The sequence below is a fragment of the Colletotrichum scovillei genome, assembly GCF_011075155.1.
Source record: "Colletotrichum scovillei strain TJNH1 chromosome Unknown Contig00005, whole genome shotgun sequence".
Taxonomy (NCBI): Eukaryota; Fungi; Ascomycota; class Sordariomycetes; order Glomerellales; family Glomerellaceae; genus Colletotrichum; species Colletotrichum scovillei.
This window is the reverse complement of record NW_023336263.1, coordinates 507984-1032055: the sequence shown is the minus strand read 5'-3', so window position 1 is coordinate 1032055 and position 524072 is coordinate 507984. Positions and strand designations below refer to the sequence as shown.

The following is a 524072-nucleotide window of genomic DNA, read 5'->3' as shown; positions in this document are numbered from 1 at the left end:
TCAGCAGAGATCATGTCTGCCCTAGCATCAGCCAAGATCAACATCTTCATGGTGAGCCAAGGAGCGAGCGAGATCAACATATCGTAAGTCAACCCCCCCCCCCCCCTTGGCACCTCGTCAACATCCCTCCATGATCCATCACCCACGCTAACCAACGCTACCCCAGCCTCGTCGTCCGCGCAGAAGACGCAGTCCTCGCCATGAACGTCATTCATAGCAAAGTTCTCCACATCCCGACGCACTGGGAACAGGAGACAAACTTCATCAAAGGTGCGGAGACCCAACAGCAGCAGCAGCAGAGGGCCCGGCGGGCTGGAAACGTCATCGTCGGGTCTTTTTACCGACCACCGCCGCTTACACACCCCTATTCCAGGTCCATGGCTTTACTGACGAGGACGAACGCGGCGGCGGTGGTGGCGACGGCAGCGGGACGTGATAGTCGGAGGATGAGTCTTGGTCGAGGTACCGTCGGGCCTGCTGAGGAGGCTGCGTATCGGTATATTGTGAAGAGGTGGTTGAAGAAGAGGAAGCATGTTTGAGTTTCCCAAGGAGCGATGAACTGGTTATTGAGATGCGGATGTGTTCTTATCGTTGGGTTTCATTGTTGCTTCTCTTTGTTCTTTGATGATTGGCATTGAGTGGCGTTGCATGGCGAAAGATGGGGGACATGGCCTGTTTCGTTTTCTGAAGATATCACCAGATACCATTAATCGATATTTTCATTCTGCTAGGAAGATTCATGTGCGGGTTTTGTGATCATAGGGCAGCTTTATTGATATTATATGGAGTTTAGGGCAAGTATGCGAGGCACTCTTGAGTCTCTATAAGACGTATAATAATCGATTCATGTAAGTATGCGTCTCTTCAGCTCTCTGACATCTTACTTCCTACTATATTTGCCACCAAAGACGGCTTCTCTAAGTTTTACTTCTGGGACCCCATCATGAGCATCTAACATGGTTCATGGATTTGGCTGATGGTCATAAATCATAACAGCAGACAACACTACGCTCAACGTGATACTCCGCTATCCACCACCTTGACTCCCTTGCCTCTCTTTACCTCTATATTTTAATCTCGAGAACTTTCTCCTGCGTCTATCATACTTGCTCTATCCTAATGCTAGTGACTGCATATGCACTACATAGTTTGAGAGGTTGGCGAAATTGGAGGTGAAGGTTTGTGTTATGCATTCTTTATGATGAAGAGATGATGGCTGGAGGTATACCTGCTTTGTTGGATGGTCTGGGCCTCGAGCAAAGTGCCGCTTTCGAGTCCTCGCCTGAAGCACTAAAAGAGCTTACAAGCCTTGACGCAACTCGGAGTGCACAAATCGATTATCTTCGACCTCACGTCTGCTCTTGTATGTGTTCACGGATGGTTGTAGTCATGGAATGATGACATTTGGCTTTGGGGTTTTAACTCTCCTTGACAGGTAGTAGCAACTTCAACACGGACCACAGGATCCTCACTGAGAGCTGAATTGGCGATGAGCACGAAGACCCATGACACATTGGTCAAGAGTTTCTCGGGGAACTTGAGGGGACGCTTGGATGTTCTAACCATCAAACCTCTGGTTTCGTGGGCCGCGAACCGTGATTCAAAGACCCTGTGCTTCAAGGACTTTTACCATGTACCTGAGGCCCAACAGTCCAGTCGAATTCTCAGCTCCACCAAGCTCTCCAAGTTGGCCATCGAAAACCTCTTTGGGGCAACGCGTCCAACTTCTGGGGACTTAGGCCTCAATATGATGTCTTCAGGATCCATCTCCTGAACCACCTCCATCAGATGCATGGCCGCGTCTCCTACGCAACTGAGTTGTGACTATGGGCAAGAAACGAAAGCTAGTATAATCAACTACCCTATTATGAGGGCTCGTTCTTATATAGACAGGTCAACCAAATGCTGCACGGATTCCATTGCGGCGTGGTAGCTTCGGACCTTGTCGGGAGATCATCAGTGGGATTTTTGGCTAGGTATTGATCCTTCACGCATGTGGATCCCGCGAATGCTTCTTCAAAGATGACCCCATTTTTGTTGGATCAAAGCTTTTGAGGAGACGAGCCACGACTCACGAGCGTGGGCAGAAATATGACGACACTTTGCAATCAGACAAAATTTGTTCGTCTCATAACGCTGTACTGCAATCTGAACACGTCGCCGCGTCATTTTGAGCACAATTGAAGCGAGCTTTGGACGAAATGTTCGTCGCATGTAACGGTCTAACAGAGACAGTTCAGTAAACATCTCGGCACAAAGAGTCGAATTACAGAGCGAGTTGCAGTGACTAAGCGGAAATACGCACCACGCCAAGGCAGAATAATTGAGCGCGCGCAACCCTGTCTCAAATCAAGTGCCACTGCCTCTGTCAACAACTCCACTGTATCCACAGGCGTTAGTGGCCGTGTAAGTGTTCCCGACGGCGTTCTATAACCCGCGGGAACCACCAGTTTGCGGGCTGAAGACGTTGTTTATCTGACGTTCCCGCCGACGTGGGAAAAAAGTCACAGTAGCTCGATCTCCGAGACCAATTCTGGCAGCTCTTCTGACCCATTCTAGAACGTTTTCGGTTGTCGGGTCGCCAGAAGGGTGATATCGTCGCCGTGTTAGGGCGTCTCAGACTAGCCTTGGCGATATAGAGTTTCACTGTTAATAACCGCTGGCGGATATTGGAAACATTGAATATATGATTGTGGGTTCTCCTCCCGCCGGCTCGGCTTTGCGAAAAGAGTGGAAGAGTTTTTGCGCCTGCACATGCGCCGACTTTTGAGCAATTGGCCGATGTGTTCGTTTATCCTTCCGTCTGGAGACAACGTTTCGTGGGCATCTCCGGACACTTTCTTGAGTTCTTTATTGACAATGTCAGAGATGCAGAGGGGATCTGCGTATCAGGGCTGGGAGCCAAGTTTGAGGTTCGTCAGTCGCGGAGTTGCACATGGAACAGTTTGTACTTAGTCTTTGCAACTGCCCACTGAGAGACATACTTTGTTCCATCTCGTCATAAAACTCCGCCTGAACTATCCGGACTGTGACCGGACGGCATCGTGCGGAACCTCAGACCCCATTGAGAACCCCATCACCAGATTGCGCAAGCAATGATCTACGAACGCAACGATGATGCTATCTAGCCAACGAATCCGGGCGCAGAGACTTTGTCTTGGTACCAATATCCCCTTAATATCAGGGGCATCGACATATTGCGGCTTTGCAACTCCTCCACGTGGCGCGAGGACTCGGTGCCCCGTTGATGCCGGGAGGTCCGGAGTTTTCAAGGACTTTCAGCGAGGCTCTTCGTGGAAACCAGACACTGGCAATCTAACACGACTCGCGCCCGCAGACATCCGCCGCCGGATTTGTTCGCTGCGAGTTCTCTCCCAGTCTTGCTCCCCAGGCTGGCCGACTTGAGCCCCGTGCACCCAACCCCGAACGGGGCGGTGGTTCCGAAACTGAATCAGCGGGAAACTCTATTTGGGTTCTGACGGGGTGTAACCTTGCCTCTCTCTGCAGCCAGGAGAAGAGGGCTGCTGCTACGGAGCACCAAATCACTGCGAGTTTACCCAACAGCACGGTTCAGGCTGACGAGGCGCGCCGAGTTACAGATGCCAAGGGGGCATGACACGGAACTTGCAAGTGAACCCCATTCAATCCCAGACAGCACTCAAAAGTTTCTGGAGAGTAAGGGGCAGCGCTAAACGGCGGGCGGAGAGCTTGAAGGGAGGTAGCCACTGCGGGATGTCGAAACCCAAAGCCAAATCTCGGAATCGCGTGCCAGACACCCAGAGGAGGGCAGATCAGATCAGACGATGCTGGTCACTTCGTGGGACCGTGGTGGGCATACAAATGGTCAACTGTTCCCACCGTCTCAACTTGCGGCCTCTCTTGCTCGGACTTCTGAGTTTCTGTAGATCATCTTTTCACGTTCCTTTCACATTCTTTTCCTGTTCGTCTCATCTGGACGCTTTATTTTCCAAATCACCACACTCTTTTTTAACAAACAACACACCCGCTCGTAGCCGGCCTAGGAACAATGTTCGCTTCTACCATCTTTCTATCACTCGTCGCCGCCGCCGCGGCCGCTTGCGACGGCACCACCCCCAAGAACAACACCGGCGCCGTTTCCCCCGGTACCAAGGCCCAGTGCGCCCTCCAGTTCGATGGCCGCATCCCGAAGACCTTCAAGGCTGCCGACTTTGACAGCACCTCCAGCCCCTTCAACACCGCCAATGTGTTCGGCAAGGGCCTGAAGTTCAGCGAGATTGTCCAGCTTCCCGGCGGCAACTCCCTGGTAAGTTTTGACCTGAGAGCGAGGCGGTCCGGAACCAGATTCTATATTCCCGGATTGTCTTTAACGGAAAACACTTGAACTAACACCCATTCCCCAGTTCGACGTCAACTCCACCCAGCCCTTCGAGGTCACCATCAACGACAAGTCCATCTTCGCCCCCAGCGAGACCAACGTCCAGGTCGGCTTCCGCCGCGCCGAGATGCTGCCCCTCAGCAACGACGGCAAGGACGCCTCGACCCAGGGCATCAAGACCCTTCACTTCTCCCTGCAGAAGGATGCCCAGCGCCCCCTGAACCTGTCCCACGAGTACCAGCTCGTCTTCCTCGAGAGCGCCGACTTCAGCACCAACCAGGTCGTCCTCAAGACCGGTACCATCCTCGGCCAGAACACCGCCGACCCCGACACCCTTCAGCTCTTCGGCAACGTCAACTCCAGCCCCGTCCCCGAGCTCTTCAAGACCAAGTTCACTGCCGGTGTCTTCCACAACTTTGCCATCAAGCTCGACTTCACCAAGAAGTATGTTCCCCTTCCCAAGTCTTCGGATTCGTTCTCTAGACCTCATCGCTAACATGTCTTTCAGCACCACCGAGGTCTTCTACTCCCAGGGCAACTCCGCTCTCAAGTCAACCGGCGCCGCTGTTGCCAACAACATTGCCGGCCAGGGCCAGTACCACTTCGGTATGCTCAAGAAGCCCGTCAACGGTGGCTCCGACATCACCAAGAGCGGTGACCAGCCCACCGGCATCAACGAGGGTATCATCTACGGTGGCATCTTCCAGGAGGACAGCTCCGCTGACTGCATCTCCCTCTCCCCCTAAATCAAGCATCACTAAGAGACCAAAGAGATGTGGCGCGACGACGAGGTGGTTACGGATTGAAGGCTATTTCTCTTTATTATTAGTACGGTCTTCGCAAAGTTGACTTTGTGGCGGCTTTATATTCTTCTGAAGAGAAAAGTTTCTACAATGGCTGACTCTCCATCGCATGTGAAAAATGACATTTGTTTCTTGTGTAGTATGTGTCGTATACATGTGAAGTCGCCTCTGCAAGCAACATAGTGAGCCTAGAACTTTGACCCAGCTGTACGTTGCCAGCTTGAACCAACCCTCATGACGATGACGAGACAACTGATATATGTTCCTATCTCCCTGGCAACTTTGACGGCTGGTTCCGCCATCAAGTTAATGATTAGAGTGAGCACTTCTATCCGTTGCGGATGGTTAGGATCCGTTCACGGCTGACCAAGTCGACGCCATCATCTGGAAGCGAACATTATACTGCTTCCGATGCGCTCGTATATCTCACAGAAACACTAGTACATGAGAGAGCCGGAGCAGTCTCATCCCAATGAGTGGGTGAAGTAGCCGTAGGCATGGACACAAGTTACACTAATGGGCTTCACCTCCACGTCCGAAGTCCACCGCGCCATCCCGGCTCAGAACTCCGGGATGGTATGTGCTTCGGAGACTTGGTTTGGACGACGGCTTTTCTTATTCAACCGCCGCCAATAGAAATCATCAGAAACACGGACGAAACCTGTGCGCGCGAACCTGGTTAAGTGTTTACCTTGGCACCTCTAAATGCCGAAATTTTTCGAGCAAAGTGAATAAAAGCCTTGATTCGCTCCAGATTTGAACAATGAGGAAACCAGAGCTAGGCGTAGGAATAATGGGCAACAAAGGGGACTGAAAGTGACAACGCTGCTATGAAAGTTGAGCCATCGTGCATCGGTAGAAAAAGACAAGCTATCTGCTACTCAAGTTACTCGAGACATATGGCTCGTGCTTCTCGGGCATGGGCGAGAGGCCATTTTATTAGACTCACACCACAAAGAGGAAGTCTTTTTTTACAGAACTATAAGTATTAGTATCCCTATCACAGGGATATTAGTCAATTAGTTCAAACCGTGGGTTAACGTAGTAATAAGTTAATTAACTATATAATTCTATTATATATATATAAAAAGGAGATTTTAATTATAAGTTAAATAAGCTATAGTAATTAATTATATAATTAATAAGTAGCCCCTATATTATTACGAGGTTAAATTAAACTTCTAATTTAATACTAATTTTTTTTTTTTTATTATTTAATAATAGTAATTAGAAGTATAATTTAACCTCTAATTAGCCCGTTAAATTTCCCTTTTTCCTTTTACTACTCTTTTATATAACCTATTTTTTATTTATATAATTATTTTTTTACTAACGAATTATTTTAACCCTTATTAAGTATAGCTTTTATAAAAGTATTAGTTAGGTTATTGTCCTTATTAATTTAATAAATCTTAAAGATCTCTCGTTATTTATATAACTATTTAAAGATTATAATATTAATTATAAGCCTCTTTTTTATAATACTTAATTTAATAAAGTACTCGTATAATAAGTATAAATTAATATAAATAATTATAAAGATTATAAAAATTAAGTTAATTTATAATTTTTAAATATAATAAAAATTATATAAGTAATATTTATATTATTTACTATTTTATAAATTTCTAATATAAATACGCTCTTAATAACTTGCTTATTCTTTGTTAATAAGTAATAAATTATATTACTTTAAATTGTAAAATCGTTCTTATTAAGGTCTTATTAATAAGGATAATAATATATTTTAAATATAGAGTTAAGTTATTATTATTTATAAATAATTTATTAATAAATATATAGAGCTTTAATAACTAAATTAATAAATTAATAAATAAAACTATAGCTATAGTTATCTTATTATTATTAAAGTTATTAATTAAGAATATTAAAATCGTATTTTATAAGCTTTATAACTTATATAGTTTTAGTATAATTAAAAATAGTTTTAGGTTAATAAATATTTATAATATAAGCTCTTTGTACGAGCTTAGCTTTATATTATTTTTTATAATTAGGGAAGTTAGGTTAATAAGGTTAATTTTCTTATTTTACCCTTTTATTAAAAAACTATATTATCCCCTTAATTATAAAGATCCCTTTATTAAATATTAATAAAAATTTTATTATAAAAATCTCTTTTAACTTAGCTATGAATATTACTTTTGAGCTCCTTATCCTCTTTTTTATAAACTTAGTATTTAATAAATTTAAGGTATTATTTATTTATATTTTAACAATATTAAATAAGTCGTTTATATACGTAAAAATTAAGAAGTAAGGATTATATATTAATATAATTATTAATAATTAGTTAATATAAAAGTCGTAATATATTACTTATTAATAGGTTCCTAACTTTACGAAGCTATATAATAATTTAAATATTTTAATAACCGTACTTTTTAAATACTTATTAATTATTTTTTTTAATAAATAAGCGAGGATTTTTTTTATAAACTTAATAACTAATTACGTATATACTTATATAATATTATAACTTGTTACGACCCAACACGCATGACAAGGCCAGGGCCTGCCCCACAGGACCTACGGCGGCTACCACACCATATATGCGGGAACACGAACTCAGGGCGACTCCTCTCGGGACGGAAGAACTATGGGACAAGTCACGTGACGATAAGAGATAAGGAACTCCGTACGTTCGAGATACGGGGTCCGTCCTTTCACGATACGGAACCCGTATGTTCAGAACACGGGAACCGTTGGGTAAACATACGGACAAAGAATATGTTCAGGAACGAGACTTGTATATAGTGTGGACTTGAGCCGGGCACAGGACAGACTTCCATAGCTTCTTCAGCAATCAACTTAGTATCAGATCTTACGATCGCTTTCAGCTATCTTCACTGAGAACCCTTCTGACAAGACTACGATTGATCACCGAAGCCTTACCCACCTTACGATTTACAGACATAGCTTCAGGGAAGCTATCCACGACTACGACACTGTTTACTTAGTTATCGCAGCCTCAACTTCTGCTAACATACTCACTACGACTAGCTGGCCGTAACACTTTGATTGCTCCTGTTCAGTAAGTTCACTCTACGAAAAACTAACTAAACAGTACGAACGATGTCGTCCCGCGCCTCAGCCAAATCTCCTACCCCGGGCTCTTCAGCCTCTTCCAAACAACCTGTTCGAAGCCTGGCCGAGGAAATGGAGACAGCTCCTATGAACGTCGACTCCGACGATGAGGTCACCTCAAAAAGAGACCTACGATCGACTCCGCGAGAGAGTCAAGAAAGGAGACGCAGACATCGCCAAGGTACAGACCATGTACAACGAAACCGCGAATGAGCTCCAAACCTCAAGATCATGATCCAGCAGTTCGGGAATGGCCTCAGCGCATTCAGGACCTGGAGAACGAAGTCATCCGACTCAGAGAACAAGCAAGTACCAATGTTCAGGCGCTTCAGGGAGAGTCAACACTCTCGAGCCGCTGCCAACATCATTGGTACCCCATCCAGGGAGGACGACAAACTCAAACTCAGCGCACCCATCACCTATGACGGCACCCCAGGTACTCTCAAGGGATTTCTGATTCAAGTCAAAACTATCAGAACTTCCATCACGGAGACTTCACCAGCGAAACCGAGAAAGTTGTGCACGCCGCCAGCTTCCTCAGGGACGAGCCCTCAAGTGGTTTGAACCTATCCAGGAAGAATATCTCAGCAAAGAAACTCTTGACGAGTGCTCTACTGAAGTACGCGACATCTACAGTAACTTCAATGGATTCGAAGAAGCTCTCAGGTCCCTATTCCAGGACCCTGACGAGAAACGACAAGCTGAACGCGACCTAGCGCAGCTACGACAAACCAAATCGGCAAAGAATATTCCGCCGAATTCAGACGTCTCAGTGCCCAACTGGACCTCACTGACGACACCAAAATGTTCATGTTCTACCAAGGACTGAAGGACGAAGTCAAGGACGAGCTGGTCAAGCTCGACAGACCAGAAGACTTCCTTCAGTACGGAGAACTCGCCATCAGAATTGACAACCGACTCTATGAACGCAAGAAGGAAAGGAAGGAACGACCTAACACCGGACGCAAGTACCAATGGCAACCTCAACGCAGTTTCCAGGCGAACCAGCGACCTCGCAACAACTGGAACAACAACCGACAAAGCACTGCCTACGGACAACATGACGGTCCCATGGATCTCAGTGTCGCCAAGAGAAGACAACCGCCCCAGGAAGGACTTCAAATGCTACAACTGCGACAAGCCAGGACACATGGCTAGAGACTGCCGACAACCCAAACGCATCCAACACCAACCCGTTCCAGAAAAACGAGCCAATATCGCGAGCAAGGAAATTCCCACGCACAACTCTCATGGACGGCTTGCTACGACGACAACTGCCTTATTCACCAAGACAGTAAGGAACAAACCGGATGGTACCCTAAAAACCAAGAACAACGAACGACCCGGATACGACACCACCCCACCACCTGTCAAGACCCTAGCGGTGGCAACCAAAGAAGAAGAGATACCCATCTACCGACCTCTCACCTCTCGAGGATAACAACATCGAATGTGTCGCCATACTCTCTCAAATCTGCCAGAATATAGAAGAGAAGGCCAAGACAGACCCCATCATGAAGGATACCCTTCATCTCCTTGAAGAAAGAATCATGCAAAGACTTCAGGCAAGTACAAGGAGCAACTCCTCAAATTCGAAGAGGGCCCCGACACAGAAGAAATCATGGGTAATCTCGTCCACATGGCACGACGAAACAAGAAACAATCCCTTAGGAAGAAGGGACCCCATCGGACGACATCCCGACCAAATCCATCTGTGTGATGCGACGAGACGACGGAAACAAAAAATTCATTCGCAAGGTCAAAGAACAACTCAAGAACCTAGAACGCGAAGACAAAATCGAAGTAATCAAGAGGCCCAATCTTGACTTCGAAATCAAGAATGGAAAGGTAGACTTTCGACTCAAGAAGGACGAACTTGAGATCGAGCAGCCACACCTTCGACGAAGAATCACCCTATGATTCGGACGAACCTCGCGACGTCGCTCGACGACGTGCTCAGACGGAGATCGACCATGGATTCTATCCTAGTGTGGACGACACCAGCTCTGATGAGGAACCCGAAGAACCACGGTGTAAGAACATTGATCCGTACGAAGACGACCAGACAGTACAGTTCCACGGAACTAGTCAACCTAAGGAAGTACCTATGACACCACTAGTCAAGGAGATAGCTCCTTGCTCAACACCAAGGACGCATTCCACGAAGAATTATTTTGGGCAGAATGCCTCGACGATAAGTGTCTCTGGCATCTCTCCCCAAGAAAGAAAGTCGCTTCTACCCCGAAGACGCGACGACCGACCTATCAAGGACGTCTACGTCGACGACCAACTACCGAACTGGACGCTCACATACTTCAATGGACTCGACAAGGCAACATTCGAACCAGACCCATGCTTTCCTATGCGATGCCAGAACAGCAACGACATGGAATGGGACGAATGTAGACACGACCATTGTCAGATCCACTACGTTCCCAAATCCCAAGCCTGGAGGGAACGAGGAGGAACAAATTGAACAAGAAGCACGACTGAGAAACAGACTGTCAAAAACTAGGAAGGCCAATCGCAAAGGAACGACGAAGGCGAAAATCGAAGACAAGTTCCTATGTGCAACCAGACAGTGCAACGACGCACACCTATGGGTCAAACTCGAAATACACGGACACAGACTGCGCGCTATAATCGACAGCGGCGCACAAGGAAGTTTCATATCACCAAGAGTAATGAACAAACTCGACCTACCATGGGTATGGAAGGACAATCCATACAAACTACAAACGGTAGAAGGAGAAAGAGTTGACTATGATGACGGATATGTCAATCGAGAGACCGTACACCTTTCGACATATATCAACGATCAACAAGAACAACTACAGTACGACATCACGGAGATTGGAGACATCGACGTCATCCTAGGAATCTCGTGGTTACGAAAACACAACCCACGGATAGATTGGACCACTGGCCAGGTCCTATGGGAAAATCCAGTCACTGAACGACCTAAGAAAAAGGGTTCAAACGGATTTCAAGCAACACCTGAAGAACAAGAACAAACACGATACATAGCCTTCATCAGGACGATAGAAGACGACAGGATGTTCGCACCCGGTACCGACGATCGAGGATCGCAACGACTCCAGACTATACCCGAGGAGTAGGATATACACGAAACTATTCATGGAACCTGAAGAAACAGGGTTACCAGAACACAGCAGCTGGGATATGGAAATCGAACTCAAAGAAGGAACGCAACCCGGTTCTATCCAATATACCCTATGAATCAAGAAGAACAAGACTATCTCGACGAGTACATCGACGAGAAGCTCGAAAAGGACATATTCGACCTTCGAAATCCCCGCAGGATTCCCTTATTCTTCGTACCAAAGAAAGGAGGAAAATCGAGACCAGTTATCGACTACAGGAAACTCAACGAAATCACGAAGAAGAATTGCTATCCTTTACCCCTCATCACTGAGCTCAGAGACCTACTTCACGGAGCCAACTGGTTCACCGCGATAGATCTCAAGGAAGCATTCAACCAGATTCGAATCAAGGAAGGAGACGAGTGGAAGACGGCATTTCGGACTCGCAGAGGACTCTTCGAGTACCTCGTCATGCCCTTCGGACTTACCAATGCTCTCAACCTTAAACGATGGTCAACCACGTACTCCGGAGTTCGTTGACATCTTTGTTGTTGTCTACATTGATGATGTTCTCATCTTCTCTCCCGACCTCGAAACACACAAGGAGCATGTCCACATGGTATTTCAGAAACTCAGGATGCCAAACTGTACGCCGAACCCTCCAAGTGCGAGTTTCACGTACAGAAGGTAGACTTCCTCGGATACACCATCACGCCAGGACAAATCCACATGCAAGCATCAAAGGTGGAAGCAGTCAGGGACTGGCCTACACCGCAGAACGTCAAGGACGTACAAGGATTCTTGGGATTCGTCAACTTCTATCGACGATTTCTCAAGGACTATGCCAACATCGTCAGACCTCTCAACAACTTGACACGAAAGGATGCCCCATTCATTTGGGATCCCAAGTGCGAAGAAGCATTCACGGTCAAAAATATGGTCGTCTCGGAACCAGTTACCAGAATTCCAGACCCCGGAAGCCCTTTGAAGTCGAGACTGACGCCTCAGACTTCGCCATGGGAGCGGTCTTGGGACAACGAGACGAACAAGGAAAGCTTCACCCATGTTGTACTCCAAAGCATTTCACGGAGCAGAATTGAATTGGCAAATCCACGACAAAGAACTGATGGCCATCATCGAAGCATTTCGAGAATGGAGACCACAGTTATCCGGAACCAAGCATGAAGTCACAGTCTACACAGACCACAAGAATCTCGCGAACTTCACGACAAACAAGAACCTGAACAAACGACAAGTCAGATGGAGCGAGTTCCTATCTGAATACAACTTCCGAATCATTTATCGGAAAGGTTCAGAAAACAGCAGAGCAGACGCTCTCAGCAGAAGACCCGACCACGAAGTCACGGTCCCCGAGGAGACACAGGTTATCCTCAAACAAGAAGAAGACGGTAGCCTTGTACCAACTACGAAGCTTCTTATGATAGCCAGAAGGATCAGTACCAGCCCGACTGGAAGGATGACCCTGAGCTCATCATGGAAATTCACACACCTGCACACGGTCACCAAGGAGTTACCAAAACGTGGAAACGGATTCGCCAGCACTACGACAAATCCGCCACACGCGCAGAAATTGCGGAAGCAATTAAGGACTGTGCGACCTGCAAGAAAAGCAAGAACAGCCCGCACAAGCCCTATGGCGAGCTGCAACCATTGCAACCACCAACGGAAGCATGGCAATCAATCTCATGGGACTTTATCGTCAAACTACCAAAGTCCAAAGAACCACTCACGAACGTATGGTACGACAGCATCTTGGTTATAGTCGATCGACTCACCAAGTTCGCCCACTTTATACCTTACAAAGAGGCCAGCAGCGCAGAGGAGTTAGCGTACACGTTCCTCAAAATCGTTGTTGCCAACCACGGTACGCCGAAGGAAATTATCTCTGACAGAGGCTCTCTGTTTACTTCAAAGTTTTGGAGATCCCTGATCTCGCAACTTGGTACAGATCACAAACTGTCAACCTCTTTCCACCCGCAGACCGATGGACAGACAGAAAGAATCAACCAGATTCTCGAGACATACCTCCGTTGTTATGTGAACTACGATCAGAACAACTGGGTAACATTGTTACCAATGGCCCAATTCGCATACAACAGTGCAGTTGGCGAAAGCACAAGAGAATCCCGTTCTACTTGAACTACGGATATCAGCCAACAGTGTACGGAGAAGCACGACAAGGACCACAAGCTGTTAAAGCAGTGGCCAGCGTGGCAAAACTCAAAGAAATCCAGAAGAAAGCATCTTTGGATCTCGAGCTTGTACGTCAACGCATGAAGAAAAACGCGAATAGATCAAGGATTGGAGGACCAACCTTGGAAGAGGGAGATAGCCTACCTCCTTCGCCGCAACATCAAAACAAAACGACCAAGCGACAAACTGGACTACAAAAGCTCGGACCTTTCGAAATCATTCAGAAAGTCTCAAACGTCAACTACAAGTTGAGACTACCAGACACGATGAAGTGTCATCCAGTCTTTCACATTTCACTTCTCGAACCAGCACCTAAGGGCTCACACACAGAAGATTGCATCATCGTGGAACCCAATGAACCAGAATACGAAGTCGAAAAATCATCGACCATAGAGTCAGGAACGAAACAAAAGAATTCTTAATCAAATGGAAAAACTACGGACACGAGGAAAACACATGGGAACCCGTCACGAACCTCCAGAACTCTCGACAGCTTCTCGAGGATTACCAGAAGACGACACCAACGGCCCCAGGGACGCGAACTCGTCGCCAATCCCGAAAGAAGGCCAGTCGGCATCATTAGAAACGCCAGCAGCCTGGAGATCGCTCGACCCACCGCTCGTGAGCATCCAGCGCAGGAAGAACACCATCCTCTTCTTCCAACTCCTGCATACCACGAGCAAAAGTTTCCACATGCCTCTCCTTCACTTTCTTTCGGATCGCCCGGATACGAGCAAGACGGCCCGCTGCCTCAGCAACCTCTGACTGTATCCGAGCCAGTTTTCCATGAAGATCGAGCAAGGCGTCGCTAGCCTGCTCCTCCTTCTCTTCCCATTCTTGACGCTGGTCACTCAGCCGTTGCACTACGAAATAGTCAGCCTAAGAAACCGGAACAACGGCGGAAGCACGAACGACTCGATGCCACAACGAGACCATCGCAAGAACGCTTCAGGTTTTTGCAGCCTTGGCACGTTTTGCGCCATCAGCCATCCGACATGGACGTTTGGCGCGAAAACACGAGTGCAGGGCATAACGTCGCTAGAACCAAAACGATCAAACACGTCGTCACAAGCCGACCGAAGTTTCGAGATAGTGTTTTTCAAAGAACGTTTTTCAACACGACCTGACATCGTGTCAGCACATTGCGCTAGAAAGGCAAGCTTGATGATTCCCCAACCTGGGAACAAGGGACCTACTTATAGGCCTAGAGGACTAGACCTTTGAGAGGAGGAGCTGATGTTACGACCCAACACGCATGACAAGGCCAGGGCCTGCCCCACAGGACCTACGGCGGCTACCACACCATATATGCGGGAACACGAACTCAGGGCGACTCCTCTCGGGACGGAAGAACTATGGGACAAGTCACGTGACGATAAGAGATAAGGAACTCCGTACGTTCGAGATACGGGGTCCGTCCTTTCACGATACGGAACCCGTATGTTCAGAACACGGGAACCGTTGGGTAAACATACGGACAAAGAATATGTTCAGGAACGAGACTTGTATATAGTGTGGACTTGAGCCGGGCACAAGGACAGACTTCCATAGCTTCTTCAGCAATCAACTTAGTATCAGATCTTACGATCGCTTTCAGCTATCTTCACTGAGAACCCCTTCTGACAAGACTACGATTGATCACCGAAGCCTTACCCACCTTACGATTTACAGACATAGCTTCAGGGAAGCTATCCACGACTACGACACTGTTTACTTAGTTATCGCAGCCTCAACTTCTGCTAACATACTCACTACGACTAGCTGGCCGTAACATTACGTATTAATAATATTATTAAACTAGTTATAAAAATTAATAAAATTATTATTAATTACTTATTAAAAATAATCCCCCTAGCCCGTACTATAACTAGTATTAATATATTATTATTAATAATTTTTAATAAAAAGTTTAGTTAGTTTACTTTTTTATTAAACTTATTATATTTTAATACTATTTTATTAACTTAGTACTAATCTTATAATATAAATTTATTAGTAATAACTATTATAGCGAGCGTTTTATAAGCTCTTTATTTTACCCTTATGTTAATAAAATACTTTAGTAATAAAAATTTATTAACCTTCTTTATAATATTTAGATTAATATTAATAAACTACTCATTTTTCTAATTATTTAAATTATTAGCGATTTTATAAAATAGGGGTTACTTTTTAAATCCTTTTTAAATATAAATTTTTATAATATATATTAATATTATATTAATTTACTTATTACTAAGGTTATTAATTTTTTATATACTTACGTTTTTAATACTCTAGATTAATTATAATTTAATTATTTAAAATAAAGATCTTTTTTTATATTATATACTAATTTACTCCTCGTTATACCTAGCTCGTACTCTTATTTATTAAAACTAGTGTATTTAATTTTAATAGGGTTATTTTAAAACTACTCGTTAGTTATAATATTAGCGCGCTATTATTATTTATTAAATTTATTAAAATTTAAAATCTTTTATTTTTTCGCTTTTTATATTTTATCTTATTAATATTAGTTCTTAATTAATATAATTATTTATTATAGTCTTTTTTATTTCCTTAATTAATTAGTATTAAAAATAAATTTATAAATAGTTTAATAATATTTTAATTGTAGCGTTTCTTTTTAAATTAAAACTTAAAAGTATATACGTATATTAAATATTAAATAAATTATTATTATTAGTATTTTATTTCTTATTTTTTAAAATTAGTAATTTTATTTAGTAAAATAATATATGAGCTTTTAAAAGCCTTTTAAAAGATTTTTTTTTTAATAATTATTATAACCTTTTTTTAATTTTATTAAAATTAAAAAATATTTAAAACGTTAGTATTAAAAATTAGTTAATTTATTTCGAAGTTTTATAATTACTAAGCTCTATAATTATTATAATTTCTAAATCCCTTTTTCTTTTTCATAGTATTTTTATATAATATTTTATAATAATATTTTAAGAGTAATTAAAGGGGTTATAAAAGGATTATCTAAATTATAAGCTTCTGAGATTATATTTATAAAATTTTTATAATAATAAACCCCTGCTTTATAACTTTTATATAAAACTAAATATTAATAAAAATAAAAATAAAATTTAATTATTTTCTATACTTTAAAGATTTTTTTATTATTTATATAGTTTTTTTTATATTATATAGTAAGGCTTATTTATTATATAAGTTAATTAAATAAATAATCGTTATATAAGTAATTCTTTTATTATAAGGTTATCTTTTTAATTATGGGCTAGTTATAATAAATTAGGTAATAAAAAGTTATATAAAGTCGATAATAATAGCTCGGTTATTTTAATATTTCTATTAATTAATAAAGGTTTTTTAATATAATAAACGTCGACTTTTTATAAGTAGTTAAAGGCTATAATCCCTTTACTTTGTTCTATTATAAAGATTTATTTTTATTATTTATTTTTATAAAACTAGATAATATAATTCTTTTATTATATTTTATTTAAAAAGTCGTCTCGTTTACGTATAAAATACCTTATTAATTTATAATAATAAAAATTAATTATTAATTAGTATTAGTATCTTTATTATAAGGATATTAATTAATTAGTTTAAACCGTAGGTTAATATAATAATAAGTTAATTAACTATATAATTCTACTACGTATATATAAAAAGGAGATTCTAACTATAAGTTAAATAGGCTGTAGTAATTAACTATATGATTAATAAGTAGCCCCTGCGCTACCGCGAGGTCGAATTAGACTTCCAATCTGATAATAAAACATATAAGCTCTTTGAGTTCAGCTGAGTCAGATATCTGCTCAAGGATCGGGCCTCCGGTTCCGTTCCCGCCAGGCGACCTTTTCTGGCCGGTACAAGAGCATAACCACAAGACGCCCAGACGTTCTACAGTAGCGTTAAGTTAGCACCGTATCATGATATCTCCTTCAAAGCTCGTCTTTGGGTTGAATTTAGAAAAGGGCGGAAGCTTAGGTTAAGCTAGTTAACGCTAGACTAGACGATACTACCAAAGCTCACTAGTTCAACAAAGTAGGCCCTAGTTTTAGTAAGGAATACTAGGGCACAACTTTGTTTTTTCACTTTGGATAGTACACATAGAGACCTAGCTTCTTATCAAGTAATTTTATACGATACTGCGTTTAGACGTTGTTTTCGTTAAAAGAAGAAAGTGTGTATTTTAGCCCCGTTACTAATTCCTTGCTGAGTTTAAAGCTGAGGTTGCTTGTTTAGCCAGGTGTTCTTTACGCCGACATGCCTTCCTAGAATATTGTATTATATTTAAGAGATATTTGGTAGGAAGTTGATCCACGGTGTTACCCTATATACATCCGCTGGTGTTTCCCTTAGGCAGGTAAATAGAAGAATGAGGATGATCAAGCGGGCAACTGTATAGATGACACCACTGACAATTGTCAAATAAAGTGATGCCTTATCGAGCAACCCACTAAACTCGTGCCACCAAACACCTTCTTCTTTCGCCTCCTTGTAAGCTCTTAGTGTAAAGGTAATCCAGTCATGGTCAGCTGTCTCCGGGTCGCGAATGCCATGTGTTCTCCTGACATAGTTCTCATAATCCTGCCAAAAGCTCAACTCCTCAGCGTTTTCCGAGTCCCGCTCCATTCAATCGCCAATTTGCACCCATCGATCCAAGAGGGTGCGGGCTACAGGCGGAGTTTCTTTCCGAGCTCTTTGCCAGCTATCCCAGAATCCAAACAAAGCCGATGGGAATTCGCTCATAAAGTAAAAGTTCTTATATGTAGACTCGGGGCTTCCGTACTTCTCGATTGTCTCAACGGATGGTTCCTCATCCCAGTTTCTCGATCCGGTCGGGTTCTCTGAAAGGAAGCGTTTCGCGGCAGAACTCCACTGTCTCCAATGAGGATCCAGTATGTATTCCCAAATATCTGGCGTAAGCCCTTCCATAGGCTTGAGCTTACCTAAAAGTATCGATACAAGCCGAAAGTCCGTGTAGTCAGTAGCTAGAAAATGAAGAACAAGGCTGATCGCCAAGGTAATCGTAGGTAACGCGGCTGAGAGGATGCTCGCAATCCTCCAACAAAGTAGCTCGGCTGTGGAAGGAAACTCAAAATTCCAGGCCAGGCAATGTAAACCACCAAAGCCAAGGGAGGAGACAGCCATCAGAATGAATAAAAGTGGACTTTCGCCATTCATCCATACGAGATCATTTGGAACTCTTAGTAGTTTGGTATCGAGTTCCTTAGCTTCCTTTCGCGCCTTTTTCGGTGACCAAAGCCGTGAAACGAATGATTGTGCATCGGCCGCTGGTTGATCGGTTACCGGATTCTGATGCATAAACCAAACTGGCTGTGGGAGGACTGTGGCTCGGGAAACGTCTTTTGGTTTCCACCAGTTGACCATATAGCTAAGGATGGCCATAGTAGCAAATGAAATCGTTGCAATTTCAAGCTGGGTAATCGGAAGATGCAGGATGCTGCGGACAATTATACTCAAAATGAGCCATAAGACCTGGGCAACAGCGATTCCTTTCAAAACCCAATCTGCCTTGCTCTTATCTTTGATATCTTGTTCCGCTAGGATAAGGCGATCGAAAAGATGTTCTGTAGTGTCGCCTACTATTTTACATCGCGTCGTCAGCATGGATGCCGTCAAACAGCGCCAATAAGTATCCTGACTGTACACGTCGTGGTACTGAATTCCTCCCATCTGGGCGTAGTAGGAGTGTACTACGGTCCATTGCTGAACATATGCACGTCGATCCGTGTATTGCCTGGCTTCCTCTGGTGGTTGAGATTCGCTTAGTTCTTCGCGTGCAATTGGAGAAGCTGTAGAAGAAGCTCTCAAAGACTTGCTATGCCCGGATGCCCGGCCTTGTTGGACGCTCGTGACATCCGCCGGGTTCGATGGGGAAGTTGGAATGGCTGCAAGCTCACGGACGTAGAGATGAGGATGATCTTGGGCTTCAGTATCATTTCGTGTTTCAGATGACTTGGCCTTGGAACGGAAGAAGGGACCAAATGTCGAAAAACGCGGTGGAAAGGGCTTTTGATCTGGGCTTTGAGGCGGAGGCTTTAGTCGTAGTAGCTGATATAGCCACCGCGCCCATGGAGTGTACTTAAATTCCCAGGACCATTTGGTTTCAGCAGAATAGACGCCATCCGTACCAGCCGCGGTCCATTCGGAGAGAAGATGTTCATTGGTAGGTTTCCTTTCTTGTTCGCTCTCATCAAATTTACGAAGTTCCTCAAGCGCAAGTCGCAAATCGCAAACGCCTTTCGCGAAAATGAACTCCGGAAAAAGGATATTGATAGCCATCCACTTCACTTTCCGTAGCAATACTGGAAACCAGTGCTCATCTCGTGCGGGTACGTTGAGGTGAAGCACAGTCCACGTGCAGGCGAAGATTGTGATCACGCAGCTCCAGACAAGCGTAAGCGTGCCGCGGGTCTCCGGGCCCGCGACCCAGCCAACAAGGTCTGGCGTGGAGGTATTGGCAGCTCCGGTAGCCATGGCTTTGACTCTTTTTCGAAGGGGGAAGAAGGGTTTGGATAATTAATGGCTGAAGGGTTGGCGAGCTTGAGAGAAATCTGTTGTAGGTTTGAGTAGAAATCGGGAAACGGCTGGTGAATCTCGCTATCAGGTCATTTGGCTCTCGTGGTGGGAGATGGCCTTTTAAAGTCGGCCTGGAAAGACCTGCAGCAGCGATTGGGTTTCTTTTGGGAGCCAGTCCGAGCTGAGCTTTCATCATGCAAGAAGAACCGAAAACAACTCTCCCATGCACATAAACGGGCAAGATTTCCCAGATGCTCCACACGACGATCATGTCGTTCCAACACCCGGAGTCCAGGAAGTAAAAAGCAACAACCAACTGTACATGTATGTTGGCGTGTGGCCCCATCACTGGCTCCGTAAGTCGTGGTGGCTGGATTGCTCCATTCCAATTGAATCTGCAGGTTTCAAGTAGTTGAACAGGCTGGCAGCGGCTGGACTTACGCCTTACTTGTTGAAGCATGCCTTGCGTACATGCACACAGACATGCAGAGAGTCGGACCGGGGTCAGGTTTGCCATATTTGTGGGCGTATCCCACCTGGCCCGCTTCGCTCAGCATTTGCCCAATATATTGGCTCATTGGGTGTTGGTATACACGTAGGCAGGTCAGACCTTTCGGTTGCGACGAGGTCAATAGGTCGGTTGGTCTACTGCGCGTGTGTAGGAGGGGAAGTTTGTGTGCAGAGCCCGTGATCCCTCAGTCGGTGTAAGTGGTTGGAAGGGTCTGTCCATACAGGCCCAAACCGCCTGACTACCGCCCCTACCTAATCGTCTACCTGGACCCTTCACTGCCTTCTAATCCGTCATTGGGCACCTCAGTGCCTACAATAATGATAGGAGCGCATATACGGAACATGTCTCGGCGACTAAAGTGGATGTTTACGATCGTCGTATGCTGGAGAGAACGGCGCCAGGTTTCCCCGTCGTGTTTCCTATTTGACGGCAAAGTGCGACAGATCTCAGCTTCAAGAAGAGTGAGCAAAGACGGGGTTCGAGCCCAGTGGCGGGACGATCCCTCGATTTTATTCGAAGTTATCCTGGCTTCATGCGTCCTGAATAGGGGGGCATTCTAAAGGGTCGGGCCGGGATACGACCTTGTCTGGTGGGGACAAGAGCAGGACGACATGGGCCTGACCCGAGACGTCCTTCGACAGAGTGGAGTCAACGCCGTCAAATGTTTTCTCCGCCTGAATTTGTTATTGGGTTGAGCTGGTGAGAGGTCGGGGGCTTGGGTCTTCGATAGACGGGATGATAGGTCAGACGCTCGTGCTCAGGTGTCGACCCAAAGCTATCACCTAGATCACAAAGATTCTCAATAACATGCTCTCTGGGTTATGAAAAAGGTAAGAATGCGGTATGATACTTATTCCCGGCGTTCATACTAATACTTGTTAGCGAGTGCGTTCAGCAACGATTCGCTACACCTAGGGGACATGCAAAGAGTATGCTGTTGAAGCTTGCTTGTGTTGTCTTCTCATTTCAAGCATAAGAGCCTATCCTTTCACTCACAGACCTTCAAAGTTCCGAGTAAGCTGCACAATCTAGGCGTTATAATTGTGCAAATTTCTAAAAACATCAGCAAGCCGCAACGCCGGCCCCTCTACGTCCAAGTACGCACAATATCTATCACAGCCATGGACTGAGGCTTTCAAATTCTCAACATGAAGAGCAAAATGCGCTTATCCATACTCAAGCCGCCACTCTGAAGTCTTCGGAGTTTGTATAGGCTTGAAAATAGAAAGACCCAACACACGTCCCCCTCCAGCGGAGCCACAGACACCGGATCCAAATTCAACAAAATCAAAAACATACAACACCAGGTATTCGCTGGTCGTCACCGACCCAGCTACTAATCCGGCCCTCATTGGCTTGTCTATGGGAGAGCGGACGGGATCCCGAATTTTCCAATGGGTATGGTCGTATGTGCTGGAACGAGGGCATCGTGACATCCATGGAGGCATGCAGAACAACGCGCACAACATCCTCACGTGGGGAACCTTCGGAAGGAAATCTGGTATCTTAAGCACTCTGGGCTTGCTCAAAGATTACTAGTATCTTATCCTGTCGGTTTTGAGATGCAATACAGCGAGGGGACTCTTTAGTTGGGGCACGCAGAAGACTTCACAAGCGATTCAGCAGCCCTCAGGGAGGTTACAAAGAATGCGTGACACTCTCGTCGTATTGACCAATTGCTGTCAAAATCTCGTGAGAATTCAAACATACTGTAATGTCGCAGATGGTGATTGAACGATAGAATCACATTGATGTAATGTCAACGCTTGATGTACAGGCCTCCTCAGAAGCTTTCTAAATGCGTCAAATGCACTGGACACCAACACATGACATCCTCCAGCTCCTTGATTCTGGCATCGGAATCTCAGAGATGCTATCTGAATTTTGATCTTCCGTAGGAATATTCTGACGTCTAGTACGGAACACACTCGCAGATATTGCCGGGAAGACTTTGACATGAAGATTGGTTAGCTCAGGTTGCCAATGTGTTGTCAAGAACATCAACTGGACGACTCACCGGCACAACTTGTCCGCAAAGCCACCGCAGTTTTGGATGCAGTCTGCCGTGCTCTTGCAAGCCTCTTGTGCCAAGGCTTATTGCGAGAAGAAGGCCAGAGCGGTCACGGCGACGGAGGCGAAGTTGAAGCGCATGTTGGGCTAGTTTGACAGAACGGAATAGTAGACAGATCTTAGTTGCTTGAGTTGGGGATAATAGGATCATATGTACTCTGGAAGGCGGCCATCTGATGGCTTATATACCATCAATCAAACCAAATTATGTAAAGCCATTCCTCCTCACTCTCATACGCAGCTACTCAAACGTCAAAGTGAAATGTAAATGGGGCTTTCATTGTCGACTTAATCTAAAGTAAACACTCAATCAGTTCTACTTTAACTCTATTCTGGGCGTATGAATGAGTTGGTTCGAGCTTTGATATGACTGTATGATTAGAGTTTTGGCAGGCCATGACTCCCGAGGTGTGATGGATTTCACAGCCCCATCAATGTCGGGGTTCACGGACTCGTATCGGAAAGCGAAACCGAGCTTGAGACCTGAGTCGTCCATGCAGCGGGCGTAATCAGCTCCCGTAAGGTCCGATATAAGGTTTCAGTGTCATGACAAGTGGCCTATTCTCAATTTCCATGATTATGATCATCATCCGTACCTGTTATGAGCTACGTGTAACTCTAGTAAGCCTCCAATTACCATGAGGCTGCAGGAGACACTATGCAAATTACTCACACCTTTTGGGAGATTTTCGATGAAAGGAAATGCCAGGTTGTCTACTCTCACTTACCTATGTTCTATTAGGAACCGTATATTTGATGCCCCGAGGTGAGATGGACGGAGTTCAGGTATTCTAAAGGCTGGAGGCACAGCACAGTCTTGACTCAGTTCTAACTTATAGTTTCTGCAACAGACATCTCTCGAAATATTCCGTCGTTCACACGGTCGATATCTCTAGAGAGTTTTCTTATACTTGAGTCGCATTGGCTACGCCATGAATGTTGACTGTTTACCGAGTCCACGGCATGTATGAACGTTTGCACAAGCTTTACAAGACTAAGGTAGTTTTCTAGTAGATTGAACTATGGCTCAACGTACGACGTTGCCATGGTCTAGGTCAAAGCCTAATCCGTATTGATATAGTGATCAGGTAGAATTATATTGTGCTATAGGATTGTCCCAATGTTGTTACTAGACAAAGCCCCACACCTCCGAAGTCTCTAGTTGGGGAGCTTAGGCATACCTGATCAATCACGACATGCCGGTACGCGATGGCGTAGTTGAACCCCGTTGTTCCCGTTCAGTATTTTCGAACAAATTCTCAGCAAGCCCCAATCACAGAGGGCTTTGCGCACCGTTTCAGTGCTCTACATGCGTTTTCTTTGATATCATATGGTCGGACAAGTTGTCGATGTGCAGACGCTGACCTCAAATAACCTGGAAGTTATTGTTTTCTTCACTGATAATGTGGCGAAGGAAAGGTAAAAGCAGCAAAGTCTTTTTCGGAAGGAAAACTACCAGTATCATTATGAGACATCTTCCCAGCTCTTGTAGCTGGCTTAATGAGAATGCGGTTATCCGAAATCGGGGAACTGTTCTTGCTGTTAGAGATTGCCCACCGTTATCGGCTCCGCGTCAACATTTTGACGCCGGCAAGCTCTCATCACGTCATGCGGGACCAACCTCCAACCGGGTCCAAGGATCGAAGATTCCTGCAAGCCAGGAAGGATCGAGAGCCGCGCTTTAATAAACCGCTTCCGCAGAAGAGCATGCGACGTGCTAGAGCCATCATCTTTCCTCTGGTTTCCAGCTTTTATCTTTCTTGGAGACTCCGATATTGATTCTAGTCAACCACCTACCATGGCCGCAATTGCAGTAGACCAAACCCTCAAAACCTCTGTTGGGAGCCCAGAACAAAGATTTCAAGTTCGCAACGCGTTGCCTTCGTCGCCTTTTGAGGCTTTTGATGTCCCCGGCCAGCAGGACACCGCCGACTTTGGGCTGCCGTGGTCGGCAAGCTTTCCTCTCGGACTTAAAGCAAGTAAGACCCTCGGTCTCTCCGAAAGCATTGACGCTATCGAGAATTTCGCCCAATCTGGGAATCTGAGCGGCCTGATCAAAGAACACGGGGGAGCGATTCTTATTCGTGGTCTCCCGATAGAGACACCTCATGACTATAGTAAAGTCGCGCACGCATTTGGCTTTCGTCCTCATGTAGAGGTTGGACGCCCGCCACTGCGAACCATTCTGGCTCCTAATGTTAAGACAGCAAACGAAGGGTAAGTAGCAAAGATGCAAGCGACTCCCAGAGTCGATCTCTACTCAAATACCCGATAGCAAAGCGCTGTCTTGTTATTCGACTTCCATGAAAGAAGGTGGACTGACGTGAGGTAGTCCGCCAGAACTGCCAATTTGGCCTCATAGCGAATATGGTTGGTCCACAATCAACCCATCGTGGCTAACTTTCAGTGCACTCCAAATTCCAGAATCCGGTATGCTCTGATTCATAGCATAGCTAGTTGCGAGCCTCAGCACTAACCACAAGGCAGGCGGCGCCACACCCATCACCTCGGCTATCTACATTGCTCATGAGTTGTCACGTCTCAAGCCTCAGTTCCTCTCGAACCTTCTGAACAAGGGCGTGAAATACGTATATCGCTACACGACCAAGCCACTCGTCTCCAACACCGGGACGAGCGTTCGTGGCGCTTACGGTCAGGAGGTCAGGGACGAAGATGACGAAGTCACGGCCCGGCGCAAGATCGAGGCTGAAGTCCGACGCCACAGCAACCGATTCGAGTGGCACGACGACGGTAGCTTGAGCGTGACACACATTGTCCCTGGTAAGTTGAGAAGGAATCCTTTCGTGGGCTCTAGACCAAAAGCCTCACTAGACCAAAGACTGACACAATGGCGAAGCCGTTCGCATTCATGATCCTACAGGGGCAACCGTATTCTTCGGCAATGTCACCTCCGCCTGGGGCCGTAGTCGCCATCATGGTGCGACGCGACCTCCCTTCCGCGGCGATGACGGGTCGTATCATCCTCCCCCGACATACGGCGACGATACGCCCATCGATGTTGAGGACTTGGACCTGCTGCTGAAACTCGCGGAAGAGGGTGCCGTAGATGTCGAGTGGCAGAAGGGAGATCTGGTGCTTCTTGATGTGAGTATTTGCCCCTCGGATTTGTGACGCTAGCACGATGTGGCTGACACGAGAGGCGTTCCCCACAGAACTACGCCGTGATGCACTCCCGCAAGCCGTGGAAGGGGCAGCGCCAGGTCCTCGCTGCTCTGTGGGACGATGACGGAAGGATCAGGGATTTTCCAGAAGGCTTGGAACTGCTGAAAGGTAGTCCTAGGGTCCCTCGGACGGAGTTCGATGAGAACGAAGGTCGTTGATAATCGACTTTCGAGGCCCTAATTGGTTGAAGAGTCTAGTTTCACGAATATCATCCCCGTGCGTGGATGATCGTAGCCGCAGCGTGACTAGTCAACAATTGGCCAAGCGTACTACCCCGTTCATTTGATATGAAGTGGCAGATCTGGGGCTTCCGCTTGGACGCCATAAAGAGCTCTGCACAACTTCATTCACAGGATGAAATGCAACTTGAACAAATATTCAGTGGAATTGATTACTACTTTGTGGTGGAAACCTAGCTCGGACATTGCTCTAACAGACTAAATCAAGACACCTCTTCCTCAATCTTAGGACGGGCAAGTAGCCCTCTTGACTCTCTTCGCGCTAGTCTCTTCAAGCTCCGCCAACCCAAACCAGCCACAAGCGGAATCGAAGAGGGCGTCGAAGCCGTTGTAGAACATCCTGCCAGTGTTGATAAAGGGCACGTTGGGTGCCACGGGTGGATCCTCCAGAACGAATCCCGACGGCTGCATTGTCGCAGGGTTGGGCTTACCCGCACCCTGGGCAGTGACGTTGTATGTCGCAATCGGGTTCTTTTCGTTGGGAATGTGAACCACCACAACGGTTCCCTTCGCAGCAACCTGAGGGTGTGTCTTGATAGCCTTGGATGTGACGTTTTTGAAGTGCGATCTAACGTCTTTGTTTACCCGAAGGAACGCCTGGGGAATACCAGTATCGAAAAGGGCCGGGCCATGGTCATAGGGCGAGTCGTTAACTTTGATTGCCATGTTCACCATGTTCCAGTCGATGGTGGAGTTGGATCCGGATCGGACATCGAGCTGCGTCTTGCAGAATCCTTCAGTATTCTCGCTCGTGAGACCAACCTCGACGCCATCTTTGCCCAGGACATAGCCCTGGTGAATCGTACTCTTCACAGGTCGACCGCCGATAGACGCGATGTTGATCAAGGACACCTTATCAGGCAGGGCATCGGGCTGCTCACTGCTCCATCTACCAAAACCGACACCCATGTAGTGGATATCCTTGGGGTACATTGTGATGTTGGACTTCTGCGCTTCCGTGCAGGAGCCCTGGGTCTTCCATGCGCGGCAGATACTGGCTTCGGTGACGATCAGGATAGGAACAGTGGCAACGACATCTTCGCCGATCGTGCGCTCATCCACCATTGCGGGGAAAGTGAGGTTCGCATCGACCCAGTAGCCTTGCCACAGTCTACCGCTGGAGGACAGATATTCGTTTCCCGGCTTGGTTTTGTTGAACGGTGTTTTTTCGTCAAAACCGAGGACGCCGGCACCGATCATGACGCCAGTAGAACCAGTGTCCATGCCAGCAGACTTGATGCTCACCGGCCCCCTTTTAAGCGTCTCCAAGTCTTTGGTCATGACCGTGAACGTAAGTGAGGGCGTGGTGTTGATGTCAGGGAACTTGTTGATGAAGGGGATGAAGGCGGTGTTATTTTCCGTGGCCTTCGGGTACGTTGGAGGTCCTGACGTGGGGCATGTTGCCGCTGCGGCGAACTCCAACAGAGCCAAGATGGCTAGAGAGGTAGAGAAGTGCATTTTCATGATGAAGATGATAGAGATGATGAGCTTGATGGAGAGATGACTAGATGCTGATGCAACGTGGTTCTGGCCGGTATTTAACGAGATTCGATCTGCAAACCTTCAAGTGCAATAATTTATCTCGAAAACCTTGAAATCGCATTTAGAATACGCCCATCAGCTATACCGCAGCTGAGGCTCAGCTGAATGTCTAAGAGGCTCGTGGCGCCGAGACATACGAAAACGTGGCATCCGGTTCCACGGGAAATAGCCAGATCTGGATGGAATTCTAATGGGAAATGCGGCGAGAAGCGTGGTCGGGCCACAAGCCATGTGTGGAATGCCGGAACCGGCGATAGTCGGCGTGGTGTTGGTCTGGGCCTCCATACCTCCGCAAACTATAATGAGACATGGCCTTTGGATCCCCAACCTAAAGCAATGCTAATGTTCAGCGGACAAGAAAAGAAAAAGAACTCCTCCGCGGCCGCCCTTGGTCTTTGGGATGAAAGCAGCAGCAATCGTATATCATCCTCTCAAGAAGAAAAAGACGTCCCTAGAGCTCTCGGAAATCTTTCGATATGCACAATCTAGAGCGAGTCTAGCTTCTTTGATCTGCATACCGGAATTAGACTTTATTTCAATGGAGAATTCCTTGCTCCATCCAGGTTCACTGCCTTCGGCGGAATTCGACGCCATCGAAAGTCAATGGCAACCCCGGCGACTTTCTTCCGGCATAACATTTAACAATCATATCAAACTGTTGGCATACTGCAGTCTAGTCACTCAAACCTCTTCAGCCATGCGTCTGCCTTTGTCCATTTCTCAACAAGATGCTTCTGCCGATCCTCGCCACGCACTTTGAAGCTGACATCAAAAGCCTTTGGCCCAGTCAGGATCGCATCTTTGAAAGCAGTCTGCATCGAAGTATCCGGCATCGTATCCCCCGCCACGACGTCAAAGCACCAAAGTAGCTTGGACATGGTCATCAACATGCTGTTCTCAGCCATGCGCTGACCGGCGCAGATCCTTCTTCCGGCCCCGAAGCTGTAAGTCGGCCGCCGCGATTGATCTTCAGCTTCCGCCTTGGATTTATCGCGACTCTTGACACCCAGTGGATCCTTCATGAATCGATCCGGTTCGAAAGTGTCCGGATCCTCGAACTCGTCTGAATCATGGTTGATAGCCCAGATGTTCATGAGAATGGTAGTCTCAGCGGGGATGTTGTAGCCCTCGTAAACGTCGTCGCGAGTTGTTGCGTGAGGGATAGCCATGGGAAACCCTGGTCGCCATCTGAGAGTCTTCAGAGCCAGTTAGATCGGCGGACATAGTCAAATGCAACAAGTTGAATGAGACTGACCTCGAGGAAACAAGCCTTGATATAGGGCAATGTTTCTGCATTTAGACGTTCAGCACGTATACCACCCTCGCCAAATACTGCATCCACTTCTGCTTGAGCTCTTTTCTGGATATCGGGATACGCAGCCATTGCCAAAACAAATGTTTCAAAAGCACCGGCAGTTGTGTCCGAGCCTCCCTCCATCAAAAAGCCGGCGATGTACTCCAAATCAAGGTCGCTGTAGCCTTCTTTTTCGTTATCACGCAAAAGCCCTGCTACGAAGCTGTCTTCAGCCTTCCCCTGACTGATGCGTGCTTTGGCTTCCTCGAAAAGGTCGTGATACAATCCGTTCTGTTTCAACTTGAGGTCTGCAGCTCTAAGTTTCCAACCTCGCCAGGGCGTCAGGAAATCCGGGACATATTTCAGAAATGGCAGCACATCGAATGGGGGAACAGCTCCCTGATCCAGCATTCCTGCCCACTCCGCTTGGCATTCGAAGAACTTCTTGATCTTTCCCTCATCGCTGAAATCCTTTCCACGGGTGCCAAAGACGCTTGACATGATGATGGCGCCAAAGTACCGCAAAATGTGGTCGTGGTAATGAGCAGGATTACACAGCAGCTCATGCATCATTTGTGACGATTCAGCATCTTGCAACAGCAAAAGCTTATCAACTTTTTCGTCCTTCAAGAAGTCCGTGATTGTCTTCCTCTCCTTCCTCCACTTGGGACCATACCGCAAAAAGACGAGATGGATGTCACCGGGCGGGGGTAGCACGTATTCCACGATAGGCACGTACGGCCGGGACGAGTAGAGGGCCCCGCGTTGATCGAGGAGATCGCGCACGGATTGCCAGGTGTTGAGGACGACGGCTTTGTTGCTGGGTCCGAGTGACAGGCCGACGAGGCCGTGCGATCCGTACGTGCGGCTCCATGCCGCGAACTGAATGAATGGTTTCGTCAACGGTATTTGATGGAGGTTACCGAGGAATGGTATGGTAGGAGGTCCTGGAGGAAAGTCGATGTTGGACTTGGAGGCCTGGAGGCGAGGACGTATGAGGAAGAACGCGACAAGTGCGCCTGCCACGCTCAGTGCAAGTATCGAGACCGCCATTTTGAAATTCAGAGATAACACAGAGTAAGCCTGCTTCACCGCCATCCAGAAATCACACACTGTTATATAGCCAATTGTTCTTAACCTGACCGCCGCAATCATTCCGTCCTCTCACAAATGAGAGCAATCTCATTGGCTCGTAGATGTGAGGATGAGTAACGGCACGCATATGCGTGCGACGCTCTGCTTACGCTGCCCGGCATGGGTTCATCATTGTATTGCTGGAAAATCAAGTCTCAAGCAGTATTGGAGATAGATTGGAGATGATCTACTGTATAAAACACAGTGCTAAGTACGAGGTAGGAAAGTCAGATTGTTGCCAGTTCGACCATACAGCGAGAAGCTCCCGCATTTCATTCGTTGTTGATGTCGAAGACATCCTTCAACGAAAGGACTGCTTTTTTACAGAGCCCTTCATAACTTATCGTTCATATGGGCACGTTTACTCAGACATCGTCTAGCTCTGATCGATCGGCAAGACTTGTAGTTGCCACCAGCGATCTTAATTGCATAGAAGCTGGTTTGAAGGTTGCAGTCCATGCAAAATTCGCACCAGATACACTAGCGACAGCGACAGTTCAGACACGACTAGATACGCGTCAGTTCACCTATCAAGATCAGCAGACATACCATGAAACGAACATACCAAGGCATAGGAACAAATGCGAGAGCTGTTGGCACCGGCATCGGCATCGACATTCGGCTTTCCCAAATCCACCTCACCAAAGACAGAAAGCCACGAGTAAGGTCCGATTGCTCAGGAAGCAGTCTCGAGTGGACCACGGCGGGGTTTATCGCGTAAATACTCCGTACGGTCAAACTGATTCCATCTCGCGACTCCATGTATTCGCAAAACAGTCCCTTCTGAGACTAAGACGATGGCTGCCCCATAGAAAGAGACCGCAGACAGGCGCCACTCGATCGACACATGAAGGGTTCTACGGGCAGAATATGCTCCGCTTCGCAACCCACCGCACGCCACGCCTAACGCCCTTGACAGTCTGTCAGGTGTACTGTCAGGTCAGAGTAAATGTTGTGTCACCGCGATAACTAACAGGGGTCGCAACCGAACCCTCGGACTTCTCGAGAGAAGCTAAGACCCTGGAGTGGTCAGCACCAAGAGCGAGAAGACGGGATGATGTGCGGACACGGATGGGATGAACACTCCCATGCCCGCGTCGCATCATCCGTGCGTCCAGGGGAGGGGAGTCAGGAAGACGTATGCATGCACATGTGAAATGCCAGATAACGGATGTTTTTTGCTCCCTGCAGCGAGATCTTGTATGCTTAAGGCTTAGCTGAGACAGAAACAACCATAAGCATATCAAATCTCTTTCAAGTTTCTTCAACGTCGGGACGCACCACCACACGGTGGTCAAGACGCGTCGATCGTGTCTCTGGATTCCAAGACATCATTTAACGATACCCCCTTTCAACTCTTGTTCCGACTCAAGACGTCTGAAGGAGGTGGAAATTCCACCAGACTTATCAAATGAAGACCTTTTGTCGAACCCGTAAGGGAATAGGCACCAAAGCCGCATGGACAGTTGGCGTCGATTAGCGCCTCTCGTCCTCAGCAAACAACAAACGCCACTCTTCCGATGTAACCGCTAGCTGTATCATAAGAGGCCGCCGCGTCTCGCAGCCGATTGCGCTAACCTTCGAGGCCGCCTACCCGCCAGCCGCAGAAAAGAAACTGGCGGGAGCGTTCCTGGGTGATGGGGTAAAGGTCCGTAGCTTTGACCGTGGGAATTCTTGGAGCTGTGCCCTTTTCAGTCTAGAGGAGGCGAGTGAACGACAAGGCTCGGACCTCCTCATCACAGCTAGTGCAATCCTCATATCCGCATTGACCTCGAACCTCTCCCTTCCCCTACGGCCTGCGGGTCGAGGGGTGGCTGTCTCTAATACCCTCACTCTCGCAATCGCCTGCGGGCTGAGAGGCTTCTGATCCTACTTGTTGTGTTTTCACCTCCCTCTCACTCCAGTCATTCGTTCGTGATCGGGGCCTACCTTCGTTTGAGGTGCTTCTTTTTCAATTCTAGCTTTTCTTACACAACTGCATGACAGGAGCATTTGAGACTTCAAGCGGGCGTTTGCGGACTGTCGCTTGAAGCAGCAATTGCATATCAACATACGACCCTACAACATACTAGTAAATACCTACACAACAAGACAGCAGGACCTGGATAATAATGCACCATGGTTGATCAAGAAATCCACGGCAGGTGGTACAGAATCGCGGGGAAACTTCTCAACCGGGGCCTAATTGGAGATATTCTCGGCACACCCGGCGCCATCGTCAGTCAAGTATTGTCGTCGCCGGCGACGACAACTCAGGGGAATGTCCAAGCAGAGGGTACACCAGCGGCAGCGGCAACGACACAAGCTGCCGCTGCGCCGGCTGCAACAACAGCTGCCGCCTCTCCTGTAGCTGCAACAACACCGGCCGCACAACAACCAGCTGCATCACCGGCAGCAACGACGAAGCAGGATCAGCAGCAAGCTGCTACGACATCAGTCGCTCAGGCACCAGCAGCGGCAGCGACGACATCGCAGCAGGCAGCCCAGGCATCGTCAACAACAGTTGCAGCAGCAAGTCCTCCAGCAGCTTCAAGTTCATCTTCAAGCGCTACAGCTGCTACTTCGTCAACGCCTGCTGCAGCTGCTACGACTGTCCCAGTAGCCGCTGAGAATGCAGCTTCATCACCAGTGTTATCCCAGACGGTCACACCAGAGGCAACAGGAACGAGCGTGACCGGGGTTGGAGCGGGGGGCGCATCAAGTACAAGATCTGGCGTGACCAATGCTACGCAAACGCCTTCGCCGAATTACGAGAATACATCATCATCGAGCAGTCAAGGGCCATTGGTCGCCACTGGAGTCGTGCGTAAGTGCATCCCTACAGCTTTGCTCATACGTGTTGCCTTTTTTGATACTGACTGATACGCAGTGGGCATCGTGGTACTCATGGGACTTTCTCTCTTGATATTCTGGTGCTATCGTCGGAGAAGGAAAGCAGCCCGCCATCTTCATGAAGCCGTCGCCCTCGAGAGTCCTAGCAACGAGTACGGTCCGGCCTCGCCTTTCCGCGATCATGTCGACCAAAGCTTCACTGAAATGACTGATAATCGTACGGTCTCCAACGAAGACGAATTTACCATTCAACACCCCGAACCCGGCTATCAGCCTCCTTCCCAACCGCCGATGTCGCCTCAAATGCAGGACACACCGAGAACAAACCCATACGCAGCATCTCCCTTCTCATACGCACAAGCACAACAATACGTTCAATCTCTAGCAGGCACTGGGACATTTGGCTTCCCTCCGCCACCTCCAATCCCAGAGCCATCGCCTATCCGCATCTTCAGATGGCCAACTCGCTCATCCCGCAGCGGCAACTCTACACCAAGTGTCTTCTCCGGATTCCGCACACCCAAGACGCCTACTCGCGCTTTATCTCGGGCTTCTCGAAGTACCGTGTCATCCATGCTATGGCACGGCCGCAGAGACGTCGCTCGAAGAACCATCATTCGTACTCCCGGATCTCAAAAGTCAGCAAAGTCAGCAAGGTCTCGTACCAACATTTCTTCTCACAGCCCTGAGAGCACGATGCCCGAGGGCCTACATACTCCCATTCTGGATTGGCTTCACTGGATCCGAGGCCACCAACAGGTCGAGCCCGACCCAGAGATGAACCATCGAAAGAGCTTCGCCAGCACCACGGAGAGCTCGATTTCTGAAACAAGCGTTGCAAGCACAGCTAGCAGCGGTGTCTTCTCGCCCACACTCCTTTCCTACCATCCTCCGGCCAACACGCCGAGTGTCACAACCGAGACCATTCAATATCTACCGCTGCCTTTATTTAAGAAAAGAGCCAGTGATAGCAATAGCGAGGTTACGGTGGAAGCGTCCGGTACGGTCCGCATCCCAAGTTTTGGATGACGGCACAGTACAAAACTTAATGATATCCCATATATTTGGGCAACAGTCGTTCATTGCATGGCTCAGGTGTTCGGGTTTAGCAATCTCTCTAATTTTATCAAGTAAATATTAAATCCGAACAAACTCAAACTCAAAGTCCCTACGTCCTCATTTGCAAATGTGCTTCAACTCGACCGACTCAAGGTTCTGTGCCATCGATAATGACCCCTTGATCCATCACTTTCCTATTGTGCCCAGGATGAAAGCAAAAGTAAAAAGCGCATCCTGAGACGAAACCAACAATGCCCAGCGAACCATACATCCAAACGAGGTAAGGATCTTGCGAAACAGGCGCAAGCGCAATGCAAATGGCGGCGGCGATGCCAATAGTCAACCAAAATAGGGCAGACACAACCGAACGAAGACTGAAGTTAAATGACGTTGTCAGCAAGGTAGTCTTATCAAGACCCCTGAGTCCAGGCGGGATACCGGTAAGCTTACTTCTTTGGGGCTTGGGTGAAAGCTAGCTCTAGTCCGGTGACGATGATGAACGCTTCGGAAAACGCCACGAGTATGTAAGCGGGGGCCTGTATCCAGACGTGAATGCTTTTGGGCGGGGAGTTGTAGATGTAATGCTGCAGAACACTGGCGTAGACCATGGATATGGAGGCGAAGAGAAAGCCTACGAAGATTCGGGTGACTGGGTCGAAGTCAATGCGGTATTTGCGGAACATGGGATACACAATCACTAAACTTTATCAGTATCGATACAGTGAGGTCAACGGAAACCATGCAATCAATCGCGTACCGTCTAAGAAAGGGATGAAGATGCACAAGGCGATAGGATCCAGATTTTGCAGCAGATCGTTTGGAGTTCCGTGCAAGGCCATCTCGCCCGCTTGAGAAATGAGATTATTCCAGATTTGGATCCAGCAAATGAAGTAGAGAGGGAAGAATAAGAACATCTAGGAGTCGAATCTAGCAATTAGCCCAACGCAATACTCAGACTCAGTCAGAAGATGGATGTTTGTTGACTCACCTTGCAGCTCTTCAGTCCTCGCATTACATCCATCACATATCCATCAGTGTATCTGGTCTCACTTGCGATCGCGTAGTTTCCATCACGCCCAGATTCTCTCAAAGCCGAAGGAGTCGCGTTGTTGAACCCCCTTTCTTTGATAGCAATGCGAGTGACTTGGAGAGCGTCAATTATGGCAGAACCTTCTGGGGGAACCTTGACATATTTCTTCTGTCCCGAGATGAAGATGCCGGCAGAAATAATGATGGCGCTGCGATTGTCAGTGGCCACTCCAGTATATGGCAATTGGGTCTCTTACATCAGTGGGATGAGGTACGCCAGCCAAAAAGAATGGTGTGCTTCGACGTTGACAGTGATCAATGGCGACAATGCGCCGATGTTGACAACCCAGTAAAACCTGCAGAAGTGTTAAAGAGTCTGAGCCGTTGACTTCATAGGCTCTGGAAACCGGCTTACCACATGAAGAGTCTCTGTACTGTGAGCTCAGGATCAACTAACACTTCTTCGCCTGACTTCAAGGTTTTAATAACTGGGTGTGAGTTCTGGTATTGTTCCGCACACATCGGCGTCACGTTGGCCTTGATACCGCCAGTTCCGAGGCCAATTGCAATCATAGCTGCAATCAAACCACCGAATCCCGCGCCATTCATGATCGACGCAGGTGTCGAAGTCGCGACGAGGATGATGAGGCCGACGATGTACACGGCACAGGCAGCAAGGATCGCCTTAAACTTTCCAAGGTACTGGTCTACCATTCTCGATGTCAGAGGTGCTCTTTCCGAAAACGCGTTCAAGTGAGACTGGAAGTCATATTCTAATTCACCTGCAATGATAGCTCCAATTACAGTGGATGCATAGGCCCAGAACTTGAAGAAGTTACCCAATGCTGTCGCTACCGCTTGACCCCAGCCGAGGGCACCAGGCAGGTTAGATGTAGGGTCATAAGGATTGCTGTCAAGTTTGAGAGTTAGTTAATCATTGACTAAGTACGCAACTTGGCAGGTTGAAGCTGGATTTGGCCGTTCTTACTTGATGTAGTTTTGAATGGGACCGCTAAGCCCGAAGTATGTAAACCGCTCTCCAAGCTGAGAACCTCAGTTAGGTCTTGTCATGCTTCTTAGCGCTGAGATATAGTTACATACTTCCACAACTAGAATCAACAGGGCGACAGCTGGTAGCTTATCCGGGACTCTTCGTAGACCTTGCCATTGTTGTGCAGGTAACTTGAGAGGCCCATCGGGTTGCACTTGGGCTTCTTCTGGGCTAGTGATGCTGTCCTTTGCGTCGGTCATCGTGACTGAAGCTTCAGCAACAATGCATATGGGCCTTGAAAGATGCAACAAGAACTGGTATCAAAACGGCATGATTCAACAAGGTGCAATGTTCTGGAGTCAAATACATGATCAGGAGTCCAATACCGATCTTCGATGCTCCGAGTCTTGGTTGGCTATTAGTTTCTTGACTCGATCCGGCGCGGAGTGCAAAGCGGGGTCCCCCGGACACGGACAAGCATCAACAGATATGGAAGATAACGCTGGGCCGTTTTCTGGAGTTTTAATTGGTGGCGTTCTCTGGCCTATCATCAATGGCACTTGAGAAGAACGCCACCAATGAACTTCAACACCGTGATCAAAATGGGGGCTTCGGCCGCCGTCTCCACCAAGATCGGCCAAGTGAACGCCGCCAATGGGATGTAATGTCGGCGGCGGACGGGTATGAGGATGAAAGTAGGTCCTCCGGTCCGGAGATAGAGCCCGGAAAGTAAGATAATGGGCGAATCATTGCAACTGCGCTTGCGTCTTAATGTTTTCTCCCTCGAGTTTCACCTGAGTTGGCATATCAAAGTCAAGCCACTTGGGCCAAAAATCTGTTTTCTCAAATCCACTGAGAGCACGGCAATCAGACTTCTGGTTAAGGATGACAGTTCCGAGGAAAGTCAAAGACTCACAGCACGCACCAGGACCGGTCGCTGATCGGCTTGCATTCTCTGCGACTGAGTATCCTGGCATCGACCCTCAATGGGTTCAACTATGGAATGAGTACGGTGGATCAATGGTCAGAGCGGACGAAGTTGAACTCGAACAATACCGAAAAGATCCAGCCAAATACAGCTTTACCTTTCTAACTTGCAGAGGTATGTTGAACTCCAAAGCAGAATTGCTGTGAGCTTGAGAGTTGTGTTGAGGCGAAAACTCTTAGGCCCTGAAGTCTTCCACGTTGAAGACCGCAAGATCCCAGTGACTACACCGGGTGGAAAGGTGTCGGTGAGGATATACTCTCCCGAGGGTTCCGGACCTTTTCCCGTACACCTTAACTTCCATGGAGGTAGTAGACATCCAAGATATTCTTGATAGAACTGTGCTCATATTACACTCACAGGAGGATGGGTGCTGGGCGGGCTTCAGAGTGAGGCTGCATGGTGCCGGCACATTTGCAATAAGTCAAACCCCCCACTTCCTGGCACCCCCCTGTTTCTGGCACCCACAAAAACGATGGGATCACAACCCAACCTCCTCATTACTATTAACTATTGATCCTCAACCACACCCACTACAATACAACTGCCAGCCTCACTAGGGCATTCAGAGTCGCTGGATTCAGCCGTAATAACCTCCTTTTCACCCGCTTCGATTTGAGCCCGATGGATATCCCTGATGTTCGCAAACTTCGTGTTGGGATCGATCTGAACAGTCTTCCTCTTCCTAACTGCAGCGTTGGTAACTTGAGCCTCAGGTGAGCCAGCTGCTGCTGGGCAGCTGCCAGTTGCCAGGCCTGCTCTGTGAAGCCTTTTTCACCTTCCTGAACAGCAGCCGTTGAGTGCTGGTATCATTGTCGAGTTGTGTATAAGTGCAGTTGACCGCTGAGCTCTGCCAGCTTCCTGGGTGTCGACCAGACCACTGCAGAGGAAGCAGAATCCCATGGCTCAACAGGGTAGTTTGTTGACCATTATGGCATCGCTTTTTGCCCCGACTGGTTGGTTTGGGTGTGGTGGGCTTAGCAGAAGGCTCAGGTAATACCATAGGGTTCATCAGGGGCTTAACCATCGCTACAGGGTGTAGACCAGTCCACTTCCAACCACTTCTGATGTTCGAGACTGATAGACCAGCAAGTCGAGCCTTCTGGTAACAGTCCAGGAAGTTCCTTTTACCTATAATGGTAGAGTCGTTCCATTGAGACAAGTAACCGAGCTCCTTCCGATAGGCTGACTTAACAGGGCTGAAGACAGACTGGTCAAGTGGCTGGAGGACATGAGAGGAGTGTGGTGGTAAGAACAGTAAATGGATATTGTTAATATAGCAATTCCACATGAAGTCTGTCGTCGTATGACTCCATGCCCATCCACAATCAACAGTCGAGCCTCGCCCTCAGCTCTCGGCATAGTCTGTGGGATAAACACCTTCTCTAACCATTCAATGGCAGTTAAGTCTGTAGTCCAGCCATTATCTGTTGCTGTAAACTCCCACCCATCGTATGGAACCAGATGTAATGGAAACCACTGTTGTTGGACCGTCTTCCCTTGAAAATGATAAGAGGACGAAGTGCCCTACCCAAGGCTGAGATACACTCAATGATAGAGACCCATGCCCTCGACCCAGGTTGTTTCTTGCGAACAGACGTCGTCTCAGCCATGCCCAGCACTAACCCATTAGCTCCCTGACCCTCGAGGATGCCAGTCTCATCCATATTATATCTGTTGGCTGGTTTGATGTCCTTGATCTCAGGGATAGCAAGGAACTTAAACCAGTTCCTAATGACCTCAGTAGATGCCCCATTAACGCGTCTAGAATCGATGGAACGACTTCTCTGAACCTTAATGATAGGGTTCCTTCTCAAAGGCATAGATCCAGCCTTTTCCTAATGGTTTGGTATCCCCAGCAGCAGCCAGAACTCGCTCTGCGAATTCCTTCACCTGTTGGTGCGTTGGTGCGAGGCCCAGAAGCCTGAATGCGAACCCATTGTGCCAGCTTACTCTCCTGGTCAGGAGACAGCCTCTGCCAGTCAGCAAAAGCCACTTTCCTAGTCTGACCACCTTGGAGACGTAGTTGAGTGGGTTGATCGTATCCCATACTCCAATGAGGCTCTCTTTGACTCTTGCCGTTTGAGATGTCCTCGAGAGCCTGACGAAGCTGATCTTCGGTATATTGAGGCATTAGATATAGAAGAAGGTATGTGCAAAAAATGAGCCCATTTGGACTCGAATTGAAAATGTTGTGATAAAAGGAGGTTGGGGGTGGGCATTGCGTTGTGGTGGATTTTCGCGTTTTTGTGGGTGCCAGAAACAGGGGGGTGCCGGGAAGTGGGGGGTTTGACTTAAGTCCAACATCAAAGTCATCGATGTAGACTACCGCATGGGCCCAGAGCACAAGTTTCCGACTGCCATCTACGATTGCTGGGATGCTGTGAAATGGGTTAGTGCTAACTCGGATCGGGTACCACAGTTTCTCAGCTAACGGACAGTGATATAGGCCATCAAAAACGCGAATGCTTTGAATATCGATCCGAAAAGCGTGTCTTTCGGTGGGCTTTCGGCAGGTGGTCAGATGTCAGCGGTGCTTGCTCATTTTGCAAGAGACGAGGCTATAGCAATCAAGTTGCATCTCATGATTGTGCCAGCGACCGACATGAGGTACTGTCACAGAAGTATCAAGCGACTCGACAAGTCAAATTGCCCATATGAGAGCGCTCGTTTGTATCAAGATCTACCTTGGGGACCTCTCGGGCGAGAACAATGGTTTTTGAAGTACTGGCTTGGGGAAGATGATGGTGAGGGAAAACGGAACTGTGCCTTTCGAAGTTTGCGCTGATCCATGAACATAGATGAACAAGCACGACTCCTCAACAACTGGAAGCTTACACCGGTATTAGCGCCGAAATTTGCTGATTTGCCACCTGCACATATAATTACTGCAGAGTTCGATTTGGAAAGGGACGAAGGAGAATACTACGGAAAGCTGCTTCGAGATGCAGGGAATCAGGTTTCAATGAAACGATACACAGGAGTTCCTCATGCATTTGCTCACTACAACCATCCTGAACGGGGCCTTTCTAAGAGTTTCGAGTTTATTGAAGACACAGCTGAGCTACTTAGGGCAGTCCACTATGACAACTGAGAGTCGAAACTCAGAAACTAGAATAGACTATTGAAAGATTTCTAGTCCCCAGTAAATTTAAGCACTCATGCGGACTCTGCTGCCATGAATGCTTCTTTGACGTGCTCCTCGAGGTGTAAGACGTCGGTAAGACCTCGCCAGAAAAGAGCATCGATTCTCAGCAAACCCAGGCGCAGGAAGGGATATGACACCACTTTCAATCGAAGACTCTTCCGTGTGGACTGCAAATCAGTGATCCAATCAGAAGCTTCTTGGTAAGTGTGTGAGGAGATGGCCATTGTCATTTGAGTAAAGCAAATTGAGGAAAAGATGAGCTGAGTCCAAGATGGCCAAAAGACGTTATCTGTATCTGAGCTCAGGCTCTTCACGACATCAGATAGACCACGAGTACAGTCTCGCATAGATTGTCTCAGCTCTTCCGTCATGCTCGTTTCTTTGTCAGATAAGTTGTGATCTGTTGTACTCTGGAATAGCACTGGGCGAAGTCCAGCCCGCAAGATGATCATACGAACATAAAGCTGAGCAGAACGTTGTGGATTTGATTCCGACACAGTCGGTCCCGTGACCGAGGCAAGACTATGGAGCAGAGACTTCGTTAAGACGGAGGTCCTCTCGTGGTTTTTGGTCAAGTCATTGACAGCGCGGGCTGAACTATGGTAATCATTAGCATTGCGAGTAGAAAGGTCAAAGGAAAAGCGCATCTTACTAAAGACTGGTAAGCGCCGTGTTGAGAGTTTCAGTGACAGCAGAGAACTGGCAAAGCTGAGTCTCATCTTGATCCCGCAGTCCTGAAGCAACAAAGCTTCCATGTTCCACCGCGGTAATAAGCCAATTATCTTGGTGAATTAGTGTTGGAGACCCCTGAACGCAGGCTATCCAAGTATCGGCGACAAAGATACAGAATGATAGCCTCTGTCTTTGGGCCTTTTGCCAATCTGGTATTGACCATCCCGAGGGATCCAAATGAAGACCCAGCGTAGTTGCACAAGCAACCAGCCTCCCCAGGATGTCCCGCCTGTACGTCGTGTCTGCGACGAGAGGGTCTGCAGATGGGCGTAAAGCAAGGAGCAGAAGAGTCTGAGCAACCGCTATGCTCGGCGAATGGACTTCGTAGGTGAGAGCCTTGTTGATAATTTGGCCCAAGTCCGGGTAGGGAGGGTTGTCATACGCAACGTCGACACTTAGCTTATCATCGTGAAGCGCAAATGGTAAAGTGATAGAATAGATAGCGGCAAGAAGATACGGAGGTGATAAGGATGGCTCTACAGGTTGTGATGTAGATAGAATGGGCCACTGGGGCTGAATGAAATCCCAGAAGAGTTTGATGAGACGCTCGCCGACGCGGGCTGGAATCACATCCTCTAATTCCTGTCTGCTCGTGCTTTCTTGTGGTTGATCGGAGCCAGCCTCTTGTCTGCGACGAGAGAAGATAGATTGTTGTGAGACAAGAAAGTGACAAGGTACTGGTTGTTCTTTCACCGAGTGGATAGCAAGCTCCTTGAACCCGAACATGCCGCGGTCATCAAAACGATAATGACGCAGGAGAAGGGGATCCATATCACCGCTAAGACCTAGCAGTTGCGGGTGGGCACCTGAAGGATACTCGGCCTCCTCTGTTGAGCCTGACTGACCAGGTGTACTTCTCGCCCATACGCTTGAAGAGGCGCTTGGAGCTTGCGGACTTCGGAACATTGCCTCGAATTCGGACTGGGTCGTGCTAAAGTTGAAGTCGCCAGTATAGTCCAACTGACCAAGCTCCTTGTGTGGAGACTGCGGAAGAAGTTGCGAAGGGGTTGGTACTGTTGTCGGCAATGCCATGATGGGTGTATCAACATGAGATGAGCTCGACAGGCCGACCACACTAGGGCCGTCGTCAGACGTCAATAGTTTCTTCCTAGGCGCAGCAGCCTCGATAAAAGTACACTGGCGGTTGTGTGATACGCAGAGGCGGCATGGCGGCGCTTGATCAATCCGACACGCAGTCTTGCGAGAGCGGCAGAAGTCACATGGGCGCTGGCGCTTGCTCATATATCTTCGCTGTTGACCAGACATCCTGTCGAGAAAGCGCTCAACGCGCCTTGGCTTTCGAACAAGGCTGTCTGGGAGAGGGCTTACGGGTCATCTATAATTTCACGATGGAGACACCGAGCCAGTCTGAAAGCCATCGTTGAACAAGATGCAGACAAAGTAGAGCATGCGACTGACAGCTCGCCCTACTTGAGTGACGAAGCATGACAGGAAGAAGTTGCAGGAGACTCGGGTCAACTACGCGCGTGGATCACGGCTAAGCCGAAATCGATGCGAACAGCTGGTACCGGCTGGGGAGATCCTTGCCTGGGAGTTGATGGTCCGCCTTTCTACTTCACAACATGTAATTATCGCTCAACCTACCAAAGGCAACATCAGAAGGATCCTGAGATTTTATCTTCATTTGGAGTGAAATACTTCTGACTTACTCATATTCGTAGTTCTTCTGGGCGAATAACAACTGAGGTGCATTCAAGGGAGGAACTCGGACTCGAGGCTCCAAGTCACCATTCAAACCCTTGGACCAAGCAACTAAGCACACTGATAATAGTACGGTGCCGAAATACCCTGACAAGTTGAACCCGACTGTGGTTAGAGGGCAATTGTTAGTACAAGGACCTAGAAACGGGACTCGAACATGACAAGGCGGGCAACTTACGGCACAGGTGGTGCATCCCGTCCAACCCTGACCACCACATTGCGCATACTTCTGGACAGTACACGAGGGCGGGCTTCCAGTCCCAGGAGAAGTGCCTCCTCCACCTACAGGCGATACAGGAAGCGCCGTGCCGACAGGTCCCTTGGCTGCGTCGCATGTAGATGCGCACCCGCTGCATGCAGATCCCGCCGTCTTCGTGGTCCCGATAGAAGCAACAGCGGGGCCGGGGACAGTATATCCAGATAGCTTTGAATGAATGTTGACAGCAATACCGGGGTCGCTCGCCTTGTACGCACCGGGGAAGCTGACTGTCGCAGGCTTTGCCGTCCCTGTACCGCCCGAGACCGAGAGTTGGAAGCACGTCATGTAGAGCTGCGCTCCGCCTGAAGGCCCGGCAGCGTGAAGAGCAATGACTTCCGCACGGAGAAGGTAGTCTCCGTCGGCAATGTCTTTGCTGATGGGGATGTCCATCTTGCCGCAGCAGGTATTGAGATCTTTAGTGCCCCAATTATCGTCATCGCCGGAGCCGGAGCCGGATTTCGCGGACCAGCCGTCTTGGAAGATCTTGAACCAGCCAGCAGAACCGTCGGCTGTGGCGGCGTTGTCGACCTTGCTAAGGTAGACTATGACTGGACCGTAGTGCGCGCCGCCGATGGCTTCATTCTTGCAGCTTCTGTCACCGTTTTGCTGTTCGCGTCCTGTGTCAGTGATCTTTTCATGGCAATGGGGGACCGATAGCTTACCTGATGCATCTCAATGGTGACTGTTCCACCAGCTTTGACAGGGCATTTGGCGTTGACGCCGCTTGTTCCTCCGACGTTGCATCTGATCTCGTTGCCGGCGACATTGGTAACGGGCGAGTTGCTTTGGGGCAATCTTGCGCACTGCGAGCCGTGAGAGAAGGTCAGTCAATGTATCATTTCCCTTGTAAAGGGTAAGTAAAGACGTATCATGTCAACTCCATCAACCCAGAGTTGTTGAAAAGTAGCATGAGCGGCACATTCTTTGCCCGCGATTGCTACGACTATGGCGAAGGTGTTCCACTTCATGGCTACTTCGACGAGTGGAAACGACGCTGGAGCGGACGACTTCGAATTCAGCAAGTAAATTTCGATTGCGAAGAGGTCAAATGACTATCAGGTTGTGAAAAGCATTTGCAGGCAGAAACCATACAAACCTGCTTGTTGAATACTTACTTATACAACGCATCCAGCATACAGGGTGGGAGCCGGGAGCCAGTCTGCGCTATTCTCCTTCCTCCAACCTTTCAACATGAACTATTATCATCTTCGTGTAAACGGACTCTCAAAAATGGCTTCCGGCACTCATGGAGTACAATTGATATTAGTTCGGCCCTTCCTTATATGAGTCGTTCACCACGTGGGTCAATTGCCCCGGCTAGGCCGTCTCGGCATGTCCATTGAGCCAAACTTCGATATCTAAAGCCCCATGAAGTCAATACTGGCAGGCGGAAGCATTGGTCAGTTACAAAGCCCTGTCAAATTGATGTAGCACTCAAGCCTTAATTAGTACATCGTTGCACTTCAGAGCCTATATAGCCGGTTGGCCGGCAGAACCGCCGGCCTAATACCTTCCGTGATCGCCGCAATACGACGCAGGATAAGATCGGCTCTTTCAGAAGTGTCGTATAGTCATAATAGGGGTATCGACGTTAAATATAGAGAACGGTTGTCTATTAAAAGTAAGAAATAGGCACGAGACTCGCCCTAAAATAAAGGGTATAAATAAGTATAGACCTTAATAATTATATAACTAAGGTTATATAATATATAATAAGATTATAAATAGTTAAGGTTATTATAATATACCCTCCTAAATAAATCCTTATTTAAAAAAGCGTATTAAACTACCTATATTATTATAAAAGAGTTACTAAATACATAAATTTAAATAATATTATATAAAATTTTAATTATAAAAGAATTATAAAATAAATTATACTATATACTAAGTTATAAATATAAAGTAAATAAATAGTAGTTTATTAATTATATTCGTTATTATAAATAATCTTAAGGCTTTTTATTAATAATAAGTAGGATTAAGGGTAGCTTTTATTAATTAAATAATTAACTTTTAGTTTAAAATAAATAAATAAATAAATTCTTTATAATTACTTATTATTCTAACTTTTTTCCTTTTAACTTATATAATAATACTAATTATATATATATACTCTTATTTTTAGTTTTTAATTACGTTTATATATATATTTATTACTTAGGAATATAAATCTTAATTAATATTATTATTTAAAATAAATATTTAAAAACCTAGGTTAAAAAGCGTACTTATATTATTATAGCGCGCGAAGTTAAGTATTTTAAAACGAACTCAAAAGAAAATAATAGTTCTCTTATTTATAATAATAATCCGCCTCTAAATACGTAATTTATTTTTATATTAAATATTAATTAGTAAAACGATAATATTATTTTATAATTTTATTTTAAACTTATTAATAATAGTTACGAGGTTAAAAAAATATTATTTAAGAAGTAAATAAAAATAAAAGTAGTTTAGAGCCCCCTCTCGCCCCTTCTTAATAAATATAAAGTAGTTTTTATAAATATAATATCCTTTTTTAATATTATTATTTATAATTTTAATTTTTAATAATATACCCCTTAGTACCCTAGTACTAAAGGACTTCTTAAGTAAGTATTATTACTATTTAATTTTAAATACTTAGGTTATATTAAAAATACTTTTAATAAACGAATAGAGGGTAATACTTCTTAGGTTTAAATATTAATAATAAATATACGTATTACTAAATTAATAAGAAGTTTAGTTATATTTTCTTTATAAGGCGTATATACGAGCTAAATAAGAAGTTCTTATATTTTAAATAAATAAAAAAAGAATAAAGTAGCTATATTATAAAAGTTAGTCTTTATACGTATTATTATTTTAAATTAATTATTAATTATTTTAAACCTTAATTTATATAATATATACGTTACGTAAAGCCTTAATAACTAACGGGTTCTTAAATAATAATAAAAATAAAATAATTTATATAAATAAAGTTAAGAATAAAAAATATTTATTAACGCTCTCTTTTATTTAAAACTAAATTAAAAAGGTTAGTTAAGAATATAAAAATATTAAAAGCTTTATTTATAAAAGTTAATAATATTTAGATTAGAATCGATATTTTTATTAATATCTATATCTTTATAAACGTAATACCCGTATTAAAATCCTTTTAAATAAATATATACTTACCTTTTAAATAAATAACTAACTTAATAAGGTTATTAAAATAATTTTATACTCCTTAATTATAAACTATATTTATAAATTAAAAACTTAGGCTACTTAGGGCGTTTTATTACTTCTTTAATATTCCTTCGTTTTATATAATTATTTTTATATATCCTTTATATTTAGAAATAATATAAAGTACTCGAACTTTATTTATAAAAGCTTTTTATAAAACCGTTAGTTAATATCTTATTTATTAATATATAAACTACTTAAAAGATCTTTTAAATATTCTTAATATAGCTATATATTTTAAATATTAATATAATAAAAATAAGTTAAAATATATTCCCTTTTTATTATAAGTTTAATTATTTAACGATTATTATAATAAATTTTCTAAACGTTACTAAGCTTAAATAATATATTATTAAATAAGTATTTTAAAATAAAAGTCTCTTTAATAATATATTCTAAGCTAAGTAGTTCGGCCTTAATTATTAAAATTATTATTATATTTTATTTTATAACTTTTATTAAATAAGTCCACTAAAAAAAGATTATATATCCCTAAAATAAGTATTAAGTTTTTATTATTTATAAACGAGGTATTACTTATAATTAATAATATTTACCTACCCCTAAAATACTAAAGTAAATTATAAAATAACATATATAATATAAGTATTATATAATTTAATTTATAATAAAATAATATTAATAAAATAGGTTTATTAAGAACTAAAAGAATAAAGCGTATATAAAAGTAACGTTAGGTTATATTATAATTACTATATATAAAATCGACCTTATTTTTTCTTAAAATAACTTAGTTTTAGCTAGTAATACTACTCCTAAGTTTTTTAATTAATATGGTTAGTAATAATATTATAAATATATTAAAATTAATAAAATCGAACTTCTTAATAACTCTCTTAATATATTAATTATAAATAAAATAAATCCTTTAATTTAGTTAATTTTAAATAACTCTAATATTTAAATACTATAAAATTAATCCCTAGTTTTTACTTTTTTAAATCCCTTAGTTACTTAATTAGCTTCTTAAATATAATCCTTATAAAATAGTATAAAAATATTATTTATATAAAAAGAACTAGGACCTTTTGTTTTAAATATAAAATAAGTATAGGTCTTCGTTCGTAAATAAGAGTTTAAATAATTTAAAAATCGCTAAGAGCTCTTTATATTAAAATAAGGAGCATTATAAATATTATAAAAGCTCGTTTAAGTTTAATATATTTACCTAACTATTTAAAACTATTTAAAAACTCGTATATAATTAGAGAATTACTTAGTTTTCTTACTACGTTTAAAAACGTATTTATAATATTATATTAATAAATTTCTAAATTAAATTAAGTAATAATAGCTATAATAACTTTAAAAATCTTAATAATAAGAGTAATTACGTATATTTTTTAAATAAGTATTATTTTTAAAAATTATTCTTAACGTATATCCTTACTTTATAATAATCAAAATAATTATTTTTATTAAATTTATAATTAAATACTTATTTAAGTAAGATTAGTTTTTAAATTAACGCTTAGTTAATAACTTTCTAAGTATTTATCTTTTTAGCTTTTTAATTTCTATATAAATAGCTTTAATAAAATAAGTTTTAAAGGGCTTAAATATCTTAAAAATATCCTTTTATATTTTTAAAAAAATTTATTTATATATATCTTATTATTAAGAAATATAGTTAATAAAACGTATTTTATCTTATTAATTATAATATAAACGTAATAATAGAGCGTTCGATACCCTAGGTTACTTTATTAATCGCTTTTATTAATTAAGTATATATATATTAAAAAGTATCTTAGTTTCGCTTTATATAAAAAAGAGTAAATATTACTTAAATCGTTTTTATAATTTAGGTTTTAAATAACTATTTTTAGTAACTAATTTTTTAATTTCTAGTTTTATTTATATTTATTATCTATATAGTTATTAAAATTAATTATTTTAAAATCTTTATTTAAATCGTTTACTTTTATTTCTTAATATAAGCTTATTAACTAAATAAAATTATTAAAATTTAAATAAATAAAAACCTCTTTATAAAAATTTATAAAAATAATATTTTTATTTATATATATATTATATCTTTAATCTTTTAATAAAAAATTAGCTTTCTTTATAGCCTCGTTTATAACTTTAATTAGTTATATATTATACTTAGTTCTAAATTTTAAAAATCTAAAATAAGCTCAGTAAATAATTACCTACTTTATTTATTTAAAAATAAACTAAGTTTTTTATAACCTAGTTTTTTTATAAAACGGGTATAAGTAATAATAAATACTTAATTAATTATTAACGAGGCCTTTCCTTATTTATAACTCTAAATAATTATAATTTGGAATTAATAATTATAAATAATTATTAAATTTTATTTATTACGATCTTTAATTTAAATAATTAAATTATAATTTTTATGTCGTTTTTAAATAAAATATAATCTTATTAAACATTATATTTTATATAATAATAATTTTTAAAAACAAAAATTTAGATTTTATATAAATTATAAATATTCGTTATATAACTTATAAAATACTTAATATACCCTCTATTTTATTTTAAAACGTCTCTTATTAATTCCTTTTATAATCCCTTTTAAAAAGTATACTTAATAATTATATATATATATTTACCCTTAATAAAAACATAAATCGTAAATAAGCCTTAGTATATTTATTAATTATTACTACTTAAAATAATAATTAAATTAAACTTTTTAATTTAAATTAATAAGAGCTAGTTAATATATTATCTCAGGTTAATATTATATAAATAAGCTATTACTAATATAGCTTTTATTTATAATTTATATAATAAGCTAATAATAAATATTATATTAATCGCTTTATTAATAATTTCTTAGCTAGCTCGTTCCCTCTTCTATTTAGCTTTTATATATAAAAAGTTATTTTTAATTTAATCCCTAGCTCTTTTACTTATATTTAAAAATAAGTTTTATTATTAATTATAATTACTATACGTTTTATATTTTATTTAATTTTATAAATAACTAAACCTTTCTAAATACGTATTTATTATTTAAAAATATAAAATTTTAAATATTATATTATAAGTTTTAAACTCTTAAGAAAACGAAAATTTTACCTAAATACTCGTTTTTAATTAGTATTAATTACTTATTTTATTTAAAAATAAATAAATAGTTAAAAAGTCTTATAAAATTTTAAAATACGGTTTTATTACCTTTTATTTTAAAATTCGTTTAAAAATAACCTTTTTATATAAATAGTTATATAATATTAGTATTTTAAGCAGCTTAGTCTTTTAATTCTTACTCCTAAATAGTTAATATAAGCTTTTAAGTATTATTAATATAAAGTATTTAAATTAAAAATATTAAAACTATATAAAGTTTACTTAGTTACTTTTTATTTAATATAAAGAACGAGGTATTTATTAGCTATAAATAAAAATTATATTTATTAATAAGGAGAGGTTTTAAGTAAAAATAGGATAAATAGGGCTTATATTTTAAAAAACTAAGTTAACTTTCTTAATAAACTACTTAATTATAACGTTTTTAAACTAATTATTAAAATAAAAATATAATTAAAACTAAAATATTATATACTTATCTTTTAAAATAGGTTTTTAATACGACGTTAATATAAAAGTTTTTAATTAACTTAATATTTTAAAAGTTAAATTTTTAGTTCTTAGTCCTCTTATTTTTATAAGAGTATTTTAAATAATCCTTATCCTCTAAATAAGTATAAAGGAAAAACTATTTTAGAATTTATATTCTTAGTCCTATTATATTATTAAATTAATCTTTACTCTAAAAATAATTAATTATTAACTAAGTAAATAGTATTATAATTATTTATAATTATATATTTTAAAAATAAATATAAGTTTAAAAATGAATTAAAAAATAATAAAATTAATATTTTTACTAATTATTAGGTCTAATTCTAAGAATAGAGTAATATTAATAATTATAATTATAATATTTAAAGAGTAAAACTTTTAAAATCCTATTTTTTATTAATTTACTAAGCCTATTTAGTTTTTATCTTTCTTTTAAGTATTATTATTAAATTTACTAAGGGCCCTGCTTAAATCTAACTTTTTAAATAAAGTTAATATAAAAATCGGTATATTTATTTATATTTAAATAAGAAATTATTTTATTAATTTTAGATATATCTAATTAAATATATTCTTACTTTATTTTTTTAATAAGGGTAAACTTTATTTTTACGTACTTAATTAGTTTTAATAATAAGACTTATTATATAAATACTCTATAAATAAGTTAAGTTTTACTTCGCTCTATTTAAAAGAGTTTAAATAATTTATTAATATTATAAAAATTATAAAGTTTTATTTATAACTTTTATTATATACTACTTCCTTATATAAAAAGTTATTAAATATTTTAATATAATAACCTATATTAAGTATTACTTTTCCCTTTATTCTATTTTTATAATATTAATAAGTTCTTAATTAAACTAATTTAAAATAAAATATTAAATAATTATATAAAAAGGTTTTAAAACGAGAATTCCTAAACTTTAAGTAATTAGAGCTATATTACTTAATAATAAATAAAATAAAAATCCTTAATTTAAGTAATAAAATTAATATTAGAGTTCGCTCTATTTATAACTATATTAAATTCTTTTAAGTAATTATAAATAAGCTTAAGTTACTTAGAATATATTTTTATTTAAAACCTAGATTATTATATAAAGAAAGTAGTTAGATAAATTAACTAGTTCTTTTTATATTTTTTAAGATTTCTTAAGTAATAAAATTAATAATTTAATAATTTATAAATTTATATAATCTCTCTTTTATAATTAAAAATCGTTTTAAAGGCTATTTATTAAATAAAAGAAGTATATTTTTAAAAAGTATATTTAGTTAGTTATAACTAGCTTAAGTTTTATAAAAGAGTTAGTTATTTTATAAAGCTATTTTATTTTATTAATTCGTTCTTAGTCTCGTTTTTAATACTTCTTATTAAGTATAAGAATTAAATTATTAATTATATTTAATTATAACTACTTAATAAGCTTATTTTTAAATAGTATTTTATATTTTAATATATTCTTTAATAAATAAAATTAATTTAATAAAAAGTATAAAATTTAAAAGGATTTAGTATTATTTAAATTTAGTAAGTCCTAAATATTTTTAAATAGGCCTTAATTTATAAAGCAAAATATTATTTTAACTAATCTTATTAATAATTAAGTTTATATTTAACTATATTAAAAGTCTTTTAAAAATATTATTACTTAAAAATAAGTTTTTAAATATAAAAGGAGTAAAATTAAGTATAAAAAGAATATAATAAATTATAACCCAAAAGTAATTTTTTAATAGAAGTTTAGGTCTAAATTAGAGCTAAGTTTATAATTATTATATAATTATAATAGGGTATTAATATTAAATATAAAGAATAGTTATTTATTAAAAATAAGAAATAAGTACGAGACTCGCCCTAAAATAAAGGGTATAGGTAAGTATAGACTTTAGTAATTATATAACCGAGGTTACGTGACATGCGGTAAGACTACGGATGGTTGAGGCTATTATAACAAGAAGCCAATTAGCAGGCTATTTATCTCTTATAGACTACTAAGGCTATCTTACCCGATGTAATCTTCAACTACCTTATTCGGATATAGTCGGTTACGTTGAGAAGCACCCGAGCCAGATGTGACAAGCAGAAGACTTCACATAGCATTGAAGGTGTTTGAGCGAACATACTTTAGGTATCTGACATTACTTCGTGAACGAGCATACATGCGTCGGTATGATATTAAAGTGCCATCCACCGGGAAAACAAAACATTACTGGACTTCTCACCTCTGAGCCATCAACGCGTGAGCGAGGCGGCTAAAACAAAACATGATAGTTCTATAATGAAAACATGATTGATCGCAAAAGCTAAGGAGCACAGGCTTTCATGACGGGCGTTGCAAATACCGCAAGATCTCCGGATCCTGGCTCGGCGGGCACTTCTTCCCATTAACCCCAATGGAAGTCAGCAAGATCGGGTCCTCCACCAAAGTGCCAGGATGGACCTCAAGGCCATAAGATAACTCCACCTTGGCGCAGCGCGCCGCATCGATGAGCGCAGGCACATCAATCTCATTGTCTCCGGTGCCTGCCTTGGCAGCACGAATCAGAGCCTCTCTCTGTGCAGCAGGTATACTCGACACCCTTCCCGCAAGCTTCGAGCCCGGCGGCGGGGTTGAGCTGCCCCATTCGTAGTTCATCGGCCGCAACAGCGCCGCGCCCGTCTGAAGTACCCAGCTTTGCGCCGCCCCCATGTCCTCGACTTCCTCCTCAGCCTTCTTCCGCCATTTCGTTGGGAGAACCTTGGAAAGGACGTGTACCGTGCCGAGGAAGCCTCGCTTAACGGCTTGGAAGAAGCCGTAAACCAACTCGTCAGGCACTTGGCGAATGAGAGCGCCCAGGGGAATTACGAGAACACCGAACAGCATCGACCAACCCCATTGCGCACCATTAAGTGGGCGGGTGTCGAAGGCCTGACCACCCTTCCAGATGATAATCATTTGTCCAGCCAGGGTGGCGCATTGCACGCCGATGAACCAGGGATTTCGGAGGACGCCTTGGTACCAAATGTTAAGCTTGTTGTCGACGCGGCGGCAGTTGTGCTGGTTAAAGAACTGCATCCAGACGTAGATATTGAAGATCATCGTCTGCAGCGCCTCCCTCTCTGCGGTGGTGGTGGGATGGAAAAGTTGGTCTCCTGCGTAGTGGAGAGTGAACATTACTGCGAGCTGGTAGATTGCCTGGCCTAAGATCATCTTCCACATTGTGATGTTCACGATGGGCGCTGTACGTGGCTCTGGTCTGCGTTTGAGAAAGTCTGGTGAGGGGTAGTCAGTTGCTAGCCCGAGCGAGGCGAAGATATCCATGATGAGGTTGATGAAGAGTAGTTGAACGACGGTGAAGATGGAGTCTCCTGCCAACTCAGAGACGACAGTCAGAGTGCCGGCTGTGATGTTGATCGTGAATTGGAACTAGGCTTATGTTAGCAGATCTTACGCCGACTCGATACTTAGATTTCACATACTTGGAGGAACTTCTTCACAGCCGTATTGACAGTGCGACCCCATACCAATGCCTTCACGATCGATGCAAAGTTATCGTCAAGCAGGATGATAGACGCAGCTTCTTTAGCAACTTCGGTCCCTTGAATGCCCATAGCAAAGCCCACATCCGCGGCCTTGAGAGCCAACGCGTCATTGGTGCCATCGCCAGTCACGGCAACCGTCTCGCCCATTTTTTTCAGATGGGATACGAGTAGGAGCTTATCTTCCGGGCTAGATCTCGCCAACACCTGGAGCCGGGGAATGACCAGATCCAGCTGAGCGGGGGTAAGCTTCCGGAACGTTGGCCCATCCATAGCCAAGCCGCCGGCTGAGTAGATGCCGCACTCTGATGCGATGGCCTTTGCCGTCAGAAAGTTGTCCCCGGTGACCATCCGCACAAACACCCCGGCTTCCTGGCACTGGCGCACGGAGTCGAGGACCTCGGGTCGAAGGGGATCGCGGATGCCAAAGACGCCGATGAACGTCATGCTCGTAAAGTGCTTCTCGAATTTGATAGAGTCAGGGTCGTCTGGGTTCTCAAATGGTGCGTCAACATCTTTGTAGGCGATGACAATCGGTCGGAGCATTTGCTTGGCGTACTCGCGGATCGTTGATCGCAGGTCTTCTCGTATCTCAGTCGTAACACTCTGAACGGCAAGACTGGCCTTCGGTTCCTTAAGGATGTTGGTACACTGGTCAAAGACGACCTCAGCCGCGCCCTTGACGAGGAGTCGGTGCTTCCCACTGGGAAGCTTTGACATGACCGCCATCCACTTCCGCGATGCGTCAAAAGGGAACATGTCGACAATCTCGTTGTTTGCCCTCTCCTCGCTAAGTGGCCCCATGGCAAAGTACTCGCGGCTGAACCTGAGCAAAGCAGTCTCTGTGCTGGTCCCCACGAAGCCGGCATCGTTCGGATTATCGCTCTCGAATGACGTGGTATTCAGCGCGATGCTATTCTTCGTCAGCGCTCTCACATCGCCGCTCAAGGATTCCAGCAAGGCTTTTGGGTGTTCCTGGTCCGAGGCGTCATCGGTACTCAGGTCTTTCTTCACATCGTCCTTGCTGATCTCTCTCGGCGCGTCACCGAAGCGCTCATGGAGTCCGATTCTGCCCGCGACGACCGTCATGCTGTTCTGTGTCAATGTTCCTGTCTTATCTGAGCAGATGCATGTGGCATTACCCATGATCTCACAGGAACGAATCAGGCGGACGAGGTTCTTGTCCTTGAGCATTCTGGTCGTGGCAAAGGCGAGAGCAAGGGTGACGGCGAGGGCTAGACCTTCGGGCACGGTGATCACGACGACAGTGACGGCTAGGATCAAGAGTTTGAAAAAGGTCTCAGCCTTTTCGGAGGCAGTTCCTCTCATAGTCGGAAGCCCGACGAGGAAACGGATGAACAGGATGAGGAAGAAGATGATACCGGCAATCGCACCAAACGTGATGAGTTGCTTTGCTAACTTTCCCAGCTTCTGCTGCAGGGGAGTTTCCTCAACATCCTCTCTCAACGACATCAAGGTTCTGCCATACGTAGAGTTGGTTCCTACCGATGTCACTAAGTAGGCACCGACACCGCCAGAAACCGTTGTACCGCTGAGGATAAATGGGTCAGTCGCCGAAGATCTGTGAGCTTTTCGGTTGCGAATATCACTCTCGCTAGGCACATTCTTGTGCACCAATTCAGACTCGCCCGAGAGGGAGGACTCGTCGACCTGGATACCGGAGCCCTGGACTAGTACACCATCGACGGCAACGACATCTCCAGTCTCAATGTGCATGATTTCTCCGACCTGCACGTCGTACACGGAGATATTTTGTGTTTTGCCGGATCGTATGACTTTGACATCCCTCTGCTCCTTTCTCTCATTGAGCTTCGCGAATCTGGCGTTCTTTTGCCAATCCGTAGCAGCACTGGCGAACACGATTACCAGAATAGCCACTACAACGGTGACACCGTCCACCCATTGGATGTTCGGCTCGTCGTCAGACGCGTCTACTGTTTCGTAGATTCCAAGCGCCAGCGAGATTGTGGCCGAGATCGTGAGGAGGAACATGAGCTTATCGTTAAATGCGATCCATGCTAGCCTCAAAAATGACTTTTGCTTTCGTTTCGGGAGCCTGTTTTCGCCATAGATGCGCCTCCGGTCTGTATAGCCCTGAGCTTCATGTTGAATCAGGTCCAGGTCCAACTTGATACCGTGCTTGTGTTGTGTCGAAGGAGGTTGGGGCGTGATCGCAGCAGCCCGTTGTGCCTCTCCTGCAGCGACAGCCTCTTCAAACGATACTGTGCCCTCGAGACTCGTCTCGTCTACACTGAGGCCGGCGGCGAGATCTGTCCGCAAACCAGCTGCGAGGCCAGGGAGACCACCGAAGCGCCGCAGTGCTGATAGGTTGCGCGCGGTGATGAGCTTGTGTAGTTGCGTCGGCGTGAACGCGAATCTGTTATTCTCGATCACGGTATCATCGCGAAGGTCCAATTCTTTTTCGTTGTCTTCCAGCTGCTGTGCGAATTGCTTGCTGAAGGGGTCTTTCGATGAGGCCTGGCCTGTATCTGGCTGGCGCGGCGCGGCGGCCGTGATCTCGTCGGCCATCGTCTGGTGCCTCCAGTTGCCAGAGGAAGTTTGTTTGGACAGCGGTGGGCGTGACGACAGACAGATGTTCAAAGTCAGGTCTCAAAAATGGCAAGAATTGACGAGGAGAAAAACAGAGACACGCAGCGCCAGTGTGTCCATAATTCCATGATCAGCAGGGGGGGAACAACAGTTGGTAATATGTTATGGTCATCTGGAGCCGACCTTTGGGGCAACGGCACGGATCTGAGAGCCGCGTCATTGCATCTTGGCGAATCTCACATTCGTGCCGAGAGAAATCCAAGGCTTCTCGGCACGCTATGAGGATGTTGACTGGTCGGGGTGGGTTGGACGATGTCTGGGACTAGGACTCGTTGCACAAGCCTTATGGCCTTGGGTCGTGGGGGATGTGGAGATCAACGGGCTTCGGGGGGTTGACCCGCCAGGCAACTGAGTCGGATTTTGTTTGCAACCGTACGGCGAAGGGTGGCACGTGGACATCGGTGAGTCCGGGGATGTTCGCCTCTCGAGATGGCATTCGGGCGAGAGTGAAGCGGAGATGTGTGGTCTTGGGTGACTCTTCGGCCGTTCGCGGTGGTCATCCGGGGCACTTTGACGCCGTCTTCTCGGTGTCGGCGTGGCTGTGTTCTTCGGAGGATGCGAAGGAGATGTGGATAGTTGCAGGGAACGTCTGGCCTCAAAAGTTGACTTGGCCCAGTTATGTCAGCGGCTGTTCGGCTCATAAGCGCCTTGGCGTGTCTAGCGAGAGACTTGGCTTTGCCCCATTGACATCATTCAGGGTTTTGTTTGCACGATGTTTCGTTTCGTAGCTTTGCTTTTGGGTGCTATACTAATATTTGTGTTCATTCAATTCAGTCAATCCGAGGTACTGCATAACAATCGCTTGAGTGAAGTAGACTAAAGCAATCTGCTTCCTATCTCTTGAATTGAGAGGTTCACTCCTATTTAGCCTTAGCTCACGGTGGCTAACAGAGGCAACATCGAAATGAGCTCACTGAAAATAGTCACCATAAGGTTTCGGTTCAGTGGAATTGAGGAACATGGAATACTGGGTTGCTGAGGCCAAACTCAATTGAGCTCGTCAATGAATGAAGAATAGGACTCGGATGAAGAGTAAAACTCTAGGGCAAACGTGGTTACTGTCCACTTTGACCTGAGGTTTCATTTGACATACCTAGGTATACATGGCGTCGATACACATGAAAAGCTTGGCGATGCTCACCTTCTGCCTCAAAGCAAACGCAATCTAGCAGAGAGAAAAGATGATCCTAAGCTTAAGGTGAAATCAGCATCCATATTTCCTTCGCGACGCCTTCTACCCTGCATAATCTTGTACAATGTCTTTTGCGCATGACTCTAGTGCTTCATCCTTCTGATCTCGGCCTTGAGATTCACCAAGCCTTGGGAATCCATTTTTTACACATCGCTATCTTCATATTGTGCAGCTAATCGGCCTCGGACAATGAGTTGGCGTTGTCCGCTCGGACTGGACATTGTGGTCACTAGCGCTCGGCCGCATGCATACTAGGCGATGAAACCTAGAACACGACGTACCTTATGGTAGCCGCAATCTCGAACATCAACATCATCACATCACCATTCAAGCCGCGGATACGTTGCAGCATCTTCAACAATCAGTCAGCGGCATTACTTCTCGTTTCAACTGAACTCATAAGCAATGCCTTCCCCAATCCGTAACATTGCCATCATCGGCGTAAGTCTGGACCTCACTGGGCATGAGAGCTTCCCTTAGAGTACTAGTAGTAGGTTCATGATCGAATACTAAAGCTCCCAACCTCAGGCGACGGGCCAAATGGGCTCTCAAATAGCCAAGACCTTGCTTCAGTCCGGCTTCAATGTCACTGCAATCCAGCGTTCCGACTCCACCAAGACCGTTCGCTCCGGAGTCAAGTCCATCAAACTCGACTTGAATGACGTCAGTGCTCTCACTACAGCCTTTCAAGGCCAGGACGCGGTCATCTCAGCTGCACCGGACCCAATCGTTCTGGATAACCAGAAGCCGTGGATCGACGCTGCTGTCGCTGCCGGGGTAAAGCGTATCGTCCCTTCCGAGTACAGCACCAACGTAGACTCGCCGCTCGCCGAGGGTCTGCCCATCGTCGTCGATAAGGTCCGCGCCAGACGCTACCTCATTGAGAAGATTGCCGAGAACGGCAATAAGTCGAGCTGGATGAGCGTCAACAACGGACCCTTTTTCGAGCTCGTGCTTGGCTTTGGTGGGTTGGGTCCGAATTTCCGGAGCAAGACGGCAAAGTATCACAATGGTGGCGACAACTTGATTGGTACTACAAAGATTTCGGATGTCGCCGAGACGATTGCCAAGGTCTTACGTGATGAGGGGGGACTGTACAAGGAGGCCGAAAACAAGTCCATATATATCCATTCGGCGGCGGTCAGTGAGAAGCAGTTGACGGAAATAGGGGAGAAGGTGACGGGTCAGAAGTTTGAGGTGCAGAACTTTGATGTCGAGGAGGTTTACCAGAATGCCAAGGCCAAGTTCGCTGAGGGCGACAAGTCGGTCTGGGTTGACTTCTACTATCAGATGATGTATGGGAAGGGCTATGGAGGCAGCGAAAGCTTCCAAGAGATGAGTTGGAACGACAAGGTCGAACTGAAAACAATGAGTGATGAGGAGATCGAGAATGGGATCAAGAAGGCGGCTCAACAGGCTGGTATGATCTGATCAGTTGAGAGATGAGTCAATAGAGATGTGATTGTATTGTGACAGCCTTCCTAATCGAACATGTATGGCTTCAATCCTTGACCCAGTCTGAAGATCCTTAATCCGTACGCCTCCGAACCAAACTAAGTGAAAGCAAACGCCTCAAAGCTTCGAGCGACCCCTCCAAGCATGTCCCATCTCATCCTTGAACGTAGCAAGCTCATTCCTCTTGCTGTCGCCACCGTGGCTAACCTGAACAGGCTCATCAAACACAGTCTTTTTCTTCTTCTCCTGCCTCTTCTCCGCATCAACGTACTCCCGCTCACCCTCGCCAATGTACAACTGACGCGGGCGCCAGATCTTGACGCCGCCCTTTTGCAGCATCTGCTGCCTCCAGTGCGCCAACCATCCAACGCAGCGGGGCACGGCAAACAGAACCGGGTAGAAGTCAAGCGGGAAGCCCATGGCTTGGTAGATGAGGCCAGAGTAAAAGTCGACGTTGGGGTACAAGTTGCGTTTCTTCATGAACTCGCTCTCGCGGGCGTACTTCGCAAGCTCCAGCGCCGTGTCGAGGAGCTGGTTGCGGCCTGTGACTGCAAAGACCTCCTCGGCCAGCTGGCGGATGGCAGTCGAACGAGGGTCGACGTTCTTGTAGACGCGGTGGCCGAAGCCGACGAGCACACGCTCGCGCTTCTCGACCTTTTGCATGAAGGCGGGAACGTTCTCGGGGCTGCCGATCTCCATCAGCATGCGGATCGCGCTCTCGCTGGCACCGCCGTGACTAGGGCCGTAGAGCGCGGCGCAGCCGGCAGAGACGACGCTATAGGGGTCGACGAGACTTGAGCCGACCTGCAGGACGGTGGCGGTGGAGCAGTTGACCTCGTGGTCGGCGTGGATGATGAAGAGAGCGTCGAGGGCGCGCTCCAGGACGGGGTGAGGCTGGTACTCGTGCCCGCTCAAGTGGTCGAGCAGGTAGAGGAAGTTGCCGGTGTAGCTGAGTCCCTGGGCCGGGCGGTTGAAGGGTCTGCCCTGGCGCATGCGGTACGAGGCGGCGGCTACCGTGGGCGCCTTTCCGATGATGCGGAGGATCTGCTTGTCGAGCATCTTGAGGGCCTCGAGGTCGCCTGAAGCCGCGTTGGTGTACAGCTTCTGCCCTTGCAAACTCGGGTTTGACTCGGGCGCGAAGGCACCCATTGATGAGAAGGAGGCTTGCAACATGGCCATGGGATGCGTATCGTAGCGGAACGACTTGAACATGCCCTCGATGTCGCTGTGGATGTAGGTGTGGTGCATAATCTCATCTTGCCATTTGTTGTACTGTGACGTTGTGGGCAGCTCGCCGTAAATGAGAAGGAACGCTGACTCCAAGAAATGCGACTTGTTGACAAGCTGCTGGATGGGGTAGCCGCGGTAGCGGAGGATGCCCTCCTGGCCGTTGATGTAGGTGATGTTGCTCTGGACCACGGCGGTGTTCATGTAGGCCGGGTCGTAGACTCGGAGACCCTGGTCGGTCTCATCCTCCGCGCGGTCATCGCCGCGAGCGGCCTTGATCTTCTTGATATCCGTAGCCAACACGGAATTCCTGGTAATGGGCAGCTCGTAAGACTTGCCAGTGCGGTTGTCAACAATGGTCAGCGACTGTCGCGGCGCGTTGGTTGCGCCACGTGGCGCGTTCTTTGCAACGGTAACCATTTCCAGTGGGGAGCTGGGGGGTTAATTCTGAGAAATGCTGGCTTCGAGAGATGAGATGACAGTGGAATTCAATGGCTTTCAATAGGACGTTGCTTGAGCCCGGGCGGATGGGATCTCAGATGCTACGGACAATGTTCCTTGTCCGGAGAGCTTCTCCTGAGCAGGTGAAAGCTGCGCTAAGACCGTCGGTTGACGTCGGGAGATCGGCAACTGTGCCCGAGTGCCGAGGTTCAACTGCAACTCTCCACGAGTTCCACCAGATCCCCAGATTAGTGGCTGAAGCTAGCTGCATTTGCACATGCCATGGGTGGGATCATGGTCTAGGAAGAAGCTTCCATCCTGGTCCAGGAACCACCAGATGATCATGTTCTCCTCGTCGGACCAGCGGCGATTCTTGCGCGCACAATGAACTCGGCATCATCCTCCAGTAGATATTCATTCTCTGGGCGGGGCTGAAGCCAATCGAGGATGCGACTCTCTCTCGTGGCATTTGATCCCATCGCATGTGATCGGAAGCTGCAAGCAAACCTTGCAGGGTGCTTCCATCGATGCACGGGTATCACTAGAGGCCATGCACTTTGAGTAAAGGTGACCGAAAGATGCAGTGCCGTAAAAGCCTAGAGACTGAATTTGAGAGAAATAGAAAGAGCCGATTCCTTGAGTCCGGGACAGTGTTTACTAATAGTGGTTGTGTTCGTGATTTGTGAAGGAGCTGCCCACAATTACTAGACCCGGTCTCAACTCGTGTTAATCCCTCAGAAACGTCTGCATCACAGGGACCTACTCTATCTTCCGCTCCACCTTTCGGACAGTTGTAAAAAGAGTCGATAGCACTTTTCTCAAGTTTCTGAGACAGACTTTCTTATAGATCTGAGTGTCATCGCGAAATTTAGCGCGTGGTGCTAAGCTCAGTCTGATCTGGATAAGTACGCCAATGAGAAGCAACATACAAGCTTCAACAGGAGCGGAAAGCTGCAAACCTACCAATTCATGACTACGCAGTAACACGGATGACTGCTTCTTTCCTTCCTTTCTTCTCTCAATCCGAGCTTCAGTGAGATTACTTATGGTCCGTCGTATCCATGATCTCTACATCCGCAGGGAGTTTCAGCGATTAATATGAAAGTTAGGTGACAACGGTCATCAGTGGAAACTTAGTTGCGTATCAGACTTGAAGTTTCCGTGCTTGGAGTGATAACTCAAAACCATACTTCAATCAGAGAATTGAGCCTTTTTGGAATACCTTTTGGAAGCTTGGCAATCCATCTCATTCAAAGGTTTCCCGTATCATACCATGAAGATGTCGATGTGTGCATTAAGTGCCTTCAATAACCCTGATCCATGCAAAAATCAGAACAAGACTCATGGTTCGAATGAAGATGCCCAGACTTTAATTCTTAGTGTAGATACAACGGCGACAGGCTTCCCCGCAAACCCGCTTAGTGGGCTGCCTCAAGGCTTGCTCTGAACAATTTGGGGTAAAAGCAGGGTGAATGTTCGCATTCTGTTTCCTCCGCACTTCTTTGCAGATCACCTCCGGATATCTTAATAGCGCACTGCACATCACTGCAAATGAACTTCCTTTTGAATTCATCCTTCCAAAAGGTCTCGGGCTAATTGATCGCGCAACCAAGCACGCCGACGTCACTTACCAGAACCATGGGATTGAGGAGAAGAACATGCATCTTAAGCACCCCGGTTGACCCGGATCGTCCTCCGTGTGGAGGAATCCAGGCTCGTAATTTCTCCGGGTAAATTGCTACAAAATGTCGCTTTTGCCATGGTTTCTAGATGCCTTACCCTAAATGCTTGCTTGAAAGTCTTGTGGGTCCCAGACTTGCAGGCAAAATACTCAGGATCGAAGTGAGCAAGATGATTTTGACATTTCTGTGCACCACCTTACTACCGGTGGTCGCGTTGGGAAGCATCGACCGGTTTGTCTATCTCTGACAATTGATTGTTAGACCACCTTCCAGCTGACATATCTAACTTAGACAGCGCGTTGTGTCCCAATTCAATGTTGTCCGCACAACTTTGATCGATAACAACACCACGCCATTGCAAGTCGGCAACGGCAACTTCGCCTTCAATGTCGATAACACAGGCATGCAGGTGAGTATCAACTGCGACCACACAGTGTATGTACCTCAAGGAATTCAAGCTGAAGTTGCAAACTCTGAGAGACTTTCCTGCCCTTCAATACGCTTTCGAGCTGGGCCTGGCACAACGATTCGCTTCCAACCAACGGGTTTGTCATACCGCGAGGATCTTGAACAGGATAAAATGCTGAGACTTCACCTACAGCGAGAAGCTAAGCGACTACACTGGCGTTCCTATGCTGACCCACGGCCGAAACGTTTCCTACGACATCCCTGACTCCAAGCTCCCGCAAGTCTCGCAATGGATCATTGGGAACCCTAATCGCATCAATCTGGGCCGGATCGGTCTGAAGTTCAAGGGAGAGACACTATCTGCAGCGGCCATCGCAGAGCCAAGACAGGAGCTGGACCTCTGGAGCGGCATCATCACCTCAACTTTCAAAGTCGACGGTAAAGCCGTCAAAGTGGTCACACAAGGCGACTTCGCAACCGATGCCGTCACCTTCCAAATCGAATCGGTCCTCGTGTCCTCTGGTGACTTGAACATCGAGCTCGACTTCCCGTACCCACCGATTCACACGACAAAGTACAAGTATGAAGTCTTTGCCGGCGTGTACGACTTCCCGTTGAACCACACGACTCGAATCGTCAACAGTTGCGGGCGATCCGATCTGGCGCATATCTACCACGAGTTGCAGGAGACGAGCTACTTTGTTAACCTGCGCTGGTCTCATGGAGCGCCTTTAAATCTCTCGCGGGATGAACCAGAGGGCTCTGATAAGGTCGACGCTCATCGATACACGCTTTCCCCTGTTGGTGGTACTAACCAGACTGCAACTTCTTTGACCTTTACTGCGGACTTTTCACCGCAGAAGCAGGATCCCAGGCCTCCGGCCGATGTCCAAGAGGAAAGCATTGCTGAATGGCACGACTACTGGAACGAGGGCGGTTTCGTCGACCTGACCTTATCATCTAACCCGAATGCTACAGAGTTGCAGAGACGCATCATTCTATCGCAATATCATGTCCGCGTTAACAGCGCGGCATCCGGCCAATCACCTCAGGAGAGTGGACTGATGAACAATGGGTGGTACGGTGTGTACACGCACTCATGTCACATTCGAAGCGATTTTCGAAGCTAATTTAGGCAGGTAAATTTCACATGGAAATGGTCATTTGGCATAATGCCCATTGGGTTACATGGGGACGAAAGAAGTATTTCGATGACATATTCCCGGAGATCTACGAGACTCTACTTCCATCTTCCCTCGCAAGAGCGAAAGCACAAGGGTGGGAGGGGGCCAGGTAGGCTCGCTTCAATTGTAGAACTGGTTGGCCTACGATCTAACTGTATATGTAGGTGGCCCAAGATGACGGAGCTAGAAACGGGTGTCAGTTCCCCTGGTGGAATCAACGGCCTTTTACTTTGGCAACAGGTACTATTTTCAGCTTCCGGACGCAGCGCCAATTCACAGAGAAATACTTTGCTAACAAGACAGCCTCACCCCATGTACCTCGCAGAACTTGCGTATCAGTCTTCACCGACCGATGACACCCTCAAGCAATGGGATGCAGTCTTGACGGCGACTGCCAACTATATGACGTCGTACGCCTGGAAGAATGAAAGCTCGGGACATTATGACTTGGGCCCGCCGTGAGTCTGACTTTGACACAGACGGATGAAAAGAAGTATAGGCTGATCATGGAATTCTCCCAGCTCATACGGCGTAACTGAGAATACCCCACCTTCACAGACATTGAATCTAGCCTACGAGGTAAGCACAATCCAGCTAATCTACCAAAGCCCTCGTCTTACATCGATACACCTAGATCGCATACTGGAGATACGGACTCAATCTCGCCCGCGAGTGGAAGAAGAGACTAGGCCAGCCGATTCCCGAAAAATGGACAGAAGTAGCCGAGAACCTCGCCCCGCCACCACAAGTGGACGGCCTATACGCCGTATACGAGGGTTTGAATAGCACATGGTGGCAAGACCCCACTCTCAACGGGGACCCGCGCAGCCTCATCATGATGCAGGGGATACTGCCAGACACCCCAGCCGTCGACCCCGACGTCGCGCTCAAGACGGCGGATAAGGTGTGGGAGGTGTGGACGGACCAGAAGATCCGCGGCTGGGGACGGCCTGTGCTGGCTATCAATTCGGCAAGGATCGGGAACCCGGAGAGGGCTATTTATCACTTGACGGCGTATGATTACTGGAAATTCGACGATGCTGGATATGCCATTCGCGGTGGAGATGGTATGTCGTCTCCTTTTTGACACCTGTCACGTTGCTGACTGTTGACATAGGCGGCACGCCTCCCCCTTTCATGCCCGGAAACGCTGGATTCCTGTATGCAGGTAAGTCGTGATCCTCATATCTGCCATGAAAACCCTTGGGAACTGACGATCCCTAGTCGCATACATGGCCGCTGGCTGGCAAGGGTCAGAAGGCGACGCACCCGGCTTCCCTCAGGGAGCTGGATGGGTCGTCAAGCAGGAGGGACTTCAGAAGGCACCCTGAGGAGGCCATATAGTATTTGTGATTTCCTATGATGAATCAAATTTCGAATCCTGTGACTTCAAAAAGGTTTCCAAACCTGTGCATGACCTTAACTGAGAACAGCGAATCTGGCCGATGAACTTTGATTCTTCGAATAACCTGAAGTTTAGATTACTGCGCTTGTTTTGTGTCTTCTTCTACCACTCTCTAATCTCTCCACCGGGTCCAATGAATCCAGGGCTGACCCAAGCCTTCGCATCCTTAGACAACTCACGAACTTGCGCCTCATCAATCTCAATACCCAATCCAGGCCCAGTCAGAAGATCGATATACCCATCTGTGACCTTCCACACCTCCGGGTTATGAGTATAACTCGTCAGATCCTGACCCGTGCTGTTGTAATGAATCCCTAAACTCATCTCCTGAATCACGAAATTCGGCGACGCAAAGTCAACCTGCGCATTCGCAGCCAACGCAATTGGTCCCAGCGGACAATGCGGCGCCAGCGCAACATCATACGCCTCCGCCATAGCCGCGATCCTCCGCATCTCAGAAATCCCGCCGACGTGGGAGATATCAGGCTGGAGAATATCCACACACCCGGCCTCGAGGAACGGCTTCACATCCCAGCGGCTGTGCAGGCGCTCGCCAAGGGCGATAGGGATCGAGGTAAGGTGGCTGATCTCCTTGATGCCGCCCAGGTGCTCGGAAAGCAAGGGTTCCTCGATAAAGAGCGGGCGGTGCGGCTCTAGGGCCTTTGCGAGTTGCTTGGCCATGGGCTTGTGTACGCGGCCGTGGAAGTCGACGCCGGCGTCCATGCCGAGGGCTTTTACGGCCTTGACGCGTTCGACGGCTGCGTCGAGGGCGTCGGGGGAGTCGAGCCAGCCGAGGTCTTCTGTGCCGTTCATCTTGACGGCTTTGAAGCCCTGTTCCTTGCGGGCTCGTCTGTTGTGGGATACCAGTGATTAGAAGGGCTGCGTCTGGAAAGATGATTGATGGTTTTGGTGTTCACTTACGCCTGCTGTTCTACGTCGTTTGGTCGGTCACCGCCGATCCATGCGTAGACCTTGAGCTTATCTCTCACCTTTCCTCCTAGGAGCTGCCAAATGGGGAGTCCCAGCTTTCTCGCTGTTGAACGTTAGTCACAGCATCGCAGGTAAGGCTGTATCAAGTCTGCTCACCCTTGAGATCCCATAAGGCAATGTCGATGCCTGCCAACGCGCTCATGAAGACCGGCCCGCCGCGATAGAATGTTGTCCTCCATGACATCTGCCAAATGTGCTCAATGTCGCTTCTTAGGGTCAGCAAAGTGAAAGTGAATGGTGGGATAAATCGACATACTCAGCTTCCATGCCCGAATACCTCTCAAACCAGGCGTCGAGACAGCCTTCCACGGCTTGAGTGTGGCCCTCGAGAGATGCTTCGCCCCAGCCAACGTTGCCCGCCTCATCTGTGATCTTCACGAATAACCACCGAGGTGGCACTCGGAAGTACTCCATCTTTGCGATCTTGCCCATGATGACTGGAGTTCTGCTGACAATGACGTCGGTAAACTTTGATACGGTGCCTCAGAAGAAGTGAGGTGTGAAACAAAAGACAGGTCGACAGCTTCGCTTGACTCTGATAGACAAACGCTTCAACCAGCTTACTTGAGGCAATCGTGAGCTGATATTACCACCTCAAAGCGGAGCTTGACGGAGTTGAATGACGGGAAAGTCGGCTTGAAGTCCGGAACCTCTCCGACCCGCCTCCTCAGCCGCCTCTCGTCTCCCGATCCGCCTCCGAATCGCATATCCCTCCCCCGTCGGAGAAGGGAGCATGGGTATTACCCGGCTACACGCAGTGGTGGAGAAGGGTGGGATGAGGTGTGCGGGGTTCGGTACACCCTCACCCGAGTCTATTGCCAGGGGATGGAGGGGTGGTGCGGGGTCCAAGGTGTACGCTTTTCCGTTCGGTGAGGGTACTGCACAGATGAAGAGCGGAAAAGGTTCACCGAGGCGGTTCACAAGCTATTGGTGGCTTGCGGATTCCCGGTTCTATCAAATTGAGATTACAACGCTACGGATACTGGTTTATCCTCATGAGAGATTCACAACATCTATTATTCCGTGTCTATGCTTGGCCCGCTCTGATCTTCTTCTGCTGTGCCACCCAGGTCTCTACCGCCTTCTTCAGCGTCTCCGGGTCCGACTCGCCAAAGATGTCTTGACCGAGGCGGGCTGGGAAGTTGTAACGGTGCTTCCTGTCCAAGGCGTTGATCTTCTCGAAAACGTCCTTGGGGAGCTCAAACACTAGTAAAAGTCAGTGCCTATCAAACTGAAAGTGTAGACACCAGTTTCTGTGATCACATACCTTCAAAGTTCTTCTCGATTCTTGAGGGAGTGACGGACTTGGGCAACACCACGGTGCCTCTCTGAACTGACCAGCTGATAATGAGTTGCGCCGGCTCCTTACCGAGGGACTTGGCCAGCTCGGCGATGGCGGGGTCGTCAACGGCACTGATGCAGATTAGTTCATATGCTTTACACAATTCTCGGAAGAGAACACGCAGGTATTTGCTGGCCACTCACCGAGGCAGGTTGTAAATGTTGTTAGCGAGGGGGCTGTACGCCGTGACAACAATACCCTGCATTCACAAGCCCACAGATTAACGACCCTACAACGGGAATGCAACATCGGAGATTTTTTCCGCTTCGACTGGACATGGACTCACCTTTTCCTTGGACCAGGCCAGGAGGTCGGGCTGCTGCAGGTACGGGTGCGCCTCAATTTGGTTCACCGCAGGCTTGATCTCGGCCTTGTCCCAGAGGTCCTCAATCTTCTCGCGGGTGAAGTTGGAGACGCCAATGGAACGGATCTTGCCCTTCTTGACAAGAGCCTCCATGGCCTTCCACGTCTCGATGACGGGGACGTCGATGACGTCGACGGCCTCGGTGACGGGGTGCAGCGGGAAGCGGGTGGCATCGTCCTTTTTGTTGAAGGATACGGGCCAGTGAATCTAATGCACGACATTCTTGCGTTAGGGATGGCAGATCGAGAGGGGCGGCAAGTGTAGGTGGAAAGCATGACAGAAAAGGTAGATGATGCTTACCAGGTACAAGTCGACGTAGTCAGTCTGCAGGTCGCTGAGGGTAATGTCTAGTGCGGTCTCAACATCCTCTGCCTTGTGGTGGGTGTTCCAAAGCTTGCTGGTGACCTGGGAGGGGAGAGACAAGGATCAGCCATCTAATACCCGATGCAGTGAGTAGGGGAATGATAAAGCTTACAAAGATGTCTTTCCTTGGGACGCCAGAAGCCTTGAGACCTTCGCCGACTTCCTTCTCGTTGTCGTAGACGGCTGCCGCGTCAATGTGGCGGTACCCCGACTTGAGGGCATGCTCAACGGCGTTCTTGACCTCATTGGGCTTGGATTGCTACAGATTCACATGATTGATCAGGAGAATATTCTCTATCAGCTCACCATCCTCGAAAACTTACCCAGGTGCCCAGGCCAACCGCTGGGATCTCGTGTCCTGAGAGAAGCTTGAAAGACTGAGCTAACGTCATTGTTGTAGAGCAAGTAGCTAAGTGCGGCGATGCTTCCGTGATCGGATGTAATTGTATAGACGAAGGTCAGAAAAAGTGCAGTTATCCGCGTGGGTTATGTTGGTCTATCATATGTCACTCCCAACACAAATAACAAATTTCTCCAGAGCTCTTATATCCCCAATTTGAGGCTGTCGTCACTCCCATCTCGCCTGCAAGATTTCCGCATCACACAATGAGGGGTGTCTAACACGGTCCGTTGGCACGGAATTGGCCTTATGTAAACCTCTTTTTCCGGCCTTTTCCTCCCATCTTCTCTACCCCCACTTAACTCTGCATGGCTCCCGTCAAGCAAGACGACGTCCGACAGCCGGGACCCGTTCGTAAGAAACCCCTTGAGACTAGAGTTGCTAGAGACGGTCCAGACGGGATGGTGTCGGGATGTTCCCCGCTCGGTGGTCTTCTTTGGCGCAACTTGTCCCCACCCCCGCGTCATCACACCCCGAGAACGCCATCGAACAAGTCCCTCGCGGGATTGCCGAGGAGCACCGAGACCGGGTCTGACACGTTTTCCATCGTGAACGTAAATTCCAACGAGGGGTCAACAAAAACCTCACGACTGAAAGAAGAACGTTGCAGCATCGTGATACCCGGAGTCGTCAATCTCAATCCCCCAAGTCTCTCTCAAGTGAAGCTCAGTCTCTCACAACCTCTAGCTACCTAATCCTTCCCCCTTCATCACTCAAAAACACACATTCACATCACAATGGCAGACGTCAGAGTACCACCCACGGGCGTCTTCGTCCCAGTGCCAACCTTCTTCCACTCCGCCTCTGATTCCGCAGGCGCCCTCCAGCCCAAGGTCGACATCGACACCCAAGTCAAGCACAGCGTCTATCTCGCAAAGAATGGTATCCGCGGCCTGGTTCTCCTCGGCTCAACCGGCGAGGCCATCCACCTGAACAAGGCCGAGCGTCACGACCTCGTCGCCGGCGTCAAGAAGGGCCTCGAGGAGGCCGGCTTCCCCGATTACCCCATCATGGCCGGCGTCTTGACCAACGGCATCGACGAGACTCTCGAGTGGCTCGAGGACTACGCAAAGGCTGGCGCCCAATGGGGTCTGGTGCTCGTTCCCGGATACTTTGGTACCGCCGCGAACCAGGAGAACATTAAGGAGTGGTACACTGTCGTCGCTGACAAGAGCCCTCTGCCCATTCTTGTGTGAGTTATGAACCGTCAATTGCGAAATGCGCTTTGCACGCGCGAGATGGCATTCGTGCTAATTCGGCATAGATACAACTACCCCGGCGTCACAAACAACGTCCTCGTCGAGCCCGACACGTACAAGGACCTCGCCCAGCACCCCAAGATCGTCGGTTGCAAGATGTAAGCAACTCCCAAAGATGCACTCAATCTCTACCCCAGGAACCCTTCTAACACGGTCCCCCCAAACCCCAGGTCCCACGGAAACGTCTCCCTCCACATCCAAGTCTCCTCCGACCCGCGCATCGACCACTCCAAATTCCGCGTCTACAGCGGCTTCGGCCAACAGCTCGCGCCCATCGTCCTCTTCGGCGCCGCGGGCGTCATCGACGGCCTCGCCGCCTTCTACCCCAAGACGGTCTCGCGCCTCTTCAGCCTGGCGGAGAAGCGCCCCGTCGACCAGAGCACCCTCGAGGAGGTGCAGCGCCTGCAGTACGCCGTCAGCCGCGCCGAGGACTTCATCGGCAAGACGGGCATCATTGGTATCCGCGAGGGTATCATCCGCAAGGCCGGCTTCGGCGCGCTCGAGGGCGGGCGGTTGCCGCTCAAGGGACGCTTGGATGAGGGTACCTTCAAGGCGTTGGATTCGCTCTTGTTTTCGGATATTCAAAAGATTGAGGACTCTCTGTAAGGCACTAGTAGCTTAGACGAGTTGGAGCTGGGAGCTTATGAATTGCATGATTGGCCATGATACCAAACATTGAGAGGCTTGACATAGCCGTCAGGCACTATTTTGGTGCCACGGAAAAGCACACTGCTTGTTTCGCATGCCTGTGTCTGTCTCATGGTAGCGTTGTGACTAGTGGACCTTGATGCCGATGAACCCAGTGACCAGTCTATTCCCCATGATCCTACTTCCTAACGCCGTCTCTCCACGTTTCCCCGCGTCTGTTCTGGGGCCGTCTATCCGAGAGGTAAGAAGCCTGGTGTATGTCCTCGTCTGCATGCGGACCAGGCCTGTGTAGTAGATAGGGTGTATCTTGCTGTATACATGGACCCACGCGTGTATATATGGAAATGTGATCACCACCTTTAAGTCTTGACTTGACGATGCTAGTCTCTTATCTCAAACCATTGGTATCGATACTTTGACCAGCTCACAATGTCTACAGATCTCTCTTCTGAACATGCAGACCTGCAGCCTTCCAGGCCTCAGGGCATTGGGTACGGCATCGACGAGCTCAAGCCTAGTGCGGTTCAGTTCGAAACCATGGAAGAAGGCGGCCCTCAGAAATTCAAGCTTTCCAAGGCCGGTGGGGATGTCGCCTTGGCACTCTTCGACAACGTGGGCGATGTGCACGAACCCATCGACCCGGAAGAGGAACGTCGACTAGTCCGCAAGGTTGACTGGATGATTCTCCCATACATTTCAGTCTGCTACGTCTTTTTCTATGTAAGTTATACTGCCTAGCCTTCTTGCCAAGCACCGCCAAAAGGCTTGTTTCTCCGTAGTCACCAAGACCACGCATGTCTAACGTAGGCAGATTGACAAAACCACCCTCTCATACGCTGCCATCTTCGGTATCCAGAGTGATCTCAAACTCAAGGGCACCGAGTATAGCTGGCTGTCATCAATCTTTTACTTTGGATTTCTCGTATGGGCTCTGCCCACAAACTTTATGCTGCAAAAGTTCCCCATCGCAAAGTATCTCGGCCTCAACATCTTTGCCTGGGGTGCGTTTCTCATGCTCCAAGCCGCTGCACCCAACTTTGGAGCCTTGGCCGCGCTTCGTGCCATCAGCGGAGCAGCAGAGGCATGCGCCGACCCTGCCTTTATGATCATCACCAGGTCTGTCCCAGCCTTTTCTCAATCTGAATTATTCTATAGATCAAACATCGCTGACTGAGCTCAGCATGTGGTACACCCGCCGGGAGCAACCCATCAAAATAGGCCTCTGGTACACCGCCAACGGCATCGGCATCGCCCTCGGCGGCCTCCTAGGCTACGGCATCGGCAACATTAAAGGCGTGCTGGCGTCCTGGAAATACGAGTTCATCATCGTCGGCACCTTGTGCTGCGCGTGGGGCATCGTCATTGCCGTGTTCCTGCCGGATAACCCCATCACGAGCAGCAAGCTTACAAACCGCGAGAAGAAGATCATCGTCGAGCGGTTACGCGAGAATCAGACTGGCGTGGAGAATAAGACGCTGAAGTTCTATCAGGTGCGCGAGGCGTTTACGGACTACAAGCTGTACTTTTTCTTCATGATTGCCTTGTTGCAGGCGATTGTGAATGGGGGGACGTCTAATTTTGGGACTCTGATTATCAAGGGCTTCAAGTTTTCGACATGTAAGTCAAAGCTTCATCACCGCTCAGTTAGCCTTGATTTCTAACATGCCGGTGTAAAGTGGTCACGGCGGTCCTTCAGATCCCCTACGGAGCCATCATCTTTATCGCTATTCTTGCGTGCGTCTTCATCAACGACAGGCTGCCGCCGAATAATCGTTGCTTCGTGCTGGTGCTCTTCTTATTACCCAACGTCGCTGGGGCGTTTGGTCTCCGCTTTGTGCCTGATGACCAGCAGGTCGGCAGGCTAATTTGCTACTATGTGAGTTTTCGCGAATGTGAACCTCCTGACGTGCATCATTCTGACAAGTCTCCATTGAAGTTGACCGGCTCCATCAATGCCTCTTTCGTACTTCTCCTCTCGCTCCAGACCGCCAACATCGCCGGACACACCAAAAAGGTCGTCACCTCCGCGTGCCTGTTCCTGGGATACTGCGTCGGTAACATCGCGGGTCCCTTCTTCTACAAGTCGGACCAGGCGCCCAAGTATGAGTTGGGTATTTGGAGTATGATTGTCGCTCACTTGCTCGAGGTTGTGGTTGTGATTGCCCTGCGGTTTTTGCTCAAGTGGGAGAATGATAGACGGGACCGAGTGCAGGGGGAAGTCGCCGAGGTTGATTTGGATGCGACGGCGTTTGGAGATTTGACGGATCGTGAGAACTTGAACTTTCGGTACATTTACTGATCAAGCGTCAAGCCTGCTGACTCAAAGACGTTCTGCCATAAGATTTGCGATGTGAGAGTGCGGTCTGGGAGCAATTTAGATCACTGAAGCTGGGGTTTATGTTAGTCTCGAAATCGTAGCATTGCCTCACTCTATGGTGCAATATACACAGGCATTGCCGTAGCCAAAGTTCCCCGAACTACGTAGATTGAGTATCAGCGTCTCTGAAGCCATTCGCATAAGAGCTTGCTCAACTCACTTGCACCTAGAGTGAGATGCATCGCGTGCTAAAGAACAGTATCGTGGACTCACTAATAACGGATAATGATCCGCGCAAACACACGGTTATAAATCGGGCGTAGTGAACAGCTGCCGACGCCGGTGCATTTGGCGCCGACAGCTAAATGCTAAAGTCTGCGCAGCTTTACCTTCACCACACCTCACTCAATTCTCATTGCGCTCACCAAGACTCATCGCAGCATTAGTTACAAAGCCCTGCCAGTAACACTGTTATCATCATGTCATCTTCTGCACCTCCTCCGAGACCACCGTTCTCATCTCTTCCTCTAGACCCTGCTGGGCCTCCTGGAAACGCATGGGGTCTGTACGGCAAAGATGACCGCTTAGGGGCGCTGAACCTTCTCACCCCCGCAATCGTAGCCGCTGCCGCAGCATCTGAGATTCGAACTGGTCAACGAGTATCGCTGGATTGGTCATTGAATAACCCTTCTCAGCCAAGTTTCGACCGGGCACCATTCGAGTCTAAACTCGTCAATCGAGCTCATCCGAGCGGCGTGAAGAGGACGGTGAATGATGATATTTTGCACTTCAACACACAATGTAGCAGCCAGTGGGACGGCTTCAGGCACTATGGTACTCAACTCAAGGCTGCTAATAAGTGAGCGATATCACTAACTGTAATAACCTAAGGGTACCAGAAAGCCAAACGATACTATAACAACACGACCCAAGATGACCTGGATAACCCCGGAAACATTGGCATAGACGGCAAGTTGACCGTAAACTGTGCATTCATCCTCATTTGGCGACTGACTTCTAGCGCAGCTTGGGTCGAAAAGGGCGGCATCGTCGGCCGCGGCGTCCTCCTCGACTACGCCAGCTTCTGCGCCCGCCACTCCCTGCCCCTCGACGCCTTCACAAGCAGCGACATCTCCCTCGCTCACCTGCAACAGGTCGCCGCTGAGCAGAACATCACCTTCCGGCCGGGCGACATCCTCTTCATCCGCTCCGGCTTCACGGCAGGCTACAACGCCAAAGACGACGCCGCGCAAAAGGCCGTTGCGGCACGCGCCAGCCCAGACTTTCTCGGCCTTGAACCCACGAAGGACGTGCTCCGTTGGATATGGGAGACGGGGTTCGCGGCCGTGGCGGGCGACGCGCCGAGTTTCGAGAGGGCGCCCATCGCGGGCCCGCATACGGCTGTCGGCGGCGTGTGGAAGGGCGAGGCGTGGGAGGAAGAGATGCAGGGCGGTGGTTTGCTGCATCAATGGCTGCTGGGAGGTTGGGGGTTGCCCATTGGCGAGATGTTTGATCTCGAGGCTCTGAGTTCGATGTGTCGGGAGCTGGGAAGATGGACCTTCTTTGTGAGCAGTGTGCCGCTCAAGGTAAGTCTTGAAGACTGGTTCTTTTTCGATTCGTTTCTTCTTCCATTACTCATGTTGGAGGGTATGTTCGCCTCGAAAAAGCGTACTGATAATTTGTTTCCACGTGTAGGTTCCGGGTGGTGTTGCCAGCCCTCCCAACGCCGTTGCCATCTTCTGATCCCAGAGTCACATAGTCTTGGGATGGTCATCCTATTTAGAGTTTTGGCCACGTTTTGTGAGAATAATAGAGTTGCTTTGGTGTTCTAGTCTTCTTCACCTCGGTGTACCTCAGTGTTCGGGAGTGTAATCAATGTGTCAATGTTCCATTTCTGGCCTTCCCCGGTGATGGGATGTTGCTGGTTCGCTTGGCTTTGCTCGGACTTTGCGGCTGGTTGGCGCGTTTGCAGATCCCTGACATTTTCAAATTTAGTGGTCTGTCGTCTCTGGAACATAATTCTTCGTCTCTCTGTAATTCAATAGCTTGGCGAGTTCTCAGCACATCATCGTTTAGAGAGTTCTCTAATTCGAATTGGTCACTCGTCATCTCGTGTTACTCTCATCCCGCCTCAAGAGTCAAGACCCCCCAGCATTGCTAGCATATGCCATGTAAGTTGGGAGCCCCAACGACCACTCCCCCAACCATTCGACTCCGTATGCCACTCCAGATGATTCGACTCGGGGGTACCAGGGGAGCCTCCCCCGCAAGGAACCATCCATCACCCACAAGGATCCTAATCCAGACCGGACCAGCAAGGCGAGATCAGGCCTAGGGGGCCACAAAGGAAGTAGGAGGCAGACTAGGAAGACGGGGACCGGCCGGGTACCCCGCATTGTCTTCCCCATTCCCAAAAGGATTAAGAATGAGGTGACATTTCCGTCTTTCCACGTCCGCCGCCTGTGGTTCCCCTCTCTTCCCCCTTCCCTTCCCATTCACTCGACCATGTTTCCGTGTGTCCAGCTCCAGCAGCAGGATCAGGGGAGTCTGCCGCCAATTTGCTGCCGCACTACGGAGTAAGCCTCCCTTCCCAGGGACACGGCAAATGGACCTGGACACCGACCAAGGCGACTCCGGTGTCGGCATCGGCACCGGTAGCAACCGCAACGGCAATGCCATGGTGAATGGAATCCATCACCCCGGCGTTCGCCGCCATTCCCACTCACACCATAATGAAGGAGGAGGAGTAGGAAGTCTTGGTAATCACAGTCACGGCAATGGTAGCAAACACAGCAACGGCAATGGAAACGCATCGTCAAGCGGCAACGGAACCGGGAACGGCCGTCACGGCAGCACCAGCAGCAGCAGCATTCATGTTCACAATGAGAACGGCAACGGCAATGGCACAGGAAATCACAACCAGCAGCTGGCATCTCCGCCGCTCACGAATCCGTCGAATCCAACTCCACTGACGGAGAGCGGAAGACGTCGTCGGCACCGCGACAAGGAGCGCGTCCGCGTCACCCGCGCCTGCGACAGGTGCAAGAAGCGCAAGATCCGCTGCACGGGCATCCAGCCCTGCGAGTTGTGCATCCGCACCGAGTCCCACTGCACCTACAACGCGTCTTATGCACGGGGTCGTCAGCCGCCCGTGGCCACTCGGGAGGATGTCGCCCGAATGGACCTCGATGGCCTCGACGTCTCCGTGTCGGACCATCCCAACGCTGCTGCTGCCGCTGTTGCTGGTGAAGATGCGTTGATGGGCTCTTCCATCGTCGTGGACGTCTCTGACCCCGGTGATACTGACCATCAAGACGAGACCATCATGAACGGCACGAGTCTGGCCGTTGTTGGCAGCGTCGGCCCCGGAACCGCTGAGCCTCCTTCTCGGGCCTCTCCTGAACCTACTCAGACGGATCTCCAAGGCCATTATGTCGGTCCCTCATCCGGTGTCTCATTCCTCTTGAGAGTCCAGAAACGCCTTCACCAAGCCGTTTCCTTCTCACAAGCCTCCTCCATCTTCACCTTTGGCGATGCACCGCTCCCAGACTTTGACCCCAGCGGCGCCTTCTGCGTCCTGTTGTCCAAGGAAGAAGCCACGACACTCTTGAAGAGATACTTTGAGTTCGCCGTACCAACCCACCGCTTCCTGCATCGCCCCACGGTGGAAGGCTGGCTGGAAGAGTTCTATGACACCATGGGTGCCATGAAGAGCCAGGAGGACGCACCAGCCCGGAGAGCCCTGCTATTTATGGTGTTTGCTCAGGCGCAGGAGTACATGGGCACCACACACTCGCGTGAGAACGCAGACGCGAGGTAAGTTTGTTACAGCCCGCCGCGGAGGATACGTCTTCCGTCCCATGTCATTTTGCACCGTCGTCGTCGCATGTCAATATCCGTCTCTGCAAGGACTAACACATGAGGACCAGCGCTCGATACTTCTTGGCTGCAGATCACCAGCTCTCCAAAGAGAGAGGCGCCGTCCGCCTGACCAGCGTCCAGGCCCGGCTATGCCAGTGCTTCTGGCTGCTGTCACAGTCTCGCATTAACCACTGCTGGAGCTTATTCGGCACCGCAGGACACCTTGCTCTCGCCATTGGTCTGAATCGTAACAGGCATGCGGACCCGGCCGGGGGATACAACTACATTGAGCTCGAGTGTCGCCGTCGCACGTTTTGGTGCGCTTACAGTCTCGATAACTATCTCAGTGCCGCACTTGGACGTCCACGAACGTTCCATGATGAGGACATTGATCAGGAACTCCCATCCTGTTCAGAAGACGCGGATCTCCATGCAGACCATATCACACCACGTATGGGCCGGGGCCAGTCACTCATGCTGGCTCCGGTGGCTCATGTCAAGTAAGTGATCCCTCACATTCCCTCTCTCGTTCATGGTACTGATATCAGTCCAGGCTCTCACGGATAGTGAGCATGATCTTGCGTGACCTCTACTCCATACGACCGTCGTCGTTCTCAAACAGATGTGCTCTGGCGGCGAAATATTCTCAAAATCTGAAGCACTGGAGGGCTGAAATGTCGCAGTTCTTAGATGATGGCGTCAACACGGCATTACTCATTCCCATCTTCCAACGGCAACGCAACGTGTTGAACTTGGCGTACTGGCATGCCATGATTCTCACGCATAGGCCCTTTTTGCTGAGCAACTTTGCCCGCTTACAACGAAACGGCAAAAGTCGTCGGAAGAGTGTACCTCACAAGGACCAAACAGAAGAAAGCGTCAACGCCTGTCTCGACGCGGCCATGCACGTTGTCGACACCGTCAATGATCTCATCCAGGCAGGGCAGCTATTCCGTGCGTTCTGGGTAAGTCCTCACCAACACTCTGCATCGAACTGCCCCTGCTAACTCTGAGCCTCCCGTAGTTCACTTCCTACTTTGCCTTCTCAGCCGTCGTTGTTCTCTATGTATATACCATCCAGCAACGAACAGCCCCTACAGAGGCATGGCAGGCTTATTTTAACGCGGCATGTCGCTGCCAGACGCAACTAGCCTCGCTTGCCGATAACGAGTCGACCCTGGCCGCGCGATACTGTCTCGTGCTTGAGGAATTGAGAACCGAGGCGCTTCGACAGACCGAGCGGCACCAGAGCCCGGCCGTGACCCATCAGACGGGACAAAATGGCGGACAGATTTCCCGCGCCGCTATCGTTGCTGGTGGGAACGAAGATGTCCAGCCGCAGCATGAGCAGCATCACCTGGCCAATCTCAACTTCCCCGATGTGGGACATGCAGACGAGTTTGTTGGGTTTGATGCGAGCCCAAGCAGCTCTTTGGCTGATATGACGAGCTGGGGCCAATTTGACTCCATGGTATGTTACAATCCCATAACGCGAGGCACATTCTCCTTGTCAGCGTATTGATATTTGTGTTAGGTCACTTCTGGGTTTGGAGGACTCGAAGCTTTACTCAATGATGACTCCCTACGATTCTAACGACTATTGCTTACCAATTTGCTCAAGTTTGGATCCGGGCCAACATGTCAGCTATTTTTATTGCATCTCGCAATCCCTGCGGCGTCCAGGAATGCATGGAGTTCATTCTTGCTTCTCCCACTGCCATAGTACTTTGTAGTTTAACCTGATGACTTGCGATCAAAGTCTCACAACTATGCAATGTCTGTTCATGAAGTACGTTTATACAAAACACTGCCACCTACAAGCAACCGTACAATCTACGAAAGAGCTGCTTGAAGCCCCTCGAGAATAGCCAAGACGCCCTCGGCACCCGGGTCCGGCACCTTACCCCAGGCAGACTCCTCAACGTAAACCGCCCGACCAAGAGAAGCCGCCATACCCTTGGTAGCCTCAACTCCCCTCCTCGCAGCCTCAACCGCATCACCCACGCTCCCGGAACTCTCCAACGTCCTCACAAACGGCTCCAGTGCATCAATCAGCGTCCTGTCCCCTTGCCGAGCCGGCGTAGCCTGCTGCAGCGTCTCCAGGGCTCCGACAGCAACCTTGGTCCACGCCTGCTGGTCTAGCACGCCCGCGCTGGCCTTGCGTAGCTCCGAGGCCAGCGCCGCGAAGAAGATGCTGTAGATGGCGCCCGAGGTGCCGTCCATGTTGTCCTCGATGACGTTTGTGAGGTCGATGGCCGTGCGGACGGCGTCGTCGCTGACGGAGGATAACTCGGCGTACTTTTGGACGGCTTTTGCGCCGCGGGCGAGGGTCACACCGCAGTCGCCGTCGCCTACTTGGGTGTCGTGGGCTGTGATTTGGGGTTCGGCGTCGTTGATTCTCTTTGCGGCCTCGGAAACGACCTTTTTGAAGGTTTCTACGTTGACTAAATGGGGGAAGCAACTCTGGTCAGCAAACGAGGCTCTTCAGGTGCAATCCCGAGGGTTTGAGACTTACGTTGCACGCCGCTCTTGGTAGCATCCTCAGAATCGTGTCCTGAGTCGCTGCTCTCAACAAGACGCTGCTTCACATCTCCGCTGGTCTCATCACGTGGCGAGTATGCCCAGCCGATGGCATTTGTGCTGGCGTCGATGTGCTTCAGAATCTCGGGGTTGGCTTTGAGCAGAGTGATGCTGAAGCCAGGTCCGTTCAGACTCGTCATGTAAGTGCCAGAAATGACGCGGGCAAGCTTAATTCCTCGGCCAGCTGCATATTGTTAGTATGGCATTCGAAGGCTGTTCAATCGCCTTCTTTCTGATGGCTTTAACTTACTCAGAGCATTTGTGACCTTCGCCGTGATGCCACCAAATTCAAGCGGCGAGACACCACCCAGGTTATTAACCAGAAGAACGACGTCCTTGGCGTCAGAGAAGTCGACGTATGCCCTATCCGAATCATTGGTATCGAGAAGCTGTGTAAGCATGGAATCAATGAGCTGAGAAAGCTGCGGCCGAGGCTTCAACACCTGGCATCCAGGCTCGTTATGAATACCCATGCCCAACTCAACCTGGTCCTCAGTCGATGCAGCAGCAGCCTCACGACCAGGGATATGAACATGCTCCAACGACGCGCCAACAGTCACCAAGCTCTCCGTCACCGTCTTGCCCAACTTAACCACATCCGCCAGCGACGCGCCCGTCTCCTTGTACGCTCCCAAGATCTTGTGTACGAGAATGGTGCCAGCCAACCCGCGCCGCCCGACCTTGCCACTCTTCTTGCGGCCAACGGAGACGTCGTCGCCCACAATTAGAACCTCGACAGGCACGCCGAGCTGAGCTTTGGCCTTCTCGGCGGCGAGATGGAAGTGAAAGACGTCGCCGGTGTAGTTCTTGATGATGAGAAGAACGCCGGCGGGGCTAGCTACGCGGCTGATACCTGAGAGGATCTGCGCGACGCTGGGTGAGGCGAAGATGGAGCCTGAGACAGCGGCCGTGAGCATGCCGTCGCCGACGAAGCCTGCGTGGGCGGGCTCGTGGCCTGCGCCGCCTCCGGAGAGGAGGGAGACGTGTTTGGGATCATTCTTTGTGAGCCAGAGTGCTGTTGATCTGAGGTTAGTCCTACCGCTTACTCTGTTTCTCAATGCTGGTAGTGACTATCTGGGAATAACGTCTCACTCACTCTTCTTTGACTTGTCCAAAGTCAGGCCAGCACTTTGCAGCACCAAACTCTCGAGGGCATCGAGAACAAGGTCCTCTGCTTCATCGTAGAAGTGTTTCGACATATTGACACAGGCTATAATTGGAGAATCCTTTCAAAATATTCACACGAAATCGTTTCAATCTTCCTTCAAACGTCTAAAAACTATCGTCTCATGGACATCTCTCATAATAAACGTCCCTCTTTACCCCGCCATAGGAAACACCCTCACGCAGAATCGTCCGACACCCCGCGTCTCCCCCGCGTGTTCCTCCCCTTGGCAGTCCTCCTCCGAGTCTCTCCAAGGGCTCAAAACCCATGTAATTCCCGTCAGTCGGATATACTACAATCCCGTCACGAAGCAAACAAGGTAACGATGGAAACGACGGACATCCCACCGGCCGGCAGCCTCTCACCGGAGAAGTGGTCCGTGCATCCCGGGCTGTTTGCCGTTGATGCTTTTCCGTATCCCCTCACCTTGTGTAAGTGGCTTTTCCGTCCCGGTTGTCTCGGCACGCCCAACTTGTGACCTTGCCGCTGCACTGGCTAGGCCACTGAGATGGTAAGGTAACGGATGGCTGCGTCTGCGGTTCTCGCCACTATGAGGGGTGGGAAAAGGGACCAGAATATGGAAGAACGGGAATACGGTCATACGGTAGTAGGAAAAAGAAGGCTGGAATGGAGGGTACGGTGGGCGATCGAGCTCAGTGGACGGACGGAACTGCTAGAGAAGAGAAACCCGGCCTGTTCATGCATGGATATCTGGTTGCGGGTGTGGTCTAGACGGGACTAGTTTGGATGAAAGGATGATTAAGATGATAGGCTTTCCAGATCTTTTCTAAAAGAACATCTCATATCACTGCTTACTGGCGGATGAATTAATCAACTACTTGTCTTGACATCTGGGAATGATTCTATTAAGCGGTGTACTCGCTCAAAGTCAAGCTTCCTTCGTCCTTTTTTCCACACATCTTTGATAACCTCACTCGTTGCTTATACCCATCCATTACCACCGCCCAAATCGTGGCGTCCTCTTCAACATGGCTATCCACACGGAAGGCGTGATTCCGCGGTCAATCCTTACGTCAGAGAAGCCCACTGTCGAGATCGTGGAGACTGTCAAGCCTATTGAGCTCAAGACCGTCACCGACTTGCTTCTGAAGCGCGTGGACGAGGCACCAGATGTCGATGTCTTGGCCTACCCCGCTACGGCGCGCGGCAGAGACGACTATGTCAACTACACGGCCAAGGACCTCGATCGCTTCGCCGACGAGGCTGCGCGCAAGTATGCCCAGGCCGGTCTTCTTCCAGAGGTATGTACCATAGCTCACCGAGGCACCCCTCTCATCGAGCAACCTCCTAGTCGATGTAGAGGAACACGCCGACTTACAACGACCAGAACCCTTCATCAAACCAAGCAGAGGTTGTTGCCCTCCTAGCAAACTCGGACATCAACTATGTCGTCTCCATGTTCGCCCTCTCGAGAATGGGCTTCGCCGTGCTCTACCTCTCAACACGTCTCTCCCCAGAGGCCTACGCCAACCTCCTCAAGAAGACAAGCTGCAGTAGAATCGTCATCTCAGAGCGGTACAGCGACATGGCGGCCCAGATCAACGCTGAGTCACCCATCACCACGTTCAGCATCCTCGACAAGGCCGACTACGACCTCCCGAGCCCCTCAGGCGACCGCTTCCCCGTCTTTACGCATCCCGACGCAGGCAAGCGCATCTCCTTCATCGTGCACTCGTCTGGGTCGACCGGTCTGCCCAAGCCCATCTTCCAGACGCACGCGGCGTGTATCTCCAACTACTCCAGCGGCATTCCCTACCGCGCGTTCTTGACGCTGCCACTTTTCCACAACCACGGAATCTCGACCCTGTTCCGTGCCATTGTTGCTGGTCACAGAATCGCCATCTATAACGCCAACTTGCCCCTTTCGGGAACCACGCTGGTTAAGGCCATGAACGCCACGGAGCCTGGCAGTTTGCACTGCGTGCCCTATGCTCTTAAGCTTCTTGCGGAGACAGAGGGAGGTATCGAGGCGCTACAGAGACTCAAGCTTGTGCTGTACGGTGGCAGTAGTTGCCCCGATGACTTGGGTGATCGACTCGTTGAGGCGGGCGTGTACCTCGTCGGGCACTATGGAGCGTGAGTTATCTCCACTCCCGGTCAGCCTGAATCTTACTGACTTTGACACAGTACCGAGATGGGCCAGCTCATGACCTCGTTCCGTGAGCCTGGGGACAAGTACTGGAACTACATGCGGCCCTTGGCATCAGCCAAGCCGTGGCTGCGCATGATTCCCATCGCAGGCGACGTCCATGAGTGCGTCGTTCTCGACGGTCTTCCCTCAAAAGTCATGTCCAACTCGGACGACCCGGCTCCCAACTCCTACCGCACCCGCGATACCTTTGTTCCCCATCCCACGATCCCAGACGCCTGGAGGTACCTCGGCCGTCTTGACGACCGTGTAACCTTGGTGAATGGCGAGAAAGTCCTGCCCATCCCCTACGAGAACCACATTCGTGAGCATGAACTGGTCCAAGAAGTCGTCGTCTTCGGCGTCGACAAATCCATCCCCGGTCTCGTTATCATCCCCAGCGAGAACGCAAAGGATCTCTCAAAGGCCGACATTCTTAAGACCCTAAGCCCTGTCATCGAAGAAGCCAACGCCCGTGCCGAGGCCTTTGGCCGCGTCTCGCCAGAGATGATTGAAGTGGTAGACATTGGCACAGAGTACCCCCGCACCGACAAGGGCACCGTCATCCGCGCCGCCTTCTACAAGCAGTTCGCAGACCTCATCGAAGACGTCTACAGGCGCTTCGAGGCGCCCAAAGACGACGTCGCCGGTGGCGAGCTCCTGACTCTCGACCTGCCCCAACTCCAAGACTACCTCCTCAACCTCTTCCGCTCGACGCTGGGCTTCTCCAAGGTCGAAAAGGATACCGACTTCTTCGAGGCCGGCGTTGACAGTCTCCAGGCCAGCACCGCGCGCGGCCACATCCAGCGCGGCGTCGACCTCGGCGGCAAGACTCTAGGCCAGAACGTCGTCTTTGAGTACCCCAACGTCCTCTCCTTGTCCAAGCACGTCTACGCCCTCCGCACGGGCGAATCTGTCGACGCCGAGGACGAGATCGAAGTGATGAAGAAGCTCATCGCAAAGTACTCTGACTTCTCCGAGCGCACGCCGGGCAACATCACCCCGGAAGGCGAAACCGTCGTCCTCACAGGCGCAACGGGCTCCCTCGGCGCACATCTTCTCGCCCAAGTCGTCCGCCAACCCTACGTGAAAGCAGTCTACTGCCTCGCGCGCGCCGACTCGCCAGAGGAAGCCGAGTCCCGCGTCCTCGCCTCCCTGACACCCAAGGGCCTCAGCCTCTCTGAAGTAGACAAGGCGAAAGTGCGCTACCTGCCGACGAATCTCGGCCTCCCGGACCTAGGCCTCCCCGCGGATGCCGCCGCCGAGCTCCGCAGGTCCCTGACGACGGTGATCCACTCGGCCTGGGCCGTCAACTTCAACCTCGGCGTCGCGAGTTTCGAGGCGCAGCACATTCGCGGCGTGCACAACCTGCTCAACTTCTGCCTCAGCACTGAAACGGTCGCGCCCGCAAGGTTGTTCTTCTGCTCGTCCATCTCGGCGGCGGCCGGCACGCCTATCCCCGCGAGAGTGAAGGAGACGTACGTTGAGAACCTGGAACACGCGCAGAACATGGGTTATGCCCGGTCCAAGGTCGTCACAGAGCACATTGTCAAGGCTGCGGCGACCAAGACGGGTATGACGGCGAGGGTTCTGAGATTGGGTCAGATTGTGGGCGACTCCGAGGGCGGCGTGTGGAATCAGACGGAGGCTATTCCGTTGATGATTCGCAGTGCAAAGGTTATCAAGGCGTTGCCTGCCCTGGAAGAGGTAAGCTTTCCCTCCACTAGATGACGAGAGATCATGAGAAGTGAACCAAGTGCTAACCAAGAATCTCTCACAGACCCCCTCATGGATGCCAGCAGATAAGATGGCCCTCGCCGTCCTCGAACTCGCACGCCTCACCGGCCCACGCTGCACATCCTGCGGCGCACCACCCTCTTCCCCCGACGACGCGGACCTGGACCTCGTCTACCAGGTCCAGAACCCGCACCTGTTCCACTGGACCTTCGACTTCCTGCGCGCCCTCCGCGACGCGGGGCTGGAGTTCCAGATCGTCTCGCAGCGCGAGTGGGTGCGCCGTCTGCGCGAGTCCGACCCGGACCCGGAGCGGAACCCGACGTACAAGTTGCTGGGATTTTTTGAGGACAAGTACGACAATGACAGACCCGGTCGTCAGGGACTCGTGTTTGAGACGGAGCGGACGGGCCAGAGGAGCGCTGCTGTCGGGGACGGGTGGGATGTTGTTGGGAGCGGGCTTGTTGAGAGGATGGTTAGGTGGATGGAGACGCAGTGGTGAGTTGGAAAGGGTGATATACCATGTGTGGACTCATTATTGGCGTTTGGCATTTGTAATAAGGCTTTTGAATTGTATGCTGTTGTCTGGATATCATGACCATAAGAGAAATTGAGCTACATACATCTCGATCAAATTTGCCCGCCGAAATGTTAGCACGATTCTGGTTTTCTATGTCATTACAGATCTTACAGTGAGGAGTTAATTCAGTTCAGGCATGGGAAGAGTTCAACATTGCAAACCTTACCCCAAGGAGATGGTCAGGAACGTTGGTGTTGGAGCAGTGAGTTCTCGAGGCCAGCCTATGCAGTAAGACACCTTCTCATAAGCGCTACAATCACAGTGATCCTCTTTCGCAGGAAGGTCTTGGAACGGATTCCCAGCCATGGTGCGCCACGAAGAGCGGTAAGGCGCATGCTACCTGAGGGATTCGGACATCCGAAAGCCACATCACCAACCTCGAAAGATTCAAAGGTCGTCTCCAATCCCCATCTTCCTCTTGACTTTCTCTCTCACGCAGCGATTCACGTATAGTCAATATTAGATATCGCAAGATCGAGAAGCCATGCATATACCTAGACTCGTAGCCCTGGGCGCAGCCCTTACGACAGCGGTCAAAGCCTTCACCCCGCTCAACATCACGGCGCTCTCAACCCGCGACGGCTACTCCGTCATCGAATGCTGGCAACTCACGTCCGTCCCCGTTGAAGCCCGCGCGGCTCTCAACTACGCCGTCGGCGGCGACCTGACGCGCGCAGAGTGGTCCATCATACAGCCCAGGACGACGGTCGGAGAGGCCTGGGCGCCGGCTGTGCAGTGAGTGTTTTTCTTTCATTCCATGCCCCCCTCTCTCTCTGTGTAAATGAGAGGGATTTCCTTGTTCATGAGACGACCGAGCTTCATTCGCATGTCTTTGTTTTTGTTGAGCTGTTCTTCGAAACTTGATGGACAGGGAACAGGGAAGACTCGAACAGTGCAACCTGACGTCGACTTTCCTCGCTATCGAAACCTCAAGACTGACTTGATCCCCGTCATCTCCAGGCTGACAGTCATCCTCAACGGCCTAATCCGCATCACATCGCCAGCACCGGCAAGGAACGCGTCGCAGGCCACGCCGTCGCCCTCGTCACCAGGAGGCAGCAGTGGCGACGAAGCATCGGAAGCACGTCCGGCGCAGACGACGGCGTACATCCAGCCGGGCACGGTATCCTCGTCGCTCGTCATCGCGGCGGACTTGAAGAACGCGAGCGTGCACGCGGGGCACTTCACCGAGTTCCCCGGCGACGAGCCGACGGTGCTGGTGCAGGTGCCGTTTGCCGGGGACGCGGCGCCGGAGCATGCTGTTCTGGGAGAGGGGCCGTGTCAGAAGGGGAGTTGGGGCGCTGCGATGGGCGGTGGCATCTGACCGATGACTACATGTATAGAAAGAAAGACTTGTCTTTTGCTTGTGATGATGGCGTTCACTCGTGTCGTAGAATACTAGCACTACCTATGACCGTGTATGCAGCTTATGATCCGTCCCGAGGCCTTTTCGGACCAGCGGCACGCCTTCTTGAGATGACTGCCTTAGAGCGGAAGAAGTGAGCGCTATCTCAAGGAACAATGTCATGGCGCGAGAATTAGAGGCTCACGTTGGCCGACAATGAGACTGGGACTGGGACAGGTACGCAGAGGATGTGCAGGAAAACGTAATGGCTCAGGAAGCATGATTTTGGCCTGAGTCTAATAATGGGCACACGAGTGAGGCGGCAGGGAAGGGAAGCTCGGATTTGAACTGATTTAGGCTCACGGCTTTTGGGTCTTAGCCTTTGGTGCCTTGGTGCTTTACTTGGATCGCCGCTTGGTCGTGTTCGTGGACCGTGTGAGTGATGCATTAACGATGGCAAAAAAGTCATCCGAATTTCCCAAGTCTACAGACGACGGCGCGGCCGTTCAGTACGTGTGCTCACTTCACTCGGAATTGCGATCGACTTGGCATGCCGGGACATCCGCTGTTGGTAAAAAGAGCGTACGACACGTTGACATGAACTTAGAGATGAATCCTTCGGATAAGGAGATTCATCATTTGTTTGCGTCACGTTTTGTCCCTTCATCGGTCTTGTTTGGAGCACTTTGGCAGTTTGACTGCCAGATATGGGATCAATCGATCATAGTGCAAGAGTGATGGCGCGGACAGGTGATTTCGTGAAGGTCTTTTGCCTCGGGGACTGGATACAACGGCACGGCTGAGACAACAGCAATGGCCGAGGTCCCTTTCTGCGTCGCAAAGTTCGAACACAGTCTTCGTACTCTTGTGCTGCTGCGGTGTGACGAGGACTGGCGGCCAGGCCGTGAATCTGTGCGACTGTGCCATTCAGGGTCGACCGTCGAAGACAGAGGGACACAGCGCGAACATTCTCTGTCTTTTCCGCACGTCCAACAGAGAACGCGTGGATGGCCGAAGAGCAGACGGAATCACGAAGTGACAGAAATCAAATGCCCAGGCGGCAGCACCAGAACCTCGGGATGTGACAGTTACGTGACACACGCCTCGCAGGCTGTATCCGTAGCCTCCGACAATCTCGCAGCACGGCACGCACGGGTGATCTCGTGGCATGTTTGGCGTGGTAGCGCAGACTCACTGAAGCATTTCGGTAGGGTAACATTGGTGGTCAGCAACCAGAAACGAATTCGATATTCACAGTATAGCCTGTATAGGCAGATCTCGGCAGTGTACGGGAAAGGGAGGGCCCTAAAATTCCACGATTTGCTCATCTATCCGCACTTTATCCTTCTCTTTCCCGCCCCGCACGGGGAGGATAGGGTGCTGACAGCGATCATCCTGGTAGTGGTCCACGGGCGTGCTCGAAGAGGCATGCGGACCCGGCTGAGAGAGCCTTGGAGGGGTGGGATCGGGAGGGGGAGGGGAAAGATTGATCTCATCGGCGGGGGTCGGATGGGGGTCAGATAGGTCGAGTAGGGCAGACTTCGGACTCTGGAGTCTGCTGGAAGCAGTAGGGCCAGTTCCTCTGGAATGTGGAAAAAGCAACTCAACACGGGAGGCATCTCGGCAGCCTGTGATAATGGCGTCGACAATGTCTCTTTGCAGTGCGCTGGTGACACGCAGCCTTGGCAGCCACATGCTGTTGGTAATAGTTTGCATCGCCAGAACACACAGCAGCAGCACAGTAGTTAGTGGCAGGCTCAGCAGCAGAAGGATTCACGACAGCCAGTCGGAAATAGAACGCATGTCTCAAGACGGCAGGGCCAGGCGGCTGCGAAGTTCTGGCTGGCCCGGCCTGGTTCGCACAAGGCCGTTCAAGCCCAGTCTGGCCAGTCCAGTCCCAGTCGCAGTGAGCGTGACCTCGTGGTCTCGAGGATCATTGCCAGTTCTGGGACTGGTGGCTTCGTGAAGGAAGTGACTGAAGTCTGGGTGGGTGTGTATGGTCGATCGTAGGTGGCTGCGGTCCCGCGCTGGCGAATCCGTACGGAATTGGAGGGTCGGACGAAGAACGGAATCCAACGACCTGATCCAGATTGTAGGTTTGGATTTCCCCGGGTGATGATTGGTGTCGACGGGACCGTTTGGAAACTTTGCAGTTGTTTAATAAGGTTGGTCGGCATGGATATAGCTTCAACGTGCGGTGGCTGAGCAAAGCTGCGTGGGTTCACGGAGGACTCATGCGATCCTCTCATTCGCATTATTGAGGCTGGCCTGAAAGCTTCGCCCTTGTGTGAAGTATCTCTAGTAAGCATTTAGTGCCTAGAAAGATGAGGATGAGTGCCTGTCGTATCTCAGGCGCGCGAGATAGACGGCAATCTACCCATCCATCCATCCATCGATAATGAGATGGGATGGATGGATGGATTCATGTACGCGAGAAGCGAATCGCTGCCCACGGGGTCGGGTATGTACGATGACCGGTGGGTGACCTCCTCCTGGGTCGGCACGTCAGGTCGCAGCAGGCGCATACATATAGGTTGACGCGGTAGGCGATGATTGGGCCGGTGTGAATCAGGGACGATGCGACGGCGTCCAATCCAAAGGTCAATTGACTCCTGGAGTGGTGTGGTAGCAGAAGCCAAAGATGCGTGTGAGTGATGTATGAGGGTGTGAGGATGAGTCTGACATGTGAAAAGGAGATCAGGGACTGCCTGTCTCACTCTCAACCACTGAAGCACAGAGCAGAGCTATCAACTGCGCCGCGAATGACAAGGCCGCTGAATCCTGCAACGGAAATAGCACCCCCGTCCAATAATGTGAGGCTTGGGTAACGTGGTGATGGTCCTCTCGTCCGTCAAGAGAGGCGCTCCAGGGTCGAGATCAAGCTGGGAATGAACGACACTTGTGCTAGCTACCGTAGTCTCACACCAGATTTGCCTCTGCAGCTGTTGCGCATTCACTCATGTGACTATTTCCTTGACATTGATGTTCCCCTCTGTATGGTTCTGAGCAATGCGCATGTTGTTTTGGCTTGTGATACGTGATCCTCGCGATACCACCTTGTCGTCTCGTGAAGGCTACATAGTACCAGAGTAAGAGGTGCTTATATTGCCTTTTACGGAGAGACGCATGATGATTGGGGTGGATGAATGACAATCCTCATAATTCATTCGTTCATGCTCACTGGCATCGGACTCACTCACTTTCATTAAGCATTTAGCATTACAACCTTTTACCAAAGAGACCAGCCCTAATCAAGCCCTCCTTCGCAGGAGATTTCGCAATATTCTGCCCCTCCTTCACGAAAATCCCCAGGAAAGCAGAGCCAGCCCAAAAGGAGGGGTGAAGGCGCAACACAGTGACACACACGCACAACGTTCGACTCATTCTTCCACTCCGCACGCACACCACTTGCTCCGCCAAACTCCATGCCTGGACCTTGCCCGGCGCTCTAGCGACATCGGCGGTTGCGCGGGAAGAATCCCAGTGAGGGGCCGCCGTGGGAACTCTAGACTTTCTTGACATGGGGGAGAACCTTGCCGCCCTGCACGACCAGCCCACAGCGTCTCGCCTTGACTCTCTTTTTCAATCGTCCTTGGCCGTGAATGCACGCTCAGCCAACCCGCTCAGCCAACCCACTCAAAGCCAAGGGAGAGTCAAAACGTCGTACTTGTCACTGTCAAGAGTGAACGAAGCTAGCGGGTGGACCGAAACGTCGGAAGAAACGAAGCGAGACGGCTCGCTGGTTTGATTAATACAAACAAAACATCGATAGTCGCGCCAGCCGAGGACTGACGCCCAGCTTTTTCAGCTCTCGGCTCTTTCATTGTTCAGTAACAGCGTTCCTCGAAGAAAAAGAGCCGAACCTCATGCCGGCCGGGAGTGCCTCGTTCTCAGGTAGAGAAAGGGTACGGTATGCTCACTGACGTGACTTGACGAGATTCAAGGCCCGCCATCCCGTTCCCGCCCGTCAATTCACGCAGCAGACCGAAGCTAGAGAAGCATCGCCGCTGTCCTACTGTGTTAGTCGCCGCGGCTTAAACTCTCGGGCTGCTCTCCGGCCGTCTTAAGCTCTCAGGTCGTCTCTTCAATAGTGTGAATGAGCTAGCCCTCATTCCATCTCCACGAGCCGTCGAACAGCGCATCAAAGGTGGGGAGATATCAACACCACGCCGCCGGGCCATCCTCGTCTCGAAATGGAGGCTTTTCCGTCAGGCCTTTGAATGCCCTCTTTCAATCACACACACAAACACGCGTTCAGCACACATTCTTTCAGTGACTACAGTTCTCATCTCGTCTTCAGTTACTCCTTCTCCCGCATCGTTCATTCCCCTCAATCTTCTCATATCGATTCTCAACTCTGCCCATCTCATCCCACACGCGGCCACTCGTGCGTCACCGCTACTCCGACTGGGAGAGGCTTGGGAGGATTTAAGCCCCCTCCTCGGACGTTGTCGAGCTTTTCCTGCAACAACATCAGCGCTTTACGCAATTCAGGTCCTACAACCCTTCCCCTGTGCCAGGGACCCATCCCGCGATCCGCCGCCTCGCATGTGCAGTCTCTCACTTGCACGCAACCACGCGCATAAAGCCCATCATAGGTACATAGCAAAACACACAATAATTGAGGGCCGATTCTGCGGTCCTGGACTGTTCCTCTTACGGATAAAGGCCGAGTAGAGTCCAGAAAAGGGTACGCTACACACTACACGAACCATGACACACAAGCACACACCAGACGCCCCTCTCAGCCTCTGTTAGTCTTCTCTCCTTTCACCCTAAAAGAACGTTAGCTGCATGAACAGAGAGGCGCCGCAACGCAACTTGAGACGACAACGTGAAAGATCAACGCGAATCCTCTGTCCGTAAAGCGCAACGCCTCCCGCCAGCAGCGGGCGAGAGGGCAAAATTCACCACCACCTGCATGCTGGAAGTGGATATTCTGTGCCTCTGCAAGTCTCTTGTGTTACTGTTTTGCTTCCCAAGTGCCCACTCACTGTGACTCGCCTCCCCCATCTTTATCATCTCCACCGTGCTGCGTCAAGAAGCCTGGCGGGCAACACGACGCCCAGAGGTTCTAGACTCGACTCGACTCCAGTCCGTCGCCGGTGGCTCGCCTTTAACGCTGCTTCTTCTAAACTGTCCAAGTTAGCACTTAGGTACCGCTCTCTCTCATCTCATCCCAAAGATGCGGTTTTTATCGCTGGGATTATCTTTTAGCGTGTAGCGCATCGCCGGGCGACTACATCATCGTCTCAAGTTTCGAAACTCTGCGACACGAAAGGGCCTTTTCCCTTTTCCCTTCCTGTCCTTTGGCCTCTGCCCCTCCCCCTCTTCTCTGCAGTTGGCGTACAGGCTTTTACCCTCCTCGGTTTTCTCCCGCTCTCTTGTCGAAGGACAAACCTGCGTCTGGAAGAAAAGGTCGATCGGGACCTGGTGCCGGTAAAAACTGTGCAAAGGCGCTGCAGAATCAAACTTCTTCGGCCGCTGTTCACTTCTAATTCCCGATATATCACCGCGCCACTTTATTTCTGCTCGTTCATCTTCGATCCGTGTTTCCCTGCCCAGTCGACTCACGCAACTTGTCTCTTACACTTGTGCGCTCTTGAGACATGCATATTGAGACAGCCTTGGGACCTCGGAATCTAGAACTTGGAGCTTCTTGACATCGGCGGCTTGTCGTCTCATCAATAAGTTACAACCGCCCTTCGCCCACCTGGCCACTTGCTGCACCTGCAGCCTGTCTACTACCCCCCTCCCGTCCCGCAGCAGCACACGACTTTGGACTTCACACCCCCCCTCCTCGTCTGATCTTCTGGCCGCCGGCTTGTCCTGCTGCTCTTCAGACCGTTCAGTCAGGACTCAGTAGTGTCCCGTACGCGGTCTCTGCCATTACCTCCCTCTCTTTCTCTCTGCCCCGTTGATCCCAGTACGGCTACTTGTCGCCCTATAAACCTTCCCAGCCATCTACAAGAATTACATCCCTCACCCCTTCCAACCCGTCTCCGCCGCCAGGCCCAGCACACATTTTCCGACCTTGACAAGACGGGAAAGACATTGGCATTGTTCAATCGTCGCAGTGGGCTTCCCGCATAAACCAACCTTTAACAACAAGCACCACCCCTAACCCACCGACGCCAACGAGAAAGACAAAAAAGCCAATCCGTACCGGGGGATAACCTCGCAGCTCATCCCGGCAGGCATAGCAGCAGCCACATCATCAACCCACGCATAAACGGCGATCAACCCAACCAAACACATCCAAGCTTCTCTCTCGAGGCGGTGTCTGTACCTACATATTCCCAACCTACGCCCGTCCTCCACCGTTTGTCTCTCTCCGGACGACCCCCCCTTCTGCCGTCACCCCACGCTGCAAAGTCCTGGCGGGCAACGAAGAAGAAAGAATATCAACAACAGTCTCATTATCAGAAGCAAGACTGAGAAGTGAGAGAGAGAGAGGGCTTTGGTCAAACCAGCAGCTGCCCACGCCGCCCGCCTCCATACACTCCATCGATCGATACATCCCACATCCCCCTCCATTCCTCAGCAAGACATCCCAGGTCCCAGCTGCAGCACCACGAGACCCCATCGGCGCCTCACCGCAACATCCTGACCCAATCACGGCCCTCTAGCCCGCCCACGACGACAACTCCCCCTGCCACCCTCGACCGGGGTCTATCAAACCCAGCAGCACCAGGACCTCACGATCACCACACAAAATAGGCCCTGTACCCGTTCTCGATTCGCAATAGTTGCATCGTCCACTTCTGGCCCTGTAAGGACCTGCATCTCCCGCCTTTCAAAACAACAACACTTTCCTTCTGCTCCTGTACTGCGTAACCAAAAAGGGTCACGAACAGGGGGCCTTCCACGAGACGAACTGTCGAACCAGTACGCCAACGAGTCCACTCCGACACTTTTGTCGTCAGATCAACAGGAACCTAGAAACGGGGGACCCTCATCGGAGGGGTCTAGGTTTTTTTTCTCTCCTTTCGTTTATTGACCGCAACTTCACACACAATCGAACGCTCCGTTCAAATCTCGTACCTCATCTCCGCCTTTTTCTCTCATCATCTCGTCAACTGGGGTTTATTTAATACAATAAACATCCTCCCCTCCCCCTTCCCCAGTGTCCCTGGGAGGCCTTTTCCGCAAGCGAGATTCATCCCCTCGACTCGGACGTCTTTACCTTCGCAGCTCGAAGCTTGGTTCCTAAAAGCTCGCTGGTCGGCATCGCGTTTCTTCCAACTCGTCACAGAAGTACAATAAGCGCAACCACCTCCGCTATCGCGTCTCTTCCTTCGCCTGTGCTCGATCAAGTGAGGAGGGAAATCATCCAATGGCTTCATGACGAGGAATTCACTTTCTATCGTTCCGAGTTCTATTATACAAAAAAACACCATATACACCTTTAGACACAAACCATTTTCAACCCCAGCCTGAAGCTTTCGTGAGAGAGTATCTACCCGTTGGACTCTTCTCACCGGCAAAACGCACAAACGCACACCAACACATATTCACACATTGATAACGACACAAAAACCACAAAACAATGTCTCGCCTCTCGCCCTTCCCATCCAACATGACCTTTCGGACCGAATCCCGCGCAAGCGTCGCCGCCTCCGACACGACGTACTACACCTGCGCCTACCAAAGCTTCCACGACGTAGAGCTCTACGCCCCGAGCTCCCCGCCCTCAAAGACCCCCGTCCCCGCCCCGACCTCGGCCCCGATCCGAGCCCCGGTACCGGCCCCCTCACACTACCACCACTTCCCATCACCGCATCCGCAACACCACAAGGACAAGGAACCCGAACCCGCCGAGATGCGCCGTCAAGACTCGGGCTACGAGTCTCTGCCCCCGCGGTCCTCCTTCTCCAACCCCCGCCGCACATCAACGGCCTCATCCTCCCAGTCCTCCTCCACGGCCGCCGCTGTCCCCCGCTCCCGTGGCCGCCCGACGGTCCGCCGCGCAGCAAAGACGAGCCCGTACCCGGCGACAACGGCACGCACCAGCGGAAGCAGCCTCTACCACCCGCAACAACGCCCACACGCCCAACCCCAAGCAACCTTCTTCCACTTCCCAGCGCACCCAACAGACGTCGAACTCGCCGCCCGTCGGCCCTCGCGCCGCGGTGACGACCTCGAGCTCGATCAGCGCCAGCTCCTTCTCTCCTCGCCCGGCAGCCACTCCCATCCCCAACATCAGCGGGACAGCCAGGAATGCACCGAACTCGCGCCCCCGCTGCCGCCGCAGGCGACGCACTACTGGACCAGCGACCGCACGCGGAGGCTCGAGTACGCCGCTATCGATGCCGCGAGGACTGGCGTCAAGGGGTGGATGAAGAGGCACCTCGTGCCGGACTGCTTTGTGCCCAAGGAGAAGCACGTTGCGTTCGACGACGACACCGGGAGTGTGCGACGGTATAGGCTTGAGCTTGATGAGGATATGCCGTGCGAGAAGGGGTGCGGTGGGCGGAAGAGGGGTTGGTTTGGATGGACTCGCTCCAAGACGGCTTGAGTCTTTTCTTCACACCTTCACACTCTTCTTGCTTGATTTTTACGTTGTTTTCCCTTTTGGTCTTTGATGCCGGTGTTGAACATCTGGGGTTTTGATTTCGGAATCATGGATTGGAAAGGGGATGGGAATTGCATTGACATCATTGAGTCGGCGCGGCATTTGCACAAGCGGCTGGGCAAGGCTGCATTGGCGTTTTATACCCAGCATTTGGTATCGTTGGATTCTTCATCATACTTTTGTTTCGTTCTTTTCTTTATTGCATAATCTTGTTTTTAATGTTTTATTGTTGTGGTTGTCAAGATTTCCTTGAACACGAGGGATGAAGACACAGAGAGAGTTGAAGTTCGAGTATCAGAATGGCATAGCGACACATAGATGATAGACGATGACACGAGACTTGAAAGATTGAAGAGAAGCGAGTCAGAGAAACAAACGTCTTTTTGAGGACTACAGTTACTCGTATACAGACTGATAGTTATTTACACATGTAGTCTCCAAGAGATTCAATTATATATCCATATACATGCCTACATCATATCATACATGCACTTTTTGACAATGTCATCGACTGTGACCGTTACTAATCATATTTACCCGTGGATAGGTGAGGCTTTTTTCATCTGATATTCCCATCAAACTGCCATCTGATGTTGTGGCAGATAGTGTCAACGTCTTCCAGCCTACTGCAACACCACTAAATCTCTGCATACACCGCTAGTCTCCGAGACCCGTTTGCAAAAAGCCTACATGAGCCTATGTTTCTGCACACTCGAAAAGCCCGGTGTCCTCCCGCCCGTCCGGATCCGGAACACATTAGGCGGACCGGACCGGACAAGCCGCCATTCCGGGCGAAAGAAGCGGTGAAGAATTGAGTTATCACGACCCGCTTTGGGGGCTTCGCTAGGAATCTTGCGGTTCTTCCCCGGGGTCGGGGGTCAGTAGTAATAGGGGCTAGCCGAGATTCATTCCAGTCCTTGCTTGCTGAAATGGTGACTCCGGTGATGACCGGAGCCGACTAAGTAGGGGTCCTGTAGACACGGCATCCGACCTCAGGCTTGAGAACACAGAGGCTGGCGGTGTTGCTGATACACATTATGCGTGAGGCTGAAGTCAACCACCTCTTGTCTCCCGTCGATCTTCAATAGTGTCACATTAAGTTGCCATCTACTGGTCAATCTCTCGCTGACCTGCTACATCAACGACCTCACCGCCTCTCCCAGCCACATCAGTCCTGCCAGAGAGCATCGCAGTCGCAACGCCAATCCTTCTCGCGCGGACACACAACGACTACTGAAACTTCCGATCTCATCCCGAGATTCGACCCTCAAGCTCAAGATAGCCCCACCTCGCGGCCTTGACGCACTCAATCACGGCAAGGTGCCGCCACGGTCCCTGACCCGTTGACACGCTCTTGATCGCGAGGCCCGCCCTCCCGAGGATGTCAGTCCAGCACTCGATCGATCTCTGCTTGCCGCCAAAAGTGAGCATCATGAAGTCGAGCATCGTGGAGGTGTAGTGCGGCGGGTTCCCCATCACGTCCTCCTGGATCAGGAGCCGGCTGTCCTCCGCCATGGCCTCGGCGATGATGCGGAGCATGTTGACGCTCAGCTCGTCGCCGTAGTTGTGTAGACACCGGCGGATCCAGTAGGTCAAGGCACCTTGAAGTCATGATATGGTCAGCTACCAGCCGGAAACTCCTTGCGATGTAAAAACAAGTGCATCTGGCTTCACCAAGTGGTGAACAAGTGAAGTCTCGAGAAGATATTATCTCACCTTTGACAGGCTGCTCCTTGTGGAAATCAATAACCTGCTTCTGCACCAACCTCATATCCTCATCATCAAGCTTCCTCACAGCCTCCACCACTTCAGCACGATCCTGCAACACACACCTCTCCAACGGAAGCCCAGGGTTCTCGCGATGAATCGCCTTGATAGACTGGCCCCGTCCCGCGCCGACATCGACAAACAGCGGCCGGTCACCCGCGTTCTCACGAGCGTACTCGACAACCCATCCAAAGTCGTAGATGCCCGAGATGGGCATCTTCTCCTCGATAGGGCCCATGGCACGGAGGAACCGCTGCATCCGCGGCGGGTCGTGCTGCAGCATCTCGTACCATCCGTACTCTGGCACACCGTATGCGTACGTGCCAGGGACGTTGTTAAGCGTCTGCGGCTCCTTGCGGCCGTACTTTTCAAAGTAGGCGGGCATGTGGACGTAGGGTACCAGGCCGTTTTCCCATCTGCACTAGGGTGTTAGTAAGGCATTTCGAGGGCAAGGATTGAGGGGCGGGAGGGAGAGAACAGACGCCATGCCGACGATTTGACCCGCTGGGTGACCGTCGATGTAGATGCGAGAGCGCTTTGTGTGCGCGACAGAGTCGTCCCCGACTTGTTGCAGGATGCCCATTGAAGTTAACACACCACCAGTACGTCCTGAACGAGTGTTAGCAGAAGATCCCCAATAGTTTGAGTTGGACCCCGGGGCAGTGCATTTCAAACTCACGTATCAGCGATACATCGGTGTCGACCTTCTTGGCCAGTTCACCGTACGAGATACTGCCTTCGGATGGGATGTGATCATAGACCTTCCATTCCCAAAAGAGCCGGTTCGCACCCAGTTGCGCGACCTGCGCCGTGGCATCAAACCACTCATCGCCGGGGTCCTTGACGGCATTGATCAGCTTATTCGCCGCGTCAATAATGCGCCGCCGTTGGCCCTTGTCCAAGTCACCTCCGGACGGTCCGGGACTCGTCACGAAGCTCTGGAGGGCCGCGTTGACTTCTTCCGTCGCTGCCGCGGCCTCCTCCCGGATCTGAGCGCTTATGTCGCCTGTCATTTTCGGTGTGGGACCCCGAAGCAAACAAAGTTCTACCGGGTCGCTGAACGGCGCGGATTCTGCACGGCCGTGTTACACGGGGAATGTGATTACGTTCCCTTTTTCGAACGAGGTATGTGGATTCTGCTGCAGGTTTGCCGATCAACGGTGTGATTGCATGGGAAGCAAGTCGACTACGCCGCACGGGAAACCGGGCACACGGGATTTGACAGGCGTCGCGTTGTTGGAGAATGTACGAGTACGGAATGTGGGTGAGATGGGATGATGAACTCTGCTGTCCAGTAACAACTCAAGCGCACATAAAGTTTCAGCGATGGATGTTGAGATCGGAGAGGGGAGCAATGACTTGAGGGGAGAGGGAAAAGCGCGCAAAAAAGAACCTTTGGTCCGCATTTCCCTCCTGATGCGCCTCAAGTTCCCAAGCTTCTCCTCACTTGATGCGGTGATGCTACGTCCAGGGATGGACGGTAGCTGGATGCGGCAGCTCGGTGTGGTGTCTCAACCCACGTCGGTGAAAACGTTCCGCGGTCGTCTAGTCCTACATGTTTCTGCATGAATTGGGGACACATTCCTCGAAGGATCGGAGGGGGTTCAGCCGGCTAGCCAATGGCGCAAACGCAGCTACTGTCGAGCTAAAGCAGCACAACCAGTCGAGCCCCAAGAAATTGAATGAAAGAGGTGGGGGGCCACAGACGTGGACTGACGGTCCGGCGGTTGGAAGACCTCATAACTTACAGAGGAGGGTGGGAGAAAGAGGAGAAAGAAGGGCCGCGTGCTTGAAAGAAACCCGGCCAAACAAGACGGAGAAACAGAGACATCTCGGAGCGCCACTGCATGACGGCAGAGCGTTCAGCTCTCTCACAGACACAATCGAGGAGTCTGCCGTGTCCAGCTATTCTGCTCGTGGCCCACGCTCCGGGAATAGTCTGGCGAAAAAAGGAATCCGCCTCTGTACTAACACTTCTAGACCGGGGCGCCGGTCTCCTACCAAACCCGGCTAAAGTTGTTCAGGACGTAGCTTGATAGGTCTGTTGAGCAAAGAGGATGGCGCAGGGGCATTGAGGTCGACTGAGCCGACATGCCACTTTGGTACGCAGACACAACTCAGAGGCCCAGACGTTTCCTTTTCGTCGAGCTGCTGCTGATGTGCCGCTGACAGACAAGAACAAAAGGTCCGAAGCCGTAGGGTAAGGAACGTAGAAAAAAGAAACAAACGAACCCCGAAACTCCGGTCTCAACGGCTTTCGTTGGGAGGCTTTTCCTGTCTTCCACTTTCTTCTTTTCCTTCGTCAGATGGTCATTCGACTTTGCTCATACCAGACTGGCTCGGTCCACGTTGTTCCCCCATAACCACTCTGCCTTTTCCCTACGTACAGGGTGCCGCTCCCAAGGACCCGTTTAAGGTTTCTGACAGAAAGACACTTATGTTCCTGGACCTGGTCAAAGACCCCAGCACGCGCTCCCCCTCTCCGTCTCATTCTTACGTTCGCGGATCTCCAATCCAACGTCCAGTTTGCGGCACATCCTGGCTAGGCACACGAGCCCTCACTTGAGAACACCAGGCGACGTCGATCGGAGACGGCGGTATCAATCGCTCCTCGGTGATAGAGTCGAGCAGGAACCGCGGGAAGGGAAACGGGACAGAATACGCCGCTCGTACGTCTTCTTCTCGAGCCTGGTTTGAGCCAGCATCGCACAAGTCATGGCGGACACCACCACAGCAAGAGCAGAGGCCGATCAGCCCGAAAAGTCGCCCTCACCTCCTCTGCCTCAATCGGGACACCGCTCGCGATCAGGATCGGGCGGACGGCAGACACCACCACAGCAGGACTTTGAAGCGGAGAACGTGGTCGAGGCCGACACGGAAGATGACGGCGCGTCGTCGCGGGCGGGAGACGAGGTCTGGGACGAAGGGTTCGACGGCAGCAGCATCGGCAACCACTCGGCCTCGACGTCGCTATCCAACAGCGTGCGCGACTACGTCTTTGAGAACACCCGGCGGTATCACAAGTACATGGAGGGCCGGTACCTGATGCCCAATGACGAGCCGGAGCAGGAGCGTGAGGATATGAAGCATGCCATGTGCGTCAATGTCATGGATGGAAAGCTTCATTGCGCGCCGTTGGAGAATCCGCAAAAGATTATTGATATTGGTACGGGGACGGGAATCTGGGCTATTGATAGTGAGTTCCTCTTCGCGTGATTGTCTCCTTTCACGTCTGCTATTTTGACAGTGTCATCATCACAGACATGATGGCATCTAGACGATTAGTCTGGACAATCTTTCACTGGACGAAATCGTTCGATGAGCAAATGACCTCTAGCAAGTACTGACAACATCTCAAGTGGGCGACGAGTACCCAGAAGCAGACATATCCGGCATCGACCTGAGCCCAATCCAACCAACCTGGGTACCCCCTAATGTCCGCTTCGTCGTTGACGACGCAGAGGCAGAATGGGTCTGGCCGCCCTCCTCCCTCGACTTCGTGCACGCGCGGCACATGTGCATGGCCGTCAAGAACTGGCCGCGTATGCTCTCCCAAGCCTTCACCGCGCTGAAGCCCGGCGGCTGGGTTGAGTTGCAGGAGCTGCGCTTCGTCCTGCAGTGCGACGACGGGACGATGCCCGGGCCCGAGGAGTACGGCTACGGCAAGTTTGTGGACCTCTGCATGTCCGGGTTCCGGAGCTTCGGCATCAACCCGCTGGCGATGGAGAGGAATTCGGAGATGCTCCGCGAGAACGGGTTCGAGAATGTTGTTGAAAAGGTGTGGAAGGTGCCCATCGGGACGTGGCCGCGAGACCAAAAGCTCAAGACGATTGGGCTGTATAACCGCAGCATGCTCATTGATGCGCTTCAGGCTGTGAGTATGGCGCCGTTGACGAGAGGGCTCAAATGGAGTCCTGCCGAGGTGGAAGTGTTCCTGATTGATGTGCGGAAGAGCCTGATGAATGTGTCGATACACTCGTATCTGACGTTCCATGTGGTGTTCGGACAGAAGCCTTATGATGGCTACTAGATATGAGAGGGATTTGGCGTTTGCTGGTATAGGAGTTTGGCAGTGGTTGCACCAATGTTGTAAAGAGTTGGGAGGAGGATTTCTCAGCCATCAACTTAGGATTCATTCGATTTTATCAGGGCCAAGATGTCCATGAACTATTAGCACCGAGTGCCACAGATACCTCATTACGTGGCAGACCACGATTCTCATATGCCCTTCATGGTGTACCAAGACAGTACGGTCAAGCAGGCCGTCTATATAGGGTACCTAGAGTCTCAAGGAGTCGCTGGCTGAGGGTACTAGATGTTCCCCTTAACTAATCTACAAGTATTCCCAGTACTATCTGAGATCTCCCGTTAATCTACACATAAATCATAACATCAGCGACAACAGGTCGATGATCTGATATATACACGCCATCGTCAAAATGGTTCGGCAGAACCGCATGAGTCAAGAACTCCATCCCTCTGACCGCCGGATCACGCACAAACAAATGGTCAAGAAACGTATCATCCGACGTATCATCCGTGAACGCAGTGTACGTTTTCGAGTATCCCAGCCTCCTTGACTCAGGAACCACGTCCCGAACATCGTGCAAGTTCCCATCCGCGATCAAGATCTGATACGCCGCATTATCCGGCTCAATGTTCAAGTCGCCGCCCAGAAACACCGGCACAGCCCCCTCTGTCGAGTTCTCCCACTCCTTCGCCGAGCTAACCAAGAGCTCTGCACTATGTTCCCTTGCAACCTGGCCCACGTGGTCAAAGTGCGTGCACATATACACCAGCGGCAGTCCACTCTCTACATGCTGGAACGACGCGACGGTGACGATGCGCGGGAGCGCGGCGTCCCAGCCCTTGGACCCGGGGACATCAGGTGTCTCGCTCAACCAGTACGTTCGGTTCTCCGTGAGAGTCCAAGTGCCCGGCTGGTAGTATATCGGGGAGAACTCCCCGGCAGCAACGCCGTCATCACGGCCGACGCCGACGTGGGACCAGGCTTGGCCCAGGTCTTGGGCGATGTCGAGGAGTTGTTCTTCGACTACTTCTTGCATGCAGACAAGTGATTCGGGCCGGGCTGCGGTCTCGTAGTTGAGCTGAGAGAAGAGGTGCGGTCTGCGGGTGGACCAAGGTGCTTCGTTGGTTCCTGGGTCGGGGGTGGCCCATCGGATGTTGTAGGTTATGAAGCGTAGAGCGAGGTCAGATGATTGGCAACTGACCAGACTCGCTCCAAACAACAACGTTGTGGCCAGAAAAGACTTCATTGCTGCTTGAAAGGAACTATGCCTTGGACTCGCTTTACATGTGGCACGGCAGTACAGAATTAATGGAATCAGAACAGCATTCATGACTAGAATCTTTGGCCTGAAGGCTTCCGGAACCTTTACTTTTCAAAACACACATGTTGAATACGATTTGGTGAGGGGAAGCACACCGAGAATTCCGATGGCACGCTCGCAGCTGCAAGTCGTCGTCACATCGTTACTTCAACAAGTCTATCTCTCGACCTTCCGCTTCAGGTTACCATTAGGCCGGCAGCGTTTACCCACGTTTCTCTAATCGACAGAGGGCTCCGGGTTCACGTGGGGTTCCAATGCCCGCTCATTCGCCGAGAAAGTGGAGATCCTCCGGTCAAGGAGGGGTCGAAGCCGGGTCGGAGGCCTTCTCACAGTTGGGGCACGGCATCGGGCTTCTTACCCCTCGGAGCCCGCGTCTAGTCTATCGGCTTACTGATGAACTAGACCATTCATCACTAGGAGGAGCTCTTGAGCCTCAAGAAAGTCGCTCGAAAAGCTCGATGCCATCATCCCTTCTTAGCTTCTCCAAAGCTTACCCGGTTGAGGCATAGATCACTGCGCTTGTCTGTTAGACACTGAGGCTCTGGGCCTCGAACTCGTCTATTCAAGGTTCATGGGATTATGAGAATGGATATCTCGCTCGTCAGCCAAGACACTCGATGCCAATCTTGCGCCTTAGCAAATTGCCAGAGCTCCTGAATTTCGACCAGCACCGAAACTCTCTTTTTGCCAAGATTTGCCCTAGGCGCTATTTCCAAGGGGGTTCACCGCTCATCACATGACATTTTCAACAATCATTCAACTTTTATCAGATCCTGTTCGCTAGCTGCGGACTAGAAATGGAATTTTGCCCAAATTTCACTTCCCCTGCCCTGAAGCTTCGCCGTTATACATACTACCTTCTTACTGCAGTACCTATAGGTGGTAGTGAGAATCGACACAGGTTCACAATCACGAGCAACTTCTCTTCGTGGCTCGGCTATCGGATCTGCCCTGTCTCGCACTGACATAAAAGCCTGATATCCCACTTTGTGCGTACCTCATCAATAATACGAGCCACGAGGTTTCCCTCCTCGTCCACCCACATTCCCGATCGATGATTGGGGGCTGGGCCGCAGGGCAGGTGTTCCTTCGTTGGAAGCTGGGCTCCATCCAATTCATTTATGCATTGATGCTGAAGAGGCCAGAGCGCCGTTCAGGGGCAGAGAACCTTGAAGGGACAGGGTTCCAACACGTGTGCTGACAGCCAATATGTCCACGATGCCCGGTGGGATCTTTTCTGCCCATTTACTCTTTGTCAACCATGTGGAGTTTCTGCTGTCAAGGAAGCGGAACAGAGGCTAAAACATGAGGAATTTTGGGTCATCATTGGCCAGTGGGAGGATTCTGCTGCAGTTATTTTGGCCACTGCCTTGGTTTTTGATTAATTTCCGTTGACAAAACGCGCACGTCGGGTTGGAGCAAGGTTGCATCCCAAGTGGATATTCTACAGGATTTTATACATTAGTCTGAAAACTAGCATCCGTACCTTTGACATTCCAACATCCACCCGGCTATTCACGTCCCTTCCTTTCAGTGACGATCCATAGACCCAGAACGACCTCCTGAACCTCTCATGTCGTGTGACATTTCAATGTCAACCTGATATGTGTACTGCGCGTGAATGCCGCCCTTTTGGTCGCTCGGCAGCAAATCCCCCTTATCCGAGTCGCCGTCCTGGAGGCGCTCCCACGTCTCGTCCCCTCTGCCGTGCACCGTCGCCAGACTGAAGCCCACGTCGGTCGGGTTGCGGAATCGGTCGCGGCTCCTAGGCTCGAGCGGCTTGCTTCCGATGGTGAAGAGACCCGTTTTGGTCCCGCTCCCGCTCGGGTTCGTCTTTTCCGACGTGCCGCGGGTTCGCGCGATGAAACGGCGTAGCGAGGGGACCGATGAGGCGATGCAGCCGATTCCGGTCTCGATGTTGGAGCAGAGCATCGTGTGGGCGACCCAGACTGGAAAAGGCCCCTTGTCAGCTTCTTTCATGACGCAATGGATTTGATTCATGGGTACCGGGAGGAGGAGAGGCGACGGGCTTTACTCACATTGAAGGTCTGTCTGACCTTTGAATTTGTTGACATAGGGGATACGGACCATGGTGATGATGGATGCTCTGGAGCTGCGTTAGCTTTGACATCGTGGCATGCTTTCCTCCAACGGTCAAACTTACACCGAGGCAAATGACAACAGTCCAAAGACCTGGAGCTTCGTCTGCGTCTTCATCTGCGTGCCCCAGAGAATGATAGCAGGCACAACAACCAAAGCCAGATCCGTCACAATTGCCGAGCTCGTCGCAACGTGGCCGATGGCGATTAGGACATCAACAGAGCTGCACGTTCCCTCGCCGCTGAGAATCATCGTGGGCGTCCAGATAGCCTCGACCGGCTTACAGTATAACAGCGTTCCGATAAAGGTGATCAGGAAAGAAGCCCACGTGACGCCGAGCAGGACCCAAACCGTGATGCGCAGAGCATTGTTCGTCGTGATGATTCGTTGGATGGTGAGGCAGACGGATGACTTGACGAGGGCGAGGGCGACGACGTATATCAAGATCCAGATGATGTAGATCTTGAGGGCCTCTGAAAACATCCACATGTTGAGCTTTTCTTGCAACGTGCCCAACCCGACGAGGCAGCCGTATATCGTCAGTCCCACGCTTGGTACGTAAACCACCTTTTCACGGGGCACATTAGCGAAGCTATTCGGTTTCTTCGAGATGGAAAGAGCGGCATACCGTTCCCGCGAGCATCAGTCCATCGTCCAGGCCGAATGTACCTTCAACGAGGCGCACGCTCGTTCGTACACCGACACATATCACCGATATGACGAGAAAGACGGATGATATGATGATGATGGCTAGTGGCAGGTGTTCCGGCTCGAGGATTCGTAGATCGGGGTCGACGTTCGTTGACAAAGACATATTGGGCGGCACGTGGTCTTTGATCAAATCCTTTTCTTGTCGTTAAGAAGCAATCCACCCTCACGCCACGGTTTTCCGAATGTGGTGTCGACGACAAAAAGTAGGCACTCCCCGAGTTATAAACCTCCGGGTAGAACCCTCTTCGGGGCTTCAAGTGCCGCAGCCGCAGCCTGCAGATCTATACTACTAATGCAGGGGAGCAGGATGGGCCGCTTGAGAACTAAATTCAGTTCCGGTAGTAGGAGGCGGCGTAGCAGTGGTAGTCTTGGGTCTTGGACTGCTCGAAAAGATCAGAACCGGGGATCATGTTCCTGGGTTCCATGGATGCAACCCCAGATATTAACATTTGGGGGGGCGCTACTTTGACACTTTGACACTTCGAGAACTGTCATAGACCTCGTAGTTGCTCATAGGCTTGCCACTGGTCGAGAAAACCTGATGCAACCAACAGGGACCGCCTTCCAACAAGAAGGGGGCCATAGACCCATGGACCATGGCAACCGGATGGCCTGGAAGAGGAAAAAGGTCAAGAAGCAGTTCTCGAACTGGGTCTTATTTGCCCACTTTCCCGTCACCAATGATCACTAATGAAGGAACCGGTCTTCAGGCCGAGAAGGCCCGGGTTGGTTGGAATTGGGGGCCGCTAGCAAAGGCGGCACAACGCTCAGGGGTCCGTTGCAAGAGGATGAGCATCCACCGCCCAAGGACTCCACAGCACTAGGCAAAAGACATCACCAACGTCCGAAGAGAAGCGTCGAAAAAAGTTGCATGGAAGGACGGGCTTGACAGTCGTCCAATGACGGGATCTGACATGTCGCATGGCAGACCGGCGCTAGTTAGAGCAGCGGAATCCTCTGCCACGATCGCTTTTGGGGGTTGAAACATGTCGATCACTACGACGTCGAAGGGGGCCACAATTGGGATCATCGCCGGCTACAGTCAGTATTCTACGATGGAATTGCGGGAGCCGTTGTTGGATGGTCATCTCGTACGAGGATAAGACGAGCCGCTCTGCCGCCTTCGGGTTCCAAGATATGATATGCCCAGTTCTGATCTGACCGGTCAACGCCCCCCGGCTGTGAAAAGCTCGAAAGAAAGAGACAACCAACCCGAGCCGTCCCGAATTGGGTTATTCATTCATCCCGGGGGACACATGCACGGGGTTTTCTATACGTAGCGAGACGAAGGCATCCACTCTGGTATGCATGTTTTTGGAATAGTTGAGATTAAGAGTAAACTAAGACGGCCGGGAACGCGGCACTTGTGATAATTAAGTCTAACGATGGGAAACAGTCTAAGACTGTTAGACTATCGTCACCCGCACGCCATTCGACCCCGGCTTAGTCACGGGAATGAACATGTCGTGATCGTAAGCAACGTCCTCGTCCGTCGTCTCATACAGACGCATCGTGGGCAGAACACGCAGAGCAAGCGCCGTCAAGCACAAGTTGAGCTCACACAAGGCAAGGCTGTTCAAAAACAAGTCAGCAAACGCGGTTCCCACCAAGTTAAGAAGATTTCAACTCACTTCATGCCCAAGCAAGATCTGCTGCCCTTGGAAAAGGCAAGCATGCCCTTCTCAACATCCTTCCGGCGTTGGTTGTTCTCGTCCAGCCAGCGCTCGGGAATGAACTGGTACGAGTCGGGGAACACAGTTTCGTCATGGTGCGTGATCACAGCAGACATGCCAACGGCGTACCCAGCAGGAATAACATACTCGACAGGCTTCTTGTTGAACTCGCCGCGGTAGACCAGGTTCTCCTCAGTAGGCACACGTGCAGTACGCGCAGAGACGCCGTACGAAAGGCGCAGACCCTCCTGAAGGACAGCACCCAGGTAAGGCAGGTTCTCGAGACTCGTCCAGCCGGGGAGGTGCTTGGGGTCGTCGACGACGGCCTTCAGCTCGTCCTGGAGCTTCTTGAGCAGATGGGGCTTGGTGAGCAGGTGATAGGTGATGACGCCCAGGGCCCAGCTGGTGGTCTCGGTTCCCGCGCCCACGACGGCGGCCGCCTCGTCAGCCAGGCGCTGTGGGTTCTTTTCGAGCAGCTCCAGGTCTGACTCCAGGAGGGACCCGAAGACTGTGGGGCGCTCGTGCCGGATGCCGGCGTCGAGCTCGGCTTTGGTGTGCTTCACCTTGTTGGGAATATCAATCTTGAGCGTGCGAATGAGCAGAGCGATGTCGGCAGGTAAGTAATCGACAAGCCTTTTGAGAGTTAGCATTCTCCATTACGTCTCGGAATCGTAGATAGGCTCGAGAAGCAAACGTACCACTCTCCCAGAACGGCAAAGGACTTGGTCCAGGGGAAGAAACGGAAGACAAAGACAGGTCTCAGGATGGAGGCAGTCGGCTCCCGAAAGTTGGGGTACCAGCCGTCTTGTCTGAGGAAACCGAAGCTCTCGCCGAAGCAATATCCGGAGATAGCGTCAGAGGTGAAGCAGCTGTAAGCCATTGTCACGTCGAAAGCTTCCCGCTGAGCAAGCAACTTGTCGCAAAGCTTCTGGACTAGGTCGTGAACGTCGCCTTCGAGGCGCGCAATATTGCCGCGAGAGAAGAACTTGGCCAGGGGAATGCGACGAACGCGATGCGAATCATGGTTCACGGTTCCGAAGCCAGACTCGCCCAAGCTAGACAACAAATGTTTGATAAGCACTACTGCTTCTAGGCGTTCTCATCTGCATATGAAGTACTCACGCAGAACCGTTAATCTGATGGACAGGCTTGTCGCGCTTGCGACCACTCACGGCGTAGATATCATCCGAAAAGTTGACGTCGTTGCAGTGTACTTCGTGGGGGCTGATGCGGACGATGGGGCCTTTGCGACAACATTAGATTTCGTCTTGAGTTTCCCGAAGAGTGCAGTTAGACTTGCCATATTGCTCGTGCATGCGGCTAATTTCCCTGGTGTAGCGACCGAAAAGAATGACATCGTAGTAGAATTCGGGGATGTATGTGGCTGCAGACAGCTTAGGTCCGGGAATGTGGCTCAACGGATGCAAAGGCGAGATGTTGTAGAGCGCCTTTGCAACCTGGTACAGTAACCAGAGCCCGGCGAGACCGAACACAGTTCGAGCCGACAGGTACGACGAGGAAACGTCGAGGGGCGACGACGTAGTCTCGATGGTTGACATTGTGTTATTCCTGATTCGCCAGGAAACGAGAACTTGGGAAGGATGAGAAGGAAGCTTTCAATCACGGAATCCAGAGAGCAGAGGAGAAGGGCATTCTTCTTCGTCTCTTCTCTCACATCTCCCAAGACTTGCGCCACGGTAGAATGTGTGGAGAGTCCGGGGTGGGATGAAGATAGTCAAAGGGGCGGTCCACACGTTCTGCATTTGACCTACACCCGAAAAAGCCAGAGCACCGAAGTTTACAACGTTGAAGACATGGGTGGGTGGCATGAGCGATCAACGGGACGCGCAGGCAAGAAAACCCCGAAGGACGGCAGATGTCTCTTAGTTGTCGGTGTAGGTTCCTCGTACGTGAAAAGGACGGCGCGAATTGGGCTCGGAAACTGATCATGGGCGTTCTAGGCAATCCGAATGGATGGTCTGACATCCGCACGGCAGCAATCCATTGTCTGTTCGCGCTGCAACGACACACGCAATCCCTGAATTAGGGTGCAACGGCTTTTTTCGGTGGCTCAAACTTGAACCAAAGTTGCCTAACTCGGAGATGTCAAACGGCCCGCTGAGGGGGGGGAAGAGCTGGCTACATGGAGATTTTCTTTTCTGGGCCCGGCCAGTTGGTTGGTTGAAGAATGAGGATCCCTGAAGATTGCGTCCATGGGAAACCTTCCTTTTCTATCCCCTTGTTCATGTTGTGGGACCCCGGGCTTCTTTCGGCCATATGAAAGCCCCTAATTACGTTGCAGCCAGCGTCATTCGGTACACAAGTAGATGGGCGCGGGGAGTCGTATTCAGTGCCCGCTCAGTCTCTGGAAAGGGAATGGAAATCATGAGTGATGGAACCTCTAGGCAGACCGGAGTTTCGGACAACGCACCGAGTGAGTTGAGCCGACAATTGTGCTCGATAGGCTTGCGGGGCCGGGTATCCACCCGGGCACCGCCGCACCCGGCGCCGGCCACCTATCAAAATTCCGTTGACCGCCGTGCTTACCACTCCGGTGGCGCCACAGACCAGTCTATGCTTCGGAGTGTCGCTGATTGTAGATTGGAAGGCTGTAAAAAGGTGGCAATGATTATTTGTCAACTTGTGAACAGCTTTCTGATCAGATGATGTTATTCAATTCTGTACAAGGCTCTAGCTACCCTCTTCCAGTTCCATAGGCAGTGCGAGAACCTCGCTGGATGCTTCACTCCGCAAATATTGATAGGGACTCCCTGTACCGGACAGCTCTTGATGATGATGATTGAAGTATGTTTGCGACCTTAACAGTACTTGGTGTCGCCAGGAGGGGCGCACTTGCAGGCCGGTCCGTCAGCCGCTTGCCAAGGAACGCAGCACTATGGAGTCAATCATTAGCATCAATCCACAACCTCCTTCAGGTATTAATGATGAAAGTACCCAGCTACCAGCGCATTCGCCAGCGCCGCCGCAGTTGGCCTTCCAGCAGTTGATTTGCCTGTCGAAGATTGCAGAGGCAGCCTCGCCGACAGGGTTCGCCAAGGCGAGAGGAGCCGATACGAGGAGGATGAAGTTTGCGAGAGTGATGGGCTGCATGTTGGGCGAAATGTCGTCAGAGAGTAAGGCTTGATGGCGAACTAAGGGAGGTGATTATGATGCGATGACAAGGGAAAAGAAGGTCGAGTTGTAGGAGCCACTGTCGATATCTTTATACTCGTAGCACAGAATACAAACTCCTCAAGATGCTAGATAATGTGCAGGGATTGTAGATACTGGCATGACGGCGTTCGTCAGAAACCTGGTGACGTCTTTTGGCTTCAACCATTGTTGGAACGTCTCGAAATCTGCTCCTGGATACTTCGAGCCCCAGTATTTCGTTCTAAGAAGCTTTATCAGCCACCGAGAATTCCGCCTTGTAGAGAGAGTCATGGCTTGGTCTATTATGAGTTGCGAGTGTAGGAGTCTGGCCTCTAGTGAGAATGCATGTTGTGAGAACTTGGGGTCAAAGAATTCCGCTAAGTCCGTCGCTTTGGGGAGGCCTTGACTAGCAATGACAACAGTCTACGAGTATCTTGTCATCTATGCTAAGCATACCCCTAAGAGTAGCCTGGCTTGGAGGTTCAAGCACCAAGCACTACTAGCTGAGGCATGTAGGTGATGAAGTGATGGTCTCAAGCGTTTCCTACCTCATTAGTAGGTAGCGAGCTTTTTGCTAGATACTTACGGAGACTGACACACCTCTAGGTTGTATCTATCTAGGGCCCCGGCTTTCTGAGTGCAGACCTTAGGATTCATAGTCTCCGAGGCCTAAAGGAAGAACTGTGGTAATATAAGCTATGACTCGCGAAATCTCTATATCTAGTCAGGCTTCCTTGGTTTTACTGCCACGGCGGAATCCACATCCTTAATCGGCTAGTATTACCGCTCAACAAAGCACAGATCTATGTTGTGCTGCGAGTTTAATTTGCCGAGGGAGCCACATTTAATTGTCCTCTCTGGGCTAATGTACGCGGGGTTCGTGAAAGATTCAGCCACCGAGGGCTATTATATCTGCCACAGCATTTCTCTTGTAACGATATGTTTGATAAGACGCTTGAACATTGACCTTCCCTTCAGTTGTTGCGCAGCAGGATCATAGTTTGACCTCATTTACCCTTTACCTATTGATACCACCCAATCTTCTGAGATAAGTACTTTCCTTCTTCGAATTTGGCATCTCTTTTACCTTATCAAGCTGGTCTGACTGACTAGACAGTCATCCTACTTTACTGAAGCAGGGTGGATCTTCTTCGTCCCGTTGCGACCAATGCGACCAATCGACTACCTTACTGAGAAGACTTCATGTTGCTACTCCAGAAGAATGCCAGCCAACCCCAACCCTCAAGTTATTGAAATATTTCCAGTGGGTTCCGAGACCTCGCCTTAGGCAAACCCTGGCCACAGCCACAGCTACAACCATAACAGGCCTTCAGGTGACCCATGGAAACTAAGAGGAGTCTTAGAAGTGCTCGTTAGCCCAGTACTTCTTCAGCTAGCCTTTGTTCTGAGTGTAATTCACATACATTTGAGATGATGGATTTAAGCTCTGTAACAAGTGATGCTTTTTGGCTCGATAGCTGGGAAGCTCGTCTTGCAGCTGGATGCCGAGTCGATCCAAAATGTGGAATCTTCGACCGCTAATTCGCTACCTCGGACAGGACCGTTCACCTCGATAATCGACCTGAAGCTCTGGCCCGTTGTGTAAATGCTGAGGACACCATTTTTGGTTCCACGAGATGGTGGAGCGTAATGAACAACTAGGTCCGTGGCACATCCGGCTTCATATCTTGGTCCAACATTCCTGAAGGTCGTCTCGCCGTACGGGTCTGTGTTAGGTAAATGTGCTCGGGCACACGTGACTTGAGCCATTGTGCGTCCCAATGTTAACATGAGAAGTAAGATTCTAGACTGCATTTTTTGAGAGATGGTTGTCTGAGTTTGAAATGTCCGGGAACCAAAACCATGCGCAGCTAGCCCGCTGGCTTTTATAATGCCCCTTTGCCCTGCCCACCTGGCAATGTGTTATGTTTCCTTGCCGAGACTTTGACAGCCACGGGCCAGAATGAGTGCTTCTCGAAATTACACGTTTTACATTTCCGTGTCGAGACTCGGGTCGCCCCGGCTTGGAATGAGAACTCCTTGAATTACACATGGAGCCTCCGAAACTCACAACTAATTCAACTTCTCGGATGTACGGCCTCATAGTGGCGATACAGAAATAATAGACCCCCAACACTGTAAAATAGATCATACATGTAGAGGCTCTACCCACCTCAATGTCTCTTCTAGCTGTTCAAGAAACTCATGCTTTACCTCAGTACACACACTTCAATTGTTTTCGACACAAATAGTATTTAACTGTCATATTAAATGACAACAAGTGCTCGTGTCACATCCAAGAGCAGATGTCTTTTGCTCTATGTAGTCCATTTCAGAGCAAAATGATGGTTGAATTGATTTGTAGCATATAGCTAATACTATCAACTTGGTTCGAGTACCTATGTTGACGTGCTAACCAAGCTTTAGTACGCTGCAAACAAGGCAGAATAGAAGCTAGTATGTGTCTATGACAGAGTCTTTGTGATGCTAGGCGCAAAGTTGAGCCAACAGGTGCCTCCTCTTCTCCCAGCCTTTCGTTCTCCCCTTATCATTAGCCCTGCTTGCCCTGGCACCAAGCGTTGGTCTTGGCAGGTCCCTGGTCGCCGGTAGCCCCAGCCTTCTTGCAGGCATCCGAAAAGTTGCAGTTGTAGAATGAACCGGAGCCTTCAACGACACAGTCGCTACGCAACATGTGCGACGGCTTGCTGTTGCCGCAGACGGTTCCGGTTGCTACGTCGTTGGGTTGTTGGTTGGCGTCGATGCAGTGGCAAAAGGAGTAGTAACTGCAGGCCTGGACGCTCATGGGAGCGATGATAGCCGCAACGAGAGTAGTAGTGAACTTCATGATGCTATATTTGGTCAAGAGACTGTTAGGATCTGTCGGTCTTGAGCATAGTGTAATTACTCACCCAAGATGTATGGAAAAGAGAGAGCGAAGATGTTTATGTTCGAGTTCTGGATGAAGCTGATGGTCAGTAATTCAAGTCCATCAATGCTAGAGCGAACAGAGACATCTTTATACCAATTCCGGCGATTACAATGCCGTGATCAGCTCAGTGGCACGAATACTTTTGGCGCAGAGAATTTCTATCTTGAGGTCAATGTTCCCGATGGTGCTTCGAACTCCCGCCCCAGACCGCCATTTGGCTCAGTATCCAGCTAAAGATACTATAGCGTATTGACGCATCAGCTTGAGGACCTTTTGATGTCTCCGGCGGTAATTCATGTGGTGGCTTTTTTCGGCTTTACGTTGGCGCAAAAGATTACCCTTAACAGGATCAGGCTTTCAACGGAAATCACACGATACTTTATGATACACTTTTCAATTACACGGCACGCGCAATGGGCCCCAAGCGCGCTCAGCACCGGCGGTAATTCATAACTGCGCACACAACTCTATTCGGTCCTAGTGTAGAACGAAGAATCGATGACTTCCAATATCCAGAACGAAATGTACATATAAATACTTTTTACATGCCCACTTGCCGCAATGAATTCATCACATACCATCTCGTCCATCTATCTCGCAATCCCTCCTACATCGATCTTTCAAAATCTTTCGCAATGCTTGTCACCAAGGCCTTCATGATCTTGGGTCTCACCCTTGGATTCGTTTCCGCTCGAAGCTGCTCCGCGGGCTGGATCGAATGCTCGTACAACGATGGCGCAACCTGCGTCTTTGAGTGCGGTAACGCTGGAGGAGGCTGCGCTTGCCCACCAACCGGTCTCGTAAAGTCTGCCTGCATTTACAACGGCAGAGGCAAGCCCAGATGTTGAGCGGGATAACAGAGCCTACCATTGGCCCATCAAGCAGTTAGACGAGCCCTATCTTTGATTTTGAGCTGTTACTGACAAATGCTCAGACCGCCAGTCTGCACGGCTAGTACATTTAAATCGTGCCTGCAGCAATGAACAACTGGTATAGCTTAGCTTGAACGATTCGACTCGAAGGTAGCGCTGGGAATGTGTGTGTTTGACCCGGCCGGGAAGTGCTGTCTTGCAGTTGAGGTATCAGGACGGTAGTACTTTTATCAGAGACTTGAGCTGTCCTCTTGTTATCGCCCTACAGCTTGAGATGAATATGAGAAAGCTCCTTTCCCCTCAGCGTGTGTGGTTTTTGCAGCAAAACTTTATGATCGCTCGTGATACGGGCTGTATATCTATATGCAACTCCCATCCTTCCTAAAACACGTGATTCGGGCCATGGCTTATGATCCTGCCTCTATGGTTCTGGAGCGCAGGTTCTGTCCTGAGTTGTGGCCGTATGAGCCATATAGTAGTAGCATAGGAACATAGCATCCACCGTTGACTAATAGTGCTGAACATCGCCTACATCTATAGTTGGGACCTTCATGGATTGCTACTGGATTACAGAAGCAAAAGTAGCTGCCATTATAAACAACTCTATGTCATCAATAAAAGGATTCCCTTCTCTGATTTGTTGACTTTGGCCATCTTGCAGCACACCGTGTTATTACATACACCCAGTTGCACTAATCCTTAGATCCCAGATCCCATTGCTCACTCCACTAGCGACATTGGTGTCATATCCTCTTGGACAGGCCCAGGAATATCCGGCCGATTTCGGAAGATGGCGAAGCACACCTCGGCGATATCCTTGGCCATAGCCGGACTAGCCGCATCAATCTCTGCTCCGCTGTGCCCCATCCTCACAAGTTTGGCTTTCGCCGATACCATATTGGCTATTATGAAAGCCTTCCCTACAAAGTCTTGCGTCGCGAGCCTTCTCTCGGCAATGAGAGCGTAGCGGTCGATGATGTCAATGATTCGGTCCCTGAGCTCGGCGATCAACGTCCAGGGCTTATTGTCAGAGACAGACGCTTCCATCTGATAGCAGAGAAACAGCACGGCTTGCAGAGCCACTGTACGAAACAAGGATCCGGAGGTCCTCATCATGTTCACCAGTCCACCCAAGTCATAGCCTTTGGCCAGTTTGCTGGGAGGATCAATAGTCTCGAGGATTGAGATGGCGGTGCTGACGCACAAAGTGTAAGAGAAAGCCAAAGAGGAGCTTCTCTGAACGCCAAATGGCAAGTGAAGGGCAAGTAATGACCTCTGACAAAGAACGGTTGAGAAACATAAAGCAAAGTTACCGCGGTCAGGAGAGCTGTTTGCTAGCAGCGGACGCGCCACAGCTTCAAATGCCTCCTGCAACTTGGAGGCCTCCTCGTACTTCGTAGAGCATCTGATGTCGTTGAGGAAGTTGGCGATACGCATCCGCGTTCTCAGAGTCGATATCAAGTAGCCCACAGGCGACGAGGCACCTAGGCAAGATCCCTCGCCCATGCCATTCGATTTCGGAGGTGCTGGTAGCGACATATCCCAGTCGTCGGGTCCTATCGTTGTCAAAATTCCTTCATTCATTGAGCTTTGTAAATCCAGCTCCAGGATCGTGTACCAGAGATTTTGTTGGGTCTCTAGCTCGTCCTTTGTGAGGCGGTCTCCTGTAATCGAGGGATCGCGATGCAGGCCCGCCACCATTGCGTTTCGCGCCAGCATACCAGATGAGGACCAAGTAGCCGTGGAATCCAGGCTGTAAACCTGCCTCATGATGTCGATCAAGCAACATGCTTGGAGAGTGCTGACATCGCAAGGGTTGGAACGAAGGGCGACGCCCTGCCACGCTAGAATGAGATGCCACCACCCCTCGATCTTGGTGTCCGGCAATCGGCCGCTGTTCGTATCTAGAGTACCATTCCCAATAGCTATGACCAGCAAGATTTGTATGCAGTCGGAAATGGGCACGCTCTCAGGCTTTTCCCAAAATCTCAAGACCTGGTCTTGGAAAATTGGCTTTGGTAAGAGCGCAAAAACGGAGCCAAAAGTGTCGAAATATTGCCGGATCAAGAAATCGGTTGTGAGCCTTGGTGGAAATTCTTCAAACATGGACAGTTGGGGCCCCTGGGCCTCTCCGAGAAAGAGGGTCCGCCGCTGGTACAATGAAGTCTTCAGCTCATTGAATGTTGTAAACTGGCCGCCAGGTAAAGAGAAGCCAGCCCGGCCCATGAGGGCCATGATATGTTGAAACTACATGATTGTCAATGGGGGTAAAAACAAACGCGGGCGCTGAGTTTTCTCATACCTTGGGGAAAAGCCAGTGATTGCTACTACGCCCATACCAAGTTCTTCTCGAATTGAGTTTGCTCGGCTTTATGGTCGGGGTCCCGGCGTTCTCGGACATACCCAACGCGTCTGCATTCCCATCAAGCAAGGCCTCTTGGGGCCCAGGAGTCGGGGAATCCCCATCATCAGCTTCCACGCTTCTATCTCGAGACTCGGTAGCTGATGCGCTGCGATTCAAAGCAGACGATATGGCTTCGGGTCTTGCATCTGCCGGATCGCCGGAGTAGCCCGGCGAATGCCTGATATCGGGGCCTTGCTCCCTATCGTTGGACGCTTGCTGCTGTTGCTGCTGCTCACGGAGCGGACGCTTCGGCGCTGTGCCGGAGACCGGTCTCACGTACGTGCATTTCAGCGGAGGATTATTCTTTGAGCACCGATCGCAGGGCCGTTGCTTATTGCATTTCAGCTTTCGGCGATGACATTCGAGGCAGACGAGCATCGGCCGCTCTCTTCGGCGCCGGCGCGTGTGCACCGGCGTTTCTTCCGTTTGTTGTATGTCGGACATAGTAGTCAAGTGTTTTTAACGGGTGATGTGGGTACAGTAATGAGTATCCGCAGTCGGCAGATGGCTGCAGACGGCAATCCGAACGTTCAACAGTGAAAGAGGAAGATTGTTTGTTGTTTGCGATCGCCGGAGATTTGAGGTTGACTGAGTTTAGTCTTTCTCTTCGATCACCGACGGTATTTGAACTGATCTCCACCCGTAAAGCCGAGCACTCGACTTTGGTTCGTCTTACTAACCGGACTTAAAGGTGGGGAAGGTCGACCAAGCGTGGGTGTTACACGCAGCCATCATCAAACTCTGCAGATATAGACCCAGTACATCGATATGAATTGACTGAATAATGAAATACTAGGTTATATATACTTCTTATAAGTTTGCTCACGAGTCTGTAGAATGATGGCGAATGTCAAAACCCGGCCTTTTGCGCTCTTGGTCGCATCGATTTTGACATTTCTTCTGAATCATGGGGGTACAGGAAGACCTCCAAAACGTCGTCGACTGGACTGATGAATACGATTTTGGCAATCCTCGGAACTTCTCCCCATTCACGAAGTGGGGAACAACAGTTCACTACGGCCTTGCAACCTTTATTGTTACTTTTGCCAGTTCAATTTTCAGCACTGCAACTGAGGTGACAAGCGAGTTATTCGGGGTCTCGAAAAATGTCATGCATTTAGCAACAGCCCTCAATGTTTTGGCAAGTAGAGCTATAATGTGGCAGTCTTGATATGTCTAATAGTCAAAAGGGATTTGCATTTGGCCCCCTGGTTTTTGGACCGCTCTCCGAGTTGTACGGCCGCAAGACGCCCCTACTACTGGGGCTCCTCGTCTTCTGTGTCTTCAACATACCAGTTGCAGTCGCAACAAACGTCGAGACGATACTGATATGCAGATTCGTTGTTGGCTTCGGAGGCGCGGCTCTTTTAGCGATCGTCGGCGGCGCACTCGTTGACCTCTTTCTTCCCATTGAAAGAGGCATCGCGGTCTGCATCTTTGCCGGTGCAACGTTCATGGGGTCTATATTCGGGCCGATAGTTGGTGGCTTTGTCACTGAGTCCCATTTGGGATGGCGATGGACGGCTTGGTTGACACTCATCCCCGGTGCTGTGCTGTGGACGATTCTCTTGCTGTTCATCCCGGAGACGTATGGTCCAGTCATCCTCAAGAGAAGAGCTCAGGAGCTCCGTTTCGAAACTGGCAATTGGGCACTCCATGCTGCGATCGAGGAGCATCGGTTGGAGTTGAGCGACATCGCGCAAAGGTACCTCGTCAGGCCCATCGCCATGCTCTGCCGCGAGCCCATCTTGGCCCTTGTGACGGTCTATATGTCGCTCATTTATGGTATTCTATACCTCTTCTTCGAGGCTTACCCAATCTCCTTTTCCGTCAAACGCGGTTGGAGTCTGGGCGTAGGAACACTTCCGTTCTTAAGTCTTGGGTTCGGCATTGTCCTTGGAGGAGTGGTCGTACTATTACACCTCAAATACCGGTACGCAAAGATATATAAGGCAGATGGAAAGGTGCCGCCAGAAGAACGCCTCGTTCCAATGATGTTCGGTGCTGTTTCATTACCAATAGGCATGTTTTGGTTCGCCTGGACAAGCGATCCAGATATCCATTGGGCTCCCCAAGTCCTTGCAGGCATTCCTACCGGAATAGGAATCATGACCATCTTCATACAAGGCTTGGTGTACATGATCGACACATATGCTCAACTCTCAAACAGCGCCATTGCGGCCAACGTATTTCTGAGAAGCTGGGTTGGTGCCGGTTTTACCATGTTTGCGACTAGCATGTATAACAAATTGGGTAAGCTTGATCTCCGTTCTGCTAGTCCTAGTCTTTAATCAAGTTGAGTCATTAGCTTACTGAGGTTACAGGCGTCGCGTGGGCATCATCGCTACTTGGTTTTATTTGCGTGTCTTTGGTACCAGTCCCATTGTTATTTTTCAAGTATGGCAAGGTCATTAGGAAGAAAAGTCGGTATGCTCCATTTACGGACTAAAGTATTGGTAAGTCATCTATAGAGCAACAAGTTTGAGATTAAGGCAATCCGTTAATGCATGTAAGTGATGAGCCTCTGCATGGCCAACACCGTGTCCTGCGGACATTAGCCTGTGTGCCTCTAGACTCAGTCCAAGCCCTGATCATGATGATGCTGGTAGATACAGAGATAATAAGTCGACTCATGGTCAGTTCAGAGGCGAACTTAATCTCCTTACTTAAGGTTCTTTTCCGTTCCCGCGCGGAGGGGCTCTGCGGCGGGATCCCTTATTACATGTACTCAGGGAGTTGACAGCAGCACGTAATCCGACGATTGCGCTTAACCTTAAACCCATCCGGGCCTTTCAGTCAACTCATTTGAATGAATGATACTCTTGACTTCTGACCAATTGAATCACACTTCCTACCATAGACAAACAGCTTCTTCTATGCCACTTGGTATTTCAATTACCTTCGGTGAAATTCCCTTGGCAAGAAAGTGTCTAGATGCACAGAAATTTGGCCACATACATCAACTGAGACATAAGACCGGCTTCATTTCAGTAGTTCAAATCTCTCTTGAGCCGAGATGAAATATAGAGTCACGGACAAAATTGCTACATTGTGATGATCAGTGCCCAGCGACCTCCTGCTTGGTCTTTGTCTCGAGTAATGCCACACTCAATCGGAAGATCATGTTGGGTGTATGTAGCAATTTTGTACTGTAGACTTTCCATATAATGCTGCGCATAAAAGAAACTTTCATGCTCATGCTATCAGCCCCTGGAGGAGAGACCGCGGTGAGATATGAGACTCGGGCATACCGCAAAAGTGCGAGTATTCGCAAATTACGGATATATTGGCCGCTTGGGCCATGTGTCCGGCAGTAACAATTGCAGGCTTCTTTCTTCGTTACTGTCTCAAAACTTCGCAGGCATCTTTGAGCCCGAGCCCGGTAGAACCGGGATCAGATCCACCGAACGTCGGACGGCCCCGGCTCTTAAATACCCGGCGTATTCTTCGGTCTCGGATATGAGGCCGCGAGGCGTGGAATCCGTGGGGTTCCCGGCCCACTTGCCCTAAACATTGACCATGGCATTGACCACGACACGATGACAACGGGTCTTCTTCCCTCGAAGGGGATGGGTCTAGGTGTTGAAGACCCAACTTTGTTTAACACAAGTTGCAATCTCAGAATCATTCTATCAACTATGAGAACACAAAAAAAGTACTTGTCAACGCTTCGTTTCCTTACTCCTGCTGTTGGTCGAGGGGCACTGAAGCAATGCATATCCATCACTAATACGGAGCAGCCTGGTCCAAATTTGGCCAAGAAGTCTCCGTATATTAGAGTTGTCTTGTGGGACCCCATCGCGGGCCCTTAAATACGGTGTAGGACTTGCAGCCCGAATAATTTAATGTATTTTGAGTTCCCGCCTGACTCAAGCCTCATAGTAAGGAGGATGTGACCGGACTTTCATGTATTCTCCGCAACTCGCAGAAGGGTCCAAAGAAAGCCGAATCTAGAAATCCAAACCCGGGGTACAATGCAGCACCTAAGGCTATATATAAAGACTGAATGCTTCCCGTGACGAACCCAATCACTCACACCTGACATTAGCTCTCTCAATTCAACGATAAAGTCCACCAAGCCTTTCTCAAGATTTCTAATAATCGGTCCAAATCTCACATCCTTCAAGATGCAGTTCTCCAGCCTCTTCGTTACCGCTGTCGCTCTGGTTCTTCCGGCCGCCGTTAGCGTAAGTCGATTTTCCCGTGCTCAAATCCAAATTACATCATATCTCATTCACTAATGCTTTACCTCAGGCTGGCTACTGCCAAGGCACCACCTGCATTGACAGCATTAAGAACTTCGAGTGCCCCAAGCAGTGCCCCAAGGACGGCACTTGCGCGCTCAACGTCGCTTGCTTCTAAGGAATGAATCAATGATAGAAAGCCGGGATAGCAAGTTATTGGGAGCTTACCGAATACCCTGGGCGGTGGGAAAGCACATCGCTGAGTGTGGTTGAGCGCAATGCAGATAGGGCTGGATCAACTTTGAACCATGGTCTCTATATGGCGGGTCTATCGGTCAATCAAAAGCTTTTGCACTGCCATATCTTGTGATTGCCTCTGTCTTCTATTTCAAGCTACGCAGATTTCAGTGAAGTATTATTTTCGAGTTCAGCAACATAGCGATGGAGCCAAGAATCAAGCCCGGAGATAATCTCTCGATCTGTTCAAAACATTTTTCTTTTATGCAGAACGTAGGTAAATGTTCTATACACCATGTACATGTGGCGTTTAGACACAGTTGATCACGGACAGAGAAATAAGCAGCCCTTCTTGCGTTTCGTTTATTATAGTCCGCGCATGACACATACTCGCCATCTTTATTAGGCTTTCTGATGCAAAGCATACTTATTGCTGCGAACATTTGCGAAGCTAAGACAGCAAGGTGGCTTGTCCCGTATATCCCCGCTGAATTTGAAGACCTTCGCTCAAGAGGTGAAGCCAGAATCTAGACGTTGATAGTGGTTCTTAGAACTCCGCTCGGAACAATCGATTCCATGTCAACTTCTGTACTTATTCTTCAGTGTTGTTACCAAGTAATGAAGTAATGGCTTAATACTAGTAGTCGTGGAACTGAATGGACTCATACAGACATCGACGATAAATGCACACATCCTCGATTTTTTGGGGAATCTATCTGCTCACAGATGTCTGACCGAGGTGCTCGATGCAATATGGCAGTTGTATCGCTATGGTCTAACGCGAAATCAAGGGTATCTTGTGGCCAATGGCCGACTACTATCTTCTCATCCCTTTTAGAAGTTATTCTCCTTCTCCATAGCCGTCTTGACAGCCTCTCCTCGTACAGTAACCTCGGTAGTGTAGCTCTTAAACTTGCGAGCTGGAATCTTCTTCATAAACATCTCATCCAGCTCCTCGTATGTTCTTCCCGCTGTCTCGGGCAAGTTGTACCACAAGTGCACCAATGAAATGACAGCCAAGCCGCCAAAGATGAACGCCAACTTGGCGCCGAGGTTCAGCTGATCAGGGTTGAACAGATACGGCAGAACAAAGTTCCACATGGTAGTGAGTGCGTTCTGCAGGGCGAGACCGAGAGCGATGGTCTTGATGCGAAGTCTGGAAGTCGAGACCTCGGCGAGGATCGTGTACGCAGTCGCGCCGATCGTGACGTTGTACCACCAGCAGTACATCATCAGAAGTGCAACAGTGCCCCTGTTGAAGGAGAGGGTTCCGGGAAGGGCGAGACCACCGGTGATGAGGAGGATCACGGTCAAGAATGCGAGCCCGTACACGGTCAAAGGGCGGCGTCCAACCTTGTCAACCAAGTACCATGACATGACATTTCCAATGAGAGAGCAGATTTGTTGGACGATTTGAAGCTTGAAGCTATCGGCGGTGCTGTAACCAGCCAGCTGCATGTAATACCTGGAAACTGTCAGTCAAAGTACAAAGATTGAATGTTGGGGCTAGCGATGGTAGACTGACGTAAAGTAAGAGGCAGCAAAGGTGATTCCCGACAGGGACTGGATGCAAAGAGGCGAGATGCTGATGATGGTACGTCTCAAGTTCGACTTGCGGAAACACTCGAGGTAGCTGGCGCCTGCGGTTTCCTTGCTAACCTGTTCCAGGGTCTGGTGAATGACAGCCAGCCTGACACGGCCTTCATCCCCAGAATGTCCTAGCTTGCTCAGACTCTTGAGGGCCTGTTCATCCTTCTCTTTCATGGCCAGGTACCAAGGACTCTCGGGCATGAAGGGCAAAAAGATGGCGGCGATGGCGGCGAAGCCATATTGGGCACAGAAGACGGCACGGTACGCCCAACGGCTGTTCATGGTACCGGTCTCGTTGACGATGACAGCAACGACCAGAGGTCCGAGTGTGTACGATAGGGCTGAGAGACATGTGAAGAGACCACGGAGTGCGAGGGGTGTGATCTGATGAGGCTCAACTTAGTACCCAATCTGGTCATGTTACGCGCCGGGGATCTTGGCTTTGGAGTCTTACCTCTCCAATGTATGTGACAGCCACAGTTGACAGAGCACCGATAGCAAAACCATTGATGAACTTGCCGCCGAAGAAGAGTTCATTTGTGGTTGCGACGAATTCGAGAGTGATACCGGTAATGGAAAATGCCAACGCGAGGCCAATGACCTTCTTTCGTCCAAAGATGTCTGCGAGAGGACCGCTACCTAACGCACCCACGACGGCTCTGTATGAAGTCAACATGGTTAGCACATGTCTAGATCATGTAGTATGGTAAAGAATGGGGCGCCGGCATTACTTACGAAGCGATTGGTGCGCCATTGAAAGCGGACTGCCATTTCGTATCCAAGACATAGGAACCTTCAAACTCATGACCAAAGTCTTTTCGGAACTCTGGAATGCTCAAGATGCTGCCGCCTGCCTGGTTTTCAAATGCCAGGACAAGAACACACCATACGGCGTAGATGCACCAGAAGGACGCCTTCGGGTACTTCTTCAACGACTCAAACTTTCCGAGCTCATGCTCCTCCTGGTTTCCCAGGTTGGCGAGTTGTGCCTGACCTTCGCCGGGGTGCTCGAGGTGGTCGGCATTGTCCTTCTTCTCAGCGTCGACCATCGTGACTGGCTTTCTTTCGATTAAGAGACAGACCTAAAACGAAATAACCCAAAAAGAGAAAAGTCAAAACGACTAAGAATCGATTCGGATTCAGGCTAAAAGAGGCTGAAGTCTAAAGGTTGCGCCAAGATGCAGGACAAGGCTAGAGATTGCAACCATCACGGGCTCTGGCGAGTCTTTATAAGGCAAAGCCGCAACACACACAATGGGTTGAGACTAGACTCGTAAGTACGAATGGGCGCACGAACCCGAATGGTCCCACGCCGACATCATGGAAACGACCACACCAGAAATCTGGAACCTCGGGGGAATGACACGACGGTGGATCCGGGGTGTTGCCAGCATCGTCTGGGGATACCTGCGGGGCCCCGACTCTATGTGGGAAGATGGAGACTGGCCGAGACGAGTCAGGAGACCAAGACGCCGTCACGCCAATACCCACCGTTTGTCCGGTGTAGTGCCTGGGGTTTCCCCATCCAGGAGTACTTACCGGCGACGAACCCCACGCGAGGATTAGTCTTCGTGGTTTTTGAAAATCAGGGGAAAGAAGCGGAGATACTCTTATCCAGGAGGCGGCATCAGTCGTCGTCTTGAAGTGCGAATAGACTCATTTGCTCTATGTAGTCCTGTATGCCGATGGTGACCTAATCTGAAGCGCCCAAGAACTTGGACGCTCGAAGACTGTATGTGGAAAGACACAGCATGAGTCAAAAGGCTTCTAGGCGCCACTGTTCTAAGAGTTGAAACTGAAAAGTGAATTATCCGTATCATATCAACACATGTCTTCGCAAAAAGGTGATGGCATCGCAGCAGTCTCAATATTCTCCGCCTGAGGAAAATTCTCTTGTCCCGTGCCCTTCTCCCGAGACAGAACCCCGGCTATTCCCGGCACGCGGCACCATTTAGCGGTGGTTTGGTGTGTCGAACGGTGGAGGCGCGTCGCCGGTGGTCGCCCGATTTTACAAAAGAAGTTTGGCACGCCGGCGAGCCGCTGTTCGTGGCCCCGACACTTAGAACGATCCTGGGGGTTGCTGTCCGACATTGTCCGACGTTGGTCCGCGTTGACATAACGCGGTCTGAAATCTTTAGATGAGAGACAGACGGTGCTTGATACTTCCTAATCTGATACCTCGGTGGTTGATTTGTTTCTATATAGACTTGTTTCTATGTTAAGCATTGATCGAATCTAACTGATGCTTGGAGGTGATCAAAAGTTGATCAAGCATGGCTCGGAATCCTTCCCGAAGCCAATAGTTGATTTTATTTCATCCTCGGAGATCGTGGCAACGCTTTTCCCTCTCTCCGCCGACGTTCGGTCAAGGCATTCATGATTACTACTCAATGCACCTTTACCGCTCTCACCATGATACCATTTCCAAGACTTTCACGTTCTGGTCTCCAGACATCTGGCAATGACGCAACCCCAGACCGCGGACTTGGTAAATTACCTTGGAGAATGGAGATGCCGTCCCCACACGAGTCGTGTGGGCGCTTGACAGCCCCCAAACCGGCCAAGCTCAAGCCCCAGAAGCTGGTCGGATTGCGGGGTTACCACCCTGTTGAATAATGAGGAGAGCCGGAAAGAGGCCGAGACGGTATTCAGCTGTATGGAGTACCACGCGATGTTCGGGTCAGGTTTTCAGCGAAGTGCGAGTATGTGTGTGTGAGAAAGGAGTTCCTGTCGAGTTCCAAATAAGGAAATCCTAAGCACCGAGACCATCGTGAGAGCATCGCGCTGAACAGCTCGTCATAAGGGAGTGGGCAGCTTTCTTTCAAAGTGATCGTGCTAAATTCAACTTCAAACCCCTGGACCCGAAACCCTTGCATTGCGAACTTGCGTCTCATTCTTGTCCCCTTGCACTCATCACGTCACGACCACACGCCAGCAACTTGAGATACCACCACCATGGCGCAACTCAACAGACTGCAGACATTCCCAAACAAGCCGAGAGTATTTGTCCTCACAGACATCTCAAACGAGCCCGACGACGCCGAATCGCTTGTCCGTTACCTCCTCTACTCCAACCAATTTCAGACCGAGGGCCTCGTCGCCGTCTCATCAACATGGATGAAGAACAAAGTCTGCCCGCAAGACATTCACAAGATCCTCGACGCCTACGCCGGCGCCGTGGATAACCTCAACAAACACACGCACCCAGACTACCCTTACCCTTCAGCCGACAGCCTACGAGCCTTGGTTAAGTCCGGGCCACCGGTACGCAATTGAAGAATGGCAGTTGTCACTCAAAGACCAAATATGCTGATATTTAATCTCACAGGTGTATGGATTCGCCGGTGTAGGTGCAGACAAGCCATTGACCGACGGCGCCCAGCTACTCCTCGAGAGAATCGAGGCCCCCTCACAAGATCCCCTTTGGGTCCTCGTCTGGGGCGGCACCAACGTCCTGGCCCAAGTCCTCCTCACCGTTCGCGACAAATACTCCCCCGAAGAGGCAGCCAAGTTGCGATCGAAGCTGAGAGTGTACACAATTTCCGATCAGGACGACACCTCAGCCTGGATCCGCACCCAGTTCCCCGACATTTTCTACATCTCCTCCATCCACGGCTGGAACCAATACGGACTGGCAGCGTGGACGGGTATTTCTGGAGACAAATATTACGGTTTCGACCAGGGCGGTCCAGACTTCTCCAAGGTCTCAAAACAATGGATCAAGGAGAACATTCAGATCGGCCCGCTAGGCTCCGCGTACCCCGACTTCCTCTTCATCCCAGAGGGCGATACCCCGACGTTCCTCTACCTTATCCAGAACGGCCTCGGCGATCGAGAGCATCCGGACTACGGCTCATGGGGAGGTCGTTACGCGCTCACCGACGCCAGCGATGCCGGACAGCAGGGCAAGCACTACAGCGACATGTCCGACACGGTCGTCGGCGTTGACGGCAAGTCATACCGCTCCAACCAAGCCACCATCTGGAGATGGCGCGACACGTTCCAAAACGATTTCGCGGCACGCATGCAGTGGTCGCTAAACCCCGACGTCGCTTCAACAAATCACCACCCCATTGTCGTCGTCAACGGTTCTCAGAGCCTCGAGCCTTTGTACTTCGAGGCTGAAGCCGGTTCAACAATCGAACTGGACGCCTCAGGGACGTACGATCCCGATGGGGATGAGTTGACGTTCAAGTGGTGGCAGTACCGCGAGCCGAGCGCTTCACAATGGCTGGTCCACTTTGAAGTCTCGGAACTTGGTATCGAGAAGCTGGATGCGGAGGGTAAGAAGATCAGGGTCGCGGTGCCGGAGCCCGAGAAGTCTTGCATGGAGCTCATCAGTCGGCAGCCGGTGGCCAAGGGCCAGGTGCTGCATCTCATCTTGGAGGTGACGGATAGCGGAACGCCCGCGCTGACGAGCTACCGTCGCGTAGTGATTCAGGCGACGAATAAAGATTTGAGAGGAGGTAAGCCTTTGAAGGAGGGGGAAGAGCTGTTAGCTATCGGTGATGCCATGAAGGATTATACTGGATGAGAAAGCATCATGACTAGTCCTTCAATGAAAACCAATCTAGGTCACACCTCACATACAAAGTCGATGAGAGGGAAATCACACGAGCCTCCAATGGCGTTATGCTGCTGCTTGACTGATTGATGGGTCAGATAATACCGTGCTTGGGTTGTGACATCCGCTCAAACGACACATAAAGTCACACAGTGATTAAGGGCATATACAAGTTGTTATCGGCATTAAACCATGATTGTTATCGGTATCATAATTCGACGTCATGTTGAGCTTGTCGATTCTATTTGCATGATAGCATGTCGCCTGAGACTGAAGAATAGGTAGACCAAGACTAGGGCAATTGATCCCATTCAATATACGCCGGAGTCACGTCTCAGAAAGGTAGATGTATTGGTATTCTGCGTTATCAAGTACAGGTGCCAATCGACAAAAGTTCTAGAACGAGAGTGGATGCTCATGGTGTTTCCAGTCTCACTGGCAGCTTGCTGAAGGATTGGAGCGAAGGAAGCCTTCTTACATTGGACGCATGTCGGCACCTGATTGGTGTCTTCAAGGCCTTGGGAAAGTTTCCTGGCTAGCGGAATTCCAGGGTCGCAGGGTCGCAGAGCAGGAAGATGATCCAAAATCCGGTCCATCTCTTTGGAGGTGGTGGCTTGGCTAGTGCTGACGGATACTTTGACGCGCCGCCGTCATCTCACCTGTCTCAATTCTTATCATCAGTGACCTCCTTAACAAAGACCCCATCTCCTTCTCTCTTCGTCGGAAGTATATCGGGCTCTCACGGGCGTTCATCCCATCCCAACAATCTTGAGGGTCATCGTCTGGTCGGGTGCATCGGCTCCACGAACAAAATGGACAAAGACAATGCAACAACTGTAGCTGTGATCGGGGCAGGTACGTCGCGTGTGGACAATGAGACATGAGCCTGCTTATCCATGTTACTGATGCGATGATGAAGGGTCCACCGGCCTGTCGATGCTCAAGACTCTCCGGGAAGACGGATTTGATGCTACGTTGTTTGAAAGGCGAAGTCGAGTTGGCGGTCTTTGGTCCTACACCGACGACAAGAGCATGACCACTGCGCTCCCTTGTGAGACCCCTCAAACGCTCCTCAACGCCTCCGTTGCTGGATGTACTGACTGTTCTAGCTACAAATGCCATCATCAGCAAATACACCTGCGGATTCACGGATTTCCCGATGCCAGATAGTAAGTGCATGAGTGCCATTTCTCGAGACATTCAGTCTTCAGGTGGCTGACATCCTGGAAGAGTATGGGCCATTCTTGAGCCAAGGCGATTTTGAAGAGTACATGGAATCTTATGCCGAGAACTTTGGTCTGTACAAGCACATTGTTTTTAATAGCACAGTCAAGCAAGTCATCAGGAACGGAGACGGCACCAAGTGGAAAGTCGAGATGGTCAGATCAGGCTCTCAGGAGGTGAAAGAGTTTGACAAGGTCGTCCTCTGCCATGGCTATCAGACGCAACCCAGGATGCCAACCTTTGAAGGTCAAGAGCTGTACCAAGGTCAACTCATCCATTCACAACAGTTTCGAAAGTATGTACCAGCATTTTGTTCCCTGTTTGAGTAGTACATGAGGCTCACTGCTCACCAATGCAACACCAGCCCGGAAAACTACAAGGACCAAAAGGTTGTCCTTGTCGGTCTTAGCGCCACGATGAGCGACCTTCTCACTATCCTAGTCGACCAAGCCAGCGAGACCTTCGTGTCGCACCGGAACGGCGCAATGATCATAGGTCGCTGGCGCAACGGCCTCCCCACCGACCTCCTCATCAACCGCGCCCGACGACAAATGTCCTACTTCCTTCAGCGAAACTTCCCCAACCAGGTCAACAAGCTCGTCAAGCTCGCCACGGGCCTCTTGATGCGACAGCACGGCAAGATCGATCCTGCATGGCGGCTCCTCGAAAACGTCGCCCCGCTCAGCCTGCATCTCGCCGGATGCATGGACACGACCCTGGAGCTTCTGCGCGAGGGCAAGGTGTCGTCCCTGTACGGGATCAAGAGGTTCCTCGGCGGCAAGAAGATTGAGTTCACGGATGGGACCGTTCTAGACGACGTCGACTCTGTTGTCTGCTGTACCGGCTACACTGCAGATTTCAGTCTCGTTCCCTTTGTGGAGACGAGCAAGCCCAAGGCAGACGCGGCCGGTCACCCGTACGGAGGCGAGTCCATCGCTAGGCTTTACATGAATCTCTTCCCGCCGGCGCATGCAGACAGCATAGCGATTCTCGCGTACTCGACGTACGGCAAGAATAACGGTTTCTCGTTTTCAGACGTTACCTCCATGGCCATCAGCAACATCTGGCGCGGCGTAAGCGCAGACATGATCCCCTCCAGACCGAAGATGGAGCGCGCCATTGACCGTCATCAAGAATGGGTTGCCGGCCGGTGGCACCAGGAGAACAGATCTGAGCCTGGTGCAGTCAAACAGTGGGAGTTCCAGGGGTTCTTACATCAAGCCGCCGGCACTGGCATGGAGAACCTGGGCTGGGGATGGCGCGGTTGGGTGACTTGGTTTAAGGATCCCTACATGGTGTATCTAATCAACCACGGCGTCGAGACGGCGCATGCCTTTAGGTACTTTGAGACGGGGAAGAGGAAGACTTGGGATGGGGCGAGAGAGGCGATCATCCACATGAACAAGTTGGTTAAGCAGCTCAAGTCTGCTAAGAGGTGAAGCTGTAGCTATCGTGAGCGCGAGGATTCATTCGGCCATTGAGTTTATTTTCTTCTCGTCTTATTTAGATTTGTCATAAGGTAGCCACCTACAAGTCTCTCCATTGTTGTATACCCATTGGCTCTGTCTTCACTTTTGTATCCACGGCCGAGTGGTGACACCGGGTCCGGAGTTAGCCCCGCAAACTCCGGCCTGCCCCTCCGTAAACCCCAACGCGGGCCATGCCGATCGTGCCGGTCCCTCCTCAAAGCCGACCGGATGCTTTAGCGAAGATGACCACGGGCTTGGGCCAGATGCTGTATCACCGGTGTAACCTGTCGTTATGACCGACATAGATTGGTCCGAGGTGGATTTGGTGTGCATTTATTGACGCAGTGAACGGGACGCACGACCATCCAATACGTCACAGACGCAACAGATCCCCGCATCAAAATGTCGGATCGAGAAGTCGTCTGTTACCGGCATGGAGCCATCGGTATGAGCTCTGCTAAATTCCGGTCATATTTCCGGACTGATATGTCAGCCGTCCTCGACTGCCGATGCCCCTCCTATGGCAAAGTATAAATTCACGACTTACAGTCCGTCTGTTATCTTGGTCTTTAGTTGTATGACTTTTAAGCAGTATCACCAGCCTCTCATAAGGACTTGTCGGCAGCTCATTGATACACCTAACCAACACCTATCAAACCTTGCCCGAACGTAATTACAATCACAATGTCAAACTTCATGGCAGAAGCGCCCGAGCCTCCCACCGAGCTGGGCAGGCTCCGCGTCCTCTCGCCCAATGCAGGTATTCGGGTGTCTCCCTTGGCTCTCGGCGCCATGTCCATCGGTGAAGCCTGGGCAGAGGCAATGGGTGCCATGAACAAGGAGCAGTCCTACAAGCTCCTCGACGCCTTCGTCGAGTCCGGCGGCAACTTCATCGACACAGCAAACGGCTACCAGGACGAGCAGTCAGAAAAGTGGATTGGCGACTGGATGAAGGAGAGAGGCAACAGAGAGCAGATTGTGCTGGCCACGAAGTACACCTCGGACTACCAGAGCCACGCCCTGGGTAAGGGCCACACAGCCAACTTCACAGGCAACCACCGCCGCAGTCTCCACGTCAGCATCCGGGACTCACTCAAGAAGTTGGGCACGGATTACATCGATATCCTGTACCTACACTGGTGGGACTACACGACGTCCATCAAGGAGATCATGGACTCTCTCCACATCCTCGTCGAGCAGGGCAAGGTCCTCTACCTCGGCATCTCAGACACGCCCGCGTGGGTCGTCAGCGCCGCCAACACGTACGCAGTCGACCACGGCAAGACGCCCTTTAGCGTGTACCAGGGCCGGTGGAGCGTGATGCACCGCGACTTTGAGCGCGACATCCTCCCCATGGCCCACACCTTCGGCATGGCCCTGTGCCCGTGGGACGTACTGGGCTCCGGCAAGTTCCAGTCGAAAAAGGCGCTGGAGGAGCGCAAGAAGGCCGGCGAGGGTCTGCGGTCCTTTGTCAGCACCGGCGAGCAGACGGAGATGGAGGTCAAGATGAGTGAGGCGTTGGAAAAGGTGGCGGGCGAGCACGGCACGGAGAGCGTGACGGCTATTGCCCTTGCCTACGTCCGCAGCAAGGCGCCGAATGTGATTCCCATCGTGGGCGGGCGCAAGGTCGAGCACTTGAAGGCCAATATTGATGCGCTCAGGATCAAGCTCACGGATGAGCAGATTACGTTCTTGGAAAGCGTCAAGCCTTTTGATGTCGGCTTCCCTGGTAACTTCTTGGGCCCAGATCCTAATATTACTGGAAAGTCGTTCAGGCTGGCGCGCGCCTCACAGATGTCGTTCCCGAATGCAGGCAGGCAGACGAGTATCTAAGCTAGATAGATAGAAGCTAGATCAAAAACGTAATGGAAGCCGTGTCTCATCAAACCAGATGACAAGTATCATTGAGTTGTATGAGTGCACCAATGCAATTATCCTCCTAGCTGGAGCCCTATGAATGTGTCTGCCGAACGTCCGACGGAACTCAACAGTTTCGACATCATACTTGAACTGATCGCCTCACAGAAGGCTATCTTGCCTAGCATCGCGCATCTCTAGTCGTCAAAGGTTCACATGCACATGCTGATTTTGCTCAAAATTATGCTTCAATTGGTGACTACCGCTGAGAGCTGCCTCAAACGAGGTATATATCAAAGGGGGGGCCTCCTCAAACCACCTACGTCCGATCAATCTGGGTGACCGTAGCCTTGGACGAATCCAAGCCCTTGTGGGTATCCTTATCAAAGTCAACCGCAGCATCAGCATGCGTATCAAGGCCCATCTGCTTCATAGCATTCGTTCCCACCGCCGCGTCCGGTCCGTCAAAGATCTCGGCCACCTCCTCGAGAGACCGTCCCTTGGTCTCGGGGAAGAAGAAGTAGATGAGAGTAAGGTGGATGGCGATCGCCACGCACCAGACAATGTAGTACTTCCACGCAATCGCCTCCATGGCAACGGGGTTCGCGAACGAGTTGTAGACACCCGCCAAGTTACCGGTGAGCTGGTAAAGCATGGAAGCCTTGGCGCGCAGCGAGTAAGGTGTGACTTCCATGATGTAGGTCGCGCCAATGGGCGAGCAGGCGTGGTACCAGAAGGAGAAGACAAAGATCATGGCCAGGACGGCGCCCGCATAGCCCATGTGCTTGAAGCCGGTCTCCTGGTTCAGCGCGGAGCAGATTGTCCAGATGATGTACGAGACGCCCATGCCTGACATGCCGACGAGGAAGAGTCTGCGTCGACCAAACTTGTCCACCATGGTGGCGAAGACGCAGGCCGAGAGGAAACCCCAAATTTGTAGTCCGGCGTTGATGAGGAGCTGGGTCTTGTGGTCCGTGACATTGATCGAGTTGAGCACCCTAGACGAAGTTTGTTAGCAATTGAGACGAAGCACGAAAGGGGATCCTAGTCTAAACTGACTTTGAGAGGAAGTACGAGGTCAAGGCATTGCCAGACCACTGCAGCATGGCAGGAATGTATAGAGCCAAGAACAGGCGATGCCAGTTGCCGCGGGTCGAGATCCATTCCGCCCAGCGCGACCTCTTCTGCACCTTTTCCACCTCGAGCGTAGCCGTGATCTCAGCCATCTCGAAGCGAGCAAGCCGGGAGTTGGGATCCCCGTATCCGTGCCACTTGACTAGAATATCCCTGGCCTCCTTGTAGCGACCCTTGTAAATCAGCCATCTGGGCGACTCGGGGCAGAAGAAGACCAGAGACGCCTGGATGACGGAGCAGACGCACTGCAACAAGCTGGGAAGACGCCACGCCCACGAGTTGCTCATCTTGAAGGTGCCAAACGTAACCCAGGCGGCGATGAGGGCACCGAGCGGCCACGAAACCATCATGAAGGAGACGACCTGTCCGCGGTGGGTAGGGTACGTGACCTCAGACAGGAGAGGCGGGGCGGCGGTCGAGATGATGCCGAGTCCAAAACCGATGATGAAGCGGGAGGCGACGAACATGCCGTAGTTGAGGGACCATGTCTGGATGATGGAACCGACAATGATGAGGACCGAGCCGCCAAAGATGGGCTTCCGGCGGCCGAGCCAGTCGCAGAGCTGGGAGGAGACGAGGATGGAGATGAGGACGCCGCCGTTGGGGCCAAAGGTCATGGCGCCGAGGCGCGTTCCCTTCGGCTCGCCAAAGAACTCTTGCCACTGCGGGAGTGACTGCATGCCATTGAGCATACTGGCGTCGAAGCCCGTTGCCGTCTGGGTCAGGAGACCGCTGAGAAGCAAGAGGTTGAGCTTCCACAGGGTCCAGTCGCTGTACCACGGCTTACGATCGCGAGGGATGACATCGCTGAGGACGAGGCCCTGGAAGTCGTCGGTGTCGGCACCGGGCGAGTGGACCTCTTCGGTGACTGGCTTTGCCATTGTGATGGTTGTCGTCGTCTCGTCGAAGAGAGTTAGTTGCCTTTGTCAACTTTTATCGTCGTTGTCTCTTGGAGGAAACCGACTCGAACTGACGGCTGCTGGTTTGCGGGCCTGCAGGGTAGTAGTGAATCCGGCGCAACGGTCCTCTTATATCTCGAGACGAACTGGCAGATTGGAAAACTTGGGAACAAATTGGAGTCGCGATGCGAATGCGGGATAGCGCCGGCTTGCCTACCATCCAGTACATTGACCGATGCCCCCTTTCAAGTTTTCCCCATGGGCAAGCAGCGACCTACCCCGGCTACCAGACAAACGCGGAGGAAGCTAAGGTTGAATCAGACCACTGCGCCGGTATCCGTAGACTGTCACAAGTTGGCCTTGTTCGAATGGTGGTGGCTGGCGACGCTTGTTGGTGCGCATCGAAACAGCGCCGGGGAGGCCTTTACCCCGATGCCCGATGCAGCATCACGTGGAGTCAAGAGGTTTTTACCCCAGATCTACCCCAGGTTCCTCCTCTTTCTCCTCACGAGTCTCTGTTCCTTCGAAGCTCCGGGGTGTGTCTTTCTCCTCACGCGACGCCTTCGACTCCTCACGCGACGCCTTCGACTCCTCATCACACCAGGAGTCGGCCCCCCGGTCGTTCGTTGCCCAGCTTCGGGGAATAAGAGCCGGCGGTGCTTGACTGAACCTCGGGGGACCCATCCCCCGGTATCCCCATACCCCGGGCAACGGCGTGTTCGACGGGCGTCTTACGCCGAGATGCCGAGACACGGGAGGGTGCGGCGCAAGCTAGCGACATCAAGCGAAAGCTTTTTCAAAGAGACGAAACATACTACGTCATTGATGGCCTTCTCTTAAAGGTGGGTTTCGCCTCATTTGAAAGCGAGGTCGCTCCGGGCTATGTGCAGCAGGATCGCCTTCAAGTTTGAGCACAAGCCACAACTAGCAATACGTTGATGGAGACGGTTCACTGCGAAACTGATTTCGAGAATTCCAGAGTGACAAGCAGATTTATTGAAGCATACGAGCCAGCCATTCCTGGTTCTCTTGTCACCCTACGCCAAGACACTGAGTACATAGTCAGCATGCAATGTTGTTTGCCTGGCGCAGTAGAACTCCAACGAACCTCGGTGCATATAACCGGAGTTCATTGCTGTAATGGGCGATACGCGCTCATGCCGGCAGAACTTTCTGCCAATAAACTTTTATAAGCTGACAGCACAACTGTCGGTTGGCTGGCCCATGTGTAGCATCCGCATTTCGTCCCATGCAGTAAAGTCTCCAATCAAGAGGCAGACTACTATCAGCAAACTAGCAGATTTGTCCACAACTTACTTTAGTATGTATCATATCGACTGATGTTTTCTCAGAAGCTTCTTCTTCATAGATGTTTGATCGCCCACGTTGATCGGCGACCACCTGCCTGCATACTACCGAAACGCCAATAGGCTCATCCGCTTGCGATATGACCCTCTTGCAACCCTGCTGTGTTGCCTCCTTTGGTGAAGGTAGCTGAATATGACTTTCCTCGCATGTTGATTCAAACAGAGAGATGTGTGGCACGACGGGTGGCATCGTGTTGCAGTGAAAGCACTGAATTACGTGGTCATTCTGATAGCCTACTATAGTTCCACAGCGAGTCTGGGCTAGTACAAGGCTTACACCTCAATTGAGTTCGTCGAGTGAGTATTTCAAAACATTCACCGACGTTGATTAGATGAGACTGCTTGGCGTCAGCTCAGCTGCCGGCTGCCCTGGCGGAGAACAAGACTCAAGCGCTCTTACTCTGCGTTTCGCTGTTCTCATTTGAAGACGACGCAGTCGCATAGGTCTCTCACATTTCTTGCTTGGCAGGCGAAGTAGCGAGACGAATATGTATCTCTTTCTAACTTACTCTACTAAATCTACTAAGAGAGACAAGTTCAAAAGAAGGGGGCGCGCCAAAGAGAACCACCACTACCATCACTGGCTTGAACACACCTCCGTCCGCGCCTAGTCTTGGGTTCGGTGCCAAGAGCCAGTGTTATGAGAATGAAAGATTCAGTATCACGGAATTTCGTATGGATTTAAGTCATTCGATAATATATTTGCTACAAGCTGAACTGCTCGACCCCCTCCCACGAAGGCCTCGTTGCGTGAGTGTTGCCAAGCTACGAGTCGATTAGCTGTACATGTAGTTAACTTGCATACACTCTTCCAATGATCGACACGAGCAAAATCGCTTACATCTTGGCATGTTTACACGATGCTTACTGAATCACAAGAAGGATTGCCCTCGTACTAGTTGACCACGAATACCCACAAAGCGGCAAATACTGACGGATGGTCGGACAATCACTTGTATGAGAGAATGTTGTGCACTATGAGACATCATCGTCCTCACCGCAACTTTTAAGTCTACCTAAGCTACTTAAGAATGTGACTGTGAGATGAGCATGTAGTTGACTGCTCTTCAAAATGTATTGTATACGAAGACAAGTCCCTGATGCGAAACTGATTTCTACTATAATACAATATCGTTCCCCGAGCCAAATTACAAGAGTAAGAGATAGGGCAGCCCAAAAGAAGATCATCAAAGAAAGCAAATTTGCACCTCGCTGATTCAACACTGTAAGTAAGAGTGAGTAACCCCAACCCTCCAATCAAGCTTTCGTCTTGCGAATAGAAATTCCAGACGCCACCATGAAGTTCACAAACCCCATCCTCCTCGCCCTCGCCGCCAACCTCCCACCCGCTCTAGCCGGCATCGCGCCCACCGCAGCCGAAGAATGCGGTAACCTCGGCGTAATGTCCTACACAGCCTCCTCTCTCGACAGCAACGTCGACCCCTCCAACATCCGCAAGTGCAGGGAGCACCCCCTGACCCTCAAATCCGGCTCGTCTCCGAACCTGCAGGCCCGGGAGTGCTGGTTCGGCGATAAATACGGCTGCAGCAAGGGATACTGCTGGGAGTCGTGCGACAGGAGCAAGGGCACCTGGTGCTGGACGGCGTGGAATGGCGGGCACGGAAACTGGCGGACGTGTTCTGGCAAGGAGCAGTGCGCGCCAGCGGAGCAGTCTGCTTGTGGGAAGGATTGTAAGGATGCCAAGGAGTGTGGGTGTAGCTGTCACTGAGATGGTCTGGACGATCTATGAGATGTCGCGCTATTCATCTGTCTCTACCTCCTGTAAACTTGTGATTAACTATCATAGATCTCACTTGTTTCGCTCCATCTTCGGTTACTAGGCTGAGAAGCTCTTTTCATCATCCCAGCAGAACCAATCATCACACTCATTTTTACGATGAGCAATTATCTCATTTCATCATGGTCTGTCTGTAAGCTCTCACTCTCTCTCATCGAAACACTATGCCGAGGTAAGATCATATGAATGAATTGACTAGCATCCTAAGTGCCCATCGAAGGGGCTCACATTCTCTCGTCCTTGAGCGGAAGTAACGTCACTGAAGAATTCTTCGATCACCAGATGGAAAATATCGTGAGATTCTCTGATACTGTATGACTCATTTCATGCCACTGGGCAGTATTTTCTTCTTGGCGTGGATTGTACATCAATTTTATTGCGTCTTTTACATGGTTTCCAAATCACAATTATGACCAAAGAACGCATCGCAGTCCTGGCATCCAACGTCAGCAGAGAGTCTTGAAATAATGCCACAAGAGGCCTCATGGTTCTAACTAGATCTGAATCATTACTTTAAAACCTTGAAATAGGACACTGCCAACAAAACCAAGTCCGGAGCAGACGCCGTCACCCGGAGGCGGCAGGCGGCAACGCCGTTACAAAGCATCGCCGAAGCTCCGAAGGGCCCCACCGTGGCGCACAAACCCCCGCAGGCCAATCACCTGCGACAACTACAACCCCACCAACAACGACGCCCACACCAAAAGGGAAAGGAACTCGCGCCGGCCGCAGCATCTCGCAGCTCATCCCATCTCCGGGCAGCAAAAAGACGACGCAACAAGGAGGACGACTAAACCAGTTCTGCCATTCGTTTCGAGTTACTTTGGAGTGAGGGACTCACTTATAATCTGGTTGGCCTTTTACCTTTCCTTCCTCTTCTGGCTGAGTTCATCTTTGGATAGGGACAGCAACATACTGGAAAACATCAGATATCACAATGGCTGAATCAGCATCCCACCAACAGCCGTTGGAAGGCGGCAAGATTCTCACGCCAGACGCCATCGCCAACATCCTCTCGTCCGCCTCCGCCTGGGCTGATCCAGGCTCCGTAGACCAGAGCCGCGCCCACAGGACCGCACTGCTGGGCGATGTACTCTTCACTGCGCAGCAGCAATGGAACAGTGGCAGTCAAGAGATTGACCTTGTTGCGGAGAAGCTGGGCGATGGAAGCAGAGATGGTGAGGCCCCTTGATTCACACTACTGATTTTGGGATCTATACTAACACATTCAACAGCATCATGGAGACTGCCCCTGGGAGACTCGGGCATCGTCGACTTCTTCCTCTCTGTCATTTCCACAGAGAACCTTAGACCAGCGTTGAAGAAGCACTCTCTCCGTCTGCTCGGCAACTCATGCGCCGACACAGGTACCAATCTTGTTCACCCATCCTCTCCATGAAGATAGGAAACCTAACGCAATGTCTAGATGAAAACCGCGCAAGGGTCGTGTCATCAAACGCAATCACCTCCATCACCAGCCTTCTCGCCGACGACGCCGCCCTCCCCTTCGCCGTGCCAGTCCTCTACAACATCCTCGTCGACTACGAGCCCGCCCAGATCCAAGCGAGCTCTTCCTCGCTCACCCTCCACCTCGTCAACCTCCTCACCAGCCCACGCCTCGCCAACGCGCCGCATCTCATGGGTATCATTGGCAAGATCCTCGCCTTGCTCGCCACGCACGGTATGCTTCACTCAACCCCTTTACTCACTCAGTCCTAGAACCACAAAGCTCACTCCCTTCTCCAGAAACCGAAGCCAACTTCGCACCCCCGCAAACACCAACCATCCTCCTCACCCTCGCCCTCACACCCACAACCGACGCAGAAGACTTCGTCTCCCTCACCGCCGTCGCCCTAGCCTACCTAACCCACGCGCCCATCCAAGCCGCCCTCGTCGCAACCGGCTCCGTCCCCGTCCTCCTCGCTACCTTCTACCACCTCCAAACCCAGCTCGACGCCCTCCGCGTCGAAGACGAAGACGCCGCCGTCCTCCTCAAATCCCTCCCCCAGTCCTTCACCCAGATCCTCGCAGACGTCTCCTACGCAGACGACTTCGCCCTCCGCCACCCCATCGGCTCCCCCGTCCTCGACACCCTCTACAGCTGGCTCACCCTCGCGCCCGACAACACCCACCTCCAGTCCGCGGCCTGCCTCTGCCTCGGCAACGTCGCCCGCTCCGACGAGGCCTCCTACGCCCTCGTCAAATCCCACGCCGTCCACCTCCCGCTCGCCGCCCTCCTCGCCAAAGCAACAGACACCATGCTCCTCCACTCCGCCCTCTCCTTTGCCAAAAACCTCGCCATCCCCTCCCAGAACAAACCCGTCCTCGGCGACGCAGGCCTCTTCTCCCCCGAGATCCTCCCCCGCATCTGGTCCCTCGACGTCAACCCCCAAGTCCAGTTCACAGCAGTCTCCCTAACCCGCCTCCTCCTCGTAAACACACCCACCAACGTCCGCCGCCTCTGCGCCCCCCTCTCCCCGGACCCTCTATCCCCCTCCCACGAGACGACACACCTCCACCGCCTCCTCGAAATGGTCTCCCGCACAGACGCAGAACACACAAAAACCGAAGCCGCCCGCGCCGCCGCAGCCGTCTGCCGCGTCCTACACACGGCGCCCATCCCGCCCATCCTACCAGACTGGGACCCCTCCGAAGACGGCTACGTCTTCCGACCCGAGAACCCGCTGCCCGCGACGGCCGTGGCTGAGGCAGAAGGCGACGGCGGCGCGCAGCGCAGAGAGAAATTCTACAGGCGGCACCCGAGCCTGAACAAGGCCCTCGCGTTCCTCGTCACGCAGACCAAGTTCCCCGTGCTACGCAGCGAGGCGTGGTTCGTCTTCGCGCTCATGTGTCGCGCCAAGGACGGGGCCGATGTGGTTCTGCGCACGCTGCAGGTTCCTGGGGCGTTTGAGGCGTTGACGGAGGCTGTTACGGGGCGGACGTTTTCTGGGGAGGATAGCAGCAACGGCACGAATCAGAAAGCCATTGAGGGGGTATCGGCATCGTCGGGTGGTGATGGGCAGGCGGTGGTTGTTGGCGGGGGAGATAATGCTGCCATGGTGGAGGGTCTTGGGCTGGAGCCGCAGCAGGCTGACCCGTCGCAGGCGGCGGGCATGAAGAAAGTTGATCGGGAGAATGGGCTGGTCATGGTGTCGGAGCTTGTCAAGAGGCACGCGGATGAGTTGCCGGCTGTTCGGAGGGCTGCGTTTGAGGAGATGTTGAAGGAGGGTGGTGAGTTGATGGCTGATGAGAAGGGGAAGGGCAAAGCATAGTTTAGATGATGAAGCAAACGATGCCTGACAACACGGTTCCTCTACTTCGATCCAAGTAAAGTGAGAAGCCATACTCGAAATGTTTGGCGGCAATTTGATTCACAGGATAGACCAAAATTAAATCACAGCATCACCGAGTTGAACCACAATTGGAAAAGCAATCGAATCAATCCTTAGTCTACTCCTGTCACCTTTGACCCATGATACACGTCACGTCGTATTCGTACGATGCGTCTTCCTACGCCCGTCGATGTAGACGACGGGGAAATTCTTGGGGGAGTTGTGTAGGGGGGCAGCAATCGACACAAGCGGGCGTGATCAATGCAATAATTTCTTTATGACCTTGTCCTGAGAGTATCTCAATCCACTGAACCCACGCCAGGCCAGAAGAAAACAACCCGACTTTCGAAGAACTTTTTTCCCTTCTCCGAAAGTGTTTTTGATGTGTCGAAAGCAGCAGCCGAAAATCCCATTTCCATGCAGCAGCTTAAGCTTAGCTGCACTAGTAGCCGCAGCATCAAACAAAGCCCCCCGACACCACAAGAGACGACAGCAGAGCAGCAGCGGTAGCAAAGACAGAGACGTGCTGCGTTTATTTCTTGGCAGCCTCGGCCTCGGCCGCGTCGCGGGCGCGCTTCTCCTTCTTGCCCAGGTTGCGGGCCTCGGCTCTCGTGTCGCGGAGCTTGCGGTAAGCACCGCCCTCGATGGGCTTGGGGAGGTCGGACTTGGAGATCTCGGAGAAGCCGGAGGCGGTCTTCTCGATGGGGAGGGCGGCGGAGAGGGACTTGACGGTCTCGGTCTTGGAGAGGTCGACCTTGGAGTCGCCCTGCTTGACCTTGTTGGAGCGGCGGGGGAAGACAACGAGGCGCTCCTTGTAGGCCTTGAGGCGGGCGACGTTGGCGGCCAGGGACTCCTCGCTCAGGTTCTTGCGGCGGCCATCGACGGCGATACCGATGGTGGGAGCGTAAAGGCGGGGGATACCGGCGGCCTAGCGGACTCGCGTTAACTCTCTGAACATTCCCAAAATCTTCGTCCTTCCTGGCACCGGGCGTGCCTCGCGGGGTTTCAATATCGTACCTTAAGCTCGTCCAGGGTGAAACCGCGGCCGGCACGGACCTTGCGGTTGTACTTGATGGTAGGGCATCTCACGACAGGGCGGAGCAAGTCGGTGGGACGGGGAGCGACCTTCGCGGCCTTGGCCTGACGGGCGACACGGCGGCTGTGCTTCTTGCCGGCCTGTTGTGATGTTCCAAGTCAGATCCAAATTCCTCTTGTACCATTTCCAATTTTCCCACTCTCATATGTTTCCCCGGGGTAGAGAAAATAAAGAGTATCCTGCGCAAAAGAATCATACCTGGTCGAAGTGCGTCCGGACCCGGCGCTGCCAATCCTTGCGGAAGTCTGGTCAAATGGTGTCAGTACTCTGTTGTGTCTCGATGGTCGTCGTCTTCGCAATCGTCGCTCTTCGCGTGGAGGGGTGCTCACGGTTGTGGGGGATCTGCTGGTTGTGTGCGATCGCCTGGAAAAAAGTCGAATGTCAGTATTTGCGATGCGACGCCATCAATGGCGAGTCTCGTGGGCGTATCGACATACCATTGTGCCTGTATTGCGCGATCAAGGGGTTAGTAGTCCGGATGGGCCGTCGTCGAGATGCTGCTGCAGGCTTCGAAAATTCCTTGAGAGGGACGAGTCAAAATCTCTGGAGGGCATGAAAACCCTACGAAAGGCAGGTACGTACTGGAGGTTTTTGGGGTGGGACGGTCGCAATTGTTGATTGGCTGTGGGATCCACCTGGTGTGGCAGCGTGAAGGACAGGCGACGGCCGAACCCTATTCCGGATCTTTGTCTTGTGGCTGAGGTGATGGGTTTTCGGTGTGCAGGTGGATCTCTGCTGCTGGGAACCACCTGATGCGAGAGCACTCATTCGATCCATGGAGCTCGTCGATGTAAGGTAAGGTAGGTAGGTATTCTATGCTTGTTATCGTCGTCTTCAACCTCCTAGTGCGACATTTTGATTGCACCAGGGCAATTTATCTGGGTACTGCGTCCAATTGCCCATCCATCGACCACTCTACCAAATTCGTCAGACGCTAGATCTCTCAGTTCTGTCAATACTCTCAAGATCATAGTGTGCCACGGAGGATTTGTTCAGTGAAGTATAAGACAGCAGCCCCATCGCACATATTGAATTGCGCGCCCAGCCAATGAGTGCTTGTTTTTGTTGGTGATACCCTTCTGCTCAGTGCTCACTTGTTGTCGCAAGATACGTGTAGTTCCCTCACACCAGCTCCTCATACCCGCGATGTCCTTGTTATTGGCAAATATGGATAGCCGACGATGCAGCGTATCTGGGAGTTCCATTGTGATGTCTCGATAATATTCATTTCCCGGCAGTCGTAAATACACTTGCTCGAGTATTCGACGCGAGGGTTCAGTGCTTGCCGTGTTTTCTCATCAAATGTTCCTTCCCTTAATTGGTCTACAACTCCACAATGTCACTGCATCTTCGAGACGGTAGTGCCTTCCCACCATGACATAGGTACTTTGACAGCTCAGTATCCGGTAGGTGGTGTGAGCCGGTAGTCCCTCCCAACTCATGCCCAGCCTGCTCCTTCCCGTTTGTCGTCCAAGTTAATAAAATCCATCGACAAACAATACGTACTTCCACCTGCACCTTCCGCCTCAGGCACGTCGAAAAAGGGTCGTTGCGCACGTGACACTAGGTACCTCACTCCCATTACTGATTGCGGCGCACCTTGGGAGATTGCAGAATATCTATATAATGCCCCGCTGTCCTTTCCCCTTTCCGCTCCTTTTCTCTTTTTCTTCTTCATACTTACCTTGATGGGCGTCCTGGGGATCATGAAATCCGGTACGCAGAGAGGGATGCCTGCATTGCACATCGTGGAGCCCTCCTCTCTCGATAGTCCTTCGGGGCCATCGCTGTTGTAATTTTTGATTTTCAACCCTTTTCATTGTGTGCTCTGCCTAGTGCAGGGTCATGAAGAAGAGACTCCTAAATGATTCTTGATGCATTGATAACGCTGAAGGTTAGTTGCGTGATACTTGTGCTTGATTTCTCTCCAATGTCGGAAGTTGCTGGAACACTTGAAATGCGACACGAAGCTCCGTCACCCCATGATAGCTCCCAATTCTGTGAATGATGGCGTAGAAGAAGCTGAGCTGTGCCAGACTCCCATTCAGGTAGTCGTCCTTCATCCATACCGCCTCGGTAATCATCAGCCAAGGTAGCTCGGAAAAAGCCGACCACGTCAAGTACGCGTCCTATGAGCAAGCCCATCTTGACTTCAATGTTCTGGTATTTGTAGATATTTCTCCCAACGGGGGCTACTCGCAATCTCTCCGGGTCTGCGGTGAAGTTATACACTTAATGTCTAATGTTTCTCTGCAGCAGTGAAATCTCTGTTTCTGCGTGGATTTAATCAATCGCCATTGAACGTGAGTATTTGTATTAGGTATCGCGATGTTTTCATAGATGAATTGGCCTCCCTTGCAAAATCAATCCTCACCAGATACTTACTTCATCTACGACTTACGAGCGCCAGCTGAAAGCAGCCGGATCCAACTGGTCATACGGCTGTGTGACAGCTAGAAAAGCTCCCTTCCCGAGCAGCTGGCCCGTCGTCGTACGAGAAAAGGTCCCCGGGACAAGCCGCACCAATCATAACCCTTCAAAAAACCATGCAGCCCAGGTCCAAGGGGACCCATTCAATTCCCAGAGCTCCAAAAAATCTCATGACAAGTGCTTTTTTCGGCTTCTGCGTCGCCCCCCGTCCCATTCCCCCGTGTTCCGAGCCAGAGAGAGAGAACGTAACGTCGCCGACCTCCCGTCCAAGGCTAATTGAATCGACGAGCCTCAATTGCCTCCCGACCCCTCCGATCCCAACACTTCACCGAGGCACTCATCGAGACTTCAACACCTGCTTCGACCAAGATACACCAACCAAAATGGCATCCAGAGTAGGCCCCCGAAGCGCCTCGGACGCAACGCGCTTCACCTCGACCACCCCGCACGCCGCCTCCAAGAGCTCTCCCACATCAGCAGAAGCAGCAGCAGCACCGACAGGGACGTCGACGACAGCGACAGCATCCTCAACACCAGCGACAAAGTCACCACAGCCTCCAAAGATCCCCGGCCGGCAACCGGGCGAGAGCCCCGAAGACCGCGTCCGCCGCCTCCGCGCCGCCCACGAGGCGGCGCGCAAGGCCCAGACGTCCAGCCTCGACCGCGCCATCGGCGGCAGCCGTCGCTTCTTTGACGTCGCGCACAAGTTCACCGTCCTCGGACTGGTCGGGTTTACGGGTATGTCTATAAAACCCCTCGTACGATTCTTCACTTCGCGCTAGGGAATCCCTTCGAGGACGACAAGCTCCAACGGAAGTTGATGAAGAAGAAGAAGAAGAAGAAGAAGAAGGACAAGAGGAAGGCAATAAGAGGGCAAAAAGACTAACAGGGCCCCCAAAGCAATCGCAGGCCTCGTCTCCGTCTACTCCGTCTACGACATGGTAACCTACAACAAGCAACGCCGCACCGACTTCATCGAAGCCCAGCGCAAAATGGAAGACGACGCCCTCGCCACCGCCCGCCTCGCCTTCATCAAGGGCACCGCCACCGACACCCAAATCACCCTCGTCGAGGAGGCAAACGCCCTCGCCCGCGAGACGGGCGTCAAGCTCCCGCCCTTGCTCTCCGCGCCCACCCACACGACGGGCGCCGAAAAGATCTTTGGTACGGGCCAGCAACGGACCGCCGAAGCTTCCTCGACGACAGTCGCTCCCGCCTTCCCTACGACTTCTGAAGCTGCTCCTGCTTCCGCACCCGCCCCGAAACAAAAGAAGAGCAGCAGCTGGTGGCCCTTTGGCGGCAGCAAATCCGACGCCGCAGAGACCAGCTGGAGCGAGGAAGACGAGTCCTCCGGCGTCCGCGCCACGGACCTCGCGCGCGCCGTCGAGGACAGGAAAGAGTTCCTCCAGGACAAGGCAAAGGCCGCTTTCGAGCGCGAGAGGGAGAACCAGCGCCGAGGCGGCCCGCTGGACCAGGTCGGTCTCCCGCAGGAGGAGAAGAAGGCCGAGAAGAAGGGATGGTGGTAGAGCAAAACGACGTGCTCGCCAAGTTCTCGACGGACCGTTGTTATAATATGATACACCAATGAGGTGGACGGAGGGAAGACGGCAAGGTCTTTGTATCTGAATGTGACGATAGCTGGTGCACTACAACAAAAAAACAAGTCGGCTTTGGAGGAAGTGTACGAGAAACGACAATCTCCACCCCCAGATAGAGAGTCGGAGAGACGGACACCTACGTCGGTACAAAAATTGGGGGGCGAGTTGGGAGAGAAGAGGTGGAAAGGCCCTCTTTCAGCACGGCGAGGACGACGAAGAGGAGGGGGAGGGGGAGGAGGCCGCCAAGTGTCACTGTATCATACGTGTTAGACTGGATTGTGCATTAGACGGCGTCCGGCTTTACAAAGTTTTGCATGCGGGAAAGAGGGAGAAATAACATCACCTTCGTCTCTGCACAGCCAGGTTCTCTTCCATCGTGAAGCATCTCATCGTACCCCGAAACTCATGTTTTCTTGAGTTTACTTACTTGACATAAGTACGATCATTTCCCGGGTTATCCTTGTCATTCAATACACAGTCGCATACATAGAACGGAAGTTTGACAATGAACAGTGCCGGCGTACTTTCGCCGCTTGATTATGTCCTTTGGACCGGTATTATGTACAGCCGCGAAAACGCTTCAAGAATGCAGGCTTCCGCCGAGTCTCAAACTGCCACGCCGGGCCAGTCGACTCCCCAATCCCAAATAATGCATACCGGTAACCTATGAACCGTGAAAACAGAGCTTGCCCAACAAGCCCCGAGCGAGTGTTAAATATGTGCGCTAAATGTGGTATTACCGCCGGCCGAGACTCCCATGTCTCTGAAAACCCCCGTCCCGAAATCATGTTTCCCGTGCCTACTCGACCGGAACACACCATCCTGATTGGATCAATGCAATCGCTTGTCGATCTTGTAATTCTTCAAAGCACCTTTCGTCAAACTCTCTCCGTTTTTGTTCTTCTCTAGGGCGATGCCTGTTCCGTTTGGGAAACATCTGCAACGCCAAAACGTCAGGCAAAACGATTTCTTGCCCGTTCTATGAGACAACAATGTGATTAAAGTGGCCCGGCACCTTGAGGCGGCACTTTTCGCAATCAGCACGGTAACCGATGCTGAAGCTCTTCTTCATGCCAGGCTGCCAAGTCCACGAGTTGACAGTGTGCCTAGATCGAATGTGTCCCTTGCGTCCAGGCGAGGGTGTTGCCGGTGCTGATGTCGTTTCAAGGGGAGCGGCGTCAATGGTGGTGGTGACGGGATCATCACTCATCATGTGTGAGTGGTCCTCCACATCCATCATACCCATATCGTGATGATCGTGTCCGTTGAGAGACGACTGTTCTAAGCGGGCAGTCAGGTTGGACGGGAAACCGTTGTCGAGGACCATTCCTGGGGGACTCAGGCTTCCGCTGCCCAGATGGCTCGCCGAGTCCTCGCCTTCACTAATAGGCGACGGCAGACGGCGATTCTGGATGGCGTGCCAATCATCGGTGCCTTCCATGGTACGAGGAATGGAGCGGGACTCGTCGCTGCCGAAGCCGGCGTGCATGTGGCCCATATTCACCACGCCGGTACGATGGCTGACCGCGGGACCCGGGCCACGCCAGTCGCGCGCTGAGGAGCCGCCATTCATGAATTGGGAGGCAAAGTTTGGCTGAATCGGGGTGGGCATACGGCCGTTGACAGAGGCGGGCTGGTCCGACTGGATATGCTGCTGCGGAACAGGCGGCGGCGACATTGTGTCCATCATGTCCATGTCACGATCGGGCTCAGTCGGACCAAAAGGCGAGGGCTGGCAAGACATGGGCGCGGGTGATGACGACCATGGCGAGAAGTGTGACCTGGGCTGTTCCTCCGAGTCCGAGTCGCCCGGTGTCAGAGTGCAAGGAGCGGCATTGAGCGGTATAACGGGCGTCGACCAGCGCTTCGAGGAGGTCGGCGATGTTCGGAGGGGTAGGCACTGAAGGCGTTTCTGTTTCACGGGGGAAAAGTCAGTAATGGTATTCCAGATGATCACAGAGAAGAGGGTTAAGCAAAAAATGGGCATGGCCTACGTTTCTGTGTTCACCAAAGCTCAGAGTGCCATTGTGCATGTCCTCCTCGTCGTCACGTCCTCTCTTCCGAGTTAGGTCTGGGTGATGCTGGATTCCGAACATAGTGAAGGCCGTGGTGGGGAGGAAGAGGTGCGGTTTGGGTGTATGTAAATGGAATGGGATTGGATGCGACTATGGTGGACGGCTAGCGGATGAAATGCAGAGGCGCGACTAGCGATAACAAGCGTCGAGACTCGGAATTTGGTATGTAAAGTTGATTATGTCGCTCGGTATGTTGAAGAAGAGAAGATGAATGAACAGGACAGGACAGAATGACGATGGATGGCACCGAGTGTGCCGTGGCTGCCTTTCTTCTGCTCGTGCACAGGCTGGCGGTGCTTGCGCTCGTGCTGAGTGCTGGGTGCTGGCTGGGTGTTGGTGCCAAGTTGCCCCGGACTGAAGGTGCCGGGATGGGCGGGGGGGTGGTTGGTTCAAGGTTGTGGTGGCAGGCGCGGGCGTAGGCGCAGCTGCGGGTGCAAAAGTGACAGGCAGGCAGTATCCGTAAAGGGAGGGGGCCTCGTATTTGGCCTGGCGGGTTATTGAATTCTATCTGGTCGCTACTGCGTGCTACTTCGCGCAAAGGGAGGCTGAGTCGAGTTTGAGCAAGGCGATGCTGCGATAGTTGTAATATGAGAGCGGAAAGAGGAGAAGGAAGATGGGAAGGAAGAAGGAGAAGGAGGAGCAAGAGTTGGGGAGTCGGAGGAGGTTGACGTTGCGCAGCGCGTGGTAGGTGGTGGTGGTGCGTGGTGTAAGTCGCACCCGATGAGGCAAGGCTTCGATCTGCACAGCGCCTGTGGTCTGCGGTCTGCGGTCTGCGGTCTGCGGAAGCTGTGGACGGTGGGCTGGCTGCAGTAGTTCACCTGGGGAAGTACAGGATGAGGTGGGAAGATCCGGTGGCCTGGTCGTGATTGGAGATGCTGCAGTTGTTGTCCGACGCCAGCTTTCCTTTTGCTCTTTTCTTGGCTGAATCTCGTCAGAGTACTGGCTGTGGTGGACGAAGATGGCGTTGTATCTCAGAAGGCAAGGCTGGAAGGTAAGGTATCTTGGAGAAACCAGAAAAGCCAGAAAAGCCAAACCGAGTTGTCGGGAAGGGGGGCAGTCGCAGGTAAAGTAATCCGCCAAGGAAACACCGAAAGCAGAGACAGGCAAAATAAGGTACTTTATCCGTACATGGAAGTTGCACACAATGGAAGGAAGCAACTCGAGTACCTTCTTGCCTTGTAAGCCACCTCGAAAAACGGCGACACGAGGCAGCAGGAACGGCAGAGACCAGTGACGGCAGCCTGCCAGAAAGCGGAATAGCGCAAAGACGCCACAAAAGGGGGAAAAGCAAGAGGCACCAGGAGGCTCCTTCCTTCACACCTCGCCTCGCCTCACCTCACCTAATAAGTAATACCCAGCACGTTCCTTCCTTCCCAATATCTACCTAGAACCTACCTTACCGGTATTCGATTCCCTCTTTCCCGATGTTCAATTTCCATTGGCAGCCTTAAGTCCCCGGCGTGCCTGTGCGGTAAGTACCTCCGCAAGACTTCCATTAGCAAGAAGGAACCCAAGGCAGGAGAAAAGAATTGCAGAAAAAGGGCCAAAGCAAGAAGGAGCCGAAAGGGCCCAGACCGTCAAGGTTCTTCCCGGACCAACGGTTTAGGGGACGTACCGCCTCCACTTGCACCCCTAAAGTTTTCTACCTTAGGCAAGCGCGCACACCCACGCAACCACGCACCCTCCACGGCAAGCACGACACGGGAGGTCGGAGACTCGGAGGTGGAGACAGGGAGGAGGAAGAGGGGCGCTAAGACGGCGCTAGTTCCACCCTGCTGGAATTCAATCCGCCGGGGATCTGGGAAAGGAAAGACGAGAGAGCATATGAAAGACAACAAAAGATCTTGTTCAACAGAGGGTGGTTGGGTTCTCATGGAATGTGATGGCGTCAAGTTATGTGTCCAAAAATCGTAGGGAGACGAGAGCTGATCGCCATATGACACGTTGGGATACGAACATCGAAGCGCAATGCGGATGGGTTCGAGTGTTGGACTGTGTCTCTGGAAATGAGAAAAAGACCGTGACAAGGCAATGACTTGGTCCCAAATTGTCCAAGCAAATTGGATTAACCACGACCGCAAGACAAGGACAGGACTAATACCGGGATCGGAGAATAAGAGGAGACATGCAACATTGGGTTTGCAAAATGCAAGTGTGTGATATAGGGCATGGTGGCCTTAGAAACGAAAGAGAAAAAAAAGCAATGGCCAAAGAGCTGCTATTCCTACTAGCCCAATATCCAACCTAAGTGACCGGGGGTATCTTCAACGGCCTGATACTTCCTAATGTGAAGATATCCGAGTTTCTTCCTTCTTTCCAGCTCGCACCGTTGCTGGAAAGATGGTAGCATTTCATGTGTCGCGTGCCCATCTACCACAAACCAACATGACAACTTGCTCACCCCATCTCACAGGCCAAACATCGTAAACTTGCTCTCGCTCCTCGCGTCAAGACTGGCGGGCAAGGACCAGCTACGGATCCCCGATGAAAATCAAGCTGTCCGGACTGACTGACTGACCAGTGACTTACCCTTTCCATCACCTCGTACCTGACCTCAGAAACCTCGAAAGGAGCAAAACGGCCGCTGAAGAAGACGAGGGTATCTGTGCCAAAGAAAGTTGCAGGGTAACGTACGTTCGTTCGAGGCGACGTGACCATCTTGCCGCCGCATGGCGATTTGCTGGTTCGTCCCGCCTGTTCAACCTCTGGCACCCTGTGGCATGTTCACACATTTCTTTTCTGTGTCTTGGTCGTTGAAAATAGGTATCTTCACAGGGTGATAGGACACTCTAAGGGACGTGGCGGGTTGCGGTGTGTGGTGGTGTTGAGGGCTGCGTTTCAGGATTGCTTCATGAGAGGCCGGGGTGGGTGGGATGAAAGCGGTCGAGTGGGCGGGTTGGGTTGCACCACCAGGACTTTTCCGACCATGACGGCGGGGTCACGGGACTATTCGTGATCGCTTCGGAGTAATCCTTCACGATATCCTTTCGGGGTGTGTTGATCGTGGATGGGAGGCGAGGCCCCAGAAAAGATTATGTTGCGAAGGAGGTTGAGCTTGAGTGATCGTCTTACGTCGTCGTTGAGATCATCGTCTGCACCCAGGCTTTCTACATACCCGGTCTTTAGGTCTACTCGATGGCAATGACTACCAGGTAAAGAATGTCTATCGGCCTCATATGTGACTATTCCCATGGTGCCATAGTCACGATCTAGGTATGAAAGAAAATAAGGCTTCCAGTGCGATAAAGGCCGGCCGTATCTTTCCTCTTCGGTCACCTCGCGTATCTCAAAAAGCCTAAAGACGCGAATCGACCCAAGCTTGCGCAAGATCTGGTTCCACGACCTGAGCCATGCCGCAAACCTCGATTGCCAAGAGGCTCGCTCTTGAGTCTTCGGCGAACAGCACAGAGCCGCAGGTCCCAACTGTTGGTACTACCACGACCCTGCGTCGCAAGGCAGAATAAAGCAATGGCCGAGACAGAGCGTGAGGCCCGTCTTCAATCCGATGGGCCTTACCCTACCTGACAAAGTGTTTGGTTGGCGATGTTGCTGTTTTTATAGATGATACACCTCACGTCCGCATAGAATCCATTTATACTTGTCCAAAAGTCATGTTAGAGTTGCATGTCTCAGCTGTTCCAAATTGGAGCTCTGGCGCTACGGCACGTAACCGCCATGAGGATGCCATTTGTGGGATACGTACATGTAGATACAATTCGGACATATCTGCCAAAATACAGTAGATCACATCACAGAATCCTTCCGCGTCCGGGCCCCGAACGTGCGTCAACAACCGCCTAGACGAGCACACAAGACGACGCTGGTCCCCCGCCTAAACCCCACGAGTCGTTCACTCTAAAAGGCAATGATTGAGACTGGTCGGACGGGCCAGCCGAACGCACAGCCGACGTCCGTTCTTTCGAGGGCTTTGGGCTCTCGGCAGCTGAGTCACGGTTGACCGAGAGGAACGAGATCAGACGCCGGTTTACTAGTACCCCAAAGCAGTTGGTGTTCTGCCACGGCTTTTTGGTTACTGACTGACAAGTTTGAGTGACAAGTGACAAGCTTGACTGTTTTGATAGGATTCGACAGCCTTTGTTCACCAGTAACCATTAGAATTGGAGTTGCGGGCGCCTAACATTGAGCATGGTGGTCAAGCATCGCTTCACGATATCTTTCAGCCTCGTTCTTTTTTCCTCTCCACTTTGGTGTCTACTTATATTCGAAACCAGTTCCAATTGTGATGGAAACCAGCATATAAAAATACCGATCCCAGATGAACATCTATTTTGAATAAGGCCAAGACTTTGATCCGCGAAACTTGACCAGAACCACCGTCGATCTCTCCAATGTCTCGTCAGAGAGCCGGGGCCAACGGCGTATGGGTTTCACCTCTATTTGCGGTCAACCAAAGACTCGTTCACGGGGCTGCTACATGGCATTCTCGTTGCAAGTTGAGAACGACAGCGGAGAAGAACGCGTATCAAGTCATGGGTCCAACTTCAGCCTTGTCCTTTAGTTGTCCCTGCCGCAGGAGGCTGAAAGTGGATTCGCCGGCCTCGTTGTGAGGCGGGTCGGGGCCGCGGGGGGTTGGAGGATGTAACGGCGCCAGGCGGTTGCACCTGGAACGCTCACCTTTGGTCACCTTGGTCCAGTGCCGACATCGGTACCCCACAAACCGGGGTGAGGCCTCGGTGAGACTGCAAGGGAATTGGCCAATGAGATGTTGCCAATTTCTCACAAAAACTTTTTTTGTTTCTTTTCGTTTTTTTTTTCTTACGAAAGAAAGAAAGAGGGGCGTTCAACGCTAACGGCGTCTCATCTCTGATCAAGGCCTCCAACGTCAGGAAGCACATGTAACACGTTTTTTTTCTCTCGTCTGACATGATCAGACTCGTTGTGACTATCTGGGCTCTTGTATAGTTCTCGAGGTAGCCACTATAAGCAGGAAGGGGAGAAGCGTGAGCGGTGAAGGAGAGGAAGAATATTTCCGCTGTATGCTGTGCTGTTGCTGGTGCTGGTGCAGCACTGCATGCATCTGCCCACTACGATACCCCTCCAAGTTTTTTTTTCTGCCCCGCCATCGGCACTTCCTGACTCTCACCCACTGTTTAGCATGGTATGGTCTTCTTCACTGCGTCACTGTCGCGTATCGCCGTCACCCACTCCGCCCATGATTCCGTGGATAAATTCTGGTCAGTCGAGAATGAGATGGATGGATCTGTGACGTCGACGGACCCAGAATTTGTGCGGACAACCTCACTTTGGACCGGCAAGAATAGCAGAAAAGTGACTCGCAAAGGGAAGAGTTACACAGTAGATACCCCGCCAAATGATGGAAGTGAAGAGTTGTCCAGACAGAAAGAGACTAGACACACGTGGGACAGGAAGCGCCAACAGCGCATTTCAACGTAAATTAACCATGATATTGTCCTAATCAGGTACCTCCTGTCCAAAGCAAAGGAGACAAGATACTTTGGGACCTCTCTCCGGCGGGACTGCCTCCGAAAAAAGTAGAGGGCTCCGCGTCCGCCGCCGCCAGTCACAAACCACGCAAACACAGTGACCAGTGACACACACACAAAGAGACTGGGGGAAAACAGCGTTTTTCAAGTGGCTTCACTCATTTATTTTTTGAATTTTCTACCTTGAACAAAAAAACGAACCCACTCTCTGAGTCACCGCCCACTACAGTCATCGACCAACACCCCCCAAAAAAGGCCACTACCGGACGCTCCCCTTCCCCTGTGGACGAACATTCATCCTCCCACTCCTCCAGGCTCGGTCAACGACGGCTCAAGCAACGAATTCACCACACGATACCCCGTCAGATCCAATAGGCGACCGGCTGTTCGTCCGCTCTCTCTGTCGTTGTTAATACCAGTGTAAGCTTATTTCCCTACCCTTGATTGGCTTTTTTTACTGCCGTTACGCGGCGGGAGATCGACCTCTTCGTTGAATCCGGGGAACTGTTTCGGGGTTGGTGGGTGGTTTTTGCGGTCAATCTCACGATGCGCAGCATCCACCACACACAGACAACCACCAGCGATGACAATGGAGGAGGGGTCCAATCGCTCTAGCAGCGCTTCAACATGATCAGAACAATGTCATTGACTAACATTGGCTCAATTTTGCAGTTTTCAAGATACCCCAAACCCATCACCACATAGCCAAAATGCCCGGTCTCGACCTTGAGCATGAGCCCCTCGCGGCTGACGACGTGAGAAGTGAGTCACTTTTTTTTCTCTCTTCGTCTGTCTCTTCAACGTGAGGTGGATGAATGAGCCCACCTACCTTGGGAAATGTCACTCATGGACCCCCTACCACTCTGCCCCACACAAGCTGTTCATCTCAAGCTGCCATCTTCATTCCCATCGAGACTTTACTCAAAGTCGTCGATGAACAATTCGGCTTTCAATCTTACTCCACCACCCGGTTCACTCACTGTCGTTCTCACCAAACACATTCATGTCACAACTCACTCATCTTACTCAACTCACCCACAACACCACCAGCACCACCACCCCTTTGAACCAACAGCCATCACCACAATGCCCAACCAACGACTAACGCACCCTCAGTCCTGGGACAGGATCCCCTGATCCCCCCCGCCCTCCTCTCCTCCGAGATCCCCATGACCGACGCCGCCCTCCAAACCGTCGTCCGCGGCCGCAACGAGGCCGTCGACATCATCATGGGCAAAGACGACCGTCTCCTCGTCATCATCGGCCCCTGCTCCCTCCACGACCCAGCCACAGCAATCGAGTACTGCGCCCGCCTCAAGGCCCTCGCCGCGAAGCTCTCCTCCGACCTCTGCGTCATCATGCGCGCCTACCTCGAGAAGCCGCGCACCACCGTCGGCTGGAAGGGCCTCATCAACGACCCGGACATCGACTCCACTTTCAAGATCAACAAGGGCCTGCGCATCTCCCGCCAGCTCTTCAGCGATCTCACCACCGCCGGCATGCCCATCGCCAGCGAGATGCTCGACACGATCTCCCCCCAGTTCCTCGCCGACTTCATCAGCGTTGGTGCCATCGGTGCCCGCACCACGGAATCCCAGCTCCACCGCGAGCTCGCCTCCGGCCTGTCCTTCCCCGTCGGCTTCAAGAACGGCACCGACGGCAACCTCGGCGTCGCCATCGACGCCATTGGCGCCGCGGCCGCCAAGCACCACTTCATGGGTGTCACCAAGCAGGGCCTCGCCGCCATCACCCGCACAAAGGGCAACGAGCACGGCTTCGTCATCCTCCGCGGCGGCTCCCACGGCCCCAACTTTGACAAGGAGAATGTCCAAAAGGCAAAGGACACGCTCACCAAGAAGGGCCAGAAGCAGGCCATCATGATTGACTGCTCCCACGGTATGTCCCCTTTCTTTATACTTTTCACGCATATCAAGACCTAACACACCACAGGCAACTCAAACAAGGACCACCGCAACCAGCCGAAGGTCGCCGCCGTCATCGGCGACCAGCTCCGCGAGGGCGAGAAGTCCATCATTGGCGTCATGATTGAGTCCAACATCAACGAGGGCAACCAAAAGGTACCCGCCGAGGGCCCCGCCGCCCTCAAGAAGGGCGTCTCCATCACCGACGCCTGCATCGACTGGGATTCCACCGTCGACGTCCTCGAGGGCCTCGCCTCCGCCGTCCGCGCTCGCCGCGAGCGCAACGCCGGTTCCGCCAACGGCAACGAGGACTCGCACAAGGTTACTCACCTTGAGGAGGAGTAAAGCAATCGTCACGTCTAGTAAAAATGACTAGTTTGTGATTTTGTGAGCAAAGAGAGGAAACACCCAAAAGAGAAATAGGGGGATGGAGGGGCTTTGATTGGATGAAATGGAGCATACCAACCCCCTATGCATAGCATTTGCATTTTCAAGGCTCCAGGGAGGAAATCAAGAAAAGTGATTTTTATGCGGTTTACAGTCACGGTTGCATGGGTTCATGATACATGCGTCTCTGGATTGCTCGAGGGCGCCAAGGACAATTAGGAGATATAGATAGCTTCGCAAAACAGCTTCTTGAGTCTCCTTAAACTTTGTAGACTTTGGTGATGCCAACAGCTTGATGCCGTGCCGTCCCGTGATATTCATACATAACCTCACCCATAAACCCAATCCCAATTCACACCCGCCCAAACGCCTTTCCCAGACCTAAGTGCCCCTTAGCCAGATACCACATTAACCCGGCCTCGCAGGCGAAAGCTGGCTATAGTCTCCCCTCCCCCCAGAAGCAGCAGCAGCATCAGCCGCCCTCTTCCCCTCCCGCAGCTCATTCGCCCTCTTAAACACAGCCCAGCCCAGCAATCCCGACGTACCCAGCAGGAACCCCCACACGATGACGCGGTCCTTGTTGCTGTCGCGCTGAAAGCACATAGTCTGGACGTCCTCGTCCTTGGCTTTGCTGCAGAAGTCGATGCCGCGGCTGAGGCAGAAGGCCTTTGTGCATTGCGAGCAGGAGGAGGAGGCGGCACGCTTGTTGAGGAGTGAGGAGGAGGAGGTGGTGTCGCGGCTAGAGGAAGGTGCGTTGCCTGGTGGTTCGCCATCTGCCTTTTGGGGTCCTAGGGCGACGATCGTGCTGTTTTTGAAGCAGGTGCATTTGCAGAAAGTTGGTGCTGCTTGGAGGGGTGTTAGTATGTCTTCGTCTGTTGCGTCCTGGTGTTGGGAGAGGGACTTGGCAAGTACAGAAGACTTACAGTTTGCGCTGACAAGAGCGACGAAGCCGCATAGTAGCAGCAGAAGTATTGATACACGATTCATCCTGGCGAGCTGCGTCCACTGCCGACCGGGTCTGAGTTGTTGGTCGCGACGGCGCGGGTGACAGGCGAAGTTGTCGCCGTCTTGGGCTCGCCGTCAGAGAGGTGATGGACGCACGAGCCACAGCCGGAGCGGATCAGGGTCGCGACCCACTTCTGTGTGGCTGGTACACCTACTCAATTGTGGCTGAAGCTTCGTCTTCTCTGATTCGCCAGCGGAACCCCAGCATCCAAAAAAGTTCAATTGGAGACTTTGAAGCTCCCCCCTACCGAACATCGTGCTGTGTCTTTCGCCCGTACCAGGAGTAGAAAGGGAACTATTCACCAACCTCTCTACCTCTACAACACATCACGACACTGTCGCCCACAATGCGTCGTGTACCCCGTCTCAGGCAGCCAAGCCTGCTGGCAGCCTCCCCGATCCAATGCACCTGCGCCGCGCCCGCCACATTCCCCATCTCAGCAACAGCATCACGAGCCCTCTCAACGACACCCGCAACCCCCAGCCGCGTCCGCAAGTTCCTCTGGAAAGGCGGCGACGCCCCCGGCCCCGAAGACCCCTATGCCGCCGAATCCTCCCAGGCCCTCCGCCAGCAGCGCATCGCGCAGGAGCTAGCCGAGGCCGAGGCCGAGCTGGCCGCCTTCGAGGCCGACAGCCAGCAGACGCAGCGGGCCGAGCAGAAGCGCCGCCAGAAGCCCCAGAGCCGGCTCGCGCACCAGATCAAGAATAAGCGCGTGTGGGCGCCGACGGAGAAGGAGGTCGAGGGAGGAGACTACGTGCCCGCCAAGACGATTGATGGGCTCGAGGAGATTGGTGGGCTTGAAGGGTGGTGGGAGCAGGAGGGCCGCTGGGGCAAGGAGAGCGAGTACGTTGGCTTCGCGAGCGCCGGCGAGGCTGTGACAGATGCCGATGTGTGCGCTGCGCGCGTGAGGCAGGCTGTCGTTGAGGCGCTTGCTGTTGCTGGGTCTTCTGCTGAGGTGCAGGGCCGGTTGACGGCTGCGTGGGCCAGGGGCGACGCGGAGGGATTCAGCAGGGCGACGGCGCTGGGGTTGAAGATTGGGGAGGATGGTAGCGTCTCTCTTGAGGGTGATGTTGCGGCGATTGAGGGCGTCGTCGCGCCTCTGTTGGAGGCTCAGGAGGCGCAGACCTCGGAGGGCGTCGTTGAGGCTGCTGAGGCCAAGGCGTTGGTTGAGGCGTGGGGCGAAGCCTGGAAGAACATCTCTCTCGAGGACGCACGATTCAAGTTCGCTGTAAGTCTTCTCTCCTTCACTGACAAAAGGGGTCGAAACCATTCTAACACTCGATGCGACAGGTCCACAAGCGCGTCTTCCAACTGACGGGCCACCGCGTCCACGACGCCAAGCTCGCGCAGATCAACACGGTCGGCGACCTCATCGCCACCATCGTCAAGCCGCCCAAGCCCACAAAGGTCGCCGAGGCCATTGCCCAGCAGGGCGCCCTGCTCGATTTGCCCAACGTCCGCGTCCGCGACCGCCGCGTCACACCCATCGACAAGGAGACCGAGGTCGGCCGCTGGAAGGTCATCGAGGCGGAGCTCAAGAAGAGAGGCCTGCCCGTTACCGGACACAAGCACCTCGCCAAGCCGGTGCAGAGGGCATGGATCCAGGGCAAGGCGTAAGGAGAGGCGGTGTGGTGTTGTCGAGGTCGGTGAGAAAAGGCAAAGGGCCAAAAGGAGGGGAGGAAATGTGTCTGGTATAGAGGAGACTTGTACAGATATTGTACTCTTTGTAACATATGGAATATCAATGATTCTTGCTCTGATAATACTTGGTTTCATGAGATTACTTCTGATCTGGAAATACCGCCAGTTGTGCCTCAATTCAGTCAAGTTGGATTAACGTTAGAAATCATACTCGGACGAGATATACCCCTATTTCTTGACCCTTCCACATCCCATTCATGAACGGTCAGCAGGATGGGTTGACAGTCCATGGTCTCCGCCCTCCTCTTTGGGCCCGTTTGTTCACAATAGAGATCACCATCCTGCGTTGTTCTTGACGCGGCTGCGTGCAGAGCGAGTGCATACGGCCAACAAACAGACAGCCCTCGACCGGCAGAGGTGTGTTTCGTGGCAAGGGCTTTTCCTGTGATGTTTCTCCATCGACCTCACCTTCCTTTCACAAAGATGACTTATTTCACCTTCCTCCACTTGTCTACGTGGTAAATATCTCAGCCTTTCCGAAACATCAACCTTTCCACTCTCGTTGCCTCTCGACCCTCACAAGTTTCTTTCCCTCTTAAACCACTGCGTATCATTACCTTCCATTCTTATCAGACCACTTGCAGCCATTCAGACCTAAGCGGTTCTTGTCAAAACCTCATCTCACCATTTCTGTCCATTCCTGCCCTTGAGACACTTTCCCTTGGATCTCATCGCCCCAGGTCAAATAATTTTCCTTTGTCCTTTCCACATCCTACTTGCCTGCCGTCAGCGTATGAGAACGATCCTTTCAGGTAAATCATCCCGAATGCCCTCTCCCACGTACGCTAACAACCAATCGGTCAACAGAATGTCTCCAGCTCCAGACTTCAAAAGGTGGCCTCGGGCCGTCAGGATGAAGAGGTGGCTGGACTGGGCAAAGTCCCAGAAACTGCCCGTGTTCAGGCAGTATCCAGACAAGTCTGCAAGAGTCGACAAGGAACTCAAAGCAGTCTTCTGGGACTTTGACAGGACGGATCTTCCTCTCCTCACGGAGCAAGAGTGCTGGGAACGCATGTACTCTGCACTCCGGCACCCCGTATCCAACCCCAACGAGCAGTACTACATCAAGGTACTCAACGCCGTCGACTGCGAAGTGTCCCGGATCCTCAACCATGGGAGCATGCACCAGACGCTCGTCAAGCTGGCGAGAGAGGCTGGCTTCGACGCGCGTAAATGCTGCGACCCGTCGCTCTCGAAGGAGCAAAGAAAATATGAGCCTCCGAAAGGACCTCAGCAGACTAGCAGTGCTGACGCACGTATGAAGGCCAATTCGGGTGCGTTTCCTCGCAGGGAACTTGATCTGGAGGGACCGCTGAACTTCGCGGCTGTTTCGGAGTTCTTGCTGCAGCAGAACGCCCTCAAAGAGAAGAACGAGGCAGCAGCTGCTCGTACTACTCCGAACAGCGCCGTCGCGCGCTCGACGGGAAATAGAGGCGGCTCAGATCCATATGCGAGCCTGCCCTACCTTGAAGGTTCCATATTTGCGCCAAAGGCATTGGCAAAGAATGCCATGGCGAACGAGAATACTCGCTTGGAACGGAGCAAGCTGTCCTTGTCGATTCAAGAGTCAGACGCCGCTGGAAGACTGTCTTCCGAGGGAATAATTGGGAACCCCACAGATCAAGCGGCACAGCTGATGTCCAACGACGCAGATTCGAAGACGTCCTTCAACGGATTTGTTATCCCAAAGAGACAGCGCGGCGGCAGCGTTCAACAAGAGGGAGCCATACCCGCTACGAGACCAGAGTCGAGATCAGTAACGAGCACAGCCTCGTCAGGAGGGCTGTCTGGTTCTCAAGCCTCCCTCTCGAAGCAGCCTCCTATTGAGGCTCCTATACAAACTCACAGAACATTGGAACGGCAGACTCGGCGAGGATCGAGTGACATCCAGGCTAGCTCTCAACCCCAGCATGGCGCATTGGTCAGAAGACCGAGCGGAACTAAGGGATCTGGATTGTCGACGCCGTCAAACCTACCGGCACAAGCCTCCTCCAGTAATTCTCAGCAGCACGGCAGTCTGTCAGTCAAGACAGAGTCTCAAGAGCAAATTGCTTCACTAGCAGGACAGAAGACGGCGAGTCAACCCGGTGTGGTCTCAACCCAGGGAAGCACGACCCAAGGGCAAGCCATCACAGCTGCGATGACGAAGAAGCTTGATGCGACAATCAACCAGAATCTCTTGGAAGCGATCCGAGGAGTCTACCGCAGCGTTCCCAAGTTAGTAGAGGGAAAGATACGAGGATGGCTGGACGGCCCAGAGTACCGCTCCATGGGATTCGCTGTTCTCCGGGACGTTGAAAATGAGACGACGAAGATGGTCAGAGAGTCTCTCATAGCCAAGATGAAGGCCATGGAGCAAATCGTCAAGGGCTCCGAGAGCCAGCATCGAACGGAGTCAGTCCGGGATACCAAGCGCAAGGCTGATGAGAAGGATGCGGAAGGAGGTGACCAGTGTCAACAGGCTGCGAAGCGGCATCGAGGCGACGGCGGTGGCAGTGGTTGTGCTACATGAACATCCCCGGCAGACCGACTGTTCAGATGTTGATGGTGGATAACTGGGATACAGAATTTCGATAACCTTGTTTGGAGTACGGTCTAAGTTTGACCATGGACCAGGGAGGATATCCTATTGGGAATTGTTTGATTTGGCGTTCGTATCGGATGGATGGATTTGCTTTTTGAGGATTACTCATACCCCTTTGATGTATCTTACGAGGAAATGAGAAACGAGTCGATTAGCATGAATGATGAGTCTACCAGAACTGCTTTCGGAAGGGCTGAGTGAAGGTTTAAATCCACAAGCGCCAACATCCGATGTGGGATCCCACTCAAGTAGCCATATTTCCTCACATCAGCAACACTGCAAAGAGGGTTCATTCAGCCCTGAACAGGGCAAGTAGCTCAATTATCAGCTACCTAAGTCATTGCGTGACCGAACTCTAGGTCGGTATAGATCAGGAAGTGTTCCATTCCCCGTTCCATCACGCGTAAGCAAAAACGCTTCATGCCATTCATTCATTCCATCTTCCTCGCTCCCGTCATATCAAGCTTTCGTTTTTGAATCGTTTCTGTAAAAGGCGTTGTTAGATGTGTATTCTTGCGAGGGAGAATGAGGACAGTGTATTTTGGACATACATTCAAAGTGGAAGTTGCCGTCATTGTTGGACAGGCGCTCGCACAGGTTAACGTCGGCGTCAATGGCCTGGCCCTCAACGTTGAAGAGGCGGGCGCGGAGGATGGGCTGGTCGCCCTCGAACTCGAAGCGGATATCCTCAGCGGAATCAGCGAAGCCTGGTTTTTCGTAACATGCGTTAGTGAAATCTGTTGCTTCGTATCATGGAAGGGAATCATGGGTTGAGGCAGGGCCAAAGCTCTCCCGCCCAGAGTGTAGAGAGAGAAAGAGGGTATCAAGGAGGGAGGTATGAGGAAGGAGACGTACCGCGGCCACCCCAATCGAAACGGCCGTTGTTGTTGCCGAGGCAGTCGTTGAGGTTGCACTCGGCGTCGACGAAGTCGCCGTTGCCGTTCTGGAGGCGGGCGCGGAGGATGTGGCCGTCGTCGACGCGGGTGTCCTGGGCGGAGTGGTGGAAGTTGGACATTTTGGCTGATGTTTTGTTTGTGAAGGTTGTTTTATGAGATGAATTGAGTTTGGTCAGAGGGAAGAAGAAGGGCTGCGGGAGAGTGGGGGATGGGAAAGCTTTATATAGATGTTGAATGTCGTCAGGACGGAGGATGACGAGGGTAGGAGTGACGGGGCAGCTGCTTGTGGCTGGAACCTTATTCACACACAAGCTGGAGAACAGGCAGGAAGCTCAGGAGGGGCAAGGGGGAGTGAAACTGTGGAAGAGAGAGGCCTCCATTGTATTCACTGGGTACTTTGTCGTCCTGTTGCAGACACGTGGAGGTGGGAAATGGCGGTCTTGGGACGAGGGGAGCGGGTTTCCATTGGCGATGAGAGATTCTCCTTGGCTGGAGCCCAGTTCACGCCCTGCTTCTACCTCAGGAAACCTCAGGGAAGCTTCATGCTCTTGCCTATGGACCTCGAGCTGAATACCTCACCCATTGGCAATATCTGGGCCTTTGCTTGGCCCTGCCCGTCTGGCCCTATAGGGAGAAGCTAGCTTCACGCCCACGAACCAATTGGATCCGGATTGCTCACTTCCCATAGCTTCGGTTCGTTTCTGTGCCTAGCATGTCGTAACCTGTGACCTCTGGTTTCAATGGGAGGTGGTGTCACGGTGCTGGCTATTCTTGCTACGTAGCTCATGGAGCCAAGAGCCTCCTCCGCTGACAGGGGGGAGGGGGCAGGCATGGGAGCTTCCAGGAGAGCTCGTTGGTTGGACAGGGGGCAAGACGAGGCGAGGGTGAGGCTAGGCGATGGAGGGGCGGCGGGGTGGGAGCTTAAGTGGGATGGATGGAGGGGTAGCTCTGCTCTGGTTCCCATTTCACGTCACGGCGATGCCGGGTTATGGATATTTTCGTATGGCTGTACGGCATTGAGTGTCTAGTAAGTCTACGGCGTATTAGGAGCTACCTTTGGCACCTTTGGTAGACTAAGGTAGGTAGCTACTCCATGCCTCTAATGCACTCCCCACGCCATGCTTCGAGTCTATTGATGCCCTTCTTCTTCTTGCCATTCGACCCCGCCGGCACGAGGGTGCCGAGGGCTCGCGATGGGGGCCGCTTGGCGTACATGAGGGGACACGCCTCTCATGCAGGGTGCGACTGGGACAAACTGGGACACGTTTGGATACGGGGAAGCCAGGGACGACTGAGAGGCCACGAGAGATTTCGCTGGTGTGTTGGATGACGCGGCCTGCTTTTTGTCGCTTGGCTTGGGGGAAGGAGGACAACATTGGGGTTCATTGTGGTCTTGCTCTATACTGTGTAAACACAAGATGATGAGTGGGAAAGCGAAGGAATCATCGGCTGCTTTGAAGCTCGGGGCGTGGCATCATGGCCCGTGAGTGCGGAAGAGTCTGGGCAGAGGAATTGAGAGGCAGCCGCGCGCTTGCTTCGGCTCGAGACGAGAGGCGTGAGGTTCTTGGCGACTTGCCATGATCCGTGGGTTGCCTCTCTCTCTTTCTGAAAGCCCGCGTATCTCGGAATCGAGGTAGGTGGGAGTGGTAACTCTGGGGAGTGAACTGAAGTGAAAGTAAACAAAAGGCCAGAATCAAGCATAAAGTCGGCTTCGGCACGCCACGACTAACGCGCTACAGAGCTTGTCCCCCGGTTCCTGAAGACAATTGGGCTACAGAAGGAAGTGGAGCGGTCAGAAATAGAGCTCGTCATCTGAGACCTACCTAAAGTCCACTTTGTGGGAGCTACAGAAGGGGCGTAGCTTCGTGGTGCTTCAGAGTTGAGAGCATCATGCGTGACGCTGGTAAAGCTCAAGACATGATACCTTGGAGGCCTGTTTCCTTGTTCTCACCACTGTAACAAAAAGAGACACACGAACAGCTACCAAGCTTCCTCTTGGTTCCCTTTACTCCCTCCTCTTGGTCACAGAAAGCAGAAGGTGGAGGCATCGCGTCGCGGGTTCTGGACATGTCGTCCATTCATGTGGCATGAGGTTTTCCCTGGAACCACTCTTTTTTCTGCCCATTGGATTCTTTGGCCCCCCAGCAAAAGCAGGTCCGACCTATCAGGGTCTGGAGAGGAACACCAAAACAGAAGTATTGGCGGGGAACGGAGGCCGTGGCCTGCGGCAAGGACCGATGCGTTCCGTTCGTGGCATCGCCTCATGGGGTCGGGCCAGAACTCTGAACTCAGACCCCTCCTCTCTGGTTCCTGTTTCCTAGTCCAGGTTCCTTGGGCTAGGGGCCTGGGAAGCTTGAGAGGGCTGGAACACGATGGTACGCCACTGGCGTGATGGTCCCCGGTATAAGCTGGCGGTCTGGCGTAACGATGTCGTCGTAGATGTAGCAAGTTCGTGTTTGCATTGGCCACACCTTGATTTAGTGAGTGGTTGTCGTGGGTGATGTGAGGTGTGTTTTGAGTTGAGGTGACGATCTTCTTTGTGGTTGCACAGAGCACCACAGGCACCACACAGGCACCAAAGGCATAACTCTCAGGGGGTTTTCGGAGGGGTCCCAGTCGAAGGGGGAGCCAAGGCGGGGCGGGGCGGGGTTCGGATTCATCATAGGAGCGGTCAGAGGTTGGAGGGGTAGAGAAGCAGGGTAGAGGAGAAGACCGAAGGCCCGTAGGCAAAGAGGTGAATCATTGAGGCACTTTGACGACAAGCACCTTGACAGCCTTGGCTGGGACCTTGATGAGACGACCAAGGTTGACGCTATTGGCACCTTGAGGGGTTGGGCAATAGTATAAAGAGATGGTTGTTGTCCAGCCTGCAGCACTGAGGAGGTTGTTGATTGTGAAGACAACATGATCCTTCAGCAGTTCCTCCAGGCAAAGAATAGTTCCAAAAGACATCAAGAGCGGCAAGCAGTACATTCAACATCACAACGGTGGAACAGTGGAACAGAATTCGGCGTCTCAAGAGATGAATTGCTCAAGTGAGTGACTAAACATGCCAATAGGTCCATCAATTAGAAAAGACACTATCCGCCGATGCAAACTATCCATCAACCAAGTCGTAACCCATATCCCGAATTCAAAAACTCATATCGTCGTCGTATCGAGAGAAAGCGAAACCGCAACAAAGCAGCAACGTATCATAGGTCGTCGTCAAGGGAAAAGGCGTTTATTTGCAGGAAGAGCAAGAGCAGCCAGAGCCGCAGTTGCCTGAGACAGGTTAGCGTCTTGGTCTCCAATGGCTGACCGCCGACGACACCGTTGCGGTTGCGATGCGGTTGCAGGGGGGAGAGTAAGGTACATACAGGTAGAAGCGCCGGAGCAGCCGCAGTCACCCTTCATTTTGATGGTTGTTGGTTGGTTTGGGGGGGTTTAAAAAGGTGTTGTTGTTGTAGTTGACGTGATGGACTTGGATGTTGACGTTGTGGAGATCAGATCAGAGGCGGAAGAAGAGAGGTAAGAAGCCGCGCACTTATATATCCAGAGCCTCCTCCTAGCAGCTCGGATAGTCACCCAGAGGGAGGGGACACTGGGAGTAGCAGGAGGAGGGGTCAGATGTCAGATGAGGGTGGCCAGATGGGACCGGATCGGGGGCCCGTCATTGGGCGGGTGCGCCGTTTGTGCGGAAACGCAGTCCAAGTCAAGCCAGCGTCGTGGCTCGGGACTGGCGACCTGTTGGCGAGGGGTGCCTCGGTGGGGTTTGCGCTCTTTGTGCGTTGACGGTAGCCAGTCGTCCCCCTTTTCTTTCGGGGCTGGAACTTGGCCCGGCATGGATGTCCATGGAATGGCCCATGGGGGGTTGAGTTGGTTTGGGGGAGGTCTTTTTGCCCTTTTTTGCGCCGCGCGAATCGCCTCGGCCGCCCAAACCAATCCTGGCTGACGGGCAAGACAGGGTCAAAGACCACTGTGATGCTTCCCAATTGTCAACCTTTTCTTATCTCAACGCATCGTTGCCGGATAAGGTTCAGGTGGGTTGCGTCTTTTGTGCGGGAGGCGCTAGGATTTGGCCATTTGTTCCTCAATGCATCGTTTGCAGCTGACCCCGGCAGGACGATGAGATGAGATTCGTATCTTTTGAGATGTTGCCGAAGCAGGTAGGCATCCCGTGGCATCCAGTCGCAAGTTCCGGGAGCTGCTCTGGGGGGCTGTGATACTGCGAGACAGCGTGAGAGAGTGAGACTGGCATCGAGAGACTGGCAGAGATAACGGTATGACGACGATAGCAAACGGTCCTCATTCAGGCAGGACCCTGAATCTTTGTCCTGGCGGCTGACGTCGGACGCACTCGTGGCGAGGAGGGGTATCCCATCCTCTGCCTGCCCGTAAGCCGCTGTAAGCTGCCCCAAGCGCAGCGCCAACACTGATGGAGGGGTACTATCCGTAGCACTATGATGGAAGGGCGAGTGAGGGGTACCCGTGGCTGTGACGTCTGTCCTGTCACTCTGCGCCTGCGGTGTCTTGGATGTGTGTGGCTGTCTCGAGTTGCGGCCTTTGTGCGTGAATCTTCACCACTCGCTCTGCGATGCACCGATGTAGCTGAGACCCTTGGCCCTCGAGGCATTTGTGCCGTTATCAATTTCGAGTGCGAGATGCGCGCATGATCGGGGAATTCTGCAATAGATCATCGCCTGCCTGGAAGGTATGACGGAGCCACCTATCGACGGTCTCAGGTCTCTCTCTTGTGCGTTCTTCGGCTCTTCTCCATCACTCGGCCGTTCTTCATCACCGCTTCTTCAGCAAGTTAGCGACCAGCCAGGAGGAGACAAACCCCACCACTCAGACAGCGAACCCCACGGCTCTAACACCCTGGGTGCATTGACCCTCTGTGTGCTGCGTGTGTAAACCGAATTGCTGCTGGACCTGCCCTGTTCCCGTCCCAACCACCTTTTTCTGTTGACTGGTGCCGCCAACCGCGTCGGAGTGTTTTCTTAGTCACGATGCTGGCGATTTCGAGGCTTTGAACGGCGCTGTTCTCTCTTTGTGCCAGGTGCCAAAGCTGCTAGGCCATGCGCCCGACGGCGGATGATGTCGGTAGGAGGCGAACTTTCCTGACCGCTCTGGTCAGGCCCGAAGAAGACTGACGGAATGGGACGCTTCCAACTTCTAGAGCATAGGTAGTGTTACTAGGGTATCCGTATCCGGACACGCTCTCGTCCTCGTCTGCACCGTGCCGCAACTCGCAGTCATCGAAGACGAGGTATCATAGGCTCTCATTGGGCCTTCTTGGTGAAAACGCATCTTGTGGCACTGATCTGTAAACTGCGCGCATTGATGAAACTTTCTCAATAATCCTCAAAGACCTGCCTGCTTGCTCGTCCACAATGAGGAACGATCAGCTATGCCATTTACGAGGCGCCGTGTGAGAATCTTCATCGGAGACGCTGCAGCAAGACGTTGGTGACCGCTTCGGGCAACGATCGGCTAATGTCGGAACGGATGACATTGACGCACGTGCACTGGAAGCTCGGAACTCGTCGGAAGATCTAGTCACGTGGCCCATCGGCGTTAAGGTACCTTGGGAAAGTCGAGAATCTCCACCGCAATTGAACATCCAGACGTGATGGCATCAAGTTCGCTTGCCTTATTGTAAAATCTCTCAGAGGACCAAAATCATCCCATCAAGCCAGGATGCGCCGCTCGGCCAAGTCATCCCGCAAACATGTAAAGAAGGCTGCATGGGATTGTCACGCAAGTCCGCCAGACGATGGTGGGGTCGCGTCTCTTCTCGAGATCAGACACCACTTAGAGCAGCTGCGGCACGACGTGTGAGTGGCATCTATTCTGCCGCAAATGGAGCGATGACGTTCATCAGACACAAGAGGCGATTGGGATATCTCAATGAATCAGAATGCATCATTTGCGCTATCTGGATGCTTCTTACACAAGTGATCAACCCAACCTTTCTCTGCTGAAGATAATGCCATAAACCCACGCCCACTGTTCCTTACCAGAGACCTCCCATTCATCATCCAGAATCAACAATCGCATTCCCACGCTGGTCTCCTGCTGAGAGCGAAGCTGGAATATCCATCCCTTGTCTCCAAGTGTCGTCCCAGAAAGCCTGACCCATCGCAGGAAAGAAGACGACCATCAGTCGGAAGTCAGTTCCGGCTCCATACTCTCTGGCCTCTTTAACTACTTCTTTCCAGTCAATGTTGCCTCCAGCGCCGACGGCGATAACCATGGTTCGGAAGCTAAGTTGGTCCTCATGATGTGCTTGGCAGAGAGATAGGATGAGAGATTTCACACCTTGAAAGTAAGGTACGCCCATCACATCCTCCTCGGTGTCCGTGGTATCCAACAAAAGCGTTTCCGCTTGCCGAGGCAGCCAATTTTTGACCAACGTAGCGCGTTCATCCAGTGTCTCGAGGAGCGAATAGTACATCGCAATTCTGCTACGGAATACCTTCAGGCCGGACAGCTCCAACGTGCTATTTATTAGAGAGCGAATCTCTAGGGTAGGGTTCTCGCCAAAGAACTTCAAATTCCCCTGCTCACAAACCTTCAAGGTCAGATGCTCAATGCATGGACAACTTTTCGTAAGCGCGGCGCCCAACTCCAAAATTGTTCCTAAGTTATGGCCAATCAAAATTTGAATTCGGAGCGGACTCGGATCAAAGTCGACGAAGAGATGCGTGAGGTTTGTGAACCGCCTTAGGGCCCTGCCGAGAGTTGCAGATTTCATCCCCGTACGCCGAAGTATGAGTTGCTTCGTGGGAAGAGATGTTCTATAAGCGGGACGGTCATGTAGACCCCATATGCCAAGATCGTACGAGGATACAAAAGTCGCCAGAGTTGGATAAGCGACGAAGTGTTCCAGGAAGTTGAAATCTGAGCCAAACATACAGTCATGCTGTGGGTGGATCGGGCTAGGGAGCAAGGAAAGCGACTTCAGTTCCGGGCAGACCCTCTGCTTCATGACGGAGAACGCTGAAATGGCAACCAACAGCATTGACCGCAATCCAATTAGTTGAAGTCGATGGGAAGTGAGGTGGATGACTTGCATCTGAGAGATTGTGAGACAGCAGATTCTGTGACCAAAGCAGAGCAACATGCCCACCAGCAACCCCACAGCAAGTGGCGGATTTGTTCGAGAAAACGTCGCGTACGGTCTGTATAGTAGCAGGATATGACGATCAGTGTCCGAGAGCTTGCTTTCATCGAGTATAAATCTGGGCCAATTGGTAAGATTTGTCGGCGTTTCCATCGTGCTTGGGTCGTAGTAAGCGTCCGGGCCTAATGAAATGTCGACTTCGCGGATCAAGCGACGCAGATGTGGGGTTTCAACCAATGTTCGGACGAGAAGTACCAGTTGATTGTAATGCGTGTGCGGAAGGTTGATGGTGTGGTACAAACCCTGCTGAGCGAACGGGAGTATTCTCTGGTTTACGAGACAGAGAGGATAGGCGTCTGCACAGTAGTGGGCAATCATTGTAACGAGCTCGTTCGGCAGTGATAGGAAAGTAGCGCCCGCCATAACTGCTGGTGGCTAGTGGCCATGTATCCGTTGTAGATGTGCTTCTTGTTGTCGGGTCGCTAAGGCGTCGGGGGCGAGGAAGTTCAGGCGTGATGATTGGCTGGTTGTTTTGTCGAGTGGGAGGTTTCGTTGGGGAGTAGACAAGTTAGAGAAGTGATGGAGATGAACAGATTGGACGAGACTGAGCTCGGTCAAGGAGACTGTTTTTGTCGAGTGGGAGGTTTCGTTGGGGAGTAGACAAGTTAGAGAAGTGATGGAGATGAACAGATTGGACGAGACTGAGCTCGGTCAAGGAGACTGTCAGTAGATGAGATAGAGTGAAGCAAGCAAGAGAATATGAGATACTTCTTTCCACCTGCGATGGCCCTCTACCACTCGATTCATGCCTGCCTTCCTCACCATCTATATGGTGTCAGTAGAATGTGGAAGCAGGAACACATCGTGACCGCTCGACAGGCTGAAGTCTTCACTCAGGCGGAAAGAACATCACTCTTCGCTCTGACCCTCTCACTTGATGACTAGCAAGAAGCGACTGTTGATTCCCAGAATGGGAAGTCGTGGCCTGGAGGGGGAGGCAGTTGGACGATTCCCATGAAGCCCCAGTGGAAGTTGACCAACACAAGAGGTCACTCAGTTGCAATCGACAGGCCTTGAAAGACACAGCCATGCGACAACAACATCTGAGATACACTGCGGATGATGATAGAATGTGCCGACATCGCAGGTGTCCCCGTAGCGCCACCGGAGGATTTCGCCATCTCCACCATGGAGTTCCAAGTCCGCTCCGGGCCATCGCCGGACACACGCCGGAAAGGGAAGTGGTGGGCCACCAGCAGATGCCCTGACTGGATGGAGTTGCAACTCCATTGTGGAGAGTCGGCGGCGCTGACCCGGAGCGGGATTCCTGTGGTCTCGAAGAAGGCTTCTAGTCGTCTGAATGAGCCTTGATTGTGTGTAATGACTGAAATCTGTGAGCTTTGGATGCGATTCATATAAGATAGAGGCAGAATGCCGCTGAAAACTTACTCTTGGAAAGAACCCATCATTGTCTTCTCTCAACTCTCTTCTCCATTGTCAGAATCCATGCCACAATCGTCTCGGGCTCAGGCAATTACCTTCAGTCATGGCACCTTCAAGCACCCAAGACCTATTCGATGTTGAGCATCTCACCTCCAAAAGCATCGAAAAACCCTTGACTACCCATCGGCATACCGCTCCGGACTTTGAGCTCTTCCGCCACCTCGTACCCCTCGTCTCAAGCGGCAAGACAACACACCTCAACGCAGCTTTCATGCCTCCCTCAAATCTCATTGTCAACGAAGCTCTCTCCCGCTTCTGCTCGGAAGCTCTGCATCAACCCTCTCCAAAAACTCGCTGGAAAGAAGATGTCGAGGCAGTCAGGGAACTACTGGGCAGGTACATCAACACAGACCCATCGACCATCGCCTTTGTCAGAGACACCACAGAAGGCCTTGGAAGCTTCATCCGCGGCCTAAAATTCCAACCAGGCGACAACGTCGTGATTCTCGACTGCGAGCATCCGAACCAAGCGTTCGCCTGGCTGACGCTGCGCTCGGCTGGGCTGGAGGTCAGACTCGTCCCTACAGACCCAGAGAACCCGGTAGCAGCGAACGCGGAGACCTTTGCGCCGTACGTTGATGAAAGGACCAGGGCGATCGGGCTGAGTTCCATGATGTTCCACACAGGACAACGGAACGATGTCGCGGATGTCTGCGCGGCGTTTAGGCATCGGGGAATTCACGTTCTCGCGGACCTTACCCAGCAAGTCGGGTTTGCTGCCGTCGATGTGCAAGCATTGGGTGTATCGGGGGCGGCATTCAGCCTGCACAAGGGTCTCAACTCTCCAACTGGCTTCGCTGCGCTGTACGTCGATACGAAGGTCATCCTAGAGATGGATCCAGTTCCACCCATAGTAGGCTACGGCGGCGTGAGCAGTGTCGGTGACTCGGAGGACTTTGCGGTCCCGGAAGGCCCCGTCATCTTCCACCCTACTGCGAGACGATACGAACACGCTAACATGAGCTTCATCTCAGCCGTGGCTGCAAGAGCATTCCTCCAGTTTTATCTCGAAGTGATGGGCCCCAGAAATCTCGAGCAGCGTCTGTATAGCCTTGGAGATGCGATGCGACAATCTTGCGCTGAATTGGGTGTTGGCGTCGTAGGGCCAAGCGAGAGGAAACACCACGCACCGCATCTTCATGTTCTTCGTTTGCAGGACTCGAGATGGTCTGAACGCTTGGAGGCAGCGGGTATTGTAGCGACGAAGTTTAGGACAGGTATCAGGGTCTCTTTTGGCTTCTATAGCAATCTGGAAGATGTCGAGAGATTGATGGCGGTGATCCGGACGGGGCTTGAAAGCGGCATTCCGTCGTGTTAGTGATGCGCGGTCAAAGGAGATGATGAAAGAGACAAACCGACAGCCTTGATTCTCGATTGACGATATTTCAATGAAAGAGATATGGAGACAGTCTTCTATGATGATCTTTGATGACTTTCTTTCCTGTTGAATGTCGCAATCCTTAGAGTATTGACCTCCAGAGCCAGAAAGGCGATAGTGGCATGGAGGAAAATGTTCCAGCGCAAGTCCACTGAAAAAACAGTGACGAGCATCCCGCATCGGCCACCTCCCATTGCCACCTCAACTTCCCATCTTCATCATCCTCAACCTTCCCAAGCCGGCCTGAACGATGCCTCCACACGATGAGGAAACACCTCTTAAACCCACCAAGAGGATATCGTAAGCTGTAGTGTGCCTCCAAGTAGTACAAGTTTCTAATAAACGAACAGTTGCAAGAGATGCCAGTACAGAAAAGTCCGTAACTTACAAATCCCCCCTCCCCAACTCTTCGCTGAGAGGTCTCGCCAGTTCAAATGCTCCCGCACCGAACCATGCCAAAACTGCAGCACGTCCAATACCCCTTGCGAATACCGCCCTGTAGATCGTAAGCGCGTCCCGGCCTCTCACGAGTACGTCGCGAGCCTCGAGTCCCGCATCTCATGGCTGGAGACGTTTGTTCAATCTCTCCGTGTCGCCACGCCAGAGCAGCGGGAGGAGATGCTCAACTCCACGGCAGCTGCGGATGGAAAGGACCATTCTCTTCCTGGTAGTTCTAACAAAGCTCAAGAAGAGATCCGGACGGATGAAGGAGCACCACCACTGGCACCAGGCAACTACATATCCCACCTCGGCATCCACGCTCGCTCAAGCGCAAATCTCGAGCTAGGCCTCGAAGGTTCCCTCATCTACCATGGCGCAACCTCCATCTTCCGCGTCGACCTCCCTTCCACCTCCTCCAAAGACCCAAGGGATCCTGACAACACTACCGCCGCTCTCCTCCGAGGAGGCGGCATCGAAGCAAACTTCGAATCTGTAATGCAACACTTTGGCATCGACGGCCCATCCTCTCCCGCCGTTCTGCAGTCCCTAACACAGTTCTTCCGCTGGCAATATCCGCACTTCATGTTCATCTACCGCGAGGCCTTCCTCCGTGACCATTTCAGCAATGACGACGGTGAGGGTGATGCCAATAACGGTGGGAACAATAGAAAATACTGGTCCCCCGCCCTGCTCCTATCTATATGCGCCCTCGGCGCGCTGGTCAGCTTAGATACAAAAGCCTCGAGTGAGCGATTTTTTCTCGCGGCGGAAAGCATCATCATGGTGACCGGGCTCACGAGGCCGAGCGTCGCTACCGTCCAGGCATTCCTTTGTCTTGCGCTCTACGAGATTGGGAGGGGTAATTTGTCCAAGGGCTGGGGGTATTCTGGTGAGCCCACGCATCCAACGAGAGTATCTTGCAATACTTTGTTCGTGATAGGAGACTGACTAGACGTTTCACCAAGGAATCGCCTTCCGCATGGCCCAAGATCTCGGCCTCCAACGAGACCCCAAAGGTTGGGTCCAACACGACTCATCCCTCGCAACACACGAAGACGTCGAGATCCGGAGGAGAATCTACTGGGGCTGCTACATCTCCGACAAGCTCATCAGTCTGATTCTCGGTCGACCCGTATACCTGGTCTATGACGACGCCGAGGTCCAGCCCATGGAAACGCTGCCGTTCGTGACACCTCTCCTTCACCCTCATCTCCGCCTTCCGCCCTCGTACAAAAGATGTAGTCTGTTAATGTCGACCCCAGAGAACCCCCCGAAATGAGTCTCTGGCGCCCCGTAGGCTTCGACGAAGAATACAGAGAATCCGCGCAAGCGAGCTCCATGATCCCCTACCTCCACGAACAGATCCGCCTATCGCGCATCATCGAGAGAATGATGTCGACGCTCTTCTCTCCGCGCTCCAATCTAGACGACCTCGGTCGACGAGTATGCTTCGATAATCTAAACCTAGACCTCAACCGGTGGCGCGAATCGCTTCCCGATTTTGCAAAATGGCATAAATGGGGTGGATCGTCATCGAAGAGGATACCAGGAGTATTGGCGTTGCAGTATGTCGACCGTCCATGATGCGTGACCCTGTTCGCTTCTAAATAAATGTCCCAGCCTTCTATTCCATAGTGTTCGCATCGCCTTGAACTATGATCAGGCTATTGCATCCCGGGGAAGCGATGCGGACGAAGAGCCACAGTCTTACTGCGTCACATCCGCGCAGCACATCACTTCCCTGGTACGCACCTATCGGAGTCAGTACGGGCTTCAACATGCACCACTCGTGTTTGTGTACGGCGCTGTCCAGGCGAGTCGCTCGGCCAAGGCATTCAACATCACAGAGGAGAGCCAGTATCTGAACCAGATGCTGGGAGAACTATCATCGGCTTGGAGCCTGTCAAGAGAAGTCATGGCCAAAGTATTGGACTGCTAAAGCTAAATACCCGCGAGAGTACACAAATCGGGCCCCATTCCCCATCCCGGCCTCCAGACTTGTTTATCCAGCTTCCACAGCAGTCACCATAGCCATCTGTGTTCTCCTTTTGGACATCCACCCTTATTGATGCCAGCTTCCTTTGCACAGAGTGTCGTCATGATACCCCTTGCCAAACCATAGCTGCCATGTCTTCATCGGGGTGGCCTTGATACAATTCAAACGTTCATCTGGTCGAAAGACTTGGCCCACAAGGTCTTGGCGTCGGCGGCGGTGTAGACCCGGAGCTTCGCGTCGGTGTCGGCCATGGTGTCATTGGCGGCTCTGGTCCACTGCTTCGGCTTGCTGTACTTGCAGCCGATGGCGATGGTGTCGAGACGAGGGAGGGGAATCTCCTCCGCGCGCGTCTCGCAGAGATCTTTGATGATTCTCTTCACGTGCTCCTTGTGCGCAAGAACCGCGGGGGTCTTGGCCGTGACTTTACCCGGGAACTTGACGGACGAAGCGTCCAGGAAGAGCTTCTCCAGTCTGTCGGGAAGCTTCTCGGCAAGGTCGAGGTCGCCGAGGTACTGGGCCTCGCGAACGAAAGCATCGATCTCAATTCGGAGCTCTCTAAGGTTGTCCATCTTGGGAAGGCAGGTCAAGGTAAGACGGGGACCGAAGAAGTCTTCCTTGTTTCCGAAGAAGCGAATCGACAGGACTTGAAGCTCGGGGCAATACTTGGGCAAGACTCTGTTGATGTTCTGTCCAATCAAGTGGTTGGCCTTGTCGGGGATGGTCTCGACTTCGAGATGCTCAACCATGGGGCAACGGCGGAGTAGAACGCAGAGGCTCGAGGCGGTCCAGTCGCTACCACGCAACAAGAGCTTCTTGAAGGGGAACTTGACGTCAGAGCCACACTGCATGAGAGCGCCGGTCAGCTCGCCCTCGGGTCCCTTGAAACCGAAATCGACGAGCAGAGGCGAAGAGACCGCGAGGGCCAAGGTGGGTTGAAAGACCTTGCCGAAGAAGATCTGGCTGGATCTCTGGAGCCAGGTCTTGCTGATCAGATCCAGGCTCGCCAAGGAAGGGAAAAGAGGCGAGTAGTCGAAGTTGTTGGACGGATTGGGCACAAGAATGCTGAGACCAGCAGTCAGAAAGCGGTCGGTAATGGAGAGGTAGTTGTCGACGGAGATCGTAGCATGGTGAGTGTTCTCCAAAAGGAACATGAAGAGACCGAGAACACGCTGGAGGTTCTCGGGGGCCTTGGTGCCGCACATAGCCTTGCAGAGGGCAAGAAGCCGGCGATCACGCGCCGAAAGCTTGGAGTCATCAAGCTGAGTGAACCAGAACTGGCTGTAAAAGGAAGCCGCCGGGTTCTTGCCGGTGAAGTTGTTCGTGGGGATGGCGATGAGCACGTCATGGATGAGCTTTCGGGTAGAAGGCTGCTCGATAAGGGTTCTGACAATGCAGAAGAGCTGGTGGGGAGTCTGGATTGGAGTAACGAAATACAGCTCGCGACGCGCAATGTCGTGGATGCGCTTGCTCACGAGGCAGAGATTGCGAAGGTTCTCGCGGCCTCCGCCGTGGTGATCATGGCAGAGCGTAGTGATCATGCCGAGGACCTCGTTGGGCATGGTATCGAGGCTGTGACGGTTCATCTCGATCTTGATGACTTCGCGCTGTACAATGACAGAGCGAGGAGCATCGGGAGCCGACTCGTTCTTGGCGGAATTCTGGGCGACAGCGGCTTTGATCTTGGCCACTAGATCGTCATGGGGGATCGGGTCCGCGGTGTCAGCCATGATGTCTTGGAGGCTTGGCTACCGCGTGTTGAGGAAAAGAAAGTAGAGGAAGTGGTTGGTGATGGGGGAAGAGTGGCAGGCGTTTGAGGTGCGCCGAAGATGGAATGATGAAATTCCAGGGTGACAACGAGGCAAGGAGGAAACGCAACGTGAGGTTTGGGAGAAGGGACGAGGTGCTTTGGGGGTCCTTCTCTGCTTTGCTTCCGTTCCGGGCCGAGTCTGCCTCCTTCTCCATCGCGATGCCTCGAAAAGGGGAGGCAACAACCGCCTTTGGGCCACTCAGAGGTCGTTGACCACGTGATGGGCGGTCAAACCAAACGGAAAGAGTCTTTCAGAGGCTGCCTATCGAGGACGGGGGCTTCAAGTACTCTCTTCCCGTGCCCGGGTCGGGGGGTTGAGGTGAGTTGTGGTAACTAAGTGTTGACGGGACGGGGCACTTGGACGGGGGGCGGGGAGACAGTCTTGAAGTATTGGAGGGACCCGGCAAAAGAAAGACAAGGAAGCAATCCTCGAAGCAAGAAGGCAAGGTATTGCTTTGTTGGAACAGAGCAGGCTGCGTTGAAGAGAATCGAAATACTCGCAGCCTGGATTGCTGCAAAGTCTTTGATATCAAAGACTGGCTGGGTTGTGGAGAGTTGAAGAGACTTCAAAAGACTTCAATGCATCTGAAAGTAAGTCAAAGCTAGACTGGGAAATGGACGCCTTGCTGATTGGATATAGTTCTGTTGAGAGATATCTTCACCTCAAGGTAAGCAGAGAAACGAACTATCCTCCGACTACTTCAACCTCATCGCAAGATGTCAGCCAGACAAACATCGAAGCACGTCGGCCATGACTTCACCCGCAAACGCAAAGTCCCTCTCGACCTTCTCGTTTAGCCCCCAAGCCTCCTGGCTCCTATCCAGCACAGTCGCCCTCCTCATATCCCTCCTATAGCTCCCGACCACCGGCGTTCCTCGATGGAGAGTACAAGTATTATCCCACATGACCAGATCGCCCACCTGCTTCCACGGAACCGAAACTACAAACTTGTCCTGTGTGGCGTGGCGGTAAAGGTATTCCAGCTTCTCCCTCCCTTCATCATCCTCGAGGCCATCAATGTGGTGACAGTGCGAAGGTACAAACAGGTTCATCCTCCCGCTGGCCTCGTGGAGCTGAGCGACCTTGTGCTTGCTCATTGGGTGCTTCGCCGGATCCAACTTTGCGAAGAAGTCGGGGCACGCCTTTTTGCGGGAATACCAGAACGAGTGACCGGCAACGTAATTCATGGAAAGGAGTTCCTGCTTCCATTCGTCGGGGAGCTCATCCCACGCCGCTCGCGTATCAGCAAAGTCAGTGTTGCCGCCAGCTTCCAAAGGGGGAATCTCGTGGGCCAAGAGGATTGAGTAGCTTGCTCTCTGGGCGTTGAAGCTGCTGTCGACATGGAAGAGCGTATTCCCCTGCCCAAACGTCAGAGATGGTGTTCCCTCCCGAGTCCTCGCTTCGGTTCGATACCAGTCGGAAGAGACATACCTTGCTGATCTGAGCCCGCGGATCTTGAGAGCTGATGACGGTACCGTTGGCGTCGACGTTACCCTGGTCCGTCAACTCGGGCAGACTCATCCGCGAAGGCGCGCCGGTGTCTTTGCGGCGCTCGAGTTCGCCGAAGAGGCTGGCGAAGGCGACGTGGCGTTCGTCGTCTAGGCCTGTTGCTGGGAATACTAAGACTCCATACTACACCTTGATTCATTAGCAACAAGCCGGAATGGCTTTGAAGAAGTCGTTGATGCAGACCTTTGTGATGGCAGCTTGGATCTCTTGGAAGACGTCTTCTGTCAACGGCTTGGAGAAGTCTACCCCGCGGATCTCTGCTGTGAAGGTGGGATGGAGGGGTTCGATGGTGAGTGGCATGTTGCCCAAATCTCTCTACGTTTCTCTGCTAACAAAGCGACAGACAATAGCTTCCAAGCAATTCTAGTCTCAACATCCGAGAGAGTAGGAGCAAAGTTCAAGCCAGACAACCGAGCTACATGTCTTGGCCGTGGGATATCGTACTTGGTCTATCTCGAAAGCACCGCGTTTGAACTCCTACTTCTACGATCTATCCCTCATTTCTACTCGTCAATACGGAAGGTCGATTCAGTTTCAAACCGATTCATCTCACCGCCCCACGAGCTGTTCATTTAACTGACCTTATCTGTAGGTTATCTCTCCCTTCACGAGTCAGACCCTGCCACCCCATATCATTGACAACGGCTATCACCAGTATAAGCTTTCTATCGACAGGGCATGTCCCTGTCCGCACGATGTCGTTAGTACTTCAATTGAATTTGGGACGACCGAGGTTCATCCCTTGTATCCGTCTCTTGGGGTTTTCACGCCAGTCCACCAACATCATCACCGATAACTTCTGCTCTCACCACTACTCTCGCAGACTTTGAGTCGACTTCAAATCCTCTTCCAGCCTCAGAATTGGTTCAAGGCCAGAGAAGTTATACTCAGACTCAGTCATGCCGTCTCTCCGGCCTCTGCTCAACCCCATCCTGGGTCCCGAGCCCCGCCAGCCGGACCGGATACCCACAGATACCGTGGTGCAGCTTTCAGCCATGGACAGCTCCTGGATGATGCGCATGATGATAATGAGCTGGAGTATGTGCTTCCACGACGTTCTCGATCCGGAGATGCTCCACGCCTCGCTCTCAGAGCTTCTCACCATCGGCAACTGGAAAAAGCTGGGTGGAAGGCCGCGACTAACGGTAAGTTCTCGTCTTTGCGATGCTCCAAAGCTCCTACTCAGCCTCGATCTGTGAAATACACATCAGAGTTATCCATAACTAACAGTCGTATCAGAAAGACGGCAAACTCGAACTTCACATTCCACAATCCTTTACGCCCTCCCGCCCAGCAGTCCACTTCACGACAGAACCAAACCCCTCCAGCGTCAAAACACACCCTCTATCCTCAACCATCCCCTCACTCTTCCTCCCTCACAAAACGACATCCTCCTCCCCAAACTGCCCCATCATCCTCGATACCCCCTCAACCCTCACCTCCCTCCTCGCCGGTCCCGAAGCACCAAGAACCTTCAAAGACTACACAACCACAGATCGCCCCCTCCTAACCCTCCACATCATAACCTTCTCTGACGCAACCTTCGTCACAATAACCTACCCGCACAGCATAACAGACGGCATGGGCCGCCGCGAACTCGTCGAGAACTGGTGCCACGTCCTAGCCGGCAGACAAGACCTCGTCACGCCCCTAGCAGACCCGTCCTCTGACCCAATGGCAAAAGTCGCATACGCAGAGAAGCAACGTTACGACGAGCCGTTCCTATGGGAACACAAGAGGTTAACCGGCTTGGGTAAAGTGCGGTTCACGCTCGGCTTGCTGTGGTACCTCCTCACGAACCGCATCCGCCAGCGAAACATCTTCATCCCCGCCGCAGCACTCCTCCGCCTCCGCGAGCGTGCCGAAACAAATATATCAACGGCCACAAATGAAGAGCCGACGACAACAGGCCGCCTCAGCGACGGCGACATCCTAACAGCATACCTCGTCCGCCTAGCCTGCTCCCACATCCCTGCCTCCCAACCTACGAAACCAATCTCCATCTCCACGGCCCTCGACCTCCGCGGCCGCCTACACTCCGACGACCTGCCCCCCGGCGAAGCGCACGTCTCGAACCTGGTAGCATACAACTGGACCAACACCACAGCCCTTGGCCTCCTCCACGCCCCCTTCGGCAAAGCCGTCGCGCTGATCCGCAACTCGGTGCGGTCCCAGCTTACCGATGCGCAGGTATACGCCTCGACTCGACTTACATATACCGCCGTCGCGGAGAGCGGGAGCACGAACCAGTTTACGGAGGCGAATGGGTTCGTGGTGTCTGTTTCGAATGTGGGGAAGGCGAGGTTTCACGAGGTGATTGATTTTAGTCCTGCTGTTGTCAAGGCTGAGGAGGAGCCGGGGGGTGAAGGGAAGGAGGGGGAGGGAGAGGAGAGACGGACGCCGAGGGGAAAGATTGTGTGGCAGTGTAATACCCCGCGAATGAGCCTGCTTCCGCCGTGTCTTATATACATTCAGGGGAAAGATCACGAGGGGAATTACTTGGCGCAGATGGTGGTTTCGGAGAGGACGTGGCGGGTGATTGAGGATGAGGTTAAGAGGGTGTAAATTCTGCATGTCTACCACACAAGGCAAATATCACTAGTACAAGCTATGTAGATCATCTTCAACGTGCAAATCGAAAACTGCAGTTGTGAAGTCGCTCGACATCAGAGCCAAAAAGCAGAATATTACTTTGCTAATATCTCTACGGAGTATCATCCAAACAAAAATACACCAAAACGCCACGCTACATTAAGTTTGGTCAAAAACAAAATCCTAATACAAAACACGAGGCACCCAAAACGGCGCCTTCTCAAGCTCAACCTCGATCCGGTTCTTGGCGTTCAACTCGGCCCCCTCGTCAGAACACCCGACAACCTTGCTACAGTGCTCCACCTCCTGCTTGCTCACCCCCGCCGCGTCGCGCGGGATCCAAATCACCGGCGTCGGCGACGCCATCTCGGGCGGCCAGTACGCCCGACGGGCGTAATCCGCGGGGTACGTCTCTGTCGGATCGGGCAGGTCGACGGGGATGGTGCGCCGGAGGGTGGAGAAGTCGTCAAAGACGCCCGGGTGGAGCCAGCGGAGGACAAAGTTGGGGTTCGGGTCGGGGGCGGGGTCGATCCAGTGCATTATATAGCCGATGGGTCCCGCGAGACCGTATTGTTCGGCCGTGGCTTGCATTTTCTTGGCGACGGCGCCGGCGGACCAGTCTTGGACGGAGGCCATGAGGCCTGCTGCGCCTTCTACGCCACGGGTGCCGTTGACTTCGTGCGTCGGGCCCTCGTTTTCCTCGCCTGGGTCGAAGAAGTCTGGGTACGCGGCGGTGATGTCGGCATCGGTGAGGAAGTCGTCTTGCGGGTAGTCCGGGGCGACGAAGCCGCCGTCGAGCTCTTCCATTTCGAGGGCGAGGGCGCGGGGGATGTTGTAGAGTAAGGGGAAGATGGCTTCGCGGAGGGAGATGTGGACGAGGGCGGTGAAGATGAGGAAGCCGATCATGAGGACCATGGGGATGTAGGCTGCGCGGAGGGCGAAGAGGCCGACGAGGCAGATTGTGGCGAGGTAGAGGCCGACGAGGAGGTGCATCAGCGCGCGGGGGTATACGAGGCCGCGGGTGTCGATGGAGGCGTCGCTGACGTAGAGGAGGTTGTACTTGTAGACGAGGTAGATGCAGTAGAGGCCGGCGGCGGCGAAGCCGAGGACGACGGGCGCGATGCAGGAGTAGCTGATGGCTGATGGGGGTCAGCTTCGAGAAGTAAAAGGTAGGGGTTCAGCGCGACTTACCGATGACGCCCATGTTTGTGAAGACGGGGAAGACTGCACCCCAATGCACGGGTCGCTCCCTGTGCCAGATCCTGAATAGTCCACGAGGGTTATCAAAGCCCTTTGCCATGACATGATGGCGGAAGATGTCGAATGCCCGCAGCAGAGACGCAGCACCGACGGCTAGGCACTGGATAAGGATGTAGGAGATGTAAAAGTTGGAGGACTTTGGCAGGTTGTCGGCCAGCAGGTCCTTGGCTGAAAGAGGGTCTTTCAGCACTTGTGTGAGAGCCGCTGATGCAGCGGATGTAAGAGTCGTGATAAGGAAGACCTGAACAACTTGGAACGCAAAGTATGCGTGTTGTACGAATAGTTCGATCAGAGAGAGCGATGGAACACCTGCAAGCCTGGCACAACCTTTGCAAAAGTCAGTAGGATGGTGAAAAGGGGTTGACAGGTACACTTACCTCGCAGCATCCAAGGAACAATGGCCATGAGGAACGACAAGGCCAACGCGGGCAGCAGACCACTGATGATGCCGGTGACTGGGTCAGGCAGCTTGGTAATCCACGCCAGGAAGGGGAACGTTTCCGACAAGAACTTGATATTGGAAATGGTTCCGACGATGGCGGACGGAATAGACCAGAATACAATGGCCGCCGTGATGAAGGCACGCATCAAAAAGTCTCTGGCGATACGCTCAAACCACTGCATCCGAAGAGAGCTCCATACCACTTCGTCTGGACGGATACCGATATACCGCGGCGACATGTGCAACGGCCGGTTGTGCGCCAAAGTCTGATACGCGCGCTCGGCATCAGCTTGGGAGGAGAACTCGACAAAAGCTGTGGGTAGTCGACGACCTTCGCCCTTGAGGAATCCTCGCCGCAGCTTGTTAATCTGCTGCGTGAGTGCCTTGATCCGCAGGCGTGTCCACTTGATCGTATCGACGCGGCGGAAGAAGTTGGCCAGGGGTCGGTGGTACGGGCGTTCGCTGGCCCCGATCCACTGTGCGGCGACGGAGCCGTTGACGTCGGGCAGGGCGGTGTTCTCTTGGTGCGGGTATCCTTTCTCGGGGTCGTCGGATCGTTCTGAGCTTCCGCTCGATGGCGGGCTGGAGACGGTTTCAGGGAGAACCGGTAGGGCGGCGGCAATCGCCTTTAGTTGCTTGTTCCTCCGTTTGTTGGCCATCTTGATCAGGCGAATCTCGGCCTTTTCCAACCGCATCGCCGTCTCGTCTCGCTCCTTGACGAGCCTTTCCAAGTCGCTCGTGTCTCGGGGGATCCAGACGTTCTTGACGGTGTCGCCAAACAACTTTCGCATGCGGGCGGCATCTTGGTATCTTGGCGGGACACAACCGAACATGACTGTCCGGGAAGACAGCCGCTTGGAGTAGTAGGGCGATAGTAGGTAGGCATGGCGAAGATTGATGTAGTATATGCATTCACGGTAGATTGTGAAGAGGATAAATCCTGAAAGGGGGGTTTAGCATACCGAAACCATCGTATGGAATAGGGGGCACCTACCGAAGAAGACCCACGCAATGATTGCGTGGGCAAATAGCATTTTGGAGTTTTGGACATTGCCGATGGTGATGCGGTCCAGTTGTGAAAGCCCACCGGTGCCGGTAGCATGAATAGTCATCAATGTTGGCCATGTCATGCAAATACCAACAAAGCAGATCATAGTAAGTATCCTCAGATACCGAAGGAAGAGGAAGGCATCTAGTGAGGAGCGATTCAGGATTTCCGTATCCGGAACCGTCCAGAACGGCTTCACCCAATTGAGCCATCCTTTTGGAAGCTGTACGCTTTGCTCGCTGTCGTGGAATTAGCATGCTGTACGAATCACTGTACGGGTGACAATAGGGTGATGACATACTGAGAGAAAAAGTCTCTAAGAATAGTGCGTGGGGAGTAGACGCGGAGACTCCTTCGGCGCAAGGCCCAGAAGATGAGCAGGCATACGACGGTGTAGATGAGCACGGGGATGAGGGTGCTGACGAGCGACATCAACGAAGACGAGTCAGAACCGACGTTCAGTTTACTGACGGTTCCGCCGCCCGTCGAGTTATCGCGGGCGGAACCAACGCGGCCATCACCATCACTGCCATCGCCGTTGAGCGACTATTCACACACAGTTAGTTTGGGGAGGCCTCAAAAAGCTGCTCACGGGAGGTACGGGATGGAGTCGTTGGGAGGATGTCTTACAATTTCCACCATTGCAGCTGAAACTGCACAACATGTCTTTGGGCGCTCAGGTACCCCGATTCCTCTAGTTGGAGCGAAGGCGGCTGAATGGGCGGGGATCGTGGGATTGATATTGGTAGAATACGGAGTACGGATAGTGTATTCGTACGGCGTGATGCCGACTTGTCAGGGTCAGACGATGGAGTTCTCTGGGCGTGGGGACGTCGTCTCGTTAAAACCTGCACCCGGCAGGATAAGCAGACTACGGGTCTGACCCCCGCGGACTTGCAGACCTAGCGCTGCGGGCGATCAATTAGATCATTGACGGGGGCTGGCCGTTTTGCCGTTGGGCTGGCGTGTGTGCGTGTGTGGTGCGGTGCTTGGGATGGGATGGGATGTGGCCGCCTACTGCTGGCCCGGTAGGGATTGGCGTGGGCTCTTTTGCGATGAGAGATGCTGATCCCTCTCAATACCAAGACTTTGGCAGCGAAGCGAACTTAGCGACGGGAAGCGATCTATGTTAGGCGTCGCGCAGACCGACAGTTTTTGCGAGGCCCTCGGGAGGGAACCCTGTCGGAATGGCGGCTGGCAAAGATAGGAAATGTGATAATATTGATGGGTGTCGCTGATGAATTGACGAGTTCGGACGAGCGCGATGACAATTGACAGCTCAGGGCTCAGGCAGCGGGACGTCAAAGAAGAAAACGTGCGCCCGAAAGGGGAATGGCTGACTTGGTGTTTCTCAGTCGTTCCTCAGTCCTTTTGGCTGTGGCTCCTCTCCATTGGCTCCTCGGTGATCCCCTGGGCGGCCCCACTCCACGGCCAAAGGACGGTGCGGGCCCAGACCCACTTGTGGCAGCTTCCGTCGCCACCAGCCATTGGCTGCCTCCGAAGATTCTGCCCCTCCGCTCTGTGATTGGCCCGAAGACAGAAACGCTAAGATTGACTGCCTTTCAAGCGGGTCCTCCAGGGAGAAACATTTCCCCACGGTCCCGGAACAGGGGTCCCGCGTACCTTTTGCAGTACCTCACCCAATGAAAGTCTCCACTTTGCTGACGGCTGACGGCATCCATGCACCCGACCCGAGAAAGCTTTGATTACGAAATCCTCTGCTCCTTTCCACCTTTGGTTTTCCAAGCGAAGAATCTTGCGGCCGAGGCTCGCCGAGAGCGAAGTTAACAAAGACAAACTGGGAATCCCTTGCCCACATACCCGGGCAAAATTCAGACATCTCTCCAGACTGCAGAACCAAACAGAAAAGAAAAACCAAGTTTTTTGGCCCCCATGCCCCTTTCGGAGGTTACAATTGAGAGCCCACTACAGCTGAACTTTAATTCCTGGCCCAGCACTGGCCCGGCACGCGCAAGTGCGGAGCTGGCTCCGATTTCTTCTCATCGACGCAAATGGACACTGATCGTCGATATCTTCTTTCAACACTCAGCTGAACTCTTTTTCGTTCAACCGTGTCATTCGCCTGAGTACCGCAGATGAGACCGACCTAACGACCGCTCGGATCCACCCTACACATTCTTCAACCACCCAAGGACCTACACTAGACTCAACGTAGCCTTGGTCGACGTACGAATAGAGCCGCCAGCCGCAACTTTGCAAGAAACAAGCCGTGCCAAGTTACTACTCCGTGCACACCGCGAGTCAGCAAGCCTAGTCCAGCTTTTGCATTGATCTGCCACATCTCTCTCTGATTCTGCAAGTGATTGGCGTCGCCCTATATGCAAGGGAGACACGGATATTGTCTCCAGCCTTGGGCAGACGATCTTGGACCATGCCACGTGATGATGCCTTGTCAGGATGAAGCTTTGACGTCTGACAGACTATCCGCACGAATCCACACGACAAAGACCAGGAAAACCTGGTATTGGGGCCGCCCTTCACTCGCCGTTCCCTCGGCGAGACGCCTCACGGCCAGACCGAAGCCATCTCGGGCTTTTGTTTAGAGACCATTCCCAACTAAAGACCGCGGAATCCACCCGGCATTTCTGATCGGGAATGTCTCACTACCTTCGGATACCAGGATCATGGGGTTAAAGATAACAGCATCACGGCCTGCTTCCTATTTGCCAGTGGGGACAACTTGGCAACTTGACCTCCTGCTTCAGGACTGACCCCGATCGTGTTCATGGGGTTGCTTGCGTGGCTAGGCTAGCCTTGGCTGCCCTATTTGCAAACGGCGAGGTTGAAACGTACGCTACTCACCCAGTTACCCCACAGAGTAACGTTGCAACATCACTGGATAGCTCTGAAATGAAGACATCTTACCGCGTGGCGATGGCTGCATGGCAGGGAGACTCTAGACGTGTTCTCGGGTTGGGGACGGTTGGTGCGGTGTTGACAAAGTGCGGCTTGTCCAATGGCAACAACCAGAATACCGAAGCATACCGAAGAGAAACGCTTCCACGCCTTTCGCGGGCATCTTCAGAGCCATTTATTTCTCGTCTCTCTAAAAGGCCCGATACAACTGCATGAGGAAACATGCGGATGCTGGTTTAAGAGTAATATCTCGCTCACCCATGTTCCTGGCCTCATCGTACAATGAACAACCACCTCTTCTTCGGGTCATTTTGCAGCGAGATCTCCTGGATCCGGATGGCCAGCCTCGAGATTCTTCACTCTTGAGCCCTGTTCACTTGGTGTAATCGTTCATCCAGCCAATGCCCTGTCGGCTAAACATTTGGAATGAAGACTCTAAGACTCTAGGCATTAGTCTGTAGTAAAGAAAGACAAGCCACGTTACAAAAGTACTGGAAGTCTGATCACAAAGTCATAACGTAGCACTTGAGACTTTGAGACATGGCCATGACCTCTCGGTAACTTATTCTCTGTGAGGCTGGAGGATGGCGAGAGCATAGTTCAGTCCATCTACGCTATGCCGCCTGCCATCTCGCGTACTGTAAAAAGGCTGAATGCCTTAGATGAGAGAACGGCACCTGAGCATCTTCTGCCAGTGTTGATTCGACTCGACTACAATTTCATGTTTCGACGTGTTTGATGGCGAGCAGACATCCGAGTCTCCCTAAATAGAGGGCGGTATGGCTTACTCTTCCCCTGAGTGAAGACCTCGCTCCTGCTGGGAATAGGGGTATTCTGGCCTGCCAATAACCTGGCTCGATTGGACTCTCCCTGCCGCCAAGCGAATGCGAGATCTTGAACTTTGGTACGCTTGTAGCCAATGAGAACTGTCTAGAGCCGAGGGCCTTCTTCAATGTTGGCCGTTAGCTTCTTAAGTCCACAAGGAGGCAATGCCGCGCCTGGTAGGCGGGAGTTGGTCAAGTGTCTCGGCAGCCCCTGAAGGCGCTCCGTGGAGTACGACGCAGGCCGATGAGGTGATGAGCTGGGGCTCTACGATCCAACGCAACTAACGTGCGTCAATGTCACTGTCATATTGATTGTTTCTATCCAGTGGAAAGAGTACCTATGACGAAGTCCCATTGACCGGAGTAGGGCTTTTGACATCCGCATGAGATGTAGATCACCTGCAACAGCGAAAGGTCTCCACCACTTAGAGGCAGCTGACAGTCTCACATCCCATCGGAGGCATCGTCTCAATAGCGATAGCGTAGCTGGTAGACGGGCATCCCTCAAGCGTCAGTAAGGGAAGAATGGCTCGATATAATGTCAAGTGTCTAGACTCTACCGGCCCAGACCTTTATGTTCTGGCCCTCCATACATCTCTGGACAAGATTGACTGATTACGGAACCATCGGCTCAAGAACTCATCTTGACCTTGCACACATATCCTGAGCATTGATTGCGCGTCCCAGGTCCTCGACAAGAAGATCGTCAACAAGTCAGATAGCCTTGATTACGTAGACTTGTCAAGTTCTTCTGATAGCAAGACACTAGATACCATATGCATTGGGATACAATCGCCATTTCTGCATTAAGACAATGGAAGACGCAGAACCGGAGGGTGAGACAGGCTGCATCTCATCAAGCTTCGTCGCTACAGACCTGCTTCTGTAGATGCGCAATCATCCCACAGCACCATTTGCAGCTTTCTGCCATCCCGAACCCGAATTCTATTCTCTGACTAGGCTCTCATAAGCCTGCGTTCGTGAGTCGTGACGCGTTTGCCTGGCGCCGGGAATCTCCTAAACTAGCCCGACTAGCTTCTCCTTAGCAGAACACGCCATGGTAGGTGTCTCAACCCGCTTTTTGCAACATCACTAGCATCTTACTAAAGTAGGTTCTTTCTTGGCATCAGACGATTGATCGTCAAGAGAGGAGAATGGGGCAGAACTAAGTGGGACGCTTGTCGAAGAGACTTGAAGACTTGGAAGTAGGGTCGAGATTCTGTCTGGGGAAGATGCTGGGTCTGGATCTTCATGTGAGAGCTTCAGCAGCAGCCAAAATGTCTCGTTCATCCGTGTGTCTAGTCCCGTCGCGCAGTGAAACGGAGGTCTTCTGCAAGTCATGTTCATAGCGCAGTGAAACTTTGGCTCCTTGATCTCACTCATCTCTCCACTGTCCGTGGCTGCTCTTTCAGTTGACGATTCGGATTTACGCGCAGGAGTTCTTTCACGGCATCCTCTCAATTTGGAAACCTAAGTAACCTGCCGGTCAATGTAACCTGCATTGAGATTCTGTCTTGATTGCTGCTATTATATCAACTCTTACTATGAGTTATTTGAGTCTGAATACATTCCCCGAGAAACGCAAATCGAATTTGTACGGAGTGATAGGATAATCATACTACAAGTAATAAGCAGTGATGGGAAAAGGAGTCACTTCACTAGCTGAATCACTTCATTCTGTAGCTCACTTGCCTCTATATGTCAAGTCATTTCTATTGCAAGTGACTACCGACAGCCCCTCGGTGTGTTGATATGGATGAGGAACCTTTAGCGTTGCCATCTCCCATCCAGGGAAAGCATGAATAACAAAGATGATCGAACATGTTACTCACATTTCTGGTCTTGGAGCAGGTACTCGAGAGGAAGGGGGCGTGGAAGGTGTTGAAATGTGCAACCCAACAGTATTTTATGTTGGTTCTAGGGCATAGAATGTATAAGAAGGACTTCCGCCCACCTCGATATTTCTCGTATGTTTAAGCAATACGCCATCTATTACACTATCCATACCTTCGTTCAGCAGAACGAAAGAACAAGCCCCTCTGAAACTCCTGAGAGCGCCAATCAGTGACGACTCACCCCGTGAACTACTAGTCAACAACTGGTAGTGAGATCGAGTCAGGAATGCGACAAGTAGGCCTATCGCTACATACTGTCGAGATTTAAACCACGTGTTATGTGACCTATCGACTGCCTCACTTCTTTGGATGCATGCCCGCTGCCATGAGTGCTAGATACCTCAGGCCGGCCACGCTTTCGCACCAAACACCTGCAAAGGCCCGTCAATTCGGCTTCCGGCGCATCTTCCAGTGGTATTTGTCGAGCCACCTCTGTACATAAAGGCCCGCAGAGTACAATGCCGCGTCCCGACACCCGGTTGCAAGATGTATGGGAACCGGCATAGCCGGCCGACCGAAAATTTTGCAAGAAGGAGGGTCAGGGGTCTAACAGGCAGCGCTTCCTTCAGTTGCAGTGCGAGCCGAGTCAGAAGAGACACGTTGATCATCCCTTGCCCCCTTTTTGGGTCGCATTCGGTCTGTAGCCTGGAACAATCAGAGGTTAGCAGTCTCGATTGCTGTGACATTTCGATACGAGTGACAGATGTCAGGTGTAAGACGCTGCACCCTATGCTAGTAGTACAGGAGCGGTGTTCTGGTACGACCGCCAGCGAGGGTCGAACTTTGTGGTCCCCACAGGACTTGTAACCTTCTTACTCGCATGAGAGGCAACTTCCCCGTTATCGTCAGACTCATCTGGCCCAGAGATGGGAGAAATCCCACATATCTTAGCCATCCGGTATCGGTAACATTGACAGGTCATCTGCAGCACAGGGACTTGGACCGTCCTCGCAGCCAAGGGCAATCAAACGTCACTAAGCTACGCATGGCTGAGGTCTAGTCGGTACGTCTAACCTCCAAACACCGAGGTGCGAAGAGAATGCCTTCTGTTACGTCTTTTTGAGCGCATTAACCCGAGATTACTTGCTGCGTAACATGTATGCAGGTTGCCATGGAGAGACTGTTTGTGCCCGTCATGACAAAATAGGCCTTCAAAGTACAGGGACTAAGGTTGGTCTGAATGTTTGAGAGGGATTTTGAAGGGTCTCATGGCGACATGCATCCACCGCAGGCCTCCTACTGGAAGTAGAGCAGCATCTTCGCAATTCATTGATACACCGATACTTCTCCTATCGCCCCACCTTGCTTCAGTGCAGGGATGAGAATCAACGTATTCTCTCAAATTTGTGTTAGCTGACGCTGTATGTATTTCATTGCAAAGTCGTCTCCCTAGCTAGACAAACGGTTTTCTTCTTGATTTTCCGCACAGGACCGAGCTACCCCTGAGCATTTCTTTGCTTGATCGTAGCCTACAAGAATGTAATAGACAGCTCGAACACAAGAAATCCGCCAGCCATAAACTTCAGGCCGTCTCCTACGATGATCATAAAGGTAATGGCTGCGAGACTTGTCACCAATGTAAACTACTTCTTGGAACCCCTTAACCCCGGGTCTTTTCCAACAGACGCACGTCATCCATCCAGGACCCCTCTGCAGAAACTCCGCTATGTCGCATGTCTCAACCTGCATTTGATGATCCCCATAGCCTGTCTAGCTTCCTCTCGGCGTCGGATCATGTCCCGTTGAGGTATTGGGGATGTGTTTACCCCACTTCATGCGCTTGGTATCATGAGACTGCTCGTTCCGAAGTCCGGTATGGGGAAGTCGTTGAGCATGGGTGGATCAGGGTACCAGAGACTTGCATTGAACCATTTGTGATGAGTTTGCGGACAGTGATACCTCGTACAGTCTTTCTCTGGCGTAAACTATTTCGAGAATGGTGTGCTGCAGCATAAGTTCTCGGTGATTGGTGCCCAACCGTGGTCCATGACAACGCGACTGGGAGTGTTATACCTGGCGGTTGCTAGAGGTAATCATAGCCGGCTATCAAATTCCATGGAGATAGAAGAGACTTCACGCTGCAATGCAAAGATTGCTCTGATTAAACGGTTCATTGAAATGCCTACATATTTACTGCCTGAATGAGCGTCTCCTGTGTCTCAACAGCAGGGGGCAGCTCCTACCCCAGTAAATATCACTTCCTCTCTGTAGGTATTTTCACCAAAATCGATTCTTTTGAGAGCTTAACCATTGGTTTGCGCTTTGCTTTCTCCTGAATTCGCACTCTATGTGGAAAAGGGTAGTTTTTGAAAGCCCATGTAGGCGCCCTTCGCCCTGACGGGCTGAACCACCGGCGTTGAACAATCAAACAAACAAGCAAACACTGCTCATGGGCTAGGTGTGACCAAGAAACTCGGGCTCCGCTTGGATCAAGGAAAGCCGCACGAGATAGAAGAGCTATCATCTCTCTATTCTGCAGATCTCTTGATCTGCCACGAGACGGCTTTAGGTCTCAACCAGCACTCTACGATACTCTCTCTCCGGCCAACCGGAACACCCTATGACTCTGAGGCGGATCTAATTCCCATGCCTAAATAGTAGGAGTTGAGTTCCAGTCTAAATAGGACCAAAGAATCGAGGCATTGCGATAACTCGCTTAATGATATAAGGTAGTTATTACTGGATGTAGGATAAAACCCCTTGTACTTTTGGTCTTAGTGCGTTGATTCAATAAGGTCGCAATTTTGAGAAAAATAGTTTTGAGGTCGAGCTCGTAGGCCTTAAACAAGTCTATTCCTGTGATGACTTTAGTTTCCTTGAGAATCTCGGTCCCCGTGGTCTCACGACCTTCATTGTGTACATGCCTACTTTAGCTGCGAGAGTCTACATGTAGGGGTAAGAATGAAATCGGCGCCTGGTATACTCTCATTGACAGGGAGACCGCACGCCAATGCGATCGTCGCAGGATTACACCTTCCTACTTGATTCACTCATTCACTATCTTATCAATAATGAAGTACTATGCCCTGAGTTCTTTCTGAAAGTTCCAGAATTCTAACTTGCTGGCCGTCGGCCGAAGGAATTCCAAGCTAAGGTACCTCCCATGGGCTATGACTGTTGCATGCACTCAATGCGAACCGCGAAGTTTTTTGGCACCCTCTGATTGATTATGATAAATAACTGAGTTGTATGAACTTGATTTTTGATTTAGTAAGTGATGGTAAGGTTGTTAAAGATGGACTGGCGTACATCGCCACATCATATGGTAATCTGAGGACGGTCTCTCTCGAAAGGATTCAATGCTGCAGCTCTTATCGGCCTACATTTAGCCCATCAAGACAAGAAACTGACTTGTAACAAATCCAAATCCACTATACTGCATACTACCTCATAGAAGAACAAGATGCAAGTGCAGTGACATTGGCATCCCTCAACTAATTTCATTGGCCTTGCTTCTCATACAAGCTATACTGGATTCCCAACTCAGCTGACCGGTAAAACTTAGAGCTCAATTGTCGATTTGTCTCACAGATGGCACATTGCATCATGGCACTTGCGACCCCGCCATGGGTCGACCGAGAAGATCTCCTTTGGGCCATGATCAAAAGTCAGTGAATTTGATATCTGCTATGTTTGTGGTTTCGGTGATGTAGGATGGCTACGAGCAGATGACGTGTTTGAGCTTTCTACCCGTTGCCAGGTTTCTTCTTCACCGACATAAGCAAGCAGCCGCAACAACGTGCAGCAGAGCCAATCATAGGACCATCAATAAGTAAGATGACGGGCGTATTGCCAAAGATCCTAGAAGACTGCTGTTGCTTATTCTACCTGATCCGTGAATCGCACTGTTTACAGCTGAGACCGGTGAGAAGGGAAACCGACTAGCATTGACCGTGAAGCGAGGCGGTTTACAGGCAGGCGGTGCTTGGCTGCGGGTGCATGGTCCGATGTGGAAGGTCGATGCGAGTTATTCTTACTGGAGCGACGACGTTCTCGCCCTTTGACCAAACTGTTGGGGGGTAATTGGTCCGGGTGAGAGGAACACATCGAGGCGGTCAAGGTTGCGACCGGACTACTGGCATCCAAATAATCATCAAGCCCAATGACGGGCAGGGCATGATCATATGGATTCAGACTGCTACGCGCGTCATTCTTCCAGGGCGAAGCTCTTCCTGCAGCTGCAGGCTCTGTGTACGGGTATGATGCGCAACTATGAAAGGCAGAGGACCCGGTGAAAGGGGCGCGATCGATCTGTCTAGACATATGTGATCGCCATTTAGAAAGAGCTATTGTCTATGGTACCATCCCACGATCGTGGTGGTTTGTTTGTAGTGTTGTAGCCCCCTGTGGTATTTACATGGCGTTGGGCGTTGCTGGTGTTGGGCAGGTCTGCCGTAGGATCCTCTTGAATGTGCTTGAGACACCGGAGACTGAAGTGGTACTGTGGTATGCAAGTGTCTGAATCCATTTTATTTTGAGGTGCTACAGCTACTGAGTGGGGGATTGAGACAGCAACTAGTCTCAACTCCAGGTATGCAAATCTTGGGAGAGTGCCCTCTCAGCTTTCGCTGCTATACGGCTTCTGGTAAGGAATCTGGTACGATCGGGCTGGAAAGTACTGTGAGCCTGTGAGGAAGGTAGCTTTGGTCATGAGATGGCCTGCAGCGGAAAGGCCACAAACAGGCAAGAGTCTAAAGGACTAGGTATGGATGCGTCTCCGAAGCCTTGCTGATCACCAAAATGCACAATCAGGCCTCGGGACTCCCTGCAACACGTGGCCAGGTAGCACTTTGTCGCTGGAACCAAAGTACTTTAGTCCCAAGCTGTGATTCGATATGTACGAATTACTTAGGACACCTATCCTATCTCGCGGGAAACCTCCGTTCTCATGAAGAATAATCAGTGGAGCCACGATGTCGGGCGATATGATTAGAGCCGCGGCAATTGGTCGTGATCGGGTAAGCGCGAAGCTGAGGCGAACTAGCTCAACGTCGCTTCGCATGAGTGAACCGCCGGTGTCAAGGGCGGCGATGATTGTCTTGATTTCACATGATGGCCTGTCAAAAAGTGACTGTCAAAAAAGTGGTGGCTTCAGGCTTGTCAAAGAGTGATGAGAAAGTTTTTCCACCTCCACATTCTGCCTCTGGTCTCAAAAAGAAAAGGGGCAGATTACTAGCATTACATTCCTGACGGATATATCTATACCTGAGGTACCCATGCAGATATTAGGCCAGGAAAGGAAATGGTGAACCCCCCTGCATCCCTCACCGAGGCCCGACGTCAAAATTAGTATCGGTAGTCAACTCCCACCGTGGCACCGATTGCTCTTAGATTGATTAATGCTGCCATAATGCAATTGTTTGATATGTACTACGTACTTTCATGGATTTCTTCCTGATCCCTACGAGGCATTGAGGCGCAGTCATTATCAATTTCTCTAAGCTTTCCCCGTGTTCCCGCGGAAGGATGATATCTTACGTTACGGATATCCGGATCCGTTCCCCGTGTAAGGAGACAACGAGGCCGAAGGTTTAGCTTGTTTGTGCGCAAACTCAAGTTATGTACGGATTAGGTGGAACAAATCGTGTATTGATGCGGGTTGACTGCTATGATATCTGCAGTTGGAAGCAATCTGAAACCGAGAGACTGGGGGAAAAATGGAAGAAGAAAAGGGGGAAGTGTATGTGCGGACGCCATCTAGCATTGGAAAGGATAGCAGGTCACTTTAGATCTCGTCTTGTAAGCTGTTACAGCTGTGCAAACACTGCTCCTGGTGCGGTCGACTGCCCTTGCCTTCACCTTGCTATTTCGATTGCTCGGGACACAGTAGCCGTTGCAGAAGCATACTCCGTGGGAACATGAAATAAACTCAGGGAGCTCCGCGGCTGCCCCACCTGAACACCGGGCTCCTACCATATGTGATGCAGAGTCATTGTCAGGTGATCAAAAGTTCTTTTTCTGAATCGTACGGATGCAGTGTCCGTTTAGATGTTTCGACAAACAAAAACGCCATATGTTTTGCCGCGCGTTGTGATAGGCAATCGCATTCTCATGACACGCTCTTCAATACATTCAGATTCCTGACACAGAGGCCCAACATTGTATAATATCCCATTGGTCGCCTTTGGAGAGTAGGCGACCCGGGACGCCTGGCCAATCTTCGCGACAGCGTCTACACCACCCAACCCTCCAAGCCTGGATGTTCACCGCCCTCGACGCCTAAAATCTTCAGGCCGCCCTGTCTTGCTGGCCGAATTGTCCGTGTGATCATTTACATGGTCTCCAGACACACCATATGCAAAGATAACCCAATAGCGACTGCAGAAAGGTGTTCTAGGGGGGTTGGAACGTGGGCGACGGTAGATCCTTGGTTGTCTTTGAAGAGGAAACTTGGAAAGAGATCCATTACCTCCCAAACATGGTACATAATACGCCCTTCTGTCTATGTTTCCGACTCCCTTTGTCATAGACTCCCTCATATATCAATTCTCAGCCACTGACGGGCCGTCCCGCCAACAGCCGCCTCGCAAAAAGTATGCCTTCCGCTGGACCTGTGTGCGTCATTCCTATCTCTAGCTCTTTGCTTGCAGGTTCCCTCTCAATACGGGCGCCTAACCCATATTTCTAGTCAAATACTGACGATAGGAATAGTGTTATTGTGGTCAGGGAGGCATGAACGTGGTCACCGATCCCTGTGTCAATTGCGGATACCCTAGGTGTTCGCGTTGTCGTGTCGACAAATTGCACGTTCGGCAACACTTACACCACGATACTTCCCACGGTCAACACAGTCACGGCGGTTGTCCGTAGCCACGTTCGGCAACTCCTACATCACAATACATCCCACGGTCAGCGCAGTCAAGACGTTCAAAGGTCGCAGAGTGAGGGCAACGCGGGTGACTCTTCCATTCTATCGCAAGATATTTACTCGGTAATTCATGATACAACCGTCATTGGAGTTTCCGGCAATATCCCACCCACCGGGCTCCCAGCTTTACGAAAACAAAGACAACCAGGAAAAAATCGCAAAACAAACATCCAGATAGACAGGATTCAGAGTAGCAACTGTAGTATCGCAGATTGGCCGAGTTTGAACATTCTACTATTTTTAATTGAGAGAGTTGCGGAGCAAGACGCTATCAAAAGTCGCATCATCAAGGCCGAGGTGATACGAGTTGATAGAAACAACAACAGAGTCAATACGGGAGTGCACTGAATATGACATTACACCAAGAGGAAACAGCTTCAAGCTGTTCTCTCTCACCTCAGCCCGCGGATCCCAAAACAGAACCAGTTGGGCCAACTAAACTACCGAGGCCACTCGACGTGCAGGTACCCAACAGGGTCGAGCAGGCGGGGGCATTTCCATGGCCTGAGCGATTCTTCAAAAGAAGGAAACTTCCTAGGGAATGGGAGAACACCCCATTGCTATACGCTACCCTTCGAGGTATGGAACAAGACCTGAAGTGCCCTGAAGAAGAAGACATATTGCGCTCCTTGCGAACCGAAGAGAACTGGGCCCCGGACCAGTTCCGGCTTGATATTTTCCTCGATATTCTCCGTGGAAGAACGCTTCAGCAGTTGGAAGAGGGTGCATACGGGGTGCCGGAAACCAAAGTTGCCCTCCTCATTGAGAGCAACAACCTCGGCAGTGAACCAGTATTCCGACCCTTTCTTGGAGGCTTATCAGCAAGGCAGTTTTTGAGAGAGGCGACCAAAGAGGTATGTCCTTTTGAAATCCGAAGAGCAGTCGAGAAGTCAAGTCTGACGCTTTCAAACGTAGCGCTATGAACTCGATGATGTACAATCTTCTGTGAACAGTGGCTTTGTGGAGGCAGAACGCAGGTTGATGTGAGTCAGGCAGAAAACATATACCTGTTTGTGAAACTTCAGATGCTTACGTTCTTGCTACTAGCTACGTGGTTGACCTAGATTCTTGGTCTATTCTGGCTCTTCTTGGATCATCTTCGGAGTCTCTGTACAGGGAGGTGACGGAGTGCATACTCAACCACCTCTCAGCCAAGAGTGAAATTGGGGTTTCTTTCACCGTAAGTCGTGGAACTTCATGTCTGTTGTTGGTTCATGAAGATAACGTATTTACGTTTGGATAGACGGAAGGACCAGAGACGTTTTTGCTCCAACTTTCCTTTCCGGTCAGAGCCTTGCGTACAACAGCCGAACCAAGGACAGATGATCGAAAAAAAAGATCAAATGAGGAGCCTCTAAGATCATCGATGGACATCACTTTTATGAGAAGATTTACCGAGATGCCTATCGACGCCACTTCCTTCGACGTGATCTACTCAAGCCACACAAGTGCAATCGTCACGGGGTTTGATCAATATCGCTGGGCCGGTGTGGCCCTGCTTGAGAGCTGGTACGAAGACGCTCTCGACGTTGAGCCACATCCTGACATGGTAGCCCGCTATGACAATGACAAAGACGACGGACTAATTTCCGATCCGCTTTGCCGAGGCAACGATGTGATGAGGTCTTCGTGGGAGCCTCGCAGCTACTTCATTCGCATTCTTCAAATCCGTCTCAATCAGATCAATGGCGAATGGGAATCCCTATCCTTTCACTGCCATAATGCCATTGCAGCAGCGGTAAGTCTGTGTCCCGGATTTCTCGAATGTCGCGTGAGCTTCCCGACTGACGGGGCGAACTTGCCTAAATCACAGCTAAGACAACATAAGAAACTTCTTGATGACCTTTTACTAGTGTCTCGCAGCTTCAATGCCCAACAAGAAGCCGAGAGAAAACTCGACGAGTGTGAAAGGATGGTCAAGCAAGCTGGAGACGTTCTGAGAGATCTGAAAAAGGCGCTTGGCGAGACCCTAAGTAGCGCCGCAGTCTTCACGGAAACCGACGTGAACTACTTCCTACACCAAGATGGCCGAGCTGGAGATGCCATAGATTGCATGATGCCCTTGTCACAGATCCGCAAAACATTGAATAAGATGGGCCGGACCCACCGAGATATCGGCGAGCTGCAAGAAACATGCGAGTCAATGCTCGAGAGTGGTATTACTGGGAGAAAAAAGGTAGGTCCGCGTGAAGTCCTCATGACTACTCAAAGTAGTGTACGCTAATATCTGAATAAGTTCATCTTGAAAAAGAAGATGAATGCGACGAACCCGCTGGAGATTAGAATGTTGTCTTGGACAACTATGGTATGTCGAAATGATAATCTTCAAAGTCCCGGATTCAATGGCTAATGTGATTATGTGGACGGCAGATGTCTCAACCACTCCTTAATGTAGCCGCAATCTTCAGCTGTGATGGTATCATCACTTTTCCGCGGACATGGTACAATTTCCTCTACGCTCTCTTCATCATGGTAGCTGCTATGGGGTTCGTCGTAGTCTTCTTACTCCAGTTGGTGGAATCTGGCGTCAGCCTGTTTGAAAGAAAAGCTGGAGGTGAGACTTCCACAGAAGATTCCAGCCGAAAACGCTGCGTGACGGGCCCGGTGGACACCAACAGCCGCTCGCCACCCCGCAGATCCACATGGTGTACAAGTGGGATGGGGCACTTCCAGAGACGACACGCAGGCGACATTGGCCTTCTTGATTTGCCGGGACGGAGCGTGCTGGGTCAACCGGCGACAAGAGGGCCAAGTCTTCCCAAGCCTCCCGTCGCTGTCTTGGCGAGCCATAAAGGCTATACTGAACCTCTTGCTTAGTTAAACTGACGTGTTCACTTGGAGTCTTCTTTGAGAGAACTTACTTATGGTGTCCATGGTTAGACTTCTCCATCGAAGGTGAGGTACATGGTACCCCCATAAGCATGTACTTAGCCAATCAAAGAACGCCGTTCGAACCTTAAAATTCAACCCCATCATCCTACCGACAAGCCACGTGGCGCTTTGCAACAATTCTAAGCGCCTGCGCCACAATTATCGCAACTGCCAGTTACCCGCGGGCCGTATCTTCGGTACTTAAGGTACTCCATACACACTGATCGCATTTGTTGCATTGGACCAGCTACCTTAAGGTAGTTTCAGTCAGAAATCAGAATTTATATATGTGGGGCACGTATGCTTTGCCAAAGACAGACGGTCTCGATTGATGTTACGTTCAACTGGTTTAGTTGGCATTACATTTGTCCCCACGTGTTACCTTACCCAGGGTAGAGCTGAAAGCTCCGATTGACTGGCAAAGTCTTGCTCTCATGCAAACTGCGATCGAGTCTCGCTCGGCAAGGAAAAAAAGGTAGAAAGACGGCGATTCTACCTTCGATTCGAAGGTCATCTGATCGATAAAGGCTGGGCTGCGCAAGAAGCTGTTCATCGGGCTGTCGAACATCGATGCTTTCCGGTGAAATTGTTGGGGTCTGTTCAAACTGGATTCCTATCTGTACCAACTTTAGCAGCTGCCAATGGGGTCTCTGAAGTTCTGGGCACCAACGGCTCGTAGCCGAGGTAGCGTGCAACAGAACCAATGGAATCGCTGTCAAAGTACGATGATGGTGTGCCACGACGATGAAAATCCGGGGTGAATGAGACTTTGGCAATGGTGTTGCTTGAGCTCGGTGCGGCATCCGCAGTATTAGCCGACCCTGTGGTCGTGATTTCCTTTCATTGGGCACAGTACGTCGTGCAGGATTCATTGGGTAAAATCGATGCCGTCGTTGTGCGCCCCGTGATGGGTACATCGGACTGCGTTTCGTGCGCCGCTTATACCATCGGCGAGTTGAAATCTGACGATGCCACCCATCTGGCAAAACGGCCCGTTGAGCAATCGAGGCTGTAGATTTGAGTGGTAGGCACACGTTGTATGCGCCTACCACGGAGACACCCTTCCAAAACAGGCACCACTACTAGTGGAAACGTCACATGAGATGATGGCGCTCTTTTCACTGGATGGGGTGCTGATTTCTCGTTCGCGCATCACGGTATGAGCCGATTGAGACGTTGATGGCGCTACACGTCAATAGAGGTGTTTTCGGTGAGGATTGACGAGTGCAATATCTAGGCAGTCATTTTCCTCGTGAGCGGTTGGTGAAGCTCATCTCACGATGTTGTTTACTTGGTCGTTAGGTTTCGCAAGAAATGCAGCCCAACAATGGCGGTGAGACATGTACACAGCCTCATTGGTAAGGGCCCAAGGGGCCGAAGTCGGAGTGTGTTGTGTCTCATTTGAATCAGTAAGACACCGAAAATATTGTCGTGTTGCACAAGACGTGACGTGCCCGCGCCGAGAACGCTTTCCTGCACTGGGGAAATGATTGACGCATGTTGACGGAGGACAGTCAAGATGGACGGTCAAGATGGGATCGCCCAGTCGCAATTTGAGGAGATAGGGGTCATATCTGAGAATGAAGATAAGCTCACGTCGGCCCATCGGGTGGGTACGGGTTCGAACTGTGGCTGTGTGTCTGTTTTGTACGGATATACGTAGTAAGGCGACGGCAGGCGTCCGGGCCAGGATATACAAGCCAGAATATCATTCGCGGAAATGGGGTTGAAAGTGCAAAGTCAGGCCGCGCTCCCGCGGCTCCAAAGGCTTCTGACGCAGCTTGAGATTGAGCCAAGGGCTCGCGTCACATGCTGCCTTTGTCTTTCTCGGACATCGTGTGTGAGTGCCATCGGCAAGAGGAAAGTACTTCGGCGGAACGTCTCGATTGGAGCCACGAATCCACGATATTATCGGGCGTACGCTTCACGATACGGCATTGGGCACAACTGCTGGCGAAGCATTCGCAAAAGTGACCGAGGACAAGGGCAAACAATGCCCCGATGAATCGGCTTCTCCGACACTGAAAAAGAAAGATGTTTGTTGTTGGTAAACCGGTTATTAGATGTATGGATCTCCCTGCCAACTTTTGCATGGGCGGGCCGCCAAGGTGTGAAATTGGAACCAATTCTCCGGGACGGAAGGTGGATCTTTCTTAGCGAGGTCCATCACGTGCCTCCCTCGTTGTTGGAAGCCACCAGTGACAGCCCTGACTCCTGACAAGCTGATGACATGGTGCTGCGGATTAAGCTGCTTGTCAATTCAACCTCCCATCTGCATCGTCTCCTTTATGCACACACCCGATTGCGTCTGCATTGTACTTTTTCGACAAAACTTTCCGGCATGGCCTCTCAACCGAAATCATTTGCCAATAGTGGCCACACCGACCATCTTCTGTGAGCCATTCGCTCGACCGTTGCTGTTACCTCCGCGACGGACCCTTTGGCCCAGGTGATCACACTCCAGGAAGCTCTCAGGTCTGGCGTCTTTCGCGCTGTCAAGTTTCCAGGTGATTGGAATTTTCCGATCCCTGCAAACCTTACCCTGCACGACTCCTGCATCTCGGCTTTGAGAACACTGAAGTCTGTGTTAATCGCGTAGATTCGATTGCTGCTTGATATGCCTATCGAAATATGCATGAGGCGGAGGCTGGCTGGCTCGCAGCCACAGCAATCTACCACCGCAATTGACCGGCTTGACTGACCGGCCCACGTCATGTGACCTCCAAAAGTCAGACGGGATGTCTTGGGGATCTACCGGATGTCTTGACGCGTCGTGGATTCCAGCATTTTTTGTACGCCCTTCGTTCCGCTGCACCAGGTTCAGGCCAATTCACCTGCCGATGAGCGGCGTACTCAATTGGTGTCTCTGACGAAGTTTGCAACAAAACGGGCACGCCCAGCCAGGCCCAATCATCCCCGACTCTCCACGACCGCATCCTCCACACCACCCTCCACCTTAGTTCGCATCTTCAGTCGAATCCCAACGCGTGTTGTTCGCCTCACATATATCCCACCTGACAGCTGTGAACTTGGTCGAATTCGGTCAAGGGTTGCCAACCTGCATGCGGGCGCGCCTGACGTTTGAAAGCCTTCGAAGCAGGCAGGGGGGCTCCGAGAAGAGAAAGAGGCAAAGCGACGCAGCTGCAGCCGACAAGTCATAAAGCCCACACGAGTATCAACCGAGACCATGGTAACTACCACTTGCCATCTTTCAATGCCCATCCGACTCTCCATATAGCTCTTTACAACCACTCGCATGATACCCACCCAGCCACTGACGATTCGTTCCACCGAAAGCCACCCCGAAAAAAGTACGCCTTCGTCTGGACTTGCGTACGTATTGCTTCCTCACCCACTGCTTAGCCAAAGCCTAGAATGACTGAATTTGCAACCCACCTTGGTACTCATTACAGAATACTAACAATGTTTCCTGATCATAGTGTTGTTGCGGACAAGGTGGCATGACTGTGGTCATTGATCCTTGCCCCAACTGTCGCTATCCACGCTGCTCTCGTTGTGCCGTCACTAGAGTCCACGTCCGCCACCACGATCACAAGCCTTCGGACCACTGTCAGAATCGTAATACAACCTAGAAAGAGACCATCGGCTGGAAGCACATAATTTGTATCAACATTTGGGGATTGTTAGGAACGGAATACAAAAAGCGATATCCTTTCGGAGCCGAAGCACTTCTGTACAACAAGCTGCAAACACTACGTCGACGTGTATAAGGAAAACGGGAATTCAAAAGTTTATAACAAGCCGGAAAGACAAAAGAAATACTGTTGTTTGATGTTCGAGGGTTGCTCACACGCAATTGGAAGAGAGCACAATCTCTTTACAATACTACCGCCAGTCTCGAAGACTGTAGCTTTTTATTTTTTTATTTTTATCTCCTGGCCCTCATCTCAAACATCACCATCACACAAAGCAATGGGTGTGTCCACCGCTGGACCCGTAATTTCAACCTCGATCTCACCGCATCTCTCTCCATTACTAGAGCCAAGGGACAGTCGAGTCACGAACGAGAGTGTGCCTGGGCATGGACAAAGTTATGGGCAAGCCGGGGCATTTTCCTGGCCGCCTAGGTTCTTCAGGCGAGAGCCGATCTCGAAAAACTGGGAGAACACGGCCTGGGTTACGGCCCATGTAGAGACCAAGCCTTCAGAAGAGCCTGGGGAGGTTATGTATCTAACCCCGGGGGAACCCGAGGAGGAAGACCCTATCTTTTTCCTCATTACGGAACACAATTGGGCAGCGGATAAATCTCGTGTAGCACCTCTTGTTGCATTCCTACAGCGTGCAACGCTGGAGGAGCTCCAACAAGGGCACCACCACATTCCGACTGATAATGTTGCCATACTCATTGACGGGAACATTACGAAGAACAAGGTCCGTCCACGGCAGTACCTTGGCGCCTTGTCGGCACTGAGATTACTGAAGGAATTGCAAAAAAATGTGAGTTTTCAACGTCTCTTCAGTACGGCTACCTCTAGGCTTGCACAATCAATATTAACCACTCGTAGCGCTACCATGAAGACGACAAGGGAGGTGACCCCATTGACACTGAAAGTGGACATGAAGCTGACGCGGAACGACGCCTGATGTAAGTATTCTCACGGTCTCCGAAGAATATTGGGAAGAAATGAAAGAGGCGAGGAAGCTGATTTGTCTGTCTAGTTACATCGTCAATCTCAGTCGGTGGGCCGTCCTCGCGCTCGTGGGATCTGCTCCAGAATCACTCTATCGGCAACTGGCCGACTTCTTGCTTAATTATATCCTATCTAGACCTTCTCTTGGCGTGCACTTTTCGGTATGTAATTGCAAGTCTGAACTCATTGACCAATTCGAATAGCTGGTCTAATTCATTTTCTAGACCGATGGTCCCGAAACCTTTGTCATGCAGTTTTCGTTCCCATACTGGGTATGGCGGACGTCGAAAACCTTGATACGAGACGACCGGGCCAAAAGTTCAGACGAAGGCTCCCTGAGATCTTCACAAGATGTCACCTTCTTACGCGCTCTTGCAGGCTCTCAAGCTGGTGGCGAGGGCATCGACGGCATCTACTCGAGCCACATAAGCTGCATTGTGACTGGGTACGATCAGTTCCGCTGGACCTGTATACTGCTATGCGAGGCCTGGTTCGAAGTCGAAGTCATTGGCTTGCCAACTCCCGATAGCATTGCACGATATGAAGGTGAGATGCAGGATGTGGTGGACTCGTTTGGCATGGTTGATGTGGTAAATGCGCTTGACAAGGCCCCGCTTTCGGATCCTCTAGTCCGTGGAAGAAGCATGATGCTCGACTCATCAACTACAATGTGGCTCCCTCGCCCCTATTTTCTTCGTGTCTTTGAGGTTCGCTTGGGGCAGATCTACAAAGAATTCCAAGGAATATTCTACAACTTTGACAAGTGGATAACGGGCACCGTAAGTCAGATCCGAGATTCAGTATGGGGATAAACGGCTGATCTTACAATGTGCTGCAGGGCGTGGAGCATCAGCGTCTCCTGCAACGCCTGCATAAGGCTGCGGGTGATGACCAGACTACCATAAGTGTGAAGGATGTCTTGGATGAATTGGACAATTTCGAAGATGGCGTCCTTGAAGCGGAAAAGATAGTGAAATCCTTCTCGCAGACAGTGGAGGCGATCGTTTCGAGCGGTGACCTGTTCATGACAACGGATGTGAACTACTTCCTCCATGCCGAAGGCCGAACAGGCGACATATCAGCCTGTTATCCTTATCTATCGCAGATACGAAGGGCATTTACGGACCTTCGGCAATTGCGCATAAGGTTTAGGGACCTACAAATCCAATATGAGGAAATGATTCAGAAGGGAGTAGCTGCAAGGGATAAGGTAACGACCCCCGATGTACAGGCAGACAGCTGAATTATGTCAACACTGACAATGTGAAAAGGCCTTACTTCGCTTCAAATTTCGGAAAGCTCAGCCCACTCCAGATCCAGTCCCGATTCCTGCTTCCGTCGTTGTGCCCCAACAGCCTTTGGTGGTTAGTATCTCGGCTTGGATGACAGTTGTATGTGTTTTACCACACGATCCCACCCTTCCTCAACGAAACATGGTTTTGAGACGATCTTCTGACGCGTTTTGCCAGATTTCTCAACCGCTTGTCAATATAGCCGCCATTTTTGGCTGTGACGAAATCATCAAATTCAGTCGCACACCTGGAAACTTTATGATTTCTCTCACTCTGATGAGCCTGGGCATGCCCATCATCATCTGGGCTTGCATAGGACTGACCTCTGGTGGATTCCAAAGGCCGTTCATCAACCGCTCTCGAGAAACAGGTACCGCGACTAACGCGAATCCCAATCTCAAAGATAACCCGGAACAGCCGATTGATGGCCCCGCAACTTGCCCAATTCGACGTCGTGCAACATTGCACACAAAATTCATGAATTGGTGGCAGCGATACCGTGCCGAGGAGCGCCTGCCTTTCAGAGCGGCTGTTCGACTGGTGCCACCTCCCCAGGCGGGTGTTGATCTCACCGTTTTGAATCCCCGGGGTGGGGCCAATTCAGAGGAGCAACATCATGCTCCAAATCAAGCAGGCCCAGTTGCTCAAGCACGCGAGAGGGCATGAGACGAGAGCATGAGGAGATGGCGCGCTGGGTCAAGTTATGCTGGGTCCGAGGATTCAACAACTTGGAGGCCAGGGACACCCGCGGGCGCGTGGCTGGAAGAGTTAAGGGCTCAGCTTCGCCGCGAATATCTAGTGGACCAATCCTATGGTGAATGCAATGACTCTGCGTTATCATTATCCGAAGTGATGGTGGAAATTCGAGACTTCCGAGGGGGCTGATAGGCACATGAGCAGTGCACGAAGATGAGCTTGAGCCACCTAAACGTCGGATTGAAGATCGTCTGACATCTTCTTGATTACTGGAGCAGGGGGATACGGTGAACCCTCACGCATGTTATACTTCGGCTTTGATTCACGCGAAGGATGTAGCGTATATCATGCGGGAGGCGAATTCATATGTGATATTTCACTGTGACATCACACTGGAAAGAGCATTAGCTCGCGATGTAGTTCCGCCCGACCACCACCTCTTTCAAACTTTATGCAGCATGGACACCGGTTCCTTCACCACCTGACGGTGCTTACCGTTATCTCGCCTGATAGACTGTTCCGCAACCACGTAGCTGTGTTTCGTTGAACTGATCCTCTTCGTAGGAACGTAGTGATTAAAGCAATTTATTCTACTATAAGAGATCTTGGCGCTAAAGAAACCCCCCTTAACTTCAACCCGCTTACTATTTAAATACCTACTTTACGAAGGTCCTCTATATAGCCTTTTTAACTTTGCCGAGGTAGTCTTATATCGCGTCGTCGTTGATAAAATATTAGAAGTACTATGCTTCTATTGGCGTATAGTTATTCTGCTTAAAGCTATGGTAGTATTAATTAAACTCGTCCCTTAGGATATTGAGGTCTTATTGACCTTTAGTACCTCGTTTAATAGAGAGTAGGAAGATAGCTACTTAATAAAGGACTGTTACGGTAATAAGCGTATCCTTTTTAATACTAAGGTCTGGGCTAATACTAAGTATAAAGTATTCTAATTCGGTTTTGTATTTTTAAGTTATTAAGAGTGGTTTATATTGCTTATTAGTAAATATATTAATCGTTCTAATTATTATTATCTTAATATAAGAGACGTAATCTATTTTTTATTACGACCTAATATATATAACTAAGACTAGGGCCTACCCCGTAGGCCTATAACAGCTATAATACGCTATATATATATAAAAATATTAATATAAAAGTTACCTTAATAAAATAAAAGAACTATAAATAAATTATATAATAATAAGGAAAATTAATAAGTAATAAATAGTTTATAAATAAAATTAATAAGATAAAAGCGGTTTATTTTTATAAAACTAATATTATAATATTAATCTTAATTATAAAAGAACTATTTAAATAATATACGGATTTATATATAAAATAAACTTAAGTTAAGCTCGAGAATAGATTTTTATAACTTCTTTAATAATTAACTTAGTATTAAATTTTATAATTATTTTTAATTATTTTTATTAAGAACTTTTTAATAAAACTATAATTAATTATTAAAGCCTTATTTATTTATAATTTATAAATATAATTCTAAAAAGTTATTTACGATTACGATATTATTATTAACTTTATAACCTAACTTTTATTAATATACTTATTATAATTAATTAGTTATAATACTTTAATTATTCTTATTTAATAAGTTAACTTTATAAAGCATTAATAATAAAAAACGATAATATTTTTAATAATACTCCGCTTATTTCTTCCTTTTAAAAAAATAACTTAAAAACTTAATTAATAAACTAATTATTATTAATAATATATTTAACGTTTTTATAATTTTAATAAGGACGCTATTTTTAATTAAAAACTATATTTAAATAAAATATATTATTAAAAAGATACTAAACATAATAAAGAACTAATTAAGCTCTTTAATAATAATATTATATACTTAGCTTAGATCTAAAAAAAATAATAAAAATATCGCTACTATATAAAATATAATAAAACTATAATAACCTTAACTTTAAAAAAAAGCTAATAACCTAAATTAAAAGGTTAAAACCTTTAGAACTATTATTAATATTATTAAAACTCTAATAAATAATAAAGAGAAGCTTAAATTTAACTCCCTTATTATTTTTAATAAGATTAATAAATACTTTAAGGTTCTTAATTTAAATTAGAACTTATTAAACTTTTATACTACGAACTTTTATAATAAAACTAAGCGAATTATTTATATAATAACCTTTTTAAAGACGAGTTTTAAAATAATTTAAACTTTTTAAGAGGAGTTTTTCTATAATAACGGTTATTTTAAAAACTATAAAAACGAGATTACTACGATTTTTATTAATATAATAAGATTTTAAAACGCTTTAAGATTACTCTTTTAAAACTTAAATAAGGTTTAATAAGCTAAAAAACTTAAAAACTTTAAATAAACTAAATTTATTTCTTATTACGTAACCGAATTTAAAAGCTTTTAATAAGACTAAATATTACTAAATAAATATAAATTTCTAACTTTTATAAAGAATTAAAAAAAAAAATTAAATAAAATATTTAAACTTGACATTTTAAAAATTCTTAACCTATATTAAACTCGTTATTAAACTTAATACTAAACTTTACGAGCGATATAAAAAAATAATAATAATAAGCTAATACTAATAAATAATACTAATCCTAATTCTTAAAATAAAAAAGCTCTATAAAACTATTATTAATAATAAAGACCGATATTTTATAAATAATATAATAAACTTATAAACCTTAGTATTATAAATAGAGGACTACTTAAAAACTTTAAATACTATAACTACGATAAACTAAGATATATAATATAAGATTATTAATAACCTAAATGAATTTAAAATAAATTTAAAATTATTAGTATAATAACTAGACCCGTGCCAAAAACTAAGACTAAGGACTAATATAAATTATTATTATAAACCGGATATTTTAAATAATTACTTTATTTACTAAAATAATAAAGAATAAATAAGCTAGTACCCTAAAAAATTAAAATAACTCACTATAATAAGAATTAATACTAAAAAATTAATACTAAAACCTTAATTATAAACCGACGAGTTCTTAATATTAAAGTTATTTATAAAATTAATAAATAACTTAACAAAGCTATTATTAATAAATAAACTATAATAAAGCTATTATTATACGTATTATTACTTATAATAAATAAAAAATAAATTCTAAGTAATAAAACGACGCTATTAAGTCCGATACTAAGGAATTAAATAAAAACCCTATTTTAAAACGAGGGATCTAAAAATAGAATAAAAATAGTTTATAAACTAAAATTACCTATAATTTAAATAAACCTCGTAATGTTACTTAATAATATACTTAAATAGAGGTTATTAACGGGAATATACTTAATATAAATAATACTAGCTTTAAAAGGAAACTAAAAAAGAAGTAACCTAAATATAAAAATCTATAATATAAGGGACGATTAGTTTATCTTATTTTATAAAACTAAAAACTTTAAAATAAATAAAGAAATATTACCTATTTTAAAAATAATATCTTTTAAAAGAATTTATTAATTATACTATAAGATTTTTAAATAGAATACTTAATTAATAACTATAAGTATTATTATTATTAAAAAGAAAAAACTTTTATTTTAAAAAATTTTTAATGAACTTATTTAAAAGTTTACTTTAATTAAAACTTACCTATTAATAATATAAATCTTTTAACAAAAATAAAATAACTACTTTTATACTAAATCTAAACTATCTAATAAAATATCTTAATAATATTAAAAGAATTAAAAAATATACTAAATAAACTAATATAAGATTTACTTAATACTTAAAACTTATAAATAATAACTTTAAAAGAATAAGTATAAAAAAATAATTAAGAACTAGCTCGTTTTAAAAACTAAAATAACCTTATTATAACTTTAAGTACTTACTTATATAATAAATATATTTTAAATACTTAGTTTAATATTAAAATATTACGAATTTATAAATTATTTCTTAAAAAAGAACCTATTTAGAATAAAAAAATATTTAAAATATAATTAACGTATTATACTTAATTACTAAGGAATAGAGGTATATCGACTTTAAAAATAATTATAAATAACTTATTAAAAAGAGCAGTACTAATTTTTAAATAATTAAAAACTAAAAATATTAATTAAATAAAAATAATAAAAATAAAACTATAAATAAAGTTCTTTATCGTAATTTATATACTAAGCTCAGAATACTTTATAATAAATATTAATATCTACGGATAATAAATACATATTATAATTAATAATAGCGTATAAAAAAATTTATATCCTTAAAAATAACTAAAAATATAATATTAAATAAAAAATAAAAACGAATTATACCTATTCTATAACTTCGAAAAGAAGTTATTTTAATATAATAAAAGATATATATTTTAAAAAACTACGTCTATATAAATATTTATAACTATAATATAATAAAAATAAAGAATAAATATAATATAATTTTAAAAATTATATAATTATAAAAGTATAATTTATAAATAAATTAGAAAATAAGCTACCTCTAATAAATAGATTTAGCTACGAAACGGCTTTATAAAAAGGTTTAAATAAATCTCTTATAGTATTTAAAATACTAAAAATAAAATAAAATACTTAACTTATGTTAAGAGAAGCTAAATAGGGCGCTCGTATTAATAATAAATAATTAAAGATCGGATTTATTTTAAACTATATTTAAAGAGTACTAAAATATACAGAAGTTATTTACTATAAAAAAATAAGACTTCTAAAATATAATAATTAAAATATAAAAATAAACTTAAAAAAAAAAATATAATTCTACCCACTATATACTTTTAACTAATAAAAATAATAAGAACTTAATAATTATTTTAAAAAATACTTATTAAAAATATATTAAACCCTCTAACTTACTAACTAGAGCCCTAGTATTCTTTATACTAAAAAAAAACGGAAAACTATAATTTATAATTAATTATTAAGGACTTAACTCGATTACTAAAAAGAATTATTATCTTTTTGTTACGGCCAGCTAGTCGTAGTGAGTATGTTAGCAGAAGTTGAGGCTGCGATAACTAAGTAAACAGTGTCGTAGTCGTGGATAGCTTCCCTGAAGCTATGTCTGTAAATCGTAAGGTGGGTAAGGCTTCGGTGATCAATCGTAGTCTTGTCAGAAGGGGTTCTCAGTGAAGATAGCTGAAAGCGATCGTAAGATCTGATACTAAGTTGATTGCTGAAGAAGCTATGGAAGTCTGTCCTTGTGCCCGGCTCAAGTCCACACTATATACAAGTCTCGTTCCTGAACATATTCTTTGTCCGTATGTTTACCCAACGGTTCCCGTGTTCTGAACATACGGGTTCCGTATCGTGAAAGGACGGACCCCGTATCTCGAACGTACGGAGTTCCTTATCTCTTATCGTCACGTGACTTGTCCCATAGTTCTTCCGTCCCGAGAGGAGTCGCCCTGAGTTCGTGTTCCCGCATATATGGTGTGGTAGCCGCCGTAGGTCCTGTGGGGCAGGCCCTGGCCTTGTCATGCGTGTTGGGTCGTAACATCAGCTCCTCCTCTCAAAGGTCTAGTCCTCTAGGCCTATAAGTAGGTCCCTTGTTCCCAGGTTGGGGAATCATCAAGCTTGCCTTTCTAGCGCAATGTGCTGACACGATGTCAGGTCGTGTTGAAAAACGTTCTTTGAAAAACACTATCTCGAAACTTCGGTCGGCTTGTGACGACGTGTTTGATCGTTTTGGTTCTAGCGACGTTATGCCCTGCACTCGGTGTTTTCGCGCCAAACGTCCATGTCGGATGGCTGATGGCGCCAAAACGTGCCAAGGCTGCAAAAACCTGAAGCGTTCTTGCGATGGTCTCGTTGTGGCATCGAGTCGTTCGTGCTTCCGCCGTTGTTCCGGTTTCTTAGGCTGACTATTTCGTAGTGCAACGGCTGAGTGACCAGCGTCAAGAATGGGAAGAGAAGGAGAGCAGGCTAGCGACGCCTTGCTCGATCTTCATGAAAAACTGGCTCGGATACAGTCAGAGGTTGCTGAGGCAGCGGGCCGTCTTGCTCGTATCCGGGCGATCCGAAAGAAAGTGAAGGAGAGGCATGTGGAAACTTTTGCTCGTGGTATGCAGGAGTTGGAAGAAGAGGATGGTGTTCTTCCTGCGCTGGATGCTCACGAGCGGTGGGTCGTGAGCGATCTCCAGGCTGCTGGCGTTTCTAATGATGCCGACTGGCCTTCTTTCGGGATTGGCGACGAGTTCGCGTCCCTGGGGCCGTTGGTGTCGTCTTCTGGTAATCCTCGAGCTGTCGAGAGTTCTGGAGGTTCGTGACGGGTTCCCATGTGTTTTCCTCGTGTCCGTAGTTTTCCATTTGATTAAGAATTCTTTTGTTTCGTTCCTGACTCTATGGTCGATGATTTTTCGACTTCGTATTCTGGTTCATTGGGTTCCACGATGATGCAATCTTCTGTGTGTGAGCCCTTAGGTGCTGGTTCGAGAAGTGAAATGTGAAAGACTGGATGACACTTCATCGTGTCTGGTAGTCTCAACTTGTAGTTGACGTTTGAGACTTTCTGAATGATTTCGAAAGGTCCGAGCTTTTTGTAGTCCAGTTTGTCGCTTGGTCGTTTTGTTTTGATGTTGCGGCGAAGGAGGTAGGCGCTATCTCCCTCTTCCAAGGTTGGTCCTCCAATCCTTGATCTATTCGCGTTTTCTTCATGCGTTGACGTACAAGCTCGAGATCCAAAGATGCTTTCTTCTGGATTTCTTTGAGTTTTGCCACGCTGGCCACTGCTTTAACAGCTTGTGGTCCTTGTCGTGCTTCTCCGTACACTGTTGGCTGATATCCGTAGTTCAAGTAGAACGGGGATTCTCTTGTGCTTTCGCCAACTGCACTGTTGTATGCGAATTGGGCCATTGGTAACAATGTTACCCAGTTGTTCTGATCGTAGTTCACATAACAACGGAGGTATGTCTCGAGAATCTGGTTGATTCTTTCTGTCTGTCCATCGGTCTGCGGGTGGAAAGAGGTTGACAGTTTGTGATCTGTACCAAGTTGCGAGATCAGGGATCTCCAAAACTTTGAAGTAAACAGAGAGCCTCTGTCAGAGATAATTTCCTTCGGCGTACCGTGGTTGGCAACAACGATTTTGAGGAACGTGTACGCTAACTCCTCTGCGCTGCTGGCCTCTTTGTAAGGTATAAAGTGGGCGAACTTGGTGAGTCGATCGACTATAACCAAGATGCTGTCGTACCATACGTTCGTGAGTGGTTCTTTGGACTTTGGTAGTTTGACGATAAAGTCCCATGAGATTGATTGCCATGCTTCCGTTGGTGGTTGCAATGGTTGCAGCTCGCCATAGGGCTTGTGCGGGCTGTTCTTGCTTTTCTTGCAGGTCGCACAGTCCTTAATTGCTTCCGCAATTTCTGCGCGTGTGGCGGATTTGTCGTAGTGCTGGCGAATCCGTTTCCACGTTTTGTAACTCCTTGGTGACCGTGTGCAGGTGCACTGTGAATTTCCATGATGAGCTCAGGGGTCATCCTTCCAGTCGGGCTGGTACTGATCCTTCTGGCTATCATAAGAAGCTTCGTAGTTGGTACAAGGCTACCGTCTTCTTCTTGTTTGAGGATAACCTGTGTCTCCTCGGGACCGTGACTTCGTGGTCGGGTCTTCTGCTGAGAGCGTCTGCTCTGCTGTTTTCTGAACCTTTCCGATAAATGATTCGGAAGTTGTATTCAGATAGGAACTCGCTCCATCTGACTTGTCGTTTGTTCAGGTTCTTGTTTGTCGTGAAGTTCGCGAGATTCTTGTGGTCTGTGTAGACTGTGACTTCATGCTTGGTTCCGGATAACTGTGGTCTCCATTCTCGAAATGCTTCGATGATGGCCATCAGTTCTTTGTCGTGGATTTGCCAATTCAATTCTGCTCCGTGAAATGCTTTGGAGTAGAAACAACATGGGTGAAGCTTTCCTTGTTCGTCTCGTTGTCCCAAGACCGCTCCCATGGCGAAGTCTGAGGCGTCAGTCTCGACTTCAAAGGGCTTCCGGGGGTCTGGAATTCTGGTAACTGGTTCCGAGACGACCATATTTTTGACCTTGGTGAATGCTTCTTCGCACTTGGGATCCCAAATGAATGGGGCATCCTTTCGTGTCAAGTTGTTGAGAGGTCTGACGATGTTGGCATAGTCCTTGAGAAATCGTCGATAGAAGTTGACGAATCCCAAGAATCCGTACGTCCTTGACGTTCTGCGGTGTAGGCCAGTCCCTGACTGCTTCCACCTTTGATGCTTGCATGTGGATTTGTCCTGGCGTGATGGTGTATCCGAGGAAGTCTACCTTCTGTACGTGAAACTCGCACTTGGAGGTTCGGCGTACAGTTTGGCATCCTGGAGTTTCTGAAATACCATGTGGACATGCTCCTTGTGTGTTTCGAGGTCGGGAGAGAAGATGAGAACATCATCAATGTAGACAACAACAAAGATGTCAACGAACTCCCGGAGTACGTGGTTGACCATCGTTTGAAAGGTTGCCGGAGCATTGGGTAAGTCCGAAGGGCATGACGAGGTACTCGAAGAGTCCTCTGCGAGTCCGAAATGCCGTCTTCCACTCGTCTCCTTCCTTGATTCGAATCTGGTTGAATGCTTCCTTGAGATCTATCGCGGTGAACCAGTTGGCTCCGTGAAGTAGGTCTCTGAGCTCAGTGATGAGGGTAAAGGATAGCAATTCTTCTTCGTGATTTCGTTGAGTTTCCTGTAGTCGATAACTGGTCTCGATTTTCCTCCTTTCTTTGGTACGAAAGAAGGGGAATCCTGCGGGGATTTCGAAGGTCGAATATGTCCCTTTTCGAGCTTCTCGTCGATGTACTCGTCGAGATAGTCTTGTTCTTCTTGATTCATAGGGTATATTGGATAGAACCCGGGTTGCGTTCCTTCTTTGAGTTCGATTTCCATATCCCAGCTGCTGTGTTCTGGTAACCCTGTTTCTTCAGGTTCCATGAATAGTTTCGTGTATATCCGGTACTCCTCGGGTATAGTCTGGAGTCGTTGCGATCCTCGATCGTCGGTACCGGGTGCGAACATCCTGTCGTCTTCTATCGTCCTGATGAAGGCTATGTATCGTGTTTGTTCTTGTTCTTCAGGTGTTGCTTGAAATCCGTTTGAACCCTTTTTCTTAGGTCGTTCAGTGACTGGATTTTCCCATAGGACCTGGCCAGTGGTCCAATCTATCCGTGGGTTGTGTTTTCGTAACCACGAGATTCCTAGGATGACGTCGATGTCTCCAATCTCCGTGATGTCGTACTGTAGTTGTTCTTGTTGATCGTTGATATATGTCGAAAGGTGTACGGTCTCTCGATTGACATATCCGTCATCATAGTCAACTCTTTCTCCTTCTACCGTTTGTAGTTTGTATGGATTGTCCTTCCATACCCATGGTAGGTCGAGTTTGTTCATTACTCTTGGTGATATGAAACTTCCTTGTGCGCCGCTGTCGATTATAGCGCGCAGTCTGTGTCCGTGTATTTCGAGTTTGACCCATAGGTGTGCGTCGTTGCACTGTCTGGTTGCACATAGGAACTTGTCTTCGATTTTCGCCTTTCGTCGTTCCTTTGCGATTGGCCTTCCTAGTTTTTTGACAGTCTGTTTCTCAGTCGTGCTTCTTGTTCAATTTGTTCCTCTCGTTCCCTCCAGGCTTGGGATTTGGGAACGTAGTGGATCTGACAATGGTCGTGTCTACATTCGTCCCATTCCATGTCGTTGCTGTTCTGGCATCGCATAGGAAAGCATGGGTCTGGTTCGAATGTTGCCTTGTCGAGTCCATTGAAGTATGTGAGCGTCCAGTTCGGTAGTTGGTCGTCGACGTAGACGTCCTTGATAGGTCGGTCGTCGCGTCTTCGGGGGTAGAAGCGACTTTCTTTCTTGGGTGAGAGATGCCAGAGACACTTATCGTCGAGGCATTCTGCCCAAAATAATTCTTCGTGGAATGCGTCCTTGGTGTTGAGCAAGGGCTATCTCCTTTGACTAGTGGTGTCATAGGTACTTCCTTAGTTGACTAGTTCCGTGGAACTGTACTGTCTGGTCGTCTTCGTACGGATCAATGTTCTTACACCGTGGTTCTTCGGGTTCCTCATCAGAGCTGGTGTCGTCCACACTAGGATAGAATCCATGGTCGATCTCCGTCTGAGCACGTCGTCGAGCGACGTCGCGAGGTTCGTCCGAATCAGGGTGATTCTTCGTCGAAGGTGTGGCTGCTGGAGCCGATCTCAAGTTCGTCCTTCTTGAGTCGAAAGTCTACCTTTCCATTCTTGATTTCGAAGTCAAGATTGGGCCTCTTGATTACTTCGATTTTGTCTTCGCGTTCTAGGTTCTTGAGTTGTTCTTTGACCTTGCGAATGAATTTTTGTTTCCGTCGTCTCGTCGCATCACACAGATGGATTTGGTCGGGATGTCGTCCGATGGGGTCCCTTCTTCCTAAGGTTGTTTCTTGTTGTTTCGTCGTGCCATGTGGGCGAGATTACCCATGATTTCTTCTGTGTCAGGGCCTCTTTCTTCGAATTTGAGGAGTTGCTCCTTGTACTTGCCTGAAGTCTTTGCATGATTCTTTCTTCAAGGAGATGAAGGGTATCCTTCATGATGGGGTCTGTCTTGGCCTTCTCTTCTATATTCTGGCAGATTTGAGAGAGTATGGCGACACATTCGATGTTGTTATCCTCGAGGGTGAGAGGTCGGTAGATGGGTATCTCTTCTTCTTTGGTTGCCACCGCTAGGGTCTTGACAGGTGGTGGGGTGGTGTCGTATCCGGGTCGTTCGTTGTTCTTGGGTTTTTGGGTACCATCCGGTTTGTTCCTTACTGTCTTGGTGAATAAGGCAGTTGTCGTCATGTAAGCCGTCCATGAGAGTTGTGCGTGGGAATTTCCTTGCTCGCGATATTGGCTCGTTTTTCTGGAACGGGTTGGTGTTGGATGCGTTTGGGTTGTCGGCAGTCTCTAGCCATGTGTCCTGGCTTGTCGCAGTTGTAGCATTTGAAGTCCTTCCTGGGGCGGTTGTCTTCTCTCTTGGCGACACTGAGATCCATGGGACCGTCATGTTGTCCGTAGGCAGTGCTTTGTCGGTTGTTGTTCCAGTTGTTGCGAGGTCGCTGGTTCGCCTGGAAACTGCGTTGAGGTTGCCATTGGTACTTGCGTCCGGTGTTAGGTCGTTCCTTCCTTTCCTTCTTGCGTTCATAGAGTCGGTTGTCAATTCTGATGGCGAGTTCTCCGTACTGAAGGAAGTCTTCTGGTCTGTCGAGCTTGACCAGCTCGTCCTTGACTTCGTCCTTCAGTCCTTGGTAGAACATGAACATTTTGGTGTCGTCAGTGAGGTCCAGTTGGGCACTGAGACGTCTGAATTCGGCGGAATATTCCTTTGCCGATTTGGTTTGTCGTAGCTGCGCTAGGTCGCGTTCAGCTTGTCGTTTCTCGTCAGGGTCCTGGAATAGGGACCTGAGAGCTTCTTCGAATCCATTGAAGTTACTGTAGATGTCGCGTACTTCAGTAGAGCACTCGTCAAGAGTTTCTTTGCTGAGATATTCTTCCTGGATAGGTTCAAACCACTTGAGGGCTCGTCCCTGAGGAAGCTGGCGGCGTGCACAACTTTCTCGGTTTCGCTGGTGAAGTCTCCGTGATGGAAGTTCTGATAGTTTTGACTTGAATCAGAAATCCCTTGAGAGTACCTGGGGTGCCGTCATAGGTGATGGGTGCGCTGAGTTTGAGTTTCTGTCGTCCTCCTGGATGGGGTACCAATGATGTTGGCAGCTCGGAGAGTGTTGACCTCTCCTGAAGCGCCTGAACATTGGTACTTGCTTCTTGTTCTCTGAGTCGGATGACTTCGTTCTCCAGGTCCTGAATGCGCTGAGGGCCATTCCCGAACTGCTGGATCATGATCTTGAGGTTTTGGAGCTCATTCGCGGTTTCGTTGTACATGGTCTGTACCTTGGCGATGTCTGCGTCTCCTTTCTTGACTCTCGCGGAGTCGATCGTAGGTCTCTTTTTTGAGGGTGACCTCATCGTCGGAGTCGACGTTCATAGGAGCTGTCTCCATTTCCTCGGCCAGGCTTCGAACAGGTTGTTTGGAAGAGGCTGAAGAGCCCGGGGTAGGAGATTTGGCTGAGGCGCGGGACGACATCGTTCGTACTGTTTAGTTAGTTTTTCGTAGAGTGAACTTACTGAACAGGAGCAATCAAAGTGTTACGGCCAGCTAGTCGTAGTGAGTATGTTAGCAGAGTTGAGGCTGCGATAACTAAGTAAACAGTGTCGTAGTCGTGGATAGCTTCCTGAAGCTATGTCTGTAAATCGTAAGGTGGGTAAGGCTTCGGTGATCAATCGTAGTCTTGTCAGAAGGGTTCTCAGTGAAGATAGCTGAAAGCGATCGTAAGATCTGATACTAAGTTGATTGCTGAAGAAGCTATGGAAGTCTGTCCTTGTGCCCGGCTCAAGTCCACACTATATACAAGTCTCGTTCCTGAACATATTCTTTGTCCGTATGTTTACCCAACGGTTCCCGTGTTCTGAACATACGGGTTCCGTATCGTGAAAGGACGGACCCCGTATCTCGAACGTACGGAGTTCCTTATCTCTTATCGTCACGTGACTTGTCCCATAGTTCTTCCGTCCCGAGAGGAGTCGCCCTGAGTTCGTGTTCCCGCATATATGGTGTGGTAGCCGCCGTAGGTCCTGTGGGGCAGGCCCTGGCCTTGTCATGCGTGTTGGGTCGTAACACTTTTATCCTTTATTACCGAACTTAGAGAACTATTATATAAAGCTAACTAGTTTACTATAATAAATCTTAAAATAATATTTAATTAAATTAAAATTAAAAAAAGAAATAAATAAAAAATTATATTTTAAATAAAAAAAAGACTTTTTAAATACTTTATAATACCTTTTAGACTTATTAACGTACCCGCTACTTTTTAAATAATAATTAACTATATACTTAGGGAGTATATTAATATTTTTATTATTATTTATATTAATAATATTCTTATCTTCTTACTTAACCTCGAGATATATAAAAATACGTTTATATAATATTTTAAAAAACTAAAACATAAAACTCTTTACTAAACTAAAAAATACGAATTCTATATATAAAAATAGATTTCCTAAGTTATATTATTACCTGAAAAATCTATATATAACGATTTAAAATAGAAATAGTTAGGGACTAGCCTATACTTTTTAATATTAAGAATATTTAATTTTTTAAAACTTATTAATTTTTATTAATAATTCTTTAAAAAATATACTAATATTATAAAACCTTTTAATAATTTAATATAAAAAGATATACCCTTTATTTAAAACCCTAAATATAAAAAGTATTTACTAAAATTAAAAATATAATTATAACCGAACTAATTATTATAATCCTAAATCTAACTAAACCTTTCGAAGTAAAAACTAATATTTTAAACTTTATTATAAAAATAGTACTTAGTTAATAAGATAATAAAAGATACTTATAACCTTACGCTTTTATTCTAAAGCCTTTTATAAAACCGAGCTTAATTACTAAATTTATAATAAAAACTAATAATTATTATTAAAGCTTTTTAAAATAAAAACTATAGTTATCCAGTACTAAGTACGAAATTATAATATATATAAACTATAAAAACTTCGTATATTTTACTATATCTAAGAACTTAAATAAATAATAAGTTTAATAATTAAAATACTTCTCTAAATACTATTTTAAAATAGTCTATTAAAAAATTTAAAAATAATAAAATAGACGCTCTTAATAAAAACCTAACTATAAAGTCAAAGTCCCTAAAGAAATATAAATTATCTTTAAAAAATATAAACGAAAACTTTATATTAGCTTATAAACTCTTAATAATAATTAAAAAGTAATACTAGCTCGATTAAAAAATATCCCTAAAACTATTATAAAAATATATAATACTAAAATATATAGTTACTAAGGTATTATAAAAATATAAAAACGGATTTATTAATATTATAATAAATCTACTATACGTACTAAAATCGCTAATATAATTAAGAATTATATAACTTATAAAAAAATAAAAATAGCCCTATAAACTTTATAAAAGCTATAATTACTACTACTTATATTAAAAATATAGTATTTAATTTTATAAGACTTTATTATTAAACTCAAAATTTAAAGAACTACTTATAAAAATATAATTTAATAATATTTTAATTATTATTAACTAACTTACTAAATACGTATACTTTATACTTTATAAAAATCAAGTAATATAAAAAACTTATATATACGTTCTTTAAAATAATTATTATTAATTATGAATTACTTAAAGAAATTATTTTTAATAGAAGAAGTATATTTATTTTAATATTTTAAAAATCTTTAATTTTATAACTTAGTATAAATTATAAATTATTTACCGCTTTTTATTCGCAAACTAATAAATAAATAAAAAAATTAACTAAATCTTAAAAACTTACTTCTATTATTATATTAATTATAACTAAAATAATTAAGTATTATTATTATTAATAGCTTAGTTTATATATAATAGCGTAATAAGTAAAAGTACAGGATACTTACCGTTCTATCTTAATTATAACTACGAACTAACTACTTATAAAAAGTATAATAAAACTATAAGCTATAAAAACTATAATAAATATAAAAACTTAGAAAACTCTAAATAAAAATCTCGCTAGACCTTAAATTCGTATAATAATATATAAAAAGTATATTAATAAATTAAAAATTAAAAGACTATTTTTAAAAAGGGAATAGCGCCTATCTCCTCTATTAAAATATTAAAATAAAATAACTAAATAATAAATTAAATTATAAAAACTTAAACTTTTAAAATTATATAAAAATCTTAAATATTAATTATAAACTAAGATTTCTAAATATAATAAAATATTATTTAGTCTTTATATTTTACTTTTAAACTAGTATTTAGGGCTCTTATATAAAAACTATATTATTATAAAACTAAATAAACTAAAATATAAAGTTAAGTAAATTATTAACTATAAAATTAAGAATAAAATACGAAAATTCCTAATTAAATAAAAACTATAAATATAAAAATATATAAAAACTTATTACGAACTTTTAAAATTCTTAATAATTTCTTAAAATTACTAAGGACGGTATTAATAAGCTTAGGACGTAAACTCGTTATTAATTCTAAAAATAAACTAATCTATATTATTAAGAACTTATATAAACTATAATTTTTAATTATACTATATTTATAAATATTTAATATAAACTCTAAAGTATTAAACTTATTTATTTTTATATTCCTTAATAAAAGTCTTAACTTAATACTTATATATTAACTTTTAAATTTTCTAAATATAAAATAAACGATTAATAATAATAGTTATTAATAACTAAAAACGAACTAACTCTTTATAAAATTTTAAAAACTCTTTACTTACTTTCTCTTTTTTTTATCTTACTTTTTATTAAATATTAAGCTTTTAAATTATAAAAATATTAAAATAAATATAAAAATAAAAAATAAAAATAAACTTATAAATCAAAATTATTAATATTCTATTATAAAGTTTTTTATTTTAATATAAATCTAATAATAAGAAAAACTTTTATTAAACTAATATAGAACTTTTATATAAAAATAATAAATATAAAATATATTAGTAATTACTAAACGAGCTTTAATAAATTCTAAAAGCGTAAAACACTTATAATCTTTTTTTATTTTTTTAGATTTCGTTTTTAAACTTAATTTTTTATACGACCTAATATAATATTAATATTATAAAAAATAAATAAAAATAAAATAAACTTCTAGCTAACCTAGACTACGGATACTTATTTATAAATCTATAGGACTAGATTTTTAAAAAAAACTTAATATTACGATTTAATATATATAACTAAGATTAGGGCTACCTATAGGCTTATAATGGCTATAATATACTATATATATATAAAAATACTAATATAAAAGTTATTTTAATAAAATAAAAAATTATAAATAAGTTACGTAATAATAAGGAGGACTAATAAATAATAAGCAGTTTATAAATAGGATTAATAAAATAAAAATAATTTACATATAAAACTAATATTATAATATTAGTCTTAATTATAAAAGAACTATTTAAATAGTATACGAGATTTATATTAAACTCGAACTAAGCTCGAAAATAAACTTTTATAACTTTTTAATAATTAATTTAGTATTAAATCTTATAATCGCTTTTAGCTATTTTTATTAAAAACCTTTTTAATAAAACTATAATTAATTACTAAAGCCTTACCTATTTATAACTTATAGATATAGCTCTAAAAAAGCTATTTACGATTACGATACTATTATTAGCTTCGTAGCCCTAACTTTTATTAATATACTCACTACGACTAGCTGGCCGTAATATCTTTGCGTTATATAGAGTAGTTAGGAGGATAGATTATTAAGCTTGGGTATAGTTATAGTTCTTTATTTTAAGTACTAGGTAACTAATACCATAGAGGTATCTTTCTATCTAAGTTTTCCTTATCTTAAGGCTATTGAGGTTAACTATAAACTTAGATAAAGAAGAGGTTATTTAATAACCCTAAGATTTCGAGGTTTAACTCAAAATAATAGTGTTCATAGCGTTGAGTAGACGTTGCAATAGTGTGACTATTCGATATGTAATTGTGTGGATTTTTTTTTTTTTAAGCCCATTGATTTAAAGGGGCGGAGGCGCAGACGTTTCGTTGAACTGATCAAGGTCAGCGGGGTCCTGTGTGCTGGCTGGTGCGGACATGGACTCTAGCCACATGCCGAGTTCCATGCACGGTGAGTGAGATTCTCAAGCATCGTCAAAACGAACAAGGAGGGTGCTCTGACTAAGGTACTTTGCATGGAATTATTACCCCCAAAGACTTGGCATACCGAGGATACTATAAGCCCTCTCCCCCCTATCTTATGAAAAACTCTTTCAGAGGACGGCCCAGCATCCCAGTGCAGGATCCGTGAACGTGATGGCCACCTGTGTCAATCATGATGGTAGCTCGCTTTCGAGTTGCTCGGCATCAACCCAGGGTTGGTGATTGCCGTAGGCAAGCTGGAATGTCTCGGTCATATTGAGACATCATCTACTCCGTACTTCGGAGTTCGGGCTCGTTGAAAGTGGCCATCCACAGGCCCCAAGCCGCGGCAGTTACGCGGGAGCTGGCTTGATCTTCGACCCACGGATGACGGACCACTTTCTCTCCCGAGTCAATAAGACATGGGTTTTATTGACGCGTCTAAGACCACGTTCCAACGAGCGACTCTGCTGGGATGTGTCGGCCGCGGCTGTGTGGAAGTGGCCGGCGATTGTCCAGGGGCAGCCAAAGATCCTGGCATGTTAAAAAGGGGCTCGTGCCCATGTTCGTCCTTCTGCAATGTTCAAGCTCCAACTATTCTCAGAACTTCAGGCGATACTCCGTACTTTCCCTCATTTATGCACCTTTCGTCCCTTCATGTTCAATGAACTGAGGATTTCACTCCGCATCCGAGATAGGATCCCACCACGAGAATGGGAGGTTCAATCTCGACATGGCGAACCAGGAGATCCCCAGAGCAGAATTTGGGGCAATTCTAACTCATAGGAATCAGGCCATCCGCCATCACCGAGTCGTGGATAGTTGCATTCTGGAGGGGGGAAAAGTTCATCAAAGGTATGAGGCCAATCGACAAGGAACTGGCGAAAAACGGCTTGCGCTATGGCAGAGAAAGGACGTAGCGTCTTTGAAGGTTTGAAACCTTCCCTTTTGGACACGCTAGAGGTAGTCTTGAATTTTGGTTCATTCTGAATTCTGACCATCCTCCCTGCTATGCAAACCATGAACCCTGTGTTCTTGGCCAACCGTCCTTAGACGTTGCAATACCTCAGCTAAATTCCGGTCAGCAACGGAAGGCGCAGAACAATCGAGGCGCATGCCCATCGCCTGAGTACCAAAGAGGAGGTTTTACTTAATGCAAGCCGTAAAAATTTACACGTGAACCGACGCAGCCTTCAATAATTTGTGGAAATTGGCCATGTCACTGAGATGCAGAAAAACCAAAAATTTGCGGACGTAAGACAGAGGCCAGTCAGTGTCTTGGTAAGCTAGCCGAATGCGGTTTCAGCAAAGGATCAGGTACTGGTACTACCTTACCCCAGGTAAGTACGGAGTACAGCCGACGTGCTTAGCCGTATCCCTTTCATGTCTCGAGTGGGCGAACACGACAGTCAAGTTACGTAGTAGGAGGCGCAGCGAATGTTTGTTTCAATCGTACTACTTAAGCCCAAACTCCCCTGGTGCCATCCCTTCGACTTCGCATCTTGATAGACAAGCTCCGCTGGCCATGCCAGTTTGACCCGCGCGACATCTGCGGCGATGTAGGTATCCATATCCGCACAGGTGTTGCACTGCTTAGCTCTGGGTGACCGAACGGGTGTCTTGATGGCGGTCTGTGTAAGACGTGAAGAATTCAATGGTGCCGAACTGTTGCGGAATGAACAATTGAGCACGCGGGCACACGATTGCAAGGACGGACGAGGTAGGTCTTCGGTATGATACTTGAGTGTGAAACTGCGATCAAGTGGAAGGAGGATTTTCCGATTCCGTCAGCTCTGTAGAGGTACTTAACTCTTCGTTGAGCAAGATTGTTGAGTCTAACCTTCCACCTTTGCTGTCCGACTTTCCACCTCTGTTGTCCATTCACCCTCGTTTCGCCTCAAGGCACCCACAGTCTTTACCGACCCAGCCACACTCGCAAAAGTATTGGTTGCACAGCCTCCCTGGATCAAAAAGTCAGGGCATCCACTGGGAGCTGTGATAGAAACCTTAACGACCAAGACATCACTCTCGGCCAATCCTAGCATCGCCCTAATCGGTCAATGTGACTACTTTGCTGGCTGCCTTGATTAACTGATGCATGCGGTCCTGTCCAATTGATTATCAAAAGAAGACGACGCCTCAGAATCGTCACCAGGGAGATATTTGGGTCCATCCGGCAGACTGGGGAAGGACATCGCCTGTATTGCAGAACTCACTGAGTCAATGGTACACTTACCACTATTCTTCTCTCGTGATGCGGACTATAAATATATCGTTCCTCGCCCATCAGTCACTGATACTACGCTTCTTCTCCAGCCTCCGAGAAAGAAATATGCGTTTATGTGGACTTGCGTAAGTACCTTACCTTACTCTAAAGTCCGATCCGCTGCCCATCCAGCTCGCCAGCCTTGTTCCCTCGTTGATCATTATTACCTAACAAAATACTAATCTCAATCTCAGTGTTGCTGTGGACAAGGCGGTATGACTGTAGTCATTGATCCTTGCCCCAATTGCCGCTATCCACGCTGTTCGCGGTGCAGGGTGGAAAGGGTTCAAATACGCCAGCAGGAACAAAGTCTGCAATCACCTGATAGCCCAGTTGTGTGAGAACGTCTCTACTGTAAAGCTTCCTTCCTTTTGTGTTCAGATCGGAGTCAGGGAAATTGTTACGGCAATGAGCCGGGAGTTGACTACCTATCATGAAGACCTCAGCTGCGAGTACACATGTATTGTACACTCTTCCCAGGCTTCCATCCATGCACTCATTGTAACCAATGCTTTTGTAATTCGCATTCCATTTCTTTTGTTCTACAATTCTTGTATTTTAATCACGTTCGTTATTTCAAGTTCTCAATTCATGCTTGTTGTAGCCTGAAATCACCTGATTGTACACCCCATTCGTTGTAGACAATTCTCGCTTCGACGCTTTCTGTCATTTTCTGGCTTTCGGCTACTGCTCACGGAAAATGATAAGGGGAGAAGAATTACATAAAGAGGCTAAATCTTGTTTGCAGTGATTGGTACGCTCTGTCTCATTGGAGCTTCAACATCATACGAGCTATTGCTACAAATACAGGATTTCTAGAGTTCTGTTGCACGGCCTATGACAAGATTATCTTATCTTGGAAGCGGAGTTTTCGGCTTTAATCTTAGGAGGAACATCCTTTTTGACAAACGACTTAGTGTTGGGATCTACCTCTACTTCTCCGAGCTAGATGAGCAGCAACATAGACGCGGAGGTCGTTCTCCGGTCGGTGGATGACTCAGATAAGCCTGCAGGACTCCCGAAACCGAAAGACGTACAGATTTCAAAAGTGAACAAGCGCTCTGGAGCATTTCTTGGCCGTCGAGGTTCTTCTTGCGAGAAAACATCTCAGTCAGCTGAGAAAACTCGCCCTTTATCGCCGAGGACCTCAAGTCGACCGCTGCAGAGTTAGAGGGCGACGATGTCGGTTTCATGCTTAGAACCGAAGAGAATTGGGCGCCGGACCGATATCGTATCGACTGTATCCTTGACATCGTCTGGGAAGCGAGCCTAAGAAAGCTTCGGGAAGGAGATGAAGGTGCACAGAGAGAAAAGATTGCACTGCTGATCGACGGCAACAACTCCGGGGCTCAGCCAACTTTCCGGGAATTCCTTGGAGGCCTAACCGCACAAGAGCTGTATGAAGAACTCAGGAAGCAGGTTGGTGGCCTTTTTCGAACGAGAATCCCCAACTTGATAGAATGCTCATCAGAGACTTTAATAGCGATATGAAGATGACGACGAGGCCCCTATTGTTAATGCTGACCGGAGATTGATGTGAGTGTTACGTTCAATACCTATGATGCATGGTTAAATACTTGCTGAGAGAATGATTCAAACTGACTTTCTAATAGCTATATTTCTAATCTGGATGCATGGGGCATTCTCGCACTTGTTGGAACTGCACCGGAATCTCTCTCTCGGCTTTTGGGCGACTTCATGATCAACTATATATGTGCAAGCCCGTCAATCGGAGTTTCGTTTTCTGTGGGTCTGACTTCCTTCACATCTTGTTGTGTTAACGCTGATGACCCAACAAGACTGAGGGACCAGAGACCTTCACTATGCAATTTTCGCTGCCATTCCGTGTATGGAGATCTAACAATGGCTTGATGAGTGACAATCGTCAAAAGAAGCCTTCAGGAGAGCCACTTCGAGCGTCGAGAAATGCCACGTTCTTGAGGTACCTAGGGCAGTGTGAAGGACTTCCGAACCACACGGACGGCATTTACGCTACTACAATGAGTTGTATGGTCACTGGTTATGACCAATGGCGTTGGACCGGGTTGGTTCTCCTGGAAACATGGTTTGATGAGATACTTGATGACCCGTCGCCGGATATGATAACTCGCTACGAAAACGATTTCCAGGATGGAATGATCTCAGATCCTCTGTGCAGAGGAAAGGATGATGCGACTAGGACTGAGTGGTCTCCTCGGCCTTACTTCATTCGTGTCCTCGAAATACGGATTGTACAGATTTATCGAGAGTGGACTTTCCTTTTCGCGAGACTTGACGAAAGATTAAAAGCCATAGTGAGTGATTGACCCTAATGTTCCTCCGCTGCCATTAGACCATTACGACGCTTACAAGTCCCATCTATCTAGACCAGGCGACATAAGGATTTGATTACACGTGCCCGAGTGCCAGCGAAAGAGCCACGAGAGTTCCAATCGAGACAGGCTCAGATCCTGCGGGAGTTCGATGAGTTTGAAAGGGGCTTCAGTGAACTGAGAGACATTCTGGAGGAGCTTGCGCAAGATTTGAAAGAGACCGTCAGAAGCGGCGAATCCTTCATGAATACAGACGTCCGCTATTTCATTAACTATGATGAATCAGAAGACGCGTCTCTTTGTATTCCACACTTGACGCAAATCCGGAACACGTTCAATATCCTCGAGCAACTAGGAATGAGACTCAGGGATATGCAGCAAAAGTGTAGAGACCTGATGGATGAGGCCGTCTCGGCGCGAAAGATTGTAAGTCTCCAACATTCCCATAGCCTAGCGATGAGTTGATTATGACTCCGCCGTTTCCAGACTCAAAGTGCCTATTACATCAGGTTGACTAACAAGACCGAATAGTATCGTGTTCAACTTGCGCCCGTAGCACCATCTAGCCATGTGCATCTCTTCGAGCCTCGCGTGCTGGCATGGATTACGATTGTAAGCTTGCCTTCATATCACTACTGCTTTTATCAAGAACTGACACTGCAAAAAGCTTACTCAACCGCTCATCATCACGGCTGCCATTTTTGGATGCGATGACATCGTCACATTCAAGCGGAACTGGCAAAATTTTATCATCGTAATGATCGTGATAACTGTTATGTTGGTCATAATAGTACTCTTTGTTCTAAGATTGGCCAGTGGTCAATGGTTGTTTCAAACGACGAAGACTTGTTCTGATCATACGGAAGATGGCCGTTATGCAGGTGAAGGAACACGCGACAACATAGGGAGAGAATGGGAGCAACAGTCAGCACCACGAAGAACATTCTTTACCGGGTTGGTTGACAGGGTTCAAGTTCAGGACATTAGAAGGACCATGGCCGGAACGCCTAGCGCCAGGGGCCAAGTAATGGAGCTTGAGGAGGCGAACCCGACTTGATACACTCTCCGTCCTTAGGGGTCAGAGAAGGTGAGAGTTGGTTGCGGAAACATGAAAGCAATATTAAAGCAGCAAACAAGGTAAGAGAAACGAAATGAGTGACCACATAAGGCGCCTATCCTTCTTCTTAGGGTTTTTCATACTTCGTCTTTCGAGGATATCTTACCGCATTCCTTGTGAGGAGTAGTCGCAAATCACATGTTATTCTTGGATATTCCGTATAAAAACCGCTTTATTTTCTTTCCCCTGTATCCAAAATATTCAGAGGGAGGTCAGTATTAGAGAAAACTGGAGATATCTGTACCGACGCCATCCAGCAGTCGATGGGAAAGCTTCTACATCTTCCGATATCAGAAGGTCTCAGAGGTTTATGGAAAGCTTGCTTTTACCCGACAAGGCTGTTGCTATGTGTTCTCAAGAGCTTACGCTGGCCATTGCCTTGAATGAATGCTTGCCAGAAAAGGCTTTTGGAGTTTCGGTTGTATCCGGTTGTAAGATATTTATTCCTTTACCTGCAGATTTGCTCTTCATCAACTCTTTAGATACCGGCCGATAGATAGCTTGGCAGTGGGTTTCTTTGGCCACAACGGGTTTGCGACTTCCTTTTTGCCAAGCCCAAAGATGTCTCAACTGGCTAGAATGCCCCATCCCTGTATCATTGAAGATCTTAGACTCGTCAATTTCGAGACCCTGAGGCTTCATGGTTCAGGTAATAGTCCCGGCATGAACAAAGAGACGCGGTAAGTAGCCGAGAGACGTGTGAGATCTGAGGGAACACAAGGTTGAACACAAGGTTGAACAAGGTGTAAAAGTCCGAGGCGTTGGGCATGGGCTCAATTTTCACTTAACGCTTCGAATATAACCTTAGTCACGGCTTTGAGAACAAGTGCTATCTAGAGCAATCGTGAGATCTCAGATCAAATTTGGAAAATAAGCCTTGAAGCCTCATTGGCAGAATTCTCGGTCTATTGCCCTCGCAAAAAGTGCATTGGCTTCTAGGTTCGAATTCATTGCTCGTTGGGCTGAGGCCAAAAGATGACTATGATGGCGCGCAGCCATCGGATCGGGCGACATCAGTCGAGAAGGAATGAGTTACACGGCATGGTCTCCAATGTTCTGATTCAGGCTAACCCATCTCGGGCGAAGCTACCTCGGAGCCTGCTGGTCAACGAAAGTCAGGTAACCTATCAAATACGAAGTTCAATAATTTCGAGAGTTTCGATATTAACCAGTAATGATAATCAAGTGACAGCCCCGGATGAATGATAAGAGTAAGCCAACTACAAGCTCCAAGGCAACGCATGTATACCTGAATTGGGCCGTCATGGCACTTTCGCAAATTCTACTGGCCAAGTTGATGCATATTTGCATGTTACCTAGGCTGGTTCCCCGCATTGCCTGCTTCAAGTTCCTTTCCCTGCTAAGTGCACCTTTGGTAAACGACGAGAAGAGCTTACACAGTTGAAAGGAGAGGGCCACATTGATGCGTGGAGGTGGACTTATGATCAGAGACGTGGCACCTAACCATTCGTTCGTGTGCAATCACGGCATTGCTGCATTTTCTACCAAGACCCCTTCTGTCAGCTCGTGGACCATCTATCATAGTCTCAAAGTACCTTGGGTGACAGCGCATGGAGGTCCGTCGTTACGTTCTGGCCGAGTGGATAAAGGCAGTGAACGACGGGGAAGAATTCTGGCTCGTCAGGCTTGTGATACCGCACAGAAGGATCATCGGACGTTCTCAAACTGCATGCATCAGATTTCAAAGTATACGCAAACTAGAAATACTCCTTGGTTCGATAGGTACTATGAAAACCCAGGGCCCCATTCGTCGCCCTGGATTGCAAAACACTCCTCGACTAAGGTTCTCAGCCCCAAGCCCCAATGGCTACGCCTCAAGGGCAATGCTCGGGATGGCAATTCATGTGAGGTACTTCGGGGGAAGAAGACGAAACTAAATGGTGCCTCATATGACTGTAGGGTACTTTATGATGGATGCAGATGTTGAAAAAAACGCGGTGGTCCTGCCGGCACCCCCTACCTTCAACCGTTCATAGGCACGTCTTTCACAACTTCTTCTTCTCCATCAAGCAACATGCTTCGTTTACACCTTCACATCATAAAATACTCGTCGTAAAATCTGAAGGGGTCTAACCTCAAGGAACCTGGGATACCTCACCTTACTTGATGTTACTCCTTGTATCATCGAGTGTCTATTTATTATACGGCAAGCCGCCTTTAATTTCATAAGCAGGTATGTTGCCCCTCGCCCTCTCTTAGATCGGTTTATTTCTTCATTAGCGGTAATGATCATGTTCGTAAAACTGATCTTGCCTGTAGCTTTTCGTCCGCCTGTCTAATCCTTGCAAAGGTTTGATGCCCCATCAGCCTGGCCTGCCAGATCATGAGAAACGACAGTCTAGCCAGACTTTCGACGAGGAACGAGGGCGAGAAGAGCCCAGATTTGCCTGCGCCGTTACGTCGTACGCCGTCTCGAGACAGATCAGTACATTTATCGGCCACACCGTTGCAACTTCATTCTTTCTATTGGCCTGAGAGATTTCTTGTGCGACAAACCTCCTCCGATTCTTGGGAGAACACACCTTGGATGCAAGCAGGTCTCAGAGACATTTGTAGTCCGATTGAAGACGAAGAGGAATTTACGTCTTGTCTTAAAACTGAGCAAAACTGGGCTGCTGATGAAATCCGGCTCGAAGCTATCGAGAATCTAGTGGAAGGTGCAACTCTCGAAAAGCTACTTCGTCGGGACGATAGCATCCCCGAAACCAAGACAGCGATATTGATTGACGGTAACATCATCAACGTGCAGCCAAAACTTAGGCCGTTCCACGGAGGCTTGAGCGTACCGGATCTCATGAACGAACTGATGAAAGCTGTAAGTAGCGGAACGTGTGAAGCTTCAACGGAGGGCTGATGAATGCATAGCGCTACAAAGAAGTTCATGAGCAAGAATCTTCACCAGGGGAAGCCAACTACGTTCCAGATGCGGAGAGAAGATTGATGTAAGTTCGAAGCCACCGCTTCATCCGCATAACGTCAAATGGCTAAAAGTGCCCTTTCTGGCAAGCTACATTGTGAACCTCGGTTCCTGGGCTGTTGTTGCCCTGCTGGGGTCTGCTCCAGAATCGTTGTTTCATGTCCTGGGCACTCTGATGGATAACTATATTCGCTCCACAACATCTCTGAGCGTCTCCTTCTCTGTGAGTAGGCACATACAGTCAGTTGGATATTAACTTGGAAATCATTGATTGTCTGACGAGGGATTCACTGGAACACTTAGACTGAGGGACCAGCCATTTTCACGATGGAATTTTCGTTCCCACTTCGCGTCTGGCGCACAGACTCGAGTTTAAGGGTAGATGGTAGGGTGAAAACAGCCGATGGTCAATCCCTCAGGTCTTCAAGAGACGTGACTTTCTTGAGGCATCTTTCCGACTGTCACCACGAAGACGGCTCCAGAGACGCGATTTACGCAAGCCATATCAGCTGTGCAGTCACAGGGATTGACCAGTACAGGTGGACTGGGATACTGTTTGCCGAAGATTGGTTTGAAACACCGGGAGACGACCCAACGCCTGATACTATAGAACGATACGACAATGATCTCATGGATGGGATGGCTTGTGATCCACTCGCTCGCGGGCGGGTTGAGGCATTAAGGTCCGATTGGTATCCACGCTCGTACTTTTTGAGCATCTTGGACATTCGTTTACTGCAAGCACATGACGAATGGCTTGCCTTGCTCTTCCGCTTGGAGACAAAGATCAAAGAAGCCGTAAGAACCCCTGGACCTCCATCACGCAATGTAGCCAACTGCTTGACTATTTCTCTCTCTTAGTCCAAAAAAGATAAATATCTTCTTCGCCGCTTTCAGTTTTCGGCTCGTGATTTCCAAACAGACCCACGGCACCACAGTCTGTTGCAAGATCTCGACGACTTTGAAGATGCAGTAGTCGACACAGAAGAACTGTTACGGGATTGCGAACAAGCTCTCGAGGAAACCTTGAAATCGCTCAAGTCTTTCATGGCAACAGATGCGCACTACTTTTTTGCGAACACTCCAGAGCCGACGGGAGCTGACGCTTGTTTCGCACATTTGACACAGATACGAAAGACATGCAACGCCCTCCATCGATTTCATCGCAAATCAAAGGCACTCCAAACAGAATGCAAGTCAATCCTGAAGGCTGGAAAAGCCATGAGTAAGAAGGTGCGTGGTTGACAACGACTTTGGCGCTGAGGTACTACTCGGTAGATACTTACTCATTTACTCGCACATGGTTTACTGACGCAAACACGACTACAACCAGCATCTACGTAGATCGCAGATGGAAAAACTCCAAACAGTAAGTGCGACTTCTTTAATAATACTGAACTGATTCCTAACTTTAAAGAACACATTCCAAGGACCGCATGTTCCTAGGTTCGAATCACTAACCCCAAACCGGTTCCATTATCTTTGGGCAGTCGCCATGATAGCTGGGCTGTTGTCGATCATAAAAGACTCTAGGGCGCTTCACTGGAGTCTTTTGCTTGTTGTGATGTTGATCTCGATGGTAATATTCCTTTACGCGAGTATGTTACTTCAAACCAGTGTATCTCGAATGGGTTCATCACAGCATGGGTTAATTGGCCCGCGGACCCAAAGTCAAGCCAGCAACTACACGCATGTAGAGCACGCCACACTTGGAGATACGGTGACAAGCTTCCTCAATTTAGCTTGGCGTGGGCCCTCCGTAGACGTTCTGTCTGGAAGTGCTGCCGAGCTATCACCCGGCGTATCATCCGAATTCAACGCCCCCCGGCGGCAAGATCCGACAACTCACCATGTGAAGTCACACATCTTGCGTTGGATCCCCAGCGTCCGCTTTCTCAGCATGACCGAAAACAGCATTTCTATTCAACCTTTGGACTTACAAAACTTGGGCCAAATCATCGAATATATTCCTATTTGCCTCCCAGTCGATGGCAAGCGACTTCCCGAGTTGAATGACATGAATTCCCAGGATTGTCACGATGACAGATCTTTTTTCAGTTCGCTCAGAGAGCTATTGCAAAGAGATCGGTGGTTCACCTGGTCCGGTTTCCTTTCGCGAAGTGGTTTGAGAGAGCCGATTGGAATGCATTATGTGGAGGTATGAAGCACCGATCATCTGAGCTACTTGCATACGAACATCACATACTGAAACCCATAGTATGAACTTTACCATGACGGCTACGTTTCGATACGGGTTCGCCAAAAGGTCCCTCCAATCTCAGAAGCGGCGAGATACCGGCCGACGGAGAGCCCGTCGTTCGAGCCTGTGCCGTCAAAACGTCTTATGGATCTGTTCAAAAGCACCGCTGACATTGATGGGAGCGATCGTAGCAATCTTGACCGGATCATTCATCGCATTGACGGGCTGCCTCCTCAACAACGGACGGTGGGAATAGGTTATGGTCTGGAGATTGAAGAAAGTCCGAATTCCAAACTTCTGTGGCTCATCAGGTGGACATCTGTGGTCTTTTGCGTTGTTCTCGGCGTCGTATGGGCGGCCAGAACGGGTGACATCGAGAGTGGCTTTGCGATTTCAACCTGCCTAATAGCGTTTTCGATGGCTAGCGTGGCATTCTTGAAATTTTCGGCGTCTAGGAGCTATTCGGGCAACGAAGAGACAGGCCAAAACGTGTAAGCGGGCTGCGTATCTCAAGGCCTGCAAATGTAAAGTCAATACATTTGGACGGACTTTTTTTGAGGGTGATAGCGAGTAGTCTGTTAGTCCGGAGCTAGCTCAATCACATCCCTCTGTAGATGATTTCGAACTAGAGCAGAGTTAAAGAAAGAATGGAGCGGAATGTCGTGATGCTATTTGACAGTTGATGGGATAGTTCGACGGCTATTCCTCGGAGACACAGTCGCATGTTATGTTAACAAACAAAAGTATGTAAGATAGCCAGGAAGGACTGAGGCGAGGGATCGATGCGTTTGCAAGACACCTGTCATCCTGGTAATGCCAATCCAAAGTTGTCGTATACCATGCGCGGTAGCCTCATTCAACGACTGGGTGATAGCATCTGCGTCTGCAAGTCTGGAAACCAACCAATCCAGCGACGCCGCGTTGGCTGCCTTCGGTGCCCGACCACACCAACGGCCCATTTCGTCACTCCGCTGCTATCGCTGAAGAAAGAGACAATTCTCCCATCGTTTGTGATAGCGCTTGCCTGTTTTCTTTCTTCCACACACACCGAAGCAGGTGGTCACAAGATACTTGTCAGATCCCAGTAACACCATGGCGACTTTGTCAATCAACGGCCTTCAATCTTCACTTGGGAGGCTGAGCCTCGAAAAGCCTCTTCCATCCTTTCCGGTTGCCGATGTGTTAGTGCGCCCGTTAGATATCTGGCGTTCTTACTTAGCCACTATCGTGGCGGAGGTGGCAGGCTGCGAACCAGCCGTTGCGTATGAAGCGATTCAGTCTACGGCTGCCATTTCCATGGGCGATCTAGCCATCATTCTGCCTCGTCTCAAGATCAAAGCGAACGCCGAGGCCGCAGCTGCACTGCTAGATAAGGTTATTACTCAAGTGAACGTTGGAAGTACCTCCCTAGGCTGACAGAAAACAAATGCAGTTTCCGAAGTCACCTCTATACACCTTTCCATTCGTCGATGGGGTTCACATCCGCATCTTTTCCTCCCCGTTCTTCCTTCCCAGACTCCTCATCCCCTTCATAGCCGACCGCAAAGAACTATATGGAAGCGATGACGTTTTTGGTTTGAAGGATGCTACATCACCTGAGTCTGGACGCAAAAAGGTCATCGTCGAGTTCTCGTCGCCCAATATTGCACAAGAGTTTGAAGGCAGGCACCTCCGTAGCACAATCAATGGTGCTGCTATCGCCAACCTACATGAGCGGATGGGATGGGAGGTTGGTCGACTGAACTTCTTGGGCGACTGGGGCAAGAACATAGCCCTTCTCGCCGTCGGCTGGAACAAGTTCGGCTCGGAGGAAGCCTTTGCCAAAGATCCCATTCGTCACCTACTCGATGTACACAACCAGATCAACGAGCTCTTCAAGCCTGAACAAGAGGCAAGCGCAAAGGCGAAGGAGGAAGGAAAGAATACAGCCGAGATTGAGTCACAAGGCATTTATGCCGAACGTGATGCTTTTTCCAAGAAATGGGAGGAAGGGGATGCCGATGCGTTAGCCTTGACCACCAGGTTCCGCGACTGCTATGTCGAAGACTACACTAAAGCCTATGCTCGTCTCGGCATCAAGTTTGATGAGTATGCCGGAGAGTCACAGGTAACGCCGGAGTCAATTGCGGAAGTTGAGACAGTCCTCAAGGAGAAGGGGATATCTGAGGAGAGCGATGGCTCGTGGCTCATCGACTTCAAGAAGCACGGCGCCAAAGGTCTCGGCACTGGTATGATCCGTAACCGTACTGGCACGACCATGTACTTCTCCCGCGACCTGGCCGCGGTCCTCGATCGTGAGAAGAAGTTTGCGTTCGACAAGATGATCTACGTCGTCGCTTCGGAGCAGGACTCCCACTTCCGCTGCGTCATCAAGGCACTTGAGCTAATGGGAAGAGAGGATCTCGCCAAGAAGATTCAACACGTCAACTTTGGCAAGGTCCAGGGCCTGTCATCGCAACTCGGCAATGCGCACTTACTGGGAGATATGCTGAACCAATGCGCCAACGCAGTTAGAGATGCTATGGCGACGGAGGAGAATGCTGGAGCCCCTCTTGCCGCTGCGGAGCCTTTTGGCATCACATCGCTTCTTGCGCAGGATATGCACACCAAGCGCAGCAATGGATACGCGTTCGATAGCAAGAAGATGACCGAGTTCGAAAGCGAGACTGGCGCCCATCTTCAACTCCTTTACACCCGACTTTGTTTGACCATCAAGGAGCTTGGCGCTGATCCGGCTGCGCTCGGGGAAGTCGACTACGCGCATTTAGAAGAAGAAGAGTACACAAATCTCCTGAGACTTATGGCACAGTATCCTGATGTTATCAACGCTGCGTACAAAACCCTCGAGCCCTCGGCTGTATTGACGTTCCTGTATCGGCTGGCCGAACAGTTGTTGGTATGTCTTGATGACGATGAGGGCGAGGGTGAAGATGAAGAGGAGGAAACTGCCGATGACTCGGCGCTTGACCTTGCACGAGCGGTGCTGTATGAGAATGCCAGGCAGGTCTTTGAGAATGGTATGAAGGTCCTCGGTATCAGCCCTCTATCTTCCTGATTTCGACGCTCTGATTTTTGTTAGTGTTGTAGGTTGGGGAAAGGCAGGTTTGGTCATTTTTACATACCACTGAACGTGGTAAGATTGTCAAGGAACATTGGAAGGCGCATGCTTTGTTCAAGTGGCTTTGTCATGAGATCATGACTTGATGACAGACATGGGAGCACAATAAGAATCCCAGGCCAGGTGGCAACTGTTTACTGTGTTGCATAGCAAAACTCAAAAATAGTCAATGTAATGTTCTTGCTTTTGTATGAAGCCCAGTGAAAGTGACGCCTGATGTCTCTCACGCCTGTTCATAGCAACGTACATATAATCCCTTACCTGAGCTTCAGTTGGGCAGAATGTTCCCAACAATCAGCTGTTCTGTGCCTCAGTCATATCCATGATATGAATTCTTCACTGAGAACGCTCTTCAGCTTATAGGCTCATGACTTGGTGTATCGAAGTGGCTCAGTACGCGGCCATGCTCGCCGTCCTGGTTCCTCAGGCCCTCTCACTTCCGGCGGAAGATGAATACGTCGGGAAGAGACAGGGAAAGGCAATACGGGAAGGTGAGAATGTCAATACCTGCCTGAATAGATGCGTAGAGGGACCCACTGATGAAAAAATTCTCAAAAGTTGAAGCCCTTTCTGAGTTTTCTTCTTCACCATATCTCAAGTCAGCCACTCCCACAAACCACAATTTAGGTAAGCCCTCACTTTTCTCATTACTTGGTCCCTTCCTCCTATCAAAACACACCCACTGCGTATGGATGGAATTTCTATACCTTCCAGCATTGAAAAATCTTCACTAGCCTGAGCTCAGTCGCTCCTTCCTGCCTCGAGGTGTGGTCATGGTTTTTATTTTCACCTTCCATCGCGACCGCGCCCCACCCTCTCGTCCTCCTTCGCCCTCCCTCACCCTCACCCTCACCCTTCTCCTTATGTTTTCTTGTCTTTTCCTCACCCATCACTCTCGAGATTCGGCTCCTCCATTCTTCAAGCTTCTCAATCTCACCCAGTTGCTCGTGTATCTCACCCTGATACACCACTGACCGGCGAGATATAGCTAAGTGGCATGAACATTGTTGCCCTCATCGCTATCATATCACAACAACGCGCGCTGTGAGAGCTTCCACAATAAGCTGATTATTGCGGTATGTATTTTTATTATTTTTGATCATCATCGAAGGTGGCTCTGACTTCTTTTGACGCAGATTCGCCCCCAAACAAAGAAATTCCTTACAAACCATCAACCTCTAGTCGCTCATCAATCCGTCGACTCAATCATCATGTCTTCCCGCTCGCGCGACCGCGGTACCACTGTCATCTCGGCCGAAGAGCGCGCCAGACGCATCACGGAGGCCAAGAGCAAGATTCGCGAGAGCGCGACCTTCACTCCCGCCCTCCTGGGCCGTATCGAGTCCCGCATCGACTCCAACGCCTTCCGTCGTTGCATCTCGGACAACACCATCTATCAATCCCTCTGCAACTCGCTCAAGGACAAGAACGTCCCTGAGCGCGAACGTCGCCCTGATCTCGTCGACTTCCTCGCCCTTGAGGCCATCGTCGCCGTCAACTATGACGGTGAGTACAACAAGGTCCTGAAGGACCTCTTCATCCGCTGCAATACTGCCGCCTGGGTCGAAAAGGCGGTTCTCTTGGCCAATCAGGAGTGGTACCGCGATAACCTCTCTGATGCCCGCAAGTTCATCAAGACTCTCATCAACAAGGTTGACTCCCAGCTCTTGGAGATCATCCTCGAGGACATCGATACTAGCTTCTGGCGTCAGACTCTCAACGACCACGTCCTCTACAAGAAGATTCTTGAGAAGCTCAAGAACAACCGCGACCTTAGCCAGCGCGACGTTCTCACCGCTGTCGCCCTCAACGGCGGCAAGTACCCGACCGAGGTCTTTCGTCACCTCATTGTCCACCAGAACTCCGCCATGTGCCACTGGGGCAACAACGTCCAGGCTCAACATGCCCTTTACGAGGATGACGAGTTCCAGGATACTCGGCTCAGAACACCGTTGTCAGCGACACTATGGCCAACCTTGAGTCCTTCGCTGATGCGATGCATGATAAGGATAAGAGTAAGGAGATCCGCAAGAAGGTCCGCGAGCTGAAGGACATCATGAAGGGAGACCTCGGTCTTCTCCGTCACACCCTGGGTGGCCGCGTTCAGAAGAACACCGGCGGAGGTGGAAGAGCCGCCATCGGAGGCATCGGCAACGATCTCACTCGTCTTAACAGCCTTACCGACGGAGGCGGTACTCCTGGTGTCCTTGCTGGTGGTGGCACTGGAAGTGCTGGAACTGCTGGAGGTCCTGGAGGTTCTGGTGGTGTTGCTGGTGTCCATGGTACTGGCGGTACTGGTGGTGTTGGCGGTGGTGGTGGTCACTTGGGTACCGTTGGTGACTTCCAGACTCAGCTTCGTCCTACTCATCAGCGTCATGACTCTATCACCTCTTCTGCCGGCGGTCTCTTTGTTGGCCAGGATGGAGCTACCCCTGGAGGTTACGAGACGCACCAGAGCCAGATGCAGGGCAACGGAAGCCTTGGTGTCGACGGTGGTGGTATGGGTGGCTTGGGCAGTGCTCGCCTTCATGTTAAGAGAGAGGCCTTCAGCCCCGGCTCCGACTCTCGGGTTCCTGACCCCTTTGGCCCTTCTTACTGAGAGGCTTCTTTCGTGTATACTTACTGCTCTTTCTGGGATCGGAGGGGACTAAGGACGGCGGTGGTGGAGGAAGGCCGACTTCTGGATTGACGCCGTTGACTACCCTCTCGGATGGTAAGAGCTGTGTATTGCCGAACTATGGCAGAGATTAGTGGAACAAGAACTTGGCTTTCACTTCAACCTGTCCTGTGCCCATCTGAAAGTGTTTACGAGGTTAAAGCTTGAGAAAGGTAATGATCAGAAGCAAGGACGTTGTGCTCTTTGTTGCTAGACTTCCTTGTCTCTACACCGTACTGAACTCCTGGATTGAACCCCCGATTCATTTTTCTGACTTCGGTGCTGTGTTTCCAGTCGTTGTCGATGCGCCTCCTACAAAGCCTTTGAATTTCATCAAAGGCTTTTCTTCTGAAAAAGGGCGTTGATTGGGTGACATGAGAGTCGAGCTGATGGTTGCGTTCCCACTCGGTTTGCCCTTTGCTCAGCTCGGGTCGGTCCGCTGACGAGTTTGTTATGGCAAACCTTCTCAATTGACTGGATGACCAGCCAACCCAGTCGACCTCGAACTCTATTCCTGTCAAACGTAAGAATAAAGGAGTGACGCAGCGAATGCTTGTTCCCATAGTCGTGAACAATACAAACTTTCAAGTTAATGGGGCCCCGGAGGCCAGGAAATCAGAAGCTTCTGGCTAATCGATGGCGAGGCTATCTCCATAGGTGTGTTGGGCAGCGCGAGTTCGACTTGCCATGGGGGCCGATAGATAGAGTTGACTCAGTCTCTATAGAGACTTTTTGATGACACCAACACCACATCATTAGCGTACGAGTCAAGCGATATGGGAATCGGATAGAGAACTACTCCATCAACCGCATGCGGAACGGCATCGCGGGGCTCAGAGTGTTGAGGAAATACACTCATGAACTGGGGAACACACAGCCTATGGTACCTGGATCCCTGTAGAGTCATACGAATTATTTGTACTATGTAGATAAAAAACCAGCCATCATCAATATACCAAGTCGTTAATGATTTTGCGCTCCCAAACCCCCTTCAAACAGCCTCCCCTGGCTCCCTAGGATTGCTCGTAACCACAAATTCCGTCTTCTTCACGATAACCGGCGCATCAAGATGATAATCGGCACTGCCGTCATCCGAACCCTTCCCTATCCTTGAGCTCTGGACCCCAATATCCCGGTCGCTGTGGTCGATCCCGCTGCCGAGCGGCTGCATACCGCTCATCCCTGGCCGCCAGCTCTGCAGCGCGTACCTGCTTCCGACGTTGCCGCTCTGGCCCGTCTTTCCATAGCCGCTCGCGGCACCGTACTTGTTGCTTCGGCTCCCGGATCTGCTCTTTTCGTTGAAGTATTTAACGAGGGGCGCGAGGGTCGGAATGCAGCAGACGATGATGCCGAGGTTGTTCTCGATTGCGGACCACATAATGAGGGGCGAGGAGTCGAGGTAGTTTGCGAGGGCGTGAACGGTCTGGATTCGGATGATTTGGATGACGGTGATGAAGGCGCCGAGGCCGAAGAGGCCGAGGAGGACGAACTTCTTGCGCTTTTGGATCTTGGAGGATGCGAGGACGGGGAAGGGGAGGAACATGCTAAGGGAACAGACGATTAGCTGATTTTCGGAACTTTGTGTGGTTTGAGGAACATACACAATGACGTCGAATGCGATCGTAAGAGACGCCATGCTGGTATAGAAGGGAACTCCGGGGATGCAGGAGCCATTGGTGATCGTGGGGTCCCATTGCTTCGCAATCTGTTCTTTGTCAATGTCTGACCTGTTTTGGAACAATTAATGGGAGAAACTTACAGGCGTGCAAAGATTTATTTGCACCAGCAGGAAGGCAAGGTGATACGCGACGCAGAGACCGATGGTGACGAAAGTTGCCCACCTGTAGGGGCCCTTCGGAATGAAGCGGAGATATGAGAGAAGCAAGCTGATCTTGAATCCGAGAATGCTGCTGATGTAGCTGAACTAGGTGTTAGTTCTGATCGTATCTTGATCAATCTTCCTGAAGAACTTACAAAGGAGCGCCGGCGTATTGCAGAAGACCAAAGTTGTAGAGATTCTGCGCTGGCATGTCCTCCAGCTTTTCGAGACCCAAGCCCCATTTTGTTTCTGCGGGTGGTTGTTAGACGCAAGACGAGTGGTGAAAGTTGAAGACCAACGTACGAATGGTGCTGACGATTGCGAATCCGGCAGCCGCAAACCACGTTGCAAAGATGACCCAGTCATCTACAGCCAACAAGTTAGTACTGTGTCCAAAGGTCAGATCATCCAAGTTGCAAACATACCTGAACCAGCGGCCTTGAGCATGATCACACGGACGTATAACCGCAACATCATGATGATCAACGACAACGCCGTAAACACCAACGCGATGGCCGTGATCTGGGGACCCGTGGACGGTGTCCCCGGCGGGGTGTTGTAAGTCCACGACTCGCTCATCGTGGGCTGAACTGTTGCGAATAACCTCCTTCGAAACCCGGTCGGTGAACGCGGTGAAGTCGAGCCCAGACAGACGTAAGGCTGATGGTCTGCGGGCGGACGTTGTTCGACGGGATGTGGTAAGACGGGAAGGACGTTGCCGATCTAACCGACGAGCCTAGGTAGGAGACTAGGAGGAAAGGGACGAGTGGACAGAGGTGGCGGAGCCGACTGGCTTTAGACCGCTTTATCTGGACAGGAGCTCGTCGTTCATAACATCATTAGACTAGGCCTTTCAGCTAGTATCGTTCGTGCCAAGAGGGGAGGGGGAAGAGTGGAGGGAGCATCAATATACAAATAAGATGCTCTTCCTTTCTGGCCTCTCTCCCTTTTCACATTTGCCTTTTTCCACATAGACCCAACCTTATGGATTGGGTATCCTGTTCCGGTACCGAGCATCTGGGCCAGAAGGCATCCCCTGTCGGAGCAGGTAAAAGATATCACACTTGAAGTAACGGCCAAGCCGGGCTGCAAGCACGAACTTTGTGAGAGCTTCTAGGCCGGATGTGTGAGGTGGGTGGACTCTGGAGGGCTTGTCCTCCGGGCCTTGTCCCTCGGATCGTCTACAAGGTCACGTCCCCCTCTTGCCTCGTGCACTGCACGTTTGCGAGAAGCTCGGGGGAGCCACGAGGAAGTTGAGAACGCATACGGGGTCAAACTCCGTACGAGGGCCATTGGAGCAGCAGAGCCACAGAGTCTCTTTCCTTCCCCCGCCGGAAAGTGTGCCGATGTTGCATTTCAGGAGTGCTTTCTGGAGACGAACGTACCCATGCCTGCATCTTGCAAAACGCATCGAGTTTGCGACCAGTCACCTCGAACTTTTGCTGAGCCACCGGCCGGAGAAGCGTCTGGGCTTCCTCGCCAGACCTGAGATTCTAGAAGAGATGTGGTCGTCGGCGGCCCCCGTTCCCTGCTGGCCGTCCCCCTTGTTGGACGCATATACGGAGTTGCTGTAGTACACACACGCTATGCACGCGTACGGGCATTGTACGCGGCACTAATTAGCGCAGATCCAGGGATGATGGTCTTTCATAAGAGAACCAGTTGTTGGTTCCCCTGGCAGTCTGCCATATTTCGTAAAGCCCGTATTGTGGGAACCGCTGCCCGTGGGTTCTTCCATTGTTATTATGGAAGTCGAATCCCGAGCACGGAACCCAACCGAGGAAGAGAGATGAGCCTCAGTCTAAGCCAAACCCGAGGAGAGGTCCTTTATGTCACATGGCGTTACCGCGTATGATATATCACATTGGGGGCTAAAATGCCATAGTGGCAGAGGTGACAGCGGGAGATTTTGACAACTTGGCGGGCTAGCTTCAACTCGAATTTACGCAATTATCAAAATTCATGGACCAAGGAGTGGACCACGCAACCACAATGTGGCCAGACTTGGTCCGTGTCGCGATGACAAGTCAGTGATGAATGTGACATGCGAGGATATCCCTGTCCGAGACACGCCGGTTCGGGCAATTTGCCATGTGCGGTAAAGCTCTGGACTCTGGTATCGACATGCTATCCTTATAAAAGCAGGTTGTCTCATCAAGCAAAGGTTTCTCCCTGAAGCAAACTTGTTTCCACGTATGGGGTCGTTTTTGCAATTAGCTGCTAGCCAGCGATGCGCTGGATGGCCCTGAGGTGTGGTATTGACCAAGAAACCTTCTGTTATCGAGCCAAGACCTCGTCAAAATGAAGTCGACTGAGACTTTGAGAGTTCAAGTTGCTGTGCCACATTCCGACCACGTGGGTCTGATATGCCGACTTGGCCTGCAGAGTGTGCCTGCACATCCATGCAAGTTGTAACCATGTCTTCAAGCCCCCCCACCGATGAGAAAGAAGTTCCAGAAGTTCTCAGCGCCATCCCGCTTTTCAGGTGAGTGTGTGTGCTCGAGCGCAAAGCGGCACAGCAAGCAACAGTTGTTCGTGACTTGGATTTCTGAGAAATACGCTCCAAGTCTCTAACCCCAAACTCCCCGGAACCGTATCCGTACCCAGCCGGCCAGCCTTCTCGGGCATATGCGGAGACAAGAAATTTTGGCTTTGGGACGTCCACGGGAACTGGAGAATGATCAGGAGAGGGAGGCGATCCGGGCACGAGAGAACCACTGAAAAAAACAGAAAAGGGTCCTCTTCGTGACTCGGACACGCTGACATCGAACAACTTTCCAGTCTTCCACGCGCTACGGGAAATTCCTTTCGGATCCGAACTTCCTTCTTGCCAAGGAACCAAAAAAAAGGGAGCAGCCACAATCTTAGCTCACAGTTACCACACACACCTTTCGGAGGAAGAAAAAACGTTGATCGGGACGGGACGTCAATGTCTGTGCTGTCCGGCCGCCGGCGTCGTGGTGGCTGACTGTTTGTTTTGCTGCCCGCGCGTATGAGGCACTTTAATGCCGGTTTTGCACAACGGCCGCCAATCCTTTTTCAATAGTGTTTTCTAGCACCGTTGATCTCAACTACTAGATGGACCGTTATGTCATGAGAACGTCCCAATAACGTTGATCCTATGACAGCACATGATCCAACTCAGCTGCACTGGAGTTTGGATGAACGTTGTGGTTCAACCACACCACTGTCTCAATCTCGAGTTCGTGAGACCCGAGGGGTGGGAGACCCTTGGACGAGATTCTTGGGGCGCACCCAGTAGTATTTGCAGACAATGTCGCAATCAGCCAAAGCTTCGCAACTCGCACCCTGTTCTCCGATCGAGCATGAGCCACTTATCAAGATATTTATCAGACGTTACAGCGGCGGCCCAAGTCCATGGACAGTTTGACCCAGCCCCTTGTTCTTCTATACGTTGCCTCGTACGATGCGGTTGCTACCGAATCTTGGAGGAACCGAGGAACTTCATCTCATCGGCATTTGGCGAGTTCAGGTTAGACCGCCGCGAGGCCCCTGCAGTTGGCCCCCCTTGGAAGTCTGAAGGATGCGTGGGTCTGCTTGATCGATCCTCTTTTCTTACCAAGGATCTGGTGGCGAGCCCCCAATCGGGCCGGGGTTCGATAGACTTTGCTGAAGAAACCCCGCAGCTTCAATTTCCGGCCCAGGTTGCGCCCGACTATTGATGATTCCTCAAAAACGCCGAGGAGAAGTCCGGGATATTGTCCAGTTAGTAGTCACCAGTTGGATCAAAGGTTGGTTAGTAACCAGCAACGAGCCGCTACGAGATTCCGAACCGAACCGCACCAACGACAGGCCGGCCATGGATGTTTGCATCGACAACATCGTCATTCTTGCGTCGATGGTAGCACCATCTCAACAGCCGGTTTCTGCCCATCGTCTCAGAGCATAAGCGAACTGCACTCTGCAAGGAACGATGCGTGATTCTGCAGCAATTTGGAGTTGTTGGACGAGGGATTCGTCAGGGTTGCTGCCGGGAGCAGTGCACCCTTTGATCTGCGAGCCACACTCGAGTCCCCGCTGAACAAGACTTTGGAAGAGCGAACAACCTGACCGCGTGGAGCCCGGCCGTGCAAGCCTGACCCGGCCTTGGCCAGGTATTGGAAGGCAGCGGACCACGGAACCCTCGTGGCCCGGATCTTCATCGCCCTGCGAAGTCGTGGGAGCCGGGATCGTGAGAGAGAGCAGGCCGCCAGAAGCGACAACGAGAAAGTCGAATGGAGCTTCAAGCGGAGATAGGTATCAGGATGTCCGGTGTCGACTGTCGAGTCTCGCACTCCGGTCTCCAGTCTCCAGTCTCGCTGACCGTCCTGGCCACTAGTGGCCGATAGACCGAGGCACCCGGCATCCCTGGTGTCCGGCCGATATCTAAGACGATATCGACCTCGTCTCCCGCTCCACAGCCCGCAGCGCTTTACCGCCCCTGGCCAAGGATGGCAGGGGAACAAGAGGGAACCAGCCACAAACGGCACTGCATGAGAATCGACCCTAGGGGCTTCTTCCCGATATTGTTCCCTTCTCGAATGATAGCAAGACGGATTCATCAGCAACAGGTAACAAGTGCGGCAAACTTCCACTAGTTTGAGGGGGCGAAGTCCGCCTTCTATAGGACCCCAAATCTCGGTCGAAACCCCAGTCGGGAAGCGTCCACCCTGTCGAGATGGACTCTCCAAACCCCCATGCCGTGGTCCCGGAGGTCGGTTAGGACACTTCCTGCAGCATACTAAAAGTAATGCCCATGGCCACCGGTAGGAAAAACTTTCTTTTGATGAAATGGTCCAGCGGCATTTCCCTCTCTTTTCCTCTGCCCCCTCCCCCCGCCCTCTCTCCCTCCAGCCGTCGATCTTTGTCTCACATTGCGCTGCCTCTGCCTTTACCTTTCCAACCAAGGTCAAAGTAAAGTAGTCCAAGATGAAGAGCTTTGTCCTCCGAGCGGCCCTCGCCGGAGCGGCCCTCGCTGCTCCGAACCACCGAATCGGCACCGCCTTCACTGAGCGCGCCGCCGGTGACTGCAAGTGTTTCCCCGGCGATGCTTGCTGGCCTGCCACGGCGCAGTGGGATGCCCTCAACACCACTGTTGGCGGCAACCTGATTGCGACTGTCCCTCTTGGCGCGCCTTGCCACGACCCTGTCTACGATGCGGCCACCTGCGCTACTCTGCAGAGTGAATGGCAGGATGCGGAGATCCAGTAAGTGTCGATCCCAACTTCATGATATTGACGACATCAGGTGACTAACGATGATGTAGCATGGGATCCTCTTCCTCCATCATGGCTCCCTTCTTCGCCAACCAGAGCTGCGACCCCTTCCAACCGCAGTCTCGTGCCTGTACTCTGGGTAACTACGTCGTCTACGCCGTTGACGCCAAGACCCCCGAGCACATCGCGGCCACCATCTCCTTCGCCGCTAAGAATAACATTCGCTTCATCATCCGTAACACTGGCCATGACTACCTTGGTCGCTCCACCGGAGCCGGAGCCCTCTCCGTTTGTACTCACCACCTGACCAGCACCGAGGTTGTTGACTGGAACACCGCCTCCTACTCCGGCAAGGCCATGAAGGTCGGTGCCGGTACCCAGGGTTTCGACGTTATGGAGGCTGCCCACAACGCCGGTCTTGCTGTTGTTGGTGGCGAGTGCCCTACCGTCGGTATTGCTGGAGGTTACACACAGGGTGGTGGCCACAGTGCTTTGTCCACTTCTTTCGGTCTCAGCGCCGACAATGTTCTGGAGTGGCAGGTTGTCATCGCCAACGGTACTCTCCTGACTGCTTCCCAGACCGAGAATGCTGATCTCTACTGGGCTCTCTCCGGCGGTGGCCCTGGTAACTGGGGTGTTGTCACCTCCATGACCGTCAAGGCTCACGCCGATGCCAAGTTCGGTGGTGCCACTCTCGTAATGATGGCCGCTGACAACGACAACACTGCCTTCTTCAACGCCATCGATGCCTTCCACGAGGAGCTTGCCGGTATGGTCGACGGTGGCTCCATGGTCGTCTACTACTTCGCCGCCGGTTTCTTCCAGATCGCCCCCCTCAACGCGTACAACAAGACCGCCGATGAGGTCAAGATCCTGCTCGCCCCCTTTGTCGCCCGTCTCGACGCCCTCAACATGAACTACACCACCACCTACACCGAGTACGAGAGCTACTACAACCACTACGACAAGTACTTCGGCCCTCTGCCCATCGGTAACATCCAGGTCGGCATCGCTCAGTACGGCGGCCGCCTCATCCCCCGCGACAACATCACCAACATCGGCTCCTTCTCCCGCAGCGTCGCTGAGAAGGGCGCTACCTTCATCGGCGTCGGGACCGACGTTGGCAAGTTCGGCACCAAGGAGACCAACTCCGTCACCCCCGCCTGGCGCAACGCCCTCGTCCACGCCACTCTGACCACCGTCTGGAACTTCACCGCCCCCTGGGAGGAGATGATTGCCAACCAGGACCTCATGACCAACGTCATCATGAAGGAGATTGAGGCTCTCACCCCCACTGGTGGTGCATACATGAACGAGGCCGACTTCCAGCAGCCCAACTTCCAGACCGAGTTCTTCGGCAGCAACTACAAGTCCCTCTTGTGCCTGAAGCAAAAGTGGGATCCTGAAGGATTCTTCTACGTTCGCAACGCCGTTGGCAGCGAGTCGTGGAGCGTTGCTGACAATGGAAGAATGTGCCGTGTTTGAGTCGTAGGAAATACCCCCATAGTAATTGAATAACACTTTCGTTTTTTGTCAATATCTTGCCTCAATCTCATCCGTGATCACATGCAATAATCGGCCAGACCTGACGTGAAGTCAACTGCACTCAGTGTGAGATAAGTCAAACCCCCCACTTCCTGGCACCCCCCTGTTTCTGGCACCCACAAAAACGATGGGATCACAACCCAACCTCCTCATTACTATTAACTATTGATCCTCAACCACACCCACTACAATACAACTGCCAGCCTCACTAGGGCATTCAGAGTCGCTGGATTCAGCCGTAATAACCTCCTTTTCACCCGCTTCGATTTGAGCCCGATGGATATCCCTGATGTTCGCAAACTTCGTGTTGGGATCGATCTGAACAGTCTTCCTCTTCCTAACTGCAGCGTTGGTAACTTGGCCCTCAGGTGAGCCAGCTGCTGCTGGGCAACTGCCAGTTGCCAGGCCTGCTCTGTGAAGCCTTTTTTCACCTTCCTGAACAGCAGCCGTTGAGTGCTGGTATCATTGTCGAGTTGGGTGTATAAGTGCAGTTGACCGCTGAGCTCTGCCAGCTTCCTGGGTGTCGACCAGACCACTGCAGAGGAAGCAGAATCCCATGGCTCAACAGGGGTAGTTTGTTGACCATTATGGCATCGCTTTTGCCCCGACTGGTTGGTTTGGGTGTGGTGGGCTGCAGAAGGCTCAGGTAATACCATAGGGTTCATCAGGGGCTTAACCATCGCTACAGGGTGTAGACCAGTCCACTTCCAACCACTTCTGATGTTCGAGACTGATAGACCAGCAAGTCGAGCCTTCTGGTAACAGTCCAGGAAGTTCCTTTTACCTATAATGGTAGAGTCGTTCCATTGAGACAAGTAACCGAGCTCCTTCCGATAGGCTGACTTAACAGGGCTGAAGACAGACTGGTCAAGTGGCTGGAGGACATGAGAGGAGTGTGGTGGTAAGAACAGTAAATGGATATTGTTAATATAGCAATTCCACATGAAGTCTGTCGTCGTATGACTCCCATGCCCATCCACAATCAACAGTCGAGCCTCGCCCTCAGCCTCGGGCATAGTCTGTGGGATAAACACCTTCTCTAACCATTCAATGGCAGTTAAGTCTGTAGTCCAGCCATTATCTGTTGCTGTAAACTCCCACCCATCGTATGGAACCAGATGTAATGGAAACCACTGTTGTTGGACCGTCTTCCCTTGAAAATGATAAGAGGACGAAGTGCCCTACCCAAGGCTGAGATACACTCAATGATAGAGACCCATGCCCTCGACCCAGGTTGTTTCTTGCGAACAGACGTCGTCTCAGCCATGCCCAGCACTAACCCATTAGCTCCCTGACCCTCGAGGATGCCAGTCTCATCCATATTATATCTGTTGGCTGGTTTGATGTCCTTGATCTCAGGGATAGCAAGGAACTTAAACCAGTTCCTAATGACCTCAGTAGATGCCCCATTAACGCGTCTAGAATCGATGGAACGACTTCTCTGAACCTTAATGATAGGGTTCCTTCTCACGAAGGCATAGATCCAGCCTTTTCCTAATGGTTTGGTATCCCCAGCAGCAGCCAGAACTCGCTCTGCGAATTCCTTCACCTGTTGGTGCGTTGGTGCGAGGCCCAGCGAAGCCTGAATGCGAACCCATTGTGCCAGCTTACTCTCCTGGTCAGGAGACAGCCTCTGCCAGTCAGCAAAAGCCACTTTCCTAGTCTGACCACCTTGGAGACGTAGTTGGAGGGTTGATCGTGGTATCCCATACTCCAATGAGGCTCTCTTTTGACTCTTGCCGTTTGAGATGTCCTCGAGAGCCTGACGAAGCTGATCTTCGGTATATTGAGGCATTAGATATAGAAGAAGGTATGTGCAAAAAATGAGCCCATTTGGACTCGAATTGAAAATGTTGTGATAAAAGGAGGTTGGGGGTGGGCATTGCGTTGTGGTGGATTTTCGCGTTTTTGTGGGTGCCAGAAACAGGGGGGTGCCGGGAAGTGGGGGGTTTGACTTACCAGGCTTGAAGTTGGTCGCGCTTAGGTAGCCAAAATACTATCGCTTGACCATGGATACACTGAACTTGCAGTGTTTGACATGAGTGAGTCTAATGCCATGAAATCTCGGAACGCCTAATTTCTGTAGGGTAGGTGGAAAGCTTTTGGTTATATACTATCACGATAAGGTCGATCTATCTACAGAGAAGGGTACATATGTTCGGGTCTGGCCTTTCGTTGCCTTGAGGACCTTCAGCGGACCGGATTCATTTACGGAGTAGGCTGGTAAGAGCCTCTATCAAGCTTAGAAGAGCTCAAAAGCGAATGCGGTGGAATTGGTAGGTGGCTCGACCAGGATAGTAAGCTGTAGGACCAAACATTAGCATTGCTATCACGCAGGAAGGTTGTCAATGTGGGACAAGGATAACTTACGCTGTCAGAAGCGGACGAAATGCTGGTTACACCCAAGTCAACCGGTCCTCCAACCTCAGCCTTGGTGCCAGCCCAGTCGAAACGCAGAGTGCGGACTTGGACGGAACCATCGCTGGGAAGACCGAGCTTGCTGAGTCCGGACACCTTGATTTCGTAGTTCTTCTGAACGGTCCTGGTTCCAGCGAGGATCTTGACGCTGTTGTTCTCAACAGTCGCAAAGACATCAAAAGTCCGGTCAGCCGACGCGGTGGTGGCGACACGCTCGCCGGTCATCTGGGCGTAGTACTTGTACACCTGCCACTCTCCGTTGGGTTTGTACGCTCCGCTGGCATCCTTGAAGAGCAGATCGGCCATCCAGTTGTGCAGGTCGGAACCGCCGCCCCAGTTGGCGCGGAGGCCGCGAAGGTTGTGGCGCTCAAGTTGGGCGAGGTAGAAGACACCGTTGGCGGGATTCTGCTCGGATGGCCAGGCGTACTCGTTCAAGTCGATTGGGCGGTCCGGAAGGTTGTAGGTGCTCTGGAGGGTCTTAAAATCGGGAACGACTCTGTCGGGCTCACGCTGCCATTCACCAATTTGATGCCAGGAGTAGATGTCAGGGATGGCGTCGTTAGCTGCTACCTTGGACATCCAAGCCTTCCAGTTTTCCAAATCAACGGCTGGGGCGTTGGCGGCTGATGGTCCGCTGATCAAAGTGCCCGGAAGCTCGGCCCTAAAGTTGTGTTAGTTGAGATCGGAATGATTGATATCGGGAGACTATCTAACCTGATGATCTTGTGAGCCCGCACATAGTACTCCAGATACTGATCCCACGACCGAGCCCAGAAGATGTCAAGATCAGGCTCATTCCAGATATCAAACACAAGCCCGTCGAGCATGTTATTAGACTTGATGTCATCGACAAGACGGTGAAGGAAAAGCTCAGTCTCCGTCCAGTTGCCATTGTCACCGGGGAAGATTGAGCCTCCTGCCTGGCCGCCGTCGGCACCCCAGAGGTCGTGGGGCAATAGGATGAAGTCAGCTCCGTACTTGCGCGTGGTCCGGTAGTTGGAGAGTGCGGAGTCGAAGCGCTGCTGGTATCCGTCGAGTCCGCCGATCCAACCGGGAGCTAGGATCTGGGCACCCCCGGCACGGCTGGCGTGGAACTTGATGTCGGTGACGAAGTTGTCGGGAATAGAGGTGTCAATCTCTGTTCCGTTATCGGGGAATCCGTAGATGAAGCCGGAGCCAAGGAATTTGGCTGGGCCACTGGGATTCGCGATATCGACAGTTGCTGTGCCAGCTGGAGATTGTCTTACAGCCAGACCTGTGACATGGCCAGCTGTAAGAGCTGCAATAGCTGAGAAAGCCTTGAGAAAAGACATGTCAATGATGGAAGAGTAGAATGGTGCCGGTGCCGTGTCAAGGTGAGTTAGCTGTTGACTGCATCCATTCAATCACCTTTCCATCTACGAAACTTCCTACTATTATACTCACATCGCGATGCCTCGTCGCGATGAGAAGCCATTGCGAGTATGAGCCACCCCACCGGAGTAAACATCTCGATAGATGTTTGCGCTCGGCAGATCGGCGCATGCTGAGCGACGTTTAACGCTATCCTCCAATTCCCCGCATGCCAAGGTGATGCAGCAAGAGCTCGTTCACAATTCGTGGGGAAGAGGCTAAGAGCGGGTGAGAACATCCACTATCAGCACGACGTTGATCCTCCTCCACCGGGCATTGCGACACTTCTGCGGGGTTCACAATAGTATCACAGACGGAGAAAAAAGCCTAGCCCGGAAGACGCGTCGCGTCTGCGACCGAATCTTTACTTGCCGCCATCATGAATGCAGATCATCATTTACCGCAGCCATGCGGGATGATTACGGAGCTTCACATTTGGAACCCGATGCTCAGGTATTCAAGTTCATGATCTAAAGCATTAGATAGCGAGTTGCATCTAGAGCCCCAATCTAGCTCATGGGTCAACTTACATCACTGGTACCAAGTAAGGTACCTTAGATAGCTTGAGTACTTGTTGTACGAAGGAAAGGAATTGAAGTGATAACACGATATGGCGACCGTGCTGAACCCTAGAAACAAGAAGGAGGGAACTCAAGCTCTTGATAATAACTAAGTAATCAAGGCATGACTTATTACTCGAGTGTTCTCATTATGATGTGGCAAAACATGTTGACTTTTAGCTGCATTACTAAGTAGTGATTGATTCAGTAGTTTATATAAGACGGTATTCTCAAGTAAAGTCGTGATAGTAACAACATCTATTTATTAGGTCCGACTGCGAAAGCAAAGATTCTTAACGAAGGTATGACTCCAACTGTCCTACTCTAAAAGGGCGAAACTACTGGTGTGGACGAGAACTCAGCCTTCTTTAGCCAGGACTTCGTCGCCACTGGCATAAGCATCGACCCTGTAAGATGCGAACTTGGATGCCTTGACGCGCCTTGCAAAGAGAATGTCCAATTCCTCAAAGGTCTTGTCCTTTGTCTCGGGGAGGCGGAAGAAAGTCCAAATGAAGAAGACAAAGGCGCAACCTCCCCAAAAGAATCCCGTCTTTCCTCTCCAGTCACCGGCCGTCGGGTTGAGCATGTAGGGATTGATGACATTGCAGACAATCTGAGCAATGTAGTAGGCAATGCGGCTGAGGCAAACACTCTTGTTGCGGAGACGAGTCGAGGAAACCTCGGAAATGATGGCGTAACAGATAGGTCCCACGGTGAGATAGTAGACACCGAGCCAAGCCAGCATCATGCCAGCCTGAGCGTAGTTTGCGCCGTCCGAGTTAGGGGCACCGGCGCTGATGGCACCGACGACGAGGAGGATCAAAGCCAACGCTCCGAGACCCCATAGATACAGCGTGCGACGACCGAAGCGACCAAGAAGCCCCCATGATACAATCGTGCCGACAGAGGCGATCCCGAGGCCACCGACTGACATGCGGAACGAGATCGATTCTGGCAAGCCGGCTTGGACGAAGAAGTAGGTGGGAGTACCACCCATAGCAGAGCCGCAGAAAGGCTGTGCAGCAAATGCCATGCAGGCGATCTCGGTTCTCCGGAGGTCAACGCCACGGAAGCAATCGAGATACGAGGTTCCTTCGTCCATCTGCTGCTCAATCTCGTTGGTATGAATCATCATGGCAACCTTCTGCTTCGAGTTGACGGCTTCGGACGCGGACCCAAGACGGAGGACGGACTTCTCAGCTTGCTCGTAATCGCCGAGGCGGACGAAATGCCATGGAGACTCGGGAGCGAACCACAAAACGGCGAAAAGCGGAAGCGGCCAGACCCATTGAATCGCAAACGGCACGCGGTAGGACCACTGGTTGCTACCATCGGAGAACCCTGCCTGAACACCGGCTGAGATCAGCTGACCGAGGGCCCAGCAGAGGTTGACGAAGACGGTGAGGTAGCCGCGCAGTGCCATCGGGCAGACTTCGGAGGCGTAGGCTGGAGCAGTTGTCGCGAAGACGCCCCAGGGAATACCGCAGAGGAACTGGCCGACGAGGAGGACGGGGAGGTTCGGCGAGAAGAAAGAGATGAAGATAAAGGCGACGATGCTAGCCAGGGACGCGAGAAGGACCTTTCGGTACCCGAAGCGATGGGTGAAGTAACCGTTCGCGAAAGCGCCGATGATTGTACCGACACTGACTGCATTGCTCAACCCGTTTTGCCAGGATGCTGTGATCTCGTACGTGCCCTTGCTAGGGAGGTATTCGCCGTAGTGTCGTTTGAAAGCGGGCTGAGCAAAGAAGGACGAGATGAGGACGATGTCGTAGCCTTCCATGATGATCGCGGCGGAGACGAGGACAGACCACATGGCGGCCTTGGGATAGCGGCGGATAGCCTCCATGAAGCCAAGCTTGTGCTCCTCGTCTGCGGCCTGCTTGGCCATGGCCAGGTCTTTGATAGCATAGTCCCCGGTGGGAGCATGCTCGAGCTGACCGATCTCGAGCGGCTCTTCTTTGGTGGTGCCCATTGTGGCGGCTGATGAATGACTTGATTCTGAAACCGAAGGTAAATGGCAGGCAACAAGAGTTGGTGATAGCTTCGAAACTCTAGCAACTTGTTACAGTGCAAGTATCAGCGTCGTCGTGAAGATGATCGACAAGCGAGGTCCGGAGATGGTGGAGAATCTAGACATGATATAGAGACGCATGTAACGCCAGCAGGATATTGTTTCCGGCGACTGTCAGCTTCGAAGGGACGGTATCCCACAGCGTGGAATACACGTTGTCCCCGCATGTTGTCAGTCGAAGATCCGGGGTAACATGCGGAGAAAGAGTTTGTGATCATTAGCCTTCCCGGCACAAAAAGGACGTCGTGCCATCTGATGGCTTATTTGGGTAATTGTCTTTGCCATTTGTGGCATGATGTCTCCACCCCCGCCGGAGTTTTCTAACTTCTCACTAGAATAACCACCCGATCCATGGCTATACCGGGCTGACAACTCCGGTGGAGAGCCCGTCGCCCGCTCCGAGAAAGGATAGCCTAGTCCGAGGTGGACTGAACGAGCGAGTCCAGGAGATCGGCGTATGTTCGTTCCACTCCCCAGACCGAGTATCGCCTGCCGTTCTCGCTCATACCTCCGCTCCCGACGCTACTTGCTGCGTCTCCGTTCTGCTCCGGTCTCCCCTTGAGCATCTGTATCCCTTCTTTGAGAATCTTCCGAGGGGCCCCATCGTTGCAGATATCACCCACCTTGGCCATGTGGCCCGCCATCTTATGGCCTAGCCTCACATAAGTCTGCACCATCTCGTCGTCACATGGCCGGTCGAGGTGGAGGAAGCTGGGCTCCGGGTCCTCTTCAACTTCTGCCACTGCCTCCATCGGGCTATCTTGCTGGCCAGGGCCGTCACTGGCCAAGTGAGAGCTCGGGTTCTGGTGACGCCTCATGAACAGCATCATTGTGCTGTACGCCCAAACCACCAATGTTGCAGCGAATATGCCAAAGGGTTCGAGAAAGTTGCCCACACTGTAACGACGGATGTGCCAAAGCATCGCCCCGGCATGGACGACCGATAGTCTGGCTTTGTACTGATCACGCAGAGCCCACTGGGCGACGAGAGATCTCGCCTTTTCGACTTTGGAGTTGTCGACGTTGCGGGAGGATGCTCGCGCCGAGGCGGCAGCAGCTAGTGTCTGTAAGTGGGTTATCGGAGCGAGAAGGACGAGGCGAGAGAGGTGGAGATGTAAGATGACGGGATGCTCCCATCCACCGGCTTTGGCGATGATGGCGTTAGCGTTCCAGTGAAGGAGGTCGAGAGAGTCGCAGGCGCTGTTCCGCCATCTTGATAGGATAGGCAGCGAAGGGGGCCAAGTCTCCTCGACAGTATCGCCAGGACCGCACTTCTGGACGTCGGCTGTCGGCGTCCATGAATTGAGCCTGATCTGGTTGTGGTAAATAGCTTCCTTGGTACGCCTGATGATAGCGTATGTGAGCACCATGGTGCTAAAGTCACCCAGGTTCGGTGGCAGCCTCTTCTCCATGTAAAGCATTTCCATGGCCTCAGGTATAGTCACTAGGGAGCCCTCAATGTGTGAGCCTAAACGGTGCCTTGATTGTTTTGGTGGGTAAAGTTACACACCTGGCTTAGATTGTTGCTGCCCTGGTTTCTTAGCAGTAGTTTGGTCCCAAAGAGAATCGAGACAAGGCATCTGGCCTTTTGCATCGCCTAGCTTGAGCAGTACGTCTTGACCTCTCTCTAGGAATACAATAACGTCGAGGATCTAGAGCACAGATGTCATGTCAGTTTATGGGCTCTTTGAAACGAAATTGGTGGCTTGCACGTACCCATATCATGAGACCCGTTCTCAGTCTGGACTCAGTGTCCAACCACCTTCTGTGGGCACTTGTGTCACCCGCGTGTTGCGCTACTTCTGGTAGGCCTTCTCGCATACCTAGTAGGTCCATCTTTCGACAGGCATTGATCAAGAAGTGCCGTACTAGGAATGCCAAATCGTAGCGATCGCCGCGGACACCGTTGTGCAGGTCGTGTATCAACCAGAGGATAGACGTTTGAGCAATGACTAGACCCATTGAATCTTCCCCAGGGCTTACCAGTGACACTTGAGAAGATCCTGCCACGTCATCCAGGGCACCCGTTGAGATGTAAAATCGTACAGCGCTTTCCAAAAGTTGAAGAAACAAGTCTCTGAAGCCGAGATTGGTCTCGCCTCGGGAGTAGACCGAGCCAATTGCACAGACGGCCAATAAAAGGGGCCAATTCGCTGGCTCGTGGTAGTAGTCGGCTGGTTTCTGCAGGAAGTTATAAGCGGGGTGGAAATGTTGAAAGTACAATCGGAAATAAACTCGAGCGTGAGCTATGGATGGAAGTGGCGTCGCGCTGCGGCCTTGAAGAAAAGGTTCGACGCTGATGTGTTGCAGAAGGTTATCGTAGGCCTGTACAGATAGATCAAGCCCTGTCCCTTCATCACCTTCTTTGGAGGTGCCTGGAGCCGCTGTGCTGGGAGTCGGAGTGTCATCATCGGGTCTCGCCGCGTTATCTAAGACGAGACTTCTTTGCGACGGGCGACCCTTAAAGGGTGCCCTGGATGGAGCACCATCGACATAGTAAGTCGCCGTGGTAGAAGATGATTCAACGGATCCAGTCGTGCTTCCGTTCGGTCTACTCCTGGGCGTTGTTCCTGGTGGATTGAGCTGAAGCGCTGATGCTGGTGGAACTGCGGCATTCGAAGTCTGGACTGGCTGACTGTTGAGGAGGTTCAGCCAAGGCCCTTGTCTTACGGCCTCATAGGCATTCATGACGGTTTGTACGCCGTCTAGATTGGCCGAAAACGCTTCTCTCTCATTTACAGAAGACATGATGCCCCAATCGAAATCTGAGTAGTACTGAGGAGAAAGCCAATTGATGGCCGAAATACCAGCAGATTGTTCGGGAAATTCCTCGTTCTGAATGAAGTTGTCCATGGCATTCATCCCATAACCTACTCCGCAGTTGTTGACTGGGAAATTCTGACCGCTGTCTCCAGGGACTTGCGGAAGAGTCCACGATGTTTCGACTGCGCGCCTTTCCGACGCGTGATTCGTGGTCGGGAATGGTATCTCGGTCATCCCTGGAGGTTGTGGAACTTGTGCTGGGTCGGCATACTCCATGACCTCTCCCTGACTGTCATGTCTGTCTCCAGGAGCAGTATTCTCATCCGGAGATCGTAACGCTGTACGAGGACCTCGGCGGCGGCCAGCTGGGTATTTGCACTCGAGACCTTTACCCGTACAGCGACGACAGGGGCTCTCTTTCGAGCATCGTGAACGGCTTATAGCGCATGCCTGACATGCCCTGGAAGATGCGACGGGCCGCCGAGACTCGCTTGCGACCTCATCATGAGAGGCCGCATGGCGAGTGAGAACATCCCTATAACTACATTAGTGCATGAGATTAGTGAGAACATAATGAGAACGTACAATCGGGAGAAGCTCTTGCCGCATGCTGAGCACGAGAAAGGCTTTTCTCTAGTGTGCGATCGCTTGTGCCGAGTCAGATGCTCCTGGCGGCCAAAGGTGCTCCCACAGTAATCGCATTTGAACACTGGAGCATCAACCGTTGGATTTGCGACGGCGATGACGTCCTCGCTATCGGACGTCGAGTCTGTCCGCTCGTTGCCGGCCTGTTCCGTCTCTGCCATTATGCTTTCATCTTACTTATGAACTAGACACAGCGTCATGTTCAGCAAGTGAGCGCATCATGCTGGATCACTGAGAGCGATGGAAAGAGAAGAGGAATGAGCATCAAAACCTGCTGATTAGTGTCGTATTATTTGAAAATAAGGCGGGGAGCATGCACTAAAGACAATTGGGCTCAGTGGCGTGTTTACCCCGAGGAACGCGAGATGAGATGAGTTCCGGGGCGACTAGCCGCACGCGGGGTAAGGAGGAACACCGTCCATTTGAGCGGCATATGACCCCTGCAGCTTATGCCGTTTCTCTTACTATTCCGCTGTAACTCGCCAAAAACGTGGTGGCCAAGAGGAAGACAGCCCCGAATGTGACGTTGAATGTTGACCTTGTCAGTTCTAGCATCAGTCCTCAGCGTCTTGAGGGTCTATTCAACTAAAGAGATCTATCCTACCCTGACTTCTGCAGAACCACTTCTGCCTTTGACTTTCTAACAAAAACTGGCATCCAGTCTAGAGGGCACTCGATCTCAATGTCCTGCCCGCCCTCAAATTCCTGCTCCTCAGAGCCCTCGTGAGGAAGGGTTGTCCATCGCTCTCCACTATCCAACTTCGGCAGATAGACTTTGGCCTTGGTGATGCCGGGATTGACAATGGGGCAGCAAAGATAGGCATCACCATACATGTACTGCTCAGCCCCAAGCTGCCAGCACCTCTGATCTCCCGGGAACTCGTAAAATAGCGATCGGATGACAGGCGATCCATGCTCGTGGGCCTCGGCCATCAGCCGACGCGTATAATCCCTCAGCTTTTCGCGGATGAAGAGATACTTTTGGCAGATGTCATAGACTGCTGGGCCGTACGACCAAACCTCGTTGGCCGCTCCACTGCTCGAAGCCAAGCCGCCCGGCTTCGGTTCTCGGTCGCCGTGCAGTCTCATCACGGGGCAGAACGCGCCCCATTGGAACCACCGGACGAAGAGCTCCCGGAAGGCTTCGTCTTCGGGGTTGCCGCCGTGGAACCCTCCAATGTCGGTTGTCCACCAGGGCAATCCCGCAATACCCATGTTTAGTCCAGCTGCCAGCTGGTTGCGGAAGCTACCCCACGAAGACGCGATATCACCGCTCCAGACGAGCGCGCCGTACTTTTGACTTCCGGCCCATGCGCAGCGTAGCAAATTGACGATGTTCTTCTGGCCGGCCTCCTTCTGACCTTCGAAAAACGTTCGGGCATAGTCTTTGGGATAGATGTTACCGACGGACAAGTTCGGGCCGAGGAAGTAGCGGTAGTTCTCAAAGTCGTAGACAGAATACTCTGGCTCGGCTTGGTCAAGCCAGAATGTCTTGATACCCTTTGAGAAGTAGTTTTGCTTGGCCTTGTTCCAGACGTATTCACGAGCCCCCGGGTTCGTGGGGTCGTAGTATACGGTAGAACCTTCGAACTCAAAGTTGGTGCGGACGCCTCTCTCGGTGCGGACGAGGAATCCTTGCTCGAGCATCTCTTGGAAGTTTGACGATCTCTGATCCACTGTCGGCCAGATTGAGACCATGAGCTCGACGTTCAACTCACGAAGCTCTTGGATCATGGCATCTAGACTACGAATTAGTTGCTGTGACAGACATGGAAGGTCGGTGAGCTGTCCTTACCTGGATCGGGCCAATACTGAGGGTCAAACTTCCACTCGCCTTGCAATGGCCAGTGGAAGAAGTCGATAACGATGAGATCGAGGGGAAGCTCCCGACGGCGGTATTCCCGGGCGACCTCGAGAAGCTCCTCTTGGGTCTCGTACCGGAGTTTGCACTGCCAGAAGCCCAGGCCGTGCTCTGGCATCATGGGAGCTTTGCCAGTCACACTTGCGTAACGCTGCACGATATCGGCGGGTGTGTCGCCAGCCACCACCCAATAATCCAGAATGTTGGTAGAATACGCCTCAAAGGCAGTCGTGTTCTTTCCAAACACGACGCGGCCGATGGATGGATTGTTCCAAAGGATCCCGTAGCCTAGAGAAGACAACGCGAAAGGCACACTGGCCTGCGAGTTACGGTGTGCCAGCTCGAGGTCGAGGCCCTTGAGGTCCAAGAAGGGTTGCTGATACTGGCCCATCCCAAAGATCTTTTCGTCGGGTCGCTGACTCTCCAAGCGCATTGTGAGGTGATAGTCGCCGCCCCGAAGAGGCTTGAACTCGCGGGCCTCGACCTCAATGGCGCTACATTTGGCGTCGAGCAGGTCGCGTCGGTTGCGAGCATACTCCTCAAGGACGACGACATCATTGGCGTTGTAGATGGTAATCTTTCCCCGCTTACTTACGACTGCCTTCGCCTTCCCGTTGTGTATGGTGGCTGAGCCGTCTTCGGCGAGTGAGATCTCTGATTTGACCTGTTTCGGGTCTTCTTCCAAGGCCCATGCCTCAGTGGGCATCGCATGGGCCTTGGTAGCTCGGACTCGAAAGGCATCTGGACCCCATGGCTGGATCCATACTTGCTCCCCATCATACTGATAGATCAGAAAGCCGTCCTTTTGGTTAATCATGGCGGATATTGCGATTGGTTTCCCGGTGAGATGGCAGTACTGAGGTCGATTTCACCGTAGAAATGCAGGCAACAGTTGATAAAGAACTGGTAGATGAACAGAGAACACGAAACCTACAAGGCAAGTGAAAAGCCAGAGATAAGGACCTCCTCACAAGCTTCGACCCATTGTTCCATCCGGAAACCCATTGGCGGTTCTCCTCTTCAACGGGCTTAACGCCGCCGCGTGATCACCGGCGACAGGAACATCCGTGAACATGATGACCCAACTCTTCGAAGTTTCTCCACCGGAATTATCGTTGAGAAGACGGGCCCGTGGGGCTTCTGAAGCTCAAGCCACGCTTCCAGCATGAAGGGTTGCTAGGCTGGTTGGTTTGATGGTCGTGTTACCCCGCCGGAGCAAAGGCAAGTCTGAGCTCCGGTGGGGAGACAAACCCCGCGATTCTCCAGGAAACTAACCCGGGTGGACAATACCGGCAGAATCCATTCAGGCGAGAACAAGTCAGAAAACTCAATTGTACTTTGATATTGAGTCCAAGTCAATGACTAGCTCGCAAACGAGTGTCCTTGATTCCATATCCATCCCTGATCCTGTCTCCCGAAGCAACTCTCAGTGAGGTACTCGCTGAACTCCACCGGGTCTCCTTCTCCGACACCATTTATATCATACATCATGACTAAGACTAACGTTAGCTAAGAAATACGGTTGGGGGATTTTATCTTACTCTGCTCGAACTCCGAGAGCGCTTGTGTTATGATTGGGTCCTCGCTAAAGCTCAAGCTCATTGCGGCATCCTCGTCCATGTCAGCTGCTGTTGTGCTTTGCTGTAGCGCGGCCCGGTCGATGTGGCTGCTTGGGTCTATAGGGTTTGTTTCGGTGCTTCGGGCGGTGACTTCCATTGTATCCGAGCTACCACTTATTTCAATGTCTCTGCCGTTTTGGTCAAGTTCCGTCTGAGGGGGAACATCCAAGTGAAGCATTCTCTCCATCTCTTTAGTCATGACGAGCTTCATCAATTTCGTTAGAATATTCAGCCCCTGTTCAGCAACGACAGACTTGGACTTGAGTTGAGAATGCATCTCCATCAACTTTCGAAGACCCATTTTGGAATCGTAGGCTTCCCGGCTTAGGGGGTCCAGTCCTGTCATGATGGAGAGCGTGACACCTGCAGTGAAGAGGTGCAATGCAACAAAAGACAATGCGTAAGTGTCGATTACCTCTTTGAAGTGCGGCGTGCATCCAATGTTGGCAATCTGCAAGGCCGCGTCTCGGCAACTTCGCACCGAGCCTTGGAGCGGATCGTTCTCTCCGATTGAACGAAGATCGGAGCCTTCGCTCGTATTGATCTTTTTCATCGCTCTGTAGGCTAGCAAGGGCCTGTGAACCAAGATTCTCGCGTTCTCGTAGGCGAGTTTGAGTGCGAGCCCCTGGATGCGAAAAGTGTGCTGATGGTGTTCAGGGCATAGGGAGTGATTGGCGCTCCAGGGCCCGGCAGCTGCGGTTGCGATCTCGTCTTCTTTAAAGACCAATTCTTGTGGGAGTCGGCCGTGCCATTCGCGGATCTGTCGGTCCAGGCTTGTGACGCTATTTATGAGACGTTGGACTAGTGGGCCTTCAGTCCTCGCACCAAGCTCACTGCTGTTGGGCTGCTTTCGGTTTCCGTATAGCTCTGAGAGCGCCCTTTTCACGATGATCGACAGCTGCGCCATCGACACCTTGTATGAGAGTACAGAAGCTTTCCCGGTGGATTTCCATCTGATGGACTCCCAAGACGCATCTTTGGACCGCAAGGGATACTGTTCGGGGACTTCGACGTTACAATCCTCGTCCACAATGCTGAGAGGAAAGCCATACAGCATCGAGCAAAAGGTCTCAATCTCGTAGATGGCCCACCAGCATCGCTTGCGCGTCTCAGCTGCCCTATGGACTGGGTTGTCAACATCGGGTACCGTCGAGGATTCATCCTCATCTTTGTGCCGTTGATGAAGTTTCAGAGCTTGGGCGATACGCAGACCGCTTCCGCAAATCGGCCAGGCGAGTTCGGGTTCCCCGTGATACAGGTAAAAACTTCCCAACAGGATACACATCTGCACAGCCTCGATGGATCCCAAGGAGACGACGTCGAGGAATCTCACCTTCAGCGTCGCCAATATGCTTTCTTGTAATGACTCTGGATCCACGCCAAGTTCAACGAGTTGAGAGTGCTGCTCGGGGCTCGCGTAGCGGAGACTAGTTAAGCAAACAGCAAGCACAAGACCAAGAATGCCCGGATTGGCTTTTCGCGGCGGAGGCCCCCGTGATGTAGTCGTGTGGAGTTCTTGGACTCGAGCTCGAAATTCGCTTGTAAAGAATATCATCATGAACCAATGGATCTTCTCGAAATAGATATTAACGAGCAACGCCACAGGAGCAGCTTCTGGCAAGACGGAAAGAAAGTCTCGCTGTGCTGCGACCATGGCACCATGATGCCGTGATATAGATCGGATCCGCTGCTGGGAAAGGGGTCGAGATAATGACGGGATGGAAACACTGGCTTCCCTGGTGTCTTCATGGGCACCTCGCGAAGTCCACTCGGTAGCTGCGAAGGCTGAAGTGTCTGCTTCTTCGGGCGTGTGTATGTCGTGATGTTGGAATGCCTTGCTCAAATTCTCAGTAAGGTCTATGTCTTGCATTGTAATAGTGATTTTGGAGAAGATTTTACCTCGTCTAAGAAGCTGACCGCAGCTGAGTTTGTTGACCATGGTCTACTAGACGTAACCTGCTCCGACGATGCCCGAGGTGCCGGACTTGATTTACCGGGAAGTGACTGACGTTCTGGTGAAAGTGTCAAGGGTGGCATGGTAGCTACCATAATGGGAGACTTGTTTGCCTCAATGAGTTCCTCAGCTCCGGTTGCTCGGTGGTCCCGTTCCGCTAGACGAGACCTGCCTATGCCTGGCACCCTGTCTCCCTTCCGAGTCCGTGACGGGGTGATGTTGGGCCCCTGGACCCTCCATATGCTAGGTGTCTCATTGATGCAGTCCACTCCGGCTCTGATGCACAGAGTACAGGGACGTTGAGTATCGCACTGGCCAGGCTTGTTAGATGATGTAAGACATCACTGCCAAGCTTGAATGAATGGGCAGCCTACCTTCAATTTCTGTTTTCGACAGCGTTGACAGGCGGCTGCTACCTTCCTCCTCGGTCTCTTCGACTCCATGGGCATTGTAGTCTTCGAACTGTTCATTGCTGAAAGCTGGCTCGATTTGATGAGCAAAACGTTGTTGACGTGGAGATGTGAGTCGGAGGTTGTACCGGGCAGAAGAGAAAGTTCCACCGGAAAGAAAGACTAAAGTCGGTAATGCGCTAGGCCATTTACAGTAATTCATTCCGGTCGAGCACCTACTAGCTACGCAATTTCCGATCAAGTTGAGCCAGCTTTTTCACCTCACCTCAGCAAATGCAAGATTTTAGCTAAAATAACTATTTCTACCCGTATGAGTCTGATAGGAAGCCCTGAACTCTGAGAGAAGATGCTGAAGGTCCGGTGTGCAACATGCAACATGCCTTAATGAATTCCCGACCAGCAGGCAGTGCTGAAGGCTACCCTCCGATCGTCACCTGGATGTGCTGAAACGTCGGCATAGAGATTTATGTGACAAAAATTGGGTGGAGGTAGTGTGGGAGGCCGTGGGCAAGATGGAGCTGGATACATGTGGTATTTCAGATACAATCCTTGTATAATAGGTGGACAAAGTTGCTAAACTTCCGCACTGTACCTAGGCTGGGTCCTTTTGGTCCAAACACCCCTTTCATGTTCGTCAATCATTGAAGGAGACTACCGCTTTGAGCTAACATAATATCAAACGACCGCCTCGTTCTCTGACACCCTCCAAACAAGTCTCTCGCCGCTCACAGCCTTGTTTCGCAAAAGCACAATGGCATCTTGAGCCCGTTCCAGTAACGTGTCGCCCTCAACTATCCTTTGAGGGTTTGGCCTCACCACCCTTTGCTCTAGCAATGATGGTATTATTTCACATTGCATCTTGTCCTTGAACAGCTTGTTCTACGTCAAATGTCAGTCAATAATCAATATTTTCAAGCCATCCTTCAAGGAAAGGATCAATACCTTGAGATAGAAATGTGTTCTGACACCTTTCACAACAACACCTTCTTTCCATTGTCCTTCTGCAGGCTCAGTCATCTGGTACACAGGAGCTTCAATCTCTGTCGGGTCTTTGATGACGACAGGGAGCATAACAGCGACCTTGGTGCCTGGATCCGCCAGGTGGGTGATAGGTCCGAGGGACCCTGACAAGTGTCCAATGCAGTCAATAACGTATGGCACGCCCTTGGGGCCTAGATGGTCCTGGATGCTCTGAACGACATGCTTGTCTCGATAATCGAAGCATGCCGTCGCGCCTAGCGAGGTGAGGTACTCGTGGTGTTTCCCGCTCGCGACCACAATGAGATTCTTGTATCCCCAGTGCCGGAACACCTCGATGGAGTACATGCCAACTGACCCGGATCCGCCCCACAACAGGATCGGCGCATCCGCTTCCGGGGGTGTCCATTTTTCCGGGATAGGCCATGGGAGCGGCAGTCCGAGATCGACAGCGGCCTGGAAGACGGTAACGATGTTGTCAGGTACAGTTACGGCTTCTTGCATCGTCAGCCCCTTGGGCATCTTACCCAGCAAGAAAGTGGGGACGGTGATGAGGGTTTGAGCAGCCTTTTCCTTCCCGTCCTTATCGTCGCGGAATGAGTACCCCAGAACTTTGTCTCCGACTTCGAGGTCGACGTGGTGCGGCCCGGGCCCGACTAGGAGTACCGTCCCTGCAAAGGTGTCGCCCAGGATGCGGGGGAACATGTCGATCAACAGGCCGCCGTCTGCTTGGTGCAGATGGTAGGGCGTGGAGGAGGTCCATTCTACCTGGACAATGACCTCGCCGGCGTCAGGTGGATATGTCGGGGCATCGATGAGGATGAGAGGCTCTCTCGGAGCCTTGACTGCCACTGCGGGATGGATAGCCGGGATTTCGATTTCCATGATGGGCGTTTCTTTGTTTCCGTTCTTCTTGTCACTTTTGGAGCTTCCCCTTAAGAACGTTTCTTCAACGAATTCAAGGAGAGGAACAAGCTGGGGTTTTAGGTCGTAGAGAAGCTCGAAGATCAGGACCCACTGACGATCATACGAGGCGAACCGACAGATCGAATGGTTCGTTCACACGAGATGCAGATTTCTGATGGAGAAAGATGGAAGAATAAGCTTTGGATTCTGCTCTCGGGTCAGGGGTCTGATGACAGCATCGTGCATATCTAGTCCGTTTACTAGCAGCTGTCTTCGTCGCCCCTTACGATGATGGCAGCTCTGCGGGGAGAGGGGAGCTTACCAATCCTGGCTGGGCCCGTCGCCGTGGCAAAAACGCTTACGATCGTCTCAAGAATGTCGGGGCATTGTGGCATTTCCTCTTGTCTTTCCCGCTGTTGTCCGTGTGCAGTCTCTGGCTCGTGCGCGTATCCGTTTATGCATTGTTGCTCATGTTGAGATGAACGCCGCAACGACGTATGCCACCGGCGCCGGGAGCCGGCTGGAATGTGCTTTCATAACAATTCGAGCCGTGGCCGGCCTTCTTCGGCGCCGAGAAGACGCTCACATCTGTGCAGTCCTACTCTGGTCCATGTATCATCGAAGAATCCTATTCGCAAAAAGTTCCCTTCCCTGAAAGATTCAGTGAAGAGTGTGGACAGTTCCGGCCCGACGTCCGTAAGCGGAAGAAATGCGACTCGGCGAGAACCGGCGAGAAACAAGACTGCCGATCCGGGTGCAAACCCCACCGTCTCCACAGTTCCGGGTCTAATCGCTGGGCACACCGGCACAGAATCTCGTGAAGCAAAACTCGTCCAAACCTTTCAAAAGTGAAATCCGAGAGTGAGGCAGCACAATGGACGTCCAACGCAAAAGATAATGATCAGTGGGAGGCTTGAACTCCCGGCCTTGGCATTACAGAACATTTCTGATGAAATATTAGTACCACGCTCTAACCAACTGAGCTAACCGACCAGTTGTTGTTGAAGAACCTTGAGCCCTAGGGCGTCTAGGTTGGGTCCACTGCGTGATTTTCCCTCAACCTCGTGTCTCCACACACTCCGACAGACAAGAGTCTCGAAAAAGCGCAGCTCACAGGGATACAAGGCTGTTTGACTCATCTGGGTGTCAAGCTTGATGCCTGGGGCGGGTACTGTTCCGAGAAGCTGGCTCATCTGACCCAGTCGGTGACATAAAAGCTCTTCAATAACTCGGACCATTTAGTCTTGGTTACGGGTGCTGTCTAGTGATAAGCACAGCATACGACAAACACATTTGACAGGGTAATAGATCCAATGACTGTTACGTCTCTTCAACATATTCCTTGGTCGAATCAGGTCTATGAGCGGTATCTGTCTACAAGTCGATTTTGTTGTGACAGTACATGTGACCTCCCATCGGGGCTTGTGGCTTGAAACCACCATTTTTCCTAGTCGCAGGCTATAAATCCCCAGCTTGAAGTTTCAGGGCAGGCACTGGCTATAGTACTGATTCGAGACTTTACAAGTTCCTTGGGAGCAGGTCGTACCGCCAGTCCATCCTTGGCCGCCGCATTGCCCGTACAAAGCCACAGTCTTGCCGCCGCTGCTGGACGGAGGGGAGCTCGAGACAGGAGCGGAGCTGGAAATAGCCGGGGAGCCATTGCCACTTCCAGAACTTCCAGAACTTCCAGAACCTGAACAGCTAAGAACCGAAGGGCCCGGGATTTTGTATGAGCGGCCGCCGTTTGTCGGCTTCCCGGAACTGTCGTAGATGTTGATGAGAATGCCTGGGTCTGTCGCGGAGTAGGCGCCAGGAAACTTGACAGTGTTGGAGCCGGCATTGGTGCCTGAGCCAGTTACCCGAATTCTGAAGGACTTCGTGTTAGGACTCATCAACTCTCTTTAGACCTTGCACGATGTGGTTTCAACTTACTGGGCGCATTCCATGTAGAACTGGGCCTCTCCTTGTGTAGAGGCAGAGTGAAGGGCAATAATTTCGACGCGCAGGAGGTAGTCTCCAGGAGCTACGCATGAGGGTAGAGTGAAGTAATGCCAGCCATTGTTCGCTATCATGGTGTCTACCGCCCAAGTACTTCCGCTCAGGCTGGCTTCAGCAATCTTGAACCAGTTGAGGCCTGTCGTGCCAGTGCTAGCAGCGTTACTAACTTTGGCCAGGTAGACAACGATAGGGCCTGTTGTTACATTCGCGTTAGCACTTCGACTTATTCAAGATTCTAGCAGAGAACGTAATGTGGTAAATGAAAGCCCGAGGCTGAGGGTCTCACCTTTATGACTTGCGGCTATGGGATTATCGGCGTCGTTTGTGCCTTGAGCACCTCCAATGATGTGTCCCCACCAAGCACCAACCTTCGCACCAGCGGCGATAGACACAACATTGTTGTCCTTGTACTGGATGTTGTTGTTGCAGGCGAAACCAGCGTCGTTGACGTTTTGAATGGGGTTGCTGCTTGAAGGTGCGCGAACCCCTTTCAATGCTCCTTGGTCAACTCCATTAATAGAGAGCTTCTGGAAGATTGTATGGCCAGACACGGCGGCAACAAAGCCGAGGAAAACACCTGAGAGTCTCATGTTCAAAGATGCTGTGTCGTTGAGCCCTATTCAAAGCCTGCTACAGCGGTCAATGGATATTATGTCAAGCTCGATCTGTGGATGATTGATTGATCTTATATATGTACGCACTTGAGGAATATGTCAGACCTGTTGTGGTCACAGCCTCCTATTTGGTGGATATTGAAGGGAGAATCTCATTCCAAATGCAATTTGTTGCAAACTTTGGCGGCATCTCATGAAATTCGAAATATCTTGTCTGGGTAATAAATGCCATACAAGCCAGGGGGCATAAGCCAGTGAGACTCGTCCAGGACTGTAACCCACTTCCGGTAGCTGCGCTTACCCGCGAGTCCACAACGCCTTCTTTGTTCTAGCCCACGTCTCCAAATACTCCTTCATGATTGCAACCTGTGGTTTGTATCCCTTGATGCGGCGAAGGGAGTTGTACCCTGGCAAGCATGTTTGCTTCTTATGACCTCGCTTAAACAGTTGGCAGCTCTAACCGATCCGCCCGGGCCCCGAGCCACAAAGTCGGGATGCCGGAGGGCAAGCGAGTATTTCAGTACTGACTAGTTGTCGAACATCGCTTAATTGTGGCTGTTAGAAGTTGAGACTAGCGGCTTGCTGTCAAACGAAACTAGCAGATGTCAGGAACCATCTTGATGGATTCCACCCGTCACTAGACACGGTGATCGTTAATTGCACATCGCATTTTCAAGTTTCTTCACAATAAAGAAGCCCCCTTAGATCTGGTGCTACCCTAGTGTCCTGATGCACCGGTATCCTGAGTGCAATGAAGCTGCTGTGGCCAATGGCCATGAACCAAGCTATAAGTCACCTTGTCACACTCACAGCACTAACTTCACGGGTCAAGAACATGGGGGAAAATGTGTCATTGGTAGAATAGGTGTTCATCAATGGAAATGGTATAATTACGATGGCTTATGGTTGTCGTGCTGATGGCAATGGACATTATCCTAATAGATCCTCCTCCAACGTCGTCATGGAGGATCACCCGGACTATCTTCTCCCTCGGCATGGGGCTTTACTCGGCCCCATTTGCCCCACCCCGCTGCGATGACCGGGGCAAGGAGGGGCATAATCGGTGGCCAGCCGGTAGACGGAGGCCGCGTTCTTGCGAGGAGGCCGAGAAGGCAAGAGTTTGGAGGTGTGCAGTCTGGTCTGTGTTTCAGACATGCTTCCTCGCGTAGTGCAACCAATGATCCCGAGGCCCTCAAGTGCAGATGACTTCAGCGCCGAGTGAACGACGGGGATAGCCTGGTCTGCGAATAAAGTCTGCCGCCATTTCTTCAATGTTCGGTACCTGGCCAATGCTGGTAACAGAGCATGCCCTGACTCCCACATGGCTTTATAGCCTTGACCTCGAAATAAGCTCTACTCGCATCTCTTGAGATGTATGATGAAGCAAGTTTGCCTGCACATTGGTGACCTCCATAGTTACCACAGCCAACCTAATCAGGAAAGTCGCAAAGTGTCCGAAAGGTACTCGACTCAAGTTGTGGGCAAAATGCATCCAGTCCATTAGCATAGCCATCTAGTAACTTGCGAGATATAACTTCGGGTTGCATAGGCTCCGATTTTATCAAAGCCATCAGAAATCGACGACCCCAGTTAGTGAGCTGCTGATAAGACGATACTAATACCTGCCATTGTCACTCAATGCCAGAGATCGCGGGCACTCAACTCACATGCCGGGAAGTGAGAGGGTCCAGACCTGGGGTGCTGTCGATCTGATGAGCTCGCTATGGGGTACGTAATGAACTATCATCTTGGCAGTCACTGGCTCTTTGTAACACCTACGCCTAGCTGGGCAGAATGGTGAACCGTGTCTTGTCTTGGACTGAATAAGATTAGTAGGATGCTGAAGCAAGCTAGGCCAACCCCTCTTGGTGGGACTGACTGTGGCCAGTAGATGCTAGTCAACGTCTCGCAACGTCCGATCAGGCGGCTAAACGAGCTCGGGGCCTTCCCCGGAGCCACGGCTTTGCGACGGCTGTAAGTTGCCTATTGCGAGAAACGTTGTTTTGTTTTTAGATTTTTGACATCTGACGCCCATGCCAATTACTTACATTGTCCTCGGAATCGGTCCGCAAGTAGACACCCCGAGCAAGTGCTGACGTTGTTAGCCCACTGTCGCTTTTGTACTAGCCCCGGCTCCCGCGTCTCGCTACTTGGGGTGGTGATCGTGGCTGTCGAGACTCTGAATGTGTTTCTTTGTCGATGTCAGAATTGATGGCTTTCCGCGGACCCGGAAATCTGGGTCGACTGCCGTTTGCAGCATTCTCAATTGTATAACGCTTTGTAAGTTAGTCATCAGTTCAAAATCCTTGGTTTGGAGACTTTGTTCCGCCTGGAGGAAGCCGCGCCAGGCCGAAGAAACTAAGTTTCCTTTCACCCAACCATATAATCGGATGATGGCGAATGGGCTCACCCTCAGACACGCAGTTCTGCGACCTATTGCCTGTGGCTGCTCGGGTCCGTGAGAGAATGGGCTCGATCCCGTCCCTCTTTCTAGAACGAGGTTTCGAGTTTCACACATTTCTCTTACTACCTGCTGTACCTACTGCCCCCCTCACTCTCCCCAAAACCCTTTACCCATTTCTCGTCGTCCCACATCATTGTACTCAAACTGGCAGAATACGACCGTACGTAGAAATGCCATGTTTGCGCTTTGCCTCGATGATCGAATGACACCACGCCAGCGCGTATGATGTACTTGCTGTACAAAACGATAACCCGAGCGACGATACCACCGTTTCCCATACTACCGCGCGACATCGACCCCTCTGACGATGTTGTCGATAACCACGACATTAGCGCCATAATCGTAGCATCAGTGGTTCCGACAACCATCATATCTACGTTATTCGCGTTTGCGCGGCTGTACGTCAAGGGATGGGTCCAGCGCCGGATCCAATATGACGACGGGATTCTCCTGGCAGCGGTGGTGGCGGGATGGACGGCGACTGGGACAACGCTAAAGGCCGTCGCGCTCGGCAACGGGAAACATGTTAATATGCTCACCGATGAGCAGAAAGAAGAGACACTGAGATGGACGATATTTTCATTCGGCTTTGGAATCATTGCGCTAGCTTTGCCGAAGCTCGCCGTAGTGGCGCTGATGAACCGATTACTCAACCCGAGACGACTTCAACGACTTTTCCTCTGGACACTGGGCTTGTTGTGCTGCGTAGGATTATTAGGAAATGTGATTGGGCTCTTTGCGGAGTGTCCGCAAGAAGCTGTGGTCAACATCACGTACACGAAAACCGCCTGTCTAGGCCCAGAAAGAGCGGTTGCATACTCAATATCAACAAGTGGTGGGTTTAGCTTTTTCGAAAAAGTGGCGGATGTAGAGCGGATCAACTGATCAGTGTGACACATCTAGGCATATCCGCTGCTACAAATGCTTACCTCGCCATCTACGTGGCATTATCCGTTCGAAGGCTGAAGATTGCACGAAGAAAGAGGCTAGCTATTACGATTTCTCTTGTTCTGGGTCTACTGTTAGTCAAGCCGGGGACGACATGCCTCTTCAGCACGACCTGGAGACTCCAGTCTCTGAACCGTCTATAAGATAATGAAGATATTGGAAGCTAACTTGTACACTAGTGCATTGTTTACCGCCTTATTCAAGTGCACAAGACTAAAGTCCCTAGGAAGCCCCGACTTCACTTGTGAGTAGGACTCTACTTCTAGTTGGCGTACGTGAGGGCTGATTATTGGATACAGACGACTCAGCCGACCTTGTGATATGGACCAGGTAAGGCATCGATGATACTACCCAGGAAATATCTTGAAGAACGAGATGAAGGCTCAAAGACTCTTTGAGGTTGATACGCAAGTAAATCAAACATCTCTGACGTCGAATGTAGTCTTGAGGCAGACGTCGTCATTATCGCCGCGTGTATTCCAGCCCTACAGCCTCTTGTCGATCACCTCTTCCCAGGGCACTTCTCAACGCCGATGCCATCTCCAACTATCCCGGCTTCACCGACCTCTACCGCCTCGAGAAGGAAGCTATGGCCTGGTCCCACATGTGGTGACCTCGAGGCTGCAAGAGACTTTAGCCTTTCTCCACAGGGCCTTGAGATGATCATGGTCGAGAAGGAATTTGAGATTGCCTACAGCAGAACTACAGTGAAGAGGTCCTGCACATCCGACACATGGGTTTCGGAATTGCCGGATGAGGAGAAGTTCAGGATAGTAAAGGATCATGGGCCTGATGGGTCAATCACGACGACGGTGGTGGTGAGATCTGCAACTCGTCCACCGGATCATCCGGCTTTTCCGCCTCAATGACGGCACGGATGATGATGACAGATAACGAAAGACTAATACCCTTATACGTACTTAATGATCAAAGTAGTGATTAGCTCACATTTATGTTAGAGTTGTGGCAATGAAACAAGCCGGGGTGTGACCTTCAGACGATATTCCCGTTTAACGTTCTCTTCTTACTATTTAACAAAGTTCACTCGCAACCAAAATCTCCTCTACAGCAGCCTCACATGAATTGTACAATGACTGAGGGTGGAAAGGCTTACTGCGTGCAGTCGCTTTCACTGTCGAGAGCTGCACCGCCTTACTCTGTATCTCAAGTTTCTCGTACACTTACACATCAGTGTAGAGAATGAATCCGGGAACTTCCTCTCCGCAAACCATGTACGTCCAAGCTGCGCTAGGTAAGTAGTCAAAGAACGTTGCCAGGCGTGCTCCGTCCTCAGGTGCGAAAAGCGTCCTGTCCCGCTCGTGCTCTTCCGCAACTTTGGACGGCAGCGACCAAGCCAGGAAGTGGTCCCGTTCTTTCCCTGGCGGAAAAGCCCTGTCCAAAGTGTAAGTGATACGACAAGAATCCGAAACCGAGGTTATCATGATCTACTCACAGAGAATTACCGAGTGCTCCGTGACACAGACAAGGCTCTTTACGCAAAAGGCCTTCCTTCCAGATGAACTCTCTGCCAAGTTTGAGAGCTTTGCCGATTTCTTCCTTCAAATCTGGAAAGAACTTCTCAAGGTGCACGAGTGAGAGAACGAATCCAGGTGCTCCATGGCAAAACTGAGTCAGGCCCTCGTATATGGTATTGCCTGGGTCGTCTTTCGTCTCCCAATTGCCGTTCTCTCGCTGTACTTCAAGCATTCGCTTGAGTGAGGCTCGGATCATCGGGTTCTCCGCCAGTTTCGGGTCTGTCAGTATGAGTTGGGTCAAGATGCCAATATCACCGTGGACGGCACCGATATAGCGCTTCCCGCGCCACGTCCATAAGGGCCCTGCACTAAGTGTCTTTTGGACGATTCGGACTTTCGCGTTGTCAAGTTGACTTGCCGTTCCCGGCCTCTGATATATGTCATTGTCAACTTCACCTTGAACATCAATATGAAAACGCAAGTCGGACACGTACCGCGGTCTCGACGGCACGGATCATGTACAAGATACCAGCATAGCCAAAAAGCAACTCATACGGATGGTCGTCTTCGTCGGCAAGCCTTTCTAGCACTTCTCGTAACTTTGGCGCCTTTGATTCGTCCAGGATCGTCTGCACCGCCCAAAAGGCAGCGCTTTCGCATGCGAGGCCACAAGGCGCTGAATCTCCCGCTTCGCGCTCGGCTGCGATATATGCGGCTGCCCAATGTTGAAGTGACTGGTTCTGGATTCTGATTTTGGGATGAAACTCATTGACTCTAAGCAGTAGATATGCCAAAGACGTCGGACCGCGGAAAAAGCCTCGACATTGTTCTTTCGTGTATGCTTTCAGAGGGGGATGAGCTTGAACGATCTGTGTCAACAACTCTTTCACACGATCCTCTGGGTTTTCTCCATGGCTGAACGAAGCATAACTCTCCAAAGAAGTTGGGGTTGGAATGAAGCGCGGCGTGTCTAAAGACATGTCGATTGTAGATGCCTAGTAACTAAGTATGCTTGAATGTAGACTTCTTCTAGAGTGCCTCCTTGATTGTTGTGCGCCGTTCAAATCTTTGTCGTGTTTGAAGAACTCTCCTCGGCATGCATCGCAGTCCTTAATGGTGGTAGTGGCTGACTCTTTCGAGAAAATAAGTAACTTATCAGCTAGGCAGCAACGCCGGGATTCAGGAATGACGTCAAGTTCATGCATGTGTTTGTCAGCATTGAAGATAAGAGTGAAAGTTGTCTAGAAACTCGTGTCAAGCCTCGAGTAAGTTGTTAGATATTGACAGACACGAAATAAGATTCAGTCTCATTGGCTAAATGCGAGTACAAAACCTAGCAATAACTCCTAAGTACCACATTTGCGTAGCAATTTGGGAATACTTGACTAAACTAGGATGTTTGGGGATTGGATCAACCAACGGGCCATATTATTTGAAATATCTTCAAGGGAAACCTTTAGTTTTCACCGTCTTGCGGTGTCGCTCGATGTTCAGTGTAATCACCAGATGTCAATCCCCAATGATGCCTACCTACTTACCTAGGCACGTCTTGAGGTATGGTGGTATCCACGGTCAAGACAATTTGTATGCACTCTCTCCCCACGTCCATTATAGAACAATTCCTCGCTCACTTAGGTGTTGACATACCTAGTCGCCTATTAAATGCAATGAACTATGTTTAGTGTTGAGTTTCCAGATACACATGTGGTCTGGTTTGCTAATGCCTTAGGTTAACAATAGCGTGGGGAACCTTTCTGACGGCAACCCCCTGAGGCTTCAATTAGAGATTGAACCAAAAGCCTCCAATAAATAGTATTACCTCGAGTTGAGATGCTATGACAGTCTGTCATGACGGTCTTGATCAATGACGCATCCTCCCAAGACTCATATAGACACAGCGTTGATCACTTTGATATGATTTTGGCTTTTTCAAAGTTCGAACGGTACGGATTCCATGCCCGTAGTCCTACTTCATTTCATTCGTCCCCTAGTCTTCCTGAGAGGTCTAGTTGGGAACGGCCATGAGTTCCTTTTGAAAGATCCAAGACTCTCATGTTGCCGATGGTCCGCCCTCAAGTCTTGGCGTAGAACACTCATTGCCCTGTTTCATGCCCCTTTCTCTTTAGAGTGCCTCCGTTCTAGTACAACTCCCGGCCCCCTTTGTTCTCCCTCTTTCCCGGGCTTTTTCAGGAAATCCCACCAATTGTCCATGCCTTTTTCTGATTCTGCGGTTCCACCAAGGGGTGCAGTGGATTGCTGGTGGGTGTCCCCAAGTGCCGCATGTTAATCAACTCAAGGGCATGATTGGCGGTCGCAAGCCTGTCATTAGTGGAGAATTGGCGGAAAACGGGGGCTGCCACGCGGGCAATTGATTAAACAACGGCGGAATTCTGCTTGTCGTCGATCCATCTGACACTTTAATCTTGATGTCTAAAACATGCGACCAATTTTGAGAGGGACTCTCAGAAGACTCTTAAAGGCCTACGCTCGGAAGTTCGGCTCAAAATTCTGAGCAGTTTTGCGAACTTTGGTGCCAACACATCTCCACGAACGGCATCACTCATCCGGCTTTCTCTCCACAATGTTGTTCACGCACGCCATTCTTGCAGCTCTGGCTACCAGTGTCCTGGGACATGGTGTCGTACAGACCCCAGAGCCTAGAACGGTAGGTTCCGAGTTCATGTGGTTGCGCAGTGGAAGTTGGAGCTAATGAATTGGCTGTAGACTGGCGCCAAGCAGGAAGAGCTTTGCGGAGCTGCGGTGACAAAGAAGCTCGACAGCGATATCGCCGGCCCTATCGAAAACTCCCTTGCGGTAGCGGATGCCGACTACAAGTGCAACCTCTTCCAATGCCGCGGATACCAATATGAGGATAATGAGGACAACGTTCGTGTCGTCAAAGCCGGCGAAGTCATCCCTTTCCACATCGACCTTGTTGCTGGACACAGACCGGGACACGCCGTAAGCTAGACCCCTGCGCATCAATGAGAGAAGTTCATCCACTGACGTCGACAACAGAACATCTCCGTGATCGACCTTGCGAACAACACCATCATCGGCGAGCCGCTCATCTCGTGGTCTGACTGGCCCACCACCGACCCCGACCCGTTGGCCGACAGTAAGTGGATACAAGATTCAGCCAAGTTGCGCGCGCTCCCTACTAACAAGCACGCAGCTGACTGGAACATCACCATCCCCGATACCCTTGCCTCCGCTTGCGACGTTGGTGGCAAGTGCGCGATCCAGTGGTTTTGGTACGCCGAGACTAACAAGCAGACTTACGAGAGCTGCGTCGACTTCTACATTGGCGCATAGGTTTAAAGTGTTATGCAAGACACCTCCGACAGCGCAAAGCACATTGACGACTTCATGCTGTACATATTCCACCCGTATACTGCATCTACCATAGACAAGTACATACAAACAAAGAACTTTCTTGAACAATATGCCTTGTTGCTCTTGAAAGAGTGACTCAATCTGCGATGCTTCCAGTATTGTCGGGTAGGATAATTGAACCAGGGACTGCAGGGGAAGGAATTTATTCTGGCTTTCAATTCTCCTTGTAGGAATTGGCCTATTATCATGCGACTTGTGGCCGCGGATGATTCAGCAAATTGTAGGAAGCTTGAACTCGCAATATCCGATGCAAAGGCCAGGCTGAATCGATAAGTTCGAGTCAATCCCGGCCCGGTAATATTCATCCGGCTTTGGTCTAGCCCGCATCTCGGTGATCCGCCGCTGTCATCGGACTCGCCTTCGGCCCGTAGCTAGCGCTGAGTGGGTTACAGGGGCCGTCGAAGACCTCGGTCTTAGCCGGCCCCGCACTCAAGATGCCGAAAGAGCTGCCCGAGCTCAGGTGCTACATGTACTATCAACAATAACAAGAAGTTCGAAAGACTGGCAAACCAAATACTTCACTTTGATTCTCAATGATAGAATATCCAATTCTTGTCTAGCACACTCCCCCTGTATCTTACCCACGCACGAGCAGACCAACATCATGTCCCAGGTTCCATTCGCAGATCCACCATGGCTGAGAGGCTTACCCTCGCCGTACTTCAACGATTCACATCGCAGATTTCAAGTCGCCTGCAGAAAGTTCCTCGACGAAAACTTGCATAAGGATGCTATGGAATGGGAAACGGCGGAAGACGTACCAGCCGATTTATTCACCAAGTTCGCCAAAGGGAACTTCCTAATCCCGGCATTGCCGGCGCCTTTACCCGTGGAATGGCTTCACAAGCTGGGTGTCACGCATATGCCCGGGGAGGTACCAGTAGAGGAATGGGATGCATTGCATACCATGATCTACTCGGATGAGGTGAATTCTCTCTAATTCTTCATCTGTCCGAGTACCGCTGACGATTTGGATTGCAGATGAGTCGTTCTGGGTTGGCTGGACCTCCGGGATCATTGACTACTGGCATGGCATTTGGTGTTCCTCCTCTACTGCACTATGCGAACGCCGACGTGCAAAACCGATTTCTCCCCGATCTCCTGCTGGGAAAGAAAAGAACCTGCATTGCCATCACTGAACCGGAGTACGTTGGCCACAGAACTCTCTGACCAACCTCACCAGAGTCCTAGCTAACCTCAACGGCTCAACCACTACAGTGCAGGATCAGATGTCGCCAACATTACTACTACGGCTGAGCTCAAAGGCAACGAGTACATCATCAACGGCGCCAAGAAGTGGATCACCAATGGCGTTATGGCAGACTTCGCAACCATAGCCGTCCGTACCGGTGCTGAAGACTCAGGAGGGAAGGGCATCTCGCTGCTTGTGGTTCCTCTTGCGAATCAACCCGGCGTGAGCAGAAGGCGCCTCAAAGTCGCCGGCCAAATCGTTGCCGGTACCTCATATCTCGAGTTTGACGATGTCAGAGTGCCGCGAGAGAACCTAATCGGCAAGGAAAACGAAGGGATGAAGTATATTATGCACAACTTCAACCACGAGCGGATGTTCATCTCGGTGGGCGTTACGAGGCAAGCTAGGGTAGCTCTGAGCGCCGCGTTTGCGTACTGTATGCAGCGGAGAGCGTTTGATAAGGTCAATCTATGCCAAAGAATCCCCCAAAGTACTGCATCTAGGTTCTCTGCTAACCAGCATATCTAAAGACTCTTATCGAACAACCAGTGGTCCGTCATCGGCTGGCCAAATGTGGAGCCATACTCGAGTCGCAGTATGCCTGGGTTGAATCTTTTGCGTTCCAACTCTCTAAGATGCCAAAGAAGACTGCAGACGAGGAGCTAGGTGGTTTAACTGCCCTATGCAAAGCCAATGCTGGCATTGTTCTCGACGAGTGTGCGAGATGTGCTGTACTGCTATTCGGCGGCAATGGCTACACGCGTACGGGCAAGGGAGAAATTGCCGAAAGTGAGTCACGCTACCTTTTCATACATGAAATCATCAGAACACAACTAAATCATCCCCTTTCAGAAATCTACCGTGAGGTTCCGGGTGCAAGAATCCCCGGTGGAAGCGAGGATGTATTGCTGGACTTGGCCATTCGGCAATTGACGAAGCGTTTCCGTGCAGAGACGGAGAAGGAAAAGACGAAGTCCAAGATGTAGCTAGTCTAAAAGCCACCATAAGACTCATATAATGAGTTTGAGTATTGATTTGGTCATTCCTTGCTAGCTGTATTCCCGTGAGCGATTGCCTAAACTGATAACTCCAATTCGGTACTGACATTGAAAAACAAACAGTCAATGGACTTTCAGCGACCAAAATTCGATTTAATCTGAGGAATGGTATCTTATACGAGCGAATCGAGGACCCCAATTCTCTTAAGTACGACTCGACCTTAATCCTGGCAAGGGTATTTTACGTCGAAAAGAAGGAAGAGCGTCAGGAGTCCGGATTTCCGCACACTAAGCCGTCGTGAACAAGCGGTGCGAGGTCCAGCAAGAAGACTTCCCAGACTATGATTCAAGACTCTGCAATTGGCCATCATGGTTGATGAGCGCATGGGCTTACTTAGACAGCTGGAAAGAATCTTAATGTTGGATTTTACTCTGGTCCCGGTCCAAAGATCACTAATCGTATCAAACCTATCATAATGGATGCTTCTCCTGACTCGTCTGACTTTATGCATGTACTGGACTGGCTAACCTTCGAATATCTGGTGATTAGCTATCGGCGGGAATTACACAGATGAAACCGGCTGTTAGATCTTCGCTATGAGAGTCCGAGTTGACAAGCGGCTGATTCAGGGTTTCCGCTGGAGACTGAGGGAGATGGGAATTGGATCCGGATTGTGTTGGTTCCAGAAAACAGGTATACCGGGTGACTATCGATTCAGCGCAGCTCAGGCTTTAGTGTTCACCGCAGCCCGGCTCAGTCCTGGGGAATATGAAAGCATCTGATAAGTGCCACTTCACGTCTGGTCAGTATCCTTTCACTGTCACGATCTAGCGTGTTATCATCCTTCTTGTCAGGTTTGGTCGAGGGAAGGACTATGAGCCAGCGCCAAGAGTTGGGGCGAGCGATCCGGTGGCCAAGATTGCCGCACAAACTTTTGCACTGGATAACTGTTCCAGGGGAGGAAAGGCTAGAATGGTACTCGGTTAGCTTCGCCATACCTGCCTAGATTATGGTAACGTGCGCATGCTAAGATCCCTCGCTGCATGTGACGACAGAGAAACGAAATTGAAGCTTAAGTCGGGCTTCCGATCCCAGATATACTTTTGATCTAATCGAAACAATAACAGAGTCATAGATAGCCCGAATACTTTAAAAAAAGTCGCAGTCGGGGAAAAGACGTTTTCTGAGGCATGGATTAGTAGCCAGGCAGCATAACAAAGTTGGTGACATCGGCTAGAGAGCCTGCAGACTGGAGACGGCAAAGTACAGACAAACTTAGCTTATGATAGGCCAGGTACATGCAACCATCTTCGTCTAATTTCCGAAGTCCCTCAAGAAACCCAGACTTTTCAGATGGGAGAATCTTGGAAGGCGAAAAAGGCGTAACATTGCAAGCCGTATCTATCTTTTCGTCCAATCCTCTCACCCGGGCTAATCTAACGAATGTCTCGCTTATGTCGTTCCTTTGTTGTCTACAGAATTGCGCCATCAATCCCTCCTAAACCATGTCGAACTGTTTGCTTGGTGATCTCGTCCAACGGATTGAAGTTGCGCTGACAGAATGTCTTAGCAGTCTACTAGTGGCTCATACGATATTACCAACAATTGGCTGCGTTAGTATGGCCTAGCACCAGCAGAAAGTGACTTAAGTAAGCCACTGGCGAGCCCTTTCCAACGGTCTGGGAGGTCAATTGATGTAAGTCAGTTTCTAGGAGCCCTGATTGGCTTGCCACCTCGAAGCACCATCTTCATCCGCTTCGTCCGTCGAGATCTTTGCTAGTGTACGGTGCAACCACCTCGCCCAGATACGAGCTGGGAAATCACAATCAAATGTCTTGTCGCGTGCGTCCTCTACCAGCCTCGGCCCATTCATGGTGGATTCAGTCAGCCAGCTTATCACCTGCACATCAAATCACATCGCCAGGGTGTCGTCTACCCCAACCCCTGCCACCAAGCTCCCAACCTGATATAAGTCAAACCCCCCACTTCCCGGCACCCCCCTGTTTCTGGCACCCACAAAAACGCGAAAATCCACCACAACGCAATGCCCACCCCCAACCTCCTTTTATCACAACATTTTCAATTCGAGTCCAAATGGGCTCATTTTTTGCACATACCTTCTTCTATATCTAATGCCTCAATATACCGAAGATCAGCTTCGTCAGGCTCTCGAGGACATCTCAAACGGCAAGAGTCAAAAGAGAGCCTCATTGAGTATGGGATACCACGATCAAAACCCTCCAACTACGTCTCCAAGGTGGTCAGACTAGGAAAGTGGCTTTTGCTGACTGGCAGAGGCTGTCTCCTGACCAGGAGAGTAAGCTGGCACAATGGGTTCGCATTCAGGCTTCGCTGGGCCTCGCACCAACGCACCAACAGGTGAAGGAATTCGCAGAGCGAGTTCTGGCTGCTGCTGGGGATACCAAACCATTAGGAAAGGCTGGATCTATGCCTTCGTGAGAAGGAACCCTATCATTAAGGTTCAGAGAAGTCGTTCCATCGATTCTAGACGCGTTAATGGGGCATCTACTGAGGTCATTAGGAACTGGTAAGTTCCTTGCTATCCCTGAGATCAAGGACATCAAACCAGCCAACAGATATAATATGGATGAGACTGGCATCCTCGAGGGTCAGGAGCTAATGGGTTAGTGCTGGGCATGGCTGAGACGACGTCTGTTCGCAAGAAACAACCTGGGTCGAGGGCATGGGTCTCTATCATTGAGTGTATCTCAGCCTTGGGTAGGGCACTTCGTCCTCTTATCATTTTCAAGGAAGACGGTCCAACAACAGTGGTTTCCATTACATCTGGTTCCATACGATGGGTGGGAGTTTACAGCAACAGATAATGGCTGGACTACAGACTTAACTGCCATTGAATGGTTAGAGAAGGTGTTTATCCCACAGACTATGCCCGAGGCTGAGGGCGAGGCTCGACTGTTGATTGTGGATGGGCATGGAGTCATACGACGACAGACTTCATGTGGAATTGCTATATTAACAATATCCATTTACTGTTCTTACCACCACTCCTCTCATGTCCTCCAGCCACTTGACCAGTCTGTCTTCAGCCCTGTTAAGTCAGCCTATCGGAAGGAGCTCGGTTACTTGTCTCAATGGAACGACTCTACCATTATAGGTAAAAGGAACTTCCTGGACTGTTACCAGAAGGCTCGACTTGCTGGTCTATCAGTCTCGAACATCAGAAGTGGTTGGAAGTGGACTGGTCTACACCCTGTAGCGATGGTTAAGCCCTGATGAACCCTATGGTATTACCTGAGCCTTCTGCTAAGCCCACCACACCCAAACCAACCAGTCGGGGCAAAAGCGATGCCATAATGGTCAACAAACTACCCCTGTTGAGCCATGGGATTCTGCTTCCTCTGCAGTGGTCTGGTCGACACCCAGGAAGCTGGCAGAGCTCAGCGGTCAACTGCACTTATACACCCAACTCGACAATGATACCAGCACTCAACGGCTGCTGTTCAGGAAGGTGAAAAAGGCTTCACAGAGCAGGCCTGGCAACTGGCAGTTGCCCAGCAGCAGCTGGCTCACCTGAGGGCCAAGTTACCAACGCTGCAGTTAGGAAGAGGAAGACTGTTCAGATCGATCCCAACACGAAGTTTGCGAACATCAGGGATATCCATCGGGCTCAAATCGAAGCGGGTGAAAAGGAGGTTATTACGGCTGAATCCAGCGACTCTGAATGCCCTAGTGAGGCTGGCAGTTGTATTGTAGTGGGTGTGGTTGAGGATCAATAGTTAATAGTAATGAGGAGGTTGGGTTGTGATCCCATCGTTTTTGTGGGTGCCAGAAACAGGGGGGTGCCAGGAAGTGGGGGGTTTGACTTAGCGCGAGGCCAGCGCCTCTTCCTGGTCGGACCGGCGTCCAAGACTTGGGCAAAATGGCTCGCCCATCCCAACGGCCAAGTCAATCATCAGACAAACGATTCGTCCGCGCCCCAGGGAAAAAGCTTAAAAGAGCAACACCTGCGACTTTGCCGCACGCAGTAGTGCCAGGGCCAAAAGGATCAGCGCCATCCCCCCTCGGGCATCCCTGTCGATTCCCCCGCGTCTTGCCCCATATCGGAAGGCATCGCCGTCCCCAGACCCCCCGGGGTTGACTGCGGGGGAAAGTGGATGAGGAGAAGTCGGCCGAGTAGATAGCGCAATGGAGGAACGACAACGACCTTGCCTTAGTAAGTGAAAGATTTTGGTGTGCTGGTGTGTGTGTGCGCTGGTGTGGGTGACATCCCTCTCCACCTGCGTCGTATTAGTGATGATATTCCCATTTACGGCTCGACGGACATGACCTCATGCCGACCAGCCGCCGGCTGGGAGCACAGCAACCCACATGTGAAAGCGAAAATTTGTGAGGGAAATTAGATAGCTCCCGAGGAAGCTAGCTGAGCTGCAACGTGCAGCTGAAGGAAGCCCAGGCTTGCTGGTCTAGAGCTCCACGGCTATGAGTCGTTTGTGGTGTTTATCGCGAAGTGGGTGACAAAAGGCCAAACGTGATTGTCGGTTGCTCTCTTTTCTATGTCCCCGTTCCCACTCCCACCCTCTCCCCCATGCAGGGTTTTCCTACAGTCTCCCTCCACAAAGGAAGCTTGTCCCCCCATTCTCCCTTTCTCCTGCATGTATCCAGACCGCCCAGGAACGAATTGGACGCTCCATCTCCATGTTCAACAAGACTCCTTGAAGCACTCCTCGTTTCACCATCTCCCAATTCGACCAAACTTCACAATCGCTTAACCAAACAGTACTCGGTCAAGAAGAGTACAGAGACATATCATATCATATATCATGATGAAGAAGAACTTCACTCGTCTCGTCGCCGGCGCGGTGTTGCTGGCGAGCGGCGTGGCGGCGGCGGAAAACTGCGCGAGCGTCGCCGTCACAGCTATTCCTTCCTGCGCGCAAAGCTGTTTCCTCGACGGCGCGTCCTTTGTAGGATGCGATAGCCTCGACTTTTCATGTCAGTGTGGACAAGAGGCGGCTCTCTACGCCGCCATTGAGCCCTGTGTTGCAACGGGCTGCCCGGCCGCGTCGTTCCAGGCTGTCATCAACGGAGCTTCATCTGGTAAGCCTCTCCGCGAGGGCGTTTAATGCTTAGCGTCTGTTTTCATGGACGATGCTCACGACGCGTCAATCAATCTTTGCTGGACACTAGCTAACAGGATCAAGTCTGCGGTTGTGTCGGCGCAGGGGCTGTTGGTGGCTCAACGGTGTCCGGGTCATTCGTCTCAGCCATCTCGGGCTCTTCGTTCGCTTCATCGCCTGCGACCGCAACAGCAACGGCATCTGGAGGCGCCGGCGGCGGAGGTTCTGCGTCTGCCTCGGCAACGCAAGGCGGTGGCGGCGGAGACACATGGAATCCCCTCCCCACCAGCCCCCCGTTCTCGACGTCGTCGCCCGTCAATGCTGCAGGTCGCCAATCTGACTCAAGTCTCGCTATGCTCGTCGCCTTTGTCGGAGTGGCAGTAGCCGCTGTGGTCGCGCAATGAGTCGAATTTAGCTTGGATGGACTATCAATCTAGAAAGGATTGATGACTTCGCTAAGAATGTTTTTGCCTGGCGGAGAAAATCAGGGCAGTCGGCTACTTGCATCATTACTTCTTCTTCACAACACCACTTTTACATCATGACTTATGGACGGATATACCCAGAGGCCGGCGACCTACATACTCAGCCCGACTCTTCTTCTACCGACGACCTCATACGACACAGTCAATTCAAGGCCACATGCAACTTTCTCGCAGGGAAGTCAATGGCCAGGGCGAGGCGCTCCCATCTTACGACTACACATGATCACTCAGGGCTATGAGCCATACATGGTCGTCTGTATTTTGTATTTTGGACCGGGACGCCGGTTTGGAGGACGACATTGTCGAAGATGGGGTTAGTTGTTTAATCCTAATTATAGAACATTTACGCATTGAGCTCAACTTCAGGCACTTTGATTGCTTGATTGATGCCTTTGCTTGAGCAGGTCAAATTTGATCACGGCGATGAACAATGATAAAATGACACTCCTTTGATCGTATCTCACGCTTGCATGAGCACAGAGTTCGTCCCTGGTCCCTCATCAGTTGATTTGACTATCTTTGGCCTGAGCCGTCCCAGGACCAACTTGGTTCGACTTTGGACCTCATCCATTCTCCATGTGGGTTCGAATGCATTTACCTCAGATGCATAAAGACCCCGTAGCCATATAAAGACCTTCTCAGGGGTAACTGCACTCTGCGAACCTGGGGTCATTGAGTCATTGGTCAGGTGACTCATTGTGCAATATCAATTGTAAAGTGACTTCCTGCAAGCTTACGTTGTCGAAAATATGAAGTGGTACGTATTCCTCAAGCTAGGCAAGTCAAGGCCGTTGTTATCTTATGTCGATGCTGTAGAGAAGGGCATTCAAGAAATTGTTTACATGTACTCAATGAAGCCACGAAAATACTCAAGGAATACCTATATATACCTTACGTCAAGGTAAGAACCCAAGTTCGCATATTTCTATGTTATTATGACCAAGTAATCTAACCTCATGTGGGCAACTCAAACAAGCATGGCCACTTACCGGCCCGCAAGAGGGGTTGTATTGCTGCGGGTGCTCCCCAACGGGCCGCGGAGACTGATGTTGCGACGTCTCTGTCGAAGATCTCCCGACACTCCGTTGCTTTGAGTCTGGTCACTTAGGAAGTGGTTAGCTCTTGAGAGATTTCATCTGCTCGTCGACGTCAACGTCAACGTATCTATCTTTGCTTATCTTCAAGTGTTGACGGCCCATGGAAAATTGAACTCAGTGGAATGATCTCCTGCTGTTAATCAGCAATCCTTGAGTGACCTACTCCTTTTTGTGTCATAGTTGTAGGTCTGTAAATATCAATTAGCTCTGATTCTAACTCCAGTGACATATTATCGATTCGTCTTTGTAAACCATGTCCGCAACGGAGACCGAAAAATAGTCAGCAGAATGACCAACACCTGGTCTTTCAAATGGTCAGGTCAATCATGGCCTTGAAAGCGCAAGAATTCGAGACTGATATGTTGACTAATCGCAAATTCAGTGGCGATTTTGTGAGCACTCTCATGTTAAGCTCAGCTGTCCGAAACTCCGACTCAATCCAAGCCCGGCAGTCAAAACCCATGCTGTGGGACCGAGAGTTTGATTTCCTGAGAGCATTGATCAGGATGATCTCAAGGGAATTAATCAAGTGAGGATCCTATCAAGAGCAGTCAAGAGAAGGGCCCGAAGTCACCAGCTAGGAAAGAAACGAGTTACTCATCTAGGTTAATATAAACATTAGTACCATTTATACTTCTCACTATGACTGCGCTTTCCCCACGGGGTAAGACGCAAGATAGCAAGCTCTATCTTCAACCTTACGCGAGTGCCGGATGGCCGAATGTCAAGTAAAGATGCGGGGGGCGCGGGGGCGGGAGTAGCCTAGTACTTGCACGGGAGAGCACTCATACGGCCCGGAGCCGATCGGGGAGATTATAAGTCCAACGGAGGCCCCGCACATGCGCCGACCGACATGGCACTTTCGCATTCGGAAAGCTGCGTCCACGTTGTCTCACCGGGGGTGTCATTTTCCGGGCCCCGTCTCGTCCTAAAGATCGTCGTCTGATCTCATGATCGCGTCTAAAGCGAGACCAACAGCCGAGGCAAGTTGAAAGCTAGGTCAATGCGTGGGGGTAATGGAGTCGTTTTTGAGACACTAGTATTCTCTCCGCACCCGCGGACGCCCGTAGCGAAGAGGTGAAGTCACCTTTAGAGTAACAATGACAACTAGACGGTCTAAACCCACATATTTTGACAACTCAGTTGTGTTAGGTGGGTTCATGCAGTGCTTTCCTTGGCTGGACCTATTCCCCTCACCATCGACTACCTACTTGCAGGTATGAATCATGGTCTTTTGACATAGTATGCACCACACACGGGTCTCCCATAGAGAAACGGAGGCCGAACGAACACGCCGATACCCCGAGCTCCCTCTTTTCCCCCGTTCGTGTGACGGGTTGCTTGGTAAAACAAGTCGAGAAACACATTGGACGCAGGTTTCTAGGTTTCATCCCATCTCGCAAGCCTCGGCAACTCTGCGTTTCTGTGACACTGGATTAGGAAACCTAAGCGCAGGACCCTCGCCACGGTCGGACATTGGTTGGTTTAGATGTTACGAGGTGGGTATGCTTTTCATGTAGTAGATAGTCCTTCACATGAATCATACAAAAGGTGGATGAACCCCATGTGCAATTGCTCATAGAAGTCTTCTTGCTCGTCACACCGTATACGTATGTGTACTAACTAACAAAACCATCAAAATGGCGTCAACTCATCCCGCAGACCTCAAGGTAGACGAGATCTACGACTACATCATCATCGGCGCCGGTATCTCTGGCATCAACACCGCATACTACCTCCAATCTCACGGCCCCAAGAACGCAAGCTACGCCATCCTCGAAGGCCGTCCACGGATGGGCGGGACGTGGGACTTATTCCAGTACCCCGGCATCCGTTCCGACTCGGACATCTACACCTTTGGCTTCTCATGGAACCCGTGGAAGGGCGAGAACCCCCTCGCAGGTGGCCCCGAAATCTGCGCCTACCTCGAAGAATCGGCCTCCGAGCACGGCATCGACAGACACATAAAGTACAACCACCAAGTCGCCTCCGCGGACTGGAACTCGCCAACCTGCAGATGGATCCTCAAGGCCTCAGTCACAGGAGGTAACGAAGGCACAAACGAGAAGCAACAGACAAAGACCATCGCCGCGCGGTTCGTCGTCCTCGGCACAGGATACTACGACTACGAACAGCCCCTCGCCGCCGCGATCCCCGGCATCGACACCTTCCAAGGCCACCTCGTCCACCCGCAATTCTGGCCCAAGGACCTAGACTACACCAACAAAAACGTCGTCATCATCGGCAGCGGCGCCACGGCCGTCACCCTCCTCCCCAACATCGCCACCGACGCCGCGCGCGTGACGATGCTCCAGCGAAGCCCGACCTACATCATCGGCATGCCCTCCCGCAAAGCCGGCCTGCAGCGCTTCATGCTCTCCATCCTGCCGAAGTCCGTCTCGAGCCGGATTCTGCGGGTGCAGTATTTCCTGTTGTCGTATATCTTGTACTACTACTGTCAGTGGTTCCCCGGCTCCGCACGCCGGTTCCTGTTGGGCGCGGCGAAGAAGCAGTTGCCGCCGAATATCCCGCTCGATCCGCACTTTAAGCCGCGGTATAACCCCTGGGAACAACGTCTTTGCGTGTGTCCGAACTCGGATTTCTATCAGGCGCTGCGGTCTGGGAAGGCGGATGTGGTGACGGATACTATTGAGGAGGTGACAGGCTCCGGCATCGTGTTGAAGTCTGGAAGAGTCCTCCACCCAGACATCATCGTCACGGCAACAGGTCTAAAGATCCGCTTCGCCGGCTCGATCGCCCTCTCCGTAGACGGCCGGCGCGTGGACCCCAACACCAAATTCGCCTTCAAGGGCTGCATGCTGCAGGATATGCCGAACATGGCCTACGTGTTCGGGTACGCCAACGCGTCGTGGACGCTCGGCGCGGAGGCGACGAGCTCGTTTTTGGTGAGGTTGTGGCGTGGGATGGAGAAGAAGAGGTTGAGAGCGGTGACGCCGCTGCTCGAGGATCCGAATATGAAGCCCAACGCGATGATGCCGCTCAAGTCGACCTATGTGCGGAATGCCGCAAAGGTGTTTCCCAAGGCTGGGTCGGGGCGGTGGGCGCCGAGGAAGAATTATTTGATGGATCTGTGGACGGCTATGACGAGTGATGTGTTTGCTGGGATGAAGGTGCAGTGATTGTGTACGCATCTTGTTGAATGACTGAGATGAATGAGATATTGGGACTGTTTGGAAGGGCGATTCGTGGATTGCCAGTGTATGTGCCTCATCATATTAGCGTTGTCCAAGGGACCGGAATCGACAGAGTGTCTACTGAAGGACTGCTGGTCTATAAATGTTCTACTGACGTCTTGCGTCTTTTCATCTGAGAGGTAAGCATCTCTCGCTTGATTCAGACAAATGACCTCTACCAATGCTGTCTCTAGCCCGCCTAAACTTTACTCCGGCTGCCCATCCGCCCAAACGACAATATTCTTCGGCGGATCCTCCAGCCCATTGAAGAACGCAACAACATCCTTGTTGCTATACCGCATACTAAAATGCGTCAAAATAAACGTCGTCTTGGGCCACTTGCGCACCACTTTGTCGAGATCCTTCCACTTGGTATGCTTCGTCTTCTCCGCCTGCGCATCATGCTCATCATACAAGAAACTGCACTCGGTAATCACCACCGGGATCCCCTGCGACAACCACTCCGGCTCAGCAGCCAGCGTCGACGCCGTCGTATCACCAAGGAACGCAAACACGGGCGTCGTCACGGGCGCCGTCAACTCCACGCCCGACTGCCGCAGGCTCTTGAGCTCCGGGCCGGGAAGCGAGGTATACTCGGCCTTGAGCTTATGCGTCGTTGTCCGGAAGACGTAGCCTACGGCGGGACGTTGTGGTCGCACTGAAACACGAGGGCGTCCATGCCCTTGAGGCGTCGCAGCGGCACCACGTCGCCGTGTCTGACGGCCGTCGTGACGTGCGTGCCCAGGAACGCCCTCTCCCCTTCCGTCCTGCCATCCTCGTCGGTGCCTTTACCGTCGACCTTGAGACCCACGGCCTCGGCGTCGCTGCTGGTTGTGAGACCGCCGCGGTTGAGGAGGGTCTTTGCGAGGCAAAAGTCGTCAAAGGCCTTCTTCATCTCGACGGGGCAGAAGATGTCTGGTGGGTCTTCGCGCTTGGTGAAGGCCGGGGCGAGGAGGCAGTGGTCTGAGTGGCCGTGGGTGATGAAGATGTGTTTTGGGCGCAGGTTGTTCACGACCAGGCCTGCGTCGAGGAGGAGGTTGAGTTGGGGGATGACGAAGGAGGTGTGCCATGCTGCACGAGACTTGCCGGTCAGGACGTATTGGTGGTAGGGTTTTGGGAAGCGCCATTCGAGGATCTCGGACCGGCTTGATTGCGGCAGAGGGGTTGCGAATGTGGCCATTGTGATGTTGGCTGGGAGTGGTGTCTTGGCTGAGTGGGTGGGTAGGGGGGCGGGAGTTGAGGAATACGGCGTCGGGACCGGGGCCGGGGAAATCTGGGCCTGGGGTAGATCCGGGGTAGCTGGAGCTGCTGAGTTTCTTGATAGTAGAATGCTTTTGATGCTCCGGAAACTGAAATATCCTATCTGGAGTCTGTGTTGCAAGCTCTTGGTCATGCAACCAAGACGCAGGGTTTGTCCCGAAAAGAGCCTTTTCAACTGCTCTTGCGATTCAATATGGTATCTCTGAGGTTCCCTCAATACCGATGACTCTTTTACTTGAGGATGGCTCTACGCTGTGGCTCAATTAGTTGTTTGCCACAGTCTCGAGGCCGATCGATGACAGACAATGAGACGTGCCTTATGCCAAATTGGCTGATGATGAATGTATTAGAGGCTCAAATCTGCCCAAGCAATAGGTCAGACGGTGTGGCTAATGATGTCCCGGTCAACCTTCACCAGACGGAAGTCACAGTTGAGGCATCGAGTGAGCGCGACGATGGCAGAAATTTTGCTGACGTCATCACGAACACCTCTTAACTCCGATGCATCGGACATTGTGCCACCTGCCTCCATCGTCGTCTACATTCAGGGCTTTGATGCACCTAACGCAACTGATTATGTCCGTCGCTAATTCTACCGAGTAATTGAAGCAATCACCCACTGGCATCAACACAGACTTCAAGAACACGCTGCAATGTGCCTGGATTGCTGCGCCCATCACGCGGCTGCACGGCACATGGCATCCTGCCGCAGGGCCCTCATTAATGTAGGTAGGTTCCTTAATGTTGAGCGATGACACTCTCGCTGCACGATATGTAGGGCAGGTTACTCCATCAAGAACAACTTCAAAAGAGCTAGATATCCTGCCGTAGGGATCGGGACATCTTCCAAGACTTTAACGTCCAGCTGTCCTTTCGCACTTTCGGACCTTCGCAGCTTCGCACATTTGGGCAAGAAATGGGTTAGTCCTATCTGTGACATGAAAGAGTTCAAAGGTTGGTTGAGGTGCCTTTAGGTAAAGCATTCGACGATGACAACTCACAGCTTCATCCTGAGTGGTCAGAATCCCCAGCTAAACTCAATTAGGCGATTTTACCCGGCATTTCCTGAGTGGTCAGAGCAGTCACCGCTCGCCCGAACCTGGCAGCGCCTGCGGTTCCGAGCAGGGCCCCACCAAAACAGCCGTGCAAACCGATACCTCCGGTCCCGGAGAGTGGGTCGCTGAGGGTCCACCTCTGATAAGGACACCCGGAGGTTAGAGGGCCAGAGCTTATCGTCTAAGGTTTCCCCATCCAGTCCCTCGTCTCGCCCTTCCCCCCACTTTCTGGTCGTTTCTCCCCTCCATGTCTCTTCTGCATCACTTCCGATGGGAGTCTCCAAGCAAGACCAACGATTCTTCCATGTCCCCCGCGCTTGAGCTAACCTGGAGTTTCTTGGAGTTCTCTCGATTCCCTGGAGACGAACCGTCGGAAATTCGCAGCTAATGCACAGTCTGTGTGCGACCGTCCTTATCGGGTTGACCAGACGAAACGTTGACCACGCCTTACAACTTGCATCCTATCCTGTACCTCAATTCCGCGATACTAAGAAGCTAAAGCTAAAGCTCTTATCAAACCAATTCCGACTTCTCCACCGTGTCCAATGACTTGACTTATCGAATCGCAACGGCTTACAACGCCCTTTGCCAATTGGCATGACGCGCCACATAGCTTGTGCAAGGTACGGTGCACACTCGTTTGTCGTCTGAACGGCCCCCGAGAGATACCCCAGGTCGCCATGGGCTTGCATTGCCTGATCCGGCTGGTCTTGGAGGGATGAGTCGCGCATCGGATGAGAACGAGAGAGCGCGCCTATCTTGCGCGCTCCTGGTCGGAAGAAGAGGGGCGAGGGGCCTCACTCTGGGGATCCCCTTGATCGATTTGGAGATATAAGCTGTAGCTTTATCTAGAGCTCGACTTCCCTCAATCCCCAATCGCAATTCTCTCGATACCCTCCACACTCGCCATTGACTTCTCGAAACACCTTTCTCTCTCTCGGTGACAAGGAAACCTGTATAACCATACACGCAGAGAATCTTCACACCACCACAGAGACACAAACACAATGGCGCCACCGCACCCTCTAGATCCCCTCTCGTCCGCAGAGATTGAAAAGGCCATCGCCGCCGTCACAAAGGCCCACGGCGATGTCTTCTTCAACGTCGTCTCCCTCCACGAACCCCGCAAGGCCGAACTGACAAAATGGCTCGCCTCGCCCTCGACAACACCCCTCCCCGCCCGCATCGCCGACGTTGTCGTCATCGCAAAGGGCGGCAAGGTCTACGACGGCCTCGTTGACCTCGCCTCCGGCGCCATCACCAAGTGGGAGCTCATGCAAGGCGTGCAGCCCATCGTCAGTTCCCCCTCCACCACAATTGTTTCCCTCGCGAGTCCAAGACTAACACCACAACCACAGATCACAATGGAAGAGCTCCAAATCGTCGAACACATCTGCCGCACCGACCCCAAGGTCATCGAGCAGTGCGAAATCTCCGGCATCCCCAAATCAGACATGCACAAGGTCTACTGCGACCCCTGGACAATCGGCTACGACGAGCGCCACGGCAACACCATCCGCCTCCAGCAGGCCCTCATGTACTACCGCCCGGACCCGGACACCTGCCAGTACCAGTACCCCCTCGACTTCTGCCCCATCTACGACGCCGACAAGCAGGCCATCATCGCCATCGACATCCCCACCGTCCGCCGGCCCCTCAGCAAGGCCGCCCCCGTCGACTACACGCCCGCCGCTGTGAAGAAGCAGTCCGGCGGCTACCGCACCGACCTCAAGCCCATCAACATCACCCAGCCCCAGGGCGTCTCCTTCCAGATGCAGGGCCGCCAGATCGCCTGGCAGAACTGGAACTTCCACATCGGCTTCAACTACCGCGAGGGCATCGTCCTCAGCAACATCACCTACAACGACAAGGGCAATGTCCGCCCCATCTTTTACCGTTTATCTCTTGCGGAGATGGTCGTCCCCTACGGAAACCCGGAGCACCCTCACCAGCGCAAGCACGCCTTCGACCTCGGCGAGTACGGCGCCGGATACATGACGAACAGCCTCTCGCTCGGCTGCGACTGCAAGGGCGAGATCCACTACCTCGACGCCGAGTTCCCCACCCGCAACGGCGGCGTGCGCACCATCAAGAACGCCATCTGCATCCACGAGGAGGACAGCGGCATCCTCTTCAAGCACACCGACTTCCGCGACGACTCCGTCATCGTCACCCGCGGCCGCAAGCTCATCATCCAGCAAATCTTCACCGCCGCAAACTACGAATACGCAATCCAATGGATCTTCCACGTAGGTTTCCCTTATTGAAATTTCAGAGACAAGAGACTAACACCCCACCAGCAAGACGGCACAATCCAGCCCGAAATCAAACTCACCGGCATCCTAAACACCTACTCTCTCAACCCAGGCGAAGACACAAAAGGCTGGGGCACCCAAGTCTACCCGGGCGTCAACGCCCACAACCACCAGCACCTCTTCTGCCTGCGCGTCGACGCCAACATCGACGGCCCCCGCAACACCGTCTTCGTCGCCGACGCCGTCGCCTCCGACGCGCCCGTCGGATCCCCCGAGAACTTTTACGGAAACGCCTTTTACGCCAAGAAGACCAAGCTCGACACCACGGGCAAGTCAAAGACTGATTATGACGGGTCGACGAGCCGCACCTGGGAGATTGCGAATACGGATAAGCTGCATCCGTACAGCGGGAAGCCGGCGAGTTATAAGCTTGTGAGCAGAGAGGTTCCTGGGTTGCTGCCCAAGGAGGGGTCGTTGGTGTGGAAGCGCGCTGGTTTCGCGAGACACGCTGTGCACGTCACAAAGTGTAAGTCTCCCTTCTCCCTCCCCCTCTCTCCTTCTCATTACTCCACCACCTCTTCGGTTGGAATAAAAACTGACCAAACCCAACAGACCGCGACGACGAACTCTGGCCCGCGGGCCGCCACGTCCCCCAAACCTCAGGCGAGCCCTCCTCCGGCATCCCCGAATGGATCGGCGACGGCACAGAGTCCATCGAGCAAGAGGACATTGTCCTCTGGCACACGTTCGGCGTCACCCATATCCCCGCGCCCGAGGACTTCCCCATCATGCCCGTGGAACCCATCACCCTTCTCCTGCGGCCGCGCAACTTCTTCGCGAACAACCCCGTCATGGACGTCCCGCCCAGCTACTGCAGTACCCCGAGCCAGGTCGCGGCCGGCAAGGGCGCGCTGGAGGCGGCGGATGGGGTGAGCAAGCTTGCTTTTACGGGCGGTGCGGCTGCTGGGGAGTCGTGCTGTGCGCCGGGGAAGAGTAAGTTGTGAGGTGGTTGGTTTCTGTACGCAGAAATTCTGAATGAAGCGTTTTAGATAAAATATTTAGGCATGCACATAGTATTGAATAGCAAATTTTCGTTTGACAGCGCATGGCTGCTTCTCTTGTGTACTGTATGATAGAATCCTATGCTCTGCAGACCCATAGCGCTTTCCCAGGGCTTCACTTCAATCGAGAAGAACAAGCGTTCCGCCCATCTCCCAACCCGCAGAGGATCGTCAAGTGCGATAGCGCAGGGAGACTGACCCGATAATGAATGACAGTCGATACTAGCCACCAAGACACGCGTCCACTAGACAGCAAAGGCAGAGTATCGTGGTTGGTCTTTTTGGACTTCGTTAGCACGAACACTCTGACACTCGGGTGCGGCACACGTACAATTGAGAGGTGGAACTTGTGGCAACCCCATCCATGCCGGCCAACCAAGTCGATAGTAGAAAAACTTCTAGACTTCGCCTTGGAAATGGGAGTCGGTGCTATCTGTCCTAAATGGAGTCTGGCTCAATCTTCGCATCGGGAACTTTGCCACCGGTCTCTTTGGCATTGGGAGGAGTTTCCTCGGGAGCGGCTTCCTCGGGAGTGGCTTCTGCACCCTTGTTGGCGAACTGCAGACGAGCCATGAGGCCTCTGAGAAGCGAAGTCGTCTCGAGATCATAAGCAGGCGCTCTGGAGAGAGATAAGACATATTTGGGCGCGGTTCGGGGAGGTCCATGGGCGGCGTCCATGGCAGCGATGGATCTCATGAGGAACAGCTGCAGCTTACCCTCATCGGCAAGGAGCTCCATCATGATTTCTATGTCGACCCTGTTATTCCAATCGCATTAGCCTCGCGTTCAAACTCGGTTGTTAATGGGAGAAAGGAGTGATACGAACACTCCCTCCTTTACCGCGCGGTCGATAACGGTTTGGTAGCAACGCGCATTCTCCAGGCTCATCTCCAACAAGGTGATCAGAGGCCCAACGGCAGGGTGGAGGATCGATATGGTGGATGTGGCTAGGTTGGCATGCCTGAGCGCTTCTTCCGCGTGCTCAACATAGCCCTCGGGGAGATCAGCAAGCAAAGAATGGAGAACGGATTGTTCTCTGGAAAGAAGCCCTGATTCCAGAAGAAGCGCGGCCGCAGCCTCCTCGACGACGGAGCGTGGAGCTTCAGAATTAGACAGCTCCAAAACTGAGTAGAACCGCGATTTGAGTTCTTCTGCGAGGTGTTACCATGTGGAAGGTACGGGGCGAGGCAATTAGGCTGACATACCTCTGCGGAAATTGGGTGGCTCTGTTCTGTTGGGAGTAGCCATGGCTGCAGATCATGTGTTGTGATGATCAAGTTTGATGTGAGAGAGAAGAGTGTCGAGCTTCGGTTGCTGGATTGATGGATGCTGTTGGAAGGGTGATGTATGTGGAAGAAAGCAAAGACGAAGGAAACCAGAAGGAAGTACCCTGACGAAAGAGGCAGTCTGTATTGCCTCAATGAAAGGACCCAGGGTAAGCAGTCGAGCCTGCCGACTGTTGACTTCAGGGTCGCGTTGGAAACCGGCACTTCAAGATATCTTTGATACACCATCAAATGGGAACAGAAACAGTCAGATTCGTATGAAAAAATACACGTCATGTCATGTAATGGTATTATCAATTCGACAATGATTTTGTCGCATTGTATGGCTAAATCCCTCAAGCAAATATTTCTCCCTTGCTGGAGCCATTTAGGGCTTCCACCTGAACGCAGGGTGCTTCCAATCCAAATCACTCTCTTCTTGTCTCGACAAGCCCTGCAACTCGGCCTCGACGTTTCGGGCCTCGCGTTTACGGTTGTCTCGCTTCATCCAGAACAACGTGAGAGTCGAAGTGATCAAAATCATACTGCAGGTCGCCAGGTTCAATCCGTTGCCGATTGGGTAGTTGGGTGCGTCCCATGGCAAGAAAGCCCACTAATGCCACGAGTTAGTATACAATCAAAGGCAATAATGGGGAAGGGGTTAATCTTACAGTTGAAATGAGGCCTCCCACGTTGCCAAACATGACGTTTGTTCCAATCGCTGCGCTGCGCGCCGTGTCGGACACAACGTTCGCGGCGACCTGGGCGTTCGTGAGGGCGCCGAGGGCGAAGACGGCTGATGTGATGAGGAAGGTGGCACCGTAGCGCACCGAGAGGTCCTTTGAAGCCAGGAACATGATATAGCCGATCATTGCTAGCGGTGCGGACATCATGAAGAAGATCTGTCGACGGTCGAGGCGCCAGCTGAGCAGTGGCAGTAGGACGGTGAAGAAGGCTCCGACAACATAGGGAGGGACGGTGAAGAGTTGTTGGCGCTGGACAGTCGCCGTGGGGTAGATACCCCTGACGATCGTCGGCAGGAAGAAAGCGAGACCTTGGACAGTGACGTTGTTCAGAAGGAAGACAAACGATGTTGCCAACGTAACAGGTGCGAAAATTCCCCGACGGAGTTTCTTGGTGTCCATCTTGTCGAGAACTTGAGTCTGACCAACACGCTCGGAGCGAACACGGGTCTCAGCGAGATCCTTTTCAGCCTCAGTGAGCCAGCGAGCGGAGGCGGGGCGGTCGGTAAGGGTAATGAAGCCGATGAGTGCCAGCCCAATTGTGATGATTCCTTCGATGGCAAAGATCATGCGCCATGTATGGATGCTTCCGAATCCATCGAGGCGAAGAATTGCAGAAGCCAAGAGACCGCCGAAAGCTCCAGCCAAAGGCGCCATAACAATGTACAAGCTGAGGCGGAAGGCGAGTTCGGATCGTCGGTACCAACGGGACAGGTAGTAGGCGATACCTGGCAACATGCCAGCCTCAAAGATGCCGAGGAGAAATCGGACTGCCATGAGCTGGGGTACGGTGTGAACGAAAGCGGTGCCGACTGAGCAGATGCCGAAGAGCAAGGTGGTAAGGGGGAGGAACCATCCAGGCCCCATGACCTTGCAGAGGATGTTGGCGGGGATTTCGAAGAGAATGTAGCTGATGTAGAAGACACTGAGGGTTCCATTGTAGTCGTAGCCTGCCATGCCGAGGTCCTTCTCGAGACCTGCAATGCGAGCGTTGCCTGGGGGAGTTGTAAGTGGCTGTCAACACTGTAACGAGCCGAAGGAAACAAACCAATGTTGGCTCTGTCAATGAAGCAGAAGAGGTAAAGCAGAGCGACCGTTGGCACAATCATGAGATCGATCTTTAGCCTAAGCTTTCTCTCTACGGTCGGGTCGTACGCAAGAGACTGCTCGGTGTGCCTGACGATAAGGGGTCAACCAGGTTTCTGGGTAACAGTGCGCTGTGTGTGTCTTACTTTTCCGGGTCAAGCTTCGCGTCGTACGAGGACCTTTGCGCCATCTTGGCGTTGATGTCGTCGATGTTCTCGACGGTGGGCTTATCGTTACTCATGATGAAAGGAGAACGCGGTGAGTCGCTCAGCCGGATGCCTTTGTGAGCGAAATGTCGACTTCGGCGTTGTGTCGAAGAGGTATCCTGGGGTAGGAAAACTCGCGAATCTGGCAGGGGATGAAGGACCCTTTTCAATGTCGAGACGACTGACTCAACAAAACACTGTCTCAAGGGGGCCAGCTGGAAATCCCGTAGGCTGGTCCAGGCTGGCGAGATAGATATCTCATTAGCGACCCTTGTCTTTCCCCCTTGTCCCAGATTGGGGGTGGAGGCGTGGCACCTAGCTACCCCAGACGGGTTATCCCACACACCAAACAACGCGGGGTAGACATCCACCAGAGCGGACGCCTCTTTTCACATCCAATCTGCATCGGGTGCGAGCTCGGGAAACGGCACCAAGGCAGCACCAAGCAACACTTGCAGGACCGCGGCCCATGTTATCGGATCCATTCCACTCCCACATCGGGGGACATGCCAGCCAGTGAGGAAGATGCTCACTCTGATGACGTGTTGAGATGGTAATTTGGGTCTGCTACGACCGTTGCAACGATGCCAGTCTCAGGGATGGCGAACAAGCAACAATGGTGCAAGATTGACGATGTGATGAGATGGATGTATGTTTACGCGCTGCAGCAGCAGCTGCTTCGAGGTAACTGCAGCAGCGGACACGAATATTTGACCGAGTCTTCTCTTGCAGCCGTGCCGATAAGCAGATGCCAGAACTGCAGCTTCCCGAATAGAGCATCACATTGCGCCAGCTTCTGTGCCTCTCCCTCTCCAGACTCGTCGACAACGGCTTTGGTCGCAAGCAGCCCTTGTCCAGCCTTCCATGTCGACTAGGCTCAACTCGGCGTAACTGGGGAGGAATGCAGATCACGCTCCATTCCCGACACGTTTCGGGAGTCAATATCGGCACTCCTAGTCGGCAACCAGAGCATGAGCTTAGATTACAGGCGGCGGACTTTAGATTCGGGCTTGCATCTGTACGGGAGAGAAAACCACACCGGGCACAAGTTGCAGCTGCCATTCGTGCGTGCGTGCGTGGGGCGGATGCGAACTAGGTAGCTGGACCTTGTCAAGCACGGGGTTTGAGCGCCGCATCATATATCAGATGCAAGACCTCCGGAGAGCCGATTGGAAGAGGTCGCGAATGGTTGAGTTGGTTTTCCCATGAACGCGCGCGGCTTCATCCGCTATTGCGACGTGCCAACCTTGGAGTCGTGGTGATGGAACTCAAATTGGGGTCCGGCGGAGTCTAGTCATTGTCTAGTCGTCCGTGGTTGTGAATAGGCTGGGACACCACGTTGCTGTCCCCCTGCCCCTCTTGCTTTCGACAGGTCGACCCCCAACTTGCATTTCTCCAACTTTGCTTTTGGTGTTCGGATGCTGTGACCAGCTGATCTTTGGCTTGTTGAGGCGCTTTGCTGACTTCTGCTTGCAGTGAAGACCGCTCTGAAATCCGGGAAATCCGCTTCTCGGAAAGTCCGCCAGAACATGTTCATTCCTGAATCCGCAACAGGTCAATGAACTGTTGAGTATTTCGCTAGCTCGGAACGACCGGTGGTATAAGAAGGCGCCAAATTCCTCATTGCGACGGCGTACTTTTCTCCATCGGATCTGGAATCATCGACTATCGGAAAGGGGGTTTCGGAAGTCCTCTCTTTGCGACTTGGCCTGGCGGGGTTGGTGCTCTGCGCCGTACGGAAAGCGTTCACGGCTTGTGTCAACGGGTTCCGAGCTTACAAGGCCGACCATGGGCGTCTTCTCTTGGCAAATGAAATGCCTCATCTTGTTTCGCGGGGGTGGTCATTTTTTGGCGCCATCCGAGCGAAAGTCTGTTGTTGTCCATGGCAGCTTCGGCGAACTCTTGCCCAAATGGTCATTGATCCAGCAAAACAATGTCGTTATCCACGACTGATGATTGCCCACGATCGAGAACCCGTCCTGCTATGATAATTGATGGGGGGAGCTGATCCGGGGAAGGGTAGGGACACATCCGAAGCCCAGAACCTGGAGAAGCGGGAAAAGCTAAGCTTAACGTCGATAGCGTCGAATCCCGCCAGACTGGGCCGTGGCTGTACTCCGTACATGGTCCCACGCGAGATGGCGTAGATTGATCGCTTGGAAACACACACATTGAACCCATCGACTAAGGCCGCTCGTGTGTTCCTTGAGGCCTCAAACTGCATCGAGTTCCGGAGATGTGGTCGCCCAAACGGTCGTGCGAGGGCTGCGTGCGAATATCTACCACATACATGGTTTCTCTGCCCAGCGTGCTATGTTTGACTCGAGATAATTGGTGCTGGGTAGGTGCCCTGACTGTTGGGGGGAACGGTTTGATTGAAGTTCCTTTGGAAGTTTTGGTTTGAGAAAGCAACAGCCAGGTAATGGCCCCTTCCGGCGGCAGTCCGGTCTAGAATCCGCGGTCGATCTGGGGAGTCCCCAGAAGTTGTTACACAGTACATACAGTGATGGAAACGAACGACAGCAATGGAGTCGTGGATTCGTGGTTAATGGGTTGAGAACTTTGAGAGGGGGAGCATCGCCTGAGCTGCCTCGTTGTGGACCAATAGAATTCGGCCTTGAGTACGTACCTGACACACGGTCTGGTTGGACAAAGACGACCCACCTCGCTGGGACTTGCACGTGCGTTTTCTTATCTTATCCATTATGACATAAGCAGATACGTATCGTAAGAGATAACGCACCTCAGAGTCGAGGAAATGGAAGGAGCAGACAGTACGTATCCGTACAATGGTTGGACCCGATGGACGACTCGACGAGACCTGACACGGCATTCTTTTTCCAAACTCCAACGCACATTTACAAAGCTGCCTCGCCTTGTCTGATTCTCGTATGCCATCGAGTCAGCCTCACCTACGCCGTTGTGTGAATTTCCAACAATATTCGCTCCGTGTCCAACAGGTAGAGGGCAATGACACGCAAAAGTGTAATTCGACAAGCAACAGCCTGCGCACAAAGAGAACAATGCCAAAATCACAAGCGCAAACTACAAATGCTCCCCCGGAATGGGGGCACCCCGGCTCCTAACGTCTCCTCGACGGCCAATAGGGCCGCCATCGGGCACCCAAGTCACTTTGATAGTGGAGAATTCCAATTCTCCCAAGGCTCCAGAGTCCAAGGGCCCCTCTCACACATCGACCACGGCTCACGATTCGCGACTGTGATAGCCCACACCGGGACGCCTTATCACTGCCGCAGTGCCCCAGACCCGGCGGCGGCTGGTTGGGCAATGGGCACAGCGTCTACGGATAAAGTGCAGACCAATATTTGGTACCCGACGTCATCGAGCAGGGTGGCGGTCAACTCGAACCCCCACAGAGACAAAGCTGAGCAGGGCAGGTCGGCGCAACGAGTCGCAGCACATGCCACAAGCACAGTGACGCCAGAGAAGCCCGTCCAGTTTCCAACTGTGTTCTGCGGAAGAGGAAGCGCAAGGCAAGGCCCGAGGCGGGAGCGAACGCAATGCCAAAGGGCAGACGAGACGAAAGGACGAGACACTTGACAACGAAGAAAGAGTTTGGAAAGTTCCAACGTCGGCCCATCCCACTGTTACAACTTGCGCCGCCCGGACGGCAATTAACCTCTTTTTCCACCCACCCATCCGACTGTTCTGGCATCCCCCATCCTCTCCATTTCCCGTCGATCCGTTCAAGCCCAACGACGGGACCGCGGTCCATGGATGATGGGACATCCATAGCGGGCTCCATGGCTCCGTACGGGGATCCCGCTGTGCGCAGCCTGGCAGATCTGGCCCGGAATGGAGTCCTGGACTCACTCTTGGCTGCGCTTTTCCAAACAGGCGCCCCGTCGATGGCTGCCCAAGCGGCGACGTCAGGTTCGAGAGGGCACAAAAGCGGACTGGGCCATTGAGGCTAAAGGCCGCGTTGGACCGGGTCTGGAATGGTCAGATGGGCAGAATCGCAGCGAAAAGCAACGACGCAGGCCTCGAGAAGGGCTTTTTACAAGGAGTAGCCTTGTTGCCACAGCCCTCTTGTCTCCCGCCAGGTTTGGACGACGGGTGCGATGACCGATACGGCGCTGATGGCCCTCGTTAAGGACCGACAATCACTGTCGCTCCTCGCGCAAAATGCCATGCTGCGGTCAGCAGCTTGTCCAACGATGAAACAGGCTTTGGATACCGAGTTCGAATGCACTTTTGCATCCCTATTGGTGTTTCTGGCATCATGCGGGAGAGCTGCGGGCCATCAGTCCGTTGCATAACTAACAGCGACCATCTTCTCCCTACCAGACCGTTGGACCATCCAGAGAAGGCCAGACAAGCTAGGATCATCGCTCAAGCAGCATCGCCAACACCACCATCTTCCTCGTTCAGTCTGACGAACCAAGCCAACCCTGTCCTGGCTTCCGTCCGTCGTTCCAAGAAGCCTGCTTTTCCACTCCACCACAAATCTCCGTGTCGTGTCCAAGACTTAAACTACAAAACCGCCTCGTTTCTTCCCAGCCACCACCTTTTCGCCTGTCCGTTCTCTTTTCGCAAGGACCCTTAAAAACGACACAACTCACGGCTTGGACCAGTGCGACTGCCCGCATCGCATTTCGCAGCTCCGGTGGTTCAGCAAGAACAGTTCAGTTTCAGGATCGTTGTTGGGGAGAGTCGAGTAGACAGACGGAGGACCATTATCGGGTCTACTGTCACAGGCCCATTTTCGTGAGGTCAGCTGGTAGAGTTCCAGGTTGCTTCCTGGCTTCACATTGCCTTCTCATAGGCCGATTACCACCCACGCCTACCACCACACACGACACACAAGAGAGTCTAGAACACCGAGTCCAGTCACTTGTCGAGTTCAGTCCGGCTTTCCATCGCATCACCCGTCTTCGCCCACTACCACAGGTACACCTCAGTCAGCCAAACCACGAAGAGGGGTTCATCGCTTGCCTCACTCACTCACCCATTCATTCACTCACTCATCAACGCCGCCGCAGACACTCCGCGCACCTTACACCATACATTGTCAGTGTTACAGTGTCACATACCAGTCTCATAAACCCTGGAAGAAGCCACTCGCACGCCACTCCAACGCAGGGCGGCGCCGCTACTCCATTATCCAATCCAAATTCCAAAATAGCCCACTGGACCCAAGGCGGGTCAACGGCCTTCACCGACACTACCGGCGCTATTGGCCTGGGTTCGCATACCTTGCGTTAGGGGGCCAGCCATCCCACCACTTCACTCACTCGCTCTCTACTGCGACACTGGATCACACACATTATTCCCGCTTTTCCCCTCTTTCTTCGCTCTCTTCTGGCCCTCTCTCCCTAGAGGTGTCGTCATCGCCCTGATTCTCGACTTTCGCAATACGAGCAACTTCTCTCGAGATTCACAACCACGAACTCCTGTCATCACCCGATCATTCCACAACTTCCCGGGAACAACCTATCACCTGTGACATCCCGGATCCCTAATTTCCACGACTACCGCTATTTTTCTGCAAGATTTTGTGATACCCGAGATCGACTTTTACTTTCATTTCCAACCACACATACGTTAACCATCAATCAAAATGGCCGGCCGTGCTGAGCGCTGGGACCGCGACCGCTTCATGCAAGAACGGGAGCGAGACCGCTATCCAGATGATCGTCGTTATCCCGACGAACGAAGCAGGTTCGAGGAAAGAAGCCGCTTCGAGGAACGTGACGACTATCGCCCACCGCCTCGCCGCGGCAGAGATCACTCCGATGAGCGCTTCGACCGTGGCCCATTTGACCGCGGACATCGCGGCGGATATGAAGAAGATATTGTAAGAGACCGCCGCTACGTCGAGGAGGACCGTTACGGCCCTCGTCGCGGAGAGCCTTTGGACCGGGAGTTTGATCGTCGTCTTTTCTTCGAAAGAGAGCAACGAGAAGTCCGTGAGGCCTCGCCACCACGCCGCCCGACTATGCTCCGTCGTCAGTCTTCCCTCGACACCTTTGACCGTCGCCCCCTTCGCTTTTATGAGCGTGAGGAATACCCCCCGCCAGCCCGCCGTGAAGATGTTCGCCCTCGCGACGATTACCGGGCCCCTCCATACGTTCCAATCCCTCTGCCCCGCACCCGCCAGCTGGGCCCCGCACCATCTCAACGATACGACGAGATTCAGATCGCCGAACCAGGCTACTACGGCGACGAGGAATTCCGCGGCATGCCTGAGCGGGTGAAGGAGCGTGAGGTTGTTACTTCACGCCGGCGTAGAGACCGCAGCCGAGAGTCCAGGGTGTCAAGGTCAACCAGAAAGAGTTCGCACCGAAGCAGCTCACGATCAAGCAGCACCTCCAGTAGGTCGACCAGCACCACAACCAAGACCGCGACGACTGTTCGCAGCTCGTACCCGAAGAAGGGCAAGACCCGCATCCCACAGCGCCTGGTTTCTAAGCGTGCGCTCATTGACCTCGAGTATCCTTACATTGAAGAGGTAAGTTTCGATTCAATCGAGTGCGCCAACTGTGCACTAACACATTTATTTCCCAGGGTAACACCGTCATTGTTCTCAAGGCTCTCGGCCAGGACAACATCGATGAACTCCTGAAGCTCAGCGAGGAGTACAAGCAGAGTAAGTGATTCCATGTGCCTTTATCAATCTGACCGCAGCTAACATGATGCCAGGTGAATTGGAGATTGCCGCAGCTCGATCATCGGCTGGCAAGCATGAAGAACGCCACGAGGAGATCTACACCATCCCTCCACCGGTTGCCGCCCTACCCCCGCCGCCCCCGACTGTCATCCATGTCCCTCCTCCTCCTCCACCGGCGCCTGCTTCAGTAGCGCCGCCTCCCGCGCCCCCAACTGTCGTTTCTGCTCATCCTCCTGCTCCCCCATCCGTCTACTATGAGGCGCCTCCCCCACCACCCCCGGCTCCCGTTCATGAGGTGGTCAACAAGACTACCATCATCCGCGATGTCTCTCCTGCTCGCAGCTCCACATCCTACACAACATCGACGACCGCAACACCAGTCGTATACGAGCGCCGCGAGTACAGCGAAGAGGTGCCTATCGGACCCATGGCGGTCGCTGAGCGTCGCCGTAGCCGGTCTCGGTCTCGCAAGAACATCAGATCCGAGATCAAGGCTCTCGAGGCTGAGCTTCACGAGCGCAAGCACGGAAGGAGCCGCGAACTCGTCCGTGCTGAACAGATGCCCGATGGCGCTGTAGTCCTCTTCGAGGAGAAGGTCGAGAAGGTTGAGGAGCCGCGGCGCGGAGTGCGGATTGAGAAGGACAAGAAAGGTAGGATGGCCATCAGCGTACCAAAGTACTACTAAGGTACGCTTCGTCACCGTCTCGTCGAGTCAGAGCCCAGGCTAACGCGAGAGTTCCCAGGTCCTCCTCCTGGAATCATGCGCGCTATGCTGGCAACTCTCACGTAAGGGTACTGTGCTGGCCAGGCGCATGACTTGTTGTTCAGTACGAATTTGAATGTACAGAAGGCGATTTACAGACCTCGTACCTACGAGATGGACTTTGTTGCATTGGTTTTTAGCACGGATCTGGGCTTTTTCGGATGATCTTACCATTATTATTCCCCAATAGAAAAAAAAGGAGCCTATGGGTTTTGCGATCCTTGGAAGGGATTCGCACACATGTATGGATGGGATTGGCAATCCGATAGTTTCTCATGCCCTAGCCTAGGTTTCCGGACATGGTGTATCGCCTCTACATACTGGACGGCTCGCCGGTATACTTTTTCTTTGGTTAGATGGCGCAAGTTACGAATTTATGACTTCTATTTTTTAACGTTGGGATATCAACCATGCCATTATTCTCCCCTTTTGAAATATCCCAGTATGGGTAACCTATTGATGTATGCACGAACAGGCAAATGGCGCTTGAGGTTTGGCCTGACAAACACCTAGTCCATCCGGGGGGTATTGACACGTAGGCGCCGTACCTGAGATCCAGTTACCAAGGCAATTGAGAACAGCGCATTCATCACGGCCTAAACCTTAATTCGTCGAGCATCTCACAAGCTGTGTCTCGGCCCCTGCGGCAGCTCGGAAGCAGTTTCCCTTTGCCAAAGTATCATTGAAGAGCCCCATCAAGACAGCGAACAAGTGGTTGGAGCTTGATGACTGGAGTAAGTTGAAGACAGGGTGACGCGTACGCTCAGCTCGTAAAGGGTCCCCTCTCAAACCCCATTCTTACGAGATTGGCGTTTTCCAGCCCTGTCGAAATAGGCCATGATATGCTCCAGACGTGAGGAGGTTGGTCTCATGAATAAAGAAATGCGTCGTCACCCAGATCATGGCTGAGTTTCTCTACTGTTAGGACTGAGTCAAGATCTCCATGGCGACGTTTCGGACGTGATATGTAGATATCGGTGTATGTGAAGGACGCGGAAGCGCGGCTTACCCCTGTCGATCTCGTATGCTTACTTTGACGCAGGCTCGGCATCTACGTAAGGCCCGCAAGTTGAGATGCTCAAGACTCTAAACTCCCCGAACTATATTTTCCCCGGGGAAGCTAGGAACTAATTGGGAAATTGGAACCCGAGCACTGCCTCAACACCAACCTCTGATGTTGTTGTTGATACAGGGCGTTGTAGTAGAAACACCATGAATAGCTCAGCCGGCACGTATCAATGGAGACGGATACCGCATCATGGCTCTTTATAAAGTAAATGGCTGATCTTGTAGTTGCACGAGGAAGCTCAGGATCGGACACAATTGAGGTTGAACAAGCTTCATTCGGAATATAGCAGAGAGAACAACAAGCGCAACAATGAATTCACCGCCTTCCAAGTATCCTTACGAACCATCCCTCGCGGCAGCAGTTACTTTTGCCGTACTATTCGGTATAAGCGGTGTAATACACTCCATTCAGCTGAAGCGGGCGAAGACATGGTACTGGATTGCCTTCTTCATAGGTGTCAACTGTAAGAATCAGCTGAGAACCCTCGAATCCTTGGAATCTGATGGTTGCTTACCAACTGCATAGTCGAAAGCATTGGATATGGGAGTCGAGCAATGAACGCATCTGAAGCACCGAATTATTCACAGGTCCCATTCATCATCCAGACCCTTCTGCCATTGCTCGCCCCAGCACTGTACGCGGCCTCGATCTACATGCTCCTGGGCCGTATCATCGACTCGTTGGAAGCGGGCCATCTATCGATCATTCCCGTTGGATGGATGACGAAGATCTTTGTGTTCGGGGACGTTTTCTCGTTCGCCTTCCAGTGCATTGGTAAGTCCAGTCTCCATCACCGTCACCTGTGATATTCCCGGAAGGACTGACTTGGTCTCTTGTAGGTGGAGCTATGCTCTCCGGCGCAAATGACAAAGACGGAGTCGACCGCGGCCAAAACATCATCCTCGTCGGTCTCGGCATTCAAATCCTCTTCTTCGCAGCCTTTATCGTCACCATCTCCGTCTTCCACTATCGCATCATCAACCACCCGACGACAACAAGCATGAACGGGCGACGACCGTGGAGGCAGTTCATCATGGTGCTGTACGCCACCTCGTTTCTTATCCTGGTGCGGTCGATTTTCCGGGTCGCTGAGTTTGCTGAGGGACGGTACGGCGTGCTTCAGACTACGGAAGTGTATTTGTATTGTCTCGACACATCGCTCATGTTCCTTTGCGCTGCGGCTTTCAACGTGTGGTTTCCGGGACGTATCGTCTCCCCTATTACTTTTAAGCATGAGGAGAGGTTTCCTCTTGGGGCTGTGTCGAATCAGGAGGATGACGGTGCGTTTAGACTTCGAAGGTAGACTGCAGTCTGAAGCCTAGAGCTTATGGATATGCAGGTAAACATGGAAGATCTGTCGTTGGGCTAGCACGTGGTATGTGAGCATCCGATGGGTAAAAGATGTGAGAGCGTAGGCGTACGTGTCTTAGTTAAGTTCTATAGGTATCCAGTGCAGATGTCGACAAGAGTGTCTGAAGTCAGCTAGTCAACGGACGGGCCTTTCTTGACATCTAAAGCTATGCCTTAATTTCGCAAAATCTCAATGCCTTGTCCTTACAGCCATCGGCGGGAACCATCTGCACAGTAGTACTATCCGCCACTTGTTTCATTCCTTTTAGCGTATACAAGCCTCCATGCCTTTTGGATAGATCCTCGTCCAATCCGTTGAACAAGAGCGCCAGAGGTGATGATTTCCATGCTCTATATTGCTGTCTGCCATTACTAGGGCTAGAACGTCGGTTCGCCAGCACCAGAACGCAGAATGTCCACTGAAGCATTAAGAGTGCAACCGGGTATACGATCCAGGGCCAATGAACGTAGACACATGTGTCGGCGACAAGGGTCGCGCCCACCACTGCTCTCAGGCCCGAATAAAGTTCTTCTATACGCTTGTCGTCGAGGCCGTCGTATGGTTTGTTGCGCATGCCCGCCGTCATCGAATTTGCCAAGCCGCGGGCCAGGTTCTCAACCGTGGAGAGATTGCCAGCGGCTTGCGCGTAAACTTGTTTCAACCAGGTTGGGCCCGTTACTATTCCGGGTCTGCCATCCAGCATGCTGTGTGTGACGTTGTTCTGCAAGATGTCCTGCAAAGTGGAGATAATCGCTCGCCAGGAGCTTGCGTCTATTCGCCAGACACACTCCGGCGGTACAAATTTCCAAATCACGTTCTTCCTCCTGCCAAAAGCCTTGTCTCCTTCGCGTTCAGAAAGATGGCTCGTGGGAGAAAGCTGGAATGGACCACCGTCCACTGACTCAACTCGAACTGTTTGAGGCGCCCAGCGCTCTCTTGCCGTACACGACATTTCTTTGCCATTGATTAGGCTAGAGTTGGCCACAAGGGTCCACTCGTCAGTCCATGTTAGAATCTCGTTTGACTTTGGATGTTCGATTTCTGAATAGACTCCGTCTTGGACTTTACCATGGTAGTGCTTGACGCATGCATCTAGCCTGCATCGAACGGCAAATGCTGAAGAGTTTACCTCATCTGCGCAGGTGTCATCCAGATGGTTACAGGGGGCATCAACAATCGTCAAAACATCGAAACTATAGAAGGGTCTGAATGACACTTTGTCTTTATCAAATATTCCTGGTGTGGTCAAGAGCGACAGTTTCGAACTATTCCATGGACTAGAAACTTCCGGAATCAACGATGGCACGGTGTAATTGTAGTCGTAAGACAACTGCCATGCGTAGAAAGGGGCATCTGGCCCCTCTTGAACTTTGATGACTCGGTCCGTAATGTCTTGACAGGAGTGACAAATGGCTAAAGATGAGAAGGGACTGCCGTTTTCCTCGTTCTCAAAGGTGCAGTTGCCCGTAGCGCATTTGAAGTTGATCATGGAAGCCAAATCTTGAGGATCAGCGAGTCCCTTTACGATATCGGAGTCCATCGGACCAGCCGTATAGTGATTTACTCTCGGTATCTCTGCTATGATGCCGTTGACAGAATCTGCGGCACGGCTGCATCCCTTGTGTTCGACCATGGCTTGAGAGACGGGATCGATGGCGATGGCGGCTATGGTGATCAAGGCACCAAGCCCTGCTAAATATCTTGGATGAATATCAGTAGAATGGCCAGTATATGACAGGAGTCTCAATATGGGAGCTCACGGTCTTTGTTCTTGTGTTATTTTCTTGGTGATCAGTAATAAGGAGCCCCATGGACCACGTGTGGCATCGTCGAACGCAACCACATCGGCTAACTTCTGCGGGTGTTGAAACCAATCCCATTTCAGCTGACCCAGGCCTGTTGTCCATCTTCTTGTCAGTACCCAAAAACTATTCAATGACCTGGGAAGACAATCACTATGCCGCACCTTCAGCAACAGGCATTATGAGTGATGCCTTGTAAACTGCATTGAAGGTAGCGATCAAGGTATTGACCGACATTACACCTAGCCACTTAGGCAAGGGCTTGCTCTGATGAAGCGCCAAGATTATGATGATTGCTAGCACGCAACCGAGAGCGAGTAAACTACTCAATATCTCTAGCCGCCATATTTGCCATATGGTTTGGTTCGTGTCGGTGGCTTGTTGGCTTGACTCGTCTGTGCCCTGCTCATTCTTTTCGGGTTGCCACATGTGCGAATTTTGCGTCATTGTACTTCTATTTGAGTATAAAGGCCTCTGTTCTATCGAAGAATGGTGCCCTTCATCGTCAGAACTTGTCGCAGCCGCAGCCTCTACGGCAGTCGATGAGCTTGTATGTATGGAACCGTCCCTCTCAGATGCCGCCGTAGTCAAACTGCTACCAAGTTCGTTTGATGTTAAATCGGCGCTGTCGTAGAAAGCTCTTAGGGGAAGATAACGACGGTCATTTTGAACGTGGAGAGAAGATGCGTCGCTGGCGTCGTGGTGTGGTGTTTGATCCATCCTTGTCCGTGTTACGTGGAACTTCAATATCTACAGATTGTCGGATTCTTTGATTCGTGGACACCTACCATCCACGACGACTTTACGTACGAGGGCTCGTTCTCATATAGTAAACGTCTTGCTGTGTCTGCCCTTGGGCACTACTTATTTTTGTTGTCTCTCTTGTCTGCCTTGTGCTACTGTCATCGTGTTGTTCAACAGACTAGTTGCTGACTGTCGAGGATCAAGCTGTTTCATTGGTTATGATTGAGAAGGGCGCATGTCTAAGGTGACGTCTGTGGTGGCGGCCCTGTACAACGTACGAAGTTTAAGGCCAAGCAAGCATCTTCAGGCTGTCAAAGACAAGAGGATCTGGGCTCAGCCAACGAAATGACAATGAGCTATTTCATCTGTAAACTATTGGCAGTCCCTCCCCTTTGTATCCAGTGTCCCGTTCCAGCCTTGGTCGTCCGCTGAGGTACATAGCACAGCGCAGTAAGAGCTTACCTTGGCATTGCCTCCTCGGCAGTACCAGTAGTCTCTTATGAATGGCCCGTACACCGAGACTATGAGAGTCCAGTTGTGTCGGTACGCAAGACGATTGCAAAGATATTGAACTCGCGACTTCGATGATGGATCCGGCCGTGCCTCAAACGAAGAGATCGCGCATTGTAAAGAGGTCTGGGGCGAGGCCCGCCCCACAGAACTCGGCATACTATTTGAGAAGCCTAGATTCAAGGCCAAGCCAGAGATACAATTAGCTTATAAAGAACTTAATTTGCCAGCCTTTAAACGGAACTTTCCTGAGTTGTGCAAATGATCTTTACCAGTAGGACTTACGAGGTGGTCCACCAGCACGTTACTATTCCGGGCGTCTCGCTTCTTATAAGAATCCGGGGACCCGTATGTCGCTCTTTATTAAGAGCCGAAAACCCAGGGTGCTCTGTGCTCTGTGCCCACACAGCACGGGCGCCACCCGGAATCGCACACAGAATGCTCGCTTTGGTCGCTTGGGATATTTACATTGTTGCCTAGATGATGCAGACTCTCTCGCTTATAACAGCTTGATTGCATGGCTTGTCTGTGATAAATGCTGTACTCTCTCAGTAGGATAAATAGATCTATCTGATCACTCACTGTGCGTTGAGGCTAGATGACATACATCGTCGCACGCACCTCTCGCAACTACAGACACGTTCTCGCGCTCTCCTCAGCCCGGACCAGTCAACCGTCCAAACCACGTTTCTTCATAAATCATATGGTCAAAGATGTTGTAGTTACTCCTGCGACAAGTTCTACACGCTTGCGATAGGCTTCGGCAACATCCTCAAAGACTTCTCATGTAGCGTCATCGACTGAGCTGGAAGACATCGATTTCCTTCTTGGGAAACCTCATCGCGTCTCGAATCAATCCACAGACATATTAAAGTAATGGGAATGAGGCAAATAAGACGTCTGGAACCATGCGCCAAGCATGTTGTAAGTTAAGTTGAAGGGTCAAATTTCGAACATGTTCGGTAGTGCGAACTGACTTTTCCGAAATCTTAGCCCCGAGTGGCCTCTAGCTTTAGAGTTGAGATTACTACCTGATAGGCACGCTACAATAACCGTACGATTCAGTTGATTGCGTACGCTCCCGCTATACGACGGTGTATGTGGCTTAGTGCCCGGTGCTCAGCCCAGGCCTGTGTCACTAGTAGATCCTTGCTCGCAATGCCATAAAGGGATGGACGCCCTACATCCTCTAACTAATGCATAAAATTCCGTCCAAGGACAAGCTTAAAGAATGGTGACATCCTCTGTCCCACCTTTCTTTTCGCGATGCTCTGGACGCCGCCTATGCCATCGATAAGCTGTTTACATCTACTCGTCCGATAGCCTTGGGTAATAACTTTGTGCTATTTTGTTCTTCAGAGCCCGGTATGGAGTCGGCAGCTGCTGAGGCACCGCCGATTCCACGCAAGCCAGCATGCGTTCTTTGCAAATCGCGGAAAGTCAAGTGCGATCGCGAGAGCCCGGCGTGCGGAGGCTGCGTCAAGGTTCGTCCTCCTTGAAAGCACTCTCCGCTCAAAGACACTTGCTTGGAGATCTAACAGCAAGTCATTGGCGATCTAGCTAGGCGCAGAGTGTGTACCTCGCGAAAACTCAAAGACACGGAACCGGAAGAAGCCCAATGTTGAGCTTCAACGAAGACTCGCGCGATGCGAGGAACTACTCCAACAGTTCGTGGCTGCAGAAAAGCGTGAGAAGAGTAGCGAAGGTACTCGTACAGAGCCTAGTCCGAAAAGCGATACAGGTACCAAGAGTGAGGATCAGGATCGGAGCCGGGATCGCGAAATGCAAGCGCTTGAGAACTCTCTGGGAAAGCTCGTTATCGACAAAGGGTCTGTCAGGTTTACTGATAGCACCCCTTGGGCCACGGTATTCGATGAGGTAAAAGCTCTATCAACGGTCACTCGCCAACCAAATGTCTGACAATTTGTCTGCCTTCATTTAGTTACAAGCCATGAGAGCAATCGTGGAGGACGCCGAGAGTCCTGCTAGCCTATCGAGCCTACCCGAAACGACGACGATTCAACAACCGTCCATTGCGAATGAGGCAAACATCATGGACGTCAGGGAGTCCAGTGCCCGCAACCCGCAACATCTACATCCGCCTCCGAGCCATGCCATGCTGCTATGGCGGATGTTTGTAGATCGAGTCAACCCGATAACGAAACTTATTCACGTGCCGTCCACGCAACGTCATCTGGTCCAGGCCACGGCGACTCCGCCATCCTTGCCGCGAGACACGGAAGTTTTGTTCTTCTCGATCTATGCGTGTGCTGTTGGTTCGATGAGGCCAGAAGAATGCACCAGGTTACTGGGCCAGTCGAAGATGGAGCTTTTAGATCGGTTCTCGAAGACCTTGCGAAAGGGGCTGTATCGTGCGCGCTTCTTGGAGAAGCCCACTTTCGTGCTATTGCAAACACTCGTACTTCAACTGGTACGGAAAACTCGCGCATTGTTTTGGGCCTCCAAAGTGTCGCACAAATCCATGCCATTTCACAAGGTTGAACGTCCAGCTAAGTCAAGTTTCTAACAGGTTGTGATTCCGGATCGAGAGAGTGCCCACGCGAATTGGGTCATGAGCGGCGTCTGTATTCGAAGTGCCCAACGTCTCGGGCTACATCGAGATGGCTCACAACTGGGAATTTCCCCCTTCCAAACAGAGCTACGAAGACGTGTCTGGTGGAACATTGTCCTACTCGATTTTCGATTCGCGATGGCCTCTGGCTTCAACCCGACCCCGCTATCACGCGCTTGCAGCTGCAAAATGCCCACCAATATCAACGACGCCGATTTCGATGTCGATACCGCGACTCCCCTCGAGAATAGAGACGGCCCGACTGACATGATTGTCTCTTTGGTGGTTTGCAGCTTGTCACGATGTCTCACTCAGCGAACCAACTTGAGCCATGCCATGTTCGTCGTCGAAAAGAGTGACGTGTCAGATGAGCTCAGTCGACTTCACAGTATCGAGCTGGAGAAGTTCGTCGTGAACTTTGAAGAGTTTTTAGAGGATATCGTGAAGCGTTATTGCGATCCGAGTGCGGGGGATCTGCACGTATTAGCTTTGCAGCTAAAAGCAGCCATGGTCGACAAGATTCGAATCATGGCATGCAAGCCCAAGGGGGCTGTAGAGCCGCCGCCCGAGGCGAAAGGGGACATCCTTTTTCGTGTGTCACTCGAGGCGGCTGAACACGTTGCGAACCATCTTCAGGTGATGGAGGGTTGGAACTTTGTGTGGTACGTTCTTCAGTATCTCGAGTACGACTTGTTCCTCCACATGATCGGCCGACTGTGTCTCCAGTCAACGGGCGACTTGGTCGATCGAGCATGGAAGGTGCTGCCCATCATATATCAATACCAGGAAAACTATTTCGAAATGTCGGTTCACCCATATGCCGTCGCAGGAGCGGTCCTTGTCAGGGCCTGGAGACACAGGCAGGAAAGCTTGCTCTCCCAGTTAGGCTACCTACCCCCGACCCCGGATTATGTTCAGAGAGTTGAACAGTGTTTGGCCGCCAATGGCTCAGTCGGCAGTTCTCCTCCCGAGCTGATGCCTCCTTCGGGAAGGGTTGCGCCAGAGCATACCAGGTGGGAGGAATCGGAATGGGGATGGAACCCGCCCGGGTTCGGCATTGAAACCTACGATCTTGAGTACATAGTAGAAGAAGATCCATTGGCATGGCCTCCGCCTCAGTGACGAAATGGGTGGAAGAATCTGGATATCAGTTAGGAGAAGCCACAGAGAAGAGGACGGCAGAGGTTGAGAAGAAGTCTGACGGTGTTAATCTCTCAGCGGCTTAGAGAATAGCGCGAAGTATGATACTCAAAATCCAGGAATAGAGCCATGTCACTCATGGATAGAAGGGAGTCCTTTATCACTCAATCACATGCCTTCAATCACTCGGATGCTTTACGGTGCTTACCCAGCAAGGACTCTTATCATGGCTTCCTATCTTTACAGCCTACCCGGTCTCGCAACTCGTCCACAGTGCTATTGAGGCTCGGGTAACCTGCATATGCCAATAGTGAAGCCGTTACTAACTCACGAATAGACGAACGATCAGTTGAGTCGCATTATCGTTGAGCAAGAAGCCGAATATAATGTCCTTGCTCAGGGAATCGTGATTTTCGTAGTGCTGTAGCTTTGTCGCACCATCCTAGCGAAGCGGAAGGACCTCCTCCGCGCACGTGATATCCAATCTCTTGATCCCTGTCTCGTCCGGTCTCAGGCTGGCCCACCTTCACTCTATTTGTCTTTGATCTCCACACTTTGATCGACTCGTGGCGGTTTTTGGATGAACGAGAAGAACTCGACAACCCCTGACGAACTCGCTAGACAAGACTTTGAGCCTCAACGTGACGGACACCCAGCTGCCGTGCCGGTCGTCCGGCGAGAATTTGAGGAAACATCCTAAAATGCCGCTTCGGTTACATTGGCAGAGGTCAAGCAAGACTGCCAGCTCGGACAGCGAGGAAGAAGAGACTACGCCCCGCCCATGGAGCAATCCGAGGACCCGGGGGCCTGGGGGTCCCAAGCTTTTTCGCTCCCTTCCGTTAATTGAGGGGCTCCGGGGGCTTAATGGGTCTGGTAAGGTGTAGATTAACTGTCAAGCCCCCTTCGAGGAGCGAGTTTTTCGTCATGACGGGTACGAAAGCGACCGTGTTTATATAGGTGTTGCTGGGTTCCCGTCGATCGTTCATGTTGATCTACCGCATCCCCGCCTGTCTTTCCATTCTTCCCGACCAAGTCGTTCGTTCTTGGAAACACACTCTTTGCTTGATAGGTGCAGGACACAATGAAGTCACAGATCTTGACGACCGGTCTCTTGGCTGCTGGGGCGAGCGCTCTTGAGAAGCGTGCCTGTACCGCGACGGCGGAGTGGCCTGGGTTTGCGAATGTCAAGCACGCTTTCGTCTTGTAAGTCTGCAATACTTCTGCGCTCTGTCCTACATACAAGCTAACAGTGACCAGCGGCGACTCGTATTCTCAAACAGGCACGATAATTGGCTTCCTCGAATCAGTGTCATTTGGCTAACAGATCACAGGCTTCAACACCTCTCTCGAAGCTCCTAACCCCGCCAACCCCCTCGGAAACCCTTCCTACCCGGGCTGGACCTCATGCAACGGCCCCAACTGGGTTGACTACCTGACCGTGAAGCACAACGCATCCCTCCTGTACACCTACAACCTCGCATACGGCGGCGCCACCGTCGACGCCGACCTCGTCAAGCCCTACGCCGACACGGTACTCACTCTCAAGGACCAGGTCCAGACGCTCTTCAGCAACGCCTACGCCGCAAAGACAGCACCGGCCTGGACGGGCTCGGATTCTGTATTCGCCTTCTGGATCGGCGTCAATGACATCGGCAACTCGTACTGGAACGGAGCCGATGCTACCTCTGCGCTCAACACCAAGATCGTGGACGTCTACCAGGGTCTGGCCAAGGAGCTGTACGAGGCGGGCGCGAGGAACTTTGTGTGGTTGACGACGCCGCCTGTCGACCGGACGCCGATGCTCCTTGCCGAGAACGCGGACGCGCAGAAGCTCTGCAAGGACGACGTTGCTGATTTCAACGGCAGGGTCAACGCCATGGCGAAGAATGTCACGACGTGGGAGGGCGCGAACTCGTGGGTTGTTGATGCCAACGGGGTGTTCAACGGTGTGCTTGATAACGTGGCCAAGTTTGATGCTACCAAGGGGTACAAGAACACTACTGGATACTGCGACGCGTACAAGGAGTAAGTCACCCTTGAAGTCGAAGAGCCTACACGTATAAGCTTACCTTTGAACAGTGGTACGACTGCTCAGGACACCCTCATTGACAGCTGCACCTACCCAGTCAACCAGTACTTCTGGCTCAACACGCTGCATCCTACTTACCCCATTCACGATGCGGTTGCCGAGACCGTTGCTTCGGCCCTGGAGGCTGGGCCGAATGTGTGCTAAGGTAGTTGGTGGAGCTGCTGGTTAGTCTGGATGTATCTTCTTGTATTTACTTTCAAGTTCCGGGTCTATGTACAAACTAAGACGAGGTACTGCCATTCGTCATCGCACTTGTCTTGAGTGGTGCGGATGATGCCTCGAGCTGCATCTTGCATCTTCCTATACCAGTCGTCTGTGTGAAAATTTGCTATTCCTTGGAAAAGAATGCATGCGATGTCAGATAAGGGCATGTACGAGTCTGTATCTACACCGTTGTGGTATTCGTGTAGGGCACGTCGCCTATTGCTTGGAAATATTGAGGCGATTCGGAGTCACACTCTACCTCACATGGCATCAGTCATTCCACGTCACGTTGCCCGAGAGCTTCTCACATTCACTGCAGCGAGCCATGTTTGCCAAACTAATTACCCACAGAGAAAAAGCAAGCCTATCACATTCGTCATATTCGCTACAACGAGGCTTTGCCAGGGGCGGAGCACGTTGCCAAGGCGCTACGGCTTAATAGGCTGCAACATTTACTGCCCGACCATGATGCCCTCAAGTTCGGCAAAGAGCTCAAGTGGAAGAAAATTTGTGGCAAGTACATTATGAGGATTATCAATCTCGCGGAGACGAAATATTGATAGATACTACGGGGCGAGGGACACTGCTCTCCACAATCACATCGCAAGGCAGTGTAGCATCCTCTTGTCAAAACTGGCTACTATCTTTTTCGAGAATAAGCCATTCGCTCAATTACTTGTGATATACCGCGGAATTCACATAGTCAGCATCAGCTTGGAGAATATCATCGCAATGCCATCTGTTGTTGAGACTTTGGGGGTGGCTTCAACCTCGAGCTCACCAGCAGAAGAGGAATTAAGCTTGAATTAAGCTAGAAAAGAGGCTTGGCTCTAAGCCTACAGCGCTCTCAGACTGGCGAATGACCACGAGGTAGCCATAACAAGATGGACAAGGGTAGTCAGGCCTTGCAAGCACAAGTCACCAGTCCAAGTCAGTGCCTGTTCTTTTTCTGCGGCCAACCCCAAGACACGGACTTGTGACGCTGGGAGGCTGGGGTCAATATTGCCCTCCATGTAGGTCAAATAACAGCAATTCGGCTGTTGGGCCATCTTGGCAGCGAAAATCAGGCTCCTCTGGTTGGTGCAGAGCCATGTGTCGCGCCCAGGAGAAGTGGCAGAGTGGAAACCGGGCGGAGTGGGTAGAACTGCAATCGCCCGGGGCTAGTGCGGCACAGCAAACGCCAGGCGTCCTTCGCCCGGCCGGGGTGAGACACTTGTAGGCGAGAATCCAAAGCGGATGTTGAGCAGGCTATGCTCGTGAGACCGCTCATTTCTGTTTGACGGCTGGCCATACTTAAGTCAGGGGAGAAGGACAGACTTACTTGTGTAGCCCAGCCTATTATCCATCCTTTCAACTCAACTCAACAATAACAACAGACTCGATCCAAATATTCGCGAAAAACAGACGCAGGTAATATTGCTACAGAGAACTGGAACCACAACGCGCTTGCAAACATGGGTTACTATGATACTCAAAATATCGTGGGGATCGTATACACTGTTGTGAGCGCTCTAGCTGCTGTCGCAGGCTCCGTGTTCTTCATTCTCCTTCTCCGAAAGACATCAAAAAGCTATCATGACCCCACTCGCCGATGGGTGGCCATCACCAAAGCAGCCCTGGGGCTATGGCTATTGTAAGCACCACAACTCCATCTGTTTGACGGCGGCTAACATTAGCATTGTCTCCAGTTCCGAAATCTTCTACGTCATTCTCAACATCATCTCTCTCGCACATGGAAGCACATATTCGTACGACTCCACATTGGCCAAATTTATCACATACACCTCGAATATCCTCTCTTGGTTCTTCGAAGTCAGCCAGGCCTTGACTTTCCTGGCACTCTTCTACCTCGCCCGCGCATTCACCCTCCTCCGCGTCGACGAGACGTCAAAACGCTTCCGGATTGGGAAGTTATTCTCTCTCGGCGCCGTCATCTTGATCTCGGTGCTCAGCTTCACATCAATGTGCCTCTGGCTGAGTACCAGAGAGGGTTACTATTCTTGGAGCTATAATAGCAGCGATTACGAGAGGGTGATGATGAGGAGACTGGTAGCTCAGATTTTCGATCTCATTTGTGGCATCTTCAACCTCTTGTGCGCTATCGGTGCTATCACGTACATTGCCCTGGTCCGCAAGAACGCCCTCAAGGGTCCTCTACACAAGGTCAGTTCTGCTTCATTTGCCACCGTCTCTCAGTGTTGGGTGACGCGGTTGTAAATTCAGTCAGAGCGCTAACATATGATGGCTAGGCCTCGAACATTGCGCTTGCAATCAGCATTGTTTGGTTTGTCCGTGCAGTCTGGTCGCTCTTTGCTCAGCTTTCCTCGCAATACGGGTACTACTACTACAACTACGACACTTACACTTGGTTCAACATTGTCTCGCTAGTCGTCGGTATCTTGGGCAGCTTCGCCGTTTTCGTCATGCTCTACTTCCTGGCCACTCAGGATAAGTACGGCCTCAATACCCGTGGGGACTCAGTGCAGCCTGCGAAGCTGAATGATGAAGAGGCATCAGGAGCCCATACCAACACTGCCAACAGCGTATATTGATTCGGTCGAGACCAATCGGAGGGTCGGCAACAAGTGAAAGGTTTACCTGAAGATCTCCGTTCTTGCAGATAGAGCCTAGGGGGTGTGATGGTTACGCCTAGTTTGGTTGGGAGTTGGGGACGAGCGAGGAACAGCATGATACCAGATAATGCGTGATGATACTCAACGCTTCTAACTTACGAATATACGGCATCTAATACATTGTACCTTGATCTAATTTGACTTTCTTGAACGTAGCGCATGCACTCTAGAATTATCAAATATTTCATTTCTCTTCTTCAGCAACATACTCTTCAGGTGCAACAAAGTCCTCTGAACCCCAGGTCTTGGCAATGTACCTAGACATAAGTCAGCAAAATGCTGGATCGGCCTTTGGAAGAGTCTCACTTGGTATGGCTTCCTCTTGCAGCCAACTCGCCCTTATTGTTGAAGAATGTGACTGTCGTATATGCAAGCGTTCTGCCCACTGCAAAGAATCAGTTTCGGTGCTCTACTTTGGACAGGGCTACAACGTACTCTTGTCACAGGTGGCGGTGCCCGTCATGATGTCGCCAGGCTTGCCTCCAGGGTTGAGATACGTGACTATTGCAGTCAGTTGACAAGTTCAATAGTGATCTTGGAATGCATTGTGAGAGCTGAAAGATGGACTTGAATATTCACCATTGATGTCAGTTGAGACACCGGTCATGAATCGACCCTTGGAAGCGACGGCAAGAGAGCCACCGAGGTCAACAAGACTAGCAAGAGTTCCGCCATGAATCGTAGAAAGGCGATTCTGTGGGTCAATTTGGCCCAGTCAGTGGTGTCTTTGGCAACGGCGAGCATGGATGAGACGTACCGTGTGCTCCTTTTGGATTGCCAACTCGAAATCAACTTTGCCCACCGATGCGCCAGTCACTCGAAACTGCTTACATGTGAGTAAAGTATCGCGCGTATACGTAAGTGTTTTGTTCATACGTTGTTACCAAGAAGCCTAGAGTTATGTGAGTACTTGATGGGCGATGCACAGCAAAACGGGATACAAGCCAGCTTACCTCGGCTCAAGCCCAGAGTCCTTGGTGAAGGAGTTGAAAACCTGCGGGGCAATTAGACTCAATTGGCGACCGTAATCTAAGGTAAAAACTCACTGAGCGCACGAAGCGCAACGGAGGCAGCTTTGGGGCCATGTTTGAGCTTTGGGCGGCGAGCAAAGTGATGAGAATTGGTGAGAACGAATTTCAAGGTGAACTCGGCGAGCTTCGGGAAGGGATTCGCGACGGGGAATATGACGTGCGGAAGACAGTACGTACCTATCTCTGACTGATAACAGTCCTTATCGGCATCACGATAAGATAAGGAACCACCTAAGGTAAGCTTCAGCCAGGCACAACCCACGAGAGCCCCTGCCTAAGGCGGAAACCTCCGTAGACCCCTGCCTGATGATTGAATGATTGCTGCGCCGTGCAATTCGCCTGGTCGCAAACCATCGTGAACTCTTTCAACTCTCGACAGCTTCACCACTTCGACCCACCACCCGTCTCCGAACTCGAGCCCGAAACCCCGCGCCGCCTACACGAACATGAGATAACATCGACTCACATCTTCGTTCCCTCCTCTACCCAAAACCCAGCGCGCAAATCGCCCATCATGTCGGTCAGCTCGGGTCAATCGCTCCAGCTGGCCGACTACCTGGAGAAGCTGCCCGGCACGACCTTTAGGAAGCTGTACCTGCAACCCTCTACGGCCTTTGCCATCTTCCGCAGGATGATTCCGCCGCTGGGTGAGAAGCCATGACCTCCCCTTGGATCGATAACTCAGGGCATTGGGTTGTTCCGTTGGAGAAAGAGCAAGGTCGCTGACCCAGAAGCCCAGCGAAAACCATCGTCATGGCTATTCTATATATGCCGCAGCCTATGCTGCTAGAGGACCTCGATGTTTGGGTCAAGCCGGATTCAAGAAGGTGCGGGCCGAAGTTCAACTACTTACATACTTAACGCCGTCTAACACACCATCTTGCTCTGTCATAGGCAAAAAGATCAGGCAATCTCGACCCTTCGCAGCCTGCACATCCTCCAAATCACACCTCCCTCCAAAGAACGGCCACAAGAGATGCAACTCACGACAAACTTCAAAAATTCGCTACGCCTCGCACTCGAGGGCGGCGGATCCCACAACTCCTTCGGCGTGCCCTCCTCCCTCCCCGTCCCGCCCGAAATCACCGTACCGTTCCTCGATCGCTACGCCCGTCGCAAGTGGGAGGACATCCTCCACTACATTGTCAACACCGTGAACCCCGGCGGCGCCGATGTCAGCGGACCTAAGGCGTCTGTTAAGGATCTGCTCGCCGCCGGTGCGCTGGTACGTCGCGCCAACGGCGCCGTCGGCATCACACAAGCCGGCTTCACCTTTCTCCTCCAGGAGGCCAACGCCCAGGTCTGGACGCTTCTACTGCTCTGGCTCGAGGCCACCGAGCACGCCTCCGCCGTCACAGGAATGGAGAGCACCGACGCCCTCAGCTTCCTCTTCCTCCTCGCGAGTCTCGAGCTCGGCAGAGCCTACGACACCCAGGCCCTCACCGAACCACGGCGCAACATGCTCCCCAGTCTCCTCGACTTTGGCCTCATCTACATCCCCCAACACAAAACCCAGCAATACTTCCCAACCCGCTTGGCGACGACGCTCACGAGCAGCTCCAGCGCCCTTCGCAGCGCAGGGGCAGGCTTCTCCGCGGCTCTCGCCGCAGCCACCGGCCCACGGCCCTCGAACGGCCTGACCCCCGGCGGCAGCGAGGAGAACAAGGGCGGCAGCATCATCGTCGAGACAAACTACCGCATTTACGCCTACGGCCAGACACCACTCCAAATCGCAGTCCTCTCACTCTTCTGCAAGCTCAAGCTGCGTTTCTCCGACATGGTATCAGGCCGCCTCACGCGGAACTCAATTCGCAACGCCGTCGAGCGCGGTATTACAGCCGACCAGATCATCTCGTACCTTGCCGCCCACGCTCACGAACAGATGCACCGCATGGCCGCGGTACGGAACCGGCCCGTCCTGCCACCCACCGTCGTCGACCAGATCCGACTGTGGCAGCTCGAGACGGAACGCATGACGACCACGAGCGGCTTCTTGTTCCGTGATTTCGACAGTCCTAGAGAGTACGAGGACATTGCGGGCTACGCGGCGGAGATTGGCGTACTGACATGGCGCAACGATAAGCTTGGCATGTTCTTCGCCAGCAAACACGAGCAGATTAGGGACTACCTCAAGTTGAGAAAGAAGGCTGAGGATTAGACAGAGGCGCTATGGTGCTATTCCAAGAGACATAGATAGACCTAGGCACAGGTCTAGAGGCGCCCCAGGTATATTGCAGGGCGGCTACATGCATTGGCAGGCGTTTTTGGGATGGAGATGGTTCAGGCTGGTGTAGAAAGTAAATGGGTATTGTTCTTGACAGCTAACTTTTGGTCTCTGGTAACCTCCATCTCTGGTGAACGCCATCTAAAAACAATGCATGGACATAAGGGTCATTTTCCTCGTACACTCTTCCTGTACGACAAAGACTCTTCTTGACCAAATCGAACAATGCGTTAATGCCTCCGTCCCTGTACACCTCCAGCTTCCCCCCTCCCCAAGTCCAAACAAGCCCAACAAATGAAGTCAAACGCCATTAACCATGATCTACAATAACCCTTCGATAGCGACATACTCCAGACCATCACATAATGCTTGCTCGCATGACGTTCCCTTGCTTGCCTTTGCCAGCCTCTCTCTCCAACTGGGAGCTGCCGAAGCTCCGTCTTCCACCTCCGCTTCCACTGAAAAGCCGCGCAACGAACCCCCTGTCCGAGTTCGTGCCTTCTGGCAGGAGCACGCTGCGTCCCATTCTTCGGGCATACGCCTCTTGCCATGCGTGCAAGCTTTTCTTGGCCTCGGGTGTACCGCAAAGTGCTTGGAGGTGGAGGAAGATGCGGAGACTGCGATTATCTTCGTCCGAGAGTCGCTTAGCTTCTTGGAAAGCGGCAGTGCCGTAGCGGTCGAGGGCTGTTGTGGTGCTGAGAGGTAGATTGCCACGGCCTTGATAGGCGGCACGTTGTTGGGCAAGAATACTGGCCTTGGAGGCGTGGGCTGTGACAAAGATTGATAGAGTCTGCTCTTGAAGGGATTCACCTTGGAAACGATCCTGTAAAGACATGAAACGACCTGACCAGTAAGCCGATGGCTGCGCTGTCGTAATGATGAGTGGGTTGACCTCAGGAGACATGGGGGTAGGGGTTCTAGTCGGAATGCTAGTTGTAAGAGTCGAAGAACTGCTGGTCTTGCGAGATGCCACAGTCTGCAGAGAGGCCTTACGATCACTTCCCGTGAAGCTGGCTAGAGATGTTCTAGAGAGAGAGGCGGTGAGGTTGGACAAAACGGTAAAAGTGCGAGACTTGGGCAGTCGCTGCTTCTCTATTCCGCCTTTGGGCGATCTTGATTGCTTTTGACGACCTCCGAGTTCAGGGCTGTTTCCGCCAGAACTTTCAATCGTCTCTTCCGCACCTCTTTCGATTTCGGGAGGCACAGATGTATGAGGCGGCCCTCGCAGGTGTGTGGTGTTTTTGACGGCCATGACGGGGAAGCTGGCGACAGTTGGATTGCTGGACAACGGTCCGCCTGTGGTGAAACTGGCTGACAGTCGTCTAACTCCATGAGATCTTGCCACGGACAATTGGGCTGCTGTTCCCGATGGCGATATGAGCTGGTTCTCTTGGGAATGAAGTCTCTCGCACTGCGTAAGAGCGGCCTCATCTGAATATGGAATGCGCGTATTGTCAGCGTTGGCGTGGGAAATCTCCCCCAATACTCGACGATCTTTGACAGTAGCTTGTCTTTGAGAAGCGAGATATGGTTGGTAGCTTCCACGACCGGATAGGATATCTTGCCGCTGAAGAGGCGGGTTGGTTTCTCCTTGGGATTTTCGATGGTGGGGATTGACAGACTCGAGGGCTCCATAAGCTTTGCTTGCTTGGGAAGTCTTGAGGATACCACCTTGTCGAGTAGGGCCAATAGTCGAATGGCCTCTTGCCGAATCAGCGTCCGAGGTCGGCTGGGAGATGTCTGAGTATTGTTTTTCGGTGTCGTCGATGCTCGAAACGACGGTGATTGCTTCGGCACGCTCAAGATCCGGTCCGCTGCTACGCTGGACAGGCCCAAGAGGTCCTGAGATGGTTGGGCGCGACGTGGTGTGTTTTGGTCCCCGAGAATTGCGGTTCCGAAGCGGGAGGAACGAAGATGCAGATAGACGGTCTCGCATTTTTCCAGCAGAATGATGAGTGCGGCAAAATACAGGACGCACTCAAGGAAAATGATGTAGGGAATCGCCCAAATGAGGACGGTGATAGTTACCTGGCTGGCTCCAAGGGCGTGCTTTGAAGAGGCAACAATGATGGCGATGGACTGAGTGAAGGAATGGAAGTTGAGACGAGCCGCGAGAAAACAAGACTTGGCCCAAAGAGAAAAAAGGCGGAGGTTGGCGTTGGCCAGGTCGATGCAGAAATACGAGATCGTGATGATGCAGCGAGTGGTGTGGGCGAGCAGGACCAGGCCAAGCGATCCGGACCTGGCGGGGGACATTGTCTGGAGAAGAAAGTGAATTACGAGAATTAAATCAGACGAGGCGAGAATTTCAGTGTTGGAATACGCAGCCAGAGCGGTGAATCGCAGCCGTGGCGAGGTGAGCCAAAAGTGAGGTTCAGATGAAAAAGTGCTCTGATGTTGTTGGATGTTTGGAGGACGCGTCGACATCAAGCGCACGGTCGAGGACCTTGAACAGATGTCGACTCGCATGCAGCTCTTGCCGAGCGACAGAGAAAGACAGTTGAGACTCATCGCGAGAGGAAGGTCGAGTGTCATTGTCGTTGCCATTGTCGTTGCCATCGTCGTTGCCATCGTCGTTGCCATCGTCGTCAACTTCTTCCGATGCCCCTGCCGCGATGTTTCTTCCATACCAGGTGAGGGAGGCAGCATCGACCATATCAATGTATATCCGCTGAACGTCACTTCCCATCACTTCCCATCAAAGCCTCGCTATTCCTGTGACTTCAAATGCTCATAATTCCTTGTATCATTAAGTATGCCGTGTCAAACATGATGCATGTGGCAAGAACAACCTCCAGCGCCAATGTCGATGATGCGAGGCCCTTTACATGCAATACCGTCTCTATACGAGCTAGACTCTTCAGTTCTCCCATCCCTCAATCTTGAACTTGAAGACCTCGTCACCTTGGCCTCTTTCAATGACGTTACCATTGCCATCCCACAATGCTCTCTCGCGATATGTCACGTTGCCGTCCCAGTCAACCATGATGATGGTCTGCCGCTGTGTCCCGTACAAACCCACCTCGAAGCCCATGGTGCCTTGAGCAGGAGGATCAGGTCGTTCGCCCAGCTGTAGGCCTTCGGCTGCCTTCTGGTCATCCGTGGCCCATTGACCCGGGCCTCTGGAGACTGCCTCCTCCATGGCTTTTCGATGGCTCTCGTCGCCCAAAGCAGGTACGAAGATGGATTGCTTCAGCTCCTTGATGTAGTCCGCCAGGCTCATGTCAGGGTGCTTGGGAAGCGTATCGGTGTCTAGGACCTTGAACAGGCGTTCGGCTAGAGCATCCTCATCCAAACTGTTCGTAACAGCTTCGTGGATGGCCTCCTTGACCAGACGTTTTCCATTCTCAACCTTGGGCCACGGCTTGGGGTCATCGTACACGGTATTGCTAAGACCGTATACCTCGCCCCGCTGTTCTCCGATCCACGGTACGTCCTGCAAGTCATCGCACCGGTTGGAAATGATGGCGATACCCTCGAGCGCATGTTCGGGCTTTTCGTCGGTGCCGCGTTTTCGTTTCAATTTGCCTGCTACCATGGAAAAGCCACCGACGCCCTTGACACCACCATCCTTGACGAGGTGATTCACCGACGTTGAAGCGGGCTCTGAGGGGTCGAACCCAAGCCACGCAGTGACCATGCCACCACGGCTGCGGGCAGCGTGAATGGGATGTTTCGAATCATGTGTATCTGTCTCGCGATAGTTTGTGAGGACTGCGAGCTGGCCGGTCTTGGTGATGCCGAGCCAGGTGCCCTTCTCCGCTCTCTGAAGGTCGCGGGCAGAGAGAACAGTAGCGCCGGAAGGATGAGTCCACCAGTGCGGGCGGGACGTTGGGCGTAGGATAAACTCGTCCCGGTTATCGACAACGATGAGAGCGTAGTCGGGATGGGCGGTGGTGAGTACAACGATGCACATGCTGGGCGTTGATTGTGGTCTTTTAGGGGGGTTGCCTGCCAGGTATATCGATGATTGGTTCTTCCTGAGGGCAACTGTCTTGGTCTCGATGAGTTCCTCCTGGGTGGTTGTGATCCAATGTTCGGTTCTTCGAGGGAGTGCTCGTGTTTATATTTCTGTGAATAAGCGGTGGACAATGAACCCTGTTCCAACCTAGAAGTTGTTGGTGAATCCAAAAACCTGACGTGTCTATGTATGACTGGTGTTTGTGATTGTTAGGTTTCAATATGGTACGTGACGGTGTGCCCAAATTCTGCAAACCCCTTGGGAATTGTTGGCCCTTTTTAATGTTTTCTGTTCTTGGATCTATAATCAGTCCACCTCAGAAGCACAAAAGTCCAAGGTCAGCTCGGCTTAGCTTGGTCTGGTTGGAGATGGCTATTGCCTCGGTCTTGGAATCATGCATCGCCTGACGCTGAAGCTTGGCAGGCTGTTGGGGAGTTGGCAGCGTGGCCGATCCTGTGTGCTCCGAGGGTCGGACAGCGGTGCCGGCCGGAGGAGATGACAGCATGCTTCCAGGCACACCCAGCAGGTTTGGATGGATCAGCTTCAGCTTGCGAGGCCGAGCGGAAGCTGCCTGTGCATGTGCTGTGCTCTGCAGTGTGCTGGCAGCTGCACAGCGGTACTGGAATCTGCAGCAGCGATACGACGCGAGCAGCTCGGTTCAGATTCGGATTCTTGGCTGGAGGGAGGAGACCAGCCGTGCCCAGCTGCTGGCACTCAGGATCTCTGTACTGGGGGAAACGCTGGGAGTGGAGTTGGTGTGGCTCGAGATCTTGTCATGGATGGAGTATGGCGTGAGGTTGAGGCTGGTGATCTTCCATAGTGGCTGTGCTGACTTCCCGACATCTTACATAATATCATCCGACCCGCGGGGTATTAGGTAATCAGCTCTGGATATTCCCGGTCCATTTCCCCGCACTGCTCAACCCCACCAACTTTCTCAAAGCTTTGAATTCGCAACTGGCCGCCTTGCCTCGTGCAACGACCAATGCCGTGCAGCAACAGACATCAGACAGATGATGACCGCAGAGTACCCTGGGATGACTCTTCTTTTTACTGCTGTCAACCGATGTCGAAGTTGCCCAAACTCTTCTGCCCCAGTCAGCATGCGACGATCAGCAACAGGCTCCAAATGAATCGCTGTCGGACTCGTCACCAGATTCGTGGTTGCGAAAGTGTCGGCTGCACCAAGTCAACGCGTCTATCCTGATTATCTTGCAGTCTTATTTCTCGCTAATTCTTGTTACGGGTGTCGACTTGTCAGCAATTTTCGAACCAGTCGTCATCAGCTGTAGCAGCTGTGGATAGTGCCCCAAGACACCAAGTAATCCAGTGCAAACCCGCCAGACTTCAACGGCCGGCGATGTGGATATCATATGCCCCTTCTTTCGGCCGACCAAGGGTGTCCCTCGCGGCGAAGATGTGCTTGGCAAGGATCGTAATCCTACCCATCGATCTGGCATGGCCTTGAGATGCGAACCCCCAATACCGTATACGGAGACTCCGGTCTTACTCTGGCGGAGACTGAACCCCGAAAGTCAAGTTCGAGCATTCATGTTTCCAACTTACGATGTCCTAGTCGGAGGCGGTCCGAAGAGATTAGAGCCTCCGCGCGTCTCCTTCAATGCAGAACTTTTGTTGGCCGCCCCGTGCTATTCTCTAGGCTCTATCTTCCATGGGACAAACCACCAAGTAAGAATCCGAACACATTCGACCTTCCTCTTTCGACATGGCGCGTCGGCTGTTACCCGGTGCGAGCTCAGCAATCGCTGCAGTCTGACATGAATCGGCACTTTGTCCCGCCGACTCTCTAGGTGCAATGGCGTTTGCTCGCCAAAAGCCTCCCAATGATGGCAAGGACAGTCTCAGTGCTTACGTTCTCAATCTTTGCCGCCGCCGACACGACGACATGGACTCGTAGCCCATCTCTGATACCTGCAAAGCACCTATGTTTCGCTAAGGTCTCCGCGTCAACTTGGCAAAGATTGCGCAAACTTGTTGGTCAGATCAGAAAAGATGTCGCCTGAAGTGAGTCAACAACAGGCATCAACGCCGGGCCCGAGAAGTAAGCTCAACCTCGTGGCTCGACCGGTCATTGTTGGGGTGCAATCATTTAAGCTTGTTTGACAAGCCTCTTTATTAATCGACTAAGTCTTGTCCGTTTCTCATAGCTTTCAAATTGCCCATCTTTGCCCTCTCCGCCATACAAATCTCACACTCATTCAAGCCATTGAGTTCGACCCAGCATTGGCCCCTGGTATCCTCAGCGAATAGCGCACCCTTGCCGAGCCATTACATACATCAGCGCTCACTGCTAAGACCGATCTGAACAATGAGCTCGAGATGTCTCAACGACGACTCCCTCGGGCCTAGTGTTCAAGGCTGCCGCGGTGATTTTGACTTTACTCTTCGATTCGAGAGGATATTCTTGGCCATCATCCCCGCAGCCGTTTTTATCGCTCTCTCACTTCCGCGTGTTGCCTACCTTGCTCGCAAACCGCGCATCGTTGGCGCCAAAACATTTCAAACAATAAAACTGGTAGGTCATACTAGTCAAGGCGGGCAAACTTCATCTGAGACTTGGTTCTAAAGTTTCCCTTCGTTTAGGCCATCATAACAGTATTTGCAACGCTGCAATTCGCCATTCTCATTCTACAGACAACTTCCAGTGGCTCGCGTATAGATGGGTTTGCCGCCTCGGCCTCAGCTCTCGGCTTCCTCGCCGCTCTTTTCATGGTCGGATTATCGTATGCCGAACACTCCAGAGCACCCAGGCCCTCGTTGCTTTTGACCGGCTACGTTTTTCTCCAGATTCTCTTTGATATTGCTCAAACGAGGACGTCATGGTTGGTAGCTAGGACTTTCTCAACACAACTGTTCGCAAGACTGTTCACGGCCTCGCTGGTGATAAAGCTCGCCATCCTCATCATCGAGGCCCAGAGGAAATCACGATGGATTCGCTGGACCGCCGAAGAACACAGCCCGGAAGAGACGAGCGGCTTGTTCAGCCTAGGCGTCTACTGGTGGCTCAATCGCCTCTTCCTCCACGGTTATCGCAACGTCCTGAAGATCGGCGACTTGTATGCTCTCGACCGTGGCATGATAGCCGAGACGATGCAAATTACCCTCGCCCAAGAACTTGAGAAGGGCAAGAACCGCGGCAAAAACCACGGGCTCGCAAAAGACCTAGCCAAGGCGTTGGCTGTCCCTCTACTTCTGCCTGTCGCCCCGCGGATCGCCCTCATCGGATTCAGCTTCAGCCAACCGTTCTTCATCCAAACTCTTCTCGAGTACCTGCAAGATGACAATGCGTCAAAGAACATGAGTTACGGTCTCATCGGAGCTGCTGTTCTGATCTATACAGGGATCGCCGTCTCCACGGCTTTGTACTACTACTTTCAGCAGCGAGCCTTGTACATGTCTCGGGGCTGCCTATCAGCAATTATCTACAAGAAGACCACCGAAGCTGCGCTCACAGACACCGGGGATGCGGCAGCAGTGACTCTCATGAGTACTGACACCGAGCGTATCGTCCGTGGTTTCTACAGTCTGCATGAAATCTGGGCTAACGTTATCGAAATTGCACTTGGATGTTGGCTACTACAGGGCCAGCTCGGTACAGCCTTCGTCGCGCCTCTCATCGTCATTCTCGTGTGCACCGGCGTCACTGCTGCCGTCGCCAAGTTTACCGGCGAACGCCAGTCTCGCTGGATGGCTCAGATTCAGAAGCGCGTTGGACTGACTGCCAATGTCATTTCCAACATGAAGTACCTACGCATCTCCGGCATCACACAGCCTGTCGCAGAGTTTGTCCAGAAAATGCGCGTGGAGGAGATGCGCATCGGCAATCAATTCCGCTGGCTGATCATCGTCACGGCGCTTGCTGCATTGGCTCCGAGCATGCTATCTCCCGCAATTACGTTCGTCTTCGCGCAAGAACGTCTGGATACCACGACCATCTTCACGTCATTCTCATTTTTGGTCCTTCTCAACAACCCATTGGGCCAGCTGTTCCAGTCTGTTCCGACCATCATCGCTGCCTTTACTTGTCTTAATCGGATTCAAATGTACATTGAAGGAGAATCACGCATCGATTTCCGGCAATCTGCCCACCCTTCGGCATTCCAGGAGAGGCCGTCCGAGGAGAGCCCGTTTCGCGACAACTCGGATGACATTTCCCTAGAAACGTTCCCGGTTCGGAAAGACTCAGAATCCAGCAGCTCAAGGCCAGCAATTTCTCTTGTCGATGGTAGTTTCGGCTGGACGGCGGATAAGATGGTGCTTCAGAATATCACTGCTTCCATCCCGGCCGCTCAGCTCACCCTCGTCGTTGGGCCTGTAGCATCAGGAAAGTCCACCCTGTGCAAGGTTCTTCTAGGTGAAGTGCCATTCAACACCGGCTTGGTCTCTGTGCCATCACGCAACGCTGCCATCGGGTACTGCGAGCAGAACCCGTTCTTATCAAACGGTTCCATCAAAGACAACATTGTCGGATGGTCGACTTTCAACCAAGCCAGGTACGACGAGATCATCGACGCATGTATGCTCCAGACGGACCTTCTGCTTCTCCCCTATGGTGACGATACGAAGATTGGAAGCAACGGAATCATGCTTAGCGGTGGACAGAAGCAGCGGGTGTCACTAGCGCGTGCCCTGTACTTGAATAGCGATCTCCTCATTTTCGACGACATCCTAAGCGGGCTTGACAATGACACAGCGTCCGAAGTCTTTCGAAGGGTGTTTGGGCTTGACGGTATCATTCGCCGACGGAAATCAACAGCGGTACTTTGCACACATGCAATCAAGTACCTGCCACTGGCAGATCACATCATCGCCTTGGGGACGGATGGCACTCTTGCCGAGGAAGGTACTTTTGCCGACCTGATGCGCGATAAGAAGTATGTTGCCAGTCTTGGGGTAAAGGCCACAGACTCTGATACCGATTCCGACTTTGGGTCTGAGACTTCCAATAAACCCATCACCGGTCAACCTCCGAAAGCGAAGCGGGCTCCGGCCGTTGCCGACGAGATGATGGAGAAGTCGAGACAGACGGGAGACGTTAGGGTGTATGCCCACTACTTCCGTAGTCTGAGCTTAACGTCAACCGTTATCTTCGTTCTCTTCTCCGCATCGTACTCCGTGTGGAACCAATTTCCTACGATCTGGATGAAGTATTGGGCCGAAGATACCCTTCACAAAAGCAGTGGATACTATGTCGGATTGTTCGGCCTCTTCAAGGCGTTGCAGCTCGTTTCTCTCATGGTGGCAGGTGTTGCCTTGATCATCTACATGACCACCTCCTCCGGCACCATTTTACATCAGCAAGCGTTGAAGACTGTTATCCACGCGCCTCTCACATTCTTCACTACAACAGACTCTGGCGTCATCACAAATCTCTTCTCCCAGGACATGACGCTCATCGACAACGAGCTACCGATGGCGCTGCTTAATGCTGTGCTGGCCGGATTCGAGTCAATAGGTATGGGTGCTGTAGTCGCTGTTGCATCCCCCTACATGGCTGTTAGCTATCCCTTGTTGATTGCTTTCTGCTGGATCATCCAAAAGTTCTATCTTCGGACTTCTCGCCAACTACGACTCCTGGATCTCGAGTCCAAAAGCCCACTGTAGTATGTACACGAAAGACTAGGCGGTTGAAGAGCATCTGACTAACAGTTCCTAGCACGCATTTCCTTGACACCATCAAGGGTGTCGCCACGATACGTGCGTTTGGTTGGGCGCATAAGGACATTGCTCACAACCAGCACATGCTAGATACCTCGCAACGGCCGGCATATCTGCTCGCCATGATACAGCAATGGCTCGTCGTCACGATGCAGCTCATGGTGGCCGGTTTAGCCGTCGTTCTTGTGACTCTTGCCACCCAGCTCCGAGCCAACTCAGGCTTCACTGGTGCCTCCCTAGTCACCCTGATGTCGTGGGGCGAAACCCTTTCATCACTTGTCCGGTTCTACACCCAGCTTGAAACATCGATCGGTGCTGTTTCTCGTATCAAGACCTTTTCCGAGAAGGTTAGCCCTGAAGACCTGGAAGGTGAGGATATAGAGCCTCCCGAAGAGTGGCCTGAGACCGGGCGCATCGAGATCAACGGCGTCTCTGCCTCATACAAGTAAGTTGAGCCCAACCCATTTGTAGTCGGCGCTGACAATATGGAAAGCAACGAACAGCAAGCAACATCGGATGGCGCGACAACTCCACCGCATCTCGCATTGAAAGACCTCAACTTCTCCATCCAGCCTGGCCAAAAAGTTGCACTGTGTGGCAGAACGGGAAGGTAAGTTCACCTTTGCATCGGACTGCCCATGAAGTGTACGAATGCTGACCTCATTCCTTTAGCGGCAAATCGTCACTCATTCTTCTCCTCCTGCGGCTTCTGGACCCAGTATCGTCCTCTCCAAAGAACATCGAGATGGACGGCATCCCCTTCCACCGCATCGACCGCTCAACTCTCCGCCGCCGCATCATCTCCGTGCCCCAAGATGCCGTGTTCCTCCCCGACGGCAGCACCATCAAGGCAAACATCGACCCTTTCAACGCAGCCACAGACGCAGAGTGCTTCTCAGTCCTCCGCGCCGTGCAACTCGGCACCTTTGTCGAAGAGCGCGGCGGCCTGCGCGAGTCCATGAGCGCAGACAGTCTTAGCGCGGGACAGAAGCAGCTGTTCAGCCTTGGACGGGCGATCCTGCGACGCCGGGTCAAAGACGCCAAGTTCAAGCGGCGCGGCGGCGGGATCTTGTTGTTGGACGAGGTCAGCTCTAGTGTCGATCACGCGACGGATAGGTTGATGCAGGAGATTATCAAGGAGGAGTTTAGGACGTATACGATTGTGATGGTGTCGCATCGCCTGGACATGGTGATGGACTTCTTTGATGCTGTGATCGTCATGGATCAGGGGCGCGTCATGGAGACGGGCAGCCCGAAGGAACTTGTTGAGACGGAGGGGAGTCGGTTCGGTGAGCTGTGGGCGATTGAGAATCAGGGACGGTCGAGGGATCCTGTCAGGTAGCCATGGGTCATGGCGGAAGCATTACATTTGCAAGCGAATGATTTTTATTAATAAAGAAGATGTTCTGGTATGACAGTCCTTGAACATGGAAGAGAACATTCAACATAGGAGACAATATTAACACAGAAGGGGATCAATACGGCACGTGGGGCCAGGCAAAGAATGAGCACCTTCTGTTCATCGACTTTACCCCAATTCTGTAGCAAACACTTGGGAGCAAACATCCTCTGTTCACCCGTCCAAGTTCTACAAGTCACATCAAAGAATGCATTTTTCTGTTCACTTATCCCAATACTATAAGTAAATGCCAAAGAAGGCCCATATTCGATCCATTTACCTTGATTCCATAGCGAACATCACCACGACTAGACAGCTTGATCATCATCATTCTCCCAAAATTACCTCAATTTTCAAAGAAGAAAGATGGCTGAAATAGACAATCTTGATATGAACCTTCTTTCGGTCATCGGGGACTTGCACGTTAAAACGGAAATCAACAGAAACTTCGATAACATCAATGCCGGTCTTTTGAAATCTCGCCAGGACACCGTTGAGGGAAGTGGCATGGCCACTGCCCTTGCAGCATATCGTTCCTGTCGTGTCCCTCACGAGAAGGCTATTACTTATGCAGCGGACCTCACTTTCCGGAATCTGGTCACAATTAATGTCAGCATGGTCGGCACAGTCGGTAGTGACATTATGAGCGGAACGGTTGCCGCAGGGCTGAAGCAGAATTACATTACGGGAGCAAATGTGGTAGTACCGATGAAACGAACAGACACCCACACCTATCTTGATGGAAAGCTATGGAAACTTGGCGAGACAGAGAAAGTGGCGTCTTCCAGCGATTTCGACAAGAAGCATTTCACACACAGCCGTACCCTTGGAGGAGGTTCTACGCCAAATATGGTCATCATCTCGACGCATCTCCGAGATAGATCATTCTTCACTATACTGAGAATTGCTAGAGACTCTGGCACTCAGGTGTGCATGAACACGGTGCCTCAGTATCATCTTGACAAGGCCTGGTACGGGCATATTAAATATCTTATCGTTAATTATGAGGAGGCTGAGCGGTTTGCCTTGTGGCAGTTGGAAATGGGTCCTGTGAACAAGAGTATCAGCTCAACACTTCAACGTCTAAAGCACCTTGGTGCGAGGAATGTGGTTATCACGCATGGCCATCATGGGGCGTCCTTCATAACCGATGTTTGGGAAGAGGGGAAGTTCACTTTCAAAGGGAATCAGGCCGATAATGAGTATACTGAAACCGAACGGTGAGTGTTTCTTCTCTTTTTGCTGGACTAATCATTCCCATACTGATACGAGCGAACAGGGCCGTGTTTGGGGGGACATACGCATCATGGATGTGTGGGCATCGGGGACAAGTAACGGGAGCCGCAATGATGAACTCAATCCGCGCTGCTTGTTTAGCTGCTTCGATTACTGGCCAGCGACTTGCAGGTATTGAAGCAACGGCTAAGATAAATGGTAAACAGAATGTCGGTGCGGTGGGAGATGCTGTTCCATGGTATCACGATCTGAACTTCTAGTGAAAGGCTCTTAACTACCTCAGTCGTAGTTAACTACTCCTTGATATTACCTAAAACACGTAGTGATTTAGTCTTTCTTTTATTACAACTCTTTTTTATCCTCATGCTCTTATTTTCTCTTTTTTTTTTTTTAGCAAGAGGTAACTGAAAAAAAAACAAGAGAAAAAGAAAACAAGAAAAAGAAAAAAAGATTCAAAAAAAAAAAAAAAAAGAAATAAGAGAAAAAAGATAAGAGGAAAAAATAAAAAAGGAAAAAAACTTTAGAGTTTTTTATGTTTTATAGTTAGTTCTTATTATAACCCTAGATATTAAAGAAAAAAGTCGTAAAGCAAAAGACTCATTATTCTTGAGATGTTTAGTATAGCTATTTCGTGGTTATAGTCGAGACCCAGGTAATATACACAACAATCTCCCGGGTTATACCACCGCCTGAAGTGCGGTACGCAGGGCCAGGCAAAGAATTTTTGTTCACCGTTTTACCCCAATTCTGTAACAAACACTCGGGAATAAATATCCTCTGTTTACCCGTCCAAATCCTGTAACTATCAACAAAGAATGAACCTCTTCTGTTCACCTATCCAAGTCCTACAAGTCATATCAATGAACGGGCATCATCTGTTCACCTGCGCTGTTCGTTTCAATCCTATAAGTAAACACTCACGGATGAGCATCTGGTGTTTCCTTCCCTTGCTTCCATAAGAAACAACACAGCAAACACAAAGCTTGACGATTATCATTCTCTCACCACCAAGTACCCCTCCACTTTCAGCAATCGGGACTACATCATGGCACTCAACAGAAAGACTATAGCAGTTATAGGGGCGTTGACACTCAACATGAAACCGGCTAGGGAGCAGCCCCTTCCCCCCGGTAAAAAGATTGAGGAAGGCATTTCAGCACCTAAAGAACATGAGGCTACCCTCGAAGGCATTACTACTGCAAGCGCGGTTTATCAAACCTTGTGCCGAATATCGATACGGGGGGGCATCAAATGGGTTCCTGGCGTGAGGATGGTCAGTGTAATCGGGAGAGACCATCATACCGAAAACGTCATAGCAACAGTCAAGAAATCCGGCGCCGGTACAGAAGGCATCAAGATAATGCCGGACAAAGATACAGACGTCTACTTCGACGTATTGACGAAAAGTACCGGCGAAACCCAGCGCGATAGGAGTCTTAATCCGTCCACGCCTGCCTGTTGGACAGAGGAAGATTTCGAAACCGCTGAGAGCTTCGGAGGCAAGAGCAAGCCAGATTTGATCATTATTTCGACAGAACTCAAAGAGGGAGTCTTTGCGACGATATTGAAGTGTGCTCTATTATACCAAGGTATTTTTATTGGTCTCTCAGCATGCTTTCTTGCCATACCTTATCATTTGAGTAATTTGTTTTCAAAAACCATTTGCTTTTGGGCATATTCTTTCGTCTCGATTTCTTGGAACTCTAGAACAAATGTAAAAAGCAGATAAAAATTATTATTTTTAGACCACCTCAGTCACTATTGGCATCTTGTGAGCATAGTTTGTGAGCAAGTGGAAAGTCAAAATCCGCAATGTTAAGCTTCCCGCTGTGCCAGGCTTTGCCGGTAGACCGATATGCGATGGGCAGGGGAGGAACTTGCCGCCTGTGGCGAGCCTGTCGGCAGCAAAGTGTTCGACTGAGTCGAGTCATCGAGAGAGAAATTGTTTAGAAAGGCTGGCCTTGGGAATAACCGCCAAAACCATGTATTTTACTTGGACGGTGGTCGGTTACATGATGCCCTGCGCTCTGTAGTGTAATTCATCTTGCCCCTTTTTGTTCCGCAGCAGGGAGCAGGCCGTGGGCCATCAGAAGTGACCCGTCTTGAGAGATAACACAGCCTTGTTGCTACTTGCATGCATTACTATCATTCTTAACCTATGGTATTAGCGTACCTAGGTCTGGTGTCATATGAACAGTGCTACCGGGTTGCATAACTAAGTAGCTCTCATGTACTGATCTTCCCTGATTGATCCGAATCGAAGACCGTCACTGGATGAATGGAAAAGGTGTTGACTGGTTTACTCTCTATAGTTTCAGTAGCCGACGTATGTACTAAAGGCTGTCCAGCAACAGCATGAAGATGCCACACCGCTCCACCCCACTACCTTGAAGAACCATCTTTCGATTGCCCGACGGCTATGAGTTGTTGCCTCCATACACTTTCATAAGGCCTCATGTTTGACACATTACACCACCTGCCGCAGAGTATCTCGTTCGTTGAGACTAATATCAAAGGTAAGGGGGAGCGGTCTCGTAAGTCACAATTAGGAAGCGTTGGATGGAAAGTGGGCGAGCGCCCTGACTTTACCGTTATCATCGCAAATAGTAACGGAAGGACTCAGCCAAGAGCTTGTTGAGTCGGTAGGGAGTCGGTCAGGTGAGCTCTGGGCGATTGACATTCAGGGGCTAGGGAGAATACGCGTAACACGGACATTATCAATATGGGGAGACATTAACACCGTGATGGACAGAAGTTTTGACTACGAGAAAGGGGCTCTGTATTGGTATTGAACTTAGTCCGGGAGTCATGTTGGAGGTGTTCCATCCAGGTCCGAGGTCGCAATTACTTTGAGCCGCGCAGACATGGACATCCCCGGGTCGATATGAGGGCAGACAAAGAAGGAGGGTCTTCTGTTCAAACACTCCAGTCCTATAAATAACCATCATCGTCACAACCCGCCAGTTTTACGATTCCTGATTTGCTAACAACAAACACCCTTACGATCGACAATTACAGGATGGAACCAGAGACGAAGACTATCGCAGTTATTGGGGCGCTGGGAGTTGATCATATCATGATCGTACCCCATTTTCCAAAGACAGGAGAGAGCATTAGAGCAAGTCATTCCGAGAAAGCCTTGAACGGAAAGGGTGCGAACACAGCGCTCTCGACATACCGCTCCTGCCACTACGAGGAATCGCTAGGCAGGGGCGATGGTGCCATTCGGGTTAAGATGATTGGCAAGGCCGGTGATGATACCTACGGAGGGTATCTTATTGCGAAGCTACTCGAAAACGATATCGATATCTCTGGCGTCGAAGTGGCGCCATACTTACCGTCCAACGAACGCGTCGTCATGATCGATGAAGAAACCCACGAGAGTCGGTGTGTATTTAGCCATGTTAGCCAAGGGGCAACAGCGGCCTGGAAGAAGAAAGATTTCAGCTACCCTGAGCAGTTTGGAGATGGCGAATGGCTGGACTTGATCGTGGCGCAGATGGAGATCGATAAGAAGGTCGTCGAGACGATGATTGAAACCGCTGGTCACGCTGACATCCCATTCTGCTTGAATGCCGCGCCGGCGAGTCCTATCAATCCCACACCCTACCAGCTTATCACACATCTTGTGGTCAACGAGTCTGGGGCTGCGATTCTGTTGGACTGTACGGAGGATGAAGTGGAGGTGGACTGTCCAAAAGCTGCCAAGAGATTTTTGAACCTTGGGGTCCAGAACGTGGTTATCACGCTGGGTGCGAAAGGTGCATATTACGCCAACGCGAAAGTCAGCGGGCTCTGCGCTGGGTATGCCGTTCCGGTTCTCGATACCAACGGAGCAGGGTGGGTGGTTCATTCTCTCCAGATCCAGACGTTTCTCGCAGACTAACACAGGTGCTTAGCAACACCTTCACCGGGGCGTATGCGGCCGACTATGTGCGTCAGATATCCAGTCCATCTGGAGAATGGGACATTGAGAGTGCCGTCGTTCGCGCGAATCAAGCTGCTGCTATCTCTATTGGGAGTGCGGGTGCTCAGGGGCATATTCCCTGGGCGAATGAGATTGATCTGTTTGACATGATGGCAGAGATGACTCTTGACTGAGTACTGAGGCAAAACCTGCAATTTGTTCAGAAATGTGAGCTTAATTTCCCTGTCCTGCAATCATCGCTCTATGGTCAGACTGTGGAATGACGTCCGAATGGTGCCGGGCCGAACGGGAGTGCGGAAGGCCGCGCGGGCGCCGGCCCCGGGTGGAGCCAGAGTTATCGAAAAGGGGATCTAGGCAGGAATTCGTCCCGGGATTTCATGTGCCTTTGATGTAGTATTTTGATGCTGGTCATGATTGAAGGGGCCTAGATCGAGAGGATGTGCAGCGCAAAGAATCGTGGGGTGTTCAGCCGCAATGCGAGGGCGTGCTTTTACCAGCTTCCGACCTCGGCATAGTGAAGAAGCAAGCTGCCCCAGCTCTCTCTCTTACATCTCATTACTTCAAGGAGCAGCGTTCCCAGAACTTTTGGAGAGAACAGTATCAATCAGACAAGGCCACCAGAATGGGGTTCAAAAGTCCATGGCGAGGGTGGCCAAGTCAGGATCCTGCAGTAAGTTCTGCTTCGGGAGCAAGGTCATCATCAAAAGGACCCCGAAAGCTCGCGCCTTGCAAACGAGAGCGAAATGTCTGGACTCTGTAGCCCCTCGTGCCCCTCATCGCGCCGTGGTTCCTGGTGGCTGCGTGGCTTGCACATGTGGTAGCCCAGCACATGCGCACCCCCGGACGCCCCTCCTTCTAGAACATGTGCAGATCTACCTCCCCGATCGGGATAGCAACCATAATGTCGGATATTCGATAGTGCCATTCTCGTTGTTCTCGTTGAACTTCTTTTAACGTTCTCCAGGCCCCAACTTCGTCTGGTGTGCTTCGCATACCTTCCTATGTGGTCTTAGATCTTGCGTTTGGGTTTTGCGCCCATATCCAGAGAAATGTGCTCATTAGTCACCAAGAGGTACCTAGGCAGCCTGGATTGGTCGATGAACCGGATGGAGCGTGCTGGATATGCGTACGAGACCTTCATCATTCTGTTACGCACTGGTTTGAAAGGAATAAGTTGCAGGCTGTTCGAGAGACGCGACATGCCGTCAGCATGAGACCAGATGAGGCAATGGTGCAGGGTGTCTCGGCCTCGGATGTGCCCTTGAAGCCCGCCCGGGCTGCCGCTCCGGCAACGTTGGCGGAGAGGAGAAAGGGAGCATGCTGATCTTCATCGGGTAGAGACATTCAAACCAACAGCTCCTCGCGTCAGCAAATGAGTCGATGATTTGATTAGCTGACGGGCTTGGAGTCTTGGACCTTGGACGGTGAATGGGGCGTAAGGCGTGCCTGAGAGGGCGCAGCTCTCATGGCGCCAGGCGAAGTACTCCATGATGGAGAGTGGGGGGCGAAGCTGGAATAGGCACATGGGATGCGAACGATGTGACGCTGCAAATGGGTGTTTCTTAGAGTTGTTTGCTTGCCTCATTGCCTGTTGGTAAAGGCCGAAGATCCAGACTTGGCTCAAATCTTAATGCGCATGCGGGTGAAATTGTTGGTTCCTCTCGTTGCCCGACTGCTCGTGATCGGGCGGATGCGGCGGTGACTGGCATTGAGGATCTCTTGTAGAACGTAAGACTTATTGAGCCTTTACCATGCCTCAATAGGCTTTCAACCTATGGTAAAAGCGGTTTCTCTGACAAACAGTTCTTGTAGATTCAGGTCTAAGGACCTCTGAGTCGATTTGATGTTGTTCAGTTGAAGGAGGAAGAAGAGAGAACCTGGAGGGACTGAGTGAGGTACCCCTTTTCGGTACGTACCGTGTTCCTCGGGCAAGTGGATCCCTGGGTCGCTCAGCTGCCTTTTCGGGCTAGACCGGGATTCATTAGCTAATACAGGCTAAGCGAGAACACACGGGCCATCAGCTTATCGCATTTACGAATGGCGCTAACAGGCGCCTTCCCTCGTGACACCCGCCGCCGTCTCCTTGTCTCCCCATCTTCTTCCTCATACCTATTCCTTGGACCACCTCATGAACCACGACAGGATCCGCCTATGATTCTCACCGGTACCTGAACGAGCGGGGAAATGCCTCTATGGAAGTAGAACGGAACTTTGGGAACTTTGTTTCGGCGACCACGCGGCTGTATGCGTCTTTTCTGCAACATCCTTAAGCCATGAAAGCCATCAACGCCATGAACGCCAAAGACGCCACCATCGATGCGGCCCAGCTCTCTCCAACGACATCGGTCACCAACTACCGTGTCGGTAGCGATGGCTTCTTTCTTATTGTCAATGTCTCGACTATGCGACAATGATAATGTCCGTACGCAGATATGAATAGCAGCATACCGGACCGGTGCCTGAACCTGCATTGGAGTGCGACGGGTCCACAGGGTGGCACATAGCCATTGCCATGTGCCGTTGAAGCAACAAGTACAACCTCTTGGCTGCCTTGCCACACATGATAGCTTCATCAACCCGTCGACGCGGTGTCTAGTTCGATAACATCGGGCGAAGTACGGAGTACAGCTGGCTACGAGGCAGTTCTCTCAAAGGATCGACCCCTCCGCCTGATTCCTCGTCTGGCGAGATGCACCCCCGTGCCCAATTCTGGCCCAAGTGCTCTGCCATGAACTGTCGAACAGCACCCAGACATAGACCATCCACGACCCACGCTATCAAGACAGTCCTAGGCCTTGATACCACGTCTTGGCATGCACAACGGCCGGGTTGTGGAGGACATCTCAAGGCGGTAGGTGTCCAACGAACGGCGCACCCGTACCGCACGCCATTCGCACTATTGGACCCCGCCTGGCCTGCATCCTCTGCGCCGTGCCATCCACTGCATCCCAACGAGGAAGCTCATCCAAGTCTTGGCGGCTCTCCGAATGAACAACCTCCATTGACCGGCATCAACGTCCAAGACTGCGACTCGCCCGTCTGGACCCTTGCGAAATTACACTCTCGTTGTTTGCCCCAGATAGCACGGCCCGCGCCTCATGGGTCGCGCCATTCGACCGCCGGGCGAGCATGCCTATTCTCTCTCCCTGTCACTCTATGCTACGGCTTCCACATCCCCCAGTCTTTGGACCTTGCAGCAAAACACTCGATGCTCAACGCGACTCTGCACCTCGCCATGCAACTAAGCATGCGCACACAAGACAGATGCAGCTAGCTGCGTACAACTTGGTAGCTCTGGCCAATGAGCATGCCTATGAATCCCGGATATCACGTCTTCAACAGGGGATATGAGCAAGGTAGCTTCATCTTCCTCGTGCTACCTCTCATAACGTCTCTTGCTATGCCGAGCTTGAGACTGGCCGCAATGCTAAGCAGGCATGGGTTCATGGGCATCTGCCTCCCGGAATCGGCGACGCCACCTTACGGGCATCCGGTCGTCAGCGAGAAGCGTGAGATAAGGACTACTTAAACCACGCCGCCGCCGCGATGCCATCCTGACCTGGTTTCCTTCGGTAGCTTTGCGCTCTCTCACCCTCGTTCATACCAAGGCAAGACCCAGCACCCGGCAAGATGCGCATCTCGGCCACTGTTTCCGCCTTCGCCCTCGCTCTCCACCTTGGAGGCGTTGCGGCCCTCGGCCCTCGCCAAGAAGCCAGCGATGAGAAGGAGACTCCCACTTTCATCGCCAAGAGCTTCATCATCGAATACGCTCCTGTGAGTGCCCGCTGCGCGTGGCTGCTGCCCGAAGAAAGCCTTCCCACAGGTTGTAGTCCCCAGCTGACACTCACCGTCTTTCTTACTCTAGGGTTCCAGCGCTCGCGTTCGTCGTCAAAATGTCGCCTCCACAGACGGCATCACCGTCGTTAAGGAGTTCGCCAGCAACGTCTTCTCCGGTGCCAGCATCGAGACTGACACCTTCACTCTCGACACCCTGCAGGAGCTCCCCGACGTTGTCAACGTCTGGGTCAACGAGCAGATCAAGCTTGCGCCGACGGAACCCAAGGCCGCTGCGCCTGAGGATGCTCCCACATACTCGACACACAATGCCACTGGTGTAGCCAAGCTTCACGCCCAGGGCATCTTTGGTAAGGGTGTCAAGGTTGGTGTTGTTGATACCGGTATCTGGTACAAGCACCCTGCTGTAAGTTGGAGCTGCGCCCATCGGGAATGCGAACATACACTTACAACATAACAGCTGGGTGGCGGTTTCGGCCCTGGTTTCAAGGTTGCCGATGGCTACGACTTTGTCGGTGATGGTTCATACCCGGCCAGCGGTCCCAAGGCGCCCGATGAAGATCCTCTCGACACCCGCGGCCACGGTACCCACGTTGCCGGTATCGTCGCTGGCAAGACTGACTCGTGGGTCGGTGTTGCCCCCGAGGCCACTCTTCATGCCTACAAGGTCTTCTCCAACGCGGCGTCTACTGACACGGCTACTCTCATTGAGTCGTTCCTTGCCGCTTACGACGACGGTGTCGATATCATCACTGCCAGTATCGGTGGCTCCAACGGCTGGTCTAACAACGCTTGGGCCGAAGTTGCTTCCCGTTTGGTTGATGAGGGTATCGTCGTCACCATTTCCGCTGGAAACAGTGGTGCCAGCGGCCCTTTCTACGGTAGCTCTGGATCTTCCGGCAAGAATGTCATCGCTGTGGCTTCCGTCGAGACGGAGGTCTTCCCGGCCATCCCCTTCGAAGCTACCTACGGCGGCAGCGAGACCGTTCGCGTCGGATACCTTCCTGCGGGAACCTACTTCCCCAACACCATCGTCGACTGGCCGATTGTCGCCCTCAACACCGATACGAGTGCCACCGCTGACGGCTGCACGCCCTATCCGGCGGGCAGCCCCGATTTGACGGGCAAGATTCCCTTGGTTCGTAGAGGAACCTGCACATTCCAGGTGAAGCAAGAGAACCTTGCTGCCCTGGGCGCGAAGTACATCCTCATTTACAACAACGCATCGCCCATGACGACTCCCAGCACCAGCAACACCGACAGCCAGATCGCCATGATCACTGCCGACTCCGGTGCTGCCTTCATCAACGCCATCAAGGCCAACACCACCGTCACTGCTGACTTCTCGGTCAACCCGGAGATCCCGATTGCTCTCGACTACCCGGCTGGAAACCGCCCCAACATCTTCACCAGCTGGGGTCTGCTGTACGACAACCAGCTGAAGCCTGACATTGCCGCCCCCGGTGGTAACATCTTCTCTACCTACCTCGACGGAACCTACTCCATCCTGTCGGGCACGAGCATGGCCTGCCCTTACGTGGCTGGTGTCGCCGCGCTCTACATCTCCGAGAAGGGTGGTCGCAGCGTCCAGGGCAAGGGTTTCGCTCGTGCTCTGTCCCGCCGCATCATCTCCAGTGGTTACGCTCTGCCTTGGTCCGATGGAACTGCTACGGACTATGGCTACAGCGCGCCCCCGGCTCAGGTCGGTAACGGTCAGATCGACGCCTGGAAGATTCTCAACTACGACACTCAGCTCGAGTTCGAAAAGATCCAGCTCAACGACACCCGCTACTTCAGCCGTTACCACGACGTGACTGTCACCAACAACGGCAAATCGGACGTCACCTACAAGTTTTCCGTTCAGCCTGGTGCCGGTGTGGATGCCCTCGCCTGGATCCCCGCCACCTCCAGCCTTCCCGGAACTAAGCGCGTCAAGACCTTTGCCCAGCTTGCCCCCAAGACGTACACTCCAGACATCAGCCTTCCTCGTGACTTCACCCTGAAGGCTGGCGAGACTAAGACTGTGTCCGTTAACTTCAACAACCCCGATAACCTTGGTTGGAACGCGACCGGCCTGCCGCTCTACGGAGGCAAGGTCGTCATCCAGGGCAGCAACGGCGAGCAAGTCTCAGTTCCCTATGCCGGTGTCGGTGCCGATCTCCGCAACACCCTTGGCGGTGTCCACGAGGCTGGCTGGCCCCAATCTGTCTCAACCGTGAACGATATTCCCATTAGCCAGAAGGCGTCTTACTCCTTTGACCTCAGCATTGAGGCTCAGGACTTCCCTAGGATCTTCCAGAAGCTCCTTTGGGGAACCCGCCAGACACGTTGGGACATCTATGAGGCTGGCTGGACTGAGCGCCAGTGGGTCTACCCTCCCGTTGAGGGTCAGAACGGTTACATTGGTTCGGCCGCATCGTGGGTCGGCTCTGGCGAAATCCAGACCTTTGACCCTGCGCAGTACGACCCCAACGATACCTTCACCTACCCCATCACCGACATCTACCGCAACGCTGGCGCGACCTACCACGAGCACTGGTGGTTCGGCAAGCTGGGCAACGGCACACAGATTGCGCCTGGTAACTACACCTTGCGCTTTGCCGCTCTCCGTCCTTTCGGAAACCCCACGCACGCGGACAACTGGGATGTCTACAAGACCCCTCAGATCCAGATCACGGGAAAGTACTAGACGTAACGGTTTAGTCTTACGAGCGCATAGTATGATATAGTAATGACTTAATACAACCATAATTACCTGAGAACTAGACGATGCTCTGTATAATTTTGAGTGAGGTCTTGGACAGCAAATTTCCCAGAAGTGTGTCCAAACCGGCCAATGGTAGCTGGACCCCGCCTCCCTTCACGAAAGTCCCCATACTACACCCTGAAGTCAATTGCTGCAGCTCGGTTACGAGTTCGCTCAGTCGCCCTGCGTCAGACTCACACATGGCGGCATGAGCCTACTACAGCCTACATGGCGCGACTCTTCATCGAGATACGCAAAGTAGCAAAGATTCTCAGATGACCATTGACGACTCGTTCTTCGTGCAGATTAGCCCCGCCGCTAATGCATAGAGCGTATTTTTTGTAGACTGAACCGACAAAGGAACGGCTGTTAGTATAAGCGAGGCAAGCGGGCTCACTTCCTCGCGGCCCGCGCCCCAGAAGTGGGCTTGATCGAGCTGAGATGCTTGGCAGGTAGGATCCGGCCTTGCAGACCGAGATCCTGGTGGAATGGTGATTTTCAGTTCAACAGATGTGAGTGACAGCCCACGCGTATGCAGGTCCCACGAAAACTTGATTCAAGCACATGTGAATGAGGAGATTGAGGGAATTGGTTGGCCAACGACATCTGATGCTGATCTTGGCTCTTTGCTTTGTGTCGCTGTACCTGACTTCCTTGCGTAGGAGATGTAGTATGTCCTAAGACAAAGACATATGTCAATTGAAAGAGATATATCTTGGCCAAGACTCCCTCGGTTGCTAGCGAGCATTCATGCAAACCACAGAGCAAGCTACAAGCTATACCTCATAGTTTCATTCATTATAGTACATAAATTCCGCATTCGCGACCCAACGACAAGATGACGATCGAAGAGCAGCCCGAGCGGTTCAACAACACTCGTAAAGCCGACTTCAAATCAATCTACAATCAATCCGATCCCCGCGCTTACTTCGCGGCTCTGACGCCGCTCCAATACCAAATCCCGCAGCAGGCACTTCCCTATATTAGCCGCATTCTTCAGCACATCTCCGCGAGGGACCCATCCCCAACCACCAACGGCGATGGTGCCGTGACCGCAGCAAACAAAGTCAAGGTCCTGGATGTATGCTCTTCGTACGGGATCAACGCCGCTCTCCTCCGCCACGACATCGATATCAACGCGTTGGCGGAACACTACGCCTCCACCCCGAAACTCTGCTCTCGGGAGCAGATTGAGGCTGACGAGCGGTTCTTTGCGGGACGTAGATTGCGGCGCGAGCAGGATTGGAGAAACGAAGTGGAGGTAATCGGTCTAGACGTCGCACCGGAAGCGATATCGTATTCCCTAAAAACAGGCCTTCACGCAGCCGGCTTCACAGAGAACCTCGAAGCCCACGACCCATCACCAGACCTCTGCCAAGCACTCCGCGGTGTGAAGCTCGTGGTGTGTACAGGCGGGGTAGGCTACGTCGGCGCCTCGACCTTCACCCGCATCGCTGCCGCCGCGCGGGCTTCGCCTAGTTCGCCCTCGCAGTTGTGGATGGTGACGTTTGTGCTGCGCGTCTTCTCGTTTGATGAGGTCGCGGAGAGGTTGAGGACGGAGTTTGGGCTTGTGACGGAGAAGGTTGAGGGGAGGGTGTTTCGGCAGAGGAGGTTTTGTTCCAGCGAGGAGCAGAGGGCTGCGGTTGAGGATGTTAGGCGGAAGGGGCTTGATGAGAGGGGGTTGGAGGGGGATGGGTGGTTTTGGGCGGAGTGTTGGGTTACGAGGCCTGGGGGTTCGAGGGGGGAGGTTGGGGTGTTGGTTGATGGTCTTTGAGGTTGTTGTGAGAGATGGGGTGTTGGTGGCTGAGTGTTCGCTCTCCTGTCTTGATGAGTGTAGACTGGAGGATTGGCTCGATGGTCCGATATCTGGAACGAGTTGTATAGTCCTTTGGGTAACATAGGTAAGTCGAGAGTGCCGTCGAAGTAGTCTCTGTCGCTGGTCGTTTACCGTGCCTTTTGATCCGCAGATGACAGAGCCGATGATGTCGAAGAGACGATCCTTAGATGCCACGTAGCTGGAATCAATCCTCAGTCGGACCTGGTGTTTCTCGCAGAGTCTGGCAGCTTTGAAACCCAAGCGATGGCGTAAAGGCAAGATTCTGCCTCTCAAAATAGAAGCGTGTGGTCGACAACTGTCTCAAAACGTTTTCCCATGGTGCCGACCTGTCAGGTAGTCGGCTTGGGTCTCGCAGCCGAGCCACGTCAAACATGGCGGCACTGTTGAAGCGTAGACTTGGATAAGACTGGTGATCCATCGGGATGGGCTGTCGGGTGACGAGCGACGAGGCATGAAAAACTTGTACTGTTTCTCGAGGCTGATCTCAGTTGGACTCGATCGATGAATTCGTCAAGTTGTTCAGCGTCTCTCAGGTGACAGAGTTTTCCGACTTTGGTGACTGGAACTCGGTTTTGATCCGGGCAGCGCTTGTATGTCTGTCCGTCGGCGTGGAGTCTCGTGACGAGTCAACTTCCATCATGCAATTATGACAGTCATTCGAAGCCCAGGTTTGTGTAGAAGTAACGCATTGCTGAGGTACGTAAGATGTTAGCTCTCCAGAACTCAACACTGGCTGTAAGGTCAACGGCAATCGTGAGTCGACATTGAGGTTTCAGGTATTTGTCAAACCTTCTGCTTGGCTCTTTGGCACGCGCACTCTTTGCATCTCTGATGCTGGAGGGTACGAGGGAGTCGATGCATTGCGTCGTTTCTAGTTGTTTCCAAGGAAAGGCCACCCCATTTGTCGCGGTTTGCATCAATGGTCGATCGATCGTCTCCTGATAAGGTAAGGTCGCTCCTTAACAGTTCTTTAGCAAGTTGACAACTTTCATTCGGACTCAACTATTCCCATGTCGAAAACGGTAACAAAAAGACTTTGCGCCAACGCCAAGGCAGCAACTGTCATACTGGGCTGAGTAGATTTACGCTTAATACTAGCGTACCATAAGGACCACAACCAACCAAGAAGGTGAAGTGCACTCGGACCTCAAGAGAACAGGAGATTCTCACGGTTTGTCTCAGCTCGCAATTTCCCTCAACTGGTGAACTGGTGAATGCACACAGTTAAGATGGTCGACTCGATTCAGAGCCCCATCTACCCACCACCGTGTCCAGGTGCACCTCGATACCCGCAGACCAGTCACACCACTCACAACGTAGACCCGCGCCCCTCGGACACGCTTACCGTGGTAGGGTACATTTCTATATGCAAACCGTTACGGAAAAGACCGATTCGTGTGGAAACGACCGAGTAGCACCGACCGACAGATGATTGATCTGCTTACCAGGGCTGGCACAGACACGTAGGCCAAAAGGGATCTTCGTTGCCATTGGATCGACAATTCTTTACAACATTCCTTGACGGAACAATATTCAGCAGTAAATCCGTCGATGTGATTCCTACGATAAGATTCGAAGAACGCCTGACCTGAGTTGCATGGGTCAGACCAGAAACTCTAGGACGGACTTTTTTTCGGGTGGGTCGAGGCCTCCGAGCCCAAGCCTCCCCCTGTGTTGCTTAAGCCCCCTGGATGTTTATGTTACATGAGGGACCCTTGACAGACTTGCATGTCTTATGCGGGGGGCGCCGTTGATAGTCTCAGGATATTGAAGCCATTGCCAATTGGAGATCATCTCCGCGGAACTCGGGGGATGTTCCCCATATTGCTCTGTACGGATTGCCTTTACTATATTCGTACTTGAGCTATCGTATCCCTCTTCAGTATATCTACCGGTGCTGAGAGGCCCAAGCTTCCAATACTTGTACAAGGTCCCTATTCGCATGATCCGTATTTGCTGCTGTTAGTAGTAACATGCATCGGCGAATGAATCATCTGGTGAATGCAAAGCCAAGGGACCTACTTCAGTTGATTGAGGCTGTTCTTGGGGCTTGGTCTGATGAGCACCGCCGGGTGTCTCATGCAAGCTACAGCTGTCAGTGAGACTCGTCGCGGCGCGGATGTCTACCATCCAGTGAAAGCTGGTGTCACCATGTCATCCCATGTTATCGGGCACGTCTGCTTCAGAGCTTGTTTCTGGCCCCTAGACGAATCTTGTAGATCGACACTGACACGGCCGAGCTTAGACTTGGCTGGGGAAGTACCCCCTTGAGCTCGTGTCTCAAAATACAAAGCTCTACCTGAATTAAAGCCGTGGAAAAGACCTCTTTCCATGGCGCAGTCTATTAGATCGGATGACATCTCGTACCTCGTCGAGTCAGATTTCAGCATTGCATGTTGTACGCGTGGCCACAACCGATCCGGCGATACATTGTGGCATTTTTGGTGATCTTGTGTGCGCAAACTAACCTTCACCCCGAGCTACAAAAGTTCATGGCCTGCCTAATGTGACGGCCAATCAATGACTTCAAGCCAGAACATTCCTAAGCGCGTCACGCATCGGCTATTGGCAGTATGCCAACCAAATAAATGGCTATCCAGCATCTGCTATAGCGTATCGTCAAAATCCTAGTGCTAGAAACGTTTTGATCAGTGACATCAAACATGCATCGTAGCTCATCGGGAACTGGGCAGAATGTGCCCTGGAAATCTTCATGACGCGTTTAGCCAAGTTTAGTCAAGTTGAGACGCTGCCGGCGTTGGTAACTAGCGTGGCACAGGACGGGTCTTGGGGACCCAGTGTGGGTAAGCATGTTAATGATCCTAGATAGATTGTCCAAGCATGGTAAGTTTTGGGGCCAAGAGCTGGAGACATTGATGCTAGTGGAACGCGAGCGCGAAGCCCCTGATTCACTCCAAGGGCAGTCGCCAATTTGTGCATTCAACAGGTGCAAGTCTTCGGCATTTAGCTCACAAAGTGGAATGATGGGAAGATTCACTAGTAGAACTTACGTTAAGAGGTGACTCTCAAAGACAAAAATAGAGTTGACAGCCAAGGGGATCGTTGTCCGACGACTTTAGCTATCTCTCTAGTCGGGCTTAATGGTAGGAAACGTCAATCTACAAGCTCTAATCGTTAGTTTGTAGACAGACTTGAAATAACAACGATACTACGTTGCAAGCGTTCGTGTTCTAGGCAGCAGCCAATTTGAGTTTCACATGTTCCAGGCCTAGGTTCCCTGCAGATTTAAAGGCCCGGCGCTAGAAGCCACGGAGCTTCGGAGGCTTGAGGGAAGACTAACCTACAATTGGCGCCGGCCTTACGCCGTTATTCCGAATCGTAGCACAGACGACCGGCACTCGATGCCGAGTCCAACTTGCCGTTGGAAAATGTGACCTGGGCAGGGATGTTGGTCGTCGAGAGAGATCTGAGACTGGGCCACTTGAATCTCCAGACTCCACGGACCACGGGACGAGAGCCAAGAGTGTATGTCCATCTCAGGGGAGACGGGGAAGAGACTAGGAGTTGGAGGGCATCATCGGCCAGTCAAACTCTTTTGAGAAACCCCGAGAAACGTGACGAGACTGATACTCGGCCTCGTAGGGCTGAAAGAAGCGTTTTACTCAATCTATCGGCGTCGCCGTGTGGTCCACGCCGACTAGGCAGCTGTTTTTCTCTTCCCGGTGGGCTTGATTTGGACAACTTGGAGTCTTTAAAACTGCCTCACCATCACCAGCCCCATAATTCATGAGGTAAAAACTTACGTTTTGTCTGTGTGATTGGCTCTGTCGTAAAAGACTAAACCTAGCGCCCAAACGCATGTCGATTCTGACGAAGGGGCTGACGTCGCAGGGACCAGCCAGGGTATACGGCGGCCGAGGGTCGCGATCGTCCGTATTCGACACGTTGGCTTTATATAGTGGGCGCCGCCCGAACGCGCCAATCTTGGCAAGTGTATCCCCTGTCTTAGTTCCTGCGCCCGCACAACCCGATTTCCGAGAGAGCCTCACTCGCAACGGTGTACGGAGTACTGAGTTCAGGATTCGACGGCCTGTCAGTGGCTACCTTGCCCTCTTACCAGTGAATCCTATGCGCCTAGATACGCTCGCATATACTATTACGCACACTACGCACCCGAAGCCGACCATGTCATTGGATACCTCGATCCCGGGTACGGGAGTCTTCTCGGTGGTACCCGCACCCAAGAAACCCAAGCGGACTAGGGCGAGCGCATCAAAGGTCAGGACCGGATGTCTAACATGGTTTGTGACAACACTGATGCCACTGTAGTTTATTAAAGACTGGTTCAACTGACGCCACCTACCCCATTGACAGCAAGTAAGGCTTCTCCGCCTCTCCCTACAACTACCGACTGTGCTGCTTCATCCTCCACGTAGACAACTCTGGTATTCCAGCAGCTAACAAAGATTCCGTTCTCAGAGCCCGACATGTAAAGTGCGATGAAGCGAAGCCGTTCTGTAAGCGGTGTAGCAAGGACAAACACAAGTGCGATGGGTACCCGACCTCGCTCCCAAGCAAACGGCCGAGTCCGGCATCATCATGCTCGACCCGCTCGATTCCACCATCTCGGCGGCGACCTGTCAACTCAGTAATGCAGCTATCGCCTCCTGTAGATTGGGACGTCTCCGGTACAACCCTCGAGAGGTTGATGTTCCACCACGTCAACCGATGTACTGTCCCGGATTTCGGAACCGCCACACCTCTCGCCAAGCTATGGAGCAACTACATCCTGCCACTGGGCTACTACTCAGACTCGGTAAAGCACGCCATCATTGCACTCGGGGTAGCTCACAGGGGATTTCTCGAGAACCCATACTTTGACGAACAACCTTCCGAATCCGCCTTAGCGTTCAACGATCTAGCCGTGAGGCACTACCGAAAGGCCGTCTCAGAGACGATACAGATCATGGCCGATCCGTCACCCGTCAACATTCGAATCACGCTCATCTGCTGCCTAGTATTCGTTTGTTACGAGATTGTTCGAGGTCAATACGACAAGGCTATCCAGCACTTGAGGGCTGGGTCTAAAGTCCTCGAGTCACTCCACCAAGCAGCCGTACTTAATCAGCGCGACCCCTTGTCCCTATCGGCCTATGACAGACAGCTGGCAGACACGGTCAAGAAACATTTTGACCAGTTGTGCGACATCACAACCATGTTCACATGCGTCGGCATGGACACCTCCATGCTCATTGAAGACGAGGTCGTCCCCGATCTATCTTACTTCACACAGCCAGAACCCGAAGACGAGCGCAACACACCGTTCGAAAACGTATCCGAAGCCCGGCATCGTCTGCATTTTGTCGAGTTGACGTTCTCAGACGCCTTTGAAGACAGCTGGTTTTGCGAATCCGATAATTGCTGGCACTCAGGCCCCTCGGCCTGCAATACGCCGGAGCCTCCGCAAGAAGTACAGGACCAACAAAAGGCAGCGTGGGAGGAGGCAACAAGGCTTTTCGACATTTGGTGTTCCCGGTTCGATTTGTTGCAAGAGAACCTGCCGGATGTACTGGATCCGGCTGACCTGGACGAGCTTAAAGCCCTTCGCTTCTCTCGTAAAAGCTGGGAGATTTTCAATGCCCAAGAAGGGCCGTGTGCCATGAAGAATGGCAACATGGCTGAACTGCATGGGCTCGTTGATATGGCCGAGGAGGTCGTGGCCAGCAGGGAAGGACTTTCCAGGCCGATGTTTGCTCTCGCGGCAGACATTGTTCCCTCGCTCGCATACATCTGCGCCTTTTGCGACAATGTTGACCTGGAACGGAGGATCGTCGATGTTCTCCGTGGCATGAAGCGGAGAGAGGGAATGTGGGACAGCCGGGAATTGGCGAATCTGTATGATCTCGTCATCCAGGCCAAGACTGGCAACCAGTGGAAGGACGAATACAACTGGGAGACACTACCCAGTCTTGCGAGAATGATGGCAAATATGTCTTTGTCGGGTTCGGGGGATCGAGCAGGACCGCCGAGCCCTTTGACTTTGCTTTGAGATTACGGCATTGACGGAAGCGTGGAGTTTTGGGTTGATGTAAGGAAAGGAGTTTTGATTCGTGCAAGATGAAAACTTTCACTTCATGATTGCAGTCAGTGGGGATGGATGACTCGATGTGGTCGTTGACTCTGTGGTCCGACAGCACTGGTTGGGTGCGTTCAATAAAAACAGCGTTTCTAAGAAATTGGGTAAAGTCGTAAAGGTCAAGCTCTAGAGTCTAAAGGAGGATCGTACCTGGTACCGTGTACGAAAGAAATAGAACACTAAACATTGAAATTTAACTACCAAGTATGCTGAACAAGAGGGACTAAGTATGTACAAGAAGGGTATGAACTTTTGAGAAAGCGTCCATGGTTTCCGTCCAACCACATGGCATCTAGCCGCGCAGCGGCAGAGATTGACGGTCGTTCAAATCATGCTCTATGATTCGTCAAACATCATTCATGGCCTCCAACACGATTCGCCGCCACCACATCAGAGTGCGTTTAGCGGTAAGTAAAAGAGGCGTTTCATTCTCGTAGATCATGATGTGCAGCTCAGAGTTCCGTACTGGTTGGACACGGGCGTAGTATCTGATGCGAAGACATCGTTAGCAGGTTGCTGAGATCTAGAGGGGAGACGAAGGGCTGTTTACCAAGTTCGATTTGGCTCTCGGAGCCGTTGCAAGAGCAGCTCAGCCAAACACGGGTGGTGCCGAAAATCGGCCCGTAGACCGGGTCCTCGATGCGATAGACATAGCAATCGCTGCAGGAATCACCCAAGTGACCTTTGCCGCTGTACTACACCAGGAGAGTCAGCAACGGAAAGCACATGAAATTGGGTAGATAATCCGCATACCTGGATCTTGGTGCCCGTGTAGGTGAAGCATTGGTTGAGGTCGAGGGAAGTCGACTTAACCGTGCCCTTGCCGTCACCGGCGTTGCAGTTCGCCGTCAGAACCTGGGTTGCGGGGTCAATGTGTTCGTCCGTGCAACTCTTGCTAAAGTCCCCTGCAGCGACTAGGGACACTAGCATGGCAACGGCGATGGAGAAGGTCTTCATGGTGTGGGTATTGGATCTGAGATGAATGGACTGATCTTGTGAGACGATTGTGTCAAGGCTGGATGATGCTGCAGCAGAACTTATTGTCCAAGACCTGAACTTTCGAAGAGGCACATCGATTCTTTAATAGCCAGCTGCGAACATCGGAGAATAAGATGTTTTACCGGGTGCTTTTTACTTCCGCATCATAGTTCCGGCCGACGGAGTTTGCAGCGTCGTATGCTTCGCTGCTTTCGGTTTGCCGTTGCAACCGCGGAATGCGTTCATTTGACCATAAGAACGTGACATCCAATACACCCAGTACCCAACGGGCAGGTGCGGAGCATCACTTTCCATGTTTGTGAATCTTAAAATCCAATCAGGGAGGTGAACGGCCCGGGACTGCAACGGCGGCTATCTGCGCCAGCTTCATCAGAACTTTTGTCTTCCAGCGAAGCGGACCCGACCAAACCCCCGATGAGGAGGGAGCCGGCCGAGGGTCGGTGACAGGACAAGTCTGTTTGCCGTGTGATTATAACTCAGCTTCTAAGCAGGATGTTTGCCTCCCTTCTGGAGCGAACCAACGGTGAGGCACGCCCACCATGTAAGGTTACAATTAAGGCTTTGTCACAGCGGGACATTATGCAAGGGTTCCAAGATACCTGCATGCAGTGGATCTCTGACATACGGTCTAGACGCAGATCCTGACATGAAATCTCCTCATTTCGATCGTCCCGCGCGGTACTTGACGCTAGCCTTGATTCACTCACGTGTTGAGTGGACGGGCAGATCTTTCCGATCACGGGGCGTGAGAGTCTCATTCAAAGTCATAAGCGGAAAGGCTTCATGGGTATCTACGCGGAGTGAGGATTCAGGCATCGAGTTGCTGATTTGAGAACCTGAGTACCATCACTTGCCCCGTGGCCATGTTGAAAAATCCAGGTCTGGTTCTTTGGGGGTGGGCTCTCAGCACTCACATGTTGTAACAGATGTTTCTTGTTTGGAAACAAATGTTTACTCAAAAACGGCGAGAAACGACAATAATGGAAGGTGAGTGCCAAGAGGGGACAGTGAGAATAAGTACTTGATCGTGACACCGGCCGGCAAAAAGGTTCGGCAGGCCTGGTTGCCTCCCTTGTATCATGTCCCCGCCCCCACCTCCCGAGAAACCGGGTGATCCTCCATGGTTGCCACCAAACAAACCCGGAGGGTGGTTATCATATCGTAGGCCTAGGCCATTTTGACGGGAACTAGCGCGTCAAACGTCCCTGGCTCTCGACCAACCAACTGAAACGGTTGGCTGTGAAATATCTTACATGTGATTAGACTCTTGCGGAACGTTACTGATTTGTGACAGCGGAGGCATTGGAAATTTCATAGAACCCCAATGAAGAGACATCATGAGCAAGCACTCCATGATCATGCAAGAGATATGGAATGACTAGAAGTAAAAGGCCCGATGGACTCTACGGCAAGAATACCACATCGGTGAGACTACTTGCGAGGTTACCCCTCTAGAACGTCAACGACTTGACACATCTGGTCTTTGATGGTCGAGACTTTCTGGCCACTTTCTGGCCGCTGATCGCGTAGAGACTGTTCAATGAGGCAGGTGATGGATTACTTACCAAGCTATGCCCATCGCAAATGATGGCCCGATAGTTAGCCCATGTTGGTTCGGAAACAGCCATGTAGGTACAAGTAGTTTGGTTTGTTTAGTGGATGTGTCTTGCTTAAATGGCCACATGCATGGCATATGCACTTTGATGCATACCCCTTTTTCTCAGGAACACAAATTTCCTTTCGAGCTATCCTCATTGGCCGTCAAAGAGGCCGGTTAGACAACGGGTAGATAGTCTTCCACATGGAACGAGATTAACATCCAGAATCAAGAGATATCGTGCATTTTATGCAGTAAGGAGATACGTTCGAGAGTTCTATCAATGGCGGCAAGCAATATTGACAAAATGAACAAGTTGTTGAACTAGGCATGGGGAAAGGATTGTCGAACAATATTTTGGTACTTAGGTATGACTACAAAGAAAGGTGTTGACAAGTGCAGCCGATCGTATTTGCAACTTATCTGCGTCTACTTTCTTAAGTCAATCCAACAACTGGAGCCGCCGCGTCTTCAAAAGGCCAGTCAGGGGTTACCCTGACACCTGATTTGAACTCATCATGTTAGAACCTGGACTTTGTGCGACCCCGGGAGTCTAAAAGACTCGGTCCTATACAACGAGAAGGAGTAAGCGACCGAACATCGTAGTTGGCGTATCGAAAGAGAGGTTTCGAGTTATTCTTCGAAGAAAACTGGTTCAAATCATCGTCACTCACCCAGTTTTCTCTCAAGGGCGTTCACCGCAGGTTCTCCTGCACTGGGAAATGGCATGTCCGTCATAAATGCCAAGATCATCCATGCATTGCTGAACACACTAATGGGATCCGTTAGTCTAACCCATTACACGTTGTAAATTCACCTACAGCAGAAAGCTGACGCTTCTCAGCTTCCACAGAGCTTGCCGCAGTGGTCACGGCCATGGCGGCGGTCAGGAGCGTGACGATGGAGAAACGCATTTTGAGACTTGAAGGAAGTTTTGTGACTTGAAGACAGTGATAGTCAGACTTAAAGAGGTTGAAATTGTTGGGCTGGTGTGATTTATGAGACTGAGTTATAATTTGCCTTCCTGGGTGCTAGCATATAGTCTTTATAGCTCGCTGGCATTGACGACATTGGACAGAGAATAACATTCTCGGCAATACATTCTTACTTCCTACATCAGCAGAGATAACTGCCAGAGTCGCTAGTCATCTTGGCGGGGCAACGGCTAACTGACAATTACCCTATGAGACTTGCAGTTCTGGATGTAAGGGCAAGAGTAAAATCCTATAGGATCTGCCAAGCTATGGAAAGTAAGCGTGGCAACGTTCTCACTTTCCTATATGGGACTCAATCGGCAGAATGATAACACAGCCTGAATTCAAGTCAGGTTGCCTTCCTTTCAAGAACTAGGCGCTTCGCACTTACTGTGCAAGCCCAGCATCCGTAAATCTGGAAATGAATTAGTACGCGATAGTTTGACTGTATAGCTGTGGCACAGCTCCGTGATCCGAGACAGGCCGCAGAACATACCTGTCGTTGATCCTCTCGCCTCTTCATACCTGCCCGTGTAGTCTTAGCCCTCATCTGAGTTCTGACGAATTGATTGTAAACATTTCTATACCTGATGGTTGCACAAGAAAACATTCTTGGGGCCCTGTTACAAAGTATGGCAGGTCCAGGCGTGACCTTCAGCCATATTTTCCTGGACATATCATTCTTGAATGTCATTGGCCAGCTCGGACTTATTCAGTGTAGCCTGTATGATCCTAGAACTCAGTTCGATCCAAGAAACTACAGGTGCTGTGTCTTGTGAGCTATGAGACTCAACCTGTAACGAGCATTGATTTGGAGACAGCCTCAATAGAGCTTGGAACTACCCAGGTATCCCATATCTGGACCATGACTCTCACAAGATGGGTGAGTACTTGTCTAATAGCTCGGTACCATATCGCCCATAAAAACCATTCGGATCTGGACATGCGATCAAAAAACCCGTAAATTCCACGGTAATAAGGACTAAGGATCCCTTCAGACTACCTAAGCAAAGCATGGACAGCGACTGACTCATTCAGCCATGCTCGTCGAGTTGATTTATCAAGGCTTCCTAGAATAAGGTTATGAGTTCTGATACGCGAGTCACATATGGTCTAAGTACTGAGACTTCGAAAGCGTCGAGCATTTCTCTTGTATGTTCTCAAGACTCTTGAACCGGCCGATGGACCTGTGCTTTATTGTCAACAAGATGAGCGTGCAATTCAGTGCTGAAGGCTCATTCTGTATTCAGTCGTCTGAGTGTTCATGGAGCATTGTTGCGTAATCCTTCGGGGAAACTCGCAGGGAATTGCCCCGTTCTGTTCGTGTCATTGCCGCGTGGCTGCTCGGCGGGCAAGCTTCCATTCTTAAGGGTAAGTATTGTAGCTGCCACGTGGGAAGAGAGAAGTGAGTAAAAGTCTATTCTATCACTGTGTCGCGACATCTTATGAACGACACAAAAAGGCCCGCGCTTCCCATGGATCGAGTCATCCCCGAATCTGGACCGAGCCGGGCAACCAAGCTGCCTGTGCCTTTGCGGAGTCGAACATGCCGCTCCACGTCCCGTGGCAACCTGCCGTCTCTTTATGCTCTGGAACGACGGCTACAAACCTTGTCCGAGTCCACGACAGCGTAGCTCGCGTGGGCAGTAATTTGGGCTCGCAATTTTCTAGCTAGCAGACAGTCTGACTCAGTGCAACAAACTTGACGATGAACACCGTCCGTTTTGAGTTTGGCTTCGCACCGACAACTGCATCGCCCAAATGTCTCATCCGCATGCGCCGCCTCCCCGGCAGGCCTGGGTTGCTCCGATCCACATAGCTTCTCGTTTCGCTCGATCTAGACTGCAACCGGCTGTAGCGACATTAGTGACCTCATAAAGAGGGTGGAGCCCCCATCCTTCAAACACGCGCAATGATCTCGTAATCATGGCTAGGCGTTGGTTCTGGACTTTTTTTTCCATTACGTTCATGATCACGCCAGGTGGACAGGACGACTTGCCTCAACTCTCAGATGACACGCAGCCATGAGCTGGACCAGACTGCGCATCGCGGTTTGGCTAGCATGCCTCGCCGTGGATGTGATCGCAGCAGCGACTTCCTTACAACTGACCACAATATCAAATGCAACTTCGGCCGGGGTAACATCACCAGCCCCCCTTGACCCGGCAGCAGCCGCGATGGAGCAGATGGCAGCCTCGTTATCCCCATGCGCAGTAAGACCCCACTGATCTACTATTCTAAGTGTACGTTGACTCAGAGTATTGTAGTTGAATTGCACAACGACAGAGATTGCAAAGTCATCTTGCAACACAACTGACTTTGCGTGTATTTGCACAAATCATTTGCTAAACGGAAACATTGGCGCATGCTTGGCACAGCATTGCACTGTGACTGAGTCTCTACGTATGACATCACTTGTTTGGAAGCGGTCTTCTTTCGAAGCTCATCTTTCTCTTGGTTTACAAGACCTTGCATATAGATCATGCTGACAGGCGTTTAACTACCAGAGGCACAGAGATACTCGAAAACATCTTGCAGAGTGCCCGTTCGTCGTAACACAGATCAAGGTCCCATCACATGGACTCTCTTCTCTATTGCGCTGGTGGCTCTAGCCGCTCGACTGATCTCCAAAATCCCTTCTCTAAATCCTGCGTTCTCGTTCGGCTGGGACGACTGGTTGATCCTTGCATCTACTCTTGCGTTGATCCCAGCTGACATTGGATCGCAAATTTGTGTGTTCACGAGCCGGCATCCTTATTCAAGAACCATGGCTGACCATATCCGTAGTGATTGGCATAGGTCTGGGGCAGGACATATGGATGGTTTCTCCAGACAACATCACTCAGATTCTCTTGGTAAGGACTGGCCCCAATACCACATCCTCTCAATTAGTGGGGTTTCGATAGCATACTGACATAATGTCAAGCTTTTCTTCGTCGAGGAGCTTCTCTACTCATTTGTTGTAGCTGTCACCAAGCTGTCGATCCTCATATTCTATCTACGTCTCTTCGCCGAGACCTGGTTCCGGGTGGTTTGCTATATTATGCTAGGGGTCACGACGATCTACGGTATCGGGCAGATACTAGGTATCGTCCTCGTATGCTCCCCAGTGAGTTATAATTGGACGCAGTGGGACGGTGAGCATCAAGGAAAGGTATGTGTTCAAAGTGCCTTCACCCTGGCGTACTGCCATTTTATTCGGATCACTGGTTAACTTTGGGCTTCCAACTAGTGCGGCAACGTGAATGTCATGGCATTTATCAATGGAGGAGTGAATATTGCCATCGACTTCATTTTGTTCGTTCTGCCAGTCACTCAATTGTAAGAAGTTGTCAGAGGTCGATCAGCACTTGATTACTGATCAATGGATGTAGCATCACTGTCTCATGGACTCTTAAGAAGAAGATCGGCGTGAGCCTGATATTTTTAGTTGGTTTATCGTAAGTACCGCATACATATGACAGTATTTCTTCTAGCAGTTACTGATTTCCCCATAGAGTGACGGCCTCGAGTGGGATCCGGCTGGCTACATTGGCGAAGTTCGGCGGAACGCAGAATCCGACGTGTGAGTGAGATTTTACAGACTTGCGGAGATTGGAGCTAACTCTAGAATTCGCGTACAGACGATTACAAAGAACTATCGATTTGGTCATTGGTTGAGATGCACATGAGTGTCATCTGTGCATGCATGCCGGGTATGACTTCTTTCATCCGACGAGTGTCACCGCGAATGTATCGCATGAAGCAGTATACGCCCCAGCAGCCAGACAGGAATCAGCCACGAACAGGTCGTTCCGTTGCTCGCCGCATTCAAGACACTTTGGCACGCATCACTACAATCAGGATAACGGGCAATCGCTCAGGTTGGGAGAGCTCACAAGCAACGGGAAAGAGCAGCGGCACGGAGAGTTCAACAACTAGCGACCCAAGACCAAACGCTTACAAAGACTACCTGGTTTACGCACCCTATGCGGACGGTCAGGAAGGGGGAACTGAGTTGAACACGTTGAGAAGTAGAGAGGTTACGTAAACTTGTTGCAATGGCACAGGAAGCGCAGTAGAAAAGTACCCCTATTTCCAAACTCTGCCTCCAACTTTGAACCCAGATGATCATCTAGAAAAGTCGGAACTTGAGAGATCATTAATGCTCCCGAGGCCCGCCCGTGAGGTTGCAATCCCGTCGTAAGTCCAGTTGAACTTCATCCTTTGCATGATAATTTCAGGCGAAACTTTAGCTGCCGCCACTCTTGAGTTCAGCTGAACCTCGGATGCGCGGCTACACCTGGCTTGGTCCCATTGCTTCAGCTTACTGGGCAAATCCTCTTTTGTGAAGTCTGGGTGGACTAGAATTCTGAACGCTTCAGCATCTTCCAAAGCTTGGTTGGCTCCTTGTCCTTGATATGGCACCATAGGGTGGGCTGCATCGCCAATCAAAACAGTTGAATCTTTCGTAAAGGTACTTAAAGGGTCTGCATCACGGAGTTGATAGAGTTTGACGTCAGACAAGGTTCTGGTAATGTTGTAGTTAGCTTAGCGTTCCTTTATCTCGAGAAAATGTTGTAGGGCAGCTCACTTCATGAGTTGTAGAAGCCATGATGGAAAGTCCTTGAAACTCTCAAGCATTTCATGTACATCGCCATTCTTGGTCCAAGACTCTTCGGTCTGCTGCCGAAGCATACTGTCTGGTACAGCGCAAGCAAAGTTCATGACCTCCAGATCGCGGCAGGGGTATACAACAACGTTTCGGTTCGACCCGTCCGCCGCGATAAAGGAAGACAGAAAAACGCCATTTTCATACCTGAGCACATCCGGAATTTCTCCGAGAACATCCGATATTTTGGAACGGCTAATGGTGAACCTATACAAAGAAAGGTTCGCGGGAGTTGACTCGACATAACACGGACCAGCCACAGCTCGACGGACTTTCGAATGAATGCCGTCCGCACCTAAATATTCTTAAGGTTCAGTCGTCTTAGTTTAGCACAGCGACTAGACGTACCAATGATGAGATCCGCTTTGATCTCAGACCCATCTTCAAAGATTACCGCTCGACCTTGAGGGTCAATTTGCGTAACGCGAGAATTGTAGATAATCTTGGCAGGATGGCCAGATAGACTCAGATCAGGGCCTGTTGCAGCTCGTAGGAGAGCATCTTTGAGATCCTGGCGATGGACCATCCACCACTCGGAACCGAAGCCTTTGAGGCAGTCAATCCTTGACTCTTTGATCAAGTTGCCGTTTTGGTCATAACTCCTGAAGCCACTAGACACAACAGCTTTCAGGGACTCCTTAGTAAGTCCAAATCTCGTAGCCATCTTCGAGCCATTCGGGCCTAGCCCAACAGCAGCACCACTTTCTCCCGCTTCTGGATCATTACGCTCGTATATGATGACATCATGAGCCTCTCGCAAGACCCGTGCCGCTGCGAGTCCGGCTATGCCACCGCCGATAATGGCAACTTGAAGGGCTGTGGAACTTGTCATCTTATGCCCAGGCAGTAAAGCTTTTCTCCTAGCAGTCGAAAAATCGAAGTCAACTCTCTTTTAAAAGTAAAGAAATCAAGGTAGAAGTTGTGTGATGATGGTTTGAAATCTGACTCGATTGTGCCTCGCCCTCATGTTGGCTGGCGTGATAAGTCGTTCGGCTTTGTAGTTGGCCACAGCTTCTCTGAATCGAAACCGACACAGCTAACACGTATTTCTGCAAGAATTATGACTCGGTTGCCGCTTCTACCTCCCGGCAATGAGATAAACTTTCGTGTTATGCCCGTTGCTCTCGGACGACAGGTGGGTCTCGAGAACACCCGGCTTTCGGAAACCGGAGTCCGGAAAACCTGTTAGTATGTGTAGGTGTCAACTTTCCGTGCGACTAAAGATCTGTGACTGCGTTGGTGGGAGCTTGGCATTGCTCAAGTCTCGAGACTTGCCCTGTCGGATGTCGGCCGTTTTGCAAAAACGGAAAGCCGGCTTTCAGGATCGATGAAGCAGCTTGAGAAGAGATGTGTTTGCTAAGACCCCACAAGCCCAATCCAATCAGGAGCTATTGATCGCTGATTATGTCTGAAATCTGTTACGCAAAATGAGCCATGGGCTTTTGAGGGGCATAGGAGTTTTTTCTTTTCGAGATGAAGTCATGTCGTCAATGAATGGTGATGAAAAGGGGCAGTCGTGTCCAGGGCGATATACAAAAAGGAGTATTGCAAGTAGAACTTGGATCTATACTCTCATTACCTTTGAAATCGTCGATCGTACCATTACCGCCGCATTCTTCTAGACATGTTCTCGACTGTTTGGGCCTGGGTCCTTCTATGCGGCGTTGCTGCTGCCCTTGCTTATCGACGATCAGTTTCCAAGCTGTCTGGAATCCCCTTGGTTGGATTCGAAGTTAAAGACCCTAAACAACGAAAGGGACAATACACCTTCAATGCTCCCGGTATTGTGCAGACAGGATACGAAAAGGTATGCAGCTTCAAACTTTGTGGTGGATGTTCCGGACTGAAAGTTTTTTTTAGTTCAAAGACAGAATCTTTGGCGTGGATACAGCAGATGGTACGAGCAATTTCATATTACCGCATCACTCCTTGATTGAATATGCTGACACACTAGGTTAGGTGTCAAACTCATCTTTCCGCATCAATATGTGGACGAAATCTCGAAAGAGCCAGGACTTAGCTTCCAAAACTCCCTCGACGAAGTAAGACCAAAGGGGAACTGAAGCCCGACTTGTCATGCTAAGAAAGCTTAGGATCTATTGATCGATTACACGTACATGGGCGGACTGAAGCAGTTTGCATTGTCTACCTTCAAGCGGGAAGTCACACCTCATCTTCGTCAGTTTCCCCTTCAAGATGCTTTCGATGATGTGCAGAACTGACTTTCGCCTTCTCCAGCCATGTTCATACCTGACTTCATTTCACTTATTGACGGTTATATCCCCAACGCACTCACTGAATCCGAAGGCAAGTTGCGAATACATACTCTCCAACCAGCCTAATCTACTTAAAACAACACTTGACTAACGTACCTTGATTACCGATAGAATGGACTTCGGTCAACATCTATCCGAAAATGCTCCGTATGCTTGGCATACTCACAGCAAGAGTCATGATTGACAGTGAGGCCCCTCACAACGAGACTTGGGTGACTCTGACTACCGAGTATCTGCATGCTGGGGTAAGGCACGCGCATGCTTTGAAGTTCTGGCCTCCAATGCTAAGGCCGGTCGTCCATCGATTTGTGTCAGGATACGCCGAGGTTCAGAGGCAGCTCAACCTCGGAAGGTCGATAGTTGTCGACGCTATCCGCAAAATTGATGAGCGAGAGAAGAACGGCGTACCAGAGCCCCAGCCGACGAGTGTGCTTTACCATATGTCTCGCAAAGCACCAGGTACTTCTTCCGCGGTCATTGACATGCATCTCAAGGAGCAACTGAATCTGGCTGTGGGAGGAATACACACCACCTCCGCCGTGCTCACCCAAACGCTTTTCGAACTTTCGGCACATCCAGAGTATATCCCAGAGTTGAGGAAAGAGGTGATTGATACTTTGATCAAATTCAATGGTCAATTCTCGAAAGCTGCTTTGTGGGATATGCACAAGTTGGACAGTTTCATTCGCGAGACTCATCGCCTGAACTCGCCGAACCTCAGTATGTCATTCGTTGATTGTTAGCCGTGAGTGGATCTAACGATATCTCAGCAACTTTACAGAGACGCGCTATCCAGGATGTCACCCTCTCAGATGGTACCTTCATCCCGAGTGGTACAAAACTCGAGTTTCCAACGTTCGCCATCCACCGTGATAGTGAGTTCTTCGTTGACGCTACTGAGTTCGACGGATTCAGATTCTTGAGACTGCGTCAAGAAGATGACAAAGATGGCGGAAAGCATCACTATGTCAGCGCTCGCAGAGACATGTTGGGCTGGGGTTTTGGCAAGACGGCATGTCCTGGGCGATTCTTAGCCGATATCGAGATCAAGCTGATTGTCGCATTCATCCTGATGAACTACGACATCAAGAACCCGGACGGCCAAGGCAGACACGCGCATATTCATTTTGAGAATCAGGTTGGAAATTCTGTTGCTCAAGGCTACATGGGCATTGACTGACATTCATGCAGGTTTTCCCTGACCCCGTCAACCCAGTGCTCATGAAGAAGATTTTGCGTGAGGACATTGACGGAAATGGTTATGTGAGACAGCAGAACAAGGTACTTCACGTGAATTCCCCGGATCAGAGAGTGATGATCAACCTTTCTTGATATGGCATATTCTAGTTGCTGTCTGTTTTAGAAATTGGAAAGTCAGCAATCGGCAGACACTTTTATCCTTATTTTATGTACGCCTCTGCATTGAGTAATATCTCCTAGTAAAAAAGTAGCACATGGACCCTTCCCGGTTATCTTTATATTGCACTGGTCCCTAATTGAGCTGTACTTGGCAATCATTATCTACAATGTTATAGCTTGAGGTCAAAGTCTCGGTGTGGCATGCCCCAGAAATGTGTCATGGTGTTCATCCCACCGGCATCGGTGGCCGAACCCCACGCGCCCGAGATCCCCATCGATATGGGTCACTCGGATCAAATCCATCCCGATCGATGACCCCTTCACTTAGCTAGAGATCTCCGTCCGAAGTCCGTCCGGGTATTGAAGTGTTGGTTCCAACCAGCGGTACTGGCTTCCGGCCAGGCTGCCCTACTCGTTCCTTCGCCATCCTTCTGCCTTGTTCACACCCCTTTCGGGCACAATATTCCGAACTGGAAACAACTGCAAATTATATGGTCAGCACTGTTATGACGAACTTGATTTGCTGCATAGTACAGTATGGCCTTTCAGATTGGGACAATTGACGATGCAGTGCCGAGGAATCGTGCCGTAAGTGGTCCCACCTTTCTGCTGGTGAAGAAGTACCGGATACTAATCCAGGCCTAATTAGTGTGACTTTTGCTTCGAAAAGAAGGTAAGCACTTGCTGCGACTGTGGTGAAGTATTATTTTTCGAATCTTCATGTTGTACTGACCTTGTTGAAAAGATCAAGTGCGATAGAGAGGATCCTTGTGCCAATTGTCGAGCAGCCTCCGTGGATTGTTTACGCAGACGGCCCAAGAGAAGAATTAGACATGCAGCTTATGTGAGGTGCGTTTTCCAATCTTCTAGTAGGCAATGAAGAGTCTAATTCGACGACACCAATTGACACATGAAAATGATGTAGAAATAATTCGCTTGCCATCACATCGACTCGGAGGAACCCTCCGTCGCCAAGAACTACAACTCGCAGCCCACAAGCTGCTCCCCATCAATTACATGGCAACTTTTCAGCTCTTGAACAACGCTCAGAGCCAAGATTTCATGATGAGGGAAACGTGCCAGGGGAAACACCTGCTTCTCAGAACAGCAAGCAAAAGTCAACTTGTTCCACCACCACTGAAACGGGACCAGCTGCTGCACAAGCTCACAGTCATATTGGATCGGAGCTGGAGTCACGCCTGGGGCTAGATGCAGGAAAACGGGAAGTTCTCAGAGCAGCTCTGGCGTTTGCAAAGCAGGCGTCCCAGCAGCCAAGCGTCATTGCGTACGAAGAGGATTCCTCGGAAGCCTTTGATATCTTCAGCGAAACATCTTATCCAACAGCCGAGAGTCTTTATCTGATCCTTTCAAGTCAGTAACCTCCTTTCCTTGTGTCCTGTCGAATAGTGCTGACGGAATCCAAGGCCCTCGAAAAAGTATTGGCCAGTCTTTTACAATGGACATCGGGTCTGTCATTTCTGAAGAAACGCTAGAGCGTCAAGCCCTTGAACTGATTGAAAAGTCTGTCAATGGTGCGACGCGTGTTCATTACATAGTGACTGTGAACTTCTTTGTCTGGATGTATCTAGGAGCCTCCAACTATCATACGACGGGCTCCATTATGGCACAGCATATTCTAAAGAGGCGCCAACAGTATGAGAAGAACTTGCAGGCAGCTTTATGCCGTATAGGCGTCCTGGACCAGCCAAGCTTGCCACTGCTTCAAGCACTGCTTTCCGGTGTAAGTATTGCGCGACTCATTCTCTTGAATTCTTCATGCTGAGACTTTCAGGCCATGTTTATGCTCCTCTCAGGGAAATTGGAGATGTGTTGGCAATTGAGTGCGTCAGCATCGAGAGTATGCATGGCCTTGGGTGGACCTCGCCGGATCAGCTCTCAGACCATGGCTGCCCATGAGCTGCGAGAAACTCGGTATACTTTATCGATTTGCTACATGTTTGATAGAGCGCTGGCTCTGAGTATGAACCGCTGCCTCGCTCTGCCTGAATTCGACATGAACCCTACGGAACTGGTGCCACCAGACGCAAAGAAGCCATATACTTCACTTATTCAAGTGTTTCTGCAATTGGCCGAGGTTCAATCCGACATTGCCCACCACACGAAGATCAAGAATATGAAGACACGGGAAGATGTTGAAACAGTCCAAACATTGCAAGGAAAGATGTGGAAAATCAAAGAAACGATCAGAGAGGTGGGGGCAATCGAGCACATGGAATAGGCGGAGAGCTTTTACTGATTGAGGATAGTGTCAAAAGCAGCCATTGCATACCGAGGAGAAATATCTTCAGGCCGAGTGGATGGGCGTAGATTTTGTCTATCATTCCGTCATGACATCTGTTGTCAAGCTCCACCCGTACCTGATGGATGATACTGGTCTGCACCAGCAATTGCTTGGCTACGCTCGCACATCTCTAAGCTCCCTATCTGAGATGTTGAGCATCGCTAAAACTTTGGTGGATTTTCACCTATTTCGGGTTTCAGTTTCGTGGTAAGTCCAATTTTTGAGTTCAAGTTTCCTTCGAGAAGACATTATGGCTGATAGCTGACTGCTTAGGCTTATTCTGTTATATCCCGTTTACCCCTTTTTCGTCATTTTCACCCACACAGTCAACACCTCGAGTCTTCAAGATTACAGCTTGATAACTCAGGTTACAACGAGACTCCAGGAGTTCGCTGGTCATAATCCAGCTTTGATGGGAGTCCAAAAGCTTTTCGAGGAATTCGTTCAACTCTGCAGGCCTATCTTTGAGGTGAACAAGTCGATCGATGCCACATCCCCGCCACTCCTAGAAATAGCAAGTTTGCCAACGCAGAAGACTACGTCGCACACTCAACATAACAGGGTTTCTCAAGGTCTTTCAGGTCCTTCTGAGATAGGGTCTTTCACATCATTGGTACAGGATGCACTCTCTATCCCGGTAACAGGGGATCATGCAGCCAGCGGGATCACATTCCCTGACCTGAGCACTCTGGAGGAGAACGAATTGCTAGCAGAGTTATATAGCACACATCCATCAATAGGCTGGATAGATGGCAATTGGTCAATATCGTAAACTTCTAAAGATTGAGTTGCGAACATTGAGGTCAATCAAGAAACATTCCTCCAGAGACATTCAAACTGGCACCATTGATCCAGCTTGCTCTCTCCTCCGCCAAAAATGCCACTGCAAAAGCGACATCTTCAGGTAACCCAATCCATCCATCCACCGGAGTCCTGGCATCGAATATCTGCGTCAGAAAGGCGCCGCCAGTTCGCTGCAATTCCCCAAGGAACTGTGGCGATTTGATAATACCAGGAGACACTGCGTTCACCGTACATCCGTAGGTAGGTGGTAAATCTTTCGCCAGACAACGGGTAAGAGTCGCAATCGCACCCTTACTGGTGGCATACGCCAATTGTTGAACCTCAGGGTCTGTCGATACAGCAGAAGTGATGTTGATGATCCTGCCGCCGCCGCCCTCCGACTTGGGTGGGAGATGCGGTAACGCTGCTTGACACACCAAAAATGGTCCGCGGACGTTGGTTGACATTGATGCATCCCATAAGTCGACGGTTGTGTCCTCTACTTTAGCGAGTGTTGCTTTGGCTGCATTGTTGACGACGATGTCGATCTTCCCGAATTTGTCCACGGCGGCTTGCACAAGATGAGAGGGGCCGCTCGTGGTCGATACGTCTGCTTCCACGGCAATCCAGGGGCTCGACAGGCTTTCCCCGAGATCGTTCGCAGCGCGTTCCAACTCGGGCCATCCATAGTTGATCACCACCGAAGCCCCTCGAGCTGAGAGTTCTCTAACAATGGCAGCCCCGATGCCGGACGAAGAGCCCGTCACTAGGGCTACCTTGCCTGCGAGCGCATTGGGTACGGCGTCTTTAGGGGGGTTGATTCGTTTGCGACTTGCAATAGCTTCCATTGTCGAATCGTCCAGTTTGATGGCCAATTGTTCGACTTTGACAGATCACTTTATTCAAGAGCACGGAGACTATCTGTTCAAAACCTTGAAGAGATATATCAGACACCATGAGCGCTTCAACCTCAGTCTAAATTACTTGTCGTCCAGATCTTGAGTGGGCCGGGGAATTCAGGACTGGAGTCGGACCACATTCGCGGCCGGAAGTTGCACGGCGTTCAAAGAAACAAACGTCCGAAACCCATAATCACCGCGTGATACTACCTTATGATGAGATCATGAGATGCTTTCCGCCTGTTCGGCTAGGCGCTCATGTTGGTGTCGATGAATCATGCCGAAACATGGGTCATTCATGGTTCGGATTTCGGCCGGAAATCAGTGCTGCCAGCTTCCGGTCTTCCGGCCCATGCGACAATGCTTCTTTTGATTTCAGCCAACAACAATGACTAGGAGAATTATGACGCATGAGTCCAGGATGTTACTGTACCAGCTAAAGACTCCCAGCTGGCCGATACTCGTCGGCAAAGAGAACGTCAATGATCGCCTTCGCTTCACTTAAGGGGAAGAATGACATCCTGGTGTTAGATTGAAACGTGAACCATTGCGGCAGCACATCAGAGGAGCCCATTAACAAAATGTCGACATCTTTCCAAAGTCTGGCTGTAGTAGAAACACTTCCGGATGCTGATGGTGTCACTGGCCTGGCTGTGGTCGCGACCGATTCATCAGGTGAGTCTTCGTGCAATATGGTGGTTTCCAAAGCGCAGGCTTCCAGGACCAATCGATGTGAGGAGACTACTCACATTCGTCAAGGGAAGCAACTCATCGAGGACTACTTTGGTCGAAGCAGCACCATCAAGTCAGACAAAATCGGAAAGGACAGTGTGTTCTGGATCTACTCGATCACGAAAACAATTACCGCGATTGCTGCTTTGCAGTGCGTGGAGCGAGGCCAGATCAAACTAGACGATGAGGTTTACGATGTTCTTCCTGAACTCAAAGACTTCAAAGTCCTTGGCCATGACCAAGCGGGCAACGTGACACTTCACCCACACAAGGAGAAGATCACCCTTCGCCATCTGCTTTCTCACACCAGTGGCATTGGTGTCGACGTCTTTGATCCGAGACTTCAGGCCTGGCGGATGTCTCGTGGAGAACACCCGCAAGCCTTTTCGGGAGACTCAAAGAAGGCATACACTATCCCTCTCCTCTTCGAGCCAGGCCATGGTTGGGCCTATGGAGGAGGCGTCGAGTGGGCCGGGATCCTAGTCGAGAGACTGACCAAGACGAAGCTCGGCGAGTACATGAAGACCAGCATCTTCGAGCCTCTGGGAATGGCTAGTACAACATTCCATCCTGACAGAGATTCTACAATCAAGGAGAGACTTGTTGAGACAAGTACGAGAATCTCGGATGGCACACTCGTGCCCATGGAAGGTCCTTACCCCGCTGTCACGGAGGACGACAGTGGAGCTATGGGTCTCGTCTCGAGTGTACCGGACATCGCCAAGTTGACATCTGACCTTCTTCAAAGTAAGCCGATGATTCTCGGCGAAGAGTCTTTGAAGGAGTTGTTCTCGCCACAGTTCAGCGCCGACTCATCATCCGCTGGGATGCTCGCTTATGGTGCAGTAAGTCTGCCATGAAATCATCTCGTCGAGATAGGGACACTAACAAATTTCAAGATGATGTACGGCCGGCTGACTGGAGAGGAGTATGATCCTTCAAAGATTGGTCAAGCTCCAGGAGCTTACTTCATCAAGGAGGACACTAGGATCCTGCCTGGCGGGACACTCGTCATGACAGGAATTCCGAATCTGGTCTGGTTTGTGAACCGCGAGAAGGGGATAGGCGGCTTCTACGCGAGCGCTATCATGCCGCCTGATGACGCCAAAAGTACAAAGTTGATACAAGAGTTTGTCAAGGAAATTTTCAGCGGAAAATGAGGGTCAATATCACCTCGTTGCGTTCAAATCCTTCAGGCAGATATGATGTACATATATCAAGATCTTGTGCAGTGTATTGAAATTATGCAGTAATTTTCTCGAAGAGTGCGAGAAGATCGGCGCACCGTTCATTTCAACCCCTGGATTCAGCTGCTCGTTAGCGCCATCAGAAGACCCTTGCTGGCATCACCGCAGATCAGCTAGTGCTCCTCGGATTGGCTTTCATTGGTCAAGACTCGGATGAAAGACACATCCCAAGGAAGCAAAAGAAAGCACAGGATGCAGCCTTCTTGTTTCCCATACTGACTCTGTCTGGTCTAGCTTCTGAACCAAAACCACCGGGTGAGCCGGTGAGAAACCGCTACCTATCACACTAAAGGCCCATGATTCCAGGTGTGCTAGTCACGCTAATCGAATGATCACTAATACATCTATTTCGCAGTGTGATGCTCTCAAGTCAGCAACGGGAGTAGTTTGCCATATTGCAAGATAATGTGCGTGCCCATGCTCGTTGTAACAGAATGCAGACACAGATCAAATGTCATCACTTGTTCGCATCTGTATAAGCCTTCCAAAGTTCCACGGGCATCACAAAACGAAAAACGGGCCAAATTTGGCGAGTCATGTCCCAGGAGAACATTGCTGGGTGCAACAATCCTCGAGGCCCATACTCAATTTGACGTCACTAGTGCAAGCAGCAGCACAATCCATCCGACTCGAACTAGTCTCGATTCTCCTTAGATTTACGCCTATACCCAAGAGATGCTCCCTTTGTTCGGGAGCTAACGCCAGAATCTAGGTCCCCGCAGACGCTCCACGCTTGCCCTCCCTTCAGTGTGTCCCTTCTTCTCTGTTCATTCTGCCAGAAATTCTCCATCACGAAAGGAACATCACAGCCAGAAGCACTTGAAGTAGATCAAAATGGCCGAAACGACGACATTACCACATATCTCAAGCCTAGTACAGCCTGCGATACGAACAGTGGTATCCGGCGAGGATAACTGGAAGGGCAAGACGAGCCCTGCGGAGAGACGGAAGATCCAGAACAGGCTCAATCAGCGAACGTGGAGTAAGCCGCGCACCCACCTCATGCAACCTGCTTACGCCCGCCTTTGATTGCCCATCGTTTGATGGAATTTTCGACCACATCTCGTCCAGTGACATGTGCTTACTCGTCTATCTTTCGCGACAGGACAACGAAGAAAAGCTGAAAAGCAACAGCAGCGCCAGGCGAAGACCCGACAGTCTGGTACGGACGAAAGAAAACCCTCGTCCAGCAGCAGCCTGTCGCCGCCGTCCTCCAGCGCCATCGTAGCAAGCTCGAAGTGGGCAGCGGCATTACCAGCCGCCTCCGTGGCCAATGATAATGACACGACGACCTACGTGACGGTGGAAATGTCTCGGCAGGGCCTATACAAGTCGAAAACGAGCTCGCAGAGAAGCGCAAAGTACACGACGCTGATGGCCTTGAAGTACATCGGACGGCAACGACAAATTGCAGACATTCGGGACGAGGACTTGGACGACATATATCAACTGTTCCTGCAGCACGCGCATGAGAGTCGAAGGAGCCCGAGCCCGGATCCACTGTCGGATTCACTAATACCGCTTGTGCAATTCAATCTGTTCCGCGGCTTAATGGAGAACATGAAGACTTTGGGTATCACTATGCCCATGATCTGTGACGATGACTGCGTGTCTCCCTTTGGAAGCGATCCTACGTATAATGCCAACACCGCTTGGAATATCCCATACTTTTTGAAGCCGACGGAGACGCAGCTGACAACCATACACCATCCCTGGCTTGACTTTTTACCCCTACCGAGGATGCGGGACAACTTGATCAAGGCTGGGGATGACTGGGACGACGAGGCGTTGTGTCTAGACATGGTAGGCGATGGAGATGCGCCATCTGGGAAAGGAGGCATGATTCTGTGGGGAGAACCATGGGATCCCAATAGCTGGGAGGTCACAGAGGACTTTGTCGAGAAGTGGCGGTGGATCCTTGAAGGCTGCGAGGAGATCATCAGGTCGTCTAACTACTGGAGGGCAAAACGAGGCGAAAAGAGGATGAGGGTGAGAATATGAAGACCAAGTTGCTCCCATGGCCATAACTACATCAACGCCATGTCCCACGGTTGATTGATTCTTTTGATCCAGGTGCCTGTGAGTCGGCCGCGCCATTGGCAGTAGTTACAATCAGGTGGAATGAGACACGGCGTCCGACCAATCCGTGACTTTCCACGAGGCGCTTGCAGATGATCCGGCCACCGGCAAGCCGGTGACGCGAAGGCTGGGCGGCATTGAGCTCACTACGCCCGATGCACCACGCGCTAGAGCCAGCTTGCCAACTACATGTTCAGAATCCCCTGTAATCCCCCATGTGGTCCTTGGTTCGACTCAACTTCGGGAGGTGGGGGAACAGTCGCCGTTGTTATCAATATTCCTCGCTCCAGCGTCGAGGTCGGTCAAGAATCAGAACTATTCTCAAAGACGGCATTGCTGCCCATGCCGATCGATCAAGAGTACCACAACGGCGAACATTCTCCGAGTCCTCGACGACCAGGGTATTGCCAACCTCCCAGGCAACAATAGCGAGCCATCTGCGCAATTGCGACATTGACAAATGGGGCTGGGTGATCTACCGCACCACATATGGTGACGATGAAGCTTGGGAACGTTGCAAAGAGATCATCACCTACCGTACGCGCCGCAACATCGCAGACTCGGACGCACCAGAGATTGCAAAATACCTCGAGTTGACTTTTGTTGACGACAAATCCTTGTTTGATGGGGCCTCAAAGCATCAACTCCGATCTCATTTTCGCACCTGGTCCCTGGACGCATTTCAATCGGAGAACCCAAGAGTGAAAGATGTGAGCGGAGACCTAGGATATTGGATGCAAGGCTGTGGCGTCCCTCGACATGTGTACTTCTTCCAGGTAGACCTGGAGTCCCTCCGGAGTATCGTGTTCGAAGCGCCTCAACCGCCTGATTACGATCTTGACCTTGAGAGCCACATCAACTTCATTGACGCCTACTGGAAACCGCTGAGAGAACGGGCAGAAGTGCTACAACATACAGACCAAGACGAGATCGATGCTTCCGAGACCGCTTATGAGCCTATCGAGGGATGCGGGGAAGAGAACGTCGGATGGATGAAGGTATCTCCTGAGACGATGGGTTCCGATTGGTATGAGGTATGGCTCGGCAGTATCGGCGGCGATGCCAGCATGTGGTATGCCTTCTACAAACGCCCGCCCGAGAAGGTGTACTGGTGAGAAAGACGCCTAGAGCTTCGTAAATTCGTTGCAACGACTGCGACGCTCATCCAGTCTCATGTGGCGATAAGCACGCTCCGATGGCAGAATCATTTTCAAAGAACGGCGCACACATGAGAGGGGTGGGCGTCAAGGCGACAAGTGCATCTAAACGCCGCTTCCCTGCGCCTCGGGGATCATGGGTCGAGGAGAACTTGACAGTGCACCTCAATTCTATTCTCAACTTTCTCATGCTGATGACGACGTTGGCACGATGAGCTTTCTTTCCAGGCCCTTACTGAATTCAAATTCTCTATGCTGCCAAAGTACAATTGCAGCTCGCTTTTTCAATAGGGCGTCTCATTCGCACAGGCAATTCTTAACCATTCACCATCTCTCGCCAGCTTTTGGCGGCTCCCGCTGCGCTTCCAACGACGGGAAAGGCTCTAAGCCTGGGATGGATGTCGACCGCGAGTCTGAGCTTCTCAGGGACGAAATCCAAGATTTCGATAAATGGGGCTAGGTGTTTTACGGGTGCACATATGACGACGATGACGCTTGGGCTCGCTTCAAAGACATCATCAACGACACACCCCGACAGGGCCGCGAGTAGTACGAGTATCCAGAAGTTCTTGATAAAATAAAGTGGACGTTCTTGTAGGACATACGACATTTTAATGGCCCTTCCACGACCACATTACGCTCTCACTTCCCCGAATGGGTGAAGCAAGCAGCACAGGCGGGGATTTCACCAGAGACACCGCCCCGAGAGTCCAGCTCTTCCGGCTTAGAGGGCAGCTCTGACGTCACGATGTATGATAGATATTTTATGCAAGTCGACGAAGTATCGTTGCGCAGTGTCGTGTGCAAGGAGCTGCCGCCAGCCGAAGTCAACGTCTACGGCCGCGGACACATCAACCTGGTGAACGCCAACTGGCATCCCACGCGTCTGGAAGATTATCACGGAGAGAAAACATGTGTTATCGAAGAAGACTTCAGATTCCCAGCCTTCGAAGGATGTACCGAGGAGATCGTCGGCTGAATGAGGCTAGCAGTGAGTGAAGTTGGTCGGTTTGCGATTCAGAGGATCCCTCATCTGTGGTACACCGTTAATAAGAGACCTCCTGAAATCATGTACGGCGTGTACAATGGGTGTCATGTAGTGTCCAAGGATGTATGAAACGCATGTAGAAAACATCGTTGCTCATTATTGTGTACTCGTGTTTCTTTCGTTCAATCGGGCTTCCGCACGTGCAAAACATGAGCTGCCTAGGTGCGTGAATTGTTTCCATACATATACTCCAATGCCATTTCGATGGGAATCATGAAACCAACTCCTACTCTGCGATGGCCGTCTAATCCTTGGCGCCATCTGTTTCGAACCAACCCTGTTGGTACATCGCCATGCCAAAGCCAGACGCTTGGCTTACCGCCATACACTTGTCCATGATCCACATCTTCGTGTCTTTGTCGGCAAAAGCAGACTTGAGCACGGCTATCATGGGCCAGAACATACACCAAGCATTGAATCCAACGCCCTGTACGGTGCAGGCTGAGTCTCTGCCATCGAATCCGAACACAATACGGATTTGCTCGCAAACTTGCTCCATCGCCGTCAGTCCATGAGGGAGGTTGACGAGCGTCTTCAACTCTTCACGCGTCGGTTCTCCGAGAGCAATTGATAAGCTTAGAATGTACTCGATGAGGTGTAGTCTGATGGTGAGGTAAAGACCTTTCGCTATCGCATCGCTTGCGTCCGATTTACGGCCCAGTAAGTGGTTGAAAGAGTTCAGGTCTTCGTCGACAGCGCCGTCAGGTCCGGGTTTGTTTCGGGGCCCGGGGGATAAAATCCTGTAGTTCGCAGCTGCTTCTAGGTCGCGTATTATGTCGATGCCTATCTGGAAGATTTCTGTTACGTGACCGACGGATGCTCGTTCCATATCTGCCGATGATAGCACGTGCTGGACCATGTGTTTGTAGTCGATGGCTCGAACGAGCAGCGGTTCAACCATGCCGCCTTTCGCCCATGCTGCTTGTTTCAAGCCGACTAGAACTGGTGATCGACCTTCCTGGCCGATGAATATTTCGAGCATCTGAGGTGGATTAGTGACCGACCGTAACTAGCCTGTCATTACAAAAATACTTACACCCAGGTGAACCACAAACGCAAGGAGGCCCTTGTCGAGTGATGTGGCAACACCCTGTTCTGCTCGATACCTCAGCAGTGCGAGAGAACCTCGACAATGCGATGTTATTTTCCTTGGAGATGTATCTGGTACTATTGCCTTGGAGTATGTTAGGGTCTCACGTCGAAAGATCCATCCTCATCGGTGAACGTCTCTTTCACCAGCCTCACTCAGTTTACTTACCTCGAAAAGGCCGAGAGTGAGCAATGCGACAACAACAGAGTCGTCTTGCGCTGTCGAGTTATCCTTCAGTGCGCCGCCAATCTTGCTAATCGCCTTGCAATAGTGTTGCCGCGCTTGAGCCATCAAGCCTGCCTGACACATCTGTAAAGATGAGCTGGCTAATGCCGTGGCTTTGAGAGCCTCCTGTAAGACAGGCGATGATGCAGCCGACGACTTCATGCCGGGGAAGAGGTTGAACAAAGCGACCTCGCCTCCGGATGCATAGTTGGAGTAAAAGTGGTTAAGTGAGATGAGCTCGGAATCGACATGGAAGGCTTTCGGTACGGTCCTCAGCCTCCTCTGGATCTCCTCTTCCTCTACTGAGTCCGGAGAGGTTCCCTCCTCGTCGACTTCCAGAATTGACGACGTTGGGTCGAATGCACCTCTTTCCTTCAGTCGTTTAGCGACCCGAACCTGAACCTGGTGAGCCGCCGATGCGTTCTGTTGGCGATGCACAACGGCCCACGGATCCGCGTAACCCGGACACGCCCTCCCGAGACTCGTACAGCGGTTACATGAGGGCTTTCGGAGATCGCACTGGCGGCTTGCGTTAGATTCAATTCACTTCAAAAGGCCAACTTGAGAGTCGGCAATAGGCGTTCGGAGTCTCAGTACTTTGACTTTGCGCGCCTTGCAGGCGAAGCAGCTCGCTGACGGGCGACATCCCATCGTATCCGTCGGCTCCGGTCCTCTGTGGGCGATGAACCCCCTGGTGTGATCCCGACCCCCCACCACTTCTGCGAAAAGATGGAACGTTAAGCCAGCTCTGCGATGAGCTCAATCGGACATTGGTTTGATGAGTGGGAGCTCGTGGGATACCGAGGACGGCGACGGCTTCTTCGGGAACGCGGCTTCGTTGACCTTTTTGAACAGGCGATCGTTCGCTGGTCGTTGGCTGAGCATAAAGAAGAGACAGCTAATTAGGGCGCGGCCTGGCGTCTATCGAGGCTAGCTGTTCCCTGATCCGAGGCACCGGGCGTGCGGGGGCCACCTCTCGACGATTTTAACTTTCAGCAAATGGCTCCAACACGCAACGAAGGAGGGAGTCCGTAACTGCGAGACTGGGTGGCTGGACAGTGACGAAAGCGTTAGCCAGGCAAACGGAGGTGATGGTGGTGGCGTCGAGTCATTTGTGAATTTCTCACGCCTTGAACGTATCCCAGCTGGCGCCCATTGAACCCGGAAGCTTTGCAACAGGACTGAATCGTGTTTGATGACGTGGTCAAAGCGCCGAAACCTAAACCATTGTCTTCCGAACGGTCAATGGCGGGATTCCTGTCCGATGGATGGTATTTCACAGGTTTCTGAGGTTCATTTAAGCTTTTGCAACGCGTGGGACTTCCCATTGTTGATGAGATTGTGGGACAAGAAGGCTGCTCCAAGCCTGCAAGACTCTCACACAGTGATTTACGTAGTGAAGGGATGCCAGGCTGGGTGGTTGCTGAGGAATCGCTTGGCACCCAAGCTCCCTCGTCTGGAAAGATCAGACAGATCGGGTCAAGCCTCGGGCCCCTGAACATCAAGGGATTTGTAGCCTCGGCCTGCCAGAAATAGCATTCGTCCCGAAACTCTGAATAAGTTCATTCACTGACTGCACGATGGCCGTTGACTATCTCGCTCAGGTCGAGACCGTCCTTTTGAGTGGATCAATCACACTCTGGCTGACGTCCTCGAGGTCACCCACACTCTTGGAACACGCACATCAGACATTTTGGGAACCATTCACTTGGCAAGCTATATGTCAAAAGTCCGTTTAAAGATGACAATGACTGAGACGTGTCAGAAGAGCTCTGAGATGAACGTGTACTCCTACTTCACGCGTTCGAGGTGGCACACGGTTCAGGCATGGCTTGGGACGACCCTTGGTTCGACAAGGCATCAGGATGTGTAAAAGCGAGATCATTGATGACCACATCTCATGTAATTGATTCAGAAGTACTATCATTAATGCTACTGTCAGCTCCGGTGTGGTGTAGAGCCTTCTCGGCCGAGTGCTTGCCGATAGACTTTCGGATTCGGTCTAATACACCGAACGATCCTCTCGACGCCGTTTTCTCTCCTCTTGTTCGCGCTGAACGTGATATGAGACCATGCTCTCCAAGTCATCCTCCCATCGATGAGTTTCTCCCTCGGATTTGACATTGGTGAGACCCCAGTCAAACAGAATCGTGTTGATCTCGCTGAGACAGTCGGCTTCTGTGATACCCCCATTTCTCTCCGGGATGACGATGTCTCCGTGTTCCTTCTTTAGTCCATGAATTTCATCCTTGCGATGCCTTCCTGCCGCTCTTCTCTCTTTAGCTTGAAGCAGCAGGACTTTGGTAATCTCCATCCTCCGGCGGATGCGTCCGCTGGCGGGAAGGCCGCTGGCGGGAAGGTTTCGTTCGTCTGGTGTGACAGACTCCTCACTGCTGCTGGCTGATGAAGTTTTGCTGGACAAGCTGCGTGTAGTGTGTGATATGGCTACTTGGAGCCGGAGATGTTCTTTGAGATCCTGTTTGAAAGTCTCGAGTTCGGTGTCGTGAGCTTGTCTAAGCTCAGCTAAGAGCGTGCGATGGAGCGTTTCCAGGACGCGACGCTGGATGCTATAAGCTGCTACTGCTATTTTGATGTCGTAGGTGGTTGGTATCTTCTCATTCATAGAGTCATCGTGTTCAGATCTAGCGAAGATCTTCTTGAGACACAACATTGGCTCTGATATGCTGAGCGACTTCTTTGATATGGTGTTCTTGTTTCTGAACTTGATGCGAGTGTTCATGAATCCGTCCATAAAACGATTATGGAGTGTCTAGTGTTCAATTGTCTCAGGCGACGAGGAACAAACTTGATAGGGTATCGCAATGCTGGAGGACAGTAAATGCCCGAGGAAAGGCTCGGGTCTTACCCTCGATGGTGCAACTATCTCCGATGCGCCAGAGGAAGACTGTTTCGATGTCATAGTCGAAAGGGTGGATCTTGTCAGAAGTGTTCATACTCAAGAACCTCTTCGGGCTCAAACTTAATGCTACCCACGGTTCCGCGAAAGCCAATGGTACAGATGTTTTGCCAGAAACAGTAATATAAGGCCTGAAATGGCGGGGCTGATCGGAAATTTGCATTCCGAAGCTCACCATTACATGGCGTTCGTGACTGCTTTGAACAGAACTTCGGCCCAGATTTGATACCCCCTCTCGTTCAGATGAACATGGTCTACCAGACACTCCTCCATATCAACCAAGGGCGGCTCCAAGAACTCTATTCGGTCAACTCCATCTTTTTGAAATTGTTGAACAAGCTCAACGTAGCTCTCATTCGCTTTCACAATCAATTCATCCCTGATATCCTTCCTCCTGAAGAGCCCAATGAGAAGTATTTTGCCATTCATTTCGAGCAGAGCCTCCACAATCAACCGAAGTAGGGCCAAGTCAGATTCTCTCATTCCGCGCTTAGGATGCAGATTGTTTGTTCCCACATGCAAGACCCATAGTTTGATATCGCGTCTTTTAAGTGCATCTAGCAGCCCGTCAAGGGGTTTCGAGGGGTCTGATGAGCCCATGAGTCGATAGATGACGTTTTCGAACTTGTCGCCGCCCACGCCAGCATTGAAGACGCCTTGTAAGCGTTCAGGTCTAGCCGAAGATGTTTGCAGATGCTGTTGAAATGTTTCATCGCTAATCATAGTTGTGGATGGCCATGGGTCGAAGCTCGGAGATAGACCAGTTGTAATCATGCGTTCGATCATGGAATCTCCTAGCAAAACGATGGACGGCTGTTCAGGGTTGTTCTGTAGTTCCACAAGGTGCCTCTCAAGAGATGTCTCATGAGACCGCTGCTTGTATTTGCCGTGAGGAATCAGTTTCTCCATTATTCTTTCGGATGCCAGAGGCTTTCTCAATTCCTGGGCCCAAAGACGGGTGATCGCAAAGAAGTTCGGCTTGCTTATCGCGGCGCAATCAGCTCAATTGAAAGACTTCTTGTTCAAATGGCGTTCCGAATGGATCTCTAAGGGTCTACTTATGACTTGACAACATATGGGGCTGTATAAGGCCTGCCGTATTCCGGAGTGTGCCTGCGGTGGCTATGCAAATTCTCACGAATCTGCCCAGCCCGCCGTTGACTCATCCGGCATGCAGCCTCAACTTTTCATAATCCACGACCAACAACTTTTCATCGCTCCAAAAATTACCTTCAGGTCGAAGGCTCCTTTTGTCGCCAATTTCCTGATGCTGCTGATCTCAGCGGTTGAGAAGATCTCGCGCTGTTGTCGCGATTGGAATTCTCATATCTTGGCTTCCGCCAAGCCGAGCGCTCACCGTTCTCCTTCTCATTTTGCACATCCGAGGCTGTCGTACGATCCTTGAGCTTGTCGGGCATACTGCGAGCAATGTTAACACGCAGACGACCGGCTCCCCAGACCTTGCGGTCCAGCGCATTCCTTGCTGCATCGGCCTCTTCAGCTGTCGCAAAATCGACAAAGCAGTAGTGGTGTTCGCCGCCCTTGGCCCTAGTAGACTCATGGGGAGTGATGCGCTTGCTGGTGGCTAGTCTTTATCGTCGAAGTCAAGTTAGCAGCGACATAGGGTAAGTTCACCATCGCTGGCGACTGGAGGGGGTTTCCTACGGCTTGTGGCCCTCAAGAATTTGTTGCAGTTCATCTTGGTGTTGCGCCTGATCAACCATCGCGCCCAATCCTCCAACATAGAGTCTCCTGCCATCCCCTTCCGTCGCAACGGCCTCGTCGAAGTGCTTGATGGCACCGTAGGGTCCGCTCTCGATGCCGCGGTTCCTACCGGTCCGCGCTGGTGATCTGCCAGCCTCGTCACCACCCTCACCCCGCGATCCTGACCAGTCTCCCCACCTATTGAAGGAAGACTCTCTGTCGCTTTGCCATCGACTCCGGTTCTGCTTCTTGGGCTCGCATGGGCCGACCTTGAGTGGTCTGCCACGGAGGCGCGCATCAAGGGAGGACAGTGCCCGTTCGGCGTCTGCGCGCTCGGCGAAATCGACGAAGCAGTATCCGGGATTCCGAGCCGATACCGGATCCATGGAGATGTGAATTTTTTCGTATCCTTCAAAACCATTGTCTTTCAGCATCTCCTCGATGTCGACGGGCTGGATGCTGTAGAGAAGGTTGCCTAGATAGATGCGCCGGCCCTCCTCCAGGGCGGCGGGCTGCTCCGATGACGAGGTCATGATCTCAATTGATGAATCCCAATGATAAACGAGGTTAAAACCATATAGCTCGCAGCCGTATGTCTGCCGACCACGTGTCGTTGGGATGGATGTGAAGGATCAAAATTTGAGAAGTCTAATGAGGGGCATGAACCAAATACACAGTGGGGTAATTCGCGTTTTTGCGGCTAGGGTTCACCGGCACAGAAAAGCTTATACTTCGTTCCATTGGTCAGTGAACAATGGATAAAAGTGATATATAAAGGCTCTCAAACTACAAGGTCCTCATAACTTAATTGAATCCATTAAAGAGGGATGGTATCGAAATCCGACCCGAGAATAAGCGCCTCAAACACCCTCATAGCCCAGCTCAAAGAATGAACACGGGCTGTCTGTTCCCAATCAACTCACTTTTCGACACTTGCACATCCTTCTTGTCGAAATCGTGCAACATCAACCAACAAATCATCCTAAATACGAGTGTATACCAGATTGCCAAACGCTGCATTTCGATGTGGTTGGGTACTATCGTTTCCCACTGTGGCAGCTCTGGTAACTTGCTTGGCTGCGGAAGTTCCGGCTGATCACTCGGTTGCTCAGTCTCGATCCGATGAGGCCACGTCTTGACCCTGCTGATGCCGGGCGTGGGAGTCGAGTCGTCTAGAGCCTTGGTTGAAGATTCTTCGGGGTTAAGTCTCAACGGCGACGGAGCGATTGCGCTGCCGGCGTGAGGTGAGCCGTTGCCCAAGCGGGATCTTCGTTTCTCTGTGTCGTCGTGTATGGCTCTCGAGACGACCTCGTCGTCTCGCTTACCCCTCTTGGTAGAGTTGGTAGGCACCACACGCCAAAGTATGCGCTCGAAGTATGTCTCCATGAACCTTTGTTCTCTCATCTCAAGGGGGATACCAAGCAGGTCCCGAAACGAAATCTGTTCTTTTCCCCTTTTATCCGGACTGTTGATGGCTGCCAATACTTCCTGGAGGTGACGACGTAGCACGTCAAGCACAATTCCCTGGTCTCGTTTCTTGAGAGATTTGTCTGCCAAATCAATAGCCTTGTGCAAAAGACTCATTCTTTTGCTTGTTAAAGGCGGGTTCTCGTCAAAGTCGTTGCTCATCTCCTCCGCTGATTCTGACAGAGCTCTAATATCCTCGACGGCAGTTTCAACCCTCTCATCGATGACGGTCTCCGCCTCTTCTTCGACAACTGCGAGATCGTTCATTAACAGTCCGCTAAAGGCGATAAGCAGGCGCTGGAGCGACAACGAATCTCTGTCCCAAGAAAAGATTGTTGGATTAGGCAGGAAACGGAAACATCTTCCTTCAATGTGCAAAACTCGCGCGAGCATGCCGATGACTTCGAATGTAACTGCCCAAAAATTAGCTGAAATTGCACAAACCGCACATATTCGCTCGATAAACTGATTACATACCAGAAAAGAGGTGCCGGTCTTTCTTTCCTTCCCTGTAGAAAAGTGTGGTTTTGCCGTTGCATCCTATCTGAGTCAAAGTCTCCGCAATGGCATCGCGAGTGCTCAGTTGAAGGATTTCGACCTTGGTTCCAGTCCCTGACGACGTCTTGAACTCCCTCTGCCACTCCAAATCTTCGTCGGGATCCTTCTTATCTCGATAAAAAGTTGGCACTCGCCCAAAACAGAGCTCCTTCACTTCTGATGTCGGGATAACTCGTCGCTCCTCAAACACAGTGGGACCGGTTTTCTCGAAAACAAAGACGACGCCCAAGTCAGGTACACGTGAGCCAGTCAGACTATAACCGTTTCCTTCCGCGCGGTACTGGTTGTTGTCTCGGTCGAAGACTCTCCAATAGAGTCCAAGTATCGCTGCCAGCTCAACCAGATGAGAGATCGTAGAGGTTGCATAGGGCTTCTTGATGGAGGGGTTCGCATCGAAACTTCTTTCCTTCGCTTGTACTTTCACGGCCAAAGTCGGCTCAGGCAGGTCCGGAATGATGGAACTTGGCAACCATTCTCCTTGGAGCTTCTTGCACTCCCATTTTTTGGAATCCTTTTCCATTCTTTCAAGGGCGATCAGGAGATAGACCCACGTTGCTAGCTCATTGTTGACAGTGTGGACCTTTTCAGTAGGCTTAGACGGCTTTTCGTCGTTGGTTCCGCTGGCTGGTCCAGGCTTTGGGAATATCTTGGCATATTCGAGTCGGTTCTTGGTACAACTTTTCTCAGTGCCCTCTACGGACCACATCTCTCCTTTTTCAGGTTTATTCTGGTTGTTCGGAGGAGCCAGAAAGATGATGGGCGCCTCGAACCTAACCTCGAGACGTAGCTCCTTGAACTTTGGCCGTTTTGTCGTGCCTTTCGCCCATCCTCCCATCACGTCTTCGGTGCAATTGGGAAGTCCTTTAGCCGACGCAAAGATCGCTTGCATGATCTGTAGAGTCGCTGCAAAGAGAGCGACTACCGAGACGACGAGAGCAACAATCGCAACAACTACGTCGCTTCCTCCGTTAGCATTGCCATTGCTGTTGCTATTGTCGCTCGGGCTATTACTGGAATTGCTGTCGGCCATCTTGACATATGTTCACCCCGTGAAACACCGCACAAACAGATGACGAATGCGACAGAGACCATCAAAGTCCGAGAGCTTCGCCAAGCTATCCCGTACGGCGGGGATCGAGGATGAGATCGGTGATGCTACCCCGCCGAGGAAGATTCCGTTGATCACCGGCAGAAGTGGGTCGCAAGTGGACGAGCCGGCGCCGGAGTTGTGAGCACGTGGGCGGCGGCGACTAGCCGTGTCTAAGACCAAATGTCGGTGAAGGGTGTCTGGTAGTTTAGAACACCATTGTTTCGACTAGAGACAACGTTTTCATCGAGAACGAGACACAAGTAAATAGGTCAAGGAAGAGGAAAAGTCGAGGACGATGCTTTCGTAAACTGCCGCAATTGATGATTTTGCGACGGTTCGCCCCGTCTCACAGGATTCGAGCTGCAGCTGAAGGCCGCTTATGCGCCATCCCTGAAAATGCGCAACATGAGGTCCAGCTCAGCCCATGGCGCAGCCCAAAACAGTCTGAAAGGGACACCGCGGATGTACGGGTTTTGCGGCCAGCGTAGACTGCCTGATAAGCAACAAAAGTAAGTAGTGCCATTGGTGGCCTTCTTCTGCGAGAGACTTGCCGTATAACCAATTATTCTGCCCGGCGACACAGGTGCGTCATCATGTCTCAACCATTGGGCAGTGCTCAATTGGAGAAGCTGGCGACTATCACATCTCACCAACAGCACTATTCTGGCTCAAGCAGCAGGCTGCGCAGAGCCTCCCTTCTTGTACGAAGGTTCTGAAGCTCTAGCTGCGGGCCTCATGAGTTCTTGCATGCGAATTTGCCCATTGGAGTCTGCCTGACCAACCTGTCGCACGTCAGACGTCATAAGCAATCTTTGAATTCTGACTCAGAAGCCGACCGACAATACCGATCGGCCCACTGGACCCAATGCCCGACGCATTCTCTGCCAACCCCTTGATTTCGGTCAACTTGCGATGATCAAAATGAGGTTGGAAGGAAATATTCAGGTGCCTTCCACTTTTTTTTGAGATTGGTGGTTTGGAGTTGAGTAGAGTGTTGTTGTACTGAAGGGTTGAACCCTGGCGAGCGGTTCGTCTGATGCTTTCGGGATATAAGGGAGTCTGTGCATAGTGTTATGCGGGACGACGGGGCCATGCCTACATTCTAGAAGGATAGCTAATAAGAGATCTCCGGCAGCAGTATCCTAGCGACACATCAGCCAAACTTGTCAATCTCAAAGATGGTATGCTCGCTAACCATGGCTCGCCTTTGCCGACCTGGAATGGAAGCAGAAAACTGCTCCCTTGGAAAGAGACAAGAATATGAAATTTGGGATCTTGAGCGTCATTATGTGTCTCAATTCGTGGTATTCTAGCTACTTAGGTTTTAAACAAAGAAAATTACGCTTCGTTAGTTCTTCAATATTCCGTGCTGGCTCGAGTGATTTGATGCACTCTCCAAATCATCAGGGAGATGCTCGTAGGGCCCGGCCTTGCGATCTGTGTCTTGCCTGAATTCCGACACAATCACCTCTTTCGTTTGCATGATTCCCTCCATGGGACCCAGCTTGCGTCGTGTGCTCATGGCATAAGCCTCCTCCTCTGCATTCCCGCGCCGGACAGTGGACCGATGCGTAGAGACGTTGGTTCCTCGACCGTAATAGTGAAGTCCCGATGTTCCGCCGTGAGATTTTGACGATGACTTTGCTTGCCTCCTCTTGTTCCACAATCCGTACAGTGTCGGCGCGTTGACGACAATCGCGGCGGTGAGCAGTTCGGTGCTAGCCCATGTCGTTCGGTTGATTTGACTGTCCTTGTTCGTGATGTTGATCGGAAGTCGAATGACGGTGATGGCGATGATGAAGACGCCGAGCGTGAAGAGCGCGTACAGCTGGATCTTGCGTTGCCAGGGGGTCTTCAAAGAGAAGACCAGGGGAAGTGGTAGTACGAGCAACATAAAGTCGGTGACGATGTTGAGGACACCGACGACGACGAGTTGCATTTGTGCCTTTGAGCATGCGCCTGCAAGGGTTGAGGGTCAATAATCAGAGTTCGTTCCATCCCATCGGCATGTCTTGCATGTCGGAGAATTGGCTAGTCACGTACCTGGGTCGGGAATAACCTGCCAGTAGAGGTGGAAGGGATTGCATTCGCTGAACGTCGTCACCTGGCAGGCGACGTAGGTGCAGAAGAAGATGATGGAAAATGACCAGATGGTGATCTTCTCGAAACGAAGATTCAATAATAGTCGACGATAGACGTCCAACAGGACGAGCTTCTGAAGCCAGAGGCTTGGGAGAATGTCAGTATGATTGATCGTAAAAGTCTAATAACCTTCCTGACTCAAACCGCTGCAGATTGTGACCACAAGGCCCAAAGGAGCGCTGAAGTCCAGGGTGGTTGAGGGTGCACGGTGATGCAAATGGGGGCAGCACTGACTAGGAGTTATAAAAGACCCGGTTCACAATGGACAGTTTGCTGCCGATCTCCCGCCTGTAGATCTCCTCGTCGGTAAACGTGTGATTCTTTCGATATGCTGCCGATACGTTGTTCGTGCCCCAAGTCAAGACGACGTGGATGAGGCCGAGCCGCGTCAGAGCGCAGATAATAGCGGCGACGGTGAACCAGTCGCCCAGGTTGTATTCCTGTCTGGAGATGTGCACCTTTTTCCAGACCAGCCGAGCCACCATGATAATAAGAGCCAGGCAGCTGAAGAGCCAATGGATGAGTAGCGTCGGGTCGTCCATGGCCGGCGAGTGTCCGAGGCTCCGGGGGGTCGACGAGACGATGGGACGGGGACAAGACAAGACAAGAGACGAAAAAGAGAGACGACGGAAAAAAAGGAGCCTCTCGAGAAGAGGAGCGCAGGTTCGGGGGCAGATGATGAACATTATTATCTTCTCGGTTTCACGTCTACGTACTCATCGCACTAAGGTAGGGGAGAATAGGGGGCCTTGCTAGCTTGATACGCAAAGTCTCCCGATCCCAGCTTGCCCGAGGTACTGACCTGCTGTGTGAAAGGACCATCATACCATTCTCAGAAATGTTTGCGGGCGTGACCAGTCTCTGGGGAGTCTGGGACCTTGCCAATGCTTGCAGAGCGGCCAGAGCCTTGCAGAGAAAAGAGGAAAAAGATGGTCCTAGATGAAAGGATCAGGGCTTGAGACCTCCGGAGTTTGGATGCTGCGAACCCCAACTTTCCCTGGTGGTGGTTCGGATGCACGTCGGCTGTCGAAGAATCTCCATAAGATGTGTGATTGCGATGATCCACCGTGGGGCTCTTCCTCGCAGCTTGTGCGGCACGTACGCTTTCGTCTGTGTGGTCTGTCGACTTCTAGAAGCCGAGGAGGGCCGATTTGCGAGAGCCTGAGAGAGGAGACGTCTGGAGTCTTGACCCAGATTCGCCTGTGCCGCTGTGCCGCTGAAGATTTGCTGCAGGATTTAGAGATGCCGAGGGAACAGGTGGAGCGCCAAAAGTCTTGCGTTGTAATTGTTCAGGTACATCTTGGACAGCCGATATTGATAGAAGTTTGTTTTGTTTGAGTTTGACAGCTTGACAGTGACAACTCTTTTTTGCGCTCAGATGTTCTCAACGGCTACCAACGACGGGAGCGACTGCTTAGCCGATCGAACCCCAACTCTCAATACGGGCATTTGCTAGTCTCATTCGACTGCTTTCAACGAACTTCACTGAACTGAGTCTAGTGGCGGCGGGCGGCGTTGAACTTTACGAGTTTCTCCCCGGCTAGGGGGTTTATCGGAGCAAAAAAGCTCACCGTGAAGAGAACGGGAATGGGCTGACCGTTGGTCCGCCGGCTGCTAGCATCACAGCACTAGTGAGTGCCGCCACAGTCGTATTCCACGTATACTTCGATGGTTCCCCTCCTCCAGGATCCAAGGCCGGGTTAGACGGGCTTGGCAGCCTGTTGAAGAGCATCTAGGTGCCAGGATGATGGGATGTACGGATAATGGATATTGTTGTGCAGACCCGATTTATTCAAGAACCAAAGATCACAATAGTGGGAAGAATGCCGGGTTTGCGAGATCATCGTAATCAGGACTTCGCCCCGCCGCTAGTTTGAGTTGATCAACCGAATCCCCCCCACGTTACGTTGAAGCGATTTACGGTAATAAGAATGTCGTCTTTGGGTCTCTTGGCTATCCGCTGCCCGGCACATGGCTTTGACAGAATATTGACGGAACTTAGCCCCCAAACATGCCACATAGGGTCAGATTTCCTGCCTCAAGAATTGGCAAGAGTCAGTCACGTCGTCCAGAAACGTTCTCTGCCTGTCTTTTCTGAGGCTTTCTCTGCTCAATGGCGGAGATTAATGCTCGGGCTTGATCCGTAGTCAGCGGCCTAGTGGTAGACTAATATCCACGATGCCGGACTGATGCAACACTTGCTCCATTCTATATGAGACCACCGGGCGTGGTAGTCCCCCGGTCCCTGTCCGCCCGCTGACTCGCGCACAGAACACCACTCTAATATGAGCCAACTTGCTCTTGTTGATGGAGAAAATTTCCAGCGGGAAAAGCTGTTCGCGGCGGTGCGCCTCCTTTTGCGGCTTGCCTCTGTCCCACCCCCCGACTTCCGCCGTGATATCATCTCGTCCGCTGGGACCGCTGGGCCACAGCCCACCTCGACGGTCCTCGCTAGAGATCGGGACCTAGCCGCGTGGCGTTCTTGTTCTCAACCTTTCGGCTGACTGCCGCTCTTCAGACACACAGACCGAAGCGGGTGGATGCCGCTCGCCGGGCCCCCCAAGGCGCCCAAGGTCTCCAAGACCGGGCTTAATGTCGTATCACCCTTCCACGCCTCCATTCCTTGATTGTTCTTCTCCATCAGCCCTATCTTAAAATCACTCGAGGATGGACCCTTTATGCCAGGCTAGCGGAGCACGCGGCAAGGTGATTTTCATTCATTAAAGAAGTCCCAATTGCCACCCTCCCGTACCGCGTGGCCCAAAGTTTAATCCCCTGCTCAACCGCTGTCGCTCTTTTCAGTCCTTTCCCGGTTCCTGCAGCTCGCGTCCGTCCCTTTATTTTCCTTTTTTACTCGTACTCTAATTCCAGAAAGACGGTACCATTCCTGTCCGAGTGTCTCACTTCCCAGGCCATCTACGTGACACGCCCGACGCAGCACAACCATGCAATTCCTCAAGTTCACCGCTGCGGCCGCCGCTCTGTTGGGCCAGGCTTCCGCGTTCCCTCCCGGCCCTGGATTCGGTTTCCCGGGTGGCGGAGGAGGTCCGGACTCTCAGCCGGATAGGGATGGCTGCGTCGACTCCGAGGCGGCGTACATTCGCTCCTACTTCTACGTCGGAGGCGGGTACGTCGACGATGGTTCCGGTGGTCACATCTTCCGCGACCAGATGTACGTTGAGAAGTTGCTCCCCACGACTGGAGTTTCCCAGGAGACGCCGATCGTTTTGATCCACGGTCAGGCCCAGACGGGTAGCGTAAGTTTTGCAGATCTTTCCCAGCGGGATCCTCCCTCGCGATGTCATAATATTGAATATTCGCTGACACTCCTTCCCTCAGAACTTCTACAACAAGCCCGATGGCGGTAGAGGTTGGGCCTCTCACTTTGTGAGACAAGGCTTCGAGGTCTACATCGTCGACCAGACCCTCCGTGGCCGCTCCGCTTGGATGCCCGGCTACGGCGCCTCCAAGCCCTCGACGTACTCCGCCGAGATCATCCAGCAGCGCTTCACCGCCGTCAAGGAGTACATGCTCTGGCCCCAGGCTGTGAACCACACCCAGTGGCCCGGTACCGGCATGATGGGTGATGAGGTCTTTGATGCCTTCTACAGCTCCAACGTCCAGTTCATCAACAATGCCACGTACCAGCAGACGACCGTCCAGGCCGCCGGTGCCGCCCTCCTCGACAAGATCGGCAGACCCGCCGTCGTTCTCGGTCACAGCCAGGGCGGTCTCATGCCCATCATCATCGCCGACGCCCGCCCCGAGCTGACCAAGGCTCTCATCCTCCTCGAGCCTACCGGCCCTCCCTTCCAGGAGGCCGTCTTCAGCAACAAGTCCGCCCGCGCCTATGGTCTCACTGACATCCCCGTCACCTACTCCCCCGAGGTCACCGATCCCACCACCGACCTCGTTCAGCAGACCTACCCTGCCAAGGGCGAGAACTACGTTCAGTGCGTTCTCCAGGCCGAGACCCCCGCCCCGCGCCAGCTCGTCAACCTCGCCGACAAGCCCATTCTCCTCGTCACCTCTGAGGCGTCCTACCACGCTCCCTATGACCACTGCAGCGTCGAGTTCCTTCTTCAGGCCGGCTGCAGCAAGACCGAGCACCTCGAGCTCGGCGAGGCCGGCTTCCACGGCAACGGCCACATGTTCTTCATGGAGAAGAACAGCTACGAGATCCAGAAGACTCTTCGTGATTGGATCCAGGCCTTGTAAGGCTTTGGCGATGCTGTCAAAGCGGGCCGATGGAGGCGGAGGAGGAAGAAGAAAATTGAGTGATGTGCTCACGTGTGTGCGTTTTGTACGAAAAGAAGCGGATACCCATAGACGATGAATATCATAATCTGGTAATGACACGCACTCGGTAGTCTCATCGCCTCCCAGTCTCCTATCTCGATCGTCGAGGTTGGTTCGGATTACCGTTGTGACATCCGGAGAGATCTGCCCTTAAACTGTAGCCACGTGCCCGTTGATCCCAGTGTCGGCCGAGTCATCCTCCATGTCCGAGGGCAACGATCTTTAACACGTTGACGTGGGCTGAAATGTGACTTGAGCTGTATCTTGACAGCCTGGTTGAAGAAAAGATCGTCGCTGGCAGGGGAGGGACTTGTCAATATTGCTTCTGTCCCCTCCCGTTGAGTCGTTGACGCCATGTCATCTTGTCCCCGACGTGGGAGATGAGTAGCTTACACGGACCAGATCTCAGACAGGCAAACGGCCAAAGACTAAACCTCGGACTTGGACTTGCACGCTCTTAGCTTGCCTCTGCACCTTTGCCTCACAGACTTTGCGCTTGGAGCATCATGTTGAGCTATGGCATCGCCAAACATCGCAGCTGCACCTCAATGGCGTTTCGACTAATGCAACCCATCTCTGTAACAGACACCAGCACGGTTGCTAAAAGGTGCTGGGTCTATGGTTTAAAATGTAGATACCTGCCAAACTAGAAGCTAGAAACCTTCTAGTTTCTTGGGTGACTAACAGACTGCTTCTGCCCGTGTTGAGGACGATCAGAAATGGCGACTACAACTAGTGTTATCGCGACCAAGGAAGCGAGCAATGTGGCCGCAGACTCGGGCCACTACACGATTGTTCGTAAAACGAGTATGATAAGTTGAGACAATGAGAGTGTGCTCACCGCTAATCCTATTCAGCAAATCTCGACCGCATGTTCTACGTCTACCACCGCCTCGGGATCCAATCCAACGTTCTAGTCGCAGCTCGCTACGCCTCAGCCCAACCGGGCAAGCAGCGTCTCATCCTCTCCGACGACGCAGTCTTCTCAGCTCTCCACGCCGTCGTCACCAAGTTTCCAGAGCTTGGTCTCGTTGGAGTCGTAGAGCCCGCCGCCGAGGAGGGCAAGCACCTCCTGTCTCTCGCGACACTGAACGAGGTTAACCTCGATCGCTGCGTCGAGTTCATCGACGACGAGACAACTCAAGTCAACGCCGAGTTCCTGGAAAACCTCCACGGAAAATGGCACTGGGCTGATGGTGCAGTCGAGGCCGGCGTACCCTGGTGGAAAGTCATCGTCGTCGGACGCCGAGACGTCGTCTTCGTCTACCACCACCTCGTCTGCGACGGCGCGTTCGGCATGACATTCCATCGCGAGCTTCTGGATGCTCTCAACGCATCAGCCGTTTCCGACACGGGCTCCGCGTCCTCGCGCATCATCGAGCTCGATCCCGACAGGGTACGTTTGAGCATGGCCCTCGAAAACGTCATCCACAAGAAACCAGCGGTCCTGGGCGTTATCTACAACCTCCTCGTCTTCCTCTTCTACAGGTTCTTTTACGCCAAGAAACTCTTCTTCGTCAACTTCCCCAAGCCGAAGGAGCTTCTCAAGGACCCGATGGCCGTCGCTGGGCCCGCGGATCGTACCGTCACAAAGGTAATGACTCACCGCATCCCGTCTGACAAGATGGACGCCATCATCAAAGCGTGCCGCGCGCATGACACAACCTTCACGCCATTCCTGGCTGTTGTCGTCGCTGGCACCCTCGCAGCAGACTTCTATCCTCACGCAGAAGTCGGATTTACCCGGTACGCCGTGGATATGCGCGCCACGGGCTGCTTCGACACGGCCTCCCCGGACGAAGGCAAACTGCTCAACTTGGCTGCAAGTCTCCCTGAGCCGGAGAAATTGAGAAAGTACCGCCAGGCCTTCTCGGCATCGTCCTCCGTGGGCGACAAGCAAAAGGGACTTGCGGCAAACGTGGACTCAAAAGCCGCCTGGGACCTCGTCCGAGACTACGGAAGGCGAATGGTGGAATCACGAAGCGGCGGGGACGAGTCTCACCTTTACAAGGCCTGGATCAGCGGCAATGCTCTGGGACCAAGTCTCGAGGAGTTCGCGGAGAAGTTGCCGTCGATGGGACTCTTCATGCAGAACAGCTTTTCGGTCTCCAATGTTGGGTGCCTCAAGACCGCGCCTCCGTCTTCGAATGTTGAAGAGCCGGTGGTGAAGATTGAGGATGTGCAGTTTTCAGCCGGCCCGGTACAAGGTGCCGTCGGTTACCATGGTATTGTGTTCAATGTGGCGGGAGTTGCGGGCGGTGATACTGTCATTAATGCTTGCACTGAAGGAGGGATGGCGCCGGAAGGAATGGTTGAAGCGGTGTTGGATGGTGCTATGGCTAGAGTCAATGCATTGTTGCAGGAAGAGAGTGCTCCAAAGGCTGGCAATGACCGCAAGGGGTTTTGGCATGCCTTTGGTTGAGTCGAGAGTAATCATATTGATCCAAAGATGCAATGGGTACATACCAACTGCGACAAACTATGTTCACAGTCATGATCAATTGATCAAAATCAACAAGCTTTAAGGATCGCTCACATGCTTTATATCGAACATGATCTCCCATGAGAAACAAGCTTCAATATCTGCCGGGTCTACTAGAGAGATGTGGATCTGTATGCGCATGGCATCGTCACTGAGTAGGGTACCTAGTCTTTTCAGATAGACATCGGTCTTCGATGGCTGGTTGAAATTCGCCAGGTATTTGACTAAGTAGTAGAGAGTGCTCAACATCATTGATTACTTGATTTAAACTCAAGCCGAGTTGACGTGAACTCTGAACCCCATCTTGACTACTTTCCAGCCAACCTAGTCTGCCATGTGATGTCTACATCTCGTAATTAAGGCCATTTATGAGTTACTTACTATTACAGAGCTTAGCTAGTTAGGAACTCAAGTTCCTACCTAGGCGGGTGGCGATTCTTTGTAGAATTAGTATTGACACATCGTAACAATAACCCATCTCAATTCAAGACTGCGAATAGAACTTAAAGAAAATGACAAATCCCGCCCAATGTTGCACATACTTGACGCCGAAGGTGTGTACAGCGTCGAATAGTCTTGTCCAATGCCTCAAGTAAACCCTGATAGAACGGGTAGGCGGCATCCCGTCTCATTAGAAACGCTGGTGGGTTCAACCTTAGACCACTACAACCGATCTTCAAAGTAAATAGGAAATGATTCGATGTTATGTTCCGGTAAGTCTGTCAAACAACTTCGTGAGACAGACCCTCACCCAGCATCACAAAGACAAGACCTCTCTTGCAAAGCTGACTTCCCGCCAAGGGACACATCACAGCCTAGACTCATCGGGGACCCATCACCAATCCAGTCCAAAAGAACCCACCCAGTGTGCAGTCAGCCGCCGCAGCCGACCCCCATGCCAAATCCAGCTGTATCACCCGAGAAGACGCAATCTAAATCTCGCACATTGGCATTCTGCATCACAAACCAACACGAAAAACCTATCAACTTGCCATCTCCGGCAGGTCGAAGCATCGAGAACACCAGGCCCGACGACGAAAAAAGCACCAACGAAACCGGTCCCAATAAACGGGGATACGGATCCTCAGGAATGGGTCGGCTCGCTCGTATCCACCGTATCTGAGGTATCTGCTTGGCTGCGCACTGGGTCCCCCCCTTCGCAATCACAACGCTTACGCAGGATTAGGTAGCCACGAGAGAGAGAGCCTGGTTCCAACAAGAACGGGGGCCCCATGTGGGATATCCGTAACTGCACTCCGTACATCTGCACTTCCGCAACCTGCAGCGGAGCCTGCTGCCTGCATGTTTGCTTGTCTCTCAGAACTCTTAAGCTGCTCGAAGAGGCGCAGACGGCACAGCTGCTTGAAGACTCCGGGAGCCTTGCGTGCTTTGCCCGTCACAGATGTTTGCCTCTAAGCGCCCCCCCCCCCAGAAACCCGGTCGGAATACCCGTCGAATCGAGGCCTGCAGCGGGAACATGGGGGGCGCAGTGGGTTGTGAGATTTGTTTGCCTGCTGTGCCGTTGGGATGCATATCGTGAAAGTGATTGTTGGAACCGGGGTTTGGAGGTTTTTTGGTGATATTGTGGACTGCAGTTACGATTGTTCCTGGCGAAGAGAACCGAGAGACTATTGAGAGCCACCTCGCTTGGCGGGCACGCAGTGCGCTGCATGACGGAGTTTTGGGGGCAAACGGGTTTGGTATTAAAACGGTCGTCAGCGTCGTTGGTAATGTGCCTTTTTTCAAAGCTTGTTATTCTGCAGCTTGTTGTTCTTCAGCTTGTCATTCTTCAGCAACAGAAACTTGGGCCATCGTCGACTTCATTACAGCCAACACTGTATACACTTGCAGGGATGGCTACCGCGGACGCGTTGATTGCAAGTCTTCAAGACATCAACGGGGAGAGCTTCACAGATAAGGCAGAGAGGATACGAGCCAGGGATGCGCTATATGATGCGTTGAGGAAAGTTCAGACGCCGTGGGATATCGCGTGGGATCACATCGTGGTCAAGGGCGGCGGGAACGCGGCGATCAAAACGCTCATCGACGCTGGCGTGTTCAAAAAGTGGCACGAGGCTGGTGGTGAACCCATCACCTGTACCAAGCTCTCAAAGCTGACCGGCGCCGATGAGCACCTCATCCGTATGTCAAAACAATCCAACATCCGTTCGAAAGTGAGCAGATACAGTGCTGACCCGGAAAATAGGCCGCATGATGAGGGCAATAGCAGGCCAACGCCTCGTCATAGAAACGGACCTCGACACCTACGCCCGCACGCCTTGGGCCAGAGCCCTGGGCGAAGACGCGCCGCTGCCGGCTATGTACGGCGGCTTCTACGGCGAGCTGACGAACCCCATGTTCCGCTCGCTGCCGTACTACCTCAAGCAGAACGGGTACCGGAACCCGACGGACAAGAACGACTGCAACTTCCAGCACTGGCGCGGGCCCGACGCCGTCTTCTTCAAGTACGTCGGCACGAACCCGCTGCTCACGTCCGACTTCAACGACGTCATGGAGTGCCATTCGCGGGATAACCTCACGGCGTGGACCGAGGTGTATCCCACGGAGAAGATCATCGAGGGCGCGGTCCCGGAGAGGCCGTTGGTTGTTGATATTGGCGGCGGGAAGGGCCATGATTTGAGGAAATTTCATGTTCGGCATCCGCAGGTTCCCACGCGGCATCTCATCCTGCAAGACTTGCCCGATTTCCTGAAGGATGTCAAGCCCGATTCCGCCTTCACGATCCAGGCGCACGACTTCTTCACGCCGCAGCCGCTGCGCGGGGCGAGAGCGTACTTCTTGCACAACGTGCTGCACGACTGGCCCGATGCCACGGCGGTGGATATCCTGAAGAACATTGCGAGCGCCATGGAGAGGGGTTACTCGAGGCTGCTGATCCACGAGAGCTTGATCAGCGAGCGGGCGCCGCTTTCGAAGGTGACGGCAACGGATATGATTATGATGGCGGGGCTGGCGTCGGCAGAGAGGACGGAGGAACAGTGGCGGGAGCTGATTGCGGCGGCGGGACTGCGGGTTGTGAAGATCTGGAGGCCGGTGCAGGCGGTTGAGAGTGTCATTGAGACGGAGTTGGCTTGAGAGATTTATGGTGGAATATGCTCGGGGCTTCTGCTTTGAGTGGAAGAGTTTTTTATTGTTTGAAGTATGTGTAAAGTTTAGCAAGCGTATGGGATGGGATGCAGGTCTTTGGTTCGATTGATGCTATACTTGGTCGAATGTGGTGAACTCTAATTTTTGCGTATATTATGCTCAAGTCTGGCGGTTTCAATATCTTGAGGCGTAAATGACCATCGTGTGGCTCGACACTGCTACTTACTGCTCGCAGAAGACAATTCAAAAGTCAGCCTTGTCTCGTTGATGTGCAAAGATCTCTAAAGCTGTTGGTTTAGCATGTCAGTTACTACCCTTAGTCGTACCCGCTCCCAGCAATGCGTCAGAAGTCTGAAGGCCCAGAAATGAATAACTTTGAAATATCATTGGTGATGTGTATGCTTGTGGGCAGCTCGACGGCATGTCCCTTCTTGGTATCCTTTTATACGCCATGTGCTGGCTTTCTTTCGCCAAACAGCCCCGTCCCTCTATCCTCCTGGCCCCTCATCGTCGTCACGTTCTCGTGTTGCTCGTATGCTAAAGTGTCTCCTCAGGTTTACTGGCGCGCGGCAAGAGCCTCGGCCGCGTGGCGGTCGTGCTCGGCAATGTCGATGGCCTCCCAGGGGTAGTTGATCCAGACGTCGCCGACGGTGCGGGCGGCGAGGTAGTGACCTGAGGTCATCATGTCGGAGGGAAGGGTGCCCTTCTTCGCCTTGTCCTTGTTCTGTATTCCGTTGCGTTAATACGTTGGAACTCAAACGAGGTTTGCGGTTGCTTTGGGGATATGACTCACGTGCAGAACAAAGATGCCGAACTCGGTCTTCTGGCCCTTGCCGAGGCGCTGGCTAGCAGCCTCAACATCCTTCTCCAACTCCTTGACGGCGTACTCGAGGGTAGTGCGGGTGTCATCGACCTCGTCGACAATCAGGATGCGCTTGCCGACGAGGTTCTCCATCTCGCCGATAGCGGTCAGGTCAAGCCATTGCGTGCGGGTGACCTTTGTGCCAGGAACCTCGGGGACGCCCGGGGTAGAGTTGCCGCCGAAGGTCTCGGGAAGGCTCTCGTACAGAGAGAGACCGATGGCCTGGATGGGGATGTTGGGGTTGCCGGGCTTCTTCAGGAAGGAACGGAGGATACGGGCGGGAACGTAGCCGCCGCCGCCGATTGCGATGATGAGCTGGGGCTGGAAGGTCTCGAGGATCTTGACGGCGGACTCCTGGCAGAGGTTGTGCACCTGGAAGAAGGAGAAGAGTTGTTAGCCCATGTTTTGCGACACCTTGCACGAACATGGAGATCACTGGAATAAGAAAGCAATAGCGCTAGGGGTCTGGAAGAAGGAAGGAAAAACATACATCGTTGTACGTGACGTAGAGCTTCTCGACCATTTTTGCGGTGTTTGGAGGGGTTCTTTGACTCGAATTCGGTCGGTGGACGGGGTGTACTGCGGGGTAGGAGGAATGCTGCAGATTTGGAGATGTCTCTGATGTCTGGTATTTGAGAGGATGTAGAGAAGAAGAAGGAGAAAGAAACGAGAAAGATGGATCGTGTATATGTCGGGGGGAAGGAAATATACAGAAGCGTGAGTTTAAAGTGGAAAAGAAGCTTAAGTAGGGAAGAAATGGGTACCCAAGATTTCTGCCAGTGAGAGAGAAAGAGAGTGCCGCTATTCACACGCGAGACGAGGACGGAAGAAAAAAAAAAAGATGCGCGCGCCAGGCTGCCAGGACCCCTCCATCCATCGATGAGCCAAAGGGGACCCCGCCATCCAAACATGAATGGATGGGCCATGGCGGCGGGCACTTGGGAGAGAAATTTTGTCTGGCGAGCCCCGAGCCCCGCGATGACCAGCGGGTTGCTTTAGGCCCACTTTGGCATGGATCTGGCTGCTGCGCCCCGGATGCCAGTCATCCGACTGTGGCTTGTGAATGGCTGCTGACCGAGAGGCGTCACACCGAGGCCTCGGAGCCCGCCGTCGTTCTCGGTGAAGGAGCCCACTTCCGGTGTTAGTTTACCAATGAAATCGGCGTGACTCTCAAATGGCAGGGATCAAGTGTTGCGCTCCTTCCAAAGTTCCTTCCCGTCCCAAGTGAGGAAAGAGCTTGGTGCTGAATTTTCATCCCCTGCCACCTGCCCCTCGTGCCATTGAAGATTTCACGATAATTTCCAGGCTCAGAAATGACGCTGTAACTGTCGCTGCGTTCAACTTTGGTCCAGTCAGCATCGAGTCATGAGACGACGAGAGTCTTTCCAATGTAGATGTAGAGTTCTCGATGTGGAGAGTTTGAATATGATGACATGCCAGTTTCGCCCCACTACTTACTGACCCTGGCCGCGGCAGCCGATGGGAATGTTTGCTGCTATGTTCTCGACGGTCAATGATATTCTCTTCCATCGGAGACGACTGGGATGTTTGGCCCTGAAGTCCATAATCCGGGTCAAGTACGCGTTCACATGCTCGGTCTCCTGATATCCTTGCTTTTCTACTACTTTAGAAATGGTCTCTGGGCGCAATACGATGGATCACTCTTCATATGGCACATCTTGAGTGGCATAGACTATCGTGTCTTTGCATACCTGAGCTCTGGGTATCCCTTGGTGATAACTCATCAATCCCAATAAACCTCGTGTCCTCGTTAACGCAGCAATCACCCTCCCAAAAACAAAGCTCAAGACCAAGCTTGGCACAAACATAACCTAGAGCGTCTTCAGACGCGCAATCAGAGCCTCCATGAGCAACTTCCTTAACTCCTGATCCCGATACGATCCCTCGGGCGAAATCTCCTCCTTCCACTGAATGATAGCTTCGCTGACAATCAAGTATGCCGCCCAGAACGCGTCAAAAATGCCAGGACCAACGCCAGGCCGCGGGAAGAAACGCTCGTTCTCCTAGATGTATCCAGCCGGATCTCCCACGAAACCGTCTTCGTTCCCATTGGTTGCCAAATCGTCCATGTTTCCCAGTCCGCACACCCAGAGCTGCGGCTTGTCGTGCGCTTGATCATACGCGAGCCGGAACTTGACGTTACGGGCGTCCTTCTGTAGATCGTGGTGAATGATGGCGAGCGCCGTGCCCATCTTGCGCGCGAGCTCGAGAACGCCGGGACGACCGATGAATGTGAGGAGCTGATCGAGGTAGGCTGGTCGCGTCGCGAGGTTCGGGTGTCCGTTGAGCATCTCTTTGACCTCGGGCGGCTGCACCAAGCCAAGCCAGATCTTCGGGTGAAGGTTGTAATTCTCTGGCATGTTGAGGGCCTCTTTCTGGAAGCCACGGCCAACGGTATGGTCGATGATGATACGGATGATGGTCGGCTTGATCGGTCGCATTCTCTGCATGACGAGTCTGCCTTGCATTTCGGGAAACGGTTCCATGAGCTGATCAGGAATGTGGCTGGAGCCATCCATGCCCTTGATGAGTTTGAATTGGCGCGGCGCGGCCGGGAGTACGAGGCGCGAGAGGTAGGGGTGGTCGTCTCCCAGAATCTCTTGGACTTGCTCGGGAAGCGCGTTGGACCAGTGGCTGAGGAGCGTCGCAAACTCGTCGGCAGCGAAGAATCCCTTGCTCAACTTCTGGTAGGAGGATCGCTCCTTGAGGGCTTTGCCATCCTTCAGCATGTAGACCTGCGTCTCCCACGCCCTCGAGTGGTAGATGAGGCGGAGTCGGGCCGAGTGAGCGGGAGGAGAAGGCGGGCGAGCCCTCTCGTGGGGGAGGAGCAGGTCCTCCGGCGGGTCGAGGTTTTCGTCGTCGTCTTCGTCGTAGTCGTCATCCGACGAGGAGGAGGCATCTTCCCAGCCCTCCTCCTCGCGGATGACCGGCAGCGGAGTGATTGTGCCTCTGCATGCCATCTTTGGTGGTGGTGAGGTGGTTAGTTTGGAAAGGAGGAAAAGAGGGAAGAGGATAAGTACCTTAAAAGGTGACCATTGGCACCCTCAGGTGCTTAGTCGTCAGTATCCGCATTCATCCCACGGGTTTGAGAAACCCTAATGAGGTCGGCTTTGATGAATTCGGCAGGCAGGGCGAAGGCCGGCTTGTTGACAGGAAGTTGAAGTTTTGCAGGCTTGCGTCGGCGGCTAATAAAGGCAGGAACCCTCTCTTATCACTTTCCGTGACCAGATCGTTCGTATTCAAAACACGACAACGAATACGAAAACGACAACGAGCAATGATGGAAAGCAACGATAATGACATGGGGCAAAGAGAGTGATAGGAACTCGAGGAGGAAAGTCGGAAACGGCCATGAGCAGGGATAAAAGGCAACGATAATAATATGAAGTAAGGACAGTGGTAGGAACTTTAGAAAGAAAGTCAGAAACGATAATGAGCAATATTGAAAGCAACGATAATGATATGGAGTAACGACAGTGATAGGAACTTGAGGAGAAAAGCCAAAAGAAGAATGGGCAGGGCAACAATTGTGACGGGGTCTTTTGGGAAAGGCATTCAAATACCTTGTGAATGTTCACTACTGATGATGGGCCGCGACCACTCAGGTCCGCGATGACCCGCAGGAGCGAGTCACTACTATGAATACCGTGGCTGTCGTTCAAATCCTGTTGAGAGGCCAGAACTGAAACCTTTCATAGTGCCGCATGTGTGAAAAGGCTGAAAGAGAAGGCAAGAAAGCAGGCTGAAGTGTGAGTTGGTGAAGGCAAGTGTAATAATGAGACGAAATGTAAGAAGAAGGGACTGCATGAGGATGAAGATGTAAATCAATAAGGTCAAGGCAAGAACGGCCAGTTGATATCTGACGCTCATAGTTCTGCTCAAATAGTCTGTGAAGATTGTGGCCTTTGCAACGACGTGTTTTAGCCCTCCACTTTGACATGTGACAAATCGACCTAGGTGACAGATGTGCCACCCCTGATGCTCTCTTCCCTGATTTCAGTTTCTTCTTTTCGGCCACATCTTGAATCAAGACAGGAGCCGACAGTTGAGCCAACAGGTAGCAAGGGCGAATGTGGCGGTTCCTTTGCAAGCGAATATCCCGACACCGGAGCTTTCAGAATCTAGTACGATCGTGGTATCGTGTATTGTAACAAATGTCTATGGATGACGCTGATGATGGCTTTTGAGGACGATTGCCTCCGACGCAAGCTATGAGACGAAAGAGAAGAAGGTAGAAAGGACCGAAAGACCAAGTTCCGTGACCCTCAGCCTCCAGTTGTACCCTCTTTTTCATGTACAGCTTTCAGCTTCTTCTCCGTCTTCATAAACTCTCGGATGCCTACTGGGACATCGTCATAAAGCTTCTCGTCCCACATATTCTTCGCAATCTTGGGATCTTGCGGCACCCAATTGGTGTCTGAGCCGCCGCCGTCGTCATCCATGGTATTCGAATCATTCGCGCTCGCGCCTTGCTGCTCCTTCAACTTCAGCTGTGCCTCCGCATTCGCCGCCGACCAGTCTTCCATCTCCTCCCTGTACCGTTCCCACACGCAATTGACGCAGCCGCTCATGCAGCAATTATCCGGCTCATCCGGCCGCGGGGGGATAATCACCCCCGCTATCGTCGTGCTCTTGGAACGCAACTCCTCGAGACGCTTCTGGCGCGCGGCAGGGCCGGCCAGGGCGGAGCCGAAGACAATAGCGGCTTTCTCAGCCGCGGTTTGCGGCGGCGGCGTCGGCACCGGCTGTGCGGAGAGAGCTTCAGCAACGGGTTCGGTGGTTTGGATTGGATTTGGGCTTGGGCTGGGGGAGGGAGGCGACGTCTTACGGCCTTGCTCCTGCTTGTGGACGGAGGAGTTTGGGGGCTCCTCGGGCTTCACATCGGGGATGGGTTGGGGGTCGTTGAGGATCGCATCGTAGTAGGCACCCAGCGGATGCGCTTGGGTCTGGGAGGGCTCGATGGGTGCCGGGCCGGTTTGCGACTGGCTCGTGACGAAGGCACCTCGGGGCACACGAGCGATGCGCGGCACGAGAGGCCGGAGGCGGGGGAGGAATCTGGCGGGTGCTGACATATTGAGTGTGCTCCGTTGGTATGTCCAATTCTAGGTGGGTTGAAGCTTGGAGATGGGCATTGTTGGGGTTGAGTGAGGCGGCCTGCTGTCACTGCAGAGGCGAGAGAGACCAAGGCGATTGGAATGCGGTCATCAAAGCCTCGGACGTCATCGGTCTCGATTCGCTGCTTAGGTAAAGAGGGAGGCACCGTCACGTGCTCTCGCGTCTGCACTTGTACTCCGTACCTGGGTATCTATGTGAGGTCAGGAAAGAACTATCAGTCCAAACAATTGCTTTCATTAGTAAATAAAAGAGAAAACATAATCGCAATATTTCTATCAACATTATAGACCAAAAAACAGAACACCGATCTTAGACATGGTAGACATTGGGTCAGATAGATTTGGGGGATACTTGCACTTAGACACCCGCTTCATCGAGCTCTGAGAGGACCTCCCCTGTTTACCTCCCAGGGTCCGCCCAATCAGGAAAGCGGTGGGGTCGCATGTACACAACGCGCCGCCTGTGCATCCGCTGAACGAGACCGCCGCGCATCTTACCAAGGTAGACTACCAGCGCCGCAGATTCAACTCGAGCTGCCAGCTCCGCGCTGAAATGCTTCAATAAAGTCGAATACGAAGATTGAGCATGGAAGAGTCTGCGCCGAAGCGGCGGAGGGTTTCTCCCCGTCTCAGCAGAGAACGCGACGAAGACAATAACGAATCGACCACTCCGCCGGACCCTCCCCCACCACGATCGCGAATACCCAGGAGACCTTCCTTCGCGTCGCCAACAAGAGCAAGCCTGTCCCGGACGAATCCTGATATCCTGCGAAGAAGAAGTCGAAGTCTGAGTCCATCAAAGGCGGGTTCCGGCAACCCATCAACGCAATCTACCACCCAAGATGTTGCTGGCGAGGGTTCAGCCGCCCAACCCGAGAGCCAGGCAGAGAGATTCTTAGAAAGAGGACCTGCGCGCCCAAGGAGTAATATGTCGGGATCAACTGCAGTCGAATCGACCAACCTGGGCTCTCCAGCGCGGCGGATGGCTCTTGAATCGAGGGTCAGCGGAGCTTTGGCGTCTAGGCTACGCCGATCTGGCGGCATACCCGTTCCGAGACCACTTCCTGAACCCGGACCTAACGACGATGAGGACTTCAACCCTTTTGCGGGACGCGTCTTGAATCGCACGCCTCCTCGTCATGGTGCCGGTCTTGGAAGAGTACCTCCCCGTCAGCCCGAACCTGAGCCTGAACTCGACCAGGAACCCGAACTCCCGCCTACGCCTACGCAGAGAGGCCAGGCTGACCCTGTCGTTACGACACCTCCTCGCGGCATCCACGATACACCATCGAAGAAGAAGCGGCGGAATGCTTCACCGTCTAAGAGCTCGCCACTGAAGCAACCGCCTCTTCGACCACCCGAGTTTTCTCAAAAGGCGCAGGAGCCCTCCAAGAAGGCCATGGCACGGGCTGCCCGAGAGAAGAGCCCGACTCAGATGGCAAAAGAGACAAGATCAACAACAGGCCCTTCCGGGATGCATGAGGCGCGTGGAATACCAGTGCCTGATCCCTACTCGGAGCTCAAGGAGACGAGAGACGCGCTTCAGGCGGAACTCGCCAAGTTGGAGGCCGACCTGGAGCTTGCAACCGATGAAAACGAGCGAATACGTAAGGCGCAGTCGCGTCGATCCGGTGATGTGCAGCCTTTGGGACGCTCTCGTCAAAATCAACTCCTCGACTTGCTACGCCGTCACCTCGTACCACCTGAGAAGGAAGCCAAGCCAGATGCTGCGCAAGGATGGTTCGACATGGCCATGAATCCAACATCATGGCTTTCGTTTGGATCCCTAGGGCAAGCTCAGCTTTCCATACCAAAAGAAGAGTCAGAAGAACTCCCTGCTCCGACTTCGCACCACCCCATACAGATGACCGCCGTCGACGAGCTTCCATACCTTCAAGCCTTTACCCCCTTTGAGTTTTCAGCGACAACGAACATGCTGCCGAAGGAAAGCGATTCCGATCCTCTACTTCGGAAACACAACATCGTTATCAGGTCGGCTCATCCGGCGGGTCTGTTCATGGCCAAGATGGAAATGACTGTCGACACGGAGAACCTTCAGATCAAAGAGCTTGCAGTACCCCGCCTGGACCCTGCAGCCGTCGCGGAACTCGGTCCCTTCGTCGAAAAGGTCACAAACGGAGGCTCCAACACTCACATGAACCGGAACGTCAGCGTGGTGACTTGGGCAATGTCCGAGTGGTACAGAGTCGCCGTTGAGAGGGCAAACGTTTGGCACACCCTCGACACCGAACTCGGCGACAAAGAGAAGCTGGCGCAGAGTGTGGCGAGGATACGGACACGACGGAAAAAGCGAAGGAGAAAGGATGACGATGAAGAAAATAGTCAAGATGCGGATAGTGCCACAGACAGAACCCGGACTGAGAACCTGCCTCGTTCAGTACTGCTGCCTCATCTGGGAAGAACAGCCTACGAGATTCCGATACCGGGTGCCGTGAAGGAAGAAACATCGTGTTTGAGATTACAATGGCGGATTGATTTTGACTGGACAGGCGAGGCGCAAAGCAAGGTTGGACTGGTGATTGGCATGCCCGGCAAGTGTGAGTAACCCCAAGGGACGCCTTATGTCACGTATTGGACTAACATCAACTAGGGCATTTAGGTGACGAGCGTGGTTCACTGGCAGCAGCATCGAAGGTTTTTGAAAGATTTGTTCAGGGTAATGAGGGACCGATGACCGCGGTACGAACTGTCGTTGCATTGCTCGCGGGAGACACGTTGTCTTGAAAGGATACCTAGTTCTATGCAATGCTGGTTACCTATACAGAAGTAACTTCATGCGGTAGATGGACGTATCATGCAAGTCCAATATTTATGGTGTTCCCATAATCTAGAGACCCCTCGTCCGTTCTCCTAAGCTCCATATCAGTCTCGGCCTGCTTAAGCCTGTTCAGTATGGGAAGGTACGTAACGTAGTGTGTGTCTATCGATCATCAATGTCTTACAGACAAGAAAAGGGAAGGACCGCTCTTACTCCTACCTACCAGGAGTCAGGGCGAAAAAAAGAGTTCACCCCCCCGGTGCCGGTTTAGGGGCTACATCTCTTGGTGCTCACGCTAGGATTCGAACTCGGGATTTCGGTAGCCTGTCGTCGAGTAGGCTGTGGGCGTAATTAGCTGTTGACCATAAACCACTCCACCACCCAGCCAGTTTGACCTGACCCGTCGACCTAGACGGGCGCCTGCTGGCTGGTGACAGGTTCGGATTTGAAGAGGTATATATAGGCTTGGTCGGTGACGTATTCAGTTGACTGGGTGAATACACATACCAGTAGCGCAACAAACTTACACGTGTCGAGTTGTTCACGTTTATGGATTTTACTTTTAATCTGCTAGACTGTCTACGGTGGTCTCGCAACCAGGTCCACCTACTAATAAATGCAAACTTTCTACGGAAGGAGCCATTGACTTTGCCCCTTTTCTATATCACTAGTAAGAACCCCCCATCTTAGGCTGTCGAACCCAAGCAGAAGAATCTCGTGCCGTTACTAAAATCTAGTAGGAAGGACCACCCCGGCCGCTGCCAACACCACCGCCACCGCGGCCGTAAGGTCCATAGGGACCATATTCTCCACCATATCCGCCTCCACGTCCACGACCCTGGCCATTGGGACTACGGGTTGGACTACCATTCGAGCCCTCATCATCGGAGAGATAGCCGTTGGTATAGCCGTTGGTATATCCGTTGGTCATACCGTTCTGGTTAGGAGAGCCACCGCCGCCCCGTCCATAGCCGCCCGGCACTCCAAACGGAGCCGCGGGACTATTCCGGTACGCATCGCTAGCACGGGGACCTCGAGCGGCAGCACCAGACATGAATGCCGCTCCGCCACCATTGGAGGCACCGCCTCTGCCGTAGCCTGTGCCGTTCAAATTAGGCCCGGGAGAACCGCGGCCAATACCAGCGTGGGTGAACGGCGGGCTGCGAGGAGCAGGACGCATTGGAGTCAGGGGGTTCTGCTGTCTGTTCCCGTTGATGCCATTCATGCCGTTGGGCGAGGGGCGGAAGGGGATGTTAGTCGAGCCACCGTTGATACTGGGACCGCCGCCGTAGGTTGGCCCGGAGAAGCCTGCGCCGTTGTTGGCGTTGCCGGTAAATGCTGCGTTGTTGCGGGCGGCGTTCTGGTTCATGTGCCAGTATGCGTCTAGGACGGAGAAGCCGTTCATGTTTCCGGGGGAGAGACGGCGTGGGGGTGTATCCCCGTTGTTGGAGCTGCGGCCGCTTCTGGACATTGTGTTGAGTTCTGGGGTTGTGGATTTCGGTCTTGATGGCTGATGTTGTGTGTACTTTGTGCTAGTAATAATTTGGTTGTTTGCAGAATCTGTAAAGTTCTTGATGATGATCTTAAGAGGGAGAAAGGGGTTGGTTAGATTGCTTCAAGATTGTTTTTATAGATGCTGAAAAACGTTTAAGTGAATCGATGCTGGCGGTCCTCGTACAGTGAGTAAAGCGTTCGTGATGCGGTGGTTTTTGCCTTGAGAGCTCATGTCGGACGAATCTCCACCAGCCATTCACTGTGCTACTCGAGTGAGTACTTCCGCATCGTAGAAACGTGAATAGTTTCTGGGTTGACTATAGACACTTACAGGTCTCGTTCACTCGCCAAAATTAATCGAACAGGCATCTTTAAGACATTACATGCGCGAATAGATAAGTTCGTGCCAGTCAAGCTACTTTCTCATGGCAAGGAGTCGTTGGGATTTCACGCCTGACTTTTCAGAAAACTTAGTCTTGCTAGATTTTGGCAACTCGGCTCAATATTTGCAAATCCTACAATTCTAGGTATCGATATGATAACAGGAAGATGCAAGAAGCATATTCATACACATAGCTTTTGATATAGCAAATCGGCGCGCCCATCCGGTGTCAGACATACATGCTTCCATACTTATTCTGCACAAATCAAAGTCGCAGTACGTAGTCACTGCTGAGGCCTCCAATTTAATCTTAGGGGTTAGACATATGGTCGATATGAAGGCTTTGTTTCCAGATGGGCGCATGTACTAAACCATACCATCGTCGTCACTAATAGGGTTACAGTTTCTGGGTTACTACCTTACTATGGACAGGCAGAAGAGGCTACTTTACGAGGTTCTGAAAACTAACAGGGTTGCTCAAACACCTATCAAGGGAGGGGAACTACCTATACTTACTTTTGTACAAACGAGTATACTCCATCTTGGCCAGCTGTTCAAGGCCTATGTGAGAGTATCCTCAAACTGCTGATGCTGAGAAAGAAGACCAGCAAGCCAATTCTGGAAACCACGACTTCTACTGAGCGCTTTAATCGTCATTGCAAAATTTGAAGTAACAGTAAGGTAGTATTCAACCTAGGTACTTAGCTACCGGACAAGTGTTCAAGTCGAGCTCGAATAGTGGTTTCAACGGCTTGGACTTCAGACTGCCGGCGAGGCCGAATGTGGACCGTTGCTAATTGGGTTGATCATTGCGCACACTGAGGGCAACTTCTAGCTGTTCTCAAAGACCAGACTATGGAACGCAGGTCATCACGCGCTGGAATGCGTCCATGTCGCATTGATAACTTCTTCTTTGGGTGCATCAATAATATAACTTCGTCAATACAACTTTGGCTAAATCTAAACTTCCACTGATGTGTGCAAAGAAGCTAAGTGTTCTCCCGTCATGAAAGGGCAACTGTGAGGCCGTTGTGACGTCTCAGGATTCGATACCGCAATGTAGCGCTGACAAGCCATTCGCATCGTCGACGGCCTAGGCAGAAGTTTGACCGGCAAACCATCTGCGCCACTTTCGCAACGGTCGCTGATGAGTTTGTTGAGATCCCCAAGACTCTGATTGGGGATAACCTTTGGATCGCTACTAGCTAGCGATCCCAGCCAGGCCTTCAAGACGTCAATCCCCCGCTGAGGAATTTGTCGTACGGAAGCCTGTTCAGTCATCTCCAGCCACGGATCGTTGAACGGCATGGCCAGGCAGTACGGAATATTGCTGCCGAAAAAGTTCATTGGCATCGGGCGAAACATGCGTCGTCGAGACTCGGCAAGCTTCAAATACTCCAGAATCCAGGTCGCCTCGTTCAAGTTCTCCGCCACTTTGTTGGTGTAGTTGGAAATTCGAATTTGATGCTCAATGAGAGGTTTGTCCAAGTTGCACAGGAACTCAGCCTCTGGCCATTCGTCTTGAAGTTTATCCAGGTCTCCTTTGTCGGCCATCCTCTTCCGGACAGCATCGATGAAGTTCTCCTCGAGGTTGTAACTGTACACAGATTCACCGGTCGTTGGATCGGTTGTCGGCGTATCCAAGAGTTTGGCCTCGACGGGGATGTACTGCATTAACTTAAGACGCCTCCAGGAATAAATCGGATTCCAAAAGTCAACCATCTGCAAGGCATTGAAGGTTTTCTCAGAAAAGAGTTGACATCGTGCTGAGTCTTTGTCCTTTCCCAAGAACATCTTCTGAGCAGCCCATACGCCATGCGCGTCATCCACAGAGCTTTGAAGGATAACCCAAGGATTATCCCCTTCGCCCCATTGCTGAACGGCGAAGTTGACTTGGGCTCCTCCATGAATATCCTCATCGCCATTTTCGAGGGTCCCCATGAAGATCCCACCGGAAAGGCTGTTCGCTGGAACAACAAGTTGTGCGTCTTTCACATTGGCTACCTCCTGTAAGGTGCAGAGCTTGAGTTCCCGCGAAGCCCAGAGATAAGACGGCCCGTCATACGTGAAAGATGAAATGGAATACCTTCTAAACCATTGCTCTTGAGTCAGGTACTTCTTTTTGTTCTTTTTGAATTGTTTTTCGTTCCAGGCCGTCAATGCAGCTGGAGTCTCTTTGAGTATATGGGTAGCTAGCCACTTGTCGTCATCAAGACTTCGATTTGGCTGGATTTGTCAATAAGTACATTGCAAAAGGTGTGCCTTTTTGGCGAGGAGAACTGGCAGTAAAATGAAAGCAACTCACCAGTAGATCACTGTAACCTCTGAGCATTTCATAGCTGAAGAAGTGATCCGATGGTACAATGTTGGCATTGTTGGATGTAGCAGCAATGTTGATGTTGGTCGTCAGGAAAAAGTGTGCTGCCCAACGCTGGATATTATCGGGGCATGCTTTAGTCTCCCCTTTCTTCGTCAAGAAATCCTTGTTCCGCCGGCTAGTAAACCAGACTCTGACAGAGTCCAGCACTATTCTCTCGAAAGTCTCAGCAGATTGCACACTTGCACCGTAGAGAGGGGGGAATCCAGGATAAGTGAGCCATCTCGCCTCCGTAAGCTCTGTAATGAGCTCTTTATCAAGGAGATCTGTCACTCCTCTACCTCCAACAAGCCAGTGCATCCAAGGCCTATGACCGCGTCAGCAAACTCCTTGGCTTATATCAGCCCAATGATAACTTACTTGTGGATCTCTTTCATGACGATTCCTCCATTGACATGGCCATTCAAAGGACCCAGGTATGCCTTGCCTGGAGCATCAAAAGCATCCATCGAAGAACAGAGATATACCCAGCCGTGCTGCTTTTGGGCTTCGTGATTCGAGATGTGCTGAGTTCTGGCTTCATCATTCATGATAAGATCGCGCTGCCATCAACATCAACTTTGCACACGCGACAGACAATGAAGTTACTCTTACAGCATAGTACCTGAATTGGCCATCATCACGCGACCAACTCATGATGTGGAGGATATCTTTTTCGGAGTGGATGGAAGAGGAGCTGAAGTGTTAGCCGGAAAGACGGCAAACTGTTGATCCGTTTACTTACGCTGCTATAAGCACAAACCAGGGCGCCCACGAAACAGACCCGATTGGTGCCTTGCCATCTTTCTTATGATTTGCATCAGTGGGAAAGATGACGGAGATGAAACGAAGCTCGGATCTGAACCAGGACTTCTGCTTGTTCCTTGGGACTGTTTGACCGTCGGCGACGGCGTAAGTCTGCAGGATTATGTCTGGATCCTCTGCCTGTCGTTAGAATCAATCAGTCCTGACGAAAAGATTTCACTCACCCCAAAACTGGGTCATCAGCTCATTGTACGTGTTGTGCTTCCTAAACGCCTCATCAGTCTTGAGGCGTGTGCCCCAATAATCGACGAAGTCGTCATTGAGTTGTTCAGGCGTGGCGGGCGTGTCTTCATCAGGATACGGTTCTTTTGTTTGTGGCCTTATTCCACGAATGAACTTTCGATACCAGAGTTTCTGGTTGATATCTTCATAATTCCCACGCTTAAGGTCAGCCATTGTGTCTTGTGCGAGTGATGGGACGATACTTGCTGCAAAAGTGTGGCAAGGAGTGCTTGGAGATTTATGCTGAGTTCAAACTCTTGAACGTCTGCCGCGACAGGGTGAAAGACCGCGAGTGGCCAAGTGCATTGGTGAGACAGATGATACACTGCAAGCAACCTCATCAAGCTTCATCACATCACGTCTCACTCTAGAGGCAATTGAAGCCAGCGACACAGATGTGCCGTGGCTTCAGAAACGCTACTTAGTTTTTGATTCAGACATGCGGATGCCCTCTGAGCTGAGCCTTCGTAACCAGTCGTATGTGCCCGATTAGCAAACGGGCCTTTTGTGGCTTGCTCTCGAGAAGCTGAATTCCATTTCCGTCGGAGGCTAGGCTCGGCCCATTCATTAGCTCGTGGTTTATGATACGTGACCAAAAACATCGGCTAGAATACCCCGCACACACCAGACTATGGACCAGACATAACCTTCCCCAACATGGGTAAAGGCCTGTGAGGACGTAAGCCTCTATCTTGCTCTATCAACTCTCGATGAGCGTTTGATTCGTCAACGTACGCTATGGGATGATGAGACATATCAGAGTCAACAACTATGTCTCAATACGAGCTTGTACAATGGCAAAACATGCTGCAGGCTAGGTTCATCAGCCGTTCGATCTCAGCCAGCCTCAGAGCGGCCAGACTTGAAAATCTGGAACAAATGTATGCATGGTGTATCACACAGCTCGGGACATTGTTTCCGGCCAATTGTAGGACAATCGTTACTTTCATAGTATTCGAGCATGTCCAGAAGATAGAGCAGAGGCATTTCCCTTTTGAATTTCAATTCATTTCACAAGTTAACTGCGGCTTCTCACGTACTCCTTCCATCTTCACTGTTGTCAGTTCTATACCGAAATGTCTGAACTCGAAAAGCTCAAATTGTTTCATCCTCCTGCTTTCTTGAAAGATTTTGAGGGCGAACAGCTTGAAAAATGGTCCACGACTGTTGATGGCTGGTTCGGTGACGAGATAGCAGGCAGACTTCCAGGGAGGAAGATTCTGACTCAGTTCTTTAACCCTCTACACTTTGACTACAATTCGTCTCTGCCTCCTATACCAATCACTTGGGTTGGCTTCCCTCTGAATGCAAGTTATTTACCACATGGTCTTCTATGCACTCGTCTAAATGGTTTTTAGGTCAGAATCAAGCAGCCTACGGATGACGCTCGATGGGCATACGCAGAGGATCCGGAGAACCAGCGGGCTCCTCCAGGACGCTTGCATCCTGAGATTCTGAAGTTCCATAGGAAGAACGAACAGACGGGGGAGGATGAAGTTGTTGAGGTATCTCGACAAAGGGAGGATCGTTGGGTGATGGACGAATACTTGGAATGGTCTACCAAAAAGGTTGATGGGGATGTTCAGATTGTGAGCTTCACTTGCGAAGGTCCAGAGGTAAGTTGTAACCAATTCTTGTTTATAAGAATGATCTTGGTACTGACTGATGACTAGTACTGGAAAGAACTTGCCAAGTATAATCCCATTCTGACCGAAACTCCCATCAAGAACCCAGCAACCCAAAAGCATGAGAGGAACAACAAGATTCTCAACATTTATAAGAGGCTGAACCCCGATTTTGCACATGAGATTAAAGGAGATCACCTAGTGGACGACGAAGGCAAATACAACATCTATAATAGGTGGAATGGCCACACCAATACTGGCACCATTGCCCACCTCATCCAAATCAACAACAGTCTTAGTGCCGAGATTGACATCGCTGCTCAAGCCACTGTCGCCAGAACCGACTTGGTGTACGGTGAACCTATTACGAACATGATTACTCTTTGTGGAGATGGATCTGCCTATGGTAATCCGAGCAGGAACTCTGACCCGACTGTGAGAGACTCTGTTACTGTTCAGTGAGAACTATTCGAGGCTGACGATTTGTAGATTGGTGCCGCAGTCAACGAAGTCTGTCGCTTGGCTCGCGATACAGTGTGTCACATCCCGGTCACAATCTCTGTCAAAGATCCTGTCGCTCTGTACATGTACGACGCAGACTTCTCGTCCTTCCTGTTAGATCGCACCGGTAAGCGAAGAGGAAACGTTCGAGAAATGGTCCCGGTTCCCGAAGGGGTCTTTGACTGGTGTGACCGTGGTGATATTACCAAGAACATGGGCCTTCATCTTCGCGTTTCTATTCCAAAAGGTCTCAAGACTGACGACAATGCCCGCGACCTGAACCTGAGCGATCTTTTCGACCAAAACAACGGAGGTCGCTACGTGCATTATGGAAGCCAATTTGCCGACTACATCTTTATGAGTGTTTCTGGCGTTGTTGGCCCGAAGCCAGAGCCTCAGAAGGATGGAGAACCGTGGCCTGGAAAACCTCAGCCTGCACTTACTTACACTGAGCCGTACCTCCAGAAGCCGTTTAGTGAGCCCAAGGTCTTGGGGAGCCCCGATATCTTCAAGAAGATGGGAGAAGTCGATGCGAGTGGCAAACCTTCTGATCGAAAGGGCGACCCGAGGGTTGAATTCAATGCGGTTGTCACAGCTTCTGATCTAGAGGCAATGGATCTGAGGGTGGAAGCAAAAGATGGACCATCGGGTTATATGGGGATGCCAGAGCCCGGTCCTCCTAACGGGCCGGACTACCAATCCATCACTCCGAAGGCCATCTACTAAGCCAATGGGCTGGAAGCCGAGAGAAATTGCCAAATGATGGCTTTGACTGCATCCAAACGTTTTCTTACAGCTGTTATTCGTTAGGCCTCCAACATGATTGATAATTCTTAATAACTCGCCAATGTCGAGGCTCGCATTCCCCTGACTGAAGCTGCAATGAAGCTGATTGGATCAATGGCTCGTTGCTTTACATAAGATTAACAGTTGAAGACTCTGTATTTCCCATTACACTATTGGCTTAAAGCGACGATGTCTGCTATAGAACAATGCGAGAGTTTCTCATGGGAGTTCAACCGTATACGAACTTGTTTTCATGTCTCGTATTCGGCGAGCTGCATGCTTTCAATAGTCACTTTGCAGAGAGCTCAGCTGCCTAGCTTAGCTCGACGCCACCTAAGACGCAACTGGGGATCTACGGTTCCAGACTTTCGAGTGACTGATAGAAAGTACATGTATGTCTCTCGGCGACTTATCGATGATGCAGAATCCATGATGCAACCAAAAGAGGATATTATGATGCCAAGACGGGATTTCAGCTCGCCACTCATATCAAGTCCAGCCATTCTGGAGCTCGTGAGGTGCGCCTTATCTATAACCCTTTGTTTATAAGACAGAAGGGTGGCAGATCTATCAATCAAGATGTGTCTTTGGACCCCATACTTTATATATGTTGGATTACTGACTGCTCATGTTCGCATACTTCAATCTCTCAAAAATCTCCCTTTGTCGCTCAGCCTGGAGCGATTCCAATTTTCCCATCCATTCTAATTGAATCCGAATTCTTACCCATCACACGCTCTTATTGGCAAAGATGACCACTTTTAAGTCACCGGTTTCTATGGAAGACGTTCAAAGGACACCCAACTGGGAGGACGACATCTCTTCTCTCATCAAAGCGCCCTATTGGGTGACCAAGAATCCCAAGGTAATCGGTCAAAGGTGGATAAATGAAATGCTTTACTGGGGCAAATGGGACCTTTCCAACTATGACGACGTCAGAAAAAGGGCACTTGGTATCTACAGACATCTTCGCTCTAAGTCAATGCCCGTAACTCGAAACCCAGATCATTATTGGCCAGAGAGTGCTCTCGAGACGTTTCGCATGTGGGCAAACAATGGTTTTCCGCGAGACTCCGACTGTCAGCCTACGAGATCCCCTGTCCAAGTCATTCCTGAGCCAAAAGACCCTCCGATATCATTCAGAGTGAGGAAAGACATCATGAGCCTGAGCCGCGAGGAACTCGTGGTTTACCAGGCCAAGCTAGACGACATTCTTGGCGCTCGGGAACTAGGGTCTAAATGGCAGGAATTGGGACTTCTTCGTGAGTTAAATTTCCTAACAGAAATCAATGAGAGGGGATTAGCTAAACATGAATTGTAGATGCATACTGGTGTCTTCACTACCAGGAAGCCACGTTCCTTTGGCATCGGGCTTATCTGCGATATGTGGAAGAATTGATCGACTTCCCTATTCCTTACTGGAATGGATATGCGAAAGAAGCTGCATGTGCGACATCCGAGTTCGCTGGAATTCCTGCAATGTTCCTTGAGCAGACCTATCAACACCCGGGAGGCGAAACCAGACCGAATCCACTTCGCTTTGCCAAAGCCTTGGATGGAAAGTCAAAAGATGGCCCGGGTAATTCTAGTACCGTGACGCGGGATCCGATCTTAACGCAAGGCCCAACAGCTGCTGGTTGGAAAGAGAAGATTGAGCTATTCAAAATCTACCATGAGCAAATATCTCACGCTTTGCAGCAATCAACCTATACAACATCAGAATCAGCTCAGCACTTCGGAAAACCCTGGGCAAATATTGTTGATTTCAGCGACAAGCAGCCTGACGAATACTATCCGTTTCGTTTCGACTTTGATGGTCTGTTTGAGCAAGTTCACGATAACTTCCATGGCTGGGTTGGCAACGACATGGTGAGCTGTTCAGCCCCTGGTCTGTCTGGCTACCATTACTAACACAATGCTAGGCCGACAACACTTATACTGCTTTTGACCCCATCTTCTTATCCTATCACGCCAACATGGATCGGCTGGCTGGTGTTTTCATGGATGCAAACCCAGAGAACCAATTTACTTCCCGGTTCCCGCTGCAGCCTTTTATCAACAATGGGACCAGCGTCAGCTATGATGACACGCGACGCTGGCACTATACCACTATTGGTGATATGGCCAAAGACACACGTGCATTAGGCTACATGTACGGCGAGCCTGCAAGCCCTGATTTTGCCACAATCAGAACAGCTGAAGAGAAGGGTATTCGCTCTGCTGTATCCAGTGGAGGACAAGCCATTGTCTTGCCGTGTGGTTTGCCGGGCAAGAAGAAAGGTTCTTCCGACATTGACTCTCTCAACAGTTCTGGCCCAAAGAGGCTCGTTCCTTATGTTGTCTTTACTGAAGTTGGATGCACTGTCTCCAGCTACAGAATAGACATATTCACCCCTAGAGCCAGTTCAACGTGTCCAGATGCTATGAGCAACCACGGGTTTATCGGTCAGATTACACGGCTAGGGATGGGGCGAGGAAGAGAGGATTCAGGACCGCCGAACAAAGGCAGATGTCGCAAGCCAAGTGCAACCAGAGTTCTTCCCGCTGAGAGTTTCCAGGATCAACTCTCTCGAGGTGACAAGTTGAGTATCATTGTAACAGATTTAGAGACGGGCAAAGAGGTTGAGGAAGGAGAGTATATGCAAATGTCAGGGTTCGTTCCGAAGCTGGTGTGGCTGCCGGTCAATTGAACAGCATTGTGTGAGAGAGTCTTGGCTCACCGTTTCCTAATTTGTTTCTCAGTGATCACGGCCTTTCGTGGCACAAAGATCCAAAATCAGTCGAAACTCACATCAGGGATCGGCGGACACCTGGGGGATGTATTGGCGCAAAGATTGCTTACACCATAACACGGCAGGCCGCATGCATGACGCCGGCTAGTTATTGGTCATGAGGACACCATAGCAACTATCATATGCCGGAGGCCAGCTGAAGTAATAGCAAAGACAACTTGATGTGGATATTGTGTGACCTCGCGTCGACGCAACATTAGAAAAAAACTTCAACATAGCGGCAAGCCGCCGCACCTCCCAGCCCGTCTGCTCACTGGCTGTATTGTATAAAGGGCCATGGCCCCTTTGCTTCTTCAAAACTGACACAATATCTTCTCTCACAATTATAAGCCTCGCAATTGCATCGACATTCAAAATGGCAACGTTGAATTCTCTCAAGCGCGATCTGAGGCAGCAGGCCGCATCCCATGGACCAGGACATGTATCAAACCAGCCCTTATCTGATGCACAATACAGCGCCGGGTTCAGTTTCTTTGAACCAGGTTCTAGATGTACTACATACCGAGACTTTATTCTCCCTCAACTATGTCAGCTCCTCAACCCAATTCTTCGCTCGCGGTTGGGCATCTCGGTTCTAGAGATTGGACCTGGACCGAGGAGCGTGCTTGGAGATCTGCCCCGTGATATGAAGCGGAAGATCAAACGGTACACCGCTTTTGAGCCAAATAGTCTCTTTGCTTCGAGATTAGAAGCAGGCCTTCTATCAATTGAGGAGGCTGCCTTGCCGTGTCTTGAGATGGGTCCCGACATTATGAAGGCTCCGTTCGATCCTGAGAACTCACTTAAGGCCCTGGGAGACGATAAGTTTGATATTATCGTGTTTTGTCACAGTATGTACGGCATGACCTCTAAAGAGGATTATATCTGTGCCGCACTCGATCTTCTTGAACAGACAGCAAACAGCAAAGTCATACTTTTCCATAGACATGGCCCGCTGGGCCTGGCTAGTCTGGTCCCTCATCAAACCTCCAACTTCCCGACCGGCTTAGTTCGCGTGGCAGACACCGATGATTCGCTCGACTCTTTCGCCTCGTTCATTGCAGGCTTTGTACCAAAGTCTGACAAAGTCCTACAAGAATGGCGGGAAACTTGTCGCACAATCGGCCGCCGCGACATTGGCGACCTCGTCTTCGCTGCGCCTGAGGTCATGATGACCTTCTCGCGACACTCAACCGGGCTACCAGACTTGACTTCACAGTTGCCGGTAATTGCTGGGGACATGCATGTCAAGAACCGAGAAGCTCGTCTCCATTGTCCTGCCTCCATGATCAGACCAGGACATATCCATCAAGTTCAGGAGTGCGTTCGATGGGCTTTGGAGCACCGAACTGCGTTGACAGTCGTGGGTGGTGGACACAGCGGTCATTGCGTCTGGCCTCAAACTGTCGCCATTGACATGAGCGCCTTCAATCAGGTCCATGTTGTTACGGGGGAGGCCGGAAGCCTGGTCATGGCCGGTGCTGGTAGCATGACGGGAGACATCATCCGCGAGACCATGGCAAACGGGCTCACTGTGCCTCTGGGATCCCGGCCAAGTGTTGGAGCAGGCTTGTGGCTTCAAGGCGGCATCGGGCATCTGTCCAGACTTCATGGACTCGCTTGTGATGCTATTGTCGGTGCGCTTGTCGTCAGCGTCAACTCAGCAAAGATTCTATGCATCGGTCGTGTACCTGCGCAACACCGACCAATCGGTGCCATACGCCCAGAGAACGAGGAAGAACTGCTATGGGCTATCAAAGGAGCGGGAACTAACTTTGGGATCGTCCTTGGTGTTGTCTTTGCGGCACATCCGGCCCCAGCGTTCTTGGTCAGGAACTGGGTCATACCGCTGCGTGACGGCGATGAGGCGCAACGCAAGCTTGCCGAATTTGACCGGGATATTGCCAGTCAACTTCCTCGGCACAACTCTGCTGACGCTTATCTGTACTGGGACACTGGAGAACTCCGTCTCGGTGTGACCATGTACGAAGCTTCGACTGCTGGGGAAGTGCCTAGAACTCCCATGCCTATTCCCACACCCGTGGCCACGATTCTGGGTCCGGAGCACAGCATCAAGATCGTTGACAGCGTCAGGCTCTTTGAGACTGAGATGTACATGTCAGGGATGCACGGCGGTCACGCTGGAGGCAAGACATCCTCGTTCAAACGCTGCCTCTTCCTCAAGGATATCGGAAGTGCCGTGCTTGCAAACGCGTTAGCATCAGCCGTCCGAACTCGCCCCTCTCCGCTCAGTTATCTTCACCTCCTCCAAGGCGGCGGAGCAATCCGTGACGTGCCGGTATCAGCCACCGCCTTCGGCTGCCGTGACTGGGACTTTGCCTGCGTCATCACCGGCGTTTGGCCTCGCGAGCAAGACGGATCTGTAGCTGCCCGGGTGGCGGTGGAGTGGGTCTACACCGTCGCCGAGACCTTGCTACCGCTGAGCACTGGAGCTTACGGTGCCGACCTTGGACCGGATCCCCGGGATGCAGCACTGGCAGCTAAAGCCTTTGGGTCAAATGGTCCTCGTCTAGCTTGCCTCAAATGTCTCGCAGATCCACGTCGTGTAGTTGCTTACACCTGTCCTCTTCCACTGCGACCACTTGAACCGGGCCTCATAATCGTGGTTACTGGGGACAGCTGTGCCGGCAAAGACTACTGCGCTAAGATCTGGGGTGACTCTTTCAACCGATGTGGCATTACTGCGCGTATTGCCAGTATAAGCGACACCATCAAGCGGGAATTCTCGGCGGTTGCGGGTGTGGACTTAGATCGATTGCTCAGCGACCAAGAGTATAAGGAGAAGCACCGGCCGGGCTTGACGGCGTTCTTCCATGACCGCGTACGTGAAAACCCTCATCTACCAGTGGATAATTTCCTAGACGTTGTCTACGGCGCTGCTGGTGCGGGTGTACTGCTCATTACAGGCATGAGGGATGAGGCACCTGTCGCAACTTTGGGCCATCTCGTGCCAAATAGCAGACTTATTGAGGTTCGAATTAGCGCCGGATCGGGTGTCAAAAGACTGCGGCGAGGATTCCGCAATGGCATCGAAGATCGCGATGGCTCTCGAAAGGAGGATGACGAGCGAGCAAGGCGTGTCATGGACTACAGGCCCAACTTGTCTTTCCACAACGATATCCCGGGAGGTGACAATGCGAGAGCCTTCGCAGAGCACCGCCTACTTCCATTCATACATCAAGATCTGAAACGGCTGGGCGATATGGTGCGTATCATACCAGACTTTCCAAGTCCTGGCATCGACTTTCGCCACATCCTCGACATTGCCCAGACACCGGGCGGTCTGGCATTATGCACCTCTCTCTTTGAGTCTCACTTTACGGGAACTTGGTCAAATGTCAATGCCATTATCAGCTGCGAGGCGGGCGGCTTCATCTTTGCGTCAGCATTGGCGTTGCAAGTTGGTCTACCGTTAGTTCCGATCCGAGAGGCCGGCAAGCTACCGCCGCCTGTTGTTTCTGTCGCCAAGTCTGTGTCTCACATCTCATCGGGGCCGAACATGCTAGAAGGAAGAAGATTCGAAATGGATCAAGATGTGATTCGAACTGCAACGTCGGTTCTAGTTGTAGATGACGTGTTCGCGTCTGGGGAAACGATGTGCGCGGTTCTGGAGTTGTTGAAGAAAGCAGGACTCGAGGCTGAGAAAACCAGTGTGATGACGGTGGCTGAATTCCCATGCCATCGTGGCAGGCAATTATTACGCAGTCGTGGGTTTGGACGAGTTAGTGTTCAGAGCCTCTTGGTTTATGAAGGGCTCTGATAGCAGCAATCCAGGAGAATGACCTCTTGAGCTCAGCGACTCAAAGTGACTGTGTTAGATGAGGTCACCACATGTCTGCAAACGTTCTCTACAACGTGGGACTGACCTTACTGACAACTGCCGAGCGTGATTCTCGTCGATGCTGAAAGCTCCCAATGTGAATCTGATAATAATTTGGAGAAGTACCATAATCACTAGGCGCAAAAGCCTGTAGAACGACATCTGACTAGTTTGTAACCCAATTGTCGAGAGCACTAGCCTTACCCTCAAGCTGCTGCATAACTCCTCATAAGGTACTTGTGCAGTGTCTCTTGGCTGTTGGTTGATAATGATCCTTTTCTGCGATAACAATTACCCCGCGTTTGTGAGGCGCAGGACTTTCATGCCGTAGCAGCCATCTCTCTATTCCCCCCTACTAAACATTAGGTCGAATTTTGATTATCCCTTAAGATTTACCTGGGTCATCTTATCACACCATCAAGTCACCAAGCCTTCACAACCTTCACCAGCCTCCATCCAAACGCATCGCCAATTCTCACCGCAAGTCGTCTAGATATGGTCGATTCAGAGCTCCAATACTGGGCTCCAAGCGGGGCCATCTTTCCCGGAGGGCCCAGTACATGGTACATTCTCAGTAATGACCAGAGAAGAATAATAGCAGTCACCATGGATGGGCAGCAAGAAAGCGAGGATCTAGCCGTTGAAATCCTCAAGAAACTTATCGATACTCTCCCAGCTGACGTATACGCAATCAAAGTTTCTCCAGAAGGGAGTTTGATTTCCATGTCCAACGACCCCGAAGATGACGAAACCTCTTGCGTATATTATCCGCCTCTAGAGGAGGTTCAACGGCCTGAGGGTATCAGAACAATCATTCGCTCTGAGCTAAAGGAAATTGATCGGCTCGGTCCCGACACTGATCTTGTGTCGTATCAGCAACATCCAAACGACAATGAACCAAAGAAAGTCGTCTTCAAATACTACTTTATTTTCCAGTTCATTCATAGGGTTTGGAATGAACTGAATCTGTGGATGCGTCTCCCTCGGCACCCCAATATCGTTCCTTTCGATCGGCTGGTGGTGGATGAACTGAAGGGCCGCGTTGTTGGGTTCACAAGTGTATATATTCCTGGCGGAACACTTGAGGATAACCAATCTCGCGTGGTCAAACTCAGATGGTTGGAGCAGTTGACTAATGTCGTGGACGTTCTCAACCTGAAGCACGGCATCACGCATCAAGATATTGCTGCAAGGAATCTATTAGTCGATCCTTCGACAGATAACTTGCAGCTGTTTGACTTCAATTTCTCGGACCGCATCGGAGGTCCCTGTTATATCGAAAATCGGAATGATGTCAATGGTGTTGTCTTCACCTTGTACGAGATCATTACTCGCGATGACCATTTCAGGCATGTGCCCCACGAGGAACAGAACCCGGATGGTGTTCAAGGGCTGTCCACATGGCCCAAGCATCCAGAGGTACAGCTCGACCATCCGGTGTCGGAATATCGATCATATCTCAATCGTTGGGTGAAAAAGAGGCGCGAAGCGAAAGGTAACTCTGTTTATACGGAAGCGCCGGAGCCAATCGACTGGCCTCCGCTCCAAACTCCGAGAAGAGAGTACACCACCGTTGATAAGGAAGGGAATAAAACTGTCCAGCTGGAAACGAATTGGAGTAGATTACGCCGCAACGAGAGAAAGGAAGGCAACATGACGCTGGGATGGCAACGCCCACCGCGGAACAAAGTTTTGCAGGATGATAAGAGTTAAGTTGATGTGGGAACAACAAATCACAAGACGAGTGCAAAAAGTTGAGGTCACCTAGATGATATTTTCTAGAGCGAGCTCATATTTGGCATTTCTTAAGCCGAATGATGAACAGACTTAAGTGGACAAGTCATCATGTAATAGTATCTCACAAGTTGCCTGATGTCTACCACTTCACTCGAAACTTGGGTGAGTTCAATAATATTGAAGTATGCCAGGACTACCTCAAGAGTTCTGGAACTCATCATAGCGACTTGATAGCTCTTGCATACCAGCTTCGCGCACTGACAGAACTTCCTGGAGGAACTCCTCCTTACGCAAAGGCCCTGGCCAGCCGCACTCATAATACAAGTTCTTGATACCCTAGAAGATGTCATAAGTAGGTCAATACTCACGTTTTACACATACTTATGCAGAGAAAGTCACCAGTTGATGCACGTGTTTGCTCACCTCCGATCCAGAGTCCCCGCTCTGCAAAATGCTCTTCCCGAAATCTCCCGCCGCAGGAGCCGGCACAAGTGTTAGAGAAGAAATCTGTGTTCGAATCTTGTCAAAGAACTCTTGAAACGAGAGAGCCTTCGCTTTGAGCCACCACATTTGCTGTTCGTCGACCTCAGCAGGCTCGTCGTCAAATAAGTAGTATTCATCCGCGTGAGGATAGACACAGCCTGACAAATGAGACGCAGTTGATCAGTACATATCTGGCAAGCTTAGAGGGTTTGATTTCACCTCGATCGGTATCGATTACCCATGTGATTCCTATCTCTGACTCCTCACACGTTAGGGTGATGAGATGTGGTGGCATTGGGCCGTCGAAAGGCGCTAGGCCAAGTGCACAGAACGACCTCTTGTGCCAGTTGACGCGGCGGCCGTTCTCGGGTTGCCAGTGCTCATGCAAGTAGGATATAGCCATTGACGCGAAATAAACCTCGGTGTTCTTTTTGCGGGGATAAGGAATATGTCGAAGCAGCTGAACAACCTTGATGTCGCGACCCAAGATTTGCAAGGCGTTCACATTGAGGTCTTCGTCGGACCATCCTGCGGGCTCTGGTGGCCAACGAACATCCTCGGGCTCGAAGTAGGCCATGTCAATCAGCAGTTGATAGTGTTTCTTGATGAGCGATACGAGCTCGTCGTGGCTGTAGACGAAGCTTTCGGCCTTGGTAGTACGCTTCTTGCGGCGGGTCATGGCTAGAGTGCGCAGGTAATATTTGACTGAGTGGAAGTTGTTGACGCGAAGATCCACGTGAATTGAGGAAATGAGGGGAACACGCGGTTGGAGAGGCGAGGGTGTCAGGTGCACTCTATAGGCACGCGCCTATTGGATGTAAGGGGTTCTTTGAATAAAACCGACATGCGGGAGCCAAACACATCGAATGATGCCAACAGATGTGCTCCTGCTATCCAACAAGCCTGTTATTGGAAGTCGAATCCAAGATTGGGATTCGTAATATAGCTGCCTGTCAACTCGACCACACACGAGGTAAAAAACTCTCTCGATACACTCATATCAACACCATCCACAAAAAACTACGGTAAGGTCGTGCTCAAAGGCTTTTCCTCAGAAATCTGTTTGATGACACAGGTGAGTTGTCTAAACCTCAATATCTGGCGCGGGATCTCAGAGCAAGAGTTGCTGCAATTGGTGTCATTCCTACTTCACTCAGCTCCACCTACATGTATCCAAATAGGTAGGTCTTACACGTCTAATATCGCTTGCTCAGATACTCTGATTATCGCTGTTGAAAGGGTAAGTGTCATTTCAAACTAGATAGTCAGGCATGTGTTTTACATGCAGTAACAGTCTACGACCCAAACAAAAGAGTGGTACAACTTGCGCCACTCACTCAAATGGTTGAACAAACGCAAGGAACCCGTCTATTTATCGCATCGAGTGCGAATTGATTCAGTATACACATGAGTACTTTCACAACAGGTAACAACGAGCTTCGGTCATCCAGCAAATTGAAAATGTGGAACGGGGTTAGAAAAAAGCTGAAGAGATTTGTAATACTACATGGAACACGAGCAGCGCAAAAAGTGAAACTCTCTCCTTCCAGAATCGAACTAGAGACCTTTCGATGACAAGGGATAAACCATTACAGTCGAACGTGATGAACCAACTACACCAAGGAGAGGACGATCAAGGCTAAGCCTTGCTCGGTGTGGGGTGGTGCGAGAAAGAAATGTCTGAAGAAGCCTGACGATGACCCACCGCTTGACCCTCCTAACCCACCTCGAGATTCAGGTAGTGTATGGATCGATTGACAGCATCTCAAACCCTCTACTCAAAATTATGGACAAACTTGTTAGTTTATTTAAGGACTCAAAATTGGCGGCTTATTACAGAACCTCTTGATCTACTAAATATCGTCACGATAGTGCGATAGATGAGCTCAAGTGTCTAATCCTCTGGGGACTCTATATGTGGGGAATTCCAGAGTCCACACTGAGCATCACATGTAAGACTTTACAATACATGCAGGACCAGATCTTTCTTGGAACTACAGTTGAAACCCTTCCCAGAGTTTATACGCAAGAAGTTATCATTAAGTACTACTAAGTTATACGCAGTGCATTATATACAGACCGGACAAAATCAAACGTCTGTATCAACTCACAATTCTATCTGAGCCTTAATCTAGATGATAAGATTAATTCCATGTCTAGACTGTAGTGGGTGGCGGGGTCATGTTGGGAAACGTGGGCATCGTTTCCAGCAACTGTTGTGCATAGGCTCTTGCCGAGGTCGTCGAACATTCAATCTAGCATTGATACTCTCACATCGCATTTGAGGATAGCAACCAAAGGATTCCATGTTATCAATTTAGAAGCTAACTGGACATGAAAGGTTTAGAGATTGATGACCAAGCTTAGTCCCAGAACTTTGGCCCGAGGTAGGCGGTAAAGGCTACATTTTCGCCGCCTCCCGTAGAGACGATTGACGCCATATTATGCAAGCTTATTTCCCTCTCATCACCGCTATTTTCAAACAATTAGTCATTGTTCATGAGAGAGCTTCCGAAGTAGATTGAATACTCACAAGATGCATTGAATAGCAGCCTCAATATCGTAATGCCCCAACCCCTGCGTCTGTAGCAAGCGCTGGTAGCGACGCACAATCCCAGGCTCGTCGCGGGCGTATTGCCATATAGGCACGTACATCTTGACCACCGGAACTGCGTTGCCTGGCACCAGCTCAAACGTTGGATTAAGCCCACAGTACTTGCTTTCGGGTTCGCGGAGAGGCTTCTGCAGTCCCTCTCTATCATTCAGAGAAACGTCTTCCATATCCATAAGGAGCGGCCAGAGAGTATCTAGATATTTCGGTGAGGGGACACGACCACCCATAGTGATGACACGACGGGCTGAGGCGAGCGAGTTGACATGTGTGTGGGTGTAGACCTTGAATCGAGGCTTCATCTGGGGCCCCAGACAGTCGATGGCAAGGAAATGTATGAGATTATCCTTGCCATCAGAGGTAAGAAATGATCGAACCATTTCCCAGGATGCTAGCAGCTCCTTATCGCCACCGGCAAGTCGTCGCAGAATGGACTCTGTGACATCTAGTAGGTCCCTTCCTGTTGCAAGAGCTTTGAGCTGCGGAAACAGATACAGCTTCATATTAATAGACGGGCTGCCGCTATCAACGGGTTCGAGATCGAACGCAACGAAACAGTTTTGCTGAGGCAGCACACCGGCCGCGTCACTGCGACCGGCATGCTTCTCAAGTAGACCGGCCTGCTCCTCTTCAGTGAGGAATACTGAGTCGAAAAAGGTATCCAGTCGATCACGGTCTGCCTGGCATGCAGACGCGAAATCTTCACATTTCTTGCGTAGATCCTTTTGCCCTAGGGGATCATCGACCACATGGCTCTCAGCCAGCGGCTGTACTGAAAACCGTACTTTGGCCTTTTTATGAGGCGCAAAGGCGATGCTTAGCTCGTATGGCCCATGGTTGTGCGTTCCGATGTAGTGCGGCCAGTCGGCCGCGCGAGGCGGGTTGAGACGGGGAACCACAACCTCACGCGCAAAGTTGAGATAGTGCTCCTGCAACTCGGCCGAGTAGGAGCCCGTCCAGCGTAAGAGCGAGGAGAGAGTTTCTTGGATGGTGGGATCCCACGAGGAGACGATTGGTTTTCCTTGGGAATTTCCTTTGATGGCGAAAGAGTGATCGACTCTGCTGTAGAGGTTGGAGATATTCTTTGTCGCACGATTGCCGTCGGGGACAATGGTAGACTGGTAGGTTTCTGTCATGTTGAGGTTGTTGATGTCCACAGTCGTATTCCTGATTATCTGCTGGGCGTTCGTATCTTCCACATTCCTCATGACCTCTTCTCTTTGGACGTTTTATATCTCTATGTAAGGTCCGTGTCCTCTTAGACGTTCAATCATGGGTTGAGTTGCCGGCAGAGCCGGCGAAGCTAGGGAGGTCGCGACTGGTTGCCGTTTTAGGACTTTCAACACGTCGCCAGCCAGAGGCATCCATTCCGCAGAAAGTCAATGATTTCGGGATGATTTTAGCTCTTTAGAATAAAAGTTGCTTTCGGAGAGCGATTAGAAATTCGAATACGGGTCCGAGGACCCGGTATGCACAAGCCAAACTAATTGACAACGCTTGATAGGCTCTTGGACTCGAGATGACGAAGGTTATTTCTCACATATGAAACCGAACTCAACGAGAGCATCTGACCGCACTGTTCTTTGCCCCATCCCGATAAGCCGGCTTGACAGGTCTTGAATGATAGTTCGAAATGTCATGTTAACTTCCCTGTCATGGACGGTACCAATCAGCATGCATTGAGCGGGAGTTCATGAAAGGTCGATAAAGCACGAGCAGCTGGAAGGCTCCGTCTGAAATACTGGCGTTGGCACACAACCAGCTTTCAGGCTCAAACCATATAGGCGCCAGGATTTAGATAGACGGCCCGAGATAACCATGATTTCCCCGACGGCTTTTTCGGACTGGAGCTTTCTGGAGCTTTCGCTTGTAGTTTTTACACCTTCGTCCACACTCCATGGCCAAGCGCCAGCATTGTAGCCGCGAACACGCCCTCGGTGCTTCAGTGAAGGCAATCGGAGGATAGCATAACCTAAAAAGTTCCAACCTAATCATAAAGCACCACCTTTTTCTTTGTGACATCATTCTCACCCTTCTCAACATCCAGTCCCTAATATAACACCCCTCCATATAATCAATCCGGATCACGAACCTTTTCGACACTAATCCCAAGCCCGGACGGTCTCCTTATAAACCATCACCCTCGGAAAGTTGAAAATCTCCTTTTCTGTCAAATGACCTCGGCATCTTCGACCTCAATGTCCTCGCCCTCCCCCAGTGTCCTGACATCTCTTCATAGGTGGATGCCCTTGCCCCATACCTCCCTCAGTAAAGACTCCATTTTCCTGAGTTGATGAACAAAGCCTCACACGATGCATAACACCTTGTATGAATTCTCAACTTCAATCAACAAATCTATTCTAATTTCCCCCTGAGTCTTGTTCGTCCCGCAGCCCCGGTAATCGTCAGCGTGCATTCAACTCGTCTCGGAATCGCTTGTACGTCTTCCGTCCGAGCTTCGAAATGAGCTTCTCCTGCCGCTGGGTAAAAATACTTATGGGCTCCGGGAGCTTGCACAAGACGCCCATCAGTAACGTGCCAAGGCCATACGCTACTACGGAATCATAGCAAGGATATAAAAACAGTCAGACTGTTCCGATCTTCCAGTAGCTTTTGGAGAGAATAAGCCCAAGACGTGTGACTATAGCTGCTGTGTCGTTGATCACCACGGTCAACCTACGATGACCTGCCTCGTACGCAGGCTCCTGAATGCATTCGAAAACCCATCCTCTTCATCCGCGTTCAGACCCGCGTATAAATCTGGTTCGCCTAGAAGCAATGTCTTGCCGGCGACTTTCCAAGCCCCCTTTTCATCCTCATCATCTGCCGGCACCAACAACCAAGCTCTCATCCACGCGCAGTCTTCATGCAGCAGATCTGTAGGCACTGCCACCCGCATTCGAGTGTCGATATCACTCTCTCGGAAGTTTTTTGTGAAGCTGAAGCCCGTCAACAGGGCGGATTCCCCATCATGTGCACACGGAAGGCGTAGAGCCATTGTCGAGATCCAGTAGATGGATCGAGGATCCGTAATCCATGTCAGGAATTCCGTGGCAACTTCGACTGCAATTTGGTCTTCACTGCCAACCCCGCCCCGATCGCTCTTAGCAAAAGCTTTGAGCATATCTTTCGCATTGGGGAGGAGATCCTCGTTGACTTTGAAGTCTGCAAAAATGCCCGTGTTGTAGTTCCACTTCACCACTTCACGATCGAGCTGGACCCAAAGCCGCTTCAGCAAGTCTGGCCCACTCGACAGCACAGCAGCAAGGAATCGTCGTCGCGGCATATCCATGTCCTCTTCAGCCTGGAACTCTAGCATCTTGATCTGCGCTTTGAGCGGCGGAGGAGTATTCCGTATGATATCTGGAAATATGGCATATGTGCGCCGAAGCTCCTGCTCCGAAATCCACAATACACCACGATTGAAAAAGACCATGTCAATTTCTATCTTGTTGAAGCTCACGGCATGGATTCCTTTGACGCCCCCCAATGTAAACTTGTTGAGCGTTGTGTCCGCCGCCGTGATAGGTCGAGCAAGCCATGATCCCTTTCCGTGGAATGTCAGGGGATCCATGTTGGTGAAAGAAAGGGGCATCTTTTCGCCTGCTGCTAGCGCCAGCAAGACTGCCAGAAAGTACACTTCGTCTACTGTTGGCTCCTCAGATCTGAAGAACGCCAGACCAAGTCCGATGAGATTGAGACACACGCTGAGCCTGTCCCCAGGCATCAGACATCCCGTCTGGGCGATGGCGTTGAACTTCGCCATGAAGCTGGACCTGATCACGCCGGCTTTGCCTTCTGGGTTATCAAATCGAGGAGATGTCCGATTCGCGAAGCCGGAAAGAATTGGGTTGAGGTAGACGCTCCGTTCATTCCGATGGCCGAGTTGGACTGTTATCGTTGCCAGGATTGCGTGCAGTGTAGTCCACTCTACTGTCACAGTCCTGTCCTCGCCAAGTCCGAGGATGAAAACGGTATTGTGGACTCGTTGATGTCGTTTGTCACTCCAAGGCTCAGCAACAACGAATTCATGGTAGCACCATGAACGCTGCCACCACCGCGCTGCGGCCACTTTATCGTAGAGAGAGATGAGCAGCGAGACTTCCCTGTCGTCGGTCGGGCCTTTTTCGAGCACATATGGAGACCTATAGCCATCGTATAGTTCAAATATCCCAGCCTCGTCATTGGTGAGCTCGACATCCTCCAGAAGTACGACCAGCTTGCGGCAAGACTTGTAAACAACATCCATCGATGCGATAGCTCTTTGTTGCTCGAACTCATCGCGTTGGTTGATGCAGACCTGGTCGATCCATACTCCTTCACGTGGATGGCCTCGTAATTCTAGGATTGCGTCGGCAAAGCGTTTGCCAACTGGCCACACCCCTCCAGGTTCTGGAACCGATTGAGGTGTCCCCGGCCAACTCGGGTTATGCCAACTGTAACTGATGGCTAGAAATTGTCGGATCACGAAACGACTGTCGAATGGGATCCCGGTTGGGCTCGAACAGAGCAGCCGGAAAGGGGTGTCGAGAATAACGTCCGAGGTGCGTCGCTGGAAGCGTTCCGCAGCTTCTGCGGACCATGCTTGGAGGTTGCTGAGGATGAGATCGGCTTCATCGCGGCCTGAATCTAAGCTGCCGATGGCCTCGGAGAAGAGATTGAACTTGTTGTCTCTGGTTAATGACAGCTTGAAGAGATCCGGCGAGAGTTGTTCGACTTCAAGAGTCTTCCCAGCTTGTGCCGTAGAGTATTCGATGAGGCCAGACATTTTTGATAGTCTACCACAAGCGACCTGCGTGGATGTCTGTTGCCAAACCAGACCAAAAGTGGTGAGCCACGGAAGGATCAGAAGGATTGAATAGACCTATGGGATCTTAGAGGGACTCTTGTCCAACTTGGGCAAATTTTTGCTGCACCATGAAATCTGTGATGTAGCATGGTCAAGAAGAAGTGAAGTGCGGTGTGATATTCTGGTCAGTCCCCTCCTCAAAGTGTGTGGGTCGTATGTTCAGCTGAGTATCCGCAGCTGCTCGATGTGTGGTGTGATCGCCCAGGCTGCAGCAAAGCCTCAAACGGGAATTCTTGACTGTTTTTGGTTAGTAGTTTGGCCAAGCCTCTTTGCCTCAAAGCTAATCATGCCCCAAACACTCAGTCCATGTCACAATCATGGTCTGCCCAGCGCAACTCTATTCGGACGGTTTCCAAACACCATCGCAACGATTCGAAGCAAATTGCATCGAGATAGATCTCACAGCAATCCAACCAAGCCAAACAGTGTATAATCATGAGTTCATGGAGCCTAGATAATAGATATAGACTAGATAATGTATGTACGTGTGAGCTTCGCAGCGGGGTATTCCAACCTGACCGGGTTTCACTCTTTGCTGAGGAATGAGGTAGCTCGCCTCACCGAATCGCTGCGATCTTACAAGAACCAGCGGAAGTGAGGGCTCTTGGGTCCATCGCCCAACTTCGATGTTGGGACTTCACTAGCAGTCAAAGTAACGCCCTCTGCGTGATTCCTCTTTCGGTTGTCCCACATCATGAAGAATCCCAGAGCAAGCGCGCATGAGGCACCGGCCACGCCGAATGCCGCTGTTGTGATCAATGCGGGCGCGTATTTTGGAGCATCTGGCTTGCGGAAGATGTTGCTGCTCACAAGACCCATGAGGTTAGCCAGTGGGACACCGATTGAAGTCAGAAGCACACCTGCAGTCTCGATGTCAGTCTCTATTAGAGAACCAGAATTTCTTCTTAAGTTTTTACTTACGCTGATTTTCGTTGACAACATTGTTGTTGTACCAAGTCGACAGAAGCACACTCGGCGCTGAAGTGCCCCAAGTCATCATGAAACAAGCATAATATGCGAGTTTAATCTCAGCTTCGACATCGTCTATGGCAGCGTAGATGATGAAGCCGATGAACGTGAGCATGAAACCCAAGGCGATGAATGGGAACCGAAGTCGTCGCCAATCCGAGAGGAAAGCAAGGATGAGAAGCATGGCAGCACCGCTAACGTTCGGGGCCACTGTGTAGAGGTTCGTCTTGATGGTGCTGTATCCCAGGCGCTGGACGATCTGGGGCATGAAGAGACCGACACTCTGCAGCGGGACCCCAAGGCAGATTTCGATGGCGAGGAAGCCGAACTGTGTGAGAGCGAATCAGTAAGAGTCTTCTTCTCAAAAGGCCAAAGTGAAAGAACCTGAAGGAGAGGTAGATGCTTACCGTCGTCGGATGCTTGAAAACCTTGGCTGCCTCTCGGATCTTCATCTTCTCTCCAACCACGGATGAGCTGTCGACTCGGATGCGATGATGGGCAAGTTGCTTCTGCTCTTCCGTGAGGAACTTCGCCTCCGCAGCGCTACGCGGGAGATACCAGAACGCAAAGAACGAGAACAAGATGGTCGCAGTGGCCTCAATGATGAAGAGCCATCGCCAAGGATGCAATTTGGTGTTGGTGATGTGGAACACACCGAATGCCAGAAGACCGGAGAATGCGTTTGCCTACGATTTGTTAGTCGCTAAACTCACAAGTGCGTCATAGGTAGCAGAGGGGCCATTACGATGTTTGAAGCGGCGTAGAACACGGCCAGGCGTCGCGCAAGCTCACCGCGACGGTAAAAGGTGGTGAGATAGTAGATGACTAGAGGAAAGAATGCCGACTCTGCCATGCCGAGGAACCATCGTAGTGCAAAGACACCACCAAAGTTTTGCGCGGCAGCCATAAGCATCGTCATCGTGCCGAAGGTGAACATGAGAATCGGGAGAACGATGGCCGGGCCAAATTTCTTGCCGATGAGGGCCACGAACGGCGCGGCCGCGACGAAGGGCACGAAGAAGATGCTGACGATGAGATTGTACTGGCCATCTTTGAAGCCGAGATCCGTGCTCAGGCCATCGGTTTCGGCATTGCCTAGGTTTCCCTTATCGAGTGCGTTGAACAGGTCTGGTCGGATAATTACGTGTGAGCGACTACGACCACATTCTCTAGCGATTGAGAGCGGGAAAGGCTACTTACACATCACGGCTAGCACAGGCAAGATGTGAAGGTCCAGCTTCCTGCAGAGGGCCCTCTCAGCGGCCTTGTCAACGACTTGAACCACATCGTCGTCGTAGTCGTTCTTCTTGACGTTCTCGCCATCCACGGATCCATCGCGAAGTGATCCTTCAGCGCGTGTCGCTGGGGTAATCTTATTGTCCTTTGCGGCCTCCATTGTGCGTCTCACGGGCCCTTATGGCTAACACCACAGGAACGATGCGAAAGGAAAGTTCAAGAATCGTGGTTGGGAGACTCAAGTGGTGCAACCCGCGAGGGAGAGGGAGAAAAAAGCAAGGCTACAGTTACCCCGACTGGGACATTGCTGTCCGTGCCTTAGTAGACACATACGACATACATAAGCTTCGGATGGAGTGTGTTGGAGTAGCATTCGCTGATCCAGCATATCTTTTTCCTGATTGACGTATCTCTTATCCCGGTCATCTAGCATCCTTGTTGCTGGTTCGTAAAGATGAGAGACAAGCTCGTTGGCGGCCAGAGATAAGAGTGATACTCTAAGTGGGGTCATACAACCACGCGCACTCTCCTGCTCTCTTCGGTTATCCCATCTCAGCCATCCGTCAGCGAGGAACTGTTCGTCTGGATGAGTTCTAGCTGCCATGTCAGCTCACGGCCGGCGAGGGGTTGCGACGGGAATTTGTATCTCCACACGAATCGCGTTACGATAGAGCCCACAGAAGCAACGACCTCAGAGGTCCAAAGTCGAACGCCCTACTGTGGACGTACGCTAGTTTCCAGGACTGGTACCACGCACGGGAGGTCTCTAGGGCTTGATGTCAACTGTTACTCCTCTCCTTCAGCTCCCACGTCAGGATGCTTTCAATGACTGCTCATGGCTTGGCCTATCCGTATCCTTTGCTGGACCTCTTGCTAGTAAGTCTTTACTCAAGAGTGCGATTGAGAGCAAACATGCCATATCTGCATTGAGGTGTACGGCTTGATAAGGATGGATGCCGATGGCCTATGGCATAGCAGCCCATTCATCAATATGCACCCCGCAATCCACAAAGCTTGCAGTGACTCCATCATAGTGGGGCGAGCCGACGAGAGCTGAAGAGCCGTGCAAGCAGCCTCTGGCCCTTAAGACGAAGGCTGGTGATGAGCGGTCCGTGGGGGTACAACTCCTGCTCAACACCTTTCAAGGCGCGAGCATCTCGTAATAGTAACTCAATGGAGTGACGGCCGAATTCGAGACAAAACCCGAGATTCAGGGACAGAAATACGATTCCGAAGTGACCCACAAGTGAATGCTTAGAGAAGATAAGGATGAGCTATCCGGGGTGTTGAAACGTTGCAATCCCGCTCACCTCAGGATTGCGGGGTTGATAGGACGATCCCTCGCAACTCTCCGCGGGCAGTTCCAGCTCATCCGAGAACGGAGACTTCGACGGGTACCCCTATCACAAAGAAGACGACGCTCACGATGAGTGCGATGGATTATCGATGGGGTTTGCGAATGACTAGTAGCTTTCATGATGATATCTAAATTGCGAGTTGGTCGACGGAGAGGCAGTGAGATCAAACTTTTGCGCTCATGTAGAAACACACTATTTAGAACCGTACTCAAGATACTCCAGCACAGAATACTTGCATGGACTTACCGATCACCATGTCCTCCTCAAAGACCCCCGTTCTCACAGATAAGGCCCCTAAGCCCCTGCCCGGCATCTACAGCCAAGCCATTATTGCCAATGGCATGGTCTTCTGCTCCGGCGCCGTTCCCATGGACCCGGTGACCATGAAAATCATTGACGGTGACGTTCAGGCACACACGGTATGTGCATCCAACACTCCCAGATCTGCAACCCTATGATGCCATCTCAACTGAACACCCATGTCGCTCGTCGCTAACTGGAAACTTCAGCATCAATGCATCAAGAACCTGACCGCGGTACTGGAAGGCGCCGGTACCACGATTGACAAGGTGGTCAAGGTGAACGTCTTCCTCTCGGACATGGATGACTTTGCTGCGATGAATGAAGTTTATTGCACTTATTGGGGCGACATCAAGCCTTCTAGAACGTGAGTGTGGTGCCTTCGTCGATCCCATCGAGAATGCTGACTGGCATGGCAAAGTTGCGTGGCGGTCAAGACCCTTCCACTGAACGTCGATGTGGAAATTGAGTGCATAGCTGTTCTGTAGATTAAAATAAATCCTATTGAATATGAATGTCTCCAAGAACTCCAGAAAGATGATAAGAAAACGATGGGTGGGATGAAAAGTCAATGAGCCGTTGGTAAGCATACACTCGGCATCCACGGTGCCGGGGGATCAATCACAGTGAGTCCATTGCCTTAACACTCAGCAGCCAGTCCTTGCGTTAAGAAGACTGGTATGACTCAGATTAGAGATGAAATTAACGTCTCTCCATTGAGTCTCATTTGATCTGACTGATATTTCGAGAGCCTTCCCTCACAACAGCTCTATAAGCTTGTCGCAAAAGTACGTGATGGCCCTCCTACCATCTTCCAAAGCCTCATCCATAGCAATGAACGGATGCGGCTGCCCCTTCATGATGTGCACATCCGTCTTCACACCCGCATCCTGAAGCTTCTTCCCAATAGCCTCACCCTCACTTCGTAAAACATCAAGCTCACCAACAACCACAACAGCAGGAGGCAACTTGGACCATTCGCCCTCCCACAGAAGCGGGCTCGCCTCAGGGTGCGCCCAAGTTTCCTTATCGGGGAGGTAATGGTAACGGTACCACATCATTTTCTCCGCCGGCAACGCGGGCGTGAACTCGTTTTCCTTCCACGATGCGTGCTCTGGTTTCGTCGAGTCCACTGTGGCGGTGTTGTCTGCGACCGGCACGGAGAGCAGCTGTGTTGCCACGGTCGGGAAGTCTGGGCGCTTCGTTGCGCGCTGGCAGATGATGGCTGTGAGGTTTGCGCCTGCTGATGAGCCTCCGATTGCAATACGCGAGATGTCGAGGTTGAGCTTCTCCGTGCCAGTTGTGGAGATGGCCCAGAGGACGGACTCCCAGCAGTCGTCGACGGCTGCAGGGAAGGGATTCTCCGGTGCCAGTCTGAAAGTGAAGGTCAGTAGGCTCTCTTGGGACTAAGACTCCAGGAACTGCGTCGTCCTGTGCTATGGTACTCTACTCACCTATAGTCTACGCAGATAACGACGCATTTCGCCCGGTTGCAGAGATGCGTGGCGATGACATTCTCCGTGTCAATGTTGCCCAAGACCCAACCGCCGCCGTGGAACCAAAAGCATAGTGGCCATCCCTTGGCCGGTCTCTCTCTCAAGGGCGTGAAAGCTCGCAGGAGAATGTCAGGTCCACTCGTTTCTTTCCTCGGAATGGTGAAATCCTCTGAGCTGGCGACCTCGAGCTTAGGGCCGGCGCCGGGAATTAGAGTGCCGCTCGCACGAGACGCGGAGATGGGCTGGTGGTGAACGACTTGCTTGTCAAAGACGAACTTGTTGTAAAAGTCCTTGTACTCGGGGTTGATGCGGTCGACGACCGAGGGGTGCAGGGGGTAGGGCGGCTCGGGCATGATGACGGTGTTTTCGCGAAGGGTGATGATGGTCGGTTAACGGGCTGTTGGAGACACTCGGATTGCTATGATGCTTCACTTCTCAGCTGTGCGAAAGCAGATGGCTCAAGCTGTCGGCAACACGCCGTCTTTAGCCGGCAAACTCCTCCGACCTCCGGTCACCGGCCGGACGCCCTGCTTGACCAACGTTGCCAGCGTGCCACCCCGCCTGAGGGTCCGTCGCTGGATGATCAGTCAGTCATTAACGGCAAGATTATGCTGGGAGCTTTATCGGTGAGTGGAGCAGTCGGGAAGCTTAAGTTCTGGCCCGATGTTGCTCTCAGGGGTCAATTTGCGTCATGCTACCCCTCCGAACCCCGCCGCATGTATCAAAGCATTTGACAACAATTGACGAAAATGAACTAATGAGCGCATGGAAATAGACTAGAAAGTGGGATTGAGCAGACGAAGGGTGTCAATGTGCTTCAGGCTCATCTCCAAATCAGGCCTAATAGACGACTGGAGAGCGTCTATTTGGGTTCATGAATGAGATGTAGACCCCTAGCTCTAGCGCTTGCTCTTGTCCAGAGCATGTCAGCACTCAGTCGGTACACCGAAAAGAGGCTTGAGTTAGCTGACATTCGAAATGGTATCGAATTGTCCGTTTATGATCAAGATGATAGTGAATAGTTCCGGACTGGAAGGAAGTCCTGCAGCTTGCCGAGTTCTAGTCCATGTTCAGTCCTCTGGCGGGCATCACAACACGTCCCAAGGTACAAGCAGTTTTTCATCCAGCTTATCATCTTGATTCGATAAGGTGCCTCGTGTATAGCTGAAAGATATCGGTTGTCGAAAACGGGGCAGAGACAAACACAGCAGCCGTGCTAGCCCAGAGAGATACCGCCGTTAGGTAGCAGGTGTTCATGGGCACTTCTTGCACCGGCGGACAGGCACTTTGGCGAGATCAACGGCGAGCAAGGATCTTGTTTAACAAACTCTTTTCAATTGCAACAAGGAAAAGATGCTGCAATGGTCACAGGCTCCTCGATCTGTTCGCGTGATTACCCCCACTCGAGTCTAGAGTGCCGCTAGAAACAATTGTCGTAGGCATAGAGCTCATCACAATGACTAGCTTGTGACAATGACAGTCGTGTCGCGGCGTTGGGGTGTTCGCCAAGTTGAAATTTAGGTTTGACATCGAGTTATCCTGAGCAATTTGCAAGCCGACTGATGGGTCACACGAATGCGATAATCAAGAGTCCATCAGGTACTGATAGCTATTACTTAAGCCGGTCTACAGTCATGAAAACTTGACATTCGCAGGACCCTGGACTCTACGCAGCTATGAAGCTCGCAATATCATGTACTTGTACCGAGCTTTGTCGCCTCTCTAGTCACCTCCTCGAATCGCATACGTGGCAGGGATAGTCGTATTGTACAAGTCTCGGGTGAGCGTGAACGTCATGAACGAGATACTGCAGAGGTCGACACGCCATGTTCATTGAGAAGTACCAGGCTATATCCCCCAGGTATCCTACAATGTTATCTGGTCGGCTTTCGCATCGAGTCGTGGGTCTCTTGAGATGTCATCATTTCCTTAGTCCACATCGACACCAAGCTTCCGCAGGTCGACGACGGCCTCCTCAATCTCGGCCATGAGCTCCTTGTGCGCCTCGGGCACATCGTTGAAGGTCATGACATTGTATCCGAGCTTTGCGAGGAGGTAGGAGCCGAAGGAGATCAGGGCCCAGAAGGGCAGCTGTGCGCACGGGTACAGGTTAGCAAGGTTGAATCGGGTTGCAGGGTTGCTTTCGAGAGTGTGCTCGCGGTTACGTACAACGGGGACAACATCGTTCTGAATCTTGGCGGGAATCGGGATGAGCTGGAGGAATAGTGCGAGGTAGAGCTACAAAAAGCAGATTGACGGTTAGCAGATGCCTCATAGATGTGGGATGGCTCTGGACACAAGGGAGGGAGGGGTCGCACCGAGCTCACGAGGAGCGCAAGAGAGATGGTCTGCTGAGCGCGGGTCATGTTTGCGGGTGGTGGAATCTCGATGTTATTGGTGGTTTGGGATGTGATTCGAGGCTGTTGTCTTTGCGCGGAAGCAATCGTGGCTGAAAGGAGTGACTGGAAAGCTGGCGAAGAGATGACGATTCTCGTGCCCTTGAAAGCACTGACAAGTGGAAAAGGAGTCGCGAAGCTGTCCTGAAATCTTGGTGGAGCTCTGAATGACTAAGCGCAGCTGAGCCCTGTCACCCTGTGGGAGGCGGTACGTATCCCTGCCATGCATTACCGCACTTTACGCGATTGACCCACCCGCGACGGTGGCAGGCGCGAGGTCTGCGGCTCCTTCCCTTCCCTCACCGCTGAGCAATTCCATGAAAATGACAATTCACTTGAATGATGCATGCCTCTCTCACGAAGCTGTGGAATTTACTTGAGAAATATGACTCTCTACCTATGAAAGTAAACTTCTGGCAAGAGTCTTTACGGCGCAGGATAGCCCGTCAAGAAACCCAACCCAATCAAGTCTGAGCACCCATGTGAATGAGGTTACTTACCACGAATACAAGTCTCATCATGAGGCTTTTCTATGATTCAGGCCTAAGCATAGCCTACTGAAAGCAAATTCCGAATCCAATCAAGTCGGTCCATATGTTTCGAGTAAAGTAGTTCAGTCGTGATAACTACGAACGCAATATGCTTCGTTAGACTCAAACTAAGGTGAACTCATGTTTGCCGCGTTGCCGAATGCTTGACTCTCGAGTGCCGTCGCGAACATATTGACATAGTAAAACACTCTCAGGGACCGAAAACTCGCACCAATCGCATCGCAGGCCACCTGCTGGAACGCAGTCGGGATGGGCTTGTCATGAGCCTGACTTGGGCACGACGATGATGAGGGGAACTGGTCAGTGCAGGAACACGCAACCTCCATAACTCTATTCCACAGTTCTTGGAACAAGCTTTTGGGGGTAATCTACAACGAACTGGAAGAAGACTCGTTGCCATGTTCGCCCGGCCGTCCCAAGATGGCGGGGGTGAAGTGCGTGGCAGACCGCTTGATCATTACGGCTGAGGGGTTCTTGAGGTCAAAAGCTTTATAGGCAATATTGCCGCGCTCGGGAAGTATGATCGAATCCTTCACGCCATTTTCTGTCAGCACCTAAATGCAGTTGACGTCAGGATGTACATCCTCAGCTTTCTCGCTTGCGCATCTGGGCTTTTGGGTACGGTATCTGGCGACTTTGGCCTGACGACATCAGACACCAGTTACACGATCGACACCAATGGCGGACTAGTATTCGAAGTTAATCGGTACGGGAGATAGAAAATCAACCAAACTACACTTGAAATGAGTGAAGGGAAGCTGACAAGAAATCTAAGCACAAATGGCGATATCACCAGTCTGCTCTATAACGGTGTTCAGTTTCAAAGCACAAGCAAGATGTCACAGATCAACTCCGGTCTAGGAACTTCAACGGTCACAGCCGATACTATCAGCGGGCACGCCAAGATCACCGTCAAGGCCGGCTCACAACCCTTGACACATTATTATGTTGCTAAGCCAGGCGATCCAACCATCTACATGGCGACTCATATCACGGGTGAGATCACTCCTGGTGAGTTGCGCTGGCTTGCCCGGCTCCAGCGCAAACAGGTACCGACTGGAGTGCACGGCGACGTTGCCGATCTCGACGGATGCGTAGCATTTGAAGGCAAGGATACCTTCAAGTGTCCAGATGGCACTACTAGATGCAAGATGTACACATCTGACCGTTTCATTGACGACCAGGTCCACGGCGTGACCGGCGATGTAAGTCAGAAAGAAAGCGGTCGCGGGTTAAGTGAGATTAACGATTACAGAACGTCGGGGTGTGGATGATCATGCCTGGCAATGCCTACGAGCACTCTGCCGGCGGCCCTTTCATGAGGGACATCAATTCGCAAAGCACCGGCGATCAAGAGCTCTACTGGTACATGAACAGCGGCCATGTGAGGACCGAGCCTTGGCGATTCGGGCTTCTTGGGCCCTACGCAATGCGCTTCACGTAAGCGTTCTCCGCCTCCACAACCTGCCCTAGGATCATGTTGACAAGTCACGCAGAAGCAGCACTCAGCCGCCGTCAGCGGACGTTGACATGAGCTTCTTCGACTCGTTGAACATAGACGGCTACGTGCCTGATAACGGGCGTGGAAGTGTCTCAGGCACGGCAACGGGAATGAAAGGCAGTACCGAAGCTGTGGTACACTGGTCCAACCAGAACGCGCAGTACTGGACAAAGGCCACCAGGGGAAAGTTTACCTCTCCACTGATGAAACCCGGGACATACACGACGAGGCTATACCGGAACGAGTTTCCTGTCGCCAATACCAGTGTGACGATCACGGCAGGCGAAAAAGCCACGCAGGATATCGTGGCAACCGAGGCCGAGCCGTCAGTCATTTGGCGGATTGGCGAGTTTGATGGGCAACCCTTTGAATTGAAGAACGGCGATAAGATTCAAAGAATGCACCCCTCGGATGCTCGTATGGAGAGTTGGGGAGGCGATTTCACTGTTGGCTCATACCAGAGCAAAGACTTTCCCATGGCCTTGTTCTCCAAGATTGGAGGTAATGCCACCGTCAACTTCGACCTGGCCTCCGACCAACTAGAAGGCGTCGTTCTTCGTGTCGGAACAACGCTTTCATTCAAAGGCGGCAGACCTAGAGTCAAGATCAATGAGTGGGAAGGAGCGGATCCAGGGGCCCCGGTAAATTATCATCAAAGCAATCCCTTCCAGATGCCATTTGGGCATGCTCATATTCTAACACAACTCTCAGATACTCATCGACTCTCGCGGCGTAACCCGTGGTGCCTATCGAGGATTCGGCGACGTGTATACTTGGGAAGTACCTGCGAGTGAGCTCAAGACGGGGCGAAACACACTTGTGATTGGGGTGATTGGGGAAGGAGATGCTGACTTTCTGAGCGCCAACTACATCATCGATGCTGTTGAGTTGCAGGGTAAAGGGGGGACCAAAAACGGCACCTCGTCATATACTTCTAGATACCAGCGGCGCTTCCAACATTACAAATGAAGATCAGTGGCTACACTGTCAATTGGCTTTACTCTTCTCACTTCCAAAGCATTCATCTAATAAAGCCTGCTTTTCATCAACGCAGTTTCTCGCAGTTCCCATTATCTGTAGTTAGAGCAAGTTCACAGACACATCTACGCTGTTTTCAGACTGGTCCGGCCTAATCAGGTGTTGTCAATGACAAGTATCTCACGATATGTGAAGTGGATGAAAGAGACGATAAGGGGAAGAAGCGAGACCATGGAAAGATTAGCAAAAACAAATATTGGATAACTCCAGCCTCAAAATAAGGGCCATCGAGTGAGTCATGTTTACATGTAACATGCGTCAAAAATATACTGAGGCCTCAAAAGCTTCCATACAGTCACGGCCGGCAAAAATAATGGGTCTAAGCTTTCCGAAACCGAGAATCGAACTCGGGGCTATGCCTAACCTCTCAAAGAGATGAGAGGGCATCATGTTGGCCACTACACCATATCGGATGTGATGATGGAGTTGTGATCCACCGGTAGCTCTCATAGACTCCACCCTTTGCACGGAGATTTTTCCACAATTTCATCTTCGTGACTTGGCTGGCGTCCCATCATCAAAGAGGGCTTAATCTTCATGACATTTTACTGTTCTCTGCGGTTTACTTGGGATTATGGTGGTCGATAAGATGTTATGACTCCTCCTCTTGGCATAATATAAGCCACAATGTTTCTTGCCTACTTGATGTACGGAAAGTCCGAGACTCCAAACTTGCATCTCAAAGTCCACGAAAGATTATGAACCAGCTGTCAATGTCGAACTGCCGATCGATCTTGTTGTTGTATCCGTCTGTCCGCGTTGTTGTTCGAGGGAAATCTCGTCGAGTTCCCATTCCCACACCTCTACACCTCCCCTAGGAGCCCTGACGGCAATTCGGTACTTTCCTTCGAACTGACTGACGGTGGCTTGCCGTCCCAAGTTGATAGGAACCTTGAGGTGCTTGCGGCCGAATAAACCATACCACACTTCCTTCTCTACCTCCAGTTCTTGCTTGTGTGGGAATGGATTATGATATCGCCGTCTGCTTCCCGTAGCGAAGTTGAAAAAGTCAATACCTTCTCCATGTGTCATCAACGCACCACGATCAAAAAACGCCGTGGGCCAGAAACCTTTGGGCTTCCCTTGCTCGTGTTCTTGTTTCACGTAACCTCCATATTCAGAGTGAGTAACCCTGTCTTTCTCGATGTCCCAAGCAATAACCATGATAGACCCATTGGGCACATCTGGGATCCAGAACAAGACACGATGTCCACTGTCCGGTTGCCGAATAAGGATGAGGCCGATCGCCAGATTGTCGCACTTATCTTCCTGTCCAAGTCGAAGGATCGAGTTCTTGGCCTTGACTGAGCCCGTCAATGTCTCCAAGCAGATTGCGTTGCCATCCTTTAGCAGCGCGACGGCGACGTTACCCCATATTCCAATCCGGCTGATTTCTGCTGGCCCAGGAATCTCTGCCAGCTTTTCGTGCTTCCACTTTGGCTTTTCTGACTTCCATATAGAGTGTTTGTCATGCCAGAACACGACAAGTCTTTTCCCGTCAAGATGCACCGGGTGGAGCGTGATCCAGTCCTGGTAGGTCTGGTACACGTCCAGAACTCGCTTGCCCTTCTTCCAATCCCACAGAGAGCCGCCTACTTTATGCTGATGAAGTATGATGTATTCTGAATCATGACCACAGATGGATGCTGTTTTGACTTTGTAGATATCCCACGAATGGGACTTTTTGGTGTCCAGAGTGCCCAACTGCTTTCCGGTCTGTATATCCCATATGATTACGTTGGAAACTCCATCTACACCTATGAGATGACTCCCCTTTGATCTGATGTAGTGTATGCTGTTGCTGTACGTGAGTTGGTGTATCCTGTTAACTTTCATCGGCTCAATGTCTCCGATGGTATCGTTGTGTATGACGATTCCACTGCCTACTAATTCAGTCTCTGGAAGCAACATCCGATCATTGGCATTTTGCGGCAAATCCTGTAGCAAATCGCCACAAACGCTTTCAGCATAGGATGTGAGGGATTCCAGCCAGAGGTCAATGGTATCGCTGTTGGCGACTTTGATCTGCCCATTGGCACCCACAGCTTTGCGAATCCTCGCTATTTGCAAGGTGACATCGGAGACTTGTCGCAAAAGGTTCGTTGTGTCTTCTTTGATGAGGCCTGCATCGTTGCGAATGACGACGGTGTCATCCTTGATCGCTTTTGAAGATACACTGTGAATGGTTAACACCAACCTCGATAATAGCATGGAAGTTGCCGTAAAGTCGCCTACAGGTTTGCCAACTCAAGAGCCAAGTTCAACGAGCCCTTATGCATCTCGAGCATCGTTTTCAGCTGATTCACAGTCTCCTTGCCTCCCATCGCCCACCGTGCTGGCCCAGTTTGGCCATCGTGATTCCCGAGCTCCCCCGCGATCTCCGTTGTCACACCCAAACAGTTCCCAACAAGGGCTAATACGTGTTTTTCGAAGGCAGCGGGCAAGGAGGCCTTGGTTGCGGTATCGTCGATGAGAAGTTCGAGCACTATGCGCAGATCGGACAGTTCTCTGCTGACAGCGGCGAGATCTTCGCGCGCATCGCGACACGTTCGGACAAAATTCGTCACAGCCTGTGTCGTCTTCCCAATTGCGCCAATCAATGTGATACAAGCAGTTGTGATTGAAAGTGGATCGGCCATGGCTCATTGAATATGGAGATGAGAGAACAGAGAGTGTTCGCGAAACGTCTTGTGAGAAGAAGGACTGACAGCGTTTCCATGACATATCACGTAGGTGTGCCTCACGCTGCGCCTCGCCAATACTATTTGCTCAGCCACAACTCCTAGCATACACCTGTAGGCGATCGATAACGTGTTAAATTGTAGAAAGTCGTGCTGACATGCAGGTTGAGGCAGAGCTGAGACGAGTGATAGGCGGCCTCTGTCTGCAGGCAACAACTGGCTAGACCCCAAACAGTCCAAACCCATGTCCAAGGTTAGCACACCTAAACAGCGATGAGAGTCTGAACGACAGATGTCGTCATTAGACAGCCTGGATAAGAGCGGGCAACGTTGTTTCCCGAGCAGAGTACTTCAGTGTTACAACATAGCAGGTGAGTTATATCGGTACGGTCTCTCTTTGATAGATTTCACTTAGTCTCAATAAAATGCAGCATAAAACACGACTTCACTTGTGACCGACAAAGGGCCAGCCAGGCTGAACAGCAAGCGAACGAGTTTTGCCAAACGATTAGTAACGCTGAAGACTCACTACCCACCGTACTTTAGTTTATATAGACTTGCCAAAGTTAAGAATAACTCTTAGGCAAATGCAATCCGACTGCGCTATCTCGAATGAGACATGCCAAGCAAGGCCATATTACGTCTCACGATGAGTGAGCACTTGGTTTTTCCCTCCATAGCTCAAAAGTATAGATGACTGCCGTCAAAAGTCCGATATCGGCAAAAACATTGGACACTGTGGGAATTGAACCCACGACCTTTCACAAGCAAGCGCAATTATTCAGATCCTCGAGAGGATTGAAGTGAAATGCGAAGCGAAAATCATACCCCTAGACCAAGCGCCCTATAACTGGTGCCTGATGAGCCTGCAGCATCCACTAAGATCCGCAAACGGATCAGACTGGGTCCTCGTGGAGTCGCACAGTCTACCCAGCTGGTTCAGTGCTCATGGATTCCACGGTCAGCTCTCAGGGCTACTGGCGAGCCACAAAGCACATGGACATGTTGCAATTCCTCGGAATTGGCGTGATAGTTGGGAACGAAATCTTGGAAAATGAGGAACATGAGCCTGCGTCCAGTTGGATTTGGAAGTGGATCTTAATGCAGATGGCACTTGTGCATATCACCGGAGACAACGATTGCGGCATATTCACTGGTATTATTCCCGGGAGATGAGAAGATCTTCGGCTAAATCTGGAAAGTACCATTGTCAAATTGCGATCAAATGATCGGCATTCCAGAGCACGGAAACTGAGACACACTCAACTAGCCCGAAAGGCCCTCGAGGGTTTCCAGCTGGCTTGAGCCTGAAGTTTCCGATTTGCCGGTATCTGACTAATTGCGCGGTATAAGAACAGTGGAACAAGACCCGTAGCAGGGAGTAAAAAGTTGTCAGATCTTTTCAATTGCTGTTCCTAGATATAGGCGGTTTTGCGACTTGACGCGGGCGATGTTGTGCAAAGCGTCTTGAGACTGGGTGTTTGGGGCTTCAGACCCTGTTTCTTGTTTGACTGCAACCTTTAGTAACAGCAGAAGTTGTCAATGAGGCAACTGGGCAGTCGTAAAGACGAAGGTTACACCTCAATCAGAGTTGTCACTAGCATATGTAGGATTGACAAAAGCCGTGTTTCCTTATTGATGCCTTCGCCCAATATTTTGATCCAGCTCCCCACGTGGCGGTCCAAACAGGTTTGGGGGCCATTTCCACCATGGAATGCAAAACACTACCAATCCAACTGTTGTGATATTGCCTGAGGTTCAAGTAAAAGGACGCATTCCACAACTTCCGCCTCGAGGTCGCATGCAACAAAAGTAGCTGGGTCCGACCTTTTTGTTAATTTGCTAACCTCTGTCAGTCTGCATTCACACACATAAACACTTTAGCACAGCTTCCTTCGACAATATCGAGCTATCGCCGTACCACAACATCATGTCATACCGAGGCCCTGCGAAGAATCCGCTGATAGTGTTATCTGATGGAGTATGGACTGGTCGAGAAGCCAACTCAGAGTCCAACGTACAGCGGCTGGCAAATTTGGTGTGGGGAGAATCTGGACTGCCCAGAGACGATGACTTCGCACACCTCCACCCCACAGGAAAGGCCCATTATGTCAACAGCGTGCCCGTTGGCAGCACTTTCATGGAGTAGAGGACCCTTCCACTGCGATCTTCTTGAAGAGAATATGGCTAACTAAGGCCTTCAAGCCATGTAATCCACGGTCTCAACGTCCAAGACATCGAGCAGCAATGCATAGATACCTACGAGTACCTAGTTCACGGCTACACCCCACAAGAAACCGAAATATGGATGTTTGGTGTTTCGAAAGGAGCCTTTATCGTCCGCTCCGTTGCGAGCATGATCAATAATTGCGGGATAGTGAAGCCAGTTTACGGTCTGAACGGGGATATTGACGTTGACAAGACACACCGACTTTGCCAGGAGGTCTATCGCATCTACCGATGTCCTTCAGAAGCCAACACGCCAAAGTCAGAGCAATCGCGGATCTTTAGAAGGAAGCACAGCTGGGCGTTGATCGGAGATGGAGACGTCGTCGAATCGCCGATTCGTTTCATGGGAATTTTCGACTCCGTCGGGGAACGCGGCATCCCAGAGTTCGCGGGCGCAGTCGGCGCCGACTGGCCCAAGTTGCATGACCAGCACGTATCAAGCGTCGTCTCCGAAGTCTATCACGCCGTCTCGCTACACGACCGCCTGTACGCTTACCAGCCGTGTCTGATTTCCCGTGATACAGAGTACGGACCGTCGTACGGCATCACAGAGCGTTGGTTCCCAGGCACACACTACGATATCTGTCGACAGAGTTTCAAGGTTGTGAAGGGCGTGCTGCCGCAGCGACTCGAGAGTCTTCTGCCGGCGTGGTCTTGGTCTAGCAAGACGATCAGACCGAACGAGGTCTTGAGCGATCTTGTCTTCAAGTGGATGCTGGAGTGCATCGATGCACATGACCCCTCAGGACTCGTGATACCCAAGACCACGCTCTACCGTGAGCTAGATGGGCTCAAACACAGCATTCTGGAAGTACAAAACACTGGCGATGGCGATGTCTACAACCACATCCTCCAATTTGCCCCGTTCGGACGGTACTTCGACCTGGTGTTGTCGACGGCCTTCGGAAACTGGCAAGATAACCAGCTCTATAAGATGCTCTTCGCCTGCAGGCCTCGTCTGGTCCCCGAGTTCAACGCGTCAGTGTACAATTATAGAGGTCCCGATCCTAATCTGGATGGGAGAATTATTCAGAAGCTGGCCAACCTCCCGTCGAGTTCAACGACACCCGAGAAGCAACCTGAATCGCGATACCCATCTACATCATACGATCGATGGCTCCTGAGGCGATAGACCTGATCGAGGCTTGGTGCATTGTATATATTGCAGGAACTCAGGCACAATCTGTGGAGGTTTAGGTCATGGAGATAAGTGCACTGTTGGTGTGACGTGTCATATGGGTGCCATGCTTGCATGAGGTGGCAATAACTTCGCACGTGTTCTTTATGATTGTGTACTAATACCTAATTACGACTATGAGTTATCTCGTCTCAAATGAAATTCTTTCTTGTCGCTGGTCTTGTGAAGTCGAAAATCTAAACTTTAAGGAAAATGGTCGTTAAGTCGTTATTAATACTCCGGAAGGCGTATCTGACCCCCCTTCCGCGTCCATGGGTGGAACAAGCTCTTGGTCCATTCCCACGTGTGAATGGCCATGCTCATCGTGCCGAATAAGAAAAAGGGTATCAAGGTGTTGGCGACCATGTATAGCATACCGCCAGACCGCTTGACGATGTCGTAAAGCTCGCCACGAATGATGCGCAGCGACTCCTCCTCGTTCTTCCAGGGCCCCACAAGGCGGAACTTTGCATTGAAGTTGCTACCCATAGCCCAGGTGTACAACGCCTTGAAACCCTTAGAGTAGACATAGCTGAACCGTGGTGCTGAGCCCATGTCGAGGGCCAGCTGGTATACGTAGCTCTCGTGGTCGACGCCGCGCTTTTCTGCCCACGGGTCTCTGCCACATCGAGGGTGGAGCTTCCAGTCGATATCGTAGCCGGGGAGAGCGTTAGGGTCCAAAGTAAGTCCTTTCGACGGTGTTGTTAGGCCAGGGATGTTGGGGTACTTGGATCTGAGAAGTTGAAGGATCCAGTATTGGGTCTGCATCTCGGCGAGGGTGGGGATTGCACCTAGGACTCTATGTTAGAAGCAATACTCCGAGGAATCGTCCGGGGAGGAAGATCTTACCCAGATTCGGCCGCACGAAGCCAATGAACCCTACTGATACATCGTTGCTGTGGTAGATGGCTCGTACATCGGCTGTGTCGGGTGTGCCATAGCTCTTATCGAGGAAAGGGAAGCGGCGGGTGTAGCCAGTTGCAAATAGGATGACATCGGGCTTCACCATCTGCTTCATTTTCTCCGACTCCGGTCTGCCCGTATCGCGGAAGTGCAATACGCCATCGTCGTCAACATACTCGGGCCAAGGAGCAACGTCAATGTATCGACCCTTGGTGTCGACGTCAAGCTCTTTGATATAGAAGAAGAATCGGCGTATCCGCTCCATGGCCGAAAGAGGCGGCCGCCAAGGCGCTGAGAGGTATGGCACAGCACGGGTGGATTTGGCCGGGAAGACTGCGATCTTTGGTTAGCCGGTTCCTGGATATGTTGGTGCGGATGACGGCATACAGTGATCGATGTGCATCCTTTCCCGACGCATGCCGCCGACATGTTGGTCCCAGCCCTCAAGCGTCCCACCAATTAGCGAGAATGTAACGTCGATCTGTTGGTTGTAAAAATCCCAAAGCAGTTGGCTCGACTGCAGTTTCTGAGGAACATATGCAGTGTCGAAGAGACTAGCGATGGAACAGTCAACGGGTTTATCGTTTACTTTGCTATTCCTGCCCCAGAACCCGAACATGATTGGTGTCGGTGCAGTCTACAATGAGTCAACATCAACTTACACACATAGGGTTTCAAATCATCGAGGCTCTTACCTTGGGTGCAACGACGAATCCATCTCGGTGGCACATCACAACATGTTGAACGGTTTCTGTCGTCGCCGCGAGTTGACCGAGGTCTTGACCAGTCTCTCCCGTGCCGACGATGACGACGGTGGGTTTATCGCTTTTGACATCTCGTAGTTGGTCTCGGCTCTTGAATTGCGACGAGTGAAGGACCTTGGGGACCTTTTCCAGCCCCGGAATGTCAGGAATACGGGGTTCGAGATTGAGTCCGGAGCAGACGGCAACAGCATCACAGTTGTAGTCGAAGGTTGTGCCATCTTTGCGGGTGACGGTGACGATGTGCCCTCCACCATCTACCCTTTCCGTGCGAGTGACCTTAGATGAGCATTCTATGTGAGGTCGAAGCTCAAAGCGATCACAGTATTCGTTCAGGTACTGTACATAGACAGCCGGGGTGACATAATCAGCGGCATCTCGGGGCAGGCGGTGATCGGAGAAGGCGGTCAGGTATTTAGACGAGACAAGCTATGGCCATTGCTGTCAGCTTCAACAAACCTTTCTTACTGTCCGATGGCAATGCATGGTTTGAGGAACAGGCAGTGGGTTGAGTTCAGTAGTGGCAAACTTACTTCAGCGTCCTCGTACACTCGATACTTGAACGTGCCTCCGATATCATCTTCGGCCTCAAAGACCCGGATCTGGATAGGTTCAATCGCGAAGAACAAGTGCGCCCATTTCAGATATCTCGCCGTCGCCAGACCCGCGGGTCCGGCACCGATGACAGCGACTTTGAGAGGCATAGTTGGTTAGCGTGGGTGGCCGTGAACTTTCAACGTGCCCTATCTGCAGGGTCCTCCGATGTCGTGAAACATGAAGGGATGTCTTTCAAGAAGGGGGCACCACCCTCCACCGCCACGAAAGAATAGCAGAAAGCGAGAAGGTAAGGGCACGAGGGATAGCGGGAAATTTGGTGAGGGAGTGGGAGAAAAGTCCGCTCATGAGACGATGTGGGAAAACGGTCGGGTCTTATGGCTTACCTCACACCTTGGACTAGCATCGTCCGCACAGACAACGTGTTACACCTTAGTCTAGGGACGACGGCGAATCTCGGTGGGTGGAAGGGGGAACCGAAGGGGAGGGAGGTGTGGTAGCGAATATGGAACGGTCAAGTTCTGGTTTGGGTCGGCCCAGTCCAGTCTCGTCTGGTCTGGTCTTACTTTGCCTTCCCGAGTCTCTCGTCTTCCCGACAGCCCGTCAGGAGTACCGGTAACAGAGAGAGAACCCCTACTCCAAGGCCAGGAATAGGAAGAGGAAAAGGACCGGACCTAACACCGAGCTAATGGTTCGGGTTCCATACGTGCGTATGGGCGAACCAGTCCGTCGGAGGGATCCTCTCGACCCTCCCATGCTAGTGAACCCAATTGTGAGGTTCGGTCGTGGTGGATAGACCTTGCCAAGGGTGCAGTAGCGCCACTTAGTCCCATGCGACAACGAGGTCTTTCCTTGTTCTCGTCATCAGACCCTCGAGACCTAAGCGGGGTAGGCAATATCTCCAGCGGGGCGGTCCCCGCGAGAGGGATCGGCTCTTGAGTGGTGTGTGGTTTTTGGATTCCATTGTCTTAGATTGGCCGAGGATGTCGTCTTTCCTCTCTTTGGGAATGTGATATGTGGAAACCTCTCATATCATTTTGGGACCCCCTTCAACCCTCTGGGTCCGGTACTTGAGAGTTGGGACGTGTGGAGTTACCAGTGTTTATGGATACTCACTGGGATTCGCGTCAAGGTATCTTCTGCTAAGACTTGCAATCGACAAGATGACTTGTCTCATCCGGCCAACTTTGCGAATCGGTGACCACTCGGTCTGGGCCCGGCGTTCATTTTGGCTCAAGTCTCAGGGGCACAAAGACAGCCGCCATGCAGCGCCGCGGCGTAGCCCCAAATGCTGCAAGACAAAGCGTAACGGCGCCCCCGGTGGTTCCGGCGATTTCGTCCGGGCTAGTCTCGCGTGAGTCTGGCGCCTGTCTGGGTGCGCCTGGCATCCCCTGGCCCAAGCTGCGTTGCCACACCCGCGTCGCCGACTCGAAACTCAATCTGCTGTCATGTCTGTCATTTTGGATTACGGTGTGTGATGAGCGAGCCGTTTTACGTGCGTACTTTTGTTTGTGATAACTGGCTCATCGGCTAATGTCTGTCACATTTCTGCAAGCATATCAACTTCCATGACGGCGTCACATCGTCAACTCTCCACGTCGAAAAGTCGAACCGTTCTGACCGCCACTTCCATTCCGAAACTTGATCCTGTCAATCGGACCTGGACGACTGGGTCATTAAACATCCTCCTCGGTCAGGGAGACCTCCACCTGTCCTCAAACTTCATTGGTCTCGGCGCCGTAGCATGAGTCTCTTTCCGCCCCTTTCGTCACCTTATGGCCGAACCACCATGATGTCCACATGCTGCATTCGTCTGCTGCTGCATAGCCGTTATCCACAGCTTCAAGAAGTTTCGCTGGACTCTCCTCCACCGCTGGTTGAGCGCCCCCCCCTCTCTTCGTCGCCAATGATTCTTCTACGATCACCATGATCCTTGCCTGGAGCACATGCGGCGCATCCGCAAATCCCGTCCTGCTTGCGGATAGTCCCGCGCGTCCCCAAGATGGGGCTGCCAGTTGACTGCACTGCGTTTTACTGACGAGTCTTGACCAGTGAGACAGGAGCCAAGATGTTAGGATCCAGTTTGCGGAAGTCGTTTGCCAGGATCCATGGCATGCTCTGGTCTCCTACGTATTTGTAGATAGTAGCAAGGCACTAGGCGCCGACATCCACCCGTCAGCGACTCGCGTTGATTACGGCACTAGGAAGACAACCCCTGCTGATAACCAAAGATACGACATTCTACGACTCATTGAGTGCGTAGATCTCAACAGCACGATGGACACAGCGAAGGCGCGAGCTATGCGACAGAATTCGCAAGAGTTTCCATTCTCATCGTTGGAGACTAAGCAGAACCTGACAAGTCCGGTACTCTCAACGACCAGCGTTGGATTTCTGTTCTCGTTCAGCTCTACATGTAGGCTTCACCCACTTGAAGTCGCGAAACTCGACAAACTTTTGACCACCTTGACCCTTGAGCATGCAGGGCTTGAAATGGAGAAATACTATTGTAGCTAGGATGCAAGCTCGGCAACCGTCGGAAATCCATCGCTTTGCGCGGGTGAAGGCCCCATTGGTCTCAGTCGAACCCGACCGCCCCCCTTTGCCCTCTCACCCACTACTTTTCTGAGGTTGTCCAATGCTAGTTCATCTTTCCGTCTCGTCTCCTTCGGCGGTTCTTCCATAATCAGAGGCTCATCACTACTCACCGGTATGAAGAACCAAGGACGAGCAACCCAGTTGGGCATCCCGCTCGGTTTCGGTGAATAGTTGACGTAAAACGGCAACGTCAACTCCATGATCCCAACCTCTTTGCGAAAAGCGACATCATCGAACTTGGTATGGATATCCGTATTCATGATGTTGGTCTTGCTCCCAGGAGCGACAGCAGCTTCGGTGATTTTATCAACCGTTACATGACTTGCCAGATTGATTCCGGACCAAGACGCAAGGGAAGCCGTCGTGCCCATCTTGAATATCTTCAGCGCCGTCATGTTGCTGCTCCAGTGGTCGAGCAGCTCATGCCAGGACATGCTGGAGTGGTAAAACTCGGTCCAAGTATCGTCGACAAGGTCGATGTCCCACGTAGCTGGCAAGTACCCACGATTCGAGACTTCAACGTCGTTGCCGTCAGCGTCTTGAACAGTAACTATGGTGTAGTTGCGGTCTCGATCTAGATCCCAAATCTCCCATTGAGGGATTGTGCAGTATGCTTTCGATACCACCACGCATTCATCGAGGTACAGTTCCTCTATCCCGCCAGCTGAGCTCTGACTTCCGAGAGAAGCAAACCAGTCTAGCTGCCACTCATGACTGAAGCAGTATCTCCCCAGAGCTAGGACCTTCAAGTGCGGAAATCCAGACCCTGGTCCGCTGCCGGGATTGATGAGGCGGAAGTCGAACTTAGGCTGGTAGCCCCAGATATCGTCGTAGTAAAGAGACAAAGTTGTCAGGTTACGGGCGAGCTGTGGTTTAAACCACGATGTGAGTTCGCGAAGATAGAGATCTTGCCACTGGTAATTGTACTCAGTCGGCTCATCCTCTAAGTTGTCCCATAACGAGTTATCCGGGTCATCGGGTGCTACCATCAACTTTACACTTTTGAGCGTTGGAAGGGCCATCACTTGCTGAAAGATGGGCCAATCCGCGAGGTGCTTCCGATGTAATGGGTCTGCCGTACCATGATCTTGGCCCTCGTTGATATCCTCAGCTAGATTGAATATGGCCAACTCCTCTAGCTGGATTCTGGGAAATCCGCCATCAATTAGCCTGTCCTCTACGCTCCAAGACATGTCTGGGGTTTTCAGGTCTCCCATCCAGGCAAAGTCTTCCGACGTCCCCAGGCTCTGCGACAACTGAATCAGATCCTGATCCTCTTTACTACCGCCGTGTATGCAGTAAAGGGCGACAAGAATGACAAAGCGCCGAAAGCTGTAGATATCATAGAAACGGTAACTCGTGGAGTTATTCGGTTCAGCATTCTCGTCGCCGTCATCTGCATAGTCGGTAAACTTCAAGTTCAGAACCTTGAACCCGGAGAAGTATCTGAGGTAGGGTAAAGCCCCAAGGAAGTCTATGGGGAAAGGGCGGTAATCCAGGACAGCGCGAGCATCGCATGTAACCTCTCTCACATGTCGCCGAAGGTTTGCATCTTTTGCAATATGCGTGAACCGGTCGCAGAAGGGTGGCTTGAGTAAGATATGCTGGAATGACCTGGGAGTTGCTGCGGCGGACAGAATTTTACTCCCCAGCCGAGCGGCGTGGGCCGTCGACTTTGAAGTGTGCGCAAAGATGAGTCCAAGTACCTCCGCTGGTAGCCGCGGCAATGGAGAGGAATTCTCGACCATCGTTTAATGCCACACAGTTGGCGAGAGGAGACTTCGCGATGAGCAGGCAGGGGCTGCGTCGTTGTCGGGTTCGGATTGAGGGGGAAACTAAAATCCAGATGGCAAGCTAGGTACGGATTCTGTAGCCTGCAAGCAACTACAGCCCCACATTCTCAGTTCGCGGCAAATGATGTTGAAGCATCACCTGCATACCTTACTGACCTTAGTCGAAACTCTTCCAAACATTGCCTAGACACCTGTAAGCAGTCATGCCTCTGAGATTTTCTGCGATTTTGACTTATGCAGTATGGCGCAGTGTTCTCAATACCCTAGACTTGGACAGAGGTGGACTGGCGAATTCAGAGTTTAGCTCTTCTAATCTTACGTAAGTATCTTAACCCTCGTGTTGAACCAGGCTTACCCACTTGTGGGAGTCTTGCTTTTCTCCATGTAGTTTCAGTCTAGTTCCTCCTTTGGGGAAACCTTTCGGGCTGAATGAGGTTTCGTTTGGTTTCACGAAAAGTTTCCTTGCTTGAACTTTTCTTATACTCTGTACCCGGAATAAGAATTGAACCCAACTTCTGCGCGTTTTCAGAATATTCGACTTTGGTCATGTCTGCAGTAGCCTCTCTCTCTGTTACTTGACTTCGGTTGCCTGACTAGTAGCAAACCACCAACCCGACGAGCTCTGATGGTGCGACTTTTCACTGAACAGTCCAAGAGCCGACTTAGGCTGAGTTGATTTTGATTGAGTGTATTGCTGTTGATATGTGTACATCGCCGACCATTGACGCGATTTGGTCGAACATTGTCGACGCCGGAGAGGCAGCTCTTACCTAGCATCGCCTCCTGTCAATTTACAGTACTCTAATGTGTAAGTCGATCGTGCTACTTTTGGCAGGGCCGAGACTACACACATCAATCGTAACCTCATGTCTTTGTATTCTCATTCTTGTGGCGTGCATCCAATGAAGAATCGAACGCCATCGACGCGCCATGTTAGTTTCTTCGTGAGTTCTACCTTGCAGCGTGACTACTTAAAGTCTGTGATTTCATGGCATTTGACAGATATTAATAACCCAGAATATTCAGCGATAGCAGATCATTTTCGCAGTGATCAGGAACGCATCGTTTTTGATTGAAAATCGTCAAGTCCAGCGGTTAGCTGACAGCCAAGCCCACGAAGTTACAAAGTGACATATCTCCGCTTGGTTGGTTCACTCTTCACAATGTCAGAAAATCCACAGGTAGTCTGGTCGGGCCAATAATGTTAACGCGCTTCATGCAGGTTATGGCTTGGGGTTTGGGTAGGAGCAAACATTGGTCAGGATCCTTGCCATCTTCAAGCCATCAGGAATAAAAAACGGGCCACCTCTGTTGGAACGCGGTCGTTCTTTGTTGGTTCAACCCCTTCTTCCCGTCAATCCCTCAACCTCGTTTTCCCGACTTTCTCAACTTCCCGGATCGAGAGGAGAACGCATACCATCACCCGTATCACGCACTCGCCCTCTTCCGTATCAGTCTTACATTGACTTCAAAAATGCCTGCCAACCCCAATCAACTAGAGCCTTGCGATGAAGACCTGAAGCATGCACCGTTTGGCGACAGCAGTGGCTCATTCTCCTCCTCAATTTCGTCTGCTGATAAGCTTGATGGAACCGAATCTCTGATTTCCAATCTTCGGGTCTTCAGTTTTGAAAATAAACGACGCTATCACAAGTATGAAGAGGGCCGCTATATGTTACCAAACGACGATATTGAACAAGACCGAGAAGATATGAAACATGCCATGATAGTCCACCTCTGCGATGGGGCTTTGCACAATGCTCCTTTGCGTAATCCACAGAGAATCCTCGATATAGGAACCGGCACTGGTATTTGGGCCATGGAAAGTGAGTTTTGTTTCATGACCGAGTAGAGTTCTGTTGCCAGAGACGCTAATGAGGCTGCTCCAAGTGGGTGACGACTACCCAGAGGCCGAGATTATCGGCCTAGATCTAAGTCCCATCCAGCCTGAATATGTACCCCCAAACGTACATTTTACAGTCGATGATGTTGAAGCAGATTGGCTGCATGCACCCAATTCAGTTGACTATGTTCACGTGAGGAACATGGCGCCAGCCCTCAAAGATTGGCCGAGGCTTTTGTCACAAGCGTACAGGTAAGTAAGCATTTACCCTCCTCGACTGCCAGCTAGTGGCGAAACTTCCAGTTGACATTAGATAGGGCTCTCAAACCTGGGGGTTGGTTTGAGATGCAAGATCTAGTTTTCGACTTTCTCTGCGACGATGGCACTGTCACGGAGACATATAAGCCACGAGAGGCAATGCGCTACCTGACAGAGGCTTTGGCCACTTTCGACGTGGATGTTAACATCGCCAGAGACTTTGCAGGTTACTTGGAATCAGTAGGCTTTACGAATCAAATCCATGACATGAGAAAGGTACCCGTGGGAACATGGCCGAAAGATCCGGACTTGAGTGCCATTGGAGACTACTGCCGCGCGGTTAACTACGATTCGCTTGGAGCAATCACGAACGTACCTTTCACGAGGGGCTTAGGCTGGTCTAGGCTACGAGTTGAAGTGTTCTTGATTGAAGTGCGCAAAGATTTGCTCAATAACTCATTCCATCCGTATCACTACTATCACTCTTACTCTGGTCAAAAGCCTCTGCAGCAAACGGAATAACGGCATGAGCGAAGACACATTCTTCTTGCAATGGCGAAGTCTCAGTCAAGGCCGAGGGTGCCCAACTCATAATATCACATCAAGAATTGCGACAGGGGCCACACCGCAACGTCACGAGGAAACTTGTCGACTACATGTAATTTGTAAGATAGATAATCAGATACCCGGCCTAGAACAACCTGAAACCAGTTTGCCTTTCCCCTCAGATATTATCTAGAATTTCGGCATGACTAGTTTATCTCCACATTCAGCTTGGGCTAATGATTGATGACACAAAGCCAGGAATCTAGGTTTTCATATATGGAGTAGTGGGCAGCCCGGCTCCGGTCACTCATGTGCTCTCTGCAGAACAACTCGTTAGCTCGTCAATTGTTGAACCCATCTAAAATAAATCAAGTGTCGGTATGTTATCACCACTCTATGATCTGTGTGTGTAGCTGTGTGTACACCGAGTAAAACGCCACTACTGGGAACCTGAACTCTGATAGACTAGCCAAGCTGTCTTGATACTAGTCTCACCAATAGTTGCACCGTTTGACGTGGGGACTTTGTGATTTTCAACCAGTGTAGTTATTGTTCTTCTATGAGTGAGTATGCCACTCGAATCGCCAAGGTAATGATGGCAGCACCGCGAACTCCAGCTCAATGATACGAGATCGATCAATGGATTGTCATTCTGCTCTGAATATCACCATTCCTCGGACCCTATTTCCACTCTTCAGTTTCCCAACTCCAGCGGAAATGAAAGGGGCTGTTTCATCAATGTAAAGTTTGGACTAGCTGCTGAAATTTCGTCGTGGGCAGTATTTCTCTTTACCAAAACCGATCATAGCCACAGCATTGTGGCCATCCTCACGATTGAATTTTTTGCTTCAGGGCATGCTTAATCCTTAGTCACCATCACTTTCCGAACCTTATCGTTGACAATCACCCTTTTCGAATTGAGTCGCTTCAAGCTTCCGACCTGATAATGCTGGTCTGCCGAGAGAAAATACTCAAGACTTGGCGTGAGTCCACTACCCCAGTATCGACGAGCAGAGGCAGATCGGCAGCTTTCGACGGGAAGCCGACTGCAGAGATTTGACACTTCGCTGAATTAGCCGCCCAAAGTTGAAATTGCGCTTTCCCTCTGGTCGTGATAAGTGATACGAATCCGTGGACGTGCAGTGTGCATGTGAGGAACGTGCTCCTCACGAACAGCCCCGCTGTTGGCCTCTACTCCCATCAAATCGAGGAAATAGCGCTTCTCACTGCTCATGTCACGACTCGTGAGCAAGCAGCCCCAACTTCGGAAGTTCGGATTGAGATGACAACACGGAACTTGACCATGGCGGTCAGCTCGGCCGTTGGCCTCTGCTCCCCATCCTCCCCATCATGAAAGGGGTTAGTTGGGGCACACGTCACGATGCAACCCAGCAGCCTTAAGATGGCAGGACGGATCTCATCCGACTGTGAACAAGGGCTAATGACAACACTAAACAACGCGCAGGGCCAGCATCTATCAGGAAGCTGGTCAACTTGATAGTTGTGTCCACTTACCCGCTGCCCCCAATAACTTGGCAATTCCATCAGGGATAGTTCGTAAACACCCACCCAATCGTGGTCGTTGCCTAACGATCCGGACCCTCAACTCCATAGTGGTTCCTGCATGAGCCTCACTTTGGAAAGAAACATCTGAAGTATAAGAAACAGAGGCAAAGTAACTGCCCTCCCTCCTTTCCCGTTTCTCTCCTCTCTCCAAGTCGTTCTTTCTGTACATTCTACATCATCAACTTCAACTACAACTCAGCTTCACGCTGGCGTGATTTGGTCACTCTTTCAAATCGATTTCACGCGTCCATTCTTTTATCAAACATTACATTCTTTTCCTGCTCTTGAACAACATGCGTTTCTCAGCAACCGCCATTTTGGCTGCCGCAGCCGCAACCTCGGCGTCTGCCCAATCTGTCGTTGGCACGGCTTACGGCTTCGCCAAGGGTGTCACTGGTGGTGGTAGCGCCGCCGCTGCCATCCCCTCTTCCGTCGACGAACTCACTCAATGGCTTGCCGACGATACCCCCCGTACCATCATTATCGACAAGGAGTACGATTTCACAGGCACCTCTGCCAAGGGCAAGGGCTGCAGCCGTAAGAGCTGCACAGTTGCCAACGGCGGCCAGCTCTTCCTTGGAGACCTCTCCTGCGGCACCAGCGACAACGTTGCCACCACCGTCAGCTACGACCTCGCTGCTACCGAGCCCCTCATTGTCGGCAGCAACAAGAGCATTCTTGGCTCCAAGGGCAAGGGAATACTTAATGGCAAGGGCCTTCGTGTCAAGACCAATGCCAAGAACGTTATCATTCAAGGCATCGAGATCACGAATCTGAACCCAAGCGTTGTCTGGGGAGGCGATGCCATTGACTTGCAGGGCGGTAACGATGGTGTCTGGATCGACCACAACAGAATCTCCAAGATTGGTCGTCAGTTCATCGTCACCCACTTCGCCGGTTCCCGCGTCACCATTTCCAACAACTACTTCGATGGAGCCACCCCGGCTTCAACCACCTGCAACGGCAACCACTACTGGACTGAGATGCATCTTGGTGACGGGGACCAGATCACCATCGACAGAAACTACTACGTCAACGTCTCTGGCCGTTCCCCCAAGCTCGGTCCCAAGGGTACCTTCCACGCTACCAACAACTTCTTCCAGAACGTCCAGGGCCACACTTTCGAGCTTTTCACTACCACCCTTGCTCTCATTGAGGGTAACGCATTCGAGAACGTCAAGCAGCCTTACGTCGGCCAGGTCTTCTCCAACAGCTTCAACGCCCCCGACGCCAAGTCTGCTGCTGCCTGCTCCTCCAAGATTGGCCGTGCTTGCGTGATCAACAGTGTCGACTCCAAGAGTGGCCAGTTCAAGGCTTTGGCCCAGACTAACGTTCTGTCCACCTTCGCGAAACTTAGCGGATACCTCGTCAAGCCCGTTGCTGCCGATACCGTCGCCAGCCTTGTCGTTGGCAACGCCGGTCCCGCTAAGCTTGGCGGCTCCGGCTCCGGCTCCGGTGCTACCCCTACCACTATTGCCACTTCTACCCGCAAGGCTACCTCTGTCATTGCCGCGACTCAGAGCGCCAAGGTCACGGTCAAGGCTCCCTCGACTCACACCCCCAAGGTTACCCCTACTGTTGTCGCAACTCCCAGCTCTGGCGCCAACCACACTTCCAAGGCCCCTCCTTCCCACACCTCCAAGGCCGCCCACTCCTCCAAGGCTGCTCAGTCTTCCAAGACCAAGGCTGCTCACACTTCCAAGGCCAATCCTACTCCTAGCACTCCCAGCACTCACACTTCCACCAAGAGAGCATCCTGCCAGCAGACTGCCGCTGGCAACTCCACTGAGTCGGCCATCGTTGAGATCTACCACCAGTGCGGTGGAAAGGGCTGGACTGGTGCCACCGTTTGCGTCGCTGGAACTTCCTGCGTTGTTCAGAACGAGTGGTACTCCCAGTGCGTGAGCTCCGCTACCAGACGCAGCTCCAAGGCACTCCGTCGTATCTAGAGATCTAGACATTGTATACATGATAGACCTCTCAGTCTCTAAAGCTAAGGTGTGACTGGATAGCACCCAGTTTCTCTTCTTGAAGATAGTAGTTTATAATTGGCCATCCAGCCTTGTATCCAAAGCCAGCCGATAACCCGTTAGCACATAAGAAACATACGTTATGATCGAGAAGAATCCCCCATCATCTCCGTGTTTCGTTTATCTTTCTGCAAACACCCGTTATTTGAGTATAGTACCGTGGTCAATATCTCGAAAGGGCCTTAAGAGCAGGTGAAACTAATTAGGCTCCAATCAAGTAAGCAGATGCCTCGCTTTGTAATCCCTGTCAGTAAGGTGCGTAACGTAGACGAAGGACCCCCGCGAGACTTGTCCTTCTAAGCAACCAAAGAAGCATACATGATGACACTACTAGAAGATATATACACTTATTCATGACAGTACTTTGACTCTGCTACTTCTTGAATGCCGAAGTGGTATTAACATCAATGCAACTAGCTAAGGTTTTGATGGCAAACATAGATATTAGTGACAGGCAGTGATATGGGCGTCCATTTGATATAGCTGGCCCAATTTCGCTGCTTGCCGCGGAGTTGGAACTGTTGAGGAGGTGGGATCGTCTAGTTGTTGTTGTCCCTCTCTTGCTCCGTCACAAGTCTATGATCTTCTCTTGAGAAGATGTTTAGGTGAATCAGGTCGGAGAAGAACTTTTCTACTTTATGTATACATGCCTTACCTACGTAAGGTCTGTATAGAGAAAGGTCTGTATAGAGAAGCAGGATATACGAGAAGTATCACGGGAGCTCCACCAATTGCCACCGCATGCGGCTACAGATCATACTTCTGCTCATATTCCGCTTGGTGCATTGCAGACAGCGGCGGCACCATCCGCAGATAGCTATAGGACGCTCGGCTACGATGATCTGTTTATTTTCCCTAGACTAGAGGTGCAAAAAGTCCTTGGAAGGTATGCGAATCTTTCCTCACTATGTCATTAAAATTCCAAAGTGACGACTGGAAACACATTTCTGGCGTGTTTGTTCTGGAGATTGAGAGCGATGAAGTCGTTTCCCCGCAACCTCTAGACAGAAACTTAAGTACTAGGTGCATCATCGGCCTACATACTGCAGGCAAAGGCTTGAAACAAGCTGGAGTCGAGGCTTCATGTGGCATGATAGGCCGCATATAGCAGGGGCTTATGCAACGGACGTGTAGGAAGTCTGAGATATTCAGATGAGAGAATGAAGAGAGTATTGACATCCACCTGAAGCCCAAACTTACTGCCATGGTGGATGATAATACCAACAAGACCATCGAGGCCTGCATTCCTATCTCAACCGACACTCCCGTCCGAACTTCGTGCTGTGAAGTCAGCAGTCTTGCCTTGATCACAACTGCAACCTTTATTTCGTAAATCGATACGACACAGTTGATAGAGAAAAGGTTTTCAAGATCAACGACTAAATTAGTATACGATCAAAGTATGGTAGGCTCCGGTCAACATGGACTGAGCGGGAAGTGTCTGATCAGTTACTAAGTATCCATGACGCCGGAAGTTGGAACTTGCAAAGGGGGAGGGGCTGACAATGGACCACGCTTGGGTCAAAATGGACTTGAACCTTGGTGAGCCGAACTATTTTTCCTACGGTTCCGACACATTCCAGCGTTCCTATGCGTGCCTCTTTTCCCGTAAGAATGTCTTTCTAACAGTTTATATTCGGTGGAACTGGGACATCGAAAGCTCGTGGACTCGGGAAGTTTGGCATGCGTTCTGTACAAAGAGAGCTTTGCTCGGGGAGTTGGTGTCCTAAGTATTAGGATCGAGTGTATCGGGACATCGATGTGTCTTTGAAGGCTCTCGCTACGAAAGACAGCGCAAGGATTCGCAAATCGGGCATATCGACTGGTGCCTGGAAGTATCGTGGAGATAGGGGGCAAACAGGTGATTGAGAGCCTCGGATCCCCAATATGAACGAACAGTTGCGTCGGTGGCACAGCTTACTTTATGTTTGGCCTCCACAGTTTGCAAACTTCTCAACCAACCCGGTACCCCACTCTCCTCAAAGACCCAGCGAGGACCGGAGTACTCGGTCCTCTGAGCCGGATAGTGGCGGTCGTTATGGGAAATGTGGGTGTTCGGCTGATGCCCGCCCGGATTTCGTGCCGAGCGTGCGAGCAGCAGTCTATCCATTCCGGCCAGAGGGGACTCAGAAGTGGCGTAAGCATCTAGAATAGAATCTCTACTGTCTCTGCCTCATGTTCGGAGTAATCAGTAGAAGTCTGGCAGAGGGTTGACATGGAAGCTCATCACAATATGAAGATGCCCCGGCATTTGTGGGCGTGGCGCGATTGAAATGGCGATCTTGAGTTATTATTTGCAAACCAACCAGAAATGTTTGCTACTTCCACATCACGCAAATCCATGTTCTCGACTACAAAAACGAGCCATTCGTGCCACTGTGTTCTCAAGAAGGGGGTTTCCAGTCGATAAAAGAACCAGTGGTGCCCGAACAAACATGGATGGACGGATGTCGAGATTTTCAGGCGCATCCAGCACATCTAATGTCCTCCTCCTCTTACACAACTCTCCAATCCTCTTGCGAGTGACAAAACCCCACTCAAATTCCAGCCCGGGGCATTTCGTACCCACGGACGTGCGATTTGCGGAGGGGCATCGTGGCCTTTCGTCGCAGAGTTCACTGCGTTGTTTGGATCGGAACCAGGGTGATGTGATGTGATGATCTGAAGGCGCGCAGATCTTCCACTATTTCACCATTGGATGACCCATGCCATCGGTTATGTTCGGACGTTGAGTTCGCGGCCACGAGGCCAAACAAGACGATGCACGAAACCTAGTGCCCGGGGCTTGAGTGGCACGAGTGGAAGGCGTTTCCGCACAGGCCTTTTCTCGGGCGATCTACTGTTTCGAAATGCGATAGATCAACGCACCGCGGACGACGATATCATCTTTGAAAAGTGCCAAATGGTTGGGTTGACAGATGTGGCAAAGGTCACACAACTTCAGGAGGCGTGATGGTCTGTCGCCATTGCAAGAGTGTGATACAGTGACACTTGACAATCCTACCCTTCAATCCTTCCATGCCTTCTATTCCTCCATACTATAATCAAGGGTCGGCTTAAGCGGCTGGGTTTTCGTATTTCTGTAGTGTCATGCCACCACTTTCAGTGGGGAGGGTCTGCTCGGCCACAGTCGAAATTGAGGACAATGACCCGGTTTCTGCAGCAGATTGGATTCCCCATAGGGCCATTTTAGACTCTTGCACGAGTCGAAATCATCACTTCCCCTGTATACAAGGGTCCAGTAGGCCAACGGTATTGGTAGACTCCATCAGCCGGCAGAAATTTGACACTATAAACCCCTGGATGCACAAAGAGGGCGAGGGTGAGTTCGACTTGGTTAACAAGTCCCGGCGTTGAGTTCCCGAATTAAGCAACCTTTCCGTCAATCCCACAAAATAGCCTTGCAATCACGGCTACCAACACCCGTTGAAAGCACTTTTTGGTCTAAACATGCTGCCTCCTTGTTTCACTAAAGTGCGTCCTGCCTCCTCAAGTCTAGCCTGCATTTGCTCGCTTGTTTAAGGAAGTTGAAAATAACACCCGTACTCAGTTAGACCAATTCAGTCAAAAGAGCTTGTTTTCACCACTTTTGCTCTTCGCTGCGCTGCAGCTCCGCATCCACATTCAACTCATACTTCACTGAGAAATGGGACTTGTCGGTCGGTTCAGAATTCTATGGGTATGCTCTTGATTCATACGAGCGGCATTTCAGATTGTCGTCTCCGCGTGAGAAAATGAGCGCACCACCATTACCCACCGATGGGTCGGTGCCATTGACGCCGGAAGGGGATGCGCCCCAGGCTCAGACCGACTTTGTCTACAGCAACAGCCAGGCCAACGCAACGATCGCATTCGGCGCCATCATCACGATTATCACAACTGCCTCTGTGGTCGCTCGACTTTACACGCGTTATTTCATTACGAAGCAAGTTCGCATAGATGATGCATGGGCCCTACTCGCTCTGGTACGATTAAGCCTGCCCCGCTACAGGAAGCAAACCTACTTACTCACAAGATGCATAGTTCAGCACTATTGCTGTTAACATCATGCAGAGTGTTTTCACAAAAGTGTATCTACCTACCATGCTGGCCATGGTCACAGCCAGTAATGAAGGGTCAAAAGTAAGCCTTCACTGTTGACTTCAGCGCTTCATCATATTGACGATGCCGGTAGATCCCTTATGCCGTAGGCATAACATACAACATTGCCATGGCCGCCTTGAAGATGACGTTCCTATTTCAGTTCTATCACATCTTCCGGAACGTGCGCATCATGAGAAGAGTCTACGTTGGCGCCATCATCTTTGTCGCCGCTTGGACATTGGCACAGATCTTGCTCCAGATCCTGATCTGCTTGCCGATAGAAGCCAACTGGGATCACAGTGTGCGAAATGCCAAGTGTCTTCCGAGCGTGCTGTCGACGTACTTCAATGCGACAGGAACATTGGTCACCGATGTCATTGTTCTCTTCTTACCTCTTCCTACTCTTTGGAGTTTGAAGCTGAACAGCAGTCAACGTTGGGCGGCATTGGGTGTGTTCGGCATTGGCGCATTGTGAGTTATCTCAGCCGGTGGCATCTTTTGCGTTTACTATGTAAAGGAACCTTGACTCACATGCTTCCAGAGTTCCCATTATGTCGGCTGGTCGTATCTGGAGTTTGACACACGCGCCGCCAAAAGGGTACATGAGTACAGCGTGTTGGACGATTGCGGAGTTGGGAGTTGGCGTCACCACGGCATCTCTGGCAACCATCCGTCAGCTCCTGGATCGAAAAGTGAACGAACTATTCCAAAGACACCAAGAGATGGCTCGGCGACAGTCTGCCATGGTGACCGTCGGGTCGCAAACGAATACGACACAACAGTTCAACACTCGGTCTAACGGCAGCGAAGTGGACTTAATACACGGCAGATGGCCTCACACAGGAACGAACAGCGCTCTCGGCAATCATGGATCCCCGAGATCAACGAGCTCTTTGAGCAAGGTCTTTGAGGTGTTCACTAAGGAGAAGTTTCTTCGAAGCTCAACGGGCGGTAGTCAAGGTGACCAGTCGGGGTTGAATTTGCAGAACGGTGCGACAAGTACTATGGTTACGACGTCTCGGAATCACAGTATCTCTATGTCTGAAGGAGCCGCTAATTTCTTGGGCGAATTTGGCATTCTAGTAGAGAGAACTTGGGAGGTCGAAGAGATCCGCATGGAATAGCGAGAGGCTGATGTGACCGCAAATCTGGCCAAATTAATGAAGTAATATGATATGAATGTGTAATTCTTTAAGAAAACATTGCATCTTGACAAATGATCGCTCAAGACTCTAAGCGACGTATGCGCGCTGATGATTATCGGCATGTACCCGCCCCTCACGCTCCCTCGGGGGTCGATACCGAACGCCGGCCGAAGCGTATGGTCTCCTAGCCGCAAACTCCGAGATCCACACGGACCCGGCAGCGGGACACTCCTGCGAGTCCCGTCGGAGTGATGATGCGGATTGGTGTTAAGTCAAACCCCCCACTTCCTGGCACCCCCCTGTTTCTGGCACCCACAAAAACGATGGGATCACAACCCAACCTCCTCATTACTATTAACTATTGATCCTCAACCACACCCACTACAATACAACTGCCAGCCTCACTAGGGCATTCAGAGTCGCTGGATTCAGCCGTAATAACCTCCTTTTCACCCCCGATGGATATCCCTGATGTTCGCAAACTTCGTGTTGGGATCGATCTGAACAGTCTTCCTCTTCCTAACTGCAGCGTTGGTAACTTGAGCCCTCAGGTGAGCCAGCTGCTGCTGGGCAGCTGCCCAGTTGCCAGGCCTGCTCTGTGAAGCCTTTTTCACCTTCCTGAACAGCAGCCGTTGAGTGCTGGTATCATTGTCGAGTTGGGTGTATAGTGCAGTTGACCGCTGAGCTCTGCCAGCTTCCTGGGTGTCGACCAGACCACTGCAGAGGAAGCAGAATCCCATGGCTCAACAGGGGTAGTTTGTTGACCATTATGGCATCGCTTTTTGCCCCGACTGGTTGGTTTGGGTGTGGTGGGCTTAGCAGAAGGCTCAGGTAATACCATAGGTTCATCAGGGGCTTAACCATCGCTACAGGGTGTAGACCAGTCCACTTCCAACCACTTCTGATGTTCGAGACTGATAGACCAGCAAGTCGAGCCTCTGGTAACAGTCCAGGAAGTTCCTTTTACCTATAATGGTAGAGTCGTTCCATTGAGACAAGTAACCGAGCTCCTTCCGATAGGCTGACTTAACAGGGCTGAAGACAGACTGGTCAAGTGGCTGGAGGACATGAGAGTGTGGTGGTAAGAACAGTAAATGGATATTGTTAATATAGCAATTCCACATGAAGTCTGTCGTCGTATGACTCCATGCCCATCCACAATCAACAGTCGAGCCTCGCCCTCAGCCTCGGGCATAGTCTGTGGGATAAACACCTTCTCTAACCATTCAATGGCAGTTAAGTCTGTAGTCCAGCCATTATCTGTTGCTGTAAACTCCCACCCATCGTATGGAACCAGATGTAATGGAAACCACTGTTGTTGGACCGTCTTCCCTTGAAAATGATAAGAGGACGAAGTGCCCTACCCAAGGCTGAGATACACTCAATGATAGAGACCCATGCCCTCGACCCAGGTTGTTTCTTGCGAACAGACGTCGTCTCAGCCATGCCCAGCACTAACCCATTAGCTCCTGACCTCGAGGATGCCAGTCTCATCCATATTATATCTGTTGGCTGGTTTGATGTCCTTGATCTCAGGGATAGCAAGGAACTTAAACCAGTTCCTAATGACCTCAGTAGATGCCCCATTAACGCGTCTAGAATCGATGGAACGACTTCTCTGAACCTTAATGATAGGGTTCCTTCTCACGAAGGCATAGATCCAGCCTTTTCCTAATGGTTTGGTATCCCCAGCAGCAGCCAGAACTCGCTCTGCGAATTCCTTCACCTGTTGGTGCGTTGGTGCGAGGCCCAGCGAAGCCTGAATGCGAACCCATTGTGCCAGCTACTCTCTCCTGGTCAGGAGACAGCCTCTGCCAGTCAGCAAAAGCCACTTTCCTAGTCTGACCACCTTGAGACGTAGTTGGAGGGTTGATCGTGGTATCCCATACTCCAATGAGGCTCTCTTTGACTCTTGCCGTTTGAGATGTCCTCGAGAGCCTGACGAAGCTGATCTTCGGTATATTGAGGCATTAGATATAGAAGAAGGTATGTGCAAAAAATGAGCCCATTTGGACTCGAATTGAAAATGTTGTGATAAAAGGAGGTTGGGGGTGGGCATTGCGTTGTGGTGGATTTTCGCGTTTTTGTGGGTGCCAGAAACAGGGGGGTGCCGGGAAGTGGGGGGTTTGACTTATAGTGAGGGTTCCTTGGTGATCTTAACACAAGCATCGGAGAGCCTGTTTCGCCTGGCCGTAGCGGAGTGACATGTATCCGTTCCAGACCCTTTAATCAGCTGAGGGCGTCCTCATGACATCAGAGTAAGCTGAGCAAACAAAAGGGGGAGCTGGGATACGATGTAGAGCTAGCGCCGGACGCCCCCAGGAATCCATCACCCACAAACCGTTGCCGGCATGCACCGCAACATCGTGGCAGACAAGCGCTAGACCTGTTTTGGAAGCATCCTGCGCCAGATGAGAAACAAATTGTCTCTGGGACGAGATCGTGAAGTCCTTCAACTTGAGATGGGATTCGCGACGTTGTCAATGATGCGTGCAGTCTGGACATAACTTAATCCCGTCTGGACATCGAAACGTCAAGGTTGGCCGAGGGCCCTGATTTTGAGATGTATAAATACCCAACGTGAGCGAAACACCGCAAGCAATACATCGTGAAACCAATAGCATTTATCACTCCGTATCAGAAACATAGCAGCTTTTCTATTCATCACCTTACGGAATCTTTTTCTTTCAAAAAGCTCTAGTTTTCTTATAATTCCAAACTCACACAATGCCTATCAATCAAGCCGCTTGGCTGACAGCTAAAAAGGCCAAGCCCTTGCAGGTTCAGTCAGCCCCGTACACACCAGCAGGCCAGAATGAGATCGTCATTCGGAATAGAGCTGTAGCTATCAATCCAGTCGACTGGTTCAAGCAAGAAACCGGCGACATACTCTACGACTGGGTCAAGTACCCCTGCATCCTCGGCAACGACGTCTCTGGCGATGTCGTCGAAGTCGGCCCAGGCGCTCAGGATCGGTTCAAGATCGGCGACCGTGTTCTTGGCCACGCCGTGGGTCTCGACAAGCGAAGCAATAAGTCATCAGAAGGCGGTTTTCAAGAATACGTCGTATTGCGAGCCGACCTGACTTCTCAAATTCCCGATTCAATTACATTCGAGGAGGCTTGTGTAATACCTTTGGGTGCTTCGACAGCTGCCTGCGGTCTCTTCATGAAGGACCTTGTCGGTCTTCGACACCCAGACGTTTCTGCAAAACCCACCGGGGAGACGGTCTTAGTCTGGGGCGGCTCGACAAGCGTGGGGTCCAACGCCATTCAGCTTGCCGCTGGAGCTGGTTACGAAGTCATTGTGACAGCATCCCCGAAGAACTTTGACTATGTCAAGTCTCTCGGTGCCACCGAAGTCTTTGATTATCGCAGTCCCGCTGTTGTTCAAGACATTATCAAGGCGTTCCAGAAACGGAAGTCTGCTGGCGCAATCGCTATCGGGGCGGGGTCCCTGATCCCCTGTATCAACATCATGGCCGCTTGCAAGGGCCGTAAGTTTGTCGCGCAAGCCAGTGTCGCCGGACCTGGTAGACCGCCCACAAACGTTTCGGAAACTGTTTCGTTGCTGTGGGCGATGGCTTCCGAGAGCGCAACCGCGACATTCAAGTGCAAGACGAGCGAGGTGAGAACCAAGTTCATCTGGGGAAGCGATCTCATGGCGAACGAGGTCGGTGCGGCGATTTACCGAGACTTCCTACCTCAAGCACTGGCCCAGGGCAAGTTCATCCCGGCTCCCAAGCCGCATGTTGTTGGCAAGGGCTTGGAATCCATACAAGAGGCATTCGAAGTAAGCTACAAGGGAGTCTCGGCGAAGAAGATTGTTGTGTCTTTGTGAAGATGAGTGCCGTCCGCACTTCATCAATCACGGAGCTGGTTGTAATAGCGTTTTCTTTTCGTGCCTGAGTCTCTTCATCTAATACTCAACGCAAGCCTCTTCCTTGTAATATCCAAATCTCTGCAAAATTCTTGAAGCATTGCAAACGTGAGCCTAGGTCCCGTGGCTTTACGTTGATGACGTACTTAACTTTGCCGTGGACCAAGTCTCCTTTGACCACCACTTTTCAGCCATGACAGAGAACCACGTGGTTTGTTGGCTTAAGTCGAATGCCATCAATGATCATCCAATCCCCTTCGAATTGTTCATCTCGGGATGGCGTCTTCGGGTAGTCCCGCTGCTGGAACAGAGCCTAGAGGAATATTTACCAGCCGATTGGAAATGCCGCGATTGCGATACACAATAATCAGACAAGCAACATCTGATTTCTTTGACCAAGTTGAGGGACAAGACCCATCAACGAATCACGACCGAGCACTCCAAATAAGTGCAACACTGCAGGGAATGGCCCAGTCTGGAGGACATGTCATTAGACGAACCCCATGCAGATCGCTCAGAGATAAGACCAACCGAGAATTTGAATGGTCGTCTGCTTGACTCCCTGCAAACCTTCGCGATTCATGCGCATCTCCGGCTCCCACAGCGGACTAGACGCTACAAACAGAGGGGCAGCGGGCCGCCCGCTGCCAACGCTGAACTTGCTTTCCAAGCCAAGCTCTCGGGACCGAACGTCAGCTCTTGGCATCGTGAAGCAAAAAGGACTTTACACGATTATGGGTCCGAGTACTCCTTCAAAGCTTAGGCTGGGTCTTGATAACTTCATTCATTGCCTAAACCACTCTCTTTCCAGTTCTGAGAAAATACTGAATGGTCGGGGTCATCTCCACCAAGGCAGGAGATCTTAGGACTGCCTATCGAAATGGGGATTGGTGCATGTTCTCCTCCTAACAGCCGGGGTAGCCATGTTGCCGCACTCTGTTTACCCCAAGATTCTGACTCGCGGCGATAGAACAGATAAACAGATATGCCCATGTCTACAATACCATGAGCTCTCTTCAAAACCAGCAGAAACTCCCTCTTCTCGAAGGCCGCCTGAGAGGTAATACTCGAGAGCTTCTTGAAATACTGTATCGAACGCTTCAACAACCGTCAAGATGGGACAACAGGGACGTCAAGTACATTCAAAGATCAAATACTTTGATGATCCGGGTGTACCTTTGGTGCCCATGATAATTGGAGGGTAAGATGGATGCCATTTCCGACTTAATTTGTTGGAAAGCTAATTTGTGATGGAAAAGTCCGGAACCCGGCAAGCCTCAACCCAAAGTCGAGATCCCAACAACTATCACTGATATCACTGGTAGAGAGGATGAATTCACGCTCGATGTTCAAGGCTTCCACTATGTCAAGCATCAAAGTCAATTAACCAACTGGGATGATGATGAGGAAATTAAGCGGGTAAACTACCCTGAGATGGAGAAACTGTGCTACAAAGTCTTATCCGAGACCGAGAACATGTGAGTTACTTTCAGTCCGTTTTGCGATGAAGCTTTGTCTGCCCACCCAAAATATCACAAGTCTAGCATAATGCTGACACGCATAGGCCCAAGCCCTGCCTGGTTCATATCATGACACACATCATTCGTCGCGGTCCCAAAGACGGTGAAGGCCCGAAGGGTCCGGCACCGTTGTATGGAGTACATGTGGACCAGTCATTCAAGGCAGCTGAAGGCGTCGCCGAAAGATGGCTGAAGGAAAGAGCAGAAGAATTGCTCAAGAAACCCCGATACCAGATTATCAACGCAAGCAAACCTTGGTCCTCAGTCAAACTCCAGATTAGCTGACAAGATCCGCAGATGTGGCGACCCATTCGCCCGATAACTCGGGACCCTTTCGCGGTGTCGGATGCCCGGACTATACCAGACTCGGACTTGGTGTTTGTACCAGTCCGATTTCCGGATCATGACACTGAAGCCGTCGAAGTTCGTCCGCCGACGACTTCGCAGCACAAGTGGTATTTCAAAGACCAGCAACAGGTTGATGACGTGTTGTTCTTCAAGCAAGTGGACTCAAGCACGAAGCCTGGTGTTCCCAGAAGAGTGCCTCACTGTGCCTTCAAGGATACGGACTTGCCAGAAGGCGCTGGTGAGCCGAGAGCGAGCATTGAGGTCAGAGCATTTGTGTTCTATGATGAAGACTAGGTACATGGGCAAGTGTCTTGAAGCTCTGGCACATGAGGCAATGCACATCTGAAATTTTCAGTTTCGCGCTTTTGAGATCAAGCCAAGGCCCTTGAGATGCTTCTCGCCAGTGCCAAGTGAACGGGCGACGTCGGGTGCAGACTGTTAATCCACATATACTCATTAGCAGCATAGGTGCAGTTGTCCCATTTAGTGTCTGGCTCAGGCGTCCCACTAGGTCGGGTGTTAGTCAAGCTTGTCTGTCGCCTGGCATGGACTTGGAAAGCCTGTCTTACTTTTGGTATGCTGAACAGTATGTCGTCGTGTTCTTGTAGACTGCCGTTTCTTTGTAACGTTCGGGTGTATCCATGACTCTGTCAAACAATCCATAGGTGTCGTACTGAAATGCAGTCACGTCTCCGTGAGTCTCTCGTAAGTTCTTAACAAATACTCCCAGGCGCTCGTTCCAGTCTGCTACCGCGGCTTTCTCAAGAGGAATCCGCTCTCCAGCGGCGCTGGATTGGGTTGTTCTCGGCATCCGCTCAAGTGGTGGTACATTGAGGAACAGGAAGTTCCGAGCACCCGCCTCGTAGACTTCTTCCACCAACTTCTCGTACTTATCAAAGATCATCGGGTGAAGCTCCGTGGAGTTGCCATTGGTATATGACTTTCCAATGTCGTTGATACCGATGAAGAAGCCGAACAGGGTAGACTCGGCATCCCAAGTTTGGTTTGTCCCGGTATAGTTGGGGATGAACCCCTCTTCAACTTGGTTTACAACGTCGATGCTAGACGCCACAAGGCTGTTGTCGACAGTGGCACCGCTCGCCGCGAAGTTGTAGGTAAACAGCAGGGAAGCATTATGTTTGGTGGTCAAGTATTGGATCCAGTTTTCTCCATTTGCGCTGGTTGGGCCTGGGTACGTCGGGTTCCCAAGCGGATTGGCAATGGATGGTTGATCGCGAGTGACATAGAATCCAGTCCTGGTATAGGAATCTCCACTGCACTTTAAATCAACCTTAGAATAATGGGGTATTTCAGAAACGAAACTTACAACGTGAAAAGAGTCTTCAGACCAGCGAAGCCTGGGTATGCTGCGACGGCACCTTGGGTCGCCAGAACACCAAGTACCAGCAGTGATGGAAAACTATAGAATGACAAGATCATAGTTGTGGTTGGCTCCTCAGGCGATCTATTCTAGCTCATGAAGTGTTTGAATATGTTGTCAATAGTTACTGAGACAAAGGATCTTGAAAAACTCTTTATACTGGAGATATTCTCCTCATTTCGAGTAGTCACGTTGAAGATGATGCCATCTCACCCCTATCTTCGGCTCTTCCATGTCTCCGGGACGGGCGAGAGGATATGAAGTAGCCATGTTGAAGCCTCTGTTCTCGTTTCCTTGTCGTACGCGTGGCTCACTAGTCCCTGTACTGGCAAGTGCGCTTCGAGGACTCGCAGGACATCAACACGTTCGTCTACCTACATTGGCAACCCACAGAGAAATTCAGGCAACAGATGCAGATCACGGAGCTATCCGCTGCCAGATGCGAATGATGTACGGCCAGAGTGCATCAGAACTCCATGTCCGAGGCAGGTTCCACCAATAGGGCGTTTTCCTCGTCGATCGCAAGTTGGAATTCGCAAAGGGACCGGCCTGGCCGGAGCAACTCGACCGGAAGGTCGGACTCGATGTCCGACTTCCAACAGACGAGTTGCCATGCCGATGAGTCTAATGGGAATAAGTAGCTTTGGGAATTTTGAGATCATGCGACGACTGTGGGACACTTCATGCTGACCACGGCTTGGATTAGCGAGATGCAGATAGCACGTACATGCTTAATCTTGGCGACACGAAACTGTTGGGAAGTTGGAAACCATGAAGCAAAGAATTGGCTTTGATGACTGTTGAAATTAAGCGCAAGCCAGTTCCCTAAGATTAATTGAGTCTAGCATCATGGATGGAGTTCCTAAAGTACTCAGATTGCTACCGAAGAGCGCGTGGTGGACGGACTTCAACGTCCGCCTCCTCTTCCTTCAATTTTCTTCAGAATGGATAGTGACTGCTGGAAAATCCTCCGACCAACGCACTCAAATGCGATTGGATGCAAGCTCAAGATTTTCATAGACCAGCTTACGCAATAAGTGATCGTTCAGTCAGTTGATTTTATGGTCTTTTGAAATTGTATGGTGGGCATTAATTAGTCAAAAGTAAAAAAGTGACGAGTGTTGCTTCAGGCGATACCAGCGCAACTTAACAATTGAGCCTACGTTCCCAATAGTGTGTGATTATTCTGTTGCTCAGAATAATTAGATTGTACGCGAAAGCAACTTCACCGAATAAACAGGAGCTACCTGGAGTAACATTATAGTTATACTTATTCAGATCCCCACCTTTCGCCCTTGATCCATCAGGCTTCTACTCTACGACCAATCAGCTGTGAAGCTCAAAGTCTGATGAACATTCTCGAAGATACGTCTATCGACTTGATATAGTTAAGGGAAGACATGCTGTTCGTTCCAAAAGCCCCTGGAATCAGTCCTCTCTTGGACCACTTACCTGTAACAACTAACACCACAGATGTCTATCCTGTTTCTCGACTTTTGCCTACGAGCGTCACGTTATGTGAATTTACACTGCCGATGAAGCGCTATAAACGCGTAATCTCTTACAGAATTGTGACCGTGGCTTAGGCAATTACTATCTGCCCCTTTAGCACCCGCACATATATGTACGCTGCCTTCGGGCATCGTTAGTAGGTCTATCTACTTCAACAGATGTCCAAATCGGTCGTAATCTTCATTCGACGGCGTTTTGAAAGTTTTCTTCAGCCTGTAGTTGGGGCAGCCTTCATGCTGAACGGACTCGTCAACCAAGCCACCCCATGAGCACCCAACTGCCTTACAGAAGCTTGCTATCGAACCGTTTTGCGGTAGGCAGTCAGACCGTCGATAGATTGATCACGATGACGGCCTCGAGTGGAACCAGTCGTCATCTTGACTGCATGTAGGCGCCAAGTGGCCAAGTGGTCGATTGACTTTGAGGGCCATCTCATTCGTGGATCATGGTTCTCCGACTCAAGATTCGTCTCAACGTAGAGCTTAGAGGTTCTACAACACGAGGTCTTTGATTGATTAAGCTTTTGCACGGTGCGGGTTACAAGGTCCTTGCTCTAAAACCGTAAATCAATTTTAATGAATTCAATAGCCGCGATGGTTGTAGTGGGCAGCGTTCAAGGATTCAATCGATCATGGGTTATTAATTAGGATGTCATAGCGATTGTTTTGACACGGCGATTGTGATGCGGGTGACGCATTGTCACTTCAGGTCTTTACAACACTCGCTCATCTTTGATAGTATGGCCTCAGTGTTTAACTACATCGACACGAGCTGTCTAGGCGATATGTGAGGAGAGTATGAAAAGAGTTGAGGGTATTGAATACAAAACGAGTACTGATGTCTATATGCTAATGCCAGATTCCTTCATGGACATATTAATGTATGCTGCCGCCCCAATCCGTCATTAATATTATAACAATGCTTCCTTGCCATGAGTACAGTCTAGAATGCAGTGAAGACCTTCCATCCGGTGCGGTGAATTCTCGCTGCAAGGATGAAAGTCGTTCCTGCAATGCAAAACACACCCGAGAACACCTTGATGCCGACCCACCCACCGGAACCAGCCAAGATGGCTCCGTTGATAGGGTTAGTCGTTAGACCGCCAATAGAGTTTGTGAAGAACGTGATTCCCGTGCGGAAGCCAATCTCGTGGAGGGGCGAGATCTGGGCGATGAGGGGTGCAATCAGCGAAACGTACGCGCCGGAGCAGAAGCCGAAGAGGACGGCGAAGGCGATTAGCGCGCCGTCCGTGTTGGCCGGGATCCAGAGGGCGAGCATCCAGATCGAGGTCAGGTAGCACACCACCACGAAGATGTTGTACTTGCCAATCTTGTCGCCCATGATGCCGGAGAACATTCGGCCGAAGAGGCTGCCGGCGTTGAGGATGGCGACCAGGTACTGCGCCAGGTTGGGGTCCATGCCAGCCTCGAGGGCCTGGACTTGGATGTAGTTGATGGGCACGAAAATGCCGTAGGTGAAGAGGAAAAATCCGATGACGACGCAGACAAACTCATACTCCTTAAAGGGACGGATGAGCTGATCCATAGATACCTTCTGGGGTCGTGGTGGGTGGAAGGCCTTGACCGTGAGGTTTGCGATGACGAGGAGGCCGAGGATCATGAAAGCGCAGATGCGCATTGCCCAGGGGTACCCCAGAGACTTGATCAATCTCGTCACCATGATCGGGAAGATGATGCCGCCGATGCTAGAGCCGGTAGAGAGGAGGCCGAAAGCGGCTCCGCGCTTGACGTTGAACCATCCGTGGATGGTGTTCAGTGCCGGCTGGAAGATGGCTGCGACACCGATGGCGGAGCACACGCCTTGTGCCAAGAGGATCTGCCAGTACTGCGTTGCGAGAGAGGTCATCATGAGACCAAAGACGTGAAGAAAGGTGCCGGCGAGGATGAGGTAGCGGGGACCGTAATGGTCGTATAGCTGGCCGATGACGGGGCCCTATGAAGGTATCAGTTTGCATATTCTAATTTGGGCAATGAAAAGACCAAGAATTACCATTGCCATCATGAAGAAGATCTGGAGAGAAGGAATCCACGAAATGGTACTCGGCGAGTAGTTGCGAAGCAGGTCGTTCTGGTAGTATTCCTGGAAAGCTCCGACACCTGCAGATCAACCTTCGTTAGCTTCCGGAACCCCAAGAAAGCAGAGACAAAAAAAAAAAAATAGACTTCAGCCTCAACGTCGCAATGGGAAGTGCGACTTACTGTTCACCCATCCGAAACTGCAAAATGATGTGCACCAAGCGCCAAGAACTACAAGCCATGCCGTGACACCTCCGTCCGGCGCATCGCTGCCTGGCCACGACGGCTTTGCGCCGCCGGCTGGAGGACCACCTTTTTCCGGGTCTGACTGCCGTATCGTTGAAGGGTGATCGGAAGAGTAATCTGTTGTGTTCTGGTCTACTTTGGCTTCTGCAGCAGCTGGGTGCGGGTCTGAGAAGGTCATTTGGGAGTCCGCTGGGGACGAAAGCTGTTGTTGCTTCGACATTTTCGGCGCAAGTTCTGTTGTTTTGGCCAAAGGCTTGCTGGTGGATTCCGAGCCGCTCTGATAGCTTTGAGAAGCTTTATTGATATTTTGATTGAAGAGCTGAGTTGTTGAAGTCGTCTGTGGAATTGTCTGATGAGGATGACCCTATCCAACAAGGGATGAACATGGGTTAAGTATTTCTCAAGATTCTTTCTTTATGTGAACAGAAGGAAGAGATCAGATCCGGAGGCCAAACGACAAAGAGAAGAGATCTCAGCGACAGCGGCCCATGTCCGCACCGGCCGCCGCAGGGAGATCTGCATCGTCACCCTAGATAGGCCAGGGGCCATTATCGCATTAGAAATCGGTTTCCGTTACGACCGAGAGGGTCCTAAACCTGGTCATTGAGTCAAGTTTGCTTCCAATCTAGACCAATGTTTCCAGTGATTTGGTGCACTACCACTGCTCGCGGCGCGAGATGGTGTGGGTTTGGCGCGCTTTGGCGGCGGTGATGGAGATCCTTTCGGCGTGCGGCGCTCTCATGAGCGCCGAGGCCGAAGTATCATTTTGTTAGCAAACACTGCAATCTCGAACCCTTTTCGCAGATCTCGGCGCCGAATGGTCTCCACTGCGGCGATGGTGGCATGAGCCGTGGGCATGTGCGTCTCTCGCCGAGATTGGTTGGCCTTATGGTAAATCTCTGAAGTAAGCATCATTTAGAACGGCGCCAGACAGTGGACTTCCGAGTTGAAGCTTATTGCTCTTTAGTTGTTCAGTTCTCCATTATTAATATGCTTTGGCTAGGCTTTCAACTAAATGCTGACCACCTTCAAGGACTTTGCGGTTTGCCCTTGAGATCCAATCCTCGCAAACACCTCCCTCACACTCACGGAAAAATGGTCCGAAACCACCTTTACATGACCTTTGATTTCTCCAATCCGAGATTTTCGCGTCACGGCATTTTCGCTATCGCCGAGCACATCAACAGACATGACGTCTGTCGAGATGCAAAGCACAGAACTTTGGTACACCGTACACCAGACCCCGGCTCCGAGGCGAGTGCCATGAGCCAAGGAGCCGGACGATAAACATGTCCGATGCGGCGCAGGCTCAGTTGGAGTGGGTAAGACGCCTGTGATCCCACCGGTTCGTTTCACACCTGTGCGTCGGTGCCCGCAACATCATCACATCTTGACGAAGTTTGTCAGCAAACAATGACAGAATCAGCCAAGAGAAATCAGAACTTACCCGAATCACCACTAACCCCAACACTCTCCCCTTGCAACCTTCAAACTAAGGCCAAAGAAGTTCGACACGCATTAAACCAAGGGGGTATCATCAACAAATAAACGCAGCCTATGCCAATTCACACCATCTCCGTAACATCCACAGCCTTCGCAGGGTATGGCGTCTTATGGTCTTGCGACAGTCTCACATCTTGATACTCGACGTGATCAAAGGGCTCTTCGTTCTTCAACGGCCAATTTGATCGAACCGTGCGCATCTCAGCGTCCGGCACGTCACCGACAGCCTGCCTGCCGAAGCTCTTGCGTCGTGCTGACTTGGGAACTGGCGGCAGACTCTGTAGAGCGGCAGCGCGGTCAAAGACCGTGGGTGATTGCGGCTCGTCCGGAACGTAGAATCGTTTGGCGATGCCCGGTGCCACGTGCTTCATGAAAGCCTTGAGGAAGGGTAGACAGGTGCAGATGATGCCGACATTGGCCTCCACGACGCTAGGCACAGAGTTAGCCATCAAATATGCCTAGGTTCGGGGCTGGAGATACTTACCACCAGATGATGCTTATTGAAGCGGTCCAGGTGAAATCGGCATTGTTGAAGCCGAGAGGAATCATGACCATGCGGACGATACTGGGCCCGAGGACGCTAGAGAAGACATTAGCGATGTCTTGTTGTCCTCAATGTGCAGAATCAACCTACAAGCCTCCGGCCATGAGGAAGATCGTCATCTCAATTTTCTTGACCAGCCTCAATGATAGGGGCGAGAGAATCCAGATCGGTAGCAGCAAGATAGCGAGATCGGTGGCGACGTTGCAGACGGATAGCATCAACCACCACATCGACCGGTCAACACAGGTTCCCGGCACGTCCATATCCCAAATCCTCTCCATGGGGGTGCAGAGGTATGCCCAGCCAAGCGCGCCAGCGAGCGAGTACGCCACCGTCGCAAACATGACCACGTATACGACGATTCTCACAGCGCGCTTGAGAGGGAAGCGGAGGTAGAACACGAGAATCGAGGCTTTTGTGAAGAGAACAGAGAGGCTGTAAGCCGCGAGATCAACCATGCTCAGCTTATGGAAAGCCACGGCGTCGGCCCGGCTCACGTCCCAGATGTGGTGCCCGGCTCCATTCCTCGTCTCGTAGACTTGTATCACCGAGTATGCCGTAGCGAAGAGCAGTCCGATGAAGATGAGGTCGTCGTCACGTTGGTGGCGGTGGATCACGACCTTGACCGTGTACAGGCGGATCCCGCAGAAGATGATGGCTAGTAGGTTGAGAAGGATGGCGACGATCAATACCTGTGGCACGAGGGACTCAGCGGGGTTGTCGAAGTTGGATACGACGCCCGGCGGGGGCGGCGAGGCGGCCACGAGCTCGTCTTCGCTCATTGTCCACATCGCATTATGGATCTTGTGGCGGGGTTTGGATGACAGGTTTGGTCTGGCAGAATTACGACAGATACACACGAGCGTGTCGAGCGTGGAGAAGAGGTTCGTGTCGAGACTATTTAGCAAACACCTGAATCGCGAATACACTCCCACACCCCCCCCTCCCATCTCCTTCCATTGACATCAGTCTGGCTGTTCCTCGCGGCAAAAAGTGGCCGTGACCGTGGTCCGTTCCTGAAACGTTGATATCGTGCCTGGAACGCACTGACTGGTTCGATGAACTAGATCCAAGGCACGTTGACCATCGGCAAATACTACCAATCGCAATGCTTCATCTTGGAAAGCTTAACTTCGTTTCCATGTCCACTTGAGAACTAGGCCAGGGTTAAGTTGAGGTCACTTGGGAATAGTCGCGGTCGGCAGTTCAAGCTTATCGACCGGAGTACAATACCGACAGGCAGGGTCACCTTACACCGGGAGCCGGCAAGCCAAGACAGAAACAAGACTTTTATCCCACGTAGCGCAAGTCGTCGGCACCTTGGCAAGTATGTTCCTGAAGCTAGCGACCGCTTCTAGAGGCCCCCTGAAGATCTCTCCCGCCTTCGCCAAGCGCTTAGCAGGCTTAAGGTTGTTTGCTTGGCGGAAAGAAGCATAACGATATTACCCCGATGGACGCTGAGTGGACGCGGACGCGAGGAGGGTGCAGCCGCAGATGCAGCTGGTGCGGCGGACAGTGTTTGTTCCTTAAAGTATAAAGCATGGGAATCGTGCTTTGGGACAAAGGGAACAGTGAACAAACCCCGGCCAGCTAGGAGAGCGCTTGCTATCAGAGTTCGCCGCGGAAGGCGAAGGTGATGGCAATTGGTTGGAAGCAAGAATCTTCATCCGGCACGGCATCCGTATTCCTCTATCCATCGTTGGGCAAGTCATTAAGCTCCCGGCGATGACTTGAAAGGGCAAAGGGGGAGGTCGTTGGAAGGAAGAGTAAACATAAGCTTTTCCCAGGGCTGAACAGGGATGGTAGACGAAACACAGGAAACACAGGAAACGAGTGAAGAGTCTTGGCTCGATCGCTTCTTTACGCGGCAGAGAAGCGAATCTTGCCCTATCTGGGCAATTTATGAAATCGTGGTAAAACGGCGTGTCGAGGTGTCATCCCTGGCCTGAAGCATTTGACCCCAAACTTTAACTCAAACTTTTGGGCGGAAACAGTTGAGGCTAGTCAGCCTTCTTTCGATGTCAGCTGTTTCTCACAACGAATGGCAGTTGTTTCTTCAGTCTCTGGACCGGATGGATGGTTCAATGTGTGGCGGACGTTGAAGATGGGGCGAGTTGGGTTGATGTTAGACCAAGCAACCTGATGTCTTGGCCAGCGAAACAAGCCAAGATCGTCGCGCCGTCTCATTGTATATCGTCCTAACACTCATGTCAGGCAATCACTGGGCGAGCTCGAGCCATCGAGATTAGCCAAGATTGTCATTTGGTCCCATAGAATACCATCTTCCGGTGTGAGTCTTTGGTTGATAGATTCATGAGATAACTATCCCACATAACCCAAGATTATGGAGGCAGTGCGAAACGTATCCCACTTACAGAGCCATTTGTCAGACTAGAATGTCTCTTGAATAAACTCTGGGTTATGCTCTAGGAGTTCCAATCGCTCTTGGAAACAAAGTCGCATGTAGGCCCTGTCGGTAGAACGTCAAATACACCAACTGCCAAGGAACATGACGTTCCTAATCACAGACCAAGCACATACGCAGTGTAAGCAGAATATTCAACAACCGCTCCCTGGACCAAGCTTCGAGCTCATGTCACGGTTTGCGGGGGAAGACAAACATTCGTGTCTCGGGCCAGAAACGCTATGGTCTACGCCACGCGGAGACTCGAGACACCGGCAGCTTGTTTGCTTTATGACTGCCGTCTGCCGATGAACCAATCCCATTCGCCGAGTTCCATTTGTTTCCCGTCAACGTCGTAAGTCGTCCCGGCTTGGGATTACGGCGCCATTGTTTTGGATGTTTTGTGGGCAGATTTATCGGTTCCTTTTGAAACTAGACGTCTGTCGTCTGTCAAGTTGGATGAATGGAAACCAGTCGTCTCATTGCCGCCATAGTGTGGTTCTTTACGCTCGGCCTTTTGTCACAGTCCGCGAGACCGAATTTTCTTCTTTTCGATTCAGTCTGTCATCTGGAAGTGTCGAAATCTCGCCGTCTGTGCGGGTAAAGGAGTAGAGTTGGATGACTTCACCAATGACTCCCACGCACAACTAAGGTACCGGGAAATAAAAAAGTCTGCACGCAATATGTCCGTTCACTCATCGTTGTCAATTGCCGCGATATTCCACATTTTCCGGCCGGCCATGATAGACCCCGATTGGCATCCCCGGGATCCGCATGCCCCCTCGGACGCCGTGGAAAGTTGGCCCACCTGTTTGCTTCTTCCGCATTATTACAGGTTAGCCGAACGAATTGGTGTTGGCACATATTGGCATGCATCGCACGGAGCCCCCGTTCCTGCAGCTCCTGCAGTTTGCCTGCAGGGCAGCAAGAGAGAAAAGAGAAGGTCGTGAACAGGGTTACATTGGCCATGGAGCCGTGCTAGGCCCAAATGTGAAGTTGCGTTGGCAATCGAGCCACTCTCGAGTCTTTGGACACGAGAAAAAGGCATGGCAGAGCCGACGTCGGCTTCAATCTCATTAAGGATGCTTTATGGGCTGCAGATGTAGTCTTATCCTCGAGATATGGCGTATCGTGTGATCTACAGATGACTCTCTTAATACAGACTCGCTCATAGGTAGTGAGAGGCGTGATAAAAAAAGCAGTGGTAGATAGCTCGCCAGCTTGCCAAGATGTTTAATGAATGCCCTTGTCGGTAACCCATGCTTGATAGGGTCGCAGCGCCGAATACGAACGACCTACGATTGCATTGGCATGTCACTTGCGTTGGGGTCACTGGCTAATGCAACAACACGCCGGACGCGCTGGATAATGGAAATTAGATGCTCAAGATACGAGTCGCGATGGTGTCGTTACTGTATATAGTGCCATCATCATGTTCTCGTACAGTTGATGAAGAGGCTTTCGAGGGGCACGGCTTCACGTCACCAGATCTCCTGTGATCCCACATTCGTTTAATCGTCAGAAAGAAGGGTATTGCCCCTGGACGCAGGATGTATCTGTCCACTCTTTTGCTTGCCGCCACGAGTGTGGTAGGCATTGCTGCCCAGAGCAATCACCCGCTCATGCGCCGAGCAGACGACAACGCCCCCGAGACAGCAGCAAACAAGACGACAGTCGAGCCCAAACGCTTCATCGTCGAGTTCGACAAGGTACACTCATCTCCTCAGCCTCTACCAAACAACCAAGGAACCATACTGACAACCCCAGGGCGCCGACGCATCAGCCCTAGCCGCCGACATCGCCAACCAGCGCGGCGCAAAGGTCCTCCGCGTCTTCACCAGCGACATCTTCACTGGTGCCGCCGTCGAGACGGACGTGGAGAACATTGACTCCCTGCAAGCGCTTGAGCCCGTGAAGGTGGCATGGCAGTCCCGCAAGTTGAAGCTTGCGCCTAGCACGCCGCTTGCCTCGTTCGTGGAGAATGCTACTGCCATTGACTACGATATTCACCACATGACTGGTGTTGATAAGCTGCATGAGGCTGGTGTGTTGGGCAAGGGCGCCAAAGTTGCTGTTGTTGATACTGGGATTTGGTATACTCATGAAGCGGTACGTGAATGAGTCTCCGTGTGAAATGTTCGGTGAGTTGCTGACATACAACAGCTCGGTGGTGGATTTGGTGAGGGCTTCAAGGTTGCTGGTGGTTATGACTTTGTTGGTGATGGATGTAAGTTCACTTAGAACCCCTCTTCGATCATTCAGATGCTAACAGCTTCAGCTTGGCCAAACGAGGGTCAAGTAAAGAACCCCGACGCCGACCCCTTGGACCAGCAAGGCCACGGGACCCACGTCGCCGGCATCATCGCCGGTAACAGCAGCATGTAAGTCCATACCTCTCACCACACATCAAATCTTCCCAGCTAACACGCCCTCAAGCCTCACCGGCGTCGCCCCGGCAGCAACTCTCTACGCCTACAAAGTCTTCGGCACAGTAGACGGCACCGACGAAGACACCCTCATCGAAGCCTTCCTCGCAGCCTACGAAGCCGGCGTGGACATCATCACCTCCTCCATCGGCGGCATCAGCGGCTTCACCGACAACGCCTGGGCCGTCGTCGCCACGCGCCTCGCAGACCAGGGCGTCGTCATCACTATCTCCGCCGGCAACGACGGGCAAGCCGGCGCATACGCAGCCAGCAGCGGCTCCTCGGGCGAGCATGTCGTCGCTGTGGCCTCCGTCGAGGCTGACGTGCTCGCGTCCTCGTCCTTCCGGGGTGTTTTCTCCCTCGGCGGCGAGACGAATGAGACGAGGGTTGCGTATCGTGCTGTTGAAGATTGGTACCCTTCCGAGGTGAAGGATTGGCCCATCGTGCCCCTGAGCCTCAACTCGAGTACCGCAGATGAGGCCTGCAACCCTCTTCCTGCGGGACCTACCCCCGACCTCACGGGAGTCGTGGCCCTAGTCCGCCGGGGAGGCTGCAACTTTGACCAGAAGCAGCGGAACCTAGCCCCCTTCAACGCCTCCCACATCCTCTTCTACAGCAACGAGATGCCACTCGTACGCCCAACGACGGAAGACACCTCCAGCCTCATCGCAATGGTTGACGCACGCGTCGGCGCCGCCATCATCGACACCGTCCGCGCGGGCGGCAAGGTGACGGCAGACTTCACGGAGCGCCCCATCTTCCACATCGTCGGCATCAAGAACGAAGAGAACGGCGGTGTCGCGAGCTCCTTCACTTCCATCGGCGCCACGAATGACCTCTTCATCAAGCCTGATGTCGCAGCCCCCGGTGGCCAGATCTTGAGTTCGTATGTTGGCGGGGGGTATGCCATCCTCAGCGGCACGTCCATGAGCTGTCCCTACGTCGCAGGCGTTGCAGCTCTCTGGGCGGGTAAATTCGGAGGACGCAGCGTTCACGGGCCAGAATGGGCAAAGAACCTCGCCATGCGTCTCATTTCCTCCGGTGAGGCGATCAAATGGGACGACGGCCAGCTCAACAACAACCCATATGACTTTCTCGCGCCCGTAGCGCAAGTAGGAACGGGTCTCATCAACGCCACCAAAGTCCTCGAGTACGGTACCACCCTCTCCTTTGCCAAGTTCGCCCTCAACGACACACATCACTTCAGCCGGTACCATGCCGTCGACATCACCAACGCCGGCGCCGAGCCCGTGACGTACACCTTTGAGCAGCAGGAGTTTGGCGGCATGAACACCGTCAACCTCGATCCGACCGCGTGGGGAACGCCCAAGATTGCGTGGTTCGAGGAGGTCATGGCCGCGCCTCAGAAGATGACGCCGTCGATCTCCTTCCCCGGCCCCTTGACTGTCCAGCCGGGAGAGACGAAGACTGCTCAGTTCGGCTTCAACTACCCCGACGCCGCAGCCCAGAGCCTTGATCCGGCCAAGTTGCCTCTTTACAGCGGAAAAGTCCTCATAAAGGGAAGCAATGGTGAGACGCTCGGTGTGCCGTACCTGGGTCTGGCTGCGGACCTTCACAAAGACGTGGGTATCATGTTCCAGTATCCGACGGGCTTCCCGCGCATCACATCTACGCGTAGCGACATCCCTATTGCCCAGAAATCCAACTTCACGTTCAACCTTGACCCTGCGGTCCAGGACTTCCCGAACCTGTACGCCCGCATTCAGTACGCCACCCGCGAGCTGCGGTGGGACATCTTCGATGCCTCCTGGGTGGAGAGAGACTGGAAGTACCCTCCTGTCGTTGGCCAGGCTGGCTTCGTGGGCGCGGCGACGAGCTGGGCGAAGGCCTCGGGGAAGACGTTTATCGATCCTAGTGTAGATGACCCGAACGATATCATCACGCTGCCCATGCGTGACGTGCCCAGAGACATCGTCGGTGTGTACGGTGTTGAGTTGTGGTGGTTGGGTCGTCTGGCGAATGGCACGCAGATCGCTCCTGGCAAGTATAAGATGCGATTCGCTGCTTTGGTTCCGTTTGGAAACCCCGAGGCTTCAGATAATTGGGATGTCTACGAGACTCCAGCCTTTGAAGTCTTGCCTCTGTCGGTTTGAGGGTTTGTTCGAAGTTAAGTAAGGGTTGTGTGGCATGATAGCAGTAGCAGCGCGTAGGTACTGTCGCTCATGTATAGAGACAAGATCATCTCTGCAAGAAATGTACTACGGATTGGGTATTATGTCTCCGACTTTGAACTTGACAAGCTTGCGTGCATGCGTGCTAGCAGTTTCATCGTCTGGTCTTGATGGCTATAAATGACTACTCCCTCGAAAGGGACTATATTCTGGTATCTCTAACTCGTAAACTTGATCATAAATCACAACTTCTCCGTCTGGTTCCTGCTCAGAGTCTGGTGCTGCTCGGCAATGAACACCTCTTCCGAGGTGAGCTGGTACTTGCCGGACTGGCGAGCCGAGACACCCTTCTGGAACATGACATCCATCTCGCCAAAGGTGCGGCCCTTGGTCTCGAACATGCGGAAGTAACCCCAGACCCAGGTAAGGGTAGCAAGGACAGCCCAGAAGAATGCCTGTATGCCAAAGTTAGTCATGCATAGATGCTGCTTGGAATTGGTATGGTAACTCACGGTCTTTCCCTTCAAGTTCCAGTCACCAGGTGCCAGCATTTTGGGCTGGATGAGACCACCGCAGATAATGTTACCGACGTAGTAAGTGCTGCGAGCCAGGACGACAGTCTGGGTGCGAAGACGGGTAGATCCGACCTCGGCGACAAGGGTGTAAACGATAGGACCGACGGACATGGAGTAGAAGCCGAGCCATACGACGCAAAGGATGGACTGTCCCCAGATGATGCCACCAGTCTGGTTCGGGGCAACAGACAAAAATCCGATGATCCATAAGCAGGCCACGAGAAGAGAGAATCCGACAATCCAGATAGTACGACGACCAAACTTGTAGATGTAAAGCCAAGAGATACAGGTGCCGAGGAAAGCGATACCGGTGCCTCCCAAGCTGATGGCGTACGAAGCGGAGGCGCTGATTCCAGTTTGCTGGAAGAAGAAGGAGCCGGAGTAGCAGAGGGCGCCGCCGTTGGTAATCTGAGACATGAATGCCATGCAAGCGATCTCGGTACGTCGTAGGTTGGTTCCCTTGAAGCAGTCAAGCAGAGAAGCGCCGGCTTGCTCCTCAATCTCGAGCTTGTTCGTATGGACCATCATGGCCACAGTGGCATCGAGATCAACGTTGTGTTCAGGCTCCGAGAGGCGCGCGAGCGACTTCTTGGCCGCATCGAGGTTGCCCTGACGAACGTGGTGCCAGGGAGACTCAGGGGCGAGCCAAGCGGCAATGATGAGGGGGATGGGCCAGACCCACTGCACGGCAAAGGGGATCTTGTAACTCCACTGACCCTTGACGTCGACGAGTCCTTTGAGGATACCGGCAGAGATGAACTGACCGATACACCAGCACAGGTTGACGTAGGAAGTCAGGTATCCACGGATAGCAAGGGGCGTGACCTCGGCAGCGTACGCAGGGCCAGTTGTGGCGAAAACACCCCAGGGAATGTTGCAGAGAACTTGACCAGCCAATTGCATCTCGATGTTGTGGGCGAAGAAAACGACAAAGACGAAGGCGGCGAGCCAGACGAGAGAAAAGATGAGGACCTTGCGGTGACCGAACTTTGGGGTGAAGTATCCGTTCAGGATGGCACCGACGATGTTTGCGACAGCTCCAATGGCGTTGAACTTCTGTTGCCAGGATGAAGAGATCTGGTAGCCGTTTTCCTCGTCGAGGTATTCGCCGTACTTTTCGCGGAACGCGGGATAACCGTAAAAGGAGCCGATCAAGGTGACATCGTAACCCTCCATAATGACCGTGGTTGAGATGACTGGCGAAGAGGAGAAGCGTCAGACGATTACTTGTAAGCAGAAGGCCCGTTTTAGGGGGACAACTCACGGATGGACCAGAAGGCGGCGCGCTTGTAGGTCTTGAGACCTTGCCAGACACCGAAGCTGTGTTCAATGTTGGTACCCTCGTGGGCCTCATTGTTGAGTCCCTTGTCGTCGAGACTCACATCGTTGAGGTGTGTGATGTGAGATGGACCCTTTTCGACGTGAATAGGGTCCTGTGGCTGGGATGCCGTCTTTTGGGTGATGTCGTTGGACATGGCTGCGATCGCTGCGAACGCTCTCGGGCTGCTTGAGGCTGTTGACGATGGGCAAGCTCCTGGAGCAGAGTCGTATCGAGAAGAGAAAGGAGGACCAGGCACGGTGAACTGGGGGTGGGCAGTTGTAGTATTTTAAAGTTGCGTCGAGGCGAGAGATCAAGGTGGTACCAGACAGTCGGCTTCCTCTCGTCTCATGCCATGGTTGCAGTCTGCAGAATATGCATGGTACTGGGACGAGGATGGGATGGTTGGGTTTGGCTGGCCTGAGCCGACCCCGTGGAGAAGCAGTTTGTTTCCCCCAAGCTTGGCCTCTTTGGATGGGCCATTCCCCAATCAAACCGTGTTGGAGATCCTTCGTCGTGCCGGCCGGGGTAGGCTATACCGTTCACGCTCAAAGCCATGTTCTCCTCATGGTACTGGATGTCTGGGCGGGCATGGGAAATGCTGGCCATGTGCGAGGCAGAACCCACATTCAAGTGGAAAGCCGATCGGGGCCTTGTGGCTAGCGGCGGGATTGACGGTCTTGGAAGATGTTGAGTGGGTGAAGGAAGCCATGGGGAAGAGAGTGCGGAGAGAGACGAGGGAGTTGACAACCTGTGAATGGTCGAAACATCCAAGACGCCGGCGGGAGTAGCCAAGGGAAGCCAGCCGGGGGCGGGGAGAGGCAGATTACTGATGGGCCATGGTCGATGTGGTGCCAAAACGAGTCCGGGGTTCTCGTCCTCGAGGAGTCTTTCGTAACGAGTCTGGAGACAAGGGGGAGAACTCGTGACTGGTGGTGACTGACAACAAGTCAGGATGGGGGAGGCAGGATGGCGGCGCAGTAGGGACGACGGACCGTCGAATCTGGGGGGGCTTCTCGTCAGTGGTTAGTCTGGGATCGAGGCATCAAGCAAAGAGGAAGCGTAAGAGACAAACTTGACTTCAAGAGGCTAGAAGGGAAATGTCGTCCGAGGCTTGGAGGAGGACAATTGGTGGAACTTTTCCCAAGGACGAAATTGACGGTTGGGGATGGCGGCGGGTGGCCTGGGGGATCGGAAGAGTCAATGTGCCTAGCGCGTCCAAGAACAGATTAGGGTCGTTTGGCGAGGACTAGCGTCACTTTAGCGAGGGTAAAGTGGGTCGTGGCGGATCCGACGAGGAAGGAGATGTGGGGTAAGTCTGGGGATTTAGTGGCGTGATGGGCCGCACTGGATGCCCGGGGCCGCTGAGGAGTCGCTGGAGTTCGCTGTAGGGCAGCCGTCTAGGCCTTGATGGCCGGTTCAGTTAGCGGCTGGATGCGCTGAAGCACTTCCCCATCCAGGCCCAGCCCACATCTCTTGTGCTGGGTTTCCCCAAGTTTTGCGCCCTTCAACTGCAATGCCACCACCTCGCTTTCGTTTGTTGGTTCATTGCCGTTGGAGCAGGCGATGTGCAGCTGCTGTGGACCTCAACGTAGGAAGACAGCTTGCATATGCTGAAATCATGTCCTGTTTGGTGTGGAAGTCGAGACGAGAAGCAGTCACGAAAAGACTGAAAATTCGAGGTGCAGAGCGAACGGTTAATTGTCTGGGTGCGTATCCCTCTTCTCGTGCCGGGCTTAGGTAATTCCTTATTTGCTCCATATCCGGAGCAACCCAGGGCAGTACGTACCCATGGGTCATCCCCGGTTGCACCCGACAGCAACCACTGCAACCTCAGGAGAACAATTTACGACCAACAACAACATCCACTCTCCATCGACCTGCGTTCAACAGCTGACTTTGACCACATTTTTCTTCCGAGGCTATTCGGCTTACTCTGGCCTGTCCGTTGCCTCCTGGCTCATTGTTGGCATTGGACACGGCATGAGAAGACACTATGGACGGAGACCTACGAGAAGCTTGATCGATGCTGACATCTGACACCTAAGGTAGTACACGCCGTGCTTGGCTCTACCTACAAATGCAGATGCCGATTCCGAAAGAACCGCTGGATACTCCAAACAACGCTGTCTGGTCATGTTCCAGTTAAGAGGGATGCTCCCACCATCCGATTCCCCCAGGAAATAAACACCACCTTCCTGCAAGCATCTGCCAGGTCGACAGGGAATGTGCCTTGGCTTTCGGCTCCAAACCTCCTCTTGCCGTCGCCCCCAAAGGTCCCAACCAGTCACAACTTGCAATTGCTGCTGTGGAGTTCCGCGCGAATCAACTCCCTGTCTTCTCCAATTCTGCTTCTCCTTCTCGGCCTGCCTCGGCCGAACCTCGACGTCCACTGGTTACAACCGAGTCTCATACGGATACGTGCGTTAGGGGTCGTTTACTCTCACATTGTAAAAAGAGCACATTGTCCCATTTGAGCTGCTGAACCTAAAAGGAGCCAAACAAAGCATCAGAAGTCTAGTCCCCCGACAAACTCTGTAAACTATCTCCTCATACCAGGGTATGAACAACTGTGTATCTCCATCGTCTGTAACGCGGCAACATGGGCAGCCTGGTTAGGGACAAGGCCCCCCCCAGGTGGAGCTCCGAAGAGAGTAGTTCTCGCATGTCTGCATAGAGCACCTCGATTGAAGCCACAGGGTCATGGGAACTACGAGAGCCATGATGCTGCGACCATAACCTGCTGTTGAGCTTTGATTTTCCACTGATAGCAACGGATTCTACACGAACACGTGCATTAGGGGCAGGAAACTTGATTGCGAAAGAAACTGATGTTGTGTGAACTACTGAATCTAGAGAACAGAGGGAAGTGATGCTCAGGAGCTCTGAAAAATCTTTTGTACTTATTGACTACCCTCCCTTTTCGGGGAGCTAATCTGGAAAGGCACATCCACGCCCTCCTAGTGCTCGTCTTGCATCACGAACAGCTCTGGGTCGCCCTCGTCAACGTCGTATTGAGCGCCACTGGCATCAGGCAGCGTCGGTGCGAAAAGGGCAACTCGAGTAATAGAGCAGTGAGCATAACACAGATAAGTACGGCCGAGCCTCGATCTCAACTAGCAGCAGCGGATTCTTACACGAATACGTGCGTTAGGGATAGTCAACTTCTAAAGTGTGAAAGAAACTCATTGTGTTGTGTGAACTACTGGGGCTACAACGAACATAGCAAAGTGATGTTCTGGAGCATTCAAATCTTCTTCTTGTATTTCTCAACTATCCTCCCCTTGCTAGGAGGGTTTCTAATCTAACATGACGCCAACCTCTGGTCTACCTTAGTGTTCATCCTGCATGACAAAAAGCTCCGGGTCGCCCTCATCAACGTCAATCTGAGCGGCTCCAACTACAGATAGGCCACAGAGGCAGCTGGTATAATAGAGCAGTAAGCTCAATATGAATCCCGCTGAGCCTCGAGTTTCACTGGCAGCAACGGATTCTCACCCGAATACGTGCATTAGGGGTAAGAAACTTCCAGACTATGAAAGAAACTCATTGTGCTTTGTGAATCACTGGATCTAGAGGAACAGAGAGAGGAAAGGTATGTTCAGGAACTCTCGAGTATCTATTGTACTTGTTGATTACCCTCCCCTTTCGGGGAGGGTTTCTAATCTAACAAGACACCACGCCCTCCTCCTAGTGCTCGTCTTGCATAACAAACAACTCAGGGTCTCCTTCGTCAACATCATCCAGAGCAGCGTCGTCAGGGAACATTGGAGCCACAGGAGCCACAGGGTTGGGCACGAAGCCCGCAGGCGGAACCCCAAGGAGAGCAGCAGGAGGCGCGGCCGGGGGCGGGGCGGGGGCGGCAGCGAGCACAGCGGCCGGAGCAGCGGCGTGAAGGGCGGCCGGAGCGGGAGCACCCGCGCGGATGCGGGTCCGAGTAAGGCACATAGGGTGCGCATGGTTACCCGCACTGCCCACGTAACAAGGGCAGTATGCCCCAACGTCGTTCACCAGCCAAGGCGCATTGCGCAGGACCCAGTTCACAGCCGACTCGTCCTGCAAGCGAGGCGACCACTTGCAGTGGTTGCAAGTGGCGAACGTCTTCAAGACGAGCGACTGTGCATCTGGGTCCTGCCAGCGGGTGTTCCACGCCACATTGCCATTCTTACGGCACTTCGAGCAGTGCATAGGGGTGGCGGCTCCAGGGAGGCTTGGCTGGGGAGCTTGAGCACCCATCATGGCGTTAGGGATGTTGGGGGCAGGGTTTCCGGCACCGACAGCGTTGGGGGCCTGCTGCTGGTGAGGCTGAGCAGCCATATTGGCGTTGTGGTTGGAAGCCGCCATTGCGGCACCGACAGCGGCGTACACCTGCTGCTGGACATGAAGAGCGTGGCCGAAGGCCAGGGACTGAGGACCATGAGCAGCCATGATGGCGTTCTGCGAACTGGAAGCAGGGTTTCCGGCACCGACAGGGTTGGGCATCTGCTGATGGGCTTGATTGTTCTGGCCGAAAGCCTGGCCGTGGACCTGAAGCGCGAGCTGGTGCTGATTCTGGGCTCTGGGGTCGTGAGCAATCCTGAGCATAAGCTGATTAGCATTATCGTATGTTAGTGTTGATGGCTGGGTGCTTACGGGATCATGCCGGGGTGAGAGTTGGGAGCCGGCATATGGTGCTGCTGAGCATTTTGCTGCTGAGCATTGTGCTGCTGGGCCTGCTGGATATCATCATCGTGAAGGTTCATGTTGTTGTTATGACCAGGGCTGTCAGCAACGGGGCCATCAGGAGCATTGTTCTCGATCTGAGGCTGCTGGATCTGCTGGGTGCCATGACCATGGGCGCTCATGTTGTCGCCAGAGGCGTTGCTACCAGAAGCCTGGCTACCAGTGGGCTGCTGCTGCTGCATGTTGCTCTCCATCGTATCTGGCCACGCAGATGATTAGTATCGCACGGCTTTACGAAAAGAATATTAGGGGCAATCGTCCAGGGATGGAGACTCACTGAATATGGTTCTGCTTGATGAAGATGAAGCTGAAGTAACTAGGATACTGACGGAAGAGTTCAACCACTGATAAAAGTGACGGCGTGATGGCTCGGGATGCTGATGTCGACAATCCGGCGAGTAGGGTAGATGACGATGCTGTCCGATGATGAGAATAGCTGCTTGAAGCTACGACTGATGAGGATGGCGATGGAAAGAACTCGTCGAATTGGTGACTATCCGCTCGAAGATGAGGATAGCGAAGCTGAATTAATTTGCGCGGTCAGTAATCCTGCTCTTCGACAATGATACATCTCCCGGGAAATAAATAGAAGATAGAAAATGAAGAACTCACGATGGAGAGGAATGCTAGGGCTTCTTCCGATGATAATGCGCGATGGCGTACTTGATGTTTGATTGAATTCTGATCAAAATCGCGGCTGAGGAAAAGAAGAGTTTTCTGGAAAGTGGGCGATGCGACGAGAAAGAGAAAGGTAAACAAAAGAAAAGCCGTTGACGACTAATCACAATGGTAGACAGATCATGATTGTCGACTAAGCATGACGGGTTGTCCTCAGGAATCATGATGGCTTCAAAGCCGCAGTTGAATAGAACAGCGGGCACCATGCAAGCCACAATAGACACAGCTGCCGGGAGACGTACAAGCCGCTGGAGATACCAGGGCGGGAGCAATCCGGACTTTAGTAGACTGGACAAAGAGTGAAAGGCACCATATCCCAAATCTTGGAAAGACATGGAGTGTGCAGACGGCTGGGGCTATCCAAAGCTGCTGTGATAGAGCTGAGACGGCTGGACGGAATACAACTTACGATGAAGAAGTTGAGACGATAGAATTGTAATCAATGGGACGAGTCACAGAAAGCAAGACACTAAACACTTCAGACGAAAGGCCAAGAAGACCAAGGTGTCTGAGTTCACAGATGGATATGATGATTTCATAGAACATGGTGAGAGTTATTCACTAATTGATGAGGAGAATTTACGTACGTGAAATGTGACGAATTTGATAGCTCGAATTGCCCAGGCTCTTTGATTTCCACTTGTCGTTGGCTTCTAAACTTCTTTCCGCAACTTAGCATTTGGTTGGACATCACTACCATTGTCTTGGTCGAAAATGTGAAAAGATTTGATGATAAACCTGGAGTAACAGAAAAAGGTTGTTGCAATATGTGGGTGAATGCTTTGTGCATACATGCCCCATGACGTTACTTTGCTCCGAATTCATGAGCAAAGGGCCAGACTGTTTTCAAGCTTTTAGCCTATCCTCCAGCTAAAGACCATAAGTCTTGTCTGGGACTCTGAAGTCCAGAAAACAATTTACAATCCAAGCCAACCGGTCGCTGTTTTCAACTCGAGTATGGCAAAACTTCCAAGAGCTCAGGTCGCAGCGGTCAATGGCAAATAAGGACTAAGTATCGACAGGAATGTTGAGAGAAGATAGGGGTATATATAAACAATGTCAGACTACTTACTCGATTGCTTGGAAGTTGGAAGCTAATTGCGGGGCAACAAGAAAATGTGCCTAATCATTTCGCACATAATTCAAATTTACCTCGAGTTCATATTGAGTTTACGAGTCTCGTGAAAAGTGATTTACAGTTTTTGTTGATGGAATATAATATGGACCGAATGTTAAAATACCGTACACATCTACAAAAGCCCCTGGCTTGCACACTCTGTCTCAATATCAGACAGCGTGCGCTTGCCGACGGTGACATTGTTGTTCTGGCCGTAGCTACGAACAAGACGCTCCTCAGCCGTGTAGACAGGCCATCCGATAGCGTCCAGACCCGCGGTCGAGTCCTTCACGAAAGCGGCATACGCATCCATCATGACGTGGCTGAGCTCATACTCGAACGCGGTGGAGTTACCACGGAAGTCGGCGTGTGTGCCAAAGATCATGGGAAGCTCGCTACCATGGTAAGCACCCATCCACGGGCGAGGCGAGGTGTTGTTGAACACGGCAGAGTAGTAGTAGCGGTATGTGGTCCTTCCCGCGGCCAGACGCTCACTAGGTTCCCTTAGTTAGTATCGGGCTACTCGCAGCAGAGAATGGGGAGGCTCACTTAGTGGTCTTGGTGGCAGGGCACCAGAAGAACTGGTAGGACAAGGCATCAGCGACGGCGGGGTCGGGGCCGTTCTCCGCATCGTAAGGGGCAAGGAAGAGACCCTCTGCGGCGTTGAATCCAATGATTGCGGGCTGTGAGTTGTTAGCAAATCACTCTCGCTAAGAACGTCTCCAGGGAGTCAACTTACAAGATCGGACAGCTCGCCAAGAGCAGCCTTCTCGGTGTAGTTGGCAAAGACAATCTTGTTGTCAATCTGGGGAGAGAAGCCAATGGTAGGCGTGACCTCAGAGTCCTTGTAAGTGGCCACAAAGTTCTCAAGCTTCTCTGCAGGAATCTTGCGCATGCATGCCAACTCAGCCTCAGGAGTTGTCGAGTTGCCACAACCAAGCTGCTGTGCGACGAACGTGAAATTGGAGTGGGTCTCGTCGTGGTTCATCAGCTGGTCCAGGTGAGCCGTACCGGAGTCCATGATGAGGCCCCTGACGATAGGGTCCTCGGCGTACGCGAAGCTGTAGTAGTCTACAGCGATGGAACCGGCGGAGTGGCCCCAAATAGTCATGCGCTCAGGGTCACCACCAAACTGTGCGATGTTGTCGCGGATCCACTCGACAGCGAAGCGCTGGTCCATCAGTCCGAGGTTCTGCTCCTTCAGCGCGGCAGAGTTGGGGAAACCGAAGAGCTTCATGCGGTAGTTGAACGTAACGAAGATGTGCGACTGCGAGCGCTGGATCCAGTTCTGAGGCATCTGGTAGGGTACATCGGTGCCGCCCGTCTCGAAGCCACCGCCGTAGAACCAAATGATGACCGGAAGTCCTTCTCCGGAAGCCTGCTGCTCGCCGGTAGCGGGAACGGCGCCGGCAGGGGCCCACACGCTAGCAGTGAGGCAGTCCTCGTCCATGCCGGCATCGCCGATCATGAACTCGGGCACATCCACGCGCTGGATGGCCGGGTGGATGGAAATGTACTGCCAGCATGAGGGCGGTAGCGCCGTGGCGTTGAGGACGGTTCCATTGGCGAAAGGAGTGCTTGACTGGGGAACGACGTAGGGCTGAGGGGGTTCCCAGCGCAAATCGTCGAGAGGCGGCGCCGCGTAGGGGATGCCAAGGAACTCGGCGACGTTGACAGCGTCGGGGGCGATCCGGCCCTGGACCGTGAGGCCGTTGTCGAGTTGCACGCTGGGACCTGCGCTCGCGGAGGCGAGGAGGCCGGCAAAGGTAGCCGCGAACTTTGCGTTGCACATCATGACGGAGGCGACTCTCTGTGACTGAAGCGACAGACTGGAGTTGACGAAAGTGGCCTGGCAACCGTTCCTTCAACAGCATCAGGAGAGACTCTAGAATTATATCACGGAAGTCCTCCGGAAGTCGGGGGGCTTCTTCGCAATTTTTCGACATCCCAGCAATCCCGACTCCTGAATGACATCCTCCAATGGACCGATGGTCCACTAACATCGCAACTCTGCACTGCCCGAACAGGAAACAAGACGTTGCACGGTTCGCCTTTCATCGGAAATTGGTGGGCAGAACCCCACACTATTCAACGTTGACATCGGCAGTTCTCCAGTTGAGAGATGGGCGTCATTGGTGAGTTGGAGGGGTTAAATGTCTCTGCTATGGGCTTGCGAGTCAAATCCCTGCGGCACCCTCCGCCTGGACCTGTCGATCAGCAATCGGATGCTGCCAAACAACTCTTATTCCCCTGAGTGCCCGCTTGATGATCGGAGGGAACGGGGATTGGGGACAGTATTGAATCCACTGCAAACGTGGTCCGCAACTCGTCAGCAACTTGTCAGCGGAACTCGGATGAGTTGATAACTTCGATAGATCCGCAGCGACTTCGGGAGCTTCACCCGCATCTCCAACAGATCAATGAGAAATAGATTCCGAGCTTCACTAAGAGCCGCAACGCACTACGAGCACTTGTTCAGATATGGAGTGGTAGCAGAATAACATCACGTGGGTACCTTACCTGTGAGAGCGGGCATTAGCCAGGGTAGAACACAACATAATGCAACCGCAACCTCCAATGGCCGGAGACCATGGTTCTGCTTCGGAAAATGAGGTGTTGAGTATTCACCTCATTAGCCTACACTTACAAGAAGTAAGAAGACACACATTTTCAACTTTAGAATTACAATGTAAGTTCGATGATAAAGTAGGTTGTCGTTTTCAAGAAGTAGATTTAACTGCACTGGATATTTCGATGACGGCCTAACATTGAGACCCATGAAAGCTATGCCATTCCGTCTCAAGCCATTCAACTCATTGCGCAAGATGGTAGAACAGCCCTGAATATGCCCATAGGGTGTCAGGCAGTGGCACACAGAGCCGTTAAGTTTGTCCCATCCGACATAGATTCGGCTGATCTCGTTCCAAGCTCATCGCTTAGCATGGGTAGCCAGAGCTGCACTGGGTGGCGGTGCAGCAGGTTTGCTTTCCGTTCTTGCAAGCGGTGCACCAGTAGGCGCGAGCCTCCAACTGTTCACCTCTGAAGGTCAACGCAGGAGCTTCGGTCTCGGCGATTGGGGTGGCCGAGACGAAAGCAGCTGCCAGAGCAGTGAGGACGAATGAGGTGAACTTCATTGTGAATGAGATTGTTCGAGAAGTTGAACGTGCAAAATATAGTACTTATGTGCTGGCCTCGTTAGTCTGGCGTCGTTAGTCTGGCGTCGTTAGTCTTGCGCTCGAGAGATGGTAGAGACTAGGTTTGGGAGGCTTCGATACTCACAGACTGGAGTTGGACAAGGTGACTAAGAGGATGATTGACTTGCTTGTTAAATACGAGAGATGGGGGCAGTTGAAGCGCGGGAAAAGCGAAGTTCTTATAGCTTTTCCTCGTCGGTTCCAATTGTACTCTTACTACTGGGACTTGTGAGCTACATTCAGTTTCCCATGAGCATCTAGGCTTCCTTCCTTCGACGTCAGTCAAACCCAGGCGCGCCAACCACGCTATCTTCTTCAATTACATCCGAACTTCTCTCTTGAATTTCCGCGAATGACATTGGATCCCTGGGCATCTCGAGGATCAAAACGTTGTTCGCGGCTATACGTTTGAATCCTTCTCAGACCTTGAAAAGTATATGTACCAAGAACACCTACATACGAGCCATGATAGACCTCGAGCGGCAACTGATGAAGGATTTCAATGCTACCTACTTAGTCGCCCTCGAAAGATTCCCCGCATACGGCTCAGTGTGACAACTACTTGTATAAGTAAGGAGACAGGTTCGATCATCTTGATTTGTGCGCTTCCTTAAACTGAAGCCTAGAACACGAGTGTTCGTATGCAGCTACCAATAAGCGATGATCCTTCAACATAGTTATGTCCAAGTCAAGTTAGAGTGAGGAGCTGACGACCCGCCCCAGTAATTACCTACTAGGTAAGTAAAAAGGAATCGGATAATTCGGCACTACTCGGGCATGGTCAGTTTAGGAATATTTCCCCATGGGGAACACTAATTCAGCGCAAACGCTGTTACAATTATATGACTTATTTACTTTTATATTCTTTACCAAGTTTGTACAAGAGCTTACTAATTATTTATCTTATGTTAAACGGACTTTGTAATGTGAATATATATACATATTGGGCTACATTATAAACTTAGAATTGATATAATAAACTTTCTTTTACAGTGTTTTTTAACAGTTATTTAGCTTATAAATATATCTAGGATATCATTTTAAATATAATTGAGAGTGATTATGTATCAAAATGTCTGTATAATTACTTAAGTATGTACCTAGTCACCTCTGTTTCATTACGTACTTAGTCTTAATAGCTATTATTTGAATATTATATTTAGTTTTATAGAATGAACCTCTATGTTTGACTATGCGTGCTAGGAGCATAAACATTGAATCAAAGGCCTGGGCCTAGACCTGGACTTCTTATGTTTAGTGCTCTTGGGCTTCTTGGGTTCAGGGTACATGTATCCAGGGATGCCGGAAGACTGGGCGCGCTCAACATCGTCATATGCCTCCCGATCCATTTCATCCTCCGTAAAGGTAGACTTCACGATGACCACCCATTGGCCCGAGTTTTTGTTGTATACCATCCGAGTGTCCGGAAGCCCCAAGCCCCGACTTACCCTATGCGCAGCACGTTGGCTCCGAACTGTCAGATAATATTCCCTTTCTCCCTTCCTAGATCTCCCTGACTTAATTTCCTGTACGTTGAGTCCATTGACGGTTATCTGCCAGTACTTCCGACCATTCACCTCTCTCTCGTTTGCCTTGGCAGTGACACCTTTGTGCCGTTCAAGGGAACTGATTTGAGATTCGCAGTGTCTTTCCGAGTCGTAAATAAGGCGAAATTTACCACCTCTGCCGGGCGAAGGATGGTTCTTGAATACCAAGGTTAACGTTGACTGGTTTGGTCGATGGCGTGTCATCGTCCTCTGCCCTGGTCTGAACAATGGTTAGGTTTGAAAACCTGGGTAACTGATTGGTCTCACTGATTGTCGAAGCCAACTTACTGCAGCCAAAGTAGTATCACTAGATAGACGTGACCTTTGGAACGATCTCAATCAACAAAGCTCGAGTCGAGCCCTTCTCGAGTCGAGCCAAATGCGAAAAGCAACTCAGTACCTCTGATGAATGGTCAACTCTTTAAGTTCCAGCAAGGCGAAGGGCTTATTGCCAAGACAGAGGGGCTTGTATGAGGCATCATCGGACCCTTATGTGCATTGTCTCAGCTGGTGTGCTTGAGGCGGACCAGTCATAAGAGACCACATGTAAAGAGACACCCTCATCAACTGTGGCTTACGGCTGAGCCCGTAAGACACTGTGAAGGCGCTGAGCAGGCTGGCGAATGAGCACTTTATCTACATGTTCGCTAGGCGGCCATGCCGGTGGGGGGTGTGGTCAGCTCGCCAGCCTGCTTGAGACAGGCTAGGCGCTACCTTGAGATTGAACTTGAAAGCATACTCTAAGGTGGCCCAAGGTAAAATACTTAGAGTGATACATGCACTGGCAGCGTGATGAGCTGCAGCGCATTACTGTGCATATTGTTGTTGAGGCCAACCACATCGAGCCTCTTTTCTTTCCTCACAGTGAATCTCTTCAGGCTGGTCTATTTTTCCCTCTCCGGCCCCCACTGCATATTACTTAAGTAAGGTACTTATCTCTTTCCTCACAGCCAATGACTACGTTGTGGGCGTTTTCAATAGCAAATCGCGAGGAGATCTCTGCTTATTTCCAACCCCCTCTACCGGCAAGAACCTTTTCCCACGTGCAAATAGCGGCTACTTAAGGCTCTCACATACATGTTGTCGAAACGCAATGCAGTCAACAATAGCTCACAGCAGTCCGCAAACAATGGAGGATGAAGAGATCAAGAAGATCCAAACCGCAATCAATACCCTCCTGAGAGCCTCTCAAGCAACAAATGGGACGTCCGAGAGACTGCCTGGTCGCCCGGCCGTTGCCCCTCGTACCAAAGAGAATGGCATCGGCAACGTTCAGCAAGATAGCAATATGGATTTTGCGTGGGATATGGCTGCCAAGCTCCACGAAAAGAACTTCATCAGGCTGGTATCTAAGAAGCCCCCTATCCTCCATACAGTTTACCGCCTACTCAATAAATTGCAAATGGGTGATTGGGGTTATCGCGTCAATATTGCAGAGATGCAGCGCATGTACTTGCGAGCTCTGCAAGTCAGCCTTGTCGACAAAGCAGTCAAGATGCAAGCCCAAGGAGATAAATCGGGAACCGAAACCGTTCTCAAAGAAGGCAGACATTTGGCAGGTCTGCTGAGAGATTACAGTAAGCAATACCCGGATGTTATTTATCTCTACCTTACTTTACTTTTCACTTTCTCTATTCTCATCAATTCACAGATCTTAATCAGATCGAAGGTGTATTTAAATAGTTGTTCTAGACTACTAACAACACAAAAGCCCAAGCTGTGCAAGATTATGAGTATATGACAAAGGTCTCTCAGCAACCGTTCGATTTCTTCATCGCGTCAAGTGAACGGTACCATGACAATTATGTTCTCGATCAGGTGATGAGAAAGCACGGGGTGGGGGGAAGGCAGTTTGCCGACCCGCCGCGAATGACGTACGAGTCGATGAAACTCCATGCTCTACCTACCGGTCCTTGGGGTAATGAGAGTTTCCCAGAGCCTCTAGGCGGGACGAGGAATGCATCAGCCAAAGCAGTGCTCCGCCGCAATTTCTGGTTTAAAATCATGGGCGCATTAGTTGGGGGGGCTTTCTTAGTTGGGCCCATGTGGCTGTTGGTTCTGAAAAGGGAGCTGTACTTGAACCTTGGCGTTGCAACGGGGTTCGTCTTTGCTTTTGGATTTTCCATGGTTGGATGTGTTGATAGACTCGATCAAGTCTTTGCGTCCACTCTTGCGTATTCGGCGGTTTTGATGGTGTTCGTCGGAGTCATGTTTGACAAGCAGTTTCCCGAAGGAGCATGATGAGAGATTTTGATGAACTATTGGTGGCCAAAGGACCAAAGAGTGACCATTCCATTGGCGAAAGATAGTATTGCGCAGAATTTCTAAAGCAGTCGAGAATATCCAGTGTCATGGCAAGATCTTCAAGGGGGTAATAAGCCACTGAGTAGTGCCCTGAAGCAAGCCTGTCTTGAAATGAATACACGGTAAGGTGGCCAATGGACCCCACGAAATCCGCTGGCTCAAGGCATCTAGTCGTATTTGCATATCAATAAAACAGGGATGATCAGCAACTCAAGACACTGGGCGAGCCCCACGAAAGTGGACCGACCGAGGACACATCAGGTTTTCACGAAGAGTCCTTGGACTGTTCTCTGCCTTCATGAGTGACTGCAATACACTGCTTACAGATGTAACTCACTCTGGGAATCATCTTCATATGCTAGCAAAACGTGTGAAAGCTTCGTGTCTCTTCCAAGCGGCCATCGTCTGGAAGATCATCACTTGGGTCGTTCCAGTCGGCGTTCCCACTGAATTCAATTTCACCCCTGATTGCATCTTGTTCTATAGACAGTATGGCACACCGTGAGTCTTGTGGAGCTTGCTGCAAAAGGCGAACCCAAGTAAGCAGTGATCTCATACTGGCGATCTCGGGACGATAGTTCACAGATTTTCTGCAGCCTGCGTCGATGAGGGTTGTTTGTTCAATATTTGAGGGGAGAACTGCCAGCGAAAAGATTCGTACCATGTGACAGTCAAGCCGGGTGAAGTGCCTCTCGTTTCGAAGAGCTCATGGCCCCTCTAGGGTCTAGAAGATTTGCTTCACAATGCCTTGGAACAGTATTCAGGTAGCTGGACGGATCTGAGGTCCAATTACCAACATGTTCAATAGAAAACGCCTGGATGAAAACAGGAGCAAAGTAGTAGAATAGTGCCGTGTCGTTGGGAACGGACCGTGGAAGAAATCAGGCCAGTCATTGACCAAGAACAGGTTTCTGGTGTCGATTCCTTGCTTGCGTATTCCCACGGATGCCAGGATCCCGAGGCTGCTTCGATCGACGAATGAAGTTATCTGAATTCAAACAGTCCTTGATCTTTTCTGAAGAAGAGACAGGGCTTCCCGAATTTTTCAACCCTGTGTTCAGGGTGCTTCCTTCCATGATGTGCAGTGATCTGCCGCAACCCCTGATTGGGCACTGCAGTTAACCGTTCGTCGGACTGTTGATGCCTAAGAACATCGAACATGAACGTCAACCAACATTGGTTTTCTGCGAAAGAACAAATGTGTCGCAATGATACATTTGAATTCATGGCTTCCGGTGATTCATGTTGGCTCATCACAGGTGTTCCAGCAGAGACAATCTTTTGACCTATTCACCTCAGTCAAGGCAGCATCATTGAGATATTCCAGGCAGGGAGTATCTACAGTCGCCATGGGCTCTTGCAGGGCATACGGGCGGATGGCCATCGAAATCAGGGCAAAGACACAACATAAAGTCGAGCATGATGTTACGTATCTGAAGCAGACTGTGTATAACAACTTACCTGGTCTTTGCTGAGTTTTTCTTGTTCTCAAAACAACCCTTCAACAAATCGCAACCTACTTTCTAACATGGCTATGGCTATGACGTATACAGCGCTCCCATCCAATACTGCCCACATTCTCAGCCACAGGACCTGCTCCACCCCAGTAAGTGGGCGCGATTGACACCCTTGGTAACTGAACTGCCTTTCGGGGTTGTGGACTAGGTATCACTGCGTACAATGACTTGATCCAATGGTGAAATACAATTCCCATCTCCGATAATAAAAGTCGCACGAACAAGTTTCTGTAACTGGGTCGTGTGTCTCAAACCGCACTGGTCTTCTCTTCCAACTCCGGCCAAAGTGGCTTGCGTTGGTGGCTCAGCCCGCTTATTTCCTTTGTGGGACACATGTCAGCATTAACTCCGGTACCGCGACTAGTCATAGGATAGTTGGCAACCTGTCAACATGCAGATTCGATGCTCTTTCACAGGGGACATTCTGCTCCGGCCTAGACACGTCTGATGTGAGGCGCTTTGTGAGCGTCTTGTCGTACAAGAACGCCAAAGTTGGAGTACCTACGCAGTCCTCCTTGACTCTGGATGTGAATAGTGAGGCGGGACGGGGCTGGCTCCGTTGGCCCGTGAGCGAGCCGTCGTCCAGGGGTTCAATAAACCTGCAGCTGATTGTGAGGAGATCCGATCTAGCCGGGACCCTGCCGAACAAGCGTCGGAGCCCGTTCTTCCTACTGCGCGGCGGCCTCCAGGAGGAAATGGTCCGCTGTCCAACTAATTGTCCTGACCACAAACGGCCGATTGAGAAACATCACCACTCACAGCCGATGTTGGCTCCATGGCTTTTTCAGCTTCTTCTTTAGCTGCTTGAATGCCATGTTGTAATGATTGTCAACTACCAATATCCAGCTCCCGAGGTACGGGTACGCCCGGCAAACTGGATACAATGTATGGCTGTGTTGAATAGAAAAGTGGTGACGTGAGCATGACGATGACATCGTGACCATCACATGGCCCCTTGCTCATTAACAACAGTGAAATCTCAATAACCCCCGCTCGTTCTTTGAGAGCTGTCAGGCATTGACTGACGTGGTTGTCGTGGCTCCGCAAGATAGTGAGCAAAGGCGCGCTTCTCCGGGCTGCTCTTCTGAAGCGACTGGTCTTTAGTACTAAGTATGTATGACAATTAGCATTGGCCAGTGTGGCTTCGCCATCCTTCATGTGCCCGGGGAAAGAGGGGTCCAAGGCACCAGAATCGAAAATAGGGGTCACTGATTGGATACATGGGACGAATACAGCCACAATTAAGGTATTACGGCGATCATTCCAACGGTTTAAGGACTCAAGGGCCCAAGGGGGGATAGCAATGGACCCTGACAGTAATTGCCGGACTCTTGACAGGCCCGATTTCCAGGGCGAAGACGCGAAAAAGAGAGACAAGAGGGCGGGAACGCAAACGAAGACCAGACCTGAAGGAGGGGGAACGGCGCCAGACGGCCTGGTTTCCCCCCCTTCGCCTGAGGGTCCCCGCGTGACACTAGACAGGGAACATGCATGCGGTTATTGGGCGCTGCTCACCACCCCATCCTTTCCAGCGCCGGATCAGGTTTTTCTGAGGTCCCTGGAGACTGGAAAGTTGGACAAGGTTTCAATCTGGCAGTGGAGTGATCATTGAAAAGGGTGAGGCCGGGGCGGGCTGGGTCTCAAGTCAAGTAGCACACACACGGGCAGTCCGCAGCCACGGGGTTTTGCGGGAAAAGGAGATCTGCATTTATAAATACCTTATCCAGGGACACTTTCTCGTCGCGATCTGACTTGAGTCGTACGCAGCCCTTAAACGGTTTAAACTTGCAGAATAAACTTCCCAAGATGTCTTCGCAAATCCCCCGTCCCGCTTCGACTACCACGAACTCGTCGACCTCGACCTCTTCTACCTCGACGACCCGGCAGTTCTCGGGCAGCATGGACGCTTACACCCTCTCCATGTACGAGCATACGCAGCGCCTTATGGCCGCGGCACAGATTCCGTACACCAGCCCTCTCAACATCACGTCTCCCGGCGAGCGAGGACCCTCCGGAACCGGCTCCGTGGTTGTGAGGAACGGCGTCCCGCAACTCCAGTCTGGCAGCCTTCCTGCTTTCGGTTCGAGCTGAGTGGTCACGTTACCAACTCCTTAAAGCCGGAAGACGCTGGACACTGCCATCCCGCTTCTGTGAGCCGAGGTAAGTGATAATCCTAGGACGGCCTTCAAAAACGCCGCAACCAAAGCCCCTATGTTCATCGTAACTAACTCACTGCTTGCTAGACCTTGTGGACGCGAACTCCCTTGCTCTCTGGTCGATCCTAGTCGAAGCCGAAGCAATTGACGAAGCCACGATCATATTACGGTCCCTTCCCGAACGCTTTACGACGATTATCTGCTCCTCGCAATACCCTTGATGCGGCGTTTTCTCTTTACTTCATTTCCTATCACGAAGTTCAGCCCGATCGACCCGGATCTCGACTCTGCAAGACCGCCTACACTCCCCACAACGATCGTCCTGCACATATTGCCACCAGAGGCAGCTGCTCTCATCAACGGCGGGACGTTAAACTGCGGCGGAACTGACTCCTGTTCCTGGGTTCGCTGCATCTCGAGAGAGGTCTTCGTACCCCAAGCTGCCGTCCAATGCGGGGTGATTGTCGCGCACTAGGGGGAAAGCCCGGTCAATCCTCGGTGGAAACTTCTTATTTTCTCTTACAGCGTGATAATGTCTAATGCGTGCCTAGGCATAGGCCGCTATTTCACACGCTATATTTTTCTTTGGTTCGGAACATTGCGAGGTTATGATGGAGTTTTGCTCTTTACGAAAGGAGGAAGCAGTCTGACGCAAACGTAACTAGACAGGGCTTTGCCTGATCGTCTATGATACCCCCATGGAATTGAATTAGCATACTCGTCTTCTTTCTGAAACTTTGAAGCAAACTTCCTCCACTAGTGATATTGAACCTTGGAACCTCTGATGATAACCTATTTATGAGTACCCTAGGTTCCTGTAGCCAACGTTGCCATCCTGGCTGGCTCGCTTATGCTCCTAGAAATATCTCGCACTCGTAGTGTTCTATTCGTTCGAGCTCAAGTATTCCTCCTTGGCCAGAACTCAAGGTCCCAGCGAATAAGCGCAAGACGAAGCAACCCTAAGTGGTGAGACCTGACCCTCTTCGTCGTAGAATACATTCATCAGATTATCATAAGTCCACAATCTCATCGAAGGGCCCTGGTTCTTTTGTGTGGCCTGGCTTCTTTGGAGCAGGCCTGCCATCATGGCAGATACTTCGAGACCTGTCGGCAATGCGGCCCTCGAAGCTTCGGCAGACAACCAGATGACAGCTCCAAGCTTTTGACCGTATCTGGCTCGACCCTTTGGTCTAGTCCTCGTGTGTACTCCTTTGATCTTCTGTTTACTTGATTGAATTTCTAGGTACTGGTGCCAGCCTTTCGCTTTTCACCTTTCGAAGTCAGCAATGGTTGGACTCTTCAAGTATGAAGCCTTGTGTCTTTGGCCCCTTTTCGAACCATCTCCAATGCCCCAAGTCTTTTGATATACCTGTTGATAGCCATCCAACCACTTCGGCCTTCTTTCTTTCTGATTCCAACTTTTTGGACGGTTCATCTATGAGATGGGCGTGGTCAAACGGATGAACCTCATCTCCGCATGTCGATTCACCTGGTCATTCGTTTCGTCCGACGAAGAGACGATGCTTAGGCAGTCACAAGGGACGAGGGGCGTGGTCGGCCGGATGAAAACCACACCCAGTGAATCGAGTGCTGTCCCGGGTGAAAAGAAGGATCCCAACAACTGAGGGGCTTTTGATCTCTCCTGCGAGCACAAATTTCTCCATTGTCAAACGGTCGCCATTCCTTCCACCTTCTACCAGCCATCTCAAGAATCTTCTCTGCTCATCCAACAGTCGGTCGGCAACCTCAAGTACAACAAATTAGAGCAGTATCATCGGAACCGTCAAGATGAGCTACCGTCGGGTAAGTGAGACGCATTTCAAGTGATGACTTTGGGCTAAATTTCATCGAATTCAGATTCCAGTACTGTCCACCGCGGTTGACGGCCGATTTCGCTACTTAACCCTGCACTGGCAGTTTGATCTAGCGAGGGCTTCGGGTGTCGTCATCTGGGATTGGGATGGATTCAACAGGCAGCTCTTCCTCTACGGTCCACCCCGAGAGTTCCCCTACGAGCCTGCGGTCGCCTGCGGTCCGGTGAGCATCTTCATCGACATCACCAACCGCCCAGCCGTCCTCCCGCCCGGCTTCTGGGCCACTGAAAGGGTCCTCATTGGCCCTACTTGGGGTATGCCGGGCTGGGCGCCTTTGCTTCCGACAGACCCTCTGTTCCTGAGCACCGAGAGATCTCTTGGAGGACGTCCTGGGACGGTCGGCGATTTGCGCTGGTGCGGTACCTGCGGCAAGTGGCTCTGGGCCCCTTACTTCTTCGACCACGTTGGTGCCCGCGCGAATTCGCGCACCTGCAACCGGTGTGTTATGCGCCGAGACCTTCGTTTCCGGGCGTACAATACGAGGGACGCCTGGCTTGTAGCCAAGCAGCCGACGATAATGTGGCTCCGCCCCGGCGAACCGGGCTACGATCACTAGCCCAGGCCCGGAGCCCCCGGCCGGGTATAGGGGAGGGTATACCGGTATAAGGCCGAGGGGCAGGGCGGCGGAAGGATCTGTAAGTCATCTCACTCGTGCCTCTTCACTTTTATCCCTTGCGTCATCCATTTGGTCGATCTGGTAAGCCAGATGATGCCCAACGTCGCAACTCGGGACGAAGGCAGACGATGCTGGACCACGGATCGAACTGTCGACGCAAGATCTGAACGGCCATCTCAAATGTTCCGATAACTCTGCGCGGGGGGGGGAATCCTAGCCATCCCTGAAGCTTCTGAAGAACGAGACGAGACGAAAGAGCTGCTGTCACTGGACGGCGTCAACTCCAGACTGAAGGGACCAGGGGCTTCCCTGGCTGTCCGTCCGGGATTGTTCGTCTGGCCTTGCCGACTGCCGCAGATGCTTTGAAACTGGCTTCTTCCCTCATATCAGGTTGAATCAGAGTTCAAGAGGCTAACTTTTGATCAAGCAGATATCCTTTCACGCGGTGACGGCGGTACGAGTCGAGAGAAAACCGATGGAAAAGCCAAAAAAAAACATCAAAAGAAATAAATCCACAAAAAAAGGGGGGAGAGAAAAGAGAGGTAGGCCGGTTTTCATCCTTCCATCCTACCTCACCACTACCAGAGGGCAGCTCGCACATCCTTTCACCTTCACGATTTACACATCTCATATGAGCCTTATCAACGTTGGGCATCAGCAAGAAACACACCGTCCCTTTTCCAGCTCATTTTCCCCTGGTCTTTTGGCTTGATTATGAAATTCTGCCCCTCAATTGACAGTGGAGATTTTGGGAGAAACAAAGTCGAGACATGCAGGAACCGTTGCTGACCTGTTGGCGCTAGAATTAAGCGAGGCCCAAAACAGTGCAGAAGAGGGCCATTACGTCAGCAGCCGAAGATGCTGCGATGGCTGCAATTGGTCGGGGAAGCAGGCGCCGGGAACGTCGTTCCTCGTGCCGGGAAATTGGGCAAATCGACCATCCTTGTCGATCCCAAGAATCCACCCCCCCTGCTCATTATTGTCTGTTCTCTTGCAGATTTCCGATTCATCACTCTCGCCTGACAAGGCCCCAGGTCCCAGAGGGTCCATCCAATGTCCGTTGCGACGGGAGAGAGGACGTTGTGGTAGGTTTGCGGCTTGCCATTGTTTGCTTCCACTTCTTTCTCTTGTTTCCTGTGTGTGCAAACTACAAACGCGATCCGAAAAGCTGACTTGAACTCGACCATCTACAGCTGCTACTCGAACGCGAAGCTGCCCGTTTGGCACACGAGAAACCGCGACGTTGCGTCATCCCAACTTGAAATTACCTTCGTTAGTTCCCGACCCGTTTAGGAGCAAACGGAGCAGCTTCCCACGCGCCAAAGCAACGCTAGACCATTGCCGACTGTCAGTGCGCAAACTTCGATATTTCCACAGGAATTATTCCCCCAAACTTCTTCTTATTCCACGCTCCAGAGCGTTCAGGAAGCACCTCTTCGACCTTCTCCATGCTCTCAGAGCTGTAGGACATACACTATATCCGCCAGAATGGACGAGAAGCAGGCACCTGGGAGGCCTAGTGGGATTCCTCGCATGTCCCGTCTGCCTCTTCCAAGAACGGCAGCTCCAGCACCTGCTGTTCGACCATCTCCATCGCGAGAAGGCCTGAATTCGAGTATACGGAATCCTCGCCTCCGCCCAGCTGCTTCACGAGACCAATTGGCCCCGGCCGCTGCTCTCAAGCAACCGGAACCTCGCACCATCCCTACCAGACCGAAACGCGAAATCCAACCTCCAGCCACGAGAAAGACGGACCTGAGAGCTCCCGCTGCGACACTGAGATCTTCCCGAAGCGTGCCTCGACTGCAACCAAAGGAATCGATAATCCAGAAACCCCCTACACCTCCAGAAGAACCCCAACGGTCATTCACTCCTCGCTCGACAAGCGTTACGCGAAGCCCGTCAGAGGACAATGTCGCTACCCCAAGCTCAAGTCGTCTGGGCGATCCGATTACCCTAACCAAAGACACGAGCAGCCCACAAGTCGCCGCTGATGATGCCGAGCCTGATCTTCCAGACTTTGACACGCTGAGAACGACACCTTTCAAACCCCGTCCGTCCCTTTCCGAACGAACCATCGAGACCCTTCAGCAATTACAATCCTCCCCTTCTCTAAGCAAGAAGACGTCCACATTCTTCGACCCAGATGGCACTATGCGGCCCCGCTCACGCGCCGGCAGCGGCCACTCGAGACCTGGCTCAAGCTACACCTCCGATGGCTCCATGCGGCCCACGTCCCGGCACAGCAGACCAGGTTCGAGCTCTGGTGCTGAAGAGAACCCATTTGCCAATGCTCGACCGGCTGCGAACGCGTACCGACCTCTTGGCGCCATCGAGGGCACCCCGGCTCGCCGTGTATCTAGCATCCGTTCCCTACGAGCACCATCGCTGAGAGCTACGCCCCAGTCGTCACCTTCCGGACCGTCGACTACTTCGGCGATACCAGTCACCCAGAGCCCCAGCCCAACGAGACCAACTGGCATCATGGCACCACCACCCAAAGCTGGAGCAAAGACGCTTGCTGCTCGCCCTCTAAAGCCCCGCGCCTCGGTCCAAGGACTCTACAAGAAGCCTTCCCTGCCAACAATGACCCAGCCAGCTCCGGCTGCGTCTGTTGCTTCGTCGCAGCCCAAGAAACTGACGCCGTCCAAGTCTTATGGATCTCTACGAAGGCCTGGACCGTCTAAGATTGGTGCTCCACCTTCTGCTGCTGCTTCAAAAGATGCTGAAGAATCTGGAGAAAATGCTGCGGCAAAGTCCTCCAACGCTCTGCGAGAACAAATTGCCAAGGCCCGGGCAGCCAAGCGCGCTGCAGACCGACAAGCTGCGGAGGCAGCGTCAGCTCCAAACGCAGCGCCGGTTGCAGACTCTTCTGCGCCATTCCAGCCTGAGCCACCCATCATCCCACAGGACGACGGGTTCGACTTTGGCATCGCTGTCACGCAAGACCCCTTCAACACCAAGAGATCGGAGAACTCTCAGAAGAAGGTCATTCAGCAACGGCTCGGCACTGCCCGCAGCAGTGGCAGACTCAACATCGCGGCCATGGGTCTCAAGGAGATCCCGGTCGAGGTTCTCAAGATGTACGACTCAGAGTCCATGGGCACTTACGATGGCTCGTGGGCTGAGACTGTCGATCTGACTCGCTTCGTAGCTGCGGATAACGAGTTGGAGACTATCGATGACACAATCTTCCCAGATGTCACAGCAGAGGAAATGGCACAGGATGAGGACTCGAACGGCAATATCTTTGGCGGCTTAGAGGCGATGGACTTGCACGGCAACTCGCTAATCTCTTTGCCGATGGGATTGAGACAGCTTCCTCTACTCACATCGCTCAACCTAGTAAGCCAACACATGCGACTCTGAGTAACAACTTTGACTAACAAAAGCAGTCGCAAAATCGCCTTGCAAACAATTGCCTCGAAGTCATCACCCAGGTCAAGGCCCTCCGAGACTTGAAGCTCGCCAATAATCTTCTTTACGGACCCCTCGATCCCATCTTCTCGAACCTCGAGAATCTCGAAATCTTCGACCTTCACGGAAACAACGTATCATCGCTTCCTCCTGGCATCGAAAGTCTATCGAGACTGCGCGTTCTTAACTTGAGCGACAACAGCTTCGAATCCCTGCCTTTTGCGAGTCTGTCCAAGCTCCCACTGACGGAATTGCTGGTGAAGAAGAACAAGCTCACGGGCACGCTGATTGAAGATGGGGCCGAGTCCCTTCCAACCCTTCAAATGCTCGACCTATCGTGCAACCAGTTGACACGCTTGGTACCTTCAGGATCAGTCATCAACCTGCCTGTTGTCCATCAACTCATCATCTCGATGAACCGCATACAAGAGCTACCTGATGTCAGCTCTTGGTGCAGCCTCATGACCCTGAACGCTGACGAGAACGCTATTCCCGAATTCCCCAAAGGTTTCACCGCTCTTGAGAAGCTTAGGCATGTTGACTTTTCTGCCAACGACATTCGCGTGGTACCACCCGAGATTAGCAGAATGGATAACTTGACCATGATTCGGCTCGCTGGCAACCCGTTGCGCGACAAGAAGTTCGTCTCTGCCACCACGGAGGAGCTGAAGGAAGTTCTAGCCGGTAGGCTTGAGCCGCCCCCGCCATTCAAGGAAGAGGACACTGCTGTACCTGATGAGGCACACCTCGACGAGCCTCATGACGTTCAACCAGCCACTATTACCGCACCAGCAGCGGAAGCTTTAGTTCGCGATAACCACTCGGACGAGGATGATTTCGCTACCCCTCCCACCTCTTCGCCGACGTCGCCGGCACGAGCGCGTTCGCAAACGCTGGCCAATGAGACATGGCCTGTCAAGCAAGGTGTTCTGGACCGATCAAATACCAAATCAGCTTCGTTGCATCCTGTGGTGTGTTCCAAGGTCGCGGCCGACAACAAGGTCATTGAGATCCAGTTGCATCACAACCTTTTCACCTGTTTCCCGAATTCACTGTCCTTCTTCGCCGATTCTCTTGCCGCCCTGTCTCTTGCGCATAACCAACTGGTTGGCGAATCTTATTTGACAGAGGAGCTCGACTTGCCGGCCCTGCGTGAGCTGAACCTTGTCAGCAACCACATCACCAGCCTTTCGCCGTTGACTACGCACTTGGTCGCCCCGCAGCTGGAAAAGATGGACGTTTCGTTGAATCGCATCACCGCCCTTCCGCCTGACTTGCGCTCGGTTTTCCCCAGGCTCGTCGTCCTTTTGGCAGCAAACAACCACTTGATCGAGCTCGACCCAGACACCATCAAGGGCATGGAGGTTGTCGATGCTGGTAATAACGACATTGCACACTTGAACCCGAGACTTGGCCTTCTAGGTGGCACTGGCGGGCTCAAGCGTCTAGAGGTCGCTGGTAACCGCTTCAGAGTTCCTAGGTGGAACGTTCTTGAACGGGGTACGGACGCTACCCTGCGGTGGCTGCGAGGGCGGGTGCCAGTAGCGGAGATGGCATCGTGGAAGGTCAGCGAGGGTGACACGGGCAACACTTCCGACACCAGTCTCGACGATGTAGACTAAGGGCACAGGCCGGAAAGGTGTAGCATCATTGCAAGGGGGTTATGGGGAGGGCTTTTCGGTTCCGGGTTGAATTTTGGGGGCTGCTTTGGGGGCTTTTGGGAGCTGTCGCTTCGATTCACGCACATACTTTTTTCTTACTCGTGGCATCACGATGCCATGTTGAGCTTGCCATGGAGTTGAGGGGGAATCTTTGCGATCACCATCGCCTGATATCCTGTACCAGTACTGTATAATACTATAGACATAATACGGGACGGTGGCATTCCGTCCCAGCAAGGTTCCTGTTTCCAACGGTCTTTGGATTTCTGTTTCGTATTGACTTTTCATGATGCCTTTGTAGCATGTGTCGCTAAAGAGGTCCTCGAGATTATGCAGAAGTCTTTCTCCGATCCCTTCTTCGAGAGATATTAAACATCGCATCTAAATCCTCCATATGGCAACCTTCTACTCTTCGATTCAGCATCTCACATCCATCAGATACAGGTTCGTTCTACAAGCAGCAAGAATAATTTCTGTCGCCTGACTTCTCGACTTAGTACTTACACAGTATAACCCGTCATAATCTCACACAATGGCAACTGCAATGGCTTCAATTCGGGCGGCTACCTCCCGTCCCATCAAGAACGTCAACTCCTTCTACACCGACTACCTCCACATCGTCAAAGCCTCCGGCGACCAATCTGGCGGCGAGATGAACTACGACGAGGAAAAGCAGCTGCCCTCGCCACCCCAGGGAACCACCACCGACGAGGACTCTGAACCTCTCACCTGTCTCGACGCCACAGCCATCGTCCTCGTCGTAATCTGGGCCGTCGGCTTGGTCACCTTCGGCGCCTACACCCTCTGTAACATCGTCCGCGAGCCCTCGGAGCAGTACGTCTTGGACCCCGAGGTCTTCAACACCATCGCGGCGGCGGTGTATCTCCTCCACGGTGCTCTCTACTTCATTTATTCGACCTATGTCGGCATGATCTTTGCAGGACAGATGGGGGCGAAGGACAAGACTGAGAGCGCTGCCGAGGCGTATGCCGCTGCACAGACGTTCTCGGATGATGATTCCGGCGGCTGGTGGTGGGAGCCGTGTCTTTCCGCTGAGGCTATCGACAAACTCATCCGCATTCAGATCGCCGTCTTCATCGTCGCTTTCTGGCCTGTCTTTGTGGTGTACAACTTCGCGGCCGTCGTCTGCCATGACTTCAAGAGCCTCACAGGCACTGGAGGCGTTGACCGGGAGATTGCTCCCCGTGCCGTCTGCTCTGGTGGCAACCACGCTCAGGAGAATCAATGTAAGAGGACCTCTGAGATTTCTGAGGAGGATCCGTTGCTTGGACATTGGCTGACTGCCTCGGAGATCGTGGCGGTTGAGAATGAGGCGGCTGCGGCTGAGGTGTGGAGAATGCATAAGGCTCGGATGGTTGAGCAGAAACCGTATGCTCCTGCTGTCAAGCAGTAGGAGTTGGACTCTCCATGTCTGGCTAAGGGGTTGCTAAGGGCGTCGCGGTCACATTATTTGGTGGCCATGAGCAAGTTAACTGTATTCATCATCAAGAGTTGCAAGTGTAGTGAATCGAAGTCATTGAGATAATCCTTTTGTTGTCAGTGCTGGCACTGGTACATCTTCATTCCATATAAGTGCGTGTGGTCCAGCTCGCAGCTGATACTGACTGGCGATCTTCAGCCATGGGCATTATGAGATGCTTTCACGACTCAAATAAATCAGACCGTGTCAGAACGGCCTGCAGTATCAGCGCATAGTCTCAAGCATTCTAACGAGCATGGTCAACCATGAAGAGCCTTTCTCTTCTTCAAACTTCCCTCGGGAGAGATTTGACATTGCTCGATTCCGCCCCCCGCCCCCCCTCCCATGCCATTGATCACCTACCGTTTGCGTAGCCTTGCTAGGTGCACGATGAAATCTCTTCCACACTCTGACACATCTGCTGTGTACACCTTTGAGGATTATTGTCAACTGACCTGGACGGACTTCACGAGGAGAGAGAGATACGATGCCCCTTACACGATCCAGCACCACCGCCGTTATTGCCTCGAAAGACGCTAGATCCCTGTTCCTGAAAGTTTGCTCGAAACTAGTAAGTTTTCCAGGCGAATCATAGCAAGGTTGCGGCTCCTGACAGAAGCGATTCACAGCGGATGTTGGCCAGAGAGGTATAATCTAACTTCACGACACCAACGGATAGACTACCTATCTCCGATTAAACAGTGACGCCTGGCCTTTGCTCGTTGGGACGCAATCGTGGATAGACATGTTCTACCCTATATAAACCCTTCTCGTTTTTCCCAGCCTGACCAGCATCGCGCTTGAACACCTCGTTCTCGACATCACTTCTCACCTCCAAACTCTCTCTTGCGATTATCACACCAGGAATACAAAGCAAACAAAAACCAGTCACTGAGGCCTGAAGTCACCACAACCACTTTCATCAAACAACACAACTATTCCTTCCTCAGCCTAACAAAGATGGCTCCTACTCCTTCCGCTCCTGTTGCCGGCTTCAGCGCCGGCATCCGGGACGACGATTTCAACTTCCGGAATGCCATAATTATAGCGGCAGCATGTGTGGTCTACACTATTTCGGCGCTTGTCTTCTACGCCTTCCTCAACAGGTGCCGTTTCTTTCCTGAATGGTACAAGAGCTCCGACAAAAGACTGCAACACAAGGTCTTGCTGGTCTTGTGGCTTCCTGCCACCTTGATCCTCTGGCCCCTGTCCCTCCTCCTGGTCATATCCTCTAAATGCGGCTTCGACGTCGTCGACAAGTTAGCCAATCTCTATCGACGCATGAAGACGACTAGCAGATCCCTGAGTCGTCACATCAGCGGAGAGCCAAGGGAAGGAATGGAGCTCGACAGATGGGAAGAGATCAAACTCGAAGAGGTGAACTCTAACGTTCTCCGAAAGAACACCACCATTGGAATATTCATCAACCCCTTCGACGAGAGAGGTCGTTCAAGTACCCGCAGCTCAAGTGGATCCAACAGTAGGGACCTGTCACCTAAAGATCGTCGGACGTCCCCCTCAGCCACGGAGATATCACCAGTCAAGTGGTATGAGAGGCTTCCTTCACCTGCCAACATGGGAGGGACTGTCAATCAGACGGGCTCCAGCAGCAACGTTGGTCCGTCGTCGACGGATCGGACGAGGAGCGAAAGTCCCTATTCAGACGACGGCGATTCTCGACAACCGATGACCACTCCGGCTGAGAGTGTGGACGTAATGTCGTCGGGTTCAAGCAGGAAGGTTAAGACAACACGGAAGTTGCAGACTATTCCTGAGCAAACTGAAAAGGTTGGAGGATGGGAAATAATGGTTCTCTGAGCTAAAAGACCGCCACATGGCGGGCAGGACTCTGCTTAGGATTCTTGTTGCAGAGATCGCTTACGCGATGGAAGAAATCATTATGGCATAACAAGAGTTGTTCGATCACACCACATTGGCATCCACAGTTTGACCTCTGGTGATGCGCTTGCATTGGTATTCCCATTATTGGAAAGCTTGCGGTTGTGATTACTGGGTGAGATTAGGCGGTGAGATTGGTGACACACAGAAGAAACCGACCTATGATGTGGGCAAACTCGATTAGTAGTTGAACTCACATCCTCCCAACGAAGGTCTTGTTTGGAGACTTGAACAGGCAGATGACAAAAGTCCCCTAATATACGTAAATCGGTAATGTCAAGATGATGGCGTTCCTTTTACAGTAGCTTCCTTGAAGTTTGCATGGTAGACGTCGTAACACAGCATAATCATTTACTTTCGCGAAGTCTGCACCACTTAATTTCTTATTCTGGGAGACTCATTATCAGTCTTATCCTCGCCCCGTGTCTTGGGTATTGTCGAAGTGGCGTACTCATCAGATTGAGATGACTCTAGGCTATGCATACCTTGTGCGCAAGATCATGCCGTCAAACATAGCTTTGGTGAAAGCCGACGGGCTCTCAGAAGCTTCTGAACTATTGGATATCCAACATGTTCCAAGATCCGCTGATCTTGAGCCAGTAACTCTGTTGAATCGAGCAATCCATAATTTGAAATCTTTCATAATGAGATTCTGGACCCGCTTCCAAAAGACACATTAACATGGTGATTTGCCAGTTGCCGGACCCTTCAAATTCCAAGTGGCCACCAAGAGCAATAAACTTCATAACGCGAAGATCAGGTTGACTGTCACGCCAGTTGAGATCCAACCATATGTGACCCAGTGGTGTTTCTGCTTCACATTCTCTATGTCTGTCATGGTCACGGATGTCGTATGACACGTATTGCTGACCTGCTTGATGTGTGGTGGTGTCAAAACTGGCCACTTCGTGGTGCCCTGACAAGTTGGCCCTTTGAGTTGCGTTACTTTGGCTGCAAATGGTTGGAAATACGGCGTATAGACCGTTGCGATTTCGGGTTTGTTGCGGGCGTGCCGAAATACGAAGATAGGCTGAGCTCGTGGTGATTGACATGGAAGGCCAACCATGATCTATAAACATTCCGGTACCTAGTATGTTGGTGGGGAATCCAAAGCCATCGCTTGCGGAGAACTCCGACGGCCACGGCACTGGCTGCCGAAGCTGGTAAATCGGATGCGTCGTTGATCGGTTCCTCAAGTCTCGTGGCCGATCGCCTCCAAGAATCTGACTTGTGCGAGCTATGCGAATGAGGTCCCTATCGAAGGAGACTGCATCATCCCAGCCAAGCCAGGACCAACTAGGGAAATTCGGATTTCGTAGGTGGGGGTTATGTTCGGCTGTCCGCCAGCAGAAAGTCTGGTCGAAAGCACAGGTTGGCAGGCCGAAGTGGAACATCGACCGCTTCCCGTCCATCACGCCCTCTTGCCTATGGAAGACGCCCTGAAATGCCGAGATCTTGTCTTTTGCATAAGTGAAGCTTCGCTTTGAGTAGGCTTCTACGGCAGCAAGAAAGCATTCCAGGCTTTTGCCCTGCGGAATATGTAAGAGACTGCCTAGTCCGTGGAACTGGTTGCCGCTGAGTGTTGACGACGTGTAACTTGTCTTCGGTAGTACTGTACCGTCCAAGTGATATGTGGCCTTCTGGCACTGAAAGAAAATTCCCTTGGAAGTGAAAAAAACTGCTCGATGAGATAATACTTGTTCTTGGTAACACCAGCCTCGACTACCCCAGGATGACTCTGCCAAGAACGTATCAAGATCGTCGATAGAGTTGCACTCTGGCGAAACCGCCGCGCTTCGCTGCACTTGGAATCCCTCGTCAGCGTGCCTTGCAGATACTGCCACAATCGTGAACTTAGCCGCAGAATAGATGGACCGCATTCGCAGAATCTGAACCTTCCTATCGCGAGCAGAGTCTTGCAAAATGCAGAGCGCATCTACCCATAGATAGGCTTCCCCAAGACGCTCACATACCATCATAGCGTCTCGGACTGTCGTTGGGATATGACTCCAAACCGAATCCAACCCCTGCGGTCGGGACAGCTCACGAACATTCTCAGACGTGAGCTTGACCTGATCCACACTGCCCCAAACGTATGACAGAACTGCAAAAGGCAAGTCATCCGGAGCATCCACGACGCATTTTCGACGGACATCAATGAGCCGAAAACGGATTCCGGGGAAATTGCGCCACCGTAGCGAGTCTGGGCAGCATTTCTGGTGCTCATAGCTTGTTGCGCAATGAGAAATTTTATCCCGAATGGCATCAAATCGAACCATGGAAACTCCAGACATCGGACTAGCACGAATGCTACGCATCCCGGTCCTTAACTTCAGCCGGCTTTGTCTAATGGCTCGGCTCTGGCTTTTCTTTTTGGAAGCTTTTTTAGGTGGGAGTGTCAGGTGTTTCTTTCTCCATTCTCGTTCAAATTCGTCTTCGTTAGAATCATCGGTCTCGTTACCCCAAGGGCAGTGGATGCATTCACTGGGCCAAAGACTCCGGTAAAGCTCACGGGCATTTTCCCAGATATACTCGTTCCAATAGCCATCGGACCTTTGATTATCAGGGTCTCGTCGAGAAAAAGCTTCAAGTGTCTGGGACATACGAAATTTTGATATTTTTGGGGCAAAGAGCAAAGGCTCGGAGTAGGATGCAGGAGATAGTCAGGTCGTACGGTTTCCGATTCGTCTTTACCTGACATGGCTCCTGCTCGCAAAGAAAGAATGGCTCATGGCCCGCGTCGCCTAACCCGTTGAAATTGATGCCCCTTTCCACAGTGCAAACGGGTGGCGAAGTAGCTTCCAAATCGTAATCATGACAAGGCTCAGTCTCAATGAGACGAACGTCTGATGCTTCCATGATCAATAAAGAATCTTCGATGAATCGCGGCCATACTTTGCGCCATTGTGGACTATTCCAATCTTTGACGTCGTAGTAGTGAGAGTAGCTATCGCAACTTTGCATTAGTCTGGTCTTCTATGTCAAGATACATGTGATTTACAGGAGCTTACCCCATCGTGTCTGTTGCATCAACACAGCGCAATCACACGACATGCTGTGAAATCGGTGGAAGCAAGTCAGAGGATGTATATGGGACGGTGGAAATGTCACAATATGGCAATGCTGCAATTAAATAGAACAAACTGTACTGAAAACCTACAGCAGGTTACAATCGGCGGCCGAGGGGCACAAAAAGTACTCTGCAGGACCACTGAAAAATGTAAAAACTCCATTCTTAGTTAGACATGCTAATATTCGAACCAACGCAAAGCACTCATTTGACGTGCATGCAAGGTACCTGTAGGTAACCAAAGGAAGAATTGCATAACAACATTTACGCAGACATTCCATCGTTAAGGTCTGATTCTATTTGCTCAAATGCACAGGAATTGATCGCAGTCAAGCTACATGACCTCAAAAAGCGAGAAGTCGCCATCGAGGTAACGAAAAGTTGTCATCAGCAAAAGAATTGCGTCGAGGGGGAATCGAACCCCCGGCTCCCCGACGCTGCTGGATGGCAACGGAGAATTTTACCACTAAACCATCGACGCTGGTTGAAATTTTCCTTCCTTCTAGCTGTTGTTGAAGCTCAGCGCGCCAGCCCGCGAGCCGAGCTTGAAGCTCTCGCCCAGAGAAGCAGGGCAGGGCAGGGCTCGAGGCTCACGTGCAGAAGAGGAGCAGACGGCCTCAACTGACGGCCGAGGGGACTGAGGCGAGAGATGTGCGTGCAAGGTTGCGAAGCGGTGGTCAATATCGAGACCAGGGACGTCCACAACATCACTGCCTCCAGAAATCATGCAAAGCTCAAAAGCAGGTCAAAGCCAGAGAGACTGTAGATGCAATGTCCATGGTTGATTGGGGTTGGTATCTGCCTGTCCAAAACTCCGCGCACTAACAAAATCAGTTCAGATAGTTTGGGAAATCCAAACCGTCTACCTGGAACTCGTTCATCAGTGTGGTCCAGTCGGGGAAATCCTGCATCATGCCGGCCCAGTCCATTCCGTCGGCGGCCGCCATGCTATCCAGTCCACTATCCACCATACCCTCCGCTTCTGATCTATCATCGGTGCCACCAGGCGTCGGGTAGGATTCTTTCTCGGCGCTCCCGTTGGTAGTCCCTCCGCCAACGACGGCGACACCACCGCCGTTCTGCTGGTCAAGACCCTGTCGTATTGCCGTGGCCTTGGCTCTCAGTGTTTCTAGAACCGTCATCTTCGCCGCGGGCCCGAAACCGGCGTTTACGCTCTTCAAAAGCATGAAGCTATCGTCCACAGCCTTCCATGCCCTATCGACACTCGGTCCCTCCGGCTTCACGCACAAGTGCCACAGGACGTAGAGAAGCATATGGTACTGGGGATACGCCCGCATAGACCACCGATATTGTCGCAGGAGCTCGTCCGACGCCAGACTCATGCCATCCTCGAGAATACCGAGCGCCTGGTGAAGATTCTCCTCCGTCGCAAACGAGTCGCGCGCCTCTGGGTGCTGGAGGTTGAGCCACTGCTGGCGTGTAACCATGTCGACCTTGCGAATGATAAACCGTGCAACGAGAAGGGTCTGGCGTTGTTGAGGGATGACCGGATTGCAGTGTCGAAGGAAGCCTTCCGCGTACTCGTGAAGTTCTTGGACGACCTGGGCGCGGACAGATTCCGGTGTTGGGTTTTCGGCCCACGACGAGGCCATGGCCGCTAGACGGTGCCATGTGCGAGTGACTTGGATGTTGATTAGTGCCAGCGTCAACGTCGTCCAGCCGGTGCGAGAGTGTGGGAGCTCCTTCATCTCGGGATACAGGTCTCCGTCGTCCAGATTTGACGGGAAGCTGACGCCTATCTGTAGGTTGAAGCTTGAAACGTTTGAAAAGCCATAGTCTTCCGCTGCTCGACCATCCCGCGCGACGAGATGCCACCAAATGCGTCTACGAATCTCGGACTCAAAGGGCGAGAGGCCGAGCTTGGTCCCGTCTCGGTGCAGACCGATCGATTGGGCTGCCCGGATGGCCAGTCCGTTCAACGTCCACAAGCCTCGACCGGGGTTGTGTATCCTCAGAGCCGCCTGCGTTTAGTGTAAGCACAAGAAAAAATAGTGTCTAGTGTGGGTATACATACCAAGTACACAGACAAGGCTTCGAGCAGTTTAACCGAAGGATGTTCAAGAAAGTCGGCCTTGGCAAAAGCTTGCTCGAGTCCTGTCTTGAAGCGATGAAGGCTCGTCACCTTGTCCTCGCCCGTGAAACTCTGGACCGAATTGGGCTCTAGAACAACAGTTGATACAAAGAAAATGGCGAACATGACCGCTAGGGCTTCTGAACTCGCGTTGCGAGGGTCGTCGATGGCCGTGTAGACCAGAACTTCTGCTGTCGGCCGGTGGAGTATCTTGTTGCAAATCTCGATATTGTCGACATAGTTCCTCCATAGTTCTATGGCGCCGTACTTTGGAGGCAGGAGCTCAGCAAGATCTAGTTTGAGATCTGGTGCTGAGAGAATGCCCATGGGATTAAATGGCGACAGCTCCGCCGTAGCTGCCGACTCACTACTTTGTGGTGTAGTGAGAACTGACTGAATGTCATGTTCCTTTTGATGACTTGTCAGCCGACCATCACATGCCTCAAGTGGATGAAAGAATCACTTACCTCCTCAATGACCCGAGATATCAGGACATCGTCAAAGTATTGACTTGACGATCCCTTCCGTAAAAGAATCTCATCGTTGACACTCTTCTCATGCGGACCCGAAGCTGGCGCTGTGGTTGGCCTGGATACTGATGGATGAGAGTGATTTGGTCTCAAACCCAAACCAAAAGCTGTCCCGGGCGTGGAGGCCGATGGTGAAGCGCGGAGAGCTGGAAGCTGCTGCTGTTGCTGGCTTGCCGCTCCGGCCACAAGCGTCTTCTCCAGGTCCGATATCCGGCTTGCAACGTCCGCGATGGTGGTCTTTCGGACGCGGCGAATCGGCTGGCCCGCCTGTGGATAGTGACATTGGAAGCCGCCACGGGCACACGAAGCGCAAGGTTGCTTCTTGTCGCAGCGAATCTTGCGGCGGTGGCACAGCTGACAGGACCGCTCGATTTTGCGGCCACCGCTGCTGCTCCCGATGCCGAGGCGGGTCACGCTGCTGCTGCTGCTGTTGCTTCCGCTCTCATCCCCGGCGGCCGTCGGGGGCTGGGATTGGCCCGGCTGCGGCGTGTCGGGCGCTTGTGTGGGCGAGGTCCGGACAGCTCCGGGGGCAGATGTTGGATCCGGTCCCATGGGGCCGGTATGGAGAATCCGGGTGACACTAGATCCCGATGCGATACGACGCAACACAAGATCGCATTCGACAATCCGTTGCTATTTTGTCTTGGCTTGCACAAATATGATTCGACTCGCGGCAAACTTGCTGGGGGCTGAACAACAAACAGCTCTTCCTTCATTCGAGGTGGGTGATGGACTCTAGGTCGATGGTCAGGATCCCTCGGCCTCGGCGCTTACGAGAGATCCGAGGCCGAGCGAACTATCCCACAGGCCCCGCTCCTCCTGACTCGAGATGTAAAGTGCGAGCGCCGCCCAGACAAAGTGCGAGATGAAGCGCGCAAAAGACCGCAGCACCTGCTTGTTTGCCTAGGGAGGCTGACTGTACCCATGGACAATGAGCCATGGGACATGGCTTGACCGCTTTCAGTTCTTCCCGTCGTCAGCGCGCCCGCACAAGGCTTGATGACGGAGTAGACTCCGTCCGCATGCGTCCTAGTATCAAGCTTTGAACAGGTCCTATAAGCTTCGCCGAGGTCCCCGAACGCGTACTATGTAAGGCGTCCCTTTATTTTTTCCAGCCACCACGTGTCTGATGTTTCTGGTTTCTCTGATCTTTGTAAATCTAGAGTGATTGTCTAATCAGTCGTCTTTGAGACCGGTGTAGAGGCTTCTTTGATTCGATGCTTCAATGCCTCAATGTCATATTCGACTCGGGGGTTTGCCCCTCTTGTGGGAATATGTCACCGGGCAAGCCCGTAAAGGATGCAGCGAGAACCCTGCTGCATACTATGTTCGCGGCTGCAGCCCCTGTACTTCAATCTATCATTGATGCCAGTTGAATAGCCATATTGACAATGGTTATAAGCTCGCCTTAAGAGGCAACTTGCCTCGGTACGGGCTGCCGAAGAGGAAAGAGTTGGCGTGTCAAAAGGCCCTTGATCAATATCAATAAGGTTCAACATGCTGGGACTATCCAAAAAAAGATCCATGAACATTCAAGAACATTGACACGGTACCATGCAGAACTTACTCGTTATCAAATCTCCGACTATCACTGACACGGTGAGTAATAACTAAATGGATCGACCCAGCCAGAACCTTTTCGTGTTAGTTCGTGGGGTTCCGCGCCGCTCAACGTCCATTACGTGTATCATCAGGACATCGAGTTAACCGAGTTAGGTACGGACGCGCATCCTCCGAAGCTTCAATTGGGACCAACGTCGTAGAAATGCATGCTAAGTACCAAACACCAGTCTTGTCTACTCAGCAAGTTTCGACGATAATCTTCAACATAATTTCCTTGACCCTTGACTCTTCCGGACGGATCACTACCGAGGCGATGGTAAGCTCCCGCGATGGCGCAAAGGGGGGCTACTGGCTATGCCCCGCAGACTTATTCTACATACACAAAGATGCTTTACGGGCATTGGAGTTCACCCTCGTCGACCGGCCTCGAGGGAACTAGACTGCCCTCACACGCAACCTAGGTACGTAGGGGTCTTCAGGGTGAACTTTGCCACCGTGTAACCCGTGGACCGGATGGCACTTTAGCAAAAAGTGACAAAATCAGAAATCGTACGAAGTGAAAAGCAAACAACGACTCTTCGTCTAGCATGTGGCATATGGTGCCATTCATTGCGGGACGGATTACACTATCGCTCCTTTCATCCATACCTGCAGTACAGACGGACGTACTGTATTTGACTTTGAGGGCGCGTGATAGTTGATCCCCGTTTAGATTTAGCGAGGAGCGAACAAGGTTCTCGGCTACACATGGGCCTAATTCATGCAAAGTCTGAGCGCACGCCCAGGACGTGTGCTGGCATGAAACGTCAGGTACCGCCATTAGGCGCGACATAGACTTGCGGGAGCTTCTTTTAGCAGTGTCGCGATTCGATCATCAGGTTGAGGTTGGGCAGGAAACGATCAGACATGTCAGTTGCACTAAAGAGGCCAGGCGATCGGAGAATGAGCGGGGGGGTATATGGAGATTGTGAAGTCTGTATTGGTAATGAAACGAGAGAATGGTATCACAAACCCATAGGTAGATCATGATGTCTCTTTGGGGGGCCCCTCCCATGGTGGGCAGACACCTTTCGTAACCTTCGGATTCCTACCGAGGCTTCTAAAAACCCGTTCCCTTTTTTGAGCATTGCTGCAAAAGTCCCGTCATGCTCCTCTGCATCCCGCAGTCACCGCCGTGCCATAGAGAGAAGAAGAAAAAAACACAAGAGTGTATGTAGTGCAGGCCTCGACTCCTTGATGAGGTGCCTCCACGTTAAGCCAACGAACGGAGAAAAAAAAAAGACAAAGAAAACTCAAATCCTCCGTGGAGTTGCCTTGCGGCAATCGTACCATGAGGAGTATTTCCCATCAGCCGTGTACATAAACAGAATGATATCTCACCGCCTCGCCCCAAAGCAAAAGTAGAATAAATCCATAAGTCTTGAAGACAGTCCAGGTCAAGAAAAGAAAAGAAAAACCTTAAAAAGGGACCGCTCCGCTATACGCCCACCGAGATCGGCGGCAGAGTTTGCATGAAGTCGAGCCAAGATGCTCCTGGTTGGTTGTCCCGAATATCCCACACGGCTTTGAGGAATGTTTCCATGCTGCTGCGGTATTTGCTGTTGCCGCTATCGATGAGCGACTTGATGGCATCCATGGCAATCTCCCGCTCGGCCGCGTCCTTTGCTTCGATGGCTGCAAGGGTGTACGGAAAGCTGACACAGCGTTGCTTGTCTTGCGAGACTGTGAACGTCATCTGCAGGTCTGAGATGATGCTCTTTGCCATTGCAGATGCCATATCATCTTTCTCGCCAAACTTGTACCTTAGTCGGTGAATGTACAGCATTGCTGCCGTCTTGTAGATGCGGCTTTGGGCCAGCATGTGGATGACCTCGGTCGTGGTAAAGCGGTTTGTAAAGTCTGGCGGGATGACAGGCTGCCATGCTTCGATTTCTTGCTCCACTTCGTCCAATGCTTGCGTCTGTTCTTCGACGTCGACTTCGTGGTAGAGATGGTAGCTGATTCGGCACAAGTCGTACATGTGTTGCAGCAATGGCATACACACGCCAACATACGCATCGACATGGCCCGCTTCAGGAGGTGCGATTCCACACACTGGAAGTTCGCGCTGCATCAGGCATTCGTTGATGTCGACAGCCGTCATGTATACAAGGATATAGTGTGTCCGTGAGCTGGATATTTGTGAGGTTCCTAGAAGATGGCGAATGTGGCTAAGCACGTATCGTCGTACAGGCGCCGCACTGGTGCCGAGGGCCATGTTGGAGAAGTACACGATTCCCAATCCCAAGCCTGCCCACGGTAGCAGTTCGTCGCGCTTGAGTGTAGGCAGTGGACAGGATCGAAGGTGTTCGACAGCCATTGCGCCGCGGTGTAGATTCGCTTCCGGGTCGTATTCGCCCGTCTCCAATCCCATTGATGAGGCGAATGCGCTGTACATGGCGATGTAGGCGTCCTTGCCCTGGTCGAACATGGAAAACAGATGGACTGTCATGTCCAACTGCATGCTGTCGACGAACGTTGGGCTGATGAAGTACTGCATGAAGTTGGACTTGTGCAGTAATCGCGATAGGGAATTGCGTTCGACGGTATCTAACCGGCCCAGCGTGCTACCGTACGGACTGAGTGACTCAAGGATCTTGGAAGGAGGACTCGATGCCGATTCGGTTGACGAGTCGGACGAAGCATCGTCGGGAGGACTGCCGACGCTCGAGGCCGTCGCTATACTCGGCTTTCGTGATACGGAACACGGCGGGGAGCTGACGCGGGCGACAGTCGTCGTCGTCGTCGTCGTCGTCGTCGGTGGCGCTGTCGTCGGGACAATCACGTTGGCCTTTCGAGGGATCGGATTCGGACATGGCACACCGTTGCCCATGATCTTGCTCCTGACTGCGACCTTTGACCTCCCCTTGACTGCTGACCTTGGCACGGGGCGTACAAAGACGCAATCCCGCCCGTTCATCATGCAGCGATCGCATTGCGGGTTACCTTCCGAGAAGGTACATTTTGACTTCTGATAGTAGCACGGCGCGCACGCCTTTGCGACGGGCTGGAGACGGAAAAGGTCAGCATGGTGACGACGGAGGGGCAGAGGCGCCGAGGCCCCCCGATGGTTAGTGGTCAAGGAAGGGAACGCATGGTCGAGTGATCGAGGTGACCGAAGGCGACGATGATATATCATGAACGCCGATGACGTTCATGATAGTACATCAACACTCAACAACACCTGATGAAAGTGGAATGCCTCGACGGAGATAGGCGATGACGAGAAGCTGCTGTGCTGCACTCACCATTGTGAATCAAGATTCAGGTGGGGTAGTCCATTCGATGTGCTCCAACAGACAAAGTTCTGTGGGGAGAGAACAAGAGTGACACGGCCAGGACACGCAAGAAATCTGGGTCGATAGAGGCCAGTGGCGGGTCGTTGATGATTAATACGTGTAAGCGTTGCGTTCTCGGGATTCTGTCTCTTCAACGGTGTGAATCCTCCTCGATTTCTGTATTGCCAAGGTTGAATAGCCGTCGTCCTCGGGTTGATGCTGTGGGCTTTTGGCGGTGCGGGCAGAGAATGTATGTGTGTGTGTGCAGTCCGGGTTCGTTGAATGTAACTAGCAAGTCGAGAGTGCGTTGGAGAGTACGTTGGGGAACCGGCGTTGCAGTGGACGGGCGAAGATCAGTAATTGCCGAAGGAGTTAAGGAGGAAATGGGATGTAGAAGTGATGTTATGTTATGGTTGTTGGGCAGAAGGAGGAGGACAAGACAAGACTACAGTCTACTGGTAGGGGCCTGGGATGTGAGATTAAGCTTCGGGCATGGCGCGCATGGATTTGATCGAGCGAGCAGTCAGGCTGAGGGAGCGGTCTGATCCATGGTGATCATGAGGGATTGATATTCGGTATCGGGACGACGGAGACTTGAGGCGTTTGGTTTGGTCTTGTTTGGTGGGCTTGGGTGGTGGTCAAGTCAAGTACTGCAGACAATGTATCCTGCAACCCCCCCTTTTGAGAAGTGTAACCTGACGGAGGGGGGGAACCAGGGGTTGGACGAAGGAGAACGGGGAAGAGAGAGGACGAGCAGGTAGACCCAGAGAGGGTCAAGGCTACCAGGAGTCTAGGGGAACGGAACACGCAGCCAGCTTGGGGTGTGTGGGCAAGCAAAAAGACAAGGTAGGGATGGGGAAAGCAATGGGAGACGTGGGATGGTGATTTTGGATTAGGCAAAGCCGCCGCGAGGCAACGGCTGTGCTGGAGGGTATTTTGTCTGCTTGGCTTCTATGGCTTGGAACGCCGCTTTGCTCGCTCGTTTGGCGCAGAGAAGGATGATGAAGGTGACAAACGGGAATGATTTGATGATGAAGGGCGGAACAAATTTAGGGGTCACCGACTACGACCTTCATCAGTAACCGGAGCCAGCCATGTACGGATACATGCCTCCAGTCTCTTCAATGCTCATTTCTGTTGGCAAATTGAAAGGCAGAATGGGGTGTGCTGATGTACCAGCACTAACAGAATTCCCCTCCGCCATCTTCTCAGGCTCCTTTCTCTCTCTCTCCCTCTTCCTTCTCACCCTCTCTCTCACTCACTCAGCTGCCACCATCTAGGATCAAATGTCTGGCGGGCTGGACGCCGCATGCGGGTATACAGAGCTAGCGTCTACGGATGCTAGCTGGCAATACATGCGCCAGTCCGTGCGCATCAGAAGTAGAGTACGAAAGATCCAGCAGAGAGAGCAAAGGAGACTGCTGAGTGGTGAGTGGTGACTCGGTGAGTGGGAAAGAAGATGAGGAGAAAGGGAAACGAAGCCTGTCTTGCTCGTCAGCCCGAGCAAAGCACATGCATGGAAGGCTTGGCCTCGCACATGTCTTCCTGTGAGAATAGTCAGTACAGTCTGCATGGTACCTCCGACGTTCTATGATATCTGCGTACGTAAAGACTACTCCGTACACACTTTTTCGTATCCAGATAGTTGTATGCTGGCCCTTTCAGTGAGTCTCTCTGAACGCTACGCTTCCATCGCTTGGCTTCAACCAGCGGCCTTGCTTGCAACACTGCTCCCCCCCTGAAACGTCGAGGCGGTGCAGTCACAATATGGGCACGCCCGTTGGCCCTTGGGAAGCAGAAAAAAAGTGGCCTGTTTTGACTTTTTCCCTTGCACTCGCACGGAC

The 524072-nt window shown here is 50.8% G+C and overlaps 152 protein-coding genes and 2 further genes across 152 annotated transcripts in view; 79 read left to right on the top strand and 75 right to left on the bottom strand.

The window, feature by feature from the left end:
- HER10_EVM0008533 (aspartate kinase) overlaps window positions 1-734 on the top strand; it is a 3076-nt gene extending 2342 nt beyond the window's left edge. The window contains exons 2-3 of the mRNA XM_035483070.1: window positions 1-83; window positions 167-734. The exon at window positions 1-83 is cut by the window's left edge and continues 69 nt beyond it. Of these exons, the coding sequence (XP_035334200.1) occupies window positions 1-83; window positions 167-539 (456 nt within the window). The 3' untranslated portion in view covers window positions 540-734. The remainder of the gene's footprint in view (window positions 84-166) is intronic.
- A 2879-nt stretch (window positions 735-3613) lies between these two features.
- Window positions 3614-5166, top strand: HER10_EVM0000932 (uncharacterized protein). Its single transcript, XM_035470697.1, has 3 exons — window positions 3614-4285; window positions 4383-4801; window positions 4866-5166. The coding sequence occupies exons 1-3, from the start codon at window positions 4028-4030 to the stop codon at window positions 5101-5103; spliced, it is 915 nt and encodes a 304-aa protein (XP_035333686.1). The 5' UTR covers window positions 3614-4027; the 3' UTR covers window positions 5104-5166.
- A 13037-nt stretch (window positions 5167-18203) lies between these two features.
- On the bottom strand, window positions 18204-20072 carry HER10_EVM0001595 (uncharacterized protein; the record flags this gene model as incomplete). The annotated part of the gene is made up of 1 exon (XM_035471339.1): window positions 18204-20072. One exon carries the CDS (start codon window positions 20070-20072, stop codon window positions 18204-18206), a length of 1869 nt encoding a protein of 622 aa, XP_035333736.1.
- A 4421-nt stretch (window positions 20073-24493) lies between these two features.
- On the top strand, window positions 24494-26036 carry HER10_EVM0008216 (taurine catabolism dioxygenase; the record flags this gene model as incomplete). The annotated part of the gene is made up of 5 exons (XM_035477747.1): window positions 24494-24912; window positions 25028-25125; window positions 25183-25476; window positions 25553-25800; window positions 25869-26036. 5 exons carry the CDS (start codon window positions 24494-24496, stop codon window positions 26034-26036), a joined length of 1227 nt encoding a protein of 408 aa, XP_035334174.1.
- A 243-nt stretch (window positions 26037-26279) lies between these two features.
- Window positions 26280-27581, bottom strand: HER10_EVM0011957 (uncharacterized protein; the record flags this gene model as incomplete). The annotated part of the gene is made up of 1 exon (XM_035481364.1): window positions 26280-27581. One exon carries the CDS (start codon window positions 27579-27581, stop codon window positions 26343-26345), a length of 1239 nt encoding a protein of 412 aa, XP_035334455.1. The 3' UTR covers window positions 26280-26342.
- Window positions 27582-28336: 755 nt separating this feature from the next.
- HER10_EVM0001861 (cytochrome P450) lies at window positions 28337-30006 on the bottom strand (the record flags this gene model as incomplete). Its single annotated transcript, XM_035471596.1, has 2 exons — window positions 28337-28855; window positions 28915-30006. 2 exons carry the CDS (start codon window positions 30004-30006, stop codon window positions 28337-28339), a joined length of 1611 nt encoding a protein of 536 aa, XP_035333758.1.
- A 2199-nt stretch (window positions 30007-32205) lies between these two features.
- Window positions 32206-32696, top strand: HER10_EVM0013113.
- Window positions 32697-33222: 526 nt separating this feature from the next.
- Window positions 33223-33948, top strand: HER10_EVM0002396 (uncharacterized protein; the record flags this gene model as incomplete). The annotated part of the gene is made up of 1 exon (XM_035472109.1): window positions 33223-33948. One exon carries the CDS (start codon window positions 33223-33225, stop codon window positions 33946-33948), a length of 726 nt encoding a protein of 241 aa, XP_035333785.1.
- Window positions 33949-34126: 178 nt separating this feature from the next.
- On the bottom strand, window positions 34127-36420 carry HER10_EVM0004312 (putative POT family protein; the record flags this gene model as incomplete). The annotated part of the gene is made up of 9 exons (XM_035473961.1): window positions 36109-36420; window positions 35996-36051; window positions 35790-35917; window positions 35423-35714; window positions 35265-35363; window positions 34967-35216; window positions 34736-34892; window positions 34429-34675; window positions 34127-34352 (listed from the first exon to the last, which is right to left on the bottom strand). Exons 1-9 carry the CDS (start codon window positions 36256-36258, stop codon window positions 34127-34129), a joined length of 1605 nt encoding a protein of 534 aa, XP_035333906.1. The 5' UTR covers window positions 36259-36420.
- A 463-nt stretch (window positions 36421-36883) lies between these two features.
- HER10_EVM0012221 (uncharacterized protein) lies at window positions 36884-40077 on the top strand (the record flags this gene model as incomplete). Its single annotated transcript, XM_035481619.1, has 6 exons — window positions 36884-37100; window positions 37166-37291; window positions 37346-37426; window positions 39296-39375; window positions 39433-39730; window positions 39785-40077. The coding sequence occupies 6 exons, from the start codon at window positions 36884-36886 to the stop codon at window positions 40075-40077; spliced, it is 1095 nt and encodes a 364-aa protein (XP_035334467.1).
- Window positions 40078-40142: 65 nt separating this feature from the next.
- HER10_EVM0002415 (putative fungal specific transcription factor domain-containing protein) lies at window positions 40143-42152 on the bottom strand (the record flags this gene model as incomplete). The annotated part of the gene is made up of 2 exons (XM_035472128.1): window positions 40784-42152; window positions 40143-40728 (listed from the first exon to the last, which is right to left on the bottom strand). The coding sequence occupies exons 1-2, from the start codon at window positions 42127-42129 to the stop codon at window positions 40143-40145; spliced, it is 1932 nt and encodes a 643-aa protein (XP_035333786.1). The 5' UTR covers window positions 42130-42152.
- Window positions 42153-42636: 484 nt separating this feature from the next.
- On the bottom strand, window positions 42637-43515 carry HER10_EVM0002496 (fungal specific transcription factor domain-containing protein; the record flags this gene model as incomplete). Its single annotated transcript, XM_035472204.1, has 3 exons — window positions 42637-42690; window positions 42764-43450; window positions 43507-43515. 3 exons carry the CDS (start codon window positions 43513-43515, stop codon window positions 42637-42639), a joined length of 750 nt encoding a protein of 249 aa, XP_035333789.1.
- An 8475-nt stretch (window positions 43516-51990) lies between these two features.
- HER10_EVM0008771 (calcium-translocating P-type ATPase) lies at window positions 51991-55841 on the bottom strand (the record flags this gene model as incomplete). The annotated part of the gene is made up of 2 exons (XM_035478280.1): window positions 53130-55841; window positions 51991-53076 (listed from the first exon to the last, which is right to left on the bottom strand). Exons 1-2 carry the CDS (start codon window positions 55737-55739, stop codon window positions 51991-51993), a joined length of 3696 nt encoding a protein of 1231 aa, XP_035334216.1. The 5' UTR covers window positions 55740-55841.
- A 1492-nt stretch (window positions 55842-57333) lies between these two features.
- On the top strand, window positions 57334-58443 carry HER10_EVM0001824 (uncharacterized protein; the record flags this gene model as incomplete). Its single annotated transcript, XM_035471559.1, has 2 exons — window positions 57334-57453; window positions 57541-58443. Exons 1-2 carry the CDS (start codon window positions 57418-57420, stop codon window positions 58441-58443), a joined length of 939 nt encoding a protein of 312 aa, XP_035333752.1. The 5' UTR covers window positions 57334-57417.
- Window positions 58444-58584: 141 nt separating this feature from the next.
- Window positions 58585-60114, bottom strand: HER10_EVM0013295 (uncharacterized protein; the record flags this gene model as incomplete). The annotated part of the gene is made up of 1 exon (XM_035482658.1): window positions 58585-60114. One exon carries the CDS (start codon window positions 60112-60114, stop codon window positions 58585-58587), a length of 1530 nt encoding a protein of 509 aa, XP_035334532.1.
- Window positions 60115-61986: 1872 nt separating this feature from the next.
- On the top strand, window positions 61987-64740 carry HER10_EVM0003514 (uncharacterized protein; the record flags this gene model as incomplete). Its single annotated transcript, XM_035473189.1, has 11 exons — window positions 61987-62048; window positions 62109-62226; window positions 62298-62362; window positions 62419-63308; window positions 63365-63518; window positions 63574-63649; window positions 63713-63867; window positions 63931-63988; window positions 64044-64476; window positions 64527-64577; window positions 64634-64740. 11 exons carry the CDS (start codon window positions 61987-61989, stop codon window positions 64738-64740), a joined length of 2169 nt encoding a protein of 722 aa, XP_035333853.1.
- Window positions 64741-64898: 158 nt separating this feature from the next.
- HER10_EVM0008954 (mandelate racemase/muconate lactonizing enzyme domain-containing protein) lies at window positions 64899-66555 on the bottom strand. Its single transcript, XM_035478459.1, has 4 exons — window positions 66061-66555; window positions 65901-66010; window positions 65736-65847; window positions 64899-65664 (listed from the first exon to the last, which is right to left on the bottom strand). The coding sequence occupies exons 1-4, from the start codon at window positions 66234-66236 to the stop codon at window positions 64917-64919; spliced, it is 1146 nt and encodes a 381-aa protein (XP_035334230.1). The 5' UTR covers window positions 66237-66555; the 3' UTR covers window positions 64899-64916.
- Window positions 66556-66831: 276 nt separating this feature from the next.
- HER10_EVM0003774 (aldo/keto reductase) lies at window positions 66832-68265 on the bottom strand (the record flags this gene model as incomplete). Its single annotated transcript, XM_035473438.1, has 7 exons — window positions 66832-67010; window positions 67072-67217; window positions 67290-67345; window positions 67433-67717; window positions 67811-67915; window positions 67986-68132; window positions 68197-68265. The coding sequence occupies 7 exons, from the start codon at window positions 68263-68265 to the stop codon at window positions 66832-66834; spliced, it is 987 nt and encodes a 328-aa protein (XP_035333875.1).
- Window positions 68266-68808: 543 nt separating this feature from the next.
- HER10_EVM0006111 (dihydrodipicolinate synthetase) lies at window positions 68809-70197 on the top strand. The gene is made up of 3 exons (XM_035475706.1): window positions 68809-69465; window positions 69538-69630; window positions 69703-70197. Exons 1-3 carry the CDS (start codon window positions 69011-69013, stop codon window positions 70136-70138), a joined length of 984 nt encoding a protein of 327 aa, XP_035334031.1. The 5' UTR covers window positions 68809-69010; the 3' UTR covers window positions 70139-70197.
- A 412-nt stretch (window positions 70198-70609) lies between these two features.
- Window positions 70610-72479, top strand: HER10_EVM0006531 (MFS allantoate transporter; the record flags this gene model as incomplete). The annotated part of the gene is made up of 4 exons (XM_035476114.1): window positions 70610-70900; window positions 70992-71296; window positions 71361-71797; window positions 71857-72479. 4 exons carry the CDS (start codon window positions 70610-70612, stop codon window positions 72477-72479), a joined length of 1656 nt encoding a protein of 551 aa, XP_035334060.1.
- Window positions 72480-72976: 497 nt separating this feature from the next.
- Window positions 72977-74240, top strand: HER10_EVM0012831 (uncharacterized protein; the record flags this gene model as incomplete). Its single annotated transcript, XM_035482213.1, has 4 exons — window positions 72977-73331; window positions 73389-73466; window positions 73524-74083; window positions 74193-74240. 4 exons carry the CDS (start codon window positions 72977-72979, stop codon window positions 74238-74240), a joined length of 1041 nt encoding a protein of 346 aa, XP_035334506.1.
- Window positions 74241-74956: 716 nt separating this feature from the next.
- Window positions 74957-78100, top strand: HER10_EVM0001310 (fungal specific transcription factor domain-containing protein). Its single transcript, XM_035471065.1, has 5 exons — window positions 74957-76313; window positions 76427-76858; window positions 76912-77323; window positions 77383-77829; window positions 77893-78100. Exons 1-5 carry the CDS (start codon window positions 75103-75105, stop codon window positions 77950-77952), a joined length of 2562 nt encoding a protein of 853 aa, XP_035333711.1. The 5' UTR covers window positions 74957-75102; the 3' UTR covers window positions 77953-78100.
- Window positions 78101-78191: 91 nt separating this feature from the next.
- Window positions 78192-80137, bottom strand: HER10_EVM0003759 (dihydroxyacetone kinase; the record flags this gene model as incomplete). The annotated part of the gene is made up of 4 exons (XM_035473423.1): window positions 78192-78802; window positions 78874-79122; window positions 79189-79953; window positions 80035-80137. The coding sequence occupies 4 exons, from the start codon at window positions 80135-80137 to the stop codon at window positions 78192-78194; spliced, it is 1728 nt and encodes a 575-aa protein (XP_035333873.1).
- A 955-nt stretch (window positions 80138-81092) lies between these two features.
- On the top strand, window positions 81093-84488 carry HER10_EVM0007699 (male sterility protein; the record flags this gene model as incomplete). The annotated part of the gene is made up of 5 exons (XM_035477245.1): window positions 81093-81365; window positions 81452-82200; window positions 82252-83959; window positions 84033-84071; window positions 84168-84488. The coding sequence occupies 5 exons, from the start codon at window positions 81093-81095 to the stop codon at window positions 84486-84488; spliced, it is 3090 nt and encodes a 1029-aa protein (XP_035334135.1).
- A 246-nt stretch (window positions 84489-84734) lies between these two features.
- Window positions 84735-86434, top strand: HER10_EVM0003380 (uncharacterized protein). Its single transcript, XM_035473058.1, has 2 exons — window positions 84735-85301; window positions 85527-86434. Exons 1-2 carry the CDS (start codon window positions 85051-85053, stop codon window positions 85888-85890), a joined length of 615 nt encoding a protein of 204 aa, XP_035333847.1. The 5' UTR covers window positions 84735-85050; the 3' UTR covers window positions 85891-86434.
- A 4640-nt stretch (window positions 86435-91074) lies between these two features.
- Window positions 91075-94958, top strand: HER10_EVM0008377 (uncharacterized protein). The gene has a single exon (XM_035477902.1). It carries the CDS (start codon window positions 93461-93463, stop codon window positions 94427-94429), a length of 969 nt encoding a protein of 322 aa, XP_035334187.1. The 5' UTR covers window positions 91075-93460; the 3' UTR covers window positions 94430-94958.
- Window positions 94959-95479: 521 nt separating this feature from the next.
- On the bottom strand, window positions 95480-97970 carry HER10_EVM0008995 (O-methyltransferase). Its single transcript, XM_035478500.1, has 4 exons — window positions 96933-97970; window positions 96736-96862; window positions 96203-96669; window positions 95480-96087 (listed from the first exon to the last, which is right to left on the bottom strand). The coding sequence occupies exons 1-4, from the start codon at window positions 97264-97266 to the stop codon at window positions 95735-95737; spliced, it is 1281 nt and encodes a 426-aa protein (XP_035334235.1). The 5' UTR covers window positions 97267-97970; the 3' UTR covers window positions 95480-95734.
- Window positions 97971-98405: 435 nt separating this feature from the next.
- Window positions 98406-100600, top strand: HER10_EVM0000740 (methyltransferase domain-containing protein). The gene is made up of 2 exons (XM_035470508.1): window positions 98406-99449; window positions 99613-100600. The coding sequence occupies exons 1-2, from the start codon at window positions 98969-98971 to the stop codon at window positions 100281-100283; spliced, it is 1152 nt and encodes a 383-aa protein (XP_035333673.1). The 5' UTR covers window positions 98406-98968; the 3' UTR covers window positions 100284-100600.
- Window positions 100601-100626: 26 nt separating this feature from the next.
- Window positions 100627-101529, bottom strand: HER10_EVM0012989 (endonuclease/Exonuclease/phosphatase; the record flags this gene model as incomplete). The annotated part of the gene is made up of 1 exon (XM_035482363.1): window positions 100627-101529. The coding sequence occupies one exon, from the start codon at window positions 101527-101529 to the stop codon at window positions 100627-100629; it is 903 nt and encodes a 300-aa protein (XP_035334517.1).
- A 1605-nt stretch (window positions 101530-103134) lies between these two features.
- Window positions 103135-104518, bottom strand: HER10_EVM0006764 (uncharacterized protein; the record flags this gene model as incomplete). The annotated part of the gene is made up of 4 exons (XM_035476341.1): window positions 103135-103553; window positions 103644-103711; window positions 103769-104271; window positions 104333-104518. The coding sequence occupies 4 exons, from the start codon at window positions 104516-104518 to the stop codon at window positions 103135-103137; spliced, it is 1176 nt and encodes a 391-aa protein (XP_035334072.1).
- Window positions 104519-105821: 1303 nt separating this feature from the next.
- On the bottom strand, window positions 105822-107647 carry HER10_EVM0011807 (cytochrome P450; the record flags this gene model as incomplete). The annotated part of the gene is made up of 5 exons (XM_035481226.1): window positions 105822-105987; window positions 106047-106721; window positions 106787-107143; window positions 107211-107331; window positions 107389-107647. 5 exons carry the CDS (start codon window positions 107645-107647, stop codon window positions 105822-105824), a joined length of 1578 nt encoding a protein of 525 aa, XP_035334443.1.
- Window positions 107648-111792: 4145 nt separating this feature from the next.
- Window positions 111793-112086, bottom strand: HER10_EVM0001332 (uncharacterized protein; the record flags this gene model as incomplete). The annotated part of the gene is made up of 1 exon (XM_035471084.1): window positions 111793-112086. One exon carries the CDS (start codon window positions 112084-112086, stop codon window positions 111793-111795), a length of 294 nt encoding a protein of 97 aa, XP_035333714.1.
- Window positions 112087-113762: 1676 nt separating this feature from the next.
- On the bottom strand, window positions 113763-115277 carry HER10_EVM0006387 (uncharacterized protein; the record flags this gene model as incomplete). The annotated part of the gene is made up of 2 exons (XM_035475973.1): window positions 113763-114184; window positions 114356-115277. The coding sequence occupies 2 exons, from the start codon at window positions 115275-115277 to the stop codon at window positions 113763-113765; spliced, it is 1344 nt and encodes a 447-aa protein (XP_035334048.1).
- A 1341-nt stretch (window positions 115278-116618) lies between these two features.
- On the top strand, window positions 116619-117895 carry HER10_EVM0006917 (uncharacterized protein; the record flags this gene model as incomplete). Its single annotated transcript, XM_035476489.1, has 2 exons — window positions 116619-117699; window positions 117771-117895. The coding sequence occupies 2 exons, from the start codon at window positions 116619-116621 to the stop codon at window positions 117893-117895; spliced, it is 1206 nt and encodes a 401-aa protein (XP_035334084.1).
- Window positions 117896-119573: 1678 nt separating this feature from the next.
- HER10_EVM0008931 (uncharacterized protein) lies at window positions 119574-119808 on the top strand (the record flags this gene model as incomplete). The annotated part of the gene is made up of 2 exons (XM_035478436.1): window positions 119574-119633; window positions 119701-119808. 2 exons carry the CDS (start codon window positions 119574-119576, stop codon window positions 119806-119808), a joined length of 168 nt encoding a protein of 55 aa, XP_035334229.1.
- Window positions 119809-120701: 893 nt separating this feature from the next.
- On the bottom strand, window positions 120702-122518 carry HER10_EVM0005282 (MFS hexose transporter; the record flags this gene model as incomplete). Its single annotated transcript, XM_035474904.1, has 4 exons — window positions 122193-122518; window positions 121912-122116; window positions 121393-121841; window positions 120702-121332 (listed from the first exon to the last, which is right to left on the bottom strand). The coding sequence occupies exons 1-4, from the start codon at window positions 122504-122506 to the stop codon at window positions 120702-120704; spliced, it is 1599 nt and encodes a 532-aa protein (XP_035333975.1). The 5' UTR covers window positions 122507-122518.
- A 1894-nt stretch (window positions 122519-124412) lies between these two features.
- On the top strand, window positions 124413-125991 carry HER10_EVM0012799 (cellulose-binding protein; the record flags this gene model as incomplete). Its single annotated transcript, XM_035482184.1, has 2 exons — window positions 124413-124721; window positions 124786-125991. The coding sequence occupies 2 exons, from the start codon at window positions 124413-124415 to the stop codon at window positions 125989-125991; spliced, it is 1515 nt and encodes a 504-aa protein (XP_035334505.1).
- A 734-nt stretch (window positions 125992-126725) lies between these two features.
- HER10_EVM0012459 (dimethylaniline monooxygenase 2) lies at window positions 126726-128684 on the top strand (the record flags this gene model as incomplete). The annotated part of the gene is made up of 5 exons (XM_035481854.1): window positions 126726-126876; window positions 126941-127072; window positions 127131-127190; window positions 127252-127540; window positions 127610-128684. Exons 1-5 carry the CDS (start codon window positions 126834-126836, stop codon window positions 128682-128684), a joined length of 1599 nt encoding a protein of 532 aa, XP_035334484.1. The 5' UTR covers window positions 126726-126833.
- Window positions 128685-129309: 625 nt separating this feature from the next.
- HER10_EVM0000123 (aryl-alcohol dehydrogenase AAD14) lies at window positions 129310-130547 on the top strand (the record flags this gene model as incomplete). The annotated part of the gene is made up of 1 exon (XM_035469918.1): window positions 129310-130547. Exon 1 carries the CDS (start codon window positions 129399-129401, stop codon window positions 130545-130547), a length of 1149 nt encoding a protein of 382 aa, XP_035333630.1. The 5' UTR covers window positions 129310-129398.
- A 323-nt stretch (window positions 130548-130870) lies between these two features.
- HER10_EVM0007916 (uncharacterized protein) lies at window positions 130871-132804 on the bottom strand. Its single transcript, XM_035477456.1, has 2 exons — window positions 131631-132804; window positions 130871-131569 (listed from the first exon to the last, which is right to left on the bottom strand). The coding sequence occupies exons 1-2, from the start codon at window positions 132584-132586 to the stop codon at window positions 130891-130893; spliced, it is 1635 nt and encodes a 544-aa protein (XP_035334146.1). The 5' UTR covers window positions 132587-132804; the 3' UTR covers window positions 130871-130890.
- Window positions 132805-135268: 2464 nt separating this feature from the next.
- HER10_EVM0010062 (uncharacterized protein) lies at window positions 135269-135700 on the top strand (the record flags this gene model as incomplete). The annotated part of the gene is made up of 1 exon (XM_035479532.1): window positions 135269-135700. The coding sequence occupies one exon, from the start codon at window positions 135269-135271 to the stop codon at window positions 135698-135700; it is 432 nt and encodes a 143-aa protein (XP_035334310.1).
- Window positions 135701-136497: 797 nt separating this feature from the next.
- HER10_EVM0011509 (GTP binding protein) lies at window positions 136498-139154 on the top strand. The gene is made up of 4 exons (XM_035480940.1): window positions 136498-136947; window positions 137005-137136; window positions 137196-137450; window positions 137516-139154. Exons 1-4 carry the CDS (start codon window positions 136707-136709, stop codon window positions 139039-139041), a joined length of 2154 nt encoding a protein of 717 aa, XP_035334417.1. The 5' UTR covers window positions 136498-136706; the 3' UTR covers window positions 139042-139154.
- A 58-nt stretch (window positions 139155-139212) lies between these two features.
- HER10_EVM0006793 (ribosomal protein L13e) lies at window positions 139213-140724 on the bottom strand. The gene is made up of 5 exons (XM_035476369.1): window positions 140635-140724; window positions 140527-140560; window positions 140396-140442; window positions 140119-140277; window positions 139213-140029 (listed from the first exon to the last, which is right to left on the bottom strand). Exons 1-5 carry the CDS (start codon window positions 140635-140637, stop codon window positions 139634-139636), a joined length of 639 nt encoding a protein of 212 aa, XP_035334074.1. The 5' UTR covers window positions 140638-140724; the 3' UTR covers window positions 139213-139633.
- A 2070-nt stretch (window positions 140725-142794) lies between these two features.
- On the top strand, window positions 142795-144473 carry HER10_EVM0003928 (uncharacterized protein). The gene is made up of 2 exons (XM_035473589.1): window positions 142795-143365; window positions 143528-144473. The coding sequence occupies exons 1-2, from the start codon at window positions 142798-142800 to the stop codon at window positions 144151-144153; spliced, it is 1194 nt and encodes a 397-aa protein (XP_035333884.1). The 5' UTR covers window positions 142795-142797; the 3' UTR covers window positions 144154-144473.
- Window positions 144474-144731: 258 nt separating this feature from the next.
- Window positions 144732-147328, bottom strand: HER10_EVM0010698 (uncharacterized protein). The gene is made up of 2 exons (XM_035480150.1): window positions 146220-147328; window positions 144732-146137 (listed from the first exon to the last, which is right to left on the bottom strand). Exons 1-2 carry the CDS (start codon window positions 146319-146321, stop codon window positions 145205-145207), a joined length of 1035 nt encoding a protein of 344 aa, XP_035334356.1. The 5' UTR covers window positions 146322-147328; the 3' UTR covers window positions 144732-145204.
- A 4637-nt stretch (window positions 147329-151965) lies between these two features.
- Window positions 151966-154297, top strand: HER10_EVM0009807 (3-deoxy-7-phosphoheptulonate synthase). The gene is made up of 3 exons (XM_035479280.1): window positions 151966-152527; window positions 152882-153661; window positions 153716-154297. The coding sequence occupies exons 1-3, from the start codon at window positions 152476-152478 to the stop codon at window positions 154030-154032; spliced, it is 1149 nt and encodes a 382-aa protein (XP_035334290.1). The 5' UTR covers window positions 151966-152475; the 3' UTR covers window positions 154033-154297.
- Window positions 154298-154380: 83 nt separating this feature from the next.
- Window positions 154381-155145, bottom strand: HER10_EVM0004035 (uncharacterized protein). Its single transcript, XM_035473694.1, has 2 exons — window positions 154998-155145; window positions 154381-154919 (listed from the first exon to the last, which is right to left on the bottom strand). The coding sequence occupies exons 1-2, from the start codon at window positions 155059-155061 to the stop codon at window positions 154483-154485; spliced, it is 501 nt and encodes a 166-aa protein (XP_035333890.1). The 5' UTR covers window positions 155062-155145; the 3' UTR covers window positions 154381-154482.
- A 182-nt stretch (window positions 155146-155327) lies between these two features.
- HER10_EVM0010345 (uncharacterized protein) lies at window positions 155328-156835 on the top strand. The gene is made up of 2 exons (XM_035479808.1): window positions 155328-156308; window positions 156371-156835. Exons 1-2 carry the CDS (start codon window positions 155427-155429, stop codon window positions 156695-156697), a joined length of 1209 nt encoding a protein of 402 aa, XP_035334325.1. The 5' UTR covers window positions 155328-155426; the 3' UTR covers window positions 156698-156835.
- Window positions 156836-157315: 480 nt separating this feature from the next.
- Window positions 157316-159293, top strand: HER10_EVM0010668 (uncharacterized protein; the record flags this gene model as incomplete). The annotated part of the gene is made up of 1 exon (XM_035480120.1): window positions 157316-159293. Exon 1 carries the CDS (start codon window positions 157515-157517, stop codon window positions 159291-159293), a length of 1779 nt encoding a protein of 592 aa, XP_035334350.1. The 5' UTR covers window positions 157316-157514.
- A 360-nt stretch (window positions 159294-159653) lies between these two features.
- Window positions 159654-160870, bottom strand: HER10_EVM0010507 (uncharacterized protein). Its single transcript, XM_035479964.1, has 3 exons — window positions 160221-160870; window positions 159917-160072; window positions 159654-159849 (listed from the first exon to the last, which is right to left on the bottom strand). Coding segments are annotated over exons 1-3 (318 nt in total). The 5' UTR covers window positions 160381-160870; the 3' UTR covers window positions 159654-159847.
- A 5010-nt stretch (window positions 160871-165880) lies between these two features.
- On the bottom strand, window positions 165881-167899 carry HER10_EVM0011307 (uncharacterized protein). The gene is made up of 2 exons (XM_035480742.1): window positions 167376-167899; window positions 165881-167321 (listed from the first exon to the last, which is right to left on the bottom strand). The coding sequence occupies exons 1-2, from the start codon at window positions 167790-167792 to the stop codon at window positions 166281-166283; spliced, it is 1458 nt and encodes a 485-aa protein (XP_035334403.1). The 5' UTR covers window positions 167793-167899; the 3' UTR covers window positions 165881-166280.
- Window positions 167900-168915: 1016 nt separating this feature from the next.
- On the top strand, window positions 168916-170190 carry HER10_EVM0012666 (uncharacterized protein; the record flags this gene model as incomplete). The annotated part of the gene is made up of 1 exon (XM_035482056.1): window positions 168916-170190. One exon carries the CDS (start codon window positions 168916-168918, stop codon window positions 170188-170190), a length of 1275 nt encoding a protein of 424 aa, XP_035334495.1.
- Window positions 170191-170467: 277 nt separating this feature from the next.
- On the top strand, window positions 170468-173032 carry HER10_EVM0001512 (uncharacterized protein). Its single transcript, XM_035471257.1, has 6 exons — window positions 170468-170550; window positions 170601-170625; window positions 170680-171580; window positions 171657-171873; window positions 171954-172256; window positions 172312-173032. Exons 1-6 carry the CDS (start codon window positions 170501-170503, stop codon window positions 172628-172630), a joined length of 1815 nt encoding a protein of 604 aa, XP_035333729.1. The 5' UTR covers window positions 170468-170500; the 3' UTR covers window positions 172631-173032.
- On the bottom strand, window positions 172849-174799 carry HER10_EVM0011350 (uncharacterized protein; the record flags this gene model as incomplete). The annotated part of the gene is made up of 1 exon (XM_035480783.1): window positions 172849-174799. Exon 1 carries the CDS (start codon window positions 174412-174414, stop codon window positions 172849-172851), a length of 1566 nt encoding a protein of 521 aa, XP_035334405.1. The 5' UTR covers window positions 174415-174799.
- Window positions 174800-175214: 415 nt separating this feature from the next.
- Window positions 175215-176304, bottom strand: HER10_EVM0002006 (alpha-ketoglutarate-dependent 2; the record flags this gene model as incomplete). The annotated part of the gene is made up of 4 exons (XM_035471736.1): window positions 175215-175350; window positions 175444-175853; window positions 175927-176127; window positions 176188-176304. 4 exons carry the CDS (start codon window positions 176302-176304, stop codon window positions 175215-175217), a joined length of 864 nt encoding a protein of 287 aa, XP_035333768.1.
- Window positions 176305-176903: 599 nt separating this feature from the next.
- Window positions 176904-178569, top strand: HER10_EVM0009814 (uncharacterized protein; the record flags this gene model as incomplete). Its single annotated transcript, XM_035479287.1, has 2 exons — window positions 176904-177149; window positions 177244-178569. 2 exons carry the CDS (start codon window positions 176904-176906, stop codon window positions 178567-178569), a joined length of 1572 nt encoding a protein of 523 aa, XP_035334293.1.
- A 130-nt stretch (window positions 178570-178699) lies between these two features.
- HER10_EVM0007951 (uncharacterized protein) lies at window positions 178700-182594 on the bottom strand. The gene is made up of 6 exons (XM_035477489.1): window positions 181977-182594; window positions 181648-181892; window positions 181293-181585; window positions 180234-181238; window positions 179788-180183; window positions 178700-179735 (listed from the first exon to the last, which is right to left on the bottom strand). The coding sequence occupies exons 1-6, from the start codon at window positions 181986-181988 to the stop codon at window positions 178780-178782; spliced, it is 2907 nt and encodes a 968-aa protein (XP_035334152.1). The 5' UTR covers window positions 181989-182594; the 3' UTR covers window positions 178700-178779.
- A 10792-nt stretch (window positions 182595-193386) lies between these two features.
- HER10_EVM0005134 (uncharacterized protein) lies at window positions 193387-193752 on the top strand (the record flags this gene model as incomplete). Its single annotated transcript, XM_035474758.1, has 2 exons — window positions 193387-193497; window positions 193594-193752. The coding sequence occupies 2 exons, from the start codon at window positions 193387-193389 to the stop codon at window positions 193750-193752; spliced, it is 270 nt and encodes an 89-aa protein (XP_035333966.1).
- A 5205-nt stretch (window positions 193753-198957) lies between these two features.
- On the top strand, window positions 198958-203946 carry HER10_EVM0005392 (uncharacterized protein). Its single transcript, XM_035482979.1, has 7 exons — window positions 198958-201139; window positions 201208-201287; window positions 201362-201494; window positions 201558-202112; window positions 202172-202543; window positions 202605-202724; window positions 202803-203946. The coding sequence occupies exons 1-7, from the start codon at window positions 200474-200476 to the stop codon at window positions 203289-203291; spliced, it is 2415 nt and encodes an 804-aa protein (XP_035333983.1). The 5' UTR covers window positions 198958-200473; the 3' UTR covers window positions 203292-203946.
- A 16880-nt stretch (window positions 203947-220826) lies between these two features.
- On the top strand, window positions 220827-225801 carry HER10_EVM0003377 (uncharacterized protein; the record flags this gene model as incomplete). The annotated part of the gene is made up of 14 exons (XM_035473055.1): window positions 220827-221024; window positions 221400-221433; window positions 221558-221652; window positions 221675-221813; window positions 222410-222445; window positions 223001-223106; window positions 223223-223343; window positions 223503-223778; window positions 223843-223895; window positions 223973-224105; window positions 224159-224653; window positions 224726-225097; window positions 225203-225283; window positions 225339-225801. The coding sequence occupies 14 exons, from the start codon at window positions 220827-220829 to the stop codon at window positions 225726-225728; spliced, it is 2529 nt and encodes an 842-aa protein (XP_035333846.1). The 3' UTR covers window positions 225729-225801.
- A 6172-nt stretch (window positions 225802-231973) lies between these two features.
- On the top strand, window positions 231974-234145 carry HER10_EVM0001859 (arginyl-tRNA synthetase). Its single transcript, XM_035471594.1, has 2 exons — window positions 231974-232300; window positions 232359-234145. The coding sequence occupies exons 1-2, from the start codon at window positions 232019-232021 to the stop codon at window positions 233979-233981; spliced, it is 1905 nt and encodes a 634-aa protein (XP_035333757.1). The 5' UTR covers window positions 231974-232018; the 3' UTR covers window positions 233982-234145.
- Window positions 234146-235255: 1110 nt separating this feature from the next.
- On the top strand, window positions 235256-236643 carry HER10_EVM0000306.
- A 1048-nt stretch (window positions 236644-237691) lies between these two features.
- Window positions 237692-239350, bottom strand: HER10_EVM0004906 (uncharacterized protein; the record flags this gene model as incomplete). The annotated part of the gene is made up of 6 exons (XM_035474534.1): window positions 238945-239350; window positions 238823-238885; window positions 238675-238768; window positions 238460-238619; window positions 238302-238405; window positions 237692-238244 (listed from the first exon to the last, which is right to left on the bottom strand). The coding sequence occupies exons 1-6, from the start codon at window positions 239096-239098 to the stop codon at window positions 237692-237694; spliced, it is 1128 nt and encodes a 375-aa protein (XP_035333955.1). The 5' UTR covers window positions 239099-239350.
- A 4009-nt stretch (window positions 239351-243359) lies between these two features.
- On the top strand, window positions 243360-245236 carry HER10_EVM0008551 (FAD binding domain-containing protein). Its single transcript, XM_035478068.1, has 2 exons — window positions 243360-243726; window positions 243786-245236. Exons 1-2 carry the CDS (start codon window positions 243449-243451, stop codon window positions 245218-245220), a joined length of 1713 nt encoding a protein of 570 aa, XP_035334201.1. The 5' UTR covers window positions 243360-243448; the 3' UTR covers window positions 245221-245236.
- Window positions 245237-247522: 2286 nt separating this feature from the next.
- HER10_EVM0000361 (uncharacterized protein) lies at window positions 247523-249011 on the bottom strand (the record flags this gene model as incomplete). Its single annotated transcript, XM_035470146.1, has 3 exons — window positions 247523-247582; window positions 247651-248359; window positions 248413-249011. The coding sequence occupies 3 exons, from the start codon at window positions 249009-249011 to the stop codon at window positions 247523-247525; spliced, it is 1368 nt and encodes a 455-aa protein (XP_035333650.1).
- Window positions 249012-250008: 997 nt separating this feature from the next.
- HER10_EVM0008272 (maltose permease MAL31) lies at window positions 250009-251625 on the bottom strand (the record flags this gene model as incomplete). Its single annotated transcript, XM_035477799.1, has 2 exons — window positions 250009-250200; window positions 250252-251625. The coding sequence occupies 2 exons, from the start codon at window positions 251623-251625 to the stop codon at window positions 250009-250011; spliced, it is 1566 nt and encodes a 521-aa protein (XP_035334178.1).
- A 512-nt stretch (window positions 251626-252137) lies between these two features.
- HER10_EVM0000792 (uncharacterized protein) lies at window positions 252138-253151 on the bottom strand (the record flags this gene model as incomplete). Its single annotated transcript, XM_035470560.1, has 2 exons — window positions 252138-252788; window positions 252849-253151. The coding sequence occupies 2 exons, from the start codon at window positions 253149-253151 to the stop codon at window positions 252138-252140; spliced, it is 954 nt and encodes a 317-aa protein (XP_035333676.1).
- Window positions 253152-255732: 2581 nt separating this feature from the next.
- Window positions 255733-257810, bottom strand: HER10_EVM0001042 (putative glycosyl hydrolase; the record flags this gene model as incomplete). The annotated part of the gene is made up of 2 exons (XM_035470804.1): window positions 255733-256871; window positions 256928-257810. The coding sequence occupies 2 exons, from the start codon at window positions 257808-257810 to the stop codon at window positions 255733-255735; spliced, it is 2022 nt and encodes a 673-aa protein (XP_035333691.1).
- A 692-nt stretch (window positions 257811-258502) lies between these two features.
- Window positions 258503-259165, bottom strand: HER10_EVM0003876 (tall aerial hyphae-4; the record flags this gene model as incomplete). Its single annotated transcript, XM_035473538.1, has 1 exon — window positions 258503-259165. One exon carries the CDS (start codon window positions 259163-259165, stop codon window positions 258503-258505), a length of 663 nt encoding a protein of 220 aa, XP_035333881.1.
- Window positions 259166-261651: 2486 nt separating this feature from the next.
- On the bottom strand, window positions 261652-263033 carry HER10_EVM0010981 (zinc-binding dehydrogenase; the record flags this gene model as incomplete). Its single annotated transcript, XM_035480424.1, has 2 exons — window positions 261919-263033; window positions 261652-261855 (listed from the first exon to the last, which is right to left on the bottom strand). Exons 1-2 carry the CDS (start codon window positions 262837-262839, stop codon window positions 261652-261654), a joined length of 1125 nt encoding a protein of 374 aa, XP_035334385.1. The 5' UTR covers window positions 262840-263033.
- Window positions 263034-264788: 1755 nt separating this feature from the next.
- Window positions 264789-265448, bottom strand: HER10_EVM0003148 (glycosyl hydrolase family 61; the record flags this gene model as incomplete). Its single annotated transcript, XM_035472833.1, has 2 exons — window positions 264789-265051; window positions 265145-265448. 2 exons carry the CDS (start codon window positions 265446-265448, stop codon window positions 264789-264791), a joined length of 567 nt encoding a protein of 188 aa, XP_035333834.1.
- Window positions 265449-267906: 2458 nt separating this feature from the next.
- Window positions 267907-269663, top strand: HER10_EVM0006385 (uncharacterized protein). Its single transcript, XM_035475971.1, has 2 exons — window positions 267907-268771; window positions 268840-269663. The coding sequence occupies exons 1-2, from the start codon at window positions 268159-268161 to the stop codon at window positions 269025-269027; spliced, it is 801 nt and encodes a 266-aa protein (XP_035334047.1). The 5' UTR covers window positions 267907-268158; the 3' UTR covers window positions 269028-269663.
- A 402-nt stretch (window positions 269664-270065) lies between these two features.
- Window positions 270066-271455, bottom strand: HER10_EVM0013203 (abscisic acid ABA receptor; the record flags this gene model as incomplete). The annotated part of the gene is made up of 3 exons (XM_035482567.1): window positions 270854-271455; window positions 270338-270789; window positions 270066-270276 (listed from the first exon to the last, which is right to left on the bottom strand). Exons 1-3 carry the CDS (start codon window positions 271337-271339, stop codon window positions 270066-270068), a joined length of 1149 nt encoding a protein of 382 aa, XP_035334526.1. The 5' UTR covers window positions 271340-271455.
- A 1485-nt stretch (window positions 271456-272940) lies between these two features.
- HER10_EVM0002945 (uncharacterized protein) lies at window positions 272941-273674 on the top strand (the record flags this gene model as incomplete). Its single annotated transcript, XM_035472636.1, has 4 exons — window positions 272941-273024; window positions 273084-273320; window positions 273378-273477; window positions 273535-273674. 4 exons carry the CDS (start codon window positions 272941-272943, stop codon window positions 273672-273674), a joined length of 561 nt encoding a protein of 186 aa, XP_035333822.1.
- Window positions 273675-274359: 685 nt separating this feature from the next.
- On the top strand, window positions 274360-275933 carry HER10_EVM0011761 (uncharacterized protein; the record flags this gene model as incomplete). The annotated part of the gene is made up of 5 exons (XM_035481182.1): window positions 274360-274680; window positions 274737-274900; window positions 274974-275437; window positions 275467-275736; window positions 275800-275933. 5 exons carry the CDS (start codon window positions 274360-274362, stop codon window positions 275931-275933), a joined length of 1353 nt encoding a protein of 450 aa, XP_035334436.1.
- Window positions 275934-280751: 4818 nt separating this feature from the next.
- Window positions 280752-281449, top strand: HER10_EVM0001540 (CFEM domain-containing protein; the record flags this gene model as incomplete). The annotated part of the gene is made up of 2 exons (XM_035471284.1): window positions 280752-281025; window positions 281130-281449. 2 exons carry the CDS (start codon window positions 280752-280754, stop codon window positions 281447-281449), a joined length of 594 nt encoding a protein of 197 aa, XP_035333732.1.
- Window positions 281450-284267: 2818 nt separating this feature from the next.
- Window positions 284268-285767, top strand: HER10_EVM0008957 (uncharacterized protein; the record flags this gene model as incomplete). The annotated part of the gene is made up of 1 exon (XM_035478462.1): window positions 284268-285767. One exon carries the CDS (start codon window positions 284268-284270, stop codon window positions 285765-285767), a length of 1500 nt encoding a protein of 499 aa, XP_035334231.1.
- Window positions 285768-286027: 260 nt separating this feature from the next.
- On the bottom strand, window positions 286028-287001 carry HER10_EVM0006409 (uncharacterized protein; the record flags this gene model as incomplete). Its single annotated transcript, XM_035475993.1, has 3 exons — window positions 286028-286426; window positions 286468-286752; window positions 286834-287001. The coding sequence occupies 3 exons, from the start codon at window positions 286999-287001 to the stop codon at window positions 286028-286030; spliced, it is 852 nt and encodes a 283-aa protein (XP_035334049.1).
- Window positions 287002-288395: 1394 nt separating this feature from the next.
- Window positions 288396-291599, top strand: HER10_EVM0010307 (copper amine oxidase). Its single transcript, XM_035479771.1, has 4 exons — window positions 288396-289431; window positions 289495-290385; window positions 290437-290917; window positions 291004-291599. The coding sequence occupies exons 1-4, from the start codon at window positions 289144-289146 to the stop codon at window positions 291393-291395; spliced, it is 2052 nt and encodes a 683-aa protein (XP_035334322.1). The 5' UTR covers window positions 288396-289143; the 3' UTR covers window positions 291396-291599.
- A 291-nt stretch (window positions 291600-291890) lies between these two features.
- On the bottom strand, window positions 291891-292700 carry HER10_EVM0000042 (uncharacterized protein; the record flags this gene model as incomplete). Its single annotated transcript, XM_035469839.1, has 3 exons — window positions 291891-292209; window positions 292279-292603; window positions 292658-292700. The coding sequence occupies 3 exons, from the start codon at window positions 292698-292700 to the stop codon at window positions 291891-291893; spliced, it is 687 nt and encodes a 228-aa protein (XP_035333629.1).
- Window positions 292701-292941: 241 nt separating this feature from the next.
- On the bottom strand, window positions 292942-297276 carry HER10_EVM0006348 (major facilitator superfamily transporter). The gene is made up of 4 exons (XM_035475935.1): window positions 294693-297276; window positions 294509-294636; window positions 293389-294455; window positions 292942-293330 (listed from the first exon to the last, which is right to left on the bottom strand). The coding sequence occupies exons 1-4, from the start codon at window positions 294785-294787 to the stop codon at window positions 293106-293108; spliced, it is 1515 nt and encodes a 504-aa protein (XP_035334046.1). The 5' UTR covers window positions 294788-297276; the 3' UTR covers window positions 292942-293105.
- Window positions 297277-298103: 827 nt separating this feature from the next.
- HER10_EVM0011197 (uncharacterized protein) lies at window positions 298104-302573 on the top strand. Its single transcript, XM_035480635.1, has 4 exons — window positions 298104-301224; window positions 301281-301362; window positions 301416-302033; window positions 302127-302573. Exons 1-4 carry the CDS (start codon window positions 300334-300336, stop codon window positions 302171-302173), a joined length of 1638 nt encoding a protein of 545 aa, XP_035334397.1. The 5' UTR covers window positions 298104-300333; the 3' UTR covers window positions 302174-302573.
- Window positions 302574-303524: 951 nt separating this feature from the next.
- Window positions 303525-304518, top strand: HER10_EVM0006721 (uncharacterized protein; the record flags this gene model as incomplete). Its single annotated transcript, XM_035476299.1, has 3 exons — window positions 303525-303678; window positions 303741-303989; window positions 304055-304518. The coding sequence occupies 3 exons, from the start codon at window positions 303525-303527 to the stop codon at window positions 304516-304518; spliced, it is 867 nt and encodes a 288-aa protein (XP_035334069.1).
- A 4373-nt stretch (window positions 304519-308891) lies between these two features.
- On the top strand, window positions 308892-311368 carry HER10_EVM0011267 (C6 zinc finger protein). The gene is made up of 3 exons (XM_035480703.1): window positions 308892-309500; window positions 309565-310053; window positions 310153-311368. Exons 1-3 carry the CDS (start codon window positions 309405-309407, stop codon window positions 311314-311316), a joined length of 1749 nt encoding a protein of 582 aa, XP_035334400.1. The 5' UTR covers window positions 308892-309404; the 3' UTR covers window positions 311317-311368.
- A 562-nt stretch (window positions 311369-311930) lies between these two features.
- Window positions 311931-313567, top strand: HER10_EVM0000175 (fungal cellulose binding domain-containing protein; the record flags this gene model as incomplete). Its single annotated transcript, XM_035469969.1, has 4 exons — window positions 311931-312537; window positions 312592-312614; window positions 312666-313359; window positions 313414-313567. The coding sequence occupies exons 1-4, from the start codon at window positions 312416-312418 to the stop codon at window positions 313565-313567; spliced, it is 993 nt and encodes a 330-aa protein (XP_035333637.1). The 5' UTR covers window positions 311931-312415.
- A 1397-nt stretch (window positions 313568-314964) lies between these two features.
- HER10_EVM0012104 (uncharacterized protein) lies at window positions 314965-316380 on the top strand. The gene is made up of 3 exons (XM_035481507.1): window positions 314965-315260; window positions 315316-315790; window positions 315877-316380. The coding sequence occupies exons 1-3, from the start codon at window positions 315082-315084 to the stop codon at window positions 316177-316179; spliced, it is 957 nt and encodes a 318-aa protein (XP_035334461.1). The 5' UTR covers window positions 314965-315081; the 3' UTR covers window positions 316180-316380.
- On the bottom strand, window positions 316371-317393 carry HER10_EVM0006060 (thioesterase superfamily protein). Its single transcript, XM_035475657.1, has 8 exons — window positions 317307-317393; window positions 317214-317254; window positions 317137-317152; window positions 317018-317083; window positions 316840-316954; window positions 316696-316761; window positions 316567-316645; window positions 316371-316517 (listed from the first exon to the last, which is right to left on the bottom strand). The coding sequence occupies exons 1-8, from the start codon at window positions 317343-317345 to the stop codon at window positions 316445-316447; spliced, it is 495 nt and encodes a 164-aa protein (XP_035334026.1). The 5' UTR covers window positions 317346-317393; the 3' UTR covers window positions 316371-316444.
- Window positions 317394-317600: 207 nt separating this feature from the next.
- HER10_EVM0010263 (transcription factor tfb2) lies at window positions 317601-319608 on the top strand. Its single transcript, XM_035479729.1, has 3 exons — window positions 317601-317938; window positions 318031-318118; window positions 318186-319608. The coding sequence occupies exons 1-3, from the start codon at window positions 317806-317808 to the stop codon at window positions 319447-319449; spliced, it is 1485 nt and encodes a 494-aa protein (XP_035334320.1). The 5' UTR covers window positions 317601-317805; the 3' UTR covers window positions 319450-319608.
- Window positions 319609-319873: 265 nt separating this feature from the next.
- Window positions 319874-321771, bottom strand: HER10_EVM0010313 (uncharacterized protein; the record flags this gene model as incomplete). Its single annotated transcript, XM_035479777.1, has 2 exons — window positions 319874-321082; window positions 321184-321771. 2 exons carry the CDS (start codon window positions 321769-321771, stop codon window positions 319874-319876), a joined length of 1797 nt encoding a protein of 598 aa, XP_035334323.1.
- Window positions 321772-322375: 604 nt separating this feature from the next.
- Window positions 322376-323431, bottom strand: HER10_EVM0002721 (uncharacterized protein; the record flags this gene model as incomplete). The annotated part of the gene is made up of 1 exon (XM_035472422.1): window positions 322376-323431. The coding sequence occupies one exon, from the start codon at window positions 323429-323431 to the stop codon at window positions 322376-322378; it is 1056 nt and encodes a 351-aa protein (XP_035333807.1).
- Window positions 323432-325468: 2037 nt separating this feature from the next.
- Window positions 325469-330606, top strand: HER10_EVM0011651 (ABC transporter). The gene is made up of 5 exons (XM_035481077.1): window positions 325469-326012; window positions 326081-329100; window positions 329154-329600; window positions 329649-329765; window positions 329828-330606. Exons 1-5 carry the CDS (start codon window positions 325806-325808, stop codon window positions 330495-330497), a joined length of 4461 nt encoding a protein of 1486 aa, XP_035334427.1. The 5' UTR covers window positions 325469-325805; the 3' UTR covers window positions 330498-330606.
- Window positions 330607-335025: 4419 nt separating this feature from the next.
- On the top strand, window positions 335026-335891 carry HER10_EVM0007336 (putative ribokinase protein; the record flags this gene model as incomplete). Its single annotated transcript, XM_035476895.1, has 2 exons — window positions 335026-335630; window positions 335672-335891. The coding sequence occupies 2 exons, from the start codon at window positions 335026-335028 to the stop codon at window positions 335889-335891; spliced, it is 825 nt and encodes a 274-aa protein (XP_035334109.1).
- Window positions 335892-337828: 1937 nt separating this feature from the next.
- Window positions 337829-342266, top strand: HER10_EVM0005840 (subtilase). Its single transcript, XM_035475444.1, has 3 exons — window positions 337829-339492; window positions 339584-339919; window positions 339974-342266. The coding sequence occupies exons 1-3, from the start codon at window positions 339349-339351 to the stop codon at window positions 342200-342202; spliced, it is 2709 nt and encodes a 902-aa protein (XP_035334010.1). The 5' UTR covers window positions 337829-339348; the 3' UTR covers window positions 342203-342266.
- Window positions 342267-342977: 711 nt separating this feature from the next.
- On the top strand, window positions 342978-345494 carry HER10_EVM0012298 (uncharacterized protein). Its single transcript, XM_035481695.1, has one exon. The coding sequence runs from the start codon at window positions 343098-343100 to the stop codon at window positions 344031-344033; it is 936 nt and encodes a 311-aa protein (XP_035334476.1). The 5' UTR covers window positions 342978-343097; the 3' UTR covers window positions 344034-345494.
- Window positions 345495-348061: 2567 nt separating this feature from the next.
- Window positions 348062-350377, top strand: HER10_EVM0008477 (C6 zinc finger domain-containing protein). The gene has a single exon (XM_035477995.1). The coding sequence runs from the start codon at window positions 348709-348711 to the stop codon at window positions 350104-350106; it is 1398 nt and encodes a 465-aa protein (XP_035334196.1). The 5' UTR covers window positions 348062-348708; the 3' UTR covers window positions 350107-350377.
- Window positions 350378-350412: 35 nt separating this feature from the next.
- On the bottom strand, window positions 350413-351764 carry HER10_EVM0008591 (CVNH domain-containing protein). Its single transcript, XM_035478107.1, has 3 exons — window positions 350947-351764; window positions 350744-350888; window positions 350413-350681 (listed from the first exon to the last, which is right to left on the bottom strand). The coding sequence occupies exons 1-3, from the start codon at window positions 351148-351150 to the stop codon at window positions 350632-350634; spliced, it is 399 nt and encodes a 132-aa protein (XP_035334206.1). The 5' UTR covers window positions 351151-351764; the 3' UTR covers window positions 350413-350631.
- A 1710-nt stretch (window positions 351765-353474) lies between these two features.
- On the bottom strand, window positions 353475-354272 carry HER10_EVM0010083 (uncharacterized protein; the record flags this gene model as incomplete). Its single annotated transcript, XM_035479553.1, has 2 exons — window positions 353611-354272; window positions 353475-353561 (listed from the first exon to the last, which is right to left on the bottom strand). The coding sequence occupies exons 1-2, from the start codon at window positions 353701-353703 to the stop codon at window positions 353475-353477; spliced, it is 180 nt and encodes a 59-aa protein (XP_035334312.1). The 5' UTR covers window positions 353704-354272.
- Window positions 354273-355699: 1427 nt separating this feature from the next.
- HER10_EVM0001060 (CFEM domain-containing protein) lies at window positions 355700-357865 on the top strand. The gene is made up of 9 exons (XM_035470821.1): window positions 355700-355976; window positions 356031-356166; window positions 356271-356495; window positions 356551-356618; window positions 356690-356917; window positions 356996-357084; window positions 357138-357203; window positions 357261-357328; window positions 357387-357865. The coding sequence occupies exons 1-9, from the start codon at window positions 355788-355790 to the stop codon at window positions 357791-357793; spliced, it is 1476 nt and encodes a 491-aa protein (XP_035333693.1). The 5' UTR covers window positions 355700-355787; the 3' UTR covers window positions 357794-357865.
- Window positions 357866-357873: 8 nt separating this feature from the next.
- On the bottom strand, window positions 357874-359246 carry HER10_EVM0005952 (uncharacterized protein; the record flags this gene model as incomplete). Its single annotated transcript, XM_035475553.1, has 3 exons — window positions 357874-358273; window positions 358337-358709; window positions 358763-359246. The coding sequence occupies 3 exons, from the start codon at window positions 359244-359246 to the stop codon at window positions 357874-357876; spliced, it is 1257 nt and encodes a 418-aa protein (XP_035334017.1).
- Window positions 359247-360038: 792 nt separating this feature from the next.
- HER10_EVM0011729 (cytochrome p450) lies at window positions 360039-362022 on the top strand (the record flags this gene model as incomplete). Its single annotated transcript, XM_035481152.1, has 8 exons — window positions 360039-360221; window positions 360275-360311; window positions 360374-360456; window positions 360508-360592; window positions 360653-360721; window positions 360802-361410; window positions 361461-361828; window positions 361882-362022. 8 exons carry the CDS (start codon window positions 360039-360041, stop codon window positions 362020-362022), a joined length of 1575 nt encoding a protein of 524 aa, XP_035334433.1.
- Window positions 362023-363505: 1483 nt separating this feature from the next.
- HER10_EVM0008173 (uncharacterized protein) lies at window positions 363506-365123 on the top strand (the record flags this gene model as incomplete). The annotated part of the gene is made up of 4 exons (XM_035477705.1): window positions 363506-363790; window positions 363842-364261; window positions 364317-364558; window positions 364625-365123. 4 exons carry the CDS (start codon window positions 363506-363508, stop codon window positions 365121-365123), a joined length of 1446 nt encoding a protein of 481 aa, XP_035334168.1.
- Window positions 365124-365154: 31 nt separating this feature from the next.
- HER10_EVM0004773 (3-oxoacyl-(acyl-carrier protein) reductase) lies at window positions 365155-365982 on the bottom strand (the record flags this gene model as incomplete). The annotated part of the gene is made up of 1 exon (XM_035474406.1): window positions 365155-365982. One exon carries the CDS (start codon window positions 365980-365982, stop codon window positions 365155-365157), a length of 828 nt encoding a protein of 275 aa, XP_035333949.1.
- Window positions 365983-366614: 632 nt separating this feature from the next.
- Window positions 366615-367925, top strand: HER10_EVM0000172 (beta-lactamase; the record flags this gene model as incomplete). The annotated part of the gene is made up of 3 exons (XM_035469966.1): window positions 366615-366708; window positions 366793-367610; window positions 367665-367925. The coding sequence occupies 3 exons, from the start codon at window positions 366615-366617 to the stop codon at window positions 367923-367925; spliced, it is 1173 nt and encodes a 390-aa protein (XP_035333636.1).
- A 787-nt stretch (window positions 367926-368712) lies between these two features.
- Window positions 368713-370013, top strand: HER10_EVM0006833 (uncharacterized protein; the record flags this gene model as incomplete). The annotated part of the gene is made up of 2 exons (XM_035476407.1): window positions 368713-368994; window positions 369118-370013. The coding sequence occupies exons 1-2, from the start codon at window positions 368847-368849 to the stop codon at window positions 370011-370013; spliced, it is 1044 nt and encodes a 347-aa protein (XP_035334078.1). The 5' UTR covers window positions 368713-368846.
- A 209-nt stretch (window positions 370014-370222) lies between these two features.
- Window positions 370223-372193, top strand: HER10_EVM0011788 (uncharacterized protein). Its single transcript, XM_035481207.1, has one exon. It carries the CDS (start codon window positions 370307-370309, stop codon window positions 371204-371206), a length of 900 nt encoding a protein of 299 aa, XP_035334439.1. The 5' UTR covers window positions 370223-370306; the 3' UTR covers window positions 371207-372193.
- A 209-nt stretch (window positions 372194-372402) lies between these two features.
- HER10_EVM0010490 (uncharacterized protein) lies at window positions 372403-374802 on the bottom strand. The gene is made up of 4 exons (XM_035479947.1): window positions 374209-374802; window positions 373555-374130; window positions 373333-373470; window positions 372403-373278 (listed from the first exon to the last, which is right to left on the bottom strand). Exons 1-4 carry the CDS (start codon window positions 374260-374262, stop codon window positions 372541-372543), a joined length of 1506 nt encoding a protein of 501 aa, XP_035334336.1. The 5' UTR covers window positions 374263-374802; the 3' UTR covers window positions 372403-372540.
- An 811-nt stretch (window positions 374803-375613) lies between these two features.
- HER10_EVM0011278 (uncharacterized protein) lies at window positions 375614-376351 on the bottom strand (the record flags this gene model as incomplete). The annotated part of the gene is made up of 1 exon (XM_035480714.1): window positions 375614-376351. One exon carries the CDS (start codon window positions 376349-376351, stop codon window positions 375614-375616), a length of 738 nt encoding a protein of 245 aa, XP_035334401.1.
- A 354-nt stretch (window positions 376352-376705) lies between these two features.
- Window positions 376706-377437, bottom strand: HER10_EVM0001159 (acetylhydrolase; the record flags this gene model as incomplete). Its single annotated transcript, XM_035470915.1, has 1 exon — window positions 376706-377437. The coding sequence occupies one exon, from the start codon at window positions 377435-377437 to the stop codon at window positions 376706-376708; it is 732 nt and encodes a 243-aa protein (XP_035333698.1).
- Window positions 377438-377760: 323 nt separating this feature from the next.
- On the bottom strand, window positions 377761-378765 carry HER10_EVM0000022 (modin; the record flags this gene model as incomplete). The annotated part of the gene is made up of 2 exons (XM_035469820.1): window positions 377761-378118; window positions 378194-378765. 2 exons carry the CDS (start codon window positions 378763-378765, stop codon window positions 377761-377763), a joined length of 930 nt encoding a protein of 309 aa, XP_035333627.1.
- Window positions 378766-379114: 349 nt separating this feature from the next.
- HER10_EVM0008960 (modin) lies at window positions 379115-381287 on the bottom strand (the record flags this gene model as incomplete). Its single annotated transcript, XM_035478465.1, has 3 exons — window positions 379115-380112; window positions 380177-381208; window positions 381269-381287. The coding sequence occupies 3 exons, from the start codon at window positions 381285-381287 to the stop codon at window positions 379115-379117; spliced, it is 2049 nt and encodes a 682-aa protein (XP_035334232.1).
- A 1408-nt stretch (window positions 381288-382695) lies between these two features.
- On the bottom strand, window positions 382696-384031 carry HER10_EVM0012458 (uncharacterized protein; the record flags this gene model as incomplete). Its single annotated transcript, XM_035481853.1, has 3 exons — window positions 382696-383306; window positions 383391-383575; window positions 383724-384031. 3 exons carry the CDS (start codon window positions 384029-384031, stop codon window positions 382696-382698), a joined length of 1104 nt encoding a protein of 367 aa, XP_035334483.1.
- A 2403-nt stretch (window positions 384032-386434) lies between these two features.
- On the top strand, window positions 386435-387707 carry HER10_EVM0003970 (uncharacterized protein; the record flags this gene model as incomplete). The annotated part of the gene is made up of 2 exons (XM_035473630.1): window positions 386435-386746; window positions 386829-387707. 2 exons carry the CDS (start codon window positions 386435-386437, stop codon window positions 387705-387707), a joined length of 1191 nt encoding a protein of 396 aa, XP_035333887.1.
- An 800-nt stretch (window positions 387708-388507) lies between these two features.
- Window positions 388508-390210, top strand: HER10_EVM0006834 (uncharacterized protein; the record flags this gene model as incomplete). The annotated part of the gene is made up of 3 exons (XM_035476408.1): window positions 388508-388595; window positions 388646-389901; window positions 389974-390210. 3 exons carry the CDS (start codon window positions 388508-388510, stop codon window positions 390208-390210), a joined length of 1581 nt encoding a protein of 526 aa, XP_035334079.1.
- Window positions 390211-391729: 1519 nt separating this feature from the next.
- On the top strand, window positions 391730-393366 carry HER10_EVM0001380 (O-methyltransferase; the record flags this gene model as incomplete). The annotated part of the gene is made up of 2 exons (XM_035471128.1): window positions 391730-392412; window positions 392477-393366. The coding sequence occupies exons 1-2, from the start codon at window positions 391941-391943 to the stop codon at window positions 393364-393366; spliced, it is 1362 nt and encodes a 453-aa protein (XP_035333719.1). The 5' UTR covers window positions 391730-391940.
- A 568-nt stretch (window positions 393367-393934) lies between these two features.
- HER10_EVM0002696 (phosphoribosyl transferase) lies at window positions 393935-394763 on the bottom strand (the record flags this gene model as incomplete). The annotated part of the gene is made up of 3 exons (XM_035472398.1): window positions 393935-394102; window positions 394172-394612; window positions 394731-394763. The coding sequence occupies 3 exons, from the start codon at window positions 394761-394763 to the stop codon at window positions 393935-393937; spliced, it is 642 nt and encodes a 213-aa protein (XP_035333806.1).
- Window positions 394764-396264: 1501 nt separating this feature from the next.
- On the bottom strand, window positions 396265-397221 carry HER10_EVM0003791 (uncharacterized protein; the record flags this gene model as incomplete). The annotated part of the gene is made up of 2 exons (XM_035473455.1): window positions 396265-396501; window positions 396655-397221. The coding sequence occupies 2 exons, from the start codon at window positions 397219-397221 to the stop codon at window positions 396265-396267; spliced, it is 804 nt and encodes a 267-aa protein (XP_035333877.1).
- Window positions 397222-398526: 1305 nt separating this feature from the next.
- On the bottom strand, window positions 398527-399333 carry HER10_EVM0007766 (oxidoreductase-like protein; the record flags this gene model as incomplete). The annotated part of the gene is made up of 1 exon (XM_035477311.1): window positions 398527-399333. One exon carries the CDS (start codon window positions 399331-399333, stop codon window positions 398527-398529), a length of 807 nt encoding a protein of 268 aa, XP_035334139.1.
- A 557-nt stretch (window positions 399334-399890) lies between these two features.
- HER10_EVM0000295 (uncharacterized protein) lies at window positions 399891-402126 on the top strand. The gene is made up of 2 exons (XM_035470083.1): window positions 399891-401933; window positions 401987-402126. The coding sequence occupies exons 1-2, from the start codon at window positions 399962-399964 to the stop codon at window positions 402118-402120; spliced, it is 2106 nt and encodes a 701-aa protein (XP_035333645.1). The 5' UTR covers window positions 399891-399961; the 3' UTR covers window positions 402121-402126.
- A 761-nt stretch (window positions 402127-402887) lies between these two features.
- HER10_EVM0010232 (uncharacterized protein) lies at window positions 402888-404017 on the bottom strand (the record flags this gene model as incomplete). Its single annotated transcript, XM_035479699.1, has 2 exons — window positions 402888-403617; window positions 403980-404017. 2 exons carry the CDS (start codon window positions 404015-404017, stop codon window positions 402888-402890), a joined length of 768 nt encoding a protein of 255 aa, XP_035334317.1.
- Window positions 404018-404990: 973 nt separating this feature from the next.
- On the bottom strand, window positions 404991-407607 carry HER10_EVM0008375 (uncharacterized protein; the record flags this gene model as incomplete). The annotated part of the gene is made up of 6 exons (XM_035477900.1): window positions 404991-406256; window positions 406336-406714; window positions 406768-406949; window positions 406996-407083; window positions 407132-407327; window positions 407376-407607. 6 exons carry the CDS (start codon window positions 407605-407607, stop codon window positions 404991-404993), a joined length of 2343 nt encoding a protein of 780 aa, XP_035334186.1.
- Window positions 407608-408464: 857 nt separating this feature from the next.
- HER10_EVM0001422 (uncharacterized protein) lies at window positions 408465-410285 on the top strand (the record flags this gene model as incomplete). Its single annotated transcript, XM_035471170.1, has 4 exons — window positions 408465-408740; window positions 408792-409049; window positions 409107-409493; window positions 409548-410285. Exons 1-4 carry the CDS (start codon window positions 408510-408512, stop codon window positions 410283-410285), a joined length of 1614 nt encoding a protein of 537 aa, XP_035333723.1. The 5' UTR covers window positions 408465-408509.
- Window positions 410286-413888: 3603 nt separating this feature from the next.
- Window positions 413889-415998, top strand: HER10_EVM0013149 (uncharacterized protein; the record flags this gene model as incomplete). The annotated part of the gene is made up of 3 exons (XM_035482516.1): window positions 413889-413941; window positions 414062-415958; window positions 415984-415998. The coding sequence occupies 3 exons, from the start codon at window positions 413889-413891 to the stop codon at window positions 415996-415998; spliced, it is 1965 nt and encodes a 654-aa protein (XP_035334522.1).
- A 3077-nt stretch (window positions 415999-419075) lies between these two features.
- Window positions 419076-419754, bottom strand: HER10_EVM0010684 (uncharacterized protein; the record flags this gene model as incomplete). Its single annotated transcript, XM_035480136.1, has 2 exons — window positions 419076-419335; window positions 419397-419754. 2 exons carry the CDS (start codon window positions 419752-419754, stop codon window positions 419076-419078), a joined length of 618 nt encoding a protein of 205 aa, XP_035334353.1.
- Window positions 419755-421540: 1786 nt separating this feature from the next.
- HER10_EVM0004353 (aromatic prenyltransferase) lies at window positions 421541-422168 on the bottom strand (the record flags this gene model as incomplete). Its single annotated transcript, XM_035474002.1, has 2 exons — window positions 421541-421649; window positions 421711-422168. The coding sequence occupies 2 exons, from the start codon at window positions 422166-422168 to the stop codon at window positions 421541-421543; spliced, it is 567 nt and encodes a 188-aa protein (XP_035333909.1).
- A 1522-nt stretch (window positions 422169-423690) lies between these two features.
- On the bottom strand, window positions 423691-426771 carry HER10_EVM0004601 (uncharacterized protein). The gene has a single exon (XM_035474237.1). It carries the CDS (start codon window positions 426554-426556, stop codon window positions 424460-424462), a length of 2097 nt encoding a protein of 698 aa, XP_035333936.1. The 5' UTR covers window positions 426557-426771; the 3' UTR covers window positions 423691-424459.
- A 442-nt stretch (window positions 426772-427213) lies between these two features.
- On the bottom strand, window positions 427214-429002 carry HER10_EVM0006500 (major facilitator superfamily transporter; the record flags this gene model as incomplete). Its single annotated transcript, XM_035476083.1, has 5 exons — window positions 427214-427497; window positions 427559-427934; window positions 428014-428292; window positions 428352-428734; window positions 428807-429002. The coding sequence occupies 5 exons, from the start codon at window positions 429000-429002 to the stop codon at window positions 427214-427216; spliced, it is 1518 nt and encodes a 505-aa protein (XP_035334056.1).
- A 1452-nt stretch (window positions 429003-430454) lies between these two features.
- Window positions 430455-430988, top strand: HER10_EVM0010936 (endoribonuclease L-PSP; the record flags this gene model as incomplete). The annotated part of the gene is made up of 3 exons (XM_035480380.1): window positions 430455-430619; window positions 430710-430867; window positions 430922-430988. 3 exons carry the CDS (start codon window positions 430455-430457, stop codon window positions 430986-430988), a joined length of 390 nt encoding a protein of 129 aa, XP_035334379.1.
- A 270-nt stretch (window positions 430989-431258) lies between these two features.
- HER10_EVM0000691 (uncharacterized protein) lies at window positions 431259-432812 on the bottom strand (the record flags this gene model as incomplete). The annotated part of the gene is made up of 2 exons (XM_035470461.1): window positions 431955-432812; window positions 431259-431874 (listed from the first exon to the last, which is right to left on the bottom strand). The coding sequence occupies exons 1-2, from the start codon at window positions 432347-432349 to the stop codon at window positions 431259-431261; spliced, it is 1011 nt and encodes a 336-aa protein (XP_035333665.1). The 5' UTR covers window positions 432350-432812.
- A 678-nt stretch (window positions 432813-433490) lies between these two features.
- HER10_EVM0004584 (dolichol-phosphate mannosyltransferase subunit 3) lies at window positions 433491-434495 on the bottom strand. Its single transcript, XM_035474220.1, has 3 exons — window positions 434315-434495; window positions 434166-434234; window positions 433491-434087 (listed from the first exon to the last, which is right to left on the bottom strand). The coding sequence occupies exons 1-3, from the start codon at window positions 434360-434362 to the stop codon at window positions 433926-433928; spliced, it is 279 nt and encodes a 92-aa protein (XP_035333931.1). The 5' UTR covers window positions 434363-434495; the 3' UTR covers window positions 433491-433925.
- Window positions 434496-435518: 1023 nt separating this feature from the next.
- Window positions 435519-437413, top strand: HER10_EVM0002288 (rhamnogalacturonase B; the record flags this gene model as incomplete). The annotated part of the gene is made up of 6 exons (XM_035472005.1): window positions 435519-435649; window positions 435719-436037; window positions 436095-436148; window positions 436199-436383; window positions 436443-437085; window positions 437156-437413. The coding sequence occupies 6 exons, from the start codon at window positions 435519-435521 to the stop codon at window positions 437411-437413; spliced, it is 1590 nt and encodes a 529-aa protein (XP_035333782.1).
- A 765-nt stretch (window positions 437414-438178) lies between these two features.
- HER10_EVM0003630 (uncharacterized protein) lies at window positions 438179-440121 on the bottom strand (the record flags this gene model as incomplete). Its single annotated transcript, XM_035473297.1, has 2 exons — window positions 438179-439658; window positions 439718-440121. The coding sequence occupies 2 exons, from the start codon at window positions 440119-440121 to the stop codon at window positions 438179-438181; spliced, it is 1884 nt and encodes a 627-aa protein (XP_035333863.1).
- A 1972-nt stretch (window positions 440122-442093) lies between these two features.
- Window positions 442094-443524, top strand: HER10_EVM0002537 (uncharacterized protein; the record flags this gene model as incomplete). Its single annotated transcript, XM_035472243.1, has 2 exons — window positions 442094-442308; window positions 442369-443524. 2 exons carry the CDS (start codon window positions 442094-442096, stop codon window positions 443522-443524), a joined length of 1371 nt encoding a protein of 456 aa, XP_035333793.1.
- A 217-nt stretch (window positions 443525-443741) lies between these two features.
- HER10_EVM0011914 (dimethylaniline monooxygenase) lies at window positions 443742-446563 on the bottom strand. The gene is made up of 5 exons (XM_035481326.1): window positions 445767-446563; window positions 445168-445662; window positions 444860-445109; window positions 444419-444805; window positions 443742-444360 (listed from the first exon to the last, which is right to left on the bottom strand). Exons 1-5 carry the CDS (start codon window positions 445935-445937, stop codon window positions 443801-443803), a joined length of 1863 nt encoding a protein of 620 aa, XP_035334452.1. The 5' UTR covers window positions 445938-446563; the 3' UTR covers window positions 443742-443800.
- Window positions 446564-448301: 1738 nt separating this feature from the next.
- Window positions 448302-450134, bottom strand: HER10_EVM0007333 (uncharacterized protein; the record flags this gene model as incomplete). Its single annotated transcript, XM_035476892.1, has 1 exon — window positions 448302-450134. One exon carries the CDS (start codon window positions 450132-450134, stop codon window positions 448302-448304), a length of 1833 nt encoding a protein of 610 aa, XP_035334108.1.
- Window positions 450135-451532: 1398 nt separating this feature from the next.
- Window positions 451533-452805, top strand: HER10_EVM0007663 (TAM domain methyltransferase). Its single transcript, XM_035477212.1, has 3 exons — window positions 451533-452005; window positions 452070-452274; window positions 452340-452805. Exons 1-3 carry the CDS (start codon window positions 451654-451656, stop codon window positions 452800-452802), a joined length of 1020 nt encoding a protein of 339 aa, XP_035334131.1. The 5' UTR covers window positions 451533-451653; the 3' UTR covers window positions 452803-452805.
- Window positions 452806-454685: 1880 nt separating this feature from the next.
- On the top strand, window positions 454686-456341 carry HER10_EVM0001748 (pectin lyase; the record flags this gene model as incomplete). The annotated part of the gene is made up of 2 exons (XM_035471484.1): window positions 454686-455180; window positions 455211-456341. 2 exons carry the CDS (start codon window positions 454686-454688, stop codon window positions 456339-456341), a joined length of 1626 nt encoding a protein of 541 aa, XP_035333745.1.
- Window positions 456342-460156: 3815 nt separating this feature from the next.
- Window positions 460157-461629, top strand: HER10_EVM0006707 (uncharacterized protein; the record flags this gene model as incomplete). Its single annotated transcript, XM_035476286.1, has 4 exons — window positions 460157-460387; window positions 460446-460544; window positions 460597-460976; window positions 461047-461629. The coding sequence occupies 4 exons, from the start codon at window positions 460157-460159 to the stop codon at window positions 461627-461629; spliced, it is 1293 nt and encodes a 430-aa protein (XP_035334068.1).
- A 2748-nt stretch (window positions 461630-464377) lies between these two features.
- HER10_EVM0002172 (zinc-binding dehydrogenase) lies at window positions 464378-465490 on the top strand (the record flags this gene model as incomplete). Its single annotated transcript, XM_035471897.1, has 1 exon — window positions 464378-465490. One exon carries the CDS (start codon window positions 464378-464380, stop codon window positions 465488-465490), a length of 1113 nt encoding a protein of 370 aa, XP_035333773.1.
- Window positions 465491-466644: 1154 nt separating this feature from the next.
- Window positions 466645-467691, top strand: HER10_EVM0010338 (cephamycin biosynthesis protein CmcJ; the record flags this gene model as incomplete). Its single annotated transcript, XM_035479801.1, has 4 exons — window positions 466645-466730; window positions 466789-467007; window positions 467094-467292; window positions 467347-467691. 4 exons carry the CDS (start codon window positions 466645-466647, stop codon window positions 467689-467691), a joined length of 849 nt encoding a protein of 282 aa, XP_035334324.1.
- A 77-nt stretch (window positions 467692-467768) lies between these two features.
- On the bottom strand, window positions 467769-468837 carry HER10_EVM0009372 (fungal cellulose binding domain-containing protein; the record flags this gene model as incomplete). The annotated part of the gene is made up of 3 exons (XM_035478861.1): window positions 467769-467904; window positions 467967-468671; window positions 468725-468837. The coding sequence occupies 3 exons, from the start codon at window positions 468835-468837 to the stop codon at window positions 467769-467771; spliced, it is 954 nt and encodes a 317-aa protein (XP_035334260.1).
- A 2195-nt stretch (window positions 468838-471032) lies between these two features.
- On the bottom strand, window positions 471033-473073 carry HER10_EVM0009025 (major facilitator superfamily transporter). The gene is made up of 3 exons (XM_035478527.1): window positions 472510-473073; window positions 472301-472407; window positions 471033-472243 (listed from the first exon to the last, which is right to left on the bottom strand). The coding sequence occupies exons 1-3, from the start codon at window positions 472790-472792 to the stop codon at window positions 471233-471235; spliced, it is 1401 nt and encodes a 466-aa protein (XP_035334236.1). The 5' UTR covers window positions 472793-473073; the 3' UTR covers window positions 471033-471232.
- Window positions 473074-474137: 1064 nt separating this feature from the next.
- On the bottom strand, window positions 474138-475401 carry HER10_EVM0009289 (uncharacterized protein; the record flags this gene model as incomplete). Its single annotated transcript, XM_035478780.1, has 3 exons — window positions 474138-474504; window positions 474560-474655; window positions 474710-475401. 3 exons carry the CDS (start codon window positions 475399-475401, stop codon window positions 474138-474140), a joined length of 1155 nt encoding a protein of 384 aa, XP_035334253.1.
- Window positions 475402-478502: 3101 nt separating this feature from the next.
- Window positions 478503-481563, top strand: HER10_EVM0004267 (serine endopeptidase; the record flags this gene model as incomplete). Its single annotated transcript, XM_035473917.1, has 5 exons — window positions 478503-478732; window positions 478791-479132; window positions 479187-479250; window positions 479302-479404; window positions 479460-481563. The coding sequence occupies exons 1-5, from the start codon at window positions 478574-478576 to the stop codon at window positions 481561-481563; spliced, it is 2772 nt and encodes a 923-aa protein (XP_035333902.1). The 5' UTR covers window positions 478503-478573.
- Window positions 481564-481703: 140 nt separating this feature from the next.
- Window positions 481704-484630, bottom strand: HER10_EVM0008610 (sugar porter family MFS transporter). Its single transcript, XM_035478125.1, has 3 exons — window positions 483421-484630; window positions 482094-483352; window positions 481704-482036 (listed from the first exon to the last, which is right to left on the bottom strand). Exons 1-3 carry the CDS (start codon window positions 483629-483631, stop codon window positions 481824-481826), a joined length of 1683 nt encoding a protein of 560 aa, XP_035334209.1. The 5' UTR covers window positions 483632-484630; the 3' UTR covers window positions 481704-481823.
- A 2534-nt stretch (window positions 484631-487164) lies between these two features.
- On the bottom strand, window positions 487165-488390 carry HER10_EVM0004411 (uncharacterized protein; the record flags this gene model as incomplete). The annotated part of the gene is made up of 2 exons (XM_035474059.1): window positions 487165-488050; window positions 488107-488390. 2 exons carry the CDS (start codon window positions 488388-488390, stop codon window positions 487165-487167), a joined length of 1170 nt encoding a protein of 389 aa, XP_035333917.1.
- Window positions 488391-490124: 1734 nt separating this feature from the next.
- Window positions 490125-492895, bottom strand: HER10_EVM0000588 (chlorogenic acid esterase precursor; the record flags this gene model as incomplete). Its single annotated transcript, XM_035470362.1, has 5 exons — window positions 490125-490485; window positions 490541-490674; window positions 490731-491288; window positions 491472-491820; window positions 492867-492895. The coding sequence occupies 5 exons, from the start codon at window positions 492893-492895 to the stop codon at window positions 490125-490127; spliced, it is 1431 nt and encodes a 476-aa protein (XP_035333661.1).
- A 2815-nt stretch (window positions 492896-495710) lies between these two features.
- HER10_EVM0007567 (uncharacterized protein) lies at window positions 495711-496973 on the top strand (the record flags this gene model as incomplete). Its single annotated transcript, XM_035477120.1, has 2 exons — window positions 495711-496309; window positions 496444-496973. Exons 1-2 carry the CDS (start codon window positions 495826-495828, stop codon window positions 496971-496973), a joined length of 1014 nt encoding a protein of 337 aa, XP_035334127.1. The 5' UTR covers window positions 495711-495825.
- A 5524-nt stretch (window positions 496974-502497) lies between these two features.
- Window positions 502498-503139, top strand: HER10_EVM0006546 (uncharacterized protein; the record flags this gene model as incomplete). The annotated part of the gene is made up of 2 exons (XM_035476129.1): window positions 502498-502512; window positions 502567-503139. 2 exons carry the CDS (start codon window positions 502498-502500, stop codon window positions 503137-503139), a joined length of 588 nt encoding a protein of 195 aa, XP_035334062.1.
- Window positions 503140-504152: 1013 nt separating this feature from the next.
- Window positions 504153-508274, top strand: HER10_EVM0005294 (leucine Rich Repeat family protein). The gene is made up of 2 exons (XM_035474916.1): window positions 504153-506544; window positions 506595-508274. The coding sequence occupies exons 1-2, from the start codon at window positions 504688-504690 to the stop codon at window positions 508236-508238; spliced, it is 3501 nt and encodes a 1166-aa protein (XP_035333976.1). The 5' UTR covers window positions 504153-504687; the 3' UTR covers window positions 508239-508274.
- A 535-nt stretch (window positions 508275-508809) lies between these two features.
- Window positions 508810-509691, top strand: HER10_EVM0001168 (uncharacterized protein; the record flags this gene model as incomplete). Its single annotated transcript, XM_035470924.1, has 1 exon — window positions 508810-509691. One exon carries the CDS (start codon window positions 508810-508812, stop codon window positions 509689-509691), a length of 882 nt encoding a protein of 293 aa, XP_035333700.1.
- A 1026-nt stretch (window positions 509692-510717) lies between these two features.
- HER10_EVM0007957 (uncharacterized protein) lies at window positions 510718-511575 on the top strand (the record flags this gene model as incomplete). Its single annotated transcript, XM_035477495.1, has 1 exon — window positions 510718-511575. The coding sequence occupies one exon, from the start codon at window positions 510718-510720 to the stop codon at window positions 511573-511575; it is 858 nt and encodes a 285-aa protein (XP_035334153.1).
- A 635-nt stretch (window positions 511576-512210) lies between these two features.
- On the bottom strand, window positions 512211-514515 carry HER10_EVM0006008 (uncharacterized protein; the record flags this gene model as incomplete). Its single annotated transcript, XM_035475606.1, has 2 exons — window positions 512211-514250; window positions 514351-514515. The coding sequence occupies 2 exons, from the start codon at window positions 514513-514515 to the stop codon at window positions 512211-512213; spliced, it is 2205 nt and encodes a 734-aa protein (XP_035334021.1).
- A 986-nt stretch (window positions 514516-515501) lies between these two features.
- On the bottom strand, window positions 515502-518166 carry HER10_EVM0006057 (fungal specific transcription factor). The gene is made up of 3 exons (XM_035475654.1): window positions 517286-518166; window positions 516762-517226; window positions 515502-516708 (listed from the first exon to the last, which is right to left on the bottom strand). Exons 1-3 carry the CDS (start codon window positions 517898-517900, stop codon window positions 515557-515559), a joined length of 2232 nt encoding a protein of 743 aa, XP_035334025.1. The 5' UTR covers window positions 517901-518166; the 3' UTR covers window positions 515502-515556.
- A 1671-nt stretch (window positions 518167-519837) lies between these two features.
- HER10_EVM0006534 (uncharacterized protein) lies at window positions 519838-523213 on the bottom strand. Its single transcript, XM_035476117.1, has 2 exons — window positions 522199-523213; window positions 519838-521957 (listed from the first exon to the last, which is right to left on the bottom strand). Exons 1-2 carry the CDS (start codon window positions 522199-522201, stop codon window positions 520389-520391), a joined length of 1572 nt encoding a protein of 523 aa, XP_035334061.1. The 5' UTR covers window positions 522202-523213; the 3' UTR covers window positions 519838-520388.
- Window positions 523214-524072: the final 859 nt, after the last annotated feature.

Bases quoted from the DNA above. Each gene is read 5' to 3' on its own strand.
- HER10_EVM0008591 (XM_035478107.1), bottom strand. From the start codon at position 351,150: ATGAAGACCTTCTCCATCGCCGTTGCCATGCTAGTGTCCCTAGTCGCT. The intron at 350,889-350,946 runs GTATGCGGATTA...CTCCTGGTGTAG, and splicing joins ACACGGGCACCAAGATCCAG to TACAGCGGCAAAGGTCACTT. The intron at 350,682-350,743 runs GTAAACAGCCCT...TCTTCGCATCAG, and splicing joins CGAGAGCCAAATCGAACTTG to ATACTACGCCCGTGTCCAAC.
- HER10_EVM0001310 (XM_035471065.1), top strand. From the start codon at position 75,103: ATGGACCTGGACACCGACCAAGGCGACTCCGGTGTCGGCATCGGCACC. The intron at 76,314-76,426 runs GTAAGTTTGTTA...CATGAGGACCAG, and splicing joins CGTGAGAACGCAGACGCGAG to CGCTCGATACTTCTTGGCTG. The intron at 77,830-77,892 runs GTATGTTACAAT...TATTTGTGTTAG, and splicing joins GGGGCCAATTTGACTCCATG to GTCACTTCTGGGTTTGGAGG.
- HER10_EVM0009025 (XM_035478527.1), bottom strand. From the start codon at position 472,792: ATGTCGAAGCAACAACAGCTTTCGTCCCCAGCGGACTCCCAAATGACC. The intron at 472,408-472,509 runs GTAAGTCGCACT...GTTGATCTGCAG, and splicing joins CAGTTTCGGATGGGTGAACA to GTGTCGGAGCTTTCCAGGAA. The intron at 472,244-472,300 runs GTAATTCTTGGT...ATACCTTCATAG, and splicing joins TCTTCTTCATGATGGCAATG to GGCCCCGTCATCGGCCAGCT.
- HER10_EVM0000740 (XM_035470508.1), top strand. From the start codon at position 98,969: ATGGCGGACACCACCACAGCAAGAGCAGAGGCCGATCAGCCCGAAAAG. The intron at 99,450-99,612 runs GTGAGTTCCTCT...CAACATCTCAAG, and splicing joins GGGAATCTGGGCTATTGATA to TGGGCGACGAGTACCCAGAA.
- HER10_EVM0007663 (XM_035477212.1), top strand. From the start codon at position 451,654: ATGCCTGCCAACCCCAATCAACTAGAGCCTTGCGATGAAGACCTGAAG. The intron at 452,006-452,069 runs GTGAGTTTTGTT...GGCTGCTCCAAG, and splicing joins TGGTATTTGGGCCATGGAAA to TGGGTGACGACTACCCAGAG. The intron at 452,275-452,339 runs GTAAGTAAGCAT...GACATTAGATAG, and splicing joins CTTTTGTCACAAGCGTACAG to GGCTCTCAAACCTGGGGGTT.
- HER10_EVM0011267 (XM_035480703.1), top strand. From the start codon at position 309,405: ATGCAAGCGCTTGAGAACTCTCTGGGAAAGCTCGTTATCGACAAAGGG. The intron at 309,501-309,564 runs GTAAAAGCTCTA...GCCTTCATTTAG, and splicing joins GGGCCACGGTATTCGATGAG to TTACAAGCCATGAGAGCAAT. The intron at 310,054-310,152 runs GTACGGAAAACT...AGTTTCTAACAG, and splicing joins AAACACTCGTACTTCAACTG to GTTGTGATTCCGGATCGAGA.
- HER10_EVM0006060 (XM_035475657.1), bottom strand. From the start codon at position 317,345: ATGGCCCCAAAGCTGCCTCCGTTGCGCTTCGTGCGCTCA. The intron at 316,762-316,839 runs GTGAATATTCAA...TGACTGCAATAG, and splicing joins TGTCTCAACTGACATCAATG to TCACGTATCTCAACCCTGGA. The intron at 316,646-316,695 runs GTACGTTGTAGC...GATTCTTTGCAG, and splicing joins CACCGCCACCTGTGACAAGA to TGGGCAGAACGCTTGCATAT.
- HER10_EVM0010490 (XM_035479947.1), bottom strand. From the start codon at position 374,262: ATGGGATGTCGCCCGTCAGCGAGCTGCTTCGCCTGCAAGGCGCGCAAA. The intron at 374,131-374,208 runs GTACTGAGACTC...GCAAGCCGCCAG, and splicing joins GCAAGGCGCGCAAAGTCAAA to TGCGATCTCCGAAAGCCCTC. The intron at 373,279-373,332 runs GTAAGTATTTTT...AATCCACCTCAG, and splicing joins CGTTTGTGGTTCACCTGGGT to ATGCTCGAAATATTCATCGG.
- HER10_EVM0011914 (XM_035481326.1), bottom strand. From the start codon at position 445,937: ATGCCTCTCAAAGTCGCTGTCATCGGTGCCGGACCCGCGGGTCTGGCG. The intron at 445,110-445,167 runs GTAAGAGCCTCG...GACTCATTGTAG, and splicing joins GATTCGTCGTTGCACCCAAG to ACTGCACCGACACCAATCAT. The intron at 444,361-444,418 runs GTAAGATCTTCC...ATAGAGTCCTAG, and splicing joins CTTCGTGCGGCCGAATCTGG to GTGCAATCCCCACCCTCGCC.
- HER10_EVM0005840 (XM_035475444.1), top strand. From the start codon at position 339,349: ATGCGCATCTCGGCCACTGTTTCCGCCTTCGCCCTCGCTCTCCACCTT. The intron at 339,493-339,583 runs GTGAGTGCCCGC...TTCTTACTCTAG, and splicing joins TCATCATCGAATACGCTCCT to GGTTCCAGCGCTCGCGTTCG. The intron at 339,920-339,973 runs GTAAGTTGGAGC...ACAACATAACAG, and splicing joins TCTGGTACAAGCACCCTGCT to CTGGGTGGCGGTTTCGGCCC.
- HER10_EVM0010307 (XM_035479771.1), top strand. From the start codon at position 289,144: ATGGCGCCACCGCACCCTCTAGATCCCCTCTCGTCCGCAGAGATTGAA. The intron at 289,432-289,494 runs GTCAGTTCCCCC...CCACAACCACAG, and splicing joins TGCAAGGCGTGCAGCCCATC to ATCACAATGGAAGAGCTCCA. The intron at 290,386-290,436 runs GTAGGTTTCCCT...ACACCCCACCAG, and splicing joins CAATCCAATGGATCTTCCAC to CAAGACGGCACAATCCAGCC.
- HER10_EVM0011651 (XM_035481077.1), top strand. From the start codon at position 325,806: ATGAGCTCGAGATGTCTCAACGACGACTCCCTCGGGCCTAGTGTTCAA. The intron at 326,013-326,080 runs GTAGGTCATACT...CCCTTCGTTTAG, and splicing joins CATTTCAAACAATAAAACTG to GCCATCATAACAGTATTTGC. The intron at 329,601-329,648 runs GTAAGTTGAGCC...CAATATGGAAAG, and splicing joins GGCGTCTCTGCCTCATACAA to CAACGAACAGCAAGCAACAT.
- HER10_EVM0012104 (XM_035481507.1), top strand. From the start codon at position 315,082: ATGGGTTACTATGATACTCAAAATATCGTGGGGATCGTATACACTGTT. The intron at 315,261-315,315 runs GTAAGCACCACA...CATTGTCTCCAG, and splicing joins GCCCTGGGGCTATGGCTATT to TTCCGAAATCTTCTACGTCA. The intron at 315,791-315,876 runs GTCAGTTCTGCT...TATGATGGCTAG, and splicing joins TCAAGGGTCCTCTACACAAG to GCCTCGAACATTGCGCTTGC.
- HER10_EVM0008954 (XM_035478459.1), bottom strand. From the start codon at position 66,236: ATGGGCAAGATCGCAAAGATGGAGTACTTCCGAGTGCCACCTCGGTGG. The intron at 66,011-66,060 runs GTATGTCGATTT...GACCCTAAGAAG, and splicing joins TATTCGGGCATGGAAGCTGA to CGACATTGAGCACATTTGGC. The intron at 65,665-65,735 runs GTAAGTGAACAC...ATCCCACAACAG, and splicing joins AACGACGTAGAACAGCAGGC to ACGAGCCCGCAAGGAACAGG.
- HER10_EVM0012298 (XM_035481695.1), top strand. From the start codon at position 343,098: ATGACGATCGAAGAGCAGCCCGAGCGGTTCAACAACACTCGTAAAGCC.
- HER10_EVM0006793 (XM_035476369.1), bottom strand. The intron at 140,443-140,526 runs GTGAGCACCCCT...CCATTTGACCAG, and splicing joins CCAGCAGATCCCCCACAACC to ACTTCCGCAAGGATTGGCAG. The intron at 140,030-140,118 runs GTACGATATTGA...CGAGTCCGCTAG, and splicing joins TCACCCTGGACGAGCTTAAG to GCCGCCGGTATCCCCCGCCT.
- HER10_EVM0003928 (XM_035473589.1), top strand. From the start codon at position 142,798: ATGACAAGTGCTTTTTTCGGCTTCTGCGTCGCCCCCCGTCCCATTCCC. The intron at 143,366-143,527 runs GTATGTCTATAA...GGGCCCCCAAAG, and splicing joins CGGACTGGTCGGGTTTACGG to CAATCGCAGGCCTCGTCTCC.
- HER10_EVM0005392 (XM_035482979.1), top strand. From the start codon at position 200,474: ATGTTCGAGGGTTGCTCACACGCAATTGGAAGAGAGCACAATCTCTTT. The intron at 201,495-201,557 runs GTATGTAATTGC...TTCATTTTCTAG, and splicing joins CTCTTGGCGTGCACTTTTCG to ACCGATGGTCCCGAAACCTT. The intron at 202,113-202,171 runs GTAAGTCAGATC...AATGTGCTGCAG, and splicing joins ACAAGTGGATAACGGGCACC to GGCGTGGAGCATCAGCGTCT.
- HER10_EVM0004584 (XM_035474220.1), bottom strand. From the start codon at position 434,362: ATGACCCGCGCTCAGCAGACCATCTCTCTTGCGCTCCTCGTGAGCTCG. The intron at 434,235-434,314 runs GTGCGACCCCTC...TGCTTTTTGTAG, and splicing joins TTGCGCTCCTCGTGAGCTCG to CTCTACCTCGCACTATTCCT. The intron at 434,088-434,165 runs GTACGTAACCGC...CCGTGCGCACAG, and splicing joins AGAACGATGTTGTCCCCGTT to CTGCCCTTCTGGGCCCTGAT.
- HER10_EVM0006348 (XM_035475935.1), bottom strand. From the start codon at position 294,787: ATGAGTAACGATAAGCCCACCGTCGAGAACATCGACGACATCAACGCC. The intron at 294,637-294,692 runs GTAAGACACACA...CCTTATCGTCAG, and splicing joins GCGAAGCTTGACCCGGAAAA to GCACACCGAGCAGTCTCTTG. The intron at 293,331-293,388 runs GTAAGATTAACC...TCGTGGCATTAG, and splicing joins TGGGAGGCCTCATTTCAACT to TGGGCTTTCTTGCCATGGGA.
- HER10_EVM0011307 (XM_035480742.1), bottom strand. From the start codon at position 167,792: ATGGCGGGCGCTACTTTCCTATCACTGCCGAACGAGCTCGTTACAATG. The intron at 167,322-167,375 runs GTGGGCATGTTG...ACAATCTCTCAG, and splicing joins CACTTGCTGTGGGGTTGCTG to ATGCAAGTCATCCACCTCAC.
- HER10_EVM0008995 (XM_035478500.1), bottom strand. From the start codon at position 97,266: ATGACAGGCGACATAAGCGCTCAGATCCGGGAGGAGGCCGCGGCAGCG. The intron at 96,863-96,932 runs GTGAGTTTGAAA...ACACTCGTTCAG, and splicing joins CACCGATGTATCGCTGATAC to GACGTACTGGTGGTGTGTTA. The intron at 96,088-96,202 runs GTGAGATAATAT...CATGACTTCAAG, and splicing joins CAAGGAGCAGCCTGTCAAAG to GTGCCTTGACCTACTGGATC.
- HER10_EVM0001512 (XM_035471257.1), top strand. From the start codon at position 170,501: ATGCCTCCACACGATGAGGAAACACCTCTTAAACCCACCAAGAGGATA. The intron at 170,551-170,600 runs GTAAGCTGTAGT...ATAAACGAACAG, and splicing joins AAACCCACCAAGAGGATATC to TTGCAAGAGATGCCAGTACA. The intron at 172,257-172,311 runs GTATGTCGACCG...TAAATGTCCCAG, and splicing joins CCAGGAGTATTGGCGTTGCA to CCTTCTATTCCATAGTGTTC.
- HER10_EVM0011197 (XM_035480635.1), top strand. From the start codon at position 300,334: ATGGCCGGCCGTGCTGAGCGCTGGGACCGCGACCGCTTCATGCAAGAA. The intron at 301,225-301,280 runs GTAAGTTTCGAT...TTTATTTCCCAG, and splicing joins AGTATCCTTACATTGAAGAG to GGTAACACCGTCATTGTTCT. The intron at 302,034-302,126 runs GTAGGATGGCCA...GAGAGTTCCCAG, and splicing joins GATTGAGAAGGACAAGAAAG to GTCCTCCTCCTGGAATCATG.
- HER10_EVM0008477 (XM_035477995.1), top strand. From the start codon at position 348,709: ATGCAGCTATCGCCTCCTGTAGATTGGGACGTCTCCGGTACAACCCTC.
- HER10_EVM0008610 (XM_035478125.1), bottom strand. From the start codon at position 483,631: ATGTCCAACGACATCACCCAAAAGACGGCATCCCAGCCACAGGACCCT. The intron at 483,353-483,420 runs GTGAGTTGTCCC...CCTCTTCGCCAG, and splicing joins CGCCGCCTTCTGGTCCATCC to TCATCTCAACCACGGTCATT. The intron at 482,037-482,093 runs GTGAGTTACCAT...TTTGGCATACAG, and splicing joins GGAACTTGAAGGGAAAGACC to GCATTCTTCTGGGCTGTCCT.
- HER10_EVM0001060 (XM_035470821.1), top strand. From the start codon at position 355,788: ATGAGCTGGACCAGACTGCGCATCGCGGTTTGGCTAGCATGCCTCGCC. The intron at 356,918-356,995 runs GTATGTGTTCAA...GCTTCCAACTAG, and splicing joins ACGGTGAGCATCAAGGAAAG to TGCGGCAACGTGAATGTCAT. The intron at 357,204-357,260 runs GTAAGTACCGCA...ATTTCCCCATAG, and splicing joins ATATTTTTAGTTGGTTTATC to AGTGACGGCCTCGAGTGGGA.
- HER10_EVM0010345 (XM_035479808.1), top strand. From the start codon at position 155,427: ATGCGTCGTGTACCCCGTCTCAGGCAGCCAAGCCTGCTGGCAGCCTCC. The intron at 156,309-156,370 runs GTAAGTCTTCTC...TCGATGCGACAG, and splicing joins ACGCACGATTCAAGTTCGCT to GTCCACAAGCGCGTCTTCCA.
- HER10_EVM0001859 (XM_035471594.1), top strand. From the start codon at position 232,019: ATGGCGACTTTGTCAATCAACGGCCTTCAATCTTCACTTGGGAGGCTG. The intron at 232,301-232,358 runs GTTATTACTCAA...AAACAAATGCAG, and splicing joins CAGCTGCACTGCTAGATAAG to TTTCCGAAGTCACCTCTATA.
- HER10_EVM0009807 (XM_035479280.1), top strand. From the start codon at position 152,476: ATGCCCGGTCTCGACCTTGAGCATGAGCCCCTCGCGGCTGACGACGTG. The intron at 152,528-152,881 runs GTGAGTCACTTT...ACGCACCCTCAG, and splicing joins CGCGGCTGACGACGTGAGAA to TCCTGGGACAGGATCCCCTG. The intron at 153,662-153,715 runs GTATGTCCCCTT...AACACACCACAG, and splicing joins CATGATTGACTGCTCCCACG to GCAACTCAAACAAGGACCAC.
- HER10_EVM0011509 (XM_035480940.1), top strand. From the start codon at position 136,707: ATGGCTGAATCAGCATCCCACCAACAGCCGTTGGAAGGCGGCAAGATT. The intron at 137,137-137,195 runs GTACCAATCTTG...CGCAATGTCTAG, and splicing joins CAACTCATGCGCCGACACAG to ATGAAAACCGCGCAAGGGTC. The intron at 137,451-137,515 runs GTATGCTTCACT...TCCCTTCTCCAG, and splicing joins CGCCTTGCTCGCCACGCACG to AAACCGAAGCCAACTTCGCA.
- HER10_EVM0003380 (XM_035473058.1), top strand. From the start codon at position 85,051: ATGCATATACCTAGACTCGTAGCCCTGGGCGCAGCCCTTACGACAGCG. The intron at 85,302-85,526 runs GTGAGTGTTTTT...CGTCATCTCCAG, and splicing joins GCCTGGGCGCCGGCTGTGCA to GCTGACAGTCATCCTCAACG.
- HER10_EVM0005294 (XM_035474916.1), top strand. From the start codon at position 504,688: ATGGACGAGAAGCAGGCACCTGGGAGGCCTAGTGGGATTCCTCGCATG. The intron at 506,545-506,594 runs GTAAGCCAACAC...TAACAAAAGCAG, and splicing joins TACTCACATCGCTCAACCTA to TCGCAAAATCGCCTTGCAAA.
- HER10_EVM0000295 (XM_035470083.1), top strand. From the start codon at position 399,962: ATGGAAGAGTCTGCGCCGAAGCGGCGGAGGGTTTCTCCCCGTCTCAGC. The intron at 401,934-401,986 runs GTGAGTAACCCC...AACATCAACTAG, and splicing joins GATTGGCATGCCCGGCAAGT to GGCATTTAGGTGACGAGCGT.
- HER10_EVM0004601 (XM_035474237.1), bottom strand. From the start codon at position 426,556: ATGTCTGGCCTCATCGAATACTCTACGGCACAAGCTGGGAAGACTCTT.
- HER10_EVM0007951 (XM_035477489.1), bottom strand. The intron at 181,586-181,647 runs GTATGTCATCAC...ATTCCACGACAG, and splicing joins CTTAGAGACTTTTTCTCTCA to CGAGCAAAGCGTACAGCTTC. The intron at 181,239-181,292 runs GTAGGTGCCCCC...CCCCCCTTTCAG, and splicing joins CATTGCGTGGGTCTTCTTCG to GATTTATCCTCTTCACAATC.
- HER10_EVM0006057 (XM_035475654.1), bottom strand. From the start codon at position 517,900: ATGGGACCGGATCCAACATCTGCCCCCGGAGCTGTCCGGACCTCGCCC. The intron at 517,227-517,285 runs GTAAGTGATTCT...AGTCATCAAAAG, and splicing joins TATCTCGGGTCATTGAGGAG to GAACATGACATTCAGTCAGT. The intron at 516,709-516,761 runs GTATGTATACCC...CACTAAACGCAG, and splicing joins AAGCCTTGTCTGTGTACTTG to GCGGCTCTGAGGATACACAA.
- HER10_EVM0010507 (XM_035479964.1), bottom strand. From the start codon at position 160,380: ATGTCCAACTTCCACCACTCCGCCCAGGACACCCGCGTCGACGACGGC. The intron at 160,073-160,220 runs GTACGTCTCCTT...ACGAAAAACCAG, and splicing joins TTTCGATTGGGGTGGCCGCG to GCTTCGCTGATTCCGCTGAG.
- HER10_EVM0007916 (XM_035477456.1), bottom strand. From the start codon at position 132,586: ATGGCAAAGCCAGTCACCGAAGAGGTCCACTCGCCCGGTGCCGACACC. The intron at 131,570-131,630 runs GTCAGTTTAGAC...AACTTCGTCTAG, and splicing joins ACCTCGTACTTCCTCTCAAA to GGTGCTCAACTCGATCAATG.
- HER10_EVM0011788 (XM_035481207.1), top strand. From the start codon at position 370,307: ATGTGGTCCTTGGTTCGACTCAACTTCGGGAGGTGGGGGAACAGTCGC.
- HER10_EVM0006111 (XM_035475706.1), top strand. From the start codon at position 69,011: ATGGCAGACGTCAGAGTACCACCCACGGGCGTCTTCGTCCCAGTGCCA. The intron at 69,466-69,537 runs GTGAGTTATGAA...AATTCGGCATAG, and splicing joins AGCCCTCTGCCCATTCTTGT to ATACAACTACCCCGGCGTCA. The intron at 69,631-69,702 runs GTAAGCAACTCC...CCCAAACCCCAG, and splicing joins AAGATCGTCGGTTGCAAGAT to GTCCCACGGAAACGTCTCCC.
- HER10_EVM0010263 (XM_035479729.1), top strand. From the start codon at position 317,806: ATGTCGGTCAGCTCGGGTCAATCGCTCCAGCTGGCCGACTACCTGGAG. The intron at 317,939-318,030 runs GTGAGAAGCCAT...CCAGAAGCCCAG, and splicing joins CAGGATGATTCCGCCGCTGG to CGAAAACCATCGTCATGGCT. The intron at 318,119-318,185 runs GTGCGGGCCGAA...GCTCTGTCATAG, and splicing joins GTCAAGCCGGATTCAAGAAG to GCAAAAAGATCAGGCAATCT.
- HER10_EVM0010698 (XM_035480150.1), bottom strand. From the start codon at position 146,321: ATGTTCGGAATCCAGCATCACCCAGACCTAACTCGGAAGAGAGGACGT. The intron at 146,138-146,219 runs GTAGGCCATGCC...CCCGTGAAACAG, and splicing joins GCTTTGGTGAACACAGAAAC to AAACGCCTTCAGTGCCTACC.
- HER10_EVM0004035 (XM_035473694.1), bottom strand. From the start codon at position 155,061: ATGAATCGTGTATCAATACTTCTGCTGCTACTATGCGGCTTCGTCGCT. The intron at 154,920-154,997 runs GTAAGTCTTCTG...CACCCCTCCAAG, and splicing joins CGCTCTTGTCAGCGCAAACT to CAGCACCAACTTTCTGCAAA.
- HER10_EVM0000932 (XM_035470697.1), top strand. From the start codon at position 4,028: ATGTTCGCTTCTACCATCTTTCTATCACTCGTCGCCGCCGCCGCGGCC. The intron at 4,286-4,382 runs GTAAGTTTTGAC...CCCATTCCCCAG, and splicing joins TTCCCGGCGGCAACTCCCTG to TTCGACGTCAACTCCACCCA. The intron at 4,802-4,865 runs GTATGTTCCCCT...CATGTCTTTCAG, and splicing joins AAGCTCGACTTCACCAAGAA to CACCACCGAGGTCTTCTACT.
- HER10_EVM0006385 (XM_035475971.1), top strand. From the start codon at position 268,159: ATGATGTACTTGCTGTACAAAACGATAACCCGAGCGACGATACCACCG. The intron at 268,772-268,839 runs GTGGGTTTAGCT...TGACACATCTAG, and splicing joins ATACTCAATATCAACAAGTG to GCATATCCGCTGCTACAAAT.
- HER10_EVM0008377 (XM_035477902.1), top strand. From the start codon at position 93,461: ATGTCTCGCCTCTCGCCCTTCCCATCCAACATGACCTTTCGGACCGAA.
- HER10_EVM0008551 (XM_035478068.1), top strand. From the start codon at position 243,449: ATGAAGAGCTTTGTCCTCCGAGCGGCCCTCGCCGGAGCGGCCCTCGCT. The intron at 243,727-243,785 runs GTAAGTGTCGAT...ACGATGATGTAG, and splicing joins TGGCAGGATGCGGAGATCCA to CATGGGATCCTCTTCCTCCA.